This window comes from Hermetia illucens, chromosome 4, assembly GCF_905115235.1.
Source record: "Hermetia illucens chromosome 4, iHerIll2.2.curated.20191125, whole genome shotgun sequence".
In the NCBI taxonomy this organism is placed as follows: domain Eukaryota; kingdom Metazoa; phylum Arthropoda; class Insecta; order Diptera; family Stratiomyidae; genus Hermetia; species Hermetia illucens.
Genome location: NC_051852.1, coordinates 10,976,455 through 11,492,810, shown reverse-complemented (window position 1 = coordinate 11,492,810; position 516,356 = coordinate 10,976,455). Strand labels below are relative to the sequence as shown.

The window sequence follows — 516,356 nt, the reverse complement described above, 5'->3', positions numbered from 1 at the left end:
CTCCCCCTTTCTCCGCAGCTTCGGCAATGTGTGCCTCGCCATAATCTTGAACGAATTTGCTCGTGTCTGGCACGAAGCTGTCGTGATTGGACTATGTTGTAAACGGGCCAAATACTCCTTGACTTGGCACAGGTGGTAAGCCTTCGCCATCTGAGTATCATGAGTAGATTCCGTCCTTGACTGCGAGATACCGACTGCAACCGCCGAAGGGCCGCCAAAAACAGAGCCCCGTTTGGCCAGCTCGTCAGCCCGTTCAATCCCCTCTATGTTCCTATACCGGCAACCCAGAGGAGTCTGACTTTGAGCGTTCAGCGCGTCTCTGCACTGCCCCACCAGCCTAGAGGATGTCGTCGCCGAGTACAAGGCCCTAATGACCGCTTGGCTGTCGGTCAAAATGGCCATGCTGTGTTTCAGGCGCGGATCCATCCATCGACAGACTTCCAGTATCGCCAGTACTTCCGCTTGGAATACACTGGCGAAATCTGGGAGACTATACGACTCGGATACACTGTGTGTATTCGAGAAAACCCCCGCGCCGACTCCACAAACCAGCTTCGATCCATCGTTAAAGAATACATACTGTGTCATAACCTTGCAACACGCCGCCGGTCTTCCACTCTGCCCTGGTTGAAAAGTCTACAGCAAAGTTTCTCGTGAAGTTCAGATTCCGTGTGGCATTGTGCACGGGGAATGCTCAGATTTCCCGAGGTACTTCGTTTAGAATATTACTGTGGCTGTAGGGCTTCACTGTCCAGCATCCGGACTTACATAGTATGACAGTACTGCACGCTACAACGTACTTAATGTGGAGGTCTAGGGGGAGGAGAGGCAGAGATGCAGGAGCACATTGAGAGCATCTTCCGGGCAGGACTGCAGAGCCTCAGTAGCTCCTGCACACATGGTCCTTTGAATCCTATTAAGCTTCGTTCTATTGTATTTTTTACTCAAAGCCTGCCACCGCACAATAGAGCCATTCGTGAAGATTGGACGCACCACAGTGGTGAACATCCAGAGAACCATCCTCGGCCGAAGCCCCATTTCTTTGCAAAGATTCTCTTGTCGGCCTTGAAGGCCATACATCCAGGATCCAGGATTAAACCCAGAAACTTTACATTAGAGGAAAGAACCAGTCCTTGTTCAGTCGTGGTAAGTGGAATTCAGGTACCCTGGCCTTGGTAGTGAAAAGCATCAGTTCTGTTTTGGTTGGCTTTATGCCGAGTCCGTCAGTCCATGACGTCACTCATAATAGGCGGAAACATCCCCGAAGGTAATATCACCAAGTCATCAGCATACGCCACTACCTTCACCCCGCTGCTGTCCAATATTCATAAAATTGCCTCCATCACTATTAAATAGAGCACTGGAGAGCTGGCGCCAACCTGGAGCGCGCCTTTGTTCACAGCTCTGGTCAAGTGGTTGCCTCCCAGATCTAACTGGATTATCCGGATAGTATGTAAGATACCCCTCCAATCCAATACTGGTCAAGGCTTCCTTGATGACGTTAGTACTAGCGTTGTTGAATGTTCTCACTATATCTTTTTTGTTTTTTGTTCGTACACGTAGGTGGAAAATCTTAGAAAAGCACGTCCGCCCAGCTCCGCCGGAGATACTTCAGCGGGCGCGTGTGGGATTCGCACCCAATAAAAACCACCCCTGGTTTCTCCAGTCTCTGCCCCGCGGGAACATCATTTAAGTATTACTTCGCGGAGTAGGTTTGCCCTTAGGTATTCGTCCATCTCCTCCTTTCGGCTTTCCTCTTCCTTCGCTCTTTCATCAACTTCTCCTGTATTTTCACGATCGCGGGGCAAACCGTAAGCCAATTATCCTTGGACCTCAGCATCTCCGAAACTAAGTTCTCCGGTCTCACGCTCTTGCCCAGCACTTGGCTTAGGCTCCTCCTATCCATTACAAATCTAGGGCAGTGAAACATCGCATGCTCTGTATTCTCCGTTATGCCATCGCATATAGGACAATTCGGAGTATCATTCAACCCAAAGCGGTCCAGATGCTGTCTGTAGTAACCACCATGTCCCGTGAAGAAGTGGGTAATAGTTGGTCTCCCCATGTTTCCGGTCAAGCCACACCCTAATGTTGGGAATGAGCCTGTGCGGCCACCCTAGACTCCATAGACTCATCCCATCTGCGTTGCCAGAGATCATGCGACTCCAATCTTGCCGATATGCTTGCCCCTCCATAGGTCTTGCATGGTACAGAACTCTCATTTTTTTCACCAGAATGTCGACAGGGATCATGCCTGCCACCACCTATACTGCCTTATCTGATGTGGTTCTAAGAGCACTGCAAAACTGCAATGTCCTCTCTGAGAAGTGGTTTTCTACCAAATTTGCTGAATAACCGGGGACACCAATGTCAACCTACGCCCCTTTAATTCTGTTCCAGTTCGTCGAGTTGAATGCATTTTTGAAATCCAGCGCCAACACGGCACAGCAGCTGCCACAAATCAGTGCAGTCTGTTGTAGATGACTATCTCCATCATCTTCCTGGAAGCCACTAGTTCGTCTGGCGGATCGCTCCGGGAGGTTCCTGTGGTTCGTTTTAACACAACGGTGCTACGAATGTGCCGCTTTTGACGGCTACTGTCTCCCGGCTGGATGGCAGCAGCTCGTCCTCCGCTGATGATTTTATTTATTTTTTAAAAATTGAGTCCATGTCTAGATCCCACGAGTAGTCTGGGAAAAATGTCCACCCTGACTAACCCGGCCACCACGGTAAGGGTCTTATGTGAAACTGAAGGTCCCCAAGGTATTCAGAGTTCGCATACTAAAGTCCAAGCTCCCCATTGGCCAAGAAGCCCTCGACATGTACTGTTCTAGCTTGGTTTGAGGTGCTATTAGTACCTTCTCCTGTACAGGGAGGATGATCCCCGATCTGTTGCTTCGCTCATCCCCTCCTCCCCGCGGATCCACTGGCCCCTAACACATGAGAACTCTATGCAAAACGCTGAAAGGTCCTACTATAAATCTCTTTGCAAGAAGCGCCAACTTACGACGGTCACTTACTAAAAAAGTAAGAAGTCCCAGCGGTGAAGGCGACTGGAAGTTAAAAAGAGAGTGAAAAGTGGAAGCGAAAAAAAGAGTTCTGGCAACTAAAAAAGAGGGAATTGTGAAAAGGGTCATGAGAAAAGATGGCAAACTCTGAGCTGCGTGACAGCCCTTTTTCCGAAAAAAATGGTAACGAATGCAGGCGAAAATGCAAGTCATCTCACCGGAGAGGATGGACCTTTTCCAAATGAAAGGATAGGGTGAACCTACAATCGGCCAGCAAAACACCCGTCCCTATCCGAAACTCAGGACCTCCACCTTTTCAATGTTTGCTGAGGGGTTAGCTCAAATTATTTACTCATCATCAATTAAAGTTCATTGACCCGTTTTGTTGCCTTTGTGGGTGTCTGGTTTGGATCGTGGCTTTGAAGTTCGACCGGACTAGTCGAAGTTGGGAGGAGTCCGTGCCGCCACCCCATCCTTTGTCTGGGAGTAGCTTGCGATTCTGATCAGATTCCTCAGTTGGCATCGACTTTCTTCTTCATGGAATAAGAAAGGGAGGAAGAAGCGAGGAATGACCTTTTCTAAGAGTTAAGGAAGACCACAAATATTTCGAATTTTCACAGTAAATTTTTTGCCGATTCGTTGAATTCTTTACATCACTAATATATCGTCATGGCTTCTAATGAACCTTCAGTAAGTATATATCTGAAGGTGGATGAGGAGGTGGAGGAGTCGAAGCCGGCCGGAGCTGTGCCCAAAATTATTATTGGGCACATGGCCGTCCGACATCAGAAGGAAAAGGAAACCCGAGCCGCTTTTGTAGCACCGTCAGAGAACCTACCATCCAGCGCTAGCAGAAAAACCCCCCTCATCCCCTCTGGGCAAAGGCACACCGGTCATAACCTACGCTCTGACGGTTCCTCTGCGCTCATCCAACAGATTGAGCGGCTGGGGGAGGAGATCCAGGAACCTAGGCTCCCACCAGAACACTACACTTTTCTCTTTTTAGCGACCGTCGCCAAGAGGGGAGGGTCACCGGTCGAACAGGGATACCTCTACTCCACGTGCTGGAGCATCGCATTTACCATCCACGAGTCCGGATCGAAGATCGACTACCGACCTGAACAGACTCTAAAACACTGGCAATTACCCGGACGACCATGTAAGTAAGATAGCGTCCGGATGGGGCCTGAAGTTCTCAGGAGCCTCTGAGTCGATGTCGATTTGCAGTTTTCTGATCGGGTAGCAATGCTGCCCTAGACTTGTATTGGTGTTGTCGGCGGGAGGCTGGTCTTCTGCCCTGGAATCTGCTGAGCGACGAACTGCTAAAGCGGTTCGATCAGCCTGCCGTCGATGGAGACATCCGGAAGCTCATGAGCAGTTGGTTTCAGGGAAAGGGTGAGCCTTTCGACGAGTATCTCCAGGCCATTCTACAGCTGAAGGACCGCCTATGCGCGCCCCTTGCCAACAACGAACTGTTCGAGGTGCTGCAAGCAGAGATGCGTATTCCGCTTAGGAAAACTGTGCGCCTCTGAGCCTCTTAGCACCATAGCGCACCCTCGTCGGGCAGAAACTGGAGTTACTGGATAGGGAGGAGCGATGGTAGGGAAGGTTTGGAAATTCTCGGAGACCGAATCCTTCATTCCATCTCTCCTCTCATCCTGCTCTCAACCCTATCTTGAGCGAGGACCCAGCGAGGATTTTCACATTCGAGCTTCGAAGAAGGTGTTAACCCACTGGAGGCTATAATGCCTGCTCGCCTTCGCTGAAACTGTCACGGGCCTGGCCATCACTGAGATATGTATTGTAAAACGAAGGAGAATTAGCTTACGGTTTCCCCAGCAATAGCAGAGTAGCAGGAGTTGCTGAATTAGGAATTTTGTAAGGAGCAAAAGAAACGAATACCTATAAGCAAACCCATCCCGCGAAGTACTACCTAAATGGTGGTTGCGCGGGCCGGGTAGTTTTTAGTCGGTGCGAATCCCACAAACACACTGGCCTTCTTGATGGCTGTTAAAAATTAGCCAAATAGAAGTACCTACTGGTAAAAATTCCATTGTCATTAACGCTACCTAAGTTTGGCAATCGTGTAAGTGAGATACACTATGGATGTATATACGAACCACGGATGCATATACGAACATCGGCCTAATGATGGCAACGTATATCCACATTACCACATGAGGCCTGAGTCCCCACGTCGAGGCAAAGGTCCATCTGCACAGCCCGTAAGTTGTGAGAGCTCGTTTGATCTTTACCTCTACATATTTGTTCCAAAGAAGTTTTTTATCTAGAGTGACTCCCAGGTATTTCACTTCTTCGGAGGGTTGAAGGGTAGTACTCCTAATCTCAGCGAGGCAAAGTCCATCCAGTTTTTTCCTTTTTGTGAAAATTCCACGCTGGTAAGAATTTGGTTTTCATTAAGTGGATGCAACCTAAGTCCACAAGTCTTTCCAAACCTTTCAGCAAGAATAAAGTCAAGCTGATCTGTCTGAAGTTCTTTGGATTAGAATAGTCATCTTTCCTTGGTTTCTGTATGAAGACTACCTTAACCTTTTGCCAAGAGGAAGGCACGTAGCCCAGAGCAAGACATCCTTGAAAAGTATTTCTTAGCGGTCGCTCTAAGTTATCCATACTCTCCTTTAGCATTGCTGGATAGATGCCGTCCATGCCAAGTGCTTTGAAATATTCAAAGGACAGTATGGCAGCTCTCATCTTTTCATGGGTAAACACCGCTTTCGCAGTGTTTCAGGTCACCTTGCACAACAGTCACATCTCTCACCCGTTCTCCCTGGTGGTGCACTTCCAGGAGGGCCTGTACTGAATCCAGTCTGGAGCTCGTGAAAGTACCGCCGGGTTTTCTAAGAGAGTCCAACTTGATGACTCTAAGAGAGTCCTTTTGATGACTCTGCACAGCCTTGAAGTCTCTCTTTCACCTTCCAGTTCCTCACAGTATGCTCTAAAGGAGTCTCGTTTCGAAAGCCTAACGAGCCTCTTATATTCACGCTGTGAGTTCCTGTCCCAGCAGTGAAGCGACTGCAAGTGAAAACGGGAGCAGCACCGTAGAGGGTAGAAGTCCTGGTGACCAAAAAAGAGACACACCATTTCAAATTCCGAGCTACGTGACACCCCTTTGACCGGAAAAAGGGGTAACGACCTCATCCGAAAGGCAAGAGTAGGGGAAGAAAGGCTTCTCAAGCAGTGCGAGGTGGTCCTACAGAAATTTAAGGCTGCTACCATCGTCCAACGAATCATCTTCATGGATTTCAAAAATGAAAAACTGCTATACCTTATTGCACACCAGCGCAACTCCTGGATAACAGACGAAGAGGGGCTGAGGAAAAAGCACATCGCTAGTGCACCCCTTAGTTGCGCAAAGATCAGTGCCCTCAGCCCGCCAGAGGGTGAACAAAACATCGACAAAAGGAAGCGGGAGGAACCAGCGGAGATCTGCTGACGGAAGCAGGAAGAATTCCTCAAGGTGGTAACCAAGTGGATCAAGCAGCGTCGAAAAAGGAGAAAATTCAGCAGAGACTCCACTGTAGCAAAGTGGACTATGATGGGCAAACCATGGTCGCAGGACACTCTCATTAAGCCGAACTGAGAGAGATCTTTCGCAAAAGTTCTTCGAGAAGTCCACAACAATGCCAAACCAGAAGACGCTGGAGTAGATTGTAAATTTCTCCGAGGGGCTCGAACCGGCAATATACCTGTAGAGCTTGGGTCGAAGACCGAAAACAAGAGGCAGTCAAAAGCATTCTAAGTACGAAGGCACTGATTTCTAGCCTAGAACCCATATGACGCCTTGAAATAAGGGATCTGGATTGTCTCACTAATACAGAAGAGGTGGAGAAGGCAATAAAGAGGGATTAGTCAATATGGGCAACTGTTACGGACGCAACACTTATGGCCTCACGTTGGGTGCCAACTCTGCTGCGTTCGTAACAGAGTTGGCACCAAATTCACAGCCATAGTATTGCGTCCGTAACAGGATGCGCGGCCAACGTGGGTCCGAACGGTGACTTTCTCGCGATCTTTTGGGGTTTACGCCCACCGGGCTTGTTAATATTAGAACCAGAGCTCCCTTCGCTTGCGAATACTCTGATGCTCAAATCAAAGTTAGGAGGATCCTTATTAAGGCAGGCCTAGACCGGATATCGGTTGTTGCGCCGTTGATAATGATGATGATGAAAACCACCCGCGACTCCCTTCCTGCCCCGCGAAACCACCATAAGATATTACATCATGGGGCGGAGGAAGCTCATTCTAGCTTAGTCACCTTTCATCTATATGCGACATAGGTGACTCTCCTCTTCCTTTCGCAATTTGCTTTGGATCATGGAGTTAACCGCATCCCAATTTTCTTGATGTGCTACCTTTTTCAGCATCAGATTTTCTGGTACCAGCACCTTTCCTAGAGTCCCGTCTCCTCTCAATTCCTCCTTTCTTTCACAAATCTCGGACAGTGGAAGATTACATTTATTTGATTTAACGGACAATAAACAGAGTAAACTCCAATTACTTATTGTTCTCAGGAGGAGGAGAAGGCAATAATCTTATCCTGTGCTACTTAAAGTAGAGAAGTTAAAAGGACCAAGCTGTTGTGACTTGTAATTTCGGCAAAGCCGAGGAATCAGGGGATGGAAGTTTAGGCCTTCTGCTGGGGAAAGTATAACGTCTCGTCATCAATGAGTCGCGATACACTCTGTGATGTGGAGGGCCTTTTCCTAAGGTGCACCTTGCATAGTGTTCTGGCCCAACCACACATCTATGAAAGTTTTGCTCGTCAATTGCTTTCGCAGGCCAACCTGATGTTCTACTCATTTTTCGACGAGTAGATTTCCAACCGCTTGACTTACTCTTCAAGTCAAAGACTATTGCCTGGTGATCACTATGGGTGTACTCTTCACTGACGTTCCAGAAGATATCGCGAACTAGTGAAGGACTAACAAAAGTCAGATCCACAACCCAACCGGACCACCCTTCCCGTAAGTAACTGCTCGAAAGTCTCCAAGATACAACGCCCTCTTGCATTCATCAGTGAACCTCCCCGTTCTGTGGCCCATGCATTGAAATGGCGAAGACTTTTGGTTGCCATCCAGCATGTCCTCGAATTCGGCCAACGTCAGGTTTGCAGGAGCATGGCAGCTGTAGACGTATATGCCCTCTATACGAACCCCCTTGTGGATTGCCTCATACATTCCTATACAGCTTGGTTGTTCTCAGAGGTGGCGGTGAGGAAGATGGGGAGGCAACACTGTCGGTTGAACCAAAACCAAGCGGCCGAGGAGAACCTCCATAGTGGTGGCCCCGGGAGACGCTGTACTCACTTTGGTTTGCCGGCCATGATGCAGTAGGCGAATGCTCCAAAGGCCTAATCAAGGCGATCAGACCCGAGTCCGCACAGGGACTCATCTGAAGTGGTAATTGGCCACGAAACCTTACCAGGGGTATACTGGTACCATGGGAACCGGGATAGCACCTGGACTCTCATACTTCGGGTGAACTCCCGTTGTATGTGAGTACAGCTCGGTTATTTGCGGTTGGCCCCCTAGTGGGAGTTTCATGGGGGTTGTGTTTATGCTCAAGCGAGAAGAGACCTTCGGGTCTCGGCGTGGTGTTGGGTTTCAACACGGGTGCCGTACTCCTTAATTCGGTAGAGATTTAGATATGCCTTGCATCCACCAGTATGAATGCTAAGCCATGCAATTTGTATAGACTGGTACCGTTGTTGCTTGTCTCAGCGGGGCTCTGATTATGGTCACAAAATCAATCCGTGTCTTAAGAAGACCGTAAGATTGAGTCGCAAGACAGGTGCTCACATAAAACCCTCAAGGACTTAACTATATAGCTTGGTCCCCGCATGCCCACAAGGCACATTATTGTTAGGGTTTCTATAATAATAATCGTTGGCACCTGGAAGTGTGTTAGAGCACTTCATTCAAGACCGTTACGGTACACTACAGGACCCAGTAAGAGGTAATGTGGTCAGCATTGCGCTCACCTGAGATTATTATCCTGATTTGATTCAGGTTCTCATTACGCTGAGTCGACTGATATTCGACATCCAGTTATGATTACAAATCCCTCTGCCACCGGTGAGATTTGAACCGCGACCTTCCGCTACGACAGCCAAGCGCTCTGACCACTTGATCCATCCGGACACCCCACTTTCTATAGGGTTCGCTTATTGTAGCCATTTGCACCTATGATTCATGGGTGGTCTACGAGAGGCTATTTTGCGCGACCCTACAGTGATTAAGGTTGATTTGGAACAACCTCATTTTCTCGCTGCGCTTAGTGGCTTTTTTAACTCGGGACACTTGCCACTTGCGGCAATATGCCCGGTATCCAGGCCCTCCTTTCCATCGCACTTGGGATCCTTGTTACAATCCCGAACAATGTCACCTGTTTCACCACAACGTCTGCATCGCCTAGATCGATCAACCTCACTTGTCCACGTTCTCGCTAGATGTCCGTACGAGAGACACTTGAAGCATCTCTTTAATGAGATTTACTGTTAAAGGCGACAAGCTATCCATCCAATACGGACCTTCTCGACTTCCAGCAACTTGCGCCCTACTTCCGCTTTCAGCCGGATTGTCGCCGCCTGTATACCTCCATACGCTTTTTTAAGGCTTACAATGGATGCCTCCTGCAATTGTGCAGCTGCTCCGCTAAGGCAGTGCAGATTTTCGCCTTAGAAGTGACCTCATCTAGGTCCTTCCACTGTATAGCTATATCACGCTTTTAAACCCGAACGAGAACACTATCCCCAAGTAAATTTTTGATTTTGCTGCGGAAGCCTTCGACTATGCTCTTCGGACTTTTTCAGTTCTAGCATGAGATCTCCCTTTCGGTTCCTCTGTATCTGCTTACATTTCCCCCCAAATCTTTGAGAGATCAGGGTTAGCTTTTACTGTTCTCAGTATGGGTACGTAGAACATACTACCCGTGCTTGAAATGATGATTGCCTCGGGGCGGATCCTCATTCTCTCCTTTTTCTTTTATGATTTCCTTGGTCCAGTCATAGTCCAACCATTGGGTACCTTTTGAGACATCCACTCCCCTGGTGTTTTAGGCATTATTCTGCCGCCCGCCGAGGCTTTAGGTCCCTTCTTCAAAGCGGTTGGTAGCCTTCTTGTTTTCTGGAAACCTGTTGATTTCCTGGAGGTTCGTTTTCCTTTTCTCGGACCCTCTTTTTCGTCTCCCCATCCGCGAGTATACGGTTGAGTGTCACTTGTGGTGGTTGAGACATCGAAGGAGTAATTTTACGGCCCTCCTTCAAATATTTCTCATCTTTCCAGGGTTTGTTGTGTCGAACCCTAATGACTCTCACCATATGTTTGATTGTTTGGCGCACGTTGTGTTTATCTTTGATGAATTCTGACAATTCAAAATAAAGCAAGCAAAATGAAGGATGACTCTCCCAGGTTGGATTTATGTTCCAAGCCGTCAACGAGATTCCCGTGGCCCAAGTCCTTTTCCACCTTGGATATTGGGAGAGATCTCATTATCGTTGAGCTTCATCTAAAGGGATCCGACTCCCGATACTGAGGAGCCTCCCCTAACTCTTTACGCTCGAATGCGGTTGGTGTCACTAAGTGTTTTAACGACCATCTTTCTCCCTTGGGCATATCCTTTTGCGCGTTTGCTATGAAAGTTCTAGGGAGCGATGTGCTCCATTTAAACACGTCCTTCTCTAACATGTTTGTAGCACTACATGCAACGGTGGCCAAGCTGTTCACCACTGAGGCACTGCAGTCGAGTGGTATTGACGGCCGGGAGGCTGCTTGCTCACTCCCAAAAGAAGCCCTATACACCTTCTCTTCGTCCATATTGGTTTATTATTCTGGGTAACCTTCCCATAGCCATTTTTATCCACGGGTGGGCCTTTTTCTCCCAACTACCCGACCTGCGCATAAACAAATGTCTGCAAGTACATATTCATACGCATCCGCCGAGCATTCCCTTATCCGCGCCTGATGGGAGATCTGGCAAGTCCTCACAGGTCAGTCTGCCTGTCTGTCTGTCACACGCATTTTTCTCGGAGACGATTATAGCGATTCTCATCAAATTTGGTGAAAAGATGGGAGCTGTAAACGCTCACGCATGCAGTGGGTTGCATAATAATACATCGAATTTAAGGGGGAGTCCCCGAAAGGGGGATGTACAATTTTTTTCTGTAAACATAGTCATGGGGGTATCAAATGAAAAGTCACGATTAGTTTTGACGTTTGTTGAAAAGGCGGGGAATGCAGAGGGTTGAAAGTGATCACCCATTCTCATTCTCTGAAAAAAATCAAGAGGCTGCCACTATATCGCGCCTAGGCTCCGTTTTGAGTACTCTACAGAATCCGGTGCGGACTCACGCACTGACAATGACACGTGATTTTCATTTGTAAAATGACGTGGAAACGATCGAAGTGTTCAAAGGACCAATCCAGATTCCCGAGCCTGGTTAGCACAGAAGCGTGTCGACTGAACACTTCAATGGAGCTTCATAGTCACTTTCGCCATATTTTTAGGTTTTTGAGATAGCTCTTTCCTCTAGTTCGTCTTCGGCCACTCATGATGGTTGTCTGACCATCCCAATTCACTTTAGTCGCTGGAAGATTGAAAGGGTCCTGAGTCTGACGAAGTGAGTTAGCTAGCGAACAACTGTCATCTACTGGTGCAGTCCCTCATCAAGTGGATGTCAAGCCAGGATTCCTTCAAGTCTTAAACAAACGATCACCCAATTTCTCCTTTCAAATAGTAACTTTTATTGCCTGTGTCATTACGCTTCCAGCTCCATTATTTTCAACTAGAATTATATTTGTTACACTTCGCGAAACGATGTTTCCATGATGGTCGAACACTCTGATCTCCTTCGTGGATCCAATGTGGTATTCGCATTTATAAAGCGGACAACAATTAGGATAGGCTTGATCCATATTCAAAAACTCCTTTATGCAGTTACCCTGAATTCGGGGATCATTGCACCTGAAATACAATTATCCAACATTAAGGTCCACCAATGGCTTCATCAAACTGAACTTATCTTCCCAAATGGACAAGTCTCCTAAGCACTGAACACGTACACACTGTCCAGGACGATGGAAGTATTCACCAATAAACAATTCACGTTTTGTTTCCGGATCGACACATCTTCCATCTTTGCAAAGAAGATAGAGTAATTAGCGGATCATACACAGAGGGTCCTGAGAATGTTAGCTATGTTTACCGATATAGTTGCGAGGATCCACTGATTTGGCGGAGCTCCAAGACACTATGAACAACACCACGATAGTCAGCGTCACTATGCCTCCATGGGGATTACTTTTTGGGTAGCTCATCTTTGGATTAAGAAGTCACTAACTGGCTGACAGAATGTGGTTAAAGTGATCAGCAATCTGTGAGTAACTGGCGATTATAGGCGGTCCACAAGTCAGAGCGATTTGTTGTTATGGTAGCTTCTCATCTAGACACTGGAAGCTTATACTCTGGGCAGGAAAGAATGCTAAGTTTGAGGGTCCTAGGTTCTGTTCGTTAGGTCAACAGAGGATCTCATCTTTGGAAGGAGTTGACAGAGCTTTATCTCAGGGTTTCAGGCTTCTTAGCATGGGAGCCAAGCTCCTTTTGTAGGTCCCAGTTTATCTCAATGAAGAGATAGTCCCTACCCTCATCCAGAGTATTCGTCACTTGGCCTGAAATCATGCGCTTATTTTTAATTAATAATTATCTGAGGAATTGCGATTTTATATTTTTTGCTACTGAAATCTACGGAAATTCCTATTCTTGGTCTCTGTAGGTCTCTATTTTCACAAGATCTCGTCAATACGCTGGAACAGTTGATAAGAAGTCTATCGCGTGTCAGTAGAATTTACGTAATTAGTTCGAAAATCTGACCTTGATCGGAGTAAGATCGTTATAGTTACATTGTGGCGTTAATAATAAATTAAATGACTCATTTTTGGTCTACGAGATTTTAGTTAGTTTGCATTTTGGACGCTGTGGGTAAATAAGATGCGGTAGTAGTTGATGGAGTTCAGGGATTGGAAAAGTATCTATTTATAAATAAAATTGAACGTAATGCAAAAAGGAATGTTTAGAGTTCGAATCTGATCTTCTTGAACTCTGATATCGCACAAATCTCAGTTCGACGTAGAGGTCAGGTAGCGACAGACGCCTGGCTTAAAGATTTATTCTGATCAATTTTTTACTAAGCAGCCTTACGGGTTGTTCAAAAATCAAGTCAAGCCTGGACATTGGATTGTGATAGTCAAATGACCATCCTGAGTGGCCGAAGACGACCTACAAGGAAGAGCTAACCCAAAAACCTAAAAAGTGGCGAAATTAACCGTGAAGGCCCACCTACAATACTAAAGGTCCATTGGAGCGCTCGGTCGACACGTGCTTGCACGACTCTGCGCTGGCTAGGCCCGGGAATGCCGGGGGGTCCTTAAAGAACTATTTTGCCCCTTTTACTGGTTATAGGGTAGGATAGGTAGTGGCCACTCCGAGGAGCCCAAAAATCGGGGCTCTGCGTAAACCCTATTCGCTTAAGGCCGAGCAGATGGACCGCATTGTAAGGGCACTCTTTCCTGCGAACCCCATATGGGATGATGACGTCGGCGCGGAGAGCGCAGAGGACTGCCCACTTTTCTCAATAAAAGAGTTGGAACTGACAGTCCTCTCTATGAAAAACAAGAAGGCGCCAGGGCCCGATGGTATTCCAGCAGAGGTATACAAACTGGTATTCCAACACCGGCCAGACCTACTGCTCGGCGCATTTAACGCTTGCCTGAAAGAGGGCATTTTCCCTGCTCGTTGGAAGGTTGCGAGGTTTGCGCTGATCCATAAAGGGAAAGGCGACCCCGAATTGCCGCCCTCATACCGCCCACTATGTATGCTTGACACTTCCCTCAGGGATCGTCAACGATCCTTCATGGGTCGTTTACGATACGGGGAGTGGCGTCCCTGAGGTGCCCGAACAAGTAGTTCTGACCCCCTAGCTGGCATAATACCTGCGTCCTAGGTAGTAGCCTCGAGAAAGTTTCTCAGTGAAGAGCAAACTGCTAATGACCGATACACGCCGGGACACACTGGGAGTCCCCGGAGCCGTCGACAACTCCCTGTCGACGTCGATGGGGTGATGTGAGCCTAGCTCTGCAAAGGTGGTAGTTGTGGCTGGTATCAGGAGCCAGCCAGACCCTGGTCTGGTTGCGTGCATTGAACCGTAGTAGTAGACCGCGTTGCCCCGAGCGAGCGCTGATCCGTCCGTGAATTCCGGGATCAGCTAAGCGTAGGTCAGGCCTCAGGGAACTGGGGTAGGGGCTGTGTCCCCGAGGGTATACCCGTTCCTGACTATTGCAGCCCGCTCCCTTGCACACGATGCGCTGGTAAACAACTCAAATGGAGAATGCTGAAATACCCGACGAGACATCGGGACGCGCAGACGGAGAGAAAGACTCGCAAAGTGATGCGGCACCTGCAACACAGATAGGAACCCAGACCATACAGCACAGTGCTGTAATTGGGGAAAGAGGCACAGTGGAAACTGCCGAAACTAATAAAATGGTTTCGAATATAAGCCGAGTGGGAGGACTGTCGATTACTCTGGCGCAAGCGAAAGAGGAAAGACTTATTAAAAAATACACGGCAGTTGTGAAGCACATGCGATCTTCGACGTTCCTTCAGAAAAACGTCGGTAAGGGGGTGAGAAACGGGCTAATGGAACTGGAAGAGCTCCTGGACAGGATTTCATACTATAGGCGTACATGGAAAGTAAGACAAAATCCGCAGGAAGCAGAAACAACCGCGCTTCCCGAGAAGAACACCACGAGTACCAAACGGATCGCTGACAGCCCATTGCAGAGAGAACTTGGTAAAAAACGAAAGGAGGAAGGGACATCTGAAGGAGACTTCACTCAAGTACTCTCCAGGGCTGAAAAGAAGAAGGCAAAGAGGATCAAAAGACAACAACACGTCGCGCCATCAGAAAAACCTCTGCCCAAAACTAAGGCGGACACGAAGGACGGAATGCCAAAAAGAAAGGGTGGGAAGACGAAGGAGGACTAGACCGCCAGCTTTGCTTATTAAGCCGACGGAAGGCAAGACTTTTGCGGAAGTCCTCAGCGAAATCCGTTACAAAATCAAACCCGAAGGCAACGGAGCGGAGGTGTCTTCCATACGTAAAACGAAGGGTGGTGGAGTCTTAGTCGAACTAGGCCCGAAGACAATAAATAAAGTGACGTTCTGTGAAGCAGTCAAGGGGCTTCTAGGAGAAAAAGCTTTGGTTTCTAGCCTGGAACCCACGTGTGCTTTAGAAATCCGAGACCTTGACTGTCACACGGAAGAGAACGAGGTAGAAGAGGCCATCAAACGCGAATGCCCGGAGGTAACCAATGTTCGGATTGGTATCACCTCCGTAAACTCCCGAGGCCAAAAACTCGCTGTGGCGGAAGTTGGCGAGCAATACGCGAGGAAGCTTCTAAACAGCGGGAAAATAAGAATTGGTTGGGTAGTTTGTAGGATACGAATTCGGGCCGCCTCAACCAAATGTTACAGATGTTTGGATTATGGGCACACATCTGCAAACTGTCGGGGACCTGACAGAAGGGCAACATGCCGTAAATGCGGTCAGGCAGGCCATAAAGCGAACAGCTGCAATGAAAAGGAAAGCTGCGTCCTATGCAGGGACCGTGGCGCGACTGATGAGAGCATTGCGCACACTGCGGGATCGGGGCGGTGTCCAGTTTTCAGAGCAGAACTGGAAAGAGCTAGGATACGGTCAACATGATTCGCATCCTACAAATCAATATGCACCGGAGTGCAACCGCTCACGAGTTGCTAGCGCAGTTCGCTGCGGAGACCAAAGTTGATTTAGTACTCATCAGTGAGCAGTACCGCAACAAGGGCCCAGTTTCATGGCACCCAGACATATCAGGTACCGCTGCCATCTGGGTTCGGGACAGCACCCTCCTAGGGGTTCTTGCCCAAGGCCGATGGGACGGCTTTATCCGGAGTCGGTGTTCAGGAATAACGTTTTTTAGTGTCTATCTTACGCCGAATGAAACGATGCCGGACTTTCGTCGGAGGCTTGATTCTTTGGAGGACGCTATCTTAAGCACGGATGGGCGGATCCTGGTCGGGGGTGACTTCAATGCTAGGGCACTTGAATGGGGCATGCCTCACACAGATTCCAGAGGGAAACGAACTCTGGAAATGGCGGCGAGAACAGGACTGATAGTTCTAAACACCGGATCCACCCCAACATTCCGGCGCCCGGGCTGCGAAGGAAGCATTCCAGACGTAACCTTCGCGTCGGAGTCACTGGTGTCGCTTTTGGACGGATGTCGAGCTCTGGAAGACTTTTCGGCAAGTGACCATCAATACATTGCTTTCGAAGTGGTGGATACAAACTCTCGGTGTGCGCCACCCCAGCGATCTTTCTGTGCATGGAACGTCGCGAAAGTGAACACCGGAAAGTTTGTCGAAATTCTGGGAACAGGTGGGGCCACGCTGGAGGGTACTCCTAGGGGCGGTGGCGCCGCAGCTGACACTGTCGTAAATTCAGTTATGAACCTGATATCGACGGTCTACGGAGCCTCCATCCCCAGGAAGACATCGAGGCGCGGCAAACCTTCCATGTATTGGTGGACAGTGGAAATCGCCGAGCTCCGGAAGGAGTGTCACAGGCTCCGCCGCTTAACACAACGTCTAGGCGACTGGGGGGAGTCATGTACCATAATGATGGAGTACAAATCAGCCAAAAGGAGACTCCGCTGCGCAATAAACAAGAGCAAAGCTCGCTGCTGGCAATATCTGGTCGACGAGGTGAATGGGGATTCGTGGGGACTCGGTTACAAACTGGCAACCCGAAAAATCGGGGCTCTGCGGAAGCCCTGTTCACTTAAGGCCGAGCAGATGGACCGCATTGTAAGGGCACTCTTTCCTGCGCACCCCGTATGGGATGGTGACGTCGCGTTGGCGCGGAGAGCGCAGAGGACTGTCCACTTTTCTCTATAGAAGAGTTGGAACAGGCAGTCCTCTCTATGAAAAATAAGAAGGCGCCAGGACCCGATGGTATTCCAGCAGAGGTATACAAACTGGAGATTTATCTCCCCGGCAGTTTGGTTTTAGACGCCGTTCGACGAGCAGAGGCACATAGCCGCCGAACTCGACGGGTGGTGCTTCTCGTAACGCTTGACGTCAGAAACGCCTTCAATTCCGTAAGATGGAAAGACATTCTAGGCACACTAGACAATACTTTCAACGTGCCGAACTATCTCTTACGGATTTTGAGGGACTATCTGAGGAACCGCTCCCTGCTCTATGAAACACTAGAGGATCAAAGGTGGATGAAGGTCACGTCGGGGGTAGCACAGGGATCTCTGAAACGCTACCTATGACAGTCTGCTTAAACTCGACATGCCAGAAGAGTCACGCCTGGTCAGCTACACAGATGATGTCGCAGCGCTTATTGTTGGACGCACTGTCGAACAGGCGCAAAGCAGACTCGGCATATTAATGCGACGGGTAAGCGGACGGGTCCACCTTGCACTGGAAAAACCGAAGTAATCATCCTGACTAAAAAGAGAATTCCGACCCTGCGCCCCATATCGTTCGTCGAGTCGATAATCGAGTCAAAATCAGCGGTAAAATACCCCGGGTTGACTCTTGACTCAAAGATGAGCTTTTCTGAGCAAATCAAAGCAGCAGCGAACAAGGCTGCGGGTGGAGTTTAGGCGTAAAGTAATGGCAAACATTGGGGATCCTACGTCTAGCAGGCGACGGCTCCTAATGAATTCAACGCAGTTTATCCAGCTCTACGGTGCAGAGGTATGGGCTGGCGCTCTTAACAAGGAGGTATATCGTAAACGCCTCGCGCAAGTACAATGACGGGGAGCTTTGCGGGTGGTGTCTGCGTACCGCGCTGTCTCTAAACCGGGCGTGATGGTGATCGCGCGAGTGATCCCCGTTGCTCTTCCTTCTTGCTAAGGAGCGTCAGGCCATATACAAGCGCAAGGGAGGTGGTTGCTCGCGAAGAACGGCAACGCACTCTAGACGAGTGGCAGCTCTCTTGGCAAAATGAAACTAGAGTCAGATGGACTGCGCGGCTCATCGGCAACTTAGGTGCGTGGCTGAATCGGAAGCATGGTAAGACTGACTATTTCCTTACCCAATTTTTAAGTGAGCATGGAAGTTTTCAGTCTTACCTGCACAAGATTGGAAAGTCGCGTTCTCCGGATTGTGTGTTTTGCAATGGAGTTGTGGACGACGCCCACCACACTTTTTTTTCTTGTGGAATGTGGGATGGGGTTCGTCAGCAGCTCTATTTAAACACAGGGGATCTCTCTCCAGACAACATTACGTGTTGCCCATTACGTTCGAGCCCTTCTGTTGGTGAAAGGAATTCCCTGATTTGAAGGCTCCGCAAGGCGAGAGAGTTCGGGGACTAGCCCGAAGTAATGTGACAAACGGTTCCAGGCTAGCTCTCTGACGATGGGGAGGTGTTTAGTTGGTAGTCCGACGACGTACCGAATCGGGAGTCCAACACTGTGTGCGTAAATGCATTCACCTACCCTACCCCAAAAAAAAAATTAGCGCTTTGGTGCGCCCTTTTGATGATACAAACTCCTAAGACCGTGACTGTTGTTATGGGAGCAGGGAGGTAGAGTCCAGTCGGCTCGGATCTTCTGACGTTCCTTAAGAATGGCTTACCCAATGTCCGCAGCCTGACTCTAGCCAAAGCTGGGTAATCGCAGAGAAAGTGCATGAGGAATTCCCTTTCTTCTCCACAGCTTCGACAATGCGAGTTGTAGGGTATGCCGAGCCTAACGGCATGGTCCCCTAAGGGCCAGTGCCCCGTCCAGACCGCCGTAATCTTGAATGCAATTGCCCAGAGGAGAGTGACCTTGAGCGTGCCGCCCAGACGGTTAAGCGCGTCTCTGCGCTGCCCCACCAGCGTGGAAGATGTCGTCGCTGAGTTCAAGGCCTTCATGGCCGCTTAGCTGTCGTTCAGAATGGCCATGTTACGCTTAGGGCTCGAATCACGCTACGAACGGACAGAAATCCAATATCGCCAGTATTTCCGCCTGGAGTACGCTGGGGAAACCTGGCAGACCATTCGACTTGGATACACCGTGCGTATTCGAAAAAAAACCCCCGCGCCAACTCCACAGACCATCTTTGATCCATCGGTAAAGAATACTGAGTCATAACCCTGCTACACGCCGCCGGTCTTCCACTTTGCTTTGGTTGGAAAGTCCACGGCAAAGTTTCTCATGAAGTTCAGGTTGCGTGTAGCATAGTCCATGGGGGATGCCCACATTTCCCGAGGTATTTCATCTAGGATGTTGCTGTGGCCATAGGACTTCACTGCCCAGCATCCGGACTCACGTAGTCTGACGGCACTGCACGCTGCAACATATTTAATGTGGAGGTCTGCGGGGAGGAGATGCAGGAGTACATTGAGAGCATCTGCCGGGCAGGACTGCAGAGCCCCAGTATCAGCTACACCCGCGGTGCTTTGAATCCTATTAAGCTTCGTTCTATTGTATTGTTTCCTTCAAAGCCTGCCACCATACAATAGAGCCGTAAGTTAAGATCGGACGCACCACAGCGGTGTACATCCAGAGAACCATCCTCGGCCGGAAACCCCATTTCTTTGCAAAGGTTCTCTAGCAGACATAGAATGCTATACAGGCCTTCTTAACCCTCAGTTCTATGTTCAATCTCCAATTTAGCTTAGGATCCAGGATTACACCCAGATACTTTACATTAGAGGAAAAAACCAACCTTTGTTCATTCAGCCGTGGTAGATGGAATTCAGGTATCCTTGTCTTGGTGCCGAATAGCATCAGTTGGGTTGGGTTTATGCTGAGTCCGCATCTTGCGGCCAACAGGCACACCTTTCGCAAAGCTCCTTCCATGATGTCGCTCATAATGGACAGAAACATCCCTGATACTAATATCAACAAATCGTCGGCATACGCCACCACCTTCACCCCGCTGCTGGCAAATGTACGTAAACTTTTGTCCATTACAATTAAACAGAGCACCGGTGAGATGGCGCCACCCTAGGGCGTGCCTCTGTTCACAGCTCTGGTCAAGTGGCTGCCTCCCAGATCCGACTGGATTCTCCTGGTACTTAGCATGGATATAATCCAATGCGTGAGATACCCCTCCAATCCAATACCGGTCAAAGCTTCCTTGATGACGTTGGTACTAACGTTGTTAAAAGCTCCCTCTATATCCAAGAAGGCAGCAAGGGTATACTGCTTGTACTGCAGCGACCGTTCAACCGTGCCAATTACCCCGTGGAGGGCGGTTTCTGTGGATTTTCCTTTGAGTTAGGCATGCTGGGACTTAGAGAAAAGCGTTCTCTCCATAAACGTCCTTAAGTGAATATCCAGGAGGAATTCTAGGATCTTCAGCACGAAAGAGGTCAGGCTGATTGGTCGAAAGTCCTTCGCGGACTCATGACCGCGCCTACCCGCTTTCGGTATGAAAACCACTCATGCACGCCCCCAGGACTGTGGTACGTATCCTAAACAGATGCAGCTCCGGTAAATCTCAACAAGCCACGGCACAACCCTTTCCTGCTGCTTCTGTCCGCTGACTCCCTTTCGACGTTGTCTTCTACATTCGAACGAGGGTCAGTCCCTGGAGGCGTGTGGGCCCGCGCACTTAACGCATCTAGGGTCGTATCCGCAGTTTGAGGAGACGTGGCCAAATTGATGACAATTGAAACATTGGGTGGCGTCCCCTTTTCTGGGTTTCTCCCAGCTAATCCGCTGATAAAGTAGGGTATTTTGGCTTTCTTGATTAGGTGTAGTAGTTTCTTATGGATATTGGGACAAATGAGCCGAACTTTGAGCCTGTCGGCCGATAGGTTGGTAATTTCAACTTTAACATTTTTGTCAATGTTCTTGATGACAAGGCCTAGTGCCCTGGCAGTTAATCCATGCAAAAAAAATTGGAGGGAGAAAGCTAACTCTAGTCTTATTTTTAACTAACGATGGGTTGGCCGTGTCGATAGATTTCGAGGTTCTGGCACGTGCGTGCGTCGCTTCGGGGCGATGCTCGTTGTCAGAGAGAAGATAAACGTTCCAGAGGTCGACCTTAACCCGGAGCCGATTCTCAAACTTGGAAAGGCATTTAGTCGAGTTAGGGTTGACCAGCAAGCAATGTGACAGTCGCAGATGCATCAGTAGACAGCTTAATGGTGTCATAGTTTTGAATGCCTTTACATCCCTACCAAAATTATTTACGAGACAGATGGGGCTGAAAACTTACCATAAAATGCAATAGGGCATAACATAGAGCACTGTCCTGACAAGTTATTATCAGCAAAGTTAAAACCTTTTACACCTCGTTTAATCTTAAATAGATGAAAAACAGGAGTAAATTATAAAGTTTATTAACATTATATAAACAGGATACATAAAACAGGATAATAATGAAAATGAGATTCAATGCCACCAGCAACAATCTCCCCAATAACTAAAGAACATATAATCGATATTCTTGGACAGATTTTAATATTTCTTTCTTCGCATCGTAGGACATGCTTAGGAACTTACCATACATTTTGTGAAACAAATATCCGTCATAGTATGAATACGGAATGAACTCATACAATCCGCAAACCGTCATGGCTTCCTCGAAATATCTCACAAAATACGTATATGTAAAGGATAGCCAGAAGGCACGTTCATCTAACTCAGCTGGGGGGCTCATCCTCTCCAACTTTTCCATATCCATTTTGGAAGCCTCGAAAATAGTCAGCAGAAGTACATCAGCTTCATCAGGGGTGATCTGTCGTTCCTAAAAGGGCGAAATTCCAAGGTAAATTGGGGATGATTTTTGAAAATCAGAGAGCGATTGTAGCCGCCCCTTAGGTCCGTCTTTCAACTCACCTTGACCAAATAATTCGTGATGACAGCTGGCACTATGAAAATGGTTTTCAGTAGCTTTTCCAACAGCTCAACCTTGACTTTATTCCGCTTTGGAGCTACAATCCAACTGAACAATCGAAGCTTCTCCTCCAAAGTGACAAAGTCCTCATCTGCGGCCAAAATATCATCCAATGGCGGAACCTCAAAGTCCGGAAAGATTGGTCCAAAGTAATGAATGGCAAAAGGTTCGTCTACGTTTGGCTTCAAACAAATTGGGTGCTTTGCGTCCTTATGTGCGTCACGATTATTATTGAATACAAGCCCAATTTTACGGCGGAGCAGTGGAAGCACAAGATCAGAAAACGAACACACATCGTTTTTAGAGAGGTCAATAAAGCATTGGGAAATATAGAGAATATCCTTTTTGTAGATATTGAGCACGGAAAAACTGGCGGTTTTCATAACATGCTCGCGTAGCCAGGAGGGCTCGATCTGAGTTTCCTTGTAGGTCCTCTGAAAATGTTTGAGTCACAAAATTTAATTCAATGAAAACTTACTATTTCACATTCAAACTGAGAACCATCAAGACTATGTTTTCGACTCCTCCCACTCACCTACCAAAGCTACTATTGCCAATAAATTATTAAAGCGTTGCTAGCTCCTCCTTCTTGATGTTTCGATTGTCACTAAAATAAAAGGTTCAACCTACGCAATTGTAAAAGTCGAGGCTTGTTTTAACAGCAGCGAAAACTTCATCCCACGAAGTTTGGCACCTCCCCTTATTGTAAATCAACTCAGATAGTTTGACATTGACTTTCGTTTTATCCTTAAAGGTATTTCGGACCAAGTCAGCTAATGCCTTTTGCATTTTTCCGCTCTTGTCATCCCTAATCCCCTGCGGTAAACTGGCTTGTATGTGCTACAAAAAAATTGAATATTACAAAATTTAAAGGGAAACTATAAACAACGTCGAATCTCACCTCCACCAGCTTGGCTTCAACCCAATCATTACCGCATAATGTTGCGAAAATTGGCATTTGCCACTGTTCCAGACCTAACGACTCTCTCATCCTTCGCTTGTTCCATACCTGCACTGTCATAGTCTCAAGGTTGAAATTGTCCGCCTTCCAAATAGGAAAGTCTCCTTTCATTACCAGAAAATCAGAATCACATGCAAATATGGCCATGGGATGCACTCTTGATGCATTTTCAGCCAAGTCTAGGTCACATTCATTTTCCAGAGACAGGAAAATCCGACCATACTTCTTCGCTACTCGTAAATAGTTCTCATAGTAGGTTTTCGAATATCTATGAAACCGATAATTCAGGGGCTCCTTAGCTTTCAAATTCTCAAACAGGACTTTCTGGTTTTCATATTCACTGTTCTTACGGCGGCACCATTCAGGAAATTTCTTCGGTTTGATGGGTCCGTCCAAGAAGAAATGCATTTCGATCCCCAAGTCTTTAAATTTCTGGAACATTATTTCGGCACGTTTAATTCCCAGCGCATGTCGACCGCCACACATTACATCCTTGTAGTTAGTGAAAAGAACTGGGATCGTGCCCAGGAAATCGAACATCACAATCGGAGTTGCGTCTGGATTTTTTCTGGAAATTGATTCATCAAAGGTTACAACTGTCAAACCTCTCACCACACCAAGGGACTCACTGTTTAAATTTCTCCACTTCTAGTCTTACGTTTGTTTTGTAGGTCTTCTTATTGCCTACTCCCTTGGACATATACCATGATAAGTGTTTCACCATCTTTCATGTATCCCTCTTCCTGAAATCAAAAAAAGAGGTAGAAATTTGTCGACTAGAAACCGGTGTCAAGCCGTGGACTGCAGAATAGACTAATGCGGAATATAGTTCTCCGGGGGACAACCTGTTTCTCAACGGGGTTGTCTTTTTTTAAGGAGATGGAAATCTTCAAAAGGTACTGGTCTGGCCCGACTCCCCCCTCCGCAACTGCGTCTCCTTGACATCTTTCGCTTTTCGCAGTTTTCGATCATGGAGTCGATTGCATCCCAATCCTCTTGACTTGCCAACATTCTACAGAAAAAAATTCCAGTAATAACATTTTACCCTTTTTCTTTTTTCTTCCAAGAACTTCAGGTTCTCCGGGACCCCATCGCAGTTTGGAAGAACTAGGTGAAGTGTCCAATTTAAACCTGTACTAATACTGCCACATCCTCCATGCCCAGGAGTCGTCAGTGCCCTTTAACGGGTCGATTACGATACGGGATGTAACCTCCCCGAGGTGCCCGAGTAAGTAGTTCTGACCCCCTCGCTGGCAGTATACCTGCGTCCTAGGTAGTAGCCTCGAGAAAGCTTCTCGGTAAAGAGCGAACCGCAAATCACCGGTACACGCCGGGACACACTGGGAGTCTCCGGAACCGTCCGTACCTCTGTCAACGAAACTTTAGAGAATATTAAGAATCACGGTTCGACAAGGACTGGCTATCCCCCCAGGCAAGTAGATTTTACGGAGATTTGCACAAATAAATGTTCAGCACTAAAAGTGTGCCTCTGCTAATATCTTATTATTATTATTCCTACGAGAGAAAGACACCAACGTCGCATTGGTACAGAAGCTCTGGATTGGAAAAGGAATCATCAAAGTACTACAAAGCAAATTTTACAATTTACTCCACAGTACAAGGGTATAGATCGGAACAGATCTGGAGGAAGTATCATCATCATCAACGGCGCAACAACAGTACTTAGTCTAGGTCTTCCTTAATAAGGAACTCAAAACACCCGGATATCCCTAAAAGTTGTTTGGCATCCTGACCTACGCCATCGCTCCGTCTCAGACAGCGTCTGCCTCGTCTTCTTTTTCTTTTTCTACCATAGATATTGTCCTTATAGACTTTCCGGTCTGGATCATCCTCATCCATGCGGATTAAGTGACCCGCCCACCGCAACCTGTTGAGCCAGATTTTCTCCATCCGTGGTATCACTCATAGATTTCATCGTTATGTAGGCTACGCAATCGTCCATCCTCATTTAGGGGGCCAAAAATTCTTCGGGGGATTCTTCTCTCGAACGCGGTCAAGAGTTCGCAATTGTTTTTCTAAGAACCCAGAACTCCGAGGAATACACAAGGACTGGGAGAATCATAGTCGAGCGAAACAGTCTTTGTAAGCTGAAATAGGCTCTGTTGGCAGCCAACAATCATGCGCGGATTTCATTGTCATATCTGTTATCAGTTGTGATTTTCGACCCTAGATAGAAGAAATTGTCAACGTTCTCAAAGTTGTAGTCTCCTATCTTCAATGTTTTCGTTTGACCGGTGCGATTCGATGTTGTTCGTTCTTTTGGTTTTGGCGCTGACGTTGCCACCATATATTTCGTCTTGCCTTCATTAATGTGCAGCCCAAGATCTCGCGCCATCTCGGGTTGTTCTTCCCATGATGTCGATATCGTCAGCGTAGGCCAGTAGTTGTGTGGACTTGAAAAGGATGGTGCTTCTCGCATTTACACCGGCATCGCGAATTACTTTCTCCAGGGCCAGGTTGAAGGGGACGCATGATAGGGCATCACCTTATCTTAGACCGTTGTTGATGTTGAATAGTCTCGAGAGTGATCCTGCTGCTTTTATCTAGCCTCGCACATTGGTCAGGGTCAGCCTAGTCAGTTTTATCAATTTAGTTGGGATACCGAATTCTCTCATGGCCGTGTACAGTTTTACCCCGGCTATGCTGTCATAAGCGGCTTAAAAATCGATGAAAAGATGGTGTAACTGATGTCCATATTCCAATAGTTTTTCCACCGCTTGCCACAGAGCAAGTATCCTCGCCAAAAAGAGCCTGCACACGTTTCTGTATCTGGACCAGAATTTTATCGACCTAACCACAGTTAAACAGTAACGGAAGCTGAGAACGTCGATATCTCTTCGACTCAACTCCACCAGAACGACTATAATACATCACCATTGTAGCGAGGAAGGCCAACCTTATTGATAGACTGCGACGTCAATGCAAGAAACACGCTCGATAATCAACGAAAAAAGTGAGTCTCTCTTCGATTTTATTATCAACACAAAAATATAAGGATGTAACAGGGGCAGTACACAACTTTCCCCCATCTGGGGGCCATAGCGGTTTGGAGAAGGTCGTTGGGGCCAGTCTACTGATCGAGAATGGGACTTTCAAGGTGAAGAAATGAATAGTGCCTGATCAGAAATACTTTTGCAGATGCAGAGAGCCAGTTGAAGCGCTGGGGTTGGTTAAGTTTCGCTGGCAGAAGATGCAGTCGATACCGCCGGTAGAGGGATGCCAAGCGACTGCGGTACCAAACTAGAAGCAAGATTTCAATGCCATACAAAACCAAAAGGGTCTCAACCAATCCCCTTGGAAAAAGCCTCCCCGTACGCGAGCGGGCTCAGAGGTGTCTGTACTTTCAAATGATGGTATGATAAGGCTGTCGAGAATCCCTTTATTAGTTTCGGATCAATGTGATGCAGACCTACAGCAGGTCAGGAATGATATCCCCAACGTTCACCTCTGTCAAACATTATGACCTTTGTAGAGCTGGGGATTGGCAAATATTTGAAATGATTTACATTTTTGGGTGGAGGAATACATGCAGAAAACAACACAAAATTGTAGTCACGGTCAAAAAAACGAACTTCAGAACAATCCCTTAAGTTTACTCCCACACCGACGCATAACAGGTACCTAAACAGTTGATTTCAACACCTGCTATGCAAGGACAAGCAAATGAAATTAACCCTGGGTGACTTTTTCAAAAACTGAAAAGCTACAATAACCTCTTAGGGGAAAAAGCAAATCAATTCAAAGTACATACCCAGTGAAAAGCGAAAAAAACAAACACAATTCACAGCTAAAATTGTCAACTCGCCAAATCCCCTATGCAGGACCTCTTCAAACGTCACTGAAAAGACACGTAGCCCAAGAAATTGTGATAATTTCAATCTGACGCAATATGTCGAAATCCCCCAGTTCACTTCAGGCAGTCTTTTCCCGACGACCAGCACACTTGAAATGTAAAATATACACTGAACCGCGCCTATCATCTACGGTGACTACAAATGGAAAATCTAGAAAGATCCACACATCGACCAAATGTTTCGGGGAATCACCGAGATAAGTAACAATATTAAGAGCAGTCGGAAAGATAGCGCTTCCGTAGTCTAGGTTTCGACACGGAGTTACGCCATTCACCTCACTCCCAGTGGGAAATTGAAGCTGCTGGCTAAATACAAATCCAGGGGAGGGGGATATAATAGGATCCCGATAATACGCGTTAGTGACAAGATTTTATTTATACTTTAATATTTCCTACCCAATCTCCCACAGTTTTGACATTTCCACTTGGTTGTTGTCAAACCGGCATCTTTTGTTATTATTAGTACAGTTGCCATAACGTGAAGTTGCTCGCGATCCATTATGCCAACAGCTGATTTTTGTTGGGGAAGCTACAGTTATCTTTGATTATAACAATTGTCTGCTGTAATAACGCATCTTGAAATAGTTTGCAGTTTGCGCAGTTAGTTCTTCCATTTATGAGTGGAATTGCATGAAAAGTTTTCGGATCCCAGCACTGAGGAAGGCGACAAGTACGATGTTGAAGAAAAACGTGACTTGATTACACACGCTTTAAAATTTTTGTCTACGTTCAACTTTTCGCAGACTTTGGAATTCATTAATTTCTCAAATTCCCCAAATTCCCAAGTTCTAAGTAATCGCCCAGTTTGTTAACTAGAAGCGAGCGGAAGCTCTGTCGGTCGGATTAAGAAACTTTAAATAAACTTCTAAAACAATTTAGATCTGCGTCTATTTTGCTATTTAATAGAAAGTTCACTTCATCATTGCGAACAGATCGAAGATTATTCTCCGGAAGCGATCATTGTTGGGAAGCCCTTTTATAATATACATATAAGCACTTGCACTTTATGCTATCAATAAGCCGTTTTGGCTTTGCTTACCTATACTAAAGGCACTCACCTTTGCATATGTCCAATATGATTTACCCTTTGATCATCAGCACATTACACGTTTCGATTGTAAGCATTTTTTCGCAAACCATAAAATGTTGAACTCCACCAATCGCTCGAAGAAGAAATGTCGAAGCGACTCATCAAAAAGGACGCCGTGCCCGCAACCACCAGACCTTCCTGATCCAAAACTCCATCAGATGAAGTAAGCGACAACGACAATGTAGTTCCAACCTCAGATATTTCTGTCCCTCACAGCTCTCGGGACACCGACTCCAATTTTGATCTGCTATTTTCAAACGAAGAGATGAGATGCGATCTCTCAAGAAGCGGCCAGACTTTGAGACCTGGGCACCATATAGTTCATGCAGCTTCATGAATTTTTTCAGATTTTTCGGTTGGGTAGTTTCTGAGAATGGGTCCGTTGAATAAATCATCACCTCCCACCCCTCCCACTCCCCGCCTTTCTAACAAATCTCAAACCTAAGACCGGTTTTGAAAAGTACTAATTGAGACCTCATTTGATACCCCACATGACTGTATTCTGTGAAAAAAATTTTTACACCCCCCTTTTACATGTATGGGGACCCCTCCCATAAATCTCAACGTAGCAGGATATCACTCACTGCATGTCTCACCAAATTTCGTGTCAATCGGTATAGCCCTTTCTGAGAAAAGTGCTTGTAACAGACAGATAGACATTGAACCGATTTTAATAAGGTTTTATTTGGTAAACAAAACCTTTAAAACCTTGTCACTAACGCATATTATCGAGACCCTATTATATCCCCCCCCCCCTCTTGGATTTGAATTTAGCCAGCAGCTTAAATTTTCCACTGGTTATTGGTTAGGAGCTTGAGAGAGAGAGGTTAGTGAGGTCCTGAGACCGCTCGCATATAGGATTGTATCTTCAGCGAAGAGGATCCCTCCTGATGCGCCAGGACCATTGTCGTTGGGTGAAAAGGGCGGGTGAGGGGCTGCCTGAGTTGCCGCTGGGGTGGGGGATAAATTTATGGGAGGAACGGGAATATCGTGGAGGAAGATTTTAAAAAGTTTGGGGCCTGGAGTAGATCCCTGAGGGACTCCTGAGTTACAGGTCCATCGAAGCGCACGTGGCAAGTTCTGTTGGAGAGGAAGTCTCCGAGGACTCTGAATAAGGAAAGGGGCAATTGGACTGAATTAATTTGTAGAGCAAGCCCTCTTTCCAAACTGAATCAATTGCCTTTTCGAAGTCCAAGGCGCAGACCACGGTGCAATACCTACTTTCCAGGTTATTGAGAATATGGTCTTGCAGATACAGGATGGCCTGCTCGGTGGATCTGAGGTTTTTGAAGCCGAATTGATTAAGTGGAATGATAGGAGAGTAGTGTCTATTGAAGTGGCTTAGTAAGATACACTCGAAAGTTTTTCCAATATTGGAAAGAAGAGAGACAGGCCTCATATCTTTGAGGTCGCCCGAGGACCCCTTCTTAGGGATAAGTATAAGGAGGGCTGATTTCCAAGATACCGTTGGACACAATTAGAGATGCCGTCGGAGCCCGGGGATTTTTAATTGTTGGAGCGGGAGATTGCAAGTTCGATTTCTTCTAGGAGGCAAACGGGCCTGATCCTTCCAAGCTCAACCTTTTATCGTTAACAATAGTGGCGACCACCGAGTTCCAGATGGGGTCCGCTACCAATCTGAATAGGTGACTGAAGTTGTAGTTTACAAGAGGATATTTTTTCCTCAGGGGAGTGAAACTGGAGTTTACTTATTTTTGCCCGGTTGTGGTTGTCGTTAAGAAAAGATTTTTTTCTTCCAACCCATCGATTAATTATTGAGAAAACCAGTGGACCAGGTTTAAGGGATTTCAGAAGTTTCTTGTAAGATGCATTCAGTTTGGACAGGTCTTTGATGATCTCAGAGGGGAGACGGTATTCAGCGTTGCAACTATTCCGTATCCGGTGAAATGATCGTTTCTTGCGCTGCACTAGTCTGTTTCTATCGCGGACTAAGATGAGGGTTGAGGGGGAAAGGCACCCGTATTTGTAGTAACCAGGTTCTTTAACTGGAGCGTGTTTGTCAATTGTAGTTTCGAAGGCAGAGTGGACTTTCTAGATCTATGTCTCTAGGTCAACATTAAAGTGGAAGAGCGATTTGTCCAGGGAAGGGCTCAGTGCACTGATTAAGTCGCGTTGGAAATCGTCCCAGTTTGTCAGATTGAAGGATCTGCATGGTGGGGAGAAGGGAAAATTTGCCGAAGAGAAGAGAGAAACTGAGGGCATGATGGTCGGAGCGGGTCGCCAAAGAGAAGCAGCTAGTGACACATGCTGAGAGATTGGACGAGATTATAGAGCCGTCTAGAAAAGAAGACCCACGAGGAAAAGATGGCACTGAAGCGTTAATGATGTCCGCGCTAAGGAATGGGCCTGACTAAAACCAATGCAAGAGCACTTTGCCGTTTTCGTTATTAACTCAGTCGCCCCAAGATACGTGCCTCACTTTGAGGTCACCGCCGAGGATAAAGGCATCGAAACAAGCCGCGATTTCCCAGAGTTCGGCCAGAATGAGAGTGATGCTACCCGGAAAGTAAAGAGAACAGATTAAGATTCGGCGGACGCCTCCACCCCTAACAGGAAGTATGACTACTGCTAACAGGCAGTTTGAAGCCAGTGCAGCCGATGGGATGCTATTTGCTCTAAGTCCCGCTTTGACTAGTATGGCTGTGCGTATGCCCGCGTCGTTGCGGAAAATAATGTAACCGGGAGCGTATAATTTTACGTTGAGGGCTTCCCCCCGTCTGGTTTTGTTTAGGAGAGCGAGGTTAGGATCGGAATCCTCGAGGAGCTTGCAGAGAATGAAAACGTTTGTGGTTAGAAATGAGCGAATTAGTGTTAAGTGTGAGCATCTTCATTCTGATTGTCTAGAAATTTGAAAACGAATTGTAAGTAGGTTTCGGGTTTGTCTTCAGAGGGGAGATGGGGATAGTTGTGATAAAAGTCAGAGATTGTGGTCCATAGAGAGGAGAATGACATTGAATAGGAACCTGGCTGAACAGGCATCCGGGAATGGAAGAATGTGGGGGTGATAAAGAGCTAAAGGTTTCGGGTCTTGCTCGACCCCTGCCCACTGCGGCAAAAGACGAGGTCAGTGAGGGAGGGGCGGTACAGTTGACATGAGCCAGAGGGCTAGGCTGAGAAACACGAACAGATGAAGGTCTGTCAAGGTTGGGAAGAACGCAGCAGATCGGGAGTGCGGGATGCTTTTGGTTCTCTCTTTGCGCTGGATAGATTCCAGCATACGGAGGCACTTAGATAAGTTTGCAGGGTGACCCAGTTGGTCACATTTTGCACACCTGATGGGCGCCGCCGACTCCTTTTCTAGTTTGTCTTCTACATTTGGACGGGGGCAGTCCCTGGAGGCGTGTGGGCCCGCGTACTTCGGTGACGTCTCCTTTTCTGGGTTTCTCCCAGCTAATCCGCTGATAAAGTAGGGTATTTTGTTTAGTGACTAAGTTGATATCTGCCTCAGAGTTGAGGGTCGGAAAAGGCTAGATTGGTGTCATTCGTGACCACGGGGTGGAAAGCCTAGTTACGCGGATAGGTCGTTAACTCCTTAATTCGTCTTCGGGAGTGATTTTTAGGGAGGGGGGGATTCCTCTGAGGATGAGGATTGGCTTCCTTTCCTCCTTTAGCGTATAGAAATGGCTTTCCAGTTTGGTGATATTGAGGTAGGTTGGTAATTTCAAATTTGGCAGTGGCCCTGGCAGTTAATCCATACAAAGAATTCGTAGAGAGAAAGTTAATTCTATTCTTATCTTTAACTGACGGTGGGTTGACCGTGTCGATAGATTTCAAGGTTCTGGGACGTGCGTGCGTCGCTTCGGGGCGATGCTCGTTGTCAGGGAGAAGATAAACGTTTCAGAGGTCCACCTCAACCCGGGGCCGATTCTCAAACTTGAAGAGTCATTTAGTCGAGTTAGGGTTGGCCAGCAAGCAATGTGACAGTCGCAAATGCATCAGCAGACAGCTTCATAGTGTCGTCGTTTTGAATGCCTTTACAGCGCTACGAAGATTATTTCCGAGACAGATGATTCGGGGTTGAAACTTACCATAAAATGCAATAGGTCATAACATGGAGCATTGCCCTTACAAGCTATTATCAACAAAGTTAAAACCTTTTACACCTTGTTTTACCTTAAATAGATGAAAAACAGGAGAAAAGAACAAAGTTTATTAACGCATACAGTCTGTTACATAAGAGCGTGGTCACTGTTAAATAATAACAACAATTGATTTTTCGAAAATTCGCAAATTTATTGATAATTCGGTCGTCAATACTCAATGCAAATACCTCAGTAGCAAGTCCAATCTCCTGCATTGTCAATTATGGCCTGGCGCCGTCGGGGCATACTTTCCACTAGTTTTTCTGCATATTCTACCCGAAAAGACCTCCAAATTTCCCGAATTTGTCGAGAAAGTTTATCTAAATTACATGGCTTGCGTCTGCGAAGCTGCATTTTCATCAGAGCCCACACATTTTCTATGGGATTTGCATCCGGTGACTGAGATGGCCAATCTAAAGTGACAACTCCGTTTTGCGCCTTTCACTCGCTACACGCTCGCCTCCGATGTTTCGGATTGTTGTCCTCTTGAAGGATCCAGCTTTCATTTTTCTTGGTATACCATTGCTTAGCAGATGGTAACAAAGCCTTTTGATATATTTTATTCATTTTTTCGGCATTTAAATTCTCGGTAAATAAGAACAAAGTACCGAAACCTTTGTTTGAGAAGCACCCCCAAACATGGACCTTGACGGGGTGTTTAACAGTCCGTTGAAGCATCCTACTGATGGAGGTTGTCCAGGCGTGTTTGATGTTCGGAAATGCCCAGAAGGAGGATTCATCAGAAAAAATTGCGTTGCTCCAATCGCGGTCCAAGTTTTCCTTCGCCCATTCCACTCGTTTTTCAACGTGTTTTGCACTCAACATTGGTTTTTCCAAAGTACTGCGATATTTCAATTTATTGGCAAGCAAGTGCCTGCGAATCGTTCCGTAAGATATGTCAACACCTTTTGCTTTCAATTTCACAGCAGCTCCACGTAAAGTCAAAGTTGGATCTTTCGAGAACAATGCGAGAATGTCTTTTTCGTCTTTTTTGAGACTTTGCTTGCACTTCTGCGATCAGGAAAATCATCAACGTTACCGACCTTTTTATAGCGATTTATCCACTTGCTAACGAACTGCTTCGACTTTCCCATATATTTCGCAGCAGCAGTTTGCGTTAATTTGGGTCCTTTTTCATGCAAACATAGAAAAATTGCCTCAAAGCGAAAAGCGTAAACAGCACTCATTTCGAAAAACCACTCAATTGAAGACTAAATTTGACAGCGAGCTGACTTTTTACAAAAAGCATGAAGGACTGAGGTGCCCTCTATGTCATAGAAAAAGAAACAGGACGCTCTGATTTTTTATCTTCGTGTAACAGTGACCACGCTCTTATGTAACAGACGGTATTATATAAACAAGATACATAAAACAGGATAATAATAAAAATAAGATTTAATGCCACCAGCAACAATCTCCCCAACAATTACAAAACATATAATCGATATTCTTGGACAGATTTTAATATTTCTTTCTTCGCATCGTAGGACATGCTCAGGAACTTACCATACTTTTCGTGAAATAAATATCCGTCAAAGTATGAATACGGTATGAACTCATACAATCCGCAAACCGTCATGGCTTCCTCGAAATATCCCACAAAATGCGTATATGTAAAGGATAGCCAGAAGGCACGGTCATCTAACTCAGCTGGTGGACTCATCCCCTCCAACTTTTCCATATCCATTTTGGAAGCCTCCAAAATAGTCAGCAGAAGTACATCAGCTTCATCAGGGGTGATCTGTCCTTCCTAAAAGTGCGAAATTCCAAGGTAAATTCGGGATGATTTTTGAAAATTAGAGGGGGGTTGTAGTCGTCCCTTAGGTCCTTCTTTCAACTAACCTTGACCAAATAATTCGTGATGACAGCTGGCACTATGAAAATGGTTTTCAGTAGCTTTTCCAACAGCTCAACCTTGACTTCACTCCGCTTTGGAGCTACAATCCAACTGAACAATCGAAGCTTCTCCTCCAAAGTGACAAAGTCCTCATCTGCGGCCAAAATATGATGCAATGGCGGAACCTCGAAGTCCGGAAAGATTGGTTCAAAATAATGAATGGCAAAAGGTTCGTCTACGTTTGGCTTCAAACAAATTGGGTGCTTTGCGTCCTTATGTGCGTCACGATTATTACTGAAAACAAGTCCAATTTCACGGCGGATCAGTGGAAGCACAAGATCAGAAAACGAACACACATCGTTTTTAGAGAGGTCAATAAAGGATTGCGAAATATACAGGATATCCTTTTTGTAGATTCTGAACACGGAAAAACTGGCCGTTTTCATAACATGCTCGCGTAGCCAGGAGGGCTCGATCTGAGTTTCCTTGTAGGTCCTCTGAAAATATTTGAGTCACAAAATTTAATTCAATGAAAACTTACTATTTCACATTCAAACTGAGAACCATCAAGACTATGTTTTTGACTCCTCCCACCCACCTACCAAAGCTACTATTGCCAATAAATTATTAAAGCGTTCCTAGCTCCGCCTTCTTGATGTTTCGATTGTCACTAAAATAAAAGGTTCAACCTACGCAATTGTAAAAGTCGAGGCTTGTTTTAACAGCAGCGAAAACTTCATCCCACGAAGTTTGGCACCTCCCCTGACCGTAAATCAACTCAGATAGTTTGACATTGACTTTCGCTTTATCCTTAAAGGTATTTCGGACCAAGTCAGCTATTGCCTTTTGCATTTTTCCGCTCTTGACATCCCTAATTTCCTGCGGTAAACTGGCGTGTATGTGCTACAAAAAAATGGAATATTACAAAATTTAAAGGGAAACCATAAACAACGTCGAATCTCACCTCCACCAGCTTGGCTTCAACGCAATCATTACCGCATAATGTTGCGAAAATTGGCATTTGCCACTGTTCCAGACCTAACGAATCTCTCACCCCTCTCTTGTTCCATACCTGCACTGTCATAGTCTCAAGCCTGAAATTGTCCGCCTTCCAAATAGGGAAGTCTCCTTTCATTACCAGAAAATCAGAATCCCATGCAAATACGGCCATGGGATGCACTCTTGATGCATTTTCAACCAAGTCTAGGTCACATTTGTTTTCCAGAGACAGGAAAATCCGACCATACTTCTTCGCTACTCGTAAATAGTTGTCATAGTAGGTTTTCGAAAATCTTTGAAATCGATAATTCAGGGGCTCCTTAGCTTTCAAATTCTCAAACAGGACTTTCTGATATTCATATTCCCTGTTCTTACGGCGGCACCACCATTCAGGAAATTTCTCCGGTTTGATGGGTCCGTCCAAGAAGAAATGCATTTCGATCCCCAAGTCTTGAAATTTCTGGAACATTATTTCGGCACGTTTAATTCCCAGCGCATGTCGACCGCCACACATTATATCCTTGTAGGTAGTGAAGAGAATTGGGATCGTGCCCATGAAATCGAACATCACAATCGGAGTTGCGTTTGGCTTTTTTCTGGAAATTTATTCGTCAAAATCAACAACTGTCAAACCTCTCACCACGCAAAGGAACTCACTTTTTAAATTTCTCCACTTCTAGTTCTACGTTTGTTCTGTAGGTCTTTTTATTGCCTACTCCCTTGGACATATACCATGCTAAGGGCTTCACCATTTTTCATGTATCCCTCTTCCTGAAATCAAAAAAAGGAGGCGATATTTCATTTGTGTTAATATGCTCAAAGTATTCGCTACTTGTCTTAAAAGGAGTAGAAATTTGTCGACTAGTAACCGGTGTGAAGCCGTGGACTGCAGAATAGACCAATGCGGAATATAGCCCTCCGGGGGACAACCTGTTTCTCAACGGGGTTGTCTTTTTTTTAAGGAGACGGAACTCTTCAAAAGACACTGGTCTGGCCCGACTCCCCCCTCCCCGTGGGGAAGAGGAGAAGAGTTAGCTCACTTTAGCTAGATCTCCTTTCTTCTATCCGCAGCCGCGCCTTCTTGACCTCTTTCGCTTTTCGCAGTTTTCGATCATGGAGTCGATTGCATCCCAATCCTCATGACATGCCAGCATTCTACGGGAAAAAATTCCAGCAATAACATTTTACCCTTTTTCTTTTTTCTTCCAAGAACTTCAGGCTTTGAAAGAATATGTGCGCTAAGTTCTAGGGATCCCATCGCAGTTTGGGAGAACTAGGTGAAGTGTCCAATTTAAACCTGTACTAGTACTGCCACATCCTCCATGCGCAGGAATCGTCAGCGCCCTTTAACGTGTCGATTACGATACGGGGTGTGACCTCCCCAAGGTGCCCAAGTAAGTAGTTCTGACCCCCTCGCTGGCAGTATACCTGCGTCCTAGGCAGTGGCCTCGAGAAAGCTTCTCGGTAAAGAGCGAACCGCGAATGACCGGTACACGCTGGGACACACTGGGAGTCTGCGGAGCCGTCGACAACTCTCTGTCGACGTCGACACGCGGTGTTGTGAGCGTACCTCTGTCAACGAAACTTTAGAGGATATTAAGAATCACGGTTCGACAAGGACTGGCTATCCCCCTAGGCAAGCAAATTTTACGGAGATTTGCGCAAATAAGTCTTCAGCACTAAAAGTGCGCCTCTGCTAATATCTCGGTATTCCTACGAGAGAAAGACACCAACGTCGCATTGGTACAAAACCTCTAGATCGGAAAAAGAATCATCAAAGTACTACAAAGCAAATTTTACAATTTACTCCACAGTACAAGGGTACAGATCGGGACAGATCTGGAGGAAGTATCATCATCATTATCACCATCATCAACGGCGCAACAACCGGTATCCGGTCTAGGCCTGCCTTAATAAAGAACTCAAGACACCCCGATATCCCTAAAAGTTGTTTGGCATCCTAACCTACGCCATCGCTCCGTTTCAGGCAGGGTCTGCCTCGTCTTCTTTTTCTTTTTCTACCATAGATATTGTCCTTATAAACTTTCCGGTCTGGATCATTCTCATCCATGCGGGTTAAGTGACCCGCCCATCGCAACCTGTTGAGCCAGATTTTCTCCATCCGTGGTATCACTCATACATTTCGTCATTGTGTAGGCTACAGAATCGTCCATCCTCATTTAGGGGGCCAAAATTCTTCGGAGGATTCTTCTCTCGAACGCGGTCAAGAGTTCGCAATTGTTTTTCTAAGAACCCAGAACTCCGAGGAATACATAAGGACTGGGAAGATCATAGTCTTGTACAGTAAGAGCTTTCACCCTATGATGAGACGTTTCCAGCGGAACAGTTTTTGTAAGCTGAAATAGGCTCTGTTGGCAGCCAACAATCGTGTGCGGATTTCATCGTCATAGCTGTTATCAGTTGAGATTTTCGACCCTAGGTAGGAGAAATTTCCAACGGTCTCAAAGTTGTATTCTCCTATCCTTATTCTTCTTCGTGCTTGACCAGTGCGGTTTGACGTTGTTGGTTTATTCGTCTTCGGTGCTGACGTTGCCACCATATATTTTGTCCTGCCTTCATTGATGTGCAGCCCAAGATCTCGCGCCGCCTGCTCGATCTGGATGAAGGCAGTTTGTAAGTCTCGGGTCGTTCTTCCCATGATGTCGATATCGTCAGCATAGGCCAGTAGTTGGGCGGACTTGAAGAGGATCGTACCTCTTGCATTTACCTCAGCATCATGGATCACTTTCTCGAGGGCCAGGTTAAAGAGGACGCATGACAGGGCATCCCCTTGTCGTAGACCGTTGTTGATGTCGAATGGTCTTGAGAGTGATCCTGCTGCTTTTATATGACCTCGCATATTGGTCAGGGCCAGCCTAGTCAGTCTTATTAATTAATCATCGGGATACCGAATTCTCTCATGGCTATGTACAGTTTTACCCTGGCCATGCTATCATAGGCGGCTTTAAAGTCGATGAACAGATGGTACAACTGTTGTCCATATTCGAACAGTTTTTCCATCGCTTGCCGCAGAGAAAAAATTTGATCTGTTGTTGACTTGCCTGGAGTGAAGCTTCTTTGATATGGGCCAATGATGTTCTGGGCGTATGGGGCTATCCGGCCTAGCAAGATAGTGGAGAATATCTTATAGATGGTGCTCAGCAACGTTAGACCTCTATAATTGCTGCACTATGTGATATCTCCCTTTTTATGTATGCCAATCGTCAGGCAATGATTCGCTGTCCCATACCTTGACCGGTTGATGAACCACTTGGTGTAACTGGTCGCCTCCATATTTAACCAATTCGGCTGTAATTCCATCGGTTCCTGGTGACTTATGATTTTTTAGCCGATGAATTGGATGGACTGTTTCTCCTAAATTTGGCGGTGGCAGTATTTGTCCGTCATCTTCAGTTGGCGGGACCTCCAACTCGCCGATGTTCTGGTTGTTCAGTAGTTCATCAAAGTACCCAACCCATCGCTCCAATATGCCCATTCTGTCGGAAATCAGATTTCCCTCTTTGTCTCGGCAGGATGAGCATCGAGGTGTATAAAGCCGCGCCTGGTACGGATGCTTCCTGTATTTTCTAGTTCACAGACTTGTTGGTTCTCCCAGGATTCCTTTTTCCATCTGTGAAGACGCTTCTCCGCTCGACGGAGTTCGTGATAAGTATCTACACGTGCCCGCATTCTTTGAGAATGCAACATTACTCGGTATGCGGCATTCTTCCGTTCCGTTGGTAGCTTGCATTCATCGTCAAACCAGCCGTTCCGACTCCTTTTGCGGCTGGGGCTAAGTATGTTTGTGGCCGTATCCATGATAACGTTCTCCAGGTGATTGTGAAGATCGTTTGTTGATGCTTCACCTACAGTATCTCTGTTGACTGCGGTTATTGCGGCATCCATTTCCCTCTTATAGGTGTTGCGGAGGGCTGTGTTGTGGATGGCTTCAATGTTCACTCTCACATGATTGTCAGAGGGGATTCTAGGTGGTATTGTTATTCGAGCTCGGAGCACCATGCCAACGAGATAGTGATCCGAGTCTATATTGGCCCCCCTATATTTTCGGATACTCATCAAAGGTGAGAGGTGGCGGCGTTCGATCAACAAGTGGTCAATTTGGTTGAAAGTGGTCCCGTCTGGAGAAGCCCACGTATGTTTGTGGACCGCTTTCCGCGCAAACCAGGTACTTCCAACAACCATTTCGTGTGACGCTGCTAATTGAATAATCCGCAGTCCGTTATCATTTGTATTTTGGTGTAAGCTATGGGAGCCAGCGCCTGAATACGGGCTCCTTCCCTACTTGGCTGTTAAAATCCCCAAGTATGATTTTAATATCATATCTCGGACAGGCTTCGAGGGTTCGTTCTACTGCCTCGTAGAAGGTATCCTTCTCCGACTTTGCAGTCTCCTTTGTAGGGACGTGAACGTTAATGAGGCTTATATTTCTAAACTTGCCTCGCAAGTGCAGAGTGCATAGCCGTTCGCTTATGTTTTCAAAGCCGATAACAGCAGGTTTCATTTTTTGGCTGACTAAGAAACCTGCTCCGAGCACATGGTTTACTGGATGACCGTTAGAACATATGGTGTTGCTGCTCTTCTCCAGGAAACCGGTCCCTATCCAACTCATCTCCTGTAACGCTGTTACATCAGCCCTATATTGGAGGAGAGTATCGGCTAGCTGCTTGGCAGCTTCATCTCTGTACAGAGAGCGAACGCTCCATGAGGAAAAAATTTACTCCTCGCAAAAAGAGCCTGCACACGTTTCTGTATCTGGACCAGAATTTTATCGACCTAACCACAGTTAAACAGTAACGGGAGCTGAGAACGTCTATATCTCTTCTACTCAACTCCACCAGAAGGACTATAATACGTCCACCATTCTAGCGAGGAAGGTCAACCTTATTGATAGACTGCGATGTCAGTGCAAGAAACACGCTCGATAATCAACGAAAAAAGTGAGCCTTACTTCGATTTTATTATCAACACAAAAATATAAGGATGTAACAGGGGCAGTACACAACTTTCCCCCATCCGGGGACCGTAGCGGTTTAGAGAAGGTCGTTGGTACCAATCTACTGATGGAGAATGGGACTTTCAAGGTGAAGAAATGGATAGTGTCTGATCAGAAATACTTTTTCAGATGCAGCGCCAGTTGAAGCGCTGGGCTTGGTTAAGTTGGCGCTGGTAGAAGATGCAGTCGATATCGCCGATAGAGGAATACCAAGCGACCGCGATACCAAACTAGAAGCAAGATTTCAATGCCATACAAAACCAAAAGGGTCTCAACCAATCTACTTGGAAAATGCCTCCCCGTACGCGAGCAGGCTCAGAGGTGTCTGTACTTTCAAATGTGAGTACTGACAAGATGGTATGATAAGGCTATCGAGAATTCCTTTATTAGTTTCGGATCAATACGATGCAGAGGACCAGCAGGTCAGGAATGATATCCATAACGTTCACTTCTGTCAACCATTATGATCTTTGTAGAGCTAGGAATTAGCAAATATTTGAAATGTATTACATTTTTGGGTGGAATGCACAACAGAAAATTGCAGTCATAGTAAAAAAAAACGAACTTCAGAACAATCCCTTAAGTTTACTCTCACAACGACGCATAACAGGTACCTAAACAGCTGATTCCAACACCTGCTATGCAAGGACAAGCAAATGAAATTAACCCTGGCTGACTTTTTCAAAAAGTGAAAAGCTACAATAACCTCTTAGGGGAAAAAGCAAATCAATTCAAAGTACATACCCAGTGAAAAGCGAAAAAAAACAAACACAATTCACAGCTAAAATTGTCAACTCGCCAAATCCCCTATGCAGGACCTCTTCAAACGTCACTGAAAAGACACGTAGCCCAAGAAATTGTGATAATTTCAATCTGACGCAATATGTCGAAATTCCCAACTTCACTTCGAGCAGTCTTTTCCCGACGACCAGCACACTTGAAATGTAAAATATACACTGAACCGCGCCTATCATCTACGGTGACTACAAATGGAAAATCTAGAAACATCCACACATCGACCAAATATTTCGGGGAATCACCGAGATAAGTAACAATATTAAGAGCAGTCGGAAAGATAGCGCTTCCGTAGTCTAGGTTTCGACACGGAGTCACGCCATTCACCTCATTCCCAGTGGGAAATTGAAGCTGCTGGCTAAATGCAAATCCGGGGGAGGGGGATATAATAGGGTCCCGATAATACGCGTTACTGACAAGATTTTATTTATACTTTAATATTTCCTACCCAATCTCCCACAGTTTTGACATTTCCACTTGGTTGTTGTCAAACCGGCATCTTTTGTTATTATTAGTACAGTTGCCATAACGTGAAGTTGCTCGCGGTCCATTATCCCAACAGCTGATTTTTGTTGGGGAAGCTACAGTTATCTTTGATTATAACAATTGTCTGCTGTAATAACGCATCTTGAAATAGTTTGCAGTTTGTGCAGTTAGTTCTTCCATTTATGAGTGGAATTGCATGAAAAGTTTTCGGATCCCAGCACTGAGGAAGGCGACAAGTACGATGTTGAAGAAAAACGTGACTTGATTACACACGCTTTAAAATTTTTGTCTACGTTCAACTTTTCGCAGACTTTGGAATTCATTAATTTCTCAAATTCCCCAAATTCCCAAATTCTAAGTAATCGCCCAGTTTGTTAACTAGAAGCGGTCGGTCGGAATAAGAAACTTTAAATAAACTTCTAAAACAATTTAGATCTGCGTCTATTTTACTATTTAATAGAAAGTTCAGTTCATCATTGCGAACAGATCGAAGATTATTCTCCGGAAGCGATCATTGTTGGGAAGCCCTGACCTTGGGTTCCTTTTATAATATACATATAAGCACTTGCACTTTATGCTATCAATAAGCCGTTTTGGCTTTGCTTACCTATACTAAAGGCACTCACCTTTGCATATGTCCAATATGATTTACCCTTTGATCATCAGCACATTACACGTTTCGATTGTAAGCATTTTTTCGCAAACCATAAAATGTTGAACTCCACCAATCGCTCGACGAAGAAATGTCGAAGCGACTCATCAAAAAGGACGCCGTGCCCGCAACCACCAGACCTTCCTGATCCAAAACTCCATCAGATAAAGTAAGCGACAACGACAATGTAGTTCCAACCTCAGATATTTCTGTCCCTCACAGCTCTCGGGACACCGACTCCAATTTTGATCTGCTATTTTCAGACGAAGAGATGCGATGCGATCTCTCAAGAAGCGGCCAGACTTTGAGGCCTGGGCACCATATAGTTCATGCAGCTTCATGAATTTTTCAGATTTTTCGATTGGGTAGTTTCTGAGAATGGGTCCGTTAAATAAATCATCACTTTCCACCCCTCCCACTCCCCGCCTTTCTGACACATCTCAAAACTAAGACCGGTTTCGAAAATTACTAATCAAGACCTTTCATTTGATACCCCACATGACTATATTCGGTGAAAAAAAATGTTACACCCCCCCTTTTGCAGATTTAGCTGGAACGCTGAAATAGCGAAGTGTCGTGCGGAATGCTTGAAGGCCAGAAGGCGGAGTCAACCCCGAAGAAACATGCTAGAGTACAGGCACGAAAAAAGTTGCAATGGGCCATCACGAAAAGTAAAAATGATTGCTTCAAGCGACTCTGCGATGAGGCAGACTCAGATCCATGGGGAGGAGCGTACAAGTCTGTTATGTCAGCAATAAAAGGCAAAAGGTCCCCTCCTATTATGTGCACTAGATTATTGTGGGAGATAGTTTCGACATTGTTCCCCTAACATCCGGAAACAATCTTCCCATGATACCAATGAGCGCCGAAGACATACCTCCAGTAACCACAGACGAAGTCTTGGAAGCAGTGAAAAGGGTCCGGGATGCCGCAGCCCCCGGCATGGATCGAATTCCCAACAAGACGCTGAAATTGGTAATGAGAACGGCACCAAGCATGTTTGCAAGGGTATTTAGAGACAGCCTAAAGGAAGGGTCCTTCCCCGCAGAGTGGAAAATACAAAAGCTTGTATTGATCCCGAAGACAGGTAAGCCGATAAGTGAACCAACATCCTATAGACCTATCTTCAAATACAACATGGAACGCGGTAGTTGCAATGGTGAAACAGATCCACCAGCAACTAAAAGCAGCAGAAGTGCAGCGGAGACATAGAAGGGAAGCTACTGCAATTAACGCCACGCAAAGCGGTAGCGCCTCGTATAGAGTGAACAGCTAAGAACTGAACAGCCCCGCGAAGCAATACCGGAACGGTGGTCCCGTGGGGAGAGTATGGAGAAAATATGGAGGTTTTAGTCAATAAGAGTCCGGCATGCGTGTCCTAGATTCCAGATGCGTATCCATGATGGATTTCCTACAGCCAAAAAAAAGACAGACCGACAGACAGACAGACCTGTGCGGAGTTGCCAGATTTCCCATCACGCGCGTCCCTTCGTGCGGATAAGGAAATGCTCGACGGATGCGTAGGAATATGCACATGTACGCATTTGGGGGTGTGCGTGTATGGGCATGCTTATGCGCAGATCGGGTAGGTGGGAAGTAAGCGCCCACCCGTGGATAAAAAGGTTATTGGAAGGATACCCAGAAATAAAACCAAACATGGAGGAACAAAAGCAGAGTAAAGTTACGGTGCAGGGCTTCGGAAACGCAGTACCGGCGGCTTCTGGGAGTGGGCAAGCAGGCTCCCGGCCGTCGATATCCCTCGACTGCAGTGCCTCGGTGGTGGATTACTTGGCCACCGTTGCATCGAATACTACAAATAGCCTGGAGAAAGAGGCATTTAAAAGGAGTATGTCACTCCGGAGAACGCCTGTTCAAAATACACGAAAAGATGCCCCACAAACTGGTCATTCATTAGCCCATAGTGGGGTGACTACACCTGGTCGGAACATGCCGCGCGACTTAGTGTTTGATCCATTTAAGAGAAGCTCGACGATCGTGCGATCTCCTCCGAAATCAACGTTGATGAAGGAAGGAAATCAGGGAAGCCCCAGGAAGGCTAATAAATACGGAAGAACCCAATGGAGCCCAAGCTGTGTCAGAGTCCGGAAGAATCATCGTTTGCCCTACTCGGAGGTAAAATAATAGAGTTGTCTGGATTTATAAAGGACAAACACAATGTGCACCAGGCCATCAAAAACATGGTCCGCACCAGTCGTGTACTATACAATGGTACCAAGGACGAAAAAAATGCCTCCAAGAAATCAAGCGTCACCCAAGCAACACAAGTGACACCCCCTCAATATCGAAAGGGCGGTAAGTTTGAAAAGAGGAGCAGAGAGGGCGTGAACGATTCTTTCGGACCATCACAGGACGCGAAAAGGCAAAAAGGCCTCTCACCGGCAAAAGGGAAGGCAAACAAAGTTACCAAAAACTGCGGTGCCGGCTCCAATCGACCCAAAGGAGGCAAAGTCCCAAAAAGGAACCAAGGAAACATGGACCAAGGTTGGCGGAAGGAAAAATACGACACAGAAAAGAAGATTACGGCCCGAATTAATTATCATCTCGCAAAAAGGGGATATGACTTACACCGATATCCTCAGGAAGGTCAAAACCGATCCTGAGCTGATTTCCTTGGCAAGGTGTAGAAGTCCCTAGGAGAAGAAGCACAAGTACGGCCCAGAAAGCAGGAGATTGTCATACAATGTAAGGACATTGACGAAATCACGACCAAGGAGGATATCCGCGACGCCTTAAAAAAGCAGTTCGGATCACTTGGCTCGCAAGATTCCACAATCAGGGGACTGAGGAAGGCATACGGGGGCCCGCAAACGGCAATCATAAGCTTACCAGCTCAAGCAGCTTTCAAACTGCTGGCGGTTGGAAAAGTAAAAATAGGTTGGGTCGTTTGCCGACTCAGGGAGCAGGTGTCTCCCAAGCGCTGCTTCAGATGCTTGGAATTTGGCCACAGAGCGGCGAAATGCACCGGTGAAAGTGACAGGTCAAAAAGTTGCAGAAGATGTGGGGGAGAAGGCCATATGTTCAGGGAGGGCAAGGCTAAGCCTGAATGTATGCTTTGCAAGGAAAAAAGAAGAAGAAGTGATGGAGTCTCCAGAAGTTGTATTCGTCAAGACAAAAATCGCTGGTATCTAGATATATAGTTGCTATGCTCCACCAGGCGGGGTGATTTCAACGCGTGGGCCGTGGATTGGGGCAGTCGCACTACGAACACTAGGGACCGTATCCTGCTCGAGGCTTTCCCGAACTAGCCTTGGTGCTTGGCAATACGGCAAATGTTTCCACTTTTCGTAGGACAGGGTCGGGCTCAATAGTCAATCTGACATATGTGAGTACCACATTGGCGAGGAGAATGGCATGGTTTGTCAGTGAGCATTATACTCACAGCGACCACCAGGCGATTTTCCTCCAGATCGAATATGGGGCATGCGTCGATGTGCTTTCCCGTGAAGCTGGAAACCAGGGCTGGTCCGTGAAAAAGTCTGAACAGGATGCATTATAGAAGAAGAGGAAGACCGGACTTCGACGAGAAACGGCCAGCATATGTAAACCTTCGAGGTAGGCTTAAGCAGGCTATACGTACCGGCAAGCGAGAATGCTTCAAGGAACTTTGCGCAGAGGTAGATCAAAGCCCCAGCGTACAGGATGGTTATGAAGAAGATAACACCACAACTGAACACCACACCACAATTGACCTGCCCGCATCTTCTGCTCGATATCGTGGTGGCGTTCTTCCCCCCGGATAAAGGGAAGTGCAAGGAACACAAACAAGCATTGGACGTCTACACCATACCTGCGGTAACTGAGGAGGAACTTACGCAAATTTGCCAGAGAATTGGTGATAACAAAGCGCCCGGTATGGATGCTGTTTCCAATAGAGCACTTAAACTCGGTGTTAAGACCAGATCCGACCGATTTATCAGCGTGGTTGAAACATGCATGGTAGAAGGAGTTTTCCCCGACCGGTGGAAGAGGCAAAACCTAGTTTTTCTCCCGAAGCCGAATAAGGACCCAGAACGCCCATCATCATACTGACCGATTTGCCTTATCGACACGGCAGGAAAGATGCTCGAAAGGGTCATCTAAAATAGATTGCTTCCTATCATTGAATATAAGGATGGACTATCGGAGCGACAATTTGGATTTCGTCAAGCCCATTCAACGATCGACGCCGTAGACGTTGTTTTGAAGCTGGCTCGAAACGCAATGTCGTCTAAAAAATGCTGTGCCGTGGTGACGTTCAATTCCATAAGTTGGGAGTGGATAAAAAGCTCACTGGCTAAAACGGATGTCCCTAGTTATTTGACTAAGCTCCTCGACAGTTACCTTTCGGAGAGGACACTTTGGTACGGCACGGATGAAGGATCCAAGCAGTACACCGTTACCACAGGAGTACTTCAGGGCCCAGTCCTGGGTCCTCTCCTGAGGAACGTCATGAACAATGGGGTCCTTGTCATTCCCGTGCCAAAGGAGGCCACGATAATCGGTTTCGCAGATGATCTAACTGTGGTTGTTGTTACGAAAAACCTGAAGACGTTGAAATGTACGCTAACGAAACTATTAGCGCCATAAAAGCGTGGCTGGAGATAGTTCAGCTTTACTTTGCGGAACAAAAGACGAAGGCGGTCTTGATTACCAATCGTAGGAAGAGGAATATGGTTAATATTCGTGTTGGTGGTCACGTCATCACTTCGAAATCGGTTATCAAGTACCTAGGGGTGATGATTGACGCTAAAATCAATTTCAAGGGACATCTGGACTATGCCTGTGAGAAAGCGGCAAATACCAGCGTATCATTAGCGCGGATGATGACTAATATTGGAGGCCCAAGATACAGTCGCAGATTACTTGTGGCCGGAGTGGTTCGCTCCACACTATTATACGCGGCACCAGTTTGGGAGGAAGCACTAGCGTGTGAGAATAACCGGAGGAGGGTAAATATGACTTACTGCTTAGTGGCGCTAAGGGTTTGCAGCGCCTTCAGAACAATATCAGGCGAGGCAGCGTGTGTTATTGCGGAAATGATCCCGATAGACATTCTGGCAAGTGAGACACGCTGCCTGCACGAGAAAAGGAAAATGAATCCTCCTGAAAAGGATGCAGAATACCGAAAGGCGGCAAGGCGAGAGTCGCTGGAGAAGTGGCAGCAACGTTGGGACGACTCGCAGAGAGGTCGCTGAACCCACACTCTGATTCCCCGTATTGGGGAGTGGATCCAGCGGCGACACGGCGAGATTAACTACCATCTGACGCAATTCCTGTCAGGACATCGTGGTTACAGGAAGTACCTGCATCAATTCAGACTGGATGATTCTCCCTTTTGTCCTGAATGTGGTTGCACACCTGAGGACCCGGAGCATGTTATGTTTCACTGTTCACGATTTTTCTCAGAAAGGAGGAGTCTCTGAGACACCCTGAAAATCAACCTGAGCCCGCAGAACATGGTCGGGGAAATGTTGAAGTCAGAGGGAAACTGGTGTGCGGTGAACTCGGCAATCAAACGAACACAGGAGGAACTTGGAAAAGCGGAGCGCGCAAGGAGGACACGAAGAACGGAAAGCTTGGCCGCTTAAAGCGCAGTCCACCCCGCGAAGTAATGCTTTGCGGCGGGGAAGGAAGGAAGAAGGAGAAAGTGGGGGTGGTTTTGAGGGGGTGAGAATCCCACACGCTGCTGCAACCTGGCGCGCCAGTGTCTTTCGAAGATTTCCACCTCCGTCCATTAAAACAAAAAACAAACAAGTCGAGAAACCGGAAACTGGGCGCTTCAGATATGAAAGGTTTTGTTTGCTTCTTCTGTGAGAATATTTGAGTGCAGAACTATCTCATTTGTACGTAGCCCGTTATGTATATGCATTTAGCATGTCAGATTTAGTACTTCGGGTTTTAAATTTACACGGTAAAGACAACTTTGAGCTACTGTAACTTTGTTGCTAATAGAATGCTTTTGATCAAACTTGGGGACAATATGGCTCATATTGTATTTTATGCTACTACCAACTTTTATAACTCTGGGATGAACTTAAGGGGAGTTTTACTCAAGTTTCCCAAAAATATGGTAATATACTATTATTAACTTAATTTGAAAAGATATCGATATGGAGAGTATTTTGACGTCTGGGCACCATATAGAGGCAGCTTCATGAATTTTTCCAGATTTTTCGGTTGGGTAGTTTCTGAGAATGGGTCCGTTAAAGAAATCATCATTTTCCACCCCTTCCATTCCCCGTCTTCCTAACTGTTCAAATCTCCCGCTTCTCATCTCATCTTATCTCTGCGTTAGCGCTGACTGTTTGTGTAAATTTACAGCGGTTCTCTATCAAGATCTCCGCTTGACGTTTTTATCATCTTTCACGCGCAATTCGCTTTTTTACTGTTTTCACGTTCTCGTTTCGTTTTTTCGGTTCTTTTTCTCATCCTGCTTTGTGCGGGCAATAAAATTAATCAATTAACACTAATCTTTGTGTTTTGTTTTGATGTCAACTCGTTTTCACCCAACCGTGAATTTGGTTGAATCTCGAAAGTAGTCCGGTCCTAGTATTTTCAAAGAACGCATTTTTCGAACATTGTTTTTGAAGCGTTTCTCGAACACTAACAAATCTTAAAATTAAGACTTCGAAATCTTAAAATTAAGGCTTCGAAAAGTACTAATTAAGACCTTTCATTTGATACCCCACATGACTATATTCGGTGAAAAAAATGTTTCCACCCCCCTTTCACGTATATGGGGACCCCTAAACAAAATTTCAACGTAGTAGGATATCACTCACTGCATGTCTGGGGGTCCACAGTTCCCATATTCTCACCAAATTTCTTGTCAATCGGTATAGCCCTTTCTGAGAAAAGTGCTTGTGACAGACAGACAGACAGACAGACATTGAACCGATTTTAAAAACCTTGTCACTAACGCATATTATCGAGACCCTATTATATCCCCCTCCCTTGGATTTGAATTTAGCCAGAAGCTAAAATTTTCCACTGGGAGCGAGGGAGTGCTCTTAATTTTGTTACTTATTGCGGTGATTCCCCGAAATATTTGGTCGATGTGCCCTTTGTAGGGACCACAGGTAGATACTAGATATACTGTGGTGGTGACCGTTGACGATTGGCGCGGTTCAGTGTATACTTTACATTTCAAGTGCGTTAGTCATCGGGGAAAGACTGCTCGAAGCGAAGTCGGGAGTTTCGACATCTTGTTAGATTGTGAAATTATCAGAATTTCTTGGGCTACGTGTTTTTCAGTGAAGTTTGGAGAGATCCTGCATAGGGGATTTGGTGAATTGACAATTTTAGTTGTGAATTGTGTTTGCTTTTTTTCAGCATTTCACTGAGTATGTATTTTGAATTGATTTGTCTTTCTCCTTAATAGGTTATTAGAGCTTTTCACTTTTTGAAAAAGCCCTCCAGTGTTAATTTCATTTGTTTGCCCTTGTGTAACAGGTATTGGGATCGGCTGTTTAGGCAGCTGCTATCCATTGACTTGGGAGTAAACTTGAGGGATTGTTCTGAAGTTCATTTTTAAACCTCATTAAAACCGGTCTGTCTGTCTTTTTTTTCAGAAGGTGAAAATCTTCAAAAGACACCAGCGTGTGGGATTTTTACCCACTAAAACCACCCCCGACTCCCTCCCTGTTCCGCGTCACCAACATAAGTCATTACATCACGGGGTGGAGTCAGCTCATTGTAGCTTAGTCACATTTCTTCTATACGCCTTGCACGTGACCACCCAATTTTCTTGATGTGCTACCACTTTCGGCACAACAGCACTGATCGTTTCACATGAGTATAACTCAGCATCTTCGAGGTGCTTTGCGACCACAACCAGCGCTATATCGTCGGCGTAGCCCACCACCCTGGCTTCCTCCGGAAGGGGAAGATTAAGTACATCATTGTCCATGATGTTCCACAGCAGTGGGCCCAGTACGGAGCCCTGTGGGACACCCGCAGAGACAACGTACTCCTGGGGTTCGTCATCGATGTCATACCAAAGCCTCCGTTCTTGTAAATAGCTGTTAACAATAGCTGCGAGATAAGCGGGAATACCAATCTTCGCCAGAGATTCCCGTATTAGGCCGAATTGAATGCATTTCTCACATCCAGGGTCACTACTATGCAATATTTGCCACTAGTGCCCTTTCCGTGGATTGCATCTTCGGCCAAGCCAATGGTTGGTCTGGCTTTACGGAACCCATACTGTCGATCTGAGAGAGCTTCCTGGCTCTAAACAAGCGGGAGTAGTCTATTATAGATTACACACTCTAGCATTTTGTCCACAGTGTCCAAAAGACAAATAGGTCTGTAGGAGGTTGGCTCACCTGGAGATTTACCAGCCTTAGGCAGTAGCACCAACTTCCGTCGTTTTCATGATGCAGGAAATATCCCCTCTGACATGCACGCTTCGAACAACTCAGTAACCATGTCCGGTCTGGATTTCATGGCAAGGTTAAGGGCCCTATTCGGAACGCCATGTAGACCCGGAGCTTTGTTATCTCCTATCCTAGCGCAGATCTCCAGCAGCTCGTCACTGGTGACGTAGAGGCGACTGCTTTATTAGGTTGGTCTAACCACACCTCTATGAAAGTCTGCTCATCCTGAGCTTTAGTGGACCAGCCTGACATCTTTCTCGATTTCGGGCATGATGGCCTTCGGCCCGTACCAGTGCAGGGCTGACAAAAGTTAGGTCTACGATTGAGGCAGACCCCCCTTTCAGAAAAGTGTTTACATATCCTTCATTGGCCAGAATGATATCCAACTGTGCGAAAGCGTCTAACAGACTGCGGTCCCTTGCATTTGTCTCTGTGCTACCCCACTCACGGCCCAAGCATTGAAATCACCAGCAATCACCCTTGGACTACGACCCTTTGCGTCGAGAACAAGACTGTCAAGCATTTCCTCGAATTCGGGCTTGATGGGGCGGAACAGTTGTACACATATACCCCTTTTATTTTCGCCCACACAAAGCCGCTGTATGTCTGACTCCCAGTACATTGTATGGTTTGTCGACCACATGCCCATATTGCCGCTCCAGCAGTCGAGTCTGTAACCCACACGCCACCGTGACGGTTTTTATAGGGTTCGCTAATGATGGCAATTTCCACCTCGGATTCGTAGATGGTCTGCTCGAGTAAATCTTGAGTGATCCTACAATGATTGAGGTTTATTTGAATAAACCTCATTTTTTTCATTGAAGTTAGCGCCTTTTTAAATTCCGGGCATTTACCACTTCCGGCAATATGCCGGTAATCCCGTCCCTCACTTCCTTCCCATAATACGCCTTTGGGGTCCCTATTTCACGCTTTGACAATATGGCCTTTCTCCCCACACCTTCTCCATCGATCGGACCGATCAATGCCGCTGGTTCATGCCTTCTCGAAATGACCAAAACCCAGGCACTTGAAGCACCTCTTTAGAGAAATCTGCTCTCTCAGACGGCAAATAACTCATCCGATTCGAACCTTTCCGGCTGGCAATAACTTCTGCGTCCACTGGTAACCGCAATGTGGCCGTTTGAGTATTGTCATAGGCACTGCGGTCCAGCGATATTGAAGACCGGGAGCCCGCTTGCTCACTCCCAAAAGTCGCCGGTACTGGGGTTCCGAGCCCCTGCACCGTTAGTTTTCTCCTTCTCACGTCTTCCATAGTGGTTTTATGTCCTGGGTATCCTTCCCATAGCCATTTTGGTCCGCGCACCAGAGATGAGCAAACACTAGCCCATGCACAGTCAAAAAGAAAAGGGCATGAACACATATTTACACATCAATAGGTATACCCCAATCCGCCAGCTGGGGTTGCGCCTGATGGGAGATCTGGCTACTCCTCACAGGTGACACTGTCTGTCTGTCCGTCTGCCTGCCCGTCTGTCTATCTTTTTTTTTTCAGGAGATGGAAATCTTCAAAAGACACTGGTCTGAACACACCAGCTTGTGGGATTTCTACCCACTAAAACCACCCCCGATTCCCTCGCGGAACCAACATAAGGTATTACATCACGGGGTGGAGTAGTCATCTTTCTTCTATACGCCGTGCACGTGACCGCGCTTTTCTCTTCTCCTCAGCCTTTCGCAGTTTGGTTTAGATAGATGCGATCATGGAGTTGACCGCATCCCAATTTTCTTGATGTGCTACCATTTTCAGCACCAGATTGTCTGGTATCAGCACCTCTGCTAGAGTCTCCTCTAAATTCCTCCTTTCTTCCACAAATCTCGGACCGTGGAAGAATACATGCTCTGGGTCCTCAGGAACTCCATCGCAATTTGAACAGTCGAGTGAGGTATCCAATTTAAACCTGTGCAGATATTGGCGATATCCTCCATGCCCCGTGAGAAACTGGGTAAGATTATAATTACTTCGCGGGGGAGGCTCTGGTTCGCTATACCAACTCGTCCATGTCGCGCCGCCTTCCGAGCTCGATCCAATCCAGGAGTTTTGTTTGCACCACGGATACTGCCTCATTTACCGCCATCCAGCTTTCCTCCGACTTCAGCATCTCTTCCACCAGGTTGGAGGACTCGATGTCCGCCCCCAAGATGCTGTTCAACCTCCTTTTCTGCTGCAGAAATCTGGGACAATGGAACATAACCTGCTCCGAGTCCTCGGGTGTAGTACCGCATTCAGGACAGTTGGGAGACTCGTCCAATTCGAAGCGATGCAAGTACTTCCTATAGCCACCGTATCCCGCAAGGAACTGTGTGAGGGGGTCATTCAATTCTCCGTGCTTTCGGTCGACCCATTTCTCTATACACGGGATCAATATATGGGTCCACCGGCCCTTGTCGGAGTTATCCCACCGCTGTTGCCACTTGCCATACAATTCTCTCCTGATGGCTTTTCGGAAATCCGCCTTCACCTCGGCTGGATTTACCTTCCGTTTTTCGTAGAGCCACTGTACCTCGCTCGCTAGAAAATCTATAGGGATCATTCTCACCATGACACATACTGCCTCTGTCGACGCCGTCCTAAATGCGCTGCACACCCTTAGCGCAATTGGCCGGTATACCGAACTTATCTTTCTCCGGTTTACAGCATGGTTCAACGCTCCCGCCCAGACAGGGGCCGCGTATAGCAGGATCGACTTCACCACTCCCGCAATGAGTAGTCTGCGACTATACTTCGGCCCTCCCACGTTAAGCATCATCCTTGCAAGCGATGAGCTAGCATTTGCTGCCTTCTCTCGCGCATAATCCAAGTGTCCCTTGAAACTCAGCTTGACATCGATCATCACCCCCAGGTATTTGACAACCGATTTTGAGACGACCTCACGATTACCAACGGATGTTAACCGTGTTGTTCTTCCTACGGTTGGTAATAAGGACCGCCTCCGTCTTTTCGTGCGCCAGGTCCAGCTTGGCCATTCGTAACCATGACTTGATGGTATGAATGGCTTCAATTGCATAAAGCTCCACGTCCTCGGGATGCTTTGCAATTGCAACTACCGCCAGGTCATCCTCAAAACCAATCAGCGTTGCCTCCTCCGGCACGAGTAAGTCAAGCACTCCGTCGTACATTATGTTCCACAGCAGTGGTCCCAAAACAGAACCTTGAGGCACACCTGTTATCACAATGTACTCCTTCGACCCGTCGTCCGCCTCGTCCGCCTCGTACAAGTAGCTAGGGACACCCAGTTTGGCCAAAGCGCCTTTAATCCAGCCGCATTTTTGGCGTCCTGCCTCACCAGAGCACAGCATTTGCCCATGGCCATTGCATTTCGAGCCAACTCCACGACCTTTGTTACCGCATCGACCGTAGAACGGGCTCGCCGAAACCCATATTGCCGCTCTGAAAGACCACGGGAGAGCCTGTTGTATATCACCCTCTCTATCTTCCTCATGGTGTCTAAGAGGCAAATAGGGCGATATCAAGAGGAAACGCCGGGTGGTGTTTGGGGCTTCGGTACCAACGCCAGCTCTTCGACTGGGCGGGAAATACTCCTTCCGTCCTGCACGATTCGCCACCTTCAGAGCCTTGCTCGGAATTCCGTCCAATCCTTGCTATCCCCAGTACGTCCGCAGATTTCCCGAAGAGGAACTTCGGCAACAGCAGGGATCGAGAAGACGTCCTGCTGAGCTGCCAGTTGGGGTTCACTTTCATCCTGCTCCTGCTGCGGGAACAGAGTTGTAATTATTTGGAACAAGAGCCGTGGGCATGTCACTTGAGGTGATTTTCGCCCGCGGATCTTGTTCATTACAATTTGGTAGGCTGTACCCCACGGATTCGTATTAGCCTCCATGCAGAGCTTCTGGTAGCATTCCCGCTTGCTTCTCCGTTTGGCCTTCTTAAGGTTGCTTTGCAGATCCTTGTATTCCTCCTCACGCTCCTGGTGCTCCGGCCTTCCCCTAGTCCTGGGGGAAGTCTCCTCGCTCGGAGACAACAGGATCTCAAGGCAACGATCTCCTTGTTCCACCAGTAGTTTAGCCTCTTGCCGTGGTGCAAACGTCGTCGTGGCATCGTAGCGTCGCATGCTTCGGTTACACGCTGAGACATCTGTGTGACCCTTTCCACCACTGTTCCATCCGGATCATGAGCTCCCTCCAATGCCGCCAGAAGTGACTCCTCGTCAAAAACTCCGATAGACCAGCCAATCGCCTTAGCCTTTCCATCTCCAGGGGGGGGGGGGTATGATATGATTCCGGAGAAAGGATACATATGGGGGACGGTAGAGTAGACGAGGGCGATGTCGATCGTATGGGCAGTTAAATATTATCAGTTTATCGTTGTGAAAGCTGCTGTTCTGACAGGACAGGGTTAGGAGGTCTGTAGGGAGGGAATCGTGTCGGTGTGAGGAGTTCCTGTTATGGTTGCGTATGTGGAAGTAAAACTGAATGAGGTTATTTTCGTGGGTTTGGTGCGGGAGCACTTTATCTCGTCATAGACGGCTTGGTTGGAGTGGAGATTGGATTGGGAGAGGGATAGGCGGAAGGACCTCCCTTCTCGCACCCGTCGACGCTACATTTGGGAGACGTCGCACCATGCGACTAATCCATACGTGATTAGGGGACGGATCAGCTCCTTAGTACAGTTTGACTTTGGGGGAAATGGCGGAGTCTTTCTTGAGGATGGGCCATAGGGTTTTTAGTCCTGTTAGGGTATTTGAGATGATGGAATTTACCTGGGGCACGGGTGATAGGCAGGTATTGAGGGTTATTCCCAGGTATTTAGTGGATTGGACGGAGGGGATGCTGGATGTTCCGATTTTGATCGTGAGGTTGCGGGTGTTGGCTAGCATCTTGCGGCTCTACCGCAGAAGTTGAGGTTGAGGAGGATTCCCCAGGACTGGAGGAATTTGTTGAGGGTTAGGATTGTGGTATTGATGCGGTTTTGGGCGCGTAAAGGATCAAGTCGTCAGCGTATTGGATGGTTTTGACCGTTTGGGGGGAGTTGGTGGGGTGTTGGAGTGGGATATGGGCGGTGTATAGGGAAAATAGGGTTGCTGACAGAGCTGAGTCTTGGGGGGATGCCTGCCGGAGGATTGTATGGGTCGGATAGGGTATCATGGATACGTACTCGGGCTTGACGGTCGGACAGGTAATTAATGATGAGTTTGCATAGTTGCGGATGGAATTTGAAAGTGTGGGAGAGCTTGTAGATGAGGCGTTCGTGCCAGACTGTGTCGAAGGCTTTTTGGATATCAAGGAGGCAAGCGGTGGTGGGGATGTTGTTTAACTGGGTTAGGATGTCGGTTGTGAGGACTAGGAGGGCGTGTGAGGTGCCGTGGCCACGCCTGTTGGCAAACTGGAAGGGGGAATAATGCCGTGGTCGGTGATGTGTTGGAGCATGATGTCGTCGATGACGTGCTCGAAAGTTTTGGATGTTACGTTGAGGAGGGAGATGGGGCGGTAGCTGCTCGGGAAAGCTGAGGGCTGTTCCTTTTTTAGGATTGGGACAATGTGGGATTCTTTCCATGGAGAGGGAAAGTATGCAGATAGGAGGCATAGGTTGAAGAGTTGCGTGAGGAACGGGCTTAGGGATTTTGCGCATTTTTTTAGGATGATGATAGGGATGTGGTCACGGTCGGTTGACTTTTTGTTATTTCGGGAAAGGATGATCGATTCTACTGTCTAGAGTGTGACGGCTTGTAATGGTAGACAGTTGGGTGTTGTCTGTTGGGGTGGGGGGATCGGGAAATGGTTGTAGATGGATGGTGTGGTAGTTAGGTTGCGGATGTGTTGGCGCACCGCCGTTTCCGTGGGTGGGTCAGAGAGATGTAGGGTGGTGTTATGTGCTGCCAGGAAGTTGCTGGCAATCAGGTCGGCGTGGGCTTTGGGGGAGGATGCTGACTGTGCGTGATTTCGCTAGGCGAGGGCAAGCACCACGTAGTTTGCTGCACGTTTGCTGATTAAGCGAGATATTCGCGTGCTTCACAGCGTAGTGGTCAGCGTATAGCGTCTGAATGTGGGATTGGATGAGGTGTGACAGGGAGTAGATACGTGATTTGAGGAAGTTAAACTGGGGGGCGTATCCGTGTCGATGGAGTTGGCGTCTTAGGGTGGCTTTTTGCTTGATGAGGTCAAGGACATGGGGTGGCAGGCTGATCAGGCCCTGGTAGTTTAGTGGCCTGAGGCGGAGATAGTCGACAGTTTGTCGGCTAGGTTGTGGTTAAGTCGTTGCCAGTTGGTGGCAGCGTAGTTGGGAAGGAATTTGGGGAGGCGATCCGTGGTGTTGAAGTGAAGAACCACTCAAGCCTGGAATGGTGGAAAGGTCTTGGGGGGAATACCAACCTTCGCTAGGGATTTCCGTATTAGATTCCGATTGGCTTAATTGAATGCATTTTTCACGTCCAGGGTTACTACCACGCAATATTTGCTGATACTACCCTTTCCGTGGATTGCATTTTCGGCCAAGCCAGTAACCCGTTTGATGGCATCAATGGTTGATCTGGCTTTACGGAATCCATACTGCCGATCTGAAAGGCCGCCTTGGCTCTCAACAATCGAGAGTAATCTATTATAGATTATCCGCTCTAACATTTTCCACACAGTGTCCAAAAAACATATGGGTCGGTATGAGGATGGTTCACCTGGAAGTTTATCAGGCTTAGGCAGAAGTACCAGCTCCTGCCACTTCCATGCCGCTGGAAATATTCCCTCGGACATGCACGCTTCGAACAACTCAGCAAACATGTCCGGCCTGGATTTCACCGCAAGCTTAAGGGCCTTATTCGTTACTCGGTACAGTCCCGGCGCTTTAGTCTCTCCTATTCTACTGCAGATCTCCAGTAGCTCGTCGCTGGTGACTGGCGGAATTTCCGTCACATTCAGAGGTGGTTGAAATGTGTCGGTGCTCTCCTCTTGCCGGATGATTTTCAGCGGAGATAAACGGCCTCTGAATCGTCCCATGACGATTCTATAAGTACTTCTCCACAGGTTTACATCCGTTGCTGAGCAGGGCTCCTTAAAGCATTTCCTCTTGCTTCGCTGGATGGCGAGCTTGAGGGCTCGGCGCACTCTTTCTGCCTCTAATCGACTCTGAGCCGGTCTTCTGGCTCGGTGACTGGCTGAACGAAGGCCGATCAGTTCAACATTGCACAAGTAGTTTGGTCTTCTACTGGGGAATGAGCACCTCCTAGGCATGGACGCGTCACATGGTTTGCCGATGCATTGATCCAGATGGACGGCTCTTTCTGTAGAGGCGCCTGCTTTATCAGGCTGATCTAACCACACCTCTATGAAGGTCTGCTCATCCAGAGATTTTGCAGACCAGCCTGAAATCTTTTTCGGTTTCGGGCATGATAGCTCCCCGCCCCGTGTCTCAAAGAAGATTGCCTGGTGATCGCTGTAGGTGTACCGTTCGCTGACGCACCAGGACATACCACGTGCCAGCGCAGGGCTAACGAAGGTCAGTTTTACAACGGAGCCTGACCCCCTTTTCTGAAAGGTGAAAGGGCACCTTCGTTAGCCAAAACTATGTCCATCTGCGCAGAAGCTTCTAATAAACTCCGCCCCCTAGCATTTGATTCTCTGCTACCCCACTCTAGGGCCCAAACATTGAGATCACCAGCAATCTCCTGTGGGCTTCGTCCCCTTGCGTCGGGTGGCGGAATCGGTCCAGACCAGTGTCTTTTGAAGATTTCTATCTCCTTTAAAAAATAGGTTGTCCCCGGAGAGCTATATTCCGCATTAGTCTAACATATTCTGCAGTCCACGACTTGACACCGGTTACTAGCCGACAAATTTCTACTCCTTTTAAGACAAGTAGCGAATACCTTGAGGATATTAACACAAATCAAATATCGCCTCCTATTTTTGATTTCAGGAGAGGGATACAAGAAAAATGGTGAAATATTTGTCATGGTATATGTCCGCGGAGGTAGGCAATAGGATTTACAAAACTAGCGTAAGAATAGAAGTGGATAAATTTAAACAGTGAGTTCCTTTGCGTGGTGAGAGGTTTGACAGTTGTTGATTTTGACGAATGAATTTCCAGAAAAAATCCAGACGCAACTCCGATTGTGATGTTCGATTTCCTGGGCACGATCCCTATTCTTTTCACTAATTGCAAGGATGCAATATGTGGTGGTCGACATGCGCTGGGAATTAAACGTGCCGAAATAATGTTCCAGAAATTTAAAGACTTGGGGATCGAAATGCATTTCTTCTTGGACGGACCCATCAAACCGGAGAAATGTCCTCAATGGTGCCACCGTAAGAACAGTGAATATGAAAACCAGAAAGTCCTGTTTGAGAATTTGAAAGCTAAGGAGCCCCTGAATTATCGGTTTCGAAGATATTTGAAAACCTACTATGAGAACTATTTACGAGTAGCGAAGAAGTATGGTCGGATTTTCCTGTCTCTGGAAAACGAATGTGACCTAGACTTGGTTGAAAATGCATCAAGGGTGCATCCCATGGCCGTATGTACAAGTAATTCTGATTTTCTGGTAATGGAAGGAGACTTCCCTATTTGGAAGACGGACGATTTCAACCTTGAGACTATGGCAGTGCACGTATGGAACAAGCGAAGGATGAGGGAGTCGTTAGGTCTGGAACAGTGGCAAATGCCAATTTTCGCAACATTATGCGGTAATGATTCGGAAGAAAGTAAGTTGGTGGAGGTGAGATTCGACGTTGTTTATGGTTTCCCTTTAAATTTTGTAATATTCAATTTTTTTGTAGCACATACACGCCAGTTTACCGCAGGGGATTAGGTATGACAAAAGCGGAAAAATGCAAAAGGCAATAGCTGACTTGGTCCAAAAGACCTTTAAGGATAAAGCGAAAGTCAATGTCGAACTATCTGAGTTGATCTACGGTGAGGGGAGGTGCCAAAGTTCGTGGAATGAAGTTTTCGCTGCTGTTAAAACAAGCCTCGACTATTACTATTGCGTAGGTTGAACCTTTTATTTTAGTGACAACCGAAACATCAAGAAGGACCTAGCAACGCTTTAATAATTTATTGGCAATAGTAGCTTTGGTAGGTGAGTGGGAGGAGTTAAAAACATGGTCTTGATGGTTCTCAATTTGAATATGAAATAGTAAGTTTTCATTGAATTAAATTTTGTGACTCAAACATTTTCAGAGGACCTACAAGGAAACTCAGATCGAGCCCTCCTGGCTACGCGAGCATGTTATGAAAACGACCAGTTTGACCGTACTCAGTATCTACAAAAAGGATATCCTCTATATTTCCCAACGCTTTATTGACCTCTCCATAAACGATGTGTGTTCGTTTTCTGATCTTGTGCTTCCACTGCTCCGCCGTGAAATTGGACTTGTTTTCAGTAATAATCGTGACGCACATAAGGACGCAAAGCACCCAATTTGTTTGAAGCCAAACATAGACGAACCTTTTGCCATTCATTACTTTGAACCAATCTTTCCGGACTTTGAGGTTCCGCCATTGGATGATATTTTGGCCGCAGATGAGGACTTTGTCACTTTGGAGGAGAAGCTTCGATTGTTCAGTTGGATTGTAGCTCCAAAGCGGAGTGAAGTCAAGGTTGAGCTGTTGGAAAAGCTACTGAAAACCATTTTCATAGTGCCAGCTGTCATCACGAATTATTTGGTTAAGGTTAGTTGAAAGAAGGACCTAAGGGGCGGCTACAACCGCTCTCTGATTTTCAAAAATCATCCCCAATTTACCTTGGAATTTCGCACTTTTAGGAAGGACAGATCACCCCTGATGAAGCTGATGTACTTCTGCTGACTGTTTTCGAGGCTTCCAAAATGGATATGGAAAAGATGGAGGGGATGAGTCCACCAGCTGAGTTAGATGAACGTGCCTTCTGGCTATCATTTACATATACGCATTTTGTGGGATATTTCGAGGAAGCCATGACGGTTTGCGGATTGTATGAGTTCATACCGTATTCATACTATGACGGATATTTGTTTCACAAAATGTATGGTAAGTTCCTGAGCATGTCCTACGATGTGAAGGAAGAAATATTAAAATCTGTCCAAGAATATCGATTATATGTTGTGTAATTGTTGGTGGTGGCATTAAATCTCATTTTCATTATTATTCTTATCCTGTTTTATGTATCCTGTTTATATAATACTAGGTGACCCTGCGAACTTTGTTCCGCCTTCCGGCGCAAGAACATACAACGCAGATGGTCTTCCAACCCATGAACATGCCACATATAATTGACCATGGGAAAAACATTGTTTTTCCAGATTCAGACCACAAACTTTCAAGGATTGGCCTTGTGATTTGTTAATGGTCATGGCGAATGCAAGACGAATCGGAAATTGAAGTCTTTTAAACCCAAACGGCATATTGGTTGGGATCATCAGGATCCTCGGCATGAGACCTTCCTCACCTTCGAATTTTCCTTTGAGTATCGTCCCGGAAATCAGATTGTTCACTTACTTACCACCAAACGCGTATCGTTACAAAGGTTTGGTGGGTTTATGTTTCGAAGCATGATTACTACGGAGCCAACCTTATCAACCTTTGTGCGGTGGTAAGCCAGGCACATAATGGTCAAAGGGTAGTATAGGTCCCAGGGCGAAATGTGAATTGATGATGGAGCATAAAACCTGGGAAACGCCTGCTTAACCAACACCAACAGCTCTACTACCAAACCCAATCTCCACCTCCATGTGGGGACCGCTGGGAGTTCTTTCTTTATGAAAAACTGCAGACGGAGAAGGGTGAAGGCGAGTCTCCCGCACCGAAAAACGGGACAAAATGTACCAACTGGTCCTCCAAGTGAGGGTTGACAACCCTAGACGGAAAACCGATGTTACGAAGCCACGAAAGGAGCCTCGGACAGGATGGATTTTACAACGAACCCGGCAACGACAACGGATTAACGATTTGCGCATTTTCTCATGGAACGTGCGGTACCTGTACAGACCGAATGCTGCTGAGCAGCTAGCCGATACCCTGTCCCAATATAGGGCTGATGTAACAGCGTTGCAAGAGATGCGATGGACAGGGACCGGTTTCCTGGAGAAGAGCTGCTACTCCATATATTATAGCGGCCATTCAGTAAACTATGTGCTCGGAGTAGGTTTCTTAGTCAGCCAAAAAATGAAACCCGCTGTTATCGGCTTTGAAAATATAAGCGCAAAGCTATGCACTCTGCGTTTGCGAGGCAAGTTTCAGAAATATAAACCTCATAAACGTTCACGCCCTTACAGAGGAGACTGCAGAGTCGGAGAAGGATACCTTGTACGAGGCAGTTGAGCGGACCCTCGAAGCCTGTCCCAAGTATACTTGGGGGTTTTACCAGTCAAGTAGGAACGGAGGCCGTATTCAGGCGATACGTCGGTTCCCACAGCTTACATAGGGATACCAATGATAATGGATTGCGCATTATCCAGTTAGCAATATCACACGAAATGGTTGTTGTACCTGGTTTTCCACACCCGCACCCTAACTGGAAAGACCGAGGAACTCGCAAGAGCCCTTTGGAAAAGGCGTATTGATATCTGCGCTCTGGAAGAAACCTGATGGTCTGGTGCCTAAAGTAGCGACACGGTGAATCTAAACAAAACTGAATTTTTAACACCGATCCTCATGAAACAGGGACAATCACGATCAGTGGCAGTGATCTGCCCAGAATCGAGCGATTTAAATACCTCGGGTCAACGCTATCAGCCACTCGAGAACTGCGTTATGAAATTGCTTCACGCATTAACGCAACCTGGATGGATGAAGTACCGTTCCACAACTAGTGTTTTTTTTTATCGACGTATCAACGAACATCTCAAATCTAAAATTTACCGCAATGTCGTTCGTCCTGTCGCTCTCTATGGTTCTGAGTGTTGACCGATTATAAAAGGCAATGAACGGCGTCCTACGGTAATGGAGACGAAGATGTTACGTTGGAATAGTGGCGGGACACGGTTTGATCACATCCGAAATGAGGATATCCGCGATCATTATGGGGTTGCGCCGATCGTGGGAAAATTGCGAGCGAAGCGTCTTCGATGGTATGGTCACGCAATTCGTGCTAACGAGAATTCACTTGCCAAGAATGGTCTGAACATCGAAGTCGATGGTAAACGACCAAAGGACAGGCTGAAACAATGGTGGCTTGACACGCTGAATGGGGATTCAAAAGCCTCGAGATTGCACTCAGATCAGGCATTCGATAGCGTCAAATGGCGAAACCGATGACGACGAGCTGACCCTGCTTGTGAACGGGACAAAGGCTGAAGAAAAAGAAGAAGAAGATCGCAATGCAAACCAAAAGTGTCGTTTTCGCAGCCCGATCTTGAGAAGCTGGCACAGAAGGTGTGAAGACTAAGGCTGAAACGAGAAGAGGGTTAAAGCGTTTCTGTGCTCTTCCCGCGGAATAGCGAGTGGCTTAAAAAATGTTGGTTAAGAGTTTGGTAGTGCAAGAAGCGTACGCCACGTGACGCATCAAAAACCAGCCCTAGAAGCAATCACTAAATCTTAAAGGGTTTATTTTTTGAAAAGGAAAATTCGGTCAGGTTTTGGTATCTCGAAGAAAATGAAGCATTAGCCGGTCGAGCCGTTTTTTTATATTTTTCAGTTTTAGCTCGCGTTCTCGTTTTTTTCGTTAGGCCGTCGCGAATTCCTTCGTTTGTTGTCTATTTTGAAATCCGGTGCGGACCCACGCATCGGAATAGACACGTTAATTTTGTATTAATGACACGTGAGGGATTGAAGCGCCCAAAGAAGAGAGTAGAATTCACCATTTTAGTTGCGGACACCAGTGATTACAGTATTCTGCCGATCCTTCTAGAACGCTAGGCCACTTCCGACCGGATGGAGCTAACTGTAGATCCGAAAGCCGCAGATTATTAAGCAGAAGTTTCGGCTGCTAAGGGTCTGGGGCAACTGAGATGGCAGAACCTGCGAGAATGGGGCGTCTGCCCACTCGAGATAAGCTGAATTCCGGTGGTTCGCAGAGAGGGGATCTTTGCGATCACGTTAACGTCTACGAAGAACATGCGGACATCACACCGTTCTATCAGTCGATGCGAGCCGGTATACGGTTGCTCTCGCGGCTTCTTGATAGCTTCAATGCGGCGGAAAACGTATTCGCAGGTGGCCAGATTTTTGAAGATGAAAGTCTAGATGCCTAGACGCTGGCATTGGGCGAATTAAAGGTTGCGCAAGCCGGTGGCCAAGTCCTTGGGACTGGTGGTTGGTTTAACCGATCCGCGATGATCTCGCCCAGAATGTGGGAGCGATGTGCCTGAAGCCATTTCAGCCACGCTTGCAAATCTTCTTTGAAAGTGGTGCGTAGCGCAAGGAGGACCGCTGAAAGCGCTCGGAACCATGGAATCTCGAGCATGCATGGTCCAGCAGCCCTTCGTGTCCGCTGTTGACTTTGGGGACTGTGCACTCATACGTCATACCACCCCTTTCGTCAACGAAATATCAGATCTAATAGTCGAGCCTCAGAAGGGGGGACATGCCTCCAACGGTGGCTAGTGCAATTTCCAGCTCCACGAAGGTTTCAAGTACGATTTGACATTTCGAGTTCGTCACTTGGGCTCCTCAGTCCAAGGATAAGTTGAAAAGGTGGGTAACCCTATCGATCTACTGAGAAATAAAGGTGTTCTTTTTCCCGTATAAAACAGCCATTTTAATAATATATGTACACCTACGCTTGTATAAATAGGGTCTAACTATAAAAAAATATTTTGATGTTTCTTGGAACTTCAGTTACTCCCCAGCTACACCCTCCGTTACTGGTGCTTCGGATGCCTCTTCCTTTTCTTTTTCCTTGCATTTCATTGTTGGGCAGCAATCTGGATATGGTTTCGTTAAGTCCTCATCTATCACTTCACACTCACCTTCAGGTTGAAGGTATGTTGCACATCTGAAAACACCAGACAATTGAAAGAGGCACATAAATAAGGATGACATGTTTCCTCCAATAAGTAACTTATTTATAGATACAAAGCCATACTCACGGTAACGCATCAAACACTCCATCGTCACTAATGCAGTTCATACTTATACAGTGACCTATTGGGTTATATGACTGCCCAGTGGGCCAAAAATGGTTGGTGTCTTCATCGTAACATCCTCCCTGGTGTGCTGTAATTGAATGTTGAAAAGTTTATTAAAGGGATTACTAAAAACAACTCCTTAAAAAAATTTGACTTCTACTTTTTTGTCAATTTGAAGGAGTCCGGAAAGTCCTGAGATCATCTAGGGCAACCGTAAAATGGAGCGTCAGCGAATCCTCAATCACCACTGAATATGAATATTCAAGGAAACTCGGGGATGAAATTTCCAGACTCTTGAGAAGAAAATTGTAAAGTAGGTCAAAATGCTGGAAGACGGCAAAAGACGTTCCATTCAACAGCCGATAATGGTTGCAATTCAGAGCATTAGAGATTTATGCAAACCAATGAAGATTGAATAGTTCGATGAGAAGGCAAAACAGGGGATTCCAAGGAACAACTCCCCGCAAAGGTCTCCTGGACTGGAAACCTCCGAAGTTATGGGAAAACGTACCAGGAAGCTTACCTCGAACCTAGCCCACCAAATCAATTTACGAAGTGGAGAGTATTGTGAGAACCAGTCAAAAATCCTACGTGCTTGCAATCGCCTTTGATAATGAAGGAGTCTTCGACTATCTTTGGTGACCAGCGGTACTTAAAGAGCTGGAAAAAAGGGAGTGCGCACCTGCACTCCATGGGTTCATCTACAACTAGCTTCGGAACCGCAGGATAGCTATGGAGGACAATTTCGAGAGGAAAGAAAAAAGAGTTAGCAAAGGCTTCCCTCAGGGTTCCATACTCGGACCAAGTTTGTCTAATTTTGTCTTTGACCAACTAATCATCAAGATGTCCAGTATATCGGAAAAAATTACTCCGGTTGCTTACGTAGATGATATTCTCATCCTCATCGAGGGCAGAAGTCGGAGTGATATAGAAGACCTTGCCCGGAACACCACAGACAATATTAATTAGTGGTGCAGCTTAAACTATCAGCGAGGAAAATGCAGACAATCCTCCCGAAAAGGAAATTGTCCAGGTAGCACTATTCAAATCGTAACAGACCTCAAGTATCTAGGCTTATGAACCAGTGGATGTAAGAGGCATAAGGGACATATGGCTGAAGTTGTTAGTAAGATCCAAGATCGGGCAAAAACCATCCTATACAAGGGGTTATCACTGCCGATCTTCACTTATGGGGCAATAGGATGGGCACGGTATACGAGTGAAGCGTACATAGGGCCCATCAGGTCAGGACGAATGGCGCTTCTCGCAGTTACTCATAGCATATATGACTACCTCGACTGACGCCCTTTGCGTGCTAGCGGGGCAGCTGCCAATAAGGTTAGCAGCAATGGAGAAGCACTATTTGTACATTCTGGGGCGACAAATCTCCCGAGATTGTCGACGAGCGAGTCGCCCCAAGGGCACAGAACTGTAGGTAAGGAGTGCGAACGTCTCGGAAAGTCGTGGGGGAGCTGAAGGGTAGGCGTGTAGTTGTGGTTGATGTGGCAAGCATATATATAAACACATTTCGTAAAGCCGGTGTAGATCCTATCATTGACATAACCTTCGCCAGTTGTTCCTTTTTGCCTAAGACGAGGCGATCATTAGGCGAGAATGTTCGGAATCAATGAGAACAGGAAGGCGAAACTGAAAAATGCAAATATAGCTTCTTCGGCAAAAGATGCGTTTGACTTCAAGATGAATTCCGCCAGCATGAAGGACTAGCAGAAAAATTGTGTAAACAACCAATTCAAGTTGTTGCCACCGCTTGCGAAGCAACAATGACCGCACACCAATGCATTACATCACATACACGGCACTAACGCCAGAATTAATGTGCGAAATTTCTCTCGAACATTTACCATAGAAGGTCGAACAAGCGCAATGAATTTTTCCCTTCCTATAATTTCGAACAATGCACTGGGAGATGAATCTTCTGTGTTTAGCCTTTTTGTCATGCATAAATTTGTGGATGAAGCAATCGAACCCTAAACGAAAATATCAACGTTTAGTTTTTTTATTATCGAAAAGAAACAAACAAACCGGAGATCGCTCCTCTCATCGTCCAATGTACCGCCATCTGGATACAATGGGAGATATTCAAAAAGGAATAATTGCCAGCTGATAACTGGAGGTGCCTGGAAATGGAAGAACTCTATCTCTATCAGTTTGGACCGCCCCATCGTCGACGTAATAAAGTGGTGGTGGATATCGCAGCAGCTGCCATGGAAGGGAGCTGGGGATGAAAAAAAATACAATCTGAGACTATATTGGTCAAATTTTCAAATGAGTTCTTCCAGCCTCATCTGTTGAGTGGGAAACGCGAAGAAGATGAAGTCTTGCTGTTCTTTCACCTCAGGGTTCTTTTTCTAAGTGTCCCGGCCAGCCGCTCTAGTTAAGAATTGCCTATATCAATAACAAAATAGTCCGCAATGAAGGAAAACTACTTCGCTTCACGATAATCAGGAATCCCCTTCACATTCATCAGCGAGGTCTTCATGGCAAACCTGGAAACGAATTTAATGTCGGCCAGTCTAACATGAAGGTTTTGGAAGAGGAATGGTATGCTCAACTCCCTCAATAACTTGCATCCTAATATCACTCTTGGGATGAAAAGGGAAGGTCGACTATCATCCTTGGACCTGGTATCGAGAAGTAAACAAAAAAAATTAAACATAGATATCTATAGGAAACCAACTGATACTATACGATTCATCCCCAGCATTTCCCCCCCTCCCACGTCCGGTGTGAAGAAAAGCGTGGTGAAAGAACCCAAAACATATCCTTGATGTCGCTGATGTGAATCGATATACTGTAGAGATCGTCAGCAGTTTGATCAGCAAATGGAAGACAACTCTTCGATAGGAAGCGCTTACCAAGCTTACTCCGAATCAACAACTCAAACCTTTTGGTAAAGCGAAAGCTGAAGTAACATGGTTTTCAGCAGAAAGAACAACCAACGCAAAACTCTCCAAGGATCAATTAAAGACCCAATCAAACAATCGGCGATTGCGGGATATAGAACATGTGTAGCGGCGAAAAATTTAGAAACCCAGATAAGTTTGTCAACTTAGTAATGAAGAATCTGTCCAACGTTTCTTCTAAGTCCCTCCATGCAGTCTTTAATAACCTCATCAACAATAGCTACTTTTACATTACTAAGAAAGCTCCGAAAAAAGGTAGTCCGAAATGCTTTCCTTTATAAGCCTTTACGGTGGAGCTCGATGAAGAAGACTGGAAGCGATTCATCGATGACTATAGTGGAAGGTCTTGGCAAAGGATCTGCCAGGTATGCAAGAGGCGGAAGGTCATGACATTACCGGCGTCAAGCTGAAGGAAGACCCTACACTGATATGCTGTGGTAGTGTTTGCGTTTTACTGGGTGAGTTGTCCTAGGGATCTGAACCTTCTGTCTACTAGCGATCACGCTGAAAGATTAAAAGAAATTCCTCCTCTGCAGTGTTGTCCCGTTGATCGAGGAGAGCATGTTAAGACTCAGGTCTCAGAAGTCACCTGGGGGGGATAACTGGCGAGATGTGTAAAACTATCTGGCGAATCACGCCATTTCACAACCTGAGTTTCTATGAGTGTTGCCTACGGGAGTGCTATTTTCCTATTTTCTGAAAGACTGCTACGATAGTTCTGCTAATGAACTTGGTAAGTGTGGCCACCAAGAAACTGCCGTGTGGGAAAACAACTTTCTTGAATAGTATGGAGGGGATGGAATATATACTTAATGTTAATGCGTGGCAGGAGCAAGTCGGTGTGTCGGTGTCAACTGAAAAAACTGTCGTGATGTTGCTGAAGGGCAATCTATGTCAGAGACCCAGGCATAATTTGAATGGTTCGTGTTTAAAATGTCGGAAGCAAGTCAAGTACTTGGGGATTACTTATATGCTTACCTGATCGAATTCAGGACGTGTTTAACCAAGCTGATGCAGGCTGGAGGCAAGCCACAGGGTGTGAATGGGATCGAAGCAGAAGGGGACTCCGTGAAGTCCAGTGCAGAAATCAGCTTTATGGCTATCAGCTTATCGGCAACTGACGCTATACAGGTACTTTTGGGTGTTTCCCCTCTTGATCTACATGTGGTTCGGTGTGTCACGGCCTGCAGAATGAAGAGGGGCATACCTTTGCTGCCAAATATCATTGTTAGTTTTTTTTTGGATGGGGTAGGAGAATGCATTTAGGCACAGAGTGTTGGACTCTCGCAACGGTACGTTGTCGGACTACTAACTAAACACCTCCCCATCGTCATTACTTTGGGCTACCCCCGGACTTTCCCGCCTTGCGGGGACTCAAATCAGGGAATTCCTTTCACCAGCGGGAGGGGAGAGGTGAAAGGAAATTGTCAGGTCAAGGAACCCCCTGACATCCAACTCCTCCACCGGTTGAGCTTCATCTTCTTTGCAAGAAGAAGGACCCGAATGTAATGGGCAACATGGCTCCACCTGCCAGTCCTCCCCTGTTTGCAGAGAGATCTCTTGTGTTTAAATAGAACTGCTGACGAATACCATCCCACCTTCCACAAGAAAAAGGTGTACTGGGTGTCGTTCACAACCCCAATGCAAAACACAGTCCGGAGATTGTGCCTTTCCAATCTTGTGCAGGTAATACTGAAAACCTTCTACTTAAGAACTGGGTAAGAAAATAGTGAGTCTCATCATGCTTCCGATTCAGCCACGTACCTAAGTTGCTAATAAGCTGCGCAGTCTATCTGCCTCTAGTTTCATGATGATGTTGACCGCGTTCTAGCTCTTTCCAGTTCTGCTCTGAAGGCTGGACACCGTCCGGAGCCAACAGCGTGCGCAACGTTCTCATCAGACGCACCACGGTCCCTGTATAGGACGCAACTCTCCCCTTTGTTGCAGCTATTCGGTTTATGGCCTGCCTGACCGCATATGTGCCATGTTGCCCTTCTGTTAGGTCTCCGGCAGGTTTTAGACGTGTGCCCATAATCAAAACATCTGACACTACCCAACCAATTCTTCGCTGTTTAAAAAATTCCTCCTCTTTCTTTTCTATGAGGCAGTCAAGGTAGGTCATCACATTGTTAGTAGGAACCAGCGAAGGGGTTAGGAAGGCAGATTAGATGAAACGAAAGTTGGACACTTCACATACCATAATAGTGTTTCCTCTCCACTCCTTAGGGGAGTATTGGGCATCCACACAGTCCCTCTGTCGTTATTGCTATATCGTGGTCTTTTGACTTAAGTTGTGTTCATCCTGACTGGGCATGGTATGAGTAAATAAGATTCTCGCGGAACCTTTGTTCCGGTCAGAATTATGTTTTGTGTTGGGCCAGCATGTGCTCTGTCTCTGTCATAGGCGTTCATGTAGTTATGTTAGCTAGTGCTGTACTAGTCGTGAAACGCTTCGATACGCTAATACGCCCGTGCGGCCTTCCGACGATGAAGGGAGTTCCTCAACGCTGCTTTTGAATAGAGCAAGATGTCATAGTGGCCCTGATAGACAGCCAAGTCCACGTTATGTTGTACCCAAAACAACATGTGACTATGAGAGAGACTTGGTTGCGGTTCCCCATCCTTAGCTGATTTCAGTTAAGCCTTTTAGGACTTCAGTCCCACGTACTCAAGGAGAGCGATTAGACCTAGGTCTGCAAGAGACTCATCTATGGATGCCAAGGCCCCTTGTGTGTTCAACAACTCGGTGGTCGTACTTCCTAATTGCGGCAGAGTTGTCAGGTAGGTCTCGCATCCAGTGAACTTGCAGTCAATATAATCCAATACCACTGTCCCCATGTTTGAGGAGGACCTTGGGATTATGCCTTTACAGAAGGTATTCACACCCCAAGGACCCTAATTAAACTGATACTATGTAAATTTCTTCGAGGATAGAAACTTTTACTTCAGCAGTCCCGGAACGTGCACTCTGGAACTACAGAAGCTCCTCAGGGTTCTTTCTTTGGACCAACATTCTATAACATATTCATAGCGGACATTCTCGATAACCAAACTGATTCGGAGTAACACCAATGGCACTTTTAATCGCACATTTCTGCACCGAATTTTGTATCTCGAGTTTCCCTTTATCACCCACAGCTAAGATATTTGCAAATGAAACTAGTTCTCTGCAAGGCTCCTCCGAAAAAAATGAATTAAAAGTGCACAAATATCCCGACGATTTACCAATATACAATTTTTCTATATCCACGTCCTTTTGTAAAAGTTATCTACTAACCAGCATCGTCTGCACAAACTCCACAAAATGTTATTAACACTACTATCACAGTGAATACACTTAAATGAGCCAAATACTTCATTTTCTATAAAATATCTAAATTAACTAATAAATTCCTTAAAAATCACTTTCTATCCTGTAAGGAACAGCACTTTCTTCCAAGAAAAAGATCCTCCAAAAGAACGTTTCTTCAGTCACTTATCCACGGACCAAGCCGAGAAACAGTTTATTGGCCCGGCCAAATTTTAACTAAACTTCATTCAAAAGATTCTGCATCTTTTATATGTTAATTCCATGATTAATTCTGACGAAACCAAAAAAAGAACAAAAACCGTAACCTGGGCGATATATTAGTCATGGAGTCGTTCTGATGACATTTATTTAAATCGACCCCCGATCACTTTGTCTTTTCTTTTGGCTCTTTAACATTTTTATCGCTTGAATTGCTCCAAGTGATTTATTTTTTAAATCTGAAAGAGTAAAGATTCGATCTAGTGTGCAGAATCTGATATCAGATGGTAATTTTATGCAAAAATCCAGAAGTAGAACAAGACTTTGAAATGAGGTTTTTCAAGTGTGGAAGAGTTGATTAATGCACTCAGATACTTTACTACTTTTACCAAATGCATATCCACCAATGTAGGAAGCTCCTTTTTTAACAAATAAAAAAAAACAAACCAGCAAGTATCGACTTTGATCCTTTTGTCGAGAAAAACAATTTATTTTTATTTATGGTTGCTCATAATAACTATAATAATGGGTTCCATAGCATAGCACAACCCGCACTAGAGTTATCTTCCTTTCACAATTTGTGACCTATTCACTGCAATTTCCGTCTTGTAATCCATACTTCTCCCGGACTTTGGGGTCATAGAGAGAGAGGGAGTTCCCCGATGGAATTACACAGCCATATGTATATTAATAAAGCTTCGAGCTGAAAAGTGGAATTAATGCGTGCTAACCGCAAGCTATCGCGTTTCTCGATATGGGTAGGAACGTAAGTTGCAGTGGCCGCTCAAAGAAGCTCAATTAGCGTTGTGGTGTTGTTATGCAGCTATGAGAGCAGGGAGGAAGAGTCCAGCCGGCTCAGATCTTCAGACCCACCTCGTAGCATTCACGAAGGAAAGCAGCTCTCCCACCCTTCAGCTAGAAATCTGAGGAAATGTCTGAGGGTTTGTCCCCCCCCCGCAGCTTCGGTAATATGAATTGTAGGGAATGCCGAGCTTGGCGGCATGGTCCCCCATGGGTCAATGTCCCATGCAGACCGCCGTAATCTTGTATGCATTTGCACGAGTCTGGCATAGAAGCTCTCGTGATCGCGCTATGTTATAAGCGGGCTAAATCCTCCCTGACTTCGCACAGGTAGTAAGCCTTCGCCATCTAAGGCTAAGTAGTGTGAGTATATTCCGCCCTTGACTGTCGCCCGCGAGAAGGACTGTCAAGACCAGAGCGCCGCTTGCTCAAACCGTCAGCCTGCTCATTCTCCTTTATGCCGGGGAACCCAGAGGACGGCAACTTTGACTGTGTGGTTCAGACTGTTCAGCGCGTTTCTGCATTGCCCTACCAGCCTCGAGGATGCCGTCGATGAGTACAAGGCCCCAATGACCGCTTGGCTGTCCGTCAGAATGGCTATGTTACGCTTGGGGCTCGGATCATGCTCCAGCCATCAACATACTTCCAGAATCGTCAGTACTTCTGCTTGGAATACACTGAGAAAACCCGGGAGACCATACGACTCGGATACACTGTGTGTATTCGAGAAAATCCCGCACCGACTCCACAGACCATCTTTTATCCATCGGTACAGTAGAGCCGTACGTTAGGGTTGGGCGTACCACAGCGATGGACATCCAGATAACCATCCTCGGCCCCAGACCTCATTTCTTTGCAAAGATTTTCTTGCAAGCGTAGAAGGCTATACAGGCTTTCTTGACCGTCAGCTCTATGTTCAATCACTAATTTAGTTTTGGATTTATCCCAGATACTTTACATAGGAGGGAAGAATCGATCTTTGTTCATTCAACCGTGGTGGGTGAAATTCAGGTATTTTTGTCTTGGTAAGGAATAGCATCAGTTCCGTTTTGGCTGCCAAGCCGTCTTCTTGTGGCCCACAGTCACACCTTTCCCAACGCTCCTTCCATGATGTCCCTCATAATGGAGGGGAACGTCGCTGACACCAATATCACCAAGCCATTGGCATGCTCCACAACCTTCGTCCCGCTGCTTCCAAGTATTCGCAAAATTTTGTCCATAACTAAGATAGATACTGGTTCAATACTGGTCATGGCTTCCTTGATCGTGTTGGTACTAACATTGTCGAACACTCCCTCTATATCCAAGAAGGCTACTAGGGTATACTCCTTGTACTGCAGTGACCGCTCAACCGTGTCAATTACCTCGTGGAGGGCGGTTTCTGTGGATTTTCTTTTGAGGTAGGCACGCTGCCGCTTAGAAGAATACGTTCTCTCCATAATCAACTTTAAGTGGATGTGCGCAGTGCGCAGTGAGTCTTCAACACGAAAGAGGTGAGGGTGATTGGTCAAAAGTCCTTCGCCGACTCATGTAGCGCCTGCCCGCTTTCGGTATGAAAACCAGTCGTCCGCGTCTCCAGGGCTGTGGTACGTATTCTAAAGAGATACAATTGGTTGGTTTGGTTTACCTAGTGTCCGTAGCCTGACTCTAGCTATAGCTGCACATGAGTTTATGCAGACACCCCGGTTTTGCGCCAAGGTCCACCAATTTGATGTCCCGAAAAGCTGTCTGGCGGTCGAAGGGGCTTTTAGAAATATCGAATTGATGGACCTCGGCGCAAAACCGAGATGTGGAGTTCCTTATCAAGGCAGGCCTAGACCGAAATACCGATTGTTGCGCCGTTGATGATGATGATGAAAAGTTGTCTGACTTACGTCGTCGCTCCAACTCAGGCAGGGTCTGTCACATCTTCTTTTTCTACCATAGATATTGCCCTAATAGACTTTCTGAGCTAGATCATCCTCATCTATACGGATTAGGTGACCCACCCACAGGAAAGCCGTTGAACCGGATTTTATCCACAACCAGACGGTCGCAGTATCGCTCATAGCTTTCATCATTATGTGCGCTACGGAATTGTCCATCCTCATTTAGGAGGCCAAAATTTTTCGGAGGGTTCTTCTATCGAACGCTCCCAAGAGTTCGCAATTCTTCTTGCTAAGAACCCAAGTCTCCGAGGAGTAGTAGTAGTAGAGGGCTGTAGGTGTTAAGCCGGACGACGGTTTATGATTGAATTATGGATGGTACAGCAACGAATGAAGTGGGGCTCAGGATCAAGGAATCTAAAACGAAATACATGATCCAAGGTCAAAAAGTGACTATTAGTATGTGGAATATTGCAATTGGCGAGCATAACGGATGAACTTGCGTTGTATCTTCTCTAGGCAATCGCAATTACGGAAGGAGGACCAAATCACGGAACAATACTCGAGGATACTTCTCATGAAGGAGTTAAAAGCATTGTGGAGGGCTGGACTGACATTTTGAAAGCACGGTTAATGATATCGAAGTAGTGGCTATCAAAACGGAGTTTATCGTCGGAGGTTACGTCCAGGTCGGCGATATAGTTCAGATAGGACAGAGAGCAACCACCAAGAGTGGGGGAAAAAGGAAAAATATCCAGATTTGCCTGCAAGGAAGCGCAATCCATTGGGGATGCGACAGAGGAAAACAGCTTGAGATCATCGGCATATAACAAGCAAGGACAAGTGAGGGCAGAGGGGAGAACTTAAAATAAAGAAGAAATAAAGGAAAAAATAAAAAAAAAAAATGGAATGGATCCCTGTGGCACAAAGGGAGAAGGGGGAAAAAGGACTAAAAGTGCAGCCATCAAAGGAAATTCTACGCGATCGGAAGAAGGGGTATAAGGTAAGCCATGTAATAAGTCGTAGAGTAATGTTCACTGAGGCGAATTTGGAAATAGTATTTCGTGGTTAACGGAATCCAAATAATAATAATAATCGTTGGCGCAACAATCCATATTGGATCAGGGCCTTGAAGTGTGTTAGAGCACTTCATTCAAGACCGTAACGGTACACTAGGAGGCAATGTGGTCAGCATTGCGCTCGCCCGAGATTATTACCCTGATTTGACTCAGGTACTCATTCACAGCTGAGTCAACTGGTATCCGACGTCAAATCACGATGCAAATTCCACTGCCACCAATGAGATTTGAACCGCGACCTTCCGTATGACAGCCTAGTGCTCTAACCACTGAGCTATCCGGACGGAATCCAAAGCCTTAGAAAAATCCGTGGAAATGACTTGGACTTCCTGCCGAGATTTGAAGCATTTGGCCACAAAGTTGGTGAAATCCAGAAGATCCAGTGGATCGACGTTTTATGAAGCCGTGCTGCTCCTTAACTATCATATAAAGTGGCCGAAGTGGGTGGTCAACCAGGCAGTGACGTTCCTCTCGAGGATCTTCGAGCAGGATGAGAGGGAGAGAAATAGGGCGGTAATTCTCAGCAAAAGTATGGTCACCGCCTTTGTGTATGGGAAAAATAAAGGCTTCTTTCCGCAGGCCGGGAAAATGACACTCTTGGAAGAAAGATTGAAAATAATGCAGAGAGAAAGGGAAATGAGCGTGGAGGTTTTAATCAGGAACAGGTTGGGAAGACCATTGGGACCCGGTCCACCAGAGAGGGAGTAAGGAGGAGAATGGTGGGAGATTCGGAAGAAGCTGTACTCCGAAGGAGAAGAGAGGAAGAAGAGGGAGAGGAGTTATGCACCGAGGAGAAGTAACTGCAAAGTAAATCACAAGATAGCTGAGGAGAGGTAGCAGTGAAGACAGAGAATTTGATAAAAGTTGGAGCGGACCGGGAGGCATTGCGGGCGTTACGGATATGAGACCAGAAAGGCTCCAAGCTACCACGCGCCAATTCAACTTCAACACTGTCCATGTAATCCTTCCTAAACTTAAGTATCAGCGACTTAATTGAAGTTTGCAGATCGCTGAAATAGTCAAAATCTTTACGGCTTCTAGTGGATAAAAACATTCTCCTCGCAGCTTACGAAGACGAAATTTTTTTATGGATTTCAGTAGTGAGCCATAATGGGTAGAAGCTCAGGGATTTGGGGGAGCAAGGAACGTAACTAGGAAGGAGGTCAGACAGAATGGAATAAAAGGAGAGCAGGGCTTGACCGCAGGTTAACGGTGAGAGAATGGGAGCTCAGTTGACTGATGCCAGAGCTAAGTTCAAACCCTCAAAGTTGCCCTTACGAAGGGTGAACTTAGAGGGCTTGAGCATTGTATGGGAGTTAAAGTGTGACTGTTGTATCTCGAAATCAAGAGTAAGATGATGAGCATGTGGAGCAATATAAGGAAGAGCGGGAGAAGATTGAGAAAGGAGCCGTTCAGGCATATCAGAGAGGACTAAACCGAGAGTGCGGGACTTAACCGCGATCGAGGCACTTCTACCAGCTGACTTACCTGAAGCTACGCGATCTCTGCCATAGTATGATAAAAGACAGAGAATCCTCGAGGAGCTCAGAGCTTAAGATCCTATCATTCAACCACGTTTCAGTGATACAGATTAGATGGGTTTTGGAAACCCAGGGCAGAAAGATTGAAACACGACAGCTTGGTACGTAGGCCTCTCATATTTTATAATAAAGGCCTAAGTTACTGGACAAGTTATTTATGCTGGTCAGCGAGGCAGGCGAAGGGCGCGGAAATTTGTTCGTAATTTATTCCGCTGGTAAGGCTTAATGGATACTCCTTCCGGTGAGAAGGAGGATTAGGCGACGACATCGAAGTCATGTGGGCACGTCACTTTGAAGGATGTAATTACGTGGTCGGAGGAGCCATCCTTTGTCAGTTTCACTCACGAAAGAGGCGACGGAAATAAACCAGCTTTACTTCTGATGTAATTAGGAACTTCATCAGTAGGCCAGGCTGTTCACAAAAAGTTGCGGTCCTCCCCAAAATGAGATCGGGAATAGTACACCGACGCAATAAACTAGGCCTTGACCTAGTGTCGGAAAACCAGATCGATATCTTCGAGAGAAAGGGAAGGAGATACCTAGCGAATCAGATACAATCATGAATTGTATGAATTATTGCATGACCCACCAGCATCGACATTCGTCAAAATCGGGAAATTCCAATGGGTTGACATCGAACGAATGCACGAGGGAAGGAGTACTGAAAGGCAGAGCTGATGGTAGCGGACCAGCCAGGGAAGGTTGGGAGAACTCAATGGACGCAGATTGCAGATAAATTCTAAGATTGTCTAACTGGAGGACGCAGTATGTGAATCAAGGTATTTGGAGTTATACATCTGGGAGACCCAAGTTCGATTTAGGCTGTAGCGCCATCGAAGGAAGGTTGGACGTAGCATACTCATATAATGTAAGCTAAAACTCCTTGAGGAAACGGACGAGATTGGCACAGCAAACTACATTATAATAAGTTCAAGACCAAAACCTCTGATACGTAATCTCAATTTTTGGCCTTTCCGAGTTGATCGATTTCAATCTGCATTTCAAAACCGCAATCTCATTTCCCGTGATCTAACCTGATTCCCTAATCACTCCATCGTCTTCTTCGCCCGCCAAATGTCTGCTCCTTGCTTATTAGGCAATTTATACCCCATCCAAGTAAAAGCAATCCACTCTCTTTCAAATCACGTCAACAGCTCTCTAATTACGTCAATCCTAAAATGCATGCACGAATAATAGGCAATGAATTTAAATCTATAAAAGATTTTTATTTTACAATCTTATCGGGCTTCGATCTTTTTCCATCTGCTCAATATCTCATTAATCTCGCATTTACCCCCTCCTCATGGGGGGTCGTAAATCATCTTCCTCGTTATTATTATCAAATTTGACACGGAACCAATGACCAAATCACCTATAAATTCCGCTCAGAAGATATCCGCCAGACAATGCTTTTACATCTAGATGGAATGATAGAATGGATTTAACCAGAAATTTTTCAAATTCTCGCAAAACGAACGCATCATTAATTAAATTAATTTGAATACAAATTGTAGGAAATTTACATAAATTTCGCAAGCACAAAAAAAATCTTTAGAATTTCTTGAAAAAAAAAAAGATCTTTTGTGGATGATGTGAAAATCTGCCAATTTATAGTTTAATTACCTTTTTTGGTTTAGTTTATGAGCCTCCAATTAGGGGTGTTAGAAGTTTAACTGAATTTTTGGAAAATCCGAAACCTGAGATGAAGTTGTTAAACTTTTTCGGATATGGTCTCAGTTTAGTGCAATTTACTCTAATGAAATACGAGAATGTTCATGGCGCCACGAATTTGGGTTTTTAACGCCACAGATTTTTGGTCGTTGATCGTATCTTTTGTTAGACAAAAACGTTAGAAGGCGGATTTGAAATCATCCATTGACATATGTGTTAATTTTATACCGGACTCTGGAAATTCTTTTAAATTACATAAGCTTCGTAACGATTAGAGTATTTTTTTTAAATTAAATTCATACTCAACAAATTGACCCTAGTAGATGACGCAGAATTTTTCACCGGTTATGAGAAAAACTGATTCCGCCAAAGCCAATGATGGCTCTTAATTTGCTTGGGCGGATCACATTCTAAGAAGCAGAAAGACATACAAGTGTCTCGATAACTATGTATGCCGGGAGGGATCAAGCAGCGCACTACAGAATAAACTCACGTGGAATATAGTTCCCTGAAGCCAACCTATCTCTCTCTGAGCGAGCTGTCTCTCTTCTAGGGCGATATATGGCTTTTCAGGAGTCAAGCCTCTCGTCTACCAAGACCGTTAGTGAGTAGTGATAAGCACACCCTGTACGAGGTGACCCTACTATTAACCAAATGCTTCGGATCTAGACTGGGGAGTCGAAAAACATTTCCTCAAATCCAGGGTGTCATGCGAACCGTGCCCGTTGGATAGTTTTCAATCAGGGATAACTGACTGTATTCGAATGGAGCCTCATTGATTCCTGGTCGCCTCAATGAGTAAATTAGACCTTACCGTGCTACGGGGGGCTATGGCACCGCGAACCTCCCAACCCCAATATTCGCGGGAATCAAATGAGTACCAGTAATAAAATAAGAAAAAATACAGCCAATAAAGCGGGACCCTGTACCGCACACAAACTGGTTAACCAGACGAAGGCACATCTCCGAAATACTGAGAGCCAGGTGATTCCACCCAAGAAGGGCGAAGTGGGGACGTCAAGCAGTAGACCCAAGGTCAAGATTGGTATACTGCGTGAACAACAACCAACAAACGCCACTGCTCAAAAAGCACGGACTAGCAAAAGCACGACTGAGATAAATATATCCGACGTCACGAAGGAGGCACGTCTCAGTGGCGCAAGTGCTCAATGGTACCTGCGCTACCTGTAGGAAGGCCTGAAACCAAAAGAGGCGCTTAAGAAGGCTCAGGATAGACCTGACCCATCTTTATCGGAGCCAAGAAACCGGGCAGCAGCAGAGATTAGCCCGCATGAAGGGAATGCTCCCAAAAAATCCAAACTTGAACCCAAGGGGGGAGAAAACCCGGGCAGGTCAGGGGTGAAGGCAAAACTCAAGAAGCACATCGTTAGCTATATAGTGCAGTCAAGGGCATTCGACTGCCAAAAGTGTTTCCCGAGCGAAAACTCTTTCGTGAGGAGGAAGAAACCATTGAAGACCTTGTCGTCAGGCAGATGTGCAAGGGATGCATTTTGAAACTTGTTTTCTCCGGGATGCGCTTTCGATCAGGTCTTATACTGGTGGACTGCGCGACGGAAGACACTGCAGAGTGGATTAGGACCCAAAATTCCTAAATTGCCAGACTGGGAAGGAACAGAGCTCTCAACATGTGATGGGGATGATATACCAGGAGCACACATGGTGACAGCTTTTCTTCCAGAAGCTGCAACAATATAGACAGAAGATCTCATGGATCTCCTAATCGCTCAGAATGAGGATCTCCATACGCGATTATAGAGAGTCTTCAGAAGCAAAGTGGAGGGAAAGGGGAAACCCCTCTTGATCGTGGTAAATGACAGATCACTAGCGGCAATCAAACGTCGGAGTTGCCATATCAACTATTGATTCGTTAACATACTCGTGCATGTGCACAAGGAAAAGCGGAGGAAAGACACCCCGTAGGAGACACCAGGTGAAAAGCATACCGAGGTCCCCGAAGAAGTCTCGAAAGCCATAGAGGCGGGAAGGACTGGATCGACCAGGAAAGTAGACCTGCTGCCCAGTGAAGAGCAGAAGCTGGACGACCTAGACCTAGAACTTCTAAGGCTTAGGGTGGACAGTGACGCGCAGGAAGGCGCCATGTCAGAGGAGGAGGGCGATACTCCGACAGTGGAGAAGAGTTCCAATGGCCAGTACTAAGATAGCCCAGATAAACCTCCACCATGTGAAAGCTGCGTCTGGAGTAATTGCAAGGGCAAGTTCCAAGAAGAACATTGACATAGTGCTGGCTCAGGAGCCCTGGGTATACCGGGCGCAGATTCGCGGTCTGCAAGGAGGAAGCATGCAGATAATTTGGAACTCCTCTTGTGAAAAACCAAGAGCTTGCTTAATTCTTAAGCGTAATTTAAAATACAATATATATGTCTGTCACAGTTCTTGACCGGGGACCTTGTGGCTATCCAAGTCTCATTGGAAGCCAGGAGGAGCACTCGAGAGGCAGGCGTGGCATCGGGATACTTTCCAGGCGACGAAATCCGGGCTCCACCGGAACAAGTCGCTACACTGGTGAAGTACTGTGAGAAGAGGGCGTTACCACTTCTCCTCGGCTGCGATGCCAACGGCCATCACGAAGTTTGGGGAAGCAGCGACACCAATCAAAGAGATTAGTACCTTCCTGAATTTATTCTTAACAATAAATATATAACGTGGGGAGCACTCAGACATTTGTGACCCGCACTAGACAGGAGGTACTAGACGTAAGTCTAGAAAATACTGCAATGAACGGGATGGTCAGAAATTGGAGCACAACCCACTTTACAATAACATGGCCTACCTTTAAGGGGCGGCGACATCAAGAGCGAACTGGAACTAGAAACATTGGTGGAAAACCTCATTACAGTCGTCATTGACGTATATGAGGCCAGCTGTTCGGCTGGGACAGTTATGTCCACCTGGCTCTTCAACCGGATAAAACAAACCGGGGACTGGCAGAGGTATAAAACTGGACTGACTGCGTATAGCAACGCGATCAGGTAAGCATAACGGAACAGCTTCAGGGAATTCTGTGAAGGGATCGAACAGATCACAAAAGCAACTAAGCTTTACAAAGCTGTAGCCAAAGACGGGGCAATATCCTCTGCCTGTTTGAAGAAGGAAGATTAGATATTTACCGAAAATGAGGACGTCAGGGTTCACCTGCTTCTCAGAACTCATTTCCTGGGGTTCTACCCCACGGCGGCAGGCAATAACATTCTGCCTGACACCTTAAAAATGAATGGAAGGGGAAGAAAGGAGAACTGGAAACTAGCAAAAGAGGTATGCTCAGAAGCTAGTATAAGGTGGGCAGTGGGAACTTTTACACCACTGAAATCACCCGCAGTAAATAGCATTTTCCCAGCACTAATCCAGAGAGCCCTAGGAATCATCTTAGAGTCTCTTCTGAGGGTGGTAAGAGGGAGTATAGTACTGAGATATATACGAATGGCATGGAGACGTGCAAAAGTGGTTTTTATTTCGAAAGCAGGTAAAAAGGATCCTGTCCTGAATTGTCGACAAATGGCCATCGTGTTTTCGGGACCATAGACTAAATATTTTTCAGCGACGGGCCAATCATGGAAGTGGGATCGGATTTTTTTTGGAAAACCCGATTGTAACCCCCTCGCCTGTCACATCTTTTAGTTTAGTTTGGTTTGGTGGAGGGAGCCTCCAAGCAAGCGAATCTAAAAAATCTTCGGCAATTTTTTATGAAGTGCAGGTCCCCCCGGACAATAACAAAACTGCTCTGAAAAGCTTCGTTTCTTCCACAAAGCTTTTCGTACGACGGTAAGAATTCAAATTTCTTCATTTGACTGCGTGAATCTTTACAATTTCTCGCTTCAGAGCAGACCGAACAGTGGATAGTCAAACGCCAAAAGTTAACTCTAGTCTTAATATTGTGGAACCAGACCCTTAGAAAACCAGTCTGTCAGCCTCCTCATTACCAGCAATGTACGCCCTGGCACCCATTTCAGGAATGCGAAACCTGCACTTAATTTGCCCATGTTGTTTACTTCTTTCCTGCTCCCCTGGCATGTCAGCATTTTCTCAATTATATTTTCCGGTGCTACTGTTCCCCCTAATGTCTCCTCTAGACACTTCCTTTCCTCATCGAATCTAGGACAATGGGAGAAAACATGCTCCGGATCTTCCGGAATATCATCGTAGCTGGGACAATTGGGTGAACTGTCCAGTTTAAACCTATAGAGGTGTTTACGGTAACCGCCATGTCCCATGAGAAACCTTGATGTTAGGAATCAATCTGAGGGTCTTTTCGCCCATTCTCACCGTTTCTGCCACTTGCTTAACGATTCCTCCCTTTCGGCGTTTTTCATTTTCCGAATAGAAGAAGAATCGGGTCCCTCATAGATACGTACCATCTCATCGTCCAAAAAGTTGATCGACATCATTCCGGCTACCGCATAGGCCGCTTCGTCCGAGATGGTTCTGTAACCGCAACACACCCTTAAGGCGAGTATTGCATGCAGTATGCCGTGCAGTTCACCAAATTGGTGCTGCGTAAAGCAGTACAGAGCTCATCACTCTATAAACAGTCTACGAGTGAATTCCGGGCCCCCAACATTTGGCATCATACTTACCAGGGCCATACTAGCTTTGGACGCCTTGGTGCAAACATTTTGTAAGTTCTGCTTGAAATTCAGCCTCGCATCTCTCATCACTCCACTGGCTTCTGATACGAGCAGTTTTTTCTTTCAGCCGCTTCGTGATAAGCACCACCTCTATTTTATCCTCCGCGAGTGCAAGACCTGCATCTTTCAGCCATTTCTTTATAGCAGTGATTACTTCGGATGAATATAATTTCACATCCGCCAGATCTTTTGCAGCAACAATCTCCACTATGTCATCGGTGTAACCCACTATTGTGGTCATGCTAGCAACTGGAACGTTCAGGATATTATTATACATTATGTTCCACAATAGCAGTCCCAACACAGAGCCCTGTGGAACCCGCGGAGACTATGTATTATTTGTTTCCATTGTCTGTGTCGTACCAGAGCCTTCTATCTGTTAAATAGCTGTCGACTCGCGCATTTACTTAACTGTACCCCGTTACTTAACTGGGTACACCAATCGCCGCCAATGTTCTCTTTATAAGGTTCCAACTGGCAGACTTGAACACATTTTGCACGTCAAGTGTGATCACAGCACAATACTTGCTAGTGCCACCCGCTCCGTGGATCGCATTTTCAGCTAAACCAGCTAGACCAGTCGACCATTGATATGGCCGTACGGAGACAGTAATCTATTGTCGATTATTCTCTCCAAAATTTTCCTCATAGCTTCCAATAGACATATAGGCCAGGAGGCTTACCAGGTTTAGGCAACAACGCTAACGTTTGTTTTTTCGATGTCTCAGGAAAGATCCGTTCCGCCAAGCGTGCTTTGTTGTCTCCCAACCTACCGCAAATCTGCAGTGCTTCTTGCTTCATTACTGGGGGTATTACAGCCAAATCTAAAGATGTCTGTAGCCTGCAACCTATTGTGTTCTCCTGAGGGAACAAACCCTGAACAATTTTGAGTAGGAGATCGGGGCATGACCTTTCCAACCTCTAAATCTCCCCATCATAACCCTGTAGGCGCTTCCCCATGGGTTTTTATCCGACTCTGGGCTGAGTTGCTTGAAACAGGCTCTCTTGCTTCGCTGTATAGCCACCTTCAGATATGTTCGGGCTTCCTTGTAAGCTCGTTGTTTCACCACCTGGTCAATCCTACCCATTGAATGGCTCGTCTGGTTTGGTGACACCCCGACCAAAGATCTGGCAATTCACTATTCCACAAGCAATTGGGAGATCTACGCATGTCTTTACGATACATTCCGTGATATACAGGGCTCTTTTCGAGGGTGTACCTGGTATAGTGTCCTGACCCAACCACACATCTATGAATGTTTGCTCGTCACTTGCTTTCGCAGACGTTCTCCTCGTTTTTGGACGAGCAGAGCAACCGTTTGACTTGCTCTTCAGGTCAAAGACTATTGCCTGGTAAGCACTGTGGGTATACTGTTACTGACGTTCCAGGACATATCGCGAGCTAGTGAAGGACTAATAAAGGTCAGATCCACAACCGAATCGGACCATCCTTTCCGGTAAGTATTATCCTCACCGTTGCTAGTCAATATGATATATAACTGCGCGAAAACCTCCAAGAGACAACGCCATCCGGCATTCGTCAGTGAACTTCCCCACTCTGTGGACCATGCATTGAAATTACCGGCGATAAGTTTTGGTTTCCATCCTTTCGCATCCAAAACCAATCTCCCCAACATGTCCCTGAATTCAGCCAACGTCAAACTTAGAGGAACATAGCAGCTGTAGACGTATATGCCGTCTATTTTTGTCCACACGAACTCACTTGTGGACTGCCTCATACATTTCTATATAACTTGGTCCCCGCATGCCCACAAGGAACCTATCGACTCAAAACAAAATTGAATGCCTTGCGGTAGTCCAGCTCTTAGAACTGTTGAGTTAGGATCGACAGCGGAACGCTAGCGCTTCAGAGGATTTTCTCCTTCAAACTTGACACAGCCCAGCACTTCTGGTTTACTCGGAGGCATTTACCTCAACGCGGTCTTTTTTACCTGTGGGCACGACTTTAGCTTCAGCATGTGGCGCCGACCTATGCCGGGGTCAAAAATGGCGCCAAAAGGGCCTGCTTCACGGTTCGTCCGTTAAAAAATGAGTCCCAATTTGACAGGTCCCCAATTGATTCAGTACAGAATCTGAGCCGAATTCTCCATCGACGAGCTCAGAATTGTCCCCTCGCTCAGGGTTGGAGTAACGCAATTGAAATTAAAGTTAATTTTTTGTTTGCGAGATTTATTGGTTTTACCGGGGAAAGTCAGTTGATCCCGCCAAAGCCTATTTTTGCCAAGACAAGGCTAGTTAAGTCTGGGAGTCACCTGGTACTCAAAGTGCCCCGTTCACGGCGATATATTAACACCTGTAAACATTTAGCTCTCGTCGTGGTAATCACATCCTTGCTTGGGGTTTTAATTAACATGCAGCAGGTCTTCCTTACTGGGCTCCCTCAACATTATAGGGAAGCGCCCAAAATGGTCGAAAAGTGGGTTATCCTCAGAGCGCTTGGCGCATAACAGTAGAGAAAGAGTAAAAGCATCTCGGAAAGTCCTGGAGGGAGCTGAAGTGCTTTTCGCGTAATCGCGAGCGATGGCGCGTTGGTTATATTAGCGCGCTGTGCGCGATGAAATAAAAATCTGGCCGCAATTTAGCAATAACTATCATTGCTCCAAATATTTAAATGCACACATTTATAACTTATCGCTACATAACATATATATAAATGCAGATATGCTAACTTATTGCACTGCCCCCACTACATCCTAAAGTTGCATAATCTCTTCTTGACCGTTGCGGAAGCATCTGAATTTCTTCTCACAGCAATCTGGATATGGCTTCGACACATCGGCATATCCTAAATCCTCACAATTACTCATTGTTCTAGATCCACAACTGAAAAGTGAAACATGATTTATTTAAAATATAAAAAAAACTTTATAAAGGTCAATGACACTTACTTGAATCCTGTAGCAACACTTCCTTCACCACAAATAAATTTGACACATTGGTCTTTTGGATCATACTCTTCTCCGACTGACAAAATTAGCCCCTGGATGACACATTTGCCAGGATGTCCTGTTTGAAAAGATTGTTTTTCATTAGTTTTATTCTTATGGTATGAACCGAAATTAAATATGGAGTGCAAATGTCTAAGGCCACCCAAAACAGTAAGACATAGGAAGGAAAATAAGGCCAGATGTTGCCACCCTCTGTAAGAAGGAAATGACTTGGCTGCTCCCAATCATGCTTTTGAAGTGTTCTCCTGGAGTTGTAGACAAAAAGGCGAGCAGGGAGGAGAGTTGTTATAACGGATCGCAAAGTTAGGATGGTAGGATCAGTTGTGCATTAAGGGTTACAATCGCCGCAGGGGAAGAAAGAGGCAGAAGGGAACACGACAATAAGAAAAGAGACGAAGGAGAGTCAAACAATTCTTCTTACAGAGAGAGAAGCAGGCACGAGGGAAGTACAGACAAGAAATAATGAACAGAACTCACGATCATAAAGAAAGTCAGAAGAGGAGAAGTTGTGTTCGGTGCTGAGTTGGGACGTTTAATAACAGTTCAGACTCCACCGCTAGGTGACTTATGTGATGCCGCCCAGTTCCTGTCATAGCAAGAAATGGGGAACCCTTCGGGAAACTCGGAGTTTAGTATCTTACCAAGCCTTTCTTTTTGACAGTTCTCAATCTCACTTCCCCAGATTTTGTTCACCTTTATGCTGTTTTGCTGCTGGAGGCTTATCACCTGCACAGGATTGAGTGTGATAATATTGCAACTGAAGCCCCCTTATCGAAAACTGACACTATATGGATGTCCTATAGTCTACAAAAGAAGCAAACAGGAGATATACAGCTTTCTATATATAACGACAACGTTGAGACAGCGAAAACCAATTGAAGGCATCCAGCTTGGCTTTTAAGCCCTTAACCATTCGATTGTATAATCGAACAGCGATAGACGGAGCTGGCAAACCCGCAAATGGGTGTCCTTTTATGATTTAGTGAAGTCCCTTGTGGTCAGAAGTTCGAAGAAGAGGCGTACGCTATCCTGCAGCCAAAGAGCTGTTTTAGTGAAAACAGGGGGGGGGGGGGAGGCAGTGGTTCAAATGCCAAAAACAGAGAAGCCTGGAGAAGGTCGCACCTAGAAAAGGAAAGGGTCGCACGAAGCTAAGACCTGAGGTGATTATCATCTCCAAACATGGCGGAAGGTTATATGCTGACATTCTCAGGAAAATTAAGGCAGACCCCTTATTAGACAGTCCCAGAAAAAAAGAGCTTATGTTGGAGCTCAAGCAATCCAAGGCTTATTTGACCGCTTAGGGAGCACGTGACACTGAAGCGATGCTTTATATGCCTTGGCTTCGGTCATATTGCGAAGACATGCACCAATCCAAATGGCAGGTTGAAGTGATGCAGGAGTTGCGACACGGAAGACCATATCAGCGAAGATTGTAGAGCTGACCAGATGACCACTGCAAGAAGGTGCAGGACCTACCCTGGCAAACCATTTGCAAGAAAATTATAGATGTGGCCATAATTAGTGAGTCAAAGACCAAACGGGCCAAGCATCGCTTTGGTCTTGTGAAGAACAAGCCTTCCAAGAAATAATGAAACTCCCGCAGGAAAGCTTCATCTGCTGCTATGGTGCACCTAGCCCTACATTTGCCGAGTACGAGCAGATGCTTACCGCTCTGGTTTTAGATACAAGAAAACAATGACGATAATCATAGTAAGCGATTTTAATATGTGGGCGAATGAGGCCTGGTGTATAAACACTGTACAGTGGACCTGACTTAGGTGAGCGCCACTTTAGCCAAAAAAACTGCTTGGCAGGTCAGTGAGGACTACACTCAGAGTGACCACAGGAAATTTTTATTGAAATCCTGCTCGAAGCAGAATTTTCAAACTTTTTGAAGGGGACAAATTTTCCGCGGCGCTCAGGTCCCTGAATGATTCGGCCAGAGAAAATATCACCCGATGTGTGACAGAAGCATGCCCAAAAGATGACTACTCTTCAGTAGACAACCCAACTGCTGATGGAATAACAAAATCGCAAATTCGGGAGCCGGAAGCTTTCGAGCAACAAGGCTCAAGGAAAAGTCCGGTAGCGACGGTCGAGAGGAGATATACAGACAACTACGTTGCCGCTTAAAAGAAGTCATTCGGGATAATAAAAGAAAACTACTTCGGACAGCTGTGCAACCATGCCAATATAAACCCTTGGGGTGAGGATTTCAGGGTGATAATAAAAGGGCTGCTGAGTTCGTCCCAGATAACCCGCCTGCGCTTCTTGAAGGAGATTGCTACCACTCTGTTCTCTCACAACAAAAATAGCGGAAGGCAAACAGTTGTCCAGCTCAAAGACGGTATAATACCTTCAGTTACTGCAGCGACAACAAGGCCCCAGGTTTGGATGCCATCACAAACAGAGCTTCGAAGCTAGCAATGACGACTAGCCCGGACCTTTTTGCTAACACATTGAAGGCGTGCCTAAAAGAACGAATATTCCCTACTTAGTGGAAAAGTAAAAATCGGTGATGCTTCCCAAACCAAACAAGCCACCTAGAGACCCAGATCATGTCGCTGGATCTGCCTGTTGGATACAGTGGGGAGATGATGGAGAGAGTCATCTACAACATATTCCAACCCGTTGTCGAAAACAACACTGGCTGGTTGAAGCGCCAGTTTGGTTTCCGGCACGTCCACTCTATGGTGGATGCAAAGGCAAGGTTGACATTGGATGTCAAATATGCATTTAACTTGGTGAACAGGAACAAAATTAAAGGGGCGTTGGGCAACTTGGGTATTCCGGAGTATATAGCGAATCTGACTGAAAATTACCTTTCAGAAAGGGCTTTCTGGTATGTGACGGATGGGGGTCCCAAAGAGTACGTTGACACAGGGTTGTAACAGGGGGGGGGGGGGGGTCCTCTATTTTGGAATGTCATGCATAATGGGGTGCTTGCTCTTCCCGTTTCAGAGGAGATTGTTCGCTTTGCAAATGATCTAATGGTTGTCGTTACAGCAAAGCACCCAGATGATATGGAGGTCTACGCGACGGAAACAGGGAGAGCGGTAGAGTCCTGGCTAGAAAAGGCCGAGCTGACCTTAGTCGTGGCGAAAACGGAAACGGTCTTAATAAAGAACCGATTATTAAACATCGGGGGGGGGGAGGGCAATAATTGATTGATAGACAAGGGTAGCTTCCTCGCAACTACAGTTCGACCCCGGAGTTACTCCCATCATCAGTACAAATTCCCTGGCTATCTTTGTACTGATGAAGGGAGTAAGTCGCTTCCGAAATATATATTTACATTTAAAACTGGAAATTGTAGTTTGGAGGAAGCTACCCCTTGTCTATCAATTTTAGGCTAGACTATAAGTAACAGACAAAAATCTAATCTCCCAATAATTGATGCCAAACTTAGCTTTAGTGAATAGCTAGAATCTGCATGCCAAAAGGCAGCCAGTGTGCCAAATGTTGCCGAAACATTGTCAGAGGTTGCTTCTAGCCGGAGTGGTGCGATCCATTCTGCTTCACTCGGCACCTGTGTGGACATAAGCACTTGCAAACTCTTAGAGACGGAGTCAGGTGAATTCGGTTTACCGGCTGATGACTTTGAAGATTTGTAGTGTTCTAGATTAGATGAGGCACCGCTATTGGTCGCGGGGACGGGCCATATCGACATTCTGGCGAAAAAAATGAGTATCTCCGTATGGGGGGAGGGGGGCACACACAGAACGCAGCAATAAGTCAAGGTCAGAGTTGAATGATCCCTAGCAATGCAGATGTGACAAATCTGCGGAAGATTGGTGGACACACATGTTAATGCCCAACATTAGGGTGTGGCCTGAGCGAAAAAATGGGGAGACCAACCACCACATTACCCAGTTCCTCACGAAAAAAGATGGCTGTTACTGGCAGTATCTCCATCGCTTTGGGTTGGATGATTCACTGAATTGTTCTAAATGTGGTGGCATACCAGAGGATCCAGAGCATGTGATTATTCACTGCCCCAAGCAATGTAGTGGAGGAGGGCAGGAGTGTGAACCCATAGATCTTATTTGCGAAGATACTGAGGTCGAAGGAGAACTGGCCTACGGTTTTCATCACACTCGTTGCTGAAGGAGGACAGAAGTAGAAAGCCCAAAGGAACAGAAGGATGAGTGCCTAAGGACAAACCTACCCTGCTCTACCTATGACATTTGTGCGGTGGACCTGGAGCGGCCCGGCTTTCTAAGATTTTTCACCCCGCGTACAAACAAGTCAATACGATAATTAACACTTGAAAACAAGAATAGAAAAAGGAAGGAACCGTAGTTCCAACACTCAAGTTTTTTGTAGGTAGGTTGTGTATTACCCCCTTTAGGCAATCACAAACATAAATCCATGATTACAGCCGGGATTCGAAGCCGGATCACGACGCCGAGATCGTGAAACTGACGCGCCAACCTACTCCGTCATTACACCGTCCGGGAAAGGACTTACTCATCACAATCCGCATATGACTCCTCCTTTACTGATAGAAAGATAGATTTTTTTTTAAATAAAACATTTAGATATGTATATCGACCTAAGTTTATTGCGTTTTTTAGGTTTTTCGTGTGCAGTATTTTTATTACTCATATATTAGCCCTTAGGTTACTCCGGATCGCCTCGGTATCGTCAACAAATCTAAGATTCTGAAATGCCCTGATAAGGAGACGTCGAAAAAAACGAAAAATCAAAACAACAAGCATCTCTTCGGGTCTACACAAACCGGATGCTTGGGAAAACCTCCAATAGGTCTAGGTCCCTCAATAGCGGAACAAGCGAGATAAGGGATTGTAACTCACGTTCTTAGAGTAGATTTTCTTGTATTACAGATAAAGTCGCACCCATCATGGGAAATGATCGTCCACTGGAAATGAGCCATTTTTAATAAAGTCGCTGTGTAAGCAAGCAGGAATCCGAGTAGCACTAGAAGGAATCAGCATCACATCACAAAAAGATACGTCAAGGAATTTGGTGGATATTCCCTACCTCTGTCCCGGCAGCCCATTTAGGGATTATAGCCCACATTCAGCGAAAGAAAAACGCTAATATATATATAAGAATATTTTCGAGTTATATAAAAAATGCACTGAAACACGTGTGCCCAGCAACAAATCACAAGTTAGCACCACATTTCAAAAAAATCTAAACCCATTAATCTATCGCACAGATCATCCAATGGGATAAAACTTATAGTATCTTCGTTCTATATATTAATCTACTTACGAATATCGCTTGCATCCTCCGACCATGTAGCACAGGAGCCTAATTGCACCCCAATAGCCAACAACAAAACAATATAACTTGAAAATAATAAATTGTTTGCCATTTCTGTGCTAGCCCAATCGAATCTGTAATAAACTGAACCACATTAAAAGATTTTTCCTAAAAATTTATAAATTTTAGCTTTAGTGCTGACCTTTAATTGATACGCGTATAATATTCCCACTGACTTTGAACGGAATAAATTTGTGATATCACGCGATAAGGGATCGAATAATGAGCGGCAAGAGTAGTAATTGAATCTAGATTTAAAAATAGTAGAGCAAAAAAAATCTAGATGGTCTCAGTTTTGAATAAATTGATAGCGGATTGAAAGCAATGGCCGAGTGATGCAACCACAAGTGATTTCTTGATGAATCTTTTTTGTTCCGGCTCATGGCAGCAGCTTACGTATGACACCATCTAGAAATAGTATATAAGGAGGTGTCAAGAGGGAACTTGTGACTGTGTTGAAACTCGCTTGGAATACATATGAGAGAGCACGAATTGAGGGTGGTGCGGAAACTTAAGGTGTTCCCTGAGATTTCTCCACATTGGTGGGTCATAGATTGCCGGAAAAAGATTATTTCTAAATCATGATATTGAATAACTTAACCGTGAAAGGGCCCTTAAGGAAGGTCAGGGTAAACCGGAGGAAAGGGAAGCAGGGGAGAGCAGCCCACAAGGAGAATGCTCCCAAGAAACCAAAATCCGATCCACAGAGGAAGGAAATTTCGGATAGGCCAAGTACTATAATAGCTCCCAGGAGACATTAGATGAAGGACGTCTGACTAGCCATACAACCGAAATCATTTCCGCCGCAACTACTCACTCGTGATGAGCAGGAAATCATTGAAAACCTTGTCGTCAAGAATGCCGAACTTGTGTTGTGGTTTCAACTACACTAATTTTCTTGAATTTATCTATTAGAAACATATTGAGCCGAAAATCACTTTGGCAAAATTATGTGTGACGTTTGGCATCCCTCAATGGGAGAATCATCATCATCAACGGCGCAACAACCGGCATCTGGTCTAGGCCTGCCTTAATAAGGAACTCCAGACATACCGGTTTTGCGCCGAGGTCCACCAATTCGATATCCCTAAAAGCTGTCTGGCGTCCTGACCTACGCCATCGCTCCATCTCAGGCAGGGTCAGCCTTGTCTTCTTTTTCTACCATAGATATTGCCCTTGTAGACTTTCCGGGCTGGATCATCCTTATCCATAAGAATTAAGTGACCCCCACCGTAACCTATTGCGAAGGGAGAATACTGGTAACAATATCGGAGCAGCAGCAGCAGGAACAACAAAGTCAACAACAAAAGGAGCCGCAATAAGAACAACAACAACCCCAAGATGTGGAAGAGATGTACTTGGAAGTACTAATCGAAGAAGAGAAGAACTTAAAAAATAATGTCAGTGTTAGTCGTGTAAATGCCTCTCCAGCAAACTCACAGGCACTCTCCCTTTAAAAAAAAAATCCTCCGATCATTAATGTATCCCACTTCCTCCGACTTTTAAAAGAAAAAGGGTTTAAAGCAACCCTAAAGAATACGAGGGCCAACTGAACCCTCATTTCTGCGCAGAACATTGAAGATCATGCAACGATCTTCAAGCTTATTAAAGAAGAAGAGCTACACGCCGCAAAATACATCCCACCAGCCTTAAGGACTCAGTCCTTGGTAATCCGCAGTCTCCACAGAGAGACAGACCCGGCTCACATAATGCAAGAGCTCAATGAATAGCACCAGCACTTGAAGGTGAAAAGCGTGTCGAACCTGGTCATGCGAGCTGACAAGCTTCTCCATAGCCAGAACCCAACGCTCCCGTTTAAGTCACAATCGGGGCTGTTCATGGCTACCTTTGAGCCCTCTCAAGGGCTCAATGAAGCATTGAAGTATATAATCCACCAATAAATTTCCAACCAGCAAGTGCAGTGCTACAACTGTCAAACATATCGCTCTCAATTGCTCCATTGTGCACAGGTGCGTAAAGTGCACAAAAACCCATGTGCAAGGGAAGTGCCCAAAACCCGCGGCAGACACGCCAACCTTCTCTAATCGCGGCCAGATCAGATATCACGCCAACTACCGCGGATGCCCGGCATACAAACGGATAGTTACCAGGGAAGAAGCACAGCGCAAAAGAATGGTGATGCTATTAGAGCCAAACAGGCGGTGATTCAGATGTGACAAGGTAGCAAGCAGCAAGGAATACTCTTCCCAGCAACGCAACAAATTGGCCTTCAGAAACTTAGTTGAAACCCTTGGTTCGGCCCAAACTAACGAACACCGATACTTCGCTGCTATCCAACTTATAGTGTGTCCTTGCTCTCATACGCCCAAAGTAGACGCAAGACCCATTAAACCAGCTTGAGAGTCTCCCGCGCCTAAAAACGGGAAAAATTATACCAACTGGTCCTCCAGGTTGGGTGTTGGGTAGGGCTGACAAGCCTACACGGAAAACAACTTGTTACGAAGCGACAACAGGAACCTCGGACTGAACTGGAACAAAGGAGTAACGATTTTCGCATTTTCTCATGGAACGTACGCTCCCTGTACAGAGATGGAGCTGCCAAGCAGCTAGCCGATACCCTGTCCCAATATAGGGCTGATGTAACAACGATAAAGTAAACCATGTTCTCCGAATAGGTTTCTTGGTCAGCTAAAAAATGAAACCTCCTGTTATCGGCTTTGAAAATATAAGCGAACGGCTATGCACTCTGCGCTTGAGATTCAAATTTAGGAATATAAGCCTCATTAACGTTCACGCCCCTATAGAAGAAACTGCAGAGTCAGAGAAGGATACCTTCAATGAGGCAGTAGAACGAACCCTCAAAGCCTGCCCCAGATATGATATCAAAATCATGCTTAGGGATTTTAACAGCCAAGTAGGGACAAAGCCGGTATTCAGGCGATACGTCGGCTTCCATAGCTTACATCAAAATACAAATGATAACGCACTGCGGATTATTCAATTAGCAGTGTCACACGAAATGGTTGTTGGAAGTTCCTGGTTTGCGCAGAAAGCGGTTCACAAGCAAACGTGGGCCTCTCCAGATGGGACCACTTTCAACCAAATTGACCACGTGTTGATTGAACACCGCCACCTCTCAGCCTTGATGAATGTCAGAACATATAGGGGGGCCAATATAGACCCAGATCACTGTCTCGTTGGCATGGTGCACCGAGCTCGAATAACAACACCACCCAAAATCCCCTCTGACAATCAGGTGAGAGTTAACACTAAAGCCATTCACAACACAGCCCTCCACAACATCTATAAGAGGGAAATGGATGCCGCAATAATCGCAGTCAACAGAGATCCTGGAGATGAAGTATCAACAAATCTTCTTCTTCTTTTTCTTCAGCCTTTGTCCCGTTCAAAAGCGGGGTCGGCTCGTCGTGATCGGCTTCGCCATTTGGCTTTATCGAATGCCTGATCTGGGTGCAATCTCGACGCTTTCGAATGCCCATCTAGCGTATCAAGCCACCGTTGTTTAGGTCTGCCTTTTGGTCGTTTACCATCGACTTCGATGTTCAGACCAATCTTGGCAAGTGAATTCTCGTTAGCACGAATTGCGTGACCATACCATCGAAGACGCCTCTCTCGCAAGTTTTCCACGATCGGTGCAACCCCATAACGATCACGGATATCCTCATTTCGGATGTGATCTAAACGTGTGACGCCACTAGTTCAACGTAGCATCTTCGTCTCCATTACCGCAAGACGCCGTTCATTGTCTTTTATGGTCAGCCAACACTCAGAACCATAGAGAGCGACTGGACGGACGACATTGCGGTAAATTTTAGATTTGAGACGTTCGTTGATCCGTTGATCACAAAGGACACCAGTTGTGGAACGCCACTTCATCCAGGTTGTGTTAATGCGTGAAGCAATTTCATAACGCAGCTCTCCATTGGCTGATAGCGTTGACCCGAGGTATTTAAATCGCTCAGTTCTGGGCAGATCACTGCCGCTGACAGTGATTGTGTCTGTTTCATGGGGATCGGTCGTCAAAAATTCTGTTTTGTTTAAATTCACAATCACCTGAAGAACGTTATCATACACGACTAACACTGACATTATTTTTTACGTTCTTCTCTTCTTCGATTAGTACTTCCAAGTACATCTCTCCTACATCTTGGGGTTTTTGTTGTTCTTATTGCGGCTCCTTTTGTTGTTGACTTTGTTGTTCCTACTGCTGCTGCTCCGATATTGTTACCAGTATTCTCCCTTCGCAATAGGTTACGGTGAGGGTCACTTAATTCTTATGGATAAGGATGATCCAGCCCGGAAACTCTATAAGGTATCTATGGTAGAAAAAGAAGACAAGGCTGACCCTGCCTGAGATGGAGCGATGGCGTAGGTCAGGACGCCAGACAGCTTTTAGGGATATCGAATTGGTGGACCTCGGCGCAAAACCGGGATGTCTAGAGTTCCTTATTAGGGCAGGCCTAGACCGGATACCGGTTGTTCCGCCGTTGATAATGAATGTTTCCCATGTTTCCCCATCACATGATCAAGCATGATGTTGTCGGGCTCCACCTTGGCATTCATATAATCTACCGCGATACAATGTCACTTTTAGGAAGCCTCTACTAAATTCAGCACTGTACAATTATTGTGCTCCTTAACCAGGACCGGAGTCTTACAGTCAGAAATCTATGAGAAACTAGCTCCCAGATTGCAGTAGCCCAAAATGTCCAGCTTATATCGTTGGAATTCTCGCTTGAGCTGGAGAAAGCGAGCATTCTGAGGACTCTGGCTACTATTGGCGAGAAACGTGCAGACATTCCAGAAACCAATAATTGTCCATTTCCGATAATTAGAGGTCTTCGCGTGAGGTCAGTCCTTATCCAAGATATTGTTGGAATAAAGTTTCACCTCTTACAACAAACAGGGAAAACTCTCAGTGTATTGTTAAGCCTCAACTCACTGAACACATATGCACAGTACAGTGTCTGTCAGTATGTCTGTTTAACCCCCTGATTTTCTAACCAACAACCTACTACTCTTGTATTTGGTTTATAAATCTCTTGGAGCTACAGACCGGATGACTTCAGGAAAATTGTATCTCCCATCCCCTTCAATGGGCCTTCAGTGTTGACTCTTGTAATGTAAAGGTACCCTATTTGTTCCAGAATCTTCTTAATATCGAGCACAGGAGCACCGACATTAACGAAAGTTCCCGACCTGTCGAATTACTCTCCTGCTCTACTGGCTAGCAACATCCAGGCCTAAGAGGTTAAATATTGTCTTCTATTTGTAGTTAAGCCTAAATTGATAGACCAATAGCTTACTCCAAACTACAATTTTATTTTATAGTGTAGCTACTTCTACTGTACTGATGAAGGGGGTAAGTTGCTCCCGAAATATATATATACACTATAAAATAAAATTGTAGTTTTGAGCATCCAAGCGCCAAGTTTTTCCAGAGCTCCAGTACTACTATACACCTCCTCTGAAAGCGAAAGGAAGTACTTATTGAAGGCTGGCAACTCAGGAACCGTCTTCAGAGGTAGTCACGTACCCTCCTACACATCGTTGAGGAGGAAGTCGCATGCCTTAGCTAATCTTTCTCATTTAAGTCGGCAAAGTTTAGGTGTAACATTTTACGGTATGAACCTCTTCTTCTTCTTTTTCTTCAGCCTTTGTCCCGTTCACAAGCGGGGTCGGTTCGTCGTGATCGGCTTCGCCATTTGGCTTTATCGAATGCCTGATCTGGGTGCAATCTCGACGCTTTCGAATGCCCATCTAGCGTATCAAGCCACCGTTGTTTAGGTCTGCCTTTTGGTCGTTTACCATCGACTTCGATGTTCAGACCAATCTTTGCAAGTGAATTCTCGTTTGCATGAATTGCGTGACCATACCATCGAAGACGCCTCTCTCGCAAGTTTTCCACGATCGGTGCAACCCCATAACGATCACGGATATCCTCATTTCGGATGTGATCTAAACGTGTGACGCCACTAGTCCAACGTAGCATCTTCGTCTCCATTACCGCAAGGCGCCATTCATTGTCTTTTCTAGTCGGCCAACACTCAGAACCATTGAGAGCGACTGGTTGGACGACATTGCGGTAAATTTTAGATTTGAGACGTTCGTTGATACGTCGATCACAAAGAATACAAATTGCGATGTGAACCTACCGACTCAAATGAGAGTTGCAAGCCGCCTGATAGTTCAGCAATTTCTTACTAAACTGTTACGATAACGGTGCGTTATTATCGTTAAGCAGATAAATTCGTGTCATCATACAAGATAAATCCATCGGCTTCCATACCCTTGGCTACAAATGAAGGCTTAGCCCTTGTCGGCCGAGCCCTCTTTGCTGCCCTTTGCGTTGATCAGTTGGGACCGTCAATCGACTGCTACTGCTTCGGACGAGCCTTTCCCACAATGTTGGCATAATCTAGCATTTGTGGTCTGCCCGAAGTAGGCCCACCCGCAGGCAGTTTGCCTGAAGACGATTTGTTCGGTGACATTTTTTTGTTCGAAGGCAAATGTTTACCTGTGGGCAAGACTTCAGCTCCAGGAGGTGGTGCCAAACGGATCCCGAGATTAGAAGTGTTGACAGAAGGGGCCTACTTCGGCTTGTCTGTTTAAAGCCCAAGTCCCAATTGGACCGGTCCCCAACTGAATTAGAAAAAACCTGATTTCGACACCTCACGTTGCGCCGCGAGATCTTGGTAAGAAGAAAAGAGCTAAAATCTGCCACAGGAGCATAGGTCTTACTATTCCAGGACGTTGAGAAAATCACTTTGTGATTACCCTCGCCTTCCATTTCATTACAGAACCCTTAGCGTCATATTTACGAGTATTCCTTAGGACTATTCAATCTCCTACAGATCTTCCGGACACTTCACAAAATTCCAAATGTCAGTCTTTAATATCGGACAAAATTTTCTTTTTACTAGCGTGGTGCTTTCTTAGACTACCTGGCTTTCCTCTGAGTACCTTTATCGATATTCCTCATTTACACTGAGGTTGGTTCCACGTCTGAAATTGGATCTGGGTTCATATCAAAGCCCTGGATGGTAATTCTTCGCACAAAGCATCTTCAAAAGGTGGCCCATTATCCTCTGATACTTCTGTCGAATTTGACGTTTTACCGACTTAGGGATCTTGAATGTTAGTCACTGCTCCGTTGGTCAGTATCACATCCACGGTATCTTTCATCAACACACGCTGTTTGAGTCTCCTGTCAATATCCGATTCATCGTCTGCCTTGGGAATATCAGTCGCCTACTCCGAAATGAATCTTTAGATCTACCTTTTCCTACCTTTTGAGACCCTTTCAAGAGTTGTACTTGGTGTTCGTCAAGGATCCAAATTCCAAAACTTTTGGAATCCATGATCAGAAGGCTAAACTGACCGTGGATAGGCCACACGTTAAAGAAGGGTGGCAAATGCATTGTTAGTCACACCATGCAATGGAATCCATTTGCCCAAAATGGCCGAAAAGAGGGTCATCCTCAGAGCACTTGGCGCATAACAGTAGAGAAGGAGTGCAAGCTTCTCGGAAAGTCCCTGAGGGAGCTGAAGTGCTTTCTGCGTAATCGCGAGCGATGAGCGATAGCGCGTAGGTTATATTGCCACTTACCTGAATTCTATAGCAAAACTTCCTTCACCACAAATGAATTTGACACATTGGTCTTTCGGATAATACTCTTCGTCGACTGATAAAATTACTCCCTTCAAAACACATTTGCCAGGATGTCCTGTTTGAAAAGATTGTTTTTCATTAGTTTTATTCATATGGTATGAACCGAATTTAAATATGGAGTGCAAATGTCTAAGGCCACCCAAAACAGTAAGACATAGGAAGGAAAATAAGGCCAGATGTTGCCACCCTCTGTAAGAAGGAAATGACTTGGCTGCTCCCAATCATGCTTTTGAAGTGTTCTCCTGGAGTTGTAGACAAAAAGGTGGGTGTGGAGGGGGTTGCTATAACGGATCGTAAAGTTGGAATGGTTGAGCCAGTTGTGCATAAAGGGTTACAATCGCCGCAGGGGAAGAAAGGCACAGAAAGGAACATGGCAACAAGAAGAGAGACGAAGGAGCAGGTGTAGGGGAAGTACAGACGAGAAATAATGAACAGAACTCACGATCCTAAAGAAAGTCAGAAGAGGAGAAGATGGGTTCGGTGCTGAGTGGGGACGCTTAATTGCAATTCAGACTCCACTGCTAGGGGACTTACATCATGCCGTCCAATCCCTCGTCATCATCATCAACGGCGCAACAACCGGTATCCGGTGTAGGCCTGCCTTAATAACAAACTCCAGACATCCCGGTTTTGCGCCGAGGTCCACCAATTCGATATCCCTAAAAGCTGTCTGGCGTCCTGACTTACGCCATCGCTCCATCTTAGGCAGGGTCTGCCACGTCTTCCTTTTCTACCATAGATATTGCCCTTATAGACTTTCCGGGTGGGATCATCTTCATCCATACGGATTAAGTGACCCGCCCACCGTGACCTATTGAGCCGGATTTTATCCACAACCGGACGGTCATGGTATCGCTCATAGATTTCGTCATTGTGTAGGCTACGGAATCGTCCATCCTCATGTAGTGGGCCAAAAATTTTTCGGAGGATTCTTCTCTCGAACGCGGCAAAGATGAAGGCAGTTTTACTTCTCGGGTCGTTCTTCCCATGATGTCGACATCGTCAACATAGGCCAGTAGTTGGGTGGACTTGAAGAGGATCGTACCTCTTGCATTTACCTCAGCATCACGGATCACTTTCTCGAAGGTCACGTTAAGGAGGACGCATGATAGGGCATCACCTTGTCGTAGACCGTTATTGATGTCGAATGGTCTTGAGAGTGATCCTGCTGCTTTTATCTGGCCTCACACATTGGTCAGGGTCAGCCTAGTCAGTCTTATTAATTTCGTCGGGATACCGAATTCTCTCATGGCCGTGTACAGTTTTACCCTGGCCACGCTATCACAGGCGGCTTTAAAGTCGATGAACAGATGGTGTAACTGTTGTCCATATTCCAACAGTTTTTCCATCGCTTGCCGCAGAGAGAAAATCTGATCTGTTACTGATTTGCCTGGAGTGAAGCCTCTTTGGCATGGGCCAATGATGTTCTGGGCGTATGGGGCTATCCGGCCTAGCAAGATAGTGGAGAATATCTTGTAGATGGTACTCAGCAACGTGATACCTCTATAATTGCTGCACTGTGTGATATCTCCCTTTTTATGTATGAGACAGATAATGCCTCGTTGCCAATCGTCAGGCATTGATTCGCTTTCCCATACCTTGAACACAAGTTGATGAACCACTTGGTGTAACTGGTCGCCTCCATATTTAACCAATTCGGCTGTAATTCCATCGGCTCCTGGCGACTTATGATTTTTTAGCCAATGAATTGCACGGACTGTTTCTCCTGAACTTGGTGGTGGCAGTATTTGTCCGTCGTATTCAGTTGGCGGGACTTTCAATTCGCCGATGTTCTGGTTGTTCAGTAGCTCATCAAAGTACTCAACCTATCGCTCTAATATGCCCATTCTGTCGGAAATCAGATTTCCCTCTTTGTCTCGGCTTCATCCTGCTGACTTGTTGGTAAAACTTCCGCGCCTGGTGCGTTTGCTCCCTGTAATTTTCTAGTTCACAGACTTGTTGGTTCTCCCAGGCTTCCTTTTTCCGTCTGTGAAGTCGCTTCTTCGCTCGCCGGAGTTCGTGGTAAGTCTCTGCACGTGCCCGCGTTCTTTGAGAATGCAACATAACTCGGCATGCAGCATTCTTCCGTTCCGTTGCTCGTCAAACCAGCCGTTCCGATTCCTTCGCGGCTGGGGCGAAGTATATTTGTGGCCGTATCAATGATAACGTTCTTCAGGCGGTTGTTAAGATCATTTGTTGATGCTTCATCTCCAGGTCCTCTGTTGACTGCGGTTATTGCGGTATCCATTTCCCTCGCAGAGTGCCGGAAAAATTTCTGAAATTTCGATGAATATTGGGAAAAACTTTAAACGCTTATATCTCCCTTAATATTGAGAATTTCGCAAAAAAGAGCTTAATTTGTGATCACTATGTTTGGTAGAGGATCTGAGCTTCAAAATGGTATATAGGTTGGGGGGTCTGGGTGCCGGAAAAATTTCTGAAATTTCGATGAATCTTGGGAAAAACTTTAAACGCTTATATCTCCCTTAATATTGAGAATTTCGCAAAAAGGAGCTTAATTTGTGATCACTATGTTTGGTAGGGGATCTGAGCTTCAAAATGGTATATAGGTTGGGGGGTCTGGGTGCCGGAAAAATTTCTGAAATTTCGATGAATCTTGGGAAAAACTTTAAACGCTTATATCTCCCTTAATATTGAGAATTTCGCAAAAAGGAGCTTAATTTGTGATCACTACGTTTGGTAGAGGATCTGAGCTTCAAAATGGTATATAGGTTGGGGGGTCTGGGTGCCGGAAAAATTTCTGAAATTTCGATGAATCTTGGGAAAAACTTTAAACGCTTATATCTCCCTTAATATTGAGAATTTCGCAAAAAGGAGCTTAATTTGTGATCACTATGTTTGGTAGGGGATCTGAGCTTCAAAATGGTATATAGGTTGGGGGGTCTGGGTGCCGGAAAAATTTCTGAAATTTCGATGAATCTTGGGAAAAACTTTAAACGCTTATATCTCCCTTAATATTGAGAATTTCGCAAAAAGGAGCTTAATTTGTGATCACTATGTTTGGTAGGGGATCTGAGCTTCAAAATGGTATATAGGTTGGGGGGTCTGGGTGCCGGAAAAATTTCTGAAATTTCGATGAATCTTGGGAAAAACTTTAAACGCTTATATCTCCCTTAATATTGAGAATTTCGCAAAAAGGAGCTTAATTTGTGATCACTACGTTTGGTAGAGGATCTGAGCTTCAAAATGGTATATAGGTTGGGGGGTCTGGGTGCCGGAAAAATTTCTGAAATTTCGATGAATCTTGGGAAAAACTTTAAACGCTTATATCTCCCTTAATATTGAGAATTTCGCAAAAAGGAGCTTAATTTGTGATCACTATGTTTGGTAGGGGATCTGAGCTTCAAAATGGTATATAGGTTGAGGGGTCTGGGTGCCGGAAAAATTTCTGAAATTTCGATGAATATTGGGAAAAACTTTAAACGCTTATATCTCCCTTAATATTGAGAATTTCGCAAAAAGGAGCTTAATTTGTGATCACTACGTTTGGTAGAGGATCTGAGCTTCAAAATGGTATATAGGTTGGGGGGTCTGGGTGCCGGAAAAATTTCTGAAATTTCGATGAATCTTGGGAAAAACTTTAAACGCTTATATCTCCCTTAATATTGAGAATTTCGCAAAAAGGAGCTTAATTTGTGATCACTATGTTTGGTAGGGGATCTGAGCTTCAAAATGGTATATAGGTTGGGGGGTCTGGGTGCCGGAAAAATTTCTGAAATTTCGATGAATCTTGGGAAAAACTTTAAACGCTTATATCTCCCTTAATATTGAGAATTTCGCAAAAAGGAGCTTAATTTGTGATCACTACGTCTGGTAGGGGATCTTCAAAATGGTATATAGGTTGGGGGGTCTGGGTGCCGGAAAAATTTCTGAAATTTCGATGAATATTGGGAAAAACTTTAAACGCTTATATCTCCCTTAATATTGAGAATTTCGCAAAAAGGAGCTTAATTTGTGATCACTACGTTTGGTAGAGGATCTGAGCTTCAAAATGGTATATAGGTTGGGGGGTCTGGGTGCCGGAAAAATTTCTGAAATTTCGATGAATCTTGGGAAAAACTTTAAACGCTTATATCTCCCTTAATATTGAGAATTTCGCAAAAAGGAGCTTAATTTGTGATCACTATGTTTGGTAGAGGATCTGAGCTTCAAAATGGTATATAGGTTGAGGGGTCTGGGTGCCGGAAAAATTTCTGAAATTTCGATGAATATTGGGAAAAACTTTAAACGCTTATATCTCCCTTAATATTGAGAATTTCGCAAAAAGGAGCTTAATTTGTGATCACTACGTTTGGTAGAGGATCTGAGCTTCAAAATGGTATATAGGTTGGGGGGTCTGGGTGCCGGAAAAATTTCTGAAATTTCGATGAATCTTGGGAAAAACTTTAAACGCTTATATCTCCCTTAATATTGAGAATTTCGCAAAAAGGAGCTTAATTTGTGATCACTATGTTTGGTAGGGGATCTGAGCTTCAAAATGGTATATAGGTTGAGGGGTCTGGGTGCCGGAAAAATTTCTGAAATTTCGATGAATATTGGGAAAAACTTTAAACGCTTATATCTCCCTTAATATTGAGAATTTCGCAAAAAGGAGCTTAATTTGTGATCACTACGTCTGGTAGGGGATCTTCAAAATGGTATATAGGTTGGGGGGTCTGGGTGCCGGAAAAATTTCTGAAATTTCGATGAATATTGGGAAAAACTTTAAACGCTTATATCTCCTTTAATATTGAGAATTTCGCAAAAAGGAGCTTAATTTGTGATCACTACGTTTGGTAGAGGATCTGAGCTTCAAAATGGTATATAGGTTGGGGGGTCTGGGTGCCGGAAAAATTTCTGAAATTTCGATGAATCTTGGGAAAAACTTTAAACGCTTATATCTCCCTTAATATTGAGAATTTCGCAAAAAGGAGCTTAATTTGTGATCACTATGTTTGGTAGAGGATCTGAGCTTCAAAATGGTATATAGGTTGGGGGGTCTGGGTGCCGGAAAAATTTCTGAAATTTCGATGAATATTGGGAAAAACTTTAAACGCTTATATCTCCCTTAATATTGAGAATTTCGCAAAAAAGAGCTTAATTTGTGATCACTATGTTTGGTAGAGGATCTGAGCTTCAAAATGGTATATAGGTTGGGGGGTCTGGGTGCCGGAAAAATTTCTGAAATTTCGATGAATCTTGGGAAAAACTTTAAACGCTTATATCTCCCTTAATATTGAGAATTTCGCAAAAAGGAGCTTAATTTGTGATCACTATGTTTGGTAGGGGATCTGAGCTTCAAAATGGTATATAGGTTGGGGGGTCTGGGTGCCGGAAAAATTTCTGAAATTTCGATGTATCTTGGGAAAAACTTTAAACGCTTATATCTCCCTTAATATTGAGAATTTCGCAAAAAGGAGCTTAATTTGTGATCACTACGTCTGGTAGGGGATCTGAGCTTCAAAATGGTGTATAGGTTGGGGGGTCTGGGTGCCGGAAAAATTTCTGAAATTTCGATGAATCTTGGGAAAAACTTTAAACGCTTATATCTCCCTTAATATTGAGAATTTCGCAAAAAGGAGCTTAATTTGTGATCACTATGTTTGGTAGGGGATCTGAGCTTCAAAATGGTATATAGGTTGGGGGGTCTGGGTGCCGGAAAAATTTCTGAAATTTCGATGAATCTTGGGAAAAACTTTAAACGCTTATATCTCCCTTAATATTGAGAATTTCGCAAAAAGGAGCTTAATTTGTGATCACTACATTTGGTAGAGGATCTGAGCTTCAAAATGGTATATAGGTTGGGGGGTCTGGGTGCCGGAAAAATTTCTGAAATTTCGATGAATCTTGGGAAAAACTTTAAACGCTTATATCTCCCTTAATATTGAGAATTTCGCAAAAAGGAGCTTAATTTGTGATCACTATGTTTGGTAGGGGATCTGAGCTTCAAAATGGTATATAGGTTGGGGGGTCTGGGTGCCGGAAAAATTTCTGAAATTTCGATGAATCTTGGGAAAAACTTTAAACGCTTATATCTCCCTTAATATTGAGAATTTCGCAAAAAGGAGCTTAATTTGTGATCACTACGTCTGGTAGGGGATCTGAGCTTCAAAATGGTGTATAGGTTGGGGGGTCTGGGTGCCGGAAAAATTTCTGAAATTTCGATGAATCTTGGGAAAAACTTTAAACGCTTATATCTCCCTTAATATTGAGAATTTCGCAAAAAGGAGCTTAATTTGTGATCACTATGTTTGGTAGGGGATCTGAGCTTCAAAATGGTATATAGGTTGGGGGGTCTGGGTGCCGGAAAAATTTCTGAAATTTCGATGAATCTTGGGAAAAACTTTAAACGCTTATATCTCCCTTAATATTGAGAATTTCGCAAAAAGGAGCTTAATTTGTGATCACTACGTCTGGTAGGGGATCTTCAAAATGGTATATAGGTTGGGGGGTCTGGGTGCCGGAAAAATTTCTGAAATTTCGATGAATATTGGGAAAAACTTTAAACGCTTATATCTCCTTTAATATTGAGAATTTCGCAAAAAGGAGCTTAATTTGTGATCACTACGTTTGGTAGAGGATCTGAGCTTCAAAATGGTATATAGGTTGGGGGGTCTGGGTGCTGGAAAAATTTCTGAAATTTCGATGAATCTTGGGAAAAACTTTAAACGCTTATATCTCCCTTAATATTGAGAATTTCGCAAAAAGGAGCTTAATTTGTGATCACTGTGTTTGGTAGAGGATCTGAGCTTCAAAATGGTATATAGGTTGGGGGGTCTGGGTGCCGGAAAAATTTCTGAAATTTCGATGAATATTGGGAAAAACTTTAAACGCTTATATCTCCCTTAATATTGAGAATTTCGCAAAAAAGAGCTTAATTTGTGATCACTATGTTTGGTAGAGGATCTGAGCTTCAAAATGGTATATAGGTTGGGGGGTCTGGGTGCCGGAAAAATTTCTGAAATTTCGATGAATCTTGGGAAAAACTTTAAACGCTTATATCTCCCTTAATATTGAGAATTTCGCAAAAAGGAGCTTAATTTGTGATCACTATGTTTGGTAGGGGATCTGAGCTTCAAAATGGTATATAGGTTGGGGGGTCTGGGTGCCGGAAAAATTTCTGAAATTTCGATGAATCTTGGGAAAAACTTTAAACGCTTATATCTCCCTTAATATTGAGAATTTCGCAAAAAGGAGCTTAATTTGTGATCACTACGTCTGGTAGGGGATCTGAGCTTCAAAATGGTGTATAGGTTGGGGGGTCTGGGTGCCGGAAAAATTTCTGAAATTTCGATGAATCTTGGGAAAAACTTTAAACGCTTATATCTCCCTTAATATTGAGAATTTCGCAAAAAGGAGCTTAATTTGTGATCACTATGTTTGGTAGGGGATCTGAGCTTCAAAATGGTATATAGGTTGGGGGGTCTGGGTGCCGGAAAAATTTCTGAAATTTCGATGAATCTTGGGAAAAACTTTAAACGCTTATATCTCCCTTAATATTGAGAATTTCGCAAAAAGGAGCTTAATTTGTGATCACTATGTTTGGTAGGGGATCTGAGCTTCAAAATGGTATATAGGTTGGGGGGTCTGGGTGCCGGAAAAATTTCTGAAATTTCGATGTATCTTGGGAAAAACTTTAAACGCTTATATCTCCCTTAATATTGAGAATTTCGCAAAAAGGAGCTTAATTTGTGATCACTACGTCTGGTAGGGGATCTGAGCTTCAAAATGGTGTATAGGTTGGGGGGTCTGGGTGCCGGAAAAATTTCTGAAATTTCGATGAATCTTGGGAAAAACTTTAAACGCTTATATCTCCCTTAATATTGAGAATTTCGCAAAAAGGAGCTTAATTTGTGATCACTACGTCTGGTAGGGGATCTGAGCTTCAAAATGGTGTATAGGTTGGGGGGTCTGGGTGCCGGAAAAATTTCTGAAATTTCGATGAATCTTGGGAAAAACTTTAAACGCTTATATCTCCCTTAATATTGAGAATTTCGCAAAAAGGAGCTTAATTTGTGATCACTATGTTTGGTAGGGGATCTGAGCTTCAAAATGGTATATAGGTTGGGGGGTCTGGGTGCCGGAAAAATTTCTGAAATTTCGATGAATCTTGGGAAAAACTTTAAACGCTTATATCTCCCTTAATATTGAGAATTTCGCAAAAAGGAGCTTAATTTGTGATCACTACGTCTGGTAGGGGATCTTCAAAATGGTATATAGGTTGGGGGGTCTGGGTGCCGGAAAAATTTCTGAAATTTCGATGAATATTGGGAAAAACTTTAAACGCTTATATCTCCTTTAATATTGAGAATTTCGCAAAAAGGAGCTTAATTTGTGATCACTACGTTTGGTAGAGGATCTGAGCTTCAAAATGGTATATAGGTTGGGGGGTCTGGGTGCCGGAAAAATTTCTGAAATTTCGATGAATCTTGGGAAAAACTTTAAACGCTTATATCTCCCTTAATATTGAGAATTTCGCAAAAAGGAGCTTAATTTGTGATCACTATGTTTGGTAGAGGATCTGAGCTTCAAAATCGTATATAGGTTGGGGGGTCTGGGTGCCGGAAAAATTTCTGAAATTTCGATGTATCTTGGGAAAAACTTTAAACGCTTATATCTCCCTTAATATTGAGAATTTCGCAAAAAGGAGCTTAATTTGTGATCACTACGTCTGGTAGGGGATCTGAGCTTCAAAATGGTGTATAGGTTGGGGGGTCTGGGTGCCGGAAAAATTTCTGAAATTTCGATGAATCTTGGGAAAAACTTTAAACGCTTATATCTCCCTTAATATTGAGAATTTCGCAAAAAGGAGCTTAATTTGTGATCACTATGTTTGGTAGGGGATCTGAGCTTCAAAATGGTATATAGGTTGGGGGGTCTGGGTGCCGGAAAAATTTCTGAAATTTCGATGAATCTTGGGAAAAACTTTAAACGCTTATATCTCCCTTAATATTGAGAATTTCGCAAAAAGGAGCTTAATTTGTGATCACTACGTTTGGTAGGGGATCTGAGCTTCAAAATGGTATATAGGTTGGGGGGTCTGGGTGCCGGAAAAATTTCTGAAATTTCGATGAATCTTGGGAAAAACTTTAAACGCTTATATCTCCCTTAATATTGAGAATTTCGCAAAAAGGAGCTTAATTTGTGATCACTATGTTTGGTAGAGGATCTGAGCTTCAAAATGGTATATAGGTTGGGGGGTCTGGGTGCCGGAAAAATTTCTGAAATTTCGATGAATCTTGGGAAAAACTTTAAACGCTTATATCTCTCTTAATATTGAGAATTTCGCAAAAAGGAGCTTAATTTGTGATCACTACGTTTGGTAGAGGATCTGAGCTTCAAAATGGTATGTAGGTTGGGGGGTCTGGGTGCCGGAAAAATTTCTGAAATTTCGATGAATCTTGGGAAAAACTTTAAACGCTTATATCTCCCTTAATATTGAGAATTTCGCAAAAAGGAGCTTAATTTGTGATCACTATGTTTGGTAGGGGATCTGAGCTTCAAAATGCTATGTAGTGTACTGTACTACAAACTATCGCAATATTATTACCGTGCACTGTAAGCTATCAAATCGTAAACATTCATTCCAACCCGCGTCATCATCAAAACAATAAATTACGTAATCGAGTAAACAAAACTTTACAAGATACCATCCCAAGGTACTTGAACTCGATACGACCTAGAAATAAATATTCTAAAAAACGCCAGTGTGAATAAATCACATGCATTGCATTTCTTGCATGCATTTCTAGCTCGAATAAAATGTGTGCACATGGATATGAGTAATGCATATGCACACGGAATGAAATGTGAGATTTGAGAGCACGCGCCTCATGTGAATTATTAGTGAGTGCAGTGTTCGAAGTAATTTGGTGTTGAATTACTTTCGAACCAATTAGGTCAATATTGTTGTTAGTAGATTTAGTGTTATTTTAGGTTTAAGAAATTGTATAAAAGAGAATGAAAAGTTACAATATACGTTCTTATTGATTCTGACTTCATGCGGTTTATTTCTGCATGCCGTATCCTCGCGGCATAAGTAAAGAACTTAAGATCCAAATTAGCAACCACGGCAAGTGTTCAGGGATGGACATATTGCCATCATATCTGCGGTCCCACCGCTTCGTTAGGTAAGGAATTCTAATTCCTTGTGTTCCCTTCTTATTAATTGAACTCTTTCGTTAGCTCCTTGCCATCATCTGAGGATAACTCAGACGGCTCCACTTTGAAATACGATCCTGTTAGCCCGCACAAATCATTACTCTACAATCCTGCCTCTCGTAAATTATCACCACATGGCGATCCAACATTAATATTACATGGCGATCCTGCCATCCAACGCTTAATATTACATGGCGATCCTGCGACTATCGAACCACGGGACTGCGTTATTCCAACTATCGGCCCTGCAACTCATGTTCCTGCGACGGTGAACTGCGACCCCGCAACTTGCGATCCGGAAGTCACCCCAACCGACACCAAAACGGACGAACTGAGGATTTTCAGCCCAGAGGACATCGCAACCATTGATGCACTTTTCCATAGGCTTGAAGAATACATACCCCAGGCAACAACCACGGAAAAGCCACCCGTGTACATACCCACAAAAATTGGCACTTACGATCCTAGAGGACCAAAGCCAAGGGATATCGGAAAATATATTGGAAAGTACAACCAAACAAAGGAAGCCAAGACGTCTGCAGTCAATATTTCCATAACAAAGAAGAGGAAACCCAGAGGCGGTAGAAAGACTCGTCTCAAAAGAGAGCGAGCAGAACTTCACCGACTATTGAGAATCTCAGTCGGTGATCAAAAGAAACTGCTGAAGCAGAAATTATATGAGCTTCGATGAAATGGGCAACCAATGCTCAATTCAGGAACAGACCATCATGGAAGAATATAAGCAGACCATTACAACATCAGCTATATTTATAGTAATTATTTTAGTTTTGTATATGTTCAATAAGTACAACAAAAAATATGTTGTGAAAAAATTAAATAGATCAATTGAAGTCTAATCCACTACTTTCACATTCAAATCTGTTGGTTCCACTTATTTTCCCATCTTCTCTTCAAAAAAAGGGTTATAAGGTTAACACTTTCACTGTATGGATCTTTTAGAGGAATTAATAAGTGAAAATAGCAAAGTCTTAAGTAATTTAAAGAAAAGTTCAAGAGCTCTATATACTTTTGAGACATTGCTCACTAAATTGAATGAACTAAAATTAAGAAAACAAAAATTCAACCAAATTTTGAAAGGTATAACTGTAGAGGATTCGAAATTACTAGACCTAAAAATCAAATTTAAAGCTGAAACTGCAATTCTCGAAGGACACATTTGGCTACAGCTAGGTAAACAAGGATATTCAGTGGAAGATATCCAACAAGACGGTATAACCGAAGAGTTAGAAACCAGTTTGCCAAATCTACAAGAAAATTTCATCATGGCTGATTTCAATTTAGAAACAGCAATAAAGATAATTCCAATCTTTGATGGAAAGTATAAGGAACTAGAACCATTCCTTACAATTGTCGAACTACTATATACGACACTAGCAACAACAGGGAAGACAACACTGATAAACTTCGTCACTAATGTGAAACTCAGTGCCACTGTTAGATTATCATTATGTAACGCCTCCATAACAGATTTTAATTCCTTAAAATCCGAATTGCTAGGGAAATATAAAAATAACCGAACAATCCCGCAAATACATTCAGTGCTAAACAGCACTTACCAAAATAAATCAGGCGTCACGGTATACAAAGACAAAATTTTGTCTCTAGTTGATGAGTTGAATCAACTTCAGATTCAAGAATTGGGTAACCAAGCGACTTTGAGCGAAAAAAAGGTCATCACGCGCATGAACGAGACATACGCGTTAACCATCTTTAAAAAGGGATTAAATGATCAGCTCAAAAGTACTGTATTTTCAGCAAGACCTACAACCTTTTCTGATGCTGTATCTTTAGCACAAGAATTGGAGAATGTAGAGCTACAGGCCACATCCAACATGTTGCACATTAAAGGCAACTGGAGAGGTAAAAGGAAAAATCAAAAACCAAATGATAATTATAAAAATGGTTATAATAAAAATAATAACTGACAAAATAACCGTAGCAATAGTGGAAATAATAACTACAGCTACAATAACAATAACCGCAATAATAATAATAATGATGGTTATAATAACCATAGAAACAGTAACAGTAATAGAAACCATAGAAATAAAAACAACTATAATGACAGACGGAACGTACATATTACCACGAACCAGGGAAACGTAATAGGTTCCGGAGAGGATACACAGAACCTCCCGGAAATAAATATGTAAATAATATTTTCAATATTAGTGGTAACTGTACTAATTTCATTAAAATATACAGTTACGATGCAAAGAGGCATCTATCGTTCCTAATAGACACAGGTGCGGACGTGTCTATATGTAAAAATAATGTTAGTAGGAACTTAGAATATAGAATAGATAGTGAGAATAGAATTAAACTCACTGGTATAACACAAGAAGTTACTACATCGTTAGGAACTTCTTGTCTAGATCTATTAATTGGGGATCAACAAATCAGGGAATCATTCCACATTGTGGACAGTAACTTCCCGATAAATACGGATGGTATTATCGGTAGAGATTTGATGGTCAGTTTCATGTGCAAAATTGATTATGAAACGTTTACAATTACCTTCAATGTAAACGATGAAGAAATTGTGTTACCTATGGACACAAAAAAGTACGATTATTCAAAGGTCAACATATCTGCTAGAACTGAAATGATAGTTCCAGTCAATATAAATGTGGATGAAGACAGTATAGTGTTGAACACAGAAATACAAAAAGGTGTTTTTATTGCAAATACAATCATACCTGTAAAAGGTGTCCAACACATAAAATTTCTCAACACCACCGACGAAGATGTTGTTATCAAACACTTTAATGTTAAAACCGAACCATTAGATAACTATAACATCTTCAGAGGAGAGAAACAAACATACAATGAAACTAGATACAAAAAAATTTTGGAACTAATAAATAAAGACAATTTAGATCAACCCGCAATGATTAGCTTGCTAGAGATAATTAGAGAATATCAAGATGTATTTCACTTGGAAGGAGAGAAACTTTCCACAAATAATTTTTATAAACAAAGACTAAGGACTATAGACAACAACCCAGTCTACATAAAAAATTATAGACTACCTCAAGCCCAAAACACCGAAATCTTACAACAAGTAAAAGACTTGGAAACAAGTGACATTATTGAACCATCTATAAGTCCATATAATTCACCACTGTTAGTTGTACCAAAAAAAAGTACAGATGGCAAGTCAAAATGGCGACTTGTAGTAGATTTTCGGAGACTGAACGACAAAATTGTCAATGACAAATTTCCCTTGACAAGACTAGAAGACGTTCTAGATAAGCTTGGTAGAGCAAAGTATTTCTCAACTTTGGACATGACCAGCTCTTTCCACCAGATTGAACTTCAGAAAGAGTCTAGGCCATTAACAGCATTTTCGACCAACGACGGTCACTATCAATTTAAAAGATTGCCATTTGGATTGAAGATATCATCCAACAGCTTTCAGCGTATGCTTACTATAGCTTTAAGTGGCTTAAGTCATGAAGCATTTCTGTATGTCGATGACATTATTGTCTTTGGATGCAGTATTAAACATCACAATACCAACCTCTGCAAAGTATTACAAAGACTACGACGGCACAATTTGAAATTAAACCCAAGTAAATGTCAATTTTTGAAATCGGAAGTTGTATATCTCGGTCATCTAATAACCGATGAGGGAATCAAGACCGACCCATCAAAATACAAAACAATTAGAAACTATCCAATTCCAAAAAATGCCGATGAAGTACGTAGATTTGTAGCATTCTGCAACTACTATAGGCGTTTTATTCCGAATTTTGCCGAAATCGCTAAAAGTTTAAATTCATTATTAAAAAAAAATGTTACCTTTAATTGGACAGACCAATGTCAAAAAGCATACGAAACATTAAAAAACAAATTGATAGAACCACCAATTCTCCAATACCCAGATTTTGACAAACCATTTATCTTAACTACGGATGCATCAAACTACGCTCTAGGTGCAGTATTATCTCAAGGCGAAATTGGCAACGATTTACCCATTTCATACGCAAGCAAATCACTAGCTAAACACGATATCAACAAACCTGTTATCGAAAAAGAACTTTTAGCTATACACTGGGGAATAAATTTTTTTAGACCGTATCTATATGGACGGAAATTCATAGTCGTGACAGATCACAGACCATTAGTTTCTTTATTCACCCATAAAAACCCTTCATCCAAACTTACTCGAATTAGAGTCGACCTATCTGATTATGATTTCACGATCGTATACAAAAAAGGCAGCATGAATACGAATGCTGATGCCTTGTCAAGAATCGAACTAGATTCTGACTCCTTAAAAGCAATGGTACCTCCAGAAATAGACATTAATGCGAAACGCAAGTTATTAGCAATTACAAGGGGAATGGCAAAAAATCAAAAGGATAACAAACCAGAAGTCTGTAATAAGGGCACCCACACAAAAATAGAATCTGATCAACTCTATTGTTGGGATTGCACCAGCTTATCCGACATCACCGGTGTAACAAAATTAAAATTTATCCTGCGCAGTGAAAACAATAAAAATCATGAAAATGATAAAATTAATATCGTACGTACAAATAAAATGGTAGTAGTACATTATAGCGATAAATCTGATGAGAAATCCGTTTCCATCAATGATAAGCGACCAATGGAAAATAATACCAGATATGGCACAAATAATGAGAAGAATAGTGATAATCCACATTCAAAATACGTTTTGATTATGGAGAAACTATTAAAATTCGCGGAACATAATAACATATATGAACTCTCATTATCTGATAAAGATGTCATATTTAAGTCTATAGACAAACAAATATTTAAAAGAATATTTAATAAGTTGCAACAAAAAGAAAGTACGCGTACAAAATTAAAGATAATAATATACAAGCCACCCACAATAATAACTAATGCAAATGAACAGACAAAGCTAATAGAGGAATATCATAACTCACCCCACGGAGGACATTTAGGGATTCGTAAAACTTTGTTGAAGTTAAAACAACGATATTGTTGGAAAAATATGAACAATATGATTAAATCCCACATAAGAAATTGCACAGCATGCCAGATAAACAAACAAGTTAGGCATACTAAAGAAAAAATGATTAAAACTGACACTCCATCAACAAGTTTCGAAACTGTACAAATAGATACAGTAGGTCCATTAAAAATCTCGAATGGATATAGATACATATTAACCCTGCAATGTGAATTAACAAAATTTGTTGTAGCATTCCCACTAGAGAATAAAGAAGCAAACACTATAGCTTTAGGCATAGTTAATGAATTTATACTAAAGTATGGACATTTTAAAACACTTAAATCGGATCTAGGAACCGAATTTACTAATAAGCTAATGAGCGACATATGTGCATTGCTCAAAATAAAACAAATATTTTCTACCCCGTATCATCACCAAACTTTAGGAACAGTTGAAAGAAACCACCGAGTACTAAATGAATACATGTGTTCTTTCGCAGATGATAACCAATGGGATAAATGGGTACCATATTATACATTTGCGTATAACACCACCCCAAATATAGATACTAACTACACTCCATATGAATTAATTTTCGGAAAACTACCATGCCTTCCAAATGACATATTGGAAGATAACAACCCAGTATATAATTTAGACAATTATGCCAACGAACTAAAAGTTAGGTTGAAAATGTCAATAACTAAAGCGCGTAAAATTATTGAAAATGTCAAAATAAAAAGGACAAACAAACAAAATTATATAAATCCCTTGAACATAAAAATCGGAGATCAAGTATTAGTCAAAAATGAAAGTAGGAAAAAACATCAACCCCCTTACAAAGGTCCATACACTGTAGTAGAAGTTGACAAATGCAACACTTTAATTGATATATCAGGAAATTTGAAATCCATACATAAGGATAGACTAAAATTATATAATAAAATATAAAGTACAAATTTGGAACATAATATATACCTACATAAGGATATATTAAAATTATATGTATATAACATAAATTTAACACATAAGATATTCATATATGAAATGTATTTCATGATTCGTTTTAAATGCAACACCTATAAACCGAATCAAAAAAGGGTAGAGGTGTAGTGTACTGTACTACAAACTATCGCAATATTATTACCGTGCACTGTAAGCTATCAAATCGTAAACATTCATTCCAACCCGCGTCATCATCAAAACAATAAATTACGTAATCGAGTAAACAAAACTTTACAAGATACCATCCCAAGGTACTTGAACTCGATACGACCTAGAAATAAATATTCTAAAAAACGCCAGTGTGAATAAATCACATGCATTGCATTTCTTGCATGCATTTCTAGCTCGAATAAAATGTGTGCACATGGATATGAGTAATGCATATGCACACGGAATGAAATGTGAGATTTGAGAGCACGCGCCTCATGTGAATTATTAGTGAGTGCAGTGTTCGAAGTAATTTGGTGTTGAATTACTTTCGAACCAATTAGGTCAATATTGTTGTTAGTAGATTTAGTGTTATTTTAGGTTTAAGAAATTGTATAAAAGAGAATGAAAAGTTACAATATACGTTCTTATTGATTCTGACTTCATGCGGTTTATTTCTGCATGCCGTATCCTCGCGGCATAAGTAAAGAACTTAAGATCCAAATTAGCAACCACGGCAAGTGTTCAGGGATGGACATATTGCCATCATATCTGCGGTCCCACCGCTTCGTTAGGTAAGGAATTCTAATTCCTTGTGTTCCCTTCTTATTAATTGAACTCTTTCGTTAGCTCCTTGCCATCATCTGAGGATAACTCAGACGGCTCCACTTTGAAATACGATCCTGTTAGCCCGCACAAATCATTACTCTACAATCCTGCCTCTCGTAAATTATCACCACATGGCGATCCAACATTAATATTACATGGCGATCCTGCCATCCAACGCTTAATATTACAGCTATATAGGTTGGGGGGTCTGGGTGCCGGAAAAATTTCTGAAATTTCGATGAATCTTGGGAAAAACTTTAAACGCTTATATCTCCCTTAATATTGAGAATTTCGCAAAAAGGAGCTTAATTTGTGATCACTATGTTTGGTAGAGGATCTGAGCTTCAAAATGGTATATAGGTTGGGGGGTCTGGGTGCCGGAAAAATTTCTGAAATTTCGATGAATCTTGGGAAAAACTTTAAACGCTTATATCTCCCTTAATATTGAGAATTTCGCAAAAAGGAGCTTAATTTGTGATCACTATGTTTGGTAGAGGATCTGAGCTTCAAAATGGTATATAGGTTGGGGGGTCTGGGTGCCGGAAAAATTTCTGAAATTTCGATGAATCTTGGGAAAAACTTTAAACGCTTATATCTCCCTTAATATTGAGAATTTCGCAAAAAGGAGCTTAATTTGTGATCACTATGTTTGGTAGGGGATCTGAGCTTCAAAATGGTATATAGGTTGGGGGGTCTGGGTGCCGGAAAAATTTCTGAAATTTCGATGAATCTTGGGAAAAACTTTAAACGCTTATATCTCCCTTAATATTGAGAATTTCGCAAAAAGGAGCTTAATTTGTGATCACTACGTCTGGTAGGGGATCTGAGCTTCAAAATGGTGTATAGGTTGGGGGGTCTGGGTGCCGGAAAAATTTCTGAAATTTCGATGAATCTTGGGAAAAACTTTAAACGCTTATATCTCCCTTAATATTGAGAATTTCGCAAAAAGGAGCTTAATTTGTGATCACTATGTTTGGTAGAGGATCTGAGCTTCAAAATGGTATATAGGTTGGGGGGTCTGGGTGCCGGAAAAATTTCTGAAATTTCGATGAATCTTGGGAAAAACTTTAAACGCTTATATCTCCCTTAATATTGAGAATTTCGCAAAAAGGAGCTTAATTTGTGATCACTATGTTTGGTAGGGGATCTGAGCTTCAAAATGGTATATAGGTTGGGGGGTCTGGGTGCCGGAAAAATTTCTGAAATTTCGATGAATCTTGGGAAAAACTTTAAACGCTTATATCTCCCTTAATATTGAGAATTTCGCAAAAAGGAGCTTAATTTGTGATCACTACGTCTGGTAGGGGATCTGAGCTTCAAAATGGTGTATAGGTTGGGGGGTCTGGGTGCCGGAAAAATTTCTGAAATTTCGATGAATCTTGGGAAAAACTTTAAACGCTTATATCTCCCTTAATATTGAGAATTTCGCAAAAAGGAGCTTAATTTGTGATTACTACGTCTGGTAGGGGATCTGAGCTTCAAAATCGTATATAGGTTGGGGGGTCTGGGTGCCGGAAAAATTTCTGAAATTTCGATGAATCTTGGGAAAAACTTTAAACGCTTATATCTCCCTTAATATTGAGAATTTCGCAAAAAGGAGCTTAATTTGTGATCACTACGTTTGGTAGAGGATCTGAGCTTCAAAATGGTATATAGGTTGGGGGGTCTGGGTGCCGGAAAAATTTCTGAAATTTCGATGAATCTTGGGAAAAACTTTAAACGCTTATATCTCCCTTAATATTGAGAATTTCGCAAAAAGGAGCTTAATTTGTGATCACTATGTTTGGTAGGGGATCTGAGCTTCAAAATCGTATATAGGTTGGGGGGTCTGGGTGCCGGAAAAATTTCTGAAATTTCGATGAATCTTGGGAAAAACTTTAAACGCTTATATCTCCCTTAATATTGAGAATTTCGCAAAAAGGAGCTTAATTTGTGATCACTACGTCTGGTAGGGGATCTGAGCTTCAAAATGGTGTATAGGTTGGGGGGTCTGGGTGCCGGAAAAATTTCTGAAATTTCGATGAATCTTGGGAAAAACTTTAAACGCTTATATCTCCCTTAATATTGAGAATTTCGCAAAAAGGAGCTTAATTTGTGATCACTATGTTTGGTAGAGGATCTGAGCTTCAAAATGGTATATAGGTTGGGGGGTCTGGGTGCCGGAAAAATTTCTGAAATTTCGATGAATCTTGGGAAAAACTTTAAACGCTTATATCTCCCTTAATATTGAGAATTTCGCAAAAAGGAGCTTAATTTGTGATCACTATGTTTGGTAGGGGATCTGAGCTTCAAAATGGTATATAGGTTGGGGGGTCTGGGTGCCGGAAAAATTTCTGAAATTTCGATGAATCTTGGGAAAAACTTTAAACGCTTATATCTCCCTTAATATTGAGAATTTCGCAAAAAGGAGCTTAATTTGTGATCACTACGTCTGGTAGGGGATCTGAGCTTCAAAATGGTGTATAGGTTGGGGGGTCTGGGTGCCGGAAAAATTTCTGAAATTTCGATGAATCTTGGGAAAAACTTTAAACGCTTATATCTCCCTTAATATTGAGAATTTCGCAAAAAGGAGCTTAATTTGTGATTACTACGTCTGGTAGGGGATCTGAGCTTCAAAATCGTATATAGGTTGGGGGGTCTGGGTGCCGGAAAAATTTCTGAAATTTCGATGAATCTTGGGAAAAACTTTAAACGCTTATATCTCCCTTAATATTGAGAATTTCGCAAAAAGGAGCTTAATTTGTGATCACTACGTTTGGTAGAGGATCTGAGCTTCAAAATGGTATATAGGTTGGGGGGTCTGGGTGCCGGAAAAATTTCTGAAATTTCGATGAATCTTGGGAAAAACTTTAAACGCTTATATCTCCCTTAATATTGAGAATTTCGCAAAAAGGAGCTTAATTTGTGATCACTATGTTTGGTAGGGGATCTGAGCTTCAAAATCGTATATAGGTTGGGGGGTCTGGGTGCCGGAAAAATTTCTGAAATTTCGATGAATCTTGGGAAAAACTTTAAACGCTTATATCTCCCTTAATATTGAGAATTTCGCAAAAAGGAGCTTAATTTGTGATCACTACGTCTGGTAGGGGATCTGAGCTTCAAAATGGTGTATAGGTTGGGGGGTCTGGGTGCCGGAAAAATTTCTGAAATTTCGATGAATCTTGGGAAAAACTTTAAACGCTTATATCTCCCTTAATATTGAGAATTTCGCAAAAAGGAGCTTAATTTGTGATCACTATGTTTGGTAGAGGATCTGAGCTTCAAAATGGTATATAGGTTGGGGGGTCTGGGTGCCGGAAAAATTTCTGAAATTTCGATGAATCTTGGGAAAAACTTTAAACGCTTATATCTCCCTTAATATTGAGAATTTCGCAAAAAGGAGCTTAATTTGTGATCACTACGTCTGGTAGGGGATCTGAGCTTCAAAATGGTGTATAGGTTGGGGGGTCTGGGTGCCGGAAAAATTTCTGAAATTTCGATGAATCTTGGGAAAAACTTTAAACGCTTATATCTCCCTTAATATTGAGAATTTCGCAAAAAGGAGCTTAATTTGTGATCACTACGTCTGGTAGGGGATCTGGGCTTCAAAATTGTATATAGGTTGGGGGGTCTGGGTGCCGGAAAAATTTCTGAAATTTCGATGAATCTTGGGAAAAACTTTAAACGCTTATATCTCCCTTAATATTGAGAATTTCGCAAAAAGGAGCTTAATTTGTGATCACTACGTCTGGTAGGGGATCTGAGCTTCAAAATCGTATATAGGTTGGGGGGTCTGGGTGCCGGAAAAATTTCTGAAATTTCGATGAATCTTGGGAAAAACTTTAAACGCTTATATCTCCCTTAATATTGAGAATTTCGCAAAAAGGAGCTTAATTTGTGATCACTACGTTTGGTAGGGGATCTGAGCTTCAAAATCGGTATATAGGTTGGGGGGTCTGGGTGCCGGAAAAATTTCTGAAATTTCGATGAATCTTGGGAAAAACTTTAAACGCTTATATCTCCCTTAATATTGAGAATTTCGCAAAAAGGAGCTTAATTTGTGATCACTACGTTTGGTAGAGGATCTGAGCTTCAAAATGGTATATAGGTTGGGGGGTCTAGGTGCCGGAAAAATTTCTGAAATTTCGATGAATCTTGGGAAAAACTTTAAACGCTTATATCTCCCTTAATATTGAGAATTTCGCAAAAAGGAGCTTAATTTGTGATCACTACGTTTGGTAGGGGATCTGAGCTTCAAAATCGTATATAGGTTGGGGGGTCTGGTTGCCGGAAAAATTTCTGAAATTTCGATGAATCTTGGGAAAAACTTTAAACGCTTATATCTCCCTTAATATTGAGAATTTCGCAAAAAGGAGCTTAATTTGTGATCACTACGTTTGGTAGAGGATCTGAGCTTCAAAATGGTATATAGGTTGGGGGGTCTGGGTGCCGGAAAAATTTCTGAAATTTCGATGAATCTTGGGAAAAACTTTAAACGCTTATATCTCCCTTAATATTGAGAATTTCGCAAAAAGGAGCTTAATTTGTGATCACTACGTTTGGTAGGGGATCTGAGCTTCAAAATCGTATATAGGTTGGGGGGTCTGGGTGCCGGAAAAATTTCTGAAATTTCGATGAATCTTGGGAAAAACTTTAAACGCTTATATCTCCCTTAATATTGAGAATTTCGCAAAAAGGAGCTTAATTTGTGATCACTACGTTTGGTAGGGGATCTGAGCTTCAAAATCGGTATATAGGTTGGGGGGTCTGGTTGCCGGAAAAATTTCTGAAATTTCGATGAATCTTGGGAAAAACTTTAAACGCTTATATCTCCCTTAATATTGAGAATTTCGCAAAAAGGAGCTTAATTTGTGATCACTACGTTTGGTAGAGGATCTGAGCTTCAAAATGGTATATAGGTTGGGGGGTCTGGGTGCCGGAAAAATTTCTGAAATTTCGATGAATCTTGGGAAAAACTTTAAACGCTTATATCTCCCTTAATATTGAGAATTTCGCAAAAAGGAGCTTAATTTGTGATCACTACGTCTGGTAGGGGATCTGAGCTTCAAAATGGTGTATAGGTTGGGGGGTCTGGGTGCCGGAAAAATTTCTGAAATTTCGATGAATCTTGGGAAAAACTTTAAACGCTTATATCTCCCTTAATATTGAGAATTTCGCAAAAAGGAGCTTAATTTGTGATCACTACGTCTGGTAGGGGATCTGAGCTTCAAAATGGTATATAGGTTGGGGGGTCTGGGTGCCGGAAAAATTTCTGAAATTTCGATGAATCTTGGGAAAAACTTTAAACGCTTATATCTCCCTTAATATTGAGAATTTCGCAAAAAGGAGCTTAATTTGTGATCACTATGTTTGGTAGAGGATCTGAGCTTCAAAATGGTATATAGGTTGGGGGGTCTGGGTGCCGGAAAAATTTCTGAAATTTCGATGAATCTTGGGAAAAACTTTAAACGCTTATATATAGGTTGGGGGGTCTGGGTGCCGGAAAAATTTCTGAAATTTCGATGAATCTTGGGAAAAACTTTAAACGCTTATATCTCCCTTAATATTGAGAATTTCGCAAAAAGGAGCTTAATTTGTGATCACTACGTCTGGTAGGGGATCTGAGCTTCAAAATGGTATATAGGTTGGGGGGTCTGGGTGCCGGAAAAATTTCTGAGATTTCGATGAATCTTGGGAAAAACTTTAAACGCTTATATCTCCCTTAATATTGAGAATTTCGCAAAAAGGAGCTTAATTTGTGATCACTATGTTTGGTAGAGGATCTGAGCTTCAAAATGGTATATAGGTTGGGGGGTCTGGGTGCCGGAAAAATTTCTGAAATTTCGATGAATCTTGGGAAAAACTTTAAACGCTTATATCTCCCTTAATATTGAGAATTTCGCAAAAAGGAGCTTAATTTGTGATCACTACGTCTGGTAGGGGATCTGAGCTTCAAAATGGTATATAGGTTGGGGGGTCTGGGTGCCGGAAAAATTTCTGAAATTTCGATGAATCTTGGGAAAAACTTTAAACGCTTATATCTCCCTTAATATTGAGAATTTCGCAAAAAGGAGCTTAATTTGTGATCACTACGTCTGGTAGGGGATCTGAGCTTCAAAATGGTATATAGGTTGGGGGGTCTGGGTGCCGGAAAAATTTCTGAAATTTCGATGAATCTTGGGAAAAACTTTAAACGCTTATATCTCCCTTAATATTGAGAATTTCGCAAAAAGGAGCTTAATTTGTGATCACTACGTCTGGTAGGGGATCTGAGCTTCAAAATGGTATATAGGTTGGGGGGTCTGGGTGCCGGAAAAATTTCTGAAATTTCGATGAATCTTGGGAAAAACTTTAAACGCTTATATCTCCCTTAATATTGAGAATTTCGCAAAAAGGAGCTTAATTTGTGATCACTACGTCTGGTAGGGGATCTGAGCTTCAAAATGGTATATAGGTTGGGGGGTCTGGGTGCCGGAAAAATTTCTGAAATTTCGATGAATCTTGGGAAAAACTTTAAACGCTTATATCTCCCTTAATATTGAGAATTTCGCAAAAAGGAGCTTAATTTGTGATCACTACGTCTGGTAGGGGATCTGAGCTTCAAAATGGTATATAGGTTGGGGGGTCTGGGTGCCGGAAAAATTTCTGAAATTTCGATGAATCTTGGGAAAAACTTTAAACGCTTATATCTCCCTTAATATTGAGAATTTCGCAAAAAGGAGCTTAATTTGTGATCACTACGTCTGGTAGGGGATCTGAGCTTCAAAATGGTATATAGGTTGGGGGGTCTGGGTGCCGGAAAAATTTCTGAAATTTCGATGAATCTTGGGAAAAACTTTAAACGCTTATATCTCCCTTAATATTGAGAATTTCGCAAAAAGGAGCTTAATTTGTGATCACTATACGTCTGGTAGGGGATCTGAGCTTCAAAATGGTATATAGGTTGGGGGGTCTGGGTGCCGGAAAAATTTCTGAAATTTCGATGAATCTTGGGAAAAACTTTAAACGCTTATATCTCCCTTAATATTGAGAATTTCGCAAAAAGGAGCTTAATTTGTGATCACTACGTCTGGTAGGGGATCTGAGCTTCAAAATGGTATATAGGTTGGGGGGTCTGGGTGCCGGAAAAATTTCTGAAATTTCGATGAATCTTGGGAAAAACTTTAAACGCTTATATCTCCCTTAATATTGAGAATTTCGCAAAAAGGAGCTTAATTTGTGATCACTACGTCTGGTAGGGGATCTGAGCTTCAAAATGGTATATAGGTTGGGGGGTCTGGGTGCCGGAAAAATTTCTGAAATTTCGATGAATCTTGGGAAAAACTTTAAACGCTTATATCTCCCTTAATATTGAGAATTTCGCAAAAAGGAGCTTAATTTGTGATCACTACGTCTGGTAGGGGATCTGAGCTTCAAAATGGTATATAGGTTGGGGGGTCTGGGTGCCGGAAAAATTTCTGAAATTTCGATGAATCTTGGGAAAAACTTTAAACGCTTATATCTCCCTTAATATTGAGAATTTCGCAAAAAGGAGCTTAATTTGTGATCACTACGTCTGGTAGGGGATCTGAGCTTCAAAATGGTATATAGGTTGGGGGGTCTGGGTGCCGGAAAAATTTCTGAAATTTCGATGAATCTTGGGAAAAACTTTAAACGCTTATATCTCCCTTAATATTGAGAATTTCGCAAAAAGGAGCTTAATTTGTGATCACTACGTCTGGTAGGGGATCTGAGCTTCAAAATGGTATATAGGTTGGGGGGTCTGGGTGCCGGAAAAATTTCTGAAATTTCGATGAATCTTGGGAAAAACTTTAAACGCTTATATCTCCCTTAATATTGAGAATTTCGCAAAAAGGAGCTTAATTTGTGATCACTACGTCTGGTAGGGGATCTGAGCTTCAAAATGGTATATAGGTTGGGGGGTCTGGGTGCCGGAAAAATTTCTGAAATTTCGATGAATCTTGGGAAAAACTTTAAACGCTTATATCTCCCTTAATATTGAGAATTTCGCAAAAAGGAGCTTAATTTGTGATCACTACGTCTGGTAGGGGATCTGAGCTTCAAAATGGTATATAGGTTGGGGGGTCTGGGTGCCGGAAAAATTTCTGAAATTTCGATGAATCTTGGGAAAAACTTTAAACGCTTATATCTCCCTTAATATTGAGAATTTCGCAAAAAGGAGCTTAATTTGTGATCACTACGTCTGGTAGGGGATCTGAGCTTCAAAATGGTATATAGGTTGGGGGGTCTGGGTGCCGGAAAAATTTCTGAAATTTCGATGAATCTTGGGAAAAACTTTAAACGCTTATATCTCCCTTAATATTGAGAATTTCGCAAAAAGGAGCTTAATTTGTGATCACTACGTCTGGTAGGGGATCTGAGCTTCAAAATGGTATATAGGTTGGGGGGTCTGGGTGCCGGAAAAATTTCTGAAATTTCGATGAATCTTGGGAAAAACTTTAAACGCTTATATCTCCCTTAATATTGAGAATTTCGCAAAAAGGAGCTTAATTTGTGATCACTACGTCTGGTAGGGGATCTGAGCTTCAAAATGGTATATAGGTTGGGGGGTCTGGGTGCCGGAAAAATTTCTGAAATTTCGATGAATCTTGGGAAAAACTTTAAACGCTTATATCTCCCTTAATATTGAGAATTTCGCAAAAAGGAGCTTAATTTGTGATCACTACGTCTGGTAGGGGATCTGAGCTTCAAAATGGTATATAGGTTGGGGGGTCTGGGTGCCGGAAAAATTTCTGAAATTTCGATGAATCTTGGGAAAAACTTTAAACGCTTATATCTCCCTTAATATTGAGAATTTCGCAAAAAGGAGCTTAATTTGTGATCACTACGTCTGGTAGGGGATCTGAGCTTCAAAATGGTATATAGGTTGGGGGGTCTGGGTGCCGGAAAAATTTCTGAAATTTCGATGAATCTTGGGAAAAACTTTAAACGCTTATATCTCCCTTAATATTGAGAATTTCGCAAAAAGGAGCTTAATTTGTGATCACTACGTCTGGTAGGGGATCTGAGCTTCAAAATGGTATATAGGTTGGGGGGTCTGGGTGCCGGAAAAATTTCTGAAATTTCGATGAATCTTGGGAAAAACTTTAAACGCTTATATCTCCCTTAATATTGAGAATTTCGCAAAAAGGAGCTTAATTTGTGATCACTACGTCTGGTAGGGGATCTGAGCTTCAAAATGGTATATAGGTTGGGGGGTCTGGGTGCCGGAAAAATTTCTGAAATTTCGATGAATCTTGGGAAAAACTTTAAACGCTTATATCTCCCTTAATATTGAGAATTTCGCAAAAAGGAGCTTAATTTGTGATCACTACGTCTGGTAGGGGATCTGAGCTTCAAAATGGTATATAGGTTGGGGGGTCTGGGTGCCGGAAAAATTTCTGAAATTTCGATGAATCTTGGGAAAAACTTTAAACGCTTATATCTCCCTTAATATTGAGAATTTCGCAAAAAGGAGCTTAATTTGTGATCACTACGTCTGGTAGGGGATCTGAGCTTCAAAATGGTATATAGGTTGGGGGGTCTGGGTGCCGGAAAAATTTCTGAAATTTCGATGAATCTTGGGAAAAACTTTAAACGCTTATATCTCCCTTAATATTGAGAATTTCGCAAAAAGGAGCTTAATTTGTGATCACTACGTCTGGTAGGGGATCTGAGCTTCAAAATGGTATATAGGTTGGGGGGTCTGGGTGCCGGAAAAATTTCTGAAATTTCGATGAATCTTGGGAAAAACTTTAAACGCTTATATCTCCCTTAATATTGAGAATTTCGCAAAAAGGAGCTTAATTTGTGATCACTACGTCTGGTAGGGGATCTGAGCTTCAAAATGGTATATAGGTTGGGGGGTCTGGGTGCCGGAAAAATTTCTGAAATTTCGATGAATCTTGGGAAAAACTTTAAACGCTTATATCTCCCTTAATATTGAGAATTTCGCAAAAAGGAGCTTAATTTGTGATCACTACGTCTGGTAGGGGATCTGAGCTTCAAAATGGTATATAGGTTGGGGGGTCTGGGTGCCGGAAAAATTTCTGAAATTTCGATGAATCTTGGGAAAAACTTTAAACGCTTATATCTCCCTTAATATTGAGAATTTCGCAAAAAGGAGCTTAATTTGTGATCACTACGTCTGGTAGGGGATCTGAGCTTCAAAATGGTATATAGGTTGGGGGGTCTGGGTGCCGGAAAAATTTCTGAAATTTCGATGAATCTTGGGAAAAACTTTAAACGCTTATATCTCCCTTAATATTGAGAATTTCGCAAAAAGGAGCTTAATTTGTGATCACTACGTCTGGTAGGGGATCTGAGCTTCAAAATGGTATATAGGTTGGGGGGTCTGGGTGCCGGAAAAATTTCTGAAATTTCGATGAATCTTGGGAAAAACTTTAAACGCTTATATCTCCCTTAATATTGAGAATTTCGCAAAAAGGAGCTTAATTTGTGATCACTACGTCTGGTAGGGGATCTGAGCTTCAAAATGGTATATAGGTTGGGGGGTCTGGGTGCCGGAAAAATTTCTGAAATTTCGATGAATCTTGGGAAAAACTTTAAACGCTTATATCTCCCTTAATATTGAGAATTTCGCAAAAAGGAGCTTAATTTGTGATCACTACGTCTGGTAGGGGATCTGAGCTTCAAAATGGTATATAGGTTGGGGGGTCTGGGTGCCGGAAAAATTTCTGAAATTTCGATGAATCTTGGGAAAAACTTTAAACGCTTATATCTCCCTTAATATTGAGAATTTCGCAAAAAGGAGCTTAATTTGTGATCACTACGTCTGGTAGGGGATCTGAGCTTCAAAATGGTATATAGGTTGGGGGGTCTGGGTGCCGGAAAAATTTCTGAAATTTCGATGAATCTTGGGAAAAACTTTAAACGCTTATATCTCCCTTAATATTGAGAATTTCGCAAAAAGGAGCTTAATTTGTGATCACTACGTCTGGTAGGGGATCTGAGCTTCAAAATGGTATATAGGTTGGGGGGTCTGGGTGCCGGAAAAATTTCTGAAATTTCGATGAATCTTGGGAAAAACTTTAAACGCTTATATCTCCCTTAATATTGAGAATTTCGCAAAAAGGAGCTTAATTTGTGATCACTACGTCTGGTAGGGGATCTGAGCTTCAAAATGGTATATAGGTTGGGGGGTCTGGGTGCCGGAAAAATTTCTGAAATTTCGATGAATCTTGGGAAAAACTTTAAACGCTTATATCTCCCTTAATATTGAGAATTTCGCAAAAAGGAGCTTAATTTGTGATCACTACGTCTGGTAGGGGATCTGAGCTTCAAAATGGTATATAGGTTGGGGGGTCTGGGTGCCGGAAAAATTTCTGAAATTTCGATGAATCTTGGGAAAAACTTTAAACGCTTATATCTCCCTTAATATTGAGAATTTCGCAAAAAGGAGCTTAATTTGTGATCACTACGTCTGGTAGGGGATCTGAGCTTCAAAATGGTATATAGGTTGGGGGGTCTGGGTGCCGGAAAAATTTCTGAAATTTCGATGAATCTTGGGAAAAACTTTAAACGCTTATATCTCCCTTAATATTGAGAATTTCGCAAAAAGGAGCTTAATTTGTGATCACTACGTCTGGTAGGGGATCTGAGCTTCAAAATGGTATATAGGTTGGGGGGTCTGGGTGCCGGAAAAATTTCTGAAATTTCGATGAATCTTGGGAAAAACTTTAAACGCTTATATCTCCCTTAATATTGAGAATTTCGCAAAAAGGAGCTTAATTTGTGATCACTACGTCTGGTAGGGGATCTGAGCTTCAAAATGGTATATAGGTTGGGGGGTCTGGGTGCCGGAAAAATTTCTGAAATTTCGATGAATCTTGGGAAAAACTTTAAACGCTTATATCTCCCTTAATATTGAGAATTTCGCAAAAAGGAGCTTAATTTGTGATCACTACGTCTGGTAGGGGATCTGAGCTTCAAAATGGTATATAGGTTGGGGGGTCTGGGTGCCGGAAAAATTTCTGAAATTTCGATGAATCTTGGGAAAAACTTTAAACGCTTATATCTCCCTTAATATTGAGAATTTCGCAAAAAGGAGCTTAATTTGTGATCACTACGTCTGGTAGGGGATCTGAGCTTCAAAATGGTATATAGGTTGGGGGGTCTGGGTGCCGGAAAAATTTCTGAAATTTCGATGAATCTTGGGAAAAACTTTAAACGCTTATATCTCCCTTAATATTGAGAATTTCGCAAAAAGGAGCTTAATTTGTGATCACTACGTCTGGTAGGGGATCTGAGCTTCAAAATGGTATATAGGTTGGGGGGTCTGGGTGCCGGAAAAATTTCTGAAATTTCGATGAATCTTGGGAAAAACTTTAAACGCTTATATCTCCCTTAATATTGAGAATTTCGCAAAAAGGAGCTTAATTTGTGATCACTACGTCTGGTAGGGGATCTGAGCTTCAAAATGGTATATAGGTTGGGGGGTCTGGGTGCCGGAAAAATTTCTGAAATTTCGATGAATCTTGGGAAAAACTTTAAACGCTTATATCTCCCTTAATATTGAGAATTTCGCAAAAAGGAGCTTAATTTGTGATCACTACGTCTGGTAGGGGATCTGAGCTTCAAAATGGTATATAGGTTGGGGGGTCTGGGTGCCGGAAAAATTTCTGAAATTTCGATGAATCTTGGGAAAAACTTTAAACGCTTATATCTCCCTTAATATTGAGAATTTCGCAAAAAGGAGCTTAATTTGTGATCACTACGTCTGGTAGGGGATCTGAGCTTCAAAATGGTATATAGGTTGGGGGGTCTGGGTGCCGGAAAAATTTCTGAAATTTCGATGAATCTTGGGAAAAACTTTAAACGCTTATATCTCCCTTAATATTGAGAATTTCGCAAAAAGGAGCTTAATTTGTGATCACTACGTCTGGTAGGGGATCTGAGCTTCAAAATGGTATATAGGTTGGGGGGTCTGGGTGCCGGAAAAATTTCTGAAATTTCGATGAATCTTGGGAAAAACTTTAAACGCTTATATCTCCCTTAATATTGAGAATTTCGCAAAAAGGAGCTTAATTTGTGATCACTACGTCTGGTAGGGGATCTGAGCTTCAAAATGGTATATAGGTTGGGGGGTCTGGGTGCCGGAAAAATTTCTGAAATTTCGATGAATCTTGGGAAAAACTTTAAACGCTTATATCTCCCTTAATATTGAGAATTTCGCAAAAAGGAGCTTAATTTGTGATCACTACGTCTGGTAGGGGATCTGAGCTTCAAAATGGTATATAGGTTGGGGGGTCTGGGTGCCGGAAAAATTTCTGAAATTTCGATGAATCTTGGGAAAAACTTTAAACGCTTATATCTCCCTTAATATTGAGAATTTCGCAAAAAGGAGCTTAATTTGTGATCACTACGTCTGGTAGGGGATCTGAGCTTCAAAATGGTATATAGGTTGGGGGGTCTGGGTGCCGGAAAAATTTCTGAAATTTCGATGAATCTTGGGAAAAACTTTAAACGCTTATATCTCCCTTAATATTGAGAATTTCGCAAAAAGGAGCTTAATTTGTGATCACTACGTCTGGTAGGGGATCTGAGCTTCAAAATGGTATATAGGTTGGGGGGTCTGGGTGCCGGAAAAATTTCTGAAATTTCGATGAATCTTGGGAAAAACTTTAAACGCTTATATCTCCCTTAATATTGAGAATTTCGCAAAAAGGAGCTTAATTTGTGATCACTACGTCTGGTAGGGGATCTGAGCTTCAAAATGGTATATAGGTTGGGGGGTCTGGGTGCCGGAAAAATTTCTGAAATTTCGATGAATCTTGGGAAAAACTTTAAACGCTTATATCTCCCTTAATATTGAGAATTTCGCAAAAAGGAGCTTAATTTGTGATCACTACGTCTGGTAGGGGATCTGAGCTTCAAAATGGTATATAGGTTGGGGGGTCTGGGTGCCGGAAAAATTTCTGAAATTTCGATGAATCTTGGGAAAAACTTTAAACGCTTATATCTCCCTTAATATTGAGAATTTCGCAAAAAGGAGCTTAATTTGTGATCACTACGTCTGGTAGGGGATCTGAGCTTCAAAATGGTATATAGGTTGGGGGGTCTGGGTGCCGGAAAAATTTCTGAAATTTCGATGAATCTTGGGAAAAACTTTAAACGCTTATATCTCCCTTAATATTGAGAATTTCGCAAAAAGGAGCTTAATTTGTGATCACTACGTCTGGTAGGGGATCTGAGCTTCAAAATGGTATATAGGTTGGGGGGTCTGGGTGCCGGAAAAATTTCTGAAATTTCGATGAATCTTGGGAAAAACTTTAAACGCTTATATCTCCCTTAATATTGAGAATTTCGCAAAAAGGAGCTTAATTTGTGATCACTACGTCTGGTAGGGGATCTGAGCTTCAAAATGGTATATAGGTTGGGGGGTCTGGGTGCCGGAAAAATTTCTGAAATTTCGATGAATCTTGGGAAAAACTTTAAACGCTTATATCTCCCTTAATATTGAGAATTTCGCAAAAAGGAGCTTAATTTGTGATCACTACGTCTGGTAGGGGATCTGAGCTTCAAAATGGTATATAGGTTGGGGGGTCTGGGTGCCGGAAAAATTTCTGAAATTTCGATGAATCTTGGGAAAAACTTTAAACGCTTATATCTCCCTTAATATTGAGAATTTCGCAAAAAGGAGCTTAATTTGTGATCACTACGTCTGGTAGGGGATCTGAGCTTCAAAATGGTATATAGGTTGGGGGGTCTGGGTGCCGGAAAAATTTCTGAAATTTCGATGAATCTTGGGAAAAACTTTAAACGCTTATATCTCCCTTAATATTGAGAATTTCGCAAAAAGGAGCTTAATTTGTGATCACTACGTCTGGTAGGGGATCTGAGCTTCAAAATGGTATATAGGTTGGGGGGTCTGGGTGCCGGAAAAATTTCTGAAATTTCGATGAATCTTGGGAAAAACTTTAAACGCTTATATCTCCCTTAATATTGAGAATTTCGCAAAAAGGAGCTTAATTTGTGATCACTACGTCTGGTAGGGGATCTGAGCTTCAAAATGGTATATAGGTTGGGGGGTCTGGGTGCCGGAAAAATTTCTGAAATTTCGATGAATCTTGGGAAAAACTTTAAACGCTTATATCTCCCTTAATATTGAGAATTTCGCAAAAAGGAGCTTAATTTGTGATCACTACGTCTGGTAGGGGATCTGAGCTTCAAAATGGTATATAGGTTGGGGGGTCTGGGTGCCGGAAAAATTTCTGAAATTTCGATGAATCTTGGGAAAAACTTTAAACGCTTATATCTCCCTTAATATTGAGAATTTCGCAAAAAGGAGCTTAATTTGTGATCACTACGTCTGGTAGGGGATCTGAGCTTCAAAATGGTATATAGGTTGGGGGGTCTGGGTGCCGGAAAAATTTCTGAAATTTCGATGAATCTTGGGAAAAACTTTAAACGCTTATATCTCCCTTAATATTGAGAATTTCGCAAAAAGGAGCTTAATTTGTGATCACTACGTCTGGTAGGGGATCTGAGCTTCAAAATGGTATATAGGTTGGGGGGTCTGGGTGCCGGAAAAATTTCTGAAATTTCGATGAATCTTGGGAAAAACTTTAAACGCTTATATCTCCCTTAATATTGAGAATTTCGCAAAAAGGAGCTTAATTTGTGATCACTACGTCTGGTAGGGGATCTGAGCTTCAAAATGGTATATAGGTTGGGGGGTCTGGGTGCCGGAAAAATTTCTGAAATTTCGATGAATCTTGGGAAAAACTTTAAACGCTTATATCTCCCTTAATATTGAGAATTTCGCAAAAAGGAGCTTAATTTGTGATCACTACGTCTGGTAGGGGATCTGAGCTTCAAAATGGTATATAGGTTGGGGGGTCTGGGTGCCGGAAAAATTTCTGAAATTTCGATGAATCTTGGGAAAAACTTTAAACGCTTATATCTCCCTTAATATTGAGAATTTCGCAAAAAGGAGCTTAATTTGTGATCACTACGTCTGGTAGGGGATCTGAGCTTCAAAATGGTATATAGGTTGGGGGGTCTGGGTGCCGGAAAAATTTCTGAAATTTCGATGAATCTTGGGAAAAACTTTAAACGCTTATATCTCCCTTAATATTGAGAATTTCGCAAAAAGGAGCTTAATTTGTGATCACTACGTCTGGTAGGGGATCTGAGCTTCAAAATGGTATATAGGTTGGGGGGTCTGGGTGCCGGAAAAATTTCTGAAATTTCGATGAATCTTGGGAAAAACTTTAAACGCTTATATCTCCCTTAATATTGAGAATTTCGCAAAAAGGAGCTTAATTTGTGATCACTACGTCTGGTAGGGGATCTGAGCTTCAAAATGGTATATAGGTTGGGGGGTCTGGGTGCCGGAAAAATTTCTGAAATTTCGATGAATCTTGGGAAAAACTTTAAACGCTTATATCTCCCTTAATATTGAGAATTTCGCAAAAAGGAGCTTAATTTGTGATCACTACGTCTGGTAGGGGATCTGAGCTTCAAAATGGTATATAGGTTGGGGGGTCTGGGTGCCGGAAAAATTTCTGAAATTTCGATGAATCTTGGGAAAAACTTTAAACGCTTATATCTCCCTTAATATTGAGAATTTCGCAAAAAGGAGCTTAATTTGTGATCACTACGTCTGGTAGGGGATCTGAGCTTCAAAATGGTATATAGGTTGGGGGGTCTGGGTGCCGGAAAAATTTCTGAAATTTCGATGAATCTTGGGAAAAACTTTAAACGCTTATATCTCCCTTAATATTGAGAATTTCGCAAAAAGGAGCTTAATTTGTGATCACTACGTCTGGTAGGGGATCTGAGCTTCAAAATGGTATATAGGTTGGGGGGTCTGGGTGCCGGAAAAATTTCTGAAATTTCGATGAATCTTGGGAAAAACTTTAAACGCTTATATCTCCCTTAATATTGAGAATTTCGCAAAAAGGAGCTTAATTTGTGATCACTACGTCTGGTAGGGGATCTGAGCTTCAAAATGGTATATAGGTTGGGGGGTCTGGGTGCCGGAAAAATTTCTGAAATTTCGATGAATCTTGGGAAAAACTTTAAACGCTTATATCTCCCTTAATATTGAGAATTTCGCAAAAAGGAGCTTAATTTGTGATCACTACGTCTGGTAGGGGATCTGAGCTTCAAAATGGTATATAGGTTGGGGGGTCTGGGTGCCGGAAAAATTTCTGAAATTTCGATGAATCTTGGGAAAAACTTTAAACGCTTATATCTCCCTTAATATTGAGAATTTCGCAAAAAGGAGCTTAATTTGTGATCACTACGTCTGGTAGGGGATCTGAGCTTCAAAATGGTATATAGGTTGGGGGGTCTGGGTGCCGGAAAAATTTCTGAAATTTCGATGAATCTTGGGAAAAACTTTAAACGCTTATATCTCCCTTAATATTGAGAATTTCGCAAAAAGGAGCTTAATTTGTGATCACTACGTCTGGTAGGGGATCTGAGCTTCAAAATGGTATATAGGTTGGGGGGTCTGGGTGCCGGAAAAATTTCTGAAATTTCGATGAATCTTGGGAAAAACTTTAAACGCTTATATCTCCCTTAATATTGAGAATTTCGCAAAAAGGAGCTTAATTTGTGATCACTACGTCTGGTAGGGGATCTGAGCTTCAAAATGGTATATAGGTTGGGGGGTCTGGGTGCCGGAAAAATTTCTGAAATTTCGATGAATCTTGGGAAAAACTTTAAACGCTTATATCTCCCTTAATATTGAGAATTTCGCAAAAAGGAGCTTAATTTGTGATCACTACGTCTGGTAGGGGATCTGAGCTTCAAAATGGTATATAGGTTGGGGGGTCTGGGTGCCGGAAAAATTTCTGAAATTTCGATGAATCTTGGGAAAAACTTTAAACGCTTATATCTCCCTTAATATTGAGAATTTCGCAAAAAGGAGCTTAATTTGTGATCACTACGTCTGGTAGGGGATCTGAGCTTCAAAATGGTATATAGGTTGGGGGGAATCTTGGGAAAAACTTTAAACGCTTATATCTCCCTTAATATTGAGAATTTCGCAAAAAGGAGCTTAATTTGTGATCACTACGTCTGGTAGGGGATCTGAGCTTCAAAATGGTATATAGGTTGGGGGGTCTGGGTGCCGGAAAAATTTCTGAAATTTCGATGAATCTTGGGAAAAACTTTAAACGCTTATATCTCCCTTAATATTGAGAATTTCGCAAAAAGGAGCTTAATTTGTGATCACTACGTCTGGTAGGGGATCTGAGCTTCAAAATGGTATATAGGTTGGGGGGTCTGGGTGCCGGAAAAATTTCTGAAATTTCGATGAATCTTGGGAAAAACTTTAAACGCTTATATCTCCCTTAATATTGAGAATTTCGCAAAAAGGAGCTTAATTTGTGATCACTACGTCTGGTAGGGGATCTGAGCTTCAAAATGGTATATAGGTTGGGGGGTCTGGGTGCCGGAAAAATTTCTGAAATTTCGATGAATCTTGGGAAAAACTTTAAACGCTTATATCTCCCTTAATATTGAGAATTTCGCAAAAAGGAGCTTAATTTGTGATCACTACGTCTGGTAGGGGATCTGCGCTTCAAAATGGTATGTAGGTTGGGGGTCTGGGTGCCGGAAAAATTTCTGAAATTTCGATGAATCTTGGGAAAAACTTTAAACGCTTATATCTCCCTTAATATTGAGAATTTCGCAAAAAGGAGCTTAATTTGTGATCACTGTGTTTGGTAGAGGATCTGAGCTTCAAAATGGTATATAGGTTGGGGGGGTCTGGGTACCGGAAAAATTTCTGAAATTTCGGTGAATCTTGGGAAAAACTTTAAACGCTTATATCTCCCTTAATATTGAGAATTTCGCAAAAAGGAGCTTAATTTGTGATCACTGTGTCTGGTAGGGGATCTGAGCTTCAAAATGGTTTGTAGGTTGGGGGGTCTGGGTGCCGGAAGCTTAATTTGTGATCACTACGTCTGGTAGAGGATCTGAGCTTCAAAATGGTATATAGGTTGGGGGTCTGGGTCCCGGAAAAATTTCTGAAATTTCGATGAATCTTGGGAAAAACTTTAAACGCTTATATCTCCCTTAATATTGAGAATTTCGCAAAAAGGAGCTTAATTTGTGATCACTACGTGTGGTAGGGGATCTGAGCTTCAAAATGGTATGTAGGTTGGGGGGTCTGGGTGCCGGAAAAATTTCTGAAATTTCGATGAATCTTGGGAAAAACTTTAAACGCTTATATCTCCCTTAATATTGAGAATTTCGCAAAAGGGAGCTTAATTTGTGATCACTACGTCTGGTAGGGGATCTGCGCTTCAAAATGGTATGTAGGTTGGAGGGTCTGAGTGCCGGAAAAATTTCTGAAATTTCGATGAATCTTGGGAAAAACTTTAAACGCTTATATCTCCCTTAATATTGAGAATTTCGCAAAAAGGAGCTTAATTTGTGATCACTGTGTCTGGTAGGGGATCTGAGCTTCAAAATGGTTTGTAGTTTGGGGGGTCTGGGTGCCGGAAGCTTAATTTGTGATCACTACGTCTGGTAGGGATCTGAGCTTCAAAATGGTATATAGGTTGGGGGGGTCTGGGTACCGGAAAATTTCTGAAATTTCGGTGAATCTTGGGAAAAACTTTAAACGCTTATATCTCCCTTAATATTGAGAATTCGCAAAAAGGAGCTTAATTTGTGATCACTGTGTCTGGTAGGGGATCTGAGCTTCAAAATGGTTTGTAGGTTGGGGGGTCTGGGTGCCGGAAGCTTAATTTGTGATCACTACGTCTGGTAGAGGATCTGAGCTTCAAAATGGTATATAGGTTGGGGGTCTGGGTCCCGGAAAAATTTCTGAAATTTCGATGAATCTTGGGAAAAACTTTAAACGCTTATATCTCCCTTAATATTGAGAATTTCGCAAAAGGGAGCTTAATTTGTGATCACTACGTCTGGTAGGGGATCTGCGCTTCAAAATGGTATGTAGGTTGGAGGGTCTGAGTGCCGGAAAATTTCTGAAATTTCGATGAATCTTGGGAAAAACTTTAAACGCTTATATCTCCCTTAATATTGAGAATTTCGCAAAAAGGAGCTTAATTTGTGATCACTACGTCTGGTAGGGGATCTGAGCTTCAAAATGGTATATAGGTTGGGGGGTCTGGGTGCCGGAAAAATTTCTGAAATTTCGATGAATCTTGGGAAAAACTTTAAACGCTTATATCTCCCTTAATATTGAGAATTTCGCAAAAAGGAGCTTAATTTGTGATCACTACGTCTGGTAGGGGATCTGAGCTTCAAAATGGTATATAGGTTGGGGGGTCTGGGTGCCGGAAAAATTTCTGAAATTTCGATGAATCTTGGGAAAAACTTTAAACGCTTATATCTCCCTTAATATTGAGAATTTCGCAAAAAGGAGCTTAATTTGTGATCACTACGTCTGGTAGGGGATCTGAGCTTCAAAATGGTATATAGGTTGGGGGGTCTGGGTGCCGGAAAAATTTCTGAAATTTCGATGAATCTTGGGAAAAACTTTAAACGCTTATATCTCCCTTAATATTGAGAATTTCGCAAAAAGGAGCTTAATTTGTGATCACTACGTCTGGTAGGGGATCTGAGCTTCAAAATGGTATATAGGTTGGGGGGTCTGGGTGCCGGAAAAATTTCTGAAATTTCGATGAATCTTGGGAAAAACTTTAAACGCTTATATCTCCCTTAATATTGAGAATTTCGCAAAAAGGAGCTTAATTTGTGATCACTACGTCTGGTAGGGGATCTGAGCTTCAAAATGGTATATAGGTTGGGGGGTCTGGGTGCCGGAAAAATTTCTGAAATTTCGATGAATCTTGGGAAAAACTTTAAACGCTTATATCTCCCTTAATATTGAGAATTTCGCAAAAAGGAGCTTAATTTGTGATCACTACGTCTGGTAGGGGATCTGAGCTTCAAAATGGTATATAGGTTGGGGGGTCTGGGTGCCGGAAAAATTTCTGAAATTTCGATGAATCTTGGGAAAAACTTTAAACGCTTATATCTCCCTTAATATTGAGAATTTCGCAAAAAGGAGCTTAATTTGTGATCACTACGTCTGGTAGGGGATCTGAGCTTCAAAATGGTATATAGGTTGGGGGGTCTGGGTGCCGGAAAAATTTCTGAAATTTCGGTGAATCTTGGGAAAAACTTTAAACGCTTATATCTCCCTTAATATTGAGAATTTCGCAAAAGGGAGCTTAATTTGTGATCACTACGTCTGGTAGGGGATCTGAGCTTCAAAATGGTATATAGGTTGGGGGGTCTGGGTGCCGGAAAAATTTCTGAAACTTCGATGAATCTTGGGAAAAACTTTAAACGCTTATATCTCCCTTAATATTGAGAATTTCGCAAAAAGGAGCTTAATTTGTGATCACTACGTCTGGTAGGGGATCTGAGCTTCAAAGTGGTATGTAGGTTGGGGGTTCTGGGTGCCGGAAAAATTTCTGAAATTTCGGTGAATCTTGGGAAAACTTTAAACGCTTATATCTCCCTTAATATTGAGAATTTCGCAAAAAGGAGCTTAATTTGTGATCACTATGTTTGGTAGAGGATCTGGAGATAGATTTCTAGCAGCAGGGTGGGAGAGCTGCTTTTATTCGTGATTACTACTAGATCTGAACCAGCTGGACTTTGCCTCCTTACTCTCATAACAGCGGTCACAGTCTTTGGAGTTTGTCGTATCGAAACCGCGGTCCATGGTGCTAATTGGACTCCTCAGCCATTGATACCTACCTACTCCATTATCCTGGAACGTTGCGTTAGTTTTAATCCATAAATTATAGACAAGCATGTGCTCATCTTCAATTTTAGTTTTCTTCTTTCAATCTTCAGATAGTTATAAATTATATATCTGATCAACAACTCTATTGTTCAAGTATCTTATTCTCTCAGAATATACTATAGTTTCTTTCTAAAATTCCGACGTTAAATTACCGGAAAGTCTATAATTAAATAACTTTTCTTTTAAAAAACAATTTGCTATTTTTATTTGTGATGGAGTGGATGAGCTCAGCATTTTTGACAATTTAAACAAAGGAGTCATGAAAAGTTCCGCCTTTTTGAAATCAAAACTGGAAAATCCTCTGTCACAAATCGATCCTATTCTATATGCCACATATCAACCGATTTTCATTATTTGAGAAAATGTTGGATAATACAATTTGCCGGATTCTGTTCTCAAAACTGTGTCAGCGCTAAAATCTAAACCTTTACAATGCAAGTATCTTTTATGAAAATTAACTGAATCCCACCTAGGTAAACCCCCTTTCCATTACACAATCAAGGTCAAAAGGTGACAAATTCAATAAAATCTGCTCTGAAATATTAGAACTTCATCAATAATTAAAACTAATTAATATAAATAAAATAAACAAATCTGTGATCTCTTTTCACTTTCAAGTGTCTTTTTATGCCACCTTCAAACTGGATGGAGGTTATCGACCACCACTTACGCCTTTAATATTTGGTTAATTTACATAATTCGCGAATTGATCACGTAAGATTTCTTCGTAAACTAATAGAGATAAATTGCAGTATTTAAATATGCTTATCCTCTTAAAACTTGTCTAATTAATTAACGCAGAAAAAAATTCTGTCATTCCCACTTTTTATTGATCTACATAGACTTCTTGAATTTTATTCAATTATAGCGCCCGCGACCATTGTTTTATTCTCGATAAATTCAGGATTAAGAGTCAAAAAAAATTTAATCTTATTCAAAAAAAGATAGTTTGATGAACGATTTCTAAAAAACAGTGAGTCACTCGAATCTTATTAGTATTTAATTGATGTGATTTGCAGTTAGTTGAATAAAAAGAGGTAGCATTTGCTTTCTTAGAAGAAATTAGGTAACCTCGTTGACATCATCCAGAGGTAAAAGAGAAAGGATTTAAAGTTAAATACTCAACTCACAGTTGAATTTTTTTTTTTAAACAAGAAGGTATAAAATTTTAGATTGATACGTCCGCTCCAACACAGCCACTTGAACGTCACACACATTGGACACAGGCAAGAACTAAAAAGTCGGGAAACCGGAAGCTGGGCGCTTCAGGTATGTAAGGTTTTGTTTGGTTTGGTTGAGTAGTTTCTGAGAATGGGTCCGTTAAAGAAATCACCACTTTCAACCCCTTCCACTCCCCGCCTTCTAATAAATCTCAAAACTAAGATTGGCTTCGAAAAGTACTAATCGAGACCTTTCATTTGCTACCCTACATATCTATATTCGGTGGGAAAAATTTGTACACCCCCCTTTTATATGTATGGGGACTTCCCCCCGCCCTAAATCTCAACGTAGAAGGATATCACTCGCTGGATTTCTGGGGGTCCACAGTTCCCACCTTCTCACCAAATTTCGTGCTAATCGGTACAGCCGTTTCTGAGAAAAGTGCCTGTGACAGACAGACGGACAGACAGGCCCCAACAGTGTCACAAGCGACCCAAATGACACCAAAGCACAAAGTCATCGATCTTCGATCAAGTAAGCGAGTGCGAGACAAAGAAGGCGAAGCTTTGAGGAATCAACAAGCACCAAAAAGGAAGAAAGTCGTCTCGACCAGTCCAACAGACGGAACTAAAAGTTCAGAAGGGCCCAAAGTGCCCAAAGTAAGAACGTCGGCTAGCGAAACGAAACCGAGAGAAAATAAGAGCGGTGGTTGGACTAAGGTCGTGAACAAGAAAAGAGACAAGAAACCAAAGATGCGAATTCGCCCTGAGGCAATGGTAATCTCCAGCAGAGGACACCTAACAACGTATGCGGAGATACTGAAGAAGGTGAAATCTGACCCCGACCTAAAAGACCTAAGTGGAAGTGTCAGTTAAGTCCGGATTACCCAGAAGGGGGATCTCATGTTTGAGCTGAGAAAATCCAGCGTTGGAAAAACCGACGGCTTTCGTAACCAAGTTATAAACTCACTTGGGGAGAATGTCGCAGTTTGTTCCCAAAAACATGAGATCTATATCCAGTGCAAGGATCTCGATGAGATAACATCGAGAGAAGAGATCTGCACTGCCTTGAAAGAACAATTCAAGTTGGAGGAATTCAGGGAAGAATCTATCGTGAGCCTAAGAAAAGCTTATGGCGGCACTGAAACAGCCACAATGCGACTGCCAGTGGAGTCAGCGCAGAAGTTGTTGGCCGTGGGGAAAGTTCGGATTGGATGGGTTGTCTGCCGACTAAGGAAACAGAACAGAGGTGCTTCAAATGCCTAATGTTTGGACACTTCGCAAAGGTATGCACTAGCGGTATCGACCGGTCCGATCGATGTCGAAGGTGTAGGGAAAAACGACATATTGCCCAGGAGTGCAATAGAGACCCCAAATGTATTTTGTGCAAGGAAAAGGAAGGAAGGGGTAACCAGTATATTTCCGGAAGTGGTAAATGCCCAGAATTTATGAAGGCGTTAACTGCTGTGAAAAAATGAGGTTAATACAAATAAACCTTAATCGTTGCAGGGTCGCACAAGATTTGCTTGCGCAGACCACTTACGAATCCACAATGGAGGTTGCATCATTAGTGAACCGTACAGAAATCTCTACGGTCGTGTATGGGTCACAGATTCGACTAGCGGAGCGGCGATATGGGCGTGCGGTCGTCAAGCCATACAATACAGCATGCGTCAGGCGGCTAGAGGCTTTGTGTTGGCGAAAATAAGCGGTGTATTCGTATACAGCTGCTACGCTCCACCGAGCCTCACACTTCCTGAGTTTGAAGAACTGTTTGATGATCTTGTTCACGACGCAAGGAGGCGAGGTCCAAATGTGATAACCGGTGACTTTAAGGCGTGGGCTACAGAGTGGGGCAGCAAAGAGACTAACGCAAGAGGGCGGTGCTTATTAGAAGCATTTGCCCAGTTAGATGTAGTCCTGGCCAACGAAAGCGATGTAAACACTTATCGGAAGGGGGGAACTGGTTCAATTGTAGATCTGACTTTTGTCAGTCCTGGCAAGTTAGCGAGTACTTCATGTACAGCGACCACCAGGCAATCACATTTGAACTAAGGGCAGGATATCCATAAAGGATCACTTAGTTGTCAAACAATGGACTGCAGGATAGACTGATGCGGAATATAGCTCCCTGAGACTCTTTGAGGGTGAGTTGTCTCTCCTCTAGGGCGATGTATGGCTTTTCAGGGGCCAAGCCTCTCGTCTGGCAAGAGTGATAGCCACTTCCTGTACGAGGTGACCCTGCCATTAACAAAACGCTACGGATCTAGACTGGGGAGTCGAAAAAAACCACCCCAACCCAGAATATCATGCAATCCGTGCCCTTGGATAGTTTACAGTCGGGGGTAACTGACTGTATTCGAACGAAGCCCCACTGATACCTGCTCGCCTCAGTGAGTAAGTTAGACCTTACCGTGCCACGGGGAGCTATGACACGGCGAACCTCCTAACCCCCATACTCGTGGGAATCAAATGAATGCCTGTAATAAAATAAGAAAAACTTCAACCAATAAAGCGGGGCCCCGTACCGCACACAAACTGGTTAACTAGGCGGAGTCGCATCTCCGAAATACTGAGGGCCAGGTGAATACACCCAAGAAGGGAGAAGTTGGCACGCCAAGCTGTGGATCAAGGTCAACATTGGTACACTGCGAGGATAACAACCAACAAACACCACTGTTCGAAAAGCAGGGACTAGCAAAAGCACGTCTGAGATAAATATATCAGACGTCAGGAAGGAGTCAGGTCTCAGCGGCGCAGGTGGTAAATCGTACCTACGCTACCTGAAAGAAGGCCTGAAACCAGAAGAGCTATCTTTACCGGAGCCGAGAAAGCTGGGAGCAGCAGAGATTAGCCCGCATGAAGGGAATGCTCCCAACAAATCCAAACCTGAATCCAAGTGGGGAGAAAACCCGGGCAGGTCAGGGGTGAAGGTAGGAATCAGGAAGCCCGCCATTAGGTATACTAGTGCGGTCAAGGGCATTCGACTGGCGATACTGCCAAAAATGTTCCCCGACCAAATACTCGTGAGGAGCAGAAAACGATGGAAAACCTTGTCGTCAAGCAGATGTGCAAAGGATGGACTGCGAAACTTGTCTTCACCGGGATACGATTTCGAACAGGCCATATACTGGTGGATTGCGCCACGAAAGACACTGCAAAGTTACTTAAGACCATAGTTCCTAAATTACTGTGAACATGTGCTGGGGATGATATACCAGGAGCACACATGGTGACAGTTTTTCTCTCAAAAGCCGCGGAGAGACGGAAGATCTCATGGACCTCCTATCCGCTCAGAATGGGTACCTCCATACGCGATTATGGAAAGTCTTCAAAACGAAGGTGGAGGGAAAGGGGAAACTCCTCATGATCGGGGTAGATGACCGATCCCTTGAGGCAATCAATTTGGCAACATACCCGTGCATGTGCACAGGGAAAAGTCGAGGAAAGACATCTCGGAGAACACACCGCGAGAAAAGCAAGCTGAGGTCCCCAAAGAAATTTCGAAAGCCATAGAGGCGGAAAGGACTGGATCAACAAGGGAAGTAGACCTGCCTTCCAGTAAAGAGCAGAAGCTGAACACAGAAAATCGCCATGTTGGAGAAGGAGGGCGCTCCAAACAATAAAGGAGCCAATGGCCAGCACTAAAATAGCCCAGATAAGCCTCCGCCATGCGAGAGCTGCACCTGCGGTAATTGCAAGGAAATTATTGGAATAGTGCTGACTCAGGAGCCCTAGGTATACCAGGGGCAAATTCGCGGTCTGCAAGGAGGAAGCATGCAGGTAATTTGGAACTCCTCTTGTGAAAAACCAAGAGCTTGCATAGTTCTTGCATCGTTCTAAATATGAAGATACCGTTTGTGATAGAATCCAAACTGGACTAAGGGTTACTAGTGCCTGGTGCAGGAAGGTGGGACTGCGGATCAACCCAGCAAAACCACCATAGTACCATTCACTAGGAGGCGTAAGCTTGATGACCTTAGAGCCATAGGATTACATTATATGGGGGTCAAACGGGAAACAGAGGTCAAATATTTAGGAATTACTCTAGACCAAAAATTACTCAGGAAGACACATGTCGGAAACACCTGTCGGAAAGCCACAAGGGCTCTAATGACTTGTAGATCCTTAGCAAAAAAAAAATGGCGTTGCAGCCCGAAGATATTAGTTTGGATATATACTATGATACAATAGTAAGGCCTAAACCAGCAATCGCTTACTTGGTACACTGACGAATGCCTCACAGCCAAGGAAAGTTTACTTGGAGCCAATGGGTAAGGCCAATGCCATATTCCAGGCGGAAATATTCGCCATTGATAGCTGTACCGCCTTTAATCTCCAAAGGAACTATAGGGGGCAGAACATTGCTATTCCGACTGACGCGAATAAAGGTACTTAGGTCCAGCCCGGTGAGTTCTTAGCTGGTATAGGAATGCCTTCAGCGACTGGATACGCTCGGCTCGTTCAATAAGATCTGGGTACTCTGGGTTAGAAGGCAATAAAGCAGCGGTTGAACTGGCCAGCCATAACGCCGCTATGCGGGTCGGAGCCATTAGAGTCGTAAATTGATTAATGGCTACGATATTGAAAAATGAAGGGGATCGCCTGTGCGAGCTTCACTATGCGTAGTTGCCAGAAATGAAATAGTCCAGGGTACTTATTGGGGGATATGAACCTAAGTGCACAAAGGACTGTTTAAACCTCAGCTATCAAAATCTCTGAACCATAGTTGGAATTCTCATTGGTCACTGCCGACTAAACTATCACCTAGGGAAGCTAGGGATATCTACGGGCACTGCCTGCGGGTTCTGAATGCAGTGTGATGAAACCTCCTACACGTTCTGGTGTAGTGTCCGGCACTTGTGCAAAATGGGTGAAGGCACCTAGAAAAATACTTAATACTAGTTGCAAAGTTGAAAGATTTGGAAGTAGGATATATACTAAAATTCCAAACGGTTATGGCTTGCTTGAAATAGTACAGTTAATAGGTGCACTATAATCAATAAAAGGGGTTCTTTAAGGACACGGTGCGACCTTGCCTTGACAAAAAATGTACTGAGGAAGGGGCTGAGTCGATATCAGATATCGTTATCTAGTAAAGGGCTAACTTCACCCTCTTCTATGGTGTCTATTAATCCGACCATCATTAGCCAATCTGATGTCTAATTTTGCGAAGACCTCCAAAAGACAGCGACTTCTTTCATCCGTCAACGAGCTTCCCGATTCTATGGACGCATCCATTCCCATTACCCCCCCATTAACGTTGGGTGATCGAACTCCCAGCCAATTGCTTCGTGAAATGAGGCAATTGGGTGGGAGCAAGATTGGCGATGACCTGATCAAGTCGCTCTGGCTGCGACGGCTCCCGGGGGCACCCAGGCGATCCTAGCTTGCGTCTCCGGTTCCTTGGAGGAACTGGCAGCGACGGCCGACCAGGTGCAGGAGGTATACGTACGCCCAACTATAGCGGCCGTTCAACCACCGTCGGATGAGGTGAGCGACTTAAGGCGCGAGATAGCCGCTTTAACTGCCAGCGTAGCCGAGACGCGGGCGACGTTGGACGCTTAGCGTTCGAGTGCCAGATCGCGAGCTCGCTCACGGTCTGCCACACGAAAAGGGCGTTCGGGTAGCAGGTCGTCAAGACAGCCTGCGGACACAGGTATTTGCTGGTACCATCGTAACTTCGGAGATAAAGCGACAAGATGTACGCTACCTTGTAAATTCGCGCCTACCGCAAAAAACTAGGTCCGCGGGGGGTCTTGGGGACGGCCACCCAGAACGCAGCGCCACGTCGCCTAACTATTTTCGACCCCCTCAGCAGGCGCAACTACCTCGTCGACACTGGTGCGGAGGTTTCGGTTCTTCCAGTACCCCGGCATCATCGACTTTATCCACAGCCGCTCAAACTGGCGGCAGCAAATTCCTCTCGCATAAACACTTACGGGTACAGGCAAGTGGACGTGAGTCTTGGCTTGCGTAAGATGTTTTCGTGGCGTTTCATCCTGGCGGATGTCAGCTTCCCCATATTAGGCGCGGACTTCTTGTGTCACTATGGGTTGCTGGTGGACTTGTAAAATAAGTCCCTTATAGACCCCACGACCAACCTTAATTCGTCGAGCCAAATGGTATCTCACGCTGACAGAAACCCCTCCGTTCTTTTGTAGGACATCACCGACTCTCGTGTTCGGACACTTCTCCAAAAGTTCAGCCAGATTACTACCGAGTGTAGTCTCCCAAAACCAGTGAAGCACAATGTGCAGCACCACATTAACACTACTGGTTCCCCGATCTTCTCGAAGGTGCGTCCTCTACCACCCCAGAAACTGGCTATTACGCGGAAAGAATTTGAACAACTTGTTCAACAGGGTATCTGCAGGCCCTCAAACAGCTGTTAGTCTTCCCCATTGCATATGGCCCCTAAGCCAAATGGCGAATGGCGCCCCTGTGGAGATTAGAGAAGGCTAAATGCACAGACTGTTCCTGACCGATATCCAATTCCACTCATCCACGACTTTGCGCATCACCTCGCGAATTGCCGCATCTTTTCGACCTTGGACTTAACCAAGGCTTACCACCAAATCCCAATAGCTCCTGAAGACATTCCAAAGACGGCAATATGCACACCCTTTGGACTCTTCGAGTTCACCCGAATGACTTTCGGATTGTGCAATGCGGCGCAAACCTTTCAAAGGTCCATCCACTCGGTCCTGCGAAATCTCGACTTCTGTTTCGTATATTTGGATGATGTTTTGGTCGCTTCTTCCACTGAGTCTGAGCACTTAGCCCATCTCGAGTACATTTTTCAACGTCTCCTTGAGGCCGGTTTAATCCTAAACGTTGAGAAATGCAAATTCCTTCAAAAACAGGTGAGATTCCTCGGCCACTCCATTTTCCCTGAAGGAATATAGCCCGACCCAGACAAGGTGCAAGCAATTACAAGCTTCACGCGTCCGAAGACAGTGAGGGAGTTGAGGAGGTTCTTGGGCATGCTAAACTTCTATCGTCGTTTCCTGCCCAAGGCCGCTCATCACCAGTCCGTTTTGAACGCGTACTTGTCTGGCCCCAAAACAAAAGACACACGAGAGATTGTGTGGTCTGAAGAGGCTGTCCGCGCGTTCGATAAATCCCGACAACAACTGGCTGATGCTACACTCTTGGCATTTCCTCTGCAAGATGCACCCCTAGCCGTTTTTGTTGATGCCTCTGACATCGCAGTAGGTGCTGCCCTTCACCAAAAGGTGGATCAAATTTGGCAGCCGTTGAGCTTCTTCTCGAAACAGTTGAATCCCGCTCAACGGAACTACAGTACCTACGATCGCGAACTGCTCACCGCGTACTTGAGCATCAAATACTTCCGTTTCTCCCTAGAAGGCAGGACGTTCACAGTGTTCACGGACCATAAGCCTCTCACTTATGCTTTGAAACAAAAGCCCGACAAAGCGACCCCTCGTCAGCTTCGACACCTGAGCTTTATAAGCCAGTTTACGTCAGATATCCAGCACGTGTCCGGCAAGGACAACATAGTTGCTGACGCTTTGTCTCGTGTCTCCGAGGTTAACATTCCCGGCTCACTCGATTTCTCGGCTATTATTATATATCCAACCCCAAATACAAATTTCGGGAGTTGCCCATCTTCGGCTCAAACCTCTCGCTCTGCTGCGAAGACTCGGAAAAGGGACCTCGGCCATACATTCCTGCCACATTTCGCAAGGATGTGTTCCACGCAGTTCACGACTTGGCGCATCCCGGCATCAGCACAACAAATCGGTTAGTCACCGGAAAATACTTCTGGCCCTCCATGAACAAGGATATCAATTCCTGGGCCAGAGAGTGCATCGCATCTCCAGGCATGTAAGGAAAGAAGTGGGCTCATTCCCCCGCAACACCCGCTTGGTAGTGCGGGGGAATACACCTCGACATAGTAGGGCCTTTGCGAGACTTGCACGGTTACAAGTGTTGGCTCACAATCATCGACAGGTTCACGTGGTGGTCTGAGGCAATACCTCTGAAAGACATTACGGCGCAATCTTGCGCCGAAGCCCTCTGCCGAGAGTGGATATCTCGCTTTGGCGTCCCTGCAGTGGTCATCACTGAGCAGGGTATGCAATTTGAATCCACCCTTTCCTCGGAGTTAGGCAAACTACTGGGTTTTAAACGCCAGCGGACTACTGCATACCACCCGCAATCCAATGGGATGCTAGAACGTTGGTACCAGACGCTGAAAGTCGCCATTATGGCACGCGACGATCCGTCCTGGACTCAAGTCTTGCCTCTCGCCCTACAAACAACCCGCCGAGGGGTATTTGCTGCCAACCCCGAGGAACTGGTATACGGGGAGAACCTAAAACTCCCAAGCGATCCGGTCTTCGACAAGAGATCGGGTCTCACAGAGTCGGGGTTGGTGCGTCTGCTAAGGGACAATCTCCGACGCATCAAAGCGCCACCCACTCGACACTCGTCCACACCTGCCTGTTCGCCCAAGGAACTGGACACTTGCACGCACGTTCTGGTCAGGACGGATGCCGTCCGGAAGCCGCTGCAGCCTCCATATGAGGGCCCGTACCGCGTTCTCGAGCGAGGAGAACATTTCTTCCAGCTCGAGATCGGTGGACACAAAAAGGCGGTCCTCTTTGTCCAGACTGAAACCCGTGTGCGCCCCGAGGCAGCGTCGTGTCCGCTTTGTGGATTAACGGTGAGCGGAGTTCCGAGATCAGTCGCCGAAACCCCCTAGGTTTCATTTGGGGGTGGAGTGATGTGGCGCAGCAGGATCCGCAGCATTCGAAATTTATTTCGAATGTTGAGAATGCGGACAAGTAGATGGCGCGGAACTCTCCACTCACTCATTTTAGAACGCACCAAGAGAGTGGAGAATTAACGGTGGAAAAATGCCGTTGGTTGTGACAGTAAGGACCGCATGGAAATAAGCCGGTCTCTTCTGTTCCAACCGCGGCGGTGTAGACACCTAAAAAAGTGAATCGGTTACGAGACAATTTTGGATTATTTAAATTTTCACAAAACTATAAAATAGATTTCAATATTTTCAAGATTAATAAAGAAATTATCTAACATTTCGTAAATGATCATTAATCTTTTAAAACACCATGCGGCCGTGTTTCAATCGAAAATACGGTGAAGTTGACTATTATTTAACCCAGCTTCTCAGCGGTTGCCAGTATTTTCAGTCACGTGCATTAATTTCAAGGATTTTTCGATGAAAGAAGTTTTCAACTATTTCCGGACGTGAGGACACATGAGGCAGAGTGGCACATTACACTCAAGGTATTCTTAAGGCGAGATAGATAGGAGCGACACCAGGTTAGCTGACAATCACTGAATCAAGTGTGTTTCTACGCTGAATAGGCTTGGCCTGAAGAAATAAACGGTGGCTATTTTAACCACTAGTCTGTCTGAGAGAGGAGTCTAACCTTCGTGCCTAAATGCAATTCACCTCCCTACCCTAGAATATTGCGATGGGGAGAAAAACGAAGCCAGACACTCTGTAAGCTGAACCCTCATATTGCAGAAGAGGGGGAGTGGCAGGAGGCAGGCAGGAGCAAATAGAAAGCAGCAGAGGATTTATATATTGATAAAAAGGAATCTGTAAACTTGATGAAAATTGCAGAATACTGGGTGGAGTTGTAGGTTCAGCAGATGTGAGACCAGAAGGCCGTGAAGCTTCTGCATATCAGAGCCTCCTTCTTGAAGTTAATTATACTGAAGCTCCAGAGTTTTAAACTGAGTAAAATCAGCGTGATTCCTCTAAGACTTATATTTTTTTTCTCGCTGTAAGTTTCAAACAAGGTTTCAATGGATCTCACTAGTGAACCAAATTGGATAATGAGAGGGACTAAATCACGGTAAAGGTTCACTGGAAATAATAAGTGGACTTACGTTGGACAACGGTTAGGGTAAGGTAGTACCGAAGCAAGAGGAAGAGGGGGAAGAAAATGTGGACATAAGACGGAAAGGAGGCATGAGGTTTCCGCCAGTCGCCCTAACCAGAGCCTCTAAATCTCAGTCGCATTCAAAGAGGGAGTAGCTTTCGTGGGGTTTGGAATCCAAAATCTGATCATCCAGCCAAGTTTCAGGAATGCAGATGATGTGGTGTTGGAAAAGCAGGGGCGTAACACGCCTGCTTAGAAAAATCGGTCCTATTTACATTTGACAGTATCAAGCAGACAAACAAACGGCACAACGACAACAATACATTTATTGCAACATATCCATGAAAGTCACCTTTGTTGTATACCATTTCAAACAACCCATCCTCTAGGCTGTATTCCTTATCACCGTATTCCCTTCATGGTCTACACACTTAAGTTTGACACAACATTCTGGGAAAGGTTGCGTTAAATCGGTTGGTATTACTTCGCAACCTTCTGGTACCATATATCTGGAGCAACTGTAATTTGTAAATAGATTTTAAATCCAAATTTAATTAGTGGAATAGATAAATTGGAAATAAACTTACTGATCAACACGGATAACAAAGTCATCACGACATGTGAATTTTTGGCAAATACCGACTGGGGTATGAACGTTTCCAAAATCAATAAACTCTTTTGTTTCCTTCAGATAGCATTTGTCGTCAACACCTTTGAATGGATTTTGAAAAAAAAAATTAGATTATTTTATAAAAAAGGCTAATTATCTAGAATCTATAGTAAATGCAGATCTCAGTATTTATTTAAAAAAAAAAATCAATTTAATTACATAAAATAGAAAAAGCTTAATTTCATGTAGAGAGAAAAAGATAATCAATTCAATCTAAATATACGAAGTATGTCTATCTGGCTCCAAGTATACTAACAACAATCAATAATAAACAAAATAAATCAAGAAAAAAAAAACAAAACATTTTATTTTCATTGTATTTACTCAAACAACTTCCATAAAACCCGTCATAAAACTCACTATCTATTTTGGGCTTTAACTAATTTTCCCACGAAAACGGAACTTACCTGGGTATCTTGAATTGGGCAGATATGATTCATATGCATTCACTGCAATGATTAGACTCATTATCACCCACAACACTTGCATTTTCGTTAATTATTTTCAATTTGCAACTTCACGATTATCTCAGAGCGAATGTTATCGTTTAATGGCTGGGAAAACCGCTTCCAAGCTTTTATATACACGATTAAGAATGGTTCTACTAAACAGAGCTTTATTTGTATAGATTCGTTGTGTATTTCTCAGATCTCAGATTTTTTTTTTATTTTTTTCTGTTTTAATTTATTTAGTAGTTATTTCTGTGCAATACTTGCCCATGTACTTGTCGCTTTGTGGCATGAAAATCTTCAATCTGGTTATATAACTTTGTGATGTCAGTTCGATGCCTCTCCCTCTGTTTCTATGGGTAAGAGTGAAGTCATATTTATTCGTAATATTTCAGGAGTAACCTGATATAATCAATGTGTTAATATAACAACAAACAGCTGCCGTTGTAGCAGATAAAGTTAATTCTTGAGAACATATTGGGAGGTCAAGAGAACTTTGGAAGCAAATTTCGGCATTGACCTGATTATCTTTATTGAATATAAATAAAAATTTTTTAAAGGTTTTGTGTCAAACAAAACCTTATTAGAATTGAGTCGATGTCTGTCTTTTTTTTTTGAGGAGGTGGAAATCTTCAAAAGACACTGGCCTGAACCCGCCAGCGTGTGGGATTCTTAACCACTAAAACCACCCCCGACTCCCCCCAAGCCCCGTGAAACCACCGTACGGTATTACATCACGGGGCGGAGTCAGCTCATTTTAGATTGGTCCCCATTCGTCTCTACGCGGCGTACGTAACCGCGCTTTTCTGATCTCCTCTGCCTTTCACAGTTTGCTCTGGATAGATACGACCATGGAGTTGATCGAATCCCAGTCTTCCCGACATGTTAGCATTCTTCGCACCAGATTCTCTGGTACAAGCACCTCTCCTAGAGTCTCCTCTAGGTTCTGCCTTTCCTCCACAAACCTTGGACAGTGGAAGAATACATGCTCTGGGTCCTCTGGGACTCCATCGCAGTTTGGACAGTCGGATGAGGTATCCAGTTTAAACCTGAACAGGTACTGGCGATATCCTCCATGCCCCGTGAGAAACTGAGTAAGATTATAATTAATCTCACCGTGCCGTCTCTCCTCACACAAGTTCGCTCCGAGCTCTCGAAGTGAACGGTCATTAAAAGCAGAGCTAGATAAGAATCCAGAAGGAAGTATACGTTCTGGACAGTGGTGCCATTCACGTCCGAAAAAGGGTAACTATTATAAGAACATTAAATTAAAAAAATATTGTTACATTCCAGAGCTGCTGCGCACAACAGCAAATACGGGCTTGGGGACAGGATGTCCGCCAAGAGGTGTAAGATGATACACCCCGAGGAGATGTCATCGGAAGAAGAAGGCAGCTCCCCAGAGCTGCAAGCAATGAACGCGACCCTCCTCGAAAAAATCGAGGGGCTAAAACAAGAAAAGGCTGTGATGGTCCAGCAGCTGCACTGTCAGCTAAAAATTATAAAGCGGCTAGAGGATCGCTTGGCATCCCTCGAAGGGAGGATGCCAATCGCAACGTCGGAGCAGCAGCAACGACAACATCATCGTGAACAACATCAACATGAACAACAACAACACGAGCAACAACTGAAGGAGCAACAACAGAAGGATCAACAACATCATCAAGATGGAGAGATGTGCGTCGTCATCCAAGAAGAGGAAGGCGACGAGTTCAACTTCGTCCAGCGGAGGAAAAAGAGAAACAAAGAAAAGGTAAGTGTAAGTAGAGTTAATGCCCCTCCGGCAAACCCTCAGGCACCCTCCCCCCAGGCTACCCGCCCAAAAAGGGCAAAAATTCCGCCCATCACTGGGTATAAAATTAATGTTCCTCAATTCTTGAGGATATTAAAAGAGAAAGGGTTAAAAGCAACCCTAAAAAATACGAGGGTCGATAGGACCCTCATTTTTGCTCAAAGTCTTGAGGATCATGCAGCGATCTTCAAACTTATTAAGGAAAAGGGACTGCATGCCACGACCAGTACCCCTCCGGCTTTAAGGACTCAGTCCTTGGTCATCCGTGGTCTTCATAGAGAGACTGACCCGGCTGACATAATGCGCGAACTCAACGAAGAGTACCCGCACCTAAAGTTGAAAAGTGTTTCAAATCTAGTCACACGAGCCAACAGCCTGAACCCGGCGCTTCCATTGAAGTCGCAATCGGGGCTGTTCATGGCTACTTTCGAGCCAGAACAAGATCTAAACGAAGCATTTAAGGTGAAATATATCCTTCATCAGAAAATTTCGCTGGAGAAAGTCAAGCCGTTTCAAGAAGTGCAGTGCTACAACTGCCAAAACTTCGGGCATATCGCCATCAATTGCTCCATCGTACACCGGTGCGTGAGGTGCACGAAAACCCATGTGCGAGGGGAATGCTCAAATCCCACCGCAGACAAACCAACTTGCTGTAATTGCGGCCAGGCCGGACACCCCGCCAACTACCGCGGATGCCCGGCATACAAGGACATGGTTGCCAGAAGGGAAGCTGGCAGGGCGAAAAAAAATGCCGAGACCTTGAAAGCCAAACAGGCGGTGACTCAGATGTCACAAAGCTTGGCCAAACCGGGCGTTTCTTACGCTCAAGCAGCTAGGAATACTCTCCCTAGAGCTGCAGCCCCCCAAACTCCTCTTACCCAAACAACTAGGAACACTATTCCTAGAGCTACAGCCCCTCAAGTCCCTCAAGGCAACAAATTGGCCTTCCAAAACTTGGTCGAAACTCTCGCTTCGGCCCAAACAAATGAACAGCGACAATTAGCCGCTATCCAACTTTTGATGAGTTTATGGAGTTAAAAGTCGTCACATTTAACTCCGCGTCCTTGGTCTCACACGCCCAACGTGCCACCGCACAAGAGTTGGTCGATTCCCTGAAAGCAGACTTCTTCTGTGTTTCAGAGACACATTTAAAAAGCAGGCACAACGTTAATTTTACCGGATATAACATTATCCGGGACGACAGCAACAGCGGTTCCGCCCTTTTAGTCAGAAAAGACTATGCATTTGAGGAAGTCTCCATCAAAAACCTGCAGACCTGTTCCACGGCAGCGGCCTTAGTTAAAACTAACGACAATAGACGCATCTTAATAGCTGCAGTCTACATAAAATGTAACTCTCCCTCTGAACAACTGGGCCAAGGCTTACAAATCTTGAGCGATCTCCAGTCTAAATCTAAATACCTAATTTTTGGTGGGGACTTTAACTCACGGCACACTTCCTGGGGCGATTTGGCAAAAAACCGAAATGGAGTTGCCCTCGAAAAATGGATCCATAATCAAAGTCCATTAAACCAGCTTGAGATGATCTTGCCAGACACACCCACAAGGCCTGCAAGTCAGTCAATATTTGACTATTTTCTAATGTCCGCAGACGTCACTCTCACACTGCAGGTGTTAACGTGCAAAACTTTACCAGGGATATCCGATCGCTTCGCAGTTGAACTTATACTTTCCCTAAACTCTCAACTGCAGAAGCGAGTACCCAGCGCAATAAGATCATTCGTCCATACTAACTGGGATAATTTCAGGGCAGAATTAGCGCCACAGCTAAACCTGAAAAAATCACTGTCTCGCAAAACCTAACGGACAAAGAAATCGATGAGGCCATCATCTTGGCTACTGATGCCATCAACTCTGCTACACGCAGAAACACAAAGCTCCACCAAATCGATGAGATTCAGTTCAATAAACTGCCGCGCGAGATAATGGAACACCTGAAAGTCAGAAAAACCTGGCGCAGAAATCTCAAACGAAACTTCCACAAAAATGGCAACAGAACTAACACGGAATATAAAGTGTTAATTTCGTGGATTTTTAGCAATAAATAAAATTAGTTTATTTAAAACACAAAAAGATTAACTTTATCACAATAGAAGAGACCGGCTTATTTCCATGCGGTCCTTACTGTCCCAACCAACGGCATTTTCCACCGTTAATTCTCCACTCCCCCGGTGCGTTCCGAAAATGAGCGAGTGGAGAGTTTCGCGCCATCTACCCGTCCGCATCCGCAACATTCGAAATAAATTTCGAATGCTGCAGATCCTGCCGCGCCACATCACTCCGCCCCCAGACGAAATCTAGGGGGTTTCGGCGACGGATCCCCGAACTTCGTTCGCCGTTAATCCACAAAGCGGACACGACGCTGCCTCGGGGCGCACACGGGTTTCAGCCTGGACAAAGAGACCGCCTTTTTGTGACCACCGATCTCGAGCTGGAAGAAATGCTCTCCCCTCTCGAGAACGCGGTACGGGCCCTCATATGGAGGCTGCAGCGGCTTCCGGACGGTATCCGTCCTGATCAGCACGTGCGTGCATGTGTCCAGTTCCTTGGGCGAACAAGCAGGTATGGACGAGTGTCGAGTGGGTGGTGGCGCTTTGATGCGTCGGAGATTGTTCCTCAGCAGACGCACCAACCCCGACTCTGTGAGACCCGATCTCTTGTCGAAGACCGGATCGCTTGGGAGTCTTGGGTTCTCCCCGTATACCAGCTCCGCGGGGCTGGCAGCAAATTCCTCTCGGCGGGTTGTACGAAGACCGAGTAGGACGAGAGGCAAGACTTGAGTCCAGGACGGGTCGTCGCGTGCCATAATGGCGGCTTTCAGCGTCCGGTGCCAACGTTCTAGCATCCCATTGGATTGCGGGTGGTATGCAGTAGTCCGCTGGCGTTTAAAACCCAGGAGTTTGCCTAACTCGGAGAAAAGGGTGGACTCAAATTGCATTCCCTGGTCAGTGATGACCACTGCAGGGACGCCAAAGCGAGGTATCCACTCTCGGCAGAGGGCTTCGGCACAAGATTGCGCCGTAATGTCTTTCAGAGGTATTACCTCAGGCGTGAACCTGTCGATGATTGTGAGCCAATACTTGTAACCGTGCGAGTCTCGCAAAGGCCCTATTATGTCGAGGTGTATCGTGTGGAAACGCTTGGTAGTGCGGGGGAATGAGCCCACTTCTTTCCTTACATGCCTGGAGACTTTACACTTCTGGCATGCGATGCACTCTCTGGCCCAAGAATTGATATCCTTGTTCATGGAGGGCCAGAAGTATTTTCCGGTGACTAGCCGGTTTGTTGTCCTGATGCCGGGATGCGCCAAGTCGTGAACTGCGTGGAACACTTCCTTGGGAAATGTGGCCGGAATGTATGGCCGAAGTCCCTTTTCCGAGTCTTCGCAGCAGAGCGAGAGGTTTGAGCTGAAGATGGGCAACTCCCGAAATTTGTATTTGGGGTTGGATTTGAGGCTCTGAAGTGCTGCGTCATCCTCCTGCGCCTTGGCAATAGCCGAGAAATCGAGTGAGGCGGGGATGTTAACCTCGGAGACACGAGACAAAGCGTCAGCAACTATGTTGTCCTTGCCGGACACGTGCTGGATGTCTGACGTAAACTGGCTTATGAAGCTCAGGTGTCGATGCTGACGAGGGGACGCTTTGTCGGGCTTTTGTTTCAAAGCAAAAGTGAGAGGCTTATGGTCCGTGAACACTGTGAACGGCCTGCTTTCTAGGGAGAAACGGAAGTATTTGATGGACAAGTACGCGGCGAGCAGTTCGCGATCGTAGGTGCTGTAGTTCCGTTGAGCGGGTTTCAACTGCTTCGAGAAGAAGCTCAACGGCTGCCAAATTTGATCCACCTTTTGGTGAAGGGCAGCACCTACTGCGATGTCAGAGGCATCAACAAAAACGGCTAGGGGTGCATCTTGCCTAGGAAATGCCAAAAGTGTAGCATCAGCCAGTTGCTGTCGGAATTGATTGAACGCGCGGACAGCCTCTTCAGACCACACAATCTCTCGTGTGTCTTTTGTTTTGGGGCCAGACAAGTACGCGTTCAAAACGGATTGGTGTTGGGCGGCCTTGGACAGGAAACGACGGTAAAAGTTTAGCATGCCCAAGAACCTCCTCAACTCCCTCACTGTTTTTGGACGCGGGAAGCTTTTGATTGCTTGCACCTTGTCTGGGTCGGGCTGTATTCCTTCAGAGCAAATGGAGTGGCCGAGGAATCTCACCTGTTGTTGAAGGAATTTGCATTTCTCAACGTTTAGGACTAAACCGGCCTCAAGGAGACGTTGAAAAATGCACTCGAGATGGGCTAAGTGCTCAGACTCAGTGGAAGAAGCGACCAAAACATCATCCAAATAGACGAAACAGAAATCAAGGTTTCGCAGGACTGAGTGGATGAACCTTTGAAAGGTTTGCGCCGCATTGCACAATCCGAAAGTCATTCGGGTGAACTCGAAGAGTCCAAAGGGTGTGCATATTGCCGTCTTTGGAATGTCTTCAGGAGCTACTGGGATTTGGTGGTATGCCTTGGCTAAATCCAAGGTCGAAAAGATGCGGCAATTCGCGAGGTGATGCGCAAAGTCATGGATGAGTGGAATCGGATATCGGTCAGGAACAGTCTGTGCATTTAGCCTTCTGTAATCCCCACAGGGACGCCATTCGCCATTTGGCTTAGGGACCATATGTAAAGGGGAAGACCAACAGCTGTTTGAGGGCCTGCAGATACCCTGTTGAACAAGTTGTTCAAATTCTTTCCGCGCGATAGCCAGTTTCTGGGGTGGTAGAGGACGCACCTTTGAGAAAATCGGGGAACCAGTAGTATTTATGTGGTGCTGCACATTGTGCTTCACTGGTTTCGAGAGACTACACTCGGTAGTAATCTGGCTGAACTTTTGGAGGAGTGTCCGAACACGAGAGTCGGTGATGTCTTCCAAAAGAACGGAAAGGTTATTGTCAGCGTGAGATACCATTTGACCCGACGAATTTAGGTTGGTTGTGGGGTCTATAAGGGACTTATTTTGCAAGTCCACCAGCAACCCATAGTGACACAAGAAGTCTGCGCCTAATATGGGGAAGCTGACATCCGCCAGGATGAAACGCCACGGAAACATCCTACGCAAGCCAAGACTCACGACCACTTGCCTGTACCCGTAAGTATTGTGCGGGAGGAATTTGCTGCCGCCAGTTTGAGGGGTTGTGGATATAGTCGATGATGCCGGGGTACGGGAAGAACCGAAACCTCCGCACCCGTGTCGACGAGGTAGTTGCGCCTGCTGAGGGGGTCGAAAATAGTTAGGCGACGTGGCGCTGCGTTCTGGGTGGCCGTCGCCAAGACCCCCCGCGGACCTAGTTTTTTGCGGTAGGCGCGAATTTGCAAGGTAGCGTACATCTTGTCGCTTTATCTCCGAAGTTACGATGGTACCAGCAAATACCTGTGTCCGCAGGCTGTCTTGACGACCTGCTACCCGAACGCCCTTTTCGTGTGGCAGACCGTGAGCGAGCTCGCGACCTGGCACTCGAACGCTGAGCGTCCAACGTCGCCCGCATCTCGGCCACGCTGGCCGTAAAAGCCGCTATCTCGCGCCGTAAGTCGCTCACCTCAAACCAAATGACCCAAAAACCTTTTTGAGCTTATCACAGCTCGCAGCCATCACTAAAAGCCTTAACGGCAAAAAATCAACTGGACCAGATGACATAGCTAATATTGTCATCAAAAACCTCCCTAGGACTTCAATGAAATTCCTTCTTGCAGTCTTCAACAACTGCATCAATAATGGTTACTTTCCCACTGCTTGGAAAGTAGCAAAGATAATCGCCATTAAAAAAAAGGCGGCTCCCACGAACCACAAAACTTCAGACCCGTCTCTCTCCTCTCCAACTTGGGCAAGCTCTTCGAAAAAGTATGGACAGTGGGATTAGTCCAACATTGCGATCGGAAAAACATTATCCCGAACCATCAATTCGGGTTCCGGGCAAAGCACGGGACCCAACACGCACTAAGCTACCTTCACGGTTCAGTGAGTAGCAAACTTAACGTCAATAACAAGCCCACAGTAGTGTGTGCATTAGACCTCGAAAAGGCATTTGATTCCGTGTGGGTCAACGGACTTATCTTCAAATTAATCAGCCTTGATTTCCCTATCCCGGTGATCAGACTTATAGTAAGTTTCTTCGAAGATAGGCATTTTTACGTCAGCGTGAGAAATGATTATTCCGATCTCCTACCGGTCACTTCTGGAGTACCGCAGGGATCCATTTCAGGACCTACACTCTACAACATTTTCACGGCTGACGCTCCAATCCCAGAGAGCGGCACAGAACTATTACAGTTCGCTGACGACACGCTTATCTTCTCGTCGAGCCTCCGACCCGGTAAGGCAGCTAATGCTATAGAGAAATACTTAACAAATCTCTGCAAGTACTACCAGACCTGGGGGATAAAAATCAACGAGGCTAAAACACAGGTTATTACTCTTCGGAGAAAATCCAGATATTTGGGATCTAGATCTATCCACAGAAAAGCTAAACGCTTAAAGCTACGTATCGGGAATACCGTAGTAAACAGTTCACAACAAATGAAATACCTGGGAATGCTATTTCATGAACACCTACGATTCGACCCCCACCTTAATCTTGCTCTCAGCAGAGCACGCGGTGCACTAAGTACAATCTACTCTATTCTTCGTAAAAGAGTAGGACTTTGCACTAAATCTGAACTGACCCTATACAAAGTCCTCATAAGACCGATTCTTTGCTACGGAGCCCCTACATGGATCTCTTGCTCGACCAAAGCTGTGAAGAAGTGCGAGTCCTTCGAGCGCAAAATTTTGAGACACTGCGTTGGCTTGTTGTACAATTGGAAAACCAAGAAGTGCGGCCGCAACGCCTAAGTGTACAGGCGAGCAAAAGTTAAACCTCTTCGAAAGTTCGCTCTCAACCTGTTAGAAAGATTCTTCGAAAGAACGGAGAATCACCCCAATCCACTCATGAGGCAACTTTTTCTGGAGGGCAACTCCACCCCATTAACCACATTCTTAAGGCCTTGCCAAATTGTGAGCTCTGCATTAAAACCCGCCATTGTCTCTCTCTTCGACACTCCTTGCCTGGTAGGGGTGGTAGATTGACTTCGCATTATATATATTCGTCATCTCATCTGCCAAGATGTCAATGGGCATCATTCCAGAAATGACGAATGCTGCATCATCTGAGACAGTCCTGAATGCCGAGCACATTTTTAGGGCTATTCTTCTGTAGACTGAACTGTTACCGTTAAATGTAACCTGCAATGCCTTTCCCCAAACTGGAGCTGCATAGAGCAGGATCGAACTCACTACCCTAGCTATAAGCAACCTGGAAGCATGCCGTGGCCGTCCCACGTTCGACATCATTCTTACCAGGGCCACACTCGCAGTGGATACTTTGTCATAGACATACTGCACGTGTGCCTTATAGCTAAGCTTCCCATCTATCATCACTCCCAAGTATTTGATCGCAGGCTTAGAAGTGATGATATGATTCCCAATTTGGGGAGGGGGCCAAATTTCTTTTACGGCGTTTGGTGATAAGGACCGCTTTTTCCTCCGCAAGTGTCAGACCAGGACTCTCAAGCTAACCCTTAACAGCACTGATCACTTCGCATGAGTATAACTCAGCATCTTCGAGATGCTTTGCGACAACAACCAGCGCTATATCATCGGCGTAGCCCACCATCGTGGCTTCCTCCGGAAGGGGAAGATTAAGAACATCGTTGTACATGATGTTCCACAGCAGTGGGCCCAGTACGGAGCCCTGTGGGACACCCGCGGAGACAACGTACTCTTGGGGTCCGTCATCGGTGCCATACCAAAGCCTCCGTTCTTGTAAATAGCTGTTGACAATAGCTGCAAGATAAGCGGGAACACAAATCTTCGCCAGAGATTCCCGTATTAGGTTCCAATTAGCCGAATTGAATACATTTCTCACATCCAGGGTCTCCACTATGCAATATTTGCTGGTACCACCCTTTCCGTGAATTGCATCTTCGGCCAAGCCAGTAACCAATTTGATGGCATCAATGGTTGATCTGGCTTTACGGAACCCATACTGCCGATCTGAGAGACCTCCCTGGCTCTCAATAACCGGAAGTAATCTATTATAGATTTCTCGCTCTAGCCTTTAGCCCACAGTGTCTAAAAGACAAATAGGTCTGTAGGAGGTTGGCTCACCTGGAGGTTTACCAGCCTTAGACAGTAGCACCAACTTCTGTCGTTTCCATGATGCAGGAAATATCCCCTCGGACATGCACGCTTCGAACAACTCAGCGAACATGTCCGGTCTCGATTTCACGGCTAGCTTAAGGGCCTTATTCGGCACGCCATCCGGACCAGGAGCTTTATTATCTCCTATCCTAGTGCAGATCTCCAGCAGCTCGTCACTGGTGACTGGCGGTATTGCCGAGCGATCAGAGGTCGCTGGAAGCTGTCTATGCCTTCCTCTTGCTGAGGGAATAACCCCTGGATAATTTTTAACAAGAGTGAAGGACACGTGATCTGCGGAAATGATCGACCTCTGAATCGCCCCATCACGATTCTATAGGCGCTCCCCCACGGGTTTACGTCTGCTTCTAAACAGAGCTCCTTAAAGCATTCCCTCTTGCTCCGTTGGATGGCGAGCTGGAGGGTTTTGCGGGCTTCCTTATAGGCGCGCTCTTTTTCGTCGATTCTGCCTACTGGTCTTTGAACCGCTCTTCTGGCTTGGTGACAGGCTGATCGAAGGCTGACCAGTTCAGCATTCCACCAGTAGTTCGGTATTCTACTGGGGAATGAGCACCTCCTCGGCATGGACGCGTCACACGCTTAGTCGATGCATTGGACCACATGGGCAGCTCTTTCCGTAGAGGCGCCTGCTTTATTAGATTGGTCTAACCACACCTCCATGAAGGCCTGCTCATCCAGAGCTTTAGCGGACCAGCCTGACATCTTTCTCAGTTTCGGGCATGATGATCTTATGCCCGGTGACTCCACCCATAGCCCAAAGAAGATTGCCTGGTGATCGCTGCGGGTGTAGTGGTTGCTAACGCACCAAGACATACTACGTGCCAGTGCAGGGCTGACAAAAGTTAGGTCTACGATTGAGGTAGACTCCCCTTTCTGAAAGGTGTCCAGAACTACATCCAACTGTGCGAAAGCGTCTAATAGACTGCGACCCCTTGCATTTGTCTCTCTGCTACCCCATTCACCGGCCCAAACATTGAAGTCACCAGCAATCACCCTTGGACTGCGACCCCTTGCGTCGAGATCAAGACTGTCAAGCATTTCCTCGAATTCGGGCAGTGTCAGGCTTGGTGGGGCGTAACAGCTGTACACATATACCCCGTTTATTTTCGCCCACACAAAGCCGCTGTATGTCCGATTCCCAGTACATTGTGTGGCTTGTCGACCGCATGCCCATATCGCCGCTCCACTAGACGAATCTATAACCCACACGCCATCGTGACGGTTTCTATAGGGTTCGTTAATGATGGCAATTTCCACCTCGGATTCATAGATGGTCTGCTCAAGTAAATCTTTTCATTTTTTCATTAAAGACAGCGCCTTCCTAAATTCCGAGCATTTAGCACTTCCGGCTATATGCCGGTAATCCCGTCCCTCACTTCCTTCGCATAATAAGCATTTGGGGTCCCTATTGCACGCTTTGGCAATATGGCCAAATTCTCCCCACACCTTCTGCATCGATCGGACCGATCAATGCCGCTGGTGCATGCCTTCGCGAAATGGCCAAACGCGAGGCACTTGAAGCACCTCTTCAGATAAATCTGCTCTCTCAGACGGCAAACAACCCATCCGATTCGAACCTTCCCGGCTGGCAATAACTTCTGCGTCCACTGGTAACCGCAATGTGGCCGTTTGAGTATTGTCATAGGCTTTCCGCAAACTTACAATCGATTCTTCGGCAAGTTCCTCCAACTTGAACTGTTCCATCAGGGCAGTGCAAATTTCTCCTTTGGATGTCACTTCATCGAGATCCTTGCACTGTAAACAGACCTCATGTTTTTAGGTCCGTACTGTGACATTCTCCCCAAGTGAGTTCTTAACCTTAGTTCGAAAGCCATCAGTTTTCCCCAAGCTGGTTTTTTTCAGCTCAAACATGAGGTCACCCTTTTGGGTCCTTCGAATCTTGCTGACATTTCCACCTAGATCTTTTAGGTCGGGGTCAGCTTTGACCTTTTTCAGCATATCCGCGTAAGACAAATTTCCATTGCTGGAGATTACAATCGCTTCTGGGCAAATTCGCCTTTTTCCTAACTACCTTGGTCCAATCACCTTTTTCATTCCCCTTGGATTTTGCCGAGTCGATTGCCGGAGTTCGCACTTGGGGGACCTGCTTTCTCTCTTCGGTGCCTTTAGTTCCGTTTTTCGGAACTATTTGTATGGCTTTTTTCCTCTTAGGCGCCTGTTGACTTCCCAGAGGATCCACATCTCCTTCCCGCACTCTCTTGTTTGGTGGCAGGCCGATTGCAACACGACTATGTGTCACTTGGGTCGCTTGTGACACCGTTGGGGCAACAGATTTGGACTTGCCCTTGGAAGTTTGTTCCTCCTGCTGCGATTTGCTGTAGAGCGCTCTAATTCTGACCATATTTTTTATGGCTTGATGGACGTTGTGCTTGTCCTTGATGAACTCAGACAGCTCCACTATTTTTGCCCCAAGCTGTGTGAAGGGTAACTCCTCTGCTTCAGGGTTCTGCTCTCCATGATGATTCCTAACCAGATTACTACTTTTAAATAGTCCTTCACATTTGTCATTCGTTGACTTTCCCTCCGTTTTATCTTTTTTGATGTTTAGCATTGGCGGAGATCTCAAAGTTGATGAACTTCTTCTGAATGGGTCATTTTCCTGGTCCTGAAGTACCTCCTGTTGCTGCTCCTCTTGAATATATGCGGTCGATGTTGTTGCTGTTTTTGTTGTCCAACGATCTGCTTTCAATTCACCCTTCTTCGGTTTTGTTACTGGTGTCCTTCGTAGAGTGGTACTTCGCTTGAACGCTTCCTTTTCCAAATCTAAAACACTTGTAGCATTAGATGCCACGGTGGCCAGTAGATGTCTGTCTGTTCGTCTGTCTGGCTGTCTGTCTGTCTATCTGTTTAGGCCTGCCTTTTTGGTCGTTTACCATCGACGACGATGTTCGGACCAATCTTGGCAAGGGAATTCTTGTTAGCACGAATTGCGTGACCATACCATCGAAGACGCCTCTCTCGCAATTTTTCCACGACCCGTGCAACTCCATAACGATCGCGGATATCCTCATTTCGGATGTTATTAAAGCATGTCACGCCAATAGCCAAGGAAACATCTTCGTCTCCATTACCGCAAGACGCCGTTCATTGTCTTTCATAGTCAGCCAACACTCAGAACCATAGAGACCGACAGGACGGACAACATTGCGGTAAATTTTCGATTTGAGACCTCCGTTGATACGTCGATCACAAAGAACACCAGTTGTGGAACGCCACTTCATCCAGCTTGCGTTAATGCATGAAGTAATTTCATAACACAGTTCTCCATTGGCTGATAGGGTTGACCCAAGGTATTTAAATCGCTCAGTTCTGAGCGGATCACTGCCGCTGACAGTAATTATGCCTTTTTCATGGGGATCGGTCGTCAAAAATTCTGTTTTGTTTAAATTCCATCTGAGATCGTGTTTCATGAGGCGATCATTCTATTTTTGGAGAAGTTGGTCGAGATCATTTTTGCTATCAGATGCTAGGAAAACATCATCTGCATCTACAACCAGTGTGTAGAGCACTGGACGTTGGATATCCGTGTGACGGTATCCATAACAAGAACAAAGAGGAGTGGTGAGAAGGTGCTTCCTTGATGAACACCAACAGAGGCACGAAGTGCTTTTGATAAACGCGCCACACTTCGAACTTTACTTTTCGGATCGTAGTAGAACAATTGAACCCGGCGCACGCAGTTCTTCTGGCACTAAGTATTGACGTAGACCATACCAGATGAGTTCGTGTGGCGCACGGTCAAACGCTTTCTCTAGATCCGGAAATGCAATGCAAAGAGGGCGATGCTTCTCACGAGGTTTCTCCATGAGTAACCACGGAGCGTTTATTACGTCAGTAGTTCCGCCGTTTTTGACAAATCCGGCTTATTTCAACGATTTTACGAATACGGTTGTCAAGAATGCGTTCAAAAATCTTCATAGTATGGAAAAGTAACCGGATTGGACAGTAATTTGAACATTCTGCTGGACTACCTTTCTTTTTCCATATTGGAGCAGTGGTACTTTCTTACCAGTCAGATGGTGTTCTTCCTTCCTGAATAACCCGATTAAAGAATTCACTGAGCTGAGTTGGAACCTAAGCTCTTCGCTTTCCAGAGCTCAGATGCGACGTCGTCAGGTCCTGTGGCTTTTCCCAATTTCATTCCTTTTATTGCCTCCTCAACTTCAGTTGCACGGACACGAGAATCCTACGAGGTTTTACATGAGTGCATGTCTTGTAGACTTAATCCCACGGTCTTCTTAAGACACGCTTGAACGCAACCACGAAGCTCCCACTGGGGGGCCAACCGCAAACAACCAACTTCTCCTGAAGTATGTGAGTCCAGGGGCTATCCCGATTCCCATGGTACCAGAATACCCTTGATAAGGCTTCGTGACTATTGCCACTTCAGATGAGTCCCCGTGCAGACTCGGGCCTTTCGCCTGCCGCATTACAATCGGTAAGCCAATGTGATACTGCGTCTCCCGGTGCGACCACTATGGAGGTTCTCCTCGGCCACTTGGTTTTGGTTCGGCCGACAATGTTGCCCCGTCTTCCACCCCGCCACCTCTGAGCACCAGTTGCGCTGACTGGTGGAACTGGTTTGTGTGCATTCGTTACCGCTTTTAGCAAGTCGATACAGATCTCTCTCGACATCCCGAGTGTTCAGTTTATCGTAAAGATTTTTTTCAAAGGTCCGCCCGGGTGACAGCGACTGCGTTCTTTGCTTCCCGGTTGGCATTCATATAAATTTGCCAATTGGCCAGCGTTTTTTTTTAACGGACCTTCATTTCAACTTTGTCATTCCAAAGCCAAGTATCTCAGTTGGTGTACCGCTTACCCGGCGTGGTGACCCCGAGGGTTGCAGAGGCCGCTTTGTGGATTGTGTTTTTCATTTAGTTCCACGATTCTTCTACATTCGTAATGGTCGGTAATCATGTGAGTGAGATCATTTCTTCTTTCTTCTCACTAAATCGCCACCATTTAATGCGCGGCGGGCCAGTGCGTTCCTCACGCTGTTTTATCGGTGGCTTAATTCGTAGGATGGCAACCAATGGCCGATGTTGAGGTGCGATGGTCTCATAGGGAACGACTTTGCAATGAGTGACGATGGTAAAATGTCGGCGTCTTATGAGAATATAGCCGATTTGCGTTTTACTGTTCCCACTATAAAATGTGGGAAGATGAGACAATCCTTTGATGAACCATGTATTCATAAGTACAAGGTCATGGGTGTCCGCAAAATCGATTATACGCTCGCCACCTTCATTGCGCGTTCCGAACCCCCTTCCCCCATGGCACCTATTACCGTCTGCCTTTTCACCCACATGACCATTAAGGTCGCCGGCAATGATATAGTCGCCAACAGGCACGTGACAAGTCTTTTCATCGAGAAGTTGCCAGAAGGCATCTTTCTCGGCATCAGGTCGACCTGTCTGTGGTGCATACGCGGTGAAGAAGTGAATAGTGCGATCAGCTGATATAATGGTGAGCTTCATCAGCTGATCATCAAATCGTTCGACTTCTTTAATGGCATCACGGAAACCCCCGGGATGGTAATGCCGACACCATATTGAGTGTGTGGGTTACCAAAATAGAGAAGTTTGTAGCCATTTTTACCGCGTTCGCGTTTAATGTCGCAGCTTTTGGCATCAGACAATTGGGTTTCTTGCAGAGCGCAGATATCAATGCGCCTTTTCCGAAGGGCTCTTGCGAGTTCCTCGGTCTTTCCAGTTAGTGTATCGACATTTAGCGTGCAGACACGTATTTGTTTTGTTTGTTGTGAGCGAACTAACTTGCTTACGTCCTGACGCCGTCCATGCGTCAAGAACCCTTGCCCATTTCTCGTCCTGGCGCGTCGACTGAGGTGGACGCCCTAGCATTTCTCCGAGGCTTGTGACTCAATCCGATCATCATGTTTGTAATTAGAATTAAATAATCTGCTACAGCGGCAGTTGTTTGTTGTTATATTAACACATTGATTATATCAGCCGCGCAGAGTTTCGACATCCATGAGGCCGACGAACTAACTGAAGGTGTAGACGATGTCAACAGCTTTAAGTTAGTGTAAGCGGACTTAAAACACTACATGGCCGTTTAGCTTCTTTGAGACTGGAATTTTAGTAGGTATCAACCCGCCTCGAGTTCTTTAAAGACGCGGTGCGGCTTTCCCTTAACAGAATCTATTAGAGTAGTTTACCGCGGGTGGGTTTACGTTTTTTTGACTATTGAGTCAAATGCACGTAGTAAAATCTCTATGTCCTAACAGGGAGGTAATATTTACGAACCAAGAACATCGGGCCTCATCTCGCCGAACTGCTAGTATTTGGGATAGCTCCACCACGTGCGGTCCGGTCCTACAGATTATCTCTTGGAGTCGGTGTTCACAACTGGTAAACCTGTTAGGGGAGTTTGTTTGGTTGACAGCCTTGGGGACCGTGATGGTGCCAAGTTGATGCAACGCCGTACACTCATCGTAACAGAGTTGGCGCCCAACGTGGGCCCACATTTTTTTGCGAAAATAACAGGGTTGGTGCCAAGCGAGGGGTCACAGTTGTTGCGTACATAACACTATCCAGAACCGCCAAGGCTCAGTGGCATCGAAAGACAGAGTAGTCTCATTGGGTTCAGAATCCAAACCCTTATCATCCAACCAAGTTTCAGAAAGGTAGATGATGTGGTGCTGGAAATCCAGAGTAGAAAGGTTGAAGCACAAAAGGGTAGAAGGATTGTTTAGGAAAATTGGTCCCATTTATATTTGATCATATCAAGCAGACAAACAAACGGCACAACGGGAAAATCATATTTATTGCAACATATTCATGAAAAGTTCCTTTATTGTATACCATTTCAACCAATCCATCCTCTAGGCTGTGCTCCTTATTACCGTATTCCCTTCCTGGTCTACATACTTAAGTTTCACACAACATTCAGGGAAAGGTAGCGTTAAATCAATTGGTATCACTTCTCTCCCTTCTGGTACTGCATATTTGGGGCAACTGTAATTGTAAACAAGTTTTAAATATAGATATATACAAATTTAACTAGTGGAATAGATAAATTGGAAATGAACTTACTGATCAACACGGATAACAAAGTCATCACGACATGTGAATTTCTCGCAAATACCGACTGGGGTATGAACCTTTCCAAATTCAATAAATTCTTTTGTTTCCTTCAGATAGCATTTGTCGTCAACACCTATGAATGGATTTAAAAAAGAAATTAGATTATTTTAAAACAAGTAAGTAAAGTATAAGTAAATAAATCATCACTTTCCACCCCTCCCACTCCCCGCTTTTCTAACAAATCTCAAAACTAGGACCGGCTTCGAAAAGTGCTGATCGAGACCTTTCATTTGATACCCCACATGACTATATTCGGTGAAAAAAAATTTTACACCCCCCCTTTTACATGTATGGGGACCCCCCCCCCCCCTAAATCTCAACGTAGAAGGATATCACTCACTACATGTCTGGGGGTCGACAGGTCCCACCTTCTCACCAAATTTCGTGTCAATCGGTATAGCCGTTTCTGAGAAAAGTGCCTGTGATAGACAGACAGACAGACAGGCCTGTGAGGAGTGGCCAGATCTCCCATCAGGCGCGACCCCAGCTGACGGATTTGGGCATACCTATTGATGTGTAAATATGTGTTCATGCACTTTTCTTTTCTGACTGTGCATGGGCTAGTGTTTGCTCATCTCTGGTGCGTGGACCAAAATGGCTATGGGAAGGATACCCAGAACATAAAACCACGAGAAAAAGACGAGAGAAGAAGTATACTTACGGTGCAGGGGCTCGGAACCCCAGTAACGGCGGCTTTTTGGGAGTGAGCAAGCGGGCTCCCGGTCGTCGATATCCCTCAAACGCAGTGCCTCGGTGGTGGACAATTTGGCCACCTTGGCATATAATGTTACAAGTGATTTGTATCTGGAGAAGGAAGTGTTCATGCGAAGTACGACCTTACCGAGAACACCAGTAGCAAGAACAACCAAGGATGAACTGAAGACGGATCGTTGGACGACAAAAACTGTGACAAAACCCACCCCATATGTTCAAGATGCGCGACAACAATAGGTGCTCCAGGAACAAGAAAAGGATCCATTCAAAAGAAGCTCATCAACTTTGAGGTCTCCACCAATGCTAAAGACGATGAAGGATAAAGTACAGGCAAGATCAATAACTGCCAAAAGTGAAACAGCGTATAAAAGGAGTAACCCTATCGGGGCTTATAGGGAGCGGAGTCTCGATCCGGAGGAATTACCCTTTATCCAGCTTGGGGCAAAAATAGTTGAGCTGTCCGAGTTCATCAAGGACAAGCACAACGTGCACCAAGCCATAAAGAATATGGTGAGGGCTATTAGAGTCCTCTATAATAGATCGCAGATGGAGGAAAAGAATACTAAAGATACGTCGGACCCCGCTGCACCAACAGTGTCACAAGCGACCCAAGTGACACCTAACCGTATTGCCATCGAAACATGGCGAAATAAACGAGTACGGGAAAAAGAGGCGGATCCTTTAAATAATTACCAGGCGCCTAAGAGGAAAAAAGGCGGACAGGAAACTCTGAAAACCAGCACTAATAGCTCTGAAGGAGGAAAGCGTACAGCGAATGTAGAAAAGTCGACCAGCGTTGCGAAGCGTAAGAGCAACGGAAACGATGGATGGACTAAGGTTACGAGCAAAAAAGCGAAAGGAAAAGCAAAAGTGCGAACCCTTCCAGATGCGATTGTTATCTCCATTAAGGGAAATCTGTCCTACGCGGAGATACTCAGAAAAGTCAGAGCTGATCCCGACCTAAAAGATCTGAGCGGAAATGTGAACAAAATCCGAAGAACCCAGGGGGATCTCATGTTCGAGCTGAAAAGATCCAGCGTGGGCAAGGCTGATGACTTTCGCACTCGGGTGAAGGACTCACTTGGGGAGAATGCCGCAGTGCGTGCCCAAAAACATGAGATCTACATACAATATAAGGATCTCGATGGAATAACATCGAAAGCAGAAATTTGTACTGCTCTGAAGGAGCAATTCAAATTGAAAGAACTTGCCGAGGAGTCTGTTGGGGGCTTACGAAAAGCCTATGGTGGTACTCAAACGGTCACAATAGGAGTGCCAGCGGAGGCAGCGCAGATGTTGTTGGCTGTCGGAAGGGTTCGGATTGGATGAGTTTTCTGCCGCTGAAGAGAACAAATTTCACTGAAGAGGTGCTTTAAAAGCCTCATGTTTGGGCACTTCGCCAAGGTATGCACCAGCAGCATTGATCGATCCGATCGATGCAGAAGGTGTGGGGAGAAGGGCCATATTGCCAGGGAGTGCAATAGGGACCCGAAATGTTTATTGTGCGAGGTGAAAGAAGGACAAGATAACCGGCATATTGCCGGAAGTAGTGAATGTCCCGAATTTAGGAAGGCGCTCACTGCAATAAGAAAATGAGGTTTATTCAAATAAACCTCAATCATTGCAGGGTCGCTCAGGATTTACTTGATCAGACCACGATCGAAATTGAGATGGAAGTTGCCATCATAAGTGAGCCGTACAGAAACCGTCACGGTAGTGTATGGGTCACAGATTCGACTAGTGAAGCGGCGATATGGGCTTCTGTTCGACAGGCCATACAACGTTCTGCAAGTCAGGCAACCAGTGGCTTTGTGTGGGCGAAAATAAGTGGTGTATATGCATACATCTGCTACGCCCCACCAAGTTTGACACTGTCTGAATTCGAGCAAATGCTTGATAATCTTGTTCTCGACGCAAGGGGTCGAAGTCTTAAGGTGATTGCTGGTGATTTTAATGCTTGTGCCCTAGAGTGGGGTAGCAGAGAATCAAATGCTAGGGGGCGCAGTTTAATAGAAACTTTCGCGCTGTAAACACCTTCCAGAAGAGGGGGGTCAGGCTCAGTTGTAGACCTGACCTTTGTCAGCCATTCGCTGGCGCGTGGTATGTCATGGTGCGTCAGACAACGCTATACTCACAGCGATCACCAAGTAATCTTCTTTCAGATATGTGTCGAGCCTCAGGCTAAAGAGCTATCATGCCCGAAACCGAAAAAGATTTCAGGCTGATCTTCGAAAATCTTAGAAAGACACGTCCGCCGCAGCTCCGCCGCCCGAACGGCGGAAATACCGCGGGCGCGTGTGGGATTCACACCCACTAAAAACCACCCCCGGTCTCTCCAGCCCCAGCCCCGCGGGACCACCTTAGGCGCTTTTAGGCACTCATCCTTCTCCTATTTGCAACTTTCCTCCTTCTTTGCTCCTTCAGCAACTCCTCCTGCATTTGGATGATGCCACTTCTCCTCGGACCCCAGCATCTCAGTAACCAAGCTCTCCGGGGTCCCGCTTCTGCCCCGCACCTGGTTTAAGCTCCTTCTCTCCATCCCAAATCGTGGGCAGTGAAATATCACATGCTCTGGATCCTCCGGTATGCCATCGCATCTGGGACAGTTCGGAGAATCATCCAACCCAAAGCGGTGCAGATACTGTCTGTAGCACCCACTGTGTCCCGTGAGGAATTGGGTAATGTGGTAGTTGGTCTCCCCATGTTTTCGCTCAAGCCACACCCCAATGATGGGGATGAGCCTGTGCGTCCACCGACCTTTCACAGACTCGTCCCATCTGCGTTGCCAGAGATCAAGCGACTCTGACCTTGCCGCATTTCTACGCTGTGCATGCCCCTCCATATGTCTTGCATTGTGCAAAACACTCATTTCTTTGGTCAGAATGTTAACCGGGATCATGCCTGCCACCACCAATACTGCCTCATCTGATGTGGTTCTAAAAGCACTGCAAACCCTCAAAGCCATCCGCCGGTAAACCGAGTTCACCTACTTCCGTCTCTGAGAGTTTGCAAGCGCCTCTGCCCACACAGTCGACGAGTAGAGCAGGATGGAGCGCACCACTCCTGCTAGCACCAACTTCCGGCAATGTTTCGGCCCACCAATATTTGGCAACATTTTTGCAAGTGCCGTGGTGGCACTGGCTGCCTTTTGGCATGCATACTCTAGGTGTTCCCTAAAACTCAATTTGGTGTCAATTATTACCCCCAGGTATTTGATAGCCGGCTTTGATACGACCGTATGTCCACCGACCTCCACTTTTACAGTATTATTTTTCCTGCGTTTCGTTATCAAGACCGCTTCCGTTTTCGCGTCCGCCAAGGTCAGCCCGGCCTTTTCTAGCCAGGACTTTACCGCTCTCACTGTTTCTGTTGCGTAAACCTTCACATCTTCTGGGTGTTTTGCTGCAACAACCACAGTTAGGTCATCAGCAAAGCCGACAATCGTAGTCCCCTCTGGGACGGGAAGAGCAAGCACCCCATTATACATAATATTCCACAACAGGGGACCAAGTACCGATCCCTGTAGTACCCCGGCTGTGACAATGTACTCTTTGGGGCCCTCATCCGTCCCGTACCAGAGAGTCCTCTCTGAGAGGTAGTTTTCCACCAAATTCGCTAAGTATCCGGGGACACCTATGTCAGCCAACGCCCGTTTAATTCTATTCCAATTGGCCGAGTTGAATGCGTTTTTGACCTCCAACGCCACCACGGCACAGCAGCCGCCAGAAATCAGTGCACCTTTTGCCATGTTAATTGCGTCCACCGTAGAGTGGGCGCGTCGGAAACCAAACTGGCGTTCCGATAAACCATTGCTGGCTTCGACGATGGGCAGGAGTCTGTTGTAGATGACTCTCTCCATCATCTTCCCCATTGTATCCAACAGGCAGATATGACGATACAACGCTGGGTTTCCAGGTGGCTTGCCAGGCTTCGGAAGCAACACCAACTTTTGCTTTTTCCACTGGGCAGGGAATATTCCTTCTTTTAGGCACGCCTCGAAGGTGTGGGCGAAAAGCTCGGGCCTAGTCTTCACTGCCAGTTTCAAAGCTCGGTTGGGGATGCCATCCAAACCTGGGGCCTTGTTGTCACCGAACCTACCACATATTTCCCGCAGCTCCTCCACAGTTACGGGCGGTATTATGCCGTCATTTAGCTGGACAAAAATTTGCCTTCCCCTATTTTCGTGGTGAGGGAACAGGGTGGTAACAATGTGTTTCAGGAGGCGCGGACAGGTCACCTGGGGTGACTTCCGCAGCCTTTTCATTACCACTCTGTAAGCCTCGCTCCAAGGGTTTATGTCGGCATGGTCGCACAGCTGTTTGAAGCAGTTCTTTTTGCTCCTCCGAATGGCTTCCTTTAGGCGGCCATGCAATTGCTTGTGTGCCTCCTCTCGACCGTCGCCACCGGGTTTTCCCCTGGGCCTCTGGCAAAGCCTCCTTCCCCGGCTGGTCTGCAAAATCTTTGGATGAGCAGAGCTTCATAGAGGTGTGGTGTTTTGTAAACAAAACCTTAAAAAGGGAATACCTGTAACAGATAATCTAGAATATATAGTAAATGCAGATATCGCAGTATTTATTAAAAAAAAAAAATTGATCAAATTTAAATTAAAAAAAAAATTATCTTCGCAAATAGATTAGTAAACATTCAAAGACAAAATATTTGCCTAACAATTTAGAATGTAAATAAAGATACAATTATCTGGAACTTTCAAATTTTCTTAATTTCATGTAAAGAGAAAAAGATAATCAATTCAATAAATATACATAGTATGTCTATCTAGGTCTAAGTATACTAACAGTAATCAACAACAAACAAAACATTTTATGTGAGTGAAATTATGCGGTGTTTTCAACGATTAATTATCTGAAATAATAAAAACTTTTTGTTTCTATTTCGTTGTTGTGAATATTCTTGCAAATGCCGATATTTCGGGAACCACTTGTGCTAACAAGTTTCTAAGTTAGAAACTTGTTAGCACTCATGAAGGGAACAAGTGGTTCCCGAACAAGTTTGAAACTTGTTAGCACTGTCGAAGGGAACAAATGGTTCCCGAAATATCGGTATTTGCAAGAATAAATATTCACACCAACGAAAAAGGAACAACAAGTTTTTATTATTTCAAAACATCTTATTTTCACTGTATTTACTCAAACAGCTTCCGTAAAACGCGTCATAAAACTCACTATCTATTTTGAGCTTTAACTAATTTTCCCACGAAAACGGAACTTACCTGGGTGTCTTGAATCGGGCAGATATGATTCATATGCATTCACTGCAATAATTAGACTCATTATCACCCACAACACTTGCATTTTCGTTAATTATTTTCAATTTGCAACTTCACGATTATCTTAGAGCGAATGTTATCGTTTAATGGCTGGGAAAACGCTTCCGAGCTTTTATATCCACGATTAAGAATGGTTCAACTAAACAGATATTTATTTGGATAGATTTGTCGTGTGTTTCTCATTTCAGATTTTTGTTAATTTTTTTTTTTTTAATTTTTTAATTTATTTAGTAGTTATTTCTGTGCAAAACTTGTTCATTTACTTGTAGCTTTGTGGTATGAAAATCTTCAATCTGCTTATCTAACTTTGTGACGTCAATTCGATTTCTTTCCCTCTGTTTCCATGGGTAAGTGTGAAGTCATATTTATTCGTAATAGTTCAGGAGTAACCTGATATAATCAACGCGCAGCAAGTTTTGCACAAAAATAACTACCAAATAAATTTAAAAAAAAATAAAAATAAGTCGGGAAACCGGAAGCTGGGCGATTCAGGTATGAAAGGTTTTGTTTGTTTCTTCTGTGAGTATATTTGAGTGCAGAGCTACACTGTACAGACACTGTAACTTTGTTACTAATAGTATGATTTTAATCAAACTTGGGAATAATATTTTTCATATTATATTTTATACTACTACCAACTTTTATAACTCTGGGATAAACTTAAGGAAGGTTTTACACAATTTCCCCAAAAATATGGTACTATACTATTATCAACTTAATTTGAACGTATGATATATCGATATGGAGAGTATTTTGAGGCCTGGGCACCATATAGGGGCAGCTTCATGATTTTTTTCAGATTTTTTCGTTGAAGAAATCGTTAATTTCCACTCCCTGCCTTTCTAACAAATCTCAAAACTAAGACCGGCATAGAAAAGTTCTGATCGAGACCTTTCATTTGATACCCCACATGACTATATTCGGTGAAACAAAATTTTACACCCCCCTTTTTCATGTATGGGGACCCCCGCTAAATCTCAACGTAGAAGGATATCACTCACTGAATGTCTCGGTCTGGGTCCACAGTTCCCATCTTCTCACAAAATTTCGTGCCAATCGGTGTAGCCGTTTCTGAGAAAAATGCTTGTGCCAGACAGACAGACCGACAGACAGACAGCGATTAATCGTTGACTGGAACGGAAGTGCATTGCGAACGCTCGCAAATCAAGAAGCAAAAAAAGACAAAGATATTCAGTGAAAGTTGTGAACTAAACTGCCCGAAGGTGAAAAGTGCAGGAGATCTGTGGCGCTTCTTACGTCAAACTTATTCAAATAACAAGTTTTATCTTCCCTTTGTTCTGAATCGGTCATTTGGATTGCCGTTTATGAAATATATCGGCGGGTGTTAGCTGGTGACGTCCAGTAACTAATATTGAAAAAAGACGTCCGAGCGTCACGGACAGACTCGTGGGAGCGCGCGTGCCCGCAGACCGGGCGGCCTTCGTTCAATCACGTATGGGGAATTTTTTTATATTTTAAGGTTTTGTTTGAAAAACAAATGTATAAGGGGGGTGTCAAATTTTTTTCCACTAAGCGTAGTCATGTGGGGTATCAAATGAAAGGTAGTACTTTTCGAAGCCGGTCTTAGTTTTGAGATCTGTGAAAAAGGCGGGGAGTGGGAGGGGTGGAAAAGTGGTGATTTCTTCAACGGACCCATTCTCAGAAACTATCCAACCGAAAAATCTGAAAAAATTCAAGAAGCTGCCTCTATATGGTGCGCAGGCCCCAAAATAGTCTCTATATCGCTATCTTTTCAAATTAAGTTAATAATAGTAAATTACCATATTTTTGGGGAAATTGAGTAAAACCCCCCTTAAATTTATCCCAGACTTATAAAAGTTGGTAGTAGTATATAATGTAATATTCTGTGTGGAGTTGCTAAATCTCCCATCAGGCGCGTCCCTTCGTGCGGATAAGGGAATGCTCGGCGAATGTGTCATGGCCATGCACATGCACGCATCCGGAGATGTTCGTGTATGGGCATGTTTATGCGCAGGCCGGGTAGGTGGGAAGTAAACGCCCACCCGTGGATAAAAATTGGCTATGGGAAGGATACTCAGAAATAAAACCAAACATGGAGGAGCAGGAGAAGAATGAAGTTACGGTGCAGGGCTTCGGAAACCCAGTACCGGCGGTTTTTGGGAGTAAGCAAGCGGACTCCCGACCGTCAATATCCAACGACTGCAGTGCCTCAGTAGTGGGAACCTTGGCTGCTATTGCATCTAATGTTACAAGCGTACGGGAGGAACTTGAACTGGCTCCAGTGATGGACCCGTTCAGAAGGAGCTCGATTTTTCGCAGATCCCCTTCCACACGGGCACAAGCCCCCACTGGGGGTAGCAGTGGGAAGCGTACAGCGGGAGTCTTCGATGAGGAAAAATCACTGACGCCGATTCACCCGAGCAATGTTTTGGGCAATGATCAGTCTGGAGCTGCCTTTACTGCCCTCGGTAAAAAGATCATGGAGTTGTGTGAGTTTATAAAGGAGCGCAGGAACATTCACCAAAATATAAGGGCCATGATAAGAGGCATCCGTTTGACGTACGGCAAGGCCCAGGATGAACGAGTAAGGAAGTCGCCGATTGGAAAAGTGAACCAGGCAACTCAAGTAACGCCGGTTCAAAACACAAAAGGGGAGAAACCGGGGAAGAGGCTGCGCGAGAAGCTGAATGACTCAACAGGCCAGCAAACCCCGAAAAGAAAAAAGGACTCAACTCCCAAAAAGGCGGAGTTCATGAAAAGTATGTCTGAAACTGCCAGTGAAAATACTGCAGTGGCTACCTCGAGAAAAGGGATCGAACCTTCAAAGGCGGATGTGTAAGCTTGGAGGAAGGTAGAACCGGGGAAAGAAATTATCGGAGGAAGATTAGACCGAAGGTGATTTTCATTTCCAAACGAGACGAAGGGTCATACGCCGACATTCTCAGGAAAGTGAAGGCAGACCCCGAACTCACCAATTCGGGAGACAATGTCAGCCGCATTAGACGGTCCCAGAAGGGAGATCTTATGCTGGAACTTAAGAAATCCAAGGATGTAACCGCGGACAAATTCTTAAGCCAAATCAGGAAGACTTTAGGGCAGGAAGCCGACATAAGAGCTAGTAGGCCGGAGATCGCTATTATCTGCAAAGATATAGATGAAATCACGACGAAGGACGAGGTTCGCGAAGCGTTGGAAAAACAGTTCGATCTTGCCGGACTACAAGAGTCAGTGGTAAAAACGCTAAGGAAAGCCTATGGGGAAACACAAACCGCGATCATCAGCCTACCAGTGGAGAACGCACTCAAACTATTAGCAGCAGAGAGAGTGAGAATAGGCTGGGTTATGTGTCGCCTTAGGGAACAGGTGGCATTAAAACGGTGCTTTAGATGCCTTGGCTTTGGTCACATGGCAAAGGCATGCACTAACCCAAATGACAGGTCAAAGCAATGCAGGAGATGCGGAGTGGAAGGCCATATTGTCTACTGTGCAAAGGAAAGCAGGGTGTGGACTATCGGCACATTGCGGGCGGCAGCAGGTGCCCGGAATACAGGAGAGCCCTTAGCACAAATGGCAGATTAGGTTGATACAAATCAACCTCAACCACTGCGAGGCGGCGCAGGATCTACTCGCGCAAACCATCCGCAAGAAAAACATCGATGTGGCCATACTAAGTGAACCATACCAAAACCGCGGTGGTAGCGTTTGGGTCAAAGACCAAACGGGCCAAGCAGCGCTGTGGACTTGTGGAGAACAAGCCTTCCAGGAAATAATGGAGCACCCGGAGGAGGGCTTCATCAGAGCGAAGGTGCTATGCTCCCCCCAGCGCTACACTCGTCGAGTATGAGCGGATGCTTGCTGCTCTTGTTTTGGATGCAAGAGGACGTTGGCCGATCATAATAGGAGGCGATTTCAATGCGTGGGCTCTTGAATGGGGCAGCCGGATAACTAATGTCAGGGGACGTGTTCTCCTTGAAGCATTCGGGGAGCTGGACGTGGTACTGGCGAATGTTGGGTCTTCATACACTTTCTGGGGAAGGGGCCTGGGGTCTATAGTGGACCTGACATACGTGAGTGCCACTTTAGCCAGTAGAATCGCTTGGCATGCCAGTGAGGACTATACTCACAGCGACCACAATCTGCATCAAGGGCGGATCGAGCTCGAAAAAGAGTTTTCGCAGAATGCCGGGTGGTATGCTTGGCTGGACAGTGAAAGCTTTCGAGGGGGACACGTTTTCCGCGGTGCTCAAATCCGACATATCCCTGAATGGTACGGCTGGAGAGAAAGCCACCCAGATCACTCGCTGGGTGACGGAAGCATGCGATGCTACTATGCCCAGAAGGCGATTGCTCCCCAGTAGGCAACCCAACTACTGGTGGAACAACGAAATCGCATGTTTTCGGGCAAGGAGGCTTTGCCAGAGGCTCAGGGGAAAACCCGGTGACGACGGTCGAGAGGGGGCACACAAGCAATTGCGTGGCCGCCTAAAGGAAGCCATTCGAAGGACCTTGGCGGACGCGAAAACGGAAGCGGTCTTAATAACGAAACGCAGGAAAAATAACACTGTAAAAGTGGAGGTCGGTGGACATACGGTCGTATCAAAGCCGGCTATCAAATACCTGGGGGTAATAATTGACACCAAATTGAGTTTTAGGGAACACCTAGAGTATGCTTGCCAAAAGGCAGCCAGTGCCACTACAGCACTTGCAAAAATGTTGCCAAATATTGGTGGACCGAAACATTGCCGGAGGTTGGTGCTAGCCGGAGAGGTGCGCTCCATCATGCTCTACTCGTCGCCTGTGTGGGCAGAGGCGCTTGCAAACTCTCAGAGACGGAAGCAGGTGAACTCGGTTTACCGGCGGATGGCTTTGAGGGTTTGCAATGCTTTTAGAACCACATCAGATGAGGCAGTATTGGTGGTGGCAGACATGATCCCGGTTGACATTCTGGCCAAAGAAATGAGTGTCCTGTACAATGCAAGGCATATGGAGGGGCATGCACAGCATAGAAATGCGGTAAGGTCAGAGTCGCTTGATGGCAACGCAGATGGGACGAGTCTACGAAAGGTCGGTGGACGCACATGCTCATGCCCAACATTGGGGTGTGGCTTGAGCGAAAACATTGGGAGACCAACTACCACATTACCCAGTTCCTCACGGGACACAGTGGGTGCTACAGGCAGTATCTGCACCGCTTTGGGTTGGATGATTCTCCGAACTGTCCCAGATGTGATGGCATACCGGAGGATCCAGAGCATGTGATGTTTCACTGCCCACGATTTGCGATGGAGAGAAGGAGCTTAAACCAGGTGCTGGGCAGGAGCGGGACCCCGGAGAGCTTGGTTACTGAGATGCTGGAGGAGTGGCTTGCGGTTGGCTCCGCAATCATCCAAATGCAGGAGGAGTTGCTGAAGGAACAAAGAAAGAGGAAAGCTACAAATAGGAGAAGGATGAGTGCCTAAGAGCAAACCTACCCCGCGAAGTAATACCTCAATGGTGGTCCCGCGGGGCTGGAGAGACTGGGGGTGGTTTTTAGTGGTTGTGAATCTCACACGCGCCCGCTGTAGTTCCGTCGTTCGGGCGGCGGAGCTGCGGCGGACGTGTCTTTCTAAGATTTTCCACCTCCGTGTACGCACAAAAAAAAAAAAAAAGACCAGCCTGAAATCTTTTTCGGTTTTGTGCATGATAGCTCTTTAGCCTGAGGCTCGACACATGTCTCAAAGAAGATTACCTGGTGATCGCTGTGAGTATAGCGTTGTCTGACGCACCAGGACATACCATGCGCCAGCGAATGGCTGAAGGTCAGGTCTACAACTGAGTCTGACCCCCCTCTTCTGGAAGGTGTTTACAGCGCGAAAGTTTCTATTAAACTGCGCCCCCTAGCATTTGATTCTCTGCTACCCCACTCTAGGGCACAAGCATTGAAATCACCAGCAATCACCTTTAGACTTCGTCCCCTTGCGTCGAGAACAAGATTATCAAGCATTTGCTCGAATTCAGACAGTGTCAAACTTGGTGGGGCGTAGCAGCTGTATACATATACACCACTTATTTTCGCCCACACAAAGTCACTGGCTGCCTGACTTGCAGTACATTGTATGACCTGTTGACCACAAGCCCACATCGCCGTTCCACCAGTCGAATCTGTGACCCATACGCCACCGTGACGGTTTCTGTACGGCTCAATTATGATGGCAATTTCCATCTCAGATTCCAACGTGGTCTGCTCAAGTTAATCCTGAGCGACCCTGCAATAATTGAGGTTTATTTGAATAAACCTCATTTTCTTATTACAGTGAGCGCCTTCCTAAATTCTGGACATTTCCTACTTCTGGCAATATGCCGGTTATCTTGTCCTTCTTTCACCTCGCACAATATACATTTGGGGTCCCTATTGCACTCCCTGGCAATATGGCCCTTCTCCCCACATCTTCTGCATCGATCGGATCGATCAATGCTGCTGGTGCATACCTTGGCGAAGGGCCCAAACATGAGGCATTTAAAGCACCTCTTCAGTGAAATGTGTTCTCTCCAACGGCAGAAAACTCATCCAATCCAAACCCTTCCGGCCGCCAACAACTTCTGCGCTGCCTCCGCTGGCACTCCTATTGTGACCGTTTGAGTACCACCATAGGCTTTTCGTAAGCCCCCAACAGACTCCTCGGTAAGTTCTTTCAACTGGAATTGCTCCTTCAGAGCAGTACAAATTTCTGCTTTCGATGTTATTCCATCGAGATCCTTATATTGTATGTAGATCTCATGTTTTTGGGCACGCACTGCGGCATTCTCCCCAAGTGAATCCTTCACCCGAGTGCGAAAGTCATCAGCCTTGCCCACGCTGGATATTTTCAGCTCGAACATGAGATCCGCTTTCTGGGTTCTTCGGATTCGATTACTGGAGATAACAATTGCATCTGGAAGGGTTCGCACTTTTGCTTTTCCCCATACATGTAAAACGGAGGGTGTAAAATTTTTTTTCACCGAATGTAGTCATGTGGGGTATCAAATGAAAGGTCTCAATCAGTACTTTTCGAAGCCGGTCCTAGTTTTGAGATTTGTTAGAAAAGCGGGGAGTGGGAAGGGTGGAAAGTGATGATTTATTTAACAGAGCCATTCTGAGAAACTACCCAACCGAAAAATCTGAAAAAAATCATGAACGTGCCTCTATATGGTGCCTCACAGAAGAAACAAACAAAACCTATCATACCTGAAGCGCCCAGCTTCCGGTTTCCCGACTTATTTTAAAATAATCTAATTTTTTTTTTAAATCCATTCATAGGTGTTGACGACAAATGCTATCTGAAGGAAACAAAAGAATTTATTGAATTTGGAAAGGTTCATACCCCAGTGGGTATTTGCGAGAAATTCACATGTCGTGATGACTTTGTTATCCGTGTTGATCAGTAAGTTCATTTCCAATTTATCTATTCCATTAGTTAAATTTGTATATATCTATATTTAAAACTTGTTTACAATTACAGTTGCCCCAAATATGCAGTACCAGAAGGGAGAGAAGTGATACCAATTGATTTAACGCTACCTTTCCCAGAATGTTGTGTGAAACTTAAGTATGTAGACCAGGAAGGGAATACGGTAATAAGGAGCACAGCCTAGAAGATGGATTGGTTGAAATGGTATACAACAAAGGAACTTTTCATGTATATGTTGCAATAAATATGATTTTCCCGTTGTGCCGTTTGTTTGTCTGCTTGATATGATCAAATATAAATGGGACCAATTTTCCTAAACAATCCTTCTATCCTTTTGTGCTTCAACCTTTCTACTCTGGATTTCCAGCACCACATCATCTACCTTTCTGAAACTTGGCTGGATGATAAGGTTTTGGATTCTGAACCCAATGAGACTACTCTGTCTTTCAATGTGACTGAGCCTTAGCGGCTCTAGATAGTGTTACGTACGCAACAACTGTGACCCTTGGGCCCTCGCCCCTGCTGTGCCCCTGTTATATTCGCAGAAAATGTGGTCCCACGTTGGACGCCAACTCTGTTACGATGAGTGTACGGCGTTGCATCAACTTGGCACCATCACGGTCCCCAAGGCTGTCAACCAAACAAACTCCCCTAACAGGTTTACCAATCGTGAACACCGACTCCACGAGATAATCTGTGGGACTGGACCGCACGTGGTGGAGGTATCCCGAATACTAGCACTTCGGCGAGATGAGGGCCGATGTTGTTGGTTCGTAAATATTACCTCCCTGTCAGGACATAGAGATTTTACTATGTGCGTTTGACTCAATAGTCAAAAAAAACGTAAACCCACCCGGGGGAAACTACTCTAATAGATTCTGTTAAGGGAAAGTCGCACCGCATCCTTAAAGAACTCGAGGCGGGTTGATACCACCTAAAATTCCAGTCTCAAAGAAGCTAAACGGCCATGTTATGTTTTTAAGTCCGCTTACACTAACTTAAAGCTGTTGACATCGTCTACGCCTTCAGTTAATTCATTAATCAATGTGTTAATATAACAACAAACAGCTGCCGCTGTAGCAGATTATTTGATTCTAAAGAACATATTGGGAGGTCAGGAGAACTTTGGAAACAAATTTCGGCATAGACCTGATTATCTTTATTGAATATAAAAAACAATTTTTTTAAGGTTTCGTTTGACACAAAACCACCCCCGACTCCCCCCCACCCCGTGGAACCACCTTTAGGTATTACATCACGGGGCGGAGTTAGCTTACTTTAGTTAGGTCTCTTTCCGTCTACCGGCGGGGTTCGATAACGCGCCTTCCTCAGTTCTTCTGCTTTTCGTAGTTTATCCTGGATTACTGCGATCGTGGAATTGATCGCATCCCAGTCTTCCTGGCAAGCTACCATTGTCCGGACAAAATTTTCCGGTGATAGCACTTCACCTAGAGTTTCCTCTGGGTTCCTCTTTTCTTCCACGAACCTAGAAGACAAGGTGTCCAATTTAAACCTATACAGGTATTGACGGTATCCTCCATGGCCGGTGAAACTGGGTTGGGATTATAATTGATCTCCCCATGCTTTCTCTCCAGCCACTCCCCAATGGAAGGGATCAACCTGTAAGTCCAACGACCCTTTTCTGACTGGTACCATCGCTGTAGCCATCTGCTTATGGATCTCTCCCTTTTGGCTTTTTTCACCTGAGATAAGGGAGAGATTGACCTCGTGTTATAAATGTTCATCATTTTTGGTTGCCAGGATGTCAATCGGCATCATTCCCGAGATGACGAACGCCGCATCATCTGAGACGGTCCTAAAAGCAGAACACACCCTTAAGGATGTTCTTCTGTAAACCGTACTCAATTTATGTATATTGCCTAAAACCTGCGGTGCTTTTCCTCAAACTGGAACTGCATACAGCATGATAGAATTCACCACCCTGGCTATCAGCAGCCTGCAAGTATGTCGCGGTCCTCCTACGTTGCGAGAGTCATACTCGTGGTACTGCTATACTACTTGCGAGAGTCATACTGTTCATGCACATGCTCTTTTACAATTATGTTCTATGCGCTGCTTAAAATCGAGTCCTCCATCTATCATCACCCCCAAGTATTTGATCGCCGGCTTGGAAGTGATGAAAGTCCTGGGGGTTTAATGTGAGTACCTGCCTTGTAGGCATAATCCCACGGTCCTCTTCGGACACGGATTGATTTTGTGACCCCGCCATGACTACCACAGCGCTACTGGTTTATACTGAGTGCAGGCTCAGCATTCATACCGGTGGATGCGAGGCCTATCCAACACCTCTGCTGCAACTAAGGGGTACGGCACCCGAGTTGTACAGCGTAATTCCACGCTTGAGCTCTGAGGAGCTCTGCCCGCGATGTAGGCATAACTACAACCACCATGAAACTCCCACTAGGGGCCACCCGCAAATAACCGGGCCGAGAACACATCCTCCAGGAATTCTCCTGGAGCATATGCTCTCAGAGGGCCATCCCGGCTCCCATGGTACCAGATAACCTCCGGTGAGGCTTCGTGGTAGAGCCACTTCAGATGAGTCCCTTGCAGGCTCGGGTCTGATTGCCCTCCTCGAGTACGTGGGGACGGAACTCCCCAACGGGTTAACTGGAATCAGTCCGAAGCGGAGAACCGCAACGGAAGCCAGTTCAGCACGCTCTAACCAAGCCTTAACAACACTGATTGCTTCGCTTGAGTACAACTCAGCATCTTCGAGATGCTTTGCGACCACAACCAGTGCTATATCATCGGCGTAACCCCCCACCGTGGCCTCCTCCAGAACCGGAAGGTTAAATACATCATTATACCTGATGTTCCACAGTAGTAGGCCCAGTACAGAGCCCTGTGGGACACCCGCGGAGATAACGTACTCCTTGGGTCCATCATCGGTATTATACCAGAGTCTCCGCTCTTGCAAGTAGCTATCGATAATAGCGGCGAGGTAGGTGGAAACAATAATCGTCTCCAGAGACTTTCGTATAAGGTTCCAATTAGCCGGGTTGAATGCATTCCTCACATCCAGGGTCACCACCACACAATATTTGGTGGTACAACCCCCCCATCAATGGTTAATCTGTCTTTACGGAACACATACTGCCTATCTCAAAGGTCCCCTTGGCTTTCGACGACTGAGAGTAATCTATTATAAATAACCCGCTCTAACGTTTTCGCCATAGTGTCTAGAAGACATATGGGTCTATAGGAGGACGGTTCCCCTGGCGGTTTGCCAGCCTTAGGCAGCAGCACCAGCTTCTGCCGCTTTCATGGTGCAGGAAAGATACCCTGACGAACATATCCGGTCTACATTTGACGGCAAGTTTGAGGGCCTTATTCGGTATGCCGTCAAGCATCGGGACTTTGCTGTCGCCTATTCGACTGCAAATCTCCAGCAGCTCATCCCTGGTGACTGGTGCAGGGGGCGTTGGAAGGTGTCAGTACCTCCCTCTTGCTGGGGAAATAATCCCTGGATTATTTTTAACAAGAACATAGGGCACGTGATCTTCGGAAATGATCGGCCTCTAAATCGTCCTGTCACGATTTTATAGGCGCTACCCCACGGATTTATGTTCTCTTCTAAATAGAGCTCCTTAAAACATTCCCTTTTACTCCGCTGGATGGCAAGCTTGAGGTTCTTGCGAGCTGCGCTATAAGCATGCTCCTTTGGCCTTTGATCGATCCTACCTATTGCCCTCTGAGCCATTCGTCTGGTTCTGTGACAAATCGATCGGAGGCTGGCAATTTCACTATTCCACCAATAATTGGGTTTTCTAATGGGGAATAAGCATCTCCTAGGCATCGACGCATCACATGCTTTAGAGATGCTCTTTGTGACATGGAGAGCTCTATCCGTAGAGGTGCCTGCTTTGCTAGGGAAGTCTAGCCAGACCTTCATGAATGTTTGCTCATCCATCGCTTTTGCAAACCATCCTGGTGTTCTTTTGGATTTCGGCTTCTGGGGTGCGGGTCTCTTGCCTTGTGGCTCCATCCTTAGTTCGAAGGTGATTGCCTGTTGGTTGCTGTACGTGAAGTCCTCGCCAACCCGCCAGAACATGTCGCCGTCTGTCTGTCTGTCACACCTGACGCTTTTACACGGGCCAGAACCCTTCTGTGGAATCGGAAACGGTTTCATGGCTATGAATCTAAGAAATGAAGAGAAACGGTTGAGGGAACTATATTGGGCGGGCCTACCAGGGATAGAGCAGTCCACGGTGCTTACTGGGGAATACGAACCCATGCGCACAAAGGATTGCTTAAACATCACCAAAAATAACCTCCGAATTATAGTGGGAATTCTCACTGGTCATTGCCGGCTGAACTATCACCTAGGGAAGCTCATCTTTGTTTCTATGTGAAATTTGCTTTGTGAACCTTAATTACAAGAATCGGTCCCCATCTAAAGGCTTAACAGTTTTAACAACGCTTAACATTGATGGTATTCACCTTAACCAGTTGTTGAAGTTTAAGATTGGGATCACTTTATAGGCTACAGGCCACGGGAATGGAGGTGCCGAGTGAAAAAGAGTGCAGGATCCAAGTTAAGCAATTTCTTTTATTACAAACAAAAATAAAACAAACCATTCAACTGAGTAAATATACGCGGATTAGATTCAGTCTGGCGGTTCTGCCGAAGTGACGACCGCGTGGCTGGTGGGAGCTGCGAAAGAGGTGGTGTGTGGTCTCCCCGTTCCATGTAAGCTGGCTTAGGGTGGTCTCTCGAGAACGTTTTCTCGACACCAGTTGTTGAATCTCCGGACCACCCGTTGCGGGCCTGTATAATCCTGCTTCAGCGGCTTCTTGACAGCATCGATACAGCGGAACATGTATTCACAGGTATCCAAGTCCTTCAAAACGAAGGGATGGTGTGATGTGTGCCTAGCCAGACCCACTGGACGGATGGGGTTGAAGAGCCGTGTTAAGTAGACTTGGTGGAACTCTGTGACGCGATGAACTTCTCCGGTGTGCGCATAAGTGTGCCAAACACTATCTCGGCGGGTGATGCTTGCAAATCCTCCTTAAAGGTGGTGCGGAGACCCTGAAGAATAGTCGGAAGTGCGTGAAGCCAGGGCGTCTCTGGTGTGCACTTCATGGCAGTCTTAAGTGTTCTCTCGCGAAGTAACAGTTTGACCAATTCTAAATGGATGTGGTTAAAGCGCACGTCCGGAATTCGAAAATTGTCCAGCTCGGCGCGATTGTGACGATGAACTCTCGAGAGTTGATACAGAACGCATTCTTTGGCCCAGCGAAAGACGTCCTTAGGGAGGCAGGGCCAAAAGAACTTAAGCTCTACCCCCTTGGCCGTGGCGCATCCGCTTGGGTGGGAGAGCTGGTGTGCCATATCGAAAGCTTGGCGACAAAAGTATGGCGGCAGGTACGGCTTGATTTTTCCATTGAGCATCACATAGTAGGCCTCCTGGCCGTCGAGATTGAGCTAGTGCGATTTAAGGCGGGGACTGGCCAAGAATTGAGGAATTTGCATGGACCTCGCTGATATTCTTCGCAGATATCTCTGTGGCCAAAGAGACGATCTCAGCCCGCGAGAGAGCAAAGAAGTTACCCATTGCAACTCCTGAGGTTGTCTTGCGGAATCTACCCCTGAAGGTGAAATAGGTTTCGCTGATACATAGGGAGACCAGTTTTATGTATTGGCGAACCTCTTTCCTCCACTCAGGCGAACCTTCTCTCTTCAGAAGGTCTTCTTCCAGGTAGCAGAACATGGATTTACTAGGGAATAGGGCTTTTACATCGTCTTTCTTTATTTCCTTCATGTTTTCTGAGATCCGTTCGATGAGCTCTTCCTTGTCTTTCATCCCCGTAGAGAACCATCTGTTCGATAAATGATTATCGACAAAAGGCCAGCTTCAATCTCCATTCATCGATCCCCTCCGGCCACTCAGAGGACTGAAAGAAGGATCCTTCAAACTGAAAGCAATTAGCCTGGAATCTTTCTTGAAAACAACCACATGCAAGGGATTCGTCCGCTCTTTATTTTAAAGGAAACGTGCAGGGTTTCGACCTGACAGTGATGTTGCACGATGTCTCCAGGCAAGTTCATCCCCCCCACCGTAATTGCAGAGGTTTGTAGATTTCTGCAACTTTGACCAACCTGTTTGATATACTCGTAGGCCTCGACAGGAACGGTCATCTCATGGTTGAGTTCCTTAGTTTACGAGTCGCTATTGCGTCTGTTGGCAGGGAAACAGAGCGTCTGTCTACCAAATTTAATAAGGGCTACTTCCACAGTCCGGCTGCCATCCAACGATGGGAACATTTCATTGCCGTCTGCCAAAAGAATAGTTATCAAGGGGGAGCACAACGATGCGTAAGCTCTCGCAGGTAGTGAGGATTTAGACCCTGTAGAATTACGAGAAAGACTACCAATGAGCGTAAGCCTTTCCATGACCTTGTGGGCGACATGAACGGCCAGTTCTCAACAATGATGATGAGCAGCTGAAGAAACTTCTCATCAGGATTCTGATTAGTATAACATCCGGTGAAGTCACATCCTTCAAGTCTGTTGGGCATTTCCTATAGCTCATGCCTCTGGAATACAAAAATGCAAAATCGTGGGATCTCTTCGTGCGATACCTCGTTCGATTGGGGAGGCGGCCAGGATTCAGAAAATGCAGGAATTTTCACTCCACGGCGTCGGGAACGCAAAATATCGCGGAAAATCTACGTCTCAAAAGTCTGGCCAAAATCGAAGAAAATTGATAACTTCCACGACCCCCCGATTCGTCAAAAATTTTGAAAAATCGGCAAAATTGCAAAATCGAGGGATTTCTTCGTGCGATACCTCGTTTGAACGGGAACGCGGCCAGGATTTAAAAAATGCAAGAATTTTCACTCTACGGCATCGGGAACGCAAGATATGGCGAAAATCGACTACTCAAAAGTCTGGGCAAAATCGAGGGAAATTGAAGATTTCCACGACCTCCGGGTCGTCAAAATTTGGGCAAAGATGCTAAATCGAGGGATTTCTTCGCGCGACACCTCGTTTGATCGGGGAGGCGGCCAGGATTCAGAAAATGCAAGAATTTTCACTCTACGGCATCGGCAAGATATGGTGGAAAATCCATGCCTCAAAAGTCTGGCCAAAATCGAGGAAAATTGAAAATTTCCACGACCCCCGGGTCTTCAAAATTTTGAAAAATGGGCAAAAATGCAAAATCGTGGGATTTCTTCGTGCAATACCTCTTTCGAACGGGGAGGCGACCAAGATTCAGAAAATCCAAGAATTTTCAATCTACGGCATCAGGGACGCAAGATATCGCGGAAAATCGACGCCTCGAAAGTCTGGCCAAAATCGAGGAAAATTGAAGATTTCCACGACCCCCGGGTCGTCAAAATTGTAAAAAATGGGCAAAAATGCAAAATCGGGGGATTTCTTCGCGCGATACCTCATTCGAACGGGGAGGCGGCCAGGATTCAGAAAATGCAAGAATTTTCACTCTTCGGCATCGGGAACGCAAGATATCGCGGAAAATCGACGCGTGAAAAGCCTAGCCAAAATCGAGGAAAAGTGATAATTTCCACGACCCCCGGGTCGTGAAAATTTTAAGAAATGGGCAAAAATGCCAAATCGAGGGATTTCTTCGCAGGATTCCTCGTTCGATGGGAGAGGCGGCCAGGATTCGGAAAATGCAAGAATTTTCACTCTACGGCATCGGGAACGCAAGATATGGCGGAAAATCGCCGCCTCAAAAGTCTGGCCAAAATCGAGGCAAATTGAAAATTTCCACGACCCCTGGGTCGTCAAAATTTTGAAAAATGTGCAAAAGTTGCAAAATCGTGGGACCTCTTCGCGCGATACCTCGTTCGAACAGGGAGGCGGCCAGGATTCAGTAATTGCAAGGATTTTCGCGGAAAATCGACGCCTCAAGAATCTGCCCAAAATCGAGAAAAATTGAAAATTTCCACGCCAAAATTTTGAAAAATTGGCAAAAATGCAAAATCGAGGGATTTCTTAGCGCGATACCTCATTGAAACGGGGACGCAGGCCGGATTGAGAAAACGAAAGAATTTTGACTCCGCGGCATCGGAAACGCAAGAAGTGCGGAAAATCTACGCCCCGAGGGTGTGAAAATTTCCACGACGCTCGGATCCCCAAAATGCTAAATCGTGGGATTTCTTCGCCCGATATGTCATTGGAGCGGGGGGCTGGCCCGGATTCTTCAATCGATGTTTTCTCTGCATCAGATCTGCAAGACGGACAGTGTATGAGTTTGCCTGCCTTCCTTGGCATCTTCAGGCGCATTACGCATTTTGAAGGTTTTATGTAAAACAAAACCTTATTAAAATCGGTTCACTGTTTATCTGTCTTTTTTTTTTATTTTGAGGGAGATGGAGATTATCAAAGGACTCTGGCCTAGACACGACATAGTGTGGGATTTTTATCCACTAAAGCGACACTTGCCGGAGCGGCGTTCGTAGGCGCGCCTTTCTCACTTCTTGTGCTTTTCGTAGTTGCTCGAAAACTGGATTGCCGAGGGGTAAAGTTGCCATTACTGAGGGCAACGTTACCTCTCTCGAATTGTTACGAGTAGGACGCAATATGAATTCCATTTCCACTCCACTATTAGTTCTTGTAGTTGAGGCACTGCGGTGGCTGAATATCGACGGCCAGGAGTCTGCGTACTTATTACCGAAAACCGCCAGAACCTGGTGTCATGAAAAAAAACTTTCTTTCTACTTCTCAATATTCGATTTGTTTTCTGGGCATCCTTTCCATAGCCAATTCTTATCCCCGAGTGGGCGTTTGCCCCAAACTACCCGCCCTACGAATGAGGATGCGCATGCTTTCATGTGCATGCGTATAACACATCTGCAAACATTCGCTTATCCGCACGGAAAGGCACTTGGGTACGTTGCTTAAACCCTGCCAAATAGTGAGCACCGATCCTCCATCTTTTATATTTAGAGACTAAAGCGTAACCTATGTAATTGCTTACTGTATAAAATATATGTAAGACTAAAGTTCGGAGAGAAAAGTATAAAAGGAAACTAGAATAAATTAGAACCTAGACCATACCAAGTTGACCAAGATACACCACATAGGCTGGGCTATCTCAAGATCTAAAGAAATTGGTGAAATTGACCGGGAAGGGTTACCCGTGCCTGATTGTAGTTCTACTAAAGTATTCCGCCGCTTACATGCCTTTACGTTTACCAGCCTCACGGATGTGGATTCCCCCCTCTTTGGCACTTCAGGTGAAATGTACTACCCTCACTGCAAGGAGAGGAAGCTCTTGCAGTGCCCCTGCAAAATCGTATTCCAAAGACTTATATGACAAAACCGAAGGTCAGGGTAAGGCAGTTCCCAACTCTGGGATGCATCTCTAGCAACATTTTGAAGGCTTCCCTTTTCAATTCTGCATTATAACCTCAAAAGGTTCCATTGTTTTAAGAAAAGGGTGCTGGGGCTAACCACAGAGTCACCTCCTACAAATATGAGCCTGACATATGCAAAAGAATCTAGTAGGTGGAGAAATTCGCGTTTAGAGTATCGTGAGAAGCCAAGGAAATGGATGAAAGTGCCAAATTGCGAATTTTCGTAAAAGCGGAGCGTAGAGATTAGACCAATCCGACTATTATATAATCAAAGAAAAGCCCGACATAAATCAGATGTTCAAGCAATCGTTAAATGCCACCATGTCCTCAAATTCTCATTATCACAAAGGCCAAGGTAGAACACTTACATGAAGAACAAATTCACCCGTTAATCTAAAATGTCGTGCAGATAGTATTTACGTAATTTCTCCATGGACGGGAAAAGATAATCTCTATGTACTTTTCCATATGCATGGAACACCATGCAAAAAAGATATACGGAGCTTTTCTGCATAGGAAATGCAGTTTTCCATATCACTAATGTCATTCTTTGAGTGATAAGCCACCGGCATATTTTCGAGTCAAGACCTCCATTTCATTGTTTTGATTCACGGCATAATACAGCATGTATCCATTGTAAATAAAAAAGATATACTGGAAAATAAATAAGACCGATTTAAAAATGTAGGCTTCAACCTGGCTTCAATGCACTTGATTTTCATTTATCTTGTGCATGGTGTTTACTCGTTTAATTTTTTTTTTTCTATTTTTTTAAGCATTCAACGTTATTGTCTTTATCGCAATCCGATAAAAATATTCTAGTTCTTTTTGATATAAAAGCTGTTGTGGTTTTCTAAAGCAGTCAGTAACGAGGTGTAATACAAGAAGAATTACAATTCAAGCAAAAAGAAAACCAAACAATCGAAATGAATGCAATTAATCTGAATTTTCTTTTGATTTTGGTGGTTGGATCAGCTTTCGCTTTTGATTCATATTTACCGAACGCCAGACATCCAGGTAAAGTTTAACTTTCTATTAATTTTCTATTTTTTGGTATCTTTTTTCTTTTTCTCGTATCTTTTTATGTCAAACCCGTAATTATTTAAATTTTCAATCAATTTAATAAATGTCAAATAAGCCGTGAATGTGCCTTTTAAGCTTCTTTACTGTACCATTCTTTTATTCAATTATTTTTTAAATTTTTATTTCCATAAAATAATTATTTTTTCCATTTTTTTTTTCATTTTAATCTTTTTTTTAATTTTTTTTAATTTTTTTTATTTTAATTTATTATTTATTTTTAAAAATAAAATGCCAACAGCAGGCTCAATATCAAAACTATAAACCAATCCCTCATATTTACTCCTAGACGTACCAGACAAATGCTACTTGAAAGTAACCGGTGACTTTGTGGAATTCGGTGAAACCCTTAAACCAATCGGAACCGAAAGATGTGCCCAATATACTTGCCGGGATGATTTTGTTTTCCTCGTCAACCAGTTGAGCTCAACATGAAATTATCTTTTTAAGGATAACATTTGTGTATTAACATTGGTCTTCTCATTTCAAAGATGTTCCCGATACATGGTACCAGAAAATTGCGAAGTTTTGGCACGAGATTCAAGCCAAGCATACCCAGATTGCTGTCCAAAGTTGAGATGCGTTGATGAAAATGGGAACGTAGATATTCGTAACACCAGCGGTTAGGGTGAAATAGGAAAAGGGGAACGTTAATTATATATTCTGTTGATTGAATTAGTTGAAATTAATAAAGCTAATTGACTAGTTGCAAAGATTTCATTGTATTCTTGTAATTTTTTTTATGCCCACTGCAAATAGTAGCTACCACTGAATATTACAATTATGGGGGAGGTACTACTTTGGTGAGTACCTTCTATAGGATATTCCTAGCTATCCTTCTTGACAGGGCACCCTCATATACTCAGCAACTATACTGGTCAGAAGCATGTCTGCATGGCCCAGCTTAAATGTCTCTCCATTTTCCAAGGCGGAGAATTCCGTCACTAATTCTTCTGGTCTTGGCGTTTACCCGCTTTAGGTCTACCCTCGATACCTCCTCCAAAAGTTCGCCAGCAGATATTCAATGCAACGAGGGTAGGCACATCATCTACTAATCCAAGCATGACTTCGTCGCACGAAACTGTACAAGTGCCTGAGAAGACACTAATTCAAGGCTGACTGCATTAGGAGTCAACCAAGTTCACAGGAGTTAACCAAGCTCAACTTCTCCAGTTGCTTGCTCTCTCATACACCGAGAACCGAGCTCATAGCACAGATTTCCTCAACTCAGTTACCACCCCAACTGAATCACCAGCCCGACCCTAAATCACCCTCTCTGCTGATCCACTGATAAACATCATCCACTAGTCGAGTGGGAAGCACCAAGACAATAAAACGCCATTCCTATATACCTTCGAGGTTGAAATACACATCTCTTGCTTAGGGAGGGTGTCAATTGTTGAACCTAGACCTTTGGAAATTAATTCGATAGCGACCATGAAAAAATCAAGATGAACTTCGAGGAGATTTATGAAGGAGTCCATGAAATAACTGAACGTTTAGGGAGACGAAGAGGCCTGCGGTCAATTTTTCCATTGCCAAAAAACGCCGCAAAGGCATTTACCATCTTCTTCGCATGCCCCTTCTCGAAATCTCAACGTTGTACGGGCGAGCCGATTTGTCACCAGTAATTGAAAATGAATGCCAGCTGTGAATCAGCGATGTTACTGGAATTTCCGCACGGGAGAACTACCTGAACGAGCTCCATTTATTCTGTTAAGGGTGGGAGCACCTAATCTGCAGAAGCTGCAGTTAACACGATATGTACTACTAAAAAACCACAGAACATGAACATCAAGTGGATAGAGCACGAAGAGTGCATCCTACACCCAAATCATAACTACCGTACTCCACTTGCCATACTGAGAAAACCCAGCAATTTACCCTGTAACTAACATGGACTTCTCCCCCTCAAACACCACCTTGTCGTGATAGAGAAACCTGTAGTAGCCTCAAAGACTAGCTCGATTAAATCTACGGAAAAACAATGGACGGGAGAGCCACAGTGCATTAGGAGGTAGGTAGCTATTAGTACCCGCCCCGAGGAGCCCAATTAGCGCTTTGGTGCGCGCGTTTTGATGCCACAAACTTCTAAGACCATGACTGTTGTTATGGGAGCAGAAAGGCAGAGTTCAGCTGGCTCGGATCTTCAGAGCCAGCCCGTAGCATTCACGAAGGAAAGCAGCTCTCCCACCCTGCAGCTAGAAATCTCTCTGAGGTCCCCAAAAAATGGTTTGCTCAGTGTCCGCAGTCTGAATCTAGCCAGAGCTGGGCAATCGCAGAGAAAGTGCATACGGGTTTCCCTTCCTTCTCCGCAGCTTTGGCAATGCGAGTTGTAGAGTATGCGAAGCCTAGCCGCATGGTCCCCTATGGGCCAGTGCCCCGTGCAGACCGCCGTAACCTTGAATGCATTTGCATGCGTCTGGCACAGGAGCTCTCGTTATCGGGCTATGTTATAAGCGGGCCAACTTCTCCTTGACTTGGCACAGCTTGTCAGCCTTCGCCATCTGAGGCCGCGGCTGCTAGGTAGTGCGAGTAGACTCGACCCCCGACAGCCGCCAGCGGAACACCGACTGTATTCGCTGAGGGACTGCCAAGAGCAGAGCCTTGCCCGGCCAATCCGTCAGCCCGCTCATTCCCCTCTATGTTCCTATGCCCGGGAACCCAGAGGAGAGTGACTTTGAGCGTGCCGCCCAAATGGTTAAGCGCGTCTCTGCTCTGCCCCACCAGCCGAGAAGATGTCGTCGGTGAGTACAAGGCCTTGACAGCCGCTTGGCTGTCGGTCAGAATGGCTATGTTACGATTGGGGCTCGAACCACGATCCAGCCATCGAGAGACTTCCAATATCACCAGCATTTCCGCTTGGAATACACTGGCGAAACCTGGGAGACCATACGACTTGGATACACTGTGTGTATTCGAAAAAATCCCCGCGCGGACTCCATAGGCCATCTTTGATCCGTCCGTAAAGAATACTGTATCATAGTCTTGCAACACACCGCCGGTCTTCGACTTTGCCCTGGTTGGAAGGTCCACAGCAAAGTTTCTCGTGAAGTTCAGCTTGCGTGTGACATAGTCCGTGGGGGATGCCCAGATTTCCCGAGATATTTCATCTAGGATGTTGCTGTGGCCATAGGACTTCGCTGCCCAACATCCGGACTCACGTAGTCTGACGGCACTGCATTCTGCAACATATTTAATGTGGAGGTCTAGGGGGAGGAGATGCAGGAGTACATTGAGAGCATCTGCCGTGCAGGACCAGTAGCACCCGCACACGCGGTTCTTTGAATCCTATTAAGCTTCGTTCTATTGTATTTTTTCTTTAAAGTCTGCCACCACACAATAGAGCCGTACGTTAGGATCGGACGCACTATAGCGGTGTACATCCAGAGAACCATCCTCGGCCGGAGACCCCCCAAGGTTCTCTTACAGGCATAGAAGGCTATGCAGGCCTTCTTAACCCTCAGTTCTATGTTCAACCTCCAATTTAGCTTAGGATCCAGGATTACACCCAGATACTTTACATTAGAGGAAAGAACCAATCTTTGTTCATTCAGCCGTGGTAGATGGAATTCAGGTATCCTTGTCTTGGTGATGAATAGCATCAGTTGCGTTTTGGTTGCGTTTATGCTGAGTCCGCAGCTTGCGGCCCGCAGGCACAACTTTCGCAACGCTCCTTCCACGATGGCATTAGGAGAGTTATTGGAAAAATTGAATTCAGACAAGCAAAAGCGAACCGTAAACTCGGCGCGGTGCCTGCTGGATAATCCCATCGATGGTCGTAGCGAGAGTGAGACGCTATATTCTCACGTACCAGCGAGGGGCCCGCAATCACTCCTGGCAATACCCTTTTGTCGCGAAAACAGGAAAACAGCCTCGGGCCGGACGGATTCAGCAATGGAGTATGGTTTACTATGTTGGAACGTGGAACGTTCGCACTGTAAATAAAATCGGAGCTCTGCGAGAACTTCCTGGCGATTCCAGGAACGAAATGACACGGATGCAAGGTTGACGACATACGGTCGCACACAGTATTCATCATCATCTTCATCAACGGCGCAACAACCGGTATCCGGTGTGGGCCTGCCCCATGATGTCGATGTCGTCAGCGTAAACCAGTAGTTGGGTGAACTTAAGGAGGATCGTACCCCCCCGTATTTACCTCAGCATCACGGATCACTTTTTCCAGGCCGCATGATAAAGCATCCTCTTGTCTTAGATCATTATTGATGGCAAATTGTCTCGAGAGTGACCCTGCTGCTGCTATCTGGCCTCGCACATTGGCCAGGGTCAGCCTAGTCAGTCCTTAAAAATACCTTATAGATGGTACTCAACGACGTGGTACCTCTATTATTGCTACACTGTGTGATGTCCCCCTTTTAAATGTATGGGACAGATAATGCCTCGTTGCCAGTCGCTGTCCCCCCCCCCCTTGAGCATAATTTGATGAATCGATTAGTGCGCTTCCATATTTAACCAAGCATGGCCCCAGTTAGCCAAGTATGTGTGTGGCAGTATTTATGATATCGTTCTTCGGGTGATTGTGAAGATCATTTGTTGATGCTCCAGCTCCAGGATCGGCATCCATTTCTCCTTTATAGCTGTTGGGAGGGCTGTGCTGTGGATGCCTTCAGTGTTAACTCTCACTTGATTGTCAGAGGGGATTCTGAGAGCTCGGAGCACAATGCCAACGAGATAGTAATCCGAGTCTTTATTGGCCCCACCAATATGTTCTGACATTCATCAAGGCTGAGAGGTGGCGACGTTCGATCAACACATGGTCAATTTGGTTGAAAGTGGTCCCGTCTGGAGAGGCCCATGTATGTTTGTGGACCGCTTTCCGCGCAAACCAGGTATTTCCAACAACCATTTCGTGTGACCCTGCTAATTGAATAGGCCGCAGTCCGTTATCATTTGTTTTTTCGTGTAAGCTATGGGAACCAACGTGTCGCCTGGATACGGGCTCCTTCCCTACTTGGCTGTTAAAACCCCCCCCCCTCCCCATATCTGGGACAGGCTTCGAGGGTTCGTTCTACTGCCTCGGAGAAGGTATCCTTGTCCGATTCTCCAGTCTCCTCTGTAGGGGCGTGAACGTTAATGAGGCTTATATTTCTAAACTTGGCTTGCAAGCGCAAAGTGCGTAACCGTTCGCTTATGTTTTCAAAGCCGATAACAGCAGAGTTCATTTTTTGGCTGACTAAAAAACCTACTCCGAACACATGGTTTACTGGATGACCATTATAATAGTGTGACAACTATAATAGTGTGACCATAGTGTAGTGGCTCTTCTCCAAGAAACCGGTCCCTGTCCAACGCGTCTCCTGTAACGCTGTTACATCAACCTTACATTGGAACAAGGTATCGGCTAGCTGCTCACCAGCTTCATCTCTGTACAGGGAGCGCATGTTCCATGAGAAAATGCACAAATCGTTATTCCTTCGTTGTTGTCGGGTTCGTCCTTGTGTTATCCGTCCAATCCGAGGCTCCTGTTGTGGCAGTCCACGTTGCGCCCTGGGATCTATACTACCCTTTGACCATTGCATTCAGTACAGGATGCCAAGAATTTGTTGGTAGTAACGCACTGGTTGTGTCCGGATAGCTGAGTGGTTAGAGCACAAGGCTGTCGTACGGAAGGTCGCGGTTCAAATCTCGCTGGCGGCAGTGAGATTTGTATCGTGATTTGATGTCGGATACCATTCGACTCAGCTGTGAATGAGTACCTGAGTCAAATCAGGGTAATAATCTCGGGCGAGCGCAATCCTGACCACATTGCCTCTTACAGTGTTCTGTAGTGTACCGTTGCGGTCTTGAATGAAGTGCTCTAACACACTTCAAGGCCCTGGTCCAATATGGATTGTTGTGCCAACGATTATAATTTTTATAAAGCACTGGTTCACCTTTTCGCCACATCCGTCTGGAATTCCGAATGCTGCAAACCCAACCAGATACTGGTTATCACACCATTGATGGTGATGATTGGCACCGAATGGAATTTCAAAGATAAAAAACAATATACATATTAGTCCCAACAGCGAAGCCTGCATTGCCAAGACTCAAGAAATTGAAGAATTTTCACGCTTAGTAGTCGGGAACCCGGAATTTCCAAAGAAAATGTGACATTTTCTTAATTTCCAGGCCCTGAAAATGACTAAAAATCGAATATTGTCAGCTTCCTGGAAATTACATCTCAACCGAAAGAGCAGACGACCCAGATTCAAAAATATAAATCCACCACTGAAAATTTTTATGACTCAGGGCATAGCACTCACGTTGATCGTTGATTTTTATACAAATATGTTCAGCTTCTCCGAAAAGTTTGCAGTCTTTGTGTTCTGAATCACGTAATTCCAGGACCACCCCATCAAGTGCTCCACAAAAACCATAACAAATTATAATTGATAAATTCTAAAATTGCATATCAAAATTGAACTATTTTGGATTACTATGATGGAAGAGATTCCCCCAGCGACAGTCGGTATCGGCTAAGTACTCCGCAAACACCACCGTCACTTGCACTAAAAAGAACAGGCTGATGTATCGAACAATACATGCCAACGATAGTTAGTGATATTTGGTAATGTTTTCTACTATGATATCACATCGGCACGGGCATTACAAAACGTTACTTTTTACAAGAGTAATATCATCGTCATTTCTCTGGTGGGTGGGGATGTTAAGTGGTGTTGTGATGTTAAGTGATGTTGTGATATTATGATGTTTGGTGACGCGTGATGACGCTTGGTAATGGTAATGAAATATTACACTTTGAAAGGATCTCACTTTTGTTATACATCAACACCTCACCAACAAAACCATCCATACTGTTGACCCTCGTTGCCTGCTTTCAAATTCGGCTTCATGTCAGGAATGGTCAGGACATGAATATTGATAATGAAATTAATGAAGGAAAGGTGCAAGGAAAGCAACGTGGATACCCTACACCGCAGAAAGAAGTAGACAGAAGTCACAGAAATACTCAAACCCTTTACCAAAAATATTTTTTTATTTCATTTCTAAGTCTTAAGCACACTTGAATTTCGGACAGCATTCAGGATACGGTTTTGTAAGATCTTCTGGTAGTTTCTCGCAACCAATAGCTACTTCTTCCGGACAACTGCAAATGAGAAAAAAATTCAATAAGTATCATTTTTAAAATGTTATCCTAAATTTCGCGATTTCATTCATATCTAAAGCTTAACACAAAGTGAGTCATAATTGAGTGTCCTACTTACGTTTTGGCGCTAAGTCCACCTCCTGGCAAGCACTTGTAGGAAATGCATTTACCAATTGGATTATAATCAGTACCGACATCCCATTTGTGTTTTTCTTCACCAAACTCACATTCTATTATAGAAAATAGGAAATTTTAATAAAGATTCAAAAAAAGAATATCGCGAAAGAAAAAATTTACCATTTGCAGCAAAAGCTACAGCCAAAAGAGCGAAGAACAAAACTGCGAATGCCTTCATTTTTTCAATATTATCTAAAAGAGTCAAAGGAAAGTTTTGATATTAAATTACTTTCAAATGAATATTTCAGGGAGATGATAATGTGCAAAGCCCTAATTATAGCTAAAAAGCATTCTCGTTACTTTGTATTTATTACAACGATACTGTCCTATTATGTCCTACCCAAGAAGACTGTACACAGGAGACTTAACTCTAAACACATTCTTAGAAATTTTATGGAGACGGGAAAGTCTTGCACTCGTTCGACTGTGCCGGGAGTTGCGTGAGGCAAATTCTGCGCATAAAGGCTGCTGTTAGTGCCGTGTATATGATGCAGTGCATTGATATGCGCCCACGTGGTTGCGAGCACGTGACTGCGAATTACTCCGAGCACGTGGCAGTGTCTTTCATAACAATAGATATTGCGCAGCAGTTTATAGCTTCGCACATCCCACCAGGAACCAAACGCAGAGCTTACTAAAGATTCATTTCGGATCTTACCGAATGATACTTAAAAATTCCCCTGTGGGAAATTTGGTGGATTCGCAACACGCGCAACATTCTCGGCAATAGATCCATGTTTGCTCTCCTAACAAGTTTCGAGGAAGTAAGTAGATGCATCCAAGATCAGTTTTTCGGATGCATCCGTTTCCTACTAGGACAAGATGAAGAAACATACGCAAGAAAACCATCCAGGTAACATCGACACACCAATATCACTTACCTACATCGTCCCCACCCGAAAGGGACACAATAGCTGGCAACAGCTGCCGAAAAGAAAATTCGGTTCCATATATCGCCTCACGAAAGGTCCGGCAAGCAGTCGTCAATTCCTCGATAGTCCGGATAGGACATTAGGTTCAAGTCGGTTCCTTATCCACGATGGACAGTAGCTAATGGAATCGCAGAAGCATTTTCAATAGTATAAGATCGGGCGAGGTTCCACCCCTCATACGTAATCGTTAAAGTAAATCTAAGAGGTTTAACAACAATGAAAAGCTGGGTTGTGGTTTAAGTCCTTTTGAAGCGACCCTGCGGCTGTCTTTTGTCGATTTTGAGGAAGCCTCCTGCAGTGTTGATAGTAAGAGTATCCAAAGTACTGTATTACAGAGAAATTCAAAGTTTTTATCATACCGACGAATGACTGCAGAAAATGCCACGTGTTACAACGAGATATAATTCCCGCGGAATCCAAAGCGTGATCCGCAAGGGAACACTCTGTGAGCGACGCAACTCTTTCGTGGTTAGACGAAGAAGAGCGTTTGATGGAGTATAATACCATTTCTTAACCATCTTGACTATGGTAATGACCTCTGCTCCCCTTCTACCAAATCAAGGACTTTAGCAGAATCCCCTTAAATTTGTAAAAACAAGTCCCAGAGATTCGGATCAAAAATAAATAAAATAATGGAAGCGTTGAATAATTCGCAACTGCGGGCAATAGTACAGAAGGGTTGCTGTCCGCATCTGTGCGATTTTATCTTCATCGAGGGTAGAGCTCCTTGCGGACTCGAGTGTTGTGCGGTACAACTCGGCTGCTGGACTCGCAACTTAGTGAGAGGCTTTAGGTAGTCCTTAAGCCTGCACTCAGTATAAACTACGGATATATAGATCGTAATTAAACGATTTATCTATCTTTTCTTGGGATGAGCTTAGTAACCTTGGATATGGATTCGATTGATTGTAGCTCCCATGAATCCTAGTTCTGAACGTGCCATTGTCTTCTGTATGGTTTGTCTATTGCAAGCTTGAATCAACTTGAGATTAGGTAGCCTTCACTTGTTACTGCAATCGCTGTTCTCTTTGCGTACATGCTTTGTGGAACCGGTATTATGCTGCCTCACCGTGATTAAAGTTGGCTTGTGCCGGCCTCATTTTGACTTGGCGTTCAGATCTGGCATCTGAAGGCTACTGGCAATATGTCGTCTATACCAATATGGAAATTGTTGGTTACGTCTAAGCGGATAAAAACCTTTCGGGCCTCAAACATGCCTTACCTCCCTCGTTGGTTCGGTACAGAGTACAGATTTAGGTAAATCTTGCATCCTTAAGTATGAATGCTAGACCATGAACTCAGTACAGACTGGTATCCTTGTTGCTTGTCACAGCGGAGTTCTGATTGGGGTAATAAAATCAATTCGTGTCTTAAGAAGACAATGGGGTTAGGTCTAGACGACGGGGCGATCAGGGCGTAACTGTCCCTTCTTGTAAGCTAAACTAATGAAATAAATTGATGCCAAAAATGCCATCCTCCTGCTGTAAACCGAGTTCTTCTGCACTATCAACACCAACACCAACCTCAGCATGTTCGCCCCCACCCCGGCCCACTGTCATATACCACTAACTCTAACTTAACGTTACCACGTTACCACGTTACCACTATAGAAACATGCTCCAGATTAACTTCAATATTCTATTTGCTATTAAATTTTCACTGGAAATGTTGAAAAAACCCGGGTTCAACTTTGACTTGTCTACACTCAAATGGTACTACCAAACCTATGGACCACTTTTGACCGATAGGTACACTCGTACTTGGCACAAAAAATTTACATTAATAATTTATGATTTACAACTCAATATTGCACCTTTCCATAAAAATAATTCACTGGTCTAATCTCCAGATTGAAATATAATAAAATTAAAGTACTTTAGTGATATATTAATTTGTCCGAACCCAGTTAAACCATAAACTAAAAGATGTAGGTTTCATAGCGTTCCTCGGGACCAGGCCGCTTCCAATGATGCCTTTGGCGAGCGCCATTCCCACGTACTTGAGGGAGGCGACCAAACCCGGGTCTGCAAGGGACTCATCTGAAATTACCCTTACCACGGAAGCTAATCGGAGCTTATATGGTGTCATGGAAACTGGCATGACCCTCTTAGAGCATAATCTCCACCAATATTTCTCGGGGATATACTTTCGGCTTTATTTGTGATTTGCCTCCTTGTGGAAGTTTCATGGTAAGCGCACAGATCGCGGGCATAGCTCCTTATCGAATTTGTTTTTTTTTTTGTTTTTGCGCCGAGTAGGCTTACGTTCCTTAGCAAGGAGGACAACGGGGATCGCTACCGCGATCATATCATGGCCGATTTTGACACAGTTTGACAGGTAGACGTGACTCGCAAAGCGGCGATTACGATACACCTTCTTGTCAAGAGCATCAGTCCATACCTCTACGTTACAATAAACCTTCTTGCCAAGAGCAACAGTCCATACCTCTACGCCATAGAGTACAACGGACTGCGTTGCTCCTATAAAGACTCCTCCTGGTAAATATGAGGCCCCCAACATTCCATTAGCAGAGTCTAGGCCCACGCTCCAGCAGCAACCTTGTCCGCTGCTGCTTTGATTTGTTCCAAAAAAAAATCTCATCTTCGAGTCGAGAATTAAAACAAAGTTTTTAACCCCCAGTTTTGACTCTTCAATCAACTGGCCGATCAATTTGGGGCGCAGAGTCGGGATTCTCGGGAAGCGACAACAAAGTTTTTTCAAGTGCAAGGTTGAAACCATGTGCAGTCATCCAATATCCAGCAATATGCCAAGTCTGCTTCCCGCCTGTTCAACAGTGCGTCCGCCAACAATTGCCGCAACGTTGTCTGCATAACAGATCAGGCGCGACTCTTCTGGTAAGTCAAGTCTTAGCAAACTATCGAAGCGTTCCAGAGGTCCGGTCCTAATATGAATCCCGACTTGGTCTTCATTTTCCTCTGACTGACTGTTGGCGGAATACTAGTTCATGAACTTCCGCTGGGATATCACCAGCGCCTGGCGCCTTCTTATTTGCTATGGTGGGAACTGCCTCTTCGAGCTCTTTCATGGTGAAAAGCGGGCAGTCCTTGACGCCTTCAGCGCTGATGCTATCGACCCATACGGGAGTCTGAGGAGTAATGCCTGTATAATGCAGTCCATCTAGTCAACACTTAGCGTGCAGGGTTTCTCCCAACCCCCGATTTTCCAGGTAGCAAATTTATAACCGAGACACCGCGGATCCCCATTTACCTCATCGATTAGATTCTATCAACGGCGTGTCTTGCTTTTATTTATCTCGCTGTTTCTGGAGTTGCACTGTGCAAATCAGACCCCTTATTACTTAGTAGCGGTAGAGCTATTAGATAGGGCTCGCATTTACTAGTATGGATCAGTACCACTGCGCTAGAAACGGTGGGACTGTGATTGTGGTCACCAAAGCAATCCGTGTCCTGAAAGAGCGGTGGGGTCATACCTACCCTATCACTCACGTTAAACCGGCAGGATCTTCTTCCCCTATCACACTCCGTATATTTAAGTGTATATTTTTTGTATCCTTGATAAAGTCGCTGAATTCGCAGACTCTTTTCCAAGTACATTGTGCTTATTTCTTGGCGCTATGCAGTCGCCTATATAGTTGCGTAAAAGCTCCTTTAATTCGCACTTATATCAGCATTATGGGGATTGTTCTGAAAGAGTCCGATGTAAACACTTGCTGTGCCTAGATCTGCAATAGCGGCTCTTTACTACCTTTATGCATTCAACTGGCCATCCCAGTAAGCAGCCGCCTACACGGTTCTGGAAATCTACAGTCTATAGACTTCCAAAGCTGTGTAGTCTTCACCGCATATGTCCTCAGTGACCTTGAAGTAAATTGACCAGCAGTTTGTCTTTCCAGTGGTAGCAGCTCAGTTATTTTTCTAGTTTGCAACGCGCTGCTTCCGACATTTTCTATTTCGGAACCGGAGTCGAGCAGCTGCAACTTTAGCCGGGTTGCTATGGGGGGTCTATAGGTCCCACTGACACGTACAACTCGGAAAACCTTTTACAAGATGATAGAACTGGTTACCCTACCAACTTGCGTCATTCCCAACAAACGTTTGTACCCCAACGACTTTCTCATAAACTTCCTGTGGCACTCGCATACTGCCTCGACCAAACTCTAGGCAGCCCCTGACTGCTCAAATAGGTGTAGTCGGTATGAAACCTAAAGGTGTGAATGCCCAGTTGATTCAGATCAGCGAATTTATCTGAAATTTAGAAGAGAAAGGGAGCGATTCACCGGTTCCCGCGTTTCCTCCGATGGCGGGAGGATTTTCTCCCTTCCATCCTACTTAGTCGAAATTGAAAATTCTTTACTAGCCAGTATTGCAAGGATGATTATAGGACTAAGAATGGAAAAAATCCCGCGAAATTTTCTAAGCATTCGCATTAAGGGAAGAAACAACTGGTTCCCGAAATACCGGACAAATAATTGAGATTTTTTTTCAAAAACGGAAACTTCTTTTGCTTTTTTATTCCACCTCCTTCTGTTGCATGGTTATAGGGTTTTGTAAATGTCCCAAAAGTTAATCTATAATTTCCTTGGCATATTATGCAGTAGCGCTGGCAAAGGGGAAAACAGCCAATGGTGCCTAATAGGTACGCATAGTCGTATCTGGAGATGATGAAGTGGAGTGGAGTGGAGTGAGTGGATTTCAAAACTTAGGAGAAATTTCTAAAATATTTTATCTTTGTGGGCTTCTAAGACCACCAAAGTAATACTCAAATTGATAGCAAAAGCACTATATTGTTCTTCTGAAACGAGTTCACCTGCACTATCTACACCAATACCACCCTCAATAAGGACCACTTTTTACTAATAGGGTTTGACACTTTACTCCCCCGATAATTACGATTTACAACTAAATATTGCACTTTTTGATAAAAAGACTTCACTAATCAAATCTTTAGATTGATATACTCAAATTAAAGTATTTTGGTGGTTTGTTAATTCGTGCGAACCCAGCTAAATCATAAACTAAAACTACACTTGCCGACACTATCGCTTACCAAGATTTCACGTTTCTAAAGTACAATTGAACCGGGGAACATAGGAACACAAGCTTATAACCACTTTTATAGCGACTAAATTCGGATATAATTTACATACACGAATTACTTGATTCACACATGCTGCCTCATGGGACCTCTGATCTTTGTAGAACAAGCAAAGCATACTTCCCTCTCTATGCCTGTTGTTAAAAGGAAAAGTTCTCGTACGTGCATCTTTATTCATCACTTTATAAAAAATTAAGCCAACACTTAAAGTATGAGAGGTTTTGTTGCTATCTCTAGGGGAAACTACTTTGGGTTACCACAGCATCAGCATTGTAAAAAAACTGGTTGCGAGAAATTGATAGCAATTTTTTCATAATCTCTTTTTTTGTATATATGTATAAATATTATATTTATTCGAGCAGATATCAGCGTAATTTATATATTCTCTGTTGTGAGGAGAGGTTATCATACTACACTTTGTTCAATTTTATATAAAGAATTATTTTGAAATTCTGGGACTGTTTTAAACTAATATTAAAAATAGGGATAGTTCAGAAAGCAAAGGTCAAGGTCTGTCATTTCATTATCGCATACAGATATGTCATTTCTATCAAATTTCGTGACAATAGGTTCAATATTCTTAAAAAATTTATGGCAGACAGGCAAACAGAAAGTAAATCAATCTGTTTCAGGTTGTCATTTAATACAAAACCCTCAATTATGAACATTATTATTCCAAAGCTTATGCTCAATTTCTTTTCAAGTTAAATATATACATCAATGCCTATTTGCATTCGACCATACATAGTAGATTTGTTGATATTTTCACTTATTACTTTATTTTGTTTAGTTAGACGTTAAGCTTGGAATAGCTTTATTATGGCTATAACCTTGACATCATACTTTTCGTCGCTAGTTTGTTGATATGGGAACCACCACCCATCGCAACAGGTCCATCATTTCTACGTAAGCACATTTATATGGGCACGAATTATTTTTGGCAGAGGTTTAAAAGCGGTTCACATGAACCTTTGCCTTTTGCATAATCCACATGTACACGAGCCTTCCAATCAGATCTATGAAATCATTTTCTAATTTAAACGACAAAATTATTAATAAATTTTATTATATTGATTTCCAAAATTATATAAAATAAATTGAATATATATTTGAATGTGTATGGAAATTTCCCTGCATATGTAAATATTTACAGCGACAATGAAGAGATACTAATTTAATTTTCCGAATAAACATGTAAAAATTAACAAACCTTGAACCAACTTTGCAGTTCCATTCTAATTTCTTCGACAAACGTAAAACTATCCTAACATCTATTAAACTTAATTTACGTGTAATTTTTTAACAAAAAAAAAACTTTCTTTTATTCAATGGTTATTACATGGAAGAACAAAAAAAGAAACAAAATGCACTCAGAATGGATTATTTTCTTAAAAAAAAATAATCTTCGCTTTTCCCACGGTTAAAAAAAAGACTCGTCATAAACATAATCTTTTATTTTTATTATATCTACGTCCCCCCGTCCCCCCCCCCCCAAACTTGAAGTAAAAATCATGCGCCTCCTTAAATTAAACAATCCATCTATATTTGGGCGGACCCCCGAGAAAATTTCAAAAGGAGACAGTCCTTTCCTTTGCCTTCCCACCAGGCCTGCATCTGCCAATACGCGCGAAAATTATAATAGTGAACCACTTGTATTTTTGATATAATAAACGTTCAACAAAACGATAAAAGAAGATCCTCCAGATGTGGCTAGCGTTGAAACAAGTATCACACACTCGTTAGGGAAAGTTACGCATCAGGGGCCGCTCCGGGAGCCCAATTATGCACTGTGCTGCGCCATTTCGATCCTAGAACCATGCCTGCGAAGAGGAAGAGGAGCAGAATCCAGATCTTCAGAGCCAGCCTGTAGCATTTACGAAAGATTCCCCCCCCCCCCCCCCCTCCCTGCGACTAGAGATCTCCCTTATAACCCAGTGCCCCGTGCAAACCATGATAATCCTGTACGTATAGGCATTCATCAGGCTCAAAAGCTCACGCAATTGGGTCTTGGTATAGGAGAACCAAATCCCCTTTGATTTGGCGTAGGCGGTGAACGTTCGCCAGTAGTGAATGGCTATTAAGTACTATTAATATTAAGCACCCTCTACAGTCGCTAGCAGGACGCTGACTGCGACCACCGGGGGAATCTCAAGAGTAGAGCCCCCCTGACCAGTTTGATGGCCTGGTCATTCTCCTCTATTTTCCTATGAGCGGAAACTCAGAGTTAGGTGACTTTGAGCATGCCGCCAAGTCCGCTAGAGGATGTCCCCATTGGATGCAAAATCTGAATGGTCAAACATCCAGTATCAGCAGTACCTCGGCTTAGATTACACTCACAAATCGCGGAAGACCGTACGAGTCGACTATATGCAATTCATCGCCGATTTTCCACTGCACCCTAATTCAAAAATATTATCCAAAATTTCTGTTAAAGAGCATGGCTTGCGTGTTATTAACATATTTTCGTAAGATTTTGCTGACCAATATCCGTACTCATGTAGTGTGACAGTACAGCACGCTACAGTATATTAACTGTGGAGGTCCAAGAGAAGGAGATGTAGGAGTGCATTGAGGGACACCCAATAGCACCTGCACAAGTACTTCTTGGAATCCTATCAAGCTTGTTTCTTTACATTTCTTACCCAGCTCCTGTCAACACCCTATAGACCCATGCACTTGGATGGGACCAACCAAGCCTGTATATCCAGATTTCCGGAGAACAATCGTCGGCCGAATATCTCATCTTCTTACAAAGGTCCCCTTGCAGACGTAGAAGCCTCCAATTTTATTTGGATCCAAATACTTGACATTGGAAAAAAGTGCCAATCTTTGCCCATTTACCCGTGAGAGGTGAAATTCCAGTACCCTTATCTTGATGGTAAATAGCATCAGTTCCCTTTTTGATTGTATTTATGCTGAGTCAGTATTTTGTAGCACACACGCCTTTCCCGAATTCATTCATAGCATAGCATAGCATACGCCATCACCTTCAGGCCGAAACTGTCCATATCCATAGAATCTATCACTATCAATCAAAACATCAAAAAGATCACGCCACTCTGAAGCACCCCTCTGCTCACAGCTCTGGTCTAACACCTACCTCCCAGGTTAGATTAAATCACATTATTTGTCAGCATGGGTACTATAGGATTGGAGCTCCCTTGATAGCTTTGTATGGATTTGCCTTTGAGATAGGGGTGCTAACATTTGAAAAAGGGCGTCCTCTCAATGATCGTCCTTAAGTGGATGTCCAGGCCGCGCTCTAGGGTCTTCGTCACGAAAGAGCTAAGGCGACTTCGATGCTATCGTCCAATCTTCCGTTTGGCTACATGGAGTCTTCCTCAAGCCTTATCAGAGGATTAAGCTCCGAGAAAATTTCCGGCCTGCCCGCCTACCTTGCCAAACGTAAATGATTCTCACAACTTTACACTGATTTATCAAAATGTAAAGGGTCTAATGACCAAACTGTCTATAACCTGGTTGGATGACAGAATTTTGACTCCGAGCTCCTCGAAGTTTACTTTATCTTTCGTTGTGACAGAGATTACGGTGAACTTTGCAATACAACCGGCGAAGGTGCCCTAATAGCTATTAAATCCCTTCTCCGTGCTGAAATCATCTTTCCCCCCCTCCTCCTGCACCTATGATTCTGTCACCATGCGAGTCATTCCATCAACTCCTCCTTTATCATATCCCGAGTATATTTCCCCTACCTCAGTTACCCTTCTCTGTACGAGGATTTCTTCAACAGTCCTAGTGGTTTTGTTCCTCTCGCTTCCTTTCATCCTCTGTGGCGACTTTCATCTTCCTATGCTCACGTGCCTATGCTCTCCTGGCCTGCTACTCCCGGCCTTCATCCCTCCCTAATAACTCCACCCACTGTTCCCTTCCTTTATCCATCTTCATGTACACCTGTGTCGCCCTCCAGTTTAACCTTTCTTCTTTCTTCCTGTGCATTGCGTTTCCCAATCCTCTCGTGCTCCCTCTTATGTGGCTCCCGACGCCTATCATCCTGCTCTCGAGTTCGATACTCAGATATCCCGACTACACTCCCCTGTTACGTGCAAGCCTACCAAGTTTAACTTTCGTAAGGCAAATTTCGAAAGTCTGAACTCAGTCCTGACGGCAATCAACTGGGTTCTACTCCTCTCTCCATTAACGTTTGGCCAACCACTCAACACCTTCTATACCACTTTATCTGATCTTCTTTCCTGTTACGTCCCCTCCCCTCCTAAGTGCTTACACTCTTACCCTGTCCGATTCACCACTCAAGTCCGCAGAAAACTTTGTCAAAAACACACTGCGAGGAAGAAGTTCCTGTTTTATAAAATCTATGCTGACTTAGTTCTTTTCAAAACTCTGCATTCCTTGGTCAAATCCCTAATGCGTAAGTCCAGAAAGGAATATCTGACCAATGTTGAAGGCTCAAACCTTCCTGGTCCCACATTCGCAATTCCCGCTTTCCCGCCCAGTTAACCCCTCCGCCCATTAAATTCTCTGGCTCCTCAGCTAACTCCTCGCTCCAGATTATTACCCTGATTTGACTCAGGTACCCATTCACAGCTGAGTCGACTGGTATCCGACATTCAGTCACGATAACAAATCCCTCTGCCTCCAGTGACATTTGAGCCGCAATCTTCCGCTAAGACAGCCCAGCGCTCTAACCACAGCCATCCGGACATTCCCTTCATCATCCATCCGTCCCCTCCCTCCTTGGAGATCGCGAATTTGTCCCCGGTACACCCAGGATTTTTGAGCCGGCACTGTTCCAGTGTTATTCTTGGAACTTACCCTTATAATTATGCAATTTTTAGATGGTGGAAATTTACCAGGGCTATTTTAGTGGTGACCATCGGCTCCGATAGCGCTTCCAGCCCTTCTCCAGTATTGTCCTCTTCCTCCGACATGGCACTTCCTTGTGTTTGGCCGTCCGACTTGAGCTCTACAAAATCTAGTTCAGCTTCCTTTCTTCTATGTTCTACAGGTTCACCTATCTGCTCGCTTCTACCCTCTCAGCCTCTATGGCCTCCCCAATTTCTTCGGGGACGTCGGTAAGATTTCCATCCCATGTGTCCTCTGAAGGTATCCTTCCTTGTCTTCTCCCTATGCACGTGCACAGGTCTGCTACCAATTCTGTAATTGATAAGGCAATTCGATCACGTACATATACCACATTCTTCCAAGTTCTACTTCAATAAGTTCGAGAACCTGCTTTGGCAACCTACTTTCGTACGCCCAAGTGACTGTTGATAATTAGCAAAAACCCAACATCTATTCCAAAAAGAAGGATTTGGAAAAGTGATAGACCATTGGTGCTGCTTCGCGTGCGCGTGCGTAACATATTTCAACATTTTAATGAGTATTATTCCCATATCGATCAATGGACAATTTTGGTAAAACTAGAGAGGTCGTATACGAAATCTACAGGTTCAAATCTTCTTTCAGACGCTGTGAAGAAAAGTGCTGGTGCGGCGACGTGACACCGAAGAAAAGTGAAGAAGGGAGGGATAATAGAGGGGCTCGCATCATTTTCACCCTGGGCAGGATTTCCCTATACGCCCCTGGAATCATTCTAGGAACAGAGTTAGATCGGTACCTTAAAAGTTCCTAAAACACTGATGACCACGGGTATCTCAAGCTAACCCCCGTCAATACAAATTATATAAAAGGTGACTTGCTGTATGCTTTGCATTATTGTACATTGTCATAATCTCAATAATTCGCCCGACTAGCCACAGTGTAACCAGAATAAACAAGAGTTTATTTGTTATTACTTGGAAGCACCAAGTTCGGAAACTTGAAGCAAAAATAAGCCATAACACTTGCTGGAGACGTGGATTCTGGTTGCTTGAAAAAAGCAGTTTCTACGTAGAGTAAACATCATTGAACACGAATATTGATTTTGAGGTGCAAATAGGAAACTTTTTTGCTGGTAAACATAAATAGGATTCTATTTTTCGCCATGGAAAAATACGAGAGTTCATTTGAAATATATAATTATGGTCCCCATCTTGAGTTCCATGGATAGAGTTCTCAAAATAGTTGAATGGGTGGTAATGAGATTAGAGCGTGAATGGGGTAAATAATAAATAATCATTGTTAATGTACGTCTTGGTGAACAAAAAGCCAAGTCAAATGTGTGCTAAATATCCAATCATGACTCAGTAACTACATATATGCATTACCAAAACTAACCTTGGATTTGAAGAAGGAAATTCCGTATATCCACAAATAACGACCACCTCAAACGAGATAGATGTTCTATCTAAAACTCTCTGAAAATCTCCCCTGTTGGTCGCCCTTCCCTGCAGTTGAGCTTTGAGGTTTGTGCTTCAATTCAATTACATTTGTTATTTTAACGATTCTCTGAATAATTGTAAGTAACAATCCTTAGAAGATGGAAATAAACACCAAAGGCAAACCGCAGAGATTTAAGGTCAAAATTCGAAGGCTAGCTCCGGGGTCCTTTCCGGACATGGATTGATTTGATGACCACCATCAGGGTCCGACCATTACCAGCAACCCAGTTCTGATTTATACTGATTTCAAAACCAGCATTCATAGCAGAGGATTCAAAGCCTATATAACACCTCTGCCACTACTAAGAAGTGCAACAGTTGAGCTATAAAGCACAACTTCACGTTTGAGTTCACAAGAAGCTCCGCCTATGGTCACAATCACCATGACTCTTCAACAAGGAAGCCAACCGCAAATAACCGGAACAAAGGCACAAAACCAGAAATACTCCTGGAGCATATGCTCTCAGAGGGCCGTTCCTGTTTCCGTGGTACCTAATAACCTGCGGTAAGACATCGTAGCAAGAGCCCTTGACTAGAGTCTGAGTACGTAGGGATGGCACACCTCAACCGCATGATTGAAATAAATCCGGTGCTGAGGATCGCGATGAAAACTTTCCACCAGCCAAGTAGCAGTCTGCGTACAACAAAACACATAAGACGTCACAAGAGAATACTAACACTACATATATGGAGCTGTCCACTACGGCCGTCATGACCATTTCCCCAACAAAAAAAAATAATTGCTTCGTGCTTATATGTGACCCAATCTTTCCCAATTTTCTTCCATCTTATCTGCCACCTAGATATTACCCTCTCATCTAATAACTTTTTGACCGCAAGCGGTCTTAACCCCCTCCACCTAATCACTAATTACGATATCTGTTTGTAGCAAAGGGACGCCCCTCCTGGCCTCTGATCCTAAGCCTTGACGCGCCCGACTACCTCTAGATTAACAGGAGGAACACCCAACAACGCCTACATCGGCTGAAAAACAAACTAACAATGTCACTCCCTCACAGGCGTAAAGCAGTTTTCTGCCATGTACTGGTCTCGCAAAGTTATACAGGGTGCGGCAGCATAACTTCCTTTTTTAAAGTGCGCGCCACTAAGTTGATGTCATAGCGGAGCGCTAGTGGTCTCGTTCAAGAGAGGATACTGTAAAGTTTTGTCCCGACACGGTTCAGTCGCCATCATGCGTTGGAATAGTGAGGAGCGTGCCTTTGCCGTTGAGGTTTACTTTTCGGAATCGCTTTAATTTAGCCCCGTTGGCTCCCGTCCCAGACCGCAAATCAATTGTTACATGGGTCACTACATTCAGATAAACTGCAAGTGCGACAAAAGGAAGAACTGGAGTCCCTCGGCCCGTTAGATCACCTGAGAACATTGAAGCAGTGAGAGCGTCAATGTTGCGATCGCCACGGCGTTCTGCGCGCAAACACGCATCTGCCCTTGTACTATCCGATCGTTCTGTGAGAAGAATTCTTCGTGATGATCTTCATTTTCATCCCTATAAGATGGCGATAGTGCAGAAACTTTCAGAACGTGACTTCAATTCTCGGATGAACGCGTGTGAGCTTCTTCTTGATGTCGTTCCCGAGGGTGCTATTGTTTTTTTTAGCGATGAAGCCCATTTTCATTTGTGTGGGTCGGTTAACAAACAAAACATGCGCTACTGGGCTGACACCAACCCTCGAGAATTGTATCAAAAGCCTTTGCATTCACCCAAAGTCACAGTGTGGTGTGCAATTTCCTCAGCTGGAATTATTGGTCCCTGGTTTTTTGAGGAAAATGAGATTACAGTGACAGTGAATTCGGACCGGTATGTAAACATGCTACAGATTTTTTTTTCCCACGGCTAGAAAATTTGGATTTGGGGGACACTTGGTTCCAACAAGACGGTGCAACAGCACACACTTCAAGAGCATCGATGGCTGTTTTGAGGGAACACTTTCCAGAGCGCCTTATCTCAATTAGAGGCGATTTGGAATGGCCGGCACGCTCTCCCGATCTGTCCCCTTGTGATTTTTTCCTATGGGGTTTTTTGAAATCCCGTGTTTATGTGAACCGTCCAAGAACCCTACAAGATTTGAAGACCGACATCCAAGAAGAAATTGCCAACATAACACCTGCTATGCTAACAAGAGTCATGACAAACGCCAGAAATCGGTTTACGCTATGTATGGAGAATGGGGGACGTCACCTAACAGATTTGATCTTCAAAACAATGTAAATAAGAACTTTAGACATGTATTTATTGAGTTTTGAAAAAAGGAAATTATGCTGCCGCACCCTGTACAACAGAGGAGACCCTTACATAGAACATGCAACAAGGAGTCCCAAATATATGGATTAAGCACCTCTTCTGCCTAGACGCCATTCACACTTCATGACATGCCTCAACATATACATCAATTTAATAAACGCGTCCTAACCTCGGTAAAGTGCGGTCTCGCGGTTGTGGCTCCCAAATATGTCAATATCTTCCGGAGTTCCAACCACGCTCCGTTCAACCTGACTGGAGGCGGATGACGTAAGTTGCCTTTCACCAACGTTGCGATTTTTTTTTCTTTGAGAGGAGGACACGGCGACTTTAAGAGATCACGAATTAATGATGCGCATGTACTCAGTACTAAGAGTGGCCTGATGACTCAAGTGGTTAGAGCGCTGGGCTGTCGTAGCGGAAGGTCACGGATCAAATGTCACTGGTGGCAGAGGGATTTGCTATCGTAACTGGATGTCGAGCGAGGATCTGCGAATGAGTACCTGAAGGGTAATAATCTCAGGCGAGTGCAACGCTGACCACATTACCCTCTACAGTGTAGTGCACCGTTACTGTCTTGAATGAAGTGCTCTAACACACTCCAAGACCCTGATCCAATATCGATTGTTGCGCCAGTGATTATTTTCGTCAATGGCCAATGAGCATTCACATGAACCTCTTCTTGTTGAGGTCTCTTCATGATCACAGTGGGCGGTTCAATTTCTGATAAGTTCACCCAGTATAGTTGCCTCAGCCGTTACTCTTTATTCCTTGGCGTCATTGTCAGCGGCACTTCCTCCTCGTTCCCTGGCCAGCTAATCCACTGCTTCCTTGCATTATAACCCAATATGGCCTGGAACCCTGGGCATCCAAACCTTATTGTGCAAGGCAAACGTATTCACATCTAGTTTACAGTTCACCTGGTTGGAACTAAGTGCCTTGATGGCCGCATGGCGCGAATGTAACCTTATTTTTCTGTCCGGCCGCAGAATACGTTCGAAGAGACTTCTGTCTCTGCCTGAAACTCAAAAATGCGGTGTCTGAATTCCCCTAGAATGATGTTGGCGGAATTGTAGCTATACTGGCCTTTGTTTGCAAATCCAGGGTTAGTGTTAAAACTTATAAGTGTGCAGAAACTAGGCGACTTAAATTCACAGACTCCCCCTCCCCATTAATGTCGAGCATATAATATGCGACGAGACAAACCCTGCCTGAGACGAAGCAATGGCGTGACCCAGGATACCAGATAGCTTTTGGGGATATCGAATTGGTGAACCTGGGCGCAAAACCGGGATGTCTTCCTTATTAAGGCAAGCCTAGACCGGATTTCGGTTGTTGCGCCGTTGATGGTTAAGCGATGATGAGATAAAGGCCTTCATATGGAGGCTGTAAAGGCGTTTTGACCTTGTCCACCCTGACGAAAACGTAGATGCTTTCGCAATCATTTCGAGAGAAGTTGCTTCCTACCAACAAATAAACCAGTCAATGCAAGTAAACAGATACGAGTATCCACGCGACTTAGGAAGTTGTCCGAATATGTCAATTTGCACTTGGGTAAAGCACGAATCTGGAACATCAAATTGTCCTATTGGATAGACAAGTCCGGGACATGCTTGGCCACACGTACTTGGTGGAGATCATCCTCCTGGTAGTCCTCTGGCCGGTGTGGGTGTGATGGACTGTGGATGATGTCGAATATGCATCTTCTGCAGAGACGACGCAATATACTAGTACAGTAAAATCATCCCCTCGTAGCTTTACAAACTTCAAGCTCGAGCTAGTATCAAGAAAGCGGTTCAGTTCAATGTCGAGGTCCTGAGCTGTCTTAAGTTCCAATGAAGTGATGGTGACTGAGATGTCAATGGTCCAAATACGGAAAATGGCATCCGCTGGAACATTATCTGCGACTGCCACGTGAATGATGTTAGTGGAGAATTGAGTAATATATTCAAATTGGCATTCCTGTCGGAAAGATGATCTCGAGGGCTTGTTTTGAAAAGCCTAAGCGAATGATTTGTGATCGATTTTGATTCGGAACGGACGACCTTCGACAAGATCACGGAGCTACTTAAGCGCGCTCTAGATGCTTTGAAGCTCTCTTTCGTAAACTGAGCACTTCTTCTGAGCGCCGTAAATTTCTTATCGAAGAAATCTAGGGGCTCCTAGCTTCTGTCATATAGCTGGTCGAGGACGCTTACGCCATGGGTGGTTCAAGACTTCAGGTTTGATGAGGAGCTCTGTATTCTGCAAATTGCTGCTTGGAAGCTTCTGATGGCTTGATTGCTTCTTGTATCCAGAGAACTGGTTGGTTTTTCTAGTTCCGGAATTGCAAGGATGGAATGATGTTTGAATCTCAGCAGTGTTGGGCAAACGAGACCTGGAAAAGTTGATCATACCTAATAGTCGATTTCATAAACGCCTAGGATCCACTTCGCCGCGCTGATAAAAAGTCCAAAATCACGTAAACGTTGAAACATAATTCTGAGGTGCTGCATGTGCTATCCAGGTGTTTCTGGAAATATAACCGATGGATTTGAGAACGAAGTTAAGTCCTCGCAAGAACGTGTCAATATAACGCTAAAAGGTTTTGGCAACGTTACAAAGTCCAAACCTCATCTCACTTGACTGAAAAATTGTGGAGCCATGGAATATTGTAACGTTCAGAAATCGCGGCTGCATTAAGATCTTGGTAGTCGCCGTTACTTTTGGGGGGCTACGTGTGATTCGCTGGACCAAGGCCTATTCGAAAGTTAGAATTAACCGCTGTCAATGTAGCGCTGAAAATCTGCGTAGGCAGAACCCGGAAAACTATCCTCAGTAGATTCAACTCCCAGCATATTCTTTAAAATTTTATGCGGACGGAAAAGTCTTGCACGCGTTCGACCACGACGGGAGTTGTGCGACCAAAATTCCATGCATAAGGACTGGTATTAGTGCGCGTATGTGATGTTATGCGTTAGTGTGCGCCAACGTGGTTGCAAGCACATGGCTGCGAATTACTGCGAGCACGTGGCAGATATGTTATAACAATAGATATTGCACAGCTGTTTATGGCTTCGCACATCCTAGCAGGAACGAAAGACAGAGATTCCTTAAAGATTCATTTCGGAGAGACAAGATTTTCGCCTACTACTTGTAGTCCAGCCTAAAATTAATAGGCAAAGGGTGGCTTCCTCCAAAGTTCAAATTTTGGTTTTAAGCGTAACTATATACTTGAAGAGCGACTTACCTCCTTCATCAGTACAAAACCAACTAGCTGGAGGAAGCTAGCTACCTTTGTACTGATAACTATAAATGTTTAAAACCAAAAATTGTAGTTTGGAAGAAGCTTCATTCATTTCGGATTAATGGTAATAGATCTTAATGTAATCACTAAGCGAATGATGCTCCAAAATTCCTGTATGGGAAATTTCGTGGAAGCAAACACACACAAAATTCTTGGAAATGAGGAGGAAATAAGTAGATGCATCCAAGATCAATCTTTCGGATGCATCCGTTTCCTGCTGATATAAGATGAAAAAACACACACAAGAAAACCATCTAGGCGACATGGACATATCGACACACTAACACCACTTACCTACCTCGTCCCTACCCGAAAGGTGCACAATAAAATTCCGTGCCCTTTGCCGATGAAGTTGCTCCTCCTTTGTATAGTCTTCGTGGCCTGGGCTATCTTCAACTTGTGAGAAGAAAGGCGAAGGGGTACGTGAGTTACTTCAAAACCTGGACGATGACGACATTCTTGTGGACGGAAATTCCTATCAATTTGTTTGTCGCCTTCCTGTTTTTCAGATCAATGAGGATTGTAAAGCAAGAAATGAAATCTATAAAAAAGTTGACTGACGGTTTCATCCAGGACAGAGGCAACTCATCAGACGCTTTCACCTCTGTCCTGGGAACAGGGTGACCGAAAGTAGCGACAGGTGTTTTTTTAGGGGTAGGGTAGGGGAATGCATTTACGCACACAGTGCTCGTCGGACTACCAACTAAACATCTCCCCATCGTCAGAGAGCTAGCCTGGAACCGTTTATCACATTACTTCTGGCTAGTCTCCGAACTCTCCCGCCTTGTGGAGCCTTCAAATCAGGGAATTCCTTTCACCAACGGGAGGGGAGAGGACGAAGGGAATTGTCAGTTCAGGGAACCCCCTGCCATCCGGGTCCTCCACCGGTCGAGTTCTATCTTCTTAGCAACGAGAAGGACCCGAACGTAATGGGCAACATGACTCCACCTGTCAGCAGTCCTCAGCATCTCTTCGACAATGTAGTCTGGAGAGAGATCCCCTGTGATTAAATAGAGCTGCTGACGAACCCCATCCTACCTTCCACAAGAAAAAAAGTGTGGTGAGCGTCGTCCAGAACTCCATTGCAAAACACACAATCCGGAGAACGTATCTTTCCAATCTTGTGCAGGTAAGACTGAAAACTTCCATGCGCACTTAAAAATTGGCTAAGGAAATATTCAGTCTCACCATGCTTCCGATTCAGCCACGCATATAAGTTGCCGATGTCAGTCTATCTGCCTCTAGATTCATTTTGCCAGGAGAGCTGCCACTCGTCTAGAGTGCGTTGCCGTTCTTCGCGAGCAACCACCTCCCTTGCGCTTGTATATGGCTTGACGCTCCTTAGCAAGAAGGGCAACGGGGATCACACCCGCGATCACCATCACGGCCGATTCAGAGACAGTGCGGTACGCAGACGCCACCCGCAAAGCTCCCCGTCTCTGTACTTGCGCGAGACGTTTACGATATACCTCCTTGTTAAGAGCGCCAGCCCATACCTCTGCGCCGTAGAGCACGACAGACTGCATTGAACTCATCAGGAGACGTCGCCTGCTAGACGTAGGACCCTCAATGTTTGCCATTAGCCTGCTTAACGCGGAAACTCCAGCTGCAGCCTTGGTCGCTGCTGCTTTGATTTGCTCAAAAAAGCTCATCTTTGAGTCAAGAGTCAACCCGAGGTACTTTACCGCTGATTTTGACTCGATTATCGACGTTGAAAGTATTATCTAGTGTGCCTAGAATGTCTTTCCGTCTTACGGAATTAAAGGGTGCTCGGCCTTAAGTGAACGGGGTTTCCGCAGAGCCCCGATTTTTCGAGTTACCAGTTTGTAACCGAGTCCCCACGGATCCCCATTCACCTCGTCAACCAGATCTTGCCAGCTGCTCTCTGCTTCGCTCTTGTTTATTGCGCTGCGGAGGCTCCTTTCGGCTGATTTGTACTCCGTCATTATGGTACATGCTTCTTCCCGGTCGCCTAGACGTTGTGTTAAGCGGCGGTACCTGTGACACTCCTTCCGGAGCTCTGCGATTTCCACTGCCCACCAATACATGGAAGGTTTGCCGCGCCTCGATGTCTTCCTGGGCATGGAGACTCCGCAGACCGTCGTTATCAGGTTCATAACTGAATTTACGACAGTGTCAGCTGCGGCGCCACCGCCCCCAGGAGTACTCTCCAGCGTGGCCTCACCTGTTCCCAGAGTTTCGAAAAACTTCCCGGTGTTCACCTTCGCGACGTTCCATGCACAGAAAAATCGCCAGGGTGGCGCACATCGAGAGTTTGTGTCCACCACTTCAAAAGCAATGTATTGGTGGTCACTTGCCGAGAAGTCTTCCAGAACTCGCCACCCGTCCACCAACGACACCAGTGATTCCGACGCGAAGGTTACCTCTGGAATGCTTCTCTCTAAGCCCGGGCGTCGGAACGCTGGGGTGGATCCGGTGTTTAGAAAGTAGCGACAGGTGATAATCGCTCCATTTATACTACTTTCGGTCACGCTATTTCCAGAGCAGAGGTGAGACAGCGTCTGATAAGTTGCCTCTGCCCTGGACGAAACCGTCAGTCAACTTTTTTTTATAAACTTGGGTGTTTAACCCAAAAAAAACGAAACCGTGGACCACGAGAGAGGAAGTAAGTTGCTTCACAAGTGGTCCGCTCAGTCATCAAATGGATGTGGACCCAGGACTCCCAGCATCCTCAACAAAAAAAATGAAGTCTGTTTCAAGAATTGGTGCTGCTACATCAGCAATGATAAAAAGCCAAGCATAGCAGCGTCGAAAATCTAAATGTCATTAAAGCTTTCGGTACGACTCTGGGTTCCATGTTTGTGTCAACTTACCGCGTGGATAAAACATAAACGTGCGCTCGAAGGAGGGGGTTTCCTAGTTTCCCTTGTTTTTATTAAGGGACTTGTACCAACCGCTGACTATTTGGCAAATCCTGGTGCGGTATCCAAAACATCGGTGGTAATAGAATCTCCTGGGCGCAGAATGTGAGCTGCCACAAGGGTTGGACTCTCCTCTGCTTTGGCCCCTAGATCTTGAACGTGTCTGTTGGAGATAAATGGCAGGATTTTCACTCCCGAGAGAGTCGTGGTGAAGAAGACATCATATATTCGCTTCCTACGGTGGAGATAACATATTAAGTATGCGCTCTTTTAAGGCTTTATATTTATCCGGGTTGAGAATAAGGTCCTTGCTCAGAAAGACGCTAGCGATGTGCTGAAACTTTCTGATGTCTCATGCTATCTTGTTGAACAAGAATGTTAACTTGACCATAGCGAAATAGGGTCGTCGTTCCAGAGCACTATACCGAGTTCTCAGCTCCTGCTGTAGGCCGTAAGCCACGATCTCCCAGTTCACCCCGTTGCATTCCAAATTTCTTATCGAAATAAAACTTCATTGGCATACTATCCTTTCGTATCAGAAATTCGGGATACTTCCTAGAAGTAATGTCAATCTTCCTTCAATTTAGGCAGCTCCCCACCTCCCTGATATTACCTTCACCTCCGGAAGAACCATCAGGAATTTTGTTGATTGCTGTAATACACTACCCAAGCCTGTCTTTGAAGACTGACAAAGTATATCTTAAATGGGAGCAAAAAAATATATTTAACTTCCAAGGCATTTTCCATGATCTTCAGAAATTTATTCCAATTTCAGATTTCGAATATTGGAAAACCATTTCACATATCACTTCACTTCACTTTACTTCTCATTTTCTACACGTTGGGCAGCATTGTGGATATGGTTTACGCAAGTTAACTGGTTGCTTCCTACAGCCCTCGGTAGATATTATAGGGCACCTGAAAAAGTTCAGATAATTTAGGAGCCTTCTCCAAACATCAGATAATGGTAGTTATTTACGAAAGTTGAACTCGTTGCCCGCGTGAATTACACTGTAAGGATACACATTGACCAATCGGATTATAAGACGTGCCGGCATTCCAGTAATGCTGCGTTGGGGCGTCGAAGCATCTTAATGGAACTTGAGAGATATCTTTGAGTTTTTCACTTTTTTTCATAAGATCACTGAATACCTCTTCCAGCACCTGTCACGCAGGTAATGTAGAAAATCCCGAATATAAGAATAGATAAATGAAAATATTTCATTTTAATTCACTTTAATTCTTTTGATTTGTCAATACACCGTCAATTGAACTGGCTTAAACTTGGTAGATTTGCAATTGATCGCAATTAATTAGTCTTTTTGATTCAGATTTATAAACTGATAAGACACTGAGCTTTCTATGCTTTCATTTTATTTCGTTTCTATCGAGCGAATTTAATCATGTTACTTGTACGGAGGCTAGAAACTAACATTTCTTTGATTTTAGGGCTTTGTACAAATCTTCCAACAAGAGGTACCATTTTAATCTGACAGAAAAAAGCAACGTTTTCGTAATAACACACATCCAAAATCTCCGAAATATCAGCTGCTCCCAGCAATACTTGCATACATAATGTTTCGCATTAGCCAGAAACCGACGCGAAAAATGCATTCACTAATACATAGCATCAGTTCTATTAACCAGTCATACGAAGCATGAGAAAAGCAACAATAAAACGATAGTTAGTTTAGTTAACTGGGGATAGCCGCAGCTTCAAGCACTCAGGCCATTGTTAGACCCATTGTACTATCCCCGTAAGTTGCCTATTCAATGGCTTCCCGCCTACGGTGTTCGCCGGCTTTAGCGAATCTTAGAACATTCTCCAGAGGCAGAGAGTGTGCAGATTCTTCATTGAAGAAAACCTTGCCAAGGTGTCTTCGTCTGAGATCTGAGGATGTCGGGCAGCTGCATAAAAAGTGCAGGGCCGTCTCCTCCTCCTCCTCACATTGGCTGCACATAGCCGAAACCACTACCCCAATCTTTTCCATATGGTAGTTTAAGGAGCAGTGTCCCGTCAAAAGCCCTACTAGGGTTTTCATATCCCACTTCTTAAGGGACAACAGAAATGCCACCCTAGTGGCCCTAGGCTCTTTCACAAGCATTTTCGCTTGCCGGCAAGAGTCCAAATTTCTCCACTCGGTTGTTTGAATCCTTGCAATTTCACCCTTCAGAGTAGACTTGACAGTAGATGGTCGGATTCCATGAGCTGGTTCTGGCCTGCCATTGTGGATCCAGACCCTCGGCGAGCCAGTCTGTGAGCCTCCTTATTACCGGCGGTGTTAGAGTGCCCCGGCACCCACATCAGGAATGTTTCGTTCAGTCGGCCAAGTTTCAGCAGCACCTGATGACAACTCTACACCAACTGGCTTGATATGTCGTTGCCACTTAGTGCTGATAATGCCGCCCGACTGTCGGAACAGATTCGAACTGTGCGACCCCTCCATTTCTGTCGCAGACATTCTTCTGCTGCCAATGAAATGGCATATATCTCCGCCTGGAATATGGTAGTCATTTTTCCGAGGGGTCGGGCCAGTTCTATAATCGGATTCTCCCAGAACACCCCTGCGCCCGATCCATCCTCCATGACTGAGCCGTCGGTGAAGATTATTAGGTCTGTAATCTGAAAAGACTCATGACCCCTTGTCGATGGTGATTACGACAGTATATGTCTTTTCAAAGACGAATCTGGAAACCATATGATCGGTCGGCATCAGGGCCATCGGATGTTTTTCAAGGAATTTCCAGATAGACGCATGACCGTTTGATTGGCCGCCTTTCCACGCCCCAATGGTATCGAGCCTATATGCGTCGTTGGCCGCTTTCCGTTTCACCTCCAAGTGAATGGGGGGTAAATTTAGGATAGCTTCAAGTGCCGCAGTCGGCGTAGTACTCATTGCTCCAGTAATACTTAGGCAACCAAGTCTCTGAATCTGCGTTAGCAGCTTCCTGTTGTTAGCAAAGTTCAGTCTTGGCCACCAGATGATGCATGCATACATCAAAATGGGTTTTATTATGATTGTATACATCCAGTATATCCGTTTGGGTATAAGCCCCCAGGTCTTACCTATCGCATTCCTACAGGCCCAGAGCCATCTGGAGGATTTCTGATATTGTTCCTGGATATGATGCTTCCACGTTAACTTGAAGTCGAAATGTACTCCTAAGTACTTGACTGTTTGTGCCAGCTGGATTTCCGCTCCTGCCAAGGTGGATAGCGTATAGCTGCCCCACCTGACGTTCCTAGTGAACATAACTAGTCCAGTCTTCCTAGCGTTCACCGTGAGACCATTGCGGAGGCACCAGCTGTGGATTACATGCAGAATTGCATTCAAGCGGTCACATACTGTGTCCGCAAACTTGCCGGTAATTATTACAGCTAGGTCGTCTGCAAATGCTTGCGCGAAGACTTTTTTGTCCTCCAGGAGCCACAGCATGGTATCCATTACCAAGAGCCATAACAGTGAAGAGAGAACCCCTCCCTCTGGGCAGCCCCTGAGACATCCTGCTCTGGCCGACCGTTATGTGAATTTTTCTCCACTCTAGCATGTGAGCGATCCAACTGATTAACAGTGGTCCGATTCCATGCTGTCTTGCCGCATCACAAATTCCGCGAATGATTGAAGGCACCTTCGATGTCCATGAATGCGCCTAAAGCGTATTTTTTTTCGGACATCGTCTTTTCAATTTTTGCCGTAAGTTCATGGAGTGCTGTCTCCGTGGATTTACCTTTCTGGAAGGCGTGTTGTCTATGGCGAAGTGGCTACTTAGGAATGTGTGTATCCCTTATGAACCGATCTACTAGTCTTTCTAGTCCTTTTAGCAGAAAGGACGTTAGGCTGATCGGTCGAAAGTTTTTTGCGTCTGTGTAGGTGGGTTTTCCTGGTTTGGGAATGAACAACAGAGGCATGCACGATATATATTCCGAATGTGTAGACCCAGGGCATCCATTCCCTCTATTACTAGCGCAGGGATGATGCCATCCGGACCTGCAGACTTGTATCTATGGAACGAGTTAAATGCCCATTTCATTCGCTCCAGTGATACTACTTTGCATGCCAGATTCCAGTCTCTCGATTGAGGGCTGTATGCACCTGTTGGCGCCGAGATTAGATTTTGGGTGCTGCCTGGGAAGTGCACTTCAAGCAAATGGTTTGCCCTTTCTTCATCGCTTTCTGTGTACTTCCCATTCTGTAAACGTAAATAACCCAGTTTCTGGCTACGTTCTTTGACCAGAATCCGCTTCAGCTTTGAGGTTGCCTCAAGAGAGTTAGTCTTTTCGCAAAAGCGTCTCCAAGATGATCGTTTAGCCGATCTTATGCTCTTCTTTAGAGCCCTCAGTGCTTCTTTATAGCGATTCCAACTAGTGCCTGATTCATCCTTCAGAGCACGATTGAGGAGCATCCTTGTCGTTCTCCTCTGTTTTGTCAAATCCGAGTTCCACCATGGTGTTTTATCCTTCTTTGGCGTCTTGAGTAGACAGCTTTCTTCGAAAGCTTCTCTCATGCTAGTTGTGATCATCTGGGTTGTCTTCTCAATTCCAGCAATGGATTTGATGCGCTTCCCAGAGATCGTGACTCGAACGCTCAATTCTATTTGATACATCACCCAATCTGTCTGCCTCGGATTCCGAAATGGAGTGGGTGGAGGTGGACCCATGCCCATAACGAAATCAATGCGTTTGTGATCCGAGAGTGTGATACCATTTGATACTCTGCGATCAGAGACGCGACGTAAGGAGATGCCACCGTGATGTCGATGACCTCTCGCCTGACAACGTTGAAAAAAGTGGGTTCATTACCCACATTTAGGATCTGCAATAAAACGATAAGAAAAAAAAGAAATTTTCTATATTAGAATTGAAAATAGTTAATCTGCCCTAAGGTTTCGAGGAGGTTTCCGCCTGCAAATATTGAAGTTCCACAATGTTCCCTTTACACTCGCTTGCATGCTTCTTTGCTAGATAAGCTCGAGAATATGGAGGATCCTTTTGAACGCTTCGGTCCCTCTCGTCTTATTCACGTGTCCTTAAATCAATGCCTAGGTCCATACCAGAACCCGAAAAACAGACAAAAGGGGCACAGAAACCTATCAGAACAAAACACCCGATCTAATCCTGGGAATAAAAGAGAAAGGAAAAAGAATTGACGACCCTACTGCACACGTGGAACAGTAAAAATTCGGGCCCAAGTGCAGATGTCGAGAGCCAAGATCGTCCACGAATCACATACTTTAAGCACTTTTGCATTGACACTTTCTTGTCGGGCAGTGAAAAGCACTTTAAGTTGAAAATATTTTTCAAATGGTGTATCCGATGTGAGTCGGCGAGAAACGAGGTACTGCCGAAAGTGATGATGATGTTATGGGTTAAGTGAAATCCAAATTTCTAGCGTCCCCCAGCTCGGCGAAGGCCATCAACCTCGACAAAGAGACCTATTTGAGCCCGCCCCCAACGCCGAACTTGAAGGAGTCCTCACGTCGCTCCAAGATCTTAAAGGGACCCTCATATGGTGAGTGCAGCGGCTTCCGAGAAGCGTCCACCCTTATGAGGACCTGTGTCCATGTCTCCAGATCCCTGGGGGTGTTGACCTCCGGCATCGTATGTCGCGCTCCTGAGCAGACGCATACTGGAGTCGCTTAACCCTGCTCTAATATCCAGCACAAGGTCGGAGGGTTTTCGTAGATTCTCCCCGTTCACCATCTCCGCAAGGCTGGTCGTGAACTCCTTCTGATGGGCTGTGGGAAGCCGAGGAGGACGAAAGGCAAGGACCGCCACCACGACGGATCGTCGCGAGTCATTAAGACGGCGTTTTGTGTCCGGTGCCAACGTTCCAGCATCCCATTGGATTGCTGACAATATGCAGTGGTCCTGTGACGTTTGAAACCCGGGAGTTTACCTAATTCCAAGAAAACAGTAGACTCAAACTGCATTCCCTAGTCCATGATGATTACGATTGGTACACCAAAGCATGGGATCCATTCTCGACAAAAGGCCTCGGCACATAATTGTGCCCTAATGTCATTCAGAGTGATTGCTCCAGGCCACCGCGTAAACATGTCAATAATTATGAGGCAATGATGTCGAGGTGGATGGTGTGGCCAGAAGTATTTTCCGGTGACAAATCCGTTTGTCGTGCAGCGTAAGTAGGAGTTTAAGCCGAAGATAGGAAACCTCTTTAACTTGTATTTGGAGGTTGCCCTCAGGCAAGTTCTGCATCGTTTTTCTGCGCCTCGGCGATTTCCATATAATCGACCGCGCCAGGCGCTGTAACCTCGTGATAAAGCGTCCGCAATGACGTTGTCTTTTACTGATACGTTTTGGATATTTGAAGCAAACTGGCTAATAAAGCTCAGTTGACGGGTATACGCTTTCTCGGGCTTTTGTTTAAGCGCGAAAGTAAGGGGCTTGTCGTGCGTGAACACGGTAAACGGCCTGTCTTCAAGGGTAAAGCGGAAATATTTAATGGAGAAGTACGCGGCGAGTAGCTCACGATCGTAGGCGATCGTTGAGATGAATTGAGTTGTTTCGAAAAGAAGCTCAACGGTTGCCTGGTGGCACTGTGTCTGAGGCATCGACAAACACGACTAGGAGTGCTCTGACCGAGGAGAGTCTTTCATTTTGGGCACAGACAAGTAAGTGTTAAAGCTCGCTTGGGGATGAGCAGCCTTGAGAAGGAAACGATGATAGAAATTCAACGTGCTCAAGAACCTTCGCACATTCTTCACCTGCTTCAGTAGGAATTTGCATTTTTCAACGTTTAGAACGAGCCCGATCTCAAGGAGATGTTGAAAAATACACTCAAGATGGTCCAAATGCTCAGATTCGGAAGAAGAGACGACCAAAACATCATCCATGTAGACTAAACAGAAATTTAAATTTCGTAGGGCAAGGTGGATGAAATGTCTGCGCCGCGTATGACAAGCCAAATGTCATCCTAGTGAACTCGGAGAGTGCAGATATCCGTTTTCGGTATGTCTTGAGCTGTTGGAAGATCTATAAATACCCTGCTCCATGAGATCACCAAACTCTTTCTTTGCAACAGGTAGCTTCTGGAGTGATGGGGGACGCACCTTTGAGAAGTTCGGAGAGCCGGTAGTGTTGATATGGTGCTGCACATCGTGCTGAGAACTCAGTCTTTCAGTCAGTATTTTCGGGGCCAATAAGGGTCCCAGCGTGCGACTACTCGAATGTCCTTTTCGGAAAGTAGACCTCGACCCTGACTGCGATCGAAATCTACCTTCCGAACGCAAAGCGCCTACAATCGCCATTGACTTGAAATCTCCGACCTATCGACGTGAGTCTCTAAATACTTCTGTGACCACGACCACAGCCGTGGCGGGCAGCACCCCCAACGACCCCAATTCCGCGCAGACCAAGATATCGCGGGTGCTCTCCGGAAGCTACTGCAACCAGAGCATTTTCAAAAGCTCTGAGGCGACCTTATCCTGCCTCATTTCTCGAAGCAGCTGACTGGGGGTACGGTCGCGACTAGCACGATCGTCTCTTCGTCGAGACCGATAAGTGCGTGATTAAAACCCATAGCGTCCGTTGAGATGCCTGCGAGCGTAAATTACACCTCCAATTTTCGGAGCAACGCCGCCGGATTGCGCCACCAAAAGGGCAGCACTCTCATTACATCCCCCCCCCCCCCCTCCATGCAGAATCGCCAGTTCCGATCAATGTAATGCTGTTTAGCCCGCGGTGCACCCGATGAAGGCAACAAATTTCAACTTTTTTTTGTAGTATTTCTCTTCAAAGTTATATTTTGGTTAACAAAAGGAAAAGTTCACACAAGCGTCGAGAGTTCAGAGCGGATAGTAGAAGTCCTTGGTTTGTCGTAGGTTCAATGGTGTACAATTATTGAGATTTGCGACAATGGCATAATCAATGGTCTTTGCAACAGTACAATAACGAACACCATCCTCTGGCGAGGAAAATTGATACGACCAAAAAAAAATTCTCAAGCATTTGACGTTCACCTTCCTTTTCTAACGAACTTCTCACACCATAATTCTACCGAAGCGAGATCCTTCACAGATAAACACTTGAACTGGAATTAACGAGCAATTTGAATCAATCCTGAGCATGCGACCACGATCCAATCAAACCAGCAAAAAGAAAAAATATCAATGACAAAATGCAACCCTGGCAGGCTGCACTTAACATTTTTCTGTGATTTTAGCACGATTCACCATACGCTCTGATAATAACTATTAGTTTTTTTGGCGGTCTGGTAATTCAGTCCTCACACGACCTCCCCGCAGTGGCCGCTGGAAACCGTCTTCGGACAGGCCAAGAGTGTGTAGGACAGCGCTGGGAGTAGGCTCATCCAACTAGCCAGGATCTACTTGCCTGCTGATAAACCGACGAGAGGAAAAGAGGTGGTGATGCCAGGCGCATCGTCGGAGATTGAGCTGCTGGCATCCAGCCAATAGACAATAGCCGTCGAGGGCAGTACAATCGGTGCCAGCCGTAGCACTACTGTGCTGAAACCAACCGCAAGGACCTCCCGAAGCGAGTAGTTTCCAACCTAGAATCCACTACCGTCAAGCTGAGTGTAGCGAGTACAAGACATAGTACTCCTAACCCGAAACCGTTAACGTCCGAGGAACCCTGAAAAGTAAAGACCGACAAAAACGTCGGTCACCGGAAACCGGCTAAGAAGCGAATGTCCACTGGTATCCTGCTTAAGAGCCAGTACCAGAAGGCCACGTATATTCTCAGCAAGATTGCTAAGAATGAGGAGAGTGGGATGAAAAGACCTCGCAGACGAACAAAAAGTGAAGTCCACTACCCTCAAACGCAATCGATCTCAAGGCGAGGTCGAACAAAGGCACAAGTGGAGCAGAGTGGGCAAGAGCTCGGGCGCTAAGCAACCTCTGGAGAAAAGTAAGCAGAAATAGCCAGCCGACCAGCCTCCAACTGCGAAACTCTGCAGCGACACGCCCTGTAGTTACTTACATGCGGCACTGGCAGATGGCAATTCCGCTAGCGGCAAACTAGCGCCGGAGCTGGTCCACACTGTTGAGGCCAGGCTGTCAGAGATGGCCATCTTCGCCAAGGGCTAATACGTGGAATCCATCCCCTACTTTCATTCCTCTCAGGTGGCCCGTGGGTTCCACGTTATAGCTTGTGAGGACCAATTCTTTAGAAACTTTCTCGTTCTGGGAGGGCGTAAAGCTGAAAGTCATCCCCTACGACGAGATTCCCAGGAGTCCGGTCGCTCGCAACTGGTTGCCGAAGATCTGCTTGGATAAGGATAAGCTCGTTAAATCCCTGCGCTTTCAAAACCCCTGGATTTCCATGGACGGTTGAGTAGGAGGAAGCACAGACAAATAGCCAAACCGTGCCTGGAGGCACTGGAAAAGATAGACTATAAAGTGCGGTTCGAAGTCAGGAACGCAAACGTGAAAATGTTCCGCTTTGCAAAGCCGGACGAGGACCTGGATCCAATCGACGCCACTAACCTGTTAGAGGAGATGGGGATCGACGGTCTAACGGGGACTGGCGAACCTCCCACCCAAGCAGATCATGTTGAGGGTAACACTGATAAATTTGCAGCTTTCGAAGTGTGTCTCGGGATGGTTATCTATATGTACACAGCTGCGGTGCGTCCAATCCTAACGTAGAACGAAGCTTGATAGGATTCAAAGAACCACGTGTGCAGGTGCTACCTGAATTCTGCAGATCTGTTCGGCAAATGATCTCAATGTACTCCTGCATCTCCTACCCCTAGACCTCCACATTAAATTCGTTGTAGCGTGCAGTGCTATCCGGATGCAGGGCAGCGAAGCCCTACGGTCATAGAAACACCCTAGACGAAGTACCTCGGAAAATCTGAGCATTCCCCACGGACTATGCCACACACAAGCTGAACTTCACGAGAAACTTTGTTGTGGACTTTCTAACAAGGGAACAGTGGAAGACCGGCGGCGTGTTGCAAGACTATGACACTGTGTTCTTCACCGAGGGATCAAAAATGGTATGTGGAATCGATGGTGGGGCTTTCTCAAATACACACAGTATATCCGAGTCATGTGGTCTCCCAGGTTTCGCTAGTGTATTCCAAGCGGAAGTACTAGCGATACTGGAAATCTGAGGATTCTACTCAGCGACGATATCCTCCAGGTGGGTGGGGCAATGCAGAAACGCGCTGAACAGTCTGGGCGGCACGCTCAAAGTCACCTTCCTCTGGGTTCCCGGTCATAGAAACGTAAAGGGGAATGAGCGGACAAATAGATTGGCCAGGCGGGGCTCTGCTCTTGCCCGTCCTTCGGCGGGTAGACTCGGTGTCTTGCTGGCGGAATTTATTTGCACTACTTAGCAGTCGCGTACATTAGATGGCGAAGTGCCAAGTCAAGAAGGATTTGGCCCGCTTATAACAAAATCCGATCACGAGAGCGTCTGTGCCAGACGCATGCAAATGCATACAAGATTACGCGGTCTGCACGGGATACTGGCCCATAGGGGACCATGCCGCCAGGCCCGGCATACGCTACAATTCGCATCGCCGAAGCTGCGGAGAAGAGAAGATGCACTTGATAAGAAGATGATCTCATGCACTTTCTTTACGATTGCCCAGCTCTAGCGAGAGCCAGGCTACGGCCACTTGGTAAAATATTCTATGAGGGCCACAGAGAGATATGTAGTTGCAGGGTGGAAGAGCTACTTTCCTTCGTGAATGCTACGGGTTGGCTTTGAAGATCTGAACCAGCTGGACGCTGCCTCCCTGCTCTCATAACAGTTGTCACGATTTTTGTAGCATCAAAACGTCGCTAATTGGGCTCCTCGGGGCACTGATGCCTACCTGTCCATTAGTCCTTTTAGGATGTCCCACTGTCAAAAGCTTCCTCCTGATGTTATGGTGGGTACAGGAGAATCGAGAGCGGAAACCAACCTCTATTTTCTGTCGGGAAGGGGAGAAGGAGCTACGTCGCAGAGATCGCAGGGGTCATATGGAAAAGACCCTGCAAAGATCAGGGTGCAATTTCACGGGGCATTATACTATTAAATATCGTGGTGAAATGTTTCCGCATCCTCTTAAGCTACTTGTTACCGTCCATGTGGAATTAATTATTTATTTATTTATTTATTTAATTAACGGACAACAAACAGAGAGAATTCCAATTAATTATTGTCCTCAGGAGGAGGAGGAGAAAGCAAAAAACTTATGCTACGTTTAAAACTACTTAAAGTAGGGAAGTTAAAAGGACCAAACTGTTTTGCATTATAATTTCGGCAAAGCCTGGGAATCGGGGAATGAAAATAGACTTCGAGCTCTGCGAAGGGCACGTTGAAAATATCTGCGTTACGTGTGTTATAAGACGCAGGACGGCAGGTGATCTCGTCAGCGGCGGAGCAGTCCATCAGACCCGAGGAAAGTTTAAAGAATGTGCATTGATCCAGATAGGATCTACGCTGTTGTAGGAAGGGAAGGTTTAGAAAGCGGAGGCGGGAGGGGTAATCCACACGAGGGAAGCTTTTCTTAAAAAAGAGGGAACGGGTGAATTTACGTTGCACATTTTCAAGGGTAAGACAATCACAGTTATGGGAGGGTGACCAGATCACGGAGCAATACTGGAGGGTATTCCTTACGAGGGAATTGAAGAGAGCTAAAGAGGGTTTTATGGAGTCAAAATCAGAGGAGGAGCGAAGAATAAAGCCTGACAATTTTACTGCTCGATTGATGACATCGAGGCAATGGGTGTCAAAGCGGAGCTTATTGTCGAAAGTGACTCCGAGGTCTTGAGTGGAATTTAAGCAGGATAAGGAATGTCCGTCAAGCGAGTAGGAGAAAGAAGTGGGTGAGGATTTTAGGGAGTAGCACATAGAGTGATACTTTCTGACGTTTAGCGCTAAACCATTAGTCGAGCATCAACGAACCAGAGTGTCCAGGTTATTCTGAAGGGAAACACAGTCCATAGGCGACGATATAGCGGAAAACAGCTTAAGTTCGTCGGCATAGAGCTAACAGGGACAAGTAAGGAGGGGAGGAAGGTCGTTAATAAAAAATAAAAATAGCATGGTGAGACTTTTCGAGCGAAACGGTTTTTGTAAGCTGTAATAGGCTCTGTTGGCTGCCAACAACTGTGGCCGGATTTCATCATCGTAGCTGTTATCGGTTGCGATTTTCGACCCTAGATAGGGAAAATTTTCAACGGTCTCAAAGCTGTAGTCTCCTATCTTCATTGTTTTCGTTTGATCAGTGCGATTCGATGTTGTTGGTTCTTTATTCTTTTGCGCTGACGCTGCCACAATGTACTTTGTCTTGCCTTCATAAATGCGCAGCCCAAGATCTCGCGTCGCCTGCTCGATCTGGATGAGGGTAGACTGTGCATCTCGGGTTGTTCTTCCAATAATATCAATATCCTCAGCGTAGGCCAGTAATTGGGTGGACTTGAAGAGGATGGCGCCTCTTGCATTGACGTCTGCATCGCGAATCACTTTTTCCAGGGCCAGGTTAAAGAAAACGCATGATAGGAAATCTGTTGTTGATGTTGAATCCTTCTGGTTTTATCTAGTCTCGCACATTGATACCGAATTCCCTCATGGCCGTGTACAGTTTTATCCTGCCTATGCGGTAATAGGCGGCCTTGAAGTCGATGATAAGATGGTGCAACTGATGTCCATATTTCAACAGTTTTTTCATCGCTTGGCGCAGAGAGAAAATCTGATCTGTTGCTGATTTGCCTGGACTGAAGATTCTTTGATATGGTAGATGGTACTCAGCAACGTGATACCTCTGTAATTGCTGTACTGGTGTAGTTGGTCGCCTTCATATTTAAACAATTGACCTGTAATTCCATCCTCCTGGCGACTTGTAGATTTTAAGCCGATGGATTGCATGGACTGTTTCTTCCAACCTTCGTGTTGGCGGCATTTGTCTATCGTCTCCAGTTGGCGGGACCTTCAATTCACTGATATTTTGGTTGTTGAGCAGTTCATCAAAATACTCAACGCATCCCTCCAATATGCCAATTTTGTCGGAAATCAGTTTTCCCTCTTTTCTTGGTAGAATGAGCATCGAGGTGTGTGTAGCTTGATCCTGCTGGCTTGTTGGTAAAACTTCAAACTTCAAATCTCACTGGTGGCATCGGATGCCAGTCGACTCAGCTGGGTATGAGTACCAGAGTCAAATCAAGGTAATAATCTCTGGCGAGCGCGATGCTGACCACATTGCCTCCTACAGTGTACTACTGTAGTCTACCGTTACGGTCTTGAATGAGGTGCTCTAACACACTTCAAGGTCCTGATCCAATATGGATTGTTGCGCCAATGATTATTATTATATTAACGTTCGCGGCTCTACAGAAGAGACTGCAGGGTCGGAGAAGGATTTGAGTGGAAAGACTTCCAGGTTTTGAAATCTTTGTGCGTTTTGTTGCATTTTCCCAGTAGTTTGGAAAACATCTGATTTTTGAAATTCCATTGAAGATATGGCGCTGCAGTTTAAGGGTTTTCACTGGCAGCTTTTTAACCAGGAAAGAAAGTAAACCTTGGGGCCCTTTTAGGATTGACTTTTCACTAAGGAAACTTTTAATTTGTTTAAAGGATGTTCGCAGATGACTCGGTCTGCAGTTGGTTGGACATCTGGGAAGTTCAAGTGGGGTTGGGGCTCGATTGATCTAAATTCTTATTTGCAGCTGCTCTGGCTTTGTCCTCAATTATTTTAGCCAAATCCCCGGTGAGAGTTCTTAACGGAGACTTTATAAGCGTTCATCTATGAATAGACACTGAACTGAGAAGTGAATAGGGCCTAGAAAATCGTTGAATATTGTTGAACCTGAGACCAGAAAAGATCAGGAAGGATTTTGTGTGGTGGCATAATCCCGTCTACATCCTGATCCTGATCAGTTATTTTAGTAACTTTGTTTTCATTCTACTGTGAATTATATTATCTCACCTTGAATTTAGCACTCCCATATTGTGTCAATAACGAGGCAATGTTCAAACTTCTAAGTAAAATACAGCAGGTCGAAATACCGGAAGCTGAACGCTTCGTATATAAAGGTTTTGTATCCATATTGCTTGAGAAATTTCTTATGCACGTTTTTCCATTCATACATAACTAAAAACTTGAAATGTTCCTTGATATACCTAACTCCGCCATTTATATGAGTTCACTTTATTTAATAATGACGTCATACACATCTTTCATTGCGATATTTTCACCTTCCATGACTTTGTTAATAATAGTTGTATTTTTCCAAACTTTCCAAATTTGTTTATTATATTATCACGTATGGTACCGAATTTTGTACTTCTAGGATGAACTTCCGGGTAAATTTCTAAAACTTTATTTGAGCAGAGATGTATTTTGAGGCCTAGTTTTTGTATAGATGCATCAATGGGGTTTATTTTCAGATTTCTCGGTTGGAATTTTCCAACCTTCGACCTGTTACACTTTTCGGGGTATACACTTTGAGCCCTAACTTCCCTAAATTGCACCCAATATTATAAATAAAATCAGTTTCGAAAAGTACTAATCGAGCCCTTTGATACTCGACATGACCATATTCTGTGAAAAAAATGTACTCCCTCCTTGCATATGTATTGGAAGTTCTCCTTAAATTCAGCGTAAAATGGGGAGACTTACTGTAAAAGGATTCATAGACCACATGTTCCAACCAAATTTCGTGACAATAGGCTTAGCCGTTTCCGAATAAATTGGGTGTGTCAGATGGACTGACAGACATTGAATCGATTCCAATAAGAATTTGTTTCACATAAAACCTTGAAAATGACAACTTTCTAATAACAACCAACTAACGAAGAAAAGGACAAGACATTTAACTTCTCAGGCTGGAAAGGGAATGAAGCCAAAAAATTCACTTGCGGCATGTAGCTCTTCAACAAAAGTTAATCCCACATTCTTCTAATGTGTAACCCGTGCTTTCATTCTATCAGAAGATTTAGGAGAACTTCTTTGATTTACCAATAGAAAATTTGCAAAAGGATCTTCTATGTTGCTGTAAATTTCAAAAGTGAACTATCTAACCAGCCGCCCACGGTAAAATGAATTAAAAGCAACAATCTTTCAGGTGACTCCCCACCCGGCTATATTCGAAGGATTCGATGTAGAGTTTGCATCTCTACCTACTTGAATAAACTTCCTTAATTGGGGTCGAATTTAATTAATATCGCCATAGTCTCTTAAATGCCCATCAGGGGTGTTAGGTAGGATGAAATGCAAACCCCAAGCAAGGACCCAGAATAGACCCCGGTGGGACGCCAGAAGAGGGGGGGAAGGAGCGGGAAGTACAGCCGTCAAAAGAGACGCGGCAGGATCGGTTGGAAAGGTAAGAGGCAAGCCATAAAACAAGTGGTATGGGAACGTTTAGGGACGAAAGTTTGGATAGAAGTATCTTGTGATTTACAGTGTCGAAGGGTTTCGCGAAGTCAGTGTAAATGGTATGCACTTCTTGCCGTGAATTTAGACATTTGGCGACAAAGTTGGTAAAGTCAAGCAGGTTGGAGTGCAGTGGACCTACGTTTAACGAAGCCGTGTTGTTCTTTCACTATGTGTTGGCCAAAGTGGGCGGACAACCAGTCGCTGACATATCTTTCCAGGATTTTGGAACAGGAGGAGAGGAGGGAAATGGGGCGGTAATTCTCGGCAAGCGAACGATCGCCACTTTTGTGAATGGGGATAATGAGAGCCTCTTTCCACAAGCTGGGAAAATGATTCTCTTCAAGGCTTTTGTTGAAAATAAGAGACAGGGGAAGGGAGAAGGGAGCTCTTGTCCGGACCATGGGAAGATGTCACAACCTGCAAATGCGCCAATCGTAACTTTTCCGAAGGCATGGAATAGAGTTTTTCACTTTCAGCAGAGAGCCTGCATCATATTTACCACGGGCGCTAGATTTTCTCAATATTAGGCGCTAAAATCACAACCAACCAAGAAAAGGCATGACACTTTCCTTTCAATTTAACTTTATTATTGTAGTAAAATTAACAAGCAAAAATGTTGTGTTCAAACTCATTTCAATGGATATTTACATATGTGAAAAAAAACTTTGCAGTTACTTACATTTACAATTAAACTATATGCGAGCTATCTTAACTTAACTCATTATGTAAAGTTATACCTCTAGGTATGGTAATTTATGACTCTATATACATACATCTCTCTTTCTTCAAATTTAAATGATACATTCAACCAATTAGAAAAAAGCTAGAACATTCATGCTAGCAGACAGAAAATGGGCCAACTTACATCTAATCTTGTTAGAAATATCTTTTATAAAAAGGAGAATATTTCCAGAAATTAATATGAATTATTATTAATGACGATCGAAAGCTTTGCTCTACATTTGTCAATAATCCTTGCTCATAGTTCCTAATCCGAAACTTAACCATGTTTAGCGTGATGAGAGAAATTATCTTTTCGGCTTAGGAAGTACTTCATCAATCGTCATAACACCTATAAGTCCGATAAAGTTAGGTAATTTGAAGGTGCATTTACTCGGCAACCAAGAACCCACCCAGTTTAACACAGACAATAATTTTTAGAATACAATCCCCCTAAGAACTAGGTTGTGACCAATAAAAAATATTCATAAAAACACTCACCCAAGTGCAATATTTAAAAATTGATAAATGCAGGCAAACTATTATGCATCTAATTGCCCGACAAATTTTGGAAGTCAAACATTAGGCTTGGAGTGTAGCTTTGAATTGGGCATGATTGCAATCAAGATCAAAGTTGGTGGGTATCCTAGTTGGATGTTTAGTAGAGGATTTTTCATTGTAAAGAGAATCAATCCAACTGTCATCTTCTAGCAAACCTCTCCTTCGAGATCCTTCATTTCAATGTCCGTTCCAACTGGTTCCGTAACAGCGACAGGTAAAACGGAACAATCATTGCTTGAAATTTCATTCCCCTCTACAATTCCCAGGGAAACTCCATTGCATCCCGAATCAGCAGTGATTACAGCATCAGTTACAACACCAGCTGAATCATAGTCACCGAGAATGGTTTCATTCACTTCTGCAAGTTCTGTATCCACCTCCGACGCCATTGCATTGTCAGCCATTTCACTGTTGGCATCCAACGATGTTATAATCAAAAAACCGTCAGTTTCCGTCGTTTCCATTGGTTCTGGCAAATCCGACTCGTTAATTGGAAGATCGGGCTTCAACGGCGAATCAGATGACTTGAGAAATTGTGGACCACTTTGTATCGAGTCCGACGATATCGTTTCGGGCAGTTCTGATGTATTAGATGCAGATGACGTGATGGCACTTTCTAGTAGTTCAGATGTCGAATCCGAAAGTATTGTCGTGACTTCATTCGATTCAAGTACTGAGTCAACAATCGAATCAGTCACGCTGTGGAATATTCTTTCCGTGGCCGATTCAGTTAGCGAGTTTACCTCGTCGGGTAGAAACGTGTTGTGTGATTTACTTTGATTGGATTGACTGGCTAAGGGAAGGGATTCAGTTTTTTTATTCCCCACTGACTGAAATGCGCGAATCGAGGTTGATGTTTGACTCGCGTCACTTGATTCAATCTCCATAACTTTCGCTGGTGTAGTTTCTTTGGGGTTAGATTTTCTCACTGTGTCTTTAGAGTTTGAACAGTTTGAGTTGTCATCTTCAGACCAAACAAGAGATGAGATGGGATTCGTAGCATCTAAATGCACTGGAGCCTTAGGGACAGATTTTTGATCACATTTCTGTGATTCAGTGGGTATTCCATCGCTTACTTCTTCGATAGTCGCCGCGGACTCATCTTGTTTGACTAACTCGTCCCCCTGACTGGTATCACTGATTTGGTTATTGGAGGTATCACAAATGTTATTAGTTTCACGGGGACCGGGCGGGGGTTGATTTTCCTTCTTCACATCCAGAACAGCTGGTAAAACATCCTTTTCGCCCGCACTTGACTCACTATTGCCAATAATTTTCACCATTGGTACTGAATCTTGAGGAATTCCCAAACTTCCAACACAGGCGTCCTTCTCAACTTTCACTCGTACCAAGGAAGGATCAATTTCAACGCCAGCAACATTAGCTCCAACCAAACTCGACATTTTTGTGGCGTCATCAACCCCAATGTGAACTCCTGAATTTTTTACATCCCCCTGTTCTGATTTCGGAATAATAAACTCAGGAATTATCATTTCTGGCGACGGAGGCTTGTTATCGAAAGAGTTTTCCGGCAATGCGGCAACTGTAAAATATCCGCCATTAGCCTCGACACTAGTCTGATCTTGTTCGGTGGAAGAGGCGAGCATGTTACAAATCATAAAGGACATGTCATCCTGCGCCTCCTCCTCCAAGGAAGACTCAAGCGTTTGTGAATACTCGTTCATCTCGTAGAGTGTTTGCTCAATTTTCAACATATTCACTGTCTGATAAGTGCCTTCTGGAATTTCGGCTGTGTTCGCTGAAAATCCGTGCTCCGTATGCATATGACGCAACAAGGGTTCAATATGCAACTGAATGTAGAAGCAGAGAAGACATACGTATGCATCGATCCTCCTCGCTTCAGGATCAAGTTCATTAATGACTACGACCTCAGCGTGTTTCTCTGTACACTCGATGTTAACATGACGATTCATTTGTTGCCGGCATGATCGACGGACTTTGCATGCAGAGCACTCGAATCCGTACTCCCCCGTGTGACGAGTATAGTGCTCCCACCAGTTTCTCATCGACAAACAATGCTCCACTTGACAGAAGAAGCAATAAGCCACGTATGTGCTTACGGAGCCCTTACTAGCGGAAAGAAACGCAAAACTCATCGTCTCCGATTGAAGTTTCATCACATCACTCTTCGTAATTCGCGATACGTAATTTTCCCTGTCGCGATGACTGTTCACGTAATGGGAAACGCCAGATTTCCGTCCAATTTTCTCATGACAAATCAGACATCTGGACAGGTACTGACTGCGGCAGTGATACGCACGAATAATATTCTTCGCAAAATTTTCCTTGGTGGTATCCAACTCCGGTGGAGGTTCACAATCATCATCATCGTCATCACCTCGATAATTTCCACTTCTCAGTCGTCCCGCGGAAGAAAGACTATCGTCCAAGCTTTCAGTCTCTTGCTCAGCATCAGCAGCAGATTCGGGATTATTCTCATCAGCCTTTGGGTTGTTACTGCCAGTTTCGTCATCGCTCTGTTGAACTGCTTGTTTCTTAGACCGAGGTGCAAGTTTCGCCTTTTTAGCCGGTGGCTGCCCCTTTTTCGAGCTCCTCTCCGGCTTAAGAGCTTTCGCAATAGAAGCTTGTGCAGCCTGGATGAATGTCTCATCATCAATGCTTCCCTCCAGTTGGAGATATTTCTTGCAACGAGACTTGCTTGCGCGCTGCAGAGACCTTCTTCGCGATTGTCCATCCCCTTGGTCCTCAGAAGCATCTTCTGAATCTGATATGTACTCATGCGGCACATAATTCTCATCATCGTCGTCATCATCATCACTTGGACGCTTTCTGCGTCGCGATTGCTTCGGCGGCGTCGGTACCGGATCAGGCGAAGCAGGTCTCGTTGTCATAGGAGCGAGTAAGTCGTCATTCGGAACCAAAAGTGGTGATGTCGCCCTCGAAGTCAATGCTTTCCGGGCAACTGGAACAGGTGAAGGTTTCGGGGAAGGTGCCGATGCTATTGCAAATGCCGAGGATGATGCAGACGGCAAAGATTTCACTGGAGACGAAGAAGGTGTTGATGCTTTACTAGAATTCATCGCTTTCCTCGGTACAATATTATCAGCTATAGACGCAACTTTCTGAATAACAGGGAGGCGATTGGTAGGTTTTGGTTGAGCTTTCGTGGCTTCCGGGACTAGTTTAGTTGGTAATCTATCTTCATGTTGATGGGCCAAACTAAACACTTTATACCCAATCACACTTATCGCTGAACCATAAAAGAAAACCTGTCGCATAACGAACTGCAATTTCTCGGGATAGACTTTAATTCGGTGGCAAAAAGGACTCGGTGCAGGCAGGCTAGAATCATTGACAGGCTCACTACAGTATGTCTGAATGATCCTCTTAATCTGTTTGTATCTTTCGGGTCGTACACACATTTGTAACTTCTGCAGGCACAAATTCACACGATTCTTCTCGAACAGCAAATTATTAACGAACTTCTCCAAATATGCCCGAACGGTCTTATTATACTTGCGAGGAACTGTGTGAACGGCTTGGTATTCATTGGCCTTCACGATTTCAAATAGATTCTTCTCAACCTCACGCCGCCTTTCGTAGTGTTGCTGCAGAGTGCTTATCGACTGCACGGAAGATATAGTAAACATGGGCTTATCAGTAAGGGGTTTCGGGGAAGGCATTTTCAATTGACCATTGGGTTCAAAATTCTTTCTGGGCTTAGTTTTGCTTTCATCATCCGAGTCTGAGTCCAGAAGATCAATCGTTGCGATTTTCGGTATTTCAAGGTGAAGAGGATCTGCGGAAGGTTCTGGCAATGGTGTTGTAATTGGTTTGGAAGAGTTTGCCTTGAAGAAAACTGCCTGGGGTCGTTTAAGGACCTGAGTCGGATTAATTGGTCTCAATGAAGGTGGTTCCGTTTTTTCTGTCTTCGATGATGGCCCGTCGTTACTGTCGTCTGATGTCAAATCTACTACATCCGATTTGGAGGACTTTTCTTCAACTGGAAGTGATGTGGAAGGTGCTTCCATTGCCTAGGAGGACAAACCAGGTAACAATCAAGGCAACTGTAATTGTAGAAATGACATTACCTTATTTGATTCCTGAAGCATCTGGAGAATTTTATCGGAATCGGGCACATGTGATGATGGATAATTTACCTACCAAAGGAAAGATTAGATTGAGAGTAAATTAAAACCGAGTTAATAACTAAACAAAGTCAAAAGCAGATGCATTTATCAAATTAGAGAAAATACCCCTTAAGACGAACCCTTTTAGAACAACTATACAAAATCTCGCCACCTCACATTATTCAAAAGCAAGTAAATGTCAGTGAAGTACATTCTTTCTACGAACTGTAGATTTGTGGAGGAGTGATACCAACCCCAAGCTGATGTACGGCATGCCATCGGCCGGAAAGAGCGCGGCCGGCCATGAGGACGATAAAAAACCTTTTATTAATCGGCGCACTGGCAAGGAGATAGCACAGTTCCGCCAGCAGGTACGAATCAATGCTGCAGCCCTAACCTCGTTGTCAGGGCAGCTGAACAGGTTCAAGGACTTTTCACAAACAAAATTCCGACCCGCATTCTGGTTGTATCTCTCCAGTCCAACCAAAACTCCATGGCTTCCTTAGACTTGCACGCAATCGCAGTGCCGCCCGCTCGTTTCTTGTGGATTGTACATGGTCACAAATGAATCTTTTATTCAGTTCCGCCCGCTTGACCTCTAGGGCGTGCGAAAAGCTCTACTTTTCAAGTGAGCAAGCAGCTGAACTCTGAATATCCTAAGCGGACCATCGGAACTTGGCGAGATCCAATATCCATTGTGCGGAAAATGTGACTACTCACTTGCATTGTTCGCTTGTCTTATAACGACCTCGCATACGCCTACCCCAGCCCCAAGCAGATTCAGTGTCCGTCCATCCATCGCACTCGTCGCCGACGTGCTGAACGAGTGTTCCTACGCCCAACTGAAAAACCAACTCATCAGACGTCTGTTGATAAGCCAAGACACGCTGAATCTCTTACAGACGGATCTAAAGTTTGGCGACCTCACGTCCAGTCAGCTGAACTGGAAATTAGCCAGCTGGGTGGGGGCAAGGTTGGCTCGGTGCTCCTAAAATCCTTGTGGCTTCACCGACTGAAGGGCACGCAAGCCAACCCAGCATGTACCGACGTCGCTCCCCTGGAAGTGTTGGCCGCGACTGTAGACTAGATACCCGAGGTGCACGCGCGCCCCGTGGAAGCGGAAGTGTCTCTCGAGTCTGCCGACGTGACGTTACTGCGGAGGCAATTGGTCACGCTTACGGCCAACGTGGGCTCTTTGCGTTCGCGAACTCATTCGACGGCCACCTTGAGACATGGACGTTCGTGAAGCCACACGCCACGGTCTGAATCGAACTCCGGCGTGTGGTGGTAACAACACACGTAAGTTTGCAAATCAGGCCACGAAATGTATCAGGACAAGCAATTTTCTCGCGATCCAAAAAAAACTGAGTTTGCTGGGGGATATCGCGACGTCTTTCCGAATTGCAGTAACACAACCTTACAGTGTACGGCCCTCTCGATAGGCGCAATTATCTGATAGACATGGGCGCATAAGTCTCAGTCCTCCAGGTTTCCAGACTCAACAAGCTATTTCCTCAGCAGCTGAAATTAGAGGCAGCAAACCCCACGCCCATCGTCTTGGTTTGCATCCGATCTTTTCGTGGTGCTTCATTTTGGCTGATATCAGTGTCCCCATATTAGACACGGACTTCCTCACTATGGTCTGCTGGTAGATGTGCAGCATAGATCTCTGATAGACCCCAAAACCACAAAAATTTCAAAGTGCTGGTACAACTCGCTGGAAGAAGCCACAACAGTGTCACAGGCGACCCAAATAATACCAAAGCACATCATCGAGCTTCGATCAAGTAAGAGAGTGCGAGACAAAAAGGGGGAATCAACAGGCACCAAAAAGGAAAAAAATGGGTATTGACCAGTCCAACAAACGGAACTAAAGGTTCAGAAGGTCTCAAAGTGCCCAAAGTAAGAATGTCGGCTAGCCAAGCGAAACCAAAGGAAAATAAAAACGGTGGTTGGACTAAGGTCGTGAACAAAAAAGAAACAAGAAACCAAAGGTGCGAATTCGCCCCGAGACAATTGAAACCTCCAGCAAAGGAAATCTAACGTATATGGAGGTGAAATCTGACAAAAGAGTGTTCTTTCTATCGTTTTTGAGGACATTGCCGATCACATTCGCACCCTCCTCCAAAAATTCGCAACATTACTAAGGAATGTAGTATCCCTCGGCTAGTTAAGCATGATCTTCAGCATCACATCAACACTACTTACTGATTCCCCAATCCTCTCGAAGGTGCGTCCTCTACCACCACTGAAGCTTACTGTTGCGCGGAAAGAGCTACTTAAGCAGGACATATGCAGACCTTCCAAAAGTACTTGATCATTTCGACTCTATTTGATCGCCAAGCTCAATGGCGAATGGAGACTTTGTGGAAATTATAGGCGGCTGAATGCTAAGACGATTGCTGACCGATACCCCATTCCATTCATCCAAGACTTTGCGTATTATTTGGAAAACTGTCATGTTTTCCCGACCTTGGTTCTCGTAAAGGCTTACCATCAAATCCATGTAGCTCCCGAGGATATTCCAAAGACAGCAATTTGTACACCTTACATCACTAAACGCCCTCCTGTCTTTTCCTAAAACCAAAGATTCACGAGAGGTTATGTGATCTCCAGAAACCGTTCAATCGTTTGAAACCACCAAGAAACAGCTGGTAAACGCTACATTTTTGGCATTCCCTCAAGAAGATGCACCTCTAGCCGTGTTCATCGATGCCACAGACACCGCAGTAGCCGCTGCTCTTCACCAAAAGGTGAATCCGTTGAGTTTCATTTCAAAACATTCGAATCCTCACAGAAATGTCAAGCGATGACGGCTTTACGGTTTCTTACCAGGGCAGAGGCAAATCGTCAGACGCTGCCTCACTCGCTCCCAGGGCAGAAGTGAGGTAGGGTCTGACGATTTGCCTCTGCCCTGGTAAGAAACCGTAAAGCCGTCATCGCTTGACATTTCTGTGAAGTTTGGGTGCAAGCTCTAAGCAAGGGGTCCGTGGACCAGGAAAGAGGGAGTAAGTTGCTCCCCATTTGGTCCGGTCCAGACTTAGGACCCCATCATTCTAAAAATAGTCGAATCCTGCTCAAGGGAATTACAGCGGCTATGATCATGAATTACTGGCCACGTATCTGGGTATCAAACACTTCCGATATTCCCTTGAAGGCTGGCCGTTCACCTTGTCTTTTTGCCTTACGGCAAAAGTACGATAAAGCGTCCTCTCGCCAACTTCTGCACTTGGCCTGCATCAACCAGTTCACATCGGACATTCAACATATTATATGTCTGGTAAAAACAATTTAGTCGCTGACGCTTTGTCTCGGATCTCCGAGATCAACATCCCACCCGCAGTCGATTTAACGGCAATCGTTGTCCCCCAGAAGAATGACGCAATTTTTCAAAGGCTCGAAATAAAAGTTCAGGGAATTCCTTATCTTCGACTCACCTTTCTCTATCTGATGCGAGATCTCCGACCTGGCAGGCCCTTTACGAGAATCGCATGGCTTCAAGTAATGCCTCACGATCATTGATCAGTTTACGCGATGACCTGAGACAATAACTTCTAAAAGACATTACAGCACAGTGATGAGCTGGGGCTCTCTGTCGAGAGTGAATTCCGTGCTTTGATGTCCTACCGGTTATTATTACAGACCAGAGAATGCCATTCGAATCGGCTCTTTTTTCGAAGCTGGGAAAGCTCCTAGGTTTCAAAAGCTGGCAGACCACTGCCCACTACCCACAGTACAAAAGGATGTGTGTGAGCCACCAATATGACGTGTGAAAATTCATCTTTTCGTCTTTTTCTTTTTGCTTGCTCTCCATATAGCCGCCCGCGACAAATTTGCTCTCAATCCTGCTGATCTAGTGTACGGGAAGAACCGCTCTTCGGCGCCCTATTTCTCAACAAGAGGGACTATCTTAGAGAGAATGGATTGTTGTGCTTACTACTGGAGGCCGTCACCAAATCGCCGCTTCCATCATTTCATGGAATAGTTAGTACCCCGAAACAAGTTCAAAGTCTGCGCCAACGTCCGGGGAGGGCTGATGCCATCCGGCAGCCACTACAGCCACCATACGAGGGCCCCTATAAAGTCCTCGAACTTGGGAGCATTCGTTCAGACACTACAAGCAAGCCCAACACGGTCTCCTGAGACAGGGTGAAGCTTTTCTTCCCAGGGGTAAACGTCACGTCATCACGATAACGTTCGGAAATCGGGAGAAAAGAACAGCGATTATTTCATTGCACACTTGTGGTTTGCGCCGGTGACCGTACGATTCATGGAAAACGGGCCGCAAGAGCGACATTCGCACTATGTACGACGGCCGAATGTTGTGCATAATGTCAACATTCACGCGGTTATCTCTATATGCTGCATTCCTCAAACGTTTTCGCGGGAAAAAACATCGCGATATTCTCTATACTGCCCAAAAAGTAAAAGGAAATTGCAATAATCCAGCATGGTTAAGCTGACAGAAGGTTACAAACTGGTGTTCCGCCAACTGCCAGACTTGTTGCTCAAGGCGTTCAACGTTTGCTTGGAGGGCATTCTTCCTTGTCGCTGGAAGGTAGCAAAACTCGCGCGGATCAGCAAGTGAAAAGGAGACTCAGAGCTGCCGTTTGCATAGGTGCAGCATAAGTGCTCGAAAAGCTCATCAGGAATAAACTCGCTGAAGCGATCCGAGCTGCCAGAGACTTATCCCCAAGGCATTTCGGGTTCAGAGCAAGCAGATCCACGATGGATGCTGCTATGGAGGTCTTGGACGACAAAGAAGGATGTAGGACACATCGGGGGTAACACAGGGATCCATCCTCGGGCCGGACCTCTGGAACGCTACCTATGATAGTTTACTTAAATTCGAAATGCCAGAAGAATCACGCCTGGTCGATTATGCAGATGCTGTCGCGGCGCTTATTGCTAAACGCACTGTCGAAAAGACCCAAAGCAGACTCGGCATATTGATGCGACGGGCAAACGGATGAATGACTGGCCGTCGCTTCAACCTTGCGCTGGAAAAAACCAAAGTAGTTATCCTGACTAAAAAGAGAATTCCAACCTTGTGACCCATCTTCTTTTTCTTCAGCCTTTGTCCCGTTCACAAGTGGGGTCAACTCGTCGTGATCGGTTTCACCATTTGGCTCTATCGAATGCCTGATCCGGATGCAATATCGAGGATTTTAAATCTCCATCCATCGTATCAAGCCACCGTTGTTTCGGCCTGCCTTTTGGTCGTTTACAATCGACTTCGATGTTCAGACCAATTTTGACAAGTGAATTCCCGTTAGCACGAATTGCGTGACCATACCATCGAAGACGCCTCTCTCGCAACTTTTCCACGATCGGTGCACTCCATAACGATCGCGAATATCCTCATTTCGGATGTGATCAAAACTTGTGAAGCCAATAGTCTAACGTAACATTTTCGTCTCCATTACCGCAAGACGCCGTTCATTGTCTTTTATAGTCAGAACCATAGTCAACACTCAGAACCATAGAGGGCGATAGGACGGACGACATTGCGGTAAATTTTAGATTTGAGATGTTCGTTGATACGTTGATCACAGAGGACACCAGTTATTGAACGCCACTTCATCTAGGTTGCGTTTTTGTGTGAAGCAATTTCATAACGCAGTTCTCCATTGACTGATAGCGTTGACCCGAGGTATTTAAATCGCTCAGTTCTGGGCAGATCACTGCCGCTGACAGTGATTGTGCCTGTTTCATGGGGAACGATTGTCAAAAATTCAGTTTTGTTTAGATTCAATCTGAGACCATGTTGCATGAGGCGATCATTCCATTTTTGGACAAGTTGCTCGAGATAATTTTTGCTATCAGATGCTAGGAAAACATCATCTGCATAAAGCAGTGTATAGGGCGCTGGACGTAGGATGTCTTGTGTGACGGTGTCCATAATAAGAACAAAGAGGAGTGGTCCCGTATCGTTCGGCGAGTCGATAATCAAGTCGAAACCAACGGTAAAATACCTCGGGCTGACTCCTGACTCAAAGATTAGCTTTTTTGAGCAAATCAAAGCAGCAGCGAACAAGGCTGCAGCTCGAGTTTCGGCGTTAAGTAGGCTAATGGCAAACATTGGGGTCCTACGTCTAGCAGGTGACGTCTCCTGGTGAGTTCAACGAAGTTTGTCCTGCTATACGGTGCAGAGGTATGGGCTAACGCTCTTAGCAAGGCGGTATATCGTAAGCGTCTCGCGCTAGTGACGGGGAGCTTTGCGGGTGGTGTCTGCGTATCGCACTGTCTCTGAACCGGCCGTGATAGTAATCGCGGAAGTGATTCCCGTTGTGCTTCTTGCTAAGAAGCGTCAAGCCATATACAAGCGCAAGGAGGTGGTTGCTCGTGAAGAAGGGCAACGCATCCTAGACGAGTGGCAACTCTCTTGGAAAAATGAAACTAGAGGCGAATGGATTGCACGGCTTATCGACAACTTAGGTCCGTAGCTGGACTATTTCCTTACCCAGTCCAGGCATGGAGGTTTTCAGTCTTACCTGGACAAGACTGGAAAGGCACGATCTCCGGATTGTGTGTTTTGCAACGGAATTGTGGACGACGCCCATCGACTTTTTTTTCTTATAGAATTTGGAATGGGATTCGTCAGCAGCTCTATTTAAGCACAGGGGATCTCTCTCCAGACAATATTTTCCAGGAGATGCTGAGGGATGCTGACAGGCGGAGCCGTGTTGCGCATTACGTCCGGATCCTTCTCGTTTCAAAGAAGATAGAGCTTGATCGTTGGAGGAGCCGGATGGCAGGGGATTCCTTGAACTGACAGTTCCCTCCCTCCTCTCCCCTCTCGCTGGTGAAACGAATTTCCTGTTTTGGAGGCTCCTCATGTTTTAGCGTGTTATTCTTAGAGCTGTTGCACTTTTTACACTTTGTCCGTGGAATGTAATTTGATGATGGATTCGATATTAAAACCACTCGACAAGTTGAAAAGAAGACAGAACAATGCGATACATCGGCACTCGCCAGTGGTGGGAACCAGAAGGAAGTCGAAGTGCAACGCGCCGGCCTCTTGCCAGGCCGCTAGCTTTGTCGGCGGCAGTTCAATGTGTCAACGGAGATGTTCTCCCCACCGGCATTGTATCCGGAGTTTCTTGCCTCCGATGTGCCGCCACATAGTCATTCCAACCGACAGCTTTGTACTCAATAACGACGTGGATGAACGCAGTAAGCGCCCCGCTGGCGATTATCAAAAATGGAATCTTATTCGCGCTGCGTCAATCGAGGGAGATTTTGGCTCTACTACGCGAGCGCTTTTTAGGTTAGACGCGTGCAAAATGCGTGTAGGATTATGGCGATCTGCACATGTCACTGGTCAATAGGGGCCATACCGCCAGACTTGGAGAGGGGAGAGAAACCCTTAGACACTTCCCTGGCGCCAGGCTGCAAACACTAGGTTAACAATTCTTTGGAGACTTCAAAGAGGTCTCTAGTTGCAGAGTGCAGGAGCTGCCATCCTTGATATATACTACGGACTAACTCTGAAAATCCGAACCAGCCGGCTTCGTTCCCTTTGCCTTTCCCACAGCAGTCGTGGTGGGTTCCTCGAAGCAGCTACTGATACCTACCTATCCTACAACGTAGTAGAGTAGAATCACAAATTTTCTCACCGATTTCGCTACATCGAGCTCCTCAGGAATACTTCCAGCTACATCCGACAGCTCCGATGGCTTTTCTTCCTAATGAAAGAGAATAAAAATCAAATCAAGGGACCCTCTTTCATCCACAATAACTACCGTCTCCAATGCTATTGAATTTGTAAGCTCCTCGTCAATTTCCATATCAGATTCTCCGCCGCCTGCATCGCTGCCTTTTGCTGTTCCATTAGGAAGCGATTCATCCTGTTTCTCTGGCTGCGTATCTTTCGCGTTGTTTTCTATTAAATCCGAATTGCTTTCGAGTTTGGGGTCTTCGGATACTAATTCTTCCTTAGATGGATCAGAAGAGTCCGCAGATGGTAATGGTTGCGAGTCTTCTGCAATTTCATTGGATTTTGCTTCCTCCAAGATACTTTTCAAGACAGGTCCTTTTGCTGCTGATTCCTGGGAAGTCAACTGTTATTTACTGCCCCCATTTGAAAGAAATTTCGTCATTTACCTCATTTGCCGTGCCTCCTTCTTGGTTGACGCCACCAAGATACGAAATTATCGAGAAGTTCGTTTTGCCAACGTCTCCTTCGGTACGACTCAGCTGCGGGGACTCATTGCTTTTAGTTGCTGCCGTTTCTGACTCGGTATTCGTCACTAAATCCGAGGCGACTTGTGAGTTCTAAGGAAAACAAGGCATAATTTCATCAACTGCAAACTTTTAGGGGAATTTTCTTACATTCTCCTCCTGAGCGGGAATATCGCAGCTGTTTCCATTAGTACTCGGCAGACTTCCATTGAAAAGGTTCTCTGCTTCCGGTCCGGAGTTTACCTGAACAAAAGGACTATACCGTAAACAATAGTGACTGAATTTGTCAAGCTGTTGAGTCTTACCTTATCCGGGCTTCCACTGCCACAGTTATCCCCAGAATTCTGGTCCTCTTCCTTCGCCTTTTCTGGAATGTCCGTCTGATCGCAGCTTCCGTCCGAATGTGTTGCTGTAATTGGCTAAAAGGGAGAGGGGGAATCAGTTATCAGTTGAAAGGGGACAAGTAGAACCGGCTTACCTCTTTGTTGTAAAATTTCATTAGGACCTCTTCGCAACGGTTGAGGGTTTCAAGTTTGATGCTGGAAAAGGCGGAAAGAGAATGGTCAGCAACCCAAGATTAGCTATCAAAGATTAAACACGAATACCTCAAGTCCTTCCTCGTCAGCATGTCCATGAGATACTGCATCTTCTTCACTTGCCCTTCCTTCTCTTTGTTCTTCTCAAGATTTTCGATCAACCCCCTCAGGCAAGGGATGTATTTTTGCATTTCAGCGATTTTCTGTTGGACCTCCATCCTCGGTGTTTAGGCTGTAAAGACATAGACGTTCATTAAGGCTATTTCGATGGAAGTTAAGGAGCAGATGGACCATGGGAAGAGATGAAAGACTTGGAAGCAAATCTAAGACGATGGGTTGTTTCCCAGCACTTCATCCCATGTTAGGTCAATGTCAAGCCACAAATAGTTCACTACAGAACACCCGGGAAGGAGCATGATCCCCAGGGCAACCACAAACGGGAAAATCTTAACTCGTTCTTGGATTTAAGCGGCAAAAGGGCAGGTCAGATATGCAAACAATTGCAGTTGGGCATGCGCAGAGCCATGACCGACTTTCTTGTTAAATTGTAGTGATTGCAGGGATATAATGCCCTTCCTGATGTCAATACCGATCGGGGTTCCAAGCTACCCTCATTTTAGTCAAATATCAACTTCAGTCCAAGCCATTTCCTGGGCCATCGACCGGAAACTTCACTCAGAGTTCCACCCCTCATTCAACCTAACCAACTCCTCACATTCAATTCCAGCCAAAACCGAAAACAACTGTGAAACCCAGAAACACTCTCCCTCACCATCTAATTGCACTTTTCCGTACCTTGTCCTCTGATTTGCAGCAGCACAGGCCCCACGCCACAGTCTGCGGTTCCAAAACAAACAACAAAATCACGAACAACCCATCTAAGTTACTCCAACATTTCCAGCTCAATCGAAACCGAACGTTATCCCATTGCAGATTTGCAACGGAACTTCAAGCAGGGAAAAAGGACATTCGCGAGAATCCGAAAACATTCACCAGACACTTGGACAACTCCAAAAATTCCGTATACAAACACACCAACCACAATATGTCGTCCGGCGAGTTGTATGCGGCGAACCAGTGGAGTTTGACATTTCGTGAATGTTTTTTTCTTTTCAATTCGTTCCACTGGGCGAAATCGATTTCGCCGTGTGGTGCCGGTGCATTTAACGACGTCAGCGCCAATGCAACTGTGGGCGGTGATGGAGTCAGGTCGGACATTGATGAGCGGATGCAGATACTCTGAATCTTTTGCTTTAGTGAAGGAGGCCTCCAAGACGAGTTGAAGAATTGAAATTGTTATAGTCGTGAATCGCTAGAAGTAACTTTCTGCCTCAACAAGAAGGCTGGAAAACTAAAGGCCGACTGTACTGCCAACGTCTAAGGTAAGTGAACTCCAAACTATCAAGAATGGTTTACACAAATAAACCTATTTATCTGCACAGCTTTTTAAATAATGTTTAATGCGAAGAAAGCACATACAAATTTAAAGGAAACATTTTTAAATAATTATTCTGGAGCATATTCAGCCTTCGACTAAATAACTAACGTGTTGTACAGTTACCCCCAAAAGTAAGTATGCACAGCCGAAGGTAGCTTACTACTTAAAAAAAAAACGCTAATTGCAATAGTATGTTCGTGGTTGGGAAGAAGCCTATAGCCTATAATCATTCAGACCGTGGTGACACATTGTACTCCACTCCCCCATTTAGCGGAATATCCCGGATTCGTGTATGTATCCCAGAAGTTCCATTAGTGGATGTCAAGTAAATCTTGAGCTTTCCGCAAGCCTTCAATGCAACGCGATTCGTATTTCCGAGCCTAGGCACCATATAGTGGCAACCTCCTGATTTTTTTCAGATTTTTCAGTTGGGTAGTTTCTGAGAATGGCCCCCTTAAAGGAATGATCACTTTCAACCCCCCGCACTCCCCACCTTTCCAACAAATGTCAAAACTAAGACCGGCTGCGAAAAGTACTAACCGAGACCTTTAATTTGATACCCCACATGACTATATTTGATGAAAACAAAATGTACACCCCTTTTGCATGTATGGGGACCCCCCCCCCCTTTTATGCAACGTAAAAGGATCTAACTCGCCGTATGCGTGAGCATTCACAGTTCCCACCATTCCACCAAATTTAGTGTCAATAGCTGTGTTTACACAAAACCTTAAAAGGCTGATGCAAATCAACCTCAACCACTGCGAGTAAGCTCAACACTTACTGTCGCAAACTATTAGGGAGTCGAATGTGGACGTGGCGTTAATATCTGAACCGTACCAAAATTACGTTGGTGCCACGTGGGTGAAAGGCTTATCGGGAGACACGGCGATATGGGCATGTGTACAGCAAGACATCCAAGAAACAATTGCATTCCCAGGAGCCGACTTTGTAAGGTCAAAAGCCAGCGCCGTCCATATTTATAGCTGATATGCTCCTGGTCAAAGGGTAGTATAGGTCACAGGGCGAAACGTGGATTGGTACCCACGATGGAGCATAAAACCTGGGAAATGCCTGCTGAACCAACACCAACAGCTCTACTACCAAACCTTATCTCCACCTCGACGTGGTGAGCGCTGGGAGCTCTTTCGTAACGAAAAGCTGCAGACGGAGAAGGATGAAGGCGAGTCTCTCGCGCCTAAAAACGGGACAAACTGTACGGACTGGTCCTCCAGGTTGGGGGTTGGGTAGGGCTGACAACCCTACACGGAAAACCGATCTTACGGAGCCACGAAAGGAATAAGACTGACTAGGCTGACCCTGACCAATATGCGAGGCCAGATAAAAGCAGCAGGATCACTCTCAAGACCATTCGACATCAAAAACGGTCTACGACAAGGGGATGCGCTATCATGCGTCCTCTTTAACCTGGCCCTCGAGAAAGTGATCCGTGATGCTGAGGTAAATGCAAGAGGTACGATCCTCTTCAAGTCCACCAACTACTGGCCTATGCTGACGATATCGACATCATCGGAAGAACCACCCGAAACGTACAAACTGCCTTCATCCAGATCGAGCAGGCGGCGCGAGATCGTGGGCTGCACATCAATGAAGGCACGACAAAATATATGGTGGCAACGTCAGCACCGAAGACGAATCAACCAATAACATCAAACCGCACTGCTCAAACACGAAGAAGAATAAGGATAGGAGAATACAACTTTGAGACCGTTGACAATTTCTCCTATCTAGGGTCGAAAATCACAACCGATAACAGCTACGATGATGAAATCCCCGCACGGTTGTTATCCGCCAACAGAGCCTATTTCAGCTTACAAAGACTGTTCCGCTCGAAACGTCTCTCCATAGGGTCAAAGCTCTTACTGTACAAGACAATGATGTTGCCAGTCCTCATGTATTCCTCGGAAACTTGGGTTCTTAACAAGAAAAATTGCAAACTCTTGGCCGCGTTCGAGAGGCGAATCCTCCGAAGAATTTTTGGCCCCCTACATGAGGATGGACGATTCCATAGCCTACACAATAACGAAATTTATGAGCGATACCATGACCGTCCGGTTGTGGATAAAATCCGGCTCAATAGGTTACGGTGGGCGGGTCACTTAATCCGTATGGATGAGGATGATCCCACCCGGAAAGTCTATAAGGCCAATATCTATGGTAGAAAAAGAAGACGAGGCAGACTCTGCCTAAGATGGAGCGATGACGTAGGTCAGGACGCCAGACAGCTTTTAGGGATATCGAATTGGTGGACCTCGACGCAAAACCGGGATGTCTGGAGTTCCTTATCAAGACAGGCCTAGACCGGATACCGGTTGTTGCGCCGTTGATGATGATGATGATGATGCTCCTCCAAGTACAACATTAGCAAATCATGAGGAGATGCTAGACACCTTGGTGTTGGATGCTAGGGACCAGAGCCCCAAAATCATTGCTGGCGATTTCAATGCGTGGGCCTTAGACTGTGGAAGTCTTGCTTGAAACCTTCGCGGAGCAGAACATCGTACTAACCAACGTTGGATACGTGCCCACCTTCCGAGGCAGAGGGCTAGGCTTAATCGTCAATCTAACCTACCTCAGTACACCGTTGACGAGAGCGGTGGTCTGGCGGGTGAGTGAACATTACATCTTTCTCGACTTCAGGAACGAAGGGGGCGACAGTCGAGTGAACAACAGAAGCGGAAAAACCAGGATACCTGGGTGGTCCATTGGAGCCTTTGAGGAACGTTCCTGGCGGCTTTAGAAGGAAGTTACGATCCGAAGGGAACGGCGCTGGAAAAAGTGAGCCAGTTATGTCAACGGGTAATTTAGACATGCGAATCTACAATGACGCGACGCAAGTTCCATCACAGTAGAAAACCAAACTACTGATGGAAACAGGAAATCTGGCTATCGAGAGTATCGTGTCTGCTAGCGAGGAAGTTTTGCAAAAGGATCAGCCGGAAGCCAGAACATCGGCACTCGGAGAAGGAATCCCACGATCTTCGAAGTAGCCTTAAGAAGCCTATACGGGAAAGTAAGAGAAATTAGTACAAGCAGTTGTGCCTCGATGCAAACACGAACTCGTGGGCGTTGCTTACAAAGTTGTAATGAACAAGATTCGTGGACAAAAATCACCGCAAGTGACGTGCCCGAGACTCTTGTTCAAAATAATCGCAATTCTTTTCCCAAAACTGCAAGAAAGTGGACTTCAACCACCGGTTACCGAGGGGGAACTACGGGAGATCTGTGGACGAATTGGGGATAATAAGGCTCCGGGATTGGATGGGATTCCGAACAAACAAACAATTAGGCCGGCATGGTCCACAAGTGCATTTGAATCGTGCATGGTGAAAGGCGTGTTTCCCACGCAGTGGAAAAGGCAGAAGTTGGTTCTGCTATCGAAGCCCTGAAAATCACTCGGCGCCCCCTCTTCATATCGCCTTATCTGTCTTTTAGGCACCATGGGGAAGATGGAGAGGGTGATATACAACAGGCTGCTTCCGTTCGTCAAGTTAGGGGGTGGTCTATATCGGAGCGGCATTATGAGTTTCGTAGAGCCCGGTCCACAGTAGATGCCATTACACTGATCGTAGACTTGGCCCGGGAGGCATTTGCCGCTGGTATGTGCTGCGCGGTGGTGATACTGGATGTCAAGATTGCCTTTAATCTTTGCTTTAATTTGAATTATGGGCACGCTGGCTAAACTGAGTGCTGGTTACTTAGTCCGAATAAATGAGAGATACTTTTCGGAGAGACTTCTTTGGTACGAGATGGACGACGGGCCGAAGGAATATATTTTGACAGCAGGTGTTCCCCAAGGCTCCGTACTGGGGCCCCTGATGTAAAACATAATATATGATGGAGTGCCTGACCTTCGCGTGCCAAAGAGGGCAACATTGTTTGGTAAACACATCTCTAACAAAGATGATGCCTAATATTGGAAGGGTAAAATCTTCTCTGCTTATCGCAGAGATGGTGAAATCCATCCTCCTATATACAGTTCCTGTCTGGGTGTGCGCACTGGATAAAACAGTGAGCCAGGGAAGTGTAAGTTCGGCATACCGGCCAATCGCGCTGAGGGTGTGTAGTGCATATAGGACTGTATCCGGTGAGGCAGTGTGTGTCATCTCGGGGATGATTCCTTTGAATCTTCTAGCGAATGGGACACACTTTCTTCACCGAAGAAGGAAAACGAATCCGGCCGAAGTGACTGCGGGCTTCCGAAAAGCCGCTAGCAAGGGGCCATACAGGGGATGGCAGCAACGCTGGAAAAATTCTGAAAAAGGCCGCTGGACCCATACATTGATCCCGTATACTGAACTCGGTGGATAAATTAAGTACTTCCATCGCTTCGGATTAGATGAGTCCCTAAACTGTCCCGAATGCACCGCCTCACCCGAGGCCTTGGAGCATGTTATATTCCTTTGTCCGAAGTCCGCAAATAAAAAAGAAAGGTTAAACGATGCCCTCAACGCAGTTATCGGATCCCACAATTTCATGGATTGGAATTCTATTAAACTTCGTTTTATTGTACTTTTAGTCCAGCGCCTGCCACCACACAATAGAACTGTACGTTACGATGGGACGTTCCATGACTGAATACATCCAGAGAACCATCCTCGACCGAAGACTCCATTTTTTTGCAAAGGCCCTCATGCAGGTTTCTCAGTTTTAGGTTCAATCTCTAATTTAGCTCGAGATCGAACATTGAACCCAGATACCTTACATTGGAGAAAAGAACAAATCATTGTTCATTTAGCGGCAGGAGGTGGATTTCGGATATCCTTGTTTTGGTGGTTTATGGCATCAATTCTATTTCGGTTGGATTTCTGCCGAGTCCGCATCTTGCGACCCACAGAAAAACCTTTCCCAACGCTTCTTCCTAGATGTCACCCATAATGGGAAAAATATCCTTGACACCAATATCACCTTCACATCCGTACATTACTATCAACCAGAGCACTGGTGAGAAGACGGCACCTTGGGGCGTGCCTGTGCTCACAGCTCTGGTCAAGTGGCTACCTCTCAGATTAGGTTGGATTATGCTAGTTCTTAGCATAGGTATTATCCAATGCGTAAGATACCCCTCCAATGGCGTTGGTACTAACGTTGTTGAATGTTCCTGTATACCCAGAAAAGCATTTACGGTATATTGCTTGTAGTGTAGCGACCGCTCAACCGTGCCAGATTCCTCGTGGAGAGCGGTTTCTGTGGATTTGCCATGCGCTCCAAGATCTTCAACACCAAAGAGACGAGGCGTGGCTATACCTGTCAGCTTTCGGTAGGAAAACCACGCGTGTGTGTCTCCAAGACTGTGGTATAAGGTGATACCAATATCGTGGCCAATGGGGAGCTTGGTCTTTAGTATTCGAACTCTGAATACCTTGGATACCTTCAGTTTCAAATAAGACCCTTACCCTGGGGGCGAGCTAGACGAAATACCTCGGGAAATGTGGGCATTCCCCACGGACTATGCCACACGCAAGCTGAACTTCACGAGAAACTTTGCTGTGGACTTTCCAACCAGGGCAAAGTGCAAGGTTATGAGTCAGAATTCTTTACTGATGGATCAAAGATGGTCTGTGGAGTCGGTGCGAGGGTTTTCTCGAATACACACAGTGTATTCGAGTCGTATTGTCTTTCAGGTTTCGCCAGTGTATTCCAAGCGGAAGTACTGGAGACATTGAACATTTGTCGATGGCTGGAGCGAGATCCAAGCCCCAGGCGTAACGTAGCCATTCTGACCGACAGCCAAGCGGCCATCAAGGCCTTGTACTCAGCGACGACATCCTCCAGACTGGTGGGGCAGTGCAGAGACGCGCTGAACCGTCTGGGCGGTACACTCAAGGTCACCCTGCTTTGGGCTCCCAGGCACAAGAACATTGAGGGGAATGAGCGGCTTGACGGATTGGCTAGGCCAGGCTCTTGGCAGCCCTTCGATGAATACAGTCGGTGTTTCGCTGGCGGCTGTCGTGGGCCGAGTCTACTCGCACTAGCTAGCAGCCGCGGGCCTAAGATGGCGAAGGCTTGCGAGCTGTGCCAAGTCAAGGAGAATTTGACCCGCTTATACAGGCGGGCGGCAGGATAATTTCCTTTTTTCAAAACTCAATAAAAACTATTGTATGCATCGGAAAATATTTATTTATTTTTTATAATGTAGGTACTTGTCTAAAGTTTTTATTTACATTGTTTTGAAGATCAAATCTGTTAGGTAACGTCCCCCATTCTCCATACATTGCGTAAACCGATTTTTGGCGTTTGTCATGACTCTTGTTAGCATAGCAGGTGTTATGTTGGCAATTTCTTCTTGGATGTTGGTCTTCAAATCTTGTAGGGTTCTTCGACGGTTCACATAAACACGGGATTTCAAAAAACCCCATAGAAAAAATCACAAGGGGACAGATCGGGAGAGCGTGCCGGCCATTCCAAATCGCCTCTAATTGATATAAGGCGCTCTGGAAAGTGTTCCCTCAAAACAGCCATCGATGCTCTTGAAGTGTGTGCTGTTGCACTGTCTTGTTGGAACCAAGTGTCCCCCAGATCCAAATTTTCTAGCCGTGGGAAAAAAAATCGGTAGCATGTTTACATACCGGTCCGAATTCACTGTCACTGTAACCTCATTTTCCTTAAAAAACCAGAGACCAATAATTCCAGCTGAGGAAATTGCACACCACACTGTGACTTTGGGTGAATGCAAAGGCTTTTGATGCAATTCTCGAGGGTTGGTGTCAGCCCAGTAGCGCATGTTTTGTTTGTTAACCGACCCACACAAATGAAAATGGGCTTCATCGCTAAAAAAAACAATAGCACCCTCGGAAACGGCATCGAGAAGAAGCTCACACGCGTTCATCCGAGAATTGAAGTCACGTTCTGAAAGTTCCTGCACTATCGCCATCTTATAGGGATGAAAATGAAGATCATCACGAAGAATTCTTCTCACAGAACGATCGGATAGTCCAAGGGCAGATGCGTGTTTGCGCGCAGAACGACGTGGCGATCGCAACATTGACGCTCTCACTGCTTCAATGTTTTCAGGTGATCTAACGGGTCGAGGGACTCCAGTTCTTCCTTTTGTCGCACTTACAGTTTGTCTGAATGTAGTGACCCATGTAACAATTGATTTGCGGTCTGGGACGGGAGCCAACGGGGCTAAATTAAAGCGATTCCGAAATGCACGCTGTGTTGCAATAACCGAACATCCGCTTGAAAAGTAAACCTTAACGGCAAAGGCACGTTCTTCACTATTCCAACGCATGATGGCGACTAAACCGTGTCGGGACAAAACTTTACAGTATCCCCTCTTGAACGAGACCACTAGCGCTCCGCTATGACATCAACTAACTGAGTGGCGCGCATTTTAAAAAAAGAAGTTATGCTGCCGCACCCTGTAGCATAGCCCGATCACGAGAGCTCCTGTGCCAGACGAGTGCAAATGCATTCAAGATTTCGGCGGTCTGCACGGGGCACTGGCCCATAGGGGACCATGCCGCTAGGCTCGGCATACCCTACAACTCGCATTGCCGAAGCCACGGAGAAGGAAGGGAAACCCTCATGCGCTTTCTCTGCGATTGCCCAGCTCTTGCTACAGTCAGGCTACGGGCACTGGGTAAACGATTCTTTGGAGACCTCAGAGATTTCTAGCTGCAAGGTAGGAGAGCTGCTTTCCTTCGTGAATGCTACGGGCTGGTTCTGAAGATCCGAGCCGGCTAGACTCCGCCTGCCTGCTCCCATAACAGCAGTCACGGTCTTAGGAGTTTGTGGCATCAAAACGGCGCATCACAGCGCTAATTGGGCTCCTCGGAGCGGCCATTGATACCTACCTACCTACCATTAAAGGATATCTTACGCCATTGTACCTAGCGAAAAATATAGAGAATCCCCTCGTCCATCGAGAATCCCCAAGATAAAACAGCTTCGATATAAAAAATAATTCAAAAGTTTTATTCTCTCTCAAATATCAACGATTTTCAGCAATGTTAAATCACTGACTGATAACTTTTCCATATTGGAAGATTCTTTTCTATCAACTTTTAGTGGGAAAAACTAACATATAACGTTCGTAATAAAAATATTCTTTAGGTATAAAAAAACACATTTTGATGCAAAATATATCCTTAATTCAAACTTACGTGGCTGAGCCATTTAATCCGATCATTTTCGAATTACGCGACACTTTTTCTTGTTATTTACATGGATTTGATTTTGTTTGGTATTTCAAGTATTCACTTTACAGTAATATTCTTACGTTCAGAATAGATCTGAAGGCAACAATAAATAAATAAAATAACTTCTTATTCTAATTTAGCGCTAGATAAAGTCTTTCATTCACGTCCAAAAGGACGAAAATGCTTAAACATGGAACGATTTGTAAAGGAAGTAATGGACTTTGTCATGTCTTCAAATTACGTAAATTGTTTGATTGATAACTCTGGAAGCGAATGCAGGAACTTTATGCGGTTACAAGGGAGTTTCCACGTAGCCCCGGCTTAAAAATTCGTGTTCCTTGCTCTTCTTCTTAGTTGGGTTGGTTCGGATCCATTTGTGATTGGTAGAACGAATTCGCTTCACTCTCTAGTTCTAGCTTAATTCGAGCAACCGTTTCGATTCGATTGCTCCTTTCTTGGCGACTGATCCAATTCTGCAATTCGATCTTCTCCATGGAATCTATCCTTTGGTTGAACAGGTCATGTTGGCCGTAATTTGTATATCCAGCTTCCAACTTGCTCAACACCAGCCCGTTGGAGAATCTCAGGAGCATTTCCATGAACCTGCGTTCGTTTTCGACATTTTTGTTGAGCCGATACGCGTTTTCTTCGATCTTATGGAACAGGTTGTAGTGAGCTACGAGAGCGTTGTGCGTAGCGAAGTTCATTTCACAGTGTCTGCAGCCATATGGGTCCACGTGTTTCCGAATGTGTTGAATGGCTCGCAGTTCCGTTTCGAAGAAGACTTTGCACTGGTTGCATCCGTAAAGGAGCTTTTTAAAAGCGCAACGAACTGGGGCCATGTTAGGCAATAAGGCGTGGGCCATCCCTATATGGGTCTTACAAGACACCTCGTCCAAGTAAATGTGGTCGCAACCGGAACACCTTTCAACCTCCGCCAGCTGTCCATTCCCCACTTTCAGCAACTCCTCGAGGAATTCCTGGTCCAAGTAGTCGAAGGATGAATGCATTTGCATAGGCAACATAGCATGCTCCAATTCACAGTGTCTCTTCAGATCCTTAATATCTGAATATTCAAACATACATTCTGCGCACTTCTTGTGGTTGTTCGCCTCACGTGTGATGAATACATCATTCGGATGCGTGCTGGAATGGTGGATTTTCAACTCCGCAAAGGAAGCAGTTGTGTTGCAATAGGCGCACAAAAGCTTCTTGGTTATCCGATAATGCACTGAGCTATCAAGGTGTTCTGCTCGAACATGAGTACGAAGTTTCGCGAAACAATCACTCTTCCAACCGCAATACATACAAAAGAGAAATACATCAGCTGGGGTTCGTTGATAGTTTCCACATGTCGGCGGTGGGACTGGAGCACTTACAGGCACAAGTGGAGGAAGCTGCACTAGCTGATTTGCATTCTGCATGTCATTGGCGACATCTTGACGAAGGAGTTTCTCGACCGGGACAAGTTTCAATCGAGGCGTATGTTCTTCTTTCGGTTTTACTGGAGCTTCCTCTACAGTTGTCGAATTTTCAGCCGGTCCTGGTTCAGCCGATTTCGTACACTTGTCCTCTGCTGGTTCAGGCGATATAGCTGTTTTCTTTCTTTTCGCATCATCCTCACCTGGTTTGGACATGTTTCTTCGTTTAACGCACTTTATTCGAATCCTTTTAAGATTTGGCTTCGGTTTCGAATCGCTCCCTTCATCTAATTTTCGCTTTCGATCGCTTTCTTGTTGACCATAAGTTTCAGTAGGTTCAGCTGATGATTCGTCAGGAGTTTTTCGTTCAGATTTGTCTGTGGTACTTGCTGTGGTGTTTTGGTCGGCAGTGCTAGCCGTACTCATTGGCTGCTCTACAGGGACATCTGGGGAGACTTCAGGCGGTGGGTCACTACTTTCAATAAGCAATTCAAAGGGTGACAAGTTCTGTACCCATTTACCGCCTGCTGGAAGGAACACACTTCGAATGCGTATTTTGGCCTCTTCCGAGTGAGCTTTCTTCCCATGTGTCTCAACCGCCTGCAATGTGTTATCAAAGAATGGGCACATATCGCATTTGAACCGCACATTCAGCTGGTGCAGTTCCTTCATATGAATAAAGAAATCGTCACACTCAGTCAACACAGCTTCACAGAGGGTACATTTGTAACTATCCTCAGGACTTCTAACGTTTTTACTGTAAAGAATCTCAATTTTGGTCTTAGTTCCATTTGTGCTTCTGGTATGCAATGTCGATGTTACGAAATTGTACGGATGGCAAGCGCTGATATGATCCAGGACACTGGAACGCTTATAATGATAATAATTGCAAACATTGCAGACAACAATTGTGGGCCCGTGATATTGTAGATGCTTCCGAATTCGACTGATTTTCAGCTGAGCACTGCACAATGTGTACGGACAATGGGCACAGGAATACATTCCGCTCATGATGATCAGATGCCGTTCTGAGATGTGCTGTTCTAGGTCATCATCCGTCTTTGCAACGAACGGACAACTATCGATATTACAACTGAGCCGGGAGTCGAGCGAAACAAACACGGGAATAGTGGTCACCTCTTTTTGATCGATCGGCGATTCTGGGCGTTCATTCTTCATGTCATCGGCCGTTTCCAAGGAATCGGTTGCGTCAAGTTTCTTCCTCAGAACGTTTACCATCGCCTCAACGACATCAGCATTGTTGTTACGTGGCATTGCGACAAAAATTCGACTTTCTTGATCGCTAAACACCCGGTTCCATTCCTTGTCCTTCGTCAAATACACGAAAACATTGCTCTGTGAGCTATGCATTGATTTCAGATGTTCAATTGCGGTAATTTGGGATGCATTGCTCTCCCCGCAAAAGAAGCATAAATACCGATGCCGTTGATGTAGGGTTGTATGTATACGAATCTGATTCATGGCCACTATCACATTGCAGTGTGGACATCGATAAATCGGCTCCTTCTTGTTACCTCTATGGACATTGATGTGTGTGTCAAACTGGCTGAAATTTTCAAACGTCCCTTGACACTTTGGAAATCCGCATTTGTACAGTCGTTTACCAACCAGACCCGTAGGATTCAGGACCGCTCCCACTAATTGGTCCAATTCGCTTGTGACTTCTGTTTTGATGATGTCCGGTTCCATCCCCTCAGCAATCTTCTTCATGTACGTCTCGACGTCATTGTAATCAATAGCTGCCTCGCCAAACATTTGCCGGATTCGTGTATTCAAAAGAACTGGATCAGCCCCACTGTTCACTGCCTCTATCGTATCAGGCAGAAATGTGGCCAAATCCTTCGATTCAAATTTGCTTTTGTTGACTTTGCCTCCAATGTAGACCAAACTGGTGGTCTTTACTGATGTTATGTCGACAGTGTCCTGAGCCTGTGGAAGAGTTCCGATTATTGTATAATTCATGGTACCAATAAGGAATAAAGGCTGTTGAAATTAATCTACATATAAGTTTCACGTATTAAATAAAAAATGACCCTTGTGCAGACAGGTCTCTGTGGGTAGGGAGGTCGTGTAGAACTCTATGTTTTCGGAATAGGGTACAACTTACAAGTGTAAATATCTCAGGATTCAAGAGGCGCTAGGATTGCCACCTTTTCAGATGTCCGTATTCACTGGACTGAGCAAGGAATGGGGCCAATTTATGGGAACAATTGGAGTTGTCATTCACTCGAACTACAAATGGTGTGGACCTCGCTCAAGCACCTCGAAGGGGCCCTCGTAAACTAGCTGCAGCGGCTTCCGTCCAGATTAAGACAAGCGTGCACGATCGCTGAACGATGCCACGTTTTTCGGGTAGTTGGTAAGTGGTCGTTGCCTCAGCTTCCGCACTGCATCCTTGAGCAGACACAACAATCTTCTGGTGTCAAGGCCTAACCTAATGTCCAGTACAGAATTGCTAGGGAGTCTCAGGTTCTCCCCGTATACTAGCTCCGCGGGACTTCCAACAAATTCTTCGCTATTGACTGTCCGGTGGTCAAGCAGAATGACCAAGAAAAGCCATCTTGGGCCATTATATCGGTCATCAGCGTCTTTCAAGCATCCCCATGGACGGCGGGTAATACGCAGTTGTCCGTGGCGTTTGAAAGCAAGAGAAAAGGACTCGAACTGCATTGTCTGGTCGGTGATTAAAACAGTGAATAGAGTGCATCGGCAAAAGAGGTGATCAGAGGATCACCGTCATCCTTTGGATGAGTGTGAGGCAATAGCTGAAACCGTTCAAGTCTCACAGAAGGCCAATTAAATCGAGATGGATTATATCCAGACACGTGTTCAATGTCGGAAATGAACTGGCTGATAAGGCTTAGCTCCCAAAGTTGGCGAGGGAACGCTTTGTCGGGCTTCTGTTTCAAAGTAAAGCTTTTAGTTCACTCAATTGCCTAGACGCTTAATATTGCATTATCCTAAGAGCTGTAGTTCGGTTGAACGGGGTTCAGCTGCTTGGAAAAGAAACCTCTGCAAGATTTAGTTCATCTTTTGAAGAAGGACTAGGGGTGCAGTTTGCTGAGGAAATGTCAGAAGTGTAGAACAGCCTCTGGGGAGCCCACAATCAGGCGAGAGCCTTTGGTCGTTGGCCCAGTCAAATAAGCGCTAAGGATCGATTAATAGTGGCCTTGTAGCAGCCTTGGACAAGTAACGGCGATAGAAATTTTACATGCCCAAGGAGCTTCCCAGATTCTTAGCTATTTCCGGAAGCGGGAAGCTCGGAAATGCTTGCACTTTGACTATGTCCGGTCGCGGTTACACGAATTTGCATTTTTTAAGAGACGTTGAAAAATGCATTCGAGGCACTCTAAATACTTGGACTCACAGGAAGACGCGATCAGAACACGATCCAAATAAACGAAACAAACAGTCATATACACACAAAGCTATCCTAGCGAGCAAAAAAGAGCCCGAAATATGTACATATTGTGTTTTTCGGAATGGATTGGATTTAGGGACCATATGCAATGGCGAAGACCGGAAGCCGTCTGAAGGTCTGCAAAAGAAGTTCTTCGAGGTCTTTCCGCACAACTGCGATGGTAATGGGTGCACTTTAGAAGGGGCTCAGAGAGACTGCTCTCGATCATGCTGTGTGGTATTTTTGAATAAATGCGCGAATGTGTGATTGCCGTTTCGGAAGGCGGATCTAGATTTTGTTGTGTCAGGCGAAACCTCGCCAACCACGAGTCGCGCGTAGACCCCGTGAATTTTGTTGGCAATAGTCTATGTCAGTAGCAGGAGAGAGGAGCAGAGGAAATCGCTAAAAGCTTTGAATATAAGCCGAGTGGGAGCGCAGTCGACTGTCCTTGCGAAAGTCGAAGAGGAAAGACTTATCAGGAAATACGTGGCAATTGTGAAATGTACGTGGCCTGCAACGTTCCTCCAAAAGAACTTAAGCAAAGGCGTGGAAAACGGGGAACTCCTGGATCACATTTCCTTTTATAGGCAGACATGGCAAGTAATAGAAGATGCACGAAAAACAGAAGCAACGGCACCTCCTACTGAGAGAAATGAATTCCCGGATCGCATATATTCTGCTGCAGAGCGAACTGGGAAAAAAAGAAAGGCGCATCTGAAGTAGGCTTTCCAGATCTCCAGAGTCTAAAAGAAGAAAGCAAAGATGGACAACAGGCAACACGCTGTGCCGTCAGAAAACCGTCTGAAGTTAACGCGCACATGAATGGCGGAGCACCAAAAGAGAACTAAAACGCCAGCTCTACTTAAACTTTTGTGAAAGTTCACAGCGAAATCCGTTATAGAGCGCAGCAGAAGTAGCTTCAATGAGAAAAACGAAGGATGGTGAAGTCCTTGCGAAATCAGGACCGAAAACAACAAGTAAACTTACTCTCTGTGAGGCGCCAAGGAGCTCTGGTTTCTAGTCTAGAACCCACGTACTCTCTGGAATTTCGAGATGTTCACTGCCTCACAGAAAAGACTGAAGTAGAAGCAGGACAGTATCCAGAGGTGACCCATGCCCGGATTGATGTGACAGCGTTGCATATACTACGGGCCCGCGGCGGTGTGCAGTCTTCAGAGCAGAATTAGAAAGAGCTAGGACACGGTTAGCATGATCCGCATCTTATAAATCAATATGGGGTGGGGGGGGGTGGTGGTGACTTCAATTACGACTACGAAGAAAGTATTCCCGAAATAACCTTCATTTCAGAGTTATTGGTGTGTACTAATCTGGGGAAAATGAACAATAGGAGATTCGACGAAGTTCTTGGAACAGGTGGAGCTGCGCTGGAGGACATTTCGGCGGTGGCGGCGCTGCAACTGACATTGTCGTAAATTCAGTTATAAACCTAACAACGAAAGCCTACGGAGCTTCCATGCCCAAGGAGGGCACCAAGTTTTGGCAAACTTTCTATGCATTGGTGGACGGCGGAAATGATCGAGCTCCGGAGGGAGTGCGACAAACTCCGCCGCTTTATACAACGTTTAAAACACCGGGAAGAGGCATGTAGTATAAAGACAGTACAAATCGGAAAAGAAGGGACCCCGCAGCGCGCTGCAGCTAGCTGGACGCTAAATAAGTGGCAACTCTGGACTGCAAGGCGCATTGGCAGTTTAGGTGTGTGGCTGAATCGAAAGCATGGTTCGACTGACCTGCTGGCGAAAGAAATTCCCTGATCCGAAAGCCCTCCAAGGCGAGAGCTGGTTCGAACACATGCGACAAACGGTTCCAGTTAGTTTTCTGACGACCGGAAGGTTTTTAGCTAGGAGTCAGATAGCGTACCGTTACGGGAGTCCCAGCGCTCTGTATGAATAATGCCCCACGACGGTATCCAACCTGACCCAGACAAGGTTGAGGCGATTTAGAGTTTTCCACTACCAACCACGGTGAAGGATCTGCGAAGGTTCTTGGGAATGTTAATTCCCCCTCCCCCCCCCCTTGCGACCGCACTTAGACAAAAACCCGAACCCGACAAAGCAGCGTTTCCCCGCCAACTTCAGCAAGTTATATCGGCCAGTTTACTTCTGATGTCCGACTCCTGTTTGAAAAAGACAACGTAGTTGCTGATGCTTTGTCTCGAATCTCAGAGGTCACAGTCCCCGCCGCGTTCGATTATACGGCAATCGCCGAGGCACAAAAAGATGACGCAGAGCTTCAGAGCCTGAAGGCAAATTCCAAATACAAATTCAAAGAGTTTCCTACTTTCGGTTCAAACTTTTATTTACTCTGCGAGACCTCAAATAAAGGAGCCAGGCCATTCATTTAGGCCGATTTTCGCAGGGAAGTATTCCACGCGATTCGCAATCTTGCATACCCAGGCATCAGGACGACGAACTGGTTAGTCACCGAAAAATATTTCTAGCCGTCCATGAACAAGGACGTAAACTCTTGGGTCAGAAAGTGCATCGCGTGCCAGAAGTGCACAATCAACAAGCACGTTCGGACGTGGAAGGAGGTGTATTCCGATCAACCAAACGCTTTCACGCCATCAATCTCGACATCCTCGGCTCTTTGCGAGATTCGCACGGATTCAAGTATTGCCTCACAATCATCGACAGGTTTACGCGGTGGCCTAAAGCAATACCTCTGTCTGATATTACAGCACAATCATGTGTCGAGACCCTCTGTCAAGAATGAATTCCGCGCTTTGGTGTTCCAGCCGTCATCATGACGGACCAGGGAATGCAATGCGAATCTACTCTTTTCGCGGAGTTAGGAAAGCTCCTTGGCTTTAAACGGCATGGGACTACTGCATACCATCCACAGTCCAAAGGTATGCTGAAACGTTGGCACCGGACGCTGAAGGCCGCTCTAAAGGTCCGCGACGATCCACCTCGTCGTCCGCACAGCCCAGCGAGAGGAGTTCGCAACCAGCCCAGCGGTGGTTTAGGGGGAGAGTCTACACATCCCCGCCGATCCTGTTCTGGACATCAGAGCAAAGCTAAACGATGCTGATATGCTGCGTCTGCTTAAGGACGTGGTTTCTAAGATGCGGTCGAATCCACCGTCCCGACACGCGACATCGGAGGTCAACATCCCCAGGGATCTTGAAACGTGCGACCGGGTTCTCATCAGTATGGACACCTCTCAGAACCACAACACAAGGGCCCCTTTAGAGTGCTTGATCGAAGCGGGCACTCATTCAAGCTCGACGTACGAGGCGGCCCCAAGTAAGTCTCCCTGTCGAGGCTGAAGAGTCCAAGTGTTTCTTTGTTCACAAATAATAAAAAATTGTGATATTCAATAGAAAATAAATAATAAATAAAATAATAATAAAAGGCCTCAAGGACTCACCAAAGGATGTAGTGCCTTAATGAACACCAATCCGCAGACATACAGCAATCGATTCGGATGTTCGTTGGACATATGCTGGCGAATCGATAGCAGATCTGTAGTGGCGTAACTGCAGTAGATGCAGTCGTACAGCTCGGAATGAATGTCAACCGGTTCCTTCTGCGAATGATCCCTCTTCACATGATCCATCAGCAGATGTTTCACATAAATCCATTTACGACAACCTGAGAAAACTAGAAAACATTTCGAAAACGTCATAACACTTCCAGAAAAAAATCGATTCCAAAAAACTTACAAGGACATTTCAGTGCCTTCACATTTTTCTGGCGATTGTCCAGAATTTCAAGCATCTCAGTGCTGAACGTGTGTGTCTGTGCTGAGCAAACTATGATCTTCGCGTTCTTTTTGTCTGCATGGAACGTCCGCTGGTGCATTTGAACATTATACGCGGCGCAACTACGATAGAAGCAATACGGGCATTGGTACCTCGATGCCCCGTGGACTCTCCCGATATGATTGACCAGTCCGTTGCTGCCTACGAAGCTTTCCGTGCAGTAACAGCAGTTCAGCGCGGTCAAGTCATCGCTGTGACTCGATGGAATATGAAACTGCATATCTTTCGAGGAATTCGTTGTGAAAATACAATCATTGGCCATGCATTTATACAAATTCTCCAAATGGAATGACTTAGTTAACATTTCGCAGACATCTTTAGATTTCTTGCTTTTCAGGGAGTCATCAGCTATCCAGGGTCGGAGTATTTTGGCAACCAAAGATCTTTTCGGTAGATGTTCATTTATGAAATGCATGAGCTCCCTATCCAAGGAGGCGGAATGTTTTGTTAATGCCTTGCCACCGCAAGCTTCACATTTTCCCGACCATTTGTGAGTATGCGCTTTAAAGTGCTTTCTTAGTTCTTCCAAGGAAGCAAGTGAAGTTGTAGCGCAATTTGAGACGAGACAGTAGTATCTCAGTTGCTTGGGGGCGATCTCCTCGAAACCCAAGCATTGAACGCGTGACATCTTCGGATTAGAAGTAGCAATGTCCTTGAGTTGGGTATGACCCTTTTCCTGATTCTTGTTATCTTTGGATGGTTTTGAGCCCCGCGAAGTTTTTCCCGATTGAACTGTTGGAAGATCAAGGGAAGGCTTTATTTCCAAAGACGTCAGTTTAGGTTTCTGCTCTGAGATCGCCTGGTCCCGATTAGGTACTGTGATGTCTGGCACGCTAACTTCACCGACAATGTTGTCACTCCTTGATGATGTCGGCTTTTTCTTCGAATAATCAAGACTACTTTCCGTTGGACCTTGCAGGCTGAGTGCATGAATTTCAGTGAAAATCTCCGCTCCTAGATCCTTTTGTTTTTTATCAGATTCTATGTCTTCGCTTTCTGGTAGTTCGTTCTTAGCCACTTGGATTTCGATTGACGGTGTCGGAGGGACTGGTGGAGTGTCGGATCTAATTTCTTCATATGGCGTTGGAATTTCACCTTCCAGTGGGGCTGACTCTACCAACGAGTCTTCAATGGACTTCCAATCTATATCATCGATAACATCCATTAGGAGTTCATTTTTAACGTACTCGACCGCTTCATTGGCAACCGCCCGTCGTTCTGAGTCACTCATCGGACTTACTGGAGCATTTTCGAAACTATCAAAGTCATCATCTTCTGCGTTTTCTTCGTCGATAGCTTCATTGTTTACCTCGATGTTATCTATATTCTGTTCACTTCCTTCTGATGTACTTTCACCTACTTTGAAGAGAGTCACCGAGAGGCATTCGTTCTCCTTAACTAGCTGCTGATCATGTTCGGTTCGGATATGCTTGATTACATTCGCTTTGTTCAGTTGAATATAATTGCAGTGACTGCATACATAAGCGTCGATCTCCTTATTACTGAGGTCGTATCGATATACATAGATGAACTTAGCTCCTTTTTCACACTGAGTATTGCAATGACTGAGTAAATCTCGTTTGCGTGAATCACGAGTTCCGCAACAGTCGCACTCGTACGCGTACTCTCCCGTATGGCTGGCGAAATGCTCCATGTATCTTCCAATTGGACAAGTCATTTCATCATCGCAAAAAGGACACTTGCCTGTAAACTTCTCAACATTTAATTTTTTTGCAGGCTTCACGTAGTTTGGATTCGCTAACAGCGCTTTCAATTGGTCAACCTCTAGCCGGGCTAAGTACACCTCATTCTCACGGTGAACGTTCACATAATGAGAAATCAAGTCCTCGTCCTTTTCCATATCTTTGCAGAGCAAACAATTCTTTTCGCCACTATTGCAATGGATTGAGATATTTGTGTTTTTGGGTACGCGCTTTTGTTTTTTGGTTTGTGCATGATCTGCATTCTTCTTACGCTTGTCGTCGTAGGGTAGCTCCCTCAAAGGTGTCAGCAGATTAACATCGCTAACTTGCTCGGCTAGTTTTAACGCTGGCGTTGGTTTCAGCTTGGCTGATTTTGGTGCTTTGCCCAACTTTATGATTCCTGCAACATCATTTGTGATACGGCTGCGGAGAGAATCAGGATCGGCTGTTGGGGATTTCATTGGAGACTTTGTCGGGGATTTCGTTGGAGTGTTTTCTCTATCCGACCCTGATGAAGATCGAATTCTGCTTCGGATCCTACTTCGAGGCCTCGGTTTCGGCTTTGATTTTGATGTCTTCTCCGGTGTCGAAGTCTTGGGATTATAGAGCGATTGTACGCTCTTCCTGATATCGGACACGATTTTCTCAGCTGACATATGCGGTGGACCGCTACCGTCTTTGGACAGAGCATTTCTCCTAGGCTTCGGCTTACTGCTTGCCTTTGCGGCTGTTGGGGCATCTTTCTTAGGCGTGGATTTATTGGCTTCATACGACTGCTTGTTGAGAGCTAGAAATTTCTGAATTTGGTTTCCAATGATTTCTTCCAGTTTCGCCAGCTCAACCTTTACGTATTGTTTTTTCGTCTTTGGATGATCTGAGTCGTGCGATTCGTCGCTAATAGTTCCACTTTCTATTGAAACATCGTCTTCATCATCTGAATATTCATCACAGGAAGGGAGCTTTTTGGATAAACCCGAAACGGTTGGAATAGCCACCGCAGGTGTTAACCTGGGAATAGGTGGTGGGGGAGGTGGCTCAGTAGGAGCAGGTGCTGCCGGGCGAACTCGATTCAGTCGGGGATCTTTTATGCTTGGTCTTGCAACGACAACATTTGTATATTGTAATTGTTGGAGCGGCGTAGACAACAATGCAGGTTGCTGGGCTGATTCCTGCGGGATTTCTGCCTCATTTTCAAGTGGAATATTCGTATTTGCCGGGGAGGCATCATCATTGAATTTATTTAATGCGTTTCCGATAAGTTGCGAAAGAAAATCTTTTGAGATGCCAATTTCCTTTTCGAGCTTCACTTGAATCGCTTGTAGCTCTCTTAAATTTTTTTCTTTCAAAGTTTCAACGTTGTTGTTGGGAACCTCGGCATCCAGGAGTCCATTTGACTCAACATCACCTCGAAATATATCGCTCGACGAAGTTTCGTCCGCAGGCTCCAATTTCGCCTCATTTTCAATTTTCGCAGGTGCCCCGATGTCTACATCATCATCAACTAGGATAATATTTGCTTCTTCTTCTTCTCCATTTTGTCCAGTAGAAGGATCTTCAGTTTCATGTTTTGGTGATAGAGTTTCCTTTATGCTGATTATGGGCGGTGGAGGGGCTTCGAGGAAATCCTCATCGTCACTCACTTCGATTGTCAAACCAACAGCATCATCTTTATCGTTTTTGCTGTCATTTCTGTCTTCATTTTTAGTGTCGTCTTCCTCTTCGGAATCGCTTATATCAATCGTGGTAGTTGGTATCGCTGCATTATCCTTACTGCTTCCAGAAACCTGGAATTTTTCGGAATGGTAAGATTCAATTTTATCATCATTTTTGGTGGAATCATCTTTATCTAGAGTTCGGGCAGTAAGACGACTTGGAGACTTATCAGAACATTTTAATGATTGTGGCGGAGACCTAGATCTCCTCAGTGATTCAGATCGTTGTTTTGGAGATCGGGAACGAGAACGTTTTCTTAGCAGGGTTTTGATATTTTGCCGCGTCGGTGATCTCGAAGATCTCGTCGTTCTTGGAGATCTTCTCGGTGATCGTGAGGACCTTCTTGGTGATCGAGAATGTTGCCTTCTTGGAGACCTAGACAGTCGCCGCCTTGGCGATCTCGACAGTTCCCTCCTTGGTGATCTAGACTGCCGTCTTCTTGGTGATCTAGACTGCCGCCTTCTTGGTGATCTAGACCTCCGCCTCCTTGGTGATCTAGATCTCCGCCGTCTCGGTGATCTAGACCCCCGCCGTCCAGGTGATCTAGACTGTCGCCTTCTTGGCGATCTTGACAGTCGCCTTATTGGCGATCTATCTGAACGTCTCGGTGATCTAGTCCTTGCAATTGGCGATACAGATCGCCGTGATATAGATCTACCCAATCGCTTTGGAGATCGAGAAGATCTCCTTGGCGACCTATCAGACCGTACTGGTGATTTTGCCTGCCGGTCGAGCAATCTTCTTGGTGATCTGCTCGATCGTCTCGGTGATCTGGATGATCGTCTATTTAATTCACGTCTAGGTGATCTAGCATTTCGCTCCGGTGACTTAGATAATCGTCGCGATGATCGCGAGCGTTCGTAGGTAATTGTGCCCCGTCGACTGGGTGATTTTGATAATTCATTTGGAGATTCTGAAGTTCTTCTCTTTGAATGTAATACCGATACCCTTGAAGATACCAAACTAGGAGGCGGGGACGAATTACGTTGGTAAATATTATCGTCATTCAGGGACAAGCATGTATCTTCATCCCAACTTAGATGCTCAACTTTTGTCTTTCGCAAAATATAACGATGCCTCCCACTGCCTTCTTCACAGCTGCTAAACATTTCAAAATATTCTTTCTTGATATCATCATCAAGCAAACCAGAGATGCCATGTCTTGGTTTTTCGCGAACATACCGCAAATGTGCCGGATTTATTACAGCATCTGTATCACTATCCGAACTTGAGTCGTCGCGAGGTTCAATGATATTCCCATGACTGTCGATATATCGAATCGGGGAATGAGACGAATTATCCTTTCGATTTCTCTTTTTTCTTTTCTTTTTTCTCTTTTTTGAGAGTTGTGTTCGTAGATCGGACGCATCGTAATCATTCGGGATCGTTATTTTGATGCTTTTTTTATGAGGACTATATTGATCATCCGCATTAGCATTGAACTCTTCTTTAACTTCTGGCGGCATTGGTTTTGGATCAGGCATTGGTGGTTTGTCACAGATTTCACCAGATTCAGGATCACTTATTTCACTCAAGCCTAGACTAACAACGTCATTGTCAGTGCTTATATCACTTAGAGTTGCACAAGCGGCCGTAATATTGTCTTTAGATGCATTGGACTTCTTCGAAAGAGTTCGTTCCTCCTCTTTTATTTCGTTGAGCATCCACTGGAGTTCCTCCCTTTGTTCGACGAGTTCATCGAGCTCACTTTTAATTTCAGATGTTGTAGATGTGCCCGGTTCCAGGCTACTTTCCAGTTCTTTAACTTCTTTCTTTTGAATTTCAATTTGTAAAATTTCGGATTGCTTTTCTGAGCCACCTAAATCGACTTCAGAGTTTTGAGAGAGATTTTGATCGTCTCCTTTGGAAAGAACCGCCAATACCTCTGGCACAAAGTCTTCAGTGGAATCAGCCGCTTTATCAGTAATCTTTGAATCACTTTCCACGCTTTGTTTAGCTTCCAAACTTGGCATGTTAGCTTGAATTTCGTTTGCTGTCTCAATTAAATTCGCAGATGACCCCACAGAATCAAGAGGTTCGGCTTCATGTGTAGTTTGAGACGTTGAATCGCCTGCCCTTTCCGGAGAAGTTTCAGGGGCCGTCAAATTATTGGGTTTTTCAGCAAGCTCATTTTGAACTGCAGGCTCTGAATTTTCAACAGTTTTGGCCCCTTTGGTTTCTAAATCTACTGAGCTAATACTGTCAGGAACAGTGGGGACCACTTCGTTACTTTCTTCAGCTATCCGTTTTGGTGAAACTGACTGCAACCCTGGTTTTTCAACGGAAGCATCATTCTCCTCTGAAATGTCATCATTTGTTTTTTTCGTGGAGCTTGATTCCGGTACTTCCTCTTGCCTGGTTGACGCTGACGGTGAGGTCGAATGAATATCTTTAGTTTCTGTTTGCAAAATTCGATCAGAAGAAACATTTTTGCTAGATTCGTCTACACTAACAGTTTCTGCAACAGGAGCTCTTTCAGAAGATCCTTCTTTTTCATGATCTATCACAACTATTAGCTCTGCAACTTCATCATTATCCGAATCAGTTGCTTTTTTATTTGCCTCAGCCATAGCTTCTTCGATCTCACGATCCAAACTATCATCACTTCCCATTTGATCAGGTACGAAATCATCTGAGTCACCAATTTTACTGTCACCAAGATCACTAAGTAGCTTCTGGCTCAGATTTGCCATCTTGTCCGACAGATCCATAACCAACATATCATCGTCGTCATCTTCACTGGCAACAGTAGCACTTAGCATATCTTGGACCACAGACGGTATCTCAGTAAGCTGCATTTTATTAACGAAAAGCTCCGGAATGTCCTTTGGGACTTCGGATTCACTTTTCCCTTTGTCAGTCCCATCACTCAAATTCTTCCTGAGTGAGGCAATAATTTCAGCTAATCTGTTATTGGTACTGGCGGTAATATCACTGTTTTCAGGTGCTTCATGACTAGAAGAATTAGGGGCCAAGTTTGGAGTCTCACTGGCAGGAGTATTACTTAATATTATGAAGTTCGCGGGCTCGGAAGAAACGGATTCATTTGGTTGTTGCACTACCTCAAGAGCGGTTGAAGGCTTATCGCTGTTACTTGTTATCTCAAGATTTGGAGTAACATTATTTGCTTCAACGGAACTAGGTCCTGGTTCGACAGCCTTGTCAGTGCTTTCTATGGTTGTGTCACCTTCGGGAACCTGTTTCTCGGAACTAGGCGAACTACTATTCAGCATATCTACTATATCCCTGCGCATTGCCAGCAAATCTTGGTTGAATTTAGGGAACGGAAACGGCAGTACTAGCTCCGGCGAACTCCTCGGTTTATCTGTTGCTTCTTCTGAAACTTCAATTTCTCGATCCTGATCCTTTAAAGGTGTTCCCAACAAGCTACTGTCATTCTTCGGTTCAATACTCGGGGATTCATTCGATCTGTTTAGAAATGTATCAATGGAATCGACTTCCTTCGTATCTTCAATCAACAAAGGTAGTTGGGCGGTAGTGAGATGTTTCAATTGCGACTCTAACTCCAGAAGAATGCTCCGACTTTCAGCAACTTTATCCGGGTCGAATGTCGGAGGAGAAATTTTAGGCAGTTCAGAATGTCCCTTATCTCCATCTTTTCCCGAGGTGAATGTGAGAGTAGGAGTTTTAGATGATCCGGAAAATTCGTCATCATTTTTTGATGGAGTCGAAAATTCGTCTGTTTCCTGACTTGAAGAGATGCCCAGAGATCGTGACTCCTTCTCTACACTATCATCTAGCTTGTTAGTCTCACTTGGCAGTTTTGAAGGCGGTTCAAGGGTCAAACTAGTCGCATCTGTGGAATGATCTGAATTTATCTGCTGACATTTGAAGTCGTCATTCACGTCCATGTTTTTTATAGACCCACATGAGAGCTCTTCGGCTTGTCCAGACTCTTCAGTTTTGATTTCTTTAGCTAAACCCATTTCTGCTAGGGAATTTTGGGATGGTTTCTTATCATCTGCATTGTGCTCTTCATCTGATGAATCGTCATCAAGCACAATGACACAATCTGAAGCTGGTTGAGTTGGAACAATTTGTACATCATCATCGTCATCACAATCAACATTGTTTCCAGATTCCGTTTCAACTTTTACTTCAGTTTTAATATTGACATTTTGTTGGAAATTTGCTGGTGATATGTTGGAAGTTACAGGCTTTCTAATATTTGGAGCATCCTGTAAACAGTAGATGATGTGGGTTAATATCTTTAAAGCGAGAAGTACACTATATGCATAGGGGGACAAACGAAAACTACCAACAAATAAAGCAAAAAACATAAAAAAAGGATGTGCTAGTGCTCTGAGGGACAATCACTCAGCCCTTCGAACAGGGTAAATGCAAAAAATGGAAGCAACAAAATCAAATCTCAAAAACGTCCTAATTAAACTGGATAGTCTGAAGCAATATCAAAGGAAGAACATTCCATCGTTGTACAGATCAGGTGTCCGTAGACCCGCTGACTAGAAGACAAAAATGGCAATGGAGAGGTCCATCAGTAAGGGCAACTTCATTGCTGGCTATACCACGCAATGGAATCCACTATCCGAGAAAGACCGACGAGCAATTTACCCTAGAATTATGACCTGCGAAACAGTGAAGGAAGAGTGCAAGCTTCTCGGAAAATCGGGGCAAGAACTGACAACCATGGAGTGTAGATATGGATGACGTGCCGAACGGAGTCTATAGCAACCATGAATCAATGAACCAACAACCATGACTGAATTTCCAAGAAGTAGTTGCAAAACCACGAAAATAAGCTTTCCTAATTCACTCAATAGGACCGAAATCCTACCATCACCAAAAACAAAGTACTTCAACAACTCAACACCATCCAGGGTGCACTACTCACCTTGAGAAATTTCTTGATCGTTTCTTCGGTTTTTATCAATATTCCAATAGGGACCCTGTCATTCAAGAAAATAAAACAAACAAACATAAGCCTATTTTCAAAAAAAAAATCCTCGTTTTGCAAATACATACTTTATCCTTTTATTGACAATATCACGCAGTTTTTCCAATCGACTACTAGCCGAATTGTCTTTTCGACTACGCGCATCGTTAATTTTTCGTTCCAAAACTGGAAGGAATACTTGCAATTCCTTGATTTTATCTTCGTATTCTGTTGACATTTTGATTTTTGATTTATGACGGGTGTTTTCTGTAAGAAAGGGGAAAATCGAGGTTAGTTTTGAATAAGTTAATAGCGAAGCGGCGTCGTTTGTGCGAGCTATGATAAGATATAAGAAAATATGATCCCCTGATGCGACTCAAGCATTCATTTACAGCTTATTTAACTGTTTTTTTTTTTTTGAGAATTGCGGGGTCCAAAGTCCGCATCAACTTGATATCGGACCGGACCAAATCGAGAGCAACTTACTCCTTTTTTTTTGGTCCACGGACCCCTCGTTTAAGGCTTAGCACCCAAACTTTCAAAATGTTAGGCGATGACGGCTTTACGGTTTCTTACCAGGGCAGAAGCAAATCGTCTTCGTTCGATCACGCTGCTCCCAGGGCAGAGGTGAGGCAGTGTCTGGCGATTTGCCTCTGCGCTGGTAAAAAACCGTAAAGCCGTCATCGCCTAATATTATGATTTAACTGGTATCCGACATGCCACCAGTGAGGTTTGAATTATGATCTTCCGTCACGACATAGTACCACAACCACTAAGCCATCCGGACAAAAAACTTCCCAGAATTCCGAAAACTCTCACTAATCGTCAGGCAGACCCTCTTCAATTTTCATATTAGATGTAGATCGGAAAAGGTGGTAATTAATGGAGCAATATCAGGAAAGGAGTTCCCATTTCAACGTTTTCAACGGTCGCGCCACATGGGGGCGAGCATGGCCATGCAGCAAAATCACTTTCCACTTTTCCCTCAGTGTAATGGTTTCCTGTAATGGTTTTACTCGATTTTAGCACCTCGTAGTAAACTACACCGAGCTGCTCCCACCAAATTCAAAGCGCAGTCTTGGAGCCATGAATATTGTGTTTAGCTGTCGATGTGGAAGCATGGCCGGGTAAACCCCATGATTTTCGGCGTTTGGAATTATCGTAGTCAACCCATTTTTCGTCCACAATCACGACACAGTGCATAAATCGCTTCTGTCGTTGCCTTTGAAGCAGCTGTTCACAAGCAAACAAACACCGCCCAACATCCAGAAATTCTCCTGGAGCATACGCTCTGAGAGGGTCACCCCATTCCCATGGTACTAAATAACTTCCAGTGAGGTTTCGTCGCAAAAGTCACTCCATATGAGTCACTTGCAGTCTCGGGCCAGATTGCCCTCCTCGAGTATGTTTGGACGGCACACCATTGCTATGAAAGCAGCTTCTTCTTCGGCCTTTCTTCCGTTCAGAAAAAAAGTCGGCTCGTCTTGATCGGTTGTGCCATTTGGCTCGGTCATATGCCTGATCCGATCACCATCCAACGAGTCAAGCCACCGTTGGTAAATTGGTTCTCGTCAGCACGAATTATATGTCCATATCATCGAAGACGAATCTCTCGCAATTTTTTCACGATTGGTGCAACCCCATACCGATCGCGATTATCCTTATTTCGGATGTGATCATGGCGTACCAAGGTACTGGTCCAACAGAACATTTTCGTCTCCATTACCGCGAGGCGCTGTTATTTGTCTTCTAGTCGGCACACTCTCAAAACCATAGAGGATGACAAGGCGAATGATATTGCGGTAAATTTGAAATTTGAGACGTTTGTTGACACGTCGATTACAAAAAACGCGAGTTATGTTTCATGAGTTTCATGAAGATTGCGCTAATATGTACGGTTCACAGAGAGGCAGGGAGGTCTCATTGTTGGATCACTCATGGCGATAGTTTGATCAAAGGAGGAGGTCAATTGTACAAACTTTCTTGTTTCCATTTTTTGATTGGCATCCGTTGAGTAATTCCCCGTCGGAGCTCAAATTTAGGTTGAGTTAAAAATTTTAATTTTGAGGAAACAGAAACTGTTTTTTTTAAACAAGAAATGGTACAGTTTGAAGACCCGGGGTGGCTGACCTACAGATCACCAACCGTTCCATTCGACTACGTCCCCCGCCCATCTCGAACTCCTTTGCGTCAATTTTGCATAAAATTTATAGAATAAATATTCGTACGACATGATGTTTTCTTCACAATTATTGAAAGATAATAACAGGACAGAAGACAACATAGGAAAAGAGGACGTACTGAACTACATAATCTCCATGACAGCACTAATGACAACAATGTCGTTTCTCTCTCAACTTGTTTTTCTCAGCAAAACATATTAAAAAGGACGAACAGCCAAATCGACTACATACTCATCCGAAAATGGGCAGTTTCTAGATTTCTTGATAAGGGTAAACATTGTGGCAGTGACCAATAATAGGTTAGGACGATATTGGTGCTATACAGCCAGGCCGTAGGAAGAAAGTCTGGGCCTAGACTCCGTTGACATTGCACCTCCTCCACTCGCACCACTCTTGGCCAAAAGCGAATAAAATGCGCCCCCCCCCCCCCTTGAGAAGGATTAATTCCCCAGTTGTTAAAAAACCGCAAACACGAATAAAGAGAGCTCTCATCTCTCCCGGGAAAACAGCCCAACGTAACACTAATTTCCTTTCATTGACTTGAGACAATTAGATATACGAAATCATACCTTAAAGTCGCCTGTGACATTTCTGCAATAATAAGATCAAGGCCATTTCAAGGTCACAGGAGAGCCCCAAAATATATTTATAAAGACGAAGGATACATACAGAAAAAAAGTCTCTATTATCTTCCCTTATCCAACGAATTGTTGCACGACGAATGCCAGAGTACTATAATGCTTATTAATTTCATAAGGAGCACTCGAATTGCATGCGACTGAACCTTACTATAAACATTAGAATCAACTTTGACGTAAACAATAGACTGAACCTAGCTAGGGTCACGTTTGGTCCATCGAAAGCAGTCTAAAGACACTCACAGATAACACTGTCTCACTAAGAAGACCATCAAAAACAAAGTACAAGCATTCATCAATAATTGCTTAGTCATAGCCACGATATTCTGACGTCGGCGAACCAGGATTTATGGGCAGACCCATAAGAAGAGCCCCAAACTGGCAACCAGAGGAAAAATAAATGTGAGTAATGTTATGAAATTATCGTGCATTAGGGTGGCTAAACAACCATCCTGAGCGGCTGAAGACGACCTAGAGGGAAGAGCTATCCCAAAACCTAAAAGAAATTGACTAAGTGACCGTGAAGGTCTTCCTGGAAATACTGAAGCCCCATCAAAGCGCTCGGTTGATATATTTTTGCACGCCTCTATGCTAGCCAGGATAGAGAATGCGGAGAGGGGGATCCTTTGAGTGTTTTGACACCTCACGTATAATTTTTACAAAACGAACGTGTCTATACCGATGCGGGGGTCCACACCGGATTTAAAAATAACCTAACGAACACGATGGCCGAACGAGGTAAACTAGAACGCCGCCGCGGTGGGGGGGGGGATGACTAAAATACCATCCTAACCTCAAAATTTGTTTCACCTGTCTGCAGAAAACAAAGAAACAATAATAGAGTTGGTCCCCGTCGCAGAGAATTAGATAATAAAAATAAACAAAAGGGATCGCGAGAATTCGATCTTCTTCCGTTTGGGGCCAGAAAACAAAGACGATGAATCGTTGAGGACGGAAAGGCACAGCATGTAGCCGACTGTCTCCGCATTCCATCAGAGATTCTTCCGCAACTTAATTATTAACTGTAATTCGTTACGACTTCAATGTAATTATACTACATAGTATAGCCATAAGTTCTGTCAGTCAAACAAATCTTAATACCTCACGAAGTAATAAACCAAATCTATCGAAAAGTACACCATTAGAAAAGGGAAACATAAAGCTTTCAAATGAAAAAAAAATATTCAAAATGGCCGCCACTAGTAGCTATACAGGCCCGAAGTCTGTGAGGAGATGCTTCAATCGCTTCACGCACGGTATAAAACGGCATTTCTCGAACTGCACGCACGATGCTGGCCTTCAAACTCTCCAAATCGGTGTAAGTTTCGCGGTATCAAGCTAATGTTCTTAAAACGAATCGTTCATTTACCGGCAGCTTTTTTTTTTTTTAACAAATTATGAATCTTTGTCGGCATATTTCCACATTGGTGCAACGCAATAATCGCGATTCTTTTTTCGTAGTTACCAAACTTCATCGTGTTGTTATCCACGCGCTACTGACTTTCGGAACCTGAAAGTCTGGCGGAAGTGGGGTATAGTTAGGTACTCTCCGTGCGCAATGTTACCAGTTTCGGCGGCCTAACATTTCTCACTATACGCATCGACTGACAGAACTTATGCCTATACTATGTAATTTGGGCCTACAGAATTCGACACTAGGGTTTTGAATTGCTATCAAACATGGGAATCTTACAAAAGACAGCAAATGACCCCTCTCTTGGTCGTATGCTCTATAGAACTCTAAATCCGATATTCATCACAATCACAACCCCACTCATCAGAGAGGGAGACGTTTTGGAACATATTTTAAAAAAAGTATGATTCGTGTTTAAGCGATTTCCCACAATCAATCGATCTTGTAAGTTAACATCAACAGCGTCAGCAATCATCGGTATTGATTGCTGCAAGGTCAGCGTACGTTGCTGACTGATTCCATATCATAATAAACAACAGCAACCTTGCCCATGTGCTAACATACAACATGCACATGTGCTAATGTGCAAAATGCAAGCGATTCCGTGTTCCGGCTTGCTACTGGGCGATGTCGTCACCAGCACCATAACATATGGAAAATATTCTGACGACCTCGGCCAACGGTTGACTGTTGTGTGTGCAGTTTTTGTTTGATTGGACTTTTTCCAACAAACTTAAGTTCCGGGTTGCTACTAATGGACTTTCCATATAAAAAACTGCAGCAACGCGGAAACGTTGAGAAGTCAGGTGTGTTGGAGTGGAGCCGTGGTTGGAGTCATACGTGTGGAAGTCTAGTCGTGGGGAGGTCAAACGCGTTGGAGTCGGGTCGGGTCGGAAGTTCTGTTTGGAGATTTTTCGGTTATTTAAGTTTAAGGTAGAAAGTTAGTGATAAAGTAAATAAAATATTCAAGAAACCCGAAAAGAGTGTTTGTGTCTTTGTTTCGCTGGAACTTCAGAAACAATTTGGTAAGACCCTAATTTAGTTCTCTCCACAGCCTCACTTGACAGCGAGGGATAAAAGAAGCAGGACTCCATCGCGCCCAAGGGATAAGCGCGCCAAGTTGGATACTTGGCTGGACTTGGGTGCGAACCACACTCTAATAGGAGACTTCTCGAACAATTGGTCCGTCGAGCCGGATTAGGATCCTTCAAGTAAGTATTTGTAAATTAAAATTTATAAAACAGTGAATTTTTATAAAGTTTCTTGTGCAAATTGTTGTTAATAAGTGCGTAGTTTACAAACGTGTTAGTGTTCCGCCGCGACAATACTGAACGGTTCATATAGTACATCGGTAAAGTTATCGGTGCTTTGTTTGTGCTGGAACAACATAGGAACGTTCAGACCAAAGGAAAGATCCTTGTAGTGTTGCGTCTCCTACGTTTTCAGTGCACTATTTTGTTGTTACGTGGGCGCGTTCAGACCAAAGGATAGATCCTTACAGTGTTGCGCTTCCCACGTATTCAGTGCCCCGTTCAGAGTATTGCCATTGCGGAGTGGAAATCACTAATTATTGTTGCTGCGGCGCTCAAATTAGGAGCGCAAAATTATTGTTGTTGCGGCGCCTAAATTTTAGGGCGCAAAATTATTGTCGTTGCGGCGCCTAAATTTTAGGGCGCAAAATTATTGTTGTTGCGGCGCCTAAATTAAGAGCGCAAAATTATTGTTGTTGCGGCGCTCAAATTAAGAGCGCAAAATTATTGTTGCTGCGGCGCTCAAATTAGGAGCGCAAAATTATTGTTGTTGCGGCGCCTAAATTAAGGGCGCAAAATTATTGTTGTTGCGGCGCCTAAATTAAGGGCGCAAAATTATTGTTGCTGCGGCGCTCAAATTAGGAGCGCAAAATTATTGTTGTTGCGGCGCCTAAATTTTAGGGCGCAAAGTTGTTGTTGTTGCGGCGCCTAAATTAAGGGCGCAAAGTTGTTGTTGCGGCGCCTAAATTAAGGGCGCAAAGTTGTTGTTGCGGCGCTCAAATTTAGAGCGCAAAATTATTGTTGTTGCGGCGCCTAAATTAAGGGCGCAAAATTATTGTTGTTGCGGCACTCAAATTAAGAGTGCAAAATTATTATCGTTGCGGCGCTCAAACTTAAGAGCGCAAAATTATCGATTCGGTGCTCAAATTTAGAGCGCAAAATTATTATTGTTGCGGCGCCTAAATCTTAGGGCGCAAAATTATTGTCGTTGCGGCGCCCAGATTAAAGGCGCAAAGTTACTATCGCCGCGGAGCTTGGTATTATCGCGATATTTAAATTTAGCCAGAATGGAGATTCAGGCAATTATTGATGCCCAGCAAGAAAGGGTCGCAAAACTTGAGAGTGTGCGGGAGTCCCTAGTCAAACTCCGGCAAGAAAAAAGGACGCGAGAGCGTTTTGCTGCGGCATGGGAAGAAGTGCAACAGCTTTATTGGGATTTCCTCGCCGGCCACAGCCAACTTCTTCGCCAAAACGCTTCTAAGGACATAGTCTATTTCCGAGAAAATAAACTATCCGTTATGATCGGTATTTACAATGCTACTAAGGAGCTGATTGGGCGTGTTCATCGCGATCTCATTCCCGAAGGCTCTCCCGTCGATATAGAAATCACAGGTGGAAGGGTAACATCAAGTCCACGCCCCGGACCTTCAGTCGAGCTTAATGAAGCTCAAGGGGAGTCGGAGGACGCGACAAAACAACCGGAAAACTTGTTCTCTAGAGAATGGTTTCCCAGGGTTCGCGATGACTTGAACATACCTTTTGGTGACATACCGTTGCCGTCAAGAGGCTTCGGGCTAAGAAGCTCCGAGACCGAAGGCATTCCTTATTGGAATCGCGGTCATAGACCTCGTCCTTGTCCACCAGTCCCTGATATTCCTTCGTTTGATGGGGATCTTCGTCACTTTGAGTCTTTCCGTAGTATTTTTCAATCAGTCTATGAAGGATCTGATATTGGGCGAGCTGAAAGGCTAATGATGCTGCAGAGCAAATTAAAAGGTGATGCGAGGAGAGTCGTAGAGCACTTAGGAGTGCATGGGGAAAAACTACGCTAAGGCCTGGGAACTTCTGGAACGACGCTACAGTAATCCTCGGGCGCTGGTTGAAAAGGAGATCCAGGCCCTCATAGATCTTCCCCAGATAGTATTACAAGACCCCAGTACCATTGGAAGGGCACTTGATACAATGCGCTCAGTGGTTCAAAACCTGAGGAAGGCTGGGTTCAATTGTGATCAAGGTGTACCTTTCATACCTTTTATCCTTACCCGTAAAATGGATGTCTCCACCCGACGGGAATTTGACTCATTGCTAAAACAGCCAAAACTTCCCGTAACAATTGAACCCAGCCTTCCTCAGGTTTTGAACCACTGAGCGCATTGTATCAAGTGCCCTTCCAATGGTACTGGGGTCTTGTAATACTATCTGGGGAAGATCTATGAGGGCCTGGATCTCCTTTTCAACCAGCGCCCGAGGATTACTGTAGCGTCGTTCCAGAAGTTCCCAGGCCTTAGCGTAGTTTTTCCCCATGCACTCCTAAGTGCTCTACGACTCTCCTCGCATCACCTTTTAATTTGCTCTGCAGCATCATTAGCCTTTCAGCTCGCCCAATATCAGATCCTTCATAGACTGATTGAAAAATACTACGGAAAGACTCAAAGTGACGAAGATCCCCATCAAACGAAGGAATATCAGGGACTGGTGGACAAGGACGAGGTCTATGACCGCGATTCCAATAAGGAATGCCTTCGGTCTCGGAGCTTCTTAGCCCGAAGCCTCTTGACGGCAACGGTATGTCACCAAAAGGTATGTTCAAGTCATCGCGAACCCTGGGAAACCATTCTCTAGAGAACAAGTTTTCCGGTTGTTTTGTCGCGTCCTCCGACTCCCCTTGAGCTTCATTAAGCTCGACTGAAGGTCCGGGGCGTGGACTTGATGTTACCCTTCCACCTGTGATTTCTATATCGACGGGAGAGCCTTCGGGAATGAGATCGCGATGAACACGCCCAATCAGCTCCTTAGTAGCATTGTAAATACCGATCATAACGGATAGTTTATTTTCTCGGAAATAGACTATGTCCTTAGAAGCGTTTTGGCGAAGAAGTTGGCTGTGGCCGGCGAGGAAATCCCAATAAAGCTGTTGAACATTTTAGCGAGAAACCTTCTGCAATAGAGACAATTTCGCCACCTGAAAAGGAGAAATATTTTATGAAGTTATATTTTATTTTAAATCATAATCGCGGGAAAAACAACTTCTTAGCTTGGTGAGGAATTCCGAATATAAATAATTAACTGTTAGCTTCCTTAGGATTCGGATAACAAAACATATTAACAAAAAAATTCCCTCAACTACTGCGAAAACTAAAACCATTCGAAATTCGAAAAGCATAATCGTAAGCAAAGCTGGATTTGAGACATCACGAAAAAATATCGCGGATTTAGGAGCAAATTGAAGCTGGCAAAAAAAGATATCACGTCGAGTGCTCCACTCCATTTTCAGTTTTTCGAAATTGTTTAACAAAAACCATTATATCTGTCTCATTTGTTGAGGAATTCACATATTCGATGACAGTATCAGCAGCAGCATTGAGTTTCGATTGAACCTCGATGATGTGAACTGTATCTGTGAATATACAGAAAAGGATAATTAGCAGTTTATCTATCAAAGCAACAATAAACCGAAAATGTGCAGATGTGAATATAATGGAAACCAACAGGTGTGAGTTAGTGTCGCGACCACGTATACTTTGTGAAATGAGTGATCCTGGTGCTACGTAACAGTGTGATGATTTCAAGTTTGAATCTGAACCTCAACACGTTTGATTTAAATTTTATCTGCTGGATCTCGACCAAGGAAATCAATTCGTGAAGTGGTCAGAACACCAACCTCGAGCCTATAAGTATACTTCATTTTGAACTATGATGAAAGGCCTTCTAGTCAAATTTCTTGTCCTTATATGGAAATTCAATCTAAAGTCAAAATGTTCTGGAAACTTGCAGTGTTTCAGTAAAACAAAGTGTAGAAGTGTCGTAAGAACATCACAAACATGCACTTTTTTACGCGAGCTTATAAATGCATTTTTAAGGTTTTATGTAAAACAAAATCTTATTAAAATCGATTCACTGTCTGTCTGTCTGCGACACTCACTTTTCTCCAAAACGGCTAAATCGATCTGAACGAAATTTGGTGGATAAATGGGAACTATGACATAAATTTAGGTGGAGTTTAAAGGACGCTCCCCATACATGCAAAGGGGGGATGATTTAAAATAAAATGTTCACCGGATATAGTCGGGTAGGGTATCAAATGAAAGGTCTCGATTAATACTTTCCGAAACTAACACTAGTTTTGGCGTGAATTGCAAAGTGCGCGAGTAAGGACTCAAAATATACGCACTTAAAGTGAGAAAGGATTCATTTTCGGAAACTACCCAAACCAAAAGTCCGAAAAAAAATCAGAGTGATGTGCTTAGATGAAATCTAGGCCTCAAAATATGAACCATTTCGATATCTGCTCAAATAAACTTACTAATAGTATATTACCAACCTTTAGAAATTTGTCCCTCCACTTTGCGGCCATTTTCCGGCACCTAAACCCCCCAACCTGTATACCATCTGAAAGGCCTAACTTTCCTCTATTCAAGTGATCACGGATTAAGCTCCTTTTCTAGAAATGCTCAGGATTAACCGAGATTACTAAAACCCCCCCTATGTTCACCCTGTATCTTCATGGAAATCCGGCCATTAACACCAAAGTTATAGTAGGTCAAACTTAGGAATTTCGCGCGAATTTACTGCTAATATTGAGTTGGGGGAAAAGGAATGTCGTATTTGTGATCGAAATTTGACGTTTTATTTAACATAGTCAAATATGCGCCGTTTTGTTCGCAAACTTGTTGCCATTTAGAAGGCAACTTCATTATCCCCCCTCCTTATTTGCAAAAAACTCAGACTGCCAGTTTTCGCAAGCCTCTTTTGAGGCCAACTTAGTAGCACCAACAGCGTTTTGCATGGATCGAAAGAGATGGTAATCACTTGGTTGATAGACCAGTAACTTGGTGCCAGGTCCGGACTATACGGTGGATGCGATAGGACATCCCATCCGAGCTCCCGTAGTTTCTGGCAGGTCATCAAAGATGTGTGAGGTCGAGCGTTGTCCTGGTGGAACACAACACCATTCCTTTTGACCAATTCTGGCCGCTTCTGGTCAATCGCCTGCTTCAAACGATCAAGTTGCTCACAGTAGAGGACTGAACTGAGGGTCTGGCCATAATTGAGCAGCTCATAGTGGATGATTCCTTTCCAATCCCACCAAACGCACAGCAAAACCTTCCTGGCCGTCAATCCGGGCTTGGCGATGGTTTGGGCCGGCTCGCCGCGTTTCGACTACGATCTTTTTCGCATGAGGTTGTCCTACGTGATCCACTTTTCATCACCATCCGCTTCAAAAATGGGTCGAATTCGTTCTGTTTCAGCAGTGCATCGCAGGCGTTGATTCGGTCCAAGAGATTGTTTTGCGTCAACTCGTGTGGCACCCAAACATCCAGCTTTTTTTGGAATCCAATTTTCTGCAAACGGTTTTCTGGTCTATACCCAGTTCTTGGTCAATCGAGCGAATGTTCACATGCCGCTCTACTTGGATGATTTCGACGATTTTATCGGTTTCTACGACGATTGGCCTACCAGTACGGGGTGTATTTTCAACATCCACTACACCAGAACGAAATCGATCGAACCAACGCTGTGCTGTGCGAATCGTTACAGTATCGGGTCCATAAAATTCACAAATTTTTTCGGCCGTCATCGTTGCATTTTTACCTCTCAGGCACTAAAAACGTAAAATATGACGAATTTCTTGCTCGGTGGACTCCATCTTTGACGCGCTATAATTTTTGACTCAAACGTACGATCACAACACTGTCAAAGAGACACTTGTAGCACAGATTGTCGTCTTCAAATCGCCGTATAGTATGACCCGATGCGATAAGTTCAACACAAGATATGTTTAAGTGTCGCCATCTATTGACAAAATACGACATTTCTTTTTCCCCAACCCTATATTTGTTAATATCTTGAGCATGCGTAGTAATTTTTTCAGCCCGATAGCATTGTTCATTATTGAAGTACAGAGCAACTTATTCATGTTTTCACCAAAAAGGTGTTTTTCTGCTACCACGCTAGGCATTTTAATGTGCGGACTTAATCACGGTTCGCAAACTAGGGTTATTAAAAAAATATTGGAAGGTAAATTTTTGCAACGTAAATTTTTGGTGTTTTTTCACGGCTACTTTAATGAATAAAAAAAAAATTCTCAATTAATCGCAATTATCCTAGTTTGCGAACCGTAGATATATGTTCTGAATAAGTCATGAAAATTTCAAAGAATTTCATTAAATAGATTTTCTGATATGGTAGCAGCCGATTTTCAATATAAAGTTTCGAGAAAAACGCATTTAAAAATTAGAATATGATCCATAAAAGCTTAACTGCCCATTAATCTGCTATACCTAGTCAATAAACCTCCGGTTTCTTAAAAATCACAAGTAAGACCTTGGCTTCAATTTTCGTTCTTTTAGCGAAGCCATTCGAACGTTGTTTGGACCAGTAAATTCGCTCTTCATTACGGTGGTCGATATAAACCCAACATACGACACTTTACCTGTTCAACACTGTAACTTCCGAACGACTCCGAAGATCGAAAAATCACTTTGCTCAAATATTCTACAGAATATATAAATACAAATGATCTCGGTTTTATTTTTTCAGAGTTTTCGGTTGGATAGGTTCAGAGAACGAAATCTGTTTCACTTTTTGGGACACATATTTTAAGTCCTCAATTGCCCGTGCTTTATCCAATATCAAAAATAAGAATAAAATAAGAAAAAATTTCGAAAAGTACTAATCGAGCCCTTTCATTTGATACCCCACATGACTACATTTGATGAAAAAAATTATACCCCATTTCGCATATATGGGAATGTGTTGAATTTTAAGGGGGGCTCCCCATACATGCGAAAGGAGGATGTAAATTTCTTTTTCACAGAACATGATCACGTGGGGTATTAAATGAAAGGGCTCAATTAGTACTTTTCGAAACTGATCTTTCTTCTGATATTGGCTGAAACCTAGGGGAGGTAGGTAATGTGTATCTGAAAAAGTGAAACAGGTCTCGTTCTCAGAGCCTACCCAACCGAAAAATCTGAAAAAATCAGAGATGAAACTATGTGAAATCTAGGCCCCAAAATACATCTGCAAAATATAGTTAATAATAGTATATTACCATGTTTTGCAAATTCACCGGAAAGTCTGCCTGAAGTTCATCCCAGGCGTACATTAACATAGACGATAATATAGGATATAATTCTGAAAAGTTTGTAGGCAATCCAACTATTATTAACAAAGTTATAGAAGGTCAAAGTTCCGCATTTCAGGTAAATTTATGGCACCCAAAACGTGTATGACGTCATCATCTTCATATAAAGTGATCCTATATGAATGGCGGGGTCGTGGGAAGGTTTTAGTTTTCCTTTTGGACTTTTTTTTAGTTATTTGTATTCCAGTGTCAATTACTCCAGGTAAACATGTGTATGTATGTGTATATGCTAATAAAGCTTGCCGTTGTGTTGTGTGTTCTGGTGCCCAGCGGTTTTTAATTCCTTTCCTTTTGATAGTTTTACGAACTATAGAAAACAAACGAACTACTTTTATGAAACTTAAAAACGGCCTTTAGAAGTGGATATGATAGGCCAACATTGGCATCACTTTTCACTCTGCATCAAGGGGAGTTCCTCTCTTAAAATGGGAAAGTATACTAGAAGGCCTATTTTCACGTAATTGTTAAGAATTGAATTTGGATATCATATTAACCATATTTCCAACTTTTGAATAATTTAAACCAAAAATAATAAAATTAATGTCCGCTGAAGGTTGTAACTAGAGTTCTCCAATTGCGGGACGTGTGGCGACTCGAATTTTTATCTGAAACCAAAAAGGTCACATTACTAAATTATTTTATAAGAACATGAACTTCAATGCAGGTGAAAATAATGAAAATTAACAAACTTGCAACCGAAAAAAATTGATTTTGAACATTTTTTCAACTAATTACGCAAAAAAAATCCAAAATCATCAAAAAAAAATCCAAAATCATCAAAAAAAATCCAAAATCATCCAACAAGCTCACATTTTTCGTAATTTCATAAAGAATCACCTCCAGATCAATCAACAGTTTTGAGTTATAACTCCGAAAAATGTGAGAAAAAATCATTTTGCAAAAAAAACACGCTTGACAAGTTGCCTTTCCTGTACGCTCAACCCTATACTCAGATTAGAAATTTGAAATTTTTGCAGCGGTTTTTGGAAGAATTAAATTAGCAATCTACGCAGTAAAAAACAAGTCTGGAAACCAGAAGCTGTATCCCAAATAAGAAATTTCATGATTCCAGGATAAACTTTAACTTTCAGTCAATCACTAAAAATTATAGTAATTATTGGTATTAACTTTATTTGAAAAAATATCGATACGGAAGGGTACTAGCACTGAAGAAGGAGGCACGTGGTCTCCGAAACGATCGTATGCGGGGAAAAAATAAAAATATTTACAGGATAAGGAAAAAAACCTAGTTCTCATTTTTCAACGTAGATACGGAAGGTATTCCAAAACGTAGGTTTTTTCGGTTGGGTGAGAATGGACCCAAGAAGAAATGACCAATTTTCAGCCCCCGCCCTCCTCCCTATGCATCAAACGGAAGAACTGAGACCAGCTTTGAGAAGTACTAATCGAAACCTTTCATTTGATACCCCAAATGACTATATTCGGAGGAGGATGTACCTTTTGCATGTATGGAGACCCCCCTTAAATTCCACATAGAACGATATAACTCACAGCATGCGCGGGTGTTCACAGTTCCCACCTTTCCACTAAATTTGGTGCCAATCGGTATAACCGTTTCTGAAAAAAAAACCTTAACACTACAGCAGCGTGTTTTTCGCAACACCTTAAAAATCGATTTCTGAACCTCCTAATATGGTTTCCCCCCTTAAGTTTAAAAACTACTTGATTATCCAGCCTTTTACAAAAATATATATTTTTGACGAAACTGCGATGTTCGCTCCTCTTACCGGCCAGAGAGGATTCGCCCCCACCTTGCCCTGTTCACTTGTCATATAGAGCACATTTAAATGCTCCCTTTCTGCCCCTTTGTCAGCAACTTTGTTTTCTTGATCCGAAAGTGCTACCCCCCTCATTTCATACAAAAATGGATTACAAAAACATCAATCTTTTTTATTGAGAACTGATCCATAATGTCTTCCGATTTTACAAGCATTGCTTCGAAAAAATTGTGGTCCTGGCGCGCAAATTGATTTTGCAACTTCAAAATTTATGTTTCCGCCACATTTCACATTCAATTTCAGCAAAGTTACATCATGAAGAAATTTCTGGTATTTATTTGAAAAATAAGCAATTCGGGATACAGGAAGCTGGATGCGTCGGGTATAAAGGTTTTGTGTTCACCTTCCGTGATCAACTTTCTATACACAGATTTCCACTCGTACATAGCTAAAATTGCAAAATATTCCTTCATTAATTGCTAAACTCCAGATATACATACATATCAAAGGCACGAATATTGTGCTATAATCCTAAATAAACAAACGTTGCCCATCCGCGTTGACACGCATTTCCACTTTACTCTGTGCACAAAAGCATACATGCGTACATACATGTCCATCTTATTGAACTTCTTCTTTTTGGTCAACTTTTGTCCCGTTCACAAGCGGAGTCGGTTCGTCGTGATCGATTTCGCCGCCATTTTATTCTATCAAATGCCTGATCTGGATGCAATCGCGAGGCTTTTAAATCCTCATCCAGCGCACCAAGCCACCGCTGCTTCGGCCGACCTTTTGATCGTTTACCATCGACTTCGATATTCAGACCAATCTTGGCAAGAAAATTCTCGTTAGCGCGAATTACGTCACCATACCATCGAAGACGCCTCTCTCGCAGTTTTTCCACGATCGGTGCGACCCCATATCGTTCACGGATACCCTCATTTCGGATGTGATCAAAACGTGCCATGTCACTAGTCCATTTTATTGAACACTACCCACAAACTACATTAGCACATATGTATATACATTCAACAATTCATGCTGTTAAATAATCGGAAAAAGCTAAAAAGGATTTTTATGAAGATGATGGCATACACCTCTCAAAGTGCAAGAAATTTGCTCGAAAAACAAAACTTTGAACGTCCGTAACTTTGTTAATAAAAGCTGAATTTAATTTAAACTTCCCAGAATTATGCCTTATATTATCCTTACATCCCAATACCCAATACCTAATTTTGTACTTCTAGGATGAAATTAAGGGAAATTCCCCGGTAAATTTCTAAAATATAATACGCGATTACTAACTTTATTTGAACAGATATCGGAACAAGACGTATTTTGAGGCCTAAATTTCGTATAGATTCATAATTGTGATTTTTCCGCTGGATTGGTTCTGAGAAGGAGTTCTGTTTCAGTTTTTGGAGCACAGATTTTGAGCCCTCATTCCATACGTGTCATTTAATATCAGAAATAAGATCAGTTTCGAAAAGCCCCAATCGAGCTCTATCATTTGATATCCCACATGACTATATTCTGTGAACAAAAATATATACCCCCCTTTCGCATGTATGGGAAGCCCTCTTTAAACTCAATACAAAATGGCGCCACTCATCATCATCATCAACGGCGAAGCAACCGATATCCGGTCTATGCCTGTATTAATCAGGAACTCCAGACACCCTCATTTGCGTCGAGGTTCGCCTCAAGTTTAAAGACTGCTTGATTATCCAGCCTTTTTCAAAAATATTACTTTCTGGCGAAACTGCAGTATTCACTTTTCCTACCGATCAGAAAGGATTCACCCACTCATCTCGCCCTGGTCACTTGTCATCAATCTTTTTTATTGAGAACTGATCAACAGAATGTCCTTCGATTTTGCAAGCATTGTTCCGAATAGATTGTGGTCCTGGCGCGCAAATTGATTTTGAACTTCAAAATGTATGGTTGCCCACCGCGTTTCCCAAAAAAATAAACTCAAAAACATTCCCAGATATTATCATGTGGCAATATGGATCATATTATATCATTGTTAACAAAATCAGATCCTCATCAAAAACTTCCTGGAATTTATTTAAACGATAAACAAGTCGGGATATCATAAACTGGGTACGTCGGATATAAAGGTTTTGTGTTTATCTTCTGTGAGGCATTCTCAATACACAATTTTCCATTCGTACATAGCTAAAAATGCAAAATATTCCTCCATTAATTGCTGAACTCCAGATATACATATACGGATACACCAAACATTGCCCATCCACATTGATCTAACCCACGTTAATGCATTTCCACTTTACTCCGTGCACAATAGCATACATGCGTACACACATGTCCATCGTATTGACCACTACCCGCAAACTTCATTAGCACAAATGTTTGTACATTATACATGTCTGTCTGGAACAATTCTTCTTTTTCTTCAGCCTTTGTCCCATTCACAAGCGGGGTCAGCTTCATACTGTTATATAAATAATTTGAGCAGATATACAAAATACTCTGCTTACATTTTGAGTTCTGGACACCGTATAGAAACAACTTCATAACTTTTTTCATATTTTTCGGTTGGGTAGTTTCTGAGAATGGGTGAAAAGTACTAATCGAGATCTTTCATTTCATACTAAACATGACTGTATTCGGTGAAAAAAAAATGACAGCCCCTTTCGCCTCCATATGGGAGCCTCCCTTCAAACTCAACACACGTTGCATATGAAAGGACACACAGATCACATACATGTTCCCACAAAATTTTGTGACAATCGGTTTAGCCGTTTCGGAGTAAATCGAGTGTGACAGAGGGACAGACAGACATTGAATCGATTTTAATAAGGTTTCACAAAAAATCTTAAAAACAAAATTATTCTAAAGACAACTCCCTAAAAAATGTCCAAAATTTTTTTTACTTCTCATATATCAATTTCTCAAGGACCAGTTGCCCTCTTCATCAATGAGTCTATCTACTGATAAAACTGACTACCGATCCCGATGGAAAAAATATTGTTTTCTTCAAATGATAACCAAGTTTTACAAAACGGCATACGCAGCTATAAAATCAGGATTACTATTGCCAAATCCAGCGGCAAAGGGACACGGACTAGGAAAGCAAACATGGATCTATTGCTGAGAATGTTGCGCGTGTTCGCCTCCACCAAACTTCCCATAGAGGAATTTTGAAGCATCATTCGCTCAGTTATTTCGTTCAGATTCATTACCATTTATCCGAAATGATTCGATTTTTTAAGAAAGCTCCGCTTCTTTGCTTCTCGCTGCGATGTGGGAAGCCATAAACAGCTGTGCAATGTCTATTGTTAGGACTGATGCGATGCGCTAATGCACTGCATCACATGCACGGCGCTAACGCCAGCCCTTATGCGCGGAATTTTAATCGAACAACTCCATCGCTATTGAATATGTGCAATGATTTTCTATTTCCATAAAGTTTCAAGCAACGCGCTGGGAGTTGAATCGTCCATATACAGTCTTCTTAGTTTGATGATAATGAAACTGAAGCCTAACTTCCCTGATACCTGAGATTGACTGGGGATGCCTTATACTCCACAAAAGGAGCGAACAGCGGAGGTACAAAGTAATTCCCATTCGAAAATTTAACATAATTGTGGAACTCATTCTTTAAACCATCATCAGAGCCAACTTCGATTTTTTTTCATTATCGCTTCTTCATTGGCTAAATGCATTTCCTATAGCGATTTCAATTCAGTTGGACAGAAAACAATTGCAGGGATGAAAACCAAGTAAATTCAAATGAATGTTCATTGTCTGACCTGGCACAAAAAGTCATAATGTGCAACAATATAGACAATGGGAGCCGATGGTATGACCTTTTTCAACTGTAAATTCTGTATTTTCCGTTTCGATCCCGAACCGTGCTCAAAAAGTTCACCCCTCATCTCCAGGAGAAATTATAGAATCAATTTCTAACATAAAATTTAATACAAATCCAGTGGGGCAAACTAAATTCAACTGTATTGATCGTAAAAAAATAACACGACGTTACTCCCCTAATTGTTGAGCTATAGCGCTGAAAGCTAGAGAAATGGCACTAGCAGACATGGCAACCTAACAAAAAAACAAATCTCGGCAGAGAGCGTCAGATAGTGTTAACTCCGCAAAAACTTCGAAACTCATCATCATCAACGGCGCAACAACCGGTATCCGCTGTAGGCCTGCCTTAATAGGGAACTTCAGACATCCCGGTTTTGCGCCGAGGTCCACCAATTCGATATCCCTAAAAGCTGTCTGGCGTTCTGACCTATGCCATCGCTCCATCTCAGGTAGGGTCTGCCTCGTCTTTTTTTTCGAAATTAGACTTGCAGAAATCTACTCCTAGAATCCAGCCCGGATCTCAAAATACATCGCATAAATATTTATTTAAACCTAAGAAATTTCAGGGTCCCGATGTTTCAAAAATTAAGTGAAAAACTATCTCAATTTCGACAATCTACCAACGCAGACATGCCAAGCAGCAACTACCGCCCTCAGCAAATTCAAAGACAGAGCATTGCTGCTCTTTGTCATAAGCTACAATAAAGGACAGATCCACGTCAATTGCCTAAGAAAAAAATAACTCCCCACACAAGTGCCAGTATAAGGTTATCAGAATAGAGATATAGATGTAAATTCATTGGAAATGGACACATGCAAACTTCCATTACCAAATTTCCTTTGAACTAAAGCTTTTAAAAGACGGGAATATACCATCAAAACCAAGGCTTTTTACATATTGGTCAACCCCCGCCTGTCCCTACCTACACGTTGATGAGGGCCCACACTGCTCCTACCTCGGTTTTGCAAGTTAAGCTAAAGAAAGGAGCCTTAAAAATGAGGCTAACAAACAATGCGCAATCTGACAAATTCTATTTCATTCAATAAATCTAATATCTAGCTTCGCACAAACAACGCGTACAACACAAAATTTATATTATTACCGCCGGCTAAGTATTAATTAAGTAATTATCTCTTTCTAGTCCTTAGAACACGGCATTATAGAAATTCTCTTCGCAATCTCAAAATGGCGTATGTGGAAAGAATGGAACAATTCCATGCCTTCCTACAAAACACAACACCGTCCTCGTTCACTTTCACAACACAACTAAATGAATTTCAAGGGAAACGTGCGCGTTTATATAAATTCCGGATGAACTGTGGTCACAATGGTGGGAAATTCATCGGATGAACACAAGTATTCATTCATTCAGTATTGCGAGAACGTGCCCGGGAGAAGTAATTAAACGTCACCCAGTCATGTACGCACTATCAAGCAACACAAATGCAATACCTAATTAGCCACCCATGAATGCAATCCACATAAAATTATCTATCTTTAAAGGGATATCAATTGGTGGACCCCAACGCAAAACCGAGATGTCTTTAGTTCCTTATTAAGGCAGGCCTAGACCAGATACCGGTTGTTGCACCGTTGATGATGATGATCGTAAATCCATGGAAAGAAAAGATAACGCAATGCGAAAAGTGCAAAAATGCGCGCTTTGTCTGGCTGTGGTTCATCGGCGGTGAATTTCCGCGTCTTTCTTGCTTTGTTCGCAGCCTGTGTTCATGCCATGAATTCCAGTGAACGAACAGGTTCTGGTGCTAAGCAATGTCTCAAATATCAGAGGCGTCCGAGGGAGTAGCGAACACAACGGGTTGGGCGCACGGAGCAGCTTTTCCCATTATGTACACACAAATATGTAATTATACCCGCGATTCGCAAAAAAAGTAATGACTCAGCAGTTATGCATCTGCATTGCAAACGAAGTAGTTTCAAGACGACGAATGGCGCTCAAAGTGCACATGAAGCCCTCCATAAATGAGACGTGTCTATATATTAATTATGGAGTTTACGGCCCTGAAAGGTTATTTAAAGAATGTACATATGTTTGTATCTCTTGTGTACATGAAGAACAGAATTTCGTTGAACACATGCAAAAGTACAAAAGATATCAGCATTACAGGAGGCGAAAAAGATAGATTAGTACAAGAAAGATACTTTTACAAGGTTAGTGCTTACACAGTTGGCAATGGTTGTTTTGTAATTCTCCCCAATGGGCAAAGCTTTGACCAATCTGTAAAGGTTTAGATCATTTATCTACATTACTAGAAACTGAGAAAAGCACCATTTCAGATTCTTATCGCCCAACTATAGATACATTTTGAAAATTTCTTGGATGTGAACTGGGGGCTAAATTTTCATTTACTCGCGTCAACTTCCTATGAAACTTGCCCTTATCATTTTGCGAGATAATAGGGCTAGTTACGTTTAATATCTTAGAATATGTTATCATGGAATGGAATCAATGGAAGGGTCGGATAATATGTATTTAGGAAAGGAAGCATAAATGTGGTCACGAAAAGTATATTATTATCAGAAGACCACAAATGAGTTAATGGTTCCGCAAAAAAAAAAAACAATGAGGAAAAATAAAAAAGCAGAGAAAACTTCACCAAATGAGATTCCCACGGGAAGGGAAAAAATTCTGATTATTTGTGGTTGGGGGCTAATTACTAAGCTAGTCGAAGGGAACCATCTAAAAATACCACACGAGAACCAAAGGGAGAACATGCACTTAGTAGAAGAAGTCTGCGGTCAGCCACTAAATTATTCTTAAATTGCGGAAAACTTATTTAATTTTAGCTGAAATGGGAAAAGACAACAATGAATTTCGAATATAAGAAATTAATATTTTTTTCTTAAGGGTGTCCAAAACAAAGACTTCGAATCCACCCGCGACCAGGAGCAATCAGGTCGCGGGCCGATTTTGGAGGCCTCACCACATTCCTAAGCCCCCCCCCCCCCCTGACTCAGCGGAAAACTTGCATTTAGTGCCTATGGCGAAGTTAGCCAGAAAGGAAAGTACGGTAACTCAAAACTTGGGAGAAACAGGAAATCCGAATACGGCCGGCCCGTCCGCAGTACTACAGCCGAAATCTACCCACAAACGGAAGAAGAAGGCTCGACAGAAGGGAACTTCCGCCACTAAAGAGGGGGGCTGAAGGCTGAATCCTGCCCGTCAAAACCTTTTCCTTCACCCTCACCGGGAAGCTGGTGACGTGGACGCCGGTATGTGGAAATGGATCCAAGCGGCCCGGAACCTGGAAAGATCCCAAGCCGGTGGCAGGAAAGGGTACTGCGACGAAAGATGAAGCCCCTTAGAAATGAGGACATGGACGTAGATGTACCACTAGGTGCGGTAACGTCCAGAGAAATCAGACGCAAGGAAGCGGAATCTCCGGCGAAAGGCGGGGATAAACCGGTAACCCAGGAGAGATCCACACTGGACCCACCAGACTCTTCTGTCAGCGGTAATGCGCGCAAAAAGCGTAAGACATCTGTTAGTTCGGTGGGCCGGGAGGTGAACAAATCAGCAAGAAAGATCTCAGTGAAGCTGGTCCCTCCTATAGGAATACAGACACGAAGGCGAAAAGGAAGAGAACGTCTGCGCAAGCTGCAGCCTATGTTCTGACTGCTGCCATGGGAGTTTTCTCCAAGGACGACAAAATGTCAGAGGGACAATTTACCATCCTCCAGGAACGCCTGTCACGCTAGAGGGCGCTGTGAGGGTTCCGTAGACCAAAAAAAGGGGGGAATAAGTTACTCCCCATTTGGTCCGGTCCGGTATCAAGTTGATGCGGACTTAGAAACCCACAATCCTTAAAAAAATATTTTCAGCTCTGGTCAAGCTTTGGTCGATAGAATTGGCGGATTTGCGCTCAATATAATTCGTAGTCATGTTGTCTTCTGCGAATTATATAAAGGGGAACTTAACATCTGTGAGCCACTTCGGTAACGCTGCTCCCAGGGCAGAGGTGTAGCAGCGTCTGACGATTTGCCTCTGCCTTGGTAAGAAACCGTAAAGCCGTCATCGCCTGACATTTTTTTATTGGAAGCTACATTTTTGGTGCCTTTTTAAACTTTTTTTTTTGTGAATTTTGGTGTTTTTTCAAGGGTTCTTTAGTGAATAAAAAAGACTAATAAATGAATCGCAATTATTCTAGTTTGCGGAGCGTAGAGATATGTTCTGAATACGTTGTGAAAATTTCAAAGAATTTCGTTGGATAGATTTTGGGCTATGGTGGCAGCAGATTTTCAACATGCAATTTCGAGAAAAACGCATTTAAAAAGTAGAACGCGATTTTAAGCCATAAACATTTAACTGACCATTAATCTGCTATACTTAGTCCATAAACCTTAGGTTTCTTGAAGAAACATATGTAAAATCTTGGCTCCAATTCTTATGATTTTATCGAAGTCATTCGAACGTCATTTGGACCGATAAATACGCGCTTTATTACGGCGATCGGCATAAACCTGGCAAGTGACATTTTACCTGTTTAACACTGTAATTTCCGGACGACTATGAATATCAAAAGAGGTCAAGGTTAAGATTCCTCAGATCCGGCACATCCCCTTAAGTTCATGAATGCCTTTAAGGACCAATCTACAAACGTGGAGGGTTTCAACTTGGTATTCGAACTGGACTAAAAGGAGTCTGAATGTGCCCAGGGGAAGTCACCATATGGTGCTCCACTTTTTCCTCAATAGACTGAAATTCAGTCATATCAGGAAACAGTAGAGTCGACTCATACAATGTAGAGGAAATTGCAGCACCTTCGGTACGCTCTCTCACAATGGAGTTGCGCGCGGAGGATAGTGCATACAGTTTCAGAACCCCCGTATTGGGGTTCGCACTGGTGAAGGGACTGCAGAGTGAATCCTACCTGCCAGTAACTTCTCCTACACCTTCCAAGGAACAGGCGGAAGAAAGTGAAGCGAGAGACGTGAACGGAACTGACTTCATGCCAGTTCAAGTGATCAAATCTATGCAAACCGGACACCGCAAACCAATCAAGGTGCTAAGTGCAAAACAGACGAATGCTCTGCGGGATGAGATGAGATTTTTCAAGGATGAATACATGAGAACTGCTATACCTCCAACTGCTGCTTTTCTCAGAGAAATCAAACTCGGGAGGATCGAGTCCCTAGCGGTACGGTGTGCGGGAAAATCCCGTCACAGACTAAGTATGTGTCGAAAAACATAAAGATTGGTCAAATCAACCTGCAGCATGCCAAAGCCTCCTCCTATCTTAAAATAGTTATCGTTCCGATGCTTGTAGTTCTTCTAAATAAAAATAAAACTAGGTAGCTTGCTCCTACTACAATATATTTTAATAGTTAGTAAATACGTATTTCGAGAGCTACTTACTCTCTTCCTCAGTACTTAAGCTTAAGGTAGTTTAAGGTAGCTTAAGTACTGAGGAAGAGAGTAAGTAGCTCTCGAAATACGTATTTACTAACTATTAAAATATATTGTAGTAGGAGCAAGCTACCTAGTTTTATTTTTACTCCTCCTATCTGTTGGCAGCGAGGCTGAGGAAGCTGCAGGACTTCCCCTACATTTTTCTGGTGCAAGAGCCGTGGTTTCGATTTAACAGAATCTGTAGCATTGGATCAGTAAAGAGGTCTATGATCTTCTACGATGAAAGATCCAGAAGAGTTTGTGTCCTGATGTCAATACGGTTAGAGACAGCCATGCTGAGATAGTTCTGTTCCCAGGACGTAGTTACGGTCATCAGATACATGACGAGAGGAAAAACATCATAGTTGCCTCCGATTATTTACCCTATGATTCTTTGTATCCTCCACCAACGCAAGAGCTTAGGGATCTGGTAGGCGACTAAGAACTTCTTTGGCGCTTGAAGATGAATTGAAACTATGAATTGCACATTTTTAGACTGCTATGAAGAGGCTTATCCTATTTCCCGACCCCAAAGCGGTAAAATGGGTTTTTGGTGGAAACTCAGGAACTGCAACTTCTGAACCGTGTTTGTAAAAGCAAAAAAAACTTCTGGAACTCACAGCGTGAATATAAGAGGCTCGTTAAGTATTCGAAACGAGACTCCTTTAGAGCGTACTGTGAGGAACTGGAAGCCGAAAGAAAGACTTCAAGGCTGTGCAGATTCTTGAAAAGGGATGAGTCAGCCAAGCTAAACTCTCTTAGAAAACTCAACCGTACTTTCACGAGCTCCAGCCTGGAATCAGTACAGGCAATCCTGGAAGTACACCACCCGGGAGAACGGGTGAGAGAAGTGGAAAGGGGAGAGTTGACGGCCCTTGCAACCCCTTCAACACGCAAGTGCTGTAAGCGGAAATGGAATACTGCGAAAGCGGTTGTTACTTATGAAAGGATGACAGTTGCCATACGGTCCTTTGAGCATTTCAAAGCACCTGGCATGGATGGCATCTATCCAGCAATGCTAAAGGAGAGTGTGGAGCATTTAGAGCAAACTCTAAAAAATATTTTTCGAGAATGTAGCTTCCATATCGAAACCTAGGAAAGATGGCTGTTCTAATCCAAAGAACTTCAAACAGATAAGCTTGACTGCTGAAAGGTTTGGAGAGACTGGTTAAGCGTCACATTCGTTGAAACGCACTTAGGTCGCATCCACTTAATGAAAACCAACATGCTTTCCAGCATTGAAAGTCCTGTGAGTCTGCTCTTCATTATTTGGTTACAGAGATAGAGAATTCAACTTTCAATGGTGAGTACGCGATGGCGGTGTTCGTGGACATTGAAGGGGCGTTTGACTGTGCGCCTTTTCAAAAACTCTGTGATGCCGCCAGAGCAGATGGTGTTGATGATGCTTTAATTAAGTGGATCAATCCTATGCTAACGCAGATATTGCTGTGCGCTGAGGTGTGTGTCGATCGCTATCTAACAGCAGAAGCAACGAAAGACTGCCCCCAAGAATGTGTGCTTTCACCACTTCTGTGGAGTATGCTGATCGACTCACTATGTGAACCGCAAAATTTGCAAATACACGCTCAAGCTTATGCTGATGATGTGATTGCGCTAGGTGTTGGTCGAGATCTCGGAACGGTGTGCAGAAATACACAATGTGCCGTTGATTTGATTGACAGTTGGTGGGCTTCCAGAGACGAGGGGTACAACCCTTCCACTCTCCGAAGAAGTGAAATATCTGGGAGTTATTCTAGACAAGAAACTTCTTTGGAACAAACATGTAGAGGTAAAGATGAAACGAGCTCTCACAGCTTATGGACTGTGTAGGCGAACCTTTGCCTCGACATGGGGACTTAGGCCTCAGGTAATAATGGGGATATAAGTTGCTATCATTAGGTCGATGTTGATTTACGCATCCGCAGTATGGTGGGTTAAGGTGAAACAAAAGAGTTTTCGTTGTCCCCAAATGATTATATGATATTTGGTGAAAAAAAATTTACACCCCCTTTTGCATGTATGGGGATTCCTTAAATTCGACGTAAAAGAATGTAACTCACTGTATGCGCGAGTGTTCACAGTTCCCACTTTTCCACCCAAATTGGTATCAATCGCTATAACCGTCTCCGAAAAAATGCGTGTGATAGACAGACAGACAAATAGTTTACACAAAACCTTAAAACGCGTGGACTATTCGATTGGCAAGAGTCTGAAATCAAGGTACTTAGGAAGATATGGATGCACGCTAAAGCCACGTCCAAGATCATATAATCAAAAAGTGCGATTCTGACCATGAATGTATAAAAATGGAAAACACCATCGACTGTCGGCACGTTGTAGGCAGTGGCAGATGCCCGGTATTTAGCCTTTAATGCGATGGGCAATCGCTATAAATCAATCTCAACCATTGCGCGGCAGAGCTCTCTCATACTTTTTAAAGTGTGTGCTGTAGATTGCGGTAGTCGAACTACTGGGGGCCGCATTTTGCTGGAGGTGTTGGCGAAACTTGCCTTGGTGCTTGCAAACACCGGAATTTTTCGAGTGACAGAAAACGAGCAAAGAGGCAAATAGACTGCGTGGCTCATTGCCAACTTATTTCCATTGCTGAATCGGAAGCGTGATGAAACTGACTATTTCCAACTCAGCTTCTAAGCAGCCATGGTGGTTTTTTTTTTTACCTGCCCAAGACTGTCTGACTGACTCTGTATTTTGCAATAGGGTTGTGGATGTGGAATTTTTTGGATTCATCAACAACTTCATGCAGACACAAGGAAGGTAACTCCGGACAACATCATCAGATACTAATAAGCGCTGCTAGATGGAGCCACGTTCGGGTTTTTTTTGCTGTGAAATTGATAGCAATCGATCGGTGGAGGGGCGGGTTGAACTAGCAATTCCCTTCTTCCTCTCCCCTTTCATTGGGGGTTTTCGTAAGGTAGAAAAGCTGGAGGGTTAGCCCTCGCTATCCATTAAAAAAAATGTATACATATTGTTCATCCTTATATAGGGCGCACACGACACAGAAAAACAGCAGCACTCTAAAATCGTACAAAATCGAACCACACCACATTCTAACTCATTCCAGGGAACAGGAGTAAGCACGATTCCAATCTTATAAACAGGACACTGTGAGAGCTGGTCAAAATTACGTTGGGAAAACCAGATTTTCCCTTGTTCTTCGTCGAATATTTTAATTTATACACGCTCCGAACTAAATCTTTGCTAAAGTTCCAGAATCTTCTGTGAACAAGTTTAACACCATTCACCTTTACAACGGCTTCTAATCAACTCTTCGGGTAAGCTTTTCCGCTGTCAATTGATAAGTCGGTCCCGGCTCCCTAATTTTCATGCAAAATGTATTTTCATTCGCCTCAACTAGATCAACCGTTAGGCCTGCATACCGAAATGTATGAACCGTTCAAGTTTAAATGGAAGTCAATGTTCATTTTTGACCGATCATACAATATTTGAACATTGTTGCTATGTACAAGTTGACACTTTGTATATAAATATATAAATATTTTTCAGAATTTTAGGGAGAGGTAACAGGTGGTAGGTTTCGATAAATAACAATAAAATGATTGATTCTTAAAATTTTAAATGGTGAGAAGTATATTGGGAAAGGTAAGGGGTGTTGAAATGGAAGAAAAGGGGAGAATATTACATATAATCAGATGCATTCCCTTCCAAGATTGTCATTGCGAGAAGAGAATGAAAGACTGCACCGGTCGCAAAGACGCGTGTTAAATGTTCCGCAAAAAAAATAAGAATATAATGAAAAACACAAAACAGATAAAAGTTCATTAACCAATGAGGCACACAAAAAACTATAAACATTTAATTAGTCATTTTATATGTGTAGTGCCACTTCTCCCTAAATGAGGTACAGCCTGGCAACCATGTCTGCGCGCCACCATTAGAAATTTGCTGAAGTACGTTGTAGCTTCCTCCAACACTTTCTGGGAAGTTTGCACTCGTCAGTCATGCTGGTATAGTAGATTCCGTTGTATGGAATCTACTTCAGGAATGACGCTGTCGCTCTCATCAATATATAGCATATCCACTGCCACTTCTACTTCTTCATCAGCATGTTTACGGGTATATAACCTGCGCGCCGACGAAGTTTTTCTTTCGAAATTGAATAAGCCCAGTATACCAAGATAACACGAATTAGACCAACTTTGATGAAGGCTTGGAGCTTGCGAATAAAAATGTGCTGTTTCTATCCTGCAGCGGAGAAAGAACATTAGCAGGCAACAGCCTCAGCTAGACGTCGATATTGAGATAGTTGCATTTTCAAATTTTGGATAAAGCAGCGAAGGTGTGTTTATTAATGTTAATGGATCTACAAACATCGAGTTCGGCGCCCCTGTCGCCAGAAACCTTTGTCCTATTCAGTAGCGCGGCCAGCTTATCTCAATCAATTACACCATTTTTCTCTGATCTGAATAGCTTCGAGAGATTCTTAAACCTCCACCACGCTACAATCCCGGATCAATCACAAATGTCTCTTTATTTTGGATGTGATTAATGCAACGCAATATTTTGGTTTCCTTTACCGCGAGGCAGTAATCGTCGCCTTTAATGGAGGCCAGCAGAGTGAACGACTGCGATATATTTCGAATCTAAAAGTATTGATCTGTTTAAACCTCTGTTTTATTCAGATGCAATTGGAGACGTGACTATATGCGGAAACTTCAATCGACTCGAATAGGGCTGAGGGATAGCTGCATTGCATGCATGCACCATCAAGCATGGAAGAAAAAGTCCTTGCAATTCATCTGCTTAAAAACCCATTAGTCGCCAGGAGCTGATGGATGGAGCGCCAGACCGGTTTTAGGGATATCGAATTTACGGACCTCGGCGCAAACGTGGGATGTTCGGAATTCCTTACTAAGGCATGTCTAGACCGGAACCGGTTGTTGCGCCGTTGATGATGAAATCCCTTACTATACAAAGAAAATAGGCTTGGTTCAAGTAAAGTCGAGAGGTACTCAAAAACCATCTGGCGTATCAAGGCAGGAGCACTGGTTGCTTCTATCAGCTTTTTGGTCGTTTCCCATGTCGACTTTGATGTTCAGGAACATCAGTGCAAATACCACCGACTCTGTTATTAGCGCATTATGTCTCAAAGTAATGCTCACTGAAGCCGATAGTGTTCAGTTTTTTTTTTCTGTGTTAATTCAAATTTAACAAAAATTTTAAAGATGTCCTAATAAAACAGTATCGTTTACATTGACGTGTTTTAAAATCATAACCTAATCCAAAAACTTTATAAAAACAACGGACTCTGGCCTTAAATACCGTTCAATAACGGTCTGATTTGGGGTTTTGTTAGACCTGGGTTGGGACTGCTTCAACATATTTACTGTTACAGTTGGTGACGGATGAGCAGCATAAATTTTGGCGCACCTTATCATTACTTAATGCAAGGAATCGTCTTTTATATCTATATCGAGAACGCTGGCAATATAGGCTCCGCCCTAGTCATCAGCCCACTTGGGGTCCTCTCAGAACTGAGGGAGAAACCAAAATCACACACACACACACACACACACACTGCGAGAGGTGGTTCATTACCTTTGATAACTGGCCAGTAGTCACAGCTATAGTAAATGACCTAACATGGCCATTCCCTTTGAGTCACGCTGACGCGCGAAGCAATTTTAAAGAGCAGTCCAGCTTCAACCTTTGTCCCGTTCACAAACGATGTCAGCTCGTCGTGATCGATTTCACCATTTGGCTCTATCAAATGCCTGATCTGGATGCAACCGCGAGGCTTTTAAATTCCCATCCAGCGTATCAAGCCACTATTGTTTCGGACGGCCTTTTGATCACTTACCATCGACTTCGGTGTTCATACCAATCAAGGCAAGTGAATTCTTGTTGGCGCGAATTGGGTGGCCATACAATCGAAGACGCCTCTCTCGCAGTTTTTCCACGATCGGTGCAACCCCATATCAATCTCGGATATCCTCATTTCGGATGTGATCAAAACCTGTTACACTACTAGTCCAAGGCAACATCTTCGTCTCCATTACCGCAAGACGTCGTTTATTGTCTTTTATAGTCGGCTAACACTCAGAACCATAGAGAACGGCAGGACGGACGAAATTTTAGATTTGAAACGTTCGTTGATACCTCGATCACAAAGAACACCACCTGTGGAACGCCACTTCATCCAGGTTGCGTTAATGCGTGAAGCAATTTCATAACGCAGTTCCCCATTAGCTGATAGCATTGACCCGAGGTTGATAGTATTGATCCGAGACACTTGAACCCTTCAGTTCCGGGCAAATTGTTGCCCCTAACAGTGATCTTCGAGGACTGTTTTATTCAGAGGCAGTTGGACGCCGTGCTGCGTAAGGAGATCATTCGGCTTTTGGACAGGCTGCTCAAGATACCACGAAAACATCGTCTGTACAGAGCAATGTGACAGTATCCATTACAAGAGCGAAGAAGAATTGAGAGAGGCTGTTTCCTTGGTGGACACAGATAGAAACACAAAGCGGTTTTAATATATTTGCCACAGTTCGAATTTTACTCTTCCGATCGCATTAGCTCAATTTAACCCAGCGCATTCGATATGTCAACAATGCATTCCAAATAGGTATATTTGTCATGGGAATATATCCTTTTTTAGATCCAGAAATGTGATGTACAGATGGCTGTGCTTCTCGCCATTTTACCCATGAGCAATTGTACCGTGTTTATTAGTAGTTCCGCAGTTTTTGACAAACTCGGTTTGGTTTGTAGCGATTTAAACGATGTCCCATTGAACAGTATCTCTACCAAACTTTCTAGTATTGAGCAATACTTCTAGAATGAGCTTAAAATGATTTTATACGTATTACTATTTTAGCATTATTTAGAGGCTGTCAGGATGTATTTGAAGGCTTAGGTGCATTATCGTGATTTCTGCCAGCTATTCACATCCAATATTGTACGTAAATTATTCAATTGACTCTAGTAGATACTCTAAGATTTGTACTAATCTTTAACTCCCAATATTAATCGTCATCATATTGAAACTCACATAAAATTTTAATTGAAAGTAATAATATAGTGAGAGCAAGATTCAGAATTTATTGCTGTGTTCACTACAATATTGGCTACCCATGCCCCAGCAATTCACTTCTTTATCTTTTCTCTCTTATTCCACGATAAGATACATATTTTAAAAAAAAATAGCTATTTTTACTCATTGTATGATGGGACAGCAAGCATAGCATACAAGGTGCAACGAAGCAATTTCGTTGCAAATTGATGTGCCTTGGGGCATATCCACATGCAATTCTTGCAGAAATATCAGGTTTCATTAAGACAAAAAAGTAGAAGGTACCTAACCAGAAAGACTCTCATAAGAATCCACTTCCCAGTATCCGTCTCCTTCGATTCCGCATTCACAGGTTACGCTTAAGTAAATCATAAATGCTCAAGGTCAGTAATAGCTGGTTTGGCTTGCAATCCATCCATATTTTGAAGAACCATTACACGTGTATCTATAGGAAAGACTCAAGGATTGTTTCTCAGATAAAGTATAATTATTGCATACATACCATGCCCGCGTCTATAAAGGTAGCTCTGATAGTGTTCAACTTTGAGTTGTGGAAGGTTCCTAGCCTCGAGTAAGGCTAAATGTGCATCCTCCTTGGGTGTGCACAAAGAAAACTATTCAAATTGCGGAATAGAGTTTGATAAGGGAGTGCACTTATTACACACTTTGTTCAGTGATATCAATTCATAAATATACACATTTTCACCGAACTACGGGGTCAGACTGCATCGCGAAATGCATTCATCAGGCTTGCATTGGAATCTGCAACATTCCTAGTGGACCTAGTTGAACCTCGGATGCACCACTTTAATTTCCATGAAAATTGTCTTTAATAAGGAATAAGATACTATAAAACGCTTGCACTTTTCCATGATTATCAAGACCCAAGAGAGTTTGGATTCGTTTAATTAAATTTCACACAAACAACACAATTCACTTCGACGTCACATGTCGACTGGAAAAATAATTTTCATGTGTTTATGGTTTTCTTTTTTGTTTGCTGAAAATCTGAAATGGATTTCATTTCATGGCATGCTCTGCACTTGGACAATATTTTTTGAATGGATGGATGTAGTCTGAGTGGCCCAGAAGCCTATATGCAACGCAAGGTGTACATTATTCGTAACTGCTGTTTTCCGCAATGAAAGTGACTCCTCATAGGGGCCAAGGTGAAAGTGAATTACTTTCACCCACAATATGCATTGTCTGCTTATCGTCTGCCAATTAATTGAGTAGCATCGCTGCATAGACATAACTCTGTCAACCCAGTGAAATCAATCCTGCCCCAGCAATAAAAGAGGTCGGGTTGGGCGCTTCAGGTATAAATGGTGTTGATTGGTTCTACTTATGTACTATGTAGTTTGTAGTATATATATGTACGTTTCCCATATTCAATTCGAAGTGCATGGACCACCATGACTTTTTTCAGATTTTACATCCCTCTTTTGCGCCTATTGCCGTGACACGGATTTGGAACGGAATCCATGAGGGTGCAGACATTGACTCCATGACGCGTTCATGACCCATTTTCCGGAACTGTGTCATGTTTCAGAGCAGAACGTTGTCAATCAATACCGGGTGATAATGAAAAATCATGGAGTCGCCCTACTGTTTATAATGAGGCTTTGACCGCATTCTAGGTCTCGTTTACAGAATATGCAGAGATTCTCCCACACGCTAGACCATGGATCCCAAAACTAAAGTTTACTTGGGCAACTATGAACATTATTACTGCCGTTGAAAGGATTTTAGTTCATCGTTTGGGTAGCGAAATTACTGCGAAGTTCTACCGATTGCTAACCGCAATGCAGCACCACGTCGTCTCACAATCTACAACCCCTTGAGCCGATGCAACTACCTGGTCAATACAGGCACTGAAGTTTCATTTTAGGCGCGGATTTCCTGTGTCACTATGGATTGCTAGTGGATATACATAATAGGTCCCTCATTAACCCCACAATTACCCTTAGGTGATCAAGAAAAATCTCATCCTGCACAGCCAGCACTCTTTCCATCGTTTTTGAAGACGTTGCCGACCCAGGTATTCGCGCGCTTCTTCAAAAATACTGCAACATCACTACCGAGCGTAATCTCTCTGAGCCCGTTAAGCATGATGTTAAACACCATATCAGCACTACTGGCTTTCTTGTCTTTTCTAAGGTACGTCCGTTACCACCGCGGAAGTTCACAGTTCGAAGAATATCTTAAGCGAGCTATTTGCAGACCTCCAGACAGTTGTTGGTCTTCGCCACTTCACATGGTCCCTAAATCCAATAGCGAATAAAGATTTTGTGGGAGCTATGTACGTCTAAATGCTCAGACGATTCCAGACCGATACCCCATCCCAGTCATCCATGATTTTCCGCCCTCTATAGCAAATTGTCGTATTTTCTCAATCTTGGACTTAGCCAAGGCATACCATCAAATCCCTGTAGCTCCCAAAAACACTCCAAAAAGGGCAATATGTAGAGCCTTCGGACTCTTCAAGTTCTCTAGAATGACTTTTGTAATGTAAAACGCGGCGCAAACCTTTCAAAGATTCATTCACTCTGCGCTGCAAAACCTCTACTTCTGTTTTATATATTTAAATGATATTCTGGTTGCGTCTTCCTCTAATTTCGAGCATTTAGAGCACCTCGAATACATTTTTTAATGTCTCCTTGTCTAGTACTTAACGTTGAAAAGTGTAAATACCTACAATCGCAGGTGCGATTTCTCCGCCACCTGATTATCCCTGAATCAACCGGCCCCAGTCAAGGTGCCAGAGATTTCGAGCTTCCCCATTTCCAAAAACTGTTATGGATTGTCGTTTCTTGCCCAAGATCGCCCACCATTAATCGATCCTTAATTTTTTCTTGTCTGGGCCGAAAATCAAAGACTGCCGCCTGATTGTTTGGTTCTCAGAGGCTGTCCAGGCGTTTGAGACCGCCAACAACAGCTGGTGGTTGCTACACTTCTGGCATTCCCTCAGCAAAATGCACCCCTAGCCGCATTCGTTAATGCCTCAGACCCTCTAGCCTCAGACCTGCCTCTGTAGGTGCTGCTCCAACTCCAAATATACATTTAGGAAATTTTCTATCTTTGGTTCAACATCCAGTATATACTGCGATATCTCAGACAAGGAAGCAAGACCATATATTCCGGCCGATTTCCGAAAGGGAGAGAGACGCCGTTCACGATCTGGCACACCCAGGTCCCAAAAAAAATATATATCGATCATATCAAGGTACGTACACTCCCATATGTAGTTTGGCTTCCGGAAGGCTCAGTCACAGGTCGATACTATTAAAATGGTTGTTGAACTAGCCAGGAAAGCCTCTTATGAAGGGATTTATTATGCACACTTCACATCAAGAACGAGTTCAATTCTGCGGGATAGAACCGTATAATCGGGGCACTCATCGCGGTACAAACGCCCAACTATGTACTAAGCAAAATTTTTAACTACTTTCCATAGTGGAAGCTACTCTACGAAGGGGCGGGGATTTCGTAGGGGTCCATTTTCGAGTCCTATGCTATGCTGCAACATCGGCTCACACGGTGAGATGAATTATGATTTGACTCAGTGCCAAAGCGGACACGGCTAGTGGAGAAAGTTCCTTTTTAGGTTCGACTTGAATGAATACCGGTCAAATTGTCCTACGGGCAAGGGTGCAACCGAAGAATAGTTACAGAACAAGTTTTCTTCACTTGTCCCAAATTTGAGAGTAAACCTGAAGATGAAGCTAAACATCCGTTTAACGATAGAAAGCTAAATGGTGGAACTGGATGTATCCTTGGAAGTGGTATGTGCAACGGTGAAACGGATGCACAAGCGACTAAAAGAAGCAGACTCGGAATGGAGCCATAAAAAGGAAACTACTGCAATGAATAACGCCCAAAGAAGTAGCAGGTTAATCATCTAGGATGAACATTTAACAACTGAACAACCCCACAAAAGCAGTACCCGAACGATGGTCCCACGGGGAGAGTATGGAGAAATTATGGGCCATTTTAGTTGGTAGGGATCCGGCATGCTAGTCTTTCATTACAGATGCATATAATAATAATAATAATCGTTGGCGCAACAATTCATATTGGATCAGGCCTTGGAAGTGTGCTAGAGCGCTTCATTCAAGACCGTAACGATACAATGCAGTACACTGTAGGAGGCAATGTGGTCAGCATTGCACTCGCCGGAGATTATTACCCTGATTTGACTCAGGTACTCATCCACAGCTGAGTCGACTGCTATCCGACGTCAAATTACAATAAAAATCCCACTGCCACCAGTGAGATTTGAACCGCGACCATGTGCTCTAACCACTCAGCTATCCGGACTACTATCCAAGACAGAAATAACTCATCAGATGCTGCCTCAACCCCTACCTTGAGAGCCAGGAAGCATCTCGAGGGCCGTTAAACAACTTCTCAAGGTAGTATCTCTTCTGAATAGAAGCGCCAATAATAATAGGATACGTCCAACAAGGTAATTTAAAACAAGTCGGGAAACCGGAAGCTGGACGCTTCCGGTACGAAAGGTTTTGTGTATTTCTTAGTACGTAGCACGTAATATATCCATATATTATGTGAGAGTATCCACTTTCGGGTGATATTGACATTCATAGTCTTTCAATTTTCAAAGAAGCAACAAATTTGAAGTATTATAACTTTGTTAGTAATAGTGCGATTTCCACCAAACTTGGTATGATCATGCTCTATATTATAGCCTATATCACTGCATTTCATGGTACTAGGGTGAACTAGTACTTTCCGCAACTGATTACCTCGTGAAAAACAGGGTAATAATCTAGGGCAAGCGCAAGGGTGACCACATTGCCTCCTACAGGGTACTATAATCCTGTAGTGTACCGTTACGGTCTTGAATGGAAAACACACTTCAAGACCCTGATCCAATATGGGTTGTTGCGCCAACAATCATTATTTTTATTCTAGACAAAAAACTTCTTTGGAATAAACATGTAGAGATAAAGATGAAACGAGCTCTCACAGCTTATAGGCTGTGTAGGCGGACCTTTACCGCGACATGGGGACTTAGGCCTCATATATGGATGGATATATGTTGCTATCATTAGGCCGATGTTTGCTTATGCATCCGTAGTGTGGTGGGTCAAGGTGGAACAAAAGAGTTTTCGCTGTAAACTAGTCACACTGCAAAAAATGATGTGTCCGGGTGTTACCAGCGCCATGAGTACCAGATCTGGCGCAGCTCTGAATACATTACTCAATTTGCAGCCCTTGATTTGATTTGTTTATTCAGAGCACTCCAATGAGAGCAGCTCATAAACTAGTTCAATTAGATCTATGGGAAAACAATGGACATGGGGCACAGAGCATTGGAAGAGTCATTGGGAGAACTGAATCTAGTTTTCGCAACGCCTTCCGATTCTCAGGTCCCCATACATCTGTTTGATAGAAATGATTACAATGGACCACTAAGGTCTGAGTGCTCAGAGACTTTGCCTCTCCCCCACCTCAAACACGCACACACACACAAATAACATAAAAACATTTAGGATTTATGCATACAGACATACATATATCTACAGTACTGGGCAAGAAAATCCTATCAGTTTAGTGCTACTTAATCTTTGGTAAGTCCGTTATTTTGAATGCGTGATATCCTCAAACGAGAAATAATTACCTTATTTCATATAAAATACAGCACACAGCAAATAACGGTTGTTATTGTTATTGTTGTTAACTTTTAAAAAAAAAATCTGAGCCACTGGGTCTACTGCCCGGATTCAGGGTTCTGGAAGGCCAAGAAAGGATACATCAGCCAAAGACAGACTGATGCGGAGATTCTGCCTGCGGGATCGGTTCAAAACTGCATCGGACATTAAAAAGGAACTCAAGGATGCAAGTGGGACAGAGATTGACGCACCAACGGTTCGTCGGAGGCTCAGAGAGGGTGAATTCATGGCCGTCGTCCCGCAAAGAAGATTTTTTAAATGGAAGAACTATAATATTTATGGGCAAATCACCACGAAAATTGGACCCTGGAACCGTGGCAAACTGTAATATTTTCCGATGAATTCCAATTTAATATTTTTGGGTCGGATGGGATCCACCACGTATGGAGAAGATCAGGTGAGCGATCCAGTGGGAATTCCATTCAGACTACAGTACGCCAACCGGTGAGCAGGATGATCGGGGTTGCTTTTCGCTTTATGGTGTGAAATTACTTTCATTAATTGATGGAAGAGTCAGTGGTGAAGCCTATAAATGAATCCTGCAAGAGCATCTGATACCTTGCATTGAGAGGAGCAATATCAGTATGCAAGTATGATAATTTTTTAGGGCGACTCTGCACTCTGTCACTGGTCCCACATTGTAAGAATTCTTTTTTATTTTCTCCAGCTGTTTTTTAGGAAATATTCAAAGTTTTTCAATCATTTGACCATTTTTGCTTTGGTGTTGCGCAACTTTCTGGCGGAAAGCTTAGTAAAGCAGTTGACTTGGCCTGGGAGGAGCCCGGATTTAAACCCCATAGAAGATTTGTGGGCACTAATGAAGAAAAAGGTAGCTTAACAGAAGCCGAAAAGCCAACATCAGCTTGATTTAATTCTCTTAAGGACGTGGAATGATGAAGTTGACCTGCATATTCTGCAGAATCTTATTTCATCAATGCCAGCGAGGATTAAAGCCGCAATTAAGGCAGAAGGAGGTGCCACGAAATACTAATTAAACATTTATGATTTTATTATTTAGTTATTGAGTAAACAAAAAAAAATTATTGTGATACGAGGAGTTTTGTGATTGATATGTAACATAAACCAAATTTACCTATTTTTCGTAAAGCAGACTAATTTTGAATAAAAGTCCCTCCTGGAAAATTTGACATAGGTTTTTTTTCCAACAACTATTTTTAGTGCAAAATATCAATACACAAAAACTCCACTATTTACTTTTTCTATCAGCACAATATTTTTTGTTAAAAATCAGATTTTCTTACTGATCGGTTTTTTTCGCCCAATACTGTTTATTTAATTTGTTTTGTACGTTTTAAAGTCATGGTGTGCTAATTAGCGTGCCTTCCCTGTAGAGTGCACATTCCATATACCATTTTTTCCTAAACAAGTGGTACTATCCACCATTAAAATGTGTACCATCATAAACGATACACCATAGCACCATGCATAATAATAGTAGCATTTCCACCAAACTTTCCAGGATCATGATCTGCACCATCGTCTATATAATTGCAATTTAATGGTTGTATTTTTTTATTTTACACAAAACTTTCAACAAGAGCTCTTTGCTGTATGGGCATGTACGTGACGAACGCAAACGTTCACAGCATACTCTGCAATAAATGTTTGAAGCATATTTGCCTATAGCATAGCTTCAAAGCCCCGTAAAAGACCAAATAAATATATAATTGATATCTTTCTTTTGAATCTATCTTAAATTCCACGTTTGGAATAAGAAACTAACCAGATGTTGTGATTAATTGATATGGTATTCACTATAATAATTATTAAAATGATTATTTCTTCTGAAATGAACACATTTTTTTTAAAATTTAATTAAGAAAGGATGAAACATCCTTTATTGGTTTCTCTGAAGGCATTCTTCTGGATAGGAACTAAGACTGATTTTTTATGAATGATTTATAGCAGCAAAATGATAACGAGTATGGTAGGTCGACCAGACAGTAAAATTATTTTATTCTAATTACTCTTTAGTTTTCAGGAAACTTTAAAAATTTTCGTATTCAGATATGGGTTTCTAACTTCATTTTGACATTACCAATTGATTACATTTCTTATTTTATTTATTTATTTTATTTTAATTAATAAGAAAAATTCCTGCTTGAAAATCGTTGAGCGTTTTGGAAATATTCCGGTTATTTATTTGATTTAACACTCTTTGAATTATTATTTATTTATTTTTAAATTTATGGTAATTTAATTTAAATTTTTAAATGTCATCCAATCAAATTTAGAAATTATATAATTAACATTCTCAAAGTTGAATGGTTACCTGGTAACATAAATATGTATGCAGAGGATGGTTCCTTTAGAAATTGCATATTTCCATTATTAAAAAATAACATAAAAACATTTAAGATATATGCATATACACAAAAATGTGAAAAAAAGATTAATAAAGTAAATAACCACGGACCCCCTCAAATGGGATTGAAAGCAACACTATGTTTGTGGCTATCGAGATATTATTTATTATTCTGATGGATTCTATGTGTATAAAGAATGAAAAAAAAACACTTCCAGACCACACGTTCCGAAGGGTCTTTTATGGTTCCATTCACCACTTGGTATGCACATATATTCCAAATAGAAGGTTTCAAAATATTTCGCTCGATGTTTACTCTAAGAGGTACTCATCGACCTCAATCTGAGCTCATATTTTGTAATGATTTCAATATCTTTTTGAAACATGATATCCCTTCAAGGTTAATTTGAGCCCATATTGTTCGGTTCTGTATTGAAAGTAAACTTTCTTATAATTTATATCATAGGATGTGGTTCTGTTAAGGAAAATTATAATTTCTTTGCTCTGGCTAGACGACTAGACTGGCTTATAATCGTATGTCGCCTAATCAAACACTTCCAGACTAATTTCCAACGATCAATTTGAAGCAGTATCACCGCCTTACAACGCGGTATCATTCCTGCAATACCAATTCTTATACAATAATCATCAACTACCCCAAAAAGGACTCCCTTCAGAACTCTGTCTCCAGGACTAGGTATGATCATCAACACAATCAGACAGGGAAAATCCCGATCGGTCACATATTGGTTAATATCTTCTCGTCTTATCTTTACTTCTATCATATTATAGTCTAGCATAAAAATATCTCACTTACTTAATCCAAAACGGTGGTGGTCAACCCGCAATATCTTTGCGCCATAATACAACATATTTCTCACACTTTCGGAACCAAGCCTTTATCACTAGACACAATATTCACTCCATGTAATAGGAAACCCCTCTTGGGCGTCCTACATATATCACTTCGGCACTTGAACTAACAAAAATCTTTTTTACCGCTTTTGTATCAGATAACAATCTTTTTCTGTTGCTAGTATGAATCGTGTTGAAGTTCTTCATTTAAACTGTGAAGGATTCGGCGTTCTTAAGTCTTTTATAGGTTGCTAAATCGGTTAGGTCAGCAGAACATACATATTTGTGTTTATATTTCATATTGAGGTTCGGAACGGACATGTGCATGAAATTGGATGGAAGATTTACTCACGCGTAGTGATATGTACTCATATGGGTTTTTTTCAGCACTAGAACTCTTTATGTATTTTGTAAATAATTATACACGATGGTTTGGGTATTCTATCCAAATGGAACCTTCTTGAGTTGCTTTGGTTTTGCAAGTAGTGGACGAAAATTTTAATTACATTCGTTAATATGCACTTACATAACCCATAACCATCAGGAACTATGTGGTGCAACCCTTTCGCTATATCTACATAGTTTCATGTTACCTTCATAAACAACCAGCCCTTACTAGAGGCTTTTGAAATTATTTATTGGAAGCATTGCTTTAGTTATGCGGAAAAATTAAATCAAACTTTTCTTTTTAAATAATTTTTATTGCTAACTAATTTCCCGATCATATATTGTCAGCGTTAATTGGGTTGCAGACTCGATTCGATTGCCCCCGATTACTCGATCGTTGGAAATATGAGATGTTTTTCAACTTAGACGTATCCAGCTTATGCTGTTTTGCAAATATTTAGCGAACATTTTGTAACCAGAAGTCATGAAGGTTGAGTGTGTAACATATTTTCTTGTATTGACCAAAACCTAACGAAAACTTGTGGCGGTCCACCCGTTCTGAAACTATGGTGTCTTTTGATGTCATCATTGTAAATCTGCAGCCCAACCCTCTTGGAGGACGATGGGATGTAGAGTTGCGCAAAGCATTACCTTAGTAGCTGATGTGATATCATATCACTTTTTGAAAAAGGTGATATCACAAACATTATCTTTCATCACCTTAACCGTACATATGACATTATATCATCAACATTAAATATTAACGTTCAGCAGCTCATAGTGTCAAATATTATATTACTTATTGCTAGAATAACTTGGCATGCATTTATTATATTCAAAACGTAAAGGATACGACAGCACCAAATAAGTATCAATGAAGAAGGAATGAACTTTACATGCAAAAGGAGAAAAAAACAAAAGGTCCCATAAGAATATAAGATAATAAATCGTGATTTCTACGAACGAACATTACTTTACTTAGATGTTATCTTTTCTTGGCATAATTACACCAAAAGCCAGCCCAAATCTAGCCCGATAGTCGGCGTCGGCATCGACAACTGGCGCTGTAACTTCCACTAAGAAGAGCGCTAAGGTTAGATGATGCTATCTAACAATATAACTTTTGTAATGAGATCCTCCTCGATATTATGGGGTCCAATAACTACGTTGAGGGCATCGCTTAACCTCCTTCTTTCATTCACGAATCTCGGATAGAGGAACATAACATGCTTCGGGTCCTCGGTTGTAGCGGCGCATTCGGGACAGTCTAGAGACTCATTCAATCCGAAACGATGCAAGTACTTTCTGTATCCACCGCGTTCCATAAGGAACTGCGTTAGGTGGTAATTTAATTCTCCATGCTTGCACTCGACCCATCTCTCAATACACGGGATCAGAGTATGGGTCTAGCGGCCCTTTTCGGAATTATCCCATCGGTGCTGTTATCTCCTGTACAGCTCCTTCCTAGTGGCTTTTAGGAAGCCCGCAGTCACTTCGGTCGGATTCACCCTTCTTCTCTGGTAGAGACACCTGATAACGTTCTATATGCACTACACACCCTCAGCGCGATTGGCCGGGATGCCGAACTTACCCGTCTTTGGTTCGCTGTGTTATTCAATGCGCACGCCCAGACTAGAGCCGCGTATAGCAGGATGGATTTCACCACTCCTGCGATAAGCAGCCGGCGACTAGATTTTGGCCCTCCAATTTTCGGCATCATCCTTTGCTGCCTTTTAGCGAGCATAGTTCAGCTGCCCCTTGAAGCTCAACTTAGCATCAATCATTACCCCCAGGTATCTTATGATCGATTTTGAAATGACCTCGTGATTACCAACGCGGATTTTGACAGAGTTGTTTTTCTTGTAATTGGTAATACGGAGATGGTCCGTCTTCGCCAGGTCCAATTTCACCATTTGGAGCCATGCTTTGATAGCATAAATGGTTTCACTTGCATGTAGTTCCACGTTCTGGTGGTCTTCCGCAAACTACCACTGCCAGGTCGTCTGCAAAACCAATCAATGTTGCCTCCCTTGGTACGTGAGGCCGAGCACTCCGTCATACATTATGTTCCGCAACAGGGGCCCCAATACGGAGCCTTGGGAAACACCAGCTATCACAATATATTCCTTCGGTCCGTCGTCCGTCTCGTTCCAAAGAAGCCTCTCCGAAAGGCAACTCTCGATAATCCGAGCTAAGTAAAAAGGGACATCCTGTTTAGCCATCAACATCATCATCATCACGGCGCAACAACCGGTATCCCATCTAGGCCTTCCTTAATAAGGAACTCCAGACATCCCGGTTTTGCGCCGAGGTCCACCAATTCGATGTCCCCAAAAGCTGTCTGGCGTCCTGACCTACGCCATCGCTCCATCTCAGGCAGGGTCTGCCTCGTCTTCTATTTCTACCGTAGATATTTCCCTAATAGTCTTTCCGGGTTGGATCATCTTCATCCATACGGTCACTTAACCCGCCTACCGTAATCTGGCGGTCATGGTATCACTCATAGATTTCGTCGTTATGTAGGCTACGGAATCGTCCAACCTCATATAGGGGGCCAAAAATTCTTCGGAGGATTCTTCTCTCGAACGCGGCCAAGAGTTCGCAATTGTTCTTGCTAAGAACCCAAGTCTCCGAGGAATACATGAGGACTGCAAGATCATTGTCTTGTACAGTAAGAGGTTTAATGGTGAGACGTTTCGAGGGAAACAGGTTTTGTAAGTTGAAATAAGCTCAGCTGGCTGCCAACAACCGTGCGCGGATTTCATCGTCGTAACTGTTATCGGTTGTGATTTCGACCCTAGATAGGAGAAATTATCAACGGTCTCAAAGTTGGAAGGAGTGAACTCACTCTTAACCAAGCTGTGTTGCTCTTTTACTATTTGGTGGCCAAAGTGGGCGGACAACCAGTCACTGACATATCTTTCCAAGATTTTGGAACCGGAGAGAAATGGGACAGTAGTTCCAGCCAAGCATATGATCGTTACTTTTGTGAATGAGGATGATGAGAGCCTCTTTTCACAAGCCGGAAAAATAATTCTCTTCGCGGCTTTTGTTGAAAATAAGGGATAGAAGTGGTCAAAGGGTAGTATAGGTCCCAGAGCGTGGTGACCGCTGAGAGCTCTTTCTTAACGAACGGAGACGGACGGAGAAGAATTAAGGCGAGACTGCCGCGCCTAAAAACGGGATAAATTGTACCAACTGGTCCTTCAGGTTGGTGGTTAGGTAGGGCTGACAACCCTACACGGCAAACCGAAATTACGAAGCCACAACAGAAGTCTCGGACTGGACCGATAATCCAACAACGAAATCGGCAACGACCCTCTTTTCACAAGTATCAAATAATTGGAATCTTCCTACTGCCTATCTTCCTACTGATTTCGATGAAACTCCCCAGGTAACTACTGAAGAAGACCAGAAATCCATGAAGGAAACTGTCAAAAATAAAGCCCAAAGCTAAGATGGCATTTCGAATAGAGCTCCGGTAGTGGTTGTGGTTGAAATTCGGATTCCGAAAGGCAAAATCTACTGTCAATGCGACCAGTACGGTGATGCCTTTAATACTGCAATGCAATGGAACAAAAGAATTGCAGGTTTAGTCAAATTGGGCGCTCCCAAATATCTGATGCGCATAGTCATAGAATTCCTCAGGGAGAAGCTTTTGGGTTCCGATTCGTACGATGGACCAAAGACGTATAGAGTTTACAGGGTTCCACAAGGATCTGTCCTCGGTCCTCTACTGTGGTTAATAATGTATGACGGAATTTTAGAGCTGCACTACCCAAAGGAGTGACAATCATTGACCTCGCAGACGAAATCGGAGTGACTATCTTGACACAAGATATTGAGAAGTTCGAAGTCCTCGCAAACGAAGCAATTTTTGAAATAAGATCTTGGCTAGCAGACGCATAATTCACAACAATTTCAAAACCACACTTTTCGGCAATATCTCATCTTTCAACGATGCATTCTAAACACATCTCAAATTTCTAATGTTAACGTAAATTCATTTAGATCCACAATAAATCTACGTACTCTATACAAAAACATATTTTATATAATTTTTCGGAAATATCTGAATATCTTTTCTTTGTTTGATCAAATGGAACGATCGTTTGAAGTGTGAGATATGTTTGCTTTGGTCAATGTGTATACAGGAACCAAAATAGATTACTTAGTGTCAAGTATGTAGGTAGCAAGTAAGTAAACCTTTGCGCCATCATACTACATATTTTTCACACTCTCTAAACGAAGCCCTTATCACTGACACCACCACCAGTGTATGTAACAAGAAACCCTTCTTCGACCTCCTATGTATACCACTTAGGAATTCAAAATAGTAAAAAAATCTGTTTTATCCCTTTTGCATCAGATAACAATCTTATCTGTTGCCGGTAAAAATCATTGAAGTTCGTTACTCAAACTGGGAAGGATTCACTATTTTTCTAGATTTGTAGCCACTCACCTCTGTCAGCAAAAGATATCCAAAGGACTTGAAGATAAAATGATCGTTTTTTTAGAATTATTAGAATCGTTAGAGTCGATGTCTGTTTGTCCGTCTATTTGTCTTTTGTTTTTTTTTCTTTTAATGGATGGAGGTGGAAATCTTACAAAGACACTGCCGCGCCAGGTTGCAGCAGCATGTGGGATTCTTACCCACTAAAACCACCCCCATTTTCTTCTTCCTCCTTCCCCGCGGAACCGCCGCAGAGCATTACTTCGCGGGGTGGACTGAGCTTTAAGCGACCATGCCTTCCGTTCTTCGCGTCCTCCTTGCGCGCTCCGCTCTTCCAAGTTCCTCCTGTATTCTTTTGATTGCGGAGTTCACCGCACACCAGTTTTCCTCCGACTTCAACATTTCCCCGACGATGTTCTACGGGCTTAGGTTGGTTTTCAGGGGGTCTTCCAGACTCCTCCTTTCTGAGAAAAATCGTGGACAGTGGAACATAACATGCTCCGGGTCCTCAGGTGTGCAACCACATTCAGGACACAAGGGAGAATCATCCAGCCTGAATTGGTGCACGTACTTCCTGTAACCACCATGTCCTGACAGGATTTGCGTGAGATGTAGTTAATCTCGCGGTGTCGTCGCTGGATCCACTCCTCAATTCGTGGAATCAAAGTGTGGGTACAGCGACCCCTCTGCGAGTCGTCCCACTGTTTCTGCCACTTTTCCAGCGACTCCCGCCTTCCACCTTTCCATATTCTGCATCCTTTCCAGGAGGATTCATTTTCCTTGTCTCGTATAGGCAGCGTGCCAGAATGTCTATCGGGTTCATTCCGGCAATAACAGACGCAGCCTCGCCTGATATTGTTCTGAAGGCGCTGCACACCCTTAGCGCCACTAAACGGTAAGTCATATTTACCTTCCTACGATTACCCTCACACGCTAGTGCTTCCTCCCAAACTGATGCCGTGTATAATGGTGAGGAGCGAACCACTCCGGCCACAAGTAATCTGCGACTGTATCTTGGGCCTCCAAGGTTAGGCATCATCCGCGCTAATGATACGCTGGTATTTGCCGCTTTCTCACAGGCATAGTCCAGATATCCCTGAAATTGATTTTAGCGTCAATCATCACCCCTAGGTATTTGATAACCGGTTTCGAAGTGATGACGTGACCACCAACACGAATATTAACCGTATTCCTCTTTCTACGATTGGAAATCAAGACCACCTCCGTCTTTTGTTCCGTAAAGTCAATCTGAACCATCTCCAGCCACGCTTTTATGGCGCTAATGGTTTCTTTAGCGCACATCTTAACGTCTTCAGCTTCTTTCGCGACGACAACCACAGCTAGATTATCTGCAAAATCGATTATCGTGGTCTAATTGGGCACGGGAAAGACAAGAACCCCATTGTAGATGACGTTCCACAGGAGAGGACCCAACACTGGGCCCTGTGGTACTCCTGCGGTAACGGTGTACTGCTTGGATCCCTCATCCGTGTCGTACTAAAGTGTCCTCTCCGAAAGATAACTTTCGAGAAGCTTAGTCAAATAACTAGGGACGCCCGTTTTAGCCAGTGAGCTTTTTATCCACTCCCAACTAGCGGGATTGAACGCATTTTTGATGTCCAACATCAGCATGGCCCAGCCCTTTTTAGACGACATCGCGTCTCGAGCCAGCTACAAAGCAACGTCTACGGCGTCGATCGTTGAGTGGGTTTTTCGAAATCCAAATTGTCGCTCCAATAGTCCATCCTTATATTCAATGACAGGGAGCAGTATATTGTAAATGGCCCTTTCTAGCACCTTTCCTACCATGTCGATGAGGCAAATCGATCGATATGATGATGGGTGTCCTGGATGCTTATTCGGCTTCGGGAGCAAAACTAGTTTTTGCCTCTTCCACCGGTCGGGAAAAACTCCTTCCACCATGCATGGTTCAAATACGCTGGTAAACCAGTCGGGTCTGATCTTAACAGAGAGTTTAACAGCTCTATTGGGAACAGCATCTAGGCCGAATGCTTTGTTATCACCAATTCTCCAACAAATTCGCGCAAGTTCCTTCTCAGTTACCGCAGGTATGGTGTAGACGTCCAATGTTTGCTTGTGTTGTTCGCGCTCCCTTATATCCGGAGGGAGAAGCGCCATCACGATATCGAGCAGAAGATGCGGGCAGGTCAATTGTGGTGTTCGCCCTCTTATCTTCTTCATAACCACTGTGTACGCTGTTCCCCGGGGACTTCGGTCTGCCTCTGCGCAAAGTTCCTTGAAGTATTCTCGCTTGCTGGTCCATAAAGCCTGCTTAAGCCTACTTCGTCGCCTCGGCATAGTAGCGTCGCATGCTCTCGTTATGCGTCCCATCATTTGCTCTACCTTTTCTGTAGCCGCACCACCGGGATTTTGGCCTACCAAAATGAATGCATCCTCTTTAAACTTTTTCAAGGACCAACCCTGGTTTTCAGCTCCGCGGGAACGCACATCGCCGTATGCCCATATTCGATCTGGAGGAAAATCGCCTGGTGGTCGCTGTGAGTATAATGCTCACTGACAAACCATACCATTCTCCTCGCCAATGTGGTACTCACATATGTTAGATCGACTATTGAGCCTGACCCTGTCCCATGAAAAGTGGAAACATTTCCCATATTCATCATCATCAACGGTGCAACAACCGGTATCCGGTCTAGGCCTGCCTTAATAAGGAACTCTAGACATCCCGGTTTAGCGCTGAGGTCCACCAATTCGATATCCCTAAAAGCTGTCTGGCGTCCTGACCTACGCCATCGCTCCACCTTAGGCGGGACCCCCAACTTACCGATGTTCTGGTTGTTCAGTAGCTCATCAAAGTACTCAACTCATCGCTCCAATATCCCCATTCTGTCGGAAATCAGATCTCCCTCTTTGTCTCGACATGACGAGCATCGAGGTGTATGAGGTTTCATCCTGCTGACTTGTTGGTAAAACTTCCGCGCCTCGTGCGGTTACTCCCCGAACTTTTTAAGTTCACAGACCTGTTGGTCCTCCCAGGTTTACTTTTTCCGTCTGTGAAGTCGCTTCTCCTATCGCCGGAGTTCGTGATAAGTCTCTGCGCGTGCCCGCGTTCTTTGAGAATGCAACATTACTCGATATGCCGCATTCTTCCGTTCCGTTGCTAGCTTACATTCATCGTCAAACCAGCTTTTTCGACTCCTTTTGAGGCTGGGGCCAAGTATGATTGTGACCGTATCAATGATAACGTTCTTCAGGTGGTTGTGAAGATCATTTGTTGATGCTTCATTTCCAGGGCCTCTGTTGACTCTGTTGAGGGGATTGTAGGTGGTGTCGTAATTCGACCCCCGAACCCCATGCCAACGAGATAGTGGTCCGAGTCTATATTTGCCCCCCTATATGTTCCGACATTCATCAAGGCTGAGAGGTGGCGGCGTTCAATCAGCACGTGGTCAATTTGGTTGAAAGTGGTCCCGTCTGGAGAGACCCACGTAGGTTTGTGACCCACTTTCCGCGCAAACCAGGTACTTAAAATAACCATTTCGTGCGATATTGCTACCTAGATAATGCCCAATCCGTTATCATTGGTATCCCTATGTAAGCTATGGGAGCCGATGTATCGCCTGAAAACGGGCTCCGTCCCTACTTGACTGTTGAAATCTGCAAGTATGATTTTGATATCATACTTGGGACAGGCTTCGAGGGTCCGCTAAACTGCCTCGTAGAAGATATTCTTCTCCTCTGTAGAGGCGTGAACGTTTATAAGGCTTAAATTTCTAAACTTGCCTCGGAAAGCTTATATGCGAGACCATATTGCCATACGTAGTCGAAAGCTTTCTTTATGTCGAGGAGGCAGGCTATGGACGGTGCATTCCGGTTGAGGCCGAGGAGGACGTCCGATTTGAGCACGGGGGGTGCATGCTCAACCGAGTGTTTGGGTTGGTTGGCGAATTGGAATTGTGGGAGTGAATGGTTGGAGTCACAGAGCTCGTCGATAATGACTTTGATGATCCGCTTGAATATCTTGGCGGAGGATGAGAGGATTGAGATAGGCCTGTAGCTATCGAGATTTAGAGGATTTTGGTTCTTTTTTGGGATAGGAACAATTCGAGCACTTCCAATCTGTTGGGAAGCAGACGTTGATAAGGCAGTGGTTGATGATGGCGGACATAATGGGAGCGATGCTTGGGGCGAATTTCTTGAGAACAATGTAGGGAATTTTGTCAAGTCCAACTGATTTTTTGTTTTTGGAGGCGGCAACGGCCGCCCTGACGGAGTCTGGACTGACAAAGTGGATCGGGAGGATATTTTCTTGTTGACTTGGGTCGGCGAGGGCGTGGGTGAAGGGATTTTGTGTGGGTTGGAGAATGAGGTAGCAGGGATGGGCTAGGAGTTGAGAGATCTTTCCGCTTGCCTCGTTGCCGAAACTTGGTTTACGGAAGTGGAGGGTGCAGTGGTGGGCTTGGAGGAAGTGGTGAGCGAGGACGTTCACTTTTTCTGTGGGTGGGATGTTTTGGGATAGGATTGGGTTTTGTTGGACTGATTTGCTTAAACCCGTGCAGGTTTTCCTGAGTTCCCTGTATGTACCAGGGTTCAGTTCGGTGTTGGAGAGGCGGCTGTGGAGATATTGGGTGTATAAGATTCTTTCGCGGATGGACTTTTCCAGTTCGCGGATTTCGGAGAGGAGGTGAGAGGACTGCGGAGAGTATCTATTTCTAAATAATCCCCACCTGAGGGTCTTTTTATAGTGGATATCGGTCAGGATGTCGTCGGGCAGGGTGATTAGGTTGCGGTAGTTCAAGGGACGGGATAGGATCAGTTCGTCACATACTTACCAAATTGCTTCGGTGTATTGACGGGCGGTTATGTCAATGGAGTCGTTGAGAACTGTACAGTTGGATGGGAGTAGAAGTTGAAGTTTGGTGTTGAGGGCCAAGTTGATGTGTTTCCAGTTTTCGCGTTGGAAGTCGGGAACTGAAGGTGGCGTGGACCAAACGACTCTGTCCGGGAGTTTGATGCGGAGGATTATGGGGACCGTTTCGAGGAAGGTGTTTGGGTTGGGAATAACATTCAGGTTACTGCTAATCAGGAAGTGGTCTAGGTAGGAATGATAGTGCGATCTGTTGTAGGTTGAAAGGGCCGGGCTGAAATGGGCTAGGTTGATGGTGGGATTTGAGGTTGTGAGGAAAAGGTGGAGCTGGTGCCCGTTCTGGTTCGACCGTGCATCGAACCAGGACGGATGTCTGGCATTGAGATCTCCGATCCGATAATCAGGAACCATTGTTTACCGGGAGAGTGGTGTTGGGACGTGCAGAGGGACTTGGTGCGGAGAAAGTCATGGGGGTCGAAGGACTAGTTAGGACAGTAAACAGAGGTGACGAAGACCGAGGTTCATTGGGATTCGAAGGAGATTAGGGTGGTTTCGATAGGTTTGAAGGTGAGTGGATTTGCGTGACTTGGAATTTATCGGAGATGAGGACGGCCGTTCCGCCACATGTGCTGCGGCGATGAGGATTGTTTGAGGTCGGTCAGTCCGGAAGAGGCTGAAGTTGGAAAAGGAAGGATTGTATCTATAGTTCAAGCAAGTTTCACATAGGAGAACTTTATTGGATTTGTGCTCGACAAGGAAAATCTCGAACTTATGTCAGCGGGCTCGGCCGATGATTGAATTAATGTTCAACTCGATAATCCTGACGTCCATTAATGGATACCAAGATACCGACCATTGAGTTGAACATTTGCAGGGATTCTTTCGATTTCCTGGCAAACTCAAGGAAGTCTGGATTGAAGATGGTGGTGGGTTAGTTCACGCGGGTGGGTGACCGGGAAGAGGTTCCGCTTCGTGCGGCGTCGGCGATGAACACAAGCGGATGGGTGAAGGCGGGGTTTGTGATAGGAGGACCAGCGGGGCGGGAGGTAGTTGTAGGAAGAGGGCGGGTAGGAGGCGAACGCTTTTGTGCGTTTCTCCTTGCCACCATCTGGACAAACCGTGGGCACTTTCTCTAGTTGGCGGTGGTGGTCGTTGCCCCGCAGTTAACGCACTTCGGTGCCTCTTCGAATGTTTTGTCGCATTCGTCAGGGCCGTGTAACCGGTCGCACTTAACGCACCTGTAAGCGGGGTGGCAGTTGGTTGCCGCGTATCCGATGCGCTGGCAATTTTTGCACTGTAGCATTTGTTTGTTTTTGATTTGTTCGAATCGAACAATCATGTGCTGGATGGCTTTCACCTCGCGCAGCTGCTTCTCGGTAAAGGTCGCGTCAAAAGTCACCAACCACAAGTCGAGGTTGATGTTGTTTGTCTTTGCCCAGGTCGTGCCAAAGGGTTTTGCGCTCAGGGTGCTTGAGACTCCCTGAGCCTTCAATTCTTCGACGATCTCTTGAGGGGTGAACGTCGTATCAAGGCCTCGGAGGATGAGGCTGGTCGTCTTCTCAGACGGGAGGGTGTACGTGAAGAACTTATTCTTGTTCTCCACGAGGATTTGTTTTGCGGTCGAGTAATCTTCCGGCGTTCTGGTAATGATTTGGTGTGAACTAGCTGATTTCTTGATCAGGTAGTTATTAGGGAGTGCACGGAACATAGTTACTTTTATACCTTTGAAGGCAACCGAGTTCTCGACTACCAGGAGTGGGGGTATTCTTCGATTTACCTCCTTTTTGGATGAGGCTGGTTTCGGCTGTTAAGGTTGCGGTTGCTTTGATGGTGGCTGCTTGGCTGTGCTGGTGGGATGCAACTTTTTCGCTTCGCTGAGTGTGGGGTAGACCTCGGGGTGGGACCCAGACGGTAGGGCGAGTGGCACCGCTGGACGGTGTGGACGGTGGTGTCCATCACCTCGGTTGGTGTAGTTGGCGCGGTTGGTGCCGAAGGGGGGCTGGATGCCCCGAAGGAACGGGCTATCATCGCTTTGAGCGACTTGATGACTGCCGTGAGGTGCGGTTATTCTCGAGGGCTTCCTCGAGCTTCTTCATCAACTTCTTGTTCTGCTTGCGCAGAGCGATCGAACCGCGGATTGCGTCAAGCGAAACTGAGCTCTCAACAGTCCCGTCAGAGCCTGCTAGCGAGTCGGACTCGCAGTCACTGGAGAGCCTCACCTTGGACGCTTATCGGCTTGTTAGTCTTACCCAACCCTAAACTTGGGAGGACCAGTTGACATAGTTTGTCCCGCGGGAGACCCGCCTCTATTCTTCTTGGTTTGCAGTTGTTCATTAAGAAAGAACTCCCGGCGAATTATCCTTGCAAATTAAACGCCTTCCTTGACTTCAAATATACCATGAACAAATTCATTTGATTTTATTTACATAAAATATAACATAAAATGTAATATGCTTACAAAAACAATGGATAACGATACATTCTAGCGTATATATATACGAATTAATTACATACAGTCCTTCAGATTATCTAATGACACCAGCGTCTTCCTCCCGTCGTATTACTCAGACTTCAGATTCATCACGAAGCGATATACACTTCAAATTCTAATCACTTCCTCTAGGTCTTTTCCGTTTAGCTCTTAACATTGGAACGCTACAACCAACCATATTTCTACGCTAAGTAAAATTCCTACGACAGAAAATTGCTTTTAGTTGGAAATTGCCAAGAAATAAAATGATTTCAGGATACAAAGGAAATTACAAAAAATCGATAATTTACAAAGAATACTAAGTGCTCTGGGTGCTCTTCAAATTAGCAGAACGGAGTTGTTTTCAGTCACTCCAAAGTGATAGTGAGTAGTAAACTAAGGCTTTGTGGATAAATTGGATATTTACATGTTTGTGGGGCTATATCACACCAATACGAGTACAATTGCCATTTGTTTGCTTCAGTTTGAATTGTTTAAAAATAGTTGTGACAAAGTAAACGTTGCTGACTCTCCAAAGTGCGTAAGAAGGAAACTTAACACCCAAAACTATCGAAGGGAATTGCTAGCAACACGTGAAATTCAAACTTAGCACAGCAGTTAGACCTGCATAGAAAGCACGTAAATGTGAATGGATCTTCTCTATTAGCCCTAAGTGCAGCCCAAACTGATATGTGGCATCTTAAACGCTCGTTACTTTTTCCAGCCCTTCAATTCGTGAGTTTCTCGTCGGCGATATCTTCGTTCTGAGAAGTCTCCTTGCCTCCTTGCCTTGTACTCGTTGCCATCGATTCATCGATTTCCATGGGACTAGCTCCGTCCCCTTCGTTTGTCGACTCTGCCGGGTGGCCTTTCGGAGAGCAGCTCGGGGCAGCATCCACTTTCTGTAATTTCAAGGTAATGTCTTTTTTAATTGTTTTGAGGAAGTCTTGTGCTGGAATCATTACTTTAACTCCGTCGATGATAACGTTCGCTATAATACTACCGAGGTCAATACTCGCTCGTTTTTCTCCATAGAAACTGTACGGTTCAACTGGCTTGTCTGATTCGGAGGTGGTTTTCTGTTCGCTATCGATTGATGTTCGGGTTGAGGACGGTTTGCAGATCTTCTTCGATCCTGAAGGCAAGTATTCTTCATCGGAGTCGAATTGATCAACGGTCGCACGCTTTGAAGTCACTTTTTTCATAGAACGACGATTCGCTTGGCTTGGCGTTAGCGAGTCATCATCCTCGCTGATGTCGATTACCCCAGTCGAGTTCGGCGAATCTCCTACTTCCTCCCCTGCGTCCAGTTTTCCGAGTGGATGTGTGCCCAGCAATCGGAACTTTTCGACAACAAACCCGTTCGGGAAGATCACCTCCAGCATCGCAAAAGGCCAGTCGTTCTCGCTAATCCCAGCAGGTTTTGTAATGCTCTTGTGAACCGAAAAATTGTCATTCTTCAGCTTGTTCGAAATATGGTTGGTGACGGTCTTCTCCGCCGGTGAGCAAAATTGGCAAGTGGGGCACTTGTAGATTGTCCCCTGCATAACAGTGCATGGCGCGTTTTGAGTGATATTATGTTGACTGGCGCAGTGCAGGTTGCAAGCGTCCATGTCGTTTAGGATGATGTGGCAAATATTACACTTGAAACATTGCAATGCGCTCCCTAAGCCCGCGAGAGATTGCAGGTAGTGTTGGCCAAATGGTTTGGATGGTGGAAGTGGTATTGGCGATTCTTCTTGGGCTGGTTTATGCTCCACCTCGTAATGCTTAGAAAGTTCAGCCATGTCAGACTCATAAACGAATGAGCAATGACTGCATCTTCGGGCATTTTCCACCTCGCAAGTAGCAAACGGTTCTTTCGGGTGCTCCAGGAAATGGTGAATTCCAAGCTCTCGGTAATCATTCTTTTGACCGCACTTAAGGCATTGGAGGCGTTTCAAAACTGTGAATAACGGTGCCAGGCCCTCGTTTTGTGCATTAGCGGGATCAACCGGGGAATTTGATGGATCGAATTTATGAACCCAGTCCCAGTGCTGCCGATAGTCCTTCATGGTCTGATGCGTGGTCTTACAATGATAACATACAAACTTGAATAGATAATTCAAATAATCCTTAGATTCTGCCTCTTTGGGATGGTATTCAGCAAGATGGGAATGAAGATCGCCCATATTTGGTGCGACGTAAGTGCATATATGACACACCTGGGAAAGCTGTGTAACCGAATTTTTAGTGGCTTCAGCGCTTGCGGTCTGTGTCCCTTCGATTTCAGCAGAAAGCAATGTTTCATCAGTTTCCACTGCAGGCGCAGTTTCAACTGGGTAACTTGACGCAGGCTCTTCTTCCATCAAAATACCGCGGATGTTTCTAACTTTGTTTGGATCTCGCCGCCATAGGGGCGTGGTGTCAATTGTCTTCGCTTGCACTATATCCTCATCAGTTAGCTTAATGTAGAAGCACACGACCTCCACCATTGCATTGGCGTGTCTCTTTTGAGCATGTTCGCTGATTGCTGGTATGGTGACCCCACCAAAAGTGCATTTGCTGCATTTGTATCGATACTTCAAATTGTGTGATACCAGGATATGGGCCGACATTTGACCTTGGGTAGAAGTCTTAGTTTTGCATAGCATGCATTGCCATTTCATTGCTGCACCACTGCTGTTCGATTTCGACGTGTCCCCTGTATGTGTTGGACTCGAGCCTTCCAAGGGTGACGTCTTTTTAGCCAGAGTCGTTTGAACACCTCCCTCCCAGCGTTTAATAATTTTGTAGGACATATTTTCGCCACTGTGTTCCGTCAGGTGCTTCTGGATCACAGACCTATTGAAGTGTAAGTAGCCGCAGGAGAGGCACTGATACAAATCTGTGTCGTGGTACTTCAAATGAGTAAATATCTTATCAATGCATATTTTATTGGCGCAGATCACAACGTTACAATGCGGACACGTGTAGCTCTTTTCGTTCCAATGGACCACATTTAAATGCTTTCTTAATGCAAGTTGGTTCGTAATCGTGTGCACACAGTGGGGCACTCCGCACGTATACCTACTTTTAATTGGTACAAAATCTGGCAAGATCCGTGCCACTCGTCGGGCATTCGGCGAATCAGCGCTTTCCAGGTTCGCGGCACTTAGGAGAGCACCGCCTGTTGTACCTGGTCCGGCAGTAGCAGGAGGCGGAGGCTTGTTCGCATGAGAGCTACACGCCAGGTTTGTCATTTTATCGAAATGTTTCTCTGAAGAATTCAAACATGGAACGGGGTTGACTGGGTCTATATTCGCAACATTGATTTCATTTTTATGAAATTGGAGGTGCCTGTAAAGATTCGTTCGAACTTTTGTTCGATACTGGCAGATCGCACAGAATAATTCATCAACGAAGATGGCCTGGCGCGGTAGCTGATCTATTTCGTCAGCAGTGAATGATTTTTTCATTTGTGACCATTTCTTTCGTTCCCACATTTTCAACAGTCGATCACCGAAGCGCACTACGTCAGCTGCCTTCACACTGTTCGGGCAAACGAAGAAGAAATCTTTTTTGGCATTGATGTATCCTTTGATTAGCGCATATGTTCCTATCGTTGACTTGGCTTTCACCGAGTGGCACTGCGTAATATGCGCGACGAGCTCTCCGGCCGTCTGGCCTGTTTCGAAACACAGGAAACAGAAGTATCGATGCCGCTCGTGCTTGAAGTAGTGATTCGCACAGTCCAAAACTCCTTTGAACTGCTCTTCGCAGTAATAACATGGGTAACTACCGTCACTTATATGATGCTTTGTGCTATTTCCCAGATGATTGCGAAATGTCCTGAAGTTTGTCGAAACCACATCGCAATCTGGAAAGCCGCATTTGAATAGCTCGTCAATTGGTACACCTGTGGAGCGAACAATATCTGCGGCAGCATTTAAGATTGTTGTCTCTCGATTTTCGCCACTATCCCCAGCAGTCGACTCCGTTGCCTCTGGAACAGTCAGCGTTTCCGACGACGAATGAAGGCTTGAAACTGCTTCGATTCTCAGCGTTGAAGGCTGGCTAGGTACTTGCGGATCTGTTGTGACTTTACTAGGCGGCGGCTCAGTGTCCTGATTCGGAGCGTTTGTCGTGGTCTGGGGTGTCTGCTTCTCTTTTGCTGCTAATTCCGTAGCCGACGATCCCAAAGAATTCAACTCAACTTCGCTGTATGGACACCGGTGAAGATATTGTTCATCCACAGGACTATCCAATGTCGCTATCATAATTCCAATATCTGTATTGGCATAGACCTTCTCCTGGAAATTCGAAAACAATCCAAATTTAACATCCTTTCACCGAATTTCTATGCTTATCATAACGCAACACGACTAGATGAACAGAAAACCCAGATTATTTACCTCTATTGAAGCATCTAACTTCCCTTTTCGGATGCAGCAAAACAGCAATTTTGCAGGATGCTTGTCTGCCATGTGAAGATCAATATCATCTCGTTCTGAAGCTCCGAACTTGCAATAGATGCACTGGTAACGTGCAATGTTATGTACTTTCTCCAAATGGGAGGTGGCATCTTTTATGGCGACGGGATCATACCAACTTTTGCAGAAAAAACATGAGTATGTTGTTTTAAACTCAGAAATGTGCTCCGAAAAGTGTCCTGCGAATTCCATGGGACAGAAAAATCTTTTCGAACAATCTGTGAAGGAAGGAAAGCGGTTTATGCATAAGATTGAAAGATGAAAATTACTTTGGGAAAACGTTGGGGGTTGAAATTATCATAATTCGAGGCGTTTTATAAAAGTTGCGTTAGCCAACTATCCTGTTGCTCCTTCAACGATGTGTAGGATGTGAAGGTCCCTGAACGGTCATTGTTTAACACGGGCTGTCTGGTTGCGGTTTACGCACAGAGTGTTGGGCTCCCGCAACAGCACGCTGGCGGACTACCAACTAAACACCACCCTGCCATCAGAGAACTAGCCTGGAACCGTTTGACACATTACTTCGGACTAGCCCTCCCGCTCTTCCGGTTTCGGAGCCTTCAAGTTAGGGAATCACCACCTCACCAACGGGAGGGGAGGCGAGGAAGCGAGTTGTTGTTTGTTCAAGGGACCCCTTACCGTCCGATCCAGCGTCCAGCGCTCTTCAGCATCTCTCTGACAATGTTGTCTGGGGAGATCTCCTGTGTCTGCATAAAGTTGCTGACGCAAGCCGTCCCCCCCTCTCGCAAGAGAAAAACGTGTGTTCAGCGTCGTCCGCCACTCCATTGCAGAACACACAATGAGGAGATCGCGCCTTCCCAATTCTGTGCAGGTAAGACAGAAAACCCCCATGCTCACTCAGAAATTGGGTAATTAAGTAATCAATCTGACCGTGCGTTCTGTTCAACCACGGGTTTAATTTGTCGATGATCTGCGCAGTCCATTTGCCCCTTGGCTCATTTTGCCAAGAAAGTCGCCAATCGGTAAGGGTGCGTTGACGCTCTTTATGGGCAACGACCTCTCTTAAGTTTTCGCCCTTACGGCGGTAGATGCGCTCCTTGGTATCACTCCCGCGATCACCATCACAACCGGTTCGGAGACGGTGCGATAAGTAGACGCCACTCTCAAAACTTCTCGCCTCTGCACTTGAGCGAGGCATGTACGATGCACCTCCATGTCAAGAGCATCAGCCCATACCTCCGCACCATAGAGAAAAACCGACTGCGTTGCTCCCATAAGGAGACGTCTCCTAGTTGATATAGGGCTCCCGACATTCGTCATTAGCTGACTCAAGGCCGCGACTCCAGCTGCAGCCCTGTCCGCTGCTGCTTTGATTTGCTTGAAGAAGCTCATCTTCGAGTCGCGCATTAAACCAAGGTATTTAGCCACTGGTTTTGGCTCTATAGTCAACTCGCCGATCGATATGGGATACAGGGTCGGAATTCTCCTTCTAATCAGGATGACTACTTCGGTTTTTTTCAGCGCAAGGCTGAAACCGTGAGTAGTCATCCATCCGCTTACCCGTCGCATCAATATGCCAAGTCTGCTTTGCGCCTGATCAACAGTGCGTCCGGCAACAAGTGCCGTAACGTCGTCTGCATAACCGACCAGGCGCGACTCTTCGGACATATCGAGTTTCAGTAGACTATCGTAGGAAGCGTTCCAGAGGTCCGGCCCTAGGATGGATCTCTGAGCCACTCGCGACGTGATTTCCATCCTCCTTTGGCCCTCTAGTGTCTCATAGAGCAGGGAGCGATATTTCAGATAATCCCTCAATATCCGCAAGAGATAGCTTGGCACGTGAAAGGAGTTTTCTAGTGTGGTTAGCATATCTGTCCATCTTACGGAATTAAAAGCATTTCTGACATCAAGCGTTATGAGGAGTACTATCCGTCGAGAACGGCGGCTGTGTGCCTCGGCTCGGTAAACCGCATCCACGGACCTCCATAACAGCATCCACTGTAGATCTCCCTGTTCTGAACCCGAACTGCCTTGCGGATAAGTCCCCGGCAGCACGGATCGCTTCATTGGGGGACTACTCGAGCACTTTTCCGGCCGTGTCAAGCATACACAGCGGTCGGAATGCAGACGGGAGCTCCGGGTCTCCTTTACCATTACTGGTCAACGCGAGTCTGGCCACTTTCCAGCGACAAGGAAAAATGCCCTCCTTCAAGCAGGCGTTGAACACTTCAAACAGCAATTCCGACCGTTGGCGGGACACCAGTTTGTAAATTTCCGCCGGGAAGCCACCGGAGTCTGACGCCTTTCTGTTTTTCATAGTGAGGAGCGTAATGGCGCTCGGGCCCCGGAACAAATTGGTGACCAGAACAAGCTCATCATCTCCTTCTGGATATTGGAAAGCAATGGAGCAGAAGAGACCCGGAAATATTCGCACTATCAGTTGTCCTCAACCAGATTCCAAGAAGGTTTAGTAACCAACAAGCTGCCGACTTAACTACGGACCTGGGATCATCACCTCGTCGACTCATAAGGTCAAGGAAATGGATATAAAGCGCACGGCACTGTCAGTTCAAGCATATATATACATAACTATGATTGCCCTTGGTGGGGTGTAGTGGGTCAACTATACCGATGCGCCATCGTAAGCGATTACCTTAAATTCTCTTCAGCATCCCCAAGACTTCCCCGACGCTTGCACTCCTTTTCTACTGTTCTGCGCCAAGTGCCCTTGTGGTGACCCTCTCGTCGGCCATCTTGGGGGAGTGCATTCCACTGCATGGCGTAGCTAGTAACGCAATTGTCACCTCTCCTTAAAGTGCCACTTCTATCCTCCGACCACAGTGCGTACAAATGGCAGGCCTGTGCGTCGACCAAGCTTTTCGTTTGAGATAGCCTGCGCACTCCGATGACACGACGCAGACAGGTGTTAATGAAAGCTTAGAGTTCACTTTCTATGTGTTACTCCCATATAGCAACATAGTGTGGCACAGCAGGGTTAACAGCCGGAATGTTGTTTATGCGAGCGGATAGATAAGGCCGCCGGCGCACACCGCAGTTTTTTAGAACTCGCCACGAGAGGAGCGGGAGAAGGAGGGGGGAAGGGGCCCTGGCGACAGCCATCTAGAACGCAACGTCGCCTAACGATTTTTGGCCCCCTCAGCATTCGCAACTACCTCGTAGATACTGGTGCGGAGATTTCGATTCTTCCCGTACCCCGGCACCATCGGCTATTTCCTCAACCTTTGAAACTTGCAGCGGGAAATTCCTCGCGTATTAACACCTACGGGTACAGGCAAGTGGACGCGAGTCTTGGCTTGCGTAGGACGTATTCGTGGCGATTCATCCTGGCGAATGTCAGCTTCCCCATACTAGGCGCAGGCTTCTCGTGTCACTATGGGTTGCTGGTGGACTTGCAGAACAGGTCCCTTATAGACTCCACAACCAACCTTAATTTGTCAGGCCAAATCTAATCTTTTCCTAATAACAATCTTTCCGTACTTTTGGAGGACATTACTGACTCTCGTGTTCGGGCACTCCTCCAAAAATTCAGTCTCTCTAAACCAGTGAAGCACAATGTGCAGCACTACATTAATACTACTGGTTCCCCTGACTTCTCGAAGGTGCGTCCCTTACCACCCCAGAAGCTGGATATTGCACAAAAAGAGTTTGAACAACTTATGCAACATGGTATCTGCAGACCTTCGGACAGCTGTTGGTCTTCCCCACTCCATATGGTCCCTAAGCTAAATTGCGAATGACGCCCCTGTGGGGATTATAGAAGGCCAAACGCACAGACTGTTCCAGACCGATATCCTGTTCCGCTTATCCACCACTTTGCGTATCATCTTGCAAACTGCCGTATCATTTCGACCTTAGATTTAACCAAGGCCTATCACCAAATCCCTGTAGCTCCAGAAGACATACTAAAGACGGCAATATGCACACCCTTTGGACTCTTCGAGTTCACCCGGATGACTTTCGGATTGTGCGCAAACCATTCGAAGGTTCATCCACTCGTTCCTGCGAAACCTGGACTTCTGTTTCGTATATTTGGATGATGCTTTGGTCGCTTCTTCCTCAGAGTCTGAGCACTTAGCCCATCTCGAGTGCATTTTTCAACGCCCCCTTGAGGCCGGGTTAGTACTAAACGCTGAGAAATGCAAATTCCTTCAAACACAGGTGAGATTCCTCGGCCACTCCATTTCCCCTGAAGGAATACAGCCCGATCCGGACAAGGTGTAAGCAATTACAAGCTTCCCGCGTCCGAAGACAGTGAAGGATTTGCGGAGGCTCTTGGGCATTCTCAACTTCTATCGTCGTTTTCTAGCCAAGGCCACCCAACACCAGTCCGTTTTGAATGCATACTTGTCTGGCCCCAAAACAAAGGACACACGAGAGGTTGTGTGGTCTGAAGAGGCTGTCCGCGCATTTGATAAATCCCGTCAACAACTGGCCGACGCTACACTCTTGGCATTTCCTCTACAAGATGCAACCCTAGCCGTTTTTGTTAATGCCTCTGACATCGCAGTAGGTGCTGCTCTTCACGAAAAGGTGAATTAGGTCTGGCAGCCGTTGAGTTTCTTCTCTGAGCAGTTAACCCCCCTCAACGGAACTACAGTACATACGATCAAGAATCGCTCGCCGGGTACGTCAAATTATCAAATACTTCCGCTTCTCCCTAGAAGGCAGGCCGTTCACAGTGTTCACGGACCATAAACCACTCACGTATGCTTTGAAACAAAAGCCCGACAAAGCGTCCCTCTTCAGCTTCGACACCTGAGCCTTATAAGCCAGTTTACGTCAGACATCCAGCACGTGTCCGGCAAGGACAATATAGTGGCTGATGCTTTGTCTCGTGCCTCCGAAGTTAACATCCCCGCCTCACTCGACTTCTCGGCTACCGCCAAGGCGCAGGAGGATGACGCAGAACTTCAGAGTCTCAAATCCAACCCCAAATACAAATTTCGGCAGTTTCCCATCTTCGGCTTGAACCTCTCTCTCTACTGCGAATACTCAGAAAAAGGACCCCGGCCATCTTTCGCATGGGAGTGTTCCACGCGGTTCACCACGTAGCACATCCAGGCATTAGGACGACAAATCGGTTAGTCACCGAGAAATACTTCTGGCCCTCCATGGAAAAGAACATCAACTCCTAGGCTAGAGAGTGCATCGCATGCCAGAAGTGTAAGGTCACCAAGTATGTAAGGAAAGAAGTGGGCTCATTCCCCCGCACTACCAAGCGGTTCCACACCATACACCTCGACATCGTAGACCCTTTGCGAGACTCGCACGATTTCAAGTATTGCCTCATAATCACGTGGTGGCCTGAGGCAATACCTTTCAAGGACATTACGGTGTAATCTTGTGCCGAAGCCCTCTGTCGAGAATGGATCTCTCGCTTTGGCGCCCCCGCAGTGATCATCACTAACCAGGGAACGCAATTTGAGTTCACCCTTTTCTCGGAGTTAGGCAAACTCCTGGGATTTCAAACGTCAGCAAACTACGGATTACCACCCTCAATCCAATGGGATGCTACAATGTTGGCACCGGACCATGAAAGCCGCCATTATGGCTTGCGATGATCCGTCCTGGACTCAGGTCTTGCCTCTCGTCTTACAAACAACCCGCCGAGGGGTATTTGCTGCCAACCCCGCGGAGCTGGTATACGGGGAGAACCCAAGGCTCCCAAGTGATCCGGTCTTCGACAAGAGATCGGGTCTCACAGACTCGGGATTGCGGTGCCTGTTGAAAGACAATCTTCACCGCATTAAACCCACACCTCCCACTCGACACTCGTCCGCACCTACCTGTGCGCCCAAGGAGCTGGACACGTGCACGCACGTCCTGGTCAGGACGAATGCTGTCCGGAAGTCGCTGCAGCCTCCATACGAGGGCCCGTATCGTGTTCTTGAGCGGGGAGAGCATTCCTTTCAGCTCGGGATCGGAGGACAGGAAAAGGCTGTCTCCTTATCCTGACTGAAGCCCGTTTGTGCTCCAAATCAACGTCGCGTTCGCTGTTCTCCTGAGGAAACGGTTTGACGAATCGAGTTGCATTAAAGACCTCCGGAAAGCTCAAGATTTCCTCGAAAATACTACGCAAAACTTGGACTTCTGTTTCGTATACTTTGATGACGTTCTGATCGCTTCTTTCACCGAGTCTGAGCATTTGACATCTCTCGAGTGTATTTTTCAACGCTTCCTTGAAAATGGCTTTATTGTCAACGTTGACAAATGCACATTTTTCTAAGAGCAGGTGAAATTCCTAGGCGAGTCCATCACCCTTGACGACATTCAATCCGATTCAGGTAAAGTGTAAGCGATTGCGAGCTTTCCGCTGCCAAAGACTGTCAAAGATCTTAGAAGGTTCTTGGACATGAGAAACTTCTCCTGCCCAAAGCCACTCACCACCATGCATTACTTAACGCCTTCTTGTCTGGTCCTACGACCAACGATAGCCGGGTAGTTGTGTGATCCCCAGAAACCGTCTAAGCGCTTGAAACCACCAATAAGCAGCTGGTAGACGCTACTCTTTTGGGATTCCCTCAACAAGATGCACCTTTAACCGTGTTTGCCGATGCCTCAAACACAGCATTAGCGCTCTTTACCAAAGAGTGAATCAAAGCTGTTAAGCCCCGGGGTTCTTCTCAAAACTGTTGAATCCCGCTCAACGGAATTATAGCGACTATGATCATGAATTACTGGTCGCTTATCTGAATATCAAACACTTCTGATATTCCCTTGAAGGCAGGCCGTTCACCCTGTCCACGGACCATAAGCTCCTAACTTTTCCCTTACGGTAAAAACACGACAAAGCGTCCCCTCGCCAACTTCGGCACTTAACTTCCATCAGCCGGTTCACATCTGACATTCAACATGTGTCCGACAAAGACAACTTAGTCGTTGACGCTTTGTCCCGGATATCTGAGATCAACATCCCAGCCGCAGTCGGTTTTTCGGCAATCGCTGTGGCCGAAAAGGATGACGCAGTTCTTCAGAGTCAGCAATCGGAATCCAAATAAAAGTTAAAGGAGTTCCCTATCTTCGGCTCGCATTCCACTATCTACTGCGAGATCTCTGAAAAGAGACCTAGGCCATATATTCCGGCCGCTTTTCGTAAAAAAGTTTTTCGTCCGTGCACGATCTTGAGCATTCTCGCATTTGGCAACGAATCGGCTAGTCTACTATCTCTGGCCGTCCATGAATAAGGACGTGAACTTTTGGGCCAGAGTGCATCGCATGTTAAAGTGTAAGGAAGTTGGTGTATTCTCAAGGCGCTTCCACACTATTCACCTCGAGATTATAGGCCCTTTACGAGACGCGCACGGCTGCAAGTACCGTCTCACGATCATTGATCGCTTTACGCGGTGGCACAAGCACAGTCACATGCTGAGGCCTTGTGTCGAGAGTGAATTCCGCGCTTTGGTGTTACCGCCGTCATCATCCAGACCAGGGATTGCAACTTGAATCTACTCTCTCCTCGGAGCTCGGAAAGCTCTTGGGATTCAAACGTCAGCGGACAACCGCATACCATCCGTAGTTCAATGGGATCCTCGAACATTGGCACCGGACGCTGAAGGCAGTCATAATGGCATGCGACGAGCCGTCTTGGTCTTGCATTTCGTTCTGCTTTGCCTCCGTATAGCCATCCGCGAAGAGTTTGCTGCCAGCCCTGCTAAGCTGGTGTACGGGGAGAGCCTTCGACTCTCTGGCAACCTAGTCCTCGACAAAAGAGACCGGATTGTTGCGCCTACTGCGAGAGGCAATGCTCCAATTAAAGTCACCTCCGCCATCTCGTCACGCGCAACCAGTGGTCCACACCTCTTGGGAACTTGAAGTTTGTTACCATGTTCTGATGAGGACTGATGCCCTTTTGAAGTCGTTACGGGGGCCCCTATAAGGCACTCGAGCGCAGGGAGCACTCGTTCAGTCTGGACGTCGATGGTAAGCCCAAGAGGATCGATCTACTTGGACAGGGTGAAGTCTTTCTTCCAGGAAGTAGACGGCACTGAAAGGCAGTGAGACCGCCGTGTTCGTTTCGACGTCCGCCAGTCGACCGAAGCCGAGTAGCCTCGCCGCGGGTCCTCTCGTCGACACCCCAAGGTTTCAGTTGGCAGCGCACTGGAAGAGGGCGCAACCTACCACGAGGCCGATTTGAAAGAGCGGAACTACTTTACACGGAGTAATCGTTGTGGAGTGAAGTAGGTTTTGCCATTTAGAAAGTAGGCCATGCTTTTTTATAAATTGAGATTTTAAAAATAACTGATTGAGTGAGAAGGCATGTAAGAAGAATGTAACAAGACTTACCTCTGCAACGAATAGGTTCCACGAATTCCGAGATACTTTTCGCGACATTTTCGATCTCTTTTCGCTTTTGCGGTTTCAATCCGAAAAGTACTATCACATTCTTGTCTTTCCCGGCATGATAGACTTTTTGATGTGTGATCACGTTGTATTCTTCACATGACCGATAAAAACAGTAGGCGCACTGATAGATCTCGTTTTCATGTTCCTTCAATACATGCGCCACTAATCTACCGGCATTCGGAGCGATCTCACTGCAGTAGCAGCATTCCCGCCATGACTGGTCTGGTTTTCGCTGCCTGAAGTGGTAGCTGGAGTGATTCAGGAATTTGTGGGAAGTGTTCGAAATGAAGTCACAGTCGTTTCCCATACACTTGAATAATACGCAAAGAGTTTTTTCTTGTAGTAGCGTTTCAATGGAGTGTTCCGATTTGGTGCAGGAAGTTTTGCACCAAGGCTTCAACCGACACTTTCCTGGTAAATGATTCTGCAATTCTCCGGATGAGTCTATTGATGCCTTGGGGGTTGATGTAAGAGCGCTGGTCGGACTGTCTCCAACAGCAGCTGGATCAGCGATACTCATGACTTTTGCAATTTTCAACGTCGACATAGCGGGAGATGTCGGATTCGAACCAGATTGTATTAGGATTCCTGGCGAACCACCTGAGAATACTTGTTTTATAACTATCGGTAAGTTTGTTTTATCTTTGGTTTCCTGCGTGGAAGATACTCCCAATGGTTTCCAAATATCTGACGCTTTGTTTAAGGACACTGCACTTGCTATTTTGAGAGGAGGCGGCGACAAGGGCTTATTGAGCGTAATAGGCTTTAAAAGACTTCGGCTTTTAACCTCTTTTACAGAATCAGATGAGCTTTCAGTCGAACTAGGAATCGAGATCACACTGGATTTATTAATGTGCACATCCTGCATGTGGTTCAGCTCAGTCACGAGTTTCATATCTTTTTCATTGGTAATTTGCTTGGCACAAATGTGACAAAATCCGTTCCAAATTAACGATGGATGCTCAAAAACCACATGATTTTCTAGCCCCTCCGGAATGTCTGCGTAAAGGAAAGAGCATCCTTCAACCAGACAATGGTATTTAAGTGTCTTCTCATTCTTTCGACTGAAGCCTAGTTTGTTGATTCTTTGCATTCCAGTTGCTTCCGCTTTCTTATGATCAACCTTATCATCTTGAGGTTTGCCAAGATTAGAGGAAGTCCCACTGGTGCTACTGTTAGATGGCTCTGTTTTGTTTTTCGACTGTGGTTGGACGATCGACGCGTAGAGCCGACTAAGCGTTGCATAAATTCGTTTGTTTTTCTTCAGCTTGTTATCCGAAGTAGAACTTTTGGGCTCGGTCTCTAAACAGGACGGAGAGGGAGGCGTTTCGATATCTTCCCAGTCATCGTCGTCATCTATGGTGTTGACTGTATTTGTCTTGGCTTCTTCTGTTTGTTTTTGAAAAACCTTCTGCTCTTTGCTATCATTCGTTGTGGTTGATTCCACCCGAGTAGAACCCTCGGGTTTGGCATCCTCCTCGCCATCAGATATTATTATAACGTCATCGTCCGAATCCTGACTCTTTGCCACAGCTTCAACGTCGTTATCTTTCGATATATCCATAGAAGTGTTTTCATTCTTTGGCGGTTCATCCGGTTTCTGCTGCTCCGCTTGAGGTGACAACCGGTTGAAACGCTCTGAAAGGCGCTCCGCCATTGACTTGGGTTTCTCTGGTGAAGTTATATTGGATGTATTTTCAGATGAGTTGCCGCTTGATTGAGCTGACGCATTTTTCAGGCGTTCGGTAATACGATCGGCCACCGACATCGTCGACTGTCTAGGGGGTGAACCTCTTGCATTGAACGAAACATCTCGCATAAACTGTATAATGTTTGTATCCAGATTTATGTCGTTCTGTTCGTTAGGAACAAACACCTCCAGATTTTGTTCGGCATCTGTAACCACATCTAAGGCTAATCTAGCCCGTTTTGGACCTCTCTCCCCTAAAGCCTGTGATATCGACGACCCCGACCTCGCCTTGCCATCCACTTGTGGAACGTTGGTGCAATCAAGCAGTATAACTTTCGTGATCATATCGTCTCCGGAGCAATCATGTTGCTTCTGCAAATGTTCAGTTATGCTCTGCGAGTTCATCTGGATGTAATTGCATTTCTTGCAAATGTAGCCATACACGCACTTCGCCAAGCCAACGAACGACCGCAGTCGTATCGGCTGAGCCCTGGGACATTTCTTCTGAATGTGCTTCATTATTTCCGTTTTGAAATTCAACATGCGACTACATTCCGAACATTTGAACGTATATTCGCCGGTATGAGTCCCGAAGTGATCCACCCAGCCAACCCGGGTGAATGTATTTTGAATTTCACAAAATGGGCAGTCGTACATGTATAAAGTTTTATTGGGGGGTTTCCGCATTGATCCAGTTGCCTTGTTACCTTCGTTGGCCAATAATCGAGCTTGGCTTTTCGGCGGCAGACGCGATATAAACACCTCAGATTGAGGATGAGTGTGAATGTAATGGTTGGGCATGTGACGCCCAATAAAGGGACACAAAACACACTTGGAAACATATTCACTGAGTGAATGCATGTCTGGATTATCGTTCTTGAATTCGCCTTTGCTGGTTATGCTGACCGGCTTTGCTTTTGGCGGGCGGCCACGTCCACGGCGGAAGTTAGTTACCGCGACGGTTTCGTCTTTCTCAATTTTGCTATCACTTTCATCCAATTTAACTTCGGGTTCTTGCTTTGTATCTTCTTCAGTTTTAGTCGCTTCTATCTGAGCGTTTGTATCGGCTTCAGATTTTGTCGAACATTTCACGTCCGCTTTGGTCTCCTCTTCTTTGACCTCTTTCTTTTCAATCGCCTCCTCCTCATCTTTGCTCCCCCCTGGCAAGTCCAATAATTTATCAGATTCTATCTCACTTTTTTCTGCAACTTTTACAAGCGATGAAGCTTCTATGCCTGCCCCAGCCCCTACCACGATTTTCAAAACCTCCTCTTCACCTTCGCTCACCTTAGGCTCTTGCTTCTTTCGTATTTTCCGTTGGGACAGTGGCATATCATCTTCGTCGTCCTCTTCTATTTGCTCAGCAGTCATTTCTTCTTCGCCGTCTTCCTTTTCGTGGTCTTCTTCCTCAATATTCTCATCTGCGGCAATTTTTCGAGGTCGGCCTCTACCTTTTTTGCGTCTTCTGTTTCCTCTCCAGAACACGCTCGTTTTTTTACGCTTTGGTGTTTTCGGTGTTTGTGGCTTAACCGCAGGCTTTGCTACAGCCTTGTTCACAGGTTTCGGAGCTGCTACAGGAGCAGGAGCCGGAGTAGGAACAACTGCTTCAGATTCAATTTCGCCTTCCTTTTCAGATATTGCTGAGCACATCCGCCGACCTGTGGCTGTTAGCACGCCCTGGCAGATGAACATGTCTCGGATATCATCATTGAGCCGGTCGAGCTCACTTTTCTTCTTTTTAGGCTTCGAAGTATCCTTTGCAGAGGCTTTCGAAGTATCCTTTGCAGAGGCTGCCGGAGCAGCTTCAGTCACATTTTCCTCGGCAGTAGTTGTCGCTTGCTCATCATTTGGCTTTGAATCTTCAGAGCAAAGAATCTCTTTGACTTGTTGAAATTTGGCCGTGTCCAAAACTTTTTCAAGCATGGTAAGAACGGAATTTGTACTCATTTTCGCCGGATTGAAGAGGTTAAGCAGGAAGCCTTCAAGCCATTCTTTTGTTATCTCATCTTTTTGCTGATTTGAAGTACTCGCGCTGGGGGTTGCTTCTGGTTCCGAGGGAGCTTGATCTTTTTCGTTTTCGGCCATCTCTTCTTGTTCATGTTGCTGAGCTTTTTTAGCGCTAGCCGAAGGTCTACCTCTACCACGAGTAGCTTTTTTCGTAGTTTTCGGTTCTTCTGGCTCCAGATCGTTTGTGGTTGTGGTGCTGCTCACTGCACATTCTTGAGAGTTGTCCTCAGTGGACTTGTTCAAAGATTTCTTTGAAGTCCTAGGCGATGCGTTGGTCGATTTCGGCTTTATAGGACTGAGTTCGAAGGCCGGGTCGAATCGAGCGGAGCCTCTTGTGCGGCGCTTACCCTCGATGATGTTCTTGCTTGATATATCGCTATTGATTATTGTGTCTGGCAGCTCTTCACTTCCCTCTTCATTGTTTTCAGTTTCTAATTCAAGTTCAGGAGCTGTGGTCGATTGATTTACATCACTTTGTTTTGGTTCAGCTTCTTCAGGGGCCCCCTCTTCCTTTTCTTTCCTAGGCTTGGCAACTGTATCCTTTTTCACTACTTTTACAGGCACTTTTTCCTTTGGAACGTCACTCTTTCGTTTCCTTTTGCCTTTTGGCTCAATAGGCGTTTCAGCTTCATCGACCTTAGACTCATCACTTGGCTCTATAATATTTTCGGTAGAGGATACATCTTCTTTCTGAAGTTTTCCTTGCGAATCTGTTTTGCCAGAAACCACCTTACTGGGCGCCGAAACATTTTCCTCAACCGAGAGTTTTGGTTTTGATTTTGCTTCCGACTCTTCTTCGTGGTTGACTAAAGTCTTAACTGTTTTCTTCGGAGCAGGATGAGCCTTGTCATTATTTTTATTCTTGTCCTTTGGCGCCTCGGCCGAATCCTTAACAACTTTCTGTTTAACTTCCTTTTTCTTGGGAAAAATAAATTCATCCGAATCATCATCGTCGTCCCAGTTCTCACTCCCAGCTCCAGAGAAATCGGAATCCTCAGCGCTGCTTGCTGTGCTTTCTTCCGGTCGCGACTTTGTTTGTGACACTTTAGCTTTGCTGGGCACACTAGCTTTACCAGCGCCGGCAGTGGGTTTCTGATTTTTATCAGTGCTGCTTCCAACATGGTCTTTCTTGTTACTACCTGGACCTGTTGATTTTTTATCTTTGCTAACGGACGAGGCTTTCTCCCTGTCGTCGGACTGACCATCTTTCGGAGTGTCTTGAGGCTCTTTACGGATCTTCGGAATCTTAAACCCTTGAACACCAACTCCCCCATCTTTTTTATAATTCGTGTTTCGATACATAGTATCAAGGACATTAGGGGCAGCCGCCTCTGTCGGGAAATCCATGGGCTTTACAGTTGTCTCCAGTGGACTGTGGTTCATTCCGTAGTTTGATTGATCCTTCTTCGCATCCCCGATTGGTTTTTTATTCTGAGTTCTTTCAACGGATTGTTTGAACTTGCGATATTCCCCGTAGGTGCGCGGTTGCGGCGGAAGCTGTTTGAAACGATTTGCCACTGGACTCATGAATGGATTCGAATGGATCAAATTCTGAGGCATATGCATTGATGCAGGTTGTTGGAAGTTCCCAAAAAATTGTTGGTTGCTACCATAATTTGGACTGTTGTGATTATCAGTCATTGCGTGGTTGAGTTTCGGATCCATGAAATTAGCCATTGGAGACATAGGGCTAGAAATATTCGCCATTGGACTTGGTAAGTTCCCGATTGGAGAGGGCATATGCGGAGAACAATTGTTCCCAGTCGGCATCATCGATAGCTGCCGTCGTAGTCGTGGATCTGATGGATTTACGCTTGGCAAGTGATTTATTCCACGATGATCTTCATTCCTTGACATTCCCTGTCCATGCTGATCGTATTCATTCAGCTTTGCAGCAGGAGCCTCACGCCTAGGGTGGGGGTTGTATTTGTACGCTAATCGAACTGGTGCTTCTACAGGTTTTGGCTCGTTATAATCTTGCTTTGGCGACTCCACAGGCTGCGGTATATTCATATCCCTTTTAAATCTCGGATCAACTCGATTCACGTTTCTTGGGTCCATTCTAGCAGGAGGGATTTGATCTATGGGTGCAGCATTAGAAATTGCAAAGTTCCGTGGATCTGGTCTTGGGTCAAATCTAGGATCTTTGTGGTGATCAAATCGAGGATCAACTCTTTGAGGTGGAAATGGCGGAGGAGCTGGCTTAGGAATCGGAGCAGCAGTTGGTAGAGGAGCAGCCGCTACCATTGGAGGCGGAATAGGCGCGGGAACTGGGGCAGGTATGGGGGCGCTAACTGGAGCAGGAACAGGCGGAGGCCCGGACTTAAATTCAGAATCATCCATTAAATCTTTCAGATCATCCAAAGTGAGAGGCGGACTTTTCAACACATCCGAAGTGAAGGTATTTCTGACCGTCTTCAAGCGTGGTTTCGGCACAACATAACTGCTCTGATTTTGATATTTTGATGCAGTAGGTGTAAACGGCGGCAAACTCTCGTATTTTTTCCTCAACTCCTCTTCATACTGTCTATTGCGATCACGATTCGGTGAACGCCGTCGGAATAATTCAGGGCTTCGTCTAGAACTAGATGGTTTATTGTTATCCCCGCTTTCTCTCCGATGATCACTATGTGAGCCGACAGAATTTCGACCCCGATCGAATAATTTCCCATCGTCATGGTACCGTTTGTAGTTGCTATCATTTAAGGAATCTAGTGAACGCTTGACTGTCGGTGGCGGCGGAGTTTGCCTCCTTTCCGTTGGAATCACAATCGGATTGTGATTCTCAAGGATTGGATCGAATTCTGAGGGACTAGCAGGCGCGGCTATATCATCATTACTCTGTGAGGAATCATCATTGGTATTTATACTTGAAGTCGTTGGAATCGATGAGGATTGTGGAAGAACGTCAGTCTGAACAACGGAAATTAACGTGATTCAGTAAAGACATTTTAAGGACATTCAAAGCTGACTTACCTTTTCTATTTTTTGGCAAAGTTTGACGAGGACTGTTTCGCATTTTTGTAGGGTTTCGAGTTTTAGCCTGTCAAGGATTGGAGAGACCGTTGAGGTTTATTTTTAAAACATTTTTAAAATTAAGGGTTTGACTTACTTTTTGTCTTTGTTGGTCAGTAGACCGTAGAGCATTTGAACTTTATTCAGTTGAGATTCACGTCTATCATCTTTATTGGCTTTCAATTTTTTTATGAGCTGTTCAAGGAATGGAATATATTTTTGCATTTCCTTCACTTTCTGCTCGTATTCTTGGTCCGCCATTTTGATGGATGATTTTTATTTCACCTAGAATATTGGGAAAAGTTACAATGTTAATGATTTCAAAAGAGCAGCAAGCAAATTTGCGGGTTTTCCCTGTAAAGGTATGGGGGAGGTGGGGATGAGTAGCTCGGCTCTCGGAAATTCAGTTGACATGGAGAGTTTCGCGGATTCAAAACATGGTTTCTGTGTAAAACCTCAGCATAAAAATAATGATTCGTGCAGTTTTTTTTTATTACCAATTTGGGACTGAATTCAGATTGCGCCTCATATTAACCATCAAGAGCTCCGATGCCGTGCGAAATCTCGGGAAGTTCAGCATAGTGTGCGTCCAGGCCAAAGGGAATGTCGAAACGTTGATCGACCGAGAGAAGGTTGGTTTCTCGATTGCCTGCTTTGGCCATATCAACACCCTGCAAGTCATTTTAGAACAATGTTTGAAGTTTATATCTTCGCTTCGTCTACTCCTCATTGATTTCGAGAAGGCTTTCGGCAGCATGAACAAGGAGTTTCCCCGGCATGCTCTACGCTGGAGGGACATTCCGGAGAAACTAATTGCTATTTTCATAGCGTACGACACGTGTTGCACCAAGGTAAAATCTCAGAGGAATTTGAGGTCCAAAGCGCAGTGCGTCAGGTTCAATCTTGTCTTGTTTTTTCTTCTTGTTATCGGTGATGTTGGCGATGCTGCCTTGCCCAGGGGACGTGCAGTGGAGGAGTTCCATAGACAATGAGATCTTTCTTCAAACATCTCGGCTACTCTGACGACATCGGTTTACTCTCGCACTTAGTCATCGACCTCGGATAAATGGCAAGTAGAGTCAAACTGAAGATAAACACCAACAAAATCCAGGCTTCAATTTGACTGGACATCACACTCTGCCTATCGATATTAATGGGCAGAGGTTTGAAGGCGTCGATCAATTTGTATATCTAGGACGTGTCGTTTCTGACGACGGCGGAAGTGTTTTAAACCCGGTACTTTTCAACCTGTACGCAACTTTGCTTCACTCCAAACTCAATAACTCAACTGACATCTACCAATACGCAGATGACTTCATCATCCTTGCTATGGGGACAAGAGATGATCAGGTGGATAGGTTACTACAAAAACAGGTTGATCTTTTTGTGAATGAATGTGACACCCTGAAATTCCCAGTGAACAGAGATAGGTTTAGCGTTATTGCTTTTAGGAGACATAATAACAAACCATGTAAAATTTTGGTAGATCAGTCCCCTCTAAAACAGATACTGGAGATTACATTTCTAGGCAGGACAATTACGAAATTCCTATCCCTGAAAGATCACGTCAATAATACAATCATAAAGGCGAAACAGGCTTCGACGGTAGTAAACTTTTCCACAGGGGCTTAAAACCTGAGAGGGCCGTAAAACTGTTTAGGACTACTGTGATACCAGTGCTTGATTATGCTGCTGCCTCCACGATCTTGATGCCCAAATACCTGGACAACAGTATAGCCACGATTGTGGCGTCTCAGTTGAAAAGATGCTTAGGTTTAACTAAATCTTCACCGCATCATGTAACCCATGCTCTTTCGGACAAACCCCCCCCCCCCCCCAAATCTGGCACCATCCCGCTTGTTTTTCGATGCAGATATGCAGAAGAGTCGAAGGATAACTTCCGAGAAGAGGTGGACGTTATTTCACGCGCAGTGTGTTATCGACTTTTTATATTTTCTAGCCCAGATTTCTAAAGATTTTACTCTGTTTTCTGACATTTTTAAGCTTCATACAACGTAATAGCCATATTGGCGGATCTTCTGGATTCCTCTAACCGCTCGAAGTGTACCATTCATTTTGAGACTGTATCGGTACGCTAGGAGGCAATGTGGTTAGCATTGTGTTCACCCAAGATTATTACTACGATTTTACGTAAGTACTCATTCACAGTTGTGTCGACTGGTATTCAGCCTACGAGGGTTGTCCCAAAAGTACCCGACGAGGCATAGAGATGGCGGTAGTTGTTTGAAAAGTCACACTGTATTAGAAAGTACTCAATTTATCAGGTATACGTTTCAAGTTTGAAGGCGCCACGTTGTTTAGTATTTGTTTGGCAGTCATCAATATTGAACGATTTTATTTAAAAGGCCTCAACAAAACCAATCTGAAAGATGAACTACATTCTACTCTGAGTGAGGCTGCTCCTTCGTTTACAACAATAGAACATTGGGTAGAAAAGTTTAAACGAAGCCCTACAAACTGCTAAAACGAGCCTCGTAGTGGTCGCCTAAATCAGGTAACGACTCCAGAAATGATGAAGAAAATCGACACAGCGGTACTGGGTGATCGTCGGATTAAAAGTGTACGAGTTAGAAGACATAGCAGGCATTTCAAAGAGTGTGATACATCACATATTAACTGAAAATTTGAAGATGAGAAAACTGTGCGCAAGATGGGTGCCGTGTTTGCTCACACTCGAGCGTCATGAAAGTGTTTCAATTGAGTGTTTAGCGAAGTTTCACAGGAACAAAGCAGAATTTTTGCACCGTTTCAAAACCATGGATGCACCATTTCACACCCGAGAAGAAAACCCATTAAAACAATGGACCGAAAATGGAGAACCAGCTCCAAAAAAGACGAATACCGTTTCATCTGCATGCAAGGTCATGGCGTCGTTTTTTTGGGATGCGGGTAGGATAGTTTACTTTGACTATCTTGAAAAAGCAAAAACAATCAACGTCAAGTACGAGCCCGAAACGTCTGGGCGAAGAAATCAAGCAATAACGGCCGAATTTGTCTAAGAAGAAGTTGTTGTTTCATCAAGGCTCACAAAAAGGTTATTGCAATGGTCAAAATTAATGAAATAAAGTTTGAGTGCAACCTCACGCACCTGATTTGCCAGATTTAGGCCCCTCGGATCGAACCTATTGAATATCGGCGGAAAAAGTATATAAGGCTGAAAGAAGGTTATGTGGAAAAATACACTTTTTTCCTAAATATTTTTGGTATTTTTGTGAGGCCGGGTACTTCTGCGACAACGGTCGTATAACGTGAGTGGGGTTTGAGCTGAAGCCTTCTTTTGCGACAGCTCAGCGGTGCGGGAGATGTTAAGCTTGACAAATTTTTGGGCAAACTATAAAACAAAAGAGAACCTTCGGAAATTGGATCGGCAGACCCCATAAACTTGTGAACAAGTTTGATAGGTGTTGAAAGCAATTTGAGAGAGGAAATGAATACTAAACTTTATCAATCAAAAGATCATCATTTTATCTACTTTTTTCTAGAATGCATATCACTTAATCTCTGACGTATAGAAAACATTTCGAGTACAAAAACTAGAACTTGGCGTCCGCCTTCTAATGCTGGAAAAAGACAAAAAGCAGATTGAGCTCTTTTTAGAGGAGGCTCTCCACGCCAATCGAACCAACACATTGTCGATGTGGTTAGAAAAATTCACTGAGCTAGTATTTCACTTGCCATTATTGATTTTAACTGGCTACAAAAAGCTAAAAGAGAGCCAAAGCTAGATTGATCTAGGAAGAAATAATATGGTTGCCAGGACCGTTTAACGAAATGTGTTTCAATTCCTTTTATTCCTTCCACTTCTCCTCCACTATTCTACGGCAATTAGCTCTAGGATGGCTTTGCTGTTGCTGGGAGCCCTTTTGAGGGAACGGGGAACCTTTTCCTGTCCCTAGTGTTTCCTGTTCATTCCTTGGTGGAGTATAGGGCATCCACAAAATCAGATTATGCTTTAGTTTCACTTCATCACTCTTAACGCTGTGCAAGTGATAGCTTCACAGCGGCGACACAAACATTCATGACGACTGGGATTCGAACCCCGAGCAGCGAGATTGGGAGGTCGAAGCTCTACCCCCTCAATCATCACGCCGTCCCTTGGAAAGACTTTAAATTACTAGCATTTTCGAACAAGTAGAAAGAGCAGCATTGCAGAAGATACAGAGGCTGGAAGGTCTGTTTCCATGGGGAAACGGTGAGAGTGATAACATGTTACGATGACTAATCATTTCATCCAAGAAAGGTGGAATTTCGCCGACTGTTAAAGGTTTGAGAATCATGACGAAGTGATCCTTCTATCGGGAGGCGGAATAGATAACAGATATTTTACAAGAACTGGTGCTGGTGTGATTTTTTGGAGAAATGTTAACAATAAAATATATAATTGTACTGACGAGTCAAGCTGCAAAATTGTTTATTTGATAGATAGTTGAAGTGTGCAGAGTATTTCTTATAAACATCCGAAAAAGGAAAATTTTGTCCCAACGAAGCAGCATTTGCGGGAAATTTTGCTATACCTTTGTAAATTGAAAAAGGATGCCACTGAAAATTGTAGATTGTTTGTCCAAGCTTATGGCCACTATCCACCATCGGGAAGCAGATGCAGGCAACGATTTAGCTGATTCAAAAGTGGCAATTTAGCGTTTGCGATTAACCACGACGCGATGCAGCAAAAAAGCTTGAATACGAAAAACTGGAAACGTTACTCCAAGAAGATCCGTGCCAAACTCTGTAGGAGTTAGCAGAAGCGTTAAATTTTGTTTCAGGGACAATTGGATAACTTGGATTCGTAAAAAAAAGGAAATTTTGCACCGCACCAGTTGACCGGAAGACAGCAAAAAAGGCGATTAGCCACTTGTGAAAGGCTCCTTGAAAGACCCAAAAAGAAGTCAATTTTGTATCAAATAATTACCATTGATGAAAAGTGGATTCACTATGACAATCCAAAGTGGAAAAAGCAAGAGTGAACCCAGGTGAACCGTTAGCATTGACACCAGAACGAAACATACAAACAGAGAGTATCCACTTTCGGGCGATATTGACATTCATAGTCTCAATTTTCAAAGCAACAACTTTGTTAGTAATAGTGCGACTTCTACCAAACTTGGTAAGATTATGCTGTACATTATAGCCTACATCACTGCAATTTCGTGGATTCTAGGATGAACTTAAGGGGGGTTTCTAGCCGATTACAACAAATTATAGTAACATACTATTATTAACTTTATTTGAAAAGATATCGGTAGTGGCAGCCTCCTGATTTTTTTTCAGATTTTTCGGTTTGGTAGTTTCTGAAAATGGCCCCCTTAAAGAAATGATCACTTTCAACCCCTCGCACTCCCCACCTTTCAAATAAATGTCAAAATTAAGACCGGCTTCAGAAAGTACTAACCGAGACCTTTAATTTGATATCCCACATGACTATTTGATGAAAAAAAAATTTACACCCCCAAATTCAACGTAAAAGGATGTAACTCACTGAGCGTTCACAGTTCCCACCTTTCTACCAAATTTGGTGTCAATCGCTATAGCCGTCTCCGAGAATAATGCGTGTGACGGACAGAAAGACAGACAGTAAATCGATTTTAATAAGGTTTGTGTTTACACAAAACATTAATAAAAAACGAGGGAAGACCAGAAAACCTATCCTTATCCTTAATATAGACCGATGTAACTCACTGCATGCGTGGGTGTTCACAGTTCCAATCTTCCCAAGAAAATCTCGCGCCAAACGGTACAATGATTTCTGAGAAAAGTGCCTGTGACAGACATTGAACCGATTTCAATAAGGTTTTGTTTACACAAAACCTTAAAAAAGACCTTTCGGGGACTAGCGATGCTTACGGTGGCCAGAAACCCTAACAAATTTGACGACGCCTTTGCACCGAGATAGCTGAATCCATATATCATGAATTTACCCTTGTCTCAGACAATAACCGCCTGTAAATGAACAACTACTGAAGAAACAATTAGTTAGTAGTTATAGGGTTTGCGCTAAATTTTTCTACCCTTCCTCATAATTAGAGCCAAAGAAGAAGAAAAAAAAATTCCTGAAACGATTTAAGTACGATTATCAGAATATGCTATTTGCTGATTTAGTTTCTTTTTTTTTAATAAAGCTTGATTAAGAAGCATCACATTTTGTGATGTCGGAAGTTCGGAGATAGTGTTCCTCCATTTGGTGTGGGCTGCAGGTTAGATTATACCCAAATCCCTAGGTCCTAGGCCCTAGGGTTTTATTGAAATATTACGTATTTTTGAATCACCACAGAGGCACTAGGCATTGCCTCAACTCTCCTATGACTAAGAGTACTTCCTAGGTGTTATTCGCTCCTTTCCCCTTGTGTTCGGCAAAAAATTTATAAAACTCGGAAAAGAGATTTTGATTCAAACAGATACAGTGGAATCCCCATAATTCATACTTCCGAAAATTTGGAATATTTAAAATGTATTTTTCCCTTCTCGCTAGTGTTATTTGCATATACCGATAGCTCGGGAACCACTTGTTCCCTTCATCCATGCTATAAGTTCTTCTAGGACTGATGAAGGGTACAGGTCCGTGTAGCATTGATGATGAGAACAAGTTGTTTCCCGAAATATCGGTATATGCAAGTACTTGTAGCACGGATAAAGGGACCAAGTGACTCCCGAAATATCGGCATATGAAATAAAAGAACACCAGCGAAATAGTAAAAATACAATTTCAAATTTCTTCGCAGGTAACATCGCAAGATTACATTTAGGTCGTATTTTCGGCTAATTCGTGCCGATCCCGCAAGTTAATTTTCTTTGTTTTGTACTCCCTATAGTTCGGACCAAACCGTCAATCATTTAAGGATAAGGAGTATTCAGGATTCTGTTGTTTTGAGAAAATGACTAGCATAGATTATCCTTCTTTTTCTTCAGCCTCTGTCCCGATCACAAACGAGGTGGGTTCGTCGTGATCGGTTTTGCCATTTGGTTCTATTAAATGTCTGATCTGGATGCAATTGATCATGCAGGCTTTTAAATCCCCATTCAGCGTATCAAGTCACCGGCTTTGTGGTCGCTTGACATGGACTTCGATGTTCAGACCAATCTTGGCAAGTGAATTCTTGTTAGCGATTTTATCGTACAGAGAAAATGACTAGCATAGATTGACAATATATATATAGGATATTGTGGATCCTGCTGCCAGTTATGTATAAAGAATTGATAGTTCAATAAAAAAGAATATTGAGATCTGGCTTTAAGTCAGCTACAGTCAGCAGGATACATAAGGACATGATGGGTATCTAGAAGTGACAAACCGAGAAAATGAGGGAAGGGTTCGGACGTTTTTCGTCAGTTGTGCTTGGCTGAATTGTGAGTTCTTAGATAAATAAAATAAAAGCCTTCGTTTCCTTATGATGAACGCGTCCAGAAAGGAGGGAGGGGCAACTGTATTGGCAATTAAAAATAAATACACCGACAAAAGGAGGCACTGGCTATTATTTTGTTTATTAATAAACGAGCAACGGAATTCGATAAAAATTTCTTGATCATGATAACGTATTGACAATTGACGCGAGTCTAGGTTGTTTTTGGAATCACCGCAGAACAACGTCAAAATTCCCGTGTATTTTCCAATTATTCAAAAGGGCTGTATCATTACTTTAGCCGGCAATCTAGTTGCGCAAAATGTTTCTGATCAAAGAAGTGAATGTTTCCTTTTGTGAAATGCTTAACAGGCCAGACTTGTTTGCAGTACACTTTTTGAGGTTGTCAAGGTTCCGCTCATGTTTGGATTATTTCTTACGTAAAATCACCACTTCGGGGGAAGGAGGCAAGGTTTCTATTTTTAAGTTTCTGAGGCAGATAACTTATGCTACGTTGATACACTCCATGAACAATTTACCAGATCTACTTTTAAAGGATCACAATATTCTGGAACTTCTACCCAACACCCACTTTTCACAGTTTTACTATTCCCGGATTAGTTTATTTTCGTTAGAGATATTTTTCAGATCCTTGATATTTACCCCAACTGAACTGAGAACTAAAAACCGGTTCAAATCGACAACAAATACTATTTTTTTTCTCATGGAACCGGATAGGCGTAAATCGAAAAAGAACCCAAAATTCAGAATTACGTTGCTGTTCTGCAGCTCGGAGGAACTCTACTTAAATTTAGAGGAGCATGATTAAGGTTCGCACCCTGGTTTATCGGAAAAGTGTGACAGAGAGGCCAATAGCACTACATGAAGATGATAAAACAACAATGGTTCGTTGGCTCCTCGCCTGGGCTACGTGACTTCATTGAAACACACATGGATGTCGGGAAAATACGAGTTCATAAGGTTGGACGCCATGTTCCAAAAAGAAAATTAATAAATCGACCGCATCTCCCATGATTTACATGATATTCTCGAAAAATCCGATCCTGGAACTACCAATCCTTTGCTCCTATCTGAACACAGATGTAAGGGATGGAACTGAATTTTTCTCGAGCCAGAGCACATTTCTAATGACTACATTTCCTCCATGGCGACATTATACCTTCTCACTTTTTGGGGGGAACATGGCTACGAAAAACGCACACTGAATTCATAAAACGAACTGTGCAACCTCGTTCTGGGTCCGCTTGGGAAGTGACCAAGTAGCCCCAATAAATTGATTTTCGACCCCATATAAAAGTCAAGGCGGATTGTCACCTACTTGCCAAACTCGTACCGAATGCATAGATACCTTATCTACCACAAAAATGTATCTAATATGGTGCACACCTTTTTATTGGTCGATCCGCTCGAACAAGAACACGAAAAAGTACGAGTCAACTCTAGATGTAACTTTTTTCTCGTATGTATTTTTTCAGATTCTCCCAAGACAAAATGTCGGCTCTATTTCCCACAGGCAGGCAGGTCACAAGATTTTTAATTAAGGTTCCATGTAGCGTCCTCCTTTGTGCCTTTTCTATCTATTAAATGCCACTCTCCTGTATCTGTACTTGTCCGCAAGTTTTCCACGTTTTCATAGTTTTCCAAGTCGCCTCATTTTTCCACGATTTTAAAGCAAATAATTGTCTTCACGTTTTCTAGTTTGCGTCGTTTGGGGGAACGAATGCTCGCAAGTGAGTCCATTTTTCAATTGTCCGTCAAAAGGCACGAAAAAATATTTAAAACTATACCATGTACGCTCTCGGATTGTTCTTCGCTAGGAACTCAGTAGTTTTTCAATTAATCCTATTCTAAGTGAATAGTTTAGACTCTGGACCGATGGCAGATGGGTGATGATAATTTTTCGGTAATTAGAAAAGATTGTAAACTATTTTCTCTCTCTGGGTATTATTCACACACTGAAGTCTCCGCGTTTATTTTATTGGAAGTAACCAGGTCTGTATTCTTTGCACGCTAGCTATAAAATGCGCCTCGCGCCCTCTCTATAAAGCCCCGGAATGTAGCGGCATCGGCCCTCTCTGCTCAACTCACTCAGCCTCTCACGCGTGAAATTCGGGCATTTCCCTCTCTTTGTACTAAAATATATCCAACATTTGAGAGAGCAAAAAAACGAAGAGCGATAATAGATGGCAGCAGACGAATTGTTCCGGTCGGAGTTACCGTTTCAAGGTGAGTCAAACAGAGCTTTGGTGGTGATGAATCTGAAAGTTAAAAGCTGCAAAAAATATCTATCTTTTGTCAGATGGATCAAGAAATTCAAGGCTGAAGTAGCTCACAAAGTCGAGCAATCTTTGTTTTTGCTGTTCATCTAAGCAGTTTTAGCTACTGGGACAGTCGATGTCAAGCTCTGGGAGTGTTGATGGGGACTCAGTGGCTAATAGTCCTTCCCAAGTACTTCTGCCAACTGAAAAACAGAAGACAACGTTGCTAAGGGCAAGTCATCCTCAGGGGTTTCTTCTGATTCAGAATTACTTTTGTCAAATCCATCTTTTCTAAAGCAGCTGATGTGTTGCTTGGAAGAAAAATAATTTGTATATTTTGTAATTGCAAGTCGCGAGAATGCGCAGCAGGGTTAATTCGACTGACAGATGCCACCACCGGTGTTCTTCGTAGCGTAGTAGGCCTGGCCAAACAATTTAGATTAAGAAAAAAATAACTGAAGATAATTTTAGGAAGTCAAATGCTAGCATTTCACCAAACTGGCTGCATTTCATTTAAGTGTCATTTTTACAGTTGAATTATAACCAACCTTATCATTTTGAGAAAACAGAAATATAATTCGAAATATTAGAAAGAAATTTCATTTATCATTCATTAGAGGCATATTCGTCAACTTCACGAAACATTTAAAACTGCATTGTCTAGGAAAAGTAAAATTTTCCTTTTTTTCCTGCCACATTTTTCGGTTGAATTCCATGAGCCACTGATCCATTAACTCGCGTGTCACCCACGCCTTTCTATTAAAATGCCTAAATATTGGCAACCGCTTAATGTCCATGAAGGCAAATACTCTGGGACGTGCAGCTTTCCCAATCACGAGTAGTTTTTCTTTTTCTCCTACTAAATTAGCGCACAAGAAAACTGTTAACCTTTCTTTGGACAATTTTCCACCGTGACTATTACCTGATTTGACAGCAAGCATTTTGTTGGGTAATGCTCTAAAGAAAATACCTGTTTCGTTGGCATTATAGATGACATGGGGTCTCTAAACAATTAGAAGTGGGGGAAGTTTTTTTGAAAATTGTTTAACGTCTTCTGGATTAACTGCAGAAGCTTCACCAGACATACATCGTAGTGATATGTTGGCCCCATGGTGAAATCTTTGCAGCCAAGTTATTTCCTTGGCTTTCTCTTGAACAATTGGTTCCGATAATGGAGTGCTTTGACTATTTTTCCCTAAATTTATGCCAATCGCTGTATGTGTGGGATTTTTACCCAAAACGTTATTAAAATCGATTCACTGTCTGGAACAGATGGAAACTATGAAATCCCACGCATACAACGAGTGGCATAAATTTAGGTGGAGTTTTTAGGGGGGGGGGGGGAAGGAAAGGGGAGGTTAAAATTTTTTTTTCATCGGATATAGTCGTGTAGGGTATCAAATGAAAGGTCTCGATTAATACTTTCCGCAACTGATATTAGTTTTGTCGTGGATTTCTAAGTGCGCGAGTGAGGAGTCAAAATGTATGCACTTGAAGTGAGACAGGACTCATTTTCGGAAACTACCAAGCCCAAAAATCCGAAAAAAAATCAGGATGGTGCCCTTAAGTGAAATCTAGGCCTCAAAATATGTCCCATTCCGATATCTGTTCAAATAAACTTACTAATAGTATATTACCAACTTTTAGAAATTGACTGAAAATCCCCCTTAAATTCATCCTAGGATTTCCAAATTCTGTACCAGCATAGGGGACAATATTTCGTATACACTTGCCAAATTTCATGGAAATCTGGCCATTAACGCCAAAGTTATAGCAGTTCAAACTTCAATTTCGCGCGAATTTACTACTTCTAAAGCCATGCAAATAAGATGCTGACGTCATAATTAACGACAATAATTGGGAATTGCGTGAAATATTAGATTCGCATTTATGAAGAATCTGCTTCTACCTAGCCCTTGTTAAGGTTTTGTGCAAAACACTTATGTGGAAAATGAGAACTAGGTTTTTTTCTTTATCCTGTAAATATTTTTATTTTTTCCCATGTATGCCGGGAAAAAATAAAAATATTTACGGGATAAGGAAAAAAACCTAGTTCTCATTTTTCAACTTATATACCAACTGTAAAAAACAAAAAAAAAACAATGACACTAATTTCAACTTATGTGGAATTTAAGCCTTCAAAGATGCCCCATTCCGATATCTGCTCTTCTTCTTCTTCTTCAGCCTTTGTCGTGAACGGGAAGCGGAGTCGGCTCGTCGTGATCGGCTTCGCCATTTGGCTCTATCGAATGCCTGATCTGGATGCAATCTCGAGGCTTTCAACCCCATCCAGCGTATCAAGCCACCGTTGTTTAGGTCTGCCTTTTGGTCGTTTACCATCGACTTCGATGTTCAGACCAATCTTGGCAAGTGAATTCTCGTTAGCACGAATTGCGTGACCATACCATCGAAGACGCCTCTCTCGCAATTTTTCCCCGACCGGTGCAAGCCCATAAGGATCACGGATATCCTCATTTCGCATGTGATCAAAACGTGTGACGCCACTAGTCCAACGCAACATATGTGTCTCCATTACAGCAAGACGCCGTTCATTGTCTTTTATAGTCGGCCAACATTCAAAACCATAGAGAGGGGCAGGATGGACGACATTGCGGTAAATTTTAGATTTGAGACGTTCGTTGATACGTCGATCATAGAGAACACCAGTTGTGGAAAGCCACTTCATCCAAGTTGCGTTAATGCGTGAAGCAATTTCATAACGCAGTTCTCCATTGGCTGATAGCGTTGACTCGAGATATTCAAATCGCTCAGTTCTGGGCAGATCACTGCCGCTGACAGTAATTGTGCCTGTTTCATGGGGTTGTCAAAAATTTAGTTTTGTTTAGATTCAATCTGAGATCGTGTTCCTTTGACACTAAGTGTTGTCGTAAAGCATACCAGATGAGTTCGTGTGGCATACGGTCAAACGCTTTCTCTAGATCCAGACATGCAATGTAAAGAGGGCGATGCTTCTCACGGTGTTTCTCCATGAGTAACCGCACAGCGTGTATTACGTCAGTAGTTCCGCACTTTTCGGCTTGATTCACTGTTATTTCAACGATTTCGCGAATACGGTTGTCAAGAATGCGTTTAAAAATTTTCATGGTATGGCTGGACTACTTTTCTTTTTCCATATTGGAACAGTAGTACTTTCTTGCCAGTCAGATGGTGTTCTTTCTTCCTGAATAACCCGGTTAAAGAATTCACTGAGCCACATTGTTGGGTCCCAGCCATTCGCTTTCCAGAGCTCAGATGCGATGTCGTCAGGTCCTGTGGCTTTCCCCGATTTCATTCATTTTATTTCCTTCTCGACTTCAGCTGGAACTGGTCCAAATGTCGGCAATGATTGTGGAAGTGGAAGATGAACAAATTCTTTAGTTGAAATATGCTCGAAGTATTCTCGCCATCTATCCGTTGCGGCTCGACGGATGGTAAGCAAAGTACCGTTCTTGCCATTAACGCAACAGAAATGTTCGATATCTTGTGTACGTTCATTATGGCTTTTAGCAAATCGATACAGATCTCTCTCGCCATCCCGAGTGTCCCGTAAAGTTTTTGTAAAGGTCCGCTCGGGTGATAGCGACTGCTTTCTTTGCTTGCCGGTTCGCATTCTTATAAATTTGCCAATTGGCCGGTCTTTCATCGTCGAAAAATTTGTGGTAGAGGCGTTTCTTTTGACGGACCTTCATTTCAACATCGTCATTCGCAAGCCAAGTATATCGGTTGATGTACCGTTTACCAGGCTTGGTGACCCAGAGGGCCGCTTTGTGGATCGTGTCTTTCATTTGGTTCCTCGATTCTTCGTCACCATTTAATGTACGGCGGGCCAGTGTGTTCCTCACGCTGTTTTATCGGTGGCTTAATTCGCAGGACGGCAATCAATGGCCGATGTTGAGGTGCGATGGTCTCATAGGGAACGGCTGTTCAATCAGTGACAGTGGTAAAATGTCGGCGCCTTATGAGAATATAGTCGATTTGCGTTTTACTGTTCCCACTATAAAATCTAGGAAGATGAGACAATCGTTTTATGAACCATGTGTTGTTCATTTTGTTCGGACTAAATTGCTTACGTTCTGACGCCGTCCATGCGTCAAGAACCCTTGCCCATTTCTAAACAGGACCGGGGCCCGTCCTACCGCGTCGATTGAGGTGGACGCCCTAGTATTTCTCCGACGCTTATGCCTCAATCCGATCATCTTGTTTGTAACGGCATTGTATGCACTTTCTTGGTCGGGCTGTCGCAGTACCTATCACGAAGAGAGATCAGGTAGGATTTAGCATAGTGGAATAACTCCAACTATACTCTGTTTATCTCTTTCTCTGATCTCAGCATTTTAATTTTTTTTTACTGAGGATAGTACAGAGTACGTTGCCTCAAACCCTCCTCCTTTACCTGGGCTTAGGACCAGCATACTATGTTAATAGCTTGTTGTACGTATATATGGTGGAGTTAGACTTAATATTCAATAAAAGTATTAAAAGGCGTTGCAGATGTAGACAAAAAAGTATGTACATATTAACTCGAAAGATATTTTCAAGTCCGAAGAATTGCAAAGCAAATACATTTTTCTTCTTCTGTGGTTGTGTTAGTTAAAGGTCTGTGCCTGTATCAGACATTAGAGAGAGAAATGTGTTTCAGTTATTCTGTATCGGACAAACGTCTGAGCCAGCCTCAGACATCAGACAGTGTGGATCCCACAACATGCAGACAGATTTCTGCATCTGAAGCAAACAGGTGGTTGGGCACATTAGACATATATATAAATTTGTGTGAATCTTAATTCCCTATTTCGGCTTGCAATCGAAGGTCAAAAAAAGCTTGTCAACAACGGTGAAAAAAATGTGAACGGCGGTAAAAGTATAAGACAAATAAGATAAGTATGCCCAAATTTTTGGTAACATACTAAAGAATATAGTAATAGGAAAATGAAAACAAAATTTAAATTTACAATCAAAACAAGTCGGGAAACCGGAAGCTGGGCGCTTCAGGTATGAAAGGTTGTGTGTGTTTTCTTTATAAAGACATTGGAGTGTGAATTTGTCCCATTAGTACGTAACACGTAATATACGTACATATTATGTGAGAATATCCACTTTCGAGTGATACTGACATTCAAAATCTTGAATTTCCAAAGAAGTGACAACTTTCACCTATTATAACTTGTTAGTAATAGTGCGATTCCCACCAAACTTGGTAGGATCAAGCTCTATATTATAGCCTACATTGCTGCATTGCGCGGTGGTAGGATGAACTTAAGGGATGTCGCGTAATTTACGTGATACTTCATTTGAAAAGCGCCAGTTGGTTATTTTTAAGGTTTTGTGGTGATTTTTAAGGTTTATAGGTGCGCCTATATGAAATCTACGCCTCAAATATCTGCTCAAATAAACTTACTAATAGTATATTACCAACATTTAGGAATTGACTGAAAAACCCCCCTTAGGTTCATACCAAAATTTGCACCAGCATAGTGGATATTGTCTCGTATACACGTGCTGAGTTTCACGCAAATCCCACCATAAGCACCAACATTATAACAGTTCAAACTTATTAATTTCGCGCAATTGATTTCCTGACGTCACAATTAGCCAGAATAGTTGAAATTTGCGTGAAATATTAAAGTCCCTTTTATGAAAGATCCTCTTTCTCACCAGCCCTTTTTGAGGTTTTGCGTAAAAACTTATATGAAATCTAAGGCCTCGAAATATGTCCCACTCCAATATCTGCTCAAATAAACTTACCAATAGTATATTACCAGCTTTTAGAAATCGACATTGCATTGCATACCTGAACGATTTGTGAGGTGATCGAAAGACTATTCAACACCCTCAATAAAGCTTGGCTATCACTGCAGATTGCCTGCCCTTCCACCGCTCGTCAAAACCCACTTTGCCGCCCTTAGAATCGAATATACTTCGACTTGAAAAACCGTTGCATACTGTCTCAAAAAAAAGCCCACATTTCGTTTTTATTAGAGAGGTACAGTCCGGCTCCAGAACACTGTTCTGTTTGTGTATATATATTTTGTATGTCAGTATATCCCACCACGCATTCCTCTGGTACTTTTCAGTTCTCTTTACGCTTCAGGATAACTTCATATCTTCTACCAACAGATGTATGGGAATCCGCAAATCGGAAGGCATTGTAAGAACTGGTTTCATTACTCCCAGTAATTCTTCCAATACTCTGTGACCCCAACATCCGTTGTTTCCCCATAGATCTAATCGAATTAGTCTATGAGCTGCTCTCATTGCAGTGCTTTGAATAAATATATCCAGGGACTGCAAATTGAGTAATGCATTTAGAGCTGCGCCGGATGTCATGCTCATGGCACCGGTAATACCCAGACACACAGTTCTTTGCAGTGCGGCTAGTTTACTTTAACTTTATTTGAGTAGTTATCAGAATGGGATCTATTTTGAGGCCTAAGTTTTGTACAGCTGCACCAATATAATTTTTTTCGAATTTATACGGTTACACTTTTCGGGGCATACATTTTGAACACTCACTGTTTAACACAACATCATAAATAAGATCAGTTTCGAAATTGAGCCCTTTGATTTGACACCCCACATGACCATTTTCTGTGAAAAAATTTTACACCCCCTTTCGCATATATGAGGAACCCCTCCCTCGAAGTTTAACATGAAAGTCCTGGGGGTTTAACGTGAGTACCTGCCGTGTAGGCATAATCCCACGATCCCCTTCGGGCACGGATTAATTTTGGGACCACAATCAGAGCCCCGCCATGCAAGCACGGCGGTCCTGGTTCATACTGAATGCAGGCCCAGCATTCATACCAGTGGATGCGAGACCTATCTAACACCTCTGCCGCAACTACGGGGTACGGTACCCGAGTTGTACAGCGCACTTCACGCTTGAGCTCCGAGGAGCTCTGCCCGCCATGTAGGCATACCCACAATCACCATGAAACTCCCACTAGGGGGCCAACCGCAAATAACCGGGCCGAGAACACATTCTCCAGGAATTCTCCTGGAGCATATGCTCTCAGAGGGCCGTCCCGGTTCCCATGGTACCAGATAACCTCCGGTGAGGCTTCGTGGCCGAAGCCACTTCAGATGAGTCCCTTGCAGACTCGGGTCTGATCGCCCTCCTAGAGTACGTGGGCCTCGAAATTTAACAGGAAATTGGAACATGTTCTCACCAATCATAGTGACAATAGCCACAACTGTTGCCGAGTAAATTTGGTGTTTCGGACAAAGAGACGACCAAGCAGTCATCGGATTGATTTTGGATTTTTTTGGTCCGGCCCAACATTTAGCGGATATGGATCCCTCATATCCCAAACAAAAACCTAGCTTAAGCCAGCTTACGCTCAAAAAATTGGCGGTTTAAACTTGGATATAATTCGAACCCTTGTCGTATTTTTCCGATTATATAAAGGAGCGTTGCCACCTGTTGCCACTTTCGATCACGCTGCTGTCAGGATCACCTCTGCGCGCATTTAATGAGTTTCCTCTGCCCTGAACGAAACCGTCAGTCTTTCTTTCTTTTTGTGTAATTGGGTGCTATGCCCTAAACAAGGGGTCCGTGAACCAAAAAAAAACAGGGAGTCAGTAGCTCCTGGAGTTAGGATCCTTCAGATCCCAAACAAAACCTTAAAATGATTCTAAGGTCACTTTTGTAAAAACGATAAACACAGCCATTTCAGCGTTCCCCCATCAGCAACTCTATAAATGAACTAAGCAGAAGTCAATTTTCCCATGGCATTTCTCATCGAATCGCTTCATTTGTATCTTTAGCTACGGCAACTCATATCTTTAGATATTTTAGTACAGAAGCTTACAATCAAGTTCTCCCATAGACGATGGTGAGCTCATTCGTGGCTTGGTGTCGGTGGTGTTCACATCTCGGAATTAATATCATTCATTGAACCTCCATTATTTTCTTTGGATCATTTGTGTGTGTTTTCCTCAAACCAAGTCTTTGTTCTCTGTTTACTAGATACAAAGGATAAGCAACAGATATGCACTTACCGTGAATTTCGAATGAACTGACTGCAAAATGCTTTGGGAACTTTTTGATCTCGTGTGGGGGAGGGACGACATTTTAGGGGCCTCATAAACTAACCCAAGATGTACATTTACTCAATATCTTTGGAAACAGATACAATTAGTTTGAATTTTTTTCGAATTAGATAAATTAGGGGACGAGTTCTTATGATATCTATAAAGCCCAAGAGGGCAAGATTTCATGGTAGATGCGACAAAATGGACGCCAGCAGAAACTAGTTTGGATGCGAACACAAAAGAATCTGGCTGGCGAGTTCCTTTCTCCTAAAGCAAACCAGAATTATTCAATGTAATTATTTATGTTCAGAAATCTTATCTCAATGCGGAGGTGTGATATTTTCGGATGAATTCATGGTAGCATTTAGAGAGCTGGTGCGCCAATCTGGACTACAAGAAAGCTTTATGAAGTCATCATGGCTGACCAGAATTATTTTTATTTAGCGAGCAATATCCGCGTGCATAGTTTGGTATTTGTGAAGAACGCGGTAGTAGGGTAAAATGGGGTATTTCTGGAAGGGACCAGGACGTGATGCGGATTGTTGCAACATTAAAAAAAAATATAGCATTGCTCGGAATATGTGGGGTGGCTCCATGTTCGATATTTTCACAAAATGGCCCGAGAACTCCACGACATTTAATCAAGGCTGGCTTTTTATACACGGGCAAACCGTAATTAGATGAAACGAAATCAAAGGCCGCTCACCCCTTCAATATATTAAATATTCACCTTCCTTAGCCCTATCGCGGTTATTCCGGGAATATATTGAAAAACGTCTAATTATCCACGTACATACCTTCTTTGCTATTAACTGGTTCCGTGCGTGATGGATAAATCGATCCGGAAAATTTGCAAACTTTTCAGAATCTAACACGACAATTGACACGTAGAATGTTCGACTGGCTCAGTCACGTTTGAAAACAGAACGACATACATACATTCGTTTGACGTTGCAGGTAGTTAGCATTGTTAAATTTTGCAGAAGGGATAAATCGATCCCTGGCCGAGTCCTGGGGGGTGTTTTCATTGGAAACGTTAGTGGCTTGGGGCGGATTTATTGAATAATTTAAGTTTGTTAGAAACAAATTGAAAGAGAGGCGACCTCATGCGCTGTGACAAACGGAATTTGAAAGTATTTTCAATGAAACTTTGACAAAATTCTTGGTGCAATCAGAACTGGAAGCCAAACTTCCTGTTGGTCTTCCGCTGCATTTTAAATATTATTATAGAGGAAACGCCATTTGCAGGTCCCCCCAAATGGGAGGTGATGATTTGCCATGTGTAAATTCAGTTCGAATCACAGAGCCTGCAATGGGGCGGATGCATCGCTTCTCTTGTGATATGGGAGATAACTTAATTGTCTAAACGTCATTCTGGCTTAATTTGGTTTGCTCTGTGTTGCTATTATAGCACGAAGCAGACAAAGCTTTTTTATGGCGGAAAAGAAAGCAGCAATAAACTACTTTTATCCGAAAAATCAATAAAATATGTCTTGCCTTGTTACTGGTTACAGATATTGCAATTAAAATTAATTCTAACTTTTACTCGTTAATAAATCCCCCACCGCGGCGTCTAAGCGCGTAGATGAGGAATGTACGGAAACTTTGCAATCTTGCAGATTACTCACTGAGGAAGTTATCACCGTACATGGTACTTAGGTATAAAATGCAAATCCATCGAATGGGAAGAAGATATTTCAGGTCCGGTACGAATAAACGGCGGGATTCGTCTGATTTTGTGACTGGGTCGGGCTCCAATAGTGGACACCACGACGCTGAAATCGCTAATCGTGGGGCGTCACGATGGCTAGAGACATGGCTCTGCCTGCTCCAGATGTTTAGCCATCTCAACAGGTTCGAGTAGTGAACTGAGGATATAAATCTCTTTATAATCTGCATGGATGGCGTCAGGACGTAAGCAAGTTAGTCCGAACACAACGAACAAAACTGTTAGTACCCTAACTGGAAAGACCGAGGAACTCGCAAGAGCCCTTCCGAAAAAGCGCATTGATATCTGCGCTCTGCAAGAAACCCGTTGGTCTGGTGCCAAAAGCTGCGACATTGAACGCGAACGCGGTAAAAATGACTACAAACTTCTCTATTTTGGTAACACACACACTCAATATGGTGTTGGCATTGCCATCTCAGGTGGTTTCCGTGATGCCATTAAAGAAGTCGAATGATTTGATGATCGGCTGATGAAGTTCACCATTATATCAGCTGATCGCACTATTCACTTCTTCACCGCGTATGCACCACAGACAGGTCGACCTGATGCCGAGAAAAATGCCTCCTAGCAACTTCTCGATGAAGACTTGTCACGTGCCTGCTGACGATTACATAATCATTGCCGGCGACCTTAATGGTCATGTGGGTGAAAAGGCAGACGGTTACAGGTGCCTTGGGGAAAGGGGTTCGGAGCCCGCAATGAGGGTAGCGAGCGTATAATCGATTTCGCGGACACCCATGACCTTGTACTTATGAATACATGGTTCATCAAACGATTGTCTCATCATCCTACATTTTATAGTGGGAACAGTAAAATGCAAATCGACTATATTCTCATCAGACGCTGACATTTTACCACTGTCACTGATTGCAAAGCCGTTCCCTATCAGACCATAGCACCTCAACATCGGCCATTGATTGCCGTCCTGCGAATTAAGTCACCGATAAAATAGCGTGAGGAACACAATTGGCAAATTTATAAGAATGCCAACTGGGAAGCAAGGAAAGCAGTCGCTGTTACCCAAGCGGACCATTACAAAAATCTTTACGATAAACTGGACACTCGGGATTGCCAGAGAGATCTGTATCGACTTCTTAAGAGTCGTAACGAACGTACACAGGATATCGAACACTTCTGTTGCGTTAATGACAAGAACGGTACTTTGCTTACCAACCGTCAAGCCGCAACGGATAGATGGCGAGAATACTTCGAGCAGATTTCAACTGAAGAATTTGCTCATCCTCCACTTCCACAATCCTTGCCGACATTTGGACCAGTTCCACCTGTCAGCGAAACTGGTGCTCAGAGGTGGCGGGGAGGACGACGGGGCGGCAACCTTGTCGGCTGAACAAAACCAAGTGGCCGAAGGCAACCTCCATAGTGGTGACACTGGGAGACGCTGTATCGCATTGACTTGCCGGCCGTGATGCAGTAGGCGAATGCTCCATAAGGCTAACTAGGGTGATCAGACCCGAGTCCGCACGGCGACTCATTTGAAGTGGCAGTAGTCATGAAAACTTACCAGGGGTATACTGGTACCATGGGAATCGGGATAGTCCCTGGACTCACATACTTCAGCAGAATTCCTGTCGTATGTGCGTTTAGCTCGGTTGTTTGCGGTTGGCCCCCTAGTAGAAGCTTTATGGGGAACAGCGAACAGAGACCTTCGGGTCTCAGCGTGGTGTTGCGTTTAAACACGGGTGCCGTACTCCTGAGTTCGGTAGAGATTTTAGTAGGTCTTGCATCCATCAGTATGAATTCTGAGCCATACGACAGGTACACACATAAAACCCCCTTAGACTCACTGTCAGTGCATATGAAGTGGAGGAGTTAATAAAACGAATGAAATCGGGGAAAACCACAGGACCTGACGACATCGCATCTAAGCTGTGGAAAACGAAGAGCTGGGACCCAACACTGCGGCTCAGTGAATTCTTTAATCGGGTTATTCAGGGAGGAAGAACACCATCTGACTGGCAAGAAAGTACTACTGTTCCAATATGGAAAAAGAAAGGTGTCCATCAGAATGTTCAAATTACCGGCCGATCCGGATACTTTCCCATACCATGAAGATTTTTGAACGCATTCTTGACAACTGTATTCGCGAAATCGCTGAAATAACCGTAAATCAAGCCGCATTTATCAAAAACTGCGCAACTACAGACGAAATACACACGGCGCAGTTACTCATGGAAAAACACCGTGAGAAGCATCGCCCTCTTTACATTGCATTTCTGGATCTAGAGAAAGCGTTTGACCGTGTGCCACACGAACTCATCTAGTATGCTTTACGGCAACACTTATTGTCAGAAGAACTCGTGCGCTTGGTTCAATTGCTCTACCACGATTCGAAAAGTAAAGTTCGAAGTATGGCGGGTGTATCAAAACTGCCTCGTGTCTCTATTGCTGTTCATCCAGGAAGCGCTCTCTCACCACTCCTCTTTGTTCTTGTTATGGACACCGTCACACGGGATATCCAAATTCCAGCGTCCTACACACTGCTTTATGCAGATGATGTTTTCCTAGCATCTGATAGCAAAAATTATCTCGGGCAATTTGTCCAAAAATGGAATGAGCGCCTCATGCAACACGGTCTCAGATTGAATCTAAACAAGACTGAATTTTTGACGACCGATCCATGAAACAGGCACAATCACTGTAAGTGATCTGCCCAGAACTGAGCAATTTAAATACCTCGGCTCAACGCTATCAACCAATAGAGAACTGCGTTATGAAATTGCTTCACGCATCAATGCAACCTGGGTGAAGTGACGTTCCACAACTGGTATTCTTTGTGATCGACGTATTAACGAACGTCTCAAATCTAAGGTCTACCGCAAAGATAATGAACGGCATCTTGTGATATGGAGATGAAGATGTTGGACAAGTGGCGCGACACGATTTGATCACTGTCGAAAAGAGGACATCCGTGATCGTTATGGGGTTGCACTGATCATGGAAAAATTGCGAGAGAGGCGTCTTTGATGGTATGGTCATGTAATGCGTGCTAATGAAAATTCACTTGCCAAGATTGGTCTGATCATCGAAGTCGATGGTAAACTACCAAAAGGCCAGTCGAAACAACGGTGGCTTGATACGCTGGAGCCTCGAGATTGCATACAGATCAGGAATTCGATAGAGCTAAATGGCGAAACCGATTACGATGAGCCGACCTCGTTTGTGAACGGGACAAAAGCTGAAGAAAAAGAAGACGACTCATGACGATCCAACTCTGAGCAAAGGGGCAACCCTGAGCTCTTCGATGGAGAACATGAGTCTAGACTCAGATTCGCCGTTTATTCAAGTGGGAATTAACCCTATTTCGACCCAGTCCTTAACGGACGAGCCGAAGCAGTCCCCTTCTGTCAGCATTCCTGTCCCGGGCTCCAATCGGTGCTACCTGCTGAGGCTAAAGTCTTACCTAAGGTTAAGCATCTGTCTCAACGCATCGAACAGCCTTCGGGCAAAACACAACCCTCGGTTTGTGCCAATGTGGATGGGAAAGGATCGTCTGGGACATCTGCGGTTAAGGGCAAACCAAAGCAGCAGCGATATCCTAACGATCCCAACTCCTCGGCTAAAATTGCTGCAAAGAAGACTCGGTGGGCAATGGGCATATTAGAGCGATGGGTTGAGTACTTTTATGAACTACTGAACAACCAGAACATCAGTGAGTCGGAGGTCCCACCAACTGAAGACGACGGACAAATACTGCCACTACCAAGTATAGAAGAAACAGTCCGTGCAATTCATCGGCTTAAAAATCATAAGTCCCCAGGAGCCGATGGAATTACAGCCGAATTGGTTAAATATGGAGGCGACCAACTACTCCAAATGGTTCATCAATTTGTGCTGAAGGTGTGGAACAAGGGATGTCTGGAGTTCCTTATTAAGGCCTAGACCGGATATCGGTTGTTGTTTGTTCGAAATGATGATTCCTAGGCTTTGCCGAAATTACAACGTAGAACAGCTTGGCCCTTTTAGCTTCTCTACTTTAAGTAGTTTTAAACGTAGGATAAAATTTTTGGTTTCTGCTCCTCTTGAGGACATTCATTAATTGGAGTTTACTCAGTTTGTTGTCCGTTAAATCAAATAAATAAATATATGAACTAACCCTGCCCATTCGTTGGCTGAATGAGAACCCAGGAATGAAATTGCTGTACTCCTTGATTTTTTCCAAATTAATGACACTTGAAAATTATTTTCACAATTCTCTTGAAGCATCGAAATTTGGACAGGTAATGCACATTTGCTGGGTTATTAAATAGTTCATTCGTATCTTTACATCTTCAGGCCAATAATATCTGTTCTGTCTAATTTACATATCCTAAACTGCCACAGGTAGATTTTTTTATATCAGCTCATCTCCAGGTCAAATATTTTCGAAGGTGGAGTCATCAAAATAATTTGTTTTTCTTTCCACAGCATCCCAGTAAAATGTTTAAAGTGGCGTCCGCTCGCTAAAAGCTGCGCAACTTATTTTTTTCTTAATAGCCGATACCTTGCTATAAATTAAAGCTTTTTAAAACCTACTTTTCCTAATTAAATGCATCCCAAGAAATATTAACATAATTCAAACCCGGTTTAGAAAAAAAAAATTCAGAGAAAATTACACTTACCCCCTCAAATGACAACCACGAATTATATTTAGATATTCAAATTCGTCGCCGTCTGCATACAACCATGAGCTCGATTTCAATTATTCCGAGCGGAAGTTGCATGTACTCCGCAACTCCATGACATGCAACAAACCAACCTAAATGCACAAAAATTCAAACTGCTCAGAAAACAGCTGAGAATGCCGCGAGAGACAACAAACAACCCCTCACGAACAAGTTTTCCAACACTCCCCCCGGCCACTCACAAAATGTCACTCAGAATAGTCAAGTTGGCAAAGCTAACACAATACCGGAGAGCCCCAAATGGCTCCCGAAATATTCCCGACACCAGCACGAGTTGACTCCAAATGTTTTTTTAAGTAGGACCCACTAGATAAGGTTACTTTGCCGGAAAATCAAAGTTCTCAGCCGGTTCCCGTTGAGCACAAATTAAACTAAACATATTCCTCCGTTCCTCTCTTTGTACTAAAAACATCCAAGAGAGTACTTAGTACTTCATCTATCTACTGCCAATAGATGGCGACGAGGTTGATATATGACATCGGCTTTAGCCGGGGAATGGCAATGCCGTTGAGGTTAAACTGAATGAAAAATAATGGCTTGCACCTAGGCTAGTGGTATGCAAGTAGCTTCCTCGCATTTCACGTTTATCTCAGCCCAGATTCAGGAAACGCAAGAATTTTCACGCTACGATGTCGCGAACGCACGATATCTGGGAAAATCCAGCGACGGAGGGTCTGGTGAAAATCGAAGAAAATTGAAAATTTCCACGACCCCCGGGTCATAAAACTGCCTGGAAATGCAAAACCGTCGGATTTCGGTGAGCCGTGTCTCGTTCGAACGGGGAGGCGGCCCAGATTCAGGAAATGCAAGAATTTTCACACTACGACGTCGGGAACGGAAGATATCACGGAAGGCCTGGTGAAAATCGAAGAAAATTGAAAATTTCCACGACCCCCGGGTCGTAAAAATGGCTGAAAATGCAAAATCGTCGGATTTCGGCGAGCCGTGTCTCGTTCGAACGGAGAGGCGGCCCAGATTCAGGAAATGCAGAGATAGTGGCCCTAAGATGTGGGGAACATGAGAAAATCCAGTCTGGGGGCCCTACGGAGAGTGGAGGAACATTGTGTATCCTTTGAAAGTGGAGTAACTTCGACATTAACGTCATATTGGTGTGATTTTTGGGGTCCTGTCTGAGTTTTCGTAGAATAGATAAAACAATTTGTTCAGTTGAAATGAAGGTAATTTTATTACCATTTTCTGAGCAAAGCATAGTTCACAACAGTAAACACGGATAACTAAATCCTTGTGAATTTCCCTTCAATCAAGGACACTTATTCTAGGTACAAAATTCTTACTGCTAATTAAAAGCGTTTTAATTGATAAATTGTAGCCTTACAGTATCTCATGATACTTTTCATATTAACTGAAATTTACAATTACATAGTTTATGATGCACAAACTACGTTGTTTACTGTTACATTTACGAGTTCACGAAATCCTTAAAATTCATACAGTTGAAGGTTCTCTTCACTTTCAAGCATGGAAACTTAGTGATAACTTTGCGTCTATCCTCAGATGCTTATGTCTTACTGGGAGCTGGGAACTTACAACGTAAACTTTCTTGGGCGAGTAAGTACTTTGCGGAATGTGATTGAAAGGACTCCTTTGGGGTAACGTTCATTCAGTCTATGCTTTATAGATATATTTAGGGGCCGAAAATGCCGGCTATTTCTCCTGTCTCCGCTATAAAGCCGCTCATTTACTTTTTTTGCACTCCTAAAGAATTCAACTCGGCCTGGGAGAACGGGCACCAGTGAATATACTTCTCATCGACCACTTTGCTCATGTCCACTATCCTTTTTTCTAGGTCAATCTTATAACGAATGTCACCCTGCAGAACACACAAAAAAATAGAATATCAAATTAATTTTCTGGAAATTTAAAAAACAACACTACGTACCGCTATCAGAACTTCAGACTTTCCCATTCGCAGGTAGCAGAATGGGAATTTCGAAGGATGACTATCGACCATATGACGCTGGAGAGTGTTTCGATCCTTTGATGCAAACGTGCAGTAAACGCAATGAAATTGGAATATGCCATGGCGAACTGCTAGATGGTTGGCGGCACTCGATATAGACACTTTGTTTTCGGATGACTTGCAGTAAAAGCAATTATACACAGTCTTGTTCCCAACTGCGTGCACGGAAAGATGCGATAGAAACTCCGAAATGGACAAAAACTCCTTCGGGCAATCTGGAAATGGAATGGGAAAGAGGAGTTAGAAAGCAAAGCATTTTAATATTTACTGCATCAAAGGAAAATACTACTAAATTTATATAGGTATAAGCCGTAGGCTCGGCGGTTTGGGAAGGGGGGCTCTCGATAAGCGGTGCCTCAGCAGTGGGAACCTTAGCTACTGTGGCATCTAGTGTTACAGTCACACGGGAGGGGCTGAAGTTGGCTTTCTCAATAGACCTGTTCAGAAAAAGCAGATCCCCGCCCATATGGCCACAAACTCCCGCGATCGGATGTGCTACCCCCAGTGGAAATTGTGTAGCGAAAGTATACGAAGAGGAAGAAACTTTTGCGCCATAAATCACTCGACTGAAGAAGGATGCAGCAACCTATCGGTAGCTACCGAGCCCGAGGCAAAAAACTCGCTCTGGTGGAAGTTGCCGAGCGCGTGAGCATCTAAACAACAGGAAAATCAGAATTGGTTGGGTAGTATGTAGGATGCGAACCAGGGCCGCCCCAACCAAATGGTACAGATGTTTGGATTATGGGTACAAATGCGATCAGTCAGGCCATAAATCGAACACCTGTAATAAAAATGAAAGCTGCGTCCTATGCAAGGACCGTTACGGGTCTAATGAGACCGTTGTGCAGAATGCGGGCTCAGAACAGAACTAGAAAGAGCTAGGACGCTATCAACATAATTCGGATCCTACAAATCAATATGTAGCGAAGTGCATTCGCTCACGAGTTGCTAGCGCAGTTCGCTGCGGAGACCAAAGCTGATTTATTACTCATCAGTAAGCAGTACCAGACAAGGACCCCTCACATATCAGATACCGCTGCCATCTGGATTCGGGACAGCACCCTATTTCGACTTTCGACGCAGGCTTGATGCTTTGGAGGACTCTATCTTAGGCATAGATGGGCGGATCCTGGTCGGGTGTGACTTCAATGCCAAGGCGCTTGAATGGGGCATGCCCCACTCAGACTCCAAAGTGAAAAGAATTCTCGAAATGGCGGCGAGAACAGGACTGGTAGTTCTAAACACCGGATCCACCTCAACGTTCCGGCACCCAGGCTGCGAGGGAAACATTCTAGACGTAACCTTCGCGTCGGAGTCGCTGGTGGATGGGTGGCGAGTTCTGGAAGACTTCTCGGCAAGGGGACAGGTGGTGCCGCGCTGAAGGTTACCCCTGGGGGTGGGAGTGTCACAGGCTCCGCCGCTTAACACAACCTGTAAGCGATCGGGAGGAGGCATGTACTATAAGGACGGAGTGCAAATCAGCATCGCAATAAACAGGAGCAAAGCTCGCTACTGGCAGGACCTGGTCGACGAGGTGAATTGGGACTCGGTTATAAACTGGTAACCCGAAAAATCGAACCTCTCCGGAAAGGGGAGGGAGGGGAGAGTAGCAAAGGGATCCATCTGGAACGCTACCTATGATAGTCTACTTAAACTCGATATGCCAGAAGAGTCGCGTCTGGTCGGTTATGCAGATAATGTCGCGGCGCTTGGTGCTGGACGCACTGTCGAACAGGGACAAAGCAGACTCGGCATATTGATGGCGGATGGATGACGACTTATAGTTTCGACCTTGCCCTGGAAAAAAAACGAAGCAGTTATCATGACTAAAAAGAGAATTCCGACAGTGCATCCCACATCGTTCGGCCAGTCGATAATTGAGTCAAAACCGGCGGTAAAGTATCTCGGGCTAATTCTCCACTCAAAGATTAACTTTTTTGAGCAAATCAAAGCAGCAGCGTACAAGGCTGCAGCTGGAGTTTTGGCGTTAAGTGGGCTAATGGCAAATATTGGGAGTCCTACGTTTAGCAGGCGACGTCTCCGGATGAGTTTAACGCAGTCCGTTCTGCTCTACGATGCAGAGATGGGCTGACGTTCTTGGCAAGGAGCGTCTCGCGCAAGTACAGAGACGGGAAGATTTGTGGGTGGCGTCTATGTACCGCACGGGTTCTGAATAGGCCGTGATGGTGATCTCGGGAGTGATTTCTGTTGCCCTTGTTGCTAAGGAGCGTCAAGCCATATACAAGCGAAAAAGGAGAAGAACCAAGGGAGGTGGTTACTCGTGAAGAACGGCAACGCACTCTAGACGAGTGATAGCCCTCTTGGCGAAATGAAGATTCGTGGGTGAATCGGAAGTATGGTGAAACTGACTATTTCCTTACCCAGTTTTTAAGTGGGCATGGAGGTTTTCAGGCTTACCTGCATAAGATTGGAAAGGCGCGATCTCCGGATTGTGTGTTTTGCAATGGAGTTGTGGACGACGCCCATCACACTTGTTTTCCTTGTGGAAGGTGGGATAGGATTCGTCAGCAGTTCTATTTACACACAGGGATCTCTCTCCAGACAACATTGTCGAGGAGATGCTGAGGAATGTTAACAGGTGGAGCCATGTTACCCATTGTGTCCGGGTCCTTCTCATTGTAAAGAAGATAGAGCTCGACCGGTGGAGGAGCCGGCTGGCATTGGATTCCTTGAACTAACAGTTCCCTTCTTCCTCTTTTCTCCCGTTGATGAAAGGAATTCCCAGATTTGAAGGCTCCGCAAGGCGGAAGAGTTCGGGGACTAGCCCGAAGTAATGTGACAAACGGTTCCAGGCTAGCTCTCTGACGAAGGGGAGGTGTTCAGTTGGCAGTCCGAAGACGTACCGTAGCGGGTGTCCAACACGCTGTGCGTAAATGCATTCATTTACCCGGACGTGGATAGCAGCGGAAGACGATTGGAAACAGAAACAGTGGCACTCTCTGCTGAGAACGCTGCTTGCGTCAAACGAACCGCAGATAGCCCACTGCAAAGCGAACTGAGGAAAAATCGGAAAGAGGACGACGTGCCTGAATGAGACTTTATCGAAGTAGTTTCCAGGGCCCAAAAAAAAGAAGGCGAAGGTAAAAAGGAAACAACTGACTACGCCGCCAGAGACACATGTGTCCAAAGACAAGGAGGCTGCAAACCAAAAACCAGGAGCAGAAAAGACGAGGAGTAGACCGTCGGCTCTGCTCATTAAGCTGACGGAAGGCAAAATATTTGCGAAAGTCCTTAGTGAATTCCGCTACAGAATGAAACCCCAAAATAACGGAGCAGAGGTGTCTTCCATATGAAAAACGAGGAATGGTGGAGTCCTCGTCGAACCGGGCACGAAGGCAAGAGTACGTTCTGCGAAGCGGTCAAGGGGTTATTGGAGGAGAAGGCTTTTGCTTCCAGCCTAGAGCCCACGTGCTCTCTAGAAATCCGGGATCTTAACAAGTGCCTACGCAGTTCGCTGCGGAAGTAAATGCTGATTTAGTGCTAGTTAGCGGACAATGCTGAAACAAGGACCCCCTCATGACATCTCAACTATCGGGCACCGCTGCCATCTGGGTTCGGGACGACGTTCGACTTCGTGTTCTTGCGAAGACCGAGGGAACGGGTTTGTTTGGATCCGGTGTTGAGGGATAACGTTTTTTAGCGTTTACCTGACGCTGAACGAGATGATGCTGGATTTTGGCTCTGGAGGACATCGTTTCGAGCACTCTTGGTAGGCGGTTTCGAGCAATCTTGGTAGGCGGTGATTTTAATGCCAGACCCCATAGGGAAACGGATTCAGGAAATGGTGGCGAGAACCGGGCTCGTAGTTTCAAACGCCGGATCCACACCAATGTTTCGGGCTGGGCTGTGAAGGAAGCATTCCTGACATCACTTTTGCGTCGGAATTTCTGGCATCATCGGTCGATGGGTGACGAATCCTAGAAGACTTCTCGACAAGTGATCACCAGTACATCGCATTCGAAGTGGTAGACGCTACTTGCCGGCGAGCACCAACGCGACGCTCCCCCTGCCTGTGGAATGTCGTGAGAGTGAATATCGGGAAGTTCGTCGAAGCTCTTAGAGCAGGTAGACCCGCGCTGGAGTGCGCTCCGGGGGGCGGTAGCGTCGCAGCTGACACCGTCGTAAATTCAGTGATAAACCTCGAACCGACGGCGTGTGAGGATTCCATGCCCCGGAGGGGCCCCACTCGCAAGTGCTAGGCTGGCTGAGAGACACGAACAGACGAGGGTCTATCAAGGTTGGGGAAGAACGAAGCAGATCAGGAGTGCGAGATGCTTCTGGCTCTCTCTTTGCGCTGGATTGATTGCAGCCTACGGGGCTCTTAGAGAAGTTGGCATGGTGAACTAGTTGCCCACAGTGTGTACATTTGAGGGGCGCCGCCTACTCCTTCTCAGCGTTGTCTTCTACATTCGAACGGGGGCAGTCCCTGGAGGCAAACTTGACGCATCTGGGGTCGTATCCGCGGTTTGAGGATACGTGGCCAAATTGTTGGCAATTGCAACATTGTGTCACGTCCCCTTTTCGGAGTTTCTCCAAGCTAATCCACTGATAAAGTACGGTATTTTGTTTAGTGACTAAGTTGGCATCTGTCTCAGAGTTGAGAGTCACACGGAAGAAGCTCAGATTGGTGTCATTGGCTCGTGAGCACGAGGTAGAAAGTCTAGTTACGCGAACAGGCGTAATCTACGTTAACTCCTTAATTTCCGAAGCCACATCTTCGGGAGTAAATTACTGGGGGCAGGGGGGAGATACCTCTGAAGATGAGGGTTGGCTTCCTCTCCTCTTTCAGTGTGAAGGAATGGCCTTTCAGTTTGGTGATCTTGATTAGGTGGAGTAGCTTCTTATGGATATTGGGACGAATGAGCCGGACTTTGAGCCTGTCGGCCGGTAGGTTGGTAATTACAAATTTGGCATTTTTGTTTATGTTCTTGATGACGAGGCCTAGTGTCCTGGCAGTCAATCCATACAAGAAAAGCTAACTCTATTCTTATCTTTAACTAACGGTGGGTTGCGGGAGGTTCCGGGAGGTACGTGCTTCGCTTCGAGGCGATGCTCGTTGTCAGAGAGAAGATAAAAGCGGTTTTTGTTCGCTGGGGCCTCGTTGCCCGAGATGCCCTAATCCGTTTGTTTTCCGTTGAAGACAGACTTACCTGAAGCAAGTTTGAATTCGCCTTGGATGTAATTGACACAGAAATTTGCTTCACTGATCCGAGCGTCGGGCTGGTCCCCAGGAGGGAAGCTCTGGCCGTCGTCGATGATTATGGCAGGGCAGTCGCCACTAATCATTTCTTCGGCCGTAACGGTCTTGTCGGCCGAATGGAGGAGTTGTGTGGTGATGTTGGAATTCCCCAGTCCATGGGCGGTGAAAGTGTAAGCGTGAAAGGTTCCGCGTCTTTTACACGCTGTGGTTTCGTGTCCCACGAGTAAGGATGAGTTTCGCACTCGCGGCGCGAGGCTTGTACCGACTTCACTTTGTTATCGAGAAGTCACGTGTATTCAAACTTTAACTGGAACTGTTTTCCCGTTAAACCGGCTAAACAACTGAATAACGATGTTCGTAAACTTAGGAACAGCGCAAAAGCCCGATCCGGATACAGGCGAGAGCAATCAGCAGAGCGAACCATTCACTTAGGCGGACACAAGCGAACTCCCACTACAGTACTTCACATAAGTATTCATAAAAGAGGAGATTAAAAGGGAGGAATGGAAGAGGTTGTTGGACGGAATTGGAAAGCGAGGATGATTAGATCAATTGAGCATGGGAAGGTTAAAGCCTCCGCAGAGGTAGAAAGAAAAGAGCTCCAAGGTTGACTGTATATCATTGTTAAATTAGGCCTCAACAGGACACAGCAGGCAGCCACTTGGTGCTGCTGGAAAATTTATAAGAGCGATGTCTATGGTAAGAGATAACGGGGTAGGCCCTACCTTCGGTAGAGCGATGGCATATGTCAGGAGGCAAAAATTTGTTGGGGGTAAGGAACTGGACTAACTAGAACGGCCAAGACGTCTAAGAGTCTCGATTGTGGTAGGCCCAGACTGGATATCCATTGTTGCGCTGATGAGAATACTATTTTAATCACAATAAGTTGGAAAAGGTGGAGACTATGTTACGAAATGTGGATAAGAGTAATTCTTTTAGGTGCGTCATTAGGGATAGCGCTAACCAAGCTACTTAGATAATGAAATACGTTTTTGAACTTACCTTGACAACGAATGGCGGCTACATATTTTTTAACGTTTTCCGTTGCAAGCCTAAGTGCGTTTATTTTATTCAGCTTCAATCCCGGCAGTAAGAAAACTTTTATTTCTTTCTGGTAATGATACAGTTTCTGATGCTCAACGACATTGTGGTCTGAACACGATCGATAAAAACAATATGCACATTGATAAATATCGTTTGCATGCTCAGTTGTAATATGTCTCATTAAACCCACTGCATCTAACATTACAGCGTCGCAATAGCAGCATTCTCTCCATTTTTCATTGACGCGTTGTGGATGCCCCTCCAAGTGGCGTACAAAATCACTGTGATGGTTTGCAACGTAATCACAGTTGATTCCCAAACATTTATATAAAGCGCAGAGACTTTTATCTTGCAGTTGTACGTCCATGCACCTCACGGGTTTTATAGAACTAAAGCGAGCCCATGGCTTCAAGGACTTCAGCACAAAGGATGCTTTCTTCTTAGTGTTGGAAGTCCCTGCAACATTTTTACCTACGCATGGTTTTGAAGTGTTGTCAGCAATACTCTTCACGTTCATCTCCTTTAAAGTTTCAATGCATCTCCCGGAATTAACACTGTCAGAGCTAGAGGATGGCTTCAAGGAAGCGTCCAGGTTGCTTGGTGACATAAGGGATGTTGTTGTAACGTTCTTATTAGCGAATGATATCACAGTGTTGTTCGCGTTCGGGGATTTCAACGTTCCAATGCATCTTTGGGATTCAACGCTGGAAGTAGAAGATGGCTTCAAGGAAGATCCCAGAGTGTTCTTGGGCACCAGGGATGCAGGTTGCATAGTAATGGATGTTCCTGCAACTTTCCTGCTGAAGAATGATGTCCCAGGGTTACTTACATTCGCGGTTTTCAATGTTCCAACGCTACTAATGTTAGAAGATGGTTTCAAGGAAGGGTCCAGGCTGTTCTGAGGCGCCAAGGATGCTGTCTTCGTAGTATTGGACGTCTCTGTAACATGCGTGCTAGCAAATGATATCACAGCGTTGCTGGCACTCGCAGTTTTCGATATTCCGATGTTTTTTGCAGATGCAACGCTACTAAAGCTAGACGGCTTTAAAGAAGATTCCAGGATATTCTGCAGCATCAGAGGTTTCGGCTTCCCAGCGTTGGATTTTCCTGGAGCGTTCATATCACCGAATGATATCTCAACGTTGCTCACGTTTGCAGTTTTCAATTTGCCGATGCATTCAGCGGATTGAACGCTATTAGAGTTTGAAGAAGGTTTCAAAGAAGATTCCAGGATATTCTTTGTGGTCTTCCCAATGTTTGACATTCCTACCGCATTCATACCAGTATATGACGTGGTAGTATGGCTCACGCTCGTAGATTTCGATGTTCCGATGTATTTTTCAGATTGAACGATATTCGGTTTCAAGGAAGAGCTCGGGATGTCCAGTGGCACTAAGAACGATGGCTCTCCAGTATTGGATGTCCCTGCAATGTTCATACTAGGGGATGATACCGCAGTACTGTCACCGAAATACTTCACATCTTGGCCTTCCAATGCAGTTGGTGTGGTAACTACACTAGACTGGATGTGACTCAACTTTGGATCAACTGACACGTTGCTTGAAACCACTGGTAAGCTTGGGACTTCCGTGCTCCTGTCAGATTGCTGGATCGATATTTCACAGATATCAGATGCCCTATTTAGCGAGATTACCCGAGTAATTTGAAAGGGTAACGGTGACGAATTCTCGTTGGATAATTGTGAAGCTCCTGACAATAAGTCACCTGACAATCGGCGGAACCTCAGTTTGGGCTTATGTTCTTCTTCTTCAGATTCCTTTTCAGTCGAACTTGAAGTTGTAATTATGCTGGGCGGGGTTGTAGGAGGTGGTGGCATATATTCTAGTTGAGATTTACATTCTTCTTCCTCCGGCGGATCAAATTTGCTATCCGTTAAAATAGAGAAAATTACCACTGGATCATCGAGTTTATCAATGTGAGCATCCTGCATGTGACGAAGCTCTTCGGCTGTGCCTATGTTCTTCCTTTCCATAACGTGAGCGTTGCAAATATGACAGAATCCACTCCACTGAATCTGTTTATGTTCAGAGTCTAAATGATATTGCAGTCCCGCAAGAATGGATGAGTAAAGAAAAGAGCATCCTTTGATCAAGCAATAATATGTCACGCCATTAACACTGTTCTGTTTAAATCCAATGTTGTCGACTCTTTGCACTCCATTCCCGCCCAATTTCGAAAGATCCGCGTTGTCATTTTTAAGATCGCTGGCGACAATTTTTGGGGTTTCTAATGTAGATTTCGTTTCAGTTTGTGCAGGTGTGCGAGGTTCACTGTCCATGCAGGTTATGCTTTCAGATTCACCAATAGTCGATGAAATTTCAATGTCTATCCAATCATCATCGTCGTCTGTGCTGCCAGCGGTATGGGCTCCTCCTTTTTCGATAGTTTTGATTGCCTCTTTAAGCCTCTGTTTACAGTCAACTGCATTCTTAATGATTTTAGATTCGTTTCCAGTAGTATTGATTTTTTCTTCTTCGTCGTCTGAGATTACGATCAAATCGTCGTCGTTTTCCTCAATCTGGAGACTATTGCTCATCGGGGTTTCTTTGGCAACATTTTCTGCGTCGTCAGAAGCATCTAGTTCTATTCGGTCTACTCGAGTTGATAAGTTGATCTTGCTTTGTGGGCTTAACTTCGGCACTGAAGGACCAACGGAGTTACTGCTGCCAGACTCACTGGTCAGCTCTAATAGTGCAGCTTCTAATGGGTCATTAGGGCCACATTTGGCGAACTCAGAGGGTAGTTGTGCTTTTCCATCGTCCAATGAGTCAACTTCCCTTGATTTATCCTGGATACCTCCCGAGTTTGTCTCCAAAGTTAGTTTTTCCACTTCTTCGCCACGTAGGGTCTCTTTCGCAGTAGCTTCAGCTGGAGCTGACGAAACACTTGCCGTGGAAGGACCAGCTTCCACAGCGTTGATACAGTCAAGCAGTACAACTTCTGCAACCATGTCTTCTTCGAAGCAATCATGTTGTGAATGCAAGTGCCCAATCACCTTTTGGTTGTCCATTTGTATATAGTTGCACATTTTACAAACATATCCGTACACAGGGATCGCGAAACCAATTTGCGACTGTAGCTCCACCATATGCCCCGCGGGACATTGAACATCAATATGTCGCTCTATTGAAAACTTAGTGTTTGTCACGTAACGACACTTGGAGCATTTATATCGGAATTCGCCCGTATGATTGGCAAAATGATTCACCCAATCATAACGTCGCAATGAGAGCTGCTTCACACATATTGGACAGGTGTGGCTGTAAAAGGTGTTCGCGGAATTTTTCTTCCTTATTTTCGTGGGTAAGGGTTGTTCTTTCGCCAATAATTGATCTTTACATTGTGGTGACAAGCGTGACACAAAAACTTCAGACCCAGGATGAGAGGTCACGTAATGGAGACAGATTTGTATTCCAGTGAAATTGCACAAAGCACATTTCAGCCTGGATTCGCTTTGGGCGTGTATATTGGGGTTGATATTTCTCAATTCGTTTTGAGTCGATCTGCGGAGGAGGTTTGCTTCGGAAAGGTATTCATCGCAGTGTTCAAGACGCACCACGCAAGGTTTAATTATATCGTAGTAATCAGTTTGGTTAGCAATGCTGGTCCTAACGTCGTCCGTATCTCCACCTTTTGCAGAATCAGCGTTAGTTGTGTTCAAATGCTCCACAACCACTGGTTGAAGTGGTTCTGAGGACATTGTTGGTCTTACGTTGACTACATTTTTATCTGGGAGGCCCTTTGCTGACGTAGCTGGTGACAAATCACTAGACTCTCCAACTTGTTCTCCTACAATTCCATGTCCCACAACTATTTTCAAAAGCTCTTCCCCATCTTCTATTCTCTCACCTTCCTCACAGCTTTGGGCCTTCTGTTGCGATGGCTCGGTGTCATCATGTGAATTTTGTCTGCTCTGTTGCAGGGGCTCCTTGCTACCTTGCGTTGATTCATTACCTTTTGCTTTCTCGGAACATTTATCTGCTAACCTACTATTTTTCGCCTGATTTTTAGCTCCATCTTCATCTGTGTCCGAATATATTTGCCATTCATCTGACTGAATTCTTTCCAAGAAAGCAGATATGGCGTTCTGTCTCTTATTCCCATGCCAGAGTACACTTTCCCTACGCCGCTTTATTTTCATCGTTTTAATTTTTGGCGCTTGGGGGACAGTTTCCTTTGGTGGAATATTTGCGGATTCAACGGGGTCTGAAGTGGAATCTGCAGAAGATTTTTGCGAGTCACTTGCCTCCTTGCCTTTAGTCCTCGCCTCTACTGTCGAGCTTCGGAGACCACTGGCTGCCAGGACTCCATCACGAATGAACATATCGTCGATGTCTTCATTGAGTTTGTCTAATTCGTTTTTTTTCTTTTTTGGTAAAGGGACATGTCGACGGCCACACGCTGCTAGGACACCATCACGGATGAACATTTCTTGAATATCGTCGTTGAGCATATCTAATTCATTTTTCCTCTTTTTGCACACATTTTTCGGTTCGGTGGTCGCGGTTTGTTTCTTTGCGACAGCAGGAGTCTCCTTCTCAGTGCTAGTATGGAACTTCTCCTTGGCTTTCGTAGAAACCTGCTTCTTGGCACCAGCGACAACCTGCTCCTCAATACCAACCTTCTTTGTGGTTTCCGTAGCAGTCTGCTTCTTGGAACCACTAGCAACGCTTTTCTCAACCCCCGTAGTAACCTGCTTTTTGACACCAACAGCAACCTGCTCCTCGGCACCAACCTTCTTCTTGGCTTCGGTAGCAGCCTGCTTCTTGGAACCACCGACAACGTTTGTCTCAACCCCTGTAGTAACCTGCTTCTTAGCATCTGCATCATCTCGCTTCTTCGTATCAGATTGGTCTTCCTTGCTGCTCGATCCTGAATTCTCAGGACAGAGAATTTTTTTGATCTTTTGAAATTTCTCAGGATCCAAGGCTTTTTCCAGCATAATAAGAACAGAACTTGAGTCAACTTTGGCTGGTGCGAATAGATTCAAAACAAAGCTTTCGAGCCATTCTTTCGTCACCTTCTCCCCTTGTTGGTTTGAGGAAGTCGTATCGGAAACCGAGGTTTGTTCAGGAGGAGCTTCTTTTTGTTGGTCTTCGAAAGTCTGTTTTTGTTCGGACGATTGTTCCTTTGCCGTATCTGCAATCGATCTTGCATTTTTAACGTCAGTTTCTGAGCTTTTTGTCGAGCCAACAGCCTTGGACTCGACAGGATTCGGGCATACCTCAGAACTGCCTGTGGTGAATTCACTTGAAGAGCTCTTCCCAGCTTTGGGAGTTTGTTCAGTTGACAATGTGCTCGTAGATTTTGGATTGGCTTTCAAGGTTCGGTCGGAAATGATTAGATCCTTGTTTAAGTCTTCGTTCTCACGAGGATGACTACTAGATGACGCAGTTTTTCTCGGCTTATCTGATTTTTTTCTATTTTCTTTGGTTTTCGCACGTTTCTCTGTCAACACTGTTTCGGCCAGATTAGAGTTATGATCACTTTCTTGATTTACTAGCTCCCGGGAAACGGTTTCTACATTTTCCTTGCTTGCCAAAGATTCATTTGTGGGGTCGATTTTTAGAGCCTTATTAGGCACAGTTTCTACTGGAGACTCGGCTTTTCTCTTTTTATTTTTCTTTGTCTTGTTGTTTGTTTCTGTCTCCTCCTTATTCACAATAATCGAAGCAGTATCCTTTAGATGTTCTCCTTCTGGCTCCTCCACGGTTTTCGCCGTTGAAATTAGGTTCTGTTTATCAGCAACTGAGGACTTTTCTTGAGCAGGTTTTTCAATATTGTCTATTGTTTTCTCTTCAATCGTATTCGCTTTAATGTTGCTGATACTTTCCACTCCCGATTGTTGGGAAGCGATCTTCCGGTGCTTGTTCTGATCCTTACTGTCACCAACTTTAGGCTTATTCACTTCGAGATTTACATCGCGGCCTCCGCCTGAATTATCGGGAACGCCACAGGATTTTTTATCTGTGCTTTTATTTGACATTGATGAATTAATCTGTTTCATATTTGCTTTGCTACCGCTTGTAGTGCCAAGATCTGGCTTCATTCCTTTAGTTTCCTTCGTTTCGATGGGAGTACTAAGATCTTCCTTGGTACCCTTACTATTTTGGTCGGTCTTCTTCTGAATTTTCGGAATTTTAAACTTTGTAGTGCTAGAACTTGTGCCTTTTTCGTAGTTTGTGCTTCGATACATAACATCAAGGAGGCTAGGCGGTGTTTGGGCTGGGACACTTTCCGGTTTAACAGCAGCATCCGAAGGACTTTGACGGTTTGCCTCACTGCGTGGATGATCTATCGTCAGTTCTGCTGCATTGTCTTTTTGCCCGGAAATAATCGCTACTTGTGTTGGAACTGCCTTCGGATCCACTGTAACATCTTGAGGACCACAATTCGGTTCATTTTCAGGCTGACCTTTCTGCAGCTCTATAGCGTTGCTTTTTTGCGTTGAAACTCCTTGCGCCTTCGCAGTAGTCCCTCGGCTAGCAAGAATTTGAGCGAGGCTTATTCTCGGTGGTTGGGGTTTCTCCGGTTTCGCAGGTTTTGCCGGTTTCTCACTCTTAAGAAGTTTACACCTTGGTTCTTTCTGATGCTGCACTTTTAAGTCTTCAAGGAGGCGTTTCTTCCTTTCTCTTCTTCTTTTTTCTTTTCTCTTCTTTTTCCTAGCTTTTGTGCCAAGTTGTATGTGCTCCAGCAGTGGTTTGGGTGTTTCCATCAAATTACCAACCGCTCCATACAGAACGGGGGAACCTAAAAAAGGATTCACTTTTACTTGCATTATAGGTTGAATTATTGACATGGATAGCTGACAGCTTCTAGTAAACTGGTCGGAATTATAGGCGGGGCTGTTGCCATGATCGGGCGCTTTTTGATCCAACTGCAGTTCAAGAGGAGAACTTTGTTGATTTGTCGTCCAGGTGCATTGGTTATGGAGACCGTGATCATAAAATTGTTCCACCGGAAATTGAGCTATCGCTGGCTTTGGTTCGCCACATGCAGCTTCTCTTGGGCTTAGTTCAGTTAAGTGATCCGCTGGTGCTTTCATGGTTTCCGATTTATCAATTTTAAGAGCCAGACGAGGATCCATTCGCGTTAAGATCCTTGGATCCTTTGCGACATTTCCCATTGATGATGTTACCCTCGATATTGAAGAAATGGGTTGGTCACACTTTTGTTCGGCAGTGAATTTTTCATAGTGGTTAACTTCAGAAACAGTTTCCAGAGGTGATATCGGTGCATTGCCTGACATACTAACAGCAAGTGATGCATAAATTCTTTGGAAATTAGGGTCATTCAGCACATACTTTAAACCGTCTAAGGTTGGCGATGCGCTTCCTTTTGAGGCTAATGAGACCATAGGCAGATTTGGGCTCAGTTCGCCTGATGAGCTCATAGGTAGGTATGGCTTTGCTTCGGCAGATGGTCTCATAGATAGATTTGGTGTCACTTTGGCAGATAGGCTCATAGGCAAATTTTGGTTCACTTTCACTGGGGACTGCAACTGATAATCCGGGACTGGTGGCTCACCTTGGGAGCTAGACTCTCTTGGTGGCGCCTTTTCATATTTCCTTCGCAATTCATCATAATATTCTTCAGAGTGAACTCGATTTGGAGAACGACGTCTAAACAATGGTTCTCCTCCCGTTCGCTCAGTTTTAGATGCAATAGCCGAAGTCTTCGTAGCTGAGGATATATCGTTCTGATTGTGCAGAAATCTATCACCAACCCGATCTGTGGGTAACGCTTTGCTTTTGCCGGCATTAGCAAATTTTTGGCATATATTTTTGAGGGCGGCTTCACATTTTTGAAGTGATTCAGGCTTTAACCTGTGAAAGATTAATAAATACAAAGCTTAGTTCTGGAAACAATTCCTCATTCTAGAGGGGAGGATCGATGGGCTTACTTTTTGTTTTCACTGGTTATCAGCTCGTGAAGCATTTCCATTTTATTGATTTGTGATTCTAATCGTTTGTCACCTTCACTCTTCATCTTCGCTATAAGTGTTTCAAGGAACGGGATATAGTCCCGCATTTCCGCCATTTTCTTATCGTAATCAAAGTTCGCCATTTTGATTTACACAATTTTTATTATCCTGCAATCAAAAAAAAAAAGTTTTATTTCAAAATAGAAAAGCTCCAATATCTTTCTATCTAATAATGTGAGAATCGTAAAACTTATCCAGCTATGTTGCCGTTGGAAATGGCACATCAACAGGTAGCAGCGAGTCTTCGCGAGAAGGATTTGCGTCAGTCGCTTTGCAAAACAGAAGAGCGTGCCAAGCTCCTGCAGTAGCAGCTGATCAATGTTCGGATTGATAAATCGCCGGATGTACTCGAGACGTGGAACTTCTCCAGGCCACAGAGCGACTGGAAGTCTAGACAGCCAGAGCCTTGGGGTTCCTGGCCTTTTGCAAAGCCGACGTCCGTTTCTTGTTTACCCACGTCAAAACTACGTTCAGCATCAGTGGAATGAATGCCACTAATTGCCCCCACCGACAGAGACCCACCGACTGTAAATCTGCCGCGAGACTGCGAAATTTGCACGACCTTATTGGATACAAACGCCGAATCAACATGAGCATGATGAAATTCTGGCGACCTCAACGAAATTGCTGCAGAAGGTGATTAGTGAACTAGCCCGGAAGTTGCCAGGGCGGCCCGCAGCCTGGAAAGAACAGCGCAGACGTACCAGTCCCCAGCCGAGAATCACCAAAAAAGAAAGTCGTGGTACTTCTTACATCACAAATTCGGAGCCTAGACACCAACAGGAAGATTAAGAAGATCGTCCAAGGTTAAATCGACCAGGGACGACTTTGCTTGGCAAACCCGCAGACGCTCTCAACCTTGGGGTAAGCCAAGACGTCCCTTAAAGATTCGTTATCATTGATGTAGAACAAACTACTTTAGGACCAGATTTTTTAAAGTGTTACAGTTTGATGGTCGATCTGCGGAAACCATATATACCGTCGCATTAAGTACGGAGTATCACGAAACCCTTCGAGGCTGCACATGTGGAGATAGCAGTTCCATCTCAGCAAGATAAGATGGCGGAAAATGGAATATACTACAAAAGGGATGCATCAGATGCGTAAACTGAGTTCAGATAAACTTGGCGTAATTAAGCCAGACTTTAAGAATATGTTGGCACAAGGGATCTGTTACCCTTCAAGTAGTCAGTGGGCTGTGTCTTAGTGTGTATATGAGGGAAGGGGGAGAGGCAAAGCCTCCAAGTTTGACACTGTAAGAATTCGAGAAAATGCTTGACAGCCTTGTTCTCGACGCAAGGGTCCCCAGTTCAAGGCTGATTGTCGGTGATTTCAATTCTTGGATCCTTGAGTGGAGTAGCAGGGAGACAAATGCAGGGGGTGTGGTCTATTAGACGTTTTTACACAGTTAGATATAATTCTGGCCAGCGAAGGTTATGTAAACACCTTACAGAAAGGAGAGTTTGCCTCAATCGTAGACCTAAACTCGTTCAGCTCTCCACTGATACGTCAGCGAGGACTACACCCATAGTGATCACCAGGCAATTTTCTTTGAGGTACTAGTGGAGCCATAGGGCGGAGAACCATCATGTCCCAAACCGAGGCAAATGTCAAGTTGGTCTGCAAAAGCTTTGGATGAGCAGACCTTTATAGAGGTGTGGCTAGACCAACCTAATAAAGCAGGCGCCTCTACGGAAAGAGCTTTCCATGTGGTCCAATGCACGCTAGGGGTCTTCATTCTTCAGTAGAAGATCAAACTATTGGTGGAATACTGAACTGGCTAGCCTTCGATCAGCCCGCCACTGAGCCAGAAGGGCGGCGGTAGGCAGAATCGACCAAGGGCAAAAAGAGCGGGCCTATAAGGAAGCCCGCAAAACCCTCAAGCTATACTTGGGGGGTATGCTTTAAGAAGCTCTGATTGGAAGCGGACTTAAACCCATGGGGCCTATAGAATTGTGATGTGTCGATTCGAGGCCCTTCATTTCCGTGGATCACGATCGATCCTGCTTTATGCAGCTTCATTTAACGCTAACAAACTGAATGCAGTCTACAAAAGAACAACCCTAAGAGTGTGCTCTGCAATCAGGACTGTTTCAGATGATGCAGTATTCGCAACCTCGGGAATGATGCCCATTCAAATCTTGGCAGGTAGGACGACGAAGATATACAATGCGAAGTGTATCTCCCCTTTATCGCAGACGAAGAACGCCGAAAGGGAGAAACATCTAAATAAATGGTAAGAGCGTTGGGAACGCTCGGAAAAGGCTCAGTGAACGCACAGGCTCATCCTTGCTATCAAGAAGTTTCTCACGAGGCATAGAGGATATCGCCAGTACTTGTACTGGTTTGAACTGGATATCTCACCCGATTGTCCAAACTGCAATGGAGTTCCAGAGGACTCCGAGCACGTATTCTTCCACTGTCCAAGATTTGTGGAAGGAAAGAAGAACCTTGAGGAGAGGTACTGGTGCTAGAAAATCTGGTGCGAAAAACGCAAGCATGTCAGGAAGCCTGGGATACGATCAACTCCATGGTCATCGAAAAGCAGAGGAGACGAGAAAAGTGCGGTAACATACGCCGCGTAGGGACGACAGGTGAGCAAGCTAAAGTGAGTTGACTTCAGCCCGTGAGGTAATACCTTATGGTGGTTCTACGGCCATGGGGGAGGGGAGTCAGGATTAGTTTTAGTGAGTAAAAATTCCACACGCCGGTGTATCCAGGTCAATATTTTTTGAAGATTTTCATCTCAAAAAAGAAAACAATCGGAACCTCCGAGCACTTAGCACATCAGCACCAAAAATCTGATGTATGATGCGTCCATATGCGGGGCATTCACTTAGAAAATATTTCGTGGATACCGCTTCCTAATTTCAGGATGGACACGTATCATCTAAAAGAATCCCTACTCTGAACATACGCCCAGCTAGTGAATTATAGCCAGCCAGAATGCCCACAATATTTCTGAAAGTCTTTCTGCTTCACGACAGAATAAACCTTGCAGTATGTTTATTTGTTTCTGACAGGAAGGGTTTGATGTTTTTAACAGTATTAAGGCTACTACACCTGCCATTATGGGAAGCTTGTTCCCAGTTTTTGATAGCAGCATTAGCCAATGTTACTGACACCCCTATTGCTGGTTCCGATCCGGGCATGGGGGATATTGAACCCTTTTTTGCTAAAGCATCCGAGATTTCATTTCCCTCAACACTGCAGAGTTGTTCCACAGTATTGAATCTTGAAACAGAGTTCAAACGGTTTTTACATTCTTAAGCGATTTTTGAAGTAATCAAAGGACTCTGTAAGGCGAATACCATTCAGTTATCTCTTTTTTGTAAATAATACTGGGTTGGCGGGCTAGTCCACTACCTCTCGTTCGCAAGGAAAACGAAGCTTTGCGTCTTTGCGATGACTATCTCCGGTTGAACGAAGTCATTATTCCGGACAAGTATTCAATCATACATCTGTAGAATTTCACGAACAAATTACATGGTCAACAGGAGGATAGAACTTTTGTCTACTGTGACCCGCAAACGGACAAAATGCGATCTTATGTCCTCGCCAGCTTGAAAAAGCAGACCCCGTGCATCGCGTTTGAGTGGTCAAGCTACGCGAAAGTAAAGTTGCTAAGTGACCACATCAGCACATCAAAATGCCAAACAGAATTTCACATTGACATCGTAGGCGTTTTAGCATACTCGCAAGGACATACGTCCATGCGTGACCCTGATGGACAGGTTCACGCGATGGCCAGAAATAGTGCAGATCAAAAACATACCGCCAGAAACGGTACCAGATCGGAAGAACCAGCGGCCTATGGTCACAGTTAATAAACTTGGATATTTAACCCAAAAGAGAGGGGTCTGTGGACCAAAAAAAAGAAGTCAGTTACTTTTCAAGTGATCCAGTCCGTCATCAAGTGGACGCGAACTCCCTGCATCTTTAACAAAAAAATTCACTTCGGCACCCATGTCGTGTTTGCGGTTGCGGTTTGCGACCAAATGCGGTATACATTTCGATAATCATTGCATTCTGCCGCATCTTTCACTTCCCTGACCAGCGCAACAATAAATTCTCTTCATTCTGTCACGGCGTACACAACGTTGAACTTCCTGGGATTCCGTTCACCGAGTGATCGGGGGTAGTCACTTTGTTCTTAATAATTGTTGGCGTGACAACCCAATTAGATCAAGGTCTTGAAGCGTGTTTGAGCACTTCAGTCAAGAACGTAACGGTAGGCTACAACACTAAAATACACTGTAGGAGGCACTGTGGCCAAACGACCTTCGAAGGATAGACAAAATTTTTTTCGTGCACCCGCGGATTAATGATGACCAAAGTCCGAGGTGTTTGAGGAAACCTGATATGGCCCATTGAACCCCTCCACGTCCTTCAGCCAAGGCACATGAAGAACCATAACGAGGAAAAAAGGTATCGTTGACGAATCCAACTCTTACCGAGTTTTTGCCTCAGTGAAGTAGCTGGCATTTTGCATATTCATCAGTCGCTCGGATAACAGTCACTTTCTGCACTAGGAAGCACCCAAGTACCCTCCAGCTTTCGCACTCAAGACGAATGCCTCCAGGGAGATCAAAGACTTGGGTAGGTAAGCATTAGTGACCACTCCGGGGTGCCCGATTGGCGCTGTAGTGCCCCATTTCGATGCCACAAACTTCTAACACCGTGACTGATGTCGGAAGGGCAAAGGAAGCAAAATCCAATCGGCCCTGATCTTCGGAGCCACCCCGTAGCATTTACGAAAAATAGCAACTCCTCTACCGTGCAACTCAAGATCCCTCACCAACCGTTTCGTAATACGGCAATACGAGTTGTAGGGTACGCCAAGTCTGGCGGCATGGTTCGTATAAATCCGTGCCTCATGTAAACAGCCGTATACTTGTACAGGTGTTGTTATAAAATGACCAGATCCTCCCCCGTTTAGTGCAGATGGTAAGAATTCGCCATCTGAAATGCGGGTAGATTCCACTTTCCACAATGGCCAGACGTACGCCGACTGTACCCCCCTCTCCCCGGGTACTGCCAAGAGCAGAGCCCCACGTTGCAAGTCCGTTAGTGCGCTACCTCTCCTCTATGCTCCTCATAACTGGGAACTCAGAGGAGGGTGAGTGTGCCACCCAGTCTATTCAACGTGTTCCTACCTGGGGTAAGTCGCCTGTCGCCACTGAGCCTTAATATTTGCTAGCAGCACCACTCGGAATACACCGGCAAATCCTGGGACCCCCCCCCTACAGGTCTAAGATGGCATGTTCCAAACAACTGCGGGCAAAATGATACACGGGTTGTCCATCTGAATGGTAAAGGTTTTTGAGGTAGACAAATTTTCCCCATTTCAACCCGCGCACATCTGAGCGGTGCAACCACGAAGATGGGCCTATTAGCCCAAGTAATGTAATGGCCCAATGAAGTATGGGATGGCCTCCTATTCAGAACAGATTAAATTAAATAGATGTGTCGTAATGGACGTAGATGCTGAGAATTGTCAGAAAGACCATCTAAATCGATTACGGTCAATTATAAGGCAGGACTATCTGACCGTCTAGGTCCACCAGCCCTCACACGCGTGCATGTCTCTCTACTAGCTAGACTCGGGAATGTGGGAGGCTCCCTTGCGATTGGTCATAATCAATTCAGGTGGCCTTTTCGGCCATCCTTATCATCTACGTGGTCCATGAGAGGAGGACGGGCTTGAAATTTAAACTCCATTTTGCCTCTTCAGCTACTTTAAACTAAGAGCGGAATGTAGAATGTCAAACTACAAGGCCTTCATAACACTAATTTGGACATATGGAACTCAGCTCTAGACGATTATCAAAAGTGGAAATATTTCTGTCAGCTTCATATGAATGCCGAAAATTTCTAACACAGCCCCGCGGCTAGGCGTCATTGCTGACAGTTTCTGGCAGTTTGTTCCACTTCTTGAGGGGAAAGCGGTCTTTTTCCCCAGAAGTTTACATCCTTCAACTGTTCTATACCACGTAGTTCAAGGGTGGTCCACTGATTGTTTGATATTTCATTATCAGTCAACTTGGGGCAGTAGGTTCCTCAATGTGTGCTACTAATGAAGTCATCGCGAGATATTAAGGCTGGGCAGTGCGAATTTAAAAAATGTTGAAATTCAACCGAGGTACTTAGCGAGAAATCTCCTGTCAAAGAGACGATTTCGGCACCTGAAAAGAAGAAGTATAATAAGTTGAAGTTGATGTACACATAAACACCGAACAGGTAGTGTTACAAGAAATTTGGTATTGATTAACGGTCAATGCCATCGCAAATGTTGCCGCTGTAGGATATCGCTTGTAAAGATACGAGATATCACTTAGTCACCCCACCTCTGTAGAAGAAGGTTTCATCCATGGCGGAGGCAACTTATCACACGCTGTGTCTGAAAGTAGTTCCCTGATGTTTGTCGCTCCGTTATATGTGTATATTCATAAAACACAACATGAGTGCGCGTTTTCACAAACAAGCTTGGTCGAAGCATCTTTTCTTTTGTTATAGGATTCACTTGACGAACCCTCAATCATTAAACGAAAAAAATGCTTCCGTCAAGCTTAAGCCTGAGCAAGGTGGTTTTCACCTTGGTTGTAGCTTGCACTCTTCCTATGGTTTGCAAATGTACATATATAAGGGAGCGTTTAACATCTGCGGACCAGTTTAACACCCAGGACAAAACCGTCATCCTTTTTTTAAAAGGTTGGGTAGCCCACAGAGGGCGCTAAAGGCGAAAGTGCGCTCTCAAAATCTATTTGGTCTGTGAATATCTTTACCACGGCAAAATGAAATAGAGAGGCAAGAGTGTGTTAACTCAAAAAACCCGAACCGCGAAAAGAAACCAGTGCCATGAGGTAATACTGAAATGGTAATCCTATGGATGAATTGTTAGATCCACACGCTTGCCAAACCTCAACAAGTCGTCTCTAACTCATATGTGTGGACTGTGTGGTTGGCTTGGTTTATGTAAGTTTGCAAGCGGGTGCTACCAATCCGATAGTGTCGGTATTTTTGCAGCAAATAAAAGGGAATCTGCTTGCCTGCTCAGAACACACTAAGCATTTGCAAACGTGCGGATGGCGATGTTTGGTTACTAAGCTAAGCGACTGTGACGGTTTGGAGTTTGCGCCAAGTGCCAAGGCATAAGGCCGAACAAATTCACGTGAGCTTGAGTGAAACAATAAAATAGTGGAATCAACCAATGGAGAACTGCGTTATGAAATTGCTTCACGCATTAACGCAATGTCGTCCGTTCTGTCGTTCTCTATGTTTCTGAGTGTTGGCTGACTATAAGAGACAATGAACGGCGTCTTGCGGTAATGGAGACGAAGATGTTGTGTTGGACTGGTGGCGTAACACGTTTTGATCACATCCGAAATGAGGTGCTCAGAGGTGGCGGTGAGGAAGACGGGGCGGCAACCCTGTCGGCCAAACCAAAACCAAGTGGCCGAGGAGAACTTCCATAGTGGTGGCACCGGGAGACGCTGTACTCACTTTGGCTTGCCGGCCGTGATGCAATAAGCGAATGCTCCAAAGGCCTAATCAGGGCGATCAGACCCGAGTCTGTACGGGGACTCATCTGAAGTGGCAATATGATCACGAAACCTTACCAGGTGTATACTGATACCATGGGAACCGGGATAGCCCCTGGACTCTCATATTTCGGGTGAACTGCCATTATATGTGAGTACAACTCGGTTGTTTGCGGTTGGTTTCCTAATGGGAGTTTCATGGGGGTTGTGGTTGTGCTTAAGCGAGAAGAGACCTTCGGGCCTCGGCGTGGTGTTGCGTTTCAACACGGGTGCCGTACTCCTCAGTTCGGTAGAGATTTAGGTAGGTCTTGCATCCACCAGTATAAATGTTAAGCCATGCACTTGGTATAGACTGGTACCGTTATTGCGGAGCTTTGATTTTGGTCACAAAATCAATCCGTGTCCTAAGAAGACCGTGGGATTAAGTCTTCCAGACAGGTGCTCACGTAAAACCCTCAAGGACTTAACATCCGAAATGAGGATATCCGCGATCGATATGGAGTTGCACCGATCATGGAAAAACTGTGAGATAGACGTTTTCGATGGTATAGTCACGTAATTCGCCCTAACGAGAATTCGCTTGTCAAGATTGGTCTGAACATCGAAGACGATGGTAAACAACCAAAAGGCACGCCGAAACAACGGTGGCTTGATACGCTGGATGGAGGTTTAAAAGCCTCGAGATTGCATCCAGATCAGGCATTTGAGCCGATCCCGCTTGTGAACGGGACGAAGGGCGCTCGTATGTAGAAACTGAATTGGTAAAGGCAGCGACTGAAACCATTACATGCGACATGGGCCTTTCTTGAAGAGAAAAGCCAGAGCAGGAAGTCAGATATGAATAGAAAAAAAACCATTTAATTTTCCAGAAAGTATATCCCAATTGGGCTATTTCATTACTGGAGCTTTTTGTCTAGCAGAAAAGGAAGGAGTCAATCAAATTAAAGACAAATTTTAATTTCAGTTTTTATTGAAAGATAATTGGAATCACAAATTATGCTATCTCGCAAATATGACACCACATTGTCGCCGAAATAACGTTTCTTCTGCAGGACGTTCGCCGCAATGAATTACTCCCGACCAGTCTTAACACACAGCAGTCGCCATTTCTTATGACAAGAATTCCGATTGCAACACCATTTTACTACAAAATGCTCCTCACACCATTAAGTATTCAATCTCGAAATTGCGTTTTGAGAAGTACATTGGTTCTTTTCCCAGATTCAGTTCACCATTTGGTCGGTGTAGATTAAATCTCTTCTCGTTCGAAGAAAGTTACCTAGAAAAAACAAATCGGTAATAACAAAAAACGAAAGAATAAGAAATGCATAGTACCTCTGATTAATGTACGTCAGGCTCACTTCTGGCGTTTTAGCAGACATCGAGCTCGTTTCGAGATGTGTAATGCCGACCACGCTTAATAAGGAAGATATAAGGTACGAAGGATCAAAATCGGGTAACAACTTTGTTCGATCAAGAGTGGATGAAGATGGACACACAACGAGCCAGCATAAATTACTCAACGAAAATGTTCCCAGCTTTACGATGAGTCTTGGCCAAAGAAGGCATCGAAGGGGTAGGATCAAGTAGGATTCACACCCTCAAAATGCAATTATGAAAAAGGACCCGAAGGAAGAGGAAAAAGCGGCACCTACCAAACGGCTTGTCAACACTCGGGTCAAGGAACATTTAAAAGAAGCTGAGCTAATAAAACTTGGCAGAGAAACACATATTAATTCTGCAGTCACCCGGCATATTGTAGAACATGACCATAGGATGGAGAGGGTAACAGTTCTGAAAGAGGACAAGCGCAACAATTTGGACCCTTACGAGAGTTTTTTCATTGAAAAAGGGCAATCAGGAGCATCGGCTGAATGCAGATATGGGTAACGCGCACTCATATCTGTATTCATCGACACCGGGATATGTTAGTTAAGAATTAAGATATAATCAAGGCCTGGTCATTAAGATAACTATAATAGACTAAAATAGTATATATTTAGATTAAGGATATTGTTGGGATTATTCCGCTGAAGAAGGGGGCAAGTGGCTGCCGAAATACGCATTCGGGAAAATAATAATAGTTGACGCAACAATCCATATTGGATCAGGGCCTTGAAGTGTGTTAGAGCACTTCATTTAAGACTGTAACGGTACACTACAGGATTACAGTACCCTGTAGAAGGCAATGTGATCAGCATTGCGCTCGTCCAAGATTATTACCCTGATTTGACTCAGGTACGCATTCACAGCTGCTTCGACTGGTATACGACGTCAAATCACGATACAAATTCCACTGCCACCATTGAGATTTGAACCGCGACCTTCCGTACGACAGCCTTGCGCCCTAACCACTCAGCTATCCGGATACGCGGGGAAATAAACTAAAGTCATTGACAAAAAGGAAAGTAGAATCAGTTTGTTCGCGCACATAGATTTTGAGACATCCATTTAAGGGAAACCTTAAATCTAAAATTTACCGCAATGTCGTCCTGTCCTGTCGCCCTTTATGGTTCTGAGTGTTGGCCGACTATAAACATATTTCGAACTCCTGACAATCTTTTTGAATAATTTAAGCCAGAAACAAAGTTACCCGGCATTAGACCGCCGGAAGTCATAACTAGAGTTCTCCAATTGCGGAACGTGTAGTGACTCCAATTTTCATCTGAAACCAAAAAACTCTTCATTTTACATTACTACCTTATTTTCTAAGAAATCGAAATGGCTAAAATTAAAAATTTTGCAGATGTTCAAAAATATATATATCAATTTTCACCATTTTCTCAATAATTATGCAATAAAAGCACCCTTGCAAATAAGATATCATCCTCATTGTTGGTTCATATTCTTAATAATTTTATAAAGAACGATAATTCCAAATTTTATAATGATCGATTCATTACTTTTTAAGTTAGAATTCGGGCAAATATGCAACAAATCGAGAAACCAGAAGCAGATATGAAAGGCTTTGTGTATTTCTTACGTAAAAATCTTTGAATGGAGATTTGTCTTATTAGAACCTAGCACGTAATGTATATGCAAATATAATGACAGAATATTCACTTTCCCGTGTTACTGACATTCAAAGTCTTTGAATTGAATCAACAACTTCAACGTAGTTATAATTTCGTTAATAATTCCGCGATTTTCACCAAACCTAGTAGAATCATGCCTTATATTATTGCAGTTAACTTAAGGGGCTTTCGCAGTCAATTACTAAAAGTTATATTGATATACTGTAATTAACCTTATTTGAAAAGATATTGGTATGGAGGGTATTTCGGAGTCCAGACACCGTGATTTTTTTCCGATTTTTGGATTGGGTAGGTTGTGAGGATGGGTCTATGAATGGAAGGAAAGAAAGGCCATTCTCAGCCCTCGCCCTCCTGAGGAAAAGTACTAATCGAGATCCTTCATTTGATACCCCACATCACTATATTCAAAGAAAAATTTCGAACAAAATGATTAGAATACGTTTTTGAGGACGAATTGACCATACCATCGAAGACGCCTCTGTCGCAACTTTTCCACGAATGGTGCAACCCCATAACGATCGGATATCCTCATTTCGGATGTGAAAGTCCTGGGGGTTTAACGTGAGTACCTGCCGTGTAGGCATAATTCCACGGTCCTCTTCGGACACGGATTGATTTTGGGACCACAATCAGAGCCCCGCCATGCAAGCACAGCGGTCCTGGTTTATATTGAGTGCAGGCTCAGCATTCATACCAGCGGATGTGAGGCCTCTCTAACACCTCTGCCGCAACTAAAGGGTACGGCAGCCGAGTTGTACAGTGCAACTCCACGCTCGAGCTCTGTCCGCAATGTAGGCATAACCACAACCACCATGAAATTCCCACTAGGGGGCCGCAAATAACTGGGCCGAGAACACATCCTCCAGGAGCATATGCTCTCAGAGGGCCGTCCCGGTTCACATGGTACCAGATAACCTCCGGTGAGGCTTCGTGGTCGAAGCCACTTCAGATGAGACCCTTGCAGACTCGGGTCTGATTGCTCTCCTTGAGTACGTGGCGACGGAACTCCCAACGGGTTAACTGGTCATTTCGGATATGATCAAAACGTGTGACGCCAGTAGTCCAACGCAACATCTTCGTCTCCGTTACCGCAAGACGCCGTTCATTGTCTTTTATGGTTCGCCAACACTCAGAACCATAGTGAGCGACAGGACGGACGACATTGCAGTAAATTTGAGATTTGAGACGTTGGTTGATACGTCGATCACAAAGAGCACCAGTTGTGAAACGCCACTTCATCCAGGTTGCGTTAATGCGTGAGACAATTTCATAACGCAGTTCTCCATTGGCTGATAGCGTTGACCCGGGCAGTTCCCGGCAGATCACTGCCGCTGCAGTGATTGTGCCTGGTTCATGAGGATCGGTTGTCAAAAATTCAGTTTTGTTTAGATTCAATTTGAGACCGTGTTGTATGAGGCGATCATTCCATTTTTGGACTAGTTGCTCGAGATCATTTTTGCTATCAGATGCAAGGAAAACATCATCTGCACAAAGCAGTATTTAGGGCGCTGGACCTTGGATACCCCGTGTGACGGTGTCCATAACAAGAACAAAGAGGAGTCGTGAAAAGGCGCTTCCTTGATGAACACCAACAGAGACACGAAGCAGTTTTGATGCACCCGCCATACTTCGAACTTTACTTTTCGGATCGTGATGGAGCAATTAAACCCAGCGCACGAGTTCTTCTCGTACTAAGTGTTGTCGTAAAGCATACCAGATGAGTTCGTGTGGCACACGCAAAAACGCTTTCTCTAGATCCAGAAAGCAGCGTGTATTGCGTCAGTAGTTCCGCAGTTTTTGACAAATCCGGCTTGACCACGGTTATTTCAACGATTTCGCGAATACGGTTGTCAAGAATGCGTTCAAAAATCTTCACGGTATGGGAAAGTAACCGGATCGGACGGTAATTTGAACATTCTGCTGCACTACCTTTCTTTTTCCATATTGGAACAGTGGTACTTTCTTGCCAGTCAGATGGTGTTCTTCCTTCCTGAATAACCCGATTAAGAAATTCACTGAGCCAGTGTTGGGTCCCAGCTCTTCGCTTTCCGGAGCTCAGATGCGATGTCGTCAGATCCTGTGGCTTTCCCCGATTTCATTCGTTTTATTGACTCCTCCACTTCATTTGCGCTGACAGTGACTCCTAGGGGGTTTTACGTGAGTACCTGTCTTGTGGACTTAATCCCACGGTCTTCTTAAGACACGGATTGATTTTGTGACCACAATCAGAGCCCCGCTGTGACAAGCAACAACGGTACCAGTCTATACCGAGCGCATGGTTCAGTATTCATACTGATGGATGCAAGACCTACTAAAATCTCTACCGAACTAAGGAGTACGGCACCCGTGTTGAAACGCAATACCACGCCGAGGCCCGAAGGTCTCTTTTCGCTTGAACACAACCACAACCACCATGAAACTCCCACTAGGGGGGCCAACTGCAAAAAACCGAGCTGTACTCACATACAACGAGAGTTCACCTGAAGTATGAGAGTCCAGGGGCTATCCCGGTTCCCATGGTACCAGTATACCCCTGGTAAGGTTTCGTGACCAATTTGCCACTTCAGATGAGTCCCCGTGCAGACTCGGGTTTGATCGCCCTAATTAGGCCTTTGGAGAATTCGCCTATTGCATCACGGCCGGCAAGCCAATGCGATACAGCGTCTCAGGGTGCCATCGCTATGGATGTTTTCCTCGGCCACTTGGTTTTGGTTCGGCAGATAGTGTTGCCACCCCGTCTTCCTCCTCGCCACCTCTGAGCATCAAGTTGCGCTGACAGGTGGAATTGGTCCAAATGTCGGCAATGATTGTAGAAGTGGAGGATGAGGAAATTCTTCAGTTGAAATCTGCTCGAAGTAATCTCGCCATCTATCTGTTGCGGCTCGACGGTTGGTAAGCAAAGTACCGTTCTTGTCATTAACGCAACAGAAGTGTTCGATATCCTGTGTAACGTACACACGGCTTTTAGCAAGTCGATACAGATCTCTCTCGCCATCCCGAGTGTCCAGTTTATCGTAAAGATTTTTGTAATGGTCCGCTCGGGTGAGAGCGACGTCTCTCTTTGCTTCCCGATTAGCGTTCTTATAAATTTGCCAATTAGCAGGCGTTTTATCGTCGAGAAATTTGTAGTAGAGGCGTTTCTTTTCACGGACCTTATTTCAACATCATCATTCCAAAGCCAAGTATCTCGGTTGATGTACCCGGTTGCTTACCCGGCTTAGTGACCCCAGGGGTTCCAGAGGCCGCTTTGTGGATCGTGTCTTTCATTTGGTTCCATGATTCTTCCACATTCGTAATGGTCGGCAATCGTATGAGTTTGATCGTTTCTTCTTTCTTCTCACCAAATCGTCACCATTTAATGCGCCGTGGGCCAGTGCGTTCCTCACGCTGTTTTATCGGTGGCTATACTATGTATACATAAATAATAACCCATCATCATTTATGGTAGTACAGTAGTAGCTAAGCGGCAACCACACTTTTACATTCAAAACTTGCGTTAGCAGAAACTATCATACCGGAAAATCGGAAATAAATCACAATAGCACATCTGCAGTTCATCTGGGAACCAAAATCCTCCCCAAATAAAGATAATAATAGTAGAATACTAGATTTCTTAAATTTTCTCGAAAAACCCCTCAAATCCACTCCGTAATGTAGGCTATAGCACAACCATGATTTTGGAAAGTTTGGTGGAAATCATACTATTATTAACAAAGTTACATCTTATCTGTTTTGCGAAAATGCACTGCACCTCATATCATATGTAAAATGTCAATATCACATTAAAGTTCACATACGCCACGAATTTTACACAAATGAGATCGCCGAACTCTCAAAGATTCTTTCATAAGAAATCCACAGAAACTTTTTTCATCTACTTCAGGTTCAGAGCTTCCTTCTGTTGCCACCATTTTGATTTTATGGCGTCACTTGCCCACGATATTTACTGTTTGACACTCAAGCTGGTGGGGTTATGTATGCTGCCAAGAAATCAGCCACATTACCCTACCCTCGTACTACAAATTTTCGCTCTACAAAATGACTGAGCACATTTTGAAATTGGCATTGGTATTAGTGAAATATTAGACTATGATGTCTTCACGCGCAGGCTATAGAATCTACACACACACATTTATCATTAAGCTGAGTGTGTTCATATCCACAGTAGATCTACTATAGGCAGTACCCACACACTTGCGAATGTTCTGCATAAATTTCCTTAAATCGTATTGGTAAGAGAGAGAGAGCTTGCTTTTGCTATTCTGGTACTACTGCCGTGCTCACCCATATAGCAAAAAGTTGTTTCATGTATTCATTTATACATAGGCAAAAACTTGGCGATCTCACCAACACATTGGCAAGTCCGGGCGTTATGTCAAACACAGCTGATTGGATTTTCATTACATCTCGCTCACACTCAAGGGCAAAACAATTTGAAATCGTGCGTACTCGCACTGATTTGCCCTCTTGAGGGGCAAGGGGGAGTGTGGTAGCTGTCTAGTATCTAACTGTGTATTAGGCTATGATGGCCTCACGAACAGGCTATAGAATTTACACACACATTTATCATTAAGCTGTGTGTGTCCATAGCCCGATGATCCATAGAACACACACTAATAAGTGCCATTACATGACTAATTAGTGGTTTACATTCCATAGCTAATCACAAACACATTCACATTTCACTTCACAATTTGAACGTAAAATTCATTTTGGAAGACCTGAAAAGTTCGCATAAACACACAGCAGTCCTTATCCGATGATTAAATAGCTTTTATTCGCAACGTCACAAAATTCGGAGCATCAAATGACACTAAAAAAAATACTCCGCCCCCTGCAACGTCTGGAACTTACCTCCGCGAACAACAAACACGAACTGAACACGTCAAATAACGAACTGCGCACTTCACTCCATCGTGCGAAAATCAACTAGTCCACTGCAACTTGCATGCAACTGGGAACAAGTTTCATGCAACATGGTCAACGTAACCGAAAACAGCTGTATTCAATTTAGCGCGCAGACAAAGCGTGGGGGAAACCCAGTCACGGAAAATCGCTCTCCACAATGTTACTTGAAACCAACAACCAAGTTTTCACTAACCACTTCTAGCATTGCATTCCCAGGATCCCATAAATGCACTTTAAGTCCGGATAAATAAGGTATTTTCGACAACATCCACCACCGGCGATAGTCTGTTCGGCGCGAACTGGGCTATGGGATTTGTCAACAGGAACAAGACTGTTTTCTCCCTCTTCGCTCTCTGCAGCAAACGTTCCCAGTCGGTTTGTACTAAACTTTAACGAAAAAGATGCGTAACCTTCCGTTTCCAACAGATGGCAGTGCAGCCCACCCCTGATTTGACGTTTGATATAAAAATGGCAACGCCATACGATGAGGATGGCTACAACTGACGAGGTGAATAACTGACGTACGTTGAATACAGTTATGAATCAAAGAAATGGAGATTGCAACAAGCTTCAAAATCATTCGATGTCTGATAGTGCGTGTGAATACATTAGAATTGAAGTCGGAAGTGAGTTTTAAATTCCAAGTGTTATTAAATAATCTTATTCGAGGCGTTTTGTTGCTAGAACTTACAATTAAAAAAGAAAAAGTGAACTTTAATGGTGCCAATAGTAGCGAGTAGGATAAAACGGTCCCGGGAGGATTCCCCGGAAAAGATGCTCATTAGAGACAAGTTAAAAATGGCTAAAAGTGCTGGAGTGTCGTCACAAAATCGTTTTTCGGTTTTGGCTGATGAGGTTACTGATCCCTCAATTTCCGAAAAGGAACAAGCACAAAAAAAAATTAAAGTACCGCCAACAACTTTCACGGAGCTACAACGTAAGACTAGTCTCGCCATGCTTGGGGAATTGAAAATTGATAAATTTTCCATTAAAATTATTTCAATTGGACGCAGACTCTTACTAGAGGATATTGCGGATTATGATAAGTTATTGGCTTACTTAACGGCCAAAAACGTAAAATATTTCACATACCAACGGCCAGAATTGCGCTCCATTAAAATATTGTTATCAGGGCTGCATGAGAAATGAGAATTGAGAGCGCATAAAGCCATTATGCACACATTGGTATATATTTTATTATATTGAATAATGGCGTCACCTCCAGTTTATGACATCCAATGCATGCAGTGTAACAAACCTGAATCCGCGCGCTCTAAGTTCCTCAATTGCGACGATTACTGCGGGAAATCTTACCACATCAAATACCTAGGTATTCCTGCAGTATTCTTAGAGACTTGAGCAAAGTTCGCTAAAAACATATCTTATCGCTGCAACACTTGCCATGGCTCCACGTTGTCTGATGCAATACAGTTGCTCAATAAACAGTCCTCGACCTTGGCCGCCATTCAGCGCGCCGTTGGGACTTCCGCTTTGGTACCGAAGTCAAATGGATTCCTTCTACCGGTGGCTTCTACTGTACCTCCAGCTGTGTCTACATCTCCTTCTGCAAAGGACGACCATACCAAGCTCCCCGATTCAGCACAATCGTAGAATTCCCCTGAAAACGTGAACCGCAACATTGGTGCAGTGCCAAAAATGCAGCGATCGACGTCGTCATCTACGTGTTCCCGACGGCTCAGGAATTCGTTAGACGAGACTGACTTCCGAAAAGGCGCTTCCTACTGTGCATAACAGTTTAGCCTCAACATCATCTCAGGATTCTATGCACCAAGCCTCTCAATCTGTGTTGAATTCGCCTGCAATGCCTTCCTACATCAGGGTTGCTTTCACTGGTTCTACATCCGTGATCTAGCGGCCCCTATGCGACGAGTTACGGTCCACCGAGCCTCCGATCCTGTCTTGCTCCATCGCACCTACAACGGGACAATATCCGCAGCCTCCTCAGCAAGTCTCGAATCGGAACACAGCCGCCCCACTTTTTGACATCGTTCTTGTCGCCAACGAAGCTCCGCTTTCCCCTACTGCCATATATCCTGGCACTTCATTCATCCATACCAGTGGCCCCAAGTTAAAGGTGGCGTCCCCACCTAAACAGCTCTTCGTCTCCAGGCTAGCGTTCACAACTTCTACGGACGATGTTCTGGAGTATATAAGAAGCAAAGTTGGTTTACTTTCTCCTCTGTCCTGCATTAAACTCACAAAAGACAACAACACCGACCGGGTGATTGCATCTTTCAAGGTTACTTATCCACACGAAGTTGACGTCCTCGGCAACACTTCTTTCTGGTCTGAAGGTGTATTCATCAAGCCATATAAGCGCCCCAATCCGCGGGTAAATTTCAGGTCAACCCGCCTGCCTCACCGAGCTATATAACTGGATCCATGTTCACTGCCTGTCTGTTTTATCAGAACGTCAGGAGTTTAAGAACCAAGCTGGGGGCCTTCAATTTATCCACGTTGGCTCAGCAACGCCATGCAATCTGTATCTCCGAAACCTGGCTGGACGATGCCATATTAAACTCCGAGCCCCCCGAAGGGTACTCCACTTTCCGGTATGACAGGGACCGGGATGCTTCTCGTAAGTCCACCGGCGGTGGGGTCCTAATTGCTATAAAAGATACACTCCCCGCCGAACTCGTCTTCTCCTCCTCTGGCTTTCCTTTTGATTGTGTTGCTCTTCGTGTCTCCCCGCCCAACTTCTCCCGTTCATTATTTCTTGTGTATCCCCCCTTTTCACCTGTATGAAGAATTGTTTGACAGTTTGTCTGAACTCCTTACCGTCAGATTCCCTTCCCTCCCTTTCTTCCTTTGCGGAAATCTCAATCTCCCTATGCCAACTGGCCTAATCATCCTAGCCTTCCAATTCCTGCCAACAACCTCTCCCATTCTTCCTTTATCTACACTTGCTCTGTCCTGAATTTCAATACCACCAAAAACTATTTGGGCCGCATTCTCGATCTCTTCCTTTCCAACCTCCCCGAGCGCCACCTCTCTTTATTTCCTTGTACATCCCCGTATGTCAAAACCGACGCTCATCACCTCACGGTTGAATTTGAAGCGGAGCTCCCTAGTTCAAAACCCAAAACCAAGCGTAAATCCACTAAGTTCAACTTCCGCAAAGCCAATTTTGACGGTCTGAACTCAGCTTTAGTGTCTTTCAACTGGATACATATATTAAGCAATTCATCGTGTGATCAATCGCACTACCAAGCGGTTCCACACCATACACCCCAACATAGTAGGACCTTTGCGAGACTCGCACGGTTACAAGTATTGCCTTACAATCATCAACAAGTTTACGCAATGGCCTGAGGCAATACCTCTGAAGGACATTACGACGCAATCTTGTACGGAAGCCCACTGTCGAGAGTGGATACCTCGCTTTGGCGTCCCTGCAGTGATCATCACTGACTAGGGAATGCAATTTGAGTCCTCCCTTTTCTCAGAGTTAGGCAAACTCCTGGGTTTCAGACGCCAGCGGACTACTGCATACCACCCGCAATCCAATGGGATGCTAGAACGTTGGCACCGGACGCTGAAAGCCGCCACTATGGCTCGCGATGATACGTCCTGGACTCAAGTCGTGCCTCTCATCCTACTCAGCCTACGAACAACCCGCCGAGAGGAATTTGCTGCCAGCCCCGCGGAGCTGGTATATGGGGAGAACTCAAGGCTCCTAAGTGATCCGATCTTCGACAAGAGATCGGGTCTCACAGAGTCGGGATTGCTGCGTCTGCTGAGGGACAACCTTCGACGCACCAAAGCCGCACCCAACACTCGTCCGTACCTGTCTGTGCACCCAAGGAACTGGACACGTGCACGCACGGATACCGTCCGAAGCCACTGCAGCCTCCATATGAGCGGGGGGAGCATTTCGTCCAGCTCGAGATCGGAGGACACAAAAAGGCGACCCCTAGGTTTCACCTGGGGGCGGAGTAATGTGGCGCAGCAAGATAAGCAACATTCGAAATTTATTTCGGCTTTTTAGAACTCGCCACGAGAGTGGAGCGGGGAAAAAGTCCCGTTGTTTAGAGACAGAGGGACCGCATGGAGAACAAGCGGTCTCTGCTGCTCCAAGGCAGAGTTGACTTTCCAGATGTATGCATATAGCTCAACATTAGAGCGGATGCGCGATTTGTCGAGGGGAGGGACCAGTGTACTGGATTGCATTTATGCGGATGGTGCAGTGAAGGGGGAATTTGCTGTAGATGCAGCCAAAGAGGAGCAACTAGTGACACATGCTGAGATTATAATGACGTCCAGGAAAGAAGACTCACGAGGAAAAGATGGCACTCCAGCGTTAATGATGTCCGCGCTAAGGAATGGGCTTGACTGAAACCAATCGAAAAGCTTTTTGCCATTTTTGTTGTTAACTGAGTCATCCCAAGATACGTGCCTCGCGTTGAGGTCACCGCCGAGGATGAAGGCATCGAAACTGACCGCGACTGAGATCCCCGGAGGAGGCAACGCTGATTGGTTTTGCGGACGACCTGGCGGTAGTTGCAATTGCAAAGCATTCGGAGGATGTGGAGCTTTATGCAAATGAAGCCATTCATACTATCAAGTCATGGTTACGAATGGCCAAGCTAGACCTGGCGGTCGAAAAGACGGAGGCGGCCCTCATTACCTCATTAGGGTCTCTGGGCGGGAGCGTTGAACCACCTTATAAACCGGAGGAAGATATGTTCAGCATACTGGCCAATAGCACTAAGGGTGTGCAGCGCATTTAGGACGGCGTCGACGGAGGCACTGTGTGTCATCGCGGGAATGATCCCTATAGATCTTCTAGCGAGCGAGGCACACTGACTCTACGAAAAACGGAAGGCAAATCCAACCGAGGTGAATGCGAATTTCCGAAAAGCCATCAGGAGAGAATAGTGTGTGGCAAGTGGCAACAACGGTGGGATAACTCCGACGAAGGCCCATGGAACCACACATTGATCCCGTGCATCGAGAGGGAGAGTGCATCGAAAGCACGGAGAATTGAATTACCTGACACAGTTCCCTACGGGACACGGCGCTATAGGAAGTACTTGCGTCGCTTCGAGTCGGACGAGTCTCCCAAATGTCCTGAGTGCGGTGCTACACCTGAGGACCCGGAGCACGTTATGTTCACTGTCCCAGATTTCTACAGCAGAAAATGAGGTTGAACAGCATCTTGGGGCGGACATCGAGCCCTCCTGGTGGATGAGATGCTGAAGTCGGAGGAAAGCTGGTTGGTGGTAAATGAGGCAGTACCCGTGGTGCAGACAAAACTCCTGGAGTTGGATCGAACTAGAAAGGCGGCGCGACATGGACGAGCTGGTGTAGCGAACCAGAGCCTCCCCCGCGATGTAATACTTCACGGTGATCCCAGGGGGAGGGGCGGGAGAGTGGGGGTGGTTTTAGTGGGAGCGAATCCCACACACTGCTACAACCTGGCGCACCAGCGTCTTTCTAAGATTTCCACCTCCATCCATAAAAAAAGTACTAATGGGAGAAATGTCCACTCAAATGTTTTTACCATTTTTTTTTTCTTACATACCGTCCCCAACCTCTCGCCCCCACGCAATAGAGTTGAAAATTAAACCTTCACCACGATGATATAGAAAACACCATTCTGGATGGTCAGAACTTTTTAAGAGGGAGTGACCGTCACAGGTTTTCCTTGGGGCTGAAGAAGGGGTACCTCACCTCGCTCTCCATCAACCTTTGAAATAAAGGCATCTAAAATTTATCTTCAAATTTTCAAGCATTTAAAATTGCAAATATAAAGAGACCAAAAGTTTAGAGCAGGAAGCCATTGGAAACGACAGTCCTGTAACAACTCCCCTTTCTCTAGCCACACTTAAAAACATGGTCGCTTTCCTTACCTTTCGAAACGTACTAATAACGTTGCAAAATTGTTGAAACAATAAATTGCGATAATGTCAACATATACGAGTATGTTGTATATATAGCAAACATTTATCTCGCAATCTTAATCGGAATGAAGAAAACATCTTGAAAAAAATAAAAGGAATGTCTTCATCGTTTTACTTTTTCTTGCCTTTTCCGATTTGAAAGGTGCTGCGCCAATATCGTCCATCATCCCAATATAATTCTCTTTTTTTTCCGCAAAAATCAAATGAATTGAAATGTTATCTTTAGAGGTAAACTGTCTGTATCTAAATTTAATAGTTTCCTATTACACACATGCTCACTATGCTATGCTATATAAGACATTCTCTTCAACATTTGTGAAGGTGTGTCCATAAAAAAAGAAGTGAAATGAACAGAATTTCGAATAAATTAATTTCCCCATTAATTAAGTAGTGAATCAATATCTGGAGCGATAAAATTAGTGTTAAATCTATAATAGTAGGTCAATCAGGCAAATGGAATGGAATTGGGAATTCGAAATTAAAAAAAAGCTCTTACAAAACCTAAGATCTTTGAGGTAAAACTTTTATGACCTCCTGGAAAGGCAGATTGCAGCACTTCACAGACCACAGATAGGAATTTATCAAAGACAAAATACATCCTTGCAGAATTTAATTTTGAATTTCAAATTCAAAGAACTTGCACTGATTCAAAAAGGATTTTAGGGACCCAGGACTAGATGAGCTTTTCAATCGTTTGCTGCTGATGAAAAAAATGAATACAGAAGGGCAGCCGCGTTTTTCGAAACGATCCGAAAAAACCACGATTAAAGACTGAAGGGTTCATTAACACGTTGACTGCCAAGGCAATTTTCAGAAATCTGGCCAAAAATGGCAATGTGATTTTATCACATTATATTATTAAAAACTCAAATTCTATTATAGTACGTAGGTATTATAAAAAAATTTTTTTTATTGCTTTTTTCATAAAAAAAAGGGCATACGAATTATCTCGTAGTTGGCTTCTGGAACAGAAATCTCTTCGCGGAAGCCAACTACGAGATAATTCGTGCACAGACACGTTTCTACCTGTCGCTTCTCTAATCTCTGAATCATAGATACGCGTGCATATTTCATCATATTTCATCAGTAGTGCTGCAGAACTTGTCGAGTACATCACATTTACGTTCCTCTTGAGTGTTTTGTTTTATAATTATTGTTATAATCAAATTATCAAGAACCCAATATGGAAAAGAAAAGACCACTGACTCAAAATGAAATGGAGTATTACGCAAATCTCAGTGATTCAGAATTTGACGAGATGTTTGATGAGGATGATAACGATAGTAGTGATTATGAACCTTCTGATAATTCAAGTGATAGTGAAGATATGGTCGTCTCCGAATGTGAAGTTGATCCTGAACCTGAAGATCATAATGATGATTCTCAAACAACAACATCAAATGCGAATGATGATTTGTGGACGAAAATTCAACAAAATCCTGAATTATTTATTTTCCAAGAAAATATTGGTGTGAAATTGGATACGGCAAATTTTACGGTACATACGCTGGTGGACTTATTTTTTTCGGATGAATTTCTTGCATTACTGGTGGAACAAACTAATTTATATGCTGCGCAAGAAATGGAAAAACGCAAAGTAATAAAAAAAAATAACAGGTTATCACAGTGGAAAGACGTCAGTGCTGCAGAGATGAAAGTTTTTATTGGACTTTTGTTGCAAATGGGACCTTGCACTTTTCCATCAATCGAACATTACTGGAGCACAAACAAGCTATATAATGTAAACTTTTGGCGCTCACATATGAGTCGAAATCGATTCCAGTTGATACTGCGTTATTTTCATTTGGTTGATAACTCAATACCATCTGCCGACAGATTATACAAGGTGAGACCGATACTAAATCATTTCAATCATGTTATGCGTGAAAGCTATGTACCAAATAGAAATATTTGTATTTACGAATCCATGATGCTATGGCGAGGAAGATTGCTTTTCCGCCAATATATAAAAAATAAAAAACACAAATATGTTATCAAACTGTATGAACTATGTGAGTCCGACGGTCTTGTCATGAAAATAAAGATTTATAGCGGAAAATGTGAGGAAACTGATAATAAAGTAGGGCACACTGCTGACGTTGTTTTACATTTACTGGAGGACTATCTGGATAAGGGATACGCAGTGGACATGGATAATTTTTATAATTCTGTTACTCTTACAAAGCTGCTAACTACACGAAAAACTTATGTGTGTGGAACCCTACGAAGTAATAGAAAAGGAAATCCCAGAGATGTGGTAAATCGCAAGCTGAAAAAAGGGGAGTGTATTTGGCAGCAAAATGGACCCGTCACTGTATGCAAATGGAAGGACAAACGAGATGTCCTTAGCATTTCAAACATGCATGCTGTTGAAATGGTAGAGGTCTGTAATCGCAATGGAAAAATGTCTATGAAACCGAATATAATACGAGATTACAATAATGGAATGTCTGGCATAGACCGATCAGACCAAATGCTTTCATACTACTCATCTCTAAGAAAGAGTGTTAGATGGCCCAAAAAGGTTTCATTACATATTATAGAGATATATATACACAATGCTCACAAAATGTTTCAAAAAGTTACTTCTTCTAACGTAAAACTAATAAAGTTCAGAGAAGAATTCCTCATCGCGTTGATTGGTGAAGAAATTCAACCAGTTTCAAAAAAAATTAAATTGCAAGAGCTACATTATTTAGAGAGTTTGCCACCTACCGAAAAAAAAGAGCGCCCAACAAAGCCTTGTCGTATATGTACCCAAGCAAAAAAACGCCGAGAAACGCGTTATTTCTGTCCAGTCTGCAAAGAGAAGCCAGCCCTTTGTGTGGAAAATTGTTTTAAGAATTTACACAAAAAACAATAAAATATTATGCAACCTATTGAATTTCAATTAATTTTTATAATTATATTTTTTGTTAGTTTCTAAATAAATTTTCTGTTCGTGCAAGCTAGCATTGATTTTTTGTTCTTTTCCTAGAAGCCATCTATCTATATTAGCACTGATATATTACGAGTTTAATCGTAAATGCACAAAAATGGTAAGTAAACATAGGACGAGATAACTCGTAGTTGGCGTCCTAAAAAAGATCGCAATCTACGAGTTATCTCGTAGTTGGCAGTCAACGTGTTAAACCTTCAAATTTTTCCTATGGAAAATGACCATTTTTTATTCGTCAACTCCCATTGGTCCAATCCGATTCGTTTACCAACTCTAGTCCTTACAAATTTACATTTCAATTATTCATCATTTTTTACCGAAGTGGCGGTTAGTACTGGACATTTTTAATTCAAACGAACCGCGGTTATTTTCGTTAAGTTCTTTCCACCTTAATTGACATACACGTCAATATTTAACTCTAAAGCATCATTAATATGTGTCTGGGATCTGCTTACGTCTTTCAGCATTTTCCCTTTTGCCGCATTTTAATACGGATGGTTTTGGGGGAGTAAAAGCTTGTTTGAAATTTTGCATGCATTGAAAATGTTGCAAAAAGCCTTTGAGAAATCCCCACTGCCGAAAACTCGTGCGTAGGAATGGTACAAAGATTTAAAGATGGACATACGGTGGTAGAGAATACACTTCGTTTCGGACATTTATCCGTGCTCGAAAATCTCGTCTTACCAGCGCAAGAGGGACTACTAGTGAATTTGGCGTTGCATGTGGAACCGTTTAGCAGATTTTGGTGGAAATTTCGCGTATAAGATGTGTCGCATCCCGGCTCGTCCCAACAGGCCTGAGTTTCACGCAAACATAACAATGAAAGACGGCTGCTGAGAACATGATACCTGAAGCAAATGATGGCCCGATCTTCATGAAACGCATGATTACATGTGATGAGACGTCGGTTTACGAGGTTGACATGGGGCCAAGTCAATCATCGTCTGAGTGGCACTTCGGAGGCGAGCCGAAGCCAAAAGAACATAATCTAATGAAAAAAGCAGCAGCCGTCTTCGTCCCTCTTTTCATTTTTGAACTTAACCCAAAAAGAGGAGTCCGTGGTCAATAAAGAGTGGGAGCAAGTTGCTCTCCATTTGGTCCGGTCCGACATTAAATGCATGCGGACTTAGGACTCCTCAATCCCTAAAAAGAAATTGTCTAGCTCCGGCCAAGCTTTGGTCCGAACTATGGCCGGATTTACGCTGAATATAATTCGTACCCGGATAGCTGCGTGGTTAGAGCACAAGTCGGTCGTACCGAAGGTTGCGGGACAAATCTCACTGGTGGCAGTGAGATTTGTATCAGTGCGTACATCTGAGGGTGCTAGATGTATGCACTGATAAGGTGGTATGTCATCCTTCCATGACTGTCGCCAAAAACTTTATTAGTTTCGGATCAATGCGATACTGATGTAGGATGTCGATTAGCCAGGTATGCGGAACGCTATCAAAAACCTTGGCATAATCCATATAGCAACTGAAGAGGTTTCTTTGGCCTTTAGTTGATTGTCCTACAACTACCGAGTCGATAATGAGTTGCTTTTTGCAACCCCTTGACCCAACTCGGCCCTTCTGTTCCCCGGACAGAATGTTGTCGGTCTCGAGGTGCGCATTGACCCTTCCACTAATAATGGACGTTATGAATTTGTAGAGAGTTGGTAAGCAACTAATCGGTCTTGTGTCTGCGGGGTCCTGCACCGTGTCCTTCTTAGGGATAAGGTAGGTAATCCCCGCAATGAAGAAGGGTGGAAATTTCTCCGGCCAACTCATGACCTTCTTAATACTGCGTGCCAACCGACTGTGTACGCTGCTAAATTTCTTATATCAGAAATTCTGCACCCGATCCAGGCCTGGGCCCCTCCATGTTCTTCGAGCTGCCTATGGCTTGTCGACCTTTCTCTTCGGTAAGATTCGCAAAATTCATGCCAGGCGTATTGGCATGACTCTCGGTCACCAGTTTCCCCGATGACATCAAGTCGAACACGCTCCCTGATGGTGGCCGGAATTGTGTCGCTGCGAGTGATAAAGCGGTACTGGTCTGCGACTCGCTGCACAGTCACGTGCGCGAATTGCGGGAAACGCTCGACGAATCTCTGGTGCAATAAGGGGCGGTAAGGTGTTATTTCGTAGTAGGAGCGGATGATGAAAAGGTTCATTTTTTCAGTCCACTTCATCCGCTGCCTACGCGAACCTGCTAAAGTGGTCGCCACAGATTGTGACGAAGCAGCTGCAGCAAGCAGAGCAATGCTCCTGGTCGTCGTGGCGCTTAGACGTCGAACCGCCCCACGACTAGCGGTTTCGACGCCGTGCTGTCCATGACGGGAGCCCGACCCAGTCACCAAGTCTGACGACTCCCCCCGGTTAACCGTACCGGATCTTAAATTTCTTCTTCTTCTCATTTTTGGTGGTGCATTTTATCCCTAGCTGCCAGGTGTGGGGATAGCTTCCTTAGTGAGTAATCTGTAAGACTGCAAAGTTCCTGCACTTTCCTCACCTACCCCCTGAGACGCTGCGGTGGCGTACAGCCATTCAGACTGAAGCTATCCATCCCTGCTCCTTTCACAACCGGGCTTGGGACCGGCTACGGCGGATTATTACTATTATTATGACTGCACCTAAGAAGTTTAAGGATTAGCTTACGGTGTTGGAGAAGATGGAAGATGTCTTAAAATTAGTTTCTAGCAAGAAGGGTAAAAATGCATGTTCAACGTGTTCGGTTCACGAACTGCAAGTTTTGGTTCAATTTTGGGGTTAAGAAGATGAGGTTAAACCTATAATACTCTTCAGCTCGGGGGTAACGGGCATTCAGTAAACGGTGATAATTGCGAGGGGACACATAAGGATCAATGACTGTGGAGAACTTCTTCAGGGTAATGGTTGGGATTTTGTCAAACCCGGTCGGCTTCTTCTAATGGATTTTGCAACCGCTTTGAATTTGATGATTGATGAAATCGAGCCAAGGACTCAGGTTGAGAAAAGCACTTACCATTTTCAATGTGAGTACCCCCTTAAACACTGATGAAGGAAGTAAGGCACTCGCGAAATACGAAGTCGCGGGACAATTTTACGGATTTGCGCTTGTGAGGATGGATCGAAGATTGAAAGGTTGCAATCGTGCAGCTTATCTTTCAGGAAGGAATGCTACGGGCAGTATTTATTTCTACATAGTTTCGGACATATAGCTTTTTGTAGAAGATGTGTTGGAGAATTTTGTCCGGATGACCCTATGGTATCATTCGATCCGCGATACTTTGAGGAAGTCGAATTTTGGATTGTATGGATCTGAAGGAGGGCTAATGAGGTGCCAGTTGGTGTTCCTGAAGTCAAGTGCTGTTTACGACGGTGGGTGGATGACTCGATCAGAGAGTTGTGTATCGAGAATAATAACATTGTAGTCACTGATGACTGTCGAGCTGGAATAGGAGATGTTTCGTCCAGGAGAACCTAAGATTAAAGGCCATGATTTGTCAGCTGGTCAAGTTTGGTGTGCACAATTTTGGTTCAAAAAATTTGGGTCATTTGGGTCGTTTGGGTCAAAAAATTCTTAGAGACAATGTACAGAAAATTAAGCGATTTTTCAATTGAGGCGATGTTCTAATCATGGTATTCGAGGCCATTAAGAGGTGGAAAGATGTGTGTAGGGAAGAATTTGGCGGAGATTAGTATTGGAGTGTGTGTGTGTGTGTGTGTATGGTGGGGGAGAAGCTATAGCTTCTGAGCACTCAGGCCGTGTTGGCCCATTGTACTCGCCTCCCCCGTCTAACGGAATATTCCAGATTTGTTAACGTATCGCAGGATTTCCGTTAGTGGATGTGATGCTACCCGTCGCAATTGGAGAACATCGGCACCAAAGATCTGATGCCTGATGCGTCCATAGGCGGGGCATTCACATAGGCAATGCTCCGTGGATTACGCTTCCTCATTACAGGAAGGACACGTATCATCTTCGGTAATTCCTATTCTGAACATATGCCCAGCTAGTGAATTATGGCCTGTCAGAATGCCCACAATACACCAGCAAGTCCTCCTGCTTTTCGACAGGATAAACTTTGCGGTACGTATGTTCGGTTCTGGCAGGAAAAGTTTGGTGTGTCGAGCAGCATTTAGACTTTGCCACCTGTCATTATGGGAAACCTGTTCCTAGTTTTTGAAAACAGATTTAGCCAATGCTACTGATACTCCAATTGCTGGCTCCGGTCCCGGCATAGGGGAGATTGACCCTCTTTCGCTAAAGCGTCCGAGATTTCATTTTCCTCTATGCCACAGTGACCAGGTACCCAGAGTAGTTCCACCGTATTGAGTCTAGATATGGAGTTCAAACGGTTTCTGCATTCCTGAACGATTTTCGAGGTGATCAAAGGACTTCTCAATGCCCTCAATACAACTTGACTGTCACTGCAGATTGCGATACGCCTGCCTTTCAACCGGTTGTCAATCTCCCAGTTTGCCACCCTTAGGATCGCATAAACTTCGGCTTGAAAAATCGTTGCATATTGTCCCAAAGGAAAAGCCCACTTCTCGTTTTTATTCGAGAGGTAGACTCCGGCTCCAGAACCCTCTTCTGTTTTTGAGCCACTGGTGTAGAAGACTTCCATATATCCCGCCATGCATTCCTCTAGGTCTTCCCAGTCCTCTCTACGCTTCAGGGTAACTTCATATCTTCTACCAAACAGATGTATGGGGACACGAGAATCGGAAGGCATTGTAAGAACTGGATTCAGTCCTCCCAGTAACTCTTCCAATGCTCTGTGCCCCCCACATCCGTTGTTTTCCCATAGATCTAATCGAATTAGTCTATGAGCTGCTCTCATTGCAGTGCTTTGAATAAATATATCCAGGGGCTGCAAATTGAGTAGTGTATTCAGAGCTGCGCCGGATGTCGTGCTCATGGCACCAGTGATACCCAGACACACAGTTCTTTGCAGTGCGGCTAGTTTAGCGTGAAAACCTTTTTGTCTCACCTTAACTCACCACAATACGGATGCATATACGAACATCGGCCTAATGATGGCAACGTATATCCACATTACCACATAAGGCCTGAGTCCCCATGTCGAGGCAAAGGTTCGTCTGCACAGCCCATAAGCTGTGGGAGCTCGTTTCATCTTTACCTCTACATGTTTGTTCCAAAGAAGTTTTTTTTATCTAGAGTGACTCCCAGATATTTCACTTCTTCGGAAAGTTGAAGGGTAGTACCCCTCATCTCAGGGAGGCAAAGTCCATCCAGTTTTCTCCTTTTTGTGAATAAAACCATTGTGGTTTTATTTAGATTAACTGACAGACCATGTCTGAGGCACCAGCTGTCTATCAAATCAACGGCACGTTGTATATTCCTACACACCGTTCCAAGATCCCGATCAACAGCAAGTACAGCCACGTCATCAGCATAAGCTTGAGCGTGTATTGGCAAATTTTGCAGTTCGCATAGCATTGAGTCGATCAGCATACTCCACAGAAATGGCGAAAGCACACCTCCTTGGGGGCAGCCCTTCGTTGCTTCTGTAGTCAGGTAGCGATCGACCCCTACCTCAGCGCACAGTAATCTTTGCGTTAGCATAGCATGGATCCACTTAATTAAAGCATCATCAACACCATGCGCTCTGGCAGCATCACAAAGTTTTTGAAAGGGCGCACAGTCAAAAGCCTCTTCAATGTCCATGAACACCCGCATTGCGTACTCACCATTCAAAGTTGCATCCTCTATCTTTGTGACCAAAGAATGAAGAGCAGACTCACAGGACTTTCCACGTCGGTAAGCATGTTGGTTTTCACTAAGTGGGTGTGACCTCAGTGCGTTTCCATGAATGTGACGCTCCACCAGTCTCTCCAAACCTTTCAGCAAGAATGAAATCAAGCTGATCTGTCTGAAGTTCTTTGGATTAGAATAGTCATCTTTCCCAGGTTTCGGTATGAAAACTATCCTAACTTGTTGCCAAGAACAAGGCACGTAGCCCAGAGCAAGACATCCTCGATTGGGGTAGTTGCGGTAAAAGATGTGGGACTTTAGTTTGGATAGTCTTTGTCAAAAGCATTATTTGCAGGTTGTGTTGACCGAATAAAAAAATGATATTTAATTAAATGATCCTAACGTGCATTATTGGATGCGAGAAGGTTGTTGTAATTAACATGCGATGATTGGCCGGTAAATTGATAGAGGTCCGAGATGGGTTATTTGGTCGGGGTTTAAGAGGCGAGTACGGTTGGATAGCCGTCGCAAAGTGCATCGGCGGGAAAGCAAATGGCAGAGTGAAAAAAAGAAGTTGAAATTACGCATGGTTTACCGGGTTTTTCCGGACTGAAAAAGTCATTTTTCGGTGTTCCTACTAGTCATAGCGTTGACAAAGTTGTCGTGGAGCACTCACGGGTTTCGTCACATTTGACGCAGTAGTACTGGAGGTGGCACATCGGTGTCGCAGGTCCAACGCTCCGGCTATTTTTGCCCTACAGAATCCGTTTATTGATAATCAGCTCGAATCGGACCAAGATGAGGTATATCGCAGTGACAGGCATGAATCTCAAAAGAGGCATCAAAAGCGACCTATTTTAAGGTCTTCCTACTTTGCCTTCGACGAAAAGTTTGTTCGAAAGCACGTTGGAAATGCTGTACACTCTCAAATCCTCAGCGCTCTCCTCTCCGGAGTAAGCGAGATCCAGGTCGCAAATTATTAATGATATCATTTTCTGCGAGGAAGAGCATACGTGAAAAACTTCGTTTAGTCCTTTACAAGAAGGTCCTTGGTTGTTTTTGAGAAGGCCCCGGCGGCTGGAGCTTCCTGATTTCTACATTAGGAAGACCTTAGTTACGGAGTTGGGGGTGATTATTCGAGTGATCATGAAATGACGGCGAGCTGTACGACTACGATTGGAGGAATTTTGGAGCTCATATCTTCTTCCGAAGTATTTGTAGGTGTGGTTGTCTCTTGAGGGCAAACGGGGTGTCTATTTTCAATGATTGCCTTTCCTGCTGCGGTTGTGGCGATTGCCGTGCCTGCGGGGTCGATGGTCCCTGACAATTCTCTGTTGCTGACAAGGCTACGGCGTCAGTGAACCGGTAGTTGATCTCGGATTGGGACCCTCGAAGATTGTGTGGATCATTGTCTGCAAGAAACGTTTCTGTAGTCTTCAGATCAGTTCCTGCAGTCAAGAGCCTTCTCTAGTTTGGGGAAGAGGCTTGCATTTTTTTTTGCTTCGAGGCACAATATCTTGGATTTCAATAGTGCTGGTTTTCACCGGTTAATTTTTCATGTTGTCATCGGAATCTTATTAAAGTCGCTGTAGCAAGATATCCTTTCTGCCCTTACAAACGTATTTTGCTAGGCTCCTGTATGTCTTTCAGTTTTTCCTTGATGGATTCGGTCATATTATATATATATTCTCCACACTATATTTTCCAGCACCATGCTATGTTCGAAATCATTGTTACTCGCCCGGGGTGCTTTGTGCCAAGCATTCCGCAGATGCTACTTAAAATTAAGCGTGCTTTTCATCACTCCCAGCTATTTGTAGATGATAACATGGTTCACGGCGCTTTGTGATAAGGACCACTTTCGTGTCGATGGAGTATCTATGAAGAACCCAAATATTTTTCACTTAAATTTTAGAAATGAGAGTTTCAGTTGGAGGTAATATCTCTAGTGTAAGATTTTACCTCTTGTTAACATGGGTATCTTTCTGGACGGCTTTTCGTGTTACTGTTGGAAGATGTGCTTACATATGTAATGACCAATTATCCAGCAACAAGATGGCACTCCAAAGATATGGGCAGTACCCTAACGAATGTGCTTTTCAAACCCACAAATCAAAGAGTTACCTCCAAAAAAAAATTGTAACAAGCAAAAAAGCAATATTATGTATGTTACAAATGTCTGTAAAGCAATAAAAACAAGACCATGTTAAGTTTTATCTCTCATATGAAGTGGAAACTGTTTTTTTTTGGTGATGTGTGGTAATTGGCTCAATAATATGTGTGGCTTCGGCCAAATTAAAAAGAAATAGTAAAAGAAAATAAACAAAAGAGTTTTAATGAGCGTGCACGATGAAGACCCCCCTCGACCTTGAATTACAAAACTACATTCCATTAAATATAAAAAAAAACACAAAAACAAAAAGATAAACAATTAACGCAGTTAACACACATAATTTCTACTACTCGTGCCCACATTAACCCCTGGAATTGGTTATAATATTTCAAGAGCCATCGTTAAATTTAATTCCTCATAAGTAGCAAAAAAGCGTTAAACGATTGAACGTGAAATAAATTTTTCTATTTAAATACACTTGCATTTCTGTTTATTCAGATACAAATATATCTTTTGTGTGAATCTTTTAATATTTTCATAGATTTTTAGATGGTAAAATGAAAATGTTCTCACAGAGGTCAGATACAGATAGTTTTGCAGCTTATGAAACTGCGATGTTCCTTGCGGCTAGGACACCCCGTCGATGTGGAAAGACTACGAAACGACTTTTATGTAGACAATCTTCTCTCTGGAGCAGAAACGAGGCAAGAGGCGACAGATCTGGTACAGCAGATGATGAAACTGTTGAAGGCTGGATGATTTACCCTACGTAAATGGGTAGCAAATAATCCTGAATTGTTAAGTGACATTCCGGTAGCCTACAAGAATATGGGACTACGATAAATAGTACTGGATTCGCCGTTTGCTGCTCTGGGTCTACTTTTGAACCCGGGGTCCGACGAATTCCGGTTCAAAACCATAAAGTATGATGCAACCAAAAAATTGACGAAGCGGTAACTGCTGCCAAATATTGCAACGATATACGATCAATGGTTGCCCCCGATGAGATCTTAATGCAAAGGATATGAGAGTCTGGAATCAGCTGGGAGGACGGCCTCACGGCGCTTGGGAGCCGAGCTGCCAATGGTGGAATCGATTCGAATCCCTCGATGGGTACACTACGCAAAAGCAAGAAAAACAAGTCGGGAAACCGGAAGCTGGACGCTTCAGGTATGAAAGGTTTTGTGTATTTCTTAGTACGTAGCACGTAATATATCCATATATTATGTGAGAGTATCCACTTTCGGGTGATATTGACATTCATAGTCATCAATTTTCAAAGAAGCAACAAATTTGAGGTATTGTAACTTTGTTAGTAATAGTGCGATTTCCACCAAACTTGGTAAGATCATGCTCTATACTATAGCCTATATCACTGCAAAATTTCATGGTACTAGGATGAACTTAAGGGGGGTTTCTAACCAATTACAAAAAATTGTAGTAATATACTATTATTAACTTTATTTAAACAGATATCGGCATGGAAGGTATTTCGAAGCCCAGGCAGCATACAGTGCAGCCTCCTGATTTTTTTCAGATTTTTCGGTTTGGTAGTTTCTTAGAATGGCCCCCTTAAAGAAGTGATCACTTTCAACCCCCCGCGCTCCCCACCCTTCTAACGAATGTCAAAACTAAGATCGGCTTTGAAAAGTACTAATCGAGACCTTTAATTTCATACCCCACATGATTATATTTGATGAAAAAAAATTTTACACCCCCCTTTTGCATGTATGGGGACCCCCCTTTAAATTCGACGTAAAAGAAAGTAATTCACTGTATGCGTGAGCGTTCAACAGTTCCCACCTTTCTACCAAATCTGGTGTCAATCGACAGACAGACAGAAAGACCGACAGACATACGTGGAAGGAAGGCGGAATCTGGAGGAAACTCTAGGTGAAGTGCTATCACCGGAAAATTTTGTCCGAAGAATGGTAGCGTGTAAGGAAGACTGGGATGCGATCAATTCCATGATCGCTGTAATCCAGGAAAAACTGCGAAAAACAGAAGAAGTGAGGAAGACGCGGTTACGAACCCCGCGGGTAGACGGAAGGAGACCTAGCTAAAGTAAGCTAACTCCGCCCCGTGATGTAATACCTAAAGGTGGTTCCACGGGGTAGGGGGGGAGTCGGGGGTGGTTTTAGTGGGTAAAAATCCCACACTCTGGCGTGCCCAGGCCAGAGTCTTTTGAAGATTTCCACCTCCTCAAAAAAAAAAAAAAAGACCGACAGACAGACAGACAGACAGTAAACCGATTTTAAAACGAGCTGCATACTGTGACCCATCAGAGTCTGCGTAAGTCGCTGTCATCTACAACAAACCAGTTGACATGAAGGGGAAGGCGAGGAACACCAAGTTGTGGGCCAACACACACGTCAAGCCGCTAAAAGCAAAGGTAACTCTGGCGCAATTGGAGCTGAAGGGAATCCTTCAGTTGTCCGAGCTGATCCAGATGGAACAACCTACAATGCAAGTTCAAACATCAAAGGTACATTGCTGGTGTGACTCGTAAATAGCCCTGGCCTGGCTTAAGAAGAATCCAGGAGACTGCGCCTCGAGCTTTATTTTATTATTTTTGAATATTCATTATTTTTATTTTAATTTATTTAACTTAATTTAAATTATTTCATTGAATTGAGAGGAGTGGCTTCTCTCCTCCTGCTTGACTTCTCGAAATCCAACTGACATTGAAAAATAATTTTCGCTATCAAAAATTGTTTTTCGGTGTGATGGCCGCCACGCCTGACACTTGCGCGCGCCCGACGTACAAGTTGCTCGTTCCACCAGCTAGCTAGAACCAAGGGGGTTTCAGCGAAAAACCACACGTATGGCTCCCTCAAACCCGGTACCTGCAAGCCAAAAGGAACTCGTCGCATGTCTCTCGCCCTGTTCTGCTGGACGAAGGGCTTTAATCGAGCCAAGGAGACCTGTTTGGTCGTGCTCCAACGTTGAGGCTATAATAATGTCGGCCTCCATTGAGGACTTCGAAGGGCCCTTATAAGGTGGCTACAGCGGCTTCCGAGGAGCGTCCGTTCTAATTAGGACGTGCGTACAGGATTCGAGATCCTTGGGCACGTCAGCCACGGTTATCGCGTGGTTGGGGGTTGGTGGTGGTTTCAGTCAGTCAGTCAGTCAGCATTGCGTCCTCCAGCAGACACAACAGACCGGTAGCCTTGAATCCCGACCTGACGTCAAGAACAGGGTCACTGAGGAGTCTCAGATTCACACCGCTTCGCGGGATTTACAGCAAATTATTCACGATTGGCTGTTCGGAGGCCAAAAAGAACGATTGGCAGGAGCTGCGACTAAGAAGGGTCGTCTTGGGCCACTATAGCGGCCTTCAACTTCCTGTGCCACCTTTTGAGTATCCCATTGTGGCGTGTATCAGGGGCCAGCCCCTTCGAGACCCTGTTCCTGACTGCAACGGAGACGGCAATCCAGATATTACCACGCAGTCCTATAGTTTGCGGAAATAGGCACAGGGAAAACTCCTGAAAGTAACCAGATAATTTCAAATATAAGCGGGAGCGCTGTCGACAACTTTGGCGAGAGTTGAAGAGGAAAGGCTTATTAAGAAAGGCGCAGCAGTTGGGAAGCCTATGCGATCTGCGACGTTCCTCCAGAAAAACGTTAGCAAAGGAGTGAAAAACGGGCTGATAGACTTGGAGGAACTCCTAGACAGAATTTCGTATTACAGGCGGGAATGGAGAATAATAGAAAATCTGCAGGAAGTAGAAACAACTACGCCTTACAAAAAATCGAAAAGAGGAAGGATCATTTGAAGGAGAATTCACTTAGGTACTCTCCAGGCCTCAAATGATGACGGCAAAGAGGGGCAAGAGACAACAAGCCGTGTCGTCAGAAAAACCTCTGCTTAAAATTAAAATGGACACGTAGGGCGGAGCACCAAAAGAAAAGGTGGAGAGGCAAAGGGGGACTAGACCACCAGCTCTGCTTACTAAGCCGACGGAAGGCAAGACTTTTGCAGAAAATAGCACCGCAGAACTATCTTCCATTCGAAAATCGAAGGCCTGAGGACAACAAGTAAAGTTACGTTCTGTGAAGCAGTCAAAGGGCTTCTGGGAGAGAAAGCGTTGGTTTCCAGCCTGGAATCCACGTACTATCTGGAAATTCGAGATCTTGCCTAGTAAACATGATTCGCATCCTACAAATCAATATGTGCCGGAGTGCAACCGCTCTCGAGTTTCAGTTCGCTGCGGAGACCAAAGCTGATTTAGTGTTCATCAGTCACCAGTACCGAAAAAAGAATCCACTTTCATGGCACCCTGACATATCCGGTACTGCTGTGATATGGGTTCGGGACAGCACCCTAGTTAGGGTTCTGGCCCAAAGTCGAGGGGACGGCTTTATCTGGGTTTGGTGTTTAGGGATAAAGTTCTCCAGTATCTATCTAATACCGAATGAGACGTTGTCGGACTTTCGACGCAGGCTTGATGCTCTGGAGGACAATATCTTGGGCACAGATGGGCGGATCCTGGTCGGGGGTTACTTCAATGCCAAGGCACTTGAATGTAGAATGCGTCATCCAGACTCCAGAGCGAAATGAATTCCCGAAATGTCGGCGAAAACAGGACAACGTTCCGGCGTCCAGGCTGCGAAGATAGCATTCCAGACGTAACCGGACGGGTGGTGAGTCCGGGAAGACTTCTCAGCACGCGACCAGCAATAAATTGTCTTTGAAGTGGAAACTCTCGGTGTATGCCACCCCGGCGCTCTTTCTGTGCATGGAACATCGTGAAGGTGAACACCGGGAGGTTTGTCGAAACTCTTGGAGCAGGTGGGGACGCGCTGGATGGTACTCCTGGGGGTGTTGACGCTGCAGTTGATGTTTTCGTAAATTATGTTGTGAGCATGATAACCACGGCCTACGGAGCTTCCATGGAGGGCATCGAGATATGGCAAACCTTCACTGTATTGGTGGACAGACTCCGCTGCTTAACACAACGTCTAAATGACCGGGAAGACGACAGATCAGCCAAAAGGAGACTCCACAGCGCAATAAACAGGAGCAAAGTTCAGTGCTGGCTGGATCTGGTCGACGAGGTGAATGGGGACGCGTGGGGCTCGGTTATAAACTCGGAAACCCGGAAAATTGTGGCTCTACAGAAACCCTGTTCACTTAACACCGAGCAGATGAACGGCATTGTATGGATATTCTTCCCTAGGCACCCCGTACGGAATGATGACGTTGACGCGGAGAGTGTCGAGGATTGCCCACTTTTCTCTATAAAAGAATTGGAACAGGCAGTCTTCTCTATAAAAAACAAGAAGGCGCCAGGACCCGATGGTATTCCAGCAAAGGTATACAAACTTGCGCTCTGACTTCGCCAGACCTACTGCTTGGCGTATACAACGCTTGCCTGAAGGAGGGCATTTTTCCTTCTTGTTGGAAGTTGGCGAAGGTTGTGCTGATCACCAAAGGAAAAGGCGACCCTGAGTTGCCGTCTTCATATCGTCAATTTTTCATACTTGACACTGCTGGGAAAGTGCTCGAAAAGCTCATCAGACGCGCTTGTTTGATTATGCAGATGATGTCGCGACGCTTGTTGCTGGACGCACTGTCGAACAGGGGCAAAGCAGACTTGGCATACTGATGTGACGTGTAAGTGGATGGTTGACTACTTCAACCTTGCACTAGGAAAAAACCGAAGTAGTCATCCTGATCGTTCGGCTAGTCGATAATCGAGTCAAAACCAATGGTTAAATACCTTGGACTGACTCTGACTCAAAGATGAGGTTTTTTCAACAAATCAAAGCAGCAACAAAATAGGCTGGAACTAGAGTTCCAGCGTTAAGTAGGCTAATGGCAAATATTGATGGTCCTACCTCTAACAGGAGACGTCAGAGCTAAGGGCTTACGCTCTTGGCATGTAAGTATATCGTAAGCGTCTCGCGCAAGTACAGATGCGGGGAGCTTTGCGGGGGGCATCTACGTACCGCACACTTTTTTTGTGAAAGGTGGGATGGGATTCGTCAGCAGCTCTATTTAAATACAGGAGATCTCTCTCCAGACAACATTATCGAGGAGATGCTGAGGAGCGCTGACAGGTGCAGCCGTGTTGCCCATTACGTTCGGGTCCTTCTCATTGCAAAGAAGATAGAGCTCGACCGGTGGAGGAGCTGAATGACAGGGGTTCTTTGAACTGACAGTTCCCTTCCTCCTCTCAACTCTGGCTCAGGCTCCACAAGACGAGAGAGTTCGAGGGCTAGCCCGAAGTAATGCTGCAAACGGTTCAAAGCCAGCTTTCTGACGATGGGGAGGAGTTTAGTTGGTAGTCTGGCGACGACGACGAATTTCTAGCAGGGCATGGTGACACCTGAGGACCCAGAGCATGTTGTAGACAAAACTTTAAGAATGAGGATAACCTGGAATATATATAGGAGTCAACAAAATACATTATACCCTTAAAGGATTTTGGATTGGTTTTCCATAAAAGAGCCAGAACCTTTTCTCATTAGTACCTAAAGTCCTCCGCTTCCGGTCTTCTCGTGAAATTGACACACTTTTATACTTTAGGAGAAAAGATATAAATTTAAAAGTACTCAAACCAAATTTAACGGCGGAGGTAACTAGATCAACCGAAAAAAATCTACTAAATGCCATAATAAATCTTCGAACCGTCGTCGTCTTAACATCTACGTTCATTAACCTTTTATTGCTTTTTTTGCTTGCTCAACAAGTTATCTAATGAATGTAAATCACTAAATAAGAGGAAAAGATCAGGTTATCAATCAGTTGTGACTATAAAAATGGTAATTACCTACGAAAGGAAAAAATAAATAATACACAAAGTGGATATTATTCATGAATTCATTGATATTACCTTTTAACGCACAATACCTGCTAGGGGCAATCCTCCGAATTTTTTCTATCTAAAATTCCATAATAAATATTAATTAACCCAAGCGAGCCAAATATAGCAGCCATTTTTTCTGCATTTGCAGTTTTTTTTTTTCGACCCAGTTACTCGTTTTTTGGTTTTTTTCTTTTAATCGATCAAATATGAACATCTTTCGTTCGAAATTGAAAGTTTGAAAGCATTTTTCGGATGCAAATGAGAGGAGGCTGGTAAAGTTAAAATTTAAATAATAAAAGATTCTTTTATGTCTGGGGGAATGGGAATGCGTGATTACGATGAGGACGATATTGTTGAGCGGAGTGAACCCAGTAGTGACAAATGACAAGTGGAAATAGGGTTGAATAATGGGCAACAAAAGTAGGAAGTTGCTTCTCTTGCTACACCAGCTACCGGTTATCTAAATAATTTACGAAAGTATAATATGTTTTATAATTACAAGCCTACTCCTTTCTTATTCATCTTGATTAACAAATAATTTGAATGCAATCAAATTATGGCACAACCCCTATTGGGATTTATTGTTAAGTGTTTTTGAACAAAAGTTCGATTTTAACATTGATTACAGTCTTAAAATTTTGTGTAAAACAAAACAAATATTAACATCACTTTTTGTCTTTTTCATTTTCTTTTGTAAGGAAACCGAAAACTTTCATAAAACATTCGTCCAGACACCGCAGCATGTGATACAAGAGGTGCGCAAAACATTACCTGAATAGGTAAAGTGATATCATATCACTTTTTGAAAAAGGTGATATTGCAAAGTAATTGTAAGTAAATCTGAAACCAATCTAAAGTAAATCCAAAGCCAGTCCAAAAGTCAACCCAAAGTCAGCACAAAGCTAGCCCGTAGCGAATCTAAAGTAAGCCTAAAGCCAGCCCGATACACGGCATCGACAACTGACGCCGCGACTTGCACTACGAAGAACGCTAATGTTAGGTAATGCTATATTATAACATCATTTTTGTAATGAGATGATGCTAGGTAATGGGATGTGCTAACTAAAGCGATGATGCTAGGTAATGGGATGGTGCTAGGTGATGGGATGATACTTGGTAATGGGGTGATGCTAGGTAATCCGGTTGTTAGGACTTGTTTTGTCGTATTTTAGCTCACTCCTTGGTGAAGGGGTATGAGTGCTTAACTTGAAGAAGCACCAATTCAAGCTTTAGGTCAAATCGAACGGGGCAAAGGCTGAAGAAAAAGAAGAAGAATATTACATACATCACCTACCCATCTCTACCCCCCATTGCACTATTACTAGATATCATTGAATGGAATCAGTTCAGTAGAGGTAGGTCTACTTTTTCCCATTGCGGTGATGGCATTCATAGCTCTGATTTCCTCAAGAAAGTCCGTAGATGAAACCGCAATAAAACGGGTTTACGATTTTATCGAATAAGGTAGGAAGTAGGGTGCTCCTTCCTACTTCTGACTGTGTTAGCCAAGCTCTTGGTATTAACTATTCCTCCAAATGCATTAACCTGCATTGCCCCAGAATATGTACGAAGTTTCATTACTCGCAGATATTCCTAACTTCTCCAGGTGGTAGGTTAGCCCACAGTTTGTTTGAATTTGGGGTGGCCCGCAGGGTTTAGGTGATTTTCTTGATTATATGGAACGGTCCCCCGAGGCCAGCGGGCTGGTATCACATTGATTTAGTAGTCCTTGTTGAAGGTGTGATTGGTGACAAGGCGACCAATTTGGGGTAGGGCAGCTCTTGTGGCAGCCTGGTGTACTAGTTCATTAATGAGAGTCCCCCTGTGCGCTGGAGTGCAAATTAGTTAGACTTTCTCAAGGTGAGAATCCTCAACAAAGGCATGAATCTCTGTAGCTAAATAGTGGGTGAGTGTTTGAGATACCATGCATTTGCACGCTCCCAGACTGTCGGTTAAAGTGACATTTTTTTGGAGATCTTGGTCTTGTGCTGCAAATTGCAAATTTACTGGCTTCCAGCTAAGCAGTGAGGATCAAAGTTTCACCGAGATTGAAGAGTAAACATTCTCCAGATATAGAAAAAAAACACCAGCCCTGCCGGCGGAGTCTCCCGAGTTCGCTGCATCAGTTCCAGGCAGATTAGGGCCGAGATGGGTTAACTGGGGTACTGTGTTCCAATGTGGTTTGGATTTTAGTGGACTTGGTGGATGTTCGATGCTGATGGGGGGCGCTAATCTGTTGCATAGGCTGACAAGTTGATTGGCCCCCAATTGGAGGTTGCTGGCTGACAAAATGATGGGGAACTTGTCAGCAAATTGGAAGATTGCTGTTGAGGCATCCGCAATAGTGTGTAGGCTAGAAGTATACACATTGAATAAAATAGGATTAAGGCAGGCTATTCTGAATGAATTGATAATTTCTCCTATCTAGGGTTGAAAATCACAACCGATAACAGCTACGATGATGAAATCCGCGCACGGTTATTGTCAGTCAACAGAGCCTATTTCAGCTTACAAACACTGTTCCGCTCGAAACATCTCACTATAGGGTCAAAGCTCTTAATGTACAAGACTATGATCTTGCCAGTCCTCATGTATTTCTCGAAAACTTGGGTTCTCAGCAAAAAAATTGCGAACTCTTGGCCGGGTTCGAGAGAAGAATCCTCCGAAGAATTTTGGGCCCCCTACATGAGGATGGACGATTCCGTAGCCTACATAATGACGAAATCTATGAGCGATACCATGACTGTCCGGTTGTGGAGAAAATCTGGCTCAATAGGTTACGGTGGGCGGGTCACTTAAACCGTATGGATGAGGATGACCCCGGAAAGTCTATAAGGACAACATCTATGATAAAAAGAGAAAACGAGGCAGACCCTGCTTGATGTAGAACGATGGCGTTGGCCACGACGCCAGACAGCTTTTGGGGATACTGAATTGGTGGACCTCGATGCAAAACCAGGATGTCTGGAGTTCCTTATTAAAGCAGGCCTAGACCGGATACCGGTTGTTGCGCCGTTGATGATGATGATAATTCTGAATCCACGTCGAAATGTCTGTAAGGATAGCATGAGAATTCAGGTAACATTTCAGTTGGTTTAACTCGACCTTTTCGTAGGCACTTTGGATATCAGAGAAAATGGCAGATACATGCAATTTTTCTTGTTTTTCCGAAGTTATGTGTTACAAGATTTCATTTAGACAAGTACATGTGGATTTATGCTTCCTATCTGCATAGGTATGTAAACACTCAAAATCTTTCAGGAAATTTTAAAACCGATCTTTAACCATTGCATTGAGTGTTTTGGCAAAAACATTAACCAGCGATATTGGCCTGAGATTGGGGACGTCCATGAGATCTTTGATTCTTTTTCGGATCGGAATTACACCTATTTCTACATCCATAGAGAATTTAAGGCCTCTAACAGCGGTGCTTGAGCAAACTCATTCAGGCTACGCAGCATATCATAGATGATGCCATCCACCCCTGGAACGGATGAGGAAACATGTTTGGCAAGTACTTTCATCAGATTTGGTTGCGGAACACCAGTCATAGTTGATTCAAATGGAGGTAGCCGCGACGGTGGATGGTATTGAGCCCTAATCAGAGCAAGGTATTTGCCGTTGTGTTCGTCATTCAATGGGAATTTTTGGTTGAGTTTCCTGCGAGGAGCTCCGGATTCGTTTGTTGAAGGTCCAGAGTTCTGAAAGATTTCGGGATTTGGTTATTTCCTCAATTTTGGAGTTCGGCCTCCCGGACCTTTTGTTTCCATTCCTCTGAAGCTTTTTTGAATAAGCTCGACCCTTGGGAGAATTGACAGTATCACCCCATGCTTGAGAACGTGCATTGAAATCACCAGCTAAAACAACGTTTGGTCTGCCCTTCAAAAATTGAACCAACTTGTAGATAGATTGGTTAACGGAGGTCTGTGAGGAGTTGCCACATCTCACTTACTGATGTGTAAATATGCATTCATCCACTCCCGCAGACTGTGGATTGACACACGATTGCTAGTGTGTGGACCAAAATAGCTATGAACATAAAACCAAAATGAAATAGGAGAGAAGTAGTAAAATGATGGAAGATGGAAGAACCATAAATGGAGAAGGAATATTTAGAAGAAGTAATCTGACTAGGAAAAGGCCAGGGGCTAGGGAACAGAGCTCTGGCTGCAGCTTTTGAGCAAAGATAATTGAGCTGTCCGAGTTCGTCAAGCATAACCAAAACGTTTACCAAGTTATCAAAACCATAGTGAGAACCATCAGGGTCTTCTATAGTAGGTCACAGGAAGGAGAGGAAACGTCCCATCCCAACAGTGGCACAAGCTACCGAGGAGGCATTTAACCGTATTATCATCGACTTGCTACCAAAAAAAAGAGTGCGGAAAAATGATGGGGATCATGCTACCAAACAAAAAAGTGCGGGGAAAAGATGGGGATCTTCTAGGAAATCAGCAGGCTCACAAGAGGAAAAAGTTCCCAAGGGCGAAAAGTAAAAATACGGAAGAGAGTACAATTCAAGTGAAATCCAAGGGAAACGAAAGTAGGGAATGGACTAAGGTCATTAAAAGAAAGATGAAAAAGAAACCAAAGATGCGAATACGAGGCAATTGTTATATCCAGCATGGGCAATCTGTCGTACATGGAGATACTAAAAAGTGTCCAACCTACCCCCGGCCTAAAAATCTAAACAAACATGTTAGTGAGATCCGAACGACCCAGAAAGGTTTGACTAAAACTAATGGCTTTCATGAACAAGTTAAGAACACATGTGGGGAAAATGTCACAGTGCATGCCCAAAAATACGAGATCTATATACAGTGCAAGGGTCTCAACTAAGTGACATCCAAAGGAGAAATCTGCACCGCATTGAAAGAACAATTGAAGTTGAAGGAACTTGGGGAAGACACCGTTGTGAGTTTTTGGAAAACGGCTGCAATTCGGCTACCAGTGAAAGCAGCGCAGAAATTGTTGCCAGATAGAAAAGCTCGACTCAGATTGGTTGTTTGTCGTCTGAGAGCACAGATCTAATTAAACAGATGCTTTAAGTGCCTCCTGTTTGGGTATTTTGCCAATAACTCCCGGCAAGTTACAGAGGGCTTCGCATACAGCGACCACCAAGCAATCACTTTTCAGCTATGAAGGGAGCCTCAGGGCAGGAGACCGACACGCCCAAAGGTAATAGCGAAAAGAACATCAGGTTGCTCTACAAAAACTTTGGATTCACGGAGGTGTGGTTAGACCTGCCTAATAAGGCATGCACCTGCACAGATGGAGCTTGCCATATAACGCATTGCGTCGTCAAAGCATTAGTGTACCTATACCAAGGAGATACACGTTCACCAGTAGAAGACCAAACTACTGGAGGAATAGTGAACTGATCAGCCTTTAATCAGCCAACCATCGACTCAAACGAATGGCTCACGGGGATATTCCTTGCAGCATTGAAACGGTAAACATTCAGCTGAGTCAATCACCTACACACGCTATGGGCAAAATGGTAGAGCGGGTGATCTACGATAGGTTGCCCCCAGTTGTTGGGAACAAGATCGGCAGTATGGGTTCCGTAGAGCCAGATCAACCATTGATGTCATCAAATTACTGGCTTACTGGTGCTGTGGATCTATAGAAGGGAGAGAGGGTAACATCTTATCATGCTGCTCCTAAGATAGAGGTGAAGTAGAATCTGACGAGTTGCTTCCGTTTAGACGAAACCACAAGTCGCCTATATGCCTTATTTTGACTCTACACTGTATACGTAAATTGTGCTAAAGGACGAACCATTAGGCGAACGACTAGATACTAGGAAAACATCGATAATGATGACCTGTGGCCTAGGAATCCAGGAAACCGTTACTAACAACCGTCTACTTCAAAAGATAAAGATATTGTGTTCTGAAGATTCACCGAATTAGCCATTGCGTCACTATCTATATCTATATCTTCCTGAGTTCCGTAAGCTGCATATTCATCATATACCATAACAACGGAAGTAAGTTGTAAGCCTCAACCACAATTTCGACATTACCTTTGTCAGTTTCCGTCTCGGAATTCCAGCTCCAGTTTCCGAGGCCTGTACATAACTCCAAAAAAAAGATAATTGTAATGATAATAAATTCCGGACCATTGTTAATATGGTTCCATTGATCACTCTTTCTCTTCCCCATTTTCCACGCATATATATACCCGAATTGGTTGATAAAGATGAAAAAGATCAATTGATTGCGTTAAATCTATTTTCACTGTAAGATACGAGTATGTGTATCTTAATGATGTAATAGATTACAGCTTTCCATAGAAATTAAATATTTTAAAATCACATAAACGTGCTTACCCACCTGATATGTTAAAAACAAGACAAATTAATTGCTACCATTGATACAATAGAATTGATTCGATAATCGAAACATTGTTGATGACCAAAATTCGTTCAGGTTTATTTGATGATCCGCCATTAATTGAAAAATCTGATGTTGGTTTTGTGGAAGATTGTTGAACAACGGTCAGGGTGTATTAGTTCGAGCTAAACTTGATTTTCCGTGGCTAATTGATTTGATGAAAGTAAGGTTTCTTGCACAGATATACAGGTAAGAGTGTGAGAAGGCAGAATTTGCAGACTAGGAAAATTAGCTTAGATAGCGAAAGTATCAAGGACATTCGAGTATACATACATGTCGTAAATTTGCAAGATGAATTATTTTGAAATCTGATTACATGATAATAACTGGCAGATGGTATGTATGCATATTTTGCGTGTATGTTCAACGACATCTTTGAACCTGTATATCGTTGGTTTCAGAGAAAGAGCGATTAGTTTTAAATAAAATGGACTTAAGCTGGTTAAGATTGCGTCTCTCCCTAGTGTGCTTGGCAATCCCTGTAACTATGAAGAAATTTCGGCTATAAACAATATGCAAGTACTGCTTCTGGAAGGATGAAAAGATAAGTTTCAAATTAAGATACGAAAGATAAAATCCTTTACCCTCAGTTTTCGACGCGAAGACTAAATTCAGTAAGCGGATTCTCAAAGGATTCACTTCTGCTCCTTTCCAACAGCATTCATTTCTCTCCTCTATGATATGCTCGACGATATTGAATGCAAAAAACGCTCCGCAAGAAACTATTTAGAAATAGATACTCTCCGTAGTCCTCATCTTATTGGAGAAATTCGCAGCTCTCTTCATCTATCTTCTCAATCGCCAAGATCACCGGGAGAACTTCTCACCCATCCATTTTGTCACACCAAACTGCGACACACCATCGGTTATAACGTCTAAAAGCAAGACATCGAAATCCCGTCCATGGCTCTAAAAAAATATGTTCCTAACATTTCAACCTTCCTTCTTCCTTGACATCGAATTTCCCACTGACGGAATTAGTGCCCGCGGGAAATTACCCATCTCAAAAAATTAAAACATTCTTAATCCGTATAACTACAGACCAACTCTGCTAAGATCATCGAGTGGGTCATTTCATGGGTCAGTATATTATTGGTATTCTTCTCAGTATCAATGGGAATGCTCCAAACATAGCCTCCTAGACCTAGAAAATCTTTCGCCTCCGTATGGCAATAACTCATTTTTAAGTTGTGCTTTTCAGATGGACAGAAATACCAAGTCAACATTTAGCAGCACTTTTCATCCCCATACATATCCTCAGCAGGTATTCCCGAAGTCCAGTCGTTTCTGTCACCCTGTTTTCCCTATTTACCGCCTATCTTCCAAAACAAAGTCCAATTCCTAATCCCCTGTAAATGAAGTCGGACTAGCGCAGGGCTCAATCCCATGGCCGGGCTTCTGAAATGCTTCTTACGACAGTCTGCTAAGGCTCGACATGACAGAAGAGGCGTCCCTTGTCTGTTATGCAGATGGTGTTGTGGCATTTATTACCGGATGCACTGTTAACTCAACAGGTAAGTTCAGAAGTAGTTATCAACTGAATGTAGCGGATACCAGCCATATTACCTCTTCGGCTTAGAGGGTCCCCCGCAGAATAAACGCCTTTAAAATAGGCAGTGGACGAACTAGCCAAAAAGGGAGCAGTGATGCCTTTACACGGGCCAGAATCCTTCTGTGGAAACTCTTTTATGACTATGACATTAAAAAATGAAGAGGAACAATTGAGGGAACTATACTGGGCGGGCCTACTAGAAATGGAGCAGTCCAGGGTTTTTGTTGGCGGATATGAACCCAAGCGCACAAAGGATTTCTTAAAACTCACCAAAAAGAACCTCCGAATCATAGTGGAAATTCTCACTGTCCTCTGTCGGCTAAACTATCACCTAGTCAAGCTAGGGATATCTTCGGGCACTGCCTATAGGTTCTGTGCGGAGTGTGATGAAACCTCTATACACATTGTGGGACATTGTCCGGCACAAGTGCAAAGTAGGTCGAGTCATTTGGGAGAATACTTAATACCAGATGCAAAGTTGAAAGTTCTCGAAATAGGGAATATACTAAAATTTCTAACGGTTATAGGCTTGCTTGAGATACTATGATTAATAGGTACACTATAACCAGCAAAAGGGCCAAAATAGATCTTTAAGGACGTGGTGCGACTTTCCCTTAACAGAATAATAAAGAATGTTAATTGCCGGAAGCCTGCAAAGAAGTAAATATCTGTTGTCCTCCTCTTTGAGAGCCATTACTAAATAAGGAAGCCGGTACTGCTGACAAGTGGGATGAAAAGGACCTCAGCAAATATCAGACGATTGTCGGGGAATACGACAACCAACGCCTGGGAAACCTGTAGAAGGCGAAACTTACCACATTTAAGCCCATCGATCTCAGGATGAAATCGAACCACAAAACAAGGCGAACAGAGTGTGTAAGGGACCGCACCGCAAGCAACCTCTGCAAACAGTGAAACAGCAATGCCTGGAAGGGTGTTAAACTCAAGCTAGTCCCATAGGACGAGATTCCCCAGAGATAGGTGACTCGCATCTGGTTACCGAAAATCCGCATGGATAAGCTCGTCCAATCGCTGCGTTCTCAAAATCAAAGTGTCACCATAGACGACTGCGCGGTGATCAAAGGAAAATGAACCCCAGGTGAGGAGCCAACCTTTTTTTCTCCGCATAAATGAAGAGTGCCTGGAGGCACTGGAAAACGCGGACTACAAAGGGAGGTTTGGAGTCAGGAACGCAAAGGTAAAATGTTACGTTCTGCGAAACCAGATGGCAATCTGGATCCAGTCGACACAGCTAGCGAGTCGAGCGGAATAGATAAAGATTAATGGTCTGACCCAGACTGATGATCCCCCATGCAGGTCATGCTGAGGATAGCGCCTGTGTCTGGACCTGAGTTCCAACGACCTAACCAAACTAAAATAGGCGAGAGCGGAGAACGTGAATATTTTCTCGGCTTACAGACCAGAGGAACTACAAAGCAAAGAAGGCCAACCTCTTCATAGGTTGCTACGCCAATGTGAGAGGTACACTTTGGGGCAACTTGAAAGTCAACGAAAAGCACAGTTCAAACTTTTCAGTCTAAATCTCGCTGTAGAGGTCTCTACCCTTTCAGAGATATCAGAAAGGTCAAGTGGAGGAAGTTTGGTCAAGTTATCAAGACATACTCTTGCTCGAAATAGTAACTCTGGCACGACAGAGTGACGAATTAGAGTCATAACCCGGGGTTCTGGAAATGGGATTCGAAATCGCCTTTAAAATGTAGCGTCTTTCAAAATACAGCAAAAAGACATTGTCACCGTTGAGGAATGAATATTTGTGCAACCTCAGGAAACTGACTAGGGAGGTGTTTAACATCTGATACAAGGGCAAATACTGACAGCCATACAAGGACAGTCTGAAATGTACAAGTCGGCCACCAGCACGGCCAAGAAGCGGTCATAACTCAACCATTGTCGGAAAGCAGTAAAATTCTGGTCAAAGAACATAGAAGTTACATACTTTCTTAAAAATCGGAAGGCTCCTGGGCGGAATCTTCTGGTACGACCCTAGAGCTGCATTTTCCTGACAAAAAGGAGGACTGTGAATCAGAATCTTGTTTTGAGATTATGCAGCCTCGATAATGTGAGGTTATCGAATCGGAAGTTACCGAGGATGAAATCAGTTGGGCAATAAATAGCCCTCCGCATATAAATTTCCGGGCTCAGATGCTATTATGTCAGCTCCAGAAATAGCAAGGAAGAATTGTGCAGTGTCTTATAAAGATTTACTGGAACTGTATTTCGTTTGGATACGTATCGCATCGTTGAAGACGCGCGCGCAAGGTTCTCATACCAAAAGAGGACAGGCGTGGCCATGAATATGCAAGAGACTTTCGGGCAATCAAACTCATTTCTTTCGGGTTGAAGAGTCTAGAGCGTGTTCTGGATATCCACTTAAGGACGATTACGAAGGGGACGCCCTTCTCTACTTCTCAGCATGCCCACTTCGCTATTCACGAGATAATTAGCACGGTTACTATACTGAAAGCAATATATTCTAGCTGTTTTCCTGGATATAGAGGGAGCAATCAATGATGATGAAATTCTACAGATATTGGATAGAAGTATGGCGGTGTATATCGACAACTTGGTGATATTGGTGTAAGGGATGTTTGCCTTCATTATGGATCGAATCATGGGGAGCAAGTTCGGAAGGATGTGCGTTTAGGCTGCAAAATGCGAATTCGGAATAAATCCAGCCAAATCGGAGCACCAAGAAAAGAGTACCCGAGGTTCAGCTCTCGCAGTTAAATGGAAAAATATTGGCACTTCCCTCCCCTGTAAAGTAGTTGAGTGTGACGTGATTCTGGATCCTAACTGGACCTAGAATCGAGGATCAGAAAGGTCTATCTACGTCTTCAAGAGGATCTTTTGAAGGAAATGGGGCATTCGGTCGAGAATGGTTCTCTGGGTGTACACGCCGTGGTTGGTTTCTTCCTAACTTACTATTCTATTGTGAGGTCGCTGGCGCTGAGCAAAAAATTAAATAAAACCAAGCTTAATAGGATCCAAAGAACTATCTGTACCCCCACCCTCACGACTTTCATATTAAATATGCTGCAGCCTGCAACGCTGTCAGACTACTTGAGTCCCGCAGCGAAATCTTACGATCATAGTAACACCCCAGATGAGGTATCCCGGGAACTTTGGATACTCCCAAACGATTACGCAATACGCAAGTCGTGCTTTAATAATAATAATAATCGTTTGGGCAACAATCCATATTGGATCTAGGCCTTGAAGTGTGTTAGAGCACTTCATTCAAGAACGTAACGGTACACTACAGTACACTGTAGGAGACAATGTGGCCAGCATTGTCTCGCCTGAGATTATTATCCTGATTTGACTCAGGTACTCATTCACAGCTGAGTCGACTTGTATCCGACGTCAAATCACGATACAAATTTCACTGTCCCCAGTGAGATTTGAACCGCGACCTTCTGTACGACAGCCTTGTGCTCTAACCACTTAGCTATCCGGACACAGTCGAGCTTTAAGTCGGATTTTACTATGGGCTTTCCTACCAGGGCGGGGTGTTGTTAGTTATAACGCAGAACTCTTCACCGAAGGGAGTGAAAGTTTTCTCGGATACACACAGAGTAGCCGATTCAAACCGGATTTTCCAGTGTATTCCGATAGCTGGGACATGATCCGATCTCCAAGCCACAGTTAGATACTAGACAGCTACCACACTCTCCATTGCCCATCAAGGGGGGAAATCAGTGCGAGTACACATGATTTCAAATTGTTTTGCCCTTGAGCATGAGCGAGATGTAACAAAAATCCGATCAGCTGTGTTTGACGTACCGCCCGGACTTGCCAATGTATTGGTGAGATTGGCAAGTTTTTGCTTATGTATACTGTGCTCCAAGCGTAACATAATCATTCTCACCGATATGCAGGCCGGCATTAAGGCTTTTAACTTAGTGGCGACATCCTCCAGGCTGATGGGGCCGTGCAGCGATTCGCTGAACAAACTGGACGCTTCTGATCCAGAAGCAGAAATGCGCACAGGATGACGGTAGTTTGGCATGGGGAACTGGACTGTAGTGACCATGCCATCACACTCGACATACCCTATAATTCGCATTGCCGAAGATGCGGAGAGGAGGGGCAAATCCTGAGGCATTTCTTTGTGATTGCCTGGCTCTAGCTAAAGCTACGCTACGAACACTAGGTGAACATATCTTTTGGCGAGCTCATAGAGATCTCTAGTTATAGTGTACGGAAGTTGCTATACTTCGGCTGCATCCTCCTACCCTAGCCCTTGCCACAGCATTGGGCTCCTTGGAGCAGCCACTGATACCTACCTTCTCCTAGATGAAATTTAATAGTTTATAATACATATACGGTTTTTCGGGAACCAATTGATCCCTTCTTCAATGTAAGACCTTTTGACTATCATAGAATGGATGGTTTCCATAAAAGTTAAGTCTAAAATCGAAAATCTTCATATCGCAATCAATAAAATTGAATCTTCGGGGTAATACCATGTTTATCTACCATTATTTAATTTGTTTAGAAATAATTTTCTATTATAATGATGTGAATGAATTTCTAAAATTATGGTATAAACACGGTCATATATCATATTCCAAGATATTCCATTTGAATAGGAAGAACTTCCAAGATAATTGATATTCCAATATATCAGTCATTTTTATTCTTTTGTTATTTTGAACGCCCAGACAGTTCCTTTTTAATTGACAACCATTGAAATATTTAAAGTATTTATGCATAAATCACTTGGGTGAAAGATACTCTTGTGCATCTACGGTACTCTCATCCTATTCATTCGAAATTATCAAAGGCTATATCAAAAAGTATCTGATGAAGCCTTGATAGCTTTATGTTTACAGCTAATTCCAAGAAAACATTTTCATTGTCCAGAGTGATGGAGCAAATACAGATATACTTTGTTGATTTTTACAAATGCAATTCCGACGAGATGATTAATTAACGAATAAATTAAATATTTCAAAGAACAACAACATAAATTCAGGGGAATCATCTGCTTACAATCTTATTGTGAAATGTTAACGTAACTTCGTTATTAATATTTTATTTATATATGAATCTAGATAGTTTTATAAAAACTAAATAGATATATGTGTGACCGTTGCGTTCTTGAACCAGTTTTCCCGTAATCAAGGAAAATGAAAAAGATAATTCAATCTGAACAAGCCGAGAAACCGAAAGCTGGACACTTCAGGTAAGAAAGGTTTTGTGTATTTCTTTTATAAAGACATTTGAGTGGACATTTGCCCCATTAGCACGCATATATTATGTGGCAAGGTGTGATATTGACATTCGAAGTCTTGAATTTGCAAAGAAGCGACAACTTCTACCTATTATAACTCTGTTAGTAATAGTGCGGTTTCCACCAAACTTGGCAGGATAATGCTATATGTCATAACCTACATTCCTGCTTCGTGGTGCTAGAATGAACTTAAGGGGGGGGGGGGGGGGTTCGCAGCTAATTACTAGAAATTATAGTAACATATTATTATCTTTATTTAAACAGATATCGGTATGGAAGGAGCCTAGGTACTATATAGTGGCAGCCTCCTGATTTTTTTCAGATTTTTCGGTTAGGTAGTTTCTGTGAATGGATCCGTTAAAGAAATGATCACTTTCAACCCCCCGCATTCCCTACCTTTCAAACAAATGTCAAAACTAAGACTGGCTTCGAAAAGTACTAGCCGTGACCTGTAATTTGATACCCCACATGAGTATATTTGATAAAAAAAATGTACACCCTCCTTTTGCATGTATGCATCGCATGCATGCATAAATCGCTTCAATCGTCTCCGAGAAAAATGCGTGTGACAGACAGACAGACAGACTTGTGAGGGGTGGCCTGATCTCCCATCAGGCGCGATCCCAGCTGGCGGATTGGGGCATACCTATTGATGTGTGAATATGTGTTCATGCACTTTTCTGGTGCGTAGACCAAAATGGCTATGGGAAGGAAGGAAGGAAGTGTTCAACCGAAGTACGACCTTACCGAGAACACCAGTAACAAGACCAAACAAAGATGAACAGATTATTGGACGACAAAAACCGACAAAAATGCGCGACAGCAGGAGGTGCTTCAGGAACAAGGAAAGGATTCTGAGATGTCCACCAATGCCAAAGACGATGAAGGATGAAATACAGGCAATGTCAATAAACGCCAAAAGTGAAACAGCGTATAAAATGAGTAACCCTGCCGTGGCTTATAGGGAGCAGAGTCCCGATCTGGAGGAATTACCCTTCACCCAGCTTGGGGCAAAAATGATTGAGCTGTCCGAGTTTATCAAGCACAAGCACAACGTGCACCAAGTCATAAAGAATATGGTTAGGGCTATTAGAGTCCTTTATAATAGATCGCAGATGGAGAAAAAGAATAATAAGGATACGCCGAATTTCGCTGTGCCAACAGTATCACAAGCGACTTAAGTGACGCCTAACCGTCCTATTATCGAATCACGACGAAATAAAAGAATACGTGAAAAAGAGGGGAACCTTTAAATAATCAGCAGGCACCTAAGAGAAAAAAGGCGGACCGGACATTCTGAAAACCAGCACCACCAGCGCGTAAGGAGGAAAGCGTACAGCGAATGTAGGAAACTCGACCGGCGTTGCGAAGCCCAAGATGAACGAAAACAATGGATGGGCTAAAGTTACCAGCAAAAAAGCGAAACGAAAAGCAAAAAAGCGAAACGAAAAGCAAAAGTGCGAACTCGTCCGGATGCGATTGTTATCTCCAGTAAGGGCAATCTGTTCTACGCGGAGATACTCAGAAAAGTCAAAGCTGATCCCAACCAAAAAGATCTGAGTGAAACTGTGAACAGGATCCTAAGAACCTAGAATGGGGTTCTCATGTTCGAGCTGAAAAGATCCAGCGTAGGCAAAACTGATGACTTTCGCACTCAAGTGAAAAACTCACTTGGGGAGAATGCCGCAGAGCGTGCCCAAAAACACGAGATCTATATACAATGAAAGGATCTCGATGAAGTGACATCGAAAGGAGAAATTGGTGCTGCTCTGAAGGAGCAATTCAAGTTGAAAGAACTTACCGAGGAGCCTGTTGTGGGCTCACGAAAAGCCTATGGTGGCACTCAAACGGCCACAATACGAGTACCAGCAGAGGCAGCGCAGATGTTGTTAGCTGTCGGAAGGGTTCGGATTGGATAGGTTGTCTGCCGTTTAAGAGAACAAACTTCACTAATAATAATAATCGTTGGCGCAACAATCCATATTGGATCAGGGCTTTGAAGTGTGTTAGAGCACTTCATTCAAGACCGTAACGGTACACTACAGAATTACAGTACCCTATAGGAGGCAATGTGGTCAGCATTGCGGTCGCCCGAGATTATTACCCTGATTTGACTCAGGTACTCATTCACAGCTAAGTCGACTGGTATCCGACTGTGAATGAGTACCTTCACTAAAGAGGTGGTTTAAATGCCTGATGTTTGGGCACATCGCGAAGGCATGCACCAGTAGCATTGATCGATACGATCGATGCAGAAGGTGTGGGGAGCAAGGCCATATTGCCAGAGAGTGCAATAGGGACCCCAATTGTGCAAACCGAAAAAGGACAGGATAACCGGCACAGGCAAATCTCCGGAATTTAGGAAGCCGCTCACTGCAATGAGAAAATGAGGTTTATTCAAATAAACCTGAATCCTTGCAGGGTCTCTCAGGATTTACTTGAGCAGACCACGTTCGAATCTGAGATGGAAATCGCCATCATAAGTGAACCATACAGAAACGGTCACGGTGGCATATGGGCCACAGATTGGACTGGTCGAGCGGCGATATGGGCTAAGTCAGGCTGCCAATGGCGAAAATAAGTGGTGTGTATGCATACACCTGCTACGCCCCACCAAGTTTAACACTGTCTGAATTCGAAGAAATGCTTGATAATCTTGTTCTCGACGCAAGAGGACGAAGTCCCAAAGTGATTGCTGGTGATTTCAATGCTTGGGCTCTAGAGTGGGGTAGCAGAGAATCAAATGCTAGGGGGCGCAATGGACATAGTTTTGGCTAACGAAGGTGCTGTAAACATCTTTCAGAAAGGGGAGTCAGGCTCGGTTGTAGACTTGACCTTTGTCAGCACTGCGCTGGCGCGTGGTATGTCCTGGTGGGTCAGCGCCATCACCAGGCATTCTTCTTTGAGACATGTGTCGATGGTGAATATATACAATGCGAAGCCAATCTCTTCCTTATTGCAGACGAAGAACGCTGAGAGGGAGAGATCCATAAATATATGGCAAGAACGGATTGGGAATTGGGATACGGGCAACTCCATGCTCGTATCTATCCAAACCAAACTGCGAAAGACAGAGGAGAGGAGAAAAGCGCGGTCGCGTCCGCCGCGTATAGAAGAAAAGTGACTAAGCTAGAATGAGCTGACTCCGCCCCGTGATGTAATACTTTATGGTGGTTCCGCGGGGCAGGGAGGGAGTTTGGGGGTGGTTTTAGTGGGTAAAAATCCCACACACTGTGTCCAGACCAGTGTCTTTTGAAGATTTCCACCTCCTGAAAAAAAAAGACAGACAGACAGACAGTAAACCGATTTTAATAAGGTTTTGTTTTACACAAAACCTTAAAAATGAATATATTCTGTTAATTTATGAACTGGAGCAACCTCGTGACAAAAAAGTATAAAATAATATGATTTACGGCTAAAAATTACTAAAATGTCAGCTAAGACCCTGCGAAAAAATATCTAAAAGTATGAACCAATTATAAACTGAAATGAAAAAAGATATTTTCACAATAAAATAATTACCGCTACCCCAAGAGGACTTTCAGATTCAATAAAACTCAAATGTCGTCCAAATATCATGAGTTGCAATAAGTTTGAATTTAATATTTTTTTCCGGTTGTTGTGTTGAAAGGAAACATTTTCAAAAGTTGACCTAAACATTATTGAAAGATATCAAAAGATACAACGACAAACGACATTTATGCAACATTCCATACCCAGTGGTCCCGTCTCAATCGTTATCAAAGATGCATTTTCCAATGTGTAACTTCATCTTGTTCACTTTCATTTTCATTCGCATTATTTCTTTTATAATTGGGCACATACGGCATATATTATACGAATGTGTCAACCATTGCCATGGAAGCCGTTAACAGGTACAAGAAAACCGGTATCTATTGAATAAAAGATGCGAAAAAAAAGAAAATCTTGCTGGCAATTATTGCCATTAATTATCGACAAGAAAATGCAGTAAAATACAATAAACAGGATTTCTAACAATTCCTCGGTTCAGGGGGCATGGCTGCTTTGCATAAAATCAAGTGTTTAATGTGTAGTGCGAAAACTGGCGCTTGGAAAACTGGTGGAATGGCGAATTTCCAGCCAGACGGGGCATAAAAAAATTGGAGAAAATAACATAAATACATAGAGAAGGTCGTTTGTGGTAGCGTATTGATGATTGAAAGGAAATTTGTGAAATTGTCATCACCTCTTGCTAAAATCTGCATGATAACAAGGCAGCAACATTTTAAATTAATTGAAATGAAACAATTCGGAAATTTGGAAAATAGGCGGCTTGGGTACGTAAAATTTGGTTCCCTTATATAATATTGCGATGACGCCACGATGTCTGATCTGGTTGAGGGTTAGCCTCTTGATTTCATGGCCCGGGTTCGAATCCCAACTCCGCCATGTATTTCCATGTTTAGCTTTGTGATTGTCTTGGCTCCGCACAGCAAAAGTGATGATAACAAGGAAAGACTATCCCATAAAGTGGGAATGGAAGGAGAAATAATTTTCTTTTGCTTCTTCGACCCTTGTCACGCGCGAAGCTACTCTTCTTGATCGGTTATGCAATTTTGTTCTGTCAAAGACCTAGCCTAGATGCAGTCGCGAGGTTTCCAAATTCCCATCCGGCATATCAAGCCACCTTTGTTTCGGCCGGCCTTTTGACCGCTTACCATAGACTTCGGTGTTCAGACCAATCTTGGCAAGTGAATCCGCGTTAACGCGAATTACATGACCATCCCATTGAAGATGTCACTCTTACATTTTTTCAACAATTGGTGCAACCCTATATCAATCGCGGATATCTTCATTTCTGATGTGATCATGGTGCATTATGCCACTGTTCCAAAGGGACTCCAAGGGACAGTATCCATTGCAGCGAAGCGCGGTTCATTGTTTTTTTATAGTCGGCCAACACTCAGAACCATAGGGGATGACAGGCGAAAGATACTGCTTCAAATTAGGATTTGAGCCTTTCGTTGATACGTCGATCAGAAAGAATATCGTTAAATTTGCGTGAGACGCTCTTGAGTTTATCATAATGTCGCGATAATTGGCGTTAATATTGAGAATTTCGCGAAAAAGAGCTTGATTCGTGATCACTAGTCTAGAGGACCTGTAGACCTGTAAAATGATTTATGGGTTGGGGTCTAGGTGCTGGGAAAATGACGGGAAAGTGGAGGAATTTTCTGAAAAACCTAAAACGTTCGGGTCTCCGTTAATATTGAGAATTGTATACTCAAACACTTACATATGAGGCATCCTAGACATCCTAACAACTTACTAGTACCACTTTCTTAATCGTGGATCGCCCTATTTCTAAAACCATACTGTTAAAAGGGAAAGACCCGCAGCACAAAACGTGTGAGTCATGAGCTCCTGGAAAAGTATCTCCGTTCTGTGTAACATACTAAGAGAACAATACGTGTAAAGTGGGTTGTACTTCTCAGAAAAAGATGTATTCTAAGTTTTTGGATGACCATCTTCTTCCCGTTGTCCTATGAATCCTTGTTATTGTTGCCTTTTGTCTACTGTTTGCATGACAAAGTTCCTTCGCGTTTGAGATGCTGTGCTCATTCATGGAAGACTGAGCCAATTCCTCCGCAAATTCGCAGTTGCCCGCCAGTGCATATGCGACTTCCCCTGACGTGGCCTGGTTTATAGTGCTAAGACATCATTCGCCCCATTGTCAGAAAAGAACTTGAAACTACGACCTTAAAGCTCCAAAGAAGCCAATACCTTAGTCATGAGAAAACCGAATGACACCTGCAACTTCGTCAGCAATTATGCAAGCACACTGCACAATTTCATGAAGTTCTTCAGCAATTAAAAAGCTCATAACTTTCAAAATGGCAGAGTACTTTCTCCTGAGTCTTCAGAAGCAAAAAATAAAAGGAGCGGAGTTTCACGAAGAAAAGCTGGTTGGAATGTTCAAGAAAGGCAAAACAGAAGAGGTTTTTTCTAGAAAAAAGAACATCAAAGTCAAAGACAACAACTACGTCAGCGAAATTTTGGAGACCACATTAGTCCCCTAGGTTAATTAAAGCAAAATCGGGTTCGCGTCTCATTGCCCTGTATTGAAAATAATGGAGTAATTTTTAACAATAACAGCTTCCAAGTGACATTCATTGCATTTTATAAAACCGTAGAATCCCGATAATTCGCATGATCAAGGGACTGACGATTTGGTAGGGAATATCGGCTTTACCGGCGGTTTGGTCTGATTATGCTTCAGGTTAAAATTGTACAGTTCGGCATGTTCTCAAGCGATCTCCTTATGGTGGACCCTGGAAACCGGTTTCGGGCGGGCGATGGGTGTGTAGGGCCCGGCTGGGAGTAGGCTCATCCAACTGACGAGGATCTGCTTGTCTGCTGGTCATATATTAGGGCCATGTAGATCTGGCGGGGGAATAGACCAATGCAGCAATCCCAGCACTGGAGAAGGTGCTAATAGGACCCCAAGTCAAGGTGGAACAGCATACGCCGAGGGCTGCATGGATATTAGGGAGCTTGGTCTTTAGTATGCGAACTCTGAATACCTTGGGCACTTTCAGTTTCAAATAAGACCCTTACCTTAGTGGCCGGGCCAGCCAGGGTGGACATTTTTCCCGGACTAGTCGTAAGACCAAGACATGGACTCATTTCTAAAATTACAAAAAACAACGATAGAAGAGGAGGGGGCGATGCCAGGCGTGTATTATCGGAGGAGAAGAAAAGAGGGGGTGATGCCAGGAGACAGTAGCCGTCCAGAGCAGTACACTAGGTGCCAGCTGTAGCACCGCTGCCTCACCACGAAGTTGCGTAAGGCCATCGTTTTTACTTTTTACAGTAGCCCACCGCAACTTTTTACAGGAGGTCGATTTCCGCAGGACCATTCCCTAAAGGTTTAGATAGAGATTCCTGTGTTGTTCACAGACAATACTTCTTCTTCTTTTTCGTAGATTTTCTGTGATAGCAGCTCCTAAGCCTCTTGACAGTGGTTTGAATTCAGCTGCATGACTAAAATTTTTGCAAGGTACTTAGAGGCCATTGTAAGCATAATTGGTCCGAAGACAGGCTTCTTAATAATAGGGCATATCACAATCTAATTTATCTAGGAGACTCCAGTCTTTTTGTTATAAGTGGAGGTGGAAATCTTAAAAAGACACTTAAATCATATCCACTTTTCCGACCATATACCCGCGGGGCCACCGTGAAGTATTCCTTCGTGAGGTGGCTTTGCTTTACACCAGCAAAACTAAGCCATGTGTTCGTCGCTCTTTTTAAGCTCCTTCCAGTCCCTGAAACTTTTCCTGTATCGCAGTCACTATTGCCTTTATTGCAATACCATTTTTTTCGGACCTCGGCATCTCCGCCACAGAATTTTGGGTCCAATAACTGCGTTGAGGGCGTCGTTTAATCTTCTTCTTTCAATTGCGAAACTCAGACAGTGGAACATAACATGCTCCGGATACTCGAGTGTAGCGCAGCATTCAGGACAGTCTGGGGACTCATCCAATCCGAAGCGATGCAAGTACTTTCTGTAAACACCGTGTCCCGTAAGAAACTGTCTGAGGTGGTAATTCAATTCTCCATGTTTTCCTTCGACTCACCTCTCAATACATGGGATCAGTGTCATGTCACCGATCTTTTTCAAAATTATCCCACCATTACTGCCACCTCCTGTGCAGCTCCTTCCTAGTGGTTTCGAGGGAAGCCCGCAGTCACTTCGGCCGGATTCATTCATTTTCTCCGGTAGAGGCAATGTACCTCATTCGCTAGAAGATCCAATGAAATCATTCCCAGGATGACACACACTACCTCACCAGATACCGTCCTATATGCACTGCACAACCTCATCGCAATTGGTCTGTATGCCGAACTTATCCTTCCCTGCTTCACTGTGTTACCCAGTGGGCATGCCCAGAATGGAGCCGTATATAGCAGAACGGATTTAACCACCACTGCGGTAAGCAGCCGGCGACTAGATTTCGTCCCTCCAACATTAGGTATCATCCTTGTTAGAGATAAGCTAGCCTTTACTGCCTTGTCACGCACATTTTTCAAGTCTTTCCTGAAGCTCAACTTGGCATCGATCATTATCCCCAGGTGTCTAAGGATCGATTTTGAAACGACCTCGTGATTGTAATTAATATGTGATTCGGGCTATTTCTAGCGAAAAGGTTTAAGAAATTAAATCGTAACACCGCCTCCGTCGCTAGTAGTGATTATTTTATTAAGCAAATATCGATATTTTGGGAACAACTTGCTCTCCCCCGTGCACTGAAGAAGGGAACAAGTTGCCCCGGATTTTGCTATTATTGTTTTTCCTGCGATTGGTGGTAAGAAACGCCTCGGTCTTATCTTCCGCCAGGTAAAGTTTCACCATCTGGGGCCATGCTTTGATGACAACTACTATCACCACCAGGTCTTCTGCAAAATCAATCAATGTTGCCTCTTTTGGAACGCGGAGGCCGAGCACTGCGTCATACATTTTGTTCCCCAGCAGTGGCACCAATACGGATCCTTGTAGACCACCTTCTGTCAGAACATATTCATTTGGCCCGTCGTCTGTCTCGTACCAAAGAAGGCTAAGAAACCAGGGACACTCAGTTTAACCAGGGTGTCCTTAATCCAACCCTAGTTGGCCGAGGTAGAGGCATTCCTGACATCCGACGATACCACCGCATCCAAATCCACGACCGTTTCTATGGCGGTGACTGTAGTCCGCACTCTACGAAACCCATATTGCTGCTCCGATAGACCACTCACTAGCTCGATGAACGGAAGCAACCCGTTGTATATTACCCTCTTCAACATCTTCCCCATAGTGTCTAAGAGACAGATAGAGCGATATGAAAAGGGTGCGCTATTTGGTTTTTGGGGCTTCGGTTGCAGAAAAAACCTCTGCCTTTTCCCCTGGACGGGAAACATTCCTTGCACCATGCACGATTCAAATGTACTTAGGAACCATGCGGGCTTGATTTTAGCAGCTAACGTCAGGGCTTTGTTCGGAATCCCATCCAATCCCGGAGCCTTATTTTTCCCAATTCGCCCCTTTTATTGCGGGTACTCATTTGATTCCCACGAGTGTGGGGGTTGAGGAGGTCCGTCGTGCAATAGTTCCCGTTGAACGGTAAGGTCTAACTTACCCATTGAGATGACCAGGTATCAGTGAGGTTCAATTCGAATACAGTCAGTTACCCCCGACTGCAAGCTGTCCAATGGGCACGGTTCGCATGACACCCTGGATTGGGGGAGGAGTTTTTCGATTCCTCAGTCTAGATCCAAAGCATTTTGTTACTAGCAGGGTCACCTCGTACCGAGTGTGACTATCACAACTCACTAACGGTTTTGGTAGACGAGAGGCTTTACCCCTAAAAAGCCACACATCGCCCAAGAGGAGAGACAGCTCACCCTCAGAGAGAGATAGGTTGGCCTCAGGAAGCTATATTCCGCGTCAGTCTGCAGGTAAGGTTCACATATTACCGCCAAGTCCACGTTCGACTCTCGAATAGTTTGCGAGAGCAAGTCGCAATGGTTGAGGTTGATCTGTTTCAACCTCATTTAGCCCTAGGAATCCGCTCTCTTATATGCCGGGCACCTGTCACCACCTGGAACGTGCCGGTCATCCACTCACTTTTCCCTTTGCACAACATGCATCGTGGATCTCCAGTGCAGTCTTTGATAAGGTGGTCACCTTCACCACACTTCTTGCACCTTCTCCACCTCCAGGAGACTCCAGTCTAAATAAGAAGCAACTATAGTTCTTCTACTTCTAGATAGTAACACACGGTCAAAGGTAAACTAGCACCAAATTGAGCAGTGGTTACCATAGGGGTTGTTACAGAAACCTTAACAAAATTCAATGCCATCGCACCAACGTCTATCCAGCATGATCCACGACTACTCCGCAACAGTTACTAGCGATCTGATCGCTCCCCCAATCCAACATAATCATCTCCAGTCAAAATCACGTCAATGGTTGCCTCTAACAATATCTTGAGAAACCACACAATATCAAACCAACTGGTCAACCATAGATGCACGGATTCAAGATGCATCTCTAGGTTTGGGTAATATAAAAGCTAAGTAGCAACCCCCAGATACATCAGTCGACCATAGAAAACGGTAACAAACGGCTGTGAATTCACATTCGGATTAAATTCTACACATTTTCCGTTGGATTACGCAAACCTTAATCGAAACATCGTTAGTGGATTATATTCAAATTGAGTGAATTAAGTGAATTTCTGGCCGATCTGTAACCTTTAGATACACAGTGCGCTCGTCCAAGATGAAGTGGTGGATTTTAGTGGTACGTGAGGTTTTTTTTTTGTCTAACTTAATAAAGACTTTATTTTGAACATTTGGACGGATGTAAACTCAGTGGGTACCAAAACGTTACCAGCTTAAAGGAGGTTCGCTGAGCAGTTATGTAAAGTGGATTAGTTTTTGTTAAATTGTAGATGCAGATACTAAGGTGAGGCTCAAGTGCCTCTCTACGTCTTTCAGTGGGATGGATTCTCTGATTCTTGGTTTTGGAGAATGTGATGGATTCCACAATGGGGCTCCCATACGATGAAGCAAGTGCATCTGAAGCAACTTCAATGGGGAAGTGAAGGGACCTGTTTCCCTTCCCTAAGTGGAAGAGTAGAAGAAGTTATAGTCTCCTCTTTGCTTCTTGGATATAGCAGAAGAGACCATGCCTTATATAACATAATCACTGAAGACGTATCTTTTTCCGGCTCCATAAGACAGATCAAAGGCAATTTACCAAAGTAACAACAAACCCGCTGCGCATACAAGGCGGACATGAATGCAAAACATAACAAAGTAACAACGAACATGAGAAAAACCATGGGTTTTGCATTATATGCGAAGATTGTGATCTAGGTTTCGAAAGAAAACCTTTCTTGTTCATATGAATGAAAAAAATAGCACGTGCTTATGGACGCATGGATGGAGGCTGTGTTATAACATCTTCCCCGGTACATATCCATGTAACAATGGATAGTGTGAATCCGAATAAAAGTGCATAATTTTCAATTCGTATTCAAAACAGAAAACAGTGATCGCAGTCATTATGACCAATTATCTTTCGTATCTTCACGAGCGGATGAAATAAAAGTCTCAATATCTTTTTGATGCATGCATCGATCACTATCTAATTGTCTGATCTATGGAGATACAAATGTGATTGTGGGAAGCGGATTCCGCGGATATCATATTTTACACTTACTTTCAAATGCTGTACTATTGCAGTTGAAATCAAGGTTGCCGAGATCTATCACGGAGCGATAAGTTGATAGATTTACATAAAAATGACCTCATTACTGCCGTCTAGGTTTTCAATAAATCTTGCAATTTTTCTTAGCTGTTGCTCATGTTAATTGCATTATTATCTTTACTGTGAGTCCGGATAAATTGAAAAGTGCAAAGCTACATGCAACTGTACCTGAACATATGAAACCGATAAAAGATACTTGAAGTAATCAGTTTCGGAATGTTGTAAGTTCATTGGCATAGACGAGCAACTGAACGCAATCCACAGAAAAAGATGCACAAACATAGCGTCGCCAAATTCGATAAAACTTCTTTCGAAAGATTTTTGCCTTTAGCGTTGGGTGCAATGTCATATTTGGCAATGCATAGCATTTCGGATCAGATAAGGTTAGTGCAGTCGTGACGAGTGAGCAGAAATCTTTCAAAAATATCTTGTTCCTCTGAAATGGTTAAAGTTTTCTTCCTTTTTTGGAAGTAGAATTTTATACAGAATGAGCTCAATGGTTTCACTGCTATATTATTGGTAGATTGAATACGAAGCCTTGATCCATATTTTTTTTAACAATAGATTTTTGTATCTAAAGATTATGCAGCTTATTGGGAGATTTTTTTTTTAAATTATGGAGGTAGAAAGCAATGATACACTAAATTTCGTATTTCTGTCTTTATGCAGAATTAGAAGACTCTTCATTAAAAGCTCCACTTTTTGCGATGCAGCATGCCGTTTGGCTCAACATGTCCTCACTGGATGAACCCACCCTTGTAAGACAGGAGGCGATGGGAAAGGCAAAGAGTGGTTTCATTTAAGTCAGGAGTAATGAAGGGACCCGCATAATTTTTACTCTTTCATGGCCTTTTTCATCAAGGAGGTGGTAGTGATCCGTAACTAATTTCACACAGAACAGTCAAATCCATGCAAATGAGAGGTATTGGTAAATTGTAGTCAGGTCCTTAGGGTGAGGAAAACAAAGCCCAGGGTGAAAAATATTGGGGCCTGCTCAAGACGGTGTTAAAGTTTTTCTGATTAGTAGCATCAAGAAAACCGGAGTGCCGAGAGAGAGTCTCCCTTTACCTCTCCCTCTCGACGGTGCTGATAGCAGTAAATACCTTTCTTGAAGCTATTTTTTCATGATGAGATCACGGAGACAGCTAAATAAAGTATATTGAGGTTTACTCCAATATGCTTAATTCTATCCCATATTATCTGCGCCCTTTGAGTTGGGGCAAGATGTAACTAAAAGGAATAGAAATTTTGAAACTCTACTGCTATCGAAACATCAACAACGCTTCGGATAGGGGCTATCGAAAACGGGCTAGGATTAGGTTTCTGAAATGTGCGCACGACCTCCAACAACGGTAGCGAGGATCCCCAGAATGTTCGATTTCTCCAACTTGAATTTCAGTGATATAAACTGGGCCTAAGCGAAATAAGATCGTGGCATCGTGAATTTTGCGGGAATATACTTTTGTACTCTGGAAAGCCAAGTAGTAGCAGATGCGAATCTGGTGTCGGGTTGCTTTTGATGGTTACCGCAAGGTGCGCTCTCCTGACCTGGAAGCCGGTTTCTGACAGACTTCTAACTGCAAGATTTCGGTGCAGGTTAAGGAACATCACAATTATACAATGCTACGTACCAACGGAGACTTCCCATGTAGTAGAGAAGGATGGTTTCTACGAGCAATTAAACGCAACTCAGCTTTTTAAAGGAGACATTGTGATTATGAAGGGTTATCTGAATGGCAAGGTGGGATCTGACAACACTTTGCTCGGCTGCGTGTTGAGTTCGCCACTTCTCGCAAGGATGGGGAGCTACCACCCTTTAAGTTCAACATCGACCACTTGTACGACCAACTGTCGCTCGACAGTAGTAGAGCTATCTTGTTGATGCAGAGCTACTGAGTAACGCGCCTGAGAATATCGATGAGCATTGGGCCGCCATCAAAAATGTTTTCTTTCTCGGGTGCTACACAGGTCGTCGGTAACGTCCTGAAAGGGTTGGCTGACTGCGGAGTCGTGGAAGCAGATCGATGAATGCAAGGGTTTGAAGGCTTTTCTGACCGCTGTGAATGATGGCGGGCGTAATGCGCTCGAAGTCCGATACCGAACGAAATCCCGAGAAGCTCAGCGTGGTGTACATCGTGATAAAGGAGATTTTTCTATTGCGCTGGTCAGGGAAGCGGAAGATTCTGCAGATCACACTGATTTCAGAACTGTATACGGCACCACGAAGGATCTTGCATATGGTTGCAAAAATTTGGATGGTCCTGTGAAGGGCGTCGACGGTCGACTTCTCATTCACGATAATGAACAACTGAAAAGGTGGAAAAAACACTTTACCAGGGTCCTTAATGGTATTACATCCTCCTGTGGATGAAATGGCTAGTTACCGTAACATGCGGATATGGACTGTTCCTTTTGGCCGTCAATGCACTCAAACGGAGTAAAGCCGCTGTGCAGCGATAAATAACTTTGCGGGGAGATCGTCAACCGCAGTTATTTATTGTTGCATGTGTAGTTACTGCAGATCTGCTGCTTCCTTTCGTACAGAAATCTTGGGAATCGGAGACTTTTCCCAGAGAGTAGAAGAAGGTGATGATCGTTAAGATTCCAAAAAAGGGCACCAGTTTTGAGTGCTGTCGCAAAGATAATAGCTAAAATAATTCTGGAACGCATCAAGGATCTTCTCGAAAGCTTGATCGGCAGAGACCAGGTTAGTTTCCATTCGGGATCCGCCTGCATTGACCGCATTAACAGCCTACGGATCATTTTGGAACAGTGCTCGGAATTTAGATCTTCGATGTACCTGCTCTTCATCGAGTTTTGGAAAGCTGATGTTGAGGTCCAAAGCGGTGTTGCGTCCTGGCACCGATATTATTTCTTCTTGTTATCGGTGACGTTCTTAATACTGCCCTCTTCGAAGGACGTGTAGGAATTCAATTGTCGATGACATCTTTCACCAGACACCTCAATTGTGTTGTATTTCAGTATAGCCTTTGTTTGTTGTTTTGTAATTCATTCGAGCTAGCTCCTTCAGCGATTTCTCCTATCCTAAAATTTTCAAGGGAGAGGTGTTTGTATTCAAATAGCACTAAGCTATCACAACAGAAGGTCAAGTCTCACAGGGATTCATATCCTAGCTGAATGTCAGATATCAGTCCTGTAAGAAGGCAATGCTAACCATATTGTCTCCTAATGTACCCTTAAAGTGTACAACTGAAGTCGTTTCTCCTTCTTTCCGATTAAGACGACAGCTCTTCTGTTATTTCCAAACATCTTCTTTCAGAAAAAAATTGCTTGCCTGCTAACGGTTTCGTTTGCCAGGACAGAGGCAAATTGATCAGGATATAGGCCGTGTTGGGTTTTTAAATTAATATATTCGGAGTCAACAACATCGCGGTAGAGCTGTTTAGCCAAACCGAACTAGTTTCTCTGGTAATACTCAAAATGTCGAAGGATTCCCACCATTTGTCCGTCGCGGGGGTCGATAAGCAACCTGTCGCTCTTATCAGACCAATAACAAAAATATATGTGTGTGTATGTGTGTGAAAGATGTCAGCTTTTGACAAGTTGCTGCTGTCAGTGACGATCAGAAAATGGTGGCGTCTTATGAGAATACAATCGCTTTACATCTTACTGTTTCCACTAGAAAATGTGAGGCTTAACAAGCTATATATTGACAAGTACAAGGCCATGAGTGCCCGCGCAATCAACAATACGTTCGTCATCCTGAATGCATGTTTCAAATATCGCTGACTATGATGACAAAAGCCGTGCCTCCAAGAGACGACCGCATCTACCTCGCGGCGATCCATGTATGCTGGTGATTTGTCGTGGTCGTTGCTCTCAATTTGACAGTTCTCTTCACAGTGGAATAAAAATATTGAATTGTTCATGCTAAATACGTCAGTCCATTAGTTTTTCATCGGTCTATTTTTGATGGATTGATTTATGGCAGACTGATGAAATACTGATCGTATAAGGTTACCCAACGGCAACGATACAAATGAAATAATAGTTTCAACAGCCGGTCATCATGTCACTCGACTTCTTTAATGGCGTCACGAAAGTCCTCAGAGATCGCAATTCCAGCAGAATTTTGAGTGTATGTTTAACTAAAGTACTGGAGTTTAAGGCCAATTTTATGACACCATCGAATTTCTTACAAAGCGTAGAAATCGATATACATCTCCGAAGGGCTGTCGCAAGTTCCTCCGTCCTACCAATATTTCTTGTGCAAACATGTATTTATGTGTTATTGTTCTGTCAAAGGGAAGTCGCACCGCATCCTTAAAGAACGATTGTGCGCCTTTTACTGGGCATAGTGTACCTATAATTCATAATATCTTAAGCAAGCCTATAACCGTCAGGAACTTTAGTATATTGCCTACTTCCGGATCTTTCAACTTTGTATCTGGTATTAAATGTTCTCGCAGATGCCTCGACCCGCTCTGCTCAAGTGCCGGACACTGTCTCAGAACGTGTACAGAAGTTTCACCACACTTCGCAAAGAACCTGAAGGCAGTGTCCATAGATATCCCCAGCTTCCCTAGGTAACAGTTTTGCCGAAAGTGACCAGTGAGAATTCCCACTATGATTCGGAGGTTCTTTTTGGTGAGGTTTAAGCAATCCTTTGTGCGCATGGGTTCGTATCCCCCAATAAGAACCCTGAACTGCTCCATCCCAGGTAGGCCCGCCCAGTATAGTTCCCTCAACCGTTGCTCTTCATTTCTGAGAGTCATAGCCATGAAACCGTTTCTGATTCCATAGAAGAGTTCTGGCCCGTGTAAAGGCGTCCCTATTCCCTTCTTGGCTAGTTCATCCGCTGCCTCATTGCCTTCCAAACCAGCATGGACTGGAACCCAAAGTATGCAGACCTTGTTGGACGAGCCGAGTGTATTCAGTCTCTCAAGGCATTCCCATACCAGTTTAGAGTTCACCTGGGGCCTAAGTGCCTTGATCGCAGCTTGGCTATCGGTGAGAATAGCTATGTTCCGCCCCTTTTGTTCCTTTGCAGATTAAAGGAGGCACATTTATCTATGGCGAATATTTCCGCCTGGAATATGCTAGTGTACTTGCCCATTGGCTCAAAGTACATTTTCCTTGGACCAATGACACCGGCACCCGCTCCCTCTGCTGTGAGGGATCCGTCAGTGTACCAAGTAATCAGTTGCTGGTTTAAACCGTATGTCGCAGCCACGCTCTCCTAGTTTGCTTTGTTACTCCAACGTGTTTCAAACTTCTTATCGAAGTGAAACCTCGTTGTCATGTTATCCCTCGGTATCAGTAATTCGGGATACCGCCTAGAAAGAATATCAATCATCCTTCGATTTAGGCAGCTCCCCGCGTCACTCATACTACCGGCTATCCTGAATATTGATCTCCTTGCCTGCATCTGTATGTGCAGATGGAGAGGGGTTAATCCCAGAAGGACCTCCAGGGATCCCGTAGGGCACGTCCTCATTGCCCCACTGATACACACGCAAGCCAGTCTTTGGAGCTTATGCAATTCCCTGGCTTGTGTGCTGAGTTAGGTTCTTTCTGCCCAGATTGCCGCTCCATAGGTAATCATTGGCCTTACTATTGCAGTATATATCCAAAGTAGTATCTTCGGGCTGCAACCCCATTTTTTTCCTGCTATGGATCTGCAAGTCATCAGAGCCCTCGTGGCTTTCCGACAAGTGTTTCCGACATGTGTCTTCCAGAGTAATTTTTGGTCTAGCGTAATTCCAAAATATTTGACCTCTGTTTCTCGTTTCACCTCCATATAATGTAATCCTATGGCTCTCAGGTGATCAAGCTTACGCCTCCTAGTGAATGGTACTATGGTGGTTTTGTTTGGGTTGATCCGCAGTCTCACCTTCCTGCACCAGGCACTAGTAACCCTTAATCCAGTTTGGATTCTATCACGTAGGGTATCTTCATATTTGCCCCTACAGATTAAAACAATGTCGTCCGCGTAGCCCTGGACTTGTATTCCAGTATTTGTTAACACGTCGAGGAGTTCATCCACTACCATACTCCACATCAGCGGCGATAGTATTCCACCCTGTGGACAGCCTTGAGTGGTGTTCATGATAATAGAATTTGTACCTGTTTGTACCTCTATTTGTCTGCTTTCTAGCATTTTGCCCATCCAGAGTGCTAGGGCGTTTCCCACTCCTTTGCGGCTCAGGGCATCCTGTATCTCTGTGTGCGATGTGTTGTCGAATGCTCCTTCGATATCCAAAAACGCGCACAGTGCAATTTCTTTTGTTTCTATGGCGTCCCGTAGTACCTCTGTCAACTGATACAGAGCAGTTTCAGTTGACCGTCCTGCCCGGTAAGCGTGTTGACAGTGATGTAGGGGATTACGCTTTAGAACGTTAGTTCTAACATAGTTGTCTATGACCTTTTCCACCGTTTTGAGTACGAACGATGTTAAGCAGATTGGTCTGAAAGATTTAGGGTGAAAAGGATGCTTTTTACCCGCTTTCGGAATAAAGACCACTTTTGCCCGTCTCCATGCCCTTGGTATGTAACCCAGTGCTATACTCCCCCTTACCACCCTCAGAAGAGACTCTAAGATAATTCCTAGGCCTCTCTGGGGGGCTTGAATCTAGAGCAACGCGATTGAGAAGCTGACCCTCTACCCTCTCAACCATCGCGCTGTCAAGGGGTAATGGCAATTATGAATTATCATTAGGGAAACATAAGAGAAGCAAGACACCATATTTTAAAAATACACATTTTTGGCCTGTTTTCTCCATTCAATATGTATTGATTCCAACCACCTTTTAAGAAAGTCCGTATTTTAATTGAAGTATACAAAGCTCAAGACGTCTATGAATAGTTCATTAAAAAAAACATTTAAATGAGTCCAGCGGTTCGGTCAATTAAAATTGTCACATCGTTTGACTTAAAATTATGTATTATATGCAGATTAGTAGGCATCTCCAAATTTTTGAAGGCGAAAATAGTCAAGGTTGCTTCAGACTAGGGAAATTATTTCAGTGTCAAATAATAAATTGTCAAAGCAGTAAAAGGCTTACTTCTTCAAGAAGTAGCTTTCAGCAATGCGAATCAAAACCTCTTCAAACCTATCCAAAAAAAGGTGGATGCAAAATTTCCGAAATTCATAATCTCAGCTTCAGGATGGCTTAGTACATGAAGTAAACAATAAGATAGCCTATCCGATTGGTTTAGTTCCTCCGATTAACTTTATATAATACCAGAAAATATAGGAAGTCTTTTATCATATAAAATCTCTATACGAGCCAAAGTCAATTTAAAATTTATAAATTATTCAAATATAAACAAAAATTAAATAAAATGTTATTTTAATACAAAAGTCTTTTTTATTATCTCATTTTATGCATTTTTAATTATTTACTTTTGGAATTAATCAACAACAAAGCCTGAAAATATTTAAAAAAAAAACCAATTTTATCAATAGGTCAAAATTCCGGTAAAAGCCTTGCATTTAATATGTCTCAAAGTTACAAAATTCTCAAATATTTCCACCAAAACAGCAAGTGGTAATCATTTAAAAGTTAATGGGTCAACATGTTACACACCTTCTATCTCCAAATTATATCATCTGCTTTACCTGTCAATAATGAGATGCATTTCAAGTTCCATTCAACGATGCTGTTTTCCTAACTAGACAAGTTAAGAAAAAATTTCCAAAAAATCAGCATGAGACAATTTGCATAGGTTTTCAGTCCATCTTTCTCATTTGGTTTATTAAAAATGCATTTATTCATCTGTGTTGACATATCTTTTATGAATGTTTTGCAGCGATTGTGCATTGTCTTTGGGAGATTCATTGTGGGCATTTAAAAAAAGCTACTGCAATGACCATCTTTTGAAATCGAAATGACGGTTAATTCCCTCCACGCCTACTTCAGCTCTTTAACACTTTGATTAAAATAAAGCGGTATCACCTCAATGGATTATGCACCGGAAACTTACGAATGAGGTCTAACTTCTTTTCTGAGGGAATTTATGGGTATGCGAAATGTTCGAGGCAGGTTGTATGCACAAAATTCGTATTATATTCTCGACCTCAGGAAACATACTGACTTCCCTAGGTATTCTTAGAATTTGGCAAAATCTACATGTTCTGGCAACGTCACTGGGTATAAGTGATCATCCCGAGGAGCTCTTTGGCGCGTCGCTTTGATGTCACAAACTGTTAACACCGTAATTGTTGTGAAAAGGACAAGGGGAGCAGAATCTAGGTTAACTAGCTTCTACCTTCAGAGCCAACCAGCGAAGGATAGCAACCTCCGTCCCCTCCCTCGCACAGTGTAAAAGGAGATCTCTTTGAGGTCCTCAAAGAATTGTTTACCTATTGTCCGCAGCCCGGTCTTAGTTACAGCTGGGCAATCCCAAAGGAAGGAAATAAGGGTCCTCTCCCCTCTACAACTTCGACAATACGAATTGTAGACTGTCAAATGAGGAACACCATCTGGGCAGTCCATTAGCTTGCCAATTCCTCTACGATCAGGAACGCAGAGGAGCCTTTGAGCGTGTCGTTCAGCACGTTTCTCCACTGCGTCACCAGCTTAAATCGCCACTGTGTGCAAGGCTTTAATGCAGGCGTGGATTATGCTACACTGAGCCCCAAAGATCATGTTCCAACCATCGCAGATATACACTAATGTATCCTCGAACGTCGTATAACTCGATACGCACAGTGTAGTGTCCAAAAATACTCCCCTCCCCCCCTCCGCGACTTCCCAGACTATCTTTGATCCGTCGGTAGAGGTCGGTGTCCTACGCCTGCAACACATCGCAATACTCCATCCTAATTGGTAAATCCACCCCAAAATTCCACTTGCTGCTCGATGTTTGCATAGTGTAATTTCCTGGAAATGACCCACGTTTCCGTGATACTTTGTCTAGGATGTTACAATGACCATAGGGTTTCCCTGGTCAGCATCCAGCCCAGGAGGAAGTAGTAAGAGCAAATTAAGACATAAGCCGAGTAAGACTACAGAGCGAATCTTTCGATCCAATTAAGCGACTGTATGGCCTGCTCAGCACCGACTACCATACAATAGACCTATGTTTCTTTTGCCAAACCAAGATGTGGAATTTTCCAAAGACATCTGCAGAAACCCTTGCGTACACTATTCTTGGACTACTAAGCCACACCCGTGCATCCTTCAACCGCTCACTCCCCGGAGCTGTCGTTAGACATTACTTCATGAGACCAGTTAGCAATAGTGCTGTCATTCCTGTATGACTATTCCCTCGCCTTTCCCTTTCCGCTATACGAAGCTCTTTTTACACATTAGTTACGCCGCGAAGCGATTGCAATTAGAATATGGCATGCTCTGCGTCTTCTTCCTCGCCATGGACATGCTGGCTAGTCGTCACACCCAAACCTGTGTAGATACTTGCGGTACTCACCGCGACCAGATAGAAACTGCGTTAATTGGTAACTACAGGCTCCGTGGTGACGATTGACCCACATGCGAATGATGGGAAACTGCTTCATTCATTAGACTTTCGCTGAGCTACCTGACCATTGATGACCCCCTTTCCTCCCTCTTGATCAATTGCACAGCGTCTTGAGTTGTCATTCTCTCTCGTTCACGATTATCTTCATTTCGAATGTAATCATGGCGGCTTGGCTACCGGTCCTATAGAATGGAATGGACAAAATTCTGTTAACTTTTTATTAGCTGGATGTCCAAAACATGGTCTAAGGTCTTCGTCCTTCGTGGACTCCACTGGTGCGGTACTTATCTCTAACACACCTTTACAAGTCACGATATAACTGTGCCGTTCCTACTGTATCTGGAACATGACTATCATCATGGATGGTGACCTTGGTGATTACCGATTCCATATTCTCGAGCTCACAGTTCTCTTCGGTAGCGGGGAACTATGTTTGGTAGGTCTAAAGACTTGCCAGAAGATTTCGTTCAGGAACCATTCGGCTTTTTAACACAAGGTGAGCTCCCATGTTTCTTGACTGGAATCTTATCGAGTCTCGTAGATTCGCTACTATATTCGGTGTTGTGACAATAGACTAGCGCTTTCTGGCAGTCCTGATGGCCTTGCACCTTATCAGACAGTTCTTGCATGTCTGTCGGTATTTATGCTTGTAAGGGATGTTGCTCTGGCAAACTTTCTAGGATTTGGCAGCTCTTTGTTCCCCATCAAAACGGCATTGTCTTTTTGCTATATTTTGCCAAACGCAAGATTCTAAAGACAATACTTTTTTGAAAGTCCCGACGTTTCACTGGAGTTCATCTGTGGTGGTATAATATCATTGACAACAGCGGTAGGTTTAGTTTTAATAACCTCACCAAACCCCCTCCAGTCGATCTTCCTGGGGCCTCTGAAAAGGAATGAATTTCTGCGCGCGAAACACGGATTGAAAAGTATCCATCTATGGTCCGAAACGGTCCACCTCTTCAATTGTCTATATGAAAAGCCTGATTTTCCGTCAGTAGGGTCATATCAACGACTTCCCCCAACCGTCCGCATTTCTCCAGCTGAGAAAGATGAAGGTTAGTGTACTGCGCCTGTTAAACTCTAACTTAATTATTAAATTAAATCGAAGAGAGACTCGTCCCTTTTGTTGATTTCCGAACTGCCCCAAAGGGTCCGCGTTGCATTGGCATTGCAGTCTATCAGCTTTCCTCGAAGCGATAGTAGACGTGAGATGTTGTAATTCTTCCGGTGGTATACAAGTTCTTTGCTCCCGTCTACTGCAGGTTGACTCCAATTACGTTGCTGAAAGTCAGATACGGATACAGAAAGGCATGCAGGCTCTTCCTGGCAATGACACATGACCTAGGCCTATTCCAATCAGTGTCTCCGGTGCTGTTGAAAAATTGTCAATATTTGCTTCGAAATCCTTTGATAATCCGGGCTCTGGATCGTCAAAGGATTCGACTTTTTGATGTCTTTAGTCTGGAGGAACACCATTAGGTTAGCCGCGATGCTCTTCAAATGCTCCAGATTTCTCTACGTTACCCTCAGCACGGTTGGAATAGAGAGATTGGCTCCGTCAAATCGTCGATTTTCATTCAGTGATACACTTTGATTTTTGTATTCCTGACTCCAAACCCGCTCTCTGCAGTCCACCGTCTCCAGCGACAAACTCTCTCCATTTATATGAAGTAGAGAAAGTTTGCTGTTTGCTTGCAGTTCCGCTTGCCTTATCATCACCCAGCCGTTCATGGGGACCTTACGGTTTGGGGCGGAATCGGATGAATCCATGTTTATCCAGGTGGATCTTCGACAATCAGCTGCAAGAAACAATCTCCCGAGACTCTAATCGTATTGGATAATCTTGAGCTTCACGCGGTCTCAAGAACTAAAAATATTCCTGGGAAATTGCCTCTCAATGCTATGATGTGATACACATGGGCCACTTGGGAGGAATCGAAGCAAGGAATACATCTCCTCTGCTTCACCTTGTCGTGCAGGAGATCTTCGATGATCCATACCTCCGGCACCGCTGTACCAAGAACCAAGAATTTTTCTGGAAAACTGGTTCTCAATGCTATGACGTGATATGCATGGACCACCTGGGAGGAATCGAAGCATGGAATACATCTCCTCTGCTTTACTTGTCCTCCAGGAGATCTTCGATGGTCCATACCTTCGACACCAGTATACCACCAGCACTTGTAAGTGACTCCTGTCCACATCGCTGGAAGGTTTTGTAGTGCGCCCTCCGTCGGTCAACCGTTACAGCTTTACTCTCTGTAGAGGTTGCTTGGCGTCTAAGAATACTCTGTTTCTTTTGCTCTCTTGCTCGTCCTCATCATGAGCTTGGTTTTATTAAATTGCAGTAAGTTTCGCCTTCTGTTGATTTTCTAAACATTTATTCATTATATTCCTTAACAATGGCCTTGTATTTAGTGAAGCTTTGTCGAAAGTACCGGTCTATTCTTCACAACTTTGTTCAGAACATGGCAGGTCTTCTTATACTGGGTTTTCGAGCAAGATACCATTGGATTTCTGCATCGACGGTTTGGGGCAGAAATATTATGGTTGCTACACGCTGCGTCCATTTCGATTACACTGGCTTCCAGATTGGAAGCCTGCTGCCTCGCACCCTGGGATCTTCGTTGTTGGTTCGAGTCAATGACCGGCACCCTCTGGACTACCTTCATCCTCCGATAATGGGCGTGCCATCAAGACGTCTTCTCTTTCATCGCCGGTTTTACAAAGTCCTAGTCCAGGTCTTCGTCCATGAGTAATCGGGAAAAAAGGTCCACCCTGACTTGCCCGGCCACTGAACCTGGCGGTGCCTAAAACATTCAGCAGTGCAGGGAGGGTTATCCCCGGGCTATTGTTTCATCCTCCGCCAGATTCGCTTGTGCCTTAACCATGATCTGCAGATCCTCTATGATGCTACTCCCTGCCTGGCCCAAAATATTTGGCAACGCTTACCGCAGTAAAGTGTGGGTTTCCGGAAATTTGTTTCGTGTTTTGCGCCACATATTTTCAAATTGACCCATTCGTCTGGTATCGTTGGATAATGGATCCCACTGCATTACGTATACATGGTCAGTGATGGAGCTGTCACTCTTTATTAACATGTGACCTACCCACTGGCATTACACGCTAATTTTACAGAGAGAGTTCATTAATAAAGCTTGGGGCTTTGCTAAACAGATAAATATTCACCTAACAAGCCATGTGCGCTCCTCATATCATAGTGTTTCGACTCCGATAGAAGTTCCCGCATAGGAACAAAACCAGCGGCCAAATGTTGACTATTCAAAACGTGCGAATAATAGGTGTGAAAGGTTTCAGATTATCCAGATTCAACCTTTCAAATTATTGTTCCCTTTTATCACAATTTTCCACGCCCAACATACACAAACAGACTTTGAAATCGAACCCCAAATGAGATGTAAATTTCCATAAAGTCGACTTATTAATGAGCTCAATCATTACCCACATCACCGACTTTTTCTTTCTTTGACTAACTTCTTTTCACCCAATCTGGTCTTTAATGATAACTACTTCTGCGTGTTACATATTATATTAAAATCATTAAAAAGACCGTGGAAAATTACGACGGACGCGACCAGGTATAACGAAGAAGCGCATAATGTCCAGGTAACTCGCAAGAAAACCATACATTATACGCGAGTAGTAATCATTTGAATTATCTGTGAATTAAGACATACCGCGGAGGAAATAACAAGAGAAAATTTCAAAATTCATCAATCTTTTTAGTCTTGATTGTGATGTAATTTGCCACTATTGACTTCATAGGCGCATATTGTTATCTTAAGACGCTCATATTGTAACCACAAATTAACCGAGGAATCTTGCAAATACTTGTAAACTCTGATTGGTTCGGGGATAATTGTAACGATCTCAAGGTTGCAGACTTGTATCTAGATTTGAATAAATCCGCAATGAAACATGTACGGGTACATATGCGAATGATTAGGTGACGTAATATACGCAATGAATGATGCATTCGGGTTGCGCTCCATTTTGTAATGGTTAACGATTTTCACGCTGATGGAAGCATGCATATGAAAGTCTTCCACACGATAGAAGTAACCACAAAGCTTATGAGACGACTTACTACTATAAAATATGGAAAATAATAGTTAAAGGCTTCATAGGTGAACCCTTTCACTGACTGCGCCACTATAGTACCCTCACCAGTTGTACCGTCGTTATGTCGTCTCCATTCACATGAATACTGCAATTTATTATAGAACAGGATGAATGCTAGACATGGCTTTTAGAGCAATCCATGTTTTAGTAAATATAATTTTCTCAACCCTTGTCCTTTTCAGTACCAGGGTGGCTACATTGGGTTCAGCACTTTTCCCGGTTGTAGGCTTGAATCAGATGGAGTCGACGAGTTCCCAAATCTCCGTTTATTGTAACTAACTAGCGTTCGGCCTTTGGTCCTTCGCATTGACTTCCATCTTCAGACCCATTCTGGCAGCTTTTTGCGGCAATTCTCTGGTAGCCCATTCCACTAGAATATCTATCAAATGCTCCCGGAGAACAACTGTTTGATCCGCTGTTAAAGAGAGAGAATCCTGACTAGAGGTGGAAATGATCCGCTGGTCCTCCATGAATTTTTTAAATTCTTGGTTCTGAGGTCCCCAGAAAATTCCAGACGGTGGAGACTACTATTTTTCATAGTGAAAAACATTGTTCGATGACCGCTGTCGAGATAGAGCCTGCACTACTTAATTTAATCTTGATCACCATCACTTGCTGTATTCACTGCTGGTGTGATAGCATAGTAGTTAGAGCGCTAGGCTGTCCACCGAAAGATGGCGGTCCAAATTTCACTACTGCCAGAGGGATTTGTATCATAACTGGGTGCCGAATACCAGCTTGTTAAACTCGAATCAAATCAAGGTGATAGTCCTGGGCGAGGATAGACTCCAGTGCCCCGTTACGGCCTTGAATGAAGTGCTCTAACACCAGTGAGCCAAATTAAGCCTCTTTCGATCTACAGCCTTGTCCAACCCCACAGTAAGCAACCTGCGACTATACGAGTACTTTGGCTCTCTGACAGGAGGCATTACCCTAGACAGAGATTAACTCCCTTTTACTGCCTTCTCCTGTGCATAGTATAAGCGTTCCTTGGACTTCAACTCAACATTGATTATCAGCAACAGGTATCTAACGGTCTATTTTGAATCAACCTCGTGATCACCAACCCAACCCTGGCAGTATTGTTTTAAGGACCGCCTCCGTCTTTCCTTCTAATAATTTGATTTGATGATTTTATTTCCACATATTTCCAAGACCTGGAGGTGCTTTACAACTACAATTATCGACAGGGCATCTGCAAAGCTATTTAATTTAGCTTCTTCTGGCATGTGAAAGTCCAGCACTCCATTATATATACTGTTCCAAGAGAGGGGTTCCAATGCGAAACCTTAAGGACCAACTATTATCACAATGTACTCGGACTATCATGCGCCTTGTACAAGCTAAACCTTTCAAAGAAACAGGTCTCGATTAGTGAAGCTAAGCTGCCGGTGACACTCTGTTCAAGTAAGGCTGTTGCATCCGCCTTAGAACGTTTACACCGGGAGCAATACTGTAACCCCGACATGCCAGTCAATCGCACCATGAGCAAGAGTAGCCTTTTGTGCATCACTTTCGTCATCATCTTGCCAATAATGTCCCAAGGGGGTACATTTTGGAGCCTTGGCAATATGGCAAACCTCCTGCTGTGGAAAAAGTGATTGTTTTCAACAAGGCAGCAACAAGCATCTTGTTCATACCAACTTTGTAGGTAGTGCTCGGTAGGTTCAAATGAACATCAAGGCAGAGATACTTAGAGTATTAATTTTTAAGGCAACTTCGAAGATCTCGATATTGTTCTCCCAGCTCTCGATGTTATGGTTTTCTATTTGTCCTTCAGTAGGTGTTCAAAGTGGCAGTGAAGGAGACGGGGCAGCAAATCTGTCGGCCAAACCAAAACCAAGTTGCCGTGGAAAACCTTCTTGTGGTGGCACCGGGAAACGCTGTACTCACTTTGGTTTGCTGTACGAGAATGCTCCAAAGCCTATCAGGGTGATCAGACCCGAGTCTGCAAGGGCACTCATCTCAAGTGGCTTCGGCCACGAAACCTTACCGGGGGTATACTGGTACTATGGGAACCGGGTAGCCCCTGAATTGACATGCATCAGGAGAATTGCCTTTCTAGTGGAAGCGGTTGGCCCGCTAGTGGAAGCTTCATGGGACTGTGCTTATATTGAAGCGAACAGAGAGCTTCGAGTCTCAAATGTGGTGTTGCAATTCAACACGAGTGCCGTACTCCAAAGTTCGGTAGAGATTTTGATAGGTCTTGCATCCACCAGTATAAATAAACTAAGCAATGCACTCAGTATAGACTGGAACCATTTAGCTTGTCTCAGCGGTGCTCCCTTTGTGGTCACAAAGTCTATCCGTGTCTAAGAAAGACCGTTGGATTAAATCCACCGGACAGGTACTCACGTAAATCCCCAGAGACCTGCTATCTATTGCGATCAAACGTTGATCTAAGCGCCCGAATTAAGACGTTAAATTTACGGTATTTAAGCTTCAAGTGCCCGCATGGCTCAAGTGATTAGAGCGCTGGGCTGTTGTAGCGGAAGGTCGAGGTTCAAATCACACTGGTGGCAGAGGGATTTGTTATCGTGACTAGATATCGGATACCAGGCAACTCAGCTGTGAATGAATACCTGAGTCAGGCTAATAATATCAGGCGAGCGCATTGCAATTCGCAATGGTAATATACCGTTACGATCTTGAATGAAGTGCTCTAACACAATTCAAGGCCCTGATCCAATATCAATGTTTGCACCGACGATTATGTTTATATTATTATAAGCTCCAATGGTTCCGACTATGCCTTCGCTTTGTAATTGTTTCCCTGATTCCCTCAGCTCCCGATAAAAACTTGGGAGGCCTACCAAACGAGTTGCATGAGATATCATCCAATAAAGTACATCTTACGGATAATATCTGGAAGAGTGTATATTATCATATATACGATGTCATATACCAAGAAGATTGGGAGGGCTCAAACTGACGGGAATAGAGGTTTCAACATACTCCGCATGGAACTTGCAGGCAGGATCCATAGATGTTCATAGCTTCCCTAATAATTTAGCCAGCAGTGAGCAGTGAAAATTCCCACTATGATTCGGAGGTTCTTCTTGGTGAGATTTAAACAGTCTTTTGAGTGCTTGGGTTTGTATCCCGCCAATAAGCATTCTAGTCTGCTCCATTCCTGGTAGATCCGTCAGGGGATAGTATATTTCCCTCAGCCGTTCCTTTTTTAATGTGATAGCCATAAACTCGTTTCCGATCCCATAGAAGGCTTCTGACCCGTGTAAAGGCGTCCCTGCTCCCTTCTTGGCTAGTTCAACTGCTGCCTCATTGCCTCCCAACCCAACGCTCAATCTTATTGAACGAGCCGAGCGTATTCAGTCTCTCAAGGCATTACCATACCAGTCTGGAATTCACATGGTTGTACCTAAGTGCCTTGATCGCCATTTGACTGTCAATCAGAATAGCAATGTTCTGCCTCCTGTAGCAGTTTTGGAGATTAAAAAAAGCACATCCGCCTATTACAATACAACGCTACTGATGTACTGAACGGTCCTTTCCCCTCAACCTTGGCACCGCCCGTGGATTGTGATTTGCCGGAAGGCGGTTTGCTGTCCGCGGACAGGTGGGGAAGCCTTTAGCCTCAGCAGGTGGCGTCGATTGAAGCCCGGGGTCAGGAATGCTGACAGAAGGGGCCTGCTTCGGTTCATCCGTTAGGGACTGGGTCCCAATTACATTGGTTCCCACTTGAGTAAGTCGAGAATCAGAATCTAAATTCAGGTTCTCCATCGATGAGCTTAGGGTTGCCCCTTCACTCGGGGTTGGATCGTCACGATCGAGATTTAATTTTAGTTTTTTAATAGGTTTTTGTTTTTTTTGTTTTCTTATAATTGGCTGCCATGGTCTCAATTTTACGGGGGAAAGTAAGTCGATCTTGAAAGAGCCCTTTTTGCCGAGACAAGGCAAGTTGAAACTGGGGGTCACCTAGTACCCAGAATTTACGACCACATCTTAGCCCCTGTAACCATTCAGCCCTCGGCACAGAAGTTACACCTTGGGTTGGGGTTTTGATTAGCGCTTGGCTTCAGGCGTCATGTCTCGTTTCCTAGAGGATCTTCTTTACTGAGCTCCCTCATCACGAAAAAGTAAGTAATCGTCGAGGGAGGCTAAAGAAGAAGACGATAATTTTTGGTTTCCTACCCCTTCCCAAAATAACGTAATCTATGTCGTTGTATAAGTAGCAAAACACAAAATTTTAAATAACCAAATTAATAATCATTGGAAATAATCATCATCATCAACGGCGCAGCAACCGGTATCTGGTCTAGACCTGCTTTAATAAAGAACTCCAGACATCCCGGTTTTGCGCCGAGGTCCACTAATTCGAAGTCCACCGATGTACGCCATCCCTCCATCTCAGGCAGGGTCTACCATAGATATTGCCCTTATAGACTTTCCGGGCTGGATCATCCGCATCCATACGGATTAAGTGACCCGCCCATCGTAACTTGTTGAGCCGGATTTTATCCACAACCGGACGGTCATGGTATCGCTCATAGATTTCATCGTTATTTGGGCTACGGAATCGTCCATTCTCATGTAGGGGGCCAAAAATTATTCGGAGGATTCTTCTCTCGAACGCGGCCAAGAGTTCGCAATTTTTCTTGCTAAGAACCCAAGTCTCCGAGAAATACATGAGATACAGTAAGAGCTTTGACCCTATGGTGGGACGTTTCGAGCGGAACAATTTTTGTAAGCTGAAATAGGCTCTGTTGACTACCAACAACCGTGCGCGGATTTCACTGTCGTAGCTGTTATCGATTGTGATTTTCGACCCTAGATAGGAAAAATTATCAAGGGTCTCAAAGTTGTATTCTCCTATCTTTATTCTTTCCGTTTGACCAGTGCGATTTGATGTTGTTGGTTGGTTGGTTTTTGGTGCTGACGTTGCCACCATATATTTTGTCCTGCCTTCATCGTGCTCGAGATCTCGCCTGCTCGATCTGGATGAAGGCAGTTTGTACGTCTCGGGTCGTTCATCCCATGATGTCGATATCGTCAGCATAGGCCAGTAGTTGGGTGGACTTAAAGAGGATTGTACCCCTCGCATTCATCTCAGCATCACGGATCACTTTCTCGAAGGCCAGATTAAAGAGGACGCATGATAGGGCATCCCCTTGTCTTAGACCGTTGTTGATGTTGAATGGTCTCGAGATTGACCCTGCTGCTTTTATCTAGCCTCGCACATTGGTCAGGGTCAGGCTAGTCAGTCTTATCAATTTCGTCGGGATACCAAATTGTCTCATGGCCGTGTATAGTTTTACCCTGACTATGCTATCAGAGGCGGCCTTAAAGTCGACGAAAAAATGGTGCAACTGATATCCATATTCCAACAGTTTTTCCATCGCTCGCTGCAGAAAGAAAATCTGATCTGTTGCTGATTTGCCTGGAGTGAAGCCTCTTTGGTATGGGCGAATGATGTTCTGGGCATATGGGGATATCCAACCTAGCAAGATGGCGGCAACGTGAAACCCATTATAATTGTAGTAGTAGTAATGCGTGATATTTCCCTTTTTATGTATGGGCAAATAATGCCTCATAGGCAATATCTCTTCCTCACTATTTAGGGAATTAATCACAACTAATAGGAAACTCCATCAAGAGTGTGAACCAATAAACAATCCAATAAAGAATTGCCAGGAAGGTTTGCTATCGGATGGCTTCCTCAATTTTCGTGCTCTCAAACCAAATTTCTGGTCGAATACCAATTGAATCCCATCTCATGGATCTTACTATTTTAATATGCAACTATAGTGCGCGTGGTGGAAGTACTCTCCAGAGGCTAAATGTTCATTTTTAAGGTTTTGTGTGAAACATAATCCTTTTAAAATCGGTTCATTCGGTTTTTGTCCTATTTTTAGGAACAGGAAATCCCTAAAAGAGGCTTACCTGGAAATGTTAGTGTGCGGTATTTTCACCCACTAAAACCCATATCCCTCCGTGAAACCATCGTTATGTATTACATCACGGGACGGAATTTGCTCACTTTAGCTAGGTGATCCGTGAGAAACTTGAAGAGATTGTAATTGATTTCTCCATGCTTTCGCTCCAGCGACTTCGCGATGGAGGGATGAACTTGTGTGTTCAACGATTCTTTTCTAAGAGGTCCCCTCGCTATTATCTTCTGCTTATATAGATTTTTCCCTTTCCTTTTTTGTTGAGTTTAAGAGGAGTTCCCTTGCAAAGGAGACATTTTAAATGGAGGATCTCTCTAAGCACTTCCCGGAGCCGGTCTTAGTTTTGGCATTAGTTGTTAACGAGGAGAGTGGAAAGCTAGAAAGGGATCACTTATTTTACGGGACCATTTTTAGAAACTACCCAACCTAGAAATCTGGAAAGTTCCCCTATATGATATCTAGGCACCAAAATACCCAACATTCCATCAAGACCCCCAATGGAACACCGGACCCGGGAGATCCCCATTGGCTTTGATTCGCCCCTTCGTTTCCGTTTTATTTTTACAAATAACAGTTTCCCTATTTTTCCCATCTTCCCTATATACCTGTACAGCCTCGGGAAAAAAAACAATTGAAATGGCTCCCGGAACGGGATGGCACTTTATAATATTAGCGTCAATTCCGATATAGTATAACTGGCGAACGTTGTTTACAACATCCTTCCAGTTACACCCGGTCTAAGTACTTTAAGTTTTTCACCTTTGGCACCACAGTGAACTGATGAGTGAGTAATACCACATTAAGCACTTGGTGGAATAAGGGCGCTTTTTGTGTAGAGAGGTGGTACTAAATTTGGTGGAAATAATAAAGTGGTCCGAACTACCTAAAGGCGCTGTTGCGGAGACTGTGTGACGACATGAAAAGATCCAGGAGCATTTTCATCTGGTTTATCAGGGATCCTTGTTTGACAATCCACTGGTTGCCGTAAGTTATAAGGCTCACACTGAAGGTCGACGTGTCTTCCCACCAGGCTCTGAAAATCTGAACCACTGTACATTATGCACGTTGAAATGGCCTGGGAATGGGACAAGGGAATTGTTTGGTCAAATTATCAATGCTGGAAGATAGTGCTTCAAAGAAACGTACAGCATGGGCATCAGATGAATTAGGGCTGCGATGCGGAATTTAGATTAGGGACAATGGAGAAGAGCACATCATTACAAACATAAATGGCAATGGCAATCCCCTTGGCGAGAGAAAAGGTAATCAGGCACGTGGTACTGGTTAACGTCAGCATATGAGCTGACCTTAGTTTCACTTAATGCAAAAATAGAGGGTTTACGGGTAGTCAAATGCGCATATACTGAGAAAAAGCTCTCCCTTATCTCGCGAATGTTACAAAAATTGACACAGAATTCCTGCATCATAACTCTATTAGCAAATAAATAGAAATAAAAATGGACTACAACAACAAATGCACAGACATAGCACATGCAATGTACATAGATTGATTATTCTGCGGCCACTTACAAATGGCACCGCAAACGACGATCGCATCTAAATCAGTAGCGTTTGCAAGTGATAAGTTCGCAGCAGAAATCTGAATTTAACTTCCTTCATATCACAACTCATTTCCATAAAGGTTTCTGAGCGATTCGATGAATCTTCTGGGTTTCATTAAAGCCATATACCCTCACCTCTGGGTGTTTTGATTCCGTCTTATAAGTAAGGTCAAGAAGACTTCTTCAGCATTATAGAAACAGCAACACTTGTTTTTCTCCTCTTTCACGCCTAAATGGAGCATAGGACCTCTATAAAACCTCTTTATCGAGAGCTGACTTGCGAAGATTTCTCTATAATTTTTTTTTCCAATTGTAATAATGATATTGCCCAATCATTGAATATTTCTACGTCTTTTATTGTGGTACCCGTTACTGGTCATGGGCTTGTATTAAAATCGCCTCTCCTTCATCTTTACCTATTTAGATTTTAGTACTATGGCTCCGAGTGCTATGCTAAACACAAAAGCCAAAGAAAAATACTTCACGGTTATGGGTACGAAACAAGAAGACTAAAAGGACGAAATTCATCTTCGGTACATGCGCGAGAGAATTCTGCGCATATGGTCTGGTGTTAATGCCGTGAATGTGATTCAGTGCATGAGTGTGCGACCACGGGGTTCCGAGCACATGGCTCCAAACACAGCTGTTTATGGCTTGTTTCAAAAAGAAAACCATCTAGGCACCATCGACACACAGCCACACCAATACATGAACCACAAGGGCCACGGGCCAGTCAGCTATTTCGTCCTTACCCCATGAATACGCAATGGCTTTACATGCCCCCAGGGTACTGGATTTGGTCCCCCTGTATGTAGCCATCTTGGTACGAAGGTATTGCACTAGATCAGTCGTGTAGCTCGCTGTGTGCTCGACCGATATAGCATCGCAGTCATTGTCGAGAAGCTGCTGGAGAAGCGTGTTTGAGGATTAGCGCAAGTATCTAATTCGATGAAGAATGACTCAAAGGCCACTCAAAACAGCGTTGGATTCACACGCTAGACAATGGCTTAAAAACCTTTTGACCTCACTCGGACCAAGGTTTCGCCCAAGTGGAGAACCCCATCCGAACAAACCAAGCTCACCACCAAACGGTATTAAGGGGAAAAAGGCTGTTTTTATAGATATAAAAATATATATATATAAAAATATAAAATAATTAAATCAAAATGGCCATTTTTGTTTATTCTAACTTAAAAGTTAACACCATCAGGTATAACTAACTTCCTAGGAAAAGCAAAAAAGAATTTCGAAGTAGAAATATTCGTGGATGCAATAACTTCCAATAATAAAAGTCATTTCCTGCTAATAGAGCTACAATCATCTGGGAAAATCAATTAATAGCCAAAAAACCTAATCAGTTTTGACCGATTACTCTGTTATCTGTTCATCTATAGAGGTGAGATGAGATGAACTTTAAAATGAAAAAAATGCACTCATTTCGCAACGAACTTTAGTTTTTACGATTTCCTCTGCTCTGAGAAAGTGAAAGTAGCGAATGTAGTTTGTTATCAATAATTTGTCATCATCTCTATCATTATCAAATCTGTGCAATCTTACTTAACTAAAATGGCATATCTTGTTAGCTGTAAGATATTGACCATGTGAAGGTCATTCAAGGCCTTTCCAATGTGGCATCTAAAGTCAAGGTAGCACACGGTTGATACGTAGTTCCTCGCAAAAATGAGGGAATGTATATTTTCCTTTCTAAAAATTATAATAATAAAATCAAACTCAAAATCATCCATTGAAAAAAAAAATATAAAAAAATGGTGGATTCAAGCCAGACAGTGAAGGATTTCGAAAGCATCCATCTTAGATCTTTATTGGGAAAAAGTTTATTGTCAAGTTATTTGTTGGAGGACATGAGAAATGTTGAATGTAACCCTCTCTGTTGTTATCTAACCGAATATTGCACATAAATCCGGTAAAATGTCACCCGCATACGGTCAACTGATAAATCAATTTATTCTTTGAAATTACTCAAGGTTTTACCGGCAATCAAATCAAATTGTACAGATTTCCTTTATACGGATGTATCTACGAGTATATGGTAGTAATCCGAACAATCTACAATAAAATTTTTAAGATTTTGACGGATTAAGTGAATGAAAGATGATGTAGATCTCGGGGTTTAATTTATTATAGGCGTGCTGGGTTGAAGATCAATGGGGCTTATTTACATTGTGGAATATTCAAAAAATAAACAAAAACCCACGAGCGGTTCACGCAGAATAATTTAATGTAAAGATTTTATGATATCACAGTGGGAGCGTTTTATAAATGAAAAATAGAGCAGTAAATCTGAAGGGCTGAATAAATTAAGTGTGCAATGAATGATTACAAACATGGGTCAGTGACGGAGTGTTCACCGAAGCGTAAATGTTTTAGTGAAATCTGGTATTGGACTTTATTGAGTTGACCGATAGCATCCTTTCTTGGGAACTACGCATATTCCAATAGACCCTCTACAACCTAACATAACTATGCAATGTTTTCGCAGAATAAATTTGCGTTGATATTCGCCCCATTCTTTGGTTTCTCAACAATTGAAAACAAAGAAATATTCGAAAATAAAATGATATTTTGCTGCTTAGGACTTTAGGACGTTTTAGGACCTTTACAAATACACAGTACAGTACACTCTCCTGCAGCATGATATTACTCTCCTAGACCCAAGGACGATGAGTGAACGAACTCAATTCAGTTCACTTAGCTATAAAAGGAAGTTGAATTCTTCACAAGTGGATGAGAACTGACGCATTAGAGCCAACCGCCTCCAAGAAGTACATTAAAACACAACCAGACAAGATCACCTAACAAGAGTAGAGACAATAAGATTACCGATTGAGGTGTCCCAATAAGGTGGCCAGGGAAAATAATTTCGGTCTGCGACAACTACTTTTGCAAAAGGATCCCAAAAATAATTATTTTGCAAAATGAAAAGGGACAACCATTAAAAAGGAAGCCGACCTTGAAACTAACTGCCCAATCCTCACATCCCGGCTACCCTAAAATCCCACTTAGTCGCAATTCCATTACATTCCACTGCAAACTAATATGATCATAGACCCTGCATTTTTCCTCCAATATAACATCGGATGCATGTTGCCTAACGGTCCGATACAGGCAATAGAGAGAGAATCAACCGATCAGGGGAAAAAGAGATGAGGATCACTGGGTGAATAATATTGGCTCTGTATGGTTCTAGTTTTGGTAGTTTTTTTCTAGATTCTAGTATCTTTTGACATTTGAGTTTAAATTTTCAATAAGAAATTTACCAAAAACAATAATTTTATGGGTCTGTCTGTAGCTTTTTTTTTGGCTATTGTTGCAGATGTCAAATGGTATTGAAAGTGTGGAGGGGCGGGACTATTTGGCAGCCATTAAATCAGTAGCTTGTGAAGCATATTGAGAATTTGAAATTACGAAAGGAAATGTTTTCTGTTTCTAGTGACGAGGTTGAAAAGGAGTGAAGAATAATCAGATAGTTGGGTAAAAGCGATATTAGTGTTGAAAAGACTCCTTTTGAATGCACGGTTCCTTATTCTTATCATCCTTGCGTGAATCGGTGATAGGATTTTTCTTTTTGTGAAATTCTCGGACTCTAACAAAGTTGCTTCGGTCAAAACTTGTTTCCTTCAGGCATGTGTTTGGTGAAGAGTTTGCAACGAAAAACATTGATTATGCTGTAGTGAACGACACATATTTATAAATACGATTCGATTCCATTTTGTAGGAAAATACAATAAGCCTCTGTAAATGGTAAAAACCTATATGTATGAAGTGCCTGTGTGAAGTTTCCAAATCTCCCATCAGTCGTGTCCCTTCATGCGGATAAGGGAACGCTTGGCGATATGTCATGGGGTGGGGCGTGTTTATCCGCAGGCCGGGTAGGTGGGAACAAAAAGCCTGCCCGTGGATAAAAATTGGAGATGGAAAGGATAATAATAATAATCGTTGGCGCAACAATCCAATTGGATCAAGGCCTTGAAGTGTTTTAGAGCACTTCATTCAAGATCGTAGCGGTACACTACAAGATTATAGTATAGGGTACTGCCTCAGTAGTGGGAACCTTGGATACTGTGGGACTGGAACTGGTTCCATCGACGGACCCGTTCAAAGGAAGCTCGATTGTTCGCAGATCCCCCCACACGGGCTCAAGCCGCCTCCCACCGTGGGGAGTGTGTAGCGGGGGTCTTCGATGAGGAAGAATCCTTGGCACCGAAACACCCGAGCGATCTTATCAGCAACGGTCAATCAAGAGCTACCTTCACTGTCCTTGATAAAAACATCATAGAGCTGTGTGAATTCATAAAGGAGCGTAGGAACATTCGCCAAAATATAAGGGCCATGATAAGAGGCATCCGTTTAGCGTACGGCAAGGCCCAGGACGAAAGAAGGGGGAAAGCCTTCGAACGAGAAAGTGAGGCAGGTGATTAAAGCAACGCCCCGTTCAAAATACGAAAGGGGAGAAACTGGGGAAGAGGCTGCGCGAAAAGTTAAACGATTCAACAGGCCAGTAAAGGAAAAAAGGACTCAACTCCCAAAAATGCGGAGCATATGAGAGCTAAGGCTGAAGCTACCGGCGAAACTGTGAAACAAGCGACCTCGAGAAAAGGGAGCGGACCTCTAAAGGCGGATGCAAAAGCCTGGAGAAAAGTGGAATCCCGAAAAAGAAATGATCGGAGGTGATTATAATTTTGAAACGAGGTGAAGGGTCAGATGCTGACTTTCTCCAGAGAGTGATAGGAAACCCCGAACTGACCAACTTGGATCTTATGTTGGAGCTCAAGAAATCCAAGGATACAATCGCGGACAAATTCTTGAGCCAAATCGGAAAGTCATTACGACACGAAGCTGACATAAGAGCTAACAGTCCGGAGATAGCTATAATCTGCAAAGATATAGATGAAATCACCACGAAAAGGGAGGTTCGCGAAACCTTGGAGAAGCAGCTCGATTTTGTCGGACTACAGGAATCAACGGTGAAAATTCTTAGGAAAACCTACGGAGGAGCACAAACCGCCATCATCAGCATACCAGTAGAGACAGAACTCAAACTATCAGCAGTAGGAAGAGGAAGAATAGGTTGGGTTATGTACCGGCTCAAGGAGTAGGTGGCACTAAAGCGATACTTTAAGTGCCTTAACTTTGGTCACATTGCGAAGGCATGCACCAGTACAAATGACAAGTCGAAGCAGCGCAGAAGATGCGGAGTAGAAAGCCATATCAGCAAGCATTGCGAAACTGACCCAAATTGCTCACTGTGCAAAGGGAAGGAGCGTGTGGATCATCGGCACATTGCAGGTAACAGCAAGTGCCCAGAATACAAAAGAGGCCTTAATATAAATCGCAGATGAGGTTGATAGAAATCATCGTCAACCACTGCCAGGCAGCGCAGGACCTACTCTCGCAAACCATCCGCGAAGACAACATCGATGTGGCCTTATCGAAGGCATCACCGGGGTTTGGGTCAAAGACCAAACGGACAAAGGAGCATTAGGGCTTGTGGAGAAAATTCCTTCGAGCAAATAATGGAGCAACCGGACTGCCTTTGACATTCACCTCAGTGTCACTGATCATCTTCCGAAAGCCAAATTAAAGGGAATGTTCTGGATGATGGAAGGCTTCGAGAGTGATCCTGCTGCTTTCATCTGGCCTCGCACATTGGTCAGGGTCAGCCTGTCAATCTTATTTATTTTGCTGGGAGACCGAATTCTCTCATGGATGTGTACAGTTTCATCCTGGCTGGTCAAAGGGACTCTCATAAGGCAAGTGAACTAATGGCAGATTTCATATACGACTTGCCTGTATCCCGATTCGTCTAGCACAGAGGCAATTCATCAGACTGCTTCTAGCCTAGACCCAACATGACCGTAGTGGTTTCGAGATGGTTATAGATTAGAAAAACTTTGTTCCGCCTAGCTTAGATCTGGACAAGGCAAACGTGGCTCTAGAACAATCAACATCTGGGAACCACTTGGTCACACTGCTCCCAAGATAGAAGCGAGGCAGCGTCTGATGAGTTGTCACTGCTTTTAAGGTTTCGTTAATAAATGGAAAGTTTCAAAACCCATCGTTGGCTCCTGTGATACGGTTGTGAGAGTTTTACTCACTAGAACAGCGCCTTCTCCTTCGTATACACCACGGGACAGGAATTGCAAACTGCGCTTCCTGTTGATATTTATCATCTTCCTCCAAAGTTCCTCTTCCCTTAGCGTATTGTTGATTACCTTCACTAGTTATTTCACCGCCCTCCGAGACGTTTCTGAAGCTAGAATGGATTCCATGATATTCTCGGATAGCAACTACGTCCCAGTGACAATTTCTACCTCCGCCCTGCGTGCGGCGAATCTTGAACAGCTAAAAACAACGTGTATCACATTCTCCTGAACCATAACATATGGAAAGTTGTCACGCTCAAAGCGGTAAAGATATGCGCAATGTCCTCCGCGTACACTTAGGAGGTTAGGCCATATCTAACCCCTTCATGGCGTGGTTTAATCTATGGGATAAATCTGTAAGTCCAGCGTCCTTTAAGAGAATAGTTTGATCTTTTCTGCCACTCCAGTATTGCTTCTTGGTGCCAACTGTCAACCATAGGTATAAGATTTGCCGATTGAGTAAGTTGAGTCATAGAGGCGTCGATCCTTGTTCGCCCAGATGTGCGCCTGCTATCACACATGCTGCTTCGTCAGATGTTGGACTGTAGGCGCACGATGTCTTTTTTCCTATTTGCCTCATGTTCCAATGACGTGGCACAGACAGGAGCTGCATAAAACAAAATCGAACTAACAACTCTGGAGATAAGGAACCAACGACTTTGCCTTGGGCCAATAATGTTGTAACTGCAGATGCTTTTGTTGCTAAATTTTCAAGATGTGCCTTGGAATTTAATTGTTGGTCTATCATGACTCCTAGATATTTGAACGCTGGTTGCGAGTGTATGAATTGTTCACCAATCTTAACCTTCATCGATACTAGTTTCCTTCGTTTGGTCATTAGAACTACCTCCGAGTGCCAGACCAGCGTTATCTAGCCAGGACCTAATTTTTCAAATTGCCTCGTTTGTTAAAATTTCGATAACCTTGATGTCTTGTACCCCAATAGTCACTTCGATACCTGCGAAACCAATTACGGTCACCCGTTTGGGGAGCTGTAACCTCAAAATTCCATCGTACATTATTATCCACAGAGGAGTACCGAGGACCGAACCTTGCGGTACACCACAGGTTGTCCAATGTGTCTTAGGTCCTTCGACCGAATCGTAACACAATACCTCTCGCCAAGAAACTCTATGACGATGCGGACCAGGTATTTGAGAGTGCTCAATTTGGCCCAAAGGCCTCAATTATTTTACACCAGTTCGCAGAATTGAAAGCACTCTTCACATCGAGAGTAACTACCGTGCAGGATCTGTTGGTCTTGCAATTTCATCGGAATCTACCTGTACAATGGGTAGGCTCGGTTCGCTTGTAGTGTTTTACGAAAAAGGTGCCAACGATATCTCGCAGCAAATTAGGGTTCGTGTTCGGTGGTGAATGTTTATCCTTGATCGATGCCATGACTGCCTTGTACGCACATCCCCATGGGTCGAATTCCGCTCCATATAAGGCATCATGGCATCGATCATCGTATGCTTGTTTGTCCGTCTCTCGGTCGCCGATCTGCCTGTCTGACTGTCTATCACACACACTTTTCTCAGAAACGGTCATACCTATTGACACGAAATTAGGTGAGAAGGTGGGAACTGTGAGTACCCACAAATGCAGTGATTTGGATCTTTTTACATTGAGTTTGACGGGAGTCCCATAACTTTAAAAAAGGGAGCTGTGAATTATTTTCTCATAAAATATAGTCATAGTGGGGATTATCATTGCTCATTTTTTCAGGGACCCATTCTCAGAAACTTCCCAGCCTACTCCTCACCATTCTTCTCATTATTTGCAACAGGGAATGGCCTTGTGCATGTTTTTCAAATTGTAACTATAAATCTATTCTTTTCTACATTCCAGATTGCGTTGAGTATATGCGTTGAACTGATCATTGCGAAAAGCTCCGATAAAACATATCCGAAAAAAGTGAAAAATCGAAAACCCACAAAAGGTCCCAAAACCATTCTTGATGAATTCTCATCACTATCAGAAGATGACAAGGAATTTATCAAAGAATTGGATAAACAATTCAAAATGCATGGGGATGTAGTCAAAATTAAAGTGGAACGTGATAATTCAACTGTAAAGAATCCAAAGAGAACAGTTGATAGTGAATTAGGGTAAGTGTGGATCTCTACAACTTAAAGAAGTACATTTTTCGAATAATTTTGATTTTTAATATATTTGAAAATTGTCACTTTGAATTGTATAAATCCAAATTGAAATGATAGTTAGTTGAAGAACCGTAAAATTTGCAATAACTAAACAAACCGCTTTTTCTCTTTACAGGTACGGAAACCAAAATAGCATAGCCCAACAACGATTTCAATTTTCCAAGCCAACCTTCCAATTTTTCCCATACTCCCAGCAAACCGTTCCAATCCCCAATGGGTTCAACGGGGCCAATAATGGATTTTACCACAGCAGCGTCCAAATTCAACCATCACGAGCTTATGAAATCAAAGAAACCCCTGGCGGCTACAAAACTTACACCCCGAATAACCAACCATTCCGACCCCCATTCACCCCCAAACCGACAATCATTCCATCAAGTTTTTCCACAGGAGCTTTCTCCTCCACAAAATTCCCACCAACTCCAGCATACTCCTCTACTCCTACTTATTCGCCTGCACCATATCCTTCTCCTACTTATCCTGGTTTCCAACCTGTGCAACAACAACAAAAAGTTTTCTATCAAGGCCAACAACAAATTTCTGAACCGGTTATAGTTCTCAGAATTCCAGGTCCGGCTAAATATGCCGCTCATTTGCAATCTCTGTTGCAACGATATCTGGAAATTCGTGCTGCTCAGTACATTAAGGCTTTCGAGGAGCACGAGGCAAGAGTTGCGCAACAGCAGGCTTTATTCCGCCAACAGCATCAGCATTACCCCGAAGCCCAACCAGAAGCCCAGCATCCTTTAATTCAAACCACTGATTACTATAAACCGGCCACCAAATTTATGGTAGGCGCTCCTCTTCCTACACCAGCACTTCAACCTCAATTTGCTCCTTCACCAAACCCACACATCCAACATCATCAAATTTATTCGGCACCCGTAAGTCCCCTTCAAAGACCCCACCTCTTCCCAGCTCATCCAATCCAACAGCCCAAACAATTGTCAATCCAATATCAACAGCCTCAGATTCCTAACTATCAAGTTCCAAAGGCTCAATTCCAACAATTCATTGTTCAACAAGTTCCTACCATTCATGGCTCATTGGGACAAAATGTCCAACAATCATCACAAGAAGAAGAAGTAGTTCAAATCGGAGGACGTGGACCTCAAGAATACTTAGCTCCAAAAGCACAAGAACAACAGGTACAACCTCAGCAACAACCAACTCAGGAATATCTCCAACCACAACCACAAGGCAAGGAGTATGCTGAAGAGGATGCCCAACCTGCACAGGAGATTGTCAATATCCCAGCTAAACAGCCCAGTTTGACCTTCTCAGCCACTCAAAAACCAGCGGAATTTTCATTGACCAACATTCTTCAGAACCAATTCTTTGCAGGCAAAAATGGTCCTGCAAATAATCTGGCAAAATATTCTTCACAACAGCCTGGTGCTGCTGAAAACTCAGAAGAAGTCGACGATCAACCTGAAATTCCTGAAGCCCGCCACACTCCAGTTTATTCTGATAATCCCAATGCCGAAGGAGTTCATGAAGACGAAAACCACCAGCTATTCTCCTATGATCAGCAGCCACAAGGTCCACCTCCCCAACAAGTACAACGTCCGCATAAGGTTTATGGACCACCTAATGAGCAAGAGGAATCAAACCTTCCTATCACTGAGAACAGTCCCCGCCCAACTCACACTCGGATTCGCTTCAACGATAATGGAAATTCAGATGACCATTCATCAGTATATCCTCTCCCACCTATTCCAAGTGCCAGTTCCAAGTTTGATTATGAAAAGCAGCAGCAATCGCAAGCAGCTTACGAAACTGTTGAACAAGAAGGTTATGGGACCGAAGAGCCTGTACTAGCGATCACGCAGAAACAACGTGGGAACACTTTCAGTGGTTATAACTCACACTCCCTCCTGAACACCGACTTTCAAGGAGATGCTCCATACACTCAATCACAGTTCAAGAAATTGAATGACCTTATCAACAGGCTCAAACAGCGATCTCCAGCAATCCTTCCAGCGGTGTCAACGCAAGAACCAGCCACTAATGATGACTAAAAAGCGCATTGTATAGAGTTAGTTATGGATATGTAGTTATATTAGACTACACTTCAGTCAGTTTTATTAGTTAGGAATGTCTTTTATTAAGTTGTATCATATAGTCTGGTGCACTTGAAGAAGTACGATGATGGGTTGACAAAAAAGCGGAAATGGGGCTGATTCGCTCCATAAAATTCCTTAGTTTGTCTTCACTACTGCATCCCTAGTCTCAAGAAGAATGTAAACAAAGCTCTCTCAGAGCTATCTGCATTACATAGCAGGTCCTTTGACCCCTCGGTATCGGCAAAGCAGATCGTCAGCTTACTCCTCCAAATGCATCAAGTTCTCATCCCTGTCACATGTGCAATAAAATACATAGACCTAGATAGCATTAAATGTATGTACATCGCCAAAATGCTGTGCAACTACCTTACATTGCCATTATTTTAATGAAATTGTTAAAGCTAATTATTATAAATTAAATAATAAAATAAAGGAAAAATTAATACAAAATGTGGTAAAACATGTTGATTGGTTTATCTTGGTCCTTATTAGCGGACGAATTCCAGATGGTGCCTGGTAAGAAGTCCCCCACCCCAATCAGCTTGGCAACCTTTAAGCATAAAGAAGTAGAACGCAACCCTTCTCCCTAATTTGGAGGGCACAGCTAGCAAAAAAAAAGTCCTTGGGGAACGACAATGGCCTGACTAGAGACAACAATTAAGGTTACTTCGGGGAAACCAGTTACAACAGCCAAAATAACATAAAACTACACTCTACTACACTACACTCTATCCAACAAACCTCAACGCCAGCCAAAGGTGACTCTGGTGACTTTAGCAACCTCAGAAGAAGCCGCCTACCGTTGTTGTCGAATTCGCGGAAAATTCAGGGCCACAAAAGCTATAATCTCGAACTCTGTGACCAAAAACTTCCTGGTTGAAAAACCAGGAAATTCTAAACGATAAATCCTCCTCAAAAACAAAGAGGACTATACCGTATCAAAAAAATAACCTTCTCGTGGAGAACTAGGCGAAATTGTCCACCTACACTCTTCATTCGGAAAAAAACTACTTCGAAAATTATTCACAGTTTCGAACACACGTTCTTTGCGGAAAAAACTATCGAGTACCAAAAATACTACATAGAACAGATATATCTCCCGGCGCATTGCTTGAATTTGTATAGTGAAAGAAAAGCATTGCGCATGTTTGACGTTCTCCAATCACTTGAGGGTGGAGAGATCTAGCAAGCTAATTTTATAGTGCAAATACTGTCAGTAGGTCGGTCACGCGGCACCAAACTGCCCTAGCTTCGCTTCCCAGGCTAACTCATATCCAAGCCACACAACATAACATCACCGTCATTTATTCGGTTGTCTCTATTGTGCACTGAAGCCCTAAACAGCGCCCCCGAACCACAGAATCATCCGCCAATTAAGCCACCACAGGCCTCCGCCAATTTGGTAAACAAGTCTTATTCTGTAGAAAGTAAATGTTCTCCACATGGCTTCAAAAAAACTGTTTAAAAAAAATCCATGACATGTAAATTATTTCAACAGGCAAAAAATCAATTTTTGTTGCCTCCTCGAAAAAGCCTTTCACCCACTATTCCATCTCCCCCTTGACTTTTTCGTTCGTTCGAAACCTTTTTTCAGCCCTGCACCTTCATGAAAGTGAAGAGATAGTAATCGGACAAGTCAGGCGAATGCGGAGGGTGGTTCAAAACGTCTCACCCAAATGAGTCCAGGAGTTGAATCGTGGCATTAGCCGTATAAGGTCTCACAATTTTCGACTTTCTGAGCAGGCATTACTTTCTAGTCGACACAGGCGCGGAGGTGTCGGTTCTCCCCGTACCCCGTCCAACACGTGCAACTTACCACTGGTTGCCGCGAACTCCTCTCCCATCCCCACTTCCGGCGACAGGCAAGGGGCGTGAGTCCCGGACGAACGTTTTCGCGGCGATCCGTTTTGGCGAACATTAGCACTCCATTTTAGGCGCAGACTTTCTGTGTCACTATGGGCTGTTGGTGGACTTGTAGAATAAAGCACTGATAGACCCCGCAACCTCTTTAAAGTCGTCCAGAAAAATTCCTCCCTGCGTATACGACAATCTTTCTATTGTTTTCGCGGGCCGACTGACACTCCTCCGAAAATATCACAACATTACTGCTGAAAGTAGTTTCATCCAGCCGGTTAAGCACGATGTGCAGCCCCACATCAACACTAGCAACTCCCCGATCCTCTCAAAGGTGCCGCCCCTATCACCTCAGAAGCTTGCTGTTGCAAGGAAAGAATTCAATGGTCATGAAACAGGTTATCCCACTCCATATGGCTCCTAAGCCAAACGGCGAATGGACGCCTTGCGGAAATTACGGGCGTTTGAATGCTCAGACAATTCCCTATACCCTATTCCACTCATCCATGACTTTGGGCAATCATTAAGAAGCTGCCGTGCTTCCACAACCTTGGATCTGATCAAGGCGTATAACCAAATCCCTGTTGCTCCCGAAGAAATACGGAAAACGGTTATTTGCACAGCTTTTGGACTCTTCGAGTTCACCAGGATGGCTTGGCTTGGGCAACGCTGCGTAGACATTTCAGAGATTCACCCAATCTGTTCTACGAAACTTGAACTTCTGTTTCGTCTACATGGATGATATTTTGGTCGCCTTTTCTTCCGATTCTGAACATTTGGATCATATCGAGTGCATTTTTGAACGTCTCCTTGAGGCCGGGCTAGTTGTAAACGTTGAAAAGTGGAAATTCCTTCAGAAGCAGGTGAAATTTATCGGCCACATGATCATCCCTGACGGAATTCAACGCGAAACCCAGTCAAGGTTGAAGCGATTAAAAACTTTCCGCTATCAACCACGGTGAAGGATCTGTGAAGGTCCTTGAGCATGTTAAACTTCTATCGTCGTTTCCTGCCCAAGTCATCCTGAACGCTTACTTGTTTGGACCCAAATCGAAAGACACCTGCAAAGTTGCGTGGTCTGCTAAGGTCGTCCAGACGTTTGAAACTGTAAAACAACAGCTTGTTGATGTTACACTACTAGCATTTCCTCGGCCATGCACCCCTAGCCCTATTCGTCAATGCCTCAGACACAGCGCCGCCACAGTGCCGCTTTTCTCCAATGAGTGAACCAAACCTGGCAACCGTTAAAGCTTCTTTTCGAAACAACTCAACCCAACTCAATGTAACTTCAGCGCCTACGATCGTGAGTTACTCGCCGCGTACCTCGCCATTAAATACTTCCGCTTCTCCCTTGAGAGCAGACCGTTCACCGTGTTCACGGACCACAAGCCCCTTATTTTCGCGCTTGAAGAAAAGACCGATAAAGCGTCTCCTCGACAGCATCGGCAACTAAGCTTCATCAGCCAATTTACTTCCGATATCCAACACGTGTCTGGAAAAGAAAACATCGTTACGGACGCTTTGTCAGGAATCTCAGAGGCCACAATTCACGCCGCAGAAAGAGGAGGCAGAGCTTCAAAGCCTGAGGACAAACTCCAAATACAAGTTCAAGGAGTTTCCTATCTTCGGATCAAACTTCTGCTTACTCTGCGAGACCTCAGACAAGGGACCTAGGCCATTTATTCCGGCCGATTTACGCAAGGAAGTAGCAGCAGTACACCATCTGGCACACCCAGGCATCGGGACAACTGACCGGTTAATCACCGGAAAATAATTCTGGCGATCCATGAACAAGAACGTAAACTGTAAGATCAGACAGTGCATTGCGTGCCAGAACTGTAAGATAAACAAACACGTAAAAAAAGGAAGTAGGCGTATTCCCTCGGTCGACCAAGTGCTGCCACAACATCCACCTCGACATCATTGGCCCTTTGCGAGAGTCGCCCGGATGCAAGTATTGCCTCACAATTATCGACCTGAAACAATACCTCTGACTGACGCTACGGCACAATCATGTGCCGAGGCCCTCTTTAGAGAAAGTATCCCGTGCTTTGGTGTACCTGCCGTAATCATCACGGACCAGGGAATGCAGTTTGAGTCTACTCTTTTCTCGGAGTTAGGCAAGCTCCTGGGTTTCAAATGCCGCATGACCACTGCATACCATCCGCAATCAAATGAGATGCTGGAACGTTGGCACCGGACACTGAAGGCTTGCGATGATCCATCATCCATCGCGGTTGCCTTCGCACATCCGATCGAGAGGAGTTCACGGCCAGCCCAGCGGAGATGGTATATGGAGAGAATCTGCGACTCCCCAGTGACTCTGTGCTGGATATCAGAGCAGGGGTAAGAGAATCCAGCATGCTACGTCTGCTCAGGGACGCGGTTTCGAAACTCCAATCGACTCCACCTTCCAAACATACGTGGCCGGAGGTCGACACCCCCAGAGACCTCGAGACATGCTCGCACGTTCTTATTAGGGTGGACGCTCCTTAGAGACCGCTGTACCTACCACATGAAAGCCCATTTAAAGTCCTGGAGCGACAGGAGCACTCCTTCAAACTCGACGTCCGAGACGAGCACAAATGGGTCTCCTTGTCAAGGCTGAAACCCTTCCCGGACAGGGGGACGTTTCAAAAGAAAAATTCAGGTTCGCCCGGTGACGTCATTGGCGGGATCACGTCCCGAATTCCTTCGCTGAACCGGGGGGGGGGGGGGATGCGGCAGCACATCGGAGGCAGAACACCTTTGGATCTTAAACAAATAAATAAAAATATTATTAATCAAATAAATTCATTAAATAATTTTCCACTTGCCAGTGAGTTTGGCTCAGTCAGATAACACCGAGCGGAAAAGCGCAGAAAGGGAGAATTTCCTAAGGCCAACAGTAAAGTGAACGAGCAGCACTAACATCCAATTTTTGGAAAATAGATTGCTGCTTTTTTGAAAAAAAAAAATGGCTGCTAGACCGAGAAAAGGAAGTCCGTGGACCAACAAAAAAGAGGGAGAAAATTTCTCTCCGATTGATCTAGTCCGACAGCCTGCAATAAATTATGTTGAGCCAAGAAACGACATTCACAGATAAAAAATAAGCAATATCTTTTTAAAAAACAATATATTTTCAATATTTGTGATCGCACAAATCTTTCACTTAAACAAGAGTCCTTTTTCGTTGTAAATAATTCTAAACTGCGTTAACAAACGATAGAAAAAAATCAATTTTCCTAATAATAGCCACCAACTTTTTCTTATCTAAATTTTCACCCAGTTCAGCGCTCACGTTTTTGGATTTAGATACAGAATGCTTCGCTTGTTCCATCAGCCTATGAATATCTGATAGCGCTGCCTTTACATAAACTGGATCACGTCTCGCCTCATAAGGTCCGTCCATTATCTTCTCAACATCACAAGCAATCTCCTCCCAAGGTGGCAATCCATCACCACCATCACACTCTGCTATCACAGATTTTACTGCTTGTTCGTTATCATCGAAATTCGCATTGTTTTTAAGAGTTGCCGAATTCTGTATGAGATACTTTGTGGCCTCGACGGGGGTTAAGTGATGCTCGCCGTTGAAGAACCGTACAGTGCATGTATACGAGGATAGAATGTTATAAAGATTGTGTGGAAGACAAGGTGATGGTGGTTTTTTCGATAAGGTGTCGAACGATGGGATGTTCTCTAGATTGATGGAGTTTAGTAACAAATTTTAGATACTATTTTCTACTTCTACCAATATTTTCATACCTAACACCGCTGGATGTTTTAATTGATTTTCCTCCGGGCGAGTTTCATCCATGTCAACTATCAGAGTTTTTGGGATTCGAATTTCCCACCAAGGTTGAAAACTTGGTATCACATTTTGAATATCTCCTGTCTTCAAAAGCATTTCAAACTCTTGTCTTCCATCGCTAGTTAGGCAGGTCCAAATTGCGTCTGGATTATCTAAATCAATTCCTTCAAGCCTTGCAGCTAAGTCTGGTCCTGGAACATTAAAAACAGTCTCTTCCTTTAGAAGGTCTCGAACGTTGTGGCAACTAAGCTATTGCTTATTCATTTGACGATGGTATATTTCATTTCTGGAGATTATCTGAATTTCTACAAGTAACTTTACTAGCACTCGCCGGAAATGCTTCCCAGATACAGTAATATAGTCCGTGGAAAAAAGGTGTACCAAAATTGGGGTCAGACACAGGTGAATTAGATAAGACGAAATACATGACTCCAGCGCTGAAATTTCCCTTATGGGACCAAACATCGTCATCATAATCGACGGCGCAACAACCGGTAGCCGGTCTAGGCCTGCCTTAAAAAGGAACTCCAGACATCCCAATTTGTGCCGAGGTCCACTAATTCGATATCACTAAAAGTTGCCTGGCGTCCTGGCCTACGCCAGCCTTCCATCTCAGGCAGGGTCTGCCTCGTCTTCCCTTTCTACCATAGATATTGCCCTTATAGACTTTTCGGGCTGGATCATCCTCATCCATACGGATTAAGTGACCCGCCCACCGTAACCTATTGAGTCGGATTTTATTCACAACTTGACGCTCATGGTATCGCTCCTAGATTTCGTCGTTATGTAGACTACAGAATCTTCATCCTCATGTAGGGGGCCAAAAAATCTTCGGTGGATTCTTCTCTCGAACGTGGCCAAGAGTTTGCGATTTTTCTTGCTAAGAACCCAAGTCTCCGAGGAATACATGAGAACTGAAAAAAATCATTGTCTTATGCAGTAAGAGCTTTGACCCTATGGTGAGACGCTTCGAGCGGCACAGTTTTTGTCACGTGAAATAGCCCTAACATCACAATCGATAAATAAAGTTTCCTCCCTCACTAACGAGGATAATGAACGTCATGAAATTCACCAATGAGTCACTGCCGTCATTTTCAATGCAACACCTGCATGTGCAATGCAGCTGAGTAAGCAGCTTGCAATTTGACCCTTTATAAAAATTCCACAATATGGCAAAAATGCAGACGACAGATCAGCACTTTATTTTGAATAAATTAGCGACTGATATGTGGTTTCTCGCAGTCCGTTCTCGATACCATTAGCTGTAATGCTGTCCGTGGAATTTTGAAATCGTTTTATTAATAAATTGTGTAAAGTACAAAGTTTTTGTTTTTCTTAATTGTGGATTATCACAAGTGAAATTTGGACAACTTCTTTTTTTTCGCGAGTCGTAAGGCCACAACGAAACTTGATAGCTTTGAGTTGTAGCAATGGTTTGGTGACTTAACAGTATCTAGATTGGCCGTGATTAAATTCCGTAAACTATAATGAACCGATGATATAAAGAGGATGCTCAAGCCCCGCAATGAACGTTTAAAGGCAGCGGGCAAGCAAATCGGCTACAGGGAAAGTCACGAAAGAATGGAAGAATTCAGTTGACACCCCTGGAGGAAATACCGAGAAAGAGAAAGGGTGTTCAAGTATGCGGCAGTGGTTTCACAGTTCACATAAGACAACTCCGCCATAGACGGTCCCGTGCCCGTTTGGAAAGAAAAGAAGGGAAGGTAATACAGTCTGAATAGACACAAAACACCTAGGTGTCTCAAGGTGTAGGTAAGATAAACTCTACCCGAGCTAATAGCATGTGCCGTTAAATCGGAAAGTTGATGTCCCGCTGAGGTAGTGACTCTCCTGTTCTTCAGCCTTTGCCCCTTTCAGAAGCGGATTGGCTCGTCTTGATCGGTTGGACCATTTTGCTCAGCCATGTGCCTATCTGGATGGAGCCGAGAGACTCTCAAATCACCATCAAGCACATCAAACCAACGTTGTATCGATGTTCAACTCAGTTTTGGCAAGTGAGTTTTCATAAACGCAAAATACCTACCCATATTATCGAAGAAGGCTCTCTCGCAATTTCTCCATGATCGGTGCAATCTCATATCGATCGCTGATATTCTCATTTCTGATGTGGTCATGGTGTGTTACGCCACTCGTCCAACGCAGTATCTTTGTTTGTTCACTATCGTGAGGAGCTGTTCACTGTCAGGAGGAGCTATGTTTTATAGTTGGTCAAAAATCAGAGTCATAGAAGGCGACAGAGCGATCACAAAGAATACCAGTTGAGGAACGCCAATTCATTCACGTTACGTTAATGCGATAGCATTAACCCGAGGTGAGCTGCGTTATGAAATTGTTATACGACATTTCTCCAAACCCAACTGCATACTAATATCCGTGCTGAACTAGATGCTGATGTCCAGCAAGGAGCGAAGTTGATACTCGTCTTTGGCATACAATTTGGTGTCAATACACTTTAAATAATTTAATGTACATTTCGACAATATGGCATGTTTGACTTGGAACCCGTATTTATGCAGAAAATGGGATAGTGGATATAAAGCCAAATAAAACCACAGCGGGCTTAGAGAGTCGCCTTGGAAGATGCCACACTTGATTGGTATCTCTCCTTATGTTTCTGAGGATACCAATAGCTTCGTCCTCCAAGTCTTCATCACTGTTCACCGGAGAAGAATCACATTCGAGTTAATTTTGTACAAGCGTAACACTTGTAGTAACCACGAATGTGATATGGAGTCAAAAACTGACTTATAATCGATGTAGGCTGTCGAAATATTTCGTTTTTTATGTAGAGCCTGCTTCACAGCTACCTTATCGATTAGAAGCTGTTCCTTTCAGCCTCGGGAGCATCAAGATATTTTGAGATGTTCGCGCACATGCCTGAAGTGAAGACCCTTGTAGGTGGTAGGAAGACAAGTAATTGGTTGACATTTTGAAGGGCAGATGGCACCCTGTTCCTTGGGGATGAGGATGGCTGTTTTCAGTCAGAACTTGTAAATCTTATCAACTCCTGGCGACTTCCAATTGCCTGCCTTTTCAAGAAGGGCTGCCTCTACGTCGACTTCAACTATGCCAGCCATGGTCATTTCGGGGAGGGCCTCGCATGAACGCAGAAGGTGTGGGAGCCACGTGGCTCATCATTCCAAACACTTCTCCAGAAGTCTTCTCCCTGATTCAGATAGAGGTTACTTTCACGACCTGAGTTAGTGAGAATTTTATAGAATCCCCGTTGGTTTTGGAAAAGCAAGGTGTTGCCTGTCCGTCGCTGAAAACTCTTTTGATACCTACGGATGCGATTGGGGTATACCGCAAGTTTCTCCTTCAGCACCACGAGGATTTTTTCGATTGCCATATCATTGGACAGATGGTAGTTTCCAATGATGTTGGCAGTGCATCTGTGCACTCTTGATGATGGATGCTTGCGTGACACGATCAATCTCTTTTCTCAAATTTTCGACTCTTTTGTTAAGTCGAAACACCCAGAACGGTGAATTCCTCCTGAGCGTACCCCTATTATTCGCTCCAAAATGTTGATTATAAGGATGAATAACCGTGGCAGCTGCAACTTACACCAGGCTATGAACCTCTGTCGCAGTAATCTCGCTAGCCAAACGATCAGCCAAAATTCTGTCAACGGCAGCAGTGATGTTCGTATTTGTCGAAGTAAACTTTAGTTTTGGTATCCATGACCTAGCGTCTGGGAGAATCTCAGCATATACTGGACCTGAAATGCGGTCAAAGCTGCATTATAAATTGCGTCGGCATCCCCAGTCACTTAGCTTTTCCTCAAATTCCTGTAAGATTTCAGCCCGGTGCTGCCCCCCTGCGTAGAGCACGCCAAATACACTCCCTGTTCAGACTATTCACGAAATCGATGAAGATCACGAAGGATCTAAATTCCGCGCACGATCCTAAAGTGATTCGTAGCGTGTTTATGTGGCCAATCCAAGAAGACCCGGGGCGGAAACCAAGTTTTTTTCTACTGATCAAGCTTTTCAGATGGTTTGTGATGCGTGCCAGGATTATTTTAGTTATTTTCTTAACGACGACAGGGGTTACGGCAAATGCTCCTACAATTGTCACACTCAACACGGGCCTCCTCCACTCTCTGGGAAAAGTCTCGGAGTGGTAAGATCTTCGTACGAGTGAAAGTCGCAGATCTGCAGAAACTGCAGGTGCACTGATATATAACTCTGCGAGGAGATCGTCAAGTCCAGCGGCTTTAGGATATGGTAGCTAAATACGTACGCTGTCGGGTTACCAACTAAACACCTCCCTGTCATCCGAGAACTAGCCTGGAACCGTTTGACACATTACTTCGGGCTAGCCCTTCCGCTCCCCCGGCTTTAGGAGCCTTCAAGTCAGGGAATCCCTTTCACCAACGGGAGGGGAGGAAGGGAGTTACCTTACCATCCGGTCTCTCCGCCGGTCGAGTTCAATCTTCTTTACAATAAGAAGAACCCAAACATAATGCGCAACACGACTCCAGCTACCAGCGCTCCTCAGAATCTCTCTGACAATGTTGTGTGGAGAGAGCTCCCCTGTGTCTGCTAACGAAAGCCATTCCACCCCCGCAAGAGAAAAAGGTGTGTTCAGCGTCGTACGCCACTCCATTGCAGAACACACATCCTGGAGATCGCGCCATCCCAATCCTGTGCAGGTAAGACTGAAAACCTCCGTGCCCGCTTAGAAGTTGGGTAACGAAGTAATCAATCTCACCGTGCGTTCGGTTCAGCCACAGGTATAAATTGTCGATGAGGCGCGCAGTCCATTTTGCCAAGAGAGTTGCCACTCGGTAAGGGTGCGTTGACGTTCTTCACGGGCAACCACCTCTCTTAAGTTTTCGCCCTTACGGTGCGATTAGCAGATGCCACTCGCAAATCTCCCCGGCTCTGCATTTGAGCAAAGCGCTTACGATGCACCTCCGTATCAAGCGCATCAGCCCCTACTTCCACGCCATAGAGCAGAACCGACTGCATTGCTCCCATAAAGAGACGTCCCCTCGTTGATATAGGGCCCCCGACATTCGCCATTAGCCGACTCAAGGCCACGACTTCAGCTGCAGCCCTGTCCGCTGCTGCTTTGATTTGCTCGAAGAAGCTCATCTTTGAGTCGAGCATTAAACCAAGGTATTTAACCGCTGGTTTTGGCTCTATAGTCAACTCGCCGATCGATATGCGGCGCATGGTCGGGATTCCCCTTCTGGACAAGATGACTACTTCGGTTTTTTTCCAGCGTCAGGCTGAAACCGTGAGCAGTCGTCCACCCGCTTACCTGACGCATCAATATGCCAAGTCAGCTTTGCGCCTGTTCAACAGTGCGTCCGACAACAAGTGCCGCAACGTCGTATGCTAACCGACCAGGTGCGACTCTTCGGGCATATCGAGTTTCAGCAGACTATCATAGGAAGCGTTCCAGAGGTCCGGCACTAGGATAGATCCCTGTACTACTCCCGACTTGATTTCGATCCTCCTCTGGCCCTCCAGCGTGTCGTAGAGTAGGGAATGGCTTTTCAGATAATCCTTCAATATTCGCAAGCACGTGAAATGAGTTTTCTAATGTGCCTAGCATATCTGTCCTTCTTACGGAATTGAAGGCATTTCTGACATCAAGCATTATGAGGGACACTATCTGTCGAGATCGGCGGCCCGATGAACCGCATCTACGACCTCCATCCACTGTGGATCTCCCTGTTCTTAACCCGAATTGCCTTGGGGATAAGGCCCCGGCAGCGCGGATCTCTTCAGCGAGTCTACTCCTGATGGGCTTCTCGAGCACTTTCCCGGCCGTGTCAAGCATACACAGCGATCGGTATGCAGATGGGAGCTCCGGCTCTCCTTTACCTTTGCTCATCAGCGCGAATCTGGCCACTTTCCAGCGATACGGAAAAATACCCTCCTTCAAGCAAGCGCTGAACGCCTCAAGCAGCAAGTCTGGCCGCTGGCGGAACACTAGTTTGTAAACTTCCGCCGGGATGCCATCAGGGCCTGGCGCCTTCTTGTTCTTCATAGTGGGAGTCGCTTCTTCGAGCTCTCTCATTGTGAAAAGGGAACAATCCTCGACGCTTTCCGCGCTACTGACATCAACTCGTACAGGGTGTCTGGAGAACAATGCTTGTACAATGCGGTCCATCTGGTCGGTACTTAGTATGCAGGGCCTCCGTAGAGCCCCGATTATTTGGATGACAAGCTTATAGTCAAGTCCACACGGGTCACTACCATCCCCCAGAGCGCTCCCCAGCGCGGCTCTGCCATTTTCAACTTTAATAAACTTCGCCATGTTCACCCTCGCGACATACCACAGGCAGGGGGAACGTCACGTTGGTGCTCGCCGGCAAGTAGCGTCAACCAATTCGAACACGATGTACTGGTGATCACTTGCCGAGAAGTCTTCTAAGACTCGCCACCCGTCCACCGATGATGCCAGAGATTCCGAAGCAAAAGTGATGTCAGGAGTGCTTGCTTCACAGCCTGGGCGCTGAAACGTTGGCTTGGATCCGGTGTTTAAAACTACAAGCTCGGTTCTCGCCGCCATTTCCAGAATGCGTTTTCCTCTGGAGTCTGACTGGGGCATGCCCTATTCAAGGGCCCTGGCTTTGAAATCACCGCCTACCAGGATTCGTCTCTCCGTGTTCGAAACGGCGTCCTGAAGAGCATCAAGCAGGCACCAAAAGTCCGGCATTGTCTCGTTCGGTGTCAGGTCAACGCTAAAAATGGTTGTGCCTTAACACCGGATCCAGACAAACCCGATCGCTCGGCCTTCGGCAAGAACACGAAGCTTAACCTCATCCCGAAACCAGATGGCAGCGATGCTCGATAAGTCGATATAGCATGAGGACGTGTCCTTGTTTCAGTATTACTGGCTAATTAGCAATAGATCAGCATTTACTTCCGAAGCGGTTGCACTCCGGTGCATGTTAATTTGTAAAATGCGGATAATGCCATTCGCAACCTAGCCCTTTCCAATTCCGCCCTGAAGATTGGACACCGTCCCGAGCCCTTGGCCGCATCTCCGGCATGCTCTCCTCCTGTCCTGTCCCTTCTGCCTTCTCTTCTGCTTGGAGGAACACTCCGTATCTTACTGTTAAGGTGACTAACCATGTCATTCACAAGGAGAGAAATCTCGTTGGATGAATAGAATTAAGAACCGTGGTGAAGTGTTCCTTCCACTTCTTCAGCTGCTCGCCATGGGTGATTAGGAGTGGAATATTACTTACCTTCATCGTCTTCATCATCGGAATCAATTCCTTCTTCAACTCCATCCTCTTGAGGTTCCTCACCATCTTCTAGCCCATCGTCATTTCCACCATCAGGTATTAACGCTTCATTCATTTTCTTCAGAATCTCATGCATGCGTTGAACTTCTTCAATGGCCTGAGGATCGCTTCGATTTAACCCCCTCGAAGCCAGCTCCTCGGTCACACAATCTCGGTAAAATGTTTCCGAACATTGTTGATGGCTGGGAGCTCGGTAGCAATTCACTGAACAGTAGAGAATATTACACTTTGGGCACGTGTATTTGGATGTGGAGGAGTTGCAACTGGAAAAAATTAATTAAATTTGATTTCTAGAATAGAGAAATTGAAAAATAATTCAAATTACATTCGGCATAAATTGGCGGGATCCATTGTATGTAGGACAGAATGTTGCTCGGTAACTTCTTATTGAAGAAGCGAAAGATTGGGATGTGGGTCGAGTATGTAAATATAAACAATGCCGTTGCCTACTGATATTAGAACGTTGGGAATCAATTGGTAATTTACTTTCTATTGCTTGAAATATTTTATAAGCGGGAACCACTTCTGCAAACCAAAACACAACAAAAATCTGACAATTCTCTAACCACCCAGAAACATATTCACAATCCCTTGTAAACACACTTCAGTACAATTGTAGTGCATCCAGATGCCAACTGAGTGTCAAGCTGGCATCTGGTGTTGTCATTCATGAAAAATTCTCATAGCATTGCCGACGTTTTGTGATATTTCCTCGTCAATTTTTGTGTAAATCCGACGAAACCCAGAATCAAGTGATTGTTCCAAAAGTGCCATAACTTTCCACAATCAGTGATAATGAAAATGCCGCAACGTCCTTCGCATGAACGGCCAAAATCTACCTAAGAAAATCCACTTCAACCTAACCTTCCAGCGACCGACAATATCCTTGAGATATTCTGCCAAGTAACGAAGAAATAAGCCAAGAAATCCTGGAAGAGAAAAGCATTTAGATCCGAGTCGATCTAAGAAAGTCTTCCCGGTAGCAACGAAGCATGGGAAGCAAATGGAATAATGGTAGTCGCGATATTGGCGGTATCTTACGTAAAACAAATCAACAAACCACCGTCGAGACTGAGACGCGATGCGGCGACTTATTGGTCTTCGGCTACGCCTGCAAGATATTCCGGGATGACGACAAGGCCCTGCATATCGATCAAGGGAAGCACCTGATTCCGTGGATGGGCGATGAGGCGTTGAAAATTGACAGGTTAATAGTTTATAATCCGATCTAAGTTGGTTTAGTGAAAGATAGATTTTGTATTGATAATTAATTCTAAACACGACTAAGGATTCCTGCCGAAAAGGGGGATCCTGGTAGGTTTCAGGAACAACGCAAACTTGGATCAATTTTAAATAATGTAGTGAAGCTAGCGACGCTTACCAACTGGAGTTGTGTTGAATGATGCGCCTTGAGTCAGCACCTGATGAGGGTGTCTTGTACTAGTGTCCCAAAAATTTGCCCAACACTTCCATACTGAAGAGTATCTTCTCCCATTTGTAGTAACTATTGTGAGGGATTTCCTCTCAGGACTCTAGCTTTATATGAATTGGGTAGCTGAAAGTGTCCTTCCTCCGATTGTCATTCCGCGTGCCAATTTATTGGATCATTCAGACTGCTCGGGTTCGAATTGTGTTGTGCGAGGAGTTTTCAGACCACAGGCAACTTTTTTATTATATCTTATATAAGCCTTTTCAAAGATGACTACACACTCTTATGAGCGGTTTTTGCCACTATTTCTACTTCATCCAGAATTTCTCGACAAACCTACGCTCCCTCACTATTCATTGCTACATGCTTCTCGGGGCAGTTTTTCGTCAGCCCTACTGAGATGGTGAATTTCACTTTATGATATAGCCAACTATCGATTTCTCCCCTTTTCGTTAACGTCAATCTGCCCACCGCCATCAGTATGTAGGATGTGTGGTGGAGGTTGACTTGATTGATAGAACTAAAAGAAGGAATCCACCCTGAATATATAAAAACTTTATTCATGTTTTCAAGAATAACAAGGAAATTAAATTGAAGTATTCATTGTACAACACGTCCTCTCGTGTTAAGCGTTGATGATCAAGTGAGTGGTGCGACGCATCAACGGAGGGAAGTTGGCCACACATCTCTATAATGCCATGCAGTTGGTAGTGTCTAGTAGTATCCCATCATAGTTCTTCATTTGAGGTTAGAGCGGATTGGAGTATCTCGATAATACGACGTAAATAATGACTTAGAGCTACACTTCCAGGTGTTAGACGAAGCGGCTAAGTAAATTACACTGAAAGAGAGCAAATGAATATTTTCAAACAGTCAAGGTGTTTGAGAAATTATTCCATTTCGGCCTAAACAGCATGAAGGACGTCTCTGATAAAGAGAACCCCCTCTGGACTATAAATTCTTCCGAAATTTCATTTTATTGGAGTATGAGAGTGTCTATAAAATGATCTAACGTGAAAGTGTTTCACCGCATTGAAAAACGAATTGTAACACATCTAAAATACGGGACACGAAATCGATTTCATTTGCCGGCGTGCAATTAATAGAATTACAGAATGATCATTGGTCAATCACGATAGCAGAGCTACCCGCGAATTTAGCGTACAGATCCACAGCACCAACGTTCAAAATCATAATCCTACATCAGATCAATATTCACTTGCCCGGAACTCAAAACACGTCTCTCCAGGCCTTGGACAATGCACCAGAAAACCACTACCTGCAGCAACAACATCTCCTCCAGGTTGCATTTTGTCGCTTGCACATACTGCAAATTCACGTAGCAGCGTGCATTTGGAAAAATTGTCCAATTACCCGCAGTGAATCGTTAGGCAAAATGCATCTGATGACATGCAATTTAGAAGGAAAAGAAACGTTACTAATCACCCCTGAAATTTACCTGTAAGAAAGTCGGGAATTGTCTGAATTAATTTAATTACTTTTCTTTTCTATTGAAGTGATCTGCTCCCTAAAAGTTATCGAAATGCTGAAGGGTTAAGCAAATCGGTCATTCGGTAGAAAGGTAATCGATTCACAGCTCTCACTTTGTAAACACCGCCATGAGAAGTAGGATCGACATTGGATCTAAATAAACAAATTTAATGCTATCAACCTCGTCTGGTAATCCCCTCCACCCGCCCCTTTGGAACTTGACTTGTGCCAGGGTTAAAATCTAATGGACCAATTCCTTGAGAAGCCTGAACTTTACATACACATGTAACTCTCAGTGTCTTTTCTCTCCTCCTTTCTCAAAACGGCCTGAGACCGTCCTTGGCAGAGTCCATGACAGTATATAAACGAGCTTCGTTAAAAAATAATAAAAAGGATTGGAGAGAAGAAAAATGGGTTGGATAAGGTGGTAGCATTGCGTACCATCGTGTTGAATATTATTTTAGTCATGCAGTTTCAAAACGGTTGGCTCACAGATTGGACGTGTATGACAGTTTTCGTAATACGTGTTTAATACTCACATTTAGAAGTTAAAGTGGATGATAAGTGGGAACAATGTTGCAATTTGAAATTTTTAGTAAAACTATTCAAAAACAATAAACACGCATGTCCACTTCAGCGAATGGTGAGCGTGTTATGAAACAGGTAACCTTCTACAAGTGGTGTAAAACATTCGTGGAGGGTAGAAAAATCGTCATAGATGAGCGTTGTGCAGGGCGTAATAGTGGAGTTTTTTGATAGACACGGTTTCCGAACTCCCGAAGTAAAATTTCCGTGAAGGGGCGTAAATTCAAGATAAATAAGGAAGTGGTGAAAACTCTGGAGGTGCGATGTAATGAGCTTGCAGAAGACGGCCTAAAATTTATATTTCAAAAGCAGCAGGATGACGAAAGTGTGTATGAACTGAGGGGGTTACTTTGAAAGAAAAAAATGTTATACAACCTTTTATCATAACTTTTTGAATGGCCTTCGAAAATGTAGAGTGTCGTCAGGTGATCCCGACCTGAAATGCCAACGCAGAGCTGCATTTAGCCGGGGCGTTTCATGGGTTCCGGCCCATCGAGTCAGCTACGAATATCGTAAGTGGATCTTGTAAATAAGACAAAACGATTTCATTTGTGCGTTTTCCTCTGCCGGTTTTTGCTTTATCCGTGGTCCAGGGTGCCGTAATCGACGCGGCCTTCCCTAGACAGAATTTACCGTTCTGGTTTATTCGACTTTGGGAAACGGTCGAAAAGTTGAGAAAGGAGTTTCTTTGCTTCACACAAACGCATCTTGGAAATCTGCCACCAAGAGGGCATAGATGTGAGGCAGACATGATTGGGAACTACCATCTTTCCAATAACACACATTGGTAGGCATCAGAAGAGCTTTTACTGAAGAACAGCGAACGCGTTGTTCTTTCAAAACCGGGAAAGCAATCTCAATCTAGATCAGGCAGCAGACTTCTAGGAAGTGTTTAGAGTTAATCCAGCTGTTTGAATTTAGAAAAACCCTGGCTTCTACACCTTATGCGTTCATGGAAGACCCTCTCAGGAATGATTACACCTGATATAACTGAAGCTGGCGTTGCAAGCCCTTGAAAAAGCAGGTAATTGGAAGGCGCTAGGAGCCGATACTAAAGCGGTTCAAAAGCACCCACATGGTATTGACAAATCATTATTATCAGTTGAAAAGGAACGACTCAATTCCAAAATTGCGTGCTAGCCGATTATAAAAGACAATGATGGGTATCTCGCGGTAATTGGAACGAAGATATTGCATTGGACAAGTGGATATCCGCGATCGATATAGGATTGTATCGATCGTGGAAAAATTACAAGAGGTGTCTTCGATGGTATGGTCACGTAATTTGCACTAATGAAAATTTACTTGCACATGTTGATCTGAACATTGAAGTCGATAGGAAACGACCAAAAGGCGAGCCCAAGCAAGACCATTATCGCGACTGACCATTGCTTTGCTGACTAAAACAAAACCCGCCGTAAATAGCAACGATTTCGGTTCATATACCGCATCACAAAAGAGTCTTCAGGTGGTCGTAGGCTTTTTGAATGTCCTATAAAAGAAGTTACAATATACTCCACGATGACGAGCAGCTAAAGAAGGGGAAGAAGCACTTGATCTCGATTCTAGATTCTATAACATCGTAATATGCGTATGCGGATTGCTCCTTCAAACAGAAGTTATCCATGCATTCAAACGGAGTGAATCTTCCTTAACAATCTTCTCGCGGAACTGTTCCTCACAGCTCCTGCACTTCCACTTATTCATAAATCATAAATTGGAAGCTGAGCTCGTCCCCATTGAATGGAAGAAAGGGATAATCGTTAAGATTAAGATATTCCCCCTATAATATGCAAAAGTACACCTGGAAACTTTAATCGATCGAAAACAAACTGGTTTTCGTTCTGGATCCTCCTCTACCTGTTACATTTGCACCCTCAAGATCATTGTGGAGCAGCGTGCGAAGTGTAAATCCACCTGGAAAGCTATTACTAAAGTGGCATATGGTGGCGCGAAATGACAAGTGCTAGATCAGGTAAACTCTTAGGGGAATTGCAGGCCTAAAGCGGAGTTCACCGTATTTGCACTTTGTCACCGATGGTTTTTCTTCCTATTATCTATAACGTTCTTCATGCTGTCTTGGCTAGAAGACGTGAATGGGTTCTGTAAACCTTGTGATCCTTCCTCAAGCACCTCGTTTAAGCTGTATGCTCATCGAGTCATGGACCTTGATCACATGGCTCTGGATTTGAAGGAAGGCACGAAAAGTCGTGAAGATAAATATCTACAAAACCAACGTTCTCAGTCGGACAGGTCCATTTGCTTTAATGAATTGGAAGATGGAAAGTGTGGAATAATTTGCACACGAAACTTGACGTCGTTCGATGCATTATCAGCACTAAATCCGCTTTCGCTGTTTTGTCCAAAATCTCAAAATGCAACCATATCAACACCAACATCAACTTATACTGTTTCGCGCAGATGTTCTTTCTGTACTATTATATGGAAAGTGACCACCAATGTTACCGAAAAGCTCCAAGCTTTCATTCATTCAATTCATGTCTGCATCGTGTCATTGAGGTATTCTGACCTTGGACAATAAAAAAGGGAAAACCCACCGGCCAGATAGCCGTGGATGTGTTGATTAGAAGGTGAAAGTGATGTGGTCGCGATAAAACTATGTAGCGCAGAACAGTAGAGAAGGAGTGCAAGTTTTTCGGAAAATCGTGGGGGAGTTGAAGAACATTATCAGGAACCGGCAATGATGACGCGTAAGTAAGACAAATCGTCAGACGCTGGCTCACCTCACCTCAGATGGAATAAGTTACTTCCCACTTGGTCCGGTCCAACATCAAGTGGATGCGGACTTAGGACCCCTCAATCCTTTAATAAAATATGTTGAGCTCTGGCCAAGCTTTTTCCCAAAGTATGGGCGTATTTACGCTCAATATAATTCGCAGTCATGTCGTGTTCTTCATTCAACATGTGTGAGCCCCTTCAGTCACGCCGCTCCCAAGGCAGAGGTGAGGCAGTATCTGACGATTTGCCTCTGTCCTGGTAAAAAACCGTAAAACTGTCTTCGCCTAATATGATATGAGAAGTTTACGTTTCCCTGATTACTGTAACGGCGACCAAAAAGGTAGAAATTTATTCGATCACAACGCGCAGAACGTATTATTTAACCACTATATAAACCTTTCTTCATTGTTGGTATATGTGGATAAAGTGTAGGATTAGAAGTAAGATAGTCCCATAGTGGGTTACTCTTTTTCCCTTGGAGACCCGCCCTTGTTTCCTTACAAGTATAGACAGAAGCTTTGTCTTATTGCATGATTAAGCATCACGGTCATTCAAAAACCGAATACGGACGATATTCAGTATCTTAATGTATATAAAAACGATGCCATCTGGCACAATAGTGCTACCAGTTGAACTTCATACGAGTTTTCTGGATGATCCAATATATTTCAAGCACAAAATCCCCATTTATCAATAACAGTTTTGAATAGAGAACCTATTAAGCACGACGGCAAACTTATAAGTAAATACCAAAGGCGCATGAATAATTCTGCATTCACTGCTTGAATCACACATTCATTGAACTCTCTCATCTTTGAGAAGATTCGAACCTTTGTTCACTGTGAGTTCAAAACTTTCAACCTTGCAAGTTAATTCAATTCCACAGAGTATCTCCCCATCACCATCTGATTCGCGAAGTGAAATCTTATTTTAATTTCATAACAAAGCAGCAACTAAATTATTCCTATACAGGTCAATAAGCAGCTCGTCGAGCGGTACGTATAACTAATTATTGATTCCAATGTATAATTTTAAATATAAAACAAAATAAATATCTTTAGATTTTGTCACCAACGAAACTATCTCCTTTTTTACTCATATTTTTTTGAAATCCTCTCCCCAAATTACTTTATCCTAAACCGAACTTATAACACTCGCAATATTATTTTGCCATAATCCATGGCACAAACATACAGGTATGATGTTAGAGCTGCCCTATCCGATCTGTCACAATATGAACCCCCTCCGGGTGGTTATACGAATCGTTTGGAATGTTTAACGCCAGCCGAACAACGCGCCGAACAACTATGTGAAGAGGAACGTTACTATAGCCTCTATCATAATGAAGAGGAGGAGCAAATGTATCAAGGTAAAGTATGGAAAGTTTCAATGGGCACAACGAATATTTTCTGTAATGTCTTGAAATGCATCCAAAACTCCTTTTATTTCCACCCCCCACCATAACCGGAAATTTGTTTCGCAGCAAAGGAGACGCCAATTTTCTTACTAAGTCAAAATAAGAATTCCAGTATTGTGCCCGTCATTGTTTCTGTGATGGCAATAGAAATTTCAGGTCTTTAGATTGAAAGCGGCTGGAAAACTTGTCGTGGAAAAGCATCAACATTTGGAATACCGTTATCGGTGAACAAAGAAGATAAGCCGTGGGCAAGCATAGAAATGAAATGCCCCCCAAACTTGCTCATGAAACGTTTCCATTAATGAATCTTCTTAGGAACGGTAAGTAGGGTAGTGGTCATCGAGTAGTAGTGGTCATCGAAACAAAACATTCATCGCAAGCTCGGAGTAAATTGGATCCTTACATAACTTCCAGCAAAGGTAAATTAGCTACTCGGAACGTTAAAAATCTGCCAACAGACTCAGTGTTCAGTGAAAACTCTTGTTTCAATTTAATTAATTCTTCCATAAGCATATCAACGTGTCAATAAATGTCTTTTAATTGTTGTTATTTCTTTCTTGACTCTCGTTTTTTTATAGAAGAGGAATTGAAACGTCTTCACCAAGAAGCGTCGGCAGCCTATGGCTCAGTTCAATTCGATTACAATAATCAGAAGAGTGAAAAAGAGTCCAAAAACGATGAGGAAAAGTCAGAAGAAGCGGATGAGGCATTCGCACCACCTCAAAATCTCGTGATTCCTCCAAATATTGTAACGGTAAGATGTTGTATAATTATCGGAGAGAATTTACACATTCTAACGCATTTCATTGAACTCAACAGCCAGAAACCATGAAACTACATGCAATCATTGAGAAAACTGCAAAATTCATTTCATCTCAGGGTCCACAAATGGAAATTTTAATCAAAGCCAAACAATCGAATAATCCTCAATTTGAATTTCTTAATCAGAATAACAAGTTAAATCCATATTATAAGTTTGTATTGAATGCATTCAAAAATGGCACGTATCCTGAGCAAGTTCCGGTTGTAAAACCCGAGAATAGTTCAAACTTTGAAGCGAAAACCATACCTACACTTGACAGTACAAATTCGGAACCTCAGCCCCAAACCGTTTTTGCACATCCTGCATCAATACGTATACCTACTGTGAAATACAAACCATCAGCCGACTGTGCCTACACCCAATTGATTAGCAAAATAAAAGGTGTACCAATACCGCAGGAGCAACCAAACGACGTAAATAGCCCGGACGCGGCCGAAACAACTCCGACTCTCTACTACTCATCATATTATGCTCCGAATCATGGAGATCATGATGTCTACAATCAAACAGATCAACACCCTGCAATCGAACAGCAACAGCAAAAACCAATCGTTGTTCCTGCAACTGGTGGCGTTGAAATTAAAAAGATCTCCTCAGGTCTGATGTTAGCACAGTGCTATGCATCAGACACTGAAGAAGAAACTGATACAGATGAGAGCAAGCCTCATCCAGTCATTCCGCAAAACTTTACACTACCGCCCGATGGGCTACAAAATATAATCGATAAGACTGCAATCTACGTAGCTAAGAATGGGATACAATTTGAAAATATACTTCGTACAAAACAGGATGAGCGATTCACGTTCCTAGATCCTTCCGATCAATACTATCCGTACTATTTGCATAAAGTTACCAGTCTGAATAGTAGCTACGTTCCTAGTAATAGTAATGGTCACGATCGGCCTAAGATTATAAGTAAGTTCAAAACAAGCGATACTCCATCATCAATTCTAATCTATTATCCCCATTCCGCCTCACAGCGCCTGTTTCGTTCTCCATCAAAACAAAAGAGGAATCATCCGTCCCAATAAATCCAGCCTTGCTACAAGAGACAAGTGACGATGACGATGCCGAGAATAAGGCAAAATCAACTGGTACTAGTCAACAGAGTCAATCTTCTGCTCCGGAAAAGCCAACACCCTCACCGAATGCAGCCATTGCAGCAGCAACTGCGGCTCGGATTACGGCTGCAATTGCTAGTGCAAATGCTGCCCAGGCTGCAGCTGCTGCTGCCGCTGCTACAAACGGTGGAAATGCAGCAAGATCACGATTCGATATCGATAACACAGGGGCTACAGTTAACCGAGCGAACTCGAGTGTAACGTTGTCGGGAACTGGAGCGAGTAAATTGGAAACGACACAACAGAAAGAGTTGAAAAGAGGTAAAATCATAATCGAGGTATTGGATTGACATCAATTATATTTCACATTCTTTTATTTTCTTCCACAGCCGAGGAAAAGGTGAAAGATCGTCTAGCGCAAATTGCAAGGGAGAAACTGGGACTGATATCTAAAGAGAAACAGCTGCAGCTGGAGCGGAAGAAGCGAGCGATGGCCTTTTTGAATCAAATTAAAAGTGAGTAATTGAGTAACATGCTTTTAACGGTTGCTTGTTGATTTGTGAATAACCACCAAATAAGACGATTGATGGTTTTGTCCAGTACAGAGGCAACTAATCAGACGTTTCCTCGCTTCCGTCCTGCGAGCAACGTAACCGAAAATGGTTCCCATAGATTAATCCCACACTAACAAGAGTGTAAATAATATCCAGGACAAAAACTGTTTCATTCAGACTTAGTCTGGCCGGAAGGTCGGAGCAATTGGGGAGAAAATGGCCCCACTTTTTTTGTCTCTTAGCTCTCCTTTTTTGGACTAAGTACCGAACTTAAAAAAAACACCATTGGCTCCTGTTGGGTGTTTAGTCAAAAACAGGACGTCCGTGGGCCAAAAAAAGGGGTGAAAGTCTCCCCAATCAGCCCCATGCGTCATCAAGTTGATGTGGTGTAAGGACGGCCCCCAAATACGTAAATAAAAAAAATAACAAAATAAGTTTTACTTTAATGAAAAACTCCCATTCTGAGAGAGGCTGCAGCAAGAAACGTTCCCCTTTTGCTTCTCAGTCGCTCATCTTGAACTGCCTGCCAGGGCGGTCTGGTAAGTATTTAGCCTCCAAAAGAAAAACGGAAATTTTGAAAAAGTGGCTATTTTTTTCTCAGCATAGTCTCCTCGTATCCCGATACACTTGACCCAGCGATGCTCGAACTTCTTTAACCTTTCTGAAAAATACTTTTTTTTTTAAGTCTGCAAAGTAAGCCTCCGTGGCGGCGATGACCTTCTCATTCAACTCAAATTTCTGCCCGACGAGTGACTTTTTTAAGTTCGGAAACAAAAACAAGTCGCCCGGGGTCAAATCTGGAGAATACGATGGACGGGGTAGCAGCTCGTAACCCAATTCGACCAATTTGGCATGACGAGGTCGGAGGTGTGAGCCGGTTCGTTGTTGTGGTGGAAGCGCACTCTTTTCTTTGCGAAATGGAGCCCTTTTTCTCTCCAATTCGTCGTCGAATCGGCCCAATAATTCGGCATGGTAGAGCCCTGTGACCGTTTCGCCTCTTCCCAGGTAATCGATACAGATCACACCTTGTTAATCCGAGAAAGCTCACTTCTCTGGTCGATAGGGAAGTCTTACCCTTCTTCGGAGCACGTTCTCCGGATGAAGTCCACTGCTTCGACTGTTCCTTGGTCTCCGTTGTGTATCGGTGCAGTCATGTTTCGTTGACGGTCATGAAACGACGCAGAAACTCCTTCGAATTGCGCTTAAACAGCGTCAACACTGCTCTGAAATGATCTCACGGTTGCGCCTCTTGTCCGAAGTGAGCAAACGCCGCACTCATCGCGCCGACAGCTTTCTCATGCCCAAAATTTCATGCAGGAAATGGCCTACGCAGTCTTTTGAGATGCCTACTGTCTCAGCTATCTCCAGAACCTTCAATCGGCGGTCTGCCAATATGATATTGTCAGTGTTTGTCACGTTATCCTCCGTTGTAGCCGTTTTCGGAGCACCTGAGCGTGGCTCATCAAAAACCGACGTGCGGCCACGTTGAAACTCGTTAAACCATTTTTTTATGGTCGCCATGGCAGGAGCAGACTCACCGGACACAGCATCTAAGCGCTCTTTAATTTCACTGCGCGATTTCCCTTCCAAAAACAAATCCAATCACCGACCGATATTGATATTTTTCTAAAACGGTGAGACTAAGTATAATACTTATCGGACTGCCCTCGTGTATTCCTTAACACGGTAGTGGTATGACATTTCGCTGATCAGATTACGAGGGAGTTACTTTTAGCGTGACTTGTATTGCAGTTTTTCCAAACAGGCAGCGAAAGTATCTGAAAAGCAACTCCTCCAGCAAACTTTGAAATGCGATTAGATGGAACATTGGAGAGAACAAAGTTCTTTCGAGAGAGGAAAGCTTATCGTTTCCGAATGTTTTGAAAGGAATCCTATCACTCTGAGACCGATGAATTCTGGTGGGCACATAAAATCGCCTCGATAGGTTGCCAAAAAAGTGAATCGAAGGACGAACTCCGACATGACACTACTATCAGGAGCCATTGAGCAAACAGCGGCATAATCAAGAGGAGTAGTATGCAACTGCGTACAAAATATTGGAGAAGTGTAATACACTAGCAACGGTCAACTGTTCACTATGAAAGAGGTGGTTTTATCCATGAACAACAAGATAGGATCAGACTGGATCGTTCTTTCTAACGAAGTTGTGTTATTGAAGTTTTAACCACATTGCTATCCAGTATATGTATGCTTGGGAGCTCACAAGATTTGTTCAGTTTAGGAAGGATTAAAGGTTTTTCGAAGTAAGAGCGATTGGCGCAATAAGCACTGCTAGGGATATATTGCCGGAACAATGTGGTTTCATATCGAGGAAAATAATGCATCTTATCCGTTCAGTTAAAGGACGTTTCTATTACAGTGTAAATTGAAACTCCCGAAAACAGGTACAATTACCATGGGATTGAGATAAGCCCTAATATTCGTTCGAGTCGACTATCATCAAATGGCGGGCATAGCTAGAAAATCTTCCTGCGGAATCGCTTCTATCTGTAGCCCCAATGAAAATTTCACGTCATTGATTTCATAGATAGGTAGGCATCACTGGCCGTCCCGAGAACCCTAATTAACGCTGTGGAACGCTACTTTGATGCCACAAACTCCTAAGATCATGACTGCTTTGGGAAGCAGAATCCAGTCGGCTCAGATCTTCAGAGCCAAACCGTAGTTTAGCTCCCCCAAGGTTTTAGTTAGTAGTGGCCGTAGCCACACACTAGCGAGTAGTAAGATATTCCGGGGCTGGCGACGAGGTCCCCTATTGGCCAATGCCCCGTGCAAATCGATATAATCCTGTACTTATTTGCACTCGTCTACGGTTGGTCTACGGATAAAAGGCCCCAATTCTCCTCGACTCGACGGAGATAGTGAGCCCTCCCCATCTGAAATTAGCGGTTATTAAGTAGTGTGAGTAAATTCCATCCGTGGCAATTGCCAGCGAAATGCCAACTGCGCCCAACCAAAAGCTACGTTTTTGTGGTTTTACGTGAGTATCTTTCGGGTTGACTTACCCCACTGTCTTCTTAAGACACGGATTGATTTTGTGACCATAATCACAACCCCCATGGAACTCCCACTAGGGGGCCAACCGCTATAACCGAGCAGAATGCACATGAGACAGGAATTCTCCTGAGACATGTGAATTCAGGGACTATCCCGGTTCCGATGGTAAGATTTTGTAACCTATTGCAACTTCAGATGAGACCACCTTATGGCCAGGAACCTAAAGGAATGTGACTTTGAGCGTGCCGGTAAGTATGTCCAGCGCGTTCCTGCACTGGCCAATAAGCCTGGAGGATGTCGTCACTGAGTAGAAAGCCTTAATGAACGCTTGGCTATCAATCAGAATGTCCTGGGGGCTCGGATCATACCCCAGCCATCGGCAGGCCTCCAGTATCGTCAATACCTCCGCTTAGAATACACTGGAAAATCCCGGAAGAAAACTCCACACCAACTCCACAGACCATCCGCCGTATACATCCAGAGAACTATCCTCGGCTGAAGACCCCACTTATAATAGTCCTCTGGCACCCGCAAAAGTTGTATAAGCTTTCTTAATTTTCGGTTCTATGTTCAGTCCCCAATTTAACTTAGAATCCAGGATCACACCCAGATACTTTTGGTTGGATTTATGCCGAGTCTTGAAACCTACAGGGACACCGTCCCAAAATAGTCCTTCATGATTTTATTCACAACGTAGGGAATCATCTCTAACACCAATATCAACAAGCCGTCGTCATAGACCACCACCTTCACGACACTCCAATATCCGTAGAATTTCATGCACCACTATCAACCCAAGCGCCGGAGAGATGATGTCATCCTGGGGCGTCTTTCTGCTCATAGCTCTTGTCAAGTGACTTCCTCCCAGATCAGATTGGATTATTCTGGTTCTTAAACTGGATACTATCTAATGCGTTACATACCCTTGAAATTCTATTCTGGTTAGAACCTCTTTGGTGGCTTTGAATTAACGTTGATAAATACTCCCTCTATATCAGGAAGGCAGCTAAAATGTACTGCTTGGACTGTAACAACCGTTCAACTGTGCTGATTACCTCGTGAAAAGGGGTTTCTGAAGACTTACTTTTGGGGAAGGTGTGGTGAGATTTAGAGAAGAGTATCCTCTCCATAATCGTCCTCAAGTTGATGTATACGACGTACTCTTGTGTCTTCAGCACGAAAGAGGTAAGACTTTTTTTTTTTCTTTAGCCTTTGCCCCGTTCACAAGCGGGTTCGGCACGATGAAAGAGGTGAGACTGATTGGTCGAAAATCTCGCTGAAATAAGCCCGCGCCTGCCCAGTTTCAGTATAACCATGCCACCGAAAACGCCTCCCTCACAATTTTTCCATGATCGGAGCAATCCCATATCGATCGCGGATATCCTTATTTCGGATGTGACCATGGGTGTTGCTTTCCTGTCAGCGGCAGTGATCTGCCGAGAACTGAGCGATTTAAATACCTCGGGTCAACGCTATCAGCCAATGGAGAACTGCGTTATGAAATTGCTTCACGCATTAAGGCAACCTGGATGAAGTGGCATTCCACAACTGGTGTTTTTGTGATCGACGTATCAACGAACGTTTCAAATCTAAAATTTACCGCAATGTCGTCCGTCCTGTCGCCCTCTACGATTCTGACTGTTGGCCAACTATAAAAGACAATGAACGGCGTCTTGCGGTAATGGGGACGAAGATGTTGCGTTGGACTAGTGGCGTGACACGTTTTGATCACATCCGAAATGAGGATATCCGCGATCGTTATGGGGTTACATCGATCGTGGAAAAATTGCGAGAGAGGCGTCTACGATGGTTTGGTGACGCAATTCGTGCTAATGAGAATTCACTTGCTAGAATTGGTCTGAACATCGAAGTCGATGGTAAACGACCAAAAGGCAGGCCGAAACAACGGTGGCTGGATATCCTGAAGGGGGATTTTAAAGCCTAGTGACTGCACCCAGATCAGGCATTCGATAGAGCCAAATGGCGAAACTGATCACGACGAGCTGACCCCGCTTGTGAACGGGAAACAGGCCGAAGAAAAAGAACATTGAGCTTCAAGAAAAAAATTTGTTTTCCGCGAAAATTTTTTTAGTGTATTGACTGATTTCTTAAAAGGTCTTTTCTCAGGCTGCGCTAGTCTGGAGCAGCTCAAAAATTTGTTCTCGGCCCGGATCATTTCGCCGCTTTTCTTATTTGATTCCCAAGTACAAAAGCAAATTGCCATGATCGCCAGCAGTGCGTGGCATTCAGCATGTTCGCATTATTTTAATTCATACAAATCTAAACTCTAAACAACATTGATCAGAAAATATCTCAAATCAAACAATTGCAATTAAAGATATAAATATCAATTCGCGAAACATACGACATCCTCATTATATTTCAATCATTTCTTTTCAAAAAAGAAAACTCGTATATTTTTTATCTTTCATCTAATCTTTCACTACAAGTTTATCGGTTAATTCTTTAAATTATCAAAAACAATAAATTTTTAACCGATTAACCCATGTCTTATCGATTGTTATGTCAATTTGTTCAGTTGTACTATAATTGTAGATATTGCATAATTACCTGTGGAATATTTCTCTGCTCACAAAAAATGGTTATTGCGCAGATATCGTGCAACCAGCGATTGATTTAATTCATTGTTCAGTATCTTTGGTGAATGGTATTGAACTTTTTTCTGGTATCTGATCATCGCATAGGAAGAATACAAAGTCGGTTGCTAAAATGCTTAAATGTTCATAGAACCATAGTAACAATCTAAGGACAGTGACATATTTTAAAACAATCAAACGATACCAAAGCCGATGAAAAAACTTCCATTATTAGTCTAATCTCCCTCCAACTCTCGTCAATATTGAGGTCTTTAATCTGCACTCAAAAGGAGATTCCACGAAAACGATAGTATACTTTGTTTCATTTTTCATGGAGTTTTCTTTCTGCAATTTGAGCAAGAATCGCAGCCGTTACTTCGTTGGTTTAAAGTTTAACACTGGGCATGAAGCCCTGCAAAGGACGATCTACCGGGTGATCATCTTTTTGAGGACGAAGATGAAGTCCTTAAAATGAGAGAAGTGGTCTGCTAAAGTGGCGTTTTATGAAAGGACGTAGGTCCCCCGTATTGCTGTCTAAATCGAAGCCCATCTAAAGGCGTGACAAGTACACACCAACTTTGTTGCGAAATTGGACAGCATCCACTTATCTGCTTGGTAATCTCAACCCCCACGAATCGGGACTCAGTAAACAGGCCCTGTACAGGAGTCAGTGATACTACCGTGACTTTTGGCAGGGAAGAATTTACCTAGTAGCTTATATCCTGTAGTACACCTTAATCGGTGTACTTTGTGGAAGGCTACTAGGCATACTAGGCATTAGCCTACCGAATGTATAATGTTATACCACCCTAGTATGGACGTTAGCAAGAGGACTAGCCTGTCAATATACCATTGCTCTTACCACTCTATAAATGTTCAAAATTATACAGAGTATAATCTCAGCACTATTATCATCATCATCAGCGGCGCAACAATCGGTATCCGGTCTAGGCCTGCCTAGATCGTGACTGCTGTTATGAGAACAGGGAGGCAGAGTCCAGTCGGCTCAGATCTTCAGAGCCAGCCCGTAGCATTCGCAAAGGAAAGCAGCTCTCCCACCCTGCAGTTAGAAATATCTCCAAGGTCTCCAAAAAATAGTTTACCCAGTGTCCGCAGCTTGACTCTAGTGTTATGTTGATGTACTGCCACCATGCATCTTGGGACGTCTTTCCCAAAGTGCAGCAGTACTTTTATGGTTTCTTGCTAGCTTGTATATTCGTACGGGTGGCCCCCAGTCTCATCTGGGTTTAACTCCGTGCTGTCATTGCTCCTAGGCCAAATTAAAAGAAGAGTATAGAGTAGCACTCATTTTCTTTCTGTGTTGTTTTTTAATTCAGCAGGGCTCTGATGGCTACATCTATTTAGTGTAGGGTCTCCGGATCGAGAGGGGTCACGTACGGCTCCTCTCAACCCTGGGCACCAATTGGTTCTTGATGCCCCGACAGATTGATTGCTCGATCAGCTCGTAGTCCCGCTGCTTCCACTTAAATTCTTGAAGGTCCCGGCCTATCTGCTCTTTGATTTTCGGGTTTGTCGTATTCTCCCGGAGTAGATGCAGCATGCGCCTCTCCAGCCGTTGCCTTTCGGCCTCCCCTTAGTCGCCGTTCCTTCTTCTCACTTACTACTGTATTTGGCCTGCCTGTGGAATACTGGACCCAGTACTGGGCTAAAGTAATGGCTGTCCTTGGACGATGTCCGGCCGCTGGTTGATGGAGGACTGTGGTGTTCGGCTGGGTAGGCGTTAGTCTTGGTCTAGAAGGGGCTGGCAACTGTCCATATATGTATACCTGGACCGGATATATCGTCAACTGCTCCTGTAACCACAGAATGAGTTAGTTACAGTGTCCGACTCCTATTTGGGGACCACCGTAGATTACTACCTGAGAAGAGTTTTCTCTGCTGGGAAACTTAGTGGTACTCATACCGACTGCTATTCGATAAATCTCTTAGAGAATTTTCTAGATGGCACTGCAAAGTTTTTATTTTATCAATGAAATTACTTAGAGGTTGATTCAGAAAAATATTTCTATAAAAACAATGAAAGAAGTTAATTTTCTCTAATTAAATCCCAGTGGAATAATACGCAGTATTATTCCGACTGCAATTTTGGGATATAAATGCCCTTTGGGACTGCGGGACTAACTACGAGTGTCCTACAACCCCCGGCTGATAAACACACGAGGTACCACGGACAAAAGCACAGCGACTACCCTCGGCTCAGGGCCAACTAGAGTTGCTACACTTTCTCTAAATTAGTCTCCGGGATGAAGCCAGCAGAGCTCTAACCTAAAGGGAGTCAGAATCAGCTTGGAGCCAACTAATGACCTACCTGTACAGTGTAGGAACTAAGACAGGCACCTTCCCATATCCTCGACTCGACTTTTATTTGGATTTTGTGTTTGCTAGAATCGGTAAAAATCCGTAATTGCCGATTTTGCAATTGAGTGTGAAAAGTTCAGACATCAATCTTCCGTTGCAATTAAAAAAATGTAGTTCATAAATATGCAAAAAGTGCATAAAGAATGTATACACAAACAACAGTTATTACTCGAAGCACTTGGTGAGAAATGGTGGGCGTGCGAGTACTCGGAGCGAAGCAGCATGAGAGATTCATTCTCTCTCTATGCTGGCTCACTTCGAGATCGTACTACTGCTACGTACCAAAAGTGTCTGAAGTCTTTAGCGTGTTTTTTTATATCATAAAACTAGCTAGAGCTGAGTAATCGCAGGAAGTGTCTGAGGGTCCCCCTATTCTCCGCAGCTTCGAAAATGCGAATTATAGGGTGTGCTGAGCCTGGTGGCATGGTCCCCTATAGGCCAGTGCCCCATGCAGACCGCCGTAATCCTGTATGCATTTGTACGCGTTTGGCACAGGAGCTCTCGTGGTCGAGCTATGTTATAAGGGGGCCAAATCTTCCTTGACTTGGGGAAGACTTATACCTTGACTTGGCGCAGGTATAAGCCTTCGCCCTCTAAGGCCCGCGGCTGCTAAGTAGTGCGAGCAGATCCCGCCCTTGACAGTCGCCAGCGAGACACCAAGGGTACCCGTCGGGGGACTACCAAGAGCAGAACCCCGCCTAGCCAATCCGTCCGCCCGCTCATTCCCCTCTATGTTCCCATGCCCGGGAATTCAGAGAGACTGTTCACCTCGTTCAACATTAAAAGGACTCGACTAATTATGTTAACTGACAGCTACATGCTACCCACCTTATTCGGGGCAGATTCAGCTAGTAACAACAGCCAGATATTTAGTATTCCACTCCAACCTAACATGGAAGCCCCATATCCAAGAACAATATCAGAATTTCTGCAAGTTGCTTTGTTGCCGTAGGACAGCAATAGGTAAGACCTGGGGACTTTCACACCAATGAATTCATTGGATGTATACGTCCATAATAAAACCCATTTTGATGTATGCATGCATTGTCTGATGATCGAGAATGAACATTGCCAACAGCAGGAAACTGTTGGGGCAGATTCAAATGCCCGAATACTTATTGTTGAAGCAAAGAGTACGCCGCAGATTGCAGCAATCGAAGCTCTCCTAAATCAATCCCCTTTGATTTAGAGGTTGAACGGAAAACAACTAATGACGCATAGAGGCTTAATACCATGGGCAGACGAAAGGTCATTGGCGATTTTAGGGGATGGTACAATGGGCCTAACAAAAGGTCTGTATGCTTGGAAATTCGGTTTCACCAACTAAACTAAATAATCCCTCATTTTTTTGGGAGGACCTGAAGGGAGGGGGGGGGGGTGTGCTGCTGATTTTTTTTAATTAGGAAACGATTTTCTCACTTACCTTGGGAGGTGATGTCTTTGACTGCTGTTGCTTGGCGATGAAGTTCAGAGATGAAACTGGGCCTATGTAGGTTAGGTTTAGATACTGAAGGTTTACCCAGAGTAGTGGTAGGAGAGGTTATGTTTGCTGAAGTTCGGAGAGCTGGACGAGCTCCTGGATTTCGGGCCCTCGTTGGATATTGATGTGTCGGAGTTACTACCGCTATCGTAAGGACCCTACCATGTCATCTTCCATAGTTTGCTCGCAGGAGAGGGTCCTTTCAATCGAACTCCTGCTCTTTTTGTAGCGTTTGGTGCCGCTTTTTGCTTCGCTCATGTCTTCCGTGAAGAACATTTAGGGGGTGCCGAGAAATTACATCCTGCAATCGTCTGGAAGGAAATAAATAGAGTGTATAGTACTCTTTTACGCACATCCAGCTGTGATTGTGGCTGGCTGGCTAAGTCGTATCCAAAATAATAGCCAGTCCGTATTTGCAATCTATACCACTTTAATCTCTTCCAATTTTTACCAACGATACACCTTAATTTGGGGAGAATGACGCTGATATTACTGACCATCATTCGGCGAATTGTTTGCAAAACACAGATCACATTGAGAGCATCTGAATTGATAACGCTGTCATACAAAAAAGGCAAAGGCGGGGGTCGATGTTCAATACCTTGCTGGGTTTAGGAAACCTTGAAGCCCCAATTTTGAAAGCAACGAATATTTCGGTTCATTTTCAAATTTGCTCTAAAGGTTTGGACTGCAAGTAGCCCATTAATTCTGCTTATTTACCTAAAGAACGTTTACATTCTTTACTTGATTGACCTAGAAACCTAATCCGGTCATGAAAGTGCTTCTACGTCAGTATTATCAGTATTTGCATGGAAAAATTTAATTAAATAAGAATCGCACGATTTCTCTGACCTTAGGATAACATACGCCCTTGACAAGTTTTATAACTGTAGGGGCTCTGAAAGGTCATCAAATTATCATAGTATATTCTTTAACTATGTTAACGATGTGTTTTTAGAAATGCTTCTGGGTAACTGAACTCATGCTTTATGGAAACATTAAGTGATTTTTTGTCGAACGTAGTGGAATACAGATCGTTGTTTGTGATAATCTATGTTTATGTTGTTTCCTTCTAGATTCCGGTCTGCCTCTGTCAACTTCCTCCCCATCGGATTCAACAACTCCGCCGCGAAATCATTCCGTCGTTCCAAATAAAGACGCATCAAACGACAACAGTGACTCCGAAGCGTCATCAGTTCATTCGATTCCAATAACATCGTACCAAAAAGACGATGACGATGGAGCCGATGATGAGAACTCCTATCGTTGTCCTGACCCAATTGATCGTTCTAAATCGATTGACCGTTCAAGACCGGTAGAAAAAAAGATTTTAAAAAATATTCATAAATATGATGACAACAATGGTAACGATAGCGTGACAGAGGAGAAAAGTGGAAAGATAGATGGTCATAGCAAAAAACGTAAACGTTCCCGATCTCGTTCCAAGGACAGTAGTTCTCGTCATCGTCACAAAAAAAAGAAGTCAAAACATAGTAAGAAGAAATCAAAGAAACGATCACGTAGTCGATCCCCCTCACCAGCACGTAATGAGAGTCGTGAACGAAAGCGTTCAAAGCGCTCCGATGATTCACCAAGTTCACGAAAGTCGAAAAAGAAGAGACGTCGTGAACGGGCGGAGAGTTAGCGCTTATAGGTCAGTAATATTTCCAACATAGACATTTTTGTGCTGAACTAATTTACTCATAAGATTTTGTCTAACTTCCAGGCTTAAGGATTCACCACATATTGTGATTGTGCGGCTCAAAAAGTAAATGTGCACTTACAGTTATTAAACACAAAATGAATACTTAAAGTAATTCTAAGGACGTATTGCATAAGAAATGGAATTAGATTATGTATTTTTTGTAAACGAACTGAGAAATTAGGAAATATATTATTTGGTACCTATTTAAATGCTTTTTCTAGAAATTTTGGAATTAATACCAATTTAAGCCTCAAGTTTTCCTGTTTTTCATGTCAGTTATCTGAAGATATTAAAATGTGAATAAATTAGAGAAATCTGATGATGAAAAATAATAAATGACCAGGGTCTGCATAGACGACTCCATTTGTACCAAGAAAGCTCGAGAATGTGGCGCTGCACCAGGCTCAAAACATGTAAAAATCACTATCAATCAAATCACTTCATTACGGCAGATTTTGCGTATTAAATAACCTCGTGCAAACCGTGCCGTAATGCAAAAACATTACCAATAAAAACAAAACCCTTACTATAAACAATAAAGGTCGTGCACAACCGGATAGACGTCTAGCTGAGAACGTAAATTAATAAAACGAAAGTAAACAAATAATGGGCTCCATAGACGGAAAATATTTCCTAGAGAAATGACAATTTGCCCCTAGAGGAGAACCCTAGGGGCAATGTAAGCAGCTGATAGACGTATAAAAGTTAAGATTGATAAGGGGCGCAATTTAAGAGATAATTGAATATTAATGACATTGAAAGTTGACTCATGGCTGAACAGGTTTAAGAAAGACCACTGGGTGCTCCAATTCGAACTTAAGACACGAATTGGGACTCTAATGATTTAGAATCTAAGCTAAAAACTTTTTGCCATTTAAACCGGACACTACCAACTACAGCCGGCCCTCCCATGGAAACACTGCCTAAATCGACCAGAAAGCGGGAGAGGCAGACTCGACAGGAATCAACTTCAGTCACTAAGGAAGGGGGGCACTACCGAAAGACAGCTCATTGAGAATAAGAACATGGTCCACCAGGTGTGATAATGCCCAGAAAAACTGGACGCAAGGAAACGAAGTCTTGAGTAAATCCGGTAAGATCCGCAGTCAGCGATAATGTGTTCAAAAGCGTAAGACGAACACATCTGTAGTGGGCAATGCTTTCCGCGGTGATTAGGACCGGTGTGTGGAGGTAGTAGGTGAATCGAGTTACGCAAAAAGTGTTGAACTACCAACTAAACATTTCCCCCAACATCATAGAGAGCTAGCCTGGAACTGTTTGTCACATTACTTCGGACAAGCCCCCGAGCTCTCCCCCCTTAGGAAACCTTCAAGTCAGGGAATTCCTTTCACCAATAGGAGGGGAACTGTTAGTTCAAGGAAGCCTCTACCAACCGGCCTCTCTAACAGTCAAGCTCTCTATCTCCTTTGCAATGAGAAGAACCCGAACGTAATGCGCAACACGCCCCCACCTGTCAGCGCTCCTCAGCACCTCCTCGACAATATTGTCTGGAGAGATCCCCTGCGTTTAAACAAAGTCATTGACGAATCCCACCCCATTTTCCAGAAGAAAAAAAGGCGTGATAGACGTCCACAATCTCATTGCAAAACACACAATTAAGAGATAGTCTTAAGCAGGTCCTGTTGTTGTTGTTGGCCCACTTAGGACCTGAGTGAGGGAATAGTCAGTCGCACCA

General features: G+C 44.1%; 18 protein-coding genes across 24 annotated transcripts; 5 read left to right on the top strand and 13 right to left on the bottom strand.

The window, feature by feature from the left end:
- Positions 1-11,746: 11,746 nt before the first annotated feature.
- On the bottom strand, positions 11,747-12,419 carry LOC119654953 (U-scoloptoxin(16)-Sm2a). Its single transcript, XM_038060609.1, has 3 exons — positions 12,232-12,419; positions 12,045-12,162; positions 11,747-11,990 (listed from the first exon to the last, which is right to left on the bottom strand). Exons 1-3 carry the CDS (start codon positions 12,341-12,343, stop codon positions 11,756-11,758), a joined length of 465 nt encoding a protein of 154 aa, XP_037916537.1. The 5' UTR covers positions 12,344-12,419; the 3' UTR covers positions 11,747-11,755.
- An 8,979-nt stretch (positions 12,420-21,398) lies between these two features.
- LOC119654409 lies at positions 21,399-27,251 on the bottom strand. 2 transcript variants are annotated; one of them, XM_038059797.1, is made up of 6 exons: positions 27,203-27,251; positions 23,562-23,675; positions 22,873-23,500; positions 22,602-22,811; positions 21,914-22,405; positions 21,399-21,821 (listed from the first exon to the last, which is right to left on the bottom strand). In XM_038059797.1, the coding sequence occupies exons 2-6, from the start codon at positions 23,654-23,656 to the stop codon at positions 21,498-21,500; spliced, it is 1,749 nt and encodes a 582-aa protein (XP_037915725.1). In that variant the 5' UTR covers positions 23,657-23,675; positions 27,203-27,251; the 3' UTR covers positions 21,399-21,497. The 2 variants fall into 2 exon arrangements, with proteins under 2 accessions (XP_037915725.1, XP_037915724.1); XM_038059796.1 differs by lacking the exon at positions 27,203-27,251 and adding an exon at positions 26,705-27,184.
- Positions 27,252-33,379: 6,128 nt separating this feature from the next.
- LOC119654408 lies at positions 33,380-41,148 on the bottom strand. 3 transcript variants are annotated; one of them, XM_038059793.1, is made up of 6 exons: positions 41,093-41,148; positions 35,493-35,606; positions 34,801-35,431; positions 34,530-34,739; positions 33,842-34,333; positions 33,380-33,749 (listed from the first exon to the last, which is right to left on the bottom strand). In XM_038059793.1, the coding sequence occupies exons 2-6, from the start codon at positions 35,585-35,587 to the stop codon at positions 33,426-33,428; spliced, it is 1,752 nt and encodes a 583-aa protein (XP_037915721.1). In that variant the 5' UTR covers positions 35,588-35,606; positions 41,093-41,148; the 3' UTR covers positions 33,380-33,425. The 3 variants fall into 3 exon arrangements, with proteins under 3 accessions (XP_037915721.1, XP_037915720.1, XP_037915723.1); XM_038059792.1 differs by lacking the exon at positions 41,093-41,148 and adding an exon at positions 40,594-41,064; XM_038059795.1 differs by lacking the exon at positions 41,093-41,148 and adding an exon at positions 35,668-35,967.
- Positions 41,149-58,231: 17,083 nt separating this feature from the next.
- LOC119654947 lies at positions 58,232-60,214 on the top strand. The gene is made up of 4 exons (XM_038060604.1): positions 58,232-58,841; positions 58,903-59,112; positions 59,306-59,797; positions 59,890-60,214. Exons 1-4 carry the CDS (start codon positions 58,242-58,244, stop codon positions 60,211-60,213), a joined length of 1,626 nt encoding a protein of 541 aa, XP_037916532.1. The 5' UTR covers positions 58,232-58,241; the 3' UTR covers position 60,214.
- Positions 60,215-63,782: 3,568 nt separating this feature from the next.
- Positions 63,783-70,737, bottom strand: LOC119655163 (la1-like protein 13). The gene is made up of 3 exons (XM_038060911.1): positions 70,372-70,737; positions 64,132-64,258; positions 63,783-64,037 (listed from the first exon to the last, which is right to left on the bottom strand). The coding sequence occupies exons 1-3, from the start codon at positions 70,451-70,453 to the stop codon at positions 63,881-63,883; spliced, it is 366 nt and encodes a 121-aa protein (XP_037916839.1). The 5' UTR covers positions 70,454-70,737; the 3' UTR covers positions 63,783-63,880.
- Positions 70,738-84,818: 14,081 nt separating this feature from the next.
- LOC119656165 lies at positions 84,819-90,841 on the bottom strand. Of its 2 annotated transcripts, none has more exons than XM_038062511.1 (4): positions 90,627-90,841; positions 90,434-90,568; positions 85,133-85,250; positions 84,819-85,067 (listed from the first exon to the last, which is right to left on the bottom strand). In XM_038062511.1, exons 2-4 carry the CDS (start codon positions 90,534-90,536, stop codon positions 84,938-84,940), a joined length of 351 nt encoding a protein of 116 aa, XP_037918439.1. In that variant the 5' UTR covers positions 90,537-90,568; positions 90,627-90,841; the 3' UTR covers positions 84,819-84,937. The 2 variants fall into 2 exon arrangements, with proteins under 2 accessions (XP_037918439.1, XP_037918438.1); XM_038062510.1 differs by having other exon boundaries at positions 90,434-90,558.
- On the bottom strand, positions 90,544-114,194 carry LOC119656265. The gene is made up of 3 exons (XM_038062686.1): positions 113,243-114,194; positions 98,076-98,193; positions 90,544-90,592 (listed from the first exon to the last, which is right to left on the bottom strand). The coding sequence occupies exons 1-3, from the start codon at positions 113,655-113,657 to the stop codon at positions 90,544-90,546; spliced, it is 582 nt and encodes a 193-aa protein (XP_037918614.1). The 5' UTR covers positions 113,658-114,194.
- A 33,934-nt stretch (positions 114,195-148,128) lies between these two features.
- LOC119655818 lies at positions 148,129-149,062 on the bottom strand. The gene is made up of 3 exons (XM_038061923.1): positions 148,899-149,062; positions 148,409-148,532; positions 148,129-148,339 (listed from the first exon to the last, which is right to left on the bottom strand). Exons 1-3 carry the CDS (start codon positions 148,978-148,980, stop codon positions 148,207-148,209), a joined length of 339 nt encoding a protein of 112 aa, XP_037917851.1. The 5' UTR covers positions 148,981-149,062; the 3' UTR covers positions 148,129-148,206.
- A 49-nt stretch (positions 149,063-149,111) lies between these two features.
- LOC119655820 lies at positions 149,112-179,790 on the top strand. Of its 2 annotated transcripts, none has more exons than XM_038061926.1 (3): positions 149,112-149,299; positions 179,381-179,504; positions 179,583-179,790. In XM_038061926.1, exons 1-3 carry the CDS (start codon positions 149,296-149,298, stop codon positions 179,713-179,715), a joined length of 261 nt encoding a protein of 86 aa, XP_037917854.1. In that variant the 5' UTR covers positions 149,112-149,295; the 3' UTR covers positions 179,716-179,790. The 2 variants fall into 2 exon arrangements, with proteins under 2 accessions (XP_037917854.1, XP_037917853.1); XM_038061925.1 differs by lacking the exon at positions 149,112-149,299 and adding an exon at positions 172,372-172,469.
- LOC119655819 lies at positions 165,782-172,251 on the bottom strand. Its single transcript, XM_038061924.1, has 3 exons — positions 172,066-172,251; positions 166,071-166,194; positions 165,782-165,992 (listed from the first exon to the last, which is right to left on the bottom strand). The coding sequence occupies exons 1-3, from the start codon at positions 172,145-172,147 to the stop codon at positions 165,860-165,862; spliced, it is 339 nt and encodes a 112-aa protein (XP_037917852.1). The 5' UTR covers positions 172,148-172,251; the 3' UTR covers positions 165,782-165,859.
- A 9,946-nt stretch (positions 179,791-189,736) lies between the features above and the next one.
- Positions 189,737-190,684, top strand: LOC119655817. Its single transcript, XM_038061922.1, has 3 exons — positions 189,737-189,899; positions 190,252-190,381; positions 190,454-190,684. The coding sequence occupies exons 1-3, from the start codon at positions 189,809-189,811 to the stop codon at positions 190,587-190,589; spliced, it is 357 nt and encodes a 118-aa protein (XP_037917850.1). The 5' UTR covers positions 189,737-189,808; the 3' UTR covers positions 190,590-190,684.
- A 6,262-nt stretch (positions 190,685-196,946) lies between these two features.
- LOC119656176 (la1-like protein 13) lies at positions 196,947-203,387 on the bottom strand. Of its 2 annotated transcripts, none has more exons than XM_038062522.1 (4): positions 203,314-203,387; positions 197,374-197,445; positions 197,195-197,306; positions 196,947-197,076 (listed from the first exon to the last, which is right to left on the bottom strand). In XM_038062522.1, the coding sequence occupies exons 1-4, from the start codon at positions 203,333-203,335 to the stop codon at positions 196,983-196,985; spliced, it is 300 nt and encodes a 99-aa protein (XP_037918450.1). In that variant the 5' UTR covers positions 203,336-203,387; the 3' UTR covers positions 196,947-196,982. The 2 variants fall into 2 exon arrangements, with proteins under 2 accessions (XP_037918450.1, XP_037918451.1); XM_038062523.1 differs by having other exon boundaries at positions 203,214-203,351.
- A 30,524-nt stretch (positions 203,388-233,911) lies between these two features.
- On the bottom strand, positions 233,912-248,519 carry LOC119654791. Its single transcript, XM_038060340.1, has 10 exons — positions 248,250-248,519; positions 247,524-247,686; positions 247,397-247,457; positions 247,224-247,337; positions 247,069-247,161; positions 246,841-247,011; positions 246,480-246,785; positions 246,354-246,422; positions 238,696-238,764; positions 233,912-238,638 (listed from the first exon to the last, which is right to left on the bottom strand). Exons 2-10 carry the CDS (start codon positions 247,670-247,672, stop codon positions 234,769-234,771), a joined length of 4,902 nt encoding a protein of 1,633 aa, XP_037916268.1. The 5' UTR covers positions 247,673-247,686; positions 248,250-248,519; the 3' UTR covers positions 233,912-234,768.
- Positions 248,520-256,812: 8,293 nt separating this feature from the next.
- On the bottom strand, positions 256,813-354,643 carry LOC119656264. Its single transcript, XM_038062685.1, has 11 exons — positions 353,983-354,643; positions 345,318-345,505; positions 345,182-345,248; positions 338,449-345,118; positions 330,106-330,401; positions 326,466-330,003; positions 274,107-274,284; positions 273,976-274,030; positions 265,588-273,301; positions 265,293-265,525; positions 256,813-260,428 (listed from the first exon to the last, which is right to left on the bottom strand). Exons 2-11 carry the CDS (start codon positions 345,479-345,481, stop codon positions 257,408-257,410), a joined length of 21,936 nt encoding a protein of 7,311 aa, XP_037918613.1. The 5' UTR covers positions 345,482-345,505; positions 353,983-354,643; the 3' UTR covers positions 256,813-257,407.
- Positions 354,644-369,896: 15,253 nt separating this feature from the next.
- LOC119655632 lies at positions 369,897-402,064 on the bottom strand. The gene is made up of 5 exons (XM_038061602.1): positions 400,978-402,064; positions 385,467-385,655; positions 377,501-385,389; positions 371,197-371,492; positions 369,897-371,127 (listed from the first exon to the last, which is right to left on the bottom strand). The coding sequence occupies exons 2-5, from the start codon at positions 385,628-385,630 to the stop codon at positions 370,996-370,998; spliced, it is 8,481 nt and encodes a 2,826-aa protein (XP_037917530.1). The 5' UTR covers positions 385,631-385,655; positions 400,978-402,064; the 3' UTR covers positions 369,897-370,995.
- Positions 402,065-447,809: 45,745 nt separating this feature from the next.
- LOC119655699 (mediator of RNA polymerase II transcription subunit 15) lies at positions 447,810-480,903 on the top strand. The gene is made up of 3 exons (XM_038061713.1): positions 447,810-448,013; positions 478,062-478,321; positions 478,491-480,903. The coding sequence occupies exons 1-3, from the start codon at positions 447,993-447,995 to the stop codon at positions 480,394-480,396; spliced, it is 2,187 nt and encodes a 728-aa protein (XP_037917641.1). The 5' UTR covers positions 447,810-447,992; the 3' UTR covers positions 480,397-480,903.
- A 4,490-nt stretch (positions 480,904-485,393) lies between these two features.
- LOC119653657 (zinc finger HIT domain-containing protein 2) lies at positions 485,394-493,928 on the bottom strand. The gene is made up of 4 exons (XM_038058479.1): positions 493,708-493,928; positions 493,323-493,645; positions 486,043-486,279; positions 485,394-485,976 (listed from the first exon to the last, which is right to left on the bottom strand). The coding sequence occupies exons 1-4, from the start codon at positions 493,731-493,733 to the stop codon at positions 485,480-485,482; spliced, it is 1,083 nt and encodes a 360-aa protein (XP_037914407.1). The 5' UTR covers positions 493,734-493,928; the 3' UTR covers positions 485,394-485,479.
- A 137-nt stretch (positions 493,929-494,065) lies between these two features.
- On the top strand, positions 494,066-514,863 carry LOC119653656 (protein suppressor of white apricot). The gene is made up of 8 exons (XM_038058477.1): positions 494,066-494,589; positions 500,823-500,995; positions 501,622-501,797; positions 501,863-502,781; positions 502,847-503,248; positions 503,317-503,442; positions 514,032-514,609; positions 514,682-514,863. The coding sequence occupies exons 1-7, from the start codon at positions 494,375-494,377 to the stop codon at positions 514,598-514,600; spliced, it is 2,580 nt and encodes an 859-aa protein (XP_037914405.1). The 5' UTR covers positions 494,066-494,374; the 3' UTR covers positions 514,601-514,609; positions 514,682-514,863.
- The last annotated feature ends 1,493 nt before the right edge of the window (positions 514,864-516,356 follow it).

Bases quoted from the DNA above. Each gene is read 5' to 3' on its own strand.
- LOC119655817 (XM_038061922.1), top strand. From the start codon at position 189,809: ATGAATGCAATTAATCTGAATTTTCTTTTGATTTTGGTGGTTGGATCA. The intron at 189,900-190,251 runs GTAAAGTTTAAC...ATTTACTCCTAG, and splicing joins ACCGAACGCCAGACATCCAG to ACGTACCAGACAAATGCTAC. The intron at 190,382-190,453 runs GTTGAGCTCAAC...CTCATTTCAAAG, and splicing joins TTTGTTTTCCTCGTCAACCA to ATGTTCCCGATACATGGTAC.
- LOC119655632 (XM_038061602.1), bottom strand. From the start codon at position 385,630: ATGGCGAACTTTGATTACGATAAGAAAATGGCGGAAATGCGGGACTAT. The intron at 371,493-377,500 runs GTAAGTTCAAAA...TTCCATTTCCAG, and splicing joins AGCCGCCATTCGTTGTCAAG to ATTGCCCGAAGGAGTTTTTG. The intron at 371,128-371,196 runs GTACGTAGTGTT...TGTGTTCTGCAG, and splicing joins AGTCTGAAGTTCTGATAGCG to GGTGACATTCGTTATAAGAT.
- LOC119654953 (XM_038060609.1), bottom strand. From the start codon at position 12,343: ATGAGCTACCCAAAAAGTAATCCCCATGGAGGCATAGTGACGCTGACT. The intron at 12,163-12,231 runs GTAAACATAGCT...TTCTTTGCAAAG, and splicing joins GGATCCTCGCAACTATATCG to ATGGAAGATGTGTCGATCCG. The intron at 11,991-12,044 runs GTTCAGTTTGAT...ATTGTATTTCAG, and splicing joins TTGTCCATTTGGGAAGATAA to GTGCAATGATCCCCGAATTC.
- LOC119655163 (XM_038060911.1), bottom strand. From the start codon at position 70,453: ATGAAGTATTTGGCTCATTTAAGTGTATTCACTGTGATAGTAGTGTTA. The intron at 64,259-70,371 runs GTTAGTAGATAA...ATTCAATTACAG, and splicing joins AGTTTGTGCAGACGATGCTG to CACACCAGGGAGGATGTTAC. The intron at 64,038-64,131 runs GTGAGTATGGCT...TGGTGTTTTCAG, and splicing joins GGAGTGTTTGATGCGTTACC to ATGTGCAACATACCTTCAAC.
- LOC119655818 (XM_038061923.1), bottom strand. From the start codon at position 148,980: ATGCAAGTGTTGTGGGTGATAATGAGTCTAATCATTGCAGTGAATGCA. The intron at 148,533-148,898 runs GTAAGTTCCGTT...ATCCATTCAAAG, and splicing joins GCCCAATTCAAGATACCCAG to GTGTTGACGACAAATGCTAT. The intron at 148,340-148,408 runs GTAAGTTTATTT...TACAAATTACAG, and splicing joins TTTGTTATCCGTGTTGATCA to TTGCTCCAGATATATGGTAC.
- LOC119654791 (XM_038060340.1), bottom strand. From the start codon at position 247,672: ATGGAGGTCCAACAGAAAATCGCTGAAATGCAAAAATACATCCCTTGC. The intron at 247,338-247,396 runs GTAAGCCGGTTC...TCTCCCTTTTAG, and splicing joins TGAAATTTTACAACAAAGAG to CCAATTACAGCAACACATTC. The intron at 238,639-238,695 runs GTAATGTCATTT...TTGTCCTCCTAG, and splicing joins TGCTTCAGGAATCAAATAAG to GCAATGGAAGCACCTTCCAC.
- LOC119655820 (XM_038061926.1), top strand. The intron at 179,505-179,582 runs GTAAGTTCATTT...TTACAATTACAG, and splicing joins TTTGTTATCCGTGTTGATCA to TTGCCCCAAATATGCAGTAC.
- LOC119654408 (XM_038059793.1), bottom strand. From the start codon at position 35,587: ATGGTGAAGCCCTTAGCATGGTATATGTCCAAGGGAGTAGGCAATAAA. The intron at 34,334-34,529 runs GTAGGTTGAACC...AAATATTTTCAG, and splicing joins GCCTCGACTTTTACAATTGC to AGGACCTACAAGGAAACTCA. The intron at 33,750-33,841 runs GTTAGTTGAAAG...TCGCACTTTTAG, and splicing joins TCACGAATTATTTGGTCAAG to GAAGGACAGATCACCCCTGA.
- LOC119654947 (XM_038060604.1), top strand. From the start codon at position 58,242: ATGTTCGATTTCCTGGGCACGATCCCTATTCTTTTCACTAATTGCAAG. The intron at 59,113-59,305 runs GTAGGTTGAACC...AAACATTTTCAG, and splicing joins GCCTCGACTATTACTATTGC to AGGACCTACAAGGAAACTCA. The intron at 59,798-59,889 runs GTTAGTTGAAAG...TCGCACTTTTAG, and splicing joins TCACGAATTATTTGGTTAAG to GAAGGACAGATCACCCCTGA.
- LOC119656176 (XM_038062522.1), bottom strand. From the start codon at position 203,335: ATGTGTGAATCAAGTAATTCGT. The intron at 197,446-203,313 runs GTATGTAAATTA...TGACTCTTTTAG, and splicing joins GTGTGAATCAAGTAATTCGT to ATAATATTGAAAAAATGAAG. The intron at 197,077-197,194 runs GTAAGTAGGACA...TCTCATTTGCAG, and splicing joins GGTGGACTTAGCGCCAAAAC to TTGTCCGGAAGAAGTAGCTA.
- LOC119656265 (XM_038062686.1), bottom strand. From the start codon at position 113,657: ATGTCGCTCATTAGCTTATTAGTAAATTCGGTTCCTAGATCCGATTTA. The intron at 98,194-113,242 runs GTGAGTTATGAT...CTTTTCAAACAG, and splicing joins CCCTAAATGTCCTCCGTGGG to GACATCCTGGCAAATGTGTT. The intron at 90,593-98,075 runs GTAAGTGGCAAT...ATAAATTTTTAG, and splicing joins AGTTTTGCTATAGAATTCAG to GAAAAATCTTTTAATGTGGT.
- LOC119654409 (XM_038059797.1), bottom strand. From the start codon at position 23,656: ATGGTGAAACACTTATCATGGTATATGTCCAAGGGAGTAGGCAATAAG. The intron at 23,501-23,561 runs GTGAGTCCCTTG...ATCAATTTCCAG, and splicing joins GAAGTGGAGAAATTTAAACA to AAAAAATCCAGACGCAACTC. The intron at 21,822-21,913 runs GTGAGTTGAAAG...TCGCCCTTTTAG, and splicing joins TCACGAATTATTTGGTCAAG to GAACGACAGATCACCCCTGA.
- LOC119656165 (XM_038062511.1), bottom strand. From the start codon at position 90,536: ATGGCAAACAATTTATTATTTTCAAGTTATATTGTTTTGTTGTTGGCT. The intron at 85,251-90,433 runs GTAAGTAGATTA...CTTTTCAAACAG, and splicing joins GGAGGATGCAAGCGATATTC to GACATCCTGGCAAATGTGTC. The intron at 85,068-85,132 runs GTAAGTGTCATT...TTCACTTTTCAG, and splicing joins AGTGTTGCTACAGGATTCAA to TTGTGGATCTAGAACAATGA.
- LOC119656264 (XM_038062685.1), bottom strand. From the start codon at position 345,481: ATGGCGGACCAAGAATACGAGCAGAAAGTGAAGGAAATGCAAAAATAT. The intron at 330,004-330,105 runs GTAAATAATCTG...TCGAATTTCCAG, and splicing joins AGTTAGATGCTTCAATAGAG to GAGAAGGTCTATGCCAATAC. The intron at 274,285-326,465 runs ATTGAAGGGCTG...CCTTTCTTACAG, and splicing joins CGCCGACGAGAAACTCACGA to AAAACACCCGTCATAAATCA.
- LOC119655819 (XM_038061924.1), bottom strand. From the start codon at position 172,147: ATGCAAGTGTTGTGGGTGATAATGAGTCTAATTATTGCAGTGAATGCA. The intron at 166,195-172,065 runs GTAAGTTCCGTT...ATCCATTCATAG, and splicing joins GCCCGATTCAAGACACCCAG to GTGTTGACGACAAATGCTAT. The intron at 165,993-166,070 runs GTAAGTTCATTT...TTACAATTACAG, and splicing joins TTTGTTATCCGTGTTGATCA to TTGCCCCAAATATGCAGTAC.
- LOC119655699 (XM_038061713.1), top strand. From the start codon at position 447,993: ATGAAGTGGTGGATTTTAGTG. The intron at 448,014-478,061 runs GTACGTGAGGTT...TCTACATTCCAG, and splicing joins TGAAGTGGTGGATTTTAGTG to ATTGCGTTGAGTATATGCGT. The intron at 478,322-478,490 runs GTAAGTGTGGAT...TTCTCTTTACAG, and splicing joins ACAGTTGATAGTGAATTAGG to GTACGGAAACCAAAATAGCA.
- LOC119653657 (XM_038058479.1), bottom strand. From the start codon at position 493,733: ATGGATCCCGCCAATTTATGCCGAAT. The intron at 493,646-493,707 runs GTAATTTGAATT...AATTTTTTCCAG, and splicing joins CCCGCCAATTTATGCCGAAT to TTGCAACTCCTCCACATCCA. The intron at 486,280-493,322 runs GTAAGTAATATT...TTAATGTTCCAG, and splicing joins CGATGATGAAGACGATGAAG to GACCAGACTTAGCTGCAAGG.
- LOC119653656 (XM_038058477.1), top strand. From the start codon at position 494,375: ATGGGAAGCAAATGGAATAATGGTAGTCGCGATATTGGCGGTATCTTA. The intron at 500,996-501,621 runs GTAAAGTATGGA...GTTTTTTTATAG, and splicing joins GGAGGAGCAAATGTATCAAG to AAGAGGAATTGAAACGTCTT. The intron at 503,249-503,316 runs GTAAAATCATAA...TTTCTTCCACAG, and splicing joins ACAGAAAGAGTTGAAAAGAG to CCGAGGAAAAGGTGAAAGAT.